Here is a 576,716-nt window from a genome sequence, read left to right as displayed (position 1 = left end):
AACCATCTGTGGGTACGTCACAGGCTGTGTAGAACCACCATATCTCCTTGTGCACCCGGGTAGTGGACATTGAATGCAATGACCAGATAGGAGCTGGCTGGTCTATAGCCACACCACCACCATCCTCCTCTGCCAGGTGGCCATGTTACGACCAGGTAGTGTGTACTGGTGGGAGTCTGGTGACTGGTGCTGATCGACACACAACTCCTTCCCAGTTCATCAATGGCAGTACACTGGAAGACAGAGATTTCTTGGTGAGCCAGGAGATATTTCAAACTGCATACATAGATGTTTGTTCCACATTCATAACACAGGAAATGTATCTCTTTGCCATGCACACAAACTTGTCAGAAACAGAGGTTAGGGACAAATTTATGTATGATGTCTGCATGTAGCGTGATGGGTAGATGTCTAGACACATGACGTTTTCTAAGACAATGTTTTGTGTTTTTATAGTGGTCAAGCAGGAGGTATGGGCTTACACCCAGGAAACAGTGACCTGACATATCCTTTACGAAGATAGGACGTGTAGGAAATTAGGTTACTCGTGTGGGGGTGAAACTCTATTCAAGCAGCAACCTCAATCTCTGTCAGGGTCAAATACGAGCAAACCCTAAATTACCCTGTGCTTAACCCTCTGGTAGCTTGGCACAAAATCAGTCAGGCTTAGGTTAGAGGCAATGTGTAAAGTATTTAGGCAGCACTTCAAACAGGAATAATGTGAAAACACACCACAAGACACATATCACACCAATTTAGACAGTGTTAAATGTAAATGTAAAATTCCAGCATTTGTAAAGCGCACAGCTACCTTTGATTGAGGTGTCCCGGCACTTGGGGCCGTCGGGAAGATTTTTTTTTTTTTAGTAGAGTTTTATATAGCGCGAACTAGACCCGAACCGAATCAGGTATCAGAGCGCTTTACATAGCACAAGTTACGTTTTTTTTTTTACATGAGGACACACACTTTCATTTTTAGGCACGGGGAGATTAAGTGATTTGCCCAGAATAACAGGAGGTTTTGGCGTCATTACCGAGAACCCAGATCCCCAGGTCCGAGGTCGAGCGCCTTAGCCGTTAGGCTAACTCCTCTCCCCTATTTAAGCAAGCTATTGCCCAGAGTCACATGGTGCTTGGCTAACCTGCGCCGGAGCCAGGGATTGAACCGTGAACCCTGTGGTCTGGAGTCAGACACTCTGGACGCTGCGCCACCACTCTTCCACATGTAATAATTTATTTGAGACCAAAACAACAAAAACCTAATCAGTAGAACTGGAGATATGCAATTTCAAAGTTTTAAGTAAAAATAGTGCCTAGAAGCACAAAGCACCAACTATGGATTTCTGGTCATGCAGAACAAGGACAAAGTCACAAGTACAGGCAAACTACAATGGAGTACAGGCTGACTACAGGGACCAAGTTCGGCCAGCTGAAGAAAAGTACCTTAAATCCTGGTTGTGGAGCAATGCAAAGTCCTGTGTCTAGGATGCGTTTCATGGCAGAGGCGATGCAAGGTCTTGGCGTAGAGATGCATCACACAGCAGCGGTTCCAAGGTGCTGCGGTGGCAATGTGAAGTCCTGCATCGGAGATGTATAACACTGCGTCGGTTCTGCTGGGACCACAGATGACTTGGAAGTGCACCTTCAGGGAGAATTCCAAGAGCCCAGGAAGGTGTAGCACCACTTGGAGGGACAGGACTCACAGCTGGCAGAGTCCAGATGCTGGATTCAAGGTTGGTGCAGCCTGTTCTGTCACTGCGACTCTGATCATGAGGCCAGCTAACTGACCCTTGAAGTCACTCTGGCAGTCCGGGCTTCAAGATGCAGGTCCAGTCATTCACTCAGGCAGCTGGGCAGCAGAGCAAAAAATAAGCAGTCCTTCTTGCAGAGCAGCACAGCAGTCCTTCTGAGTCTTCCACAGGTCCAGAGGTGTACTGAGGAGTTGAGTCTGAGGGTTTAATATTTATTAAGTCAAAACCAGGAGGGGTCATTGTTCCTAAAAATGAAGAAGGGAAGATTGGAACGGGCAGATGGGACAGTCAACAAGACTGTTTCTTGTTGCCCTCACACATCCTGGGGGATGCCATGCTTCATCATCGGAAAAGTGCTCCTCGTCTTGCCGGTGCTGCAATACCCTATGGGTCCTCAAAGGGTCACTTTCAAAGAGATCTTTTGATTTTGTTGCTGTCAGATGAGTGCGAGGGAGTCCAACTTGAAGTGCAGAGTGGAGGGTTGTGATAGTAAGTTAAAACTGACTAGAAGATGTCATGCCCTGCTTTATTATAGACGCCACTGTCAGATTAAAAAAACAACAAGTGTGGGTGCCATTAACAGGGTCAGTAATGCACCCAAGTGGCTTAATCAAGTTGTGGACACACGGTCTAGGAAGCACTTTGGGATCTCACTGTCAAAGGTGCCAGACCTTCAGTTGTCCAATCGCAAAATCTGAACACTAAGGGGCATATTCACAAGGAGCTATTGCCGAATTAACAGCACTTTATCACAGCCAAAGTCGTGATAAATTTACCTCACCATTCACAAGCAGGTGTCTGCAACGGGTAGCAATGAGGACCCCCCCCCTGGGAGCGTGAGCAGAGTGGTCTGGCCTGCCGTACACCGAAACAGGGCAGGGCTTGCAAAAATGATTTGTGGGCACTGGGCGTGGTTCAGTCCATGTGCGGACAAGAAAGTGGCTGATGCGTGTGTCCGTGTTGTAGTGTCCACGGGACCCATGACACAATTTGCCATGTAGCACCCTCTGACTGCCATCCCACAGGATGTGCATCATTGACGCAATGGAAACTCTGTCCCTACAGTCATCCACACATACATACATGAATGAGGAAAGACATGACACAGTGCGTCACTGGATGTTTATTGCACATCCAGTGCTTTTCCGCAGCTGGAGTGGTACAGGGCACTGCAGAATACACCACACTATATGGGCCAGTGGAGGGCCAGCCAGAGTTCTTCCATGGAAGACAAATACTGCGGAAGAGGAGGGGTGCAGTCCGCAGTCTGGTCGCCGTGTCATTGGTCATCAAACAGGATGAGGCGGTCCATTTCGCTGTCCAAGGTGAGTGCATCTGAGTGAGTCGGGGGTCAGTGGAAGGTAATGAGGCCAAAGAGGAACAGGCCAGGTGGCGGAAATGAATGCTACTGAGCCCTTCTGATCACAAGCCCATCCATGTCCTCGTCCCCGGATATGTGCCCTGCCCCAACTGGGTTTTTGCTGTACCGGCTGCGGCATTGTGTGGCACTGACACCTCAGATGCCGGAGGTGGTCTGTCTGCCACACTGTGTGGCACTGACACCTCAGGAGCTGGAGGCGGTCTGTTGGCCGCACTGTGTGGCACTGACACCTCAGGTTCCGGAGGTGGTCTGTCTGCCGCACTGGGTGGCACTGACACCTAAGGTGCCTGAGGTGGTCTGTCTAACGCACTGTGTGGCACTGACACCTCAGGTGCTGGAGGTGGTCTGTCGGCCACACTGTGTGGCACTGACACCTCAGATGCCGGAGTCGTTAGGCCTGCCGCACAGGGAAGCATGGCCACACCAGGGGGCGGAGATGTGGATGGTGTAGGGGCAGCAGCATTCAACATCACCTCTCCTTGTGGCAGCAATGCCATGATGAGGATCTGCAGGGCATGGAGGATCCCAGCTACATTCCGCTGATATTCAGCGGTGACTGTCATCCTTTCCGCCTCCATCCGCACCATGTCCTCCATGAGCCTCTGCATCTGTGGCAGCTCACAGCTGGTATTCCTGGAGCCACTCTGGGCGGACAGGTGTTCTTCTCTCTGCGCCATGACTCCAGCGATTTCAGTCAGGGCTCGTTGGAGACCATGTAGCAGGGGCTACACACCCAAGGATGGCATCAAGTTTGGTTGCCATGTTGCCGAAGCCCAACCGCACCTGCTCTGCGGTCTCCCTCTGGCACTGCAGCACACGAAGTTGGAAGGCCATGTGTTGTTCCTGGGTGTCTTGGGGCTGGTACCGGGGCTGTGGGTGCCTCCTGCTGGGTGCTTTGGGTAGTGGGTGGGGTCTCCTCGAGGCAGCGGGACATGCCCTGATCCTGGAAGTCAGTTGCAGATGAGGTCCATGATGTCTTGGATGCCTTGAGTGTCGATGCTGGTGTTGTCCTCCTAGTCATCAGTGAGGAGTGGCTGGGACTGCTCTGCCGGAGGTGTTGACGGTGCCCCTGCGATGTGATGGGGAGATGGTGTATTACGATGTGTCCACATGTATGTAGCCGCATGGTACATGTTGACATTCAGACTACATGGCATTGTACATTGTGAAAGTCTGTGGATCTGGGTAAGGACCCAGAGTCATTGTGGGTGTGCACTGTGCTCTGCTTGATTGCGCATGGGTGCCATTGTGTCCATCTCCACCCATCCCCCCAGTACCTGGTGGTCACTCACGCTGTTGTGGTTGTGTTGTGTCCTGTTAAGCAGTGTCCGATCCCCCAAATCTGGCCACAGTCTCCACACTGATGACTGTCGACACCAGCTCCTCCATGTCATCCAGCTCGAGCTGTGGCGCTGGGCCCCCACCTCCAGTCTGCATTACTGCCTTCTGGTTGGCGGAGAGTTTCTCCTTGGTCCATCGCTTGATGTCATTCCATCGCCTCTTGACCTCGTCCATTGTCCTCCTGTGCTCCCCGACGGCATTCACCTTGTCCACGATGTCCCGCCATATTCCGTTTTTGGTGCCCAAAGACACGTTGGAGGTGACAAACAATTGTTGATGATCACCTCCGTGACTATGATCCTGTTTGCCTGCGGACTGAACTTCGTCTTCCTCTTCTTCTTGTCCTTGCCCTTCCCTGTCCCCAAGGCAATTGCTTTCTTTAAATGTCATCCAAGGCCCTGCCGTGGTTCTGCACGTTTATGGCTCTAGGGAAGGGGTCAGGTGCGTTTTGGAGGTATTAGCAAAACTTTTAAACCTCTTTCTAAAAATAAAGCACTCCCGCAGGTTAACCATTGTTTCTCTTTACTAAGGGTAAATTAACCCTTCAATATAATTCTAGCTTTTACCACAACAGCCCATCATGGCCAGGGCTGGGGCCTAGGAGCAGCAGCAAATGGCACAGATTTCTAAACCCACAGGAGCTTTGGCATTATTCCACATAGGTCAGAACAGAAGTGTATAAACGTTTTATGTCGCTTACCCACTCAGCACACAAGGCTTTTGTTTCATCTGTATGTTAATTTCATTGACTTGTTTTGCCTGTTACTGTCTCTCCCTCCCACCCACCGTGTATAAATCTATGACAAAATATCAAATACAAAAATATCTACATACAAAAATATCGCAACTAAAATATCGATTACAACAATATCGACATCCTATCTCTAACAAGGTAAGTACAAAAATATCGAAAAAAATATATAGATGTCAAAAATATCGTTTAAATTTTTTTTTTGTTTTTTCTCATATTTTTTTTAAATATTAATAAAATAATACGTATAAATGTAATAAACATAGTTAAAAATATATTATAATATTTAAAATTAATAAATTATGTAATAAAAACAACTAATAATAAAGATATAATACATAGTATATTCTTCATTAATAATAAATCTTAAAAAATATTTTAATAACTTATAAATAAATGAAAATATATTAAATTACAACTAAAATAATAATATAAATAACAATTAATAAAAATGTAAAACAAATTTAAAAAGTAAGTAAATGTTGGATAGCGTAGGGGTAAAAATTAATCTTCCCACTCCAAAGACTGCAACAGTAGGGATAGTGTTGGATAGCATAGGGGTATCAATTACTATTCCAACTCCAGAGAGTGCAACAGGAGGGAAAGTGTTGGATAACGTAGGGGTAACAATTACTATTCCCACTCCAAAGAGTGCAACAGTAGGGAAAGTGTTGGATAGCGTAAGGGTAAAAATTACTATTCCCACTCCAAAGACTGCAACAGTAGGGATAGTGTTGGATAGCATAGGGGTAACAATTACTATTCCAACTCCAGAGAGTGCAACAGGAGGGAAAGTGTTGGATAGCGTAGGGGTAACAATTACTATTCCCATTTCAGAGAGTGCAACAGTAGGAAAAGTGTTGGATAGCGTAGGGGTAACAATTACTATTCCCACTCCGGAGAGTGCAACAGTAGCGAAAGTGTTGGATAGCGTAGGGGTAAAAATTACTATTCCAACTCCAGAGAGTGCAACAGTAGGGAAAGTGTTGGATAGCGTAGGGGTAACAATTACTATTCCAACTCCAGAGAGTGCAACAGTAGGGAAAGTGTTGGATAGCGTAGGGATAACAATTACTATTCCAACTCCAGAGAGTGCAACAGTAGGGAAAGTGTTGGATAGCGTAGGGGGAACAATTACTATTCCAACTCCAGAGAGTGCAACAGTAGGGAAAGTGTTGGATAGCGGAGGGGTAACAATTACTATTCCCACTCCGGATAGTGCAACAATAGGGAAAGTGTTGGATAGCGTAGGGGTAACAGTTACTATTCCAACTCCAGAGAGTGCAACAGTAGGGAAAGTGTTGGATAGCGTAGGGGTAACAATTACTATTCCAACTCCAGAGAGTGCAACAGTAGGTAAAGTGTTGGATAGCGTAGGGATAACAATTACTATTCCAACTCCAGAGAGTGCAACAGTAGGGAAAGTGTTGGATAGCGTAGGGGGAACAATTACTATTCCAACTCCAGAGAATGCAACAGTAGGGAAACGTTGGATAGCGTAGGGGTAACAATTACTATTCCCACTCCAGAGAGTGCAACAGTAGGGAAAGTGTTGGATAGCGTAGGGGTAAAAATTACTATTTCAACTCCAGAGAGAGCAACAGTAGGGAAAGTGTTGGATAGCGTAGGGGTAAAAATTACTATTCCCACTCCAGAGAGTGCAACAGTAGGGAAAGTGTTGGATAGCGTAGGGGTAAAAATTACTATTCCCACTCCAGAGAGTGCAACAGTAGGGAAAGTGTTGGATAGCGTAGGGGTAAAAATTACTATTCCCACTCCAAAGAGTGCAACAGTAGGGAAAGTGTTGGATAGTGTAGAGGTAAAAATAACATACTTATAAATTAAAAAATAAATAAATAAATAAATAACAATTAAATAAACATAAACCATTTACAAATACCAATACATAATTATTAAAAACATGATTAGCAATAAATGATTAACTAAAAAAATAATAAAAATTACCATTTAATAATATTTAATTACCAATCAATAATTAATTAACAATTATATAATTAACAAAATAATTAATTAAAAAACATTATTACTTAATTACATTTAAATTTCTTCCCACCCTATTCTCCTATAAACCCACAACCCGCTACAGAACATATTTATCAATTATTAACTCAATAAAAATGAATTACCAATTAATTAAAATTAATGACCAATTAATTAAAATTAATTTATATTTCCTAATAACTAATAATTCATTTAGTATAATTAAAGTACTTCCCACCCTATTCCCCTATAACCCACAACCCGCTACAAAACATAATTAATTACCAATTAATTAAAATCAATGTATAACTCCTACTAATTAATAATTAATTTAGTATAATTAAATTACTTCCCACCCTATTCCCCTATAGACCCCCAACCCGCTACAGTACTAAAATACAAAAATTAATTAAATTACAGGAAAATAAATTAAAAACATAATAAACACATAATAATAAACAATTTTTTTAATAAAAATCGATATTAGTAACATCGAAATTATTAACATCGATATTACTAACATCGATATTTAAAACATCGATATTACTAATATCGATATTAAAATCTATCGATATTACTTACCTTCTATATTATGTCCCTTCGATATTTAAACATCGATATTAGTGTATATCGATATTTAAATTTCGATATTTTGTCAGCATACCCCGTGTATCTGTGTACTGTCTCCTTCACCTCACCCCATGCCCTTTGCCCGTACTTCGGTCTGTCTCATTTCTGGAAGATACTGGATTTCTTATCAGCCCACCACCCGCCTCTTGCCCCAAGGGATGTAAAGCGGCGTTAAAATTATCGCCACTTTAGTGGCAGGAAACTGCAGCTAAAGCGGCGATAATGGGCTTGATAATATGCCCTTATGAATTCCCATAGAAGCCCATGTTCACACCAGAACATGGGCTTATATGGGAATTCACAAGGGCATATTATCAAGCCCAGTATCGCTGCTTGGGCTGCAGTTTCCTGCCGCTAAAGCGGCAATAATTTTAAAGCCATTCTTGATAATATGCCCCATAGTTTTTATTTTACATAGTCCCACTTCTATTTAAAACTATTTTCACCAGTTCCAGTACTTTTTTTACATTTACAATAGTTTTTCGAGTTTCACTTCTAATAGGCTTTCAGGCATCTACATCTGTGTTTCACATTACTTTTATTGACTTGTTTTGGCTGTTACTGATTTCCCCTCCCACCTACCATTTTGCCGTATGCTGTCCCCTTCATCCCACCCCTACCCTGTCTTCGTTCTCCTGTCTTTCTCATTTCTGGAAAATAGCAGATCTCTTATCAGCCCACCATCTGCCACTGGCCCGAGGCGATGTAACGCAAGTAATTGGAACACTTATTTTTAATTTGACATACTTCCACCTCTATTTAAAAATGTCAACACTTCCAGTACTTTTCTTACCTTTACAATAGGTTTTGGAGTTTCACTTCTAGTGGACTTTCAGGCATCTACATCTATGTTGCATATCTTCCCTGCTAATAACCTTTCCACTGCTTCTTTTGCCGCCACAAGCCAAGCCAGCACAACCAGTTGCATGGTCTAAAGACCGAGGCTCGTGTCCAGCACTCACTTTAATGCCCCCAATAAGAAATTACTTCAATGCGCTGCACTCAGAATTAATCACAGCATAAATCTAGTAGCGATGTACAGTGCAGTAATCCCTCGTGTACAACTGTAGTTACTGCACAGATCCGTTGTCTGCCGTACAATTATGCATCACAGAATCTAGTTTAATAACTTTAAAACAGCTCAAACGTAGTACTTTTATAGGTCTGCACAATTACAAACACACAGTTCTGAAGACTAGGGGGCAGATTTATGAAGGCCTTGCGCCGCCGGTGCGTCATTTTTAACATGGGAAAAAGTGACGCACCGGCGGCGCAAGGCCTTCATAAATCTGCCCCTAGTTATTTAGAACAACTGCCAGTAGATTATCCTTCCCAGCTCATTATTCTATTTCATTTTTTAATTCCACATCTAGCTTTGGTTATTAAAGGGCAAACCTAAGTTAGTGCTTTCTTGGACCTCTATAATATAGGGTGACCTTCCTCAAAAGGTGTACTGTTGCCAATAGCAAAACCCATGTCAAGAAACAGTTGACCTCTTTCCAGTGTATGATAATATACCTTGCTTTTCAGGTAACATTACAGTGACGAACAATGCATATCAGTGCACATCTCTGTACCTACTAACGTCAAAGATTCTATGTTAACGAAATAAACTTTTTTGAATTTCTGTTTTTTTGAAACACCCACGTACACAGTTCTGGAGCTTATCTCATACCTATTTTTTTGTCACCAAAAAGGCAAAGCTGTCCACAGTTCTACGCCCCACAATTCAACCCCACACATTTCCAATCCACACCACATAAATCAAAGCCAAACCACATAATTCAACTCGACAACAAAATTGCAAAACACACCACATACATCCAATCCACACCACAGAACTCCACATCATGCCACATAATTCAACATCACACCACATAATTAAGAAAGCCCCACTACATAACACTCCACAACACGAAATACAATCCACATAAATACACTACATAACACACAATCCCACCCCATGTAATTCCACTACCCTCAGTACCACATAGTTACTAGCCACATATTCCCACTGCACACCATGCCACATAATTCCACTACCCAACTCCACTACACAATTCCATGCACACAATTCCACAACTAACAATTCCAATCCAACCTAAATAATTTCACTACACACCACATACATGCATTCCATTGCATATATGTAAAAAACATTTTCATTTACAACATCAATTGCTCTAACTCAAGCAAATGCGAAACCTGGTGTATTTCCAATGCTTGTTAAATAGGGTTGTTCAGTTGTACATATTGTCTTCTTGGTTATACACAAGGTAACAAAAATGTTTAGCGCAAAAAGAACTATTGATGGACAGAATGCAGAACAATGTCATACATTCACCCCAGTACAGAGGTCTGGGCCTAAATCCATTGGTTTTTTGCTCAAGATGCCATTCCAGTTTGGACCCAGCCATATGCAAATCAGTCTTGACTCTGCACCCAATGGGAACAGTCCAGCCCGAACAGCCAGGCCAGGTCCTCCCTTGCCTGAAAACAAGCATCCTAGGACCGGTTTCGGGGTTTCACCCCTCTTCAGCCAGGATAGCTTGATACCAGTGGCATGGAAAGCACGGGACTCACGTATGTTTAGAACACTTTTTTATTATAACTTTTCAACATACTTCTCTACAACATTGCTAAAAGCCATTGGCAAAACCAATAGCTGTGGCTAAACACTTATAAGGTCTCAAAAGTGAGACTAATTAGATATGACAATGTTTGTTTATATTGAATTAGGCTATGTAATGCAAGGATGACCACTTCAATGAGAAGTTCTAGGTTTGATCTACGGTAACCTTGAATGAAATGCAGTGATCCTGAACAGACACAAATTTCCTAGTATTCAGGAGGCACTAGACCTTGCAAACTTTTTTTTTAAAAGACCTTGCTCGCTTTTGAACGTTTGGGCAGTTGTTTCTGAGGACACGAAAAGCCAAACCTGCTGCGGCCTATCAGCAATTTGGAGCCAGTAACAAAAAATATTGAAGTGAAGTGTTAGCAACTGTTAAGGGCACAATACAGACCAGCCATCTTTTGGTGCTGTGACAACTATTTTCAGCAGACACATAAACGACATTCCCTGGAACAAGGCCTCTCTGGATCTGGCCTAGAGATAGGTTAGCTATCTCGCCCCTCTCGTTTTTTTTCTCAAAAAATGGTAATGAAAATACATACATCTAAATATAGATTTGGGGGCTTTTTATCAGCGTTCTTCATCCATTCGTCTATTCAAGTGGCATCCATATGTTGCTTTCACCTACTACAAAATTCAACATGAGACAATTTCAACCGTTGGCTTTCTTCTCTGGGAATAATGAAATTTTGCTTATGCCCATATGCACATCGTCAATTTTATCGTCTGACTGGTGCGCTAATCGCTCCTTCCATTCCATGTTGTCCCTAGCTGCTCTCTACCTATCTCTTATTTGCTTTCCTTCTTTGCGCCTTGATCCTTCTCGCTTTCTGTCTCTCACTACTCTCCTGTTGTAACAAACATATTCTTTCCTTGGACATTTAATGTTTATATTTGCATAGCTATAAGTAGAATATTGCTTCATATATATATTGTATTGTACCACATACCATGAATTTGTTTTTTAGTTTGTGTTGTATTGCGATATTAAATAATGGCGATTACTTTTTCACCTCATTTGCAACATTGGTATGGAATTGAAAATTAGGACAAGTATGCATGGTAATATGCGGCCAAGGGAACTCACTTAAGCTGGTGCTCATGTTAGTTCACAGTCGGCTGACCCAATGCATTTACAATGGTTTATGCACGTAATGAATGTATACGGGTTGATGCGATACGATGGCCCATGAAGCTCTGAATATCAAAGTGACATATTCACAATAATAATTTATGTTCTTCATGACCCCGCTGATAATAAAAGTAAATAAAAAGTTGATGTACATAAAAAGGCTTTTTTGCTTCCTTTATCTTTTCTCTTATGTATTATATGCATATGTATATTAAGAGAATTTATATTTGGCTTCAATGATATTGTTCACAGAATCCTTACAATTTACTGGGTGTCAAAACTCTTGATGACTTCTCTACAATAGAATTGTGGAAAACCGATGTTGCTCACATACAAATCGGAGGTATGCTTAGTTGCATAATACGTTTTGCTCAAATCAGCAACAATTAATGCTCCTAGTAATGCCCACAAGTATCCAATAAGTCTTATTTTCTTAACATGTTACACTTCTTCCCACTGGATCAGGGAAGTTTCTGAGAGAATAGATTGTCTGGAGTCTTTTATTTAAAATAAATAAGATATTGGAAATGTGAAGAAAAATTCTTATCATGCATGTGCTCTCTTTGTAAATAAATCAGAGCTGTTAGACTGATTATTACCATGACTATAATTGTAGAGGTTTGGACTGATGTATATATGTGTAAATATACATTGTTTTAAAATTAAAGTACATATTGTAAATATTTTTTCTATGTTTTCAATGTATTTTGTAGCCCTGAAGAAGTCCTTGTAGAGCGAAACATGTTGGCTACTGTTTGTTGGTGTGGTTTTAAAAGAAGATAATGAATAAAGAAATACTGAACAAAGAAAAATGTTCTGCTATGTACTTTTGTCCAAAGATCAACACATTCTATTTTGATGTAATTATCAAATCCTGAGTGCTGACCCACCAATAATGCATATTGTTTGGGAATTTCATTTCATTTAGGAGTACAGAGGGGCTGTACTCCGGGCTCTTTGCACCACGAACAATATATTGTACTCTGCCCAATATCTCTGTTAACAAGTGCAGGATTTCATTGCCTTGACCCCTCTGTATTTGTATGTGAAATCTAAAAAGAAGTGTATAACTCCCCCCATTAGTGGTTCTCCTGCAGATAATATACTGTTGGTGCAGCTTACTACCTCTGGAGAGATGGCTACTCCCAGTGCTCCACAGGCCTCCTTCATGCAAGCTTCCTCAAGTACAGCTCAGTTACCTGCTTCAGCTACTAAGAAGTTAAAACAAGACCCTCCTCCACCTTAAAAGTCTTCATCTCCAAATTCTTTAGAATTATTCCTGGAGGAGATTCAGGAGTTGTGTCCCTTTGTTGAGGAGACTACTAAATGTTTCAAAATCTGGATGATAACTGGCCATTAATGGAACATTAGGTTTCTTTTAGTGGGTCAGCTGGTGGTAGAACTACATGATTAAATTCCCAAAATTAGTCGATTGGAAATGGACATTGCCCAGCTTAAGAAGTATTCAGAGGATTTGGAAAATAGAATTCGGTAGAATAACCTCCGTATTTATGGTCTTTCCCAGGCACTTGAAGGAAATGATCCTGTTTCCTTTTTTACTTCCTTTCTTCCAAAACTATTGGATATGCCATCTTCTAATTTGCTCAACATACAGAGAGCGCATAAGTTGGGTCCTAGTTTCACTTCTTCTGTATCACCTGTGAAACCACGTGGGGTCATCATTTTCATTTTACAATTTACAAACTTACTCTTGGGTTTTGCTATGGCTAAAGCTAAGAAACAAGTGTCGAGGGTGGGGCATACGTTTTTTTGTTGTTTCTGGATGTTTTTACTGCCACTGCATCCAGATGAAAAAAATTCCTCAATCTTCGACCTTCGTTAAGATCGTTATTCTATTTTATTTCTTTATTCCTCATCCAGCTTCGGTTATAAAAGGGCAGATATGGTTTGTTCCATCCCTGCATTTTTAAGTAACTTATCAAAACAACACTACAGTATTTGAAGATCCAGCGGAACCCAAGAAATACATCCAATACCATGGATACTGGTGGATCTTCTCTATGTTGAACTTTCCTTTGATATTGAATTTGTCTAAATGTTCTCATCTCTTTCTAAGTCTTGTATGTTGGTTATTGTGTTCACAATGGACTCACAATTGAGCTGAATTATACTTCTATTATGGCCCCTACTTATCTTATAGGGCTTACCTTGTTCCTTATCTTTGAGCATATTGCTATTTTTTTGTAATGCCTTTTATTATAATATTCTTTTTTCACATAATCATCTGTTTTGTTCGCATAATGTAACATTGTTCCTGAATGTATATCGTCCTGGCGTGGTGTGGACGTTTTCCTTTTTGGTGTGTTGTCTGTGTTTGTTTTCTTGTAATTATCAAGGGCCCCCTGAACTCTAAGTGGTTCAATTCCTAGGACAGGGAAAAAACATGTGTGATAAACATTTCCTAGGCAACTAAAGATATTATAGACAACAATGTGTGGAGGGCTCTACAGAGACAGTAAAACAGAAGGTCTAAAAAACGATATGTATTTTATTCATTATTCTTTACATTCATATTATTGAAAAATTGTTTTTTGTTCAAAAAGCAACACAACAGTATAATAAGTCCGTAACAATCAATACATGTCATGTGGTCAATTTTATAAAACAATACATTTCAATTTCATTAAAAACACTTTTTACAAAACAATAATAATTATCACAGTAGTAATTATCGACGCGCGTTTCGGCGTATCAAACGCCTTCTTCAGGAAATTACCACGAGAAACTTTGTTAATCACGTGAAAATGCAAAACTTGGATGGTTATGCTATTTTCTTTGACTGATAAAATTTTAAAATCCCCTTTACATGGTGTCAGGAGAGTAATAAAAATGGATACAATATGTAGCGTTTTGCCTACTCTGCGCTGTGTGAAGTAGGCGGAGTAGGCAAAACTCTGCACACTCCACAGCAGCCCCCACCTCCTTCCCACCCTATGAACAATTAAATTACAAGCTTTAAAACCAATTTAAAAGTAAGGAAAATGGCTGTGGTGTCCCGGGCCTCCCTCTTGCTCCTTCACAACAACTTCTTCATCCAAGCTGCGCATGCGCAGTTTTGAATCAAAACTGCACATACATATTAGACACATATTAGATAATCTACATCATGGCTGTAGCCAACATGTCACAACCACCTCATTTCCTGGCTGAGGAAGGGGAACTAGCTTTACAGTGGTACGAGTGAGAAACATTGTTTTAGTTTCATTTAATTGCTATTGGTGGGGAGAAGTTTTTTACATTAAGAAAACAGCTTACTCTGCTCTACAGTTTGGGGGTACAGAGCAGGAGTGTATACGAAAATCTAGAAACTCCTTCATCTGAAAGTGAATAGAAAGATGAGAAAAAGCAGTTCTGAGTGCATCAAGGCCATTATTTTAAGTCTGTAAGTAACAAACTTTTGCACAATATCGATGAGCAGGTGCACTAAATTTGGTGTCGGAGGGTAATGCAGTGTCTTCACTGGAAGTAGTGACTCTGTGGAAGGCACAAAGATCACCACATGCCTGATGAGGATCTTTAAATATATATATGTATGGTCCTCACCCACAGGGACCACCCATCGCATGCTTCATCATTGGACCCTCACCGAAACACTGAACATGAGTGGGTTAGTTTGACGTGTTTGTAAGTAGGGCTCTTTAAATAGGGGAGGTAAGTGAAGGCAAGGTAAATGAGTGAATTAAAATAGCCTCTGAATCCTGTATGGCAGACTTAATATTCTAGGATTTAGGACCAGATTTAAAAAGAAGAACTGTGTGATGCTATTGGTAATTAATGTTTCCAGGTATCTGTTACGTCGACATGTTTCAGCCATTGTGTTGCCTGTAAAGGTTCAGTTGGCTTTCCTCAGGACCTTGGTATCACTCTGCTTTTGGCGATTTTGTTTTAGCTGTTTGCTGTGTAATTGAATGATTAATAAACATGCACATAACCATACAGACCATACCTGTAGAACCTTATCCCAGTATGGTAAAAAATGACTTGTTTTTCAACAGACATCATAGGGGGTGCCAGGGGAGGACAGACACTGTATTCAAACATTCGTGAAGAGAGTGCTTCTGCTCGGCTCATAGAGTCTCCCAGTATCCCTGAATCTAAATGTCTCTACCTAACAGAGGCCTGGGAACATTAATTCCTAATAGCATTAGGCTGAGGCTGCCCTGCTGGGATTAAAACTCTCAACTTCCAAAGTGCTGAGCTGCAGTGGCCAGCATTCCACTTACTGAGCCAACCTTCTGCAAGTACAAATCCTTCACATGCACTTCATTGAAGAGGTGCTGACCCAGATCCCCACTGAGAGCAGTGGCCTGTCAGTCATCATGCATGTGCTGTTCCATCTGCTTAATAAACGTTTCACCTTTTCATCACAAGCACTGAATATTACAGTACTGCTGGGACCCTGGGACTTAACAGGATGCTACAAAGAGCACATTCCTAACAGCAGCATTTTAGCTGCTTGTTTGCAGAGTTCAGAAACCAAATGTTGGCATCCTGGCTCAACACAGTAATGGAGAATATTAATCTTTGCAGTGAGCAGATTACAGTGTCCACTAATATCTAGTCTTGTCAAGGTATTTCTAAGCTACCATAAACAAAATGTACATATATGAACAGTATTGACCAATGTATAGTAAGTTTCGAAAAGACAATGGTGGCAATTTACGGACATATTTTTGGCCATTAACATGGGTTTACATCTCAAACTAACTCCATTTACTCATGGGAGGAATACATTAAATGATTCCCGGCAGGAGTTAATGAGTTTACTACCGCAAACGTCTCCAGCACGTGCACTGAGAAATCTGCAGCAGGAAATATCACTCAGAGTGCAGAAGTAAGTGTTACAAGGTATTGTTTGCCTTGTAAGTATAGAAACACATAAAATCTCCTACATTTGTGGGCATTTCCAAATACCCTTTGCCAACCTGGAAATCATTAGAGATTTACTCTAGCCAAGTCCTATTATAACTCCCCTTTCAGGATAGAAAGGAGACCAAATCACACACAAATTTGTTGGGTTTCTAGAGGAAGAGCTTTCTTCATAAAGAAAAATGTTTTTGCCCAGGAGAAAAACAGGTAATAGTAACTATGCCCTGACATGAAGGTGTTCTTTTAAGGGAACAGATTTATTTCATTTTATGCATCGCCCCATTGTGTCTGCTTTGTACTTAAAGTGAATGAAATGAAAATTAACAAATGCATTGTTAGAAGCAGAGACATTAGTTCCATGCCTAAATATAACCAGCTAAAACTTAATATTCACTAAGGGCCTGAATTAGATCTTGACAGTCTTACCACCATCCTTCCATGGCATTGGTACCAAGTACTTTGTCAAGTTGACAGTCTTTCGCCCGCCGTATTTAGTTGCATGCAGGCTGACTCACCATCCGCATCGACATAGTTTTTCCCACCATGGACGCGTCACATCGCTGCTGAATTGATGGACTCCAAAGCTGGCGAATAGTACTCAATCACTGTCAGGGCTGCGGGTTCCAAATGAGCAGATATAGATTTCACAGTTGTACTGGTGGTCTCCTAACAGCAGTTCCCTGACAGAGGGAGTCTGTTGCAGTACGCACTCAACAATGCCCCATCATTGTGGCCATTGTATTGATGCTAGTCTAACACAGCTGATGTCCATTGGCCAAATGGAAACACCTGCATACCACACTATGAAACACACTCCATTTCCGACAAGGATCCTTTGCCATTTTACTGCACCACAACATTTGCCAGTTAAGTGAGGTTATTTTGTTGCTTTTCACTGTATCTCGTCCCTTTATCTTCTATCATTTATTTCCTTGTGGTTAATTAATTTGACTTCATCAAATTTCTTTGCACAATGCCAGGGTCCAAATAATCCTTTTTTACTGAAGGATAATTATCAGTCATAGTGGGTGAAATCATTAGAGTAGAGTCAGAATTGTTTGGAGTCGAAAATACATCCCATCACAGAAACTGCAAATGTGGGCCAGAATAGTCGACAGAGTGAATGCTGCAGCAAACAACATGTGCACACAGGAGGAAATTAGGAAGAAGTGAAATGTCCTGCAGGGGAGGGTGTGTTTTTTGGTCTTCGAGCATCACCTGGAGGCCCAGAGGACTGGTGGTGGTTCTCCCAGGCCCCCCTTACAACTCATGTCCTGGGAAGAGAAGTTCTTGCAGATCCCACAGCCTGACGGGTTGACAGGAATACCTGGTGAAGTGGAGTCTGGTAAGTTACACTTTGTAAGTCTCAACTCAGCTGTTGTCAATGTGTTCTGCACCTATTTTCCTAACATAGAAACCTCAAAGTATCGGATAACGTTGATTGTTTGTTGAGTTGCATCTAAGATTACAGATGTCAATATCGATTACATGTCACTTGGTGGCATACTGCCTATGACTGTTAGACCATCAAATTACCCATTAACAATATGTGTGTCATATTGCAAGTGTCTGTCCCATTTCAACCACGTAATTTCCACAGTTATGTTCCACTAACCATTTTGCAGGTGTTGGGAAGATGTCTTTGAAATGACTACAACTACCATGATGTCCTGTTTCTGTTTTTCCAAAAGAATATTGCTATGTCATATTGCTCATTCAGTGAGGAAGGTCCTGGCCCCAATATCGGTTAATTACAGAAACGCGCATCGGCACAGGTACGTGGTGTAACAGGAATGTTTGTAATTTTCCAAAGGAATCAAGTATGAGGAAATGTCTTATCAATATAGAAATGAAAATATGAAACTGTGTTATTTCTACCAGAGCTAATTGCCTTAAGACAAAGTACATACAAGGCCAGATGGACTGATGAAAATATTTTTCCTGTATGTAAACATATTATAACTATATGTGTCACTTTTCCTGTTGCCCATATAAATGTATGTCTGCCTTAAGTGGTACAAAGATGTGGAATGAGTGAATATGCTGGTTGAGGTTTGAGTGAGTTAGTTTGTGTGGTGGGGCAAGAGAGAGAACTATTAGGGGGAAAAAGACAAAAAGAAAAAACTTGAAATACTTTTTTTGCACACTTACTGTTTCATTAACTATTTATTATATATCATATTCTTGATATGATATTTGTTTCATCCAATAAATTGTAATAGGACTCATAATATGATGTTTTGTATCTTTTGAATTCTTGATCCAGGCCGTTGTCTATTAAATTTTCTATATTATAGCAAGATAGTTCTGCCCATATATTAGTAAACGCAGGTAGCAATTCAGCCCCCCTTTGGGTGGTCTTTCTAGTTTCCTGCTACAAAGAGAACCATCTGCAGCCACCCCAGGTACTGCAACTGTGGATCTCTCTTTCACCGTACAAAGGGACGTCCACCCAGATTATCAGAAGGTGAGGATGGCAAGACCCCTACCACCACCAGCAAGAAACACCAACCCTAATTGTCTCCATTGTGTTACTACCACTCACTCTGTGGTATTTCTGCATACATTTACCTTTCTGATGACAGTCGTATTTTGCACATTGGACTTCAAAACATTTTGGCTCTTCAACTGCAGTTTATTCACCTTGACAGGCTTTTTGGTTTGCTTTTTCATTTTCACCCTGTTTAATTTCTTCATGTTTAGTGCAATAAATTCACAACCCAAAGACTCATAGACTGGCGTTGTATTTCTAAACTCTATCAATGCATTTGTTGTCTCCGTTCCTAACTTTACAATGACAAAAATCAAATGATTGTGTTAATATAAATAATTAACAAGTAGGTAATGTTTTTCTTAAGTTCCCAGCCATGACATCCAAAAAAGTATACCAATCAATAATTTACTACAATGTTTACTCCATTTGACCAATAATTTCCTGTCAACATTTTCACTAACTTAACATTCCATACATGGCACTAATAGTGCCAGTTTTCACATCTCCAGTTCCAGACCTTGCCAACATAGAAGAAGAATATAAATATATACAAACAACTCCTGTTGCCAGACTCCACCTTTCCACAAGGGGCGGGGAAAAATAGGTACAGACCACAAACAACTTGGTGAGATAGGTGCTTTATTTCAAGATGACTACCTCTGCATGACGCGTTTCGACCGGGTCTCCCAGGTCTTGATCACATGGCGTGCAAACATAAGGCGTGTCTTAAATAGTGCTATACATGCTGCCACTCCTCCCCCTCAGATAGACATAAAAAACATACTGCTCACAATAATATGTGCAGAGATAAAGTATACACGTGTTTAAAACTACACATTGATATGTAGCATTTCAGAATCAACACCCAATGCGCGATATTACTGTTAAATACAGAATATGGCAATACAGTCAGGCCAAGTGGCCAAAAAATAATCGGGCGTGGTGAGCACAAAAGGCATATGTATATCTCCGTAATAACAAGATATATAGTCAGTATGTCATCATGAAGAGAAGCGGCGTAAAGTGCAAGTGCTGGTAAAGTGTGGTGCGTGACACATACAATGTAGTGAATTCTATGGGACAGGATATTTGGCGGTGGATTGTGGTTTTGCCGTTGGTAATGTAAGGTAAATTGAACTATCCCTGAGTATGTCAAGAGATACAGTACTATAGAAGTAAAGTGCAAATCAGCGGGAAGCCTAGGCTCAAGAAGCAACTAATTACATGTACCTACGCCTAGTCATATAATAAATGTCAATATGAACTATAAAGTGAATGCTAATAGAAGGCTTCCTTAGACAGGGTTGTGCAAAGAATGCAAAATGAAGTGCTGAGATATAGTACCATATGTTGAAAGTTATGTGCAAAATATGTTCAATCCAGCAACTAGATCAATCGAAAAAATACTTATATATATATATATATATATATATATATATATATATATATATATATCACGCTCCATGGGGTTGTCCAAGTAGCGGGTAGCACCCGAGCCTGCGTGCGCCTTCCCCAAAGCGTTAGTTGGTATGGGCAGTTGCGTGTTTGAAATAGGCCCGACGCGTTTCGGAAATTTCTTTTCCTCATCAGGGGCCAGCAGTAAAGTGCACGACGTCTACCATCTCCCTATATGAAAACACACATTGTGCTTGTGGGAGATGTAGTCCATATATCCTGGATGGATGCACTTTCAAATTACTGCTCGTTCCAAAGGCTCTACCATGAGCCCCAAACATCACTCCTGTCCTCATCCATCACGCAGCTCCACATACGAGACTCCTTGGATAGCGAGTCTCGTGGCCCCCGTTTCTTCGGGGTGGTGCAACCCAGCGGCAGACCGCCGCTAATGTATCACGCTCCATGGGCACACTGCTGGCCCCTGATGAGGAAAATACATTTCCGAAACGCGTCGGGCCTATTTCAAACACGCAACTGCCCATACCAACTAACGCTTTGGGGAAGGCGCACGCAGGCTCGGGTGCTACCCGCTACTTGGACAACCCCATGGAGCGTAATATATATATATATATATATTCACTGAAAAAACCATAGGTTATAGACCATATATAGTTAGGAATTTGCATTTACAAAACCTTGAAAATTCACTGAAAAAACCATAGGTTAGAGACCATATATAGTTAGCTGGACATTTTATTGACATAAAACCAATGAAATTCCATATATAGTTAGTTGCACTAACTATATATTGCGCACCCGCAATCCACTGCTGATGATGTCACATATTACATCATTCATGACATGGTCAGTGACATCACTGATGACATCACTGATGACATCTCAAATGACATCACTGATGACATCACTGATGACATCACTGATGACATCTCAAATGACATCACTGATGACATCATCTAGTGTCTGTGTGTTTTTGTAAAGTTTAAATATGTTTTACATATTGAAGAATGAGTGGATGTATGGAAGACTGAGTGTGTGTGTGGCTGGCTGGGAGGTGTGTGACTCTGTGCATATCAATGTGTACTTGTATCAGTGATTGTATAAGAGAGTAAGTATGTGTTAGTATATGTGTGAAAAGTATGGTGTTCTGTGTTTAACTGTATAGATGAGGAAATCGAAGTGTGATTGATTCTTCACAGGACTGACTAGGTGTATGAGTGCATATGATAGTGGTGTAATAATGAGTGACTGTATGTATGAGTGATTGTATGGGTGAATGAGTGAATGTGTGTGTAGACGTAGGAATCAGTGAGTGCGTATGTAGTAACTGGTATTGGTGTGTCATGATGTCATCAGTGATGTCATTTGAGATGTCATCAGTGATGTCATTTGAGATGTCATCAGTGATGTCATCAGTGATGTCACTGAAGTATGGTGTTCTGTGTTTAACTGTATAGATGAGGAAATGGAAGTGTGATTGATTCTTTACAGGACTGACTAGGTGTGTGAGTAACTCCATGGATGAGTGGCAGTGTGTGAGTGTCTGCATAGGTGTATGAGTGCATATGATAGTGTTGTAATAATGAGTGACTGTATGTATGAGTGATTGTATGGGTGAATGAGTGAATGTGTGTGTAGACGTAGGAATCAGTGAGTGCGTATGTAGTAACTGGTATTGGTGTGTCATGATGTCATCAGTAATGTCATTTGAGATGTCATCTGTGATGTCATCAGTTATGTCATTTGAGATGTCATCAGTGATGTCATCAGTGATGTCACTGACCATGTCATGAATGATGTAATATGTGACATCATCAGCAGTGGATTGCGGGTGCGCAATATATAGTTAGTGCAACTAACTATATATGGAATTTCATTGGTTTTATGTCAATAAAATGTCCAGCTAACTATATATGGTCTCTAACCTATGGTTTTTTCAGTGAATTTTCAAGGTTTTGTAAATGCAAATTCCTAACTATATATGGTCTATAACCTATGGTTTTTTCAGTGAATTTCATTGGTTTTTTAAAAGCTAATATCTATAGCTGTAAAATATATTCTTTATTACGTGACGTATCACGTAGCCACGTGAGACGCCTCATGACGCGTCGCATAACCGTGACGTATCGGCTCTGCAGCGCAAACAAAACCCGTAACGTAAGCGTGCCGGAGCACGCTTACAGATATATATATTTTTTTTAACCTTAATTAGACAAAATCCACACGTGCACATATCTTGAGGCCTTGCAAAGGCACATCAAACAAACAGTCCCTACAATTTTGCCAAGTTTGCTGGAAATCTATTCCCTTAATTTTTTTTTTACTGTTTCTCTTGGTTTTCCCCTTGTTACGCTTACCGGGATGCTACCCGGTACGCGAACCAGACGCTCCAAAAACACAAGATGGCGGAATCCCGTTACGCTGCCGGTTAGCTGCCCGGTTCGCGTACCGGGAAGCGCCTCTACCGCGAAAAATCGCGGGGGACTTTAATATCCCCCTCATCAATCCTAGGGGGTCAGGAGGGGTTTACCTTGCCCCCTTTCCTTCATTTCCCCCTTCTTTTTTCACCACATCTTGCCTCTCGAACCTACCGAGAGACAAGATGGCGGCCGCTCCGGACTGTTTACAATGTTGACAGCTACACTGCCGGTTAGCTGCCCGGTTAGCTGCCCGGTGAGCTGCCCGGTGAGCTGCCCGGTTCGCGTACCGGGACGCGCCTCTATGGCGTAAAATCACAAAAAAAAAAAAAATTTTTTTTTGCCCCGCGGGGCACTTTAATATCCCCCTCATCAATCCTAGGGGGTCAGGAGTGGTCTACCTTGCCCCCTTTCCTTCATTTCCACCCTTCGTTTTTCACCACATCTTGTCTCTCGATCGTACCGAGAGACAAGATGGCGGCCGCTCCGGACTGTTTAGAATGTTGACAGACACCGGAGAGCCAATCAGCTTCGCTTCGCGAAGTTCCGTTACGCGTCAGGTACGCGAACCGGGGCGCTAACCGGAGCGCTGTCACAGATATATATATTTTTTTAAACGTTAATTTCTCAAAATCCACTGGAGCACATATATTGAGACATAGCAAAGGCACGTCGGGCAAACCATATCTACAATTTTGCCAAGTTTCATGTAAATCTATTCAGCTGTTCGAGCTAAAAGTGAGTCCAGCCGCCCTATGGAAAAATGAATGGGAAAAACGCGTTTTGGGACCCCCCTTTTTTCTCGGCCCCCCCTTGACGAAACCCCCCCATATTTCAGAAACAAAATGTGCCATTTTCCTGAAAATGTCAGCCAATTCCGTCCACAAACGCCAAAGTTATTAGACATAGAATTTTCAGAAATCCCATAGAGAAAAAATCCTAACTATATATACCCACTGGCTATCGCCAGTAGGTCATATACATATATAAACATATATAATCTGCATATCTATATAAATATAAATGCATGCATACATATACATATATGCATACATATGCATGTTATTTACATGAAAGTTTTAAAAACACTAATAAAAGCAAAGCTAAAAAGCCACCTCATTACAAACAGAATGGCTTTAACTTAAACGAGGGCGAGATCTATTGCATTTTCAATGCTTGTTTACTTTGGTTCTATCAAGAAGGCATTCAGATGTGTCACATATTTGCCATAAATTCTGAATGTTAGCACTCTAGTTGCTCATTAGATCACTTTAGTAAAGCTAGTGCTCACCAGGGAAGTCTGCTGCTAATCATGGTTTGCAGCCATTTTCCCGCATTTTTTATCCCGCAGACTTTCAGTCCGCATACCATTATCCCGCAAGGTCATTGACCTCGCATACCATTATCCCGCATTTTTTCAAAACGCATGTGCATTTATCGCGCATGCCTTTACAAAGAATTACGTTTTAAAGGCATGTATGGTAAATGCATTTGCGTTGTGAAAACCACGATGACGAGAGAGGTAAGTGGGTTTGTGTTAATTTTTTCGTGGGTTAGTGATTGTGTAGTGTAGTGTAGTGTTGTGTAGTGTAGTGTTGTGTTAGTGTAGTGTAGAGTTGTGGTGGTTGTTTAGTGTAGGGTCATGCTGGGGGTAGTGTTTTAGGGTTTAGGGTTGTGTTGTAGTGTTTGCGTAGTGTAGGGTCATGCTGGGGGTAGTGTTTTAGGGTTTAGGGTAGTGTTGTAGTGTTTGCGTAGTGTAGGGTCATGCTGGGGGTAGTGTTTTAGGGTTTAGGGTTGTGTTGTAGTGTGTGCGTAGTGTAGGGTCATGCTGGGGCTAGTGTTTTAGGGTTTAGGGTAGTGTTGTAGTGTTTGCGTAGTGTAGGGTCATGCTGGGCGTAGTGTTTTAGGGTTTAGGATAGTGTTGTAGTGTTTGCGTAGTGTAGGGTCATGCTGGGGGTAGTGTTTTAGGGTTTTGGGTAGTGTTGTAGTGTTTGCGTAGTGTAGGGTCATGCTGGGGTGTAGTGTTTTAGGGTTTTGGGTAGTGTTGTAGTGTTTGCGTAGTGTAGGGTCATGCTGGGGTGTAGTGTTTTAGGGTTTAGGATAGTGTTGTAGTGTTTGCGTAGTGTAGGGTCATGCTGGGGGTAGTGTTTTAGGGTTTTGCGTAGTGTTGTAGTGTTTGCGTAGTGTAGGGTCATGCTGGGGTGTAGTGTTAAAGGGTTTTGGGTAGTGTTGTGGTGTTTGCGTAGTGTAGGGTCATGCTGGGGTGTAGTGTTTTAGGGTTTTGGGTAGTGTTGTAGTGTTTGCGTAGTGTAGGGTCATGCTGGGGGTAGTGTTTTAGGGTTTTGGGTAGTGTTGTAGTGTTTGCGTAGTGTAGGGTCATGCTGGGGGTAGTGTTTTAGGGTTTTGAGTAGTGTTGTAGTGTTTGCGTAGTGTAGGGTCATGCTGGGGGGTAGTGTTTTAGGGTTTTGGGTAGTGTTGTAGTGTTTGCGTAGTGTAGGGTCATGCTGGGGTGTAGTATTTTAGGGTTTAGGGTAGTGTTGTAGTGTTTGCGTAGTGTAGGGTCATGCTGGGGGTAGTGTTTTAGGGTTTTGGGTAGTGTTGTAGTGTTTGCGTAGTGTAGGGTCATGCTGGGGGTAGTGTTTTAGGGTTTTGGGTAGTGTTGTATTGTTTGCGTAGTGTAGGGTCATGCTGGGGTGTAGTGTTTTAGGGTTTTGGGTAGTGTTGTAGTGTTTGCGTAGTGTAGGGTCATGCTGGGTGTAGTGTTTTAGGGTTTTGGGTAGTGTTGTAGTGTTTGCGTAGTGTAGGGTCATGCTGGGGGGTAGTGTTTTAGGGTTTTGGGTAGTGTTGTAGTGTTTGCGTAGTGTAGGGTCATGCTGGGGGTAGTGTTTTAGGGTTTTGGGTAGTGTTGTAGTGTTTGCGTAGTGTAGGGTCATGCTGGGGGTAGTGTTTTAGGGTTTTGGGTAGTGTTGTAGTGTTTGCGTAGTGTAGGGTCATGCTGGGGGTAGTGTTTTAGGGTTTAGGGTAGTGTTGTAGTGTTTGCGTAGTGTAGGGTCATGCTGGGGGTAGTGTTTTAGGGTTTAGGGTAGTGTTGTAGTGTTTGCGTAGTGTAGGGTCATGCTGGGGGTAGTGTTTTAGGGTTTAGGGTAGTGTTGTAGTGTTTGCGTAGTGTAGGGTCATGCTGGGGGTAGTGTTTTAGGGTTTAGGGTAGTGTTGTAGTGATTGCGTAGTGTAGGGTCATGCTGGGTTGTAGTGTTTTAGGGTTGTGGGTAGTGTTGTAGTGTTTGCGTAGTGTAGGGTCATGCTGGGGGTAGTGTTTTAGGGTTTAGGGAAGTGTTGTAGTGTTTGCGTAGTGTAGGGTCATGCTGGGGTGTAGTGTTTTAGGGTTTTGGGTAGTGTTGTAGTGTTTGCGTAGTGTAGGGTCATGCTGGGGGTAGTGTTATAGGGTTTAGGGTAGTGTTGTAGTGTTTGCGTAGTGTAGGGTCATGCTGGGGGTAGTGTTTTAGGGTTTAGGGTTGTGTTGTAGTGTTTGCGTAGTGTAGGGTCATGCTGGGGGTAGTGTTTTAGGGTTTAGGGTTGTGTTGTAGTGTTTGTGTAGTGTAGGGTCATGCTGGGGGTAGTGTTTTAGGGTTTAGGGTAGTGTTGTAGTGTTTGCGTAGTGTAGGGTCATGCTGGGGTGTAGTGTTTTAGGGTTTAGGGTTGTGTTGTAGTGTTTGCGTATTGTAGGGTCATGCTGGGGGTAGTGTTTTAGGGTTTAGGGTAGTGTTGTAGTGTTTGTGTAGTGTAGGGTCATGCTGGGGGTAGTGTTTTAGGGTTTAGGGTAGTGTTGTACTGTTTGTGTAGTGTAGGGTCATGCTGGGGGTAGTGTTTTAGGGTTTAGGGTAGTTTAGTTGTTTAGTGTATGCTAAAGGCATATTCGTTCTAAAAGTTTTCGTTATTTTAATTTGCGGCCTAATAGTACATGCGGGATTTTTTTTGCGGACTGATGGTATGCGGGATTTCGTCATGTATTCGCTAATCATACTTTCTATGGCAAAATGAACCCCCTCATTTTGTTCCTTTTTAAATTAAATGTTTTAAGAGTTACCACTTTATTCCAATCAAGATGGCTTCAGGTGTGCCATACCTTTGTAATAAGTAGGACTGTTAGCACTCTAGTTGTTCTTTAGAACACTCTGGGACATTCTGTCATTGGGCTATAGTTGGGCTACATCTGGCTGATATTTGGGCTACATTTGTTTTTTTTGTCTCTGGTGGCCATCTTTGGGCTACATTGGGCTACATTGGGCTACATTGGGCTACATTTGGGCTCCAACATATATATAGCCCAATGTAGCCCAATATATAGTTTTTCAAAGTTAATTTTCGTAAAAACCACTGGAGCCTATATCTTGAGACATAGCAAAGGCACATCGGGCTACCAGTCCCTACAATTTTGCCAAGTTTGGTGTAAATCCATTCAGCCGTTCAGGCTAAAAGTGAGGCCAACCGCCCTATGGAAAATTGCATGGGAAAAACACGTTTTGGGACCCCCCTTTTTTCTCGGCCCCCCCTTGACGAAACCCCCCCAAATTTTCAGGGGCTGCTCAGAAACAAAATGTTCCATTTTCCTGAAAATTGCAGCCAATTCTGTCCTCAAACGCCAAAGTTATTCAACATAGAATTTTCAAAAATCCCATAGGAAAAAAATCCTAACTATATATACCTACTGGCTATCGCCAGTAGGTAATATATATATATATATATATATATATATATATATATATATATATATTATATATATTAACCAAACAACCTCTACTCCCCATCAGGAAAAAGAGCACACACTCGAGGGCTATTCAGGTAAAGGCTTCTTTATTGAATTATGCCTCCTCCACCCCATCAAAGAGAGACGCGTTTCACCTGTTAAAAGCAGGCTTTCTCAATCTAGTGAGCGCAATTTCAATGGTGGCCTTTATACTCAAACATAGTCATAGACATTAAAGAGTTCATTGGTAACTAATGTTATTCAATCAGTTAAAATGTGGTGACTTAACTAAAAATACATTTCATTACAGGTATGTGCAATGTGGTTATTTACATCGTAAAATGATAACGCACATCATGGTGCATCAAAACAGATGTCAGTATGCGCAAAATGCTGCAAACCCCACTATAGCACAACAAGATGTAAATGAGCACCAACATAATAAAAAACGCTTTCATGATGCTGTGAAACAACTGAAATTTGAGGCCGTCATGGTGCATCAAAACGGATGTCAGTATGCGCAAAATGCTACAAACCCCACCAACCCCACTATAGCACAACAAGTTAAATGTAAATGAGCATCAACATGATAAAAAACCCTTTCATGTTGCTGTGAAACAACTGAAAATTGAGGCAGTACATTAAAACATTGCGCTGGTCACATAGTTACATAAAATGCAGAATATGCATCGCGCTGCAAATGGAAAACAGGGGAGACATGCTGACATAAAATCACTCCTTTCTACCACGGGCCTGCCCCAGGTGAAGCTGCTTGTGAAATCACGTTGGGCTCCTTGAACAGCCTCAGGCATAATGCAAATGCAAAGCATGAACGGGTTACACACACACCTTTCCCCCGCATAACATGTAATACAACCACCAAGATAAAAGTCAAATAGCATGTCCGCCAAAGTCGGTAATGTTACATTCAAGCACACCAAAATCCATGCAATGGAGAGGGATTCAAGGCTGGAAATGTAGACAAGGTCTATTCCGCGGTGACATGGTGTATATATATATATATATATATATATCTCAAAGCTCCAAGGTTCTCACTTGTTGGAGACGCACTCTGACATCCACTGCAGCAACCTTCATGAGGTAAAAGCTGGATCGGTGGGCGGATCCAGTTCACAGCATGCCTGTCGATTCACGCCTGATGCGTTTCGTGCTCATTGCACTCTTCAGAGGCGCGACAGTCATTTTGGCATAGAGGCCACACCTCTCACTTAAAAATATGAGCCATCCAATAGGTGACTCGAATGATTCCGCGTTGGTTTGTGGGTCTTATAGTGTGTTCCTCAGTTATGTGCCGCTGTCTGAGACATTTCAAGCCCACCAATGGGCCTCCACTCGCACATCCAGCTTGTCAATCCTCCATAGATGCCTCCACATTGAGACTCCATGATTCAGAGCCCTGTGGCCCCTAATGTCCGGGTGGTGCATCTCCCGCGGCTGGGAGGCAGCGAATTAATCAAAGCTCCAAGGTTCCCACCTGTTGGAGACGCACTCAGACATCCACTGTTGAACTTCTAAAATGGCAGGTGCCTGACCTCGCCGATAGGACATTTGGAATCAGACATGCGTAGCAGAAGTTGACCGCGTAGTGGGTAGTAAACTTCATGATGGACACAACCTTAGACTTAAGTTAGTAAAAGTAACGTACAAAGGCCAACAGCTGTGTCAGTCTCTGCTGACAATCGAGTATGTTGTGTACATGTGCCAAGCGGTTGCCTCCAAGCACTGCTGCCATCAAGACCTCCCCCACTTTTTCAACTGTTATTGACCTCTGGGAGCATCAATGGTAGGTTGAAAAAGTGAGCGGGCCCCTGGCTTCTCACCAGATGACCCAGTGGAGGCCCCTTGGTGGGCTTGAAATGTCTCAGACAGCGGCACATAACTGAGGAACACACTAGAAGACCCACACACCAACACGGAATCATTCGAGTCGTCCGAAAGGCCTGTCAAGAATTTTAACCTGTACAGCGAGACTTCTACAAACTAACACCAGAGTTTGGGAGAAGAAACAAAGAAAATCTATGGTGTGGTTTTAGCCCAGTCGACATCCAGTTGCGACTTCCAAGTTGACCTATAATAGGCTCCTTAATAGGCTCTTTAAAGTTTATTCCTTATCCTTATTTTTAATAAGACGGTGGCTCCAACGAAGGTCCATACTTGTTGAATACCGATCCACTGCGTGTTGGGGTGGCGGTGAAGTATAATTACCAAGACAAGCTACCTTCACCTTATTCTGCCTTTATCTGAGTGGCTATTTTGAAGCTAGGAGGAAGCCCTTGGCTAGTGAGAGAAAACTGTCCTGAAGAAGGTGAACATTCTTTGAATTACCGAAACGCAGCGTCGACCTTGTTTTCTTAAACATGATTGCTAAATGCTCTTGATGTATGAACTGTTTTTATCTTTGTGAATGTATTGTTTTTAAACTTGTAAATGGAATAAATAGACACAAAATGTAATAAAATTAAAAAAATATATATGAAATAAAATATAATAAAATATATAAAATAAAATATAATTTTTATGTACACGTTTTGATTTGTATTACTCTGTGTTCGCTGTTGCACTTTACCTTGTGTTATTTTCTACTTACTACTTTGTCCATATTGTGTGCACACCTGTGCCTCTAAATTGGGACGTTTTCGTTTTGTGACCAGCTCTATGGCTCACCAGAGGACAGGTACTTGTCTGAAATGTATATGAGAATCTGGCTAACTGGATTTTGTCCAGTAACACAATGTCCCTTTGAGTTCCTGAGTGAAGTGTAATTAGTATTGTGAAGTGTTATATATTTGTTTACTTACAGAAGACAGTGAGGTTGGGATTTCTAAGCACTTGACAACAGCAGTAGCATGTGTTGTGTGTATAAAGCATTAGAGTCTAAGTGGCATGTATGTAGAGATATATCTATGCATATATTTGAATTACATGTAATGAGTTGAACCCTCACATCATGGAAATCAGAAAACATATAATGTACTCTTTACAACTGCACATTAAAAACAATCTGTACAAGCCAAGCTGTACAAGCCAAATGAAAATGATGTTATCTATGTGTATTATCCCACAAATCATTCAGCCTAGATCAGGGCTTTGCAAACAGTTGAATGAGACCTACCATTAGCTCCACGACCCCCTTTAGATTAGCACACAGCCCTGAGGTCATTTATTAGATGGGCACAAAGAATTTTTTTATGTAAAAGTTAAGGGAAGGGTGTGTTTATGAGACAGCATGATCAGCAAACAGCAGATAATAAGACCTGACAATAAGCAGTGCTCCGTCAGAATAATTAGCCAGGCTGAAACTGAGTCACAGGGACAAACAACTCAAGCACTGAGGTACACCTGTCATAAACATAGATCCTTGCCAGGTCATATTTTGAGATGTGCTTAAAAATATGTCCCCTGAATGCTTTTAAATGGATGACAGTTGAAAGGGACAGTTGCCTAACTTCTTGATCTAACACTTCATTTCATTTTACTCCTATTTCAAAGTGTGTCATGTCCAAACTGCAGGTCCCTTATGTACAGTGGCCGTTACTCACTGTGCCATAAGTATTTATGTTTAGCCATCAGTAGTTCATAATCTTTTGCACTGATCAGAAGAAGGTCATATCATAGAATATTTAGCAGCCCCATGGGATAGATGATGTTACAGGCCTGGTTTGGTGAGTGTTAGCCATGACATGGGATGAGGGTAGTCAACATGTCACAACCAAACTGTGTATTAAGATATTTGTTTTGGTTGGCATGTGAAAATACACATGTTGTATGCTAACTTATGAGTCGTGCTAGTGACAGATTTAGAAAAATTGTGCTACATTAATACAGACAAACAAAACATCACAAAACCATTGTTTTACTTTAATTTCTTGTATCCATACAGGTTTACACCCATCAGAAGCGGGACATTGAGAAGGCCATACCCAGAAAGGTGCAGACTCCGGGAGTCTTCAAGTGGTAATGCATCCATTGCCACAAGAGGTGGGAGGACTGATGTTGCAGGACCAGAAAGTCAGCCGATTTCCAGCTCAGGCAATGTGGGAAGTGCGTGTGCCGCAATCTGGCCCTCCTAATGGCCCGCATACTTGTGGTGGCCTATCCCCAGTTTAATGGGCAGTTGAGGGCCCAACAGCAGCAACAAGGGGGTAAGTTCTTAGCAAAGTTTCACATGTAACATGACTAATTTTTTGTTACAGCCATAATTTTCCCATTAACCTTAAGGATGACCCGTGATCCACACACAAGAAAAGTTCTTGAAGGACTAAGTTTTTCACAATGTGTATGATGAGGTGCTTTGTCTATTAATTCGTTGAAAAGGATCCACCTGATTCCTGTTCACAACCAAAGGACTGTTCTGAGCAGACGCCTGACTGCCTAAACTCTACATATACATCAGGTTCTTTGATGTTGCATAGAACAGTTGTACCAAACTTGCTAATAGTCTTTATTGAGTCAAATGTGATGCTCCTTCACTGTTGTGGATGATGTAATGGTAGCCCTATTACATGTACAATTACAAACTAGGCATTTATGATACAGTGGATGTACCAAATGTCACCTTGGTAAGTTGGGATACTACACAAACAAGAGTAAGCATGTGACTAGTGACATCACAATTAATGGCCACATTTTGGAATCAAGACATATCCCATTTGTGTTTGGCATCAGAAATACTGTTCCATACATGTTAAAAGTGACAGATTAGGATGATGTCTTACTTTTTCACAAATGTGAATTGGGCAAATAATTATGATAGGCATACAGATGTTGTTGAAACACAGCCAGGAATGTTTACACATCGGTGACAGAGTAACACAGACCCAAAACAATTTCTCAATGCCCTTTGTCATAAACCAATGATGGAGAACAATAGGAAACTTAAAGGGATTTTGGAAGATGGAATGTCCCCTCACATATATATAGGAGTCTCCCATAAGGAAAACTCAGAATCAGGCCAAACTCATGAATCATTATGCAAATGTCGAAATGCATCAAGGTGTAATATGTTGCATATTGTGATTTACATTTGAATATTTGAAGTAATTAATATGTATGGATCAGTGTATATAATGTGTAGAACATCACAGTAATCATTATTAATGATTACTGTGATGTTCTACACATTTTTGACGACATTGAAAGCCAGCATACTTAGTGAAACAATTTCACAATGATACAACAAACTTCAAATAGCTAGAGATATTTAGGAGTCAAATGTCAGTTTGGGCGGTGAACTCTACTCCGCTCGTGGAGTTTACAGAGTTTTGCGCACTCGCTCGCGTTCATTAACGCCAAGTTGGAGAACCCGAGTGAGGGAAATCCACCTCCCGGTGAGATTTTTCCTTGTTCGCGATACTCAACATCGAGTTGGCAATCGCAAGCATGGAAAATCACCCTACCAGCTGTATCTCTCAACGGCGCCGGTCAGATTTCTCATTGTGAGTGGTCGCATATGCTTGCGACCGCTCGCTTTGAGAAATCATCCGTTCACATTGAGTAAGTTGCTGCTCGCGTAAAAATCTACTTGGGATGCAGATAGAAAGCAGCGCCTGCTAGTGCTGTGCATGGGGCTGTTTGTGATGATTGCACAGTGCGGACAAGCACCTGGCACTGACAATCACCACGAACAGCATTTATCTAAAGAAACTTCGCCACTTGAGGAGCTCCGCATAGCGAGACAGAGGTTTTTTTGCACTTCGCGGAGGTCCGCATAGCGGAACTACGTGAACTCAACCAAGGATTAGTCAAATGTGAAAATATTTTTGCTCTGTACTGAAGTTCATCAGAAATATTTCAAGGGCTATGTATTGATTTATGCTGTAGAAGTTATTTGTGAATTCCCCAAATATTTGTTTCTTACTATCTTCAACAGCGTAGGTATCTATCTAGTATCAGATGCATTGCTAAGCCACTTCAGTACAGAATTAATTTATAATTTTTACAATTTACATATACCTTAGGGACTTGGTGTGTTACCATTGTCAAATACCCAAACAAAGGTAACCTGCTTTCCGTTTATTATAATATCAGTACAAAGTTGCAGTATTTGTTGACACACAAGTATGCAGTTTTAGGGCCTTTTGAACACAATGTCAAAGGTATTTTTGTGTGGTATCCTTTTTGGTGACATCAGTCACTATTCTAAAATACAAAGGCCAAACAGTCAGAGGTGTGAAACAGTTCCCCAGAGAGACATAATAATGAATAAGAGGCATGATCATACATTATTATCATGGGGAATGACATAACTGTGACCAAAAGTCTTCTGACAATGTTGCCCACATTTTTTTAAACCATATTTTATTCTCACAATGTTGCCCACAGGCTAATGTAGAACCAAAGTTTAAAAGGCTTCACCCAGGTGAAATCTGAAACCCTGGGAACTGCTTTCTAATTAAAAATCATGATCAGTTCTGTCTACAAAGATTCAATAAAATGTTTGCATATGTCATTTAGCATCATCCGAAGCAGGTGAAAGAGAAGTTGCCCATGTAGGCGGGGAAGCAGCTGGCCACAGTGGTTTGGGTGCGGGCACCACCAAAACCAAGGGACCCAATGGGACAGAGGGTAAGGGGAGTGCAATGGAGACATCCAGCTTCTCAACATCTTCTTCGGAGGCCTCCTCCAGCGAGCACTCCCTTGTAGTGGTGGAACCAACAGGAAGTCGAACCATCTGCATCCTTGTCGACCATCGTGAGTACCATCTCTACTCTCCCTCTTGCTCCCCCCTAGTTACCAAACCCGCACCCCTAAAAGGGGTGGTGTCTCTTTCACTGCAGGCAACTCACCACCTGACCCTGTCTCCACAGCTGCGTGGGGAGGCTATTGATATACTACGGAAAATCTCTGTAGGCCATACTCCACTACTGAATGCTATCCAGGGGCTTGGCTGCCACTTGTAACAAATGGTAGCCTACCTGGAAGGCATTCACAGTGCTATGTCTGGCCTATAGATGTCTTTTGAAGGTCTAACCTCCTCCCTAACCGCAGCCTCCCAGCTATCCCTCCCCATGCCTCTTCCCCATCCAAATTCTCTATTCCCAGACCTGTCCCAAGCACACTCACACCTTTGCATGCACCCACTCAAACAGACACAAGCAGTACACCCACACAGAACTACCACGAAAAAAATGGCAGCATAGCCAAACATTAGCCGCTACCACACCCACATGCACCACCCCACCAGCATCACATAAACAGACACTGCAGCCAGTATCACACAAGACCTAGTTTGGCTTTAGGGCAGGCCACAGTACAGAAACGGCCCTAATCAAAGCCACTAATGAAATCAGGGCAGTTCTAGATGTAGGGGACGCTGCAGCTCTGACCTTACGCAACCTGTCAGCAGCGTTCAACACAGTCGACCATAACCTGCTATGCAATCGATTGAGCACCTTCGGTATCAAGGATAATGCACTATCACTGATCTCCTTCTTATCAGGAAGAGCGCAATCGGTTGCTCTTGGCAGTTATGAATCTTCTCCCTTTGCTCTCCCCTGTAGGGTTCCACAAGGCTCTACTATGGGTCCTACTCTTTTTTAACATTTACGTGTCAAAATTAGCAGCGCTAATGAGATCCTTCGGATTGGCACTAACATCTTATGCAGACGACTCCCAAATTGTCTTGTCCGTTTATAAAAACAGTTAGGCATATGTACATGGAAGTGACGGAGTGAGGCGTTAGCCGTCAGGACTTAACACCTCACTCTGCCACTTCACAAACGCAAGGCTTCACCATATTTACAAGGATATGGTGCAGCCTTGCGTTACCCCAGAGCAGGCGCTACACTTAGCAGTGTAGCACGAGTGGAGCCACCCTTGCACCATAGTGAAGGGTGTCTGCTTGCAGTGGAGGATTTTTTATGTGTAGGAAGGCGTCCCTTCCTGCACATAAACGGTCCTGAAATGCCCTTTTGTCATTTTTCTGTGTGCTACTTAATGCAGCACACATGGAAGTTGCAAAATGTTTTTTTAAGGATTGTTTATGTGCAGGAAGGGTCACCTTCCTACACATAAACAATCCAAGGCGTTTTGCTTTTTCCATGTGTGCTGCATAAGGCAGCACACATGGAAAAAGCGGAAGCGAGGAGAAATAAAGCATTTCTCCTCATTTCCTAACTTAAGCCCAGGTTTGTTCTGGTCTTAATTTTGGCGCTGCCTCCTATTTACGCTGCCCTTGTAAATAGGGGGCAGCGTATTTACAAGCATCCTGGGACCAGTTTATGGCTAATCAGCCATCATCAGCCAGGCTAGCTTGAATCCAGTGGCAAAGTGAACAAGGGACCCACGTCTGGGCTTACCCTGTCAACTTAGGGCGAACAAAGCAATACCAAAGGGGATGATGGACGGAGCATTGGAGCAAATCAAACACTCACCCCCAGTCAACTAATCTGGGTTTAATCCATCAACATTCTTTAGCTCACTCCACCACCGCCAGTTCAGACATGGCCATATGGGTAGCAGCACCTCACGATGTGCTATTTAAAGGTTTTCCTGGAGTGGGGCCATTCAGACAAAGCATCAATGACTTTGGCCACGTGAACATGAAAACAGCTAGACTGCTGAATGCATGTCTTTAACCCTGTGGTTGTTGAAGACCTAATGGTCACCTCCTCGGCTGTGGCGCTTGTGTGCAGAGGACGTAACCGATACGTCCTCTACACGCTAGTGCAAAATCCCTCTGCTGTAAAGAGCGGAGGGATTTTTTTTCTGTTTTTCAGCCTTGGGTGCTAGGGAAAAGCTTCCACAACTGCCTGAAGCTTTTTGTTTCCAGCGCAATGACGATCGGTACGCATGGCGCACCAGCGTCATTGCACTGAAAGTGAAAGAGAAATGAGCAGATCAGCTCATCTCACTTTCACTGACTACGTGCTTGCGTAGGCAAACGGGAGAGGCACCACTGGAAAGTGGAGAATCTTCCCTTTCCAGTGGTACACCACCCTATTGGATCGCAGTTTGGGGATCACTGCAGGAGGGCAATCCCCAGGCAGGGATTCACAAGTAGACACCAAGGAGGGGAAAGCGGCCCGTTGGGCAAGGGCCTTTGCTCCACCATATTCATTTGGGATTAGTTTCTTTTCAAAACATAGGGTTGGGGCTTCCCAAAATGGGCATGCCAATGCCCCCACCGCCCAAAACATAGGGGACTATCTTTCTGCCCCCCGCCCCCCTCGGTGGGCAGATGGGCTTATTCAGCCAAAACTGCCACTCTGGGGGGGGCAGAAAGCCCACTAGAAACCAGGGATTTTTTTTATTATAAAAGAGGAATGGGGGATGCCCATAATGGGCAAGACCTTGCCCCTACACACAATAACAAAGGAAAAGACTTTCTGGGGGGCAGATGGTGGAAATAGCTCCCAGTGGGCAGAAAGCCCACTAGGAAACAGAGCTGTTCTAAATATAAATTTAGCGGTGGGGCTGCCTGGCACAAATATCCTACCACCCAAAAATGTAGCTTTACGGGGGATTCTGGGTTTGATAGTTTTTCCTAGATGGCTGCCCGAGCCCGGGACCAAAAACACAGGTTGTATTGTGATAGATAGGAGGCATCTGTGGTTTTGGTCCCGAGCTCAGCAGCCATGTAGGGAAACCTACTAAATCCAGACATTTCTGAAAACTAGACACCCGGGGGAGTCCAGGGAGGTATGGCTTGCATGGATCTCTCAAAGTTTTCTTACCCAGAATCCTCTGCATTTTGCTAAAAAATCAAGTTTTCCTCATTTTCTGTGTGGGGAAGTTGTGGTATCACCAGGCCAACACAAATTTTCTACCACAAGCATTCCCCCAGGTCTCTTGATAAAAATGATACCTCAATTGTGTGGGTGAGCCTAGTGCCAGCAACAGGGAAGGGCCCAAAACCTATTATGGAGGCATAAAAAATTATCGATCACTAAATAACCTGGTTTTGCAAGGGGATCACCTGTGTTTTCTGTCCCGGGCTCAGCAGCCATGTAGGGAAACTGACCAAACCAAGACATATCTGAAATCTAGACATCTGGAGGATGTGCCCATGTTGAGTTTTGGGCCATTTCCTGACACAGGAACTTGGCCTACCCACACAAATGAGGTTCCATTTTTATCGAGAAACTTGGGGGAATGCTGGGTGCGTGGAAGTTTGTGGCTCCCCGCAGATTCCTGAACTTTCCATCACAGGAATGTGAGGAAAATGTGTTTTTTACATATTTTAAGGTTTTCAACTTATTCTGGGTAAAGGGCAGCTAACAGTGATACTCTGACCACCTTCCATCCCATTTCCTCCGATACCTCACTTCAGAAACTTTTAACATGCAAATCCAGCTCACCTAAGGATCCTTGCCCAGCTCATTTCTTTAGTATATTATCCCCACTCATCAACGCTCCCCTGACCCAGATCTGGAACTTCTCTCTCTGTACCAGTATTTTCCCTTTAGCATGGAAACAGGCCCTTCTTGTTCTGATTCTTAAAAAGGCAGATGCCGACCCTGCGGTCTATAAAAACTATCGACCTCTCTCTCTTTTACCAGCGCCAGCTAAAGTCCGGGAAAAATTAGTACAGGAACAACTCTCTAGTTATCTGGAATCGCAGCATCTTTTTCATGACTCTCAGTCCAGGTTTAGATCCGGCTATAGTACAGAGACCACCCTCCTAGAAGCTTCTGAGACCATTCGGGAATGTGTGGATTCAGGCAAAGCAGCCATGTTGGTGCTTCTTGACACAGTCTCACACTCCATCCTGTTAGAGAGATTAAACAATTTAGAGATCCAAGGCACCCCCTCTCTTGGATTTGTTCCTATCTGAGCAACTGTACACAACTGGTATCTCTCCATCCTTTTGTCTCAGATGAGAATCCCTTGTGCTGTGGGATCCCAGGTCTCGGCTCTGAGCCCTCTTAACGTCAACCTTTCCCCCCTTGTGACTCTGGTTGAATCTTATGGGGTGAGAGTGATCTCCTACGCTGATGATACACAATTGGTGTTTTCCTTGGAAGATCACTCTGAAGCTGGATTTGTCAATTTCAGACACACCCTGTGTAACAACTCCTCATGGATGTCACTGAATACTCTCAAGCTTAACTCGGACAACACCGTGGTTCTTTTCTTCAACCAAAAAAGCCCTCCTCCCTCGATGCTCTGGTGGCCATCCGAGTTGAATCCTCCTCCCAAAGCTGTGGACTGAGCCAGGAACCTCGGCTTCAGGTTTGATAACGAGCTTTCCTGTAAATCTCAAATTAGACAGGTGTCTTCTTCCTGCTTTGGTAAGCTTCATATGCTCCGTAAATTCCTTCATTTTCTCCCCCTGGAATCCCGATGTACCATCATCCATGACTTGATTACCTCACATCTTGACTACGCAAATAGTCTCTACCTCAGGGCGCCAGCCTATCTAATCAGAAGCCTACAGATTGTACAAAATGAGGCGGCTAGATTGATATGTAAAATTCCATTTTGTCATTCTATCACTCCCCATCTGAGGAAGATCCATTGGCTTCCAGTGATCAAACACTTTCGTGTTGGCATTCAGGGCTTTCCAAAGACGGGGTCCAGCCTATCTTTGGACTCAACTCAAGCACAATCAACTTAGCCGTACACTTAGATCTAACTTCCTTCGCCTTCTGGCAACCCCCCCATTTTCGCCGGTCTGGAATGGGTGGCAGAGCCTTTGCTGTGATCAACGCCAAAGCTTGGAACAGCTTGTCACTCTCCCTTTGCACTGCTTTTACCAACTTGAGTCCTCTTTTGATACCTACCTTCTGCCAAATGCCTTCTGCCCCAGCGCCGGGACACCCCATTGGGGATTGCTGTGCACTTTATAAACTTCTAAACTAAAATAAAATCTGGTGAGAGCCTCACATGTCATCCCATCCTGGATTCCCCTTGGTGTCTAGCTTTTAAAAAAGGTACAGGTTTCCCTAGGTGCCAGCTGAGCTAGGGCACATTTTCTGTGGAAAAAGTTGTCCGTGTTACGTTTTGGGCCTTTTACTGTTGCGTGCACTAGGTCTACCCACACAAGTGAGGTACCATTTTTATCCAGAGACTTGAGTGAATGGCGGGTGGGCGGAAGTTTGTGGCTCTCCACAGATTCCAGAACTTTTCATCACAGAACTGTGAGGAAAATGTGTTTTTTTCTGACAAAAATCTGGTTTGCAAGGGATTCTGAATGACATAAGATGGTGAGAGCTACACAAATCACCAAATCCTCGATTCCTCTGGGTGTGTCTAGTTTAAAAAAATGTACAGGTTTGCAAGGTTTCCTTAGGTGCTTGCTAAGATAGGGCCCAAAATCCACAGCTAGGCACTTTGCAAAAAAAGGATCAGTTTTCTGTATAAAAATTTGATGTGTCCACATTGCATTTTAGGACGTTTCCTGTCGCTAGCACTAGGCCTACCCACAAAAATTACGTAAAATATTTATAGGAAGACTTGGGGACATGCTGGATGGATGGAAGTTTGCGGCTCCCCACAGGTTCCAGAACTTTCCATCAGAGAAATGTAAGGATTTTGTTTTACAAAGTTTGAGGTTTGCAAGGGATTCTAGGTAACATAACTTGGTGAAAGCCACACACGTCACCCTATCCTGAATTCTCCTGGGTGTCTAGTCTTAAAAAATGTACAGGTTTGCTACGGTTCCTTCAAGTGCTGGCTGAACAAGGGCTCGAAATCCAGGGCTAGGCACATTGCAAAAATGGGTCAGTTTTCAGTGGAATAATGTGATGTGTCCATGTTGCGTTTTGCGTCGTTTCTTGTTGCGAGCTCGAGACCTACCCACACAAGTGAGGTATCATTTTTGTGGGAGACTTAGGGAAACGCAGAATAGTAGGACAAGTGTTATTACCAGTAGTATTTCTATGCATTTCTGCCCTCCCAATGTAAGACAGTGTGTAAAAAAAGAAGACATTTTCAAAAGTGCCCTCTAATTGACATGCTCCTATGGCAACTTACAAATTCAGACATGTGCAAATAACCATTGCTTCTAAACCCCATATCTTGTTCCTATTTCGGAAATACATAAGTTTCCTTGATACCTATTTTTCACTCTTTATATTTTACCAAATGAATTTCTGTAGACCCAGTACATAGTGAAAACCATTGTAAGGTGCAGCTCAGTATTTGCCTCTGGATACCTTGGGTTCTTGTTGAACCTACAAGCCCTATATATCCCCGTAACCAGAATTGTACCATAGACATAACAGAATATAGCTTTAAAAAATCAAGCATAATTAAAAGAAGAGACTGTAGACACAAATGGCTGTTTTTTTCAACTAGATTTCAATATTTTCTTTCAACTGTTAATTTCTATAGGAAAACCTTGATCTTGTGTAGTTTTGAACCACACTGTGAACAGCTTAGATTCTATTTATGATAATAAATCTTGATCTTGTGTAGTTTTGAACCACACTGCGAACAGCTTAGATTCTATTTATGATAATAAGGTATGCCTGCCTTTTTCTACATTATTGAGTGACTTGGCCTTCATATTTAGAATGGTATACCACACATTCTGAAGTAAATAACATGTAGCCTGGGTTTTTCTCATACGATAGTGTGTTCCCTGCCCTGGGAGCTTCCATTAATAGCAGGGGGTATTGAATTTCAAATTGTATGTATTTTGCATACAACTCTCCTACAGTCTACTACTTTCTCCTATTTGGTTTTGCTTAGAGAGGGAATAGAGATATTAACTCTTTAGTGTCCAACACCTTCCACAAAATGGTTTAGTATGGAGGGGGAATATTAAATATGACCCCTTTAGTGTCCAACACATCCCCAAAATGGTGTAGATTAGAGTGGGTATAATACATGTGACCCCTGTAGTGACTAATACATTCCCAAAATGGTTTAGATTGGTGTGTGAATAGTCAATTTGACTCCTCTGGTGTCCAACCAATTCATGAAAATGGCTTATGTCATCATGGAAATAGTAGATTTTGTCCTTTGAGTGTCCAACATCTTCCCCAAAATATGTTACATCGGACTAGGAATAGATAACGGGACCTTTTTAGTGATTAACACCTTCCCCAAACTGGTTTTGATTGGAGTGGGAATAGTAAATATAACCCTTTTAGTGTTCAATACTTTTGTTTACCCCGTTGACCGCAGCGGGAATTCCGCCATGGTGCGGGTGATTTCTTACTGGGCGTGGTCAGGACGGCCCCCGGCCGTCCTTCGCACACGCCCACCGTGACGTCGGACGGCCGGGGGCCGTCCGGCGCATGCAAAGGGTTAAATGGTTTTGCATGCTGTAGCAGTAGTTAATGTGATTTCATTAGTGTCCCAGATTTTCATAAAAATTATTTGCATAGGAGCTGGTTGTGCATTCATAATATAAAAAAAAATCTATATAGATTTTTTTATTATAATAAAGATACATAACAGTTTGTACATTTTGTTTTTTCTCTTATTTATTTACTGCATACATTTAAAATTTTTAACATACATAAGAGCCAATTAATCAATCAATCAATGTCGTACTTATACAGCATAGCTTGTAATCCACAAGGAAATCCAGGCACTTGCTGCAAATTTCAGTAAGAGATCCAGGTTATGAGTCCCTTCCTGTAGTTCGGAGGTGGAGAGCATTCCAGGCTTTGGTGGAGAGATGAGAGGATTGACCTCTGGCGTGGCAGAGGTGTATATAAGTTGTCTGTGGAAGAGCAAGGTGTGCAGAGCTGAGGTTCTAGGGAGGTCAGTGGTTCATGTCAGTGGGTCCTTGGTCATGGCGGGCTTTGTAGGAGTGGGGCAGGAGCTTGAAAAGGCATCTCTTCTGGACAAGGAGCCAGTGGAGATGTTTCAGGTGCTGGGTGATGTGGGTTCTCTTGGGCAGGTTGATGGGTATTGAGGTGTTGAGGATGGTAATGAGCTGGCAGCTGATCCTGTCTCTTCCGAGGTTAAAACGTAAGTGGGGCAGAGGTCAATGGGTGCTCCTGAGTGGATGGAGTTCATAGAAGTAGTTGTGTTTGGTGTGTTGACATGTTCCCATACGATGAGTGGGTGGTCAATGGTAGTGGTTGATTGGATACTGAGGAGGTTCGTGGGTTGGAGGTCAAAGCCTCTATAGATGGTTGGTATTTAGTTGTGGAAGTGGTCAGCAAGGGCGTCACAGAGTTCCTTAGAGGCGGGCATAGTGTTTTCTTTGTTTGGTTCTGGTCATGGCCTTCATTTTTGTGGCTTTGATTTGGCTAAAGTAGTCGTTGAGGGCTGATTATGAGGTGGTTCAGTCGGTGTGGTTCTTGCCATCTTCTTTCCAGTTGTTTGCACCTGCATTTTGACGTGGTGAGTTCAGTGGTGTACCAGCTGGCTTCTTTGGAGGGTCTGTGCATTTTGGCTGGTTTGGTCGGAGTGACTCGGTCTGTGACGTTGATGATCAAGTCGTTGAAATTCTGTAGTGCCTGATCCAGGTTGGTGGTGAAGTTGGGATGTGTGTTGCTGAGGATGTCGTCAATTCTTGCTGCGGTAACTACACAAAATATAGAATTCAAAATATAGAATTACCAAAATATCAAAGTCAGAATATAGAATGAACAAAATATGGAATGGACAGAATATAGCGGTGAAAAATATCGAATTTAAGGTAAGTAATTTAATATCGATTTTTTTAAATATTGAAAGTCAAAATATCGAAGTATATAATATAGGTTTTAAAATATATAGAATTTTTAATAATATTGATTTTTTTAAGTGTTTTGTATGTTAGTATATGTGTGAAAAGTGTATATTTTTTTGTAATTTATTTTAAGTAATGAATTTTTATGTTATTTAATTTTTGCGTAATTTAATTCTGTAGCGGGTTGTGGGTTTATAGGGGAATAGGATGGGACGTAATTTAATTATATTAAATTAAATATTAATTTTTAGAAATGACTTAATATTTTAGTTTAATTTGCGTTTTAGTTCTGTAGAGGGTTGTGGGTTTATAGGGGTATAGGGTGGGAAGTAATTTAGTTGTGATTATTCAATATTTAAATTTATTCATTTTGAATTAATTGATCATTATATTTTAATTGGTAATTAATTATTTTTTAATTGGTAATTCATTTTTATTAATTGATTAATTGATAATTATGTTAATTTTATTAATTTATTTTCTGTAGCCGGTTGTGGATTTATAGGGGAATAGGGTGGGAAGTAATTTAATAGTAATTAAGTAAATCATTTGTATTTATTTATTGGTATTGATTTTTAATTTATTGTTAATTGGTAATTAATTTGTATTAATAGGTAAGTAATTTTAATAACTAATATTTATTTGTATTTTTAATAGATTAATTATTACATAATATTAAATTGGTAATTACTTTTAATTAATTTTTTATTGGTATTGATATTTAATCTATTTGTATTAATATATTAAATCTTTACTTTCCCTACTGTTAAACTCACTAGAGTGGGAATAGTAATTTTTACCCCTATGCTATGCAACGCTTTCCTTACTGTTGCACTCGCTGAAGTGGGAACAGTAATTTTTACCCCTATGCTATGCAACGTTTCCCCTACTGTTGTACTCTCTGGAGTGGGAATAGTAATTTTACCCCTACGCTATCCAACGCTTTCCCTACTGTTGCACTCTCTGGAGTGGGAATAGTAATCTTTACCCCTACGCTATCCAACGCTTTCCCTACTGTTGCACTCTCTGGAGTGGGAATAGTATTTTTTACCCCTACGCTATCCAACGCTTTTCCTACTGTTGCACTCTCTGGAGTGGGAATAGTAATTTTTACCCCTACGCTATCCAACGCTTTCTCTACTGTTGCACTCTCTGGAGTGGGAATAGTAATTTTTATCCCTACTCTATCCAACGCTTTCCCTACTGTTGCACTCTCTGGAGTAGGAATAGTAATTTTTACCCTCACGCTATCCAACGCTTTCCCTACTGCTGCACTCTCTGGAGTGGGAATAGTAATTTTTACCCTCCCGCTATCCAACGATTTCCCTAATATTGCACTCACTGGACTGGGAATAGTAATTTTTACCCTCCCGCTATCCAACGCTTTCCCTACTGTTGCACTCACTGGAGTGGGAATAGTAATTTTTACCCCTACGCTATCCAACGCTTTCCCTACTGTTGCACTCACTGGAGTGGGAATAGTAATTTGTACCCCTACCCTATCCAACGTTTTCCCTACTGTTGCACTCACTGGAGTGGGAATAGTAATCTTTACCCCTACGCTATCCAACGCTTTCCCTACTGTTGCACTCACTGGAGTGGGAATAGTAATTTTTACCCCTACGCTATCCAATGCTTTCCCTACTGTTGCACTCTCTGGAGTGGGAATAGTAATCTTTACCCCTACGCTATCCAACGCTTTCCCTACTGTTGCACTCTCTGGAGTGGGAATAGTATTTTTTACCCCTACGCTATCCAACGCTTTTCCTACTGTTGCACTCTCTGGAGTGGGAATAGTAATTTTTACCCCTACGCTATCCAACGCTTTCTCTACTGTTGCACTCTCTGGAGTGGGAATAGTAATTTTTATCCCTACTCTATCCAACGCTTTCCCTACTGTTGCACTCTCTGGAGTAGGAATAGTAATTTTTACCCTCACGCTATCCAACGCTGTCCCTACTGCTGCACTCTCTGGAGTGGGAATAGTAATTTTTACCCTCCCGCTATCCAACGCTTTCCCTAATATTGCACTCACTGGACTGGGAATAGTAATTTTTACCCTCCCGCTATCCAACGCTTTCCCTACTGTTGCACTCACTGGAGTGGGAATAGTCATTTTTACCCCTACGCTATCCAACGCTTTCCCTACTGTTGCACTCACTGGAGTGGGAATAGTCATTTTTACCCCTACCCTATCCAACGTTTTCCCTACTGTTGCACTCACTGGAGTGGTAATAGTAAATTTTACCCTCCCGCTATCCTATGGTAAAAATATTGTATATTTTGTATTAATATTATGTTAATATATATATATATGTTTTAAAAAATGAAATTGTATGTTCTTTTTATAACTTAAATTTATTATTTAATAATTTTCAGGTTATTTAAGTATTTTTAAGTATCTTTTAGTTAATTATATTTATTATTTAATTAATTTTAAATTACTTTTAAGACATTTTAAAAATTTGATATTTTGACTAACTATATATTTTAAAACGATATTTTTGATTCGATATTTTTGTACTTACCTGTTTGTAGATAGGAATTCGATATTTTTGTATTCTATATTTTTTCCTTGATATTTTGGTAATTCTATATTATTGTATTCAATATTATGTCAGTGATCCCTTGCTACATCACCTTGGTCCAGCTGCGTAAGTGGGCACAGCAGTGGTTGGGTGCTGTGCTGTATGGGCTGGTGAGGGTGAAGTGTGTGTTGAAATGGTCCAACCAGGTGAGTTCAGAGGTGTGGATGCATCTGATTTTGTTGCTGGACATAAAGAGTGGGTCCAGCGTATGTCCTGCTTTGTGCATGGGTCAGTGACCTGCTCCTTGAGGCCAATGTTGTCCAGTCTTCCTAGGAGGTCAGTGGAATTAGTGTATTTGTAATGGATTCATCCAGGTGGAAGTTGAGGTCGGTTTGTGGTGCTGACGGTCTGTATGCGAGGATGCCTATGATGGTGGAGTGGTCATCAGTGCAGAATTGTAAGTTCATGTGTTTCATGTGTTCCATGATCAGTGTGGTCTCAGTCAATCAATCAATCAATCAGTCAGGGGGGTTAAATCGCTCTACTCACTCATGATGGTCTTAAGGCGCTGGGGGGTGCAGCTCTGGTTCAGTCGCAGAGCCAGGTCTTGAGGCTCATCCTGAAGGTGTGCAGAGTAGGGGAGCGATTGATGTTGACTGGGATCTCGTTCCAGGCTTTCATCACGATTTAGGAGAAGGCTCTTCTACCTGCTCTGGTTATATGGATGCGTGGGATTTCTGCCAGGGCGAGGTCGGGGGAGCGGAGGTTACTTTTAGGTATGTAGAAGGAGACTCTTTTGTTGAGGTATTTGGGTCCGATGTGGAGGGATTTGTAGGGTGAGTATCTTGAAGGTTACTCTCTACTCAACGGAGAGCCAGTGGAGGTTGGCCAGGTGTTGGGTGATGTAGTCATGTCATGGGATGCCGAGGACGAATCTTGGCACAGTGTTTTGGATGGTTTGAAGTTTGTGTAGCAGTGATTTGTTGATTGCAGCATAGAGGGCGTTTCTGTAGTCCAGTTTGCTTGTTATGAGTGCTTGGGTGAGGGTCTTTCTGGCTTCACGGGATCCACTTGAAGGTGTTACGGAGGCTGCAGAGGGTGTTGAAGCAGGTAGAGGCGACGGTATTGATCTGTCAGGTCATGGTGAGGGGGAGTCAAGTATGATGCCAAGGTTCCGGGTGTGGTCCATGGGAGTGAGGGTGGGGCTGAGGATGGAGGTCTACCAGGAGTTGTCCCACGCAAAGGGTTTGAGGAGTAGGACTTCTGTCTTCTCCGAGTTGAGTTTCAGACAGCTGCTCCTCATTCAAGCTGTGATGTTTTTAATTCCTTTTTGGAAACTGAGTCTGTTGAGGTGGAAGTTCAGGTCTCGGATGAGTATGAAGTCCATGGAGGCGACGGTGTGGGAGTCGATGAGGTCAGCAATGGTAGTGGTGAATGAAGCACGGGGTCCGGGGAGTCCGTAGGTGAGGGTGCCGCAAAGAGTGGTTCTAGGGCTGGGCTGGATCTGCAAGTGAAGGTGTTTTGTGGTGGAGGAGGAGTCGCTCGTGGTGGAGGAGGAGAGTCGGAGGGAGCACTTGTGTGTGATGGCGAGTCCTCCTCCTGGGTGGTTGGAGCAGTCCTTCCTCTGGATCCTGTAGCCATCTGGAATTGCAGTGGTGATGTTGGGGCGGAGGAAGCGTTGGTCCAGGTTTCCTTGAAGAAGGCGACATCTGACAAGAGGGTGTTGAGGAGAACCTAGATCTCCATGCCATGTCTGTGCTGGGTTCCAGACAAAAGAGATTTTCTGCGGAGTGTGTGTGGGAATGCGATACGCCAAGTTTCCTAGTGCTGGTCCAGGAGCAGTGCAGTGACCTCCATAAGTAGGGAGGTGTGAGAAGCTGTCGGGGAGGCGGCAAGAGCAGGAGGAACATGGTAGGTAAAATGATGACAGCGGGCACAGGGTAGAGGGCCCAAATACAAAATAAACCCGCAGAACAATCTAAACAGTGCTAAAAGAAAGCAACAGAATACAACACAAAAACAGAGTACAAAAGCAAGGATGCCAGAGGCTTAAATTTAGCGGACAGCGGGAGTAATAATAGTTCAAAATAAACCGTGTAATTGTGTTTTGTAAATTGTTTCATAATGTTTGCATTATTTTACTTTATAAATATATATATAGTTATTTTAAATACTTTTTAAGCATCCTTTTTTAATTTCTAATTTAGCACATATCAAATAAGGGAATTTTTGTATACTATACGTAATTTATACTTTAAATTTTTTACAAACCAGCTAGGCAACGCCACCATTTCATTGATGCAGACCGCTCCACCAGGCGATCACAACGATTGCCTGTGGCATTTCCATGGCGGACAATCTTTGCTTCTTTCGCGGTCCATACGCAATTCCCTCAGCCATTGTAATGTGGCAAGGGGATAATCGCCGTCTGATTGTGGAAGGACCGCCACCGCATGGCTAGCAATGACGGGCCTTACGCAATCGTAATCGGCTCCTAACTGCAGAATGCTGGAGATGTTACCATATGCTTAGATTGAAGTGGTAATAACAGCCTTTTATGGCTGTGTGTGGGTAGAGTTTATAATGGTTTGAATATCAATTATTATTTTATGTAGATAGTGTTTGTTTTGATTTTCATGTGGCTTATAGTTCACAGTAAGTCCTACTTTATGCATTTGGTAGTGTGGCATATATGAATGGTATATTTGTGTTTTAATAGTCACTGTGTATGATGTGTATCTGAATGAATAGTTTAGGGCACATTTTAAGGTTCCATCCATCATCCAGGTTTGTTAATTGCTTAATTTTAATATGTTTTCACTTGTAGAGAATATTAGGATTTGTTTATCATTGTTTATGTTATTATGTAAGAGTAAGGGTTGCTCATTTTGTGTGGTTCTTCAGTGTTCAGGTATTTGGACATCTTGATGTCTTCAGGGGAAGAAAGGGTATCGTTAGTGGGTAGTGGCTTTTTAGTTTGTACTTTTAAGCATTCTAAGGTGGGTATAGCTGGTAGTCGGCCTGTGATTGACAGTTTCCATTGTTGTACTTTCTTGGTTGTAAGTGTAGCCCTAATGATGGCTTTCATTTCTGTGACGTGATATATCTTGCTCTTTGTTCATTATGTCTAAAAATAATATAATAGTATAAATTGTTGCAATTTTAAAATGTGCAATACGTTCGTTATTCACATATAAAATTATGCACCACTTTTAATGTTTTATACTTACATGTATGTTCTTGGTAGATGTTGCACACTTTCTTTGCAGGTTTTCCATTGAGCGTGTTGTAATGTGGAGCAGTTTGTTTCTTTTTTGTTGCTTTAAAAAAGAACATTATTTTAATTTTAAATGTTTGATTGTTGATAGGTAGTAGGGGCTAAGTTAGTTAGGTTTTATTTTTTAGATGTTTTAGGGTGAGGTCCTGTTTAGTAATAATTTTACTTTACCTCCTTTTGGTATGTCTTTTTCCAAGTCTGTGACTAGTTTTGTTTCCCAGCAGATTAGTAGTTTCTTGATGCTGTAGTAGTTTGTTTATAGGAACTAAAAGAAATAGAAGTAGGATTGTGTTTTGTTAATTATTTGCTACTTGACATTTTTAACTTTAATACATTTTATGTTTTAGCTTAAATATACATTTTACTTACTTTGCAAGGTAGGTGTATATATATTTCCACTTCTGTTTCCAGGTACTGGTCCAAAAGTTCAGCCGAGTCTGCTCTTCTTGCAACTTTTGTAGGTGTTTGAGCAGTAAGTTGTTAACATTTGTGTACCTATTATAGATTGTTGGTTTAATTGTTTGTGTGATTTTTCTATTGGTTAAGTTTGTTTATGGTTTCCCCATTACTCCCTTTTATGGCGAACACTAATTAATGTTTTTTATAATGTGTAATATATATTTAGTAATTTCAGTTCCATACATGTATATATATGTATATGTATATATATTTATTTAAATATTGTTTACATGTTTTTAGTTATTACACATACTTTTTTCATTGACTTTGTGATGTATTTAGTATTATTTTTATTTTGGCAGATTTATATATATTTGAGTAATGTGATATGTTTATTAAGGGGTCGATTATGATTGCTGTGATTCCGCATCCTCCGCTCCGGTGGAAGCCACCGCCGGCCCGGAGGATGCGGAATCACCGCTGCAGACCTTCAAAACACCCACCGCCAGATTATGAAGGCGGTGGGATCAGCAGCGGACGGCAGGTCCGTCCGCCGCTGATCCGCGGGTTGTTGGACGCAATTTGGTGGCTGTGTCTGCAAGACATCGCCAGCCAAATTACGATGGGTTAGTAAACATGCTTTTCCGCGGCGGATTTACCGCAGTGAAAAGCATGTGGACAATAGCTTCTGGGGGACCCTTGCGAGCCCCCAGGGTGTCGGGGGTGGGGGGTGCACATGGGGGGTACCTATGGTACCTCCCTGCATTTGCATGCACAATGCAGCAGGCACCGAGCGGTGCCTGCTGCTTTGTGCATGCAAATGCACAGCATGCAATGCAATGTTACATATACGGGATGTGACCGCCAGGGTGGCGGTCATATCCTAATTCCACCGGAGGGACCGCCGCTGCCCCTGCGGACGGTCCCTCCACCTCGGGGGTGGCAGACGGACGCAGGTCCGTCCGCCATCCTAATAGGCGCCTAAGTTAGTCAAATATGTTCATATGATTTTGAAAGTTTATTGTCATTAATTTGTTTATTTAATTTGCTATTTTTATATTTTGTCATTACAATTTAATTATGGTGACAATATTAATCTAGTAGATATGGTGTAAATTGATATTTTTGACTACTTCTTTGCTTTTTTAAATGTAGCAATATATTTGTTTCCAATGTTTTTATTATAGATATTAGTCAAAACCTATATTTATTGAGCAATATTTTTGTTATTGATATTTGTGTTTTTCTTAGCTAACTATAGAAGGACAATATTTTTAGAACTATATTTATTTTCTGTTATTTTTGCGAATTGATATTGTGTGCATCAATATTTTGTCATTGACCCAAATGTTTCAAAGTCCATGATTTGAAGTACACAAAATTACATAAAGTGTTGGTTTATGTTGTCTTAGCACATGTGGCTCTGTATAGAAAATATCTGATTGATTAAAATTGGAGATTTTGCACTGCCTATTAGGATGGCGGGCGAACTTTGCCCGCCCACCATCCCGACGTAAAACGGGACCGCCCACCATATGGGCGGCTGTCCTGTGGGGGCCATTAGGGTGCGCCCGCCACACTGGCTGGCGCATCCCGCATTTTTAACATTGCGGCGGGCAGTGCTTTCAGCACCACCCGACGCAATGCTAAAAATGCACGTGCACACTTCAATGCACAACATGACAGGCACCGTGCGGTGCCTGCCATGTTGTACATTGAAGTGCAGGGGGGTACCATAGGTACCCCCCATGTACGCCCCCCACCTCCCAGAATCCCTGGGGGCCCGCAACAGGCCCCCGCAGGAGATTCGGCATGCCTTTTCGTGGCAGCAATGCCGCCATGGAAAAGCATGTTCCCACCACATCCTAATATGGATGGCGGTGTCTAACAGACACCGCCACCATATAGAACCCTTTTCCACCGGGCGGAAAAGCAGCAGACGGTCTTTCCATCCGCCGCGGTCCCCCCGCCATAGTAATATGGCGGGGGGAAATGGGTGACGGGTTGGGAAGGATGTCAGGTCGGATCACCACCGCCCGCATGGCGGTGGCGATCCGCCCTACATCCTAATGGGGCCCTTAGTGTCTTAAAAACATGCTTTGGCTTCTTGACTTGTTCTTTTCTTTGCCTCCAGAAGGTCTGATTTGTATTCAGGTACTTAAGACATAGCACACAGCAAGTCTCTGTTTTATTAAGTTTGAATAGACTGGTGTGACTACATCCATGTATATGAATGCTGTAAAATTTCACATAGATATTCTGTTAAGGAGTAGGTATCAGCAGTATGAGTAGGTAAAGGTCAGAAATCGTGTGATGGATTATTACAGCTTTTAATGAATGCACATTTGGGGTACTTTATCCTTCATGTAATGTCAGCAACAAGCATATGGAGACAAAATATATAAATTTTAATTTTATTTTTTCAGGAAATCAAATTTTACAGTAAGTAAAAAATGTGTGGGCACATGCATCAAAATCAGAAATAGTGGTTTCTTAATTGCGAAAAATAAGGAATCACAATTAAAAAATTGCTAGCTGGAATGCATGAAGCCCCACGTGAATAAATAGCGATTCGCTAATAACCGCAAAACTACTGCGAGTAAACAAATACGACTCGCAAAACCTGATAATCCCAAATAGCGATCTCGCTATTTGCTATCTCCCTATTTGCGATCTAGCTATTAGCGAAAATCTCAAAAAGCGGCTTGCATTGGAATCAGGCTGATGACATCACAACCAGGAAGTCACACAGACCATGCTTCATTCAGTGCCCTGAGGAGCTCAGAGGAGGAGGAAGAGTACTGAGGCTGACCAGAATCACTGATATTTCTGTATCCAGCTACCTTGTCACACCCAGGATGGCCAAAAATGCTTCAGGGAAGGGTGCCACGCCCAGGAAGAGGAAAATGAAGTTCTCAGAGAGGGATTTGGAATACCTAGTTGAGGAGGTCAGCAGGAGCCACAATACATTATTTGGTAAATAGTCCCTGAAGATTCCTGTGGCTGAAAAACGAAAAATATGGCTGCACATCAAGGCTAAAGGTAATGCTGTGGGAGTCACACACCGCAGCATTGATGGTCTGAAGAAAAGGTGGTACGACCTTAGGATACGTGCCAAAGAGCGCATTGCCAAAAGGCTGAGGGATGCAGGTATCACAGGAGGAGGACCATCGACTGCACCCACAAACACAGCCCTTGGGGACCTTGTTGAGGCGACAATACAGCCTGAGGCGGTGGTGGGAGTCACACAGCTGGACACATCCAGTGCAGCGAGTACAACACAAGGTAAGATGCATGCAAGCATTAATCCCTTGCATAATGTATGATCAGGCACATCCCCCCAAACAAATACAGTATGCAGATCAAACTCCAGGCCACGTTTCCCCCATACACAAAATGCATCTTGGGAGTTGTAGTAATGTCAGCAAATTGTGCATTCAAAAGCAGCAAGGGCAATCAGAAAACACCAACATAGTATGGCAGCCAGTGTATATAGTCAGTGATTTTATCTGAGCAAAGTATACCATACGTTCAACAAATGTACGATTACCAAAAATGAACACTGCACTGTTTCACATCACATATGCAGCTGAGGCAGACTCTGATGACAGTGACCAACTCCACATCTCTGAGACACCTTCGAAGAGCGATGTAGAGACTCCAGTGGTCCAAGCAAGCCCACCACCACCACCAAACCGCAGGGCACATGTCCCCTCACTGCTGCCATTGGAGGCCAGACTAACTCCAGCACCTACTACAGTCTCTATCCAGCCACGTGTTGCCACACCAACTCCAACAGTGGCACAGGTCCAACCAGGGCAAAGGCGCAGCTCCAGGGCACGTTTTGCAGCACGTGATGAGCAGGCATCAAATGTCTATGGTGGCGTGGAGTCACAGATGCTACGCGTCCAGCGCCTGCATGGGAGGCACATGGGCACAATCACTCTTCAGATCTCCAAGCTGGGGAAGACTATAAGCACAGTGTGCGTGACCTAACAACAGTGGTTGCAGAGGGCAATTGTCAAACAAACGCAAGCCAACAGGAGCACACATGGGGGGTGCTTGCAGGACAGGCCACTAAGTGCAGAAGGCATCGCCAGAGCCTGATCCGCATCCCAGCAAATACAAGGGCAATCAACAAGCTCTGCAACACCACAGGGCTATTGGCACGGCGCTCCATTGCAATGCAAGTTGACCTCGGTCATGTCTGTGGGGATGTTGCAAGGGCCTTGGGACAAGTGACCACAGCGGTGGAACACTTACAGTCCGGGATAGTGAGTGCCATCAACTTGGAAGGGGAGGAGGGGAGTGAGGAGGCATTGAGCCTCAGTAGCATGTCGGTGCCAGTGACCCCTGCCAGAAGGCGCAGTTTGCGCAGCACCACATCCACAGACACACATCCTGTTGATATTTCAGAGGCACGTGATAGGAGGCTGGGTGTATGTGGCAGGAGGTGCAAGACATGCATATCCACATTTCTGGCCCGTGGTGGTGTGACCATGGTCCTTTATGGCGTGGTGATTGACATACAGTAACTTTTTTCAATTGACTTTATGCCTCAATTCAATTACCCTCACAATTTGAACTTTTCTAATTTTCACTTAACATGGGCTCATGTCAATAAATACCTTTGCATTCACCATTTAGTTGTTATGGGTCATCATTACGTACCTCAGAAATAATGTTGGGTGATGTGTGCATGTCTCCTCTGTCCTTCTGCAGAGTTCGCCACATGCACCTGTCGGTGTTGTGCGGGTGGTTGGTCATACCCATCAGACTCAGTGTCGGACATGTCGAGGTGTATGCCTCTTCTGGTGGCAATGTTGTGCAACATGGCACATGCAGCCACGATCCTGCAGCAGGCCTCGGGCTGTACAGAAGCACTCCACCAGTCTTGTGAATAATGCAAAAATTGCTTTTCAGTATCCCGAAGGTGCGTGCTATCACATTCCGTGCGCCTATGTGTGCCACATTGTACCTCTGCTCCTGTGGTGTGGCTGGGTTGAGGTATGGTATCAGGATGTAATCACGCACGGCGTATGCGCTGTCACCTACAGGGTGGAAAGCAAAGGGTTAGCCACAGTTATGCAATTACATTTGTTTGATTGATGTAGCAAATAGGTATATGTGTGTGCCAAGTAGATGTCCTTCTCCAAATTCACCCCTGAGCAGATGCCTGTGGATGCCACTGTGATGGAATATATAGCTTCCTGGAAATTGCGCCACGATGTCCGTGATGATATGCTTAGTGTTGCACACAACTTGCACATTAATGGAGTGATAGGATTTCCTATTCCTGAAGCTGTATTTGTTGGCTGCTGGGGACAGATAGGGACATGCGTACAGTCTATGCATCCGATCACATGAGGGAATTGTGCTAACTGGTAGAAGTCAAGTTTTGTCTTATTCGACTCCTGTGGGGTTGTGGGGAAGGTGATGAGGGCCTGGATCCTTGTCATCATGGCATCAAGGACGTTTTTGAAGGAGCGTGAGAGTGAGCTTTGTGAAACCCCTTAGGCTACGGCTACTACCCCCTGGAAACTGCCTGACGCTAGTAGGTGCAGGCAACATAGGACCTGTACATGTGCGGGTATGGACTGGGTCCTACGGGTCTGGTGCTGCAAAATGGGTTCCAGTCCGGCAATTAGGTGCATGATCATTGCACGGTTCAGCCTGTACTTGTCGTATATTTCATCCTCATTTTGGCCCAGCAATGTGATGCGCACGTGAAAAATCCTCTCCTGTATCCTCTTCCTGCGCTGTGCTGCTGCATTGATCCTCATCCTCCTTGCCAGCATGTAGAGGGCTGCCATTGTGAAGGTCTTCAGGGGTCTCCTGAGTCATTTTAAGGGGTTTCAGATGATTAGCCCCTGTGTTTTTTTTTGTATGTTTGTTTTTAACTTTACCACCTGATTGTGATTCTGCACTTGCTAAGTAGCGAATTTCAAGTAAATCGCTGTTTGCGAGTTTACAAGCATTGGATAGTGATTATTTTAATTGCTATTCGTAATTAGCGGTTGCTGTTGTATGTTCGCTTTTTGAAAAATCGCAAACTTGTTTCTCACACATTTAGCGAATGGGGGGGTTTCTTACTGCCTCAGATGGGCGTCGAGGGCTTCCCGCATATCTCCTCTGGCTGAGTGGTTCGCCGCCTGGTGGTTGGCTGTGATGTTGTCTGCCCCCCGTAGGAATGTTACCCAGTTGAACCAGTGTTTGAAAGTGGCTTTGCTGGTGTTTTTCCAGTTGCCCAGGATTGTTTTAATGGCTGCTGTCAGCAGCACATCGACTAGTTCGCGGTTTTCCTTGGAATCAAGCTGGGGGGCCTGGAAGGCCATGGCTATGCCTGCTAGGCCACGTTGTGTTTGGCAACCTGTGATCGTGTCTATGAGGTTGTAGACTTTGTTCCAGAAGGTTTTGACTTTGGTGCAATTGTATAGCATGTGAGCTAGGTCTCCCCTTTCTTTGTGGCTGTTCCAGCAGGTGCCGCTTTCGCTCGCACCCACTGTTTCTAGCTTCGCTGGTGTCCAGTGTAGCCTGTGTAGTATCCAGTATTTTGTTTGTGCTAGTTGTGGGGTTTTCTTGTTCTTGGATGCCGATGTCCATAGTCTGGCCCTCTCCTCTTCGTTTAGTGGTCTCTGTGTTACCCCTTCCCAGAAAGCTATTGTTTTGTTGTTTAGAGTGGTGGTGCGTGGTGTGATGAGTTTGTAACATTCAGAGTACATTTCTAAAAGGAGTGCTTGGTTTCAGTCTAGTGATAGTAAAGAACACATCCATCTTATCTGTTCCTATTAGAAATCCCTTGCATCCTCTAAACAAAGCACACATCTGCACACAACAAAATATTTCATTTAAGCATAAAGAAATATTATAATAAGGCAGCACTTCCACTGGAATATCACCACACTTGTGTTAAACAGCAAACAAACATTAGCACTCCGTGGATGGTATTGGTAAGGCTCACCCAACCCCATAACTCTTCTGGATACTGATTGACAGAGCACACCACCTATCCTCTGCAATGCATTGAGGGTGCTTTGTATGGGGAAAGCTATAATACAAATAATGCACACACAAACAATTGAGTTGACAAGAAATACTGCTATAGGGAAGTGCCAATAGGTGCTTGAGTGGCATGCAATGGTGGGCAGCCTCAAAGTGTGAAAAGTCATATTGGAAGTAGTATACTAAAAGAGGGGTAAGATTTTTTAATTCATACTCCTAGCAGAAAGCCACACTTGTAGTTCACTCATAGGCCTGCTAAATATTAAAGAAAGTGAATTTTAAAGTTGCCCTTAATGTATTGATGAGATATCTCTGTATTAGAGAATCAGGGAACATAGTTTATGTGAACATGAATGGCTTAAAGACAAGTTTTACTGTTTAGATACATTAACGAGTGTCTGTCCAGTAGAGAAACCTAATATAAGGTATAAAGTACCCCCTGCAGTACATTAAAAGAATATTGAAAGTCACTGAGGTTTCCATAACCATGCAGAAGAATTAGGCTGAAGGCCGAGTTCCTTTATAAGGTAATAGAACTCCTTTTAACTGTTTTAAGTCGGGTGTACCATATTGCTCATTTTTCAAAAGTAGGAACTAATGACTCCATCAACGTGACAACAAAAATGTCCTTACCTCTGTACTTCCTGTTCAAATCCGGCATGCGCTCCCCAGTGCTCATGTCTCTGCTTGGTATCCAGAGCACACTGTGCTTGTGATAGTATTTGAAGTGGTCAATGGCATCCTAGCTCTGCACCACATGAACATGCAATGGCTTCATGGCATCTTCCATTACATAGCATCGATCAAGTGAACAGTTTTTATGGTGCCGTACTGGAATAGCGCACAGGGATATTTTTAATATAAAGCAAGTCATTGTGAAATACTCCACATACAATTTAGCTGTCCTCATCTTGATTGTTGCTAATTAAAACCTAATAGTGTACATTTTGCAGGACTGGAATGCCATACAAGTTTACTAGTATTGGTTAGCGCCTAATCGTAGAAAAGAAGGGACTACCATTTTATCCAGGAGGTTACCAGTGCCACATATAGCACTACTGCTAAAAGGTTTGGAAAATGGAAGGGTTTATCAAGACTTCTTGTTATTGTCTCACACAATATAGAGGAAGCAATCACTTACATTTCCATAGATTGCAAAAGAATTCAAACAAGCCAGTTACAGTGCATCCAAATTACAGTTACTGCATGACACAATACATCAGCTGTAGTTATTATGTTACTAATTCCTTCCCATAACACAGTTCTGGTTAGTTTCTCCTTCTGCTCAACGTTAATGGTACTCAATGTTACGTCCATATATTTCAATAAACCTTGTTTGAGTTGTGTATACCGAGAGAATGAATACTGCCTATAATCTCATTTCCAATTGTGGTTAATTAAGTATATATATATTGAGAGACACAACTCTGAGCAATTTCCTACCCCTGGAGATTGTTTGCCAGGTATTCCACTCTCACTGGGATAAAAAACCTTGTATGTAGAACCAGCAATAGCTCTAGTTTGGATCAATATTGTTATGTCAAAGTAGTACAAATATTATTACTGAATATTAAGTCAACCTAAAAGCTGTCACGTGAGCAAAAAAGAAATTAATTGCATAATTTGGCTCTTTACTCAATAAAAAACAATGTTTTCAAAATACAGTTGGTACTGACCGGAGGTCTAGAATAGCAGGACATTAGTATGATCTTAGACATAATTATCTTTCAGCGATACAAATCAGGGACCATGTTAGGGACTGTTACCTAGAAATACTATAAATGTATCCTAGCCTCCTATGGTGGAGGCATCTTTTCAAGTTAGGAAAACCTAACCACTAGAAACACTCTAACTTCATGTGTCTAACACACATAAAAGAAATGCTTCAATAAAAAGACTGGCCTGCAGAACATAAGCCCTTTCATATTATTGCAACAATTCTACAATACAAAAGGATTTGAAATTCTCACAAAATATTTACTTATTCGAACTTTTGTTATTCATACCTGCAATAATAGTATTTGTCAATGGTCTTATTTCTACCTTGAACAAGGTTGCCAAGCAACCACAGATACCTCTAGACTCACAGGTTCGTGAAGTCCTAGAACTTCTGGATGGAAGCTCTAGCGCTAAAAATGTTTGATTTCTAGCAAAGCATTTTCTCATGGTCTTAGTTTCCATGACTCACGAGACTTAGCATGCCAAATAAAAAGTGAGTTTTACTTTCCTGGCAGTACCCTAGAGCCAACAATTGTTTTTGGCGTGCCCCTCCACCTCTCGTTACAAGACGTGATGCATATACTGCTTGAGCCACCAGCAGTCACTCAGTCCATGTTTTTTTGCCCATTATGACACTCAATAAAGAGACCAATCATATGCCAATCAGTTGCAGCCATGCTCCAGTAGGAACAGTCCAGCCCAAACCAAGAAACCTATAGAGATTAATTTTTAGCAAGGAAGCAGTCCGTTCATAACTTTCTTTTTTTCCTCAGTGAGACAGGTATGGCCAAACATGGGTCCCGTGCTGACCGTGCCATAGGACTCAAGCTGCACCATTTCGGCAAGGTTCAAACAGAACAAATTTGGTCTGGGATTGTTTCTGTTCCTGATCAGAGGGGACCTGGCCTGGCAGTTCAAGCTGGACATTTCCTATTGGAGCAGGACAAAAACTGATGTTGATATGGCTGGTTCCTGTTGAGGTTTCATGGAGGGCAAAAAACAATGGACTGGACTATGACAAAGAGTAATTACCAGTCAGAGAAATTAAGCACTGTACTTATCACTTTTTATTTTACTCCTTGTCATGGGATGTCACTAACTGAATATGCACATTTTAGGGCCAATCACAGGCCTTATGGAGCAAGCGCCACTGTCATGGGTAACGAATTTCAGATGACCAATCAATGAACCTGTATTTATTTCAGCTTGGGCTTTACTTTTACTTTTAAAGAACCTACTGACTTAATCCTTCTACCCAAGTGTGGAAGCCACTCAACATTTACTGAGGTGTTGGAGTGCAAGAGCACATGGTCTTGATCAGCTGCACTCCTTACCAGCACACTGTCACATTCCAACCATCTGGAATGTCATCAATTACTAGATGGGGCTCAATTTGGCTTCCGGCCTGCCCATGGAACCGAAACAGCTCTAATCACCGCTATGGACGAGCTTCAAAGGCGCGCAGACAGAAGGCAGGCAGCGTTCCTGATCCTGCTTGATATGTCTGCCGCCTTTGATACGGTGAACCATAAGATTCTGTTGGGGCTGCTGTTTGAGGCGGGAGTAAGAGGTACAGCGTTGCAGTGGTTCCAATCATTCCTGCAGGATAGGCAGCAGGCAGTGTCCATACCACCTTTTCAGTCACGTTTCTCCTTGATATCACATGGGGTTCCTCAGGGCTCCACTATCAGCCCAATCCTTTTCAATCTTTATCTCAGACCTCTGATTTCACTCATTAAAAGCTTTAACATCGGGATTGTCAACTATGCTGACGACAAGCAGATGAACCTCTCCTTGGAAGGTGAGGACTCAACATCTGTGGAGGTCCTCCATGACTGCCTACGTGTCACGTCCCGATGGTTAAAGGACAACTCCCTTCAGTTCAACGAAGGGAAGACGGAGGTGCTCTTTAGTGCCGGAACTAAGATTTCCCGACCATTTCCTAACAACTTTTGGCCCCCGGAAACAGGGACCAAAGTTCGGCCGGTGGAATCAGTCCGCAATCTAGGGGTCATGCTGGATCAAAGGCTCAGTATGGTGACGCATGTTCAAAAGACGGCTGCCTGCTGTTTTGCCATCCTTCGCTCACTAAGAATAGTCCTGCCTCTCCTACCATCCCATGCTCGTGCCCAAGTGGTAAGATGTACCATCCTTAGCAGGCTGGACTATTGCAACGCCCTCCTGCTAGGATCCCCTGGGTTCTTATTGGATAGGCTCCAAAGGGTTCAATCAGCAGCTGCTAAGCTGGCCTTGGGGCTTCCCAGAAGATCTCATGGGCCGTCCGCTTTGGGCAAACTGCACTGGCTGCCGGTGAGACAGAGGATACAATTTAAGGCCCTCTGCATAGTTTTTAGGGCTCTCCATGGATCTGACCCTGCCCCTTTACAATCGAAATTTGCCTGGTATATTCCAACCAGACAGCTTCGATCCTCTGAGGCCAAGCTGGTGGTTGTACCCAGATTTAGGAAAATTAGATCCGGAGGCAGATCCTTTGAGGTGGCAGCTGCCAAACTCTGGAACACTCTCCCTGTTGAGATTAGGCACATCACTGAACTCCTCCTATTCAGAAGAAGGATTAAAACCTGGTTATTCCCCGTGGTTACCGCCTAAAAGCTCACACTTCCCGTGATCACTTCCGTTTCCTCTGATCTTATCAGCGCCAGGATGCCTGCAATGGTGATAGTTGCGCTTTACAAATGCCTAAAATAAATAAATAAATAAGAGGAGCAGCTGACCGCTAAGTGCTGCCCATTCTCCTTCTTCCTCATACTTCACAGATAGAAAAATGCGCAGTGCGTGAGGTGCTGATGGTTTGGGCAGCCCCATGATTCGGAATCCCCAAACCATTAGCACACAATTCTGACAAGCCCCCTGAGCAAGGGCTCCCAGGGACCAAAATGTCCCTGGGACCGTATTTCTTGCTCATGGCAGGATCCATACCCACAAAGGGATCACTGAAATAATATCGAGGGACAGAATATCGAGCAACAAAAATATCGTTGACAAAATATCGAGAGACAAAAAATCGAGTTTCTATCTACAAACAGGTAAGTACAAAAATATCGAGTTAAAAATATCGTTTACAAAAATATCGTTGTAAAAAATATCGACTTTAATAAAAACAATGTTTAATTACATTAATATAAAAAATTAATTACTAAAATATACTTAACAATACTTACAATAACTTTTAATAATTAAATAATTAATGAAAGTAAAAAAATAATATTTTTTTATCATATTTCTTAAAACATATATATATATAGTAACAAAATTTAATTAAATAATAGCCAATATTATTAACGTACAAATACAATAGAGTAAAAATTACTATTCCCACTCCAGTGGGTGCAACAGTAGGGAAAGCGTTGGATAGCGTAGGGGTTAAAATTACTATTCCCACTCCAAGGAGTGCAACAGTGGATATATGACGTTACAACGCAACTTTTACAACTCACTACCATTACACCGGTAAGTATTGGTAAGTATATAATAATTGTTATAATTTAAATTATTTAAAATTAATTTAATATAATTTAATTTAATTTAATTTCATTAAATTAAATTAATGTAAATTGAATTTTACTTTATTTTTACACTGTACCCCTGTACCCCAAAAACCCAAAACTGACCCTGAACCCTAAAAAAAACCCTTTACCCAAAACCCCAAAACTGACCCTGAACCCTAAAAATACCCCTTTACCCAAAAACTAAAAACTGACCCTGAACCCTAAAAATACCCCTTTACCCAAAAACCCAAAACTGACCCTGAACCCTAAAAATACCCCTTTACCCAAAAATTAAAAACTGACCCTGAACCCTAAAAATACCCCTTTACCCAAAAACTAAAAACTGACCCTGAACCGTAAAAATACCCCTTTACCCAAAAACTAAAAACTGACCCTGAACCCTAAAAATACCCCTTTTCCCAAAAACTAAAAACTGACCCTGAACCCAAAAAATACCCCTTTACCCAAAAACTAAAAACTGACCCTGAACCCTAAAAATACCCCTTTACCCAAAAACCAAAAACTGACCCTGAACCCTAAAAATACCCCTTTAATTTAACATAATTAGCAATTAATCAATTAAATTAAATTAATTACCAATTACATTTTAAATAATTAACAAATATTATTTAATTACCAATTAATTAAATATTACTACCAATTAATACATTTACATATTTAATTAATTATAATTAAATTACTTCCCACCCTATTCCCCTACAAACCCACAACCCGCTACAGGAAATAAATTATTTTAATTTACATAATTAGCAATTAATCAATTAAATTAAATTAATTACCAATTAAATTTTAAATAATTAACAAATATTATTTAATTACCAATTAATTAATTATTACTACCAATTAATACATTTACATATTTAATTAATTATAATTAAATTACTTCCCACCCTATTCCCCTATAAACCCACAACCCGCTACAGAATAAAATTACACAATAATTACAAAAAAATCATTAATTAAAAATAATTATAACATAAAATGACACTTTTCACACATATTAAAACATAAAAACACTATAAATAATTAAATATTATTTAAAAAACGATATTTTTTACTATCTAGATTATATACTTGGATATTTTCACTTTCTATATTATTTACAGTCGATATTACTTCACTTACCTTAAAAACGATATTTTGACTGTCGATATTCTGTCCTGTCGATATTTTGTCCAAACGATATTTAAAACTCGATATTCTGTCCAAACGATATTTTGGAGTCGATATTATGTCTGTGCACCCCACAAAGACTTCCCAGGAGTTAAAACTATTTCACAGTTCATATTGCCTTCCACACAGCAGTGCTCCCAATCCCTAGGGTAACTTTGCCATGAGTTTCAGCACCACACTCAAGAGTCAAATTGAATAGGAGTTTCTGTTCCTTTCTCCTGGTAGTGTGCTTCAGCCACCAGAAGTGTAACTTTAATACCTCCGTGACTCAAAATGTTGGGATGTTTGTCTGGAGCATTATTATTTTCCCACTGAGGAATAATTTCGAGGAGCTGCTTCCCTGCTCCCAGCTCCTCCTAGCCCAGGATCGTCTGGCAGTGACACCCTACAGCCATGAATGCAGATTATACTCCCTTTCATCACTCCCCATTCCCCAGTTCTCCGGGCCACTTGCAGGGTGCCTGTGTGTGTACCAGGAGTCATAGGAGCATGCACAATGGGTACCCGCCACAGGACCAGTTCACAAAAGTCCAAGAGAATGCATGGATTTTAAAATGAAGGGTTGGACCAGGTCCTGTCTTCAGCGTCACCCCAGATGTTTGTCTTTCTTTGCTGAACCAGTCTTTGTTGACTTTTAGGACTCTGTGCACTTTCCTCCGGCTAATCAGATGTAAAGTGTTTGTGACCTTCCCTGAAACATGGTAAAATTGCCATACACCTTTATGGAAATTTAAAATTACTTATGCATCCCTAGTAAATGGTTCTACATGTACCCATACCAGGGATTGCCCTCACAAAAAGGCTGCCAATAGGTAAAAATGTAGCACCTCTGAATCTCTCATCAGAACATTCCTGAACCTGTGAAACATTTAGAAGGACTGCCCTGCTGCCTGAAGAAGGAAGATTGGTTCTGCTTTCCTTGAACCGAGGATCCCAAGAGATAATACCAGGGTTCCGTTGGCTGACCTCCTGTTTGTGCTACAGGGACACAACAAGCTTTCAGAGGCCTCCATGCATCTTACCAGCTGACCAGCACCAACTGGACCTGCCTTAGCCCTGCTGCTGGCCTCTGCTGAAGTGAGTCCTGAGCCCCAAGAGATTATTACCAGGTCCTAGACTCTTGCCTGGCATCAAAGTGCACTCTTCCTGCTCATAACTTCAGGAAACAAATCCAGAGGTTTAGGGCCCTCGGGAATGCAAGTTGACTCTTCACATCAAGAAAAGATTACCTGTGATGCCAACTGACATGAAGCTCCAGCGACTAACTGCTCTCCAATGTCAGCTACAACCGCCTGCATCAGCAATGTATTTATTTATTTATTTATTAAGTTTATAGAGCGCGACAGCTACCCAAGAAGGGTTTCCCACCGCATGCCCGGTCAACATGAACCTCTAGCGCCGACCTGCTCTTTGTGCTGAACAGCAACATAATGGGAAGCTCCAGTGGCAACATTCTCATTGCACTGACTTTTGTAGCCCCCCAAACGCGCTCCAGCTGCATGGACTTGGACTGTGAGAAGGTAAACTCTTCACTGGGACAACCCTGGTCCATATATCTGACCTGTGCTCCATCGCGGTCAGCCTGAACTTGTGACTTTGACACGGTCCAGCTGACTAGATGCCTGCGAGTGGCGCTTTGTGCTTTTTGGCGCTATTTTTGCCTAGAACTTAAAAAAATTAATAACACCGGTTATACTTATTGGTTTTTGGTCACTTTAGTGTCATTTTATTTATTAATTTTACTCTATTTTCCTAAATTATTTGGGGTGTTTCTTGTTTTGTGTTTATATGAGATTATGGTTTAAGTGTTGCATAAATGCTTTACACATTGCTTCCACATTAAGCCTTACTGCGTTTGTGTCAAGCTACTAGAGGGTTAAGCACATGTTTATTTAGTGAATCATGTGGTACACCCAAACAAGTATTGTGTTCATTATTTATGTTGGGCTTCCACTCCTCTCAAATAATAAACCAATTTCCTACACGTAGGTTCAGACATCTAGAAAGAGATGGTATCTAGCCAATCTAGAGATGCCATATCATGCCTAATCTCTCACTGAAATTTCTTAAGTGAAGCCTATTGTCAGATTACAACCAATTCCAACTCTCACCTGATGATGCCTGCACCTTTATCCATGGGTGATGCTATTAACCCAACCTCACATGCCAAACCCAATCTCCATTTGGAGTTTCAATTTTCAGCTAGAGGTGCAAGTCAAGATTAGGGAAGAGGGTCAATTTTCATTGTTGCTGTAGATCTGGGATTCTAGTACCATTGAACCTTGGGAAACATAAGTGAAAACACTGCTTCGTTAAGATATTTCAGACTCTTCTATCTTTATCTCATGAATGAATCTTCTCTAAATGAGCCCAGACATCCTACTACCTGTGATGGGCTACTGTTTCTTCCAGGGAAGGATATATCTGGAATCTTCTATTTTCTGCACATTTTTATACTTTGGAATCAACACTGCGCTTTTTCTTCTTCTATGTAGTGGTTACGCTTTTCATAAGCATTTAAAGAATAAAAACGGGTTCTCAACTTACTGAAAGATTATGTTATGCAGAGCTCTCAGATCTTTTAAGCTTGTTGTTTTGTCTGTCTGTTCCTTCACAGAAGGATAATACATTTTTGTCTTCTTCCTATGTTCTGCTCTTCCTCTTTAAACCTATGGTCCTCTGTCCTCCAATCTTTTGAGTACTTGATGCCTTCGAGTTCATAATCTGATTTACCTCTTGATTAAATACTTCTGGTTTTTCAGGTTTCTTTAACCGTTAGTAAGAATATAGATACATCTTACATCTGCTTCTATTTACTGTTTCAGGTTATCCAGGAGTTGTGGTATGTGACTGGCAGAATCTGTGAAGGAGAATAACTGGACCACAGGAAAGTCCTTTCAGGAGAGCAATACACCTAGGGCCTTATTATGATGTCGGTAGGAAAGGCCCCGAACTGCATTCAGATTTTTCTAATCTGTTTCGGAACCTATGTTTCCGACAAACTCGGAAACATTTCCGACCAACCAATTACAGTGGAAAGGTAACCGCTCGGTCTTTCCGACTCGGTTCTGACCGCATTTGAGGACTCCGAGTCAGTCAGGGCCAAATCATGCGGGTCTATGGACCATGTTTCTGCCGACCGATTACGATGTCGGATTCTGACAGCCGTTCTGAATCGGTCTGTCATGACATGAAACAGCTGTTGGAAACTGACTTTGGGGGCCCGTACCAGGCCCCCCTTCACCTCAAGGCCTCTGGTTGAGGGCCATCTTTACAACCATGTGCAGTGTGGCAGGCACAATGGGGTGCCCGCCAAAGGGTGCAAGGTTTTCCGCAATCACCCCTTTTTTCAATGGGAGCCTGTGTTGTCGGTTGGTATACAAGCTCCCATTGAAGTCAATGGGAGTCCGCCCGAACGATGTTCGGAAACATCATAATTGGTCGGTCGTACTCCCCGAACCCGAGTTGGTCAGAACCCATTCCAAAAAGGAGTCAGTAGGAATGTTTTCCGATGAACATCGTAAGGAGGGCCCTAGTGTTCCATAAAGTCCTTAGGTCAAAGCAAGGTCTGCCAGATGAACATGGTTTAAACAGCACACACACCCAAGATGGCCAATAAGATTTGAAGAGCTCAAAATATCTTGCAGGAGGAAGCAATTGCAAGGGCTTACAGGAGCTGCTCCATTCTATGGTCAACAAACAAGAGTGCAATACATTAGGAAACATTTCGAGTTTAAACACATGCGTTCAAACATTGGGGCATCACAGAATAATGCCTTTGCTTGAGCACTACTGCAATGCGCTGTATGCTGGGCTAAACCGGAGCCACCTACAGCGCTTGCAGGTAGTCCAAAACACTATAGCCAGACTTGTTCTGGACATTCCCAGACGCTCCTCAGCCACTGCGGCCAGGAAATCGCTGCATTGGTTACCGGTGGAATTCCGAATCCGGTTCAAAGTGCTATGTATGACCTACAGAGCCATCGCTAAAAATAGCGACACAGGTATCGGGTCTATTATTTCCCATTATACCCCTGGTAGGAGCTTGCGTTCCTCCGGGAAATTGCTTCTTAAAACCCCCCGTGTACGAAGAGCTAAATGGGGTGGCAGGGCTTTTTCCACGCTAGCCCCCAAATGGTGGAATGACCTTCCGCTTGATCTGAGATCCCTTTCATCTCTACAGAATTTCCGCAATGCTTTAAAAACTCACTTCTTTCGAGAAGCCTATATGTAAGGACGTCTGTTTCAATTTGATTGTATTGTTAGGCGCCTTGATACCTGCGGGTTATTGTTTATGCGCATTATAAATTTTTATCATATCATATCATTGAGGGGCTGAGATGTTTACATGCATGCTCAGGGGCTGAGATAAGTGTTTGGGGGCTGAGATTCTTATTGGCATTCAACAGGTACCACAGAAAATAGGCAATAGTGGGACAGTAACTGGGCATTTGGCAGTAAGTGAGTTTATTGACACCTATACAGTGCCCCATGCCCCTACACAGTCTTCCGGGATTTTCAAACATGGTAAAATCAGGCAATGATCTCGAAGACCTCTACCCCTTGCTTGGCCCATCCCATCAAAAATTGTTTTCTTCCCATCAAGACTTCAAGGGTGGTAGTACTGGTGCCATTATCCAGCCTGTCCTCCCTTTGTTTCTTACAGAACAAATATGCCCAGGCTTAACAGAGAGTGGCTGACACTTACCCTATGCATATTCCTCCCCACTTCGTTTTTCGAGAGAGAAGGCTAATCCTTCCAAATGGTCCTATTGTCCATTTGGCCTAAACTGTCAGCTGGCCAGAAGAGTAATTACCTTGGATCAGCAGGTAGTTCAAAGCCCAAATAATATTAAGAAAAGCTTAGGTAAAATTTAACAAATAATATAAAATAAAAAATATATAAAGGAAAGTGATAGGGGAAAATTTATATTTTTTATGCATTTGGAATCAGAGAAATGGATAAAGTCAATAGCTTTTCTATTTTGACTCAATATAAATTTATATTTGACACAGTTTTGACCAAAAGAATAAATATTGTTAAATACTGTAGACTTACACATTAGCCAGATAGAAAAGGATGTTTCTTTTTCGATTCCCAATTAAATCATAATCCCTACACAGGCCATAGACAATTTATTCTGATCCCCATTTGCTGCAGAGTGGCCTGTGCTCATACCCCAGGCTGAGTCAGACAATTATCATCTTCACTCAGCCTGCACATGTATGCAGATGTGTTCACATGTAAACAGTGCAGGGCCGCTTAGCCAAGGTATGGATTCAAGAAGACTGACCAGTGGCACAAATTGTTGTGTGTCGCTTTAACAAGTCAGATTGTGATAGAGGACCTATAAGGACAGCATCAGTCTGACTTTCTCTTCTGAGTCATGTTGCAGTGCTTAATTTGTGCCGGTGCTTTCCGGTGCTTAGCACTGGCGGTGGTACTTAATTATCAGGGCCGGGTCTACACGCAATGCTGCATGTCATTGATTTTGATAGTGTCTCTCTGCACAGTGTTACTGTTACGGTGGATGCTTTTGTCATGGAACTTGAAATAACACTACACACCAGGAAGGCAGCCCTAGCTATGTGTAATGACTCGGGAAAAGTCAATGTGCTTGAGTTAACAACTTGAAACAATGCTGGACACCGCACAGGATCATGTGGCACTGCTGGAGGGGGTGGGGGGTGGGGGGGGAGTACGAGGGGTGATCAGTGCCGCCGGCTTGGGAAATTTAAAAAACTTCCGGGAAGGCGCCAGGTGGGAATCATCACGCCGGTCAGGTACACAAGCAGTTACTGTCTGTCTGGTGTCTGCAGACTGCATGTGACATGCTGTGCTGGTACCTGGTTGTGATGCCGAGAGTTAGGTGTCCGCGGTGACGGTGTTCCAGTCCCAGCAACCAGCGGCAGCGCAAACTGTGTTACGGGTGGCCCGCCGGCAGCTGTGAGCCTGGCCTTCCCTCTGCCTGTGCCCTGCCTGAGCCAAGATGAGAAAATGGAGATTGATGAATCTCAATCTCAATCTTCTCAAAGACGCAATCTACAGTGTCTGTCTCACTGTACTACTGATGATCATATATTGGCGAGAAGGCCGCGGCCCTTAGCAGTGTTCCTGGCCCGGTGGGCGGGTCGGGACACTGAATTGGGCATGATTTTAGTTCTGTGAGGGTTGGGCGGCAGGGGGCAATCTGCGCGGATTTGATTGCGCATTGCCACGCCCCAGCATACCCATGCACGGCAAGGCACCCCACACCAGCGCCATCATGGTTCAACGGGCCACGGAGGACTTTCAACTCGCCTTGATCACTATTCACTATTCACTCTGAGTGCCAGCCAGCCAGCACGACCCCCTCCACCCCCACTGACGACGACATTGGTGTTAAGGGACTGGCAGCAGAGCAGTAGTTAGCAGTAGCGAGTATCACCCGGCAGCCAACAGCACCAAGGTGAGGCAGGCAAACAAGGTGCTGCTTCCCTACGCCTGTGGTACGAGAATCAGCTTCATGCTGGAGGCCATTGAGGGCTGCTACTGATGGTGAGTGCTGATGTTTCAGGGCAGAGAGGGCACGGAGAGGTGACAGAAAGCAGAGCATGTCTGCACTATGAAGAAGGAGCCTGAAACCACCACAGGCCTACACTGTGCATGTGCCTGGTCACAGCTCCGAGCTACAGTTGCGAAACCACATTATCCGTTCTCACCCACGTACAAAATGCTCTTAGGTGCGTGCATCCCTCAAAGACCAGTGAACAGCAGTTTCATGCATTGAACACATGCAGAGTTCTGAACCACGTGCTCTAAGGCTGCCTCCCCCAACACAAATGCTTTGGAAGGAGGTTTGCACGGTTTTAAATCCAGAGGCCTAGCCACAAAGTTTTCATGGATGTCTTTCAAAATGATGACCGAAAGACGCTGTGAAAAGGGAGTGCCTCACAGAAGAGGGGAGGTCAGGGAGCTCAGGGCATCCAAGCACGATGTTACTAAGTGCAATGTCTCTTTTTTAAAGCTATATTATAAACTGATAATAACACTAATAGTCAAAATAAACAGCATATTTTTGTTTTAATTACTCTCATTTGAATTTGGATTTGCACTGCTCTCATTCCTTTTACCAATGTTCTTTGTTCAATCACTTTCCAGTTCCTTCCTCCTCCATCTCTAGGGCATGGACGCACACTTTTTGTTAATAGAACCCTTCTAAAATCAGTTTTCAATCATTTTTTGATTCTTTCATCTCTTCCATTTTTCTTGCTCAAGTAAGACGCAATTGAGATGTACGTGTTGATTTGTTGAACCCTGCTCGTGCTTGCAATTATAGAATGCATGCCGCCCACAAAGCTAAGAATGCAAATACCCCACATGACTTCATTCAGTTAACTGTGACATACAGGACTTTCCATATCATATAGGAAAAATGACCAGCTGACTAGAATGGTCTTAAACTGAGGTGCAAACCCTTGGAGAAATATAGGGCCAGATGTAGGTAGCCAAATACCGGTCGGTCACGGCCGATTTCGGCCGTTACCGACCGGTATTTGGCTTTTGAGATGTAGGTGGGTCGGAATTTACAGAATCTGTATATTTACCGATTCGGTAAATTTACCACTCTGGTATTTTTCCGAACCGGTAAATATACCGATTCTGTAAATCCATATGTAGGTGCCACAGTTTGCAGTGCCACAGGCCCTTAGGATTTCTTATTTTATCACCCAATCCTATTGGGTGGTAAAATACCGATTTCCAGTGTACATGCACATCTGTGCATGTACACCTATGCCATGTGACACACAGACATGCCCTTAGGGCATGTCTGTGTGCCACATGGCACACAAGCCTGCATTTGGGGTGCTACAGGGTGTCAAAGTGACACCCCGTTCCCCTTGCCAGGATTCGGTATTTACCGATTCTGTAAATACCAAATCTGTATTTCCCGTTGATTCCTATGGGCTTCAAGGCCCATAGGAATCAATAACGACTCTTATAGAATCGGTAATTTTTTACCTACATCTGCCTCCTTCCAATTTACCGACTCTTAAATACCGATTCGGTATGAGTCGGTATTTAAGAGTCGGTAAATCGAAATTACCTACATCTGGCCCATAGTGTTTACAATGGAGTTCCACATGAAGTGCTGACATTCTGTGAAGCAAATAGATAGATAGGTCAAGTGGGGATAGCATGTAATCCCGACCTAAAAAAGTAAAAAGGCATCTCCTTATCAACATTGGCTCTCTTACATTCCTTTGGGATAGGGACTGTAGAACACCCATTACTTGCTACTGTCATGCTGCTTCACTTTAGCCACCATTTAGCATGGAGGCACCCATATTGCATCTGCCCAGGGTCCACTAAATGAGCCTTTGCCACCATGTGCTAGTTTTCTGGTACTGGAAATTCAGCAGTGCCAGTTGAGGATGTGGGTGGGGCAACTAGAGTAAGTGGGTGGGGCCATGTGTGGAAGTGGGTGGAGCCGAGGGAAGTGGGTGTGGCCTCCCCAAAAATATTTGAGCACCTGCACTTCATATTTTACAAATATAGAGGGTCATTAGGATCGCGGATTTCCCGCATCCTCCGGGCCGCGGTGGCTTCCGCCGCGGATGCTTGAAAGACCCACCGCCAAATTAGGATGGCTGGTGGGTCTTGGAATCTGTCCGCCGCTTTTCCGCCGCGGTCGCCTTCCGACCGCGGCGGAAAAGCATTAACATGGCTGGCGGTGTCTATCAGACCCCGCCAGCCATATTATGATGGAGTAGAAAGTATGCTTTTCCACGGCGGCTTTTCCGCTGTGGAAAAGCATATGAACCTTCACTTCGGGGGCCTGTTGCGGGCCCCCTGGGTGAAGGGGGGTGGGGGGTGCACATGGGTGGTACCTATGGTACCTCCCTGCATTTGCGTGAACAAAGGGGCATGCACCGCGCGGTGCCTACCGCTTTGTGCACGCAAATGCCGTGCATGCATTTTTAACATTGCGGCAGGTGCAGCTTGAAGCTGCACCCGCCGCAATATTAAAAATAGAGGATGTGACCGCCACCCTGGCGGTCACATCCTAATCTGCATGGAGGGACCGCCGCTTCCCCTGCGGACGGTCCCTCCTACTCGATGGTGGCGGACGGACTCAGGTCCGTCCGCCATCATAATCGGCCCCTAAGCACTGAATTACTGCCCCTTCAGTAGATGAGCACTCAAAATGGACTGCCAGTGCACCTCAACACTTCTCCTGATGGTGATTTGAAATGGATTAGTCCTTTTAGATTGTTGCTGAATAAAGAGATAATTCCTGGCACTTCAGCAAGGCCTGGTCTAATTTGAAATCTAATAATGGTAGACACTTTTTAGTGTAAAACAGTTACCAGTCATTCATTTCACTTCTTTCCAATGTATTTTTATATTTTGTGAAAACAAATTCTATTGATTTAAAAAGGATATGTTTTGTATGCCATTATATTTTAGTTCAATTAGATGTATGGGCTATTGGGTGTTTGTAAGCTCCAGTTGAATTGAGCTGTAACTCAGAAGTTGCATCCTTGTGTGTTTTTCTTCAATCAGAACTGGAGATATGGACTGTCACTGAGTGGTGAAAGGATGCAAGTGAAACAGCTATTTATATTAGCCTTTTATGACAATAACAACATTGCGCCTGATAGACAAAGGTACATTTACATATTTGTGTAAGATTACTCTTTTTTAGTATTCACAAAACTGTAATTTTATAGTAACATTATAACTGTGGAGTCTCCACAGTCAAAACAGAGAATTCCGCTCATAAAAAGATAGAACAGGCCTAGCTTTTTATGGGTGGAGTTCTCCACAGTTCTAAGGTTACTATTAAATTGCAGTTTTGTAAATACCAAAAAACAGTAAACTTACAGAAATTTGTATGTTTACCTTTGAAAATCAATCCCATTGTGTATAGAATTGAATTATTATACTTCTCATAGAATAAATAGCGCTAAATAGATTGAAATTTGATAGTAAACAGCTGTTTGTCAGAAGTAATTCCTCTGTTTTATGTTGTGTACAATAAGAATGGTGTGGGGTTCTGCTTGGAGTTGATCTAAACTTCAAGAAATAGCTGTTTCTGGGAAGAGGTTCATTTAAGGTAGTAATTTAACAGGAGATGCAGTGGTGACTTACATATGGAATATAGTAACACTTAATGAGAAAGGGCAATTTCCAAAATGTCACGTTTGCAAGGGTAAGTGTTATTTCTGGAAAGAGGACCTTTGATGGTGGCTCAACTGGAACGGTTGGAGATTGTATCTATTGGATTCAATCTTGATAACAAACATATGATTCTGGGAAGCAATTTGCATAATTTAAACTGTGGGTATACTATTAAGAATTTTTTAAGGGAAACAGATGTTCTCCATACTTAAACCCTTTCTTAAACGATCATCTAAAAACTGCATTTTAACGAAGCGCACCATTTGTTTGGTTTGGGGTTAAGACTGTTGGAGACTTTTATATTTTTGCTTCTTTGCTCTTTACAGTTTTTTGTTAAGTTAGGGAAGAAAACAATAAACACAACATTAACAGTCCCTCTCCACAAACTCAAAGAAAGCAATGTACTATTCTCTTATCATCCACAGTAAACTAAGGGGGGCATTCACAAAAATTTGATGCAACACAGTGCAGCACCCGAAGTTGCTTCTATTCATTGTTTTAAAGGGAGAGTTAAAAAGAGCACTATATCCACTAAGATATCTGACTATTTTTTTTTCTCTCCCCTGATGTGGTGCAGTTTTGAGTGCCTTGTGCAAACGAACACACTTTTGCACCATATCGCGCCACAGTGCAATACAAATCCTTGACCCTTAGACAATAACATACGCTTGACCCTTGCACCATAGTGCATGGGAGTGAGTGATGTCAAGCATAGGTTTTGTTCTGGAAGGGTCCCCTTCTAGTAAAAACTCTATGTATTGACATAGTTTAATAGTTTTCCTACTTTGTATGTGTGTTGTAGAGTGCAGCAGACATGTAACGTTTGAAATGCTTTGAGGAAAGAAAACCTTTCTCCACGGTACACCTACTTTGAAGAGACGTAGTTTATTGGCACAATGTCCTGCCTACCTTTTTCAGTGCTTCTAAACCCATGGACGGGTACCTGGGATTCCACTCATGGAATTGCATAGCTCTACTTTGCATTACAATAGGCAAATTTCCTACGCAACTCGGGGCTTGTGTTGGATGGTACATCCCAATGCAACACTTTGCAGTGGGTTTGCATCACTCTTGTGAAGCGATCCAAGCACAAAGTGTTAGTGAATTTCCCCCATTATATTTTAAATGTGTCTTAGGGGGGGCACTAAAAGTGCTGCATGTCACTGATAAAGGTTATGAGTTCATCTCACTCACCTAGCTCACCCAGTCTGACCCTCTGGCAGCATACTAGGCAGACTGCACCAGGACCAGAAGGTTCCACTATTCATGCTCTTTGGGGCACTTACACTAAAATTCATGCACTCTGTGAGTTTGCGTGTCTTTAGTGCTGGCCTGTAGTTTGGTGATGAGCGACCATCACTCTATGAGCAGGAAACTGTTTGGATCAGAAGGATGGGGACAGGCCAGTGGTAATGGCTACATAATTGTTTAGGCTCCTACAAAGGGTCAGTCACCTGCTTCTCACTGCTCTTATCTATTGTCCCAGAAATTTGGGGTGGGAAGGGTTGAAAGTAAATAGCTTTTTCTGGTGCGTTTGCTGCAGGTGAAAGACAAGCCCATGGTGCTAGACACCTGGCATGCTTTATAAACCACCTTTTTAACCTCTGTGTCTGAAATGCCCTCAGGCATATTACATTTCCCCCTACCCAATTAGATATTTGCAAAGGAACATTTTACTCTTTTCATCCATAACCATCTGTAGAGACTATTCTGCTGTCAGGCATCTAGTGTAAGCAATTCACATTCTAATTGCTGTTGCAGTATCTCTGCTGGGCTGACCTGTGAACCATGATCCGAGCTGTTACATGCCCGAAGACCTGTGACTTCTTCATCATCTCCAGGATGCTAGCACCCAATAACACAAACTGACCCTCTTGACTGACCCCGGTACTCTCTGCAAATCACCATTTCAATCACTGTGACTGATATCCCTCAGACATCCTATAAGTACTCCATGTCCAATAGAAACATGACCAGAGGGCTCTTCATTTTCCGATCTTTAACATCTCCAGGATTATTTTCCATACTTGTACTTTCATATGCTCAGTGCATACTAAATTAGTGACTGTGTCTGGGTTTTCACCCCCCCAAAAAAACTTTGCAAAATTAATGAAGTCCTCACATCTATCTTATTTCCAGTGCTGCAAACCTTTGACCGGGTTGCCTAGCAAAGTATTATTAGTTGATTTTGTTCAGAGCCTTATCAAGTATCATAAATTAAGTTAGGCTAATTTGCTCACCATCTTCATTGAAACCTATATTGTATTCTATTTTTCTATTTCTTCTTTCAACACTGCACAACATACAGCTTCCTCTAATAGCTGCTTAATGATTGTACTATTGAAAATCTACCCACAGAATATCATGGTATAAGAATATTGAGGACAGAATATCGAGGGACAAAATATTGAAAGATTGGTGCTTTTAGGGTAGTATAGATGTACTATTCCTAACTCGACATCTACATACCTTGGAGATATATGTATCCTGTAGGTGTCAATATTTTGCCCCATCAATCTTCTGGGGTTGACATTCAGGGTGTACACGCTAGTTAATCCCTTTATCGAACTTGGGTAGCAGTCCCCCTTCAGGGCAACACAACCTCAACTCAGAAGCAGTCACTGCCACTTATTTTTTACACATGTTTACCCCTTATGATTAAGCCATTCTCTCAAGTAACATTCCTTCACATGCCCAGCACAATCTTCTTCTCATCACATGTGCTCCGCTTAAAACTATCATCCACCATACCCAGGGAAGTAGCTACAAACCAATGAGTCCATCATACTTCAAATTGAATAGTACTCTTACACTTGCACATAAATTGGCAATAAGACATTTCGAATACTACTCTCACAAATTGCCCTGTAACCCACAATGTAGAGCCCGTGCTTATTGGCCATTATACTTAAGCTGCACCTTGCTGATGAGGCCCACAAGGCTGAACCTGATCGGGCATTGCTTGTGCTCCTGTCTGGTCTGAGCCTGCTCTGACAGTTTGGGCTGGACTATTTTTACTGAAGTAAACCAAGCTTGATTTGCATATGGCTAGTCTCTGTCAGGTGGGGCATAATGGGCAAGAAAATCATCGTCAAAAATGATGCTTGAGTAATTACCAGAGGAATGAATAATGAGTTTAACGAACTTCGGTATAGCAGACAACAGCAAGCCCATGCTCCAAGCTTCAGAAATCAGCTTTCCTAGTCATAACACTTTAATTGCCACGCGACCACCTTGACCTAACTAGAGATGGCAAAAACCTCAGTTATTAGTCATCTTCAATAACTACCTTATCACTCTCTTCTTGGCACCTCTCCTCCAGGCTTCTTACTTTACCCTGCAGCACATGGTACATACCAAGGCTCACATGGCCCCAGCAACTCTGATTATAGTGGGTGGTTCTAACTCTAAACCTTAAGTCACTATTTCTCTTGCGATGGATCTCCATAACAGAGACTGCACTATAAACAAGCACACATTATTACCCTTGAAATCAATGAGATCTAATGCTCTGTTTGGCTTTACTAAGGCAATAACCCTCCTACGCCTTGCCTACCATTCTCTGTGTCTGTTTTCCGGAGAGCTATTCTTGGGAGAATTCGACATTTGGGCAGATATTCCCTAAGTAGTCACTAACACACTTTCTAGCTGACAATAACTTTGGCTTGGGGGTAGTATATTGACAGGCCCAATCCAGGATTGACCTCAGCCTTGTGCATTTAAAGTGTGTGATGCGTATCTCAATGGCAACGCTCAAATCAAATTTGAATTTTTGGGTGAGATCTGTAAGCCCATCCATAACAAAAGGTTCTCAGACTTCTCATCTGCAAAGGAATCTGCACAACATCAGCCCTTCCTATCTCTTAAATTACTTTCCTCTTATTTTCTCACCATCTAACAGGTGCACCTCTTCAATTTTAGGAATTTATGTAAAATAGAATTGTTTTAGCCCTTGACCAGGGTGTACCATCCACGCTCCATAAACCCGCATGTGTTTCAATTCTCACATACATCTGAAACAAGAGGGCAGGAATCTTGAAAGATACTCAGTAAAATGTCAACTCACCTCCAACCAGAATATGTATCCACCATATTGGTTACAAGCATGCTTCAAAGGAATGTTTAGAACAGAAAGCAGCTTTAACACCTCTTCCCAAGAACTACGGATAAACTCATGGTTTTCTTATCCAGTTAATGTAGGACTATCAGCTTCAGAGATCCTAATGAAAATCTTGAAGTCAGAGGTGAAAAATTACCTTCCACTGCAAGCGTGGAAATCTCATACAAAGTTTATAAGTAGCTCCACTTCAAACTTAATAATTGTACATCAAATTTCCACACCTCTTTGGGTCGATGAATCTTTATCACCGTATTAGAATAGAGCACAACCCAAACACATCTCTAAAGTAAACATTAGATGTTCAGACAATAATGAGAGTTTTGGTGAAAATATTAAAAGTTTATTTTCTCTTTAAGAGATTAGTCTTTTGTCTCTTTATTCAGATTAGTCAAATAAATAACAGCATGGTCCATAAGAAATTAGTCCCTATCCTAATCTAAAGGACGTAACCTATCCTAGCAAGAACCCATAAAGAGTTCCTTTTGGAAAAGAGCAAGTACAATTCTTAAAATAAAAGGCTGATATCAATAAAAAGGTTGAACGCATCATAAAGAGTAGTTCTGGAATCTCAGCTGAGTTCCCTAACAGTTGCAGGAGTATCCGTCAGAACAGGTAAAGGAAGTCATCACAGCAGCAGTTATGATCAGCATAAGATAGAGAATCTCCTCACAAATCATAAGGAAAACAAAGAAATCTTTGTTAGCATTAGCTTATGGCAATTCAGGTTAGCACAACAAAGTGCTCAGGGAAATGGCAGGGTAGGGGTGCATAGAAAGCCTTAACTCTATAGCTAGGAGCAAGCACTATATAGAAAGCACAAAACATGTTGCAAAAGCAGGGGGTTATGTCACCTATGGCCAATGAGGAAGGATCTTCTGATGGTCTGTCACCTTCTCCCTCAATTCTCATGGTAAATGTCCATGTGGACATGTTGTTATTTCAATGAGGTTTCAGCGTATTACAAAAAGATACATCTAGGAAGGTTCTCATGAGAATCTTTTCAAGCCTAGTCAGCTAGCTATTCAGTATCCCATTGGGTAACAATGATCTGCTCTTTGAAATGAAACATTTATATCTAGCACATCCAGGTTAGATCGTGGAATTTAAACCTGCACCAACCATTTGTTTCATTAATATGCTTGTTCATTTTTTAGCATATTGCAAAGGAAACAATCTAAAATATAAGGAAGTCATATGGTGTGAGATACATTTTGCAGCAAACAGCACATTTCAGGAAGATGTCAAGTTCTACAGTTGAGTTATATGGTTAAATTTACATTAAAAGTTTCAACTTCCATACTACCTTCAAGCATATTTTGCCACCTACTAACAAAATGGTCTTATAAACAGTAGCTTCTGTCTACGATCCCATTGCTCTTACATTTCCACTCAATGGGCCACTTTCTCTGAGGCCTCAACCTACAGGAGTATGTAAGGTATATGTAATGTAATACTAGAGGAGTGCTACAGGAGTACTGCTTTACCTGCAAGACTACTAGTTTAAGTCCTTCATAAAGTCCTTTGTTAATCAAACCCCAAATTGCCCATCTCAAATATTTGAAAGTGCTTAGGGTGAAAATACTTGTCTATTTGTACTATTTGTATAACAATATTTCCTAAATAGTCTCTTTTTTCCATATCAGATGCTGATGCCAATACTCAAAGTCATGAGGTAGAACTATAGGAGTAATAGAGTTCCCCTACTCATAAATACCTTTATGAATTAACTCCATAGTGTAAAACACTGGGATCACATTCAGTTCAAACTCAATTTCGTCCCTCATGTCATTAGTGTGGAAAAAGATGTCTTTTATCACGTACGTATCCCACCTCTGTCTACCCACTTGCACCACATTGCAGCTGTACTTGATTTCCTGGACTTGATGCCTGTTAGGTAGTCTGTATGATTTTCCCATCCCAAAACACCCGTAAATTCCAAACAACTAAAAGGCAAACTTTCCAGCCTGGTGTGCAGCGCCCATTGGGCTCAAAGGGCGTCAGCCCTCCCTATCTTGTGTCTTAGCCCAGGCTGGTACTGCTGCTTCCATGGCTTTTGCTTATGTGTACAGAGAAGTTCTGGATGTCAACCTTGTACAAAGTACTTCTTAGGTCATCCAGGGATTGAAGAGCATAAAAAATATAGGAATTGCAATCCTGAGCACAGAGGGGCGTTGTAGACGTGGCTGGAAGAGAAGGCAATTTTCTGCATCTATTTTTCTGGCCTTTCACTTTCAGGTAAATACCTATAAAATACAACTAAATGCAAGTTTAATGTAATTGAAAGGAAATATATGTTTTTTTGTTACAACAGCTCAGTTGGTTAATAGGATCACTGCAGATATCTATGTGTGTCACCCAACAGTCACAAAGCTGAATCCTCATTATTGCACTGGTGAATAGTGTTTTAAGTGTTTATAGTACTATATGAGGTCCAAATCTGTGACTGAAAGCAATGTGCAATTCATAAAATTCAAAATGTATTAAACTAAGTGTGTGAGTTACTGCAAGCACATGCCAGTTCAGCTTATGGTCGTCCTGGAGCCTCATGGCCACAACAAGCCAATCTTTATGTGCACTCAAACATCATGTGCCATGAATTAAAGATAAAACATTGGGGCCTATTAGCAAGAACCTCGTTAAAATATTCGCCGTTTTAGCAGCAGGAATATGAATTTGCATAACCTATGGTTAATGGTATATTTTGTAATGTCTAGAATTTTGTGACGTTTGTATTTTACTTTGCTTTTATGGTCTTTTATGATCAAAATAAAGCTTGGAAATGGAAAATGGAATTCTATAACACATATTAGCAAGCCCATTATCACCGTTTTAGCGGCGGTTTCCTGCCGCTAAAACTGCGATAATTTTAACGAGGTTCTTGCTAATATGCTCCTTTAACCTTTGATATACAACATTAGAGAGAAAAAGATACCAATCTATTCGCGGAAATGTACAATGCGAAAACAGAAAACCTAGTACTGGCTTCCCCGTTTGACCAAATTGTGTGACCCTATGCATATATTTTACTTCACCATATCTCCTTTTTCTTCATTATTGCATGAGAGCATTTTGAAATACGTGAGTTCAGGATGTGTGCTGATCAAACAACTCTCTTATGTTTGATTTAATAGTCTATAATATTGCTCATGTATAACAAGAATCTAGGCCACATTTAATGTGCATATGGCAACTGACTTGCCTCTTGGTAAATTAATGGCATTGTCATCAGGCTGGGGAGGCCATAAATGTTTTGAACTTCCTCTTTAACAACTATCACTTTTAATGAATGCATCTCACTGCAGTGATATAATCTAATGTACTAATGTGAATTAATTTCGAATGTTAAAAAATGTATATTTTGTTTACTTTTGAAGGGACTTTATCATATTTTCACATGGTGTTTGTGGCATGATTTCCTTGCAAAATATGCTCCGGGCTTGGCTCATGCACAGGCTCTTAAAGCCTTGGCTTTGCGTTGCTCACCCACCTCTGTATTAAAGAGTTCAAGATAGGCTGCTGGATCCGAAATCCATTTACAGGTAAAGGAAGATTTTTTTATTTTTTCATTGCTTCTTGTACCTCATGGTGTTGCACTATCTATGTCTAATCAACCTTCTTGTGAGGTGGCCATAAAAACATGTCCTGATTGGGAACGTTGTGTAGGAATTCCCATATGGCATTATGTTCCACACAATAATAAGAGGTCCACTTTTTCTGGACACAGATTTATTGGGTGGCGAAAAAAGCGAACCAGATTTTACCATCTGAAAAATATTTTCTAGATTAAACTATGCCAGGGCTTGCTATGTTGGTCTTTCAGAGCCAGCTATTTACAAGCTTCAAGGTGTTCAGAATATGGCAGCATGACTTGTCACGAATTTTAGGAAACATGTCTCAGGCCTGCCATCGCTCTAAACTCTCCTTTTGACTTAACAAAAGAAACCTTTTGCCAGGCCTAAACCATCCTTTTTAATACATATACATCACCCTGAGTGTAGGCCTTAACCAGCCCATAGGCAGGGTGTAGTATAGTTAAAAAGCTGGACATGTATTTTTAGGTTTTGCATGTCCTGGTAATAAAAAAACTCTAACATTTTTTTTTCACTAAAGCAAGGCGTACCCCTCCAATAGGATAACACTGGGTTACCTTATTACATTTAATAAGTGATAACTTCCAATTCGTGGACAAGTAGGAATGCCGAGTTTAAAGCCCTCTTTAATGGTAAAGTAAAAAATTAAGTCACAATTCTGAAAATAGCATTTTAGAAAGTTGGCATATTCCTAACCCAGCCATTTGGTATCTGTAACCTGTATCCTGGGTCACGTGACTAGGTGGAGCTGGCAGTTGGTCTTTGTATAGTGCCACCAGATAGTCAGACAGAGGAAGAATAGGTATTGGTAGGATGGGCCATCTCTGACTTAATAAAGGGATGGAACTGTCACTTACCACCTTTGCACACCACAAAGCCTCTGCCTAAGCACACTCACAAAGGGTCTGACAGTAGTCTTTTGTGCCCCAAGACAAGCTGGGGCCATGTCAGAGTGGCAGGAAATTCCAAACGCCTCTGGGGGTGGAGGGACCTCCAGATCCTTCTCCTACTTCAAAGCTGGTGCCAGGTGTAAATATTGGACTCTCAGTTACAACGCTTCAGTGAGCCTCTGAACCTGTGGAAGACTGCTGTGCTGCCCTGCTATTCTCCTGCCCTGCTGCCTGAGTGAAAAAAACTAGACCTGCATCTTGAAGCCTGGACCACCAGAGTGGCTCCAATTGCTAGTTGGCTGGCCTCCTGATCAGAGCCTCAGGGACAGAAAAGGCTCCAACCACCTTGAACCCAGCACCTGGATTCTGTTGTGTGTCTTGTTCCCCAAGTGGTGCCACCCCAGTCGTGGATGCTTAGAAGTGCACCTGAAGATGCTCTCTCATGCAGGTGTGGTCCAAGCAAAACTATCGCAGCTCGACACAATGCCTAATAGCTTTGCATCAGAACCGCTGCTGTGTGATGTATCCCCAATGCAGGACCCAACAGTTCTTTAGATCCATGCTGTGCGATGACTTCTCAATGCAGGACTTTGTATAGCAGCCCACTACTCTTTGAACTGCCACTGAGTGAGGCAATCTTGATGCAGGACATCGCATGTCAACCCCGCAGCTCCCCGGAATTGCTGCTACACCATGCATCCTCGACACATTAACTCGCATTGCAGTCTGCAGCCTTCAGAACTGTTCCTGTGTAATGCATCTTCAACATGGGAGCTTACGATGTTCCGCAATCCAGATTTAAGGCACGTTGTTCAGTGGTCATGATGTGGTCCCTGTATTCCGCACACCCTCCATCACAGTCAACCTGAACTTGTGACTTTGTCCCCGTACAGCGCGACTAGATAACCACAGTTGGCCCTTTGAGCTTCTAGGCACTATTTTCATTGAAACCTTAAACATTGTATATCTCCGATTATAATGATTGGATATTTGCCACTTTGGTCTCAATAATTTATATATTTGTATTTTATTTTTCTAAATTGGTATGGGATTTTTAAAGTGTTGTGTTTTAACTTTATCACTGTTTGAAATGCTCTATAAATATTTCACACATTGCCACTAATTTAAGCCTTACTGCTTTGTGCCAATCTACTAGAGGGCTGAGCAAAGGTTAATGTCGGGTTTGCTTGTGAAATCATCTTAACTGAAATGTGGTTGTTGTTTGAGTAGGGGTGCACCCACCAACCAGTAATGCAATGTCCTTCAGCAATGAACTTTTATACCTTTTCTTTAGGTCTTGTGGATATAGCTCCATCATCTCCTATGAGAAATGCTCATTTGGGGTTCTGACAACAACTATTTTCTATTGTTTTAGAATAGAGTAGTTTCCATGCAGAGTAATTAACAAGTGTTAATATTGCCATCTGATTGGCACTCACTTATTCAATCATAAGAGGAATGGAAGATGCATTAGCAATCAAACCTGAGACTTGCCAGTGACACATCCCAAAATCAGGCTAACCCACTAAACTCAATATTCTGAGATCTGTGCATTTATGCAGGCTCAACTATACATAAGTTGCATTGTCCTGATGGCCAGACCAGATAAAAGGCGCCTTTGGTCACCAGTCAGAGAGAAGAGTCTTATGGAAGAATGAATAACAAATATTCCATGAGTTCATTGTCATTGCACAGAAGGAATTTACTGAGAATTGGCAAAAAAGGGCTCTTCATCTTGTAATAAAGTGGCAAACATTGGTTCTAAAGTGCTTTGTATTGTCTGTTGAAGCTGCTTTTTAGTTGCCCATTTAACCATATGTTAGACTATAAATATTATCAAACTCACTAAAACATGTCTGTTGTTGTCCTATCAGGACTGATTAATTTGTTTAAAAGGTTCAGGTTATCACTCTGTTCTCTTGGAGAGCTTTGCTATAGTGTTTGAAGTTTTAACCCCTCCTCCAGTGCTTGACCTGTTCGTTCCGCCCCAAAGTTTGAGTCTAGTTGAACCCCAGCGCCCGGCTTACCCTGAAGATGTGCAGAGCTGAGCACATTAGCCCAACAATACGCGTCCTTCCAAATCTAGCGGTAAAACTGTACATACAGTTCAAAGTATTATGATTTATCCATAATACACATAGAGGGGCCGATTCACAGAACTAACTTAAGACAAAATCCTAAACTTACTACTTTTGGTATTCACAGAAGGCATTTAGTAGTAGTAAAGTTAGGATTTTGTCTTAAGTTTGACTTAAGACAAACTTAAGACAGATTTAAGACAGACTTAAGACAGACATGGGGCCCTATGAGAGGGCCCCAAAATGTAACCTATTTCAAAAGTAACAGCTGTCTAGATAACTATCTCCCACAATCTGCTTGCAGTCCAATCTTCCAAAAATAAGGGGCTGTTAAATTCCCTCCTCTACCTAAGATTGTGGACTGCACTAGGCCAAAGTACAATTTCCTGAACTTCGAATGTATTCAGTTGTAGCACTACTTACTGGCAGATGTGTTACCAATTCGGTATCCTGTGCCCTGCCCCCTCTTCCGACTTCCCATGTTTAGCTCTCTTAAAAACGAATAAGAAGAAACATAAAACGTATTAACCTCAATAAATGTATCAGTTACCAGGCTGACAACCATTAAAGTGCCAACAAAGCCATTCCATGGGAGAGAGTGCAGGCCTGCAATGCTCTGTGTTCCATTTTACAAACCAGCAGCTTCTTGTTCCTGTATTTATAGTGAAACGTAAGTGCGTCGAGTTGTTTTTAAACTCCCTTTTAAGCTTAAACCCCGTCTTCCCCCAAAACGTGCCCACATAAGCAACACAATTGACAGAATATGAAATGCATTTTTTAGTTAAAACGTCTTTGGGGCATTAGGTACAGTACTCTCTGAAAACATCTGTTTTTTGTATAACGTGCATTTAAAGTCTTTTGATATCATAACAAGTAGACCCCAGGGACCGTGAATAGGGTTTGTAAGAGCGAAGTTTGGAAATAACATTCAATATGGGGTTCTTTCGCTCACTTTTTCTCTTGTTCTCTTCCTTTTGTTCTCTCCCACTCGCACTCTTTCTCACTTTTTCTTTCATTATCTAGTCTCTCTCGCTGTCTCTCTATGTCTAGGTTGCACAAGTAAAGCCAAGTGCACTAATTGGCATTTGTTTTATGACATACTATTATTAAAGGTAGGAGCTTCTCGTTGCCCAGTACACAGCCATTCAGGAGCCAAATCCATGCCCCTCCTTCCCCAGTCCCAGTCTGTTTTTCCTCCTTTCTAAGTCGGTGGAATGTGTGAAAGCTCTAAAGCCAGGATGCAATTCTGAAAGCAGATGGTTTACCCAGAAAATAGATGAAAGATTTCATCAGCTTTTGTCTTCAATGCATGCTGAAAGGAGCTGCACATGGGATGCGAGCTTGGTAAACAGTGTACCGAGGATCAAAGAAAGAGTAGGCGCTGCAGACTGAACATAAGCGCTGCTAAGCTTTGAAAGATGGGTACAATGAATGTTGCTACTGTGCAGCAGGAAGAATGTACAGACGTGGTAAAAAAAAATACCTTTCAACTGGTCAGGTGCGAACAGAAGATCACATTGCCTGCAAATGCACTGTACATTTTAGGGATTATTTAGAATGCCAACATAAGCTCCCTTTTCATTATACAAAGAGCCTTTTGAATGCAATTTAAAGCCACGGATGAGTCTGAAAAAATAACATCTATTTCGAACTGTGCTATGCTTCGAGGTATTAAACTGATGTGCATTGTGAGGTAGATAAAGTGATTCAGCATATGGAATGAAATTTAGGAAAGTTATTTGAATGTGATATAGCCGGTCAAGGTTATAGAAAAGTATTGCAAGGCCAAGGATACACAATCACAACATAATGAGAACCCAATAAAAAAGTCTTCCTTTTTCTTCTACAAGTGTTTTATCTTGCTTTTTCTATAGCATAGTTTCAGGGGCATATTTATTAAAGAGTTGCATTGCCCTTGTGCCACGCAATGGGGCACAAGATTGGCGCAACTCTTAAATTAGATTTATCAAGCCACGCAAGGATACCTTGTGTGGTCCTGCGTGGCTTGAAAAATCTACAGTAACGCAACACAGTGCAAATCGCTGTATTGTGTTACTGTGCACCCGAGAGGCATTCCAAGGGTGGAGTGCGAGTATTCCCATGCATCCACCCATGGATTTTGTGCGCTTTTCCAGATTTACCATTCCTGGTAGACCTGGGAATGCATTAGAATGCTACGCCTTCCCCTGAGAAGGCGTAACAAGGAGAAATATCTTTATTTCTCCTCATTGCTTCCTCTTTCTATGTGTGTTGCATTGTGCAGCATGGATACAGGAAAATGTCAATCAGGATTGCTTTTGTCTAGGAAGATGTCTGTTTCTGCACAAGAAAATCCTGCTTACAATGCACAGGCCTTTGCACCATGGTGCAATGGTGCCGGCCTTGTTGCTAGGCAGCACATTGTGTGCCAGTGCAGGTAAAAGGCAGGAATGTGCTGTATAATGTTAGATACAGAGCATTCCTGCCCTTTCCTTATCGCGCAGCGCAGGAAGGTGACTTTCTGCCCTGCGTTGCATTAGTATTTAATTAATATGTCCCTCCATATATTGACACCTTCCTGCACCAAATCAATCAATACAGGCAATTTCCTCTTTCTATGTGTGTTGCAGAATGCAGCACAAATAGAAAAAGGAAAGAACGAGGAGAAATTGCGCCTCCCTAACGCCACCCCCTGGAGTGACGTTCGAATCTGACGCATTCCCAGGTTTACGTTTCTTCGTAAATCTGGGAATGCTTCAGATTTCATGGGTGTTCCATGGGAACACCCACAGCAACACCCATGGAACACCCCTTTCAAGCAGTGTTTTGCTTGAAAGGGCTACATATTTACAAGGCCAGAAAAAGCCGTATAAAGTGGCTTTAAGTGGCTTTGCAAATATGCCGGGGCACATTGCGCAAACGGAACATAAAAAAGTGACATTCCGGTGCCGCAAGAGGCCTCCTAAATGAGGCCTGAGAATCAATATACTTTATGACTTTTTCCCAAATCCTAATTGGTTTTCTTTGTGCTTGTTTAGTTTGAAATATATCTGCAGCTTTACCCATGGCTTCTTTTGAATGTAATGGTTCTATTGTGTAGTGTTCATGTATTTTATAAAATTCTTGTTGTTTAGGTTTTTCTGATTGTCCTACTGATAGTAGTTGTATTATATCAATTTGTTTGGTTGAATAATCTGTTTAGATTTTCATCTCAATAGAAAGACTTATTTTGAATTCTGTGCATTAAATAATGGAAAGCTTTTTTTATTTTGTATGTATCTACCAATTGTTGCCTTTTTTGATGGTCTATAGTTCAAAGTCCATTAACATGAAAAATATTTTTCCCAGATTAGTCTTCATTACTAATAAATAAGTGTCATTTCAACAATTGAAAAGGGTGGTATAAAGCTTTGCTGTATAACCCTTAAACTAATTCTGCAGATAAGTATTTAGGTAGTGTTTTCATAACCACAAAAGGTAATTGTGGAGTTATCTTAATGGGAATGGAATGTAGAGCTTGTTGCTAGGGTGGAATGTTACTCTTTGAATGGAAAGAGTAGTTGGGGCTGAGAAACTGAAAGGAAGTGCTGGAAGGAAGAGCTGGAGGTACCTATGATTGTATCCTACTCAATAAAGATAACTGTCTTCACATCTTGCATTGGAGTGGATCTTTACACTGGCGACGAGGATGAGACCAGAACCCACGAGTGCAAAGTACAATAGATAAGCACTCAACTCAGCCTCCACATGATGAACATTTTTGAAGCGAACATCCTCAGTGAGATCCTCCTGCAGGATATCATCATTCAACATGGCATTTGTCCATTCCTCTTTATCAAGGGCCAGTTCCTCACTTCTGCCCCTAATCACCTCAACTTCTTCATCCATGTCCACTTCAACCTCATCCACCGGCATTCTAGATAAATAATCAGCCACTACATATTTTGAACCCCTCACATACTCCACTTCAAAATTATACTCAAGCACTGATAACATCCATCTGGAAATCCTGGGAGTCACACTACCTTCCAAACCCCTACCTCCCTTAAAGAAAAGAACACAGGGATTGTGATCTGTGTGGACCTTGAAAGGCAACCACCAAACAAAATATCTCAAATGTTGTATGCCCCAACAACATGCTAGGGCTTCTTTTTCAATCACAGAATATGATACTTCTGCACCTCGAAGTCTCCTAGATGCAAACCCGATAATCTTCTCTTACCCATCACACACTTGGGTCAGGGCAGCTCCAATCCCCACTGCACTGGCATCAGTAGTAATAAGAGTTTTAGCTTTGACATCGAAATGACCAATAATCAGGGCATGGAGTATATAGGTCTTTACCTTATTGAACGCTTTGTTACAGATGTCATCCCATTCAAAAACAACTCCTTCCATCATTAGTAGCCTCAGTGATTCCACTATTTCCGTGAACCCACTCACAAACTTGGAACAGTATTCTGCTAAACCAAGAAAAGATTTTAATTGTTCTTTGTTAAGGGGAGTAGGAGCATCCTTGACAGCAGAAACAATACTCTTCTTAGGTTTGATCACTGCGTTTGAAATTTCATGTCTCAAATATGTCACATAATATTTCCTCAATTGGCACTTTTCCTTTTTTTCGTGGTTAAACCCATGATTCTCCATTTGCCTCAGAACTTTGTTCATTACCTCATCATGATGTACACCGTCCTTTCCTACAATCAAGACATTGTCTTGAAAACAAAGGATATCTTTCATAGCCACAACAATTTGTTGCATGAATCTTTGAAACACTGCTGAGGCAGATAGTAAGCCAAATGGCTCCTGCAGTAACAAAATGCACCCAGCAGTATATCAAAAGAATTGAGGTGCCTTGATTACTCATTCAAATCAATCTGGTAATATGCTGCAGACATGTCGATCACACTGAATATCACTCCACCACCCATGGCTGTCAGATACTCAGAGATGTTGGGTAGCGGTTGTCTAACCACCCAAATATTTTTGTTCAGTTTACACAAATCAACACATAAGCAAATTTTGCTCCCATCTTTGGGTGCAAGCACGATGGGTGCCAACCATTCCGAGACCTCAATGGGCTCTATAATTCCTTGTGCTAACAACTTCTTGAGTTCTTTTTGGAGAGGATCTCTCATTAAATGTGTCACATTTCTTACTTTTGATATGACAGGCACTGCATATTTCTTTAAGATAATCCTATGAGAAAAGTGTTTAAGTTTTCCCAACTAATCAGTGAAAACCTCAGGATACTTCTCCATTATAGTTGTCTCATAAGCATCAATGTCATGCATAATAGTAGACATGACTGGCTCAGTTGTGTTGGGATTGAGCATTGTGCCAAGATCCTTTTGATGGCTTCCACCTAGTAAATTCAAGCCCTGTCTTGTTAAATATATTCAACATACACTTTTTTGCCATTAAAGCAAATCACCATCCATTTGAAGCCATAAAATTTCAATGGTTTTTCCACCGCAACCAACAGCTTTGATATTAGACTTGCCCCAAGACTCCATACCGCTCTTACCTCCCCACCCCTTGGAATACATTTCTTTAGATAATAACGTATACAAACTTCCTGAATCAACTAACATCATGACATCACACTTATCCAAACTTATGATACAGCGAGGTTTCTCTAGCTTGTTTGTACTTTCTCTGACAATACTGCAATCCAAGACAGTATGTTTGCAGCACGATTCGCGAGGAATATCAGAACCCTCTACACGCCACATTAATTCATGGACATTCTCCCACGTGTCACCCACTTCTTGTACTAGGCCAAATTGAGATTTGGTTCTGCAAACTTTGGCAAGATGCCCTCTCTTACCTCATTCTCTACATATTACATTCCTGGCCATGCATTTGGTACTGGAAGCAATGTGACCAGGAGCACCACATCGATAACACTTAATTACTCTCGTATTGATCCCTGGAGTAGCAGTGGCAACTCGAGGAACGTCATTAGGTTGGTTAGGAGGCGTTGGAGTGGATCTTTACAGTAAACTGACCTAATTCTGCAGATAAGAAATTAAATAAAAATGTTATATCTTAAAACATTTTGAAATGGTCAATCTGTATTAATATAGTTCCATATAAGTATAAGTTTGTAAGCTGTTCAAATTGCTGTGTAGTTCAAAACACTTCTTGTAGGTATTTTACTATCCTAAAAATGTATTTAGCAATATGTGCAAACAGTTTCATAATCTGCTAAATAATGCTATCAATCTATTATGCGGTACAAAAGGGGGTGGTGATGGACGGAGCATCTGAACCAATCAAACACTCACACCCAGTCAAAAGATCTGGGTTTGATCCCTCACCGTTCTTTAGCCCACTCTGCCACCCCAGTTCAGACATGGCTATATGGAAATCAATCTGACCCTGTGCCTCATGGGAACAGTCCAGCCCGAACTGCCAAGCCATGCCTTCCCTGGACCGGAAACAAGCTTCCGAAGACCGGTTTCTGGCATTACAGCCGTATTCAGCCCGGCTTGCTTGAATCCAGTGGCAAAGTGAGCAAGGGACTCACGTCTGAGCATACCCTGCCACACTTATGGCGGCCAAAGCGGTACAAAAGGGGGTGGTGATGGACGGAGCATCTGAACCAATCAAACACTCACATCCAGTCAAAAGATCTGGGTTTGATCCATCACCGTTCTTTAGCCCACTCTGCCACCCCAGTCCAGACATGGCTATATGCAAATCAGTCTGACCCTGTGCCTCATGGGAACAGTCCAGCCCGAACTGCCAAGCCATGCCTTCCCTGGACCGGAAACAAGCTTCCGAGGACCGGTTTCTGGCATTACAGCCGTCTTCAGCCCGGCTTGCTTGAATCCAGTGGCAAAGTGAGCAAGGGACTCACGTCTGAGCATACCCTGCCACACTTATGGCGGCCATAGCGGTACAAAAGGGGGTGGTATTATGCAGCAGCAATAACCATTTCCATAATTTTCTTGAATTAATTCTTCAGTAAGGATGATATTGTGGCATCCTAAAACTTGTTGAACAAGATATGCATAGATCACTGGAAAGGTCTGAAAATATATCAATTAATGTCTTGCTCATTTACATTATTTATATTTTGATTTTTTTATATTGCAGAATTGCAAATCAGTGCTACATTTGTTTTCCAGTTTTCCTTTGAAAATGTTTACTATTTTGTCTTGTTCTGTTCTAGCTCGCTTTTTAGACCTTTTTGTTAATTATGTTGTTATGTTTTGCATGCCTAATTTTAGACTTTGAGCTGTTTATTTTTATATTCATTGTCTTGTTTCTGTGTGGTGTGCACCAAACATGTTTTTGTGATGTAAAATATTTTGATATTTCAGATTTTTATTAGCAGTTAAGCAATGCCCTGTTAAATTTGTTAGATTTTGAATTGTTCATTATTCCATATTTTGAAGCTATTTAATTATTGTTAATTCCTAAATGTTTGGAAATATTTTATATCTGTTTCTAATCAGGCATTTTGCTAATTTTAGAGAATGAATGAAGTTTTCAACATATTGGTGTTCTCCTTTCATGTGTGCTTATTTCAGGTTCCTATCACTGTGTTTTCTTTATTTTGCTTCTTTAATAGTTGCCCTATAATAACCAGATAGTTCATTTCTAAGTTCTGTCGTAACCATGGAGAGTATAAAGTGAATTAAATTGTTCCTTATATAGTTGCTGGTATGTTCCCTTATCTTACAAATATTTATACATAATTATTAATATGTAATGTTCTTTATTTGTTTGATGGAATGGTGTAAATAAATGTAAATATACTTCTTTGATTTATTTATACAGTTATTCCACGTAACTTACGTTCCAAATGTCATGTTTTAGCTATGAATTACTCCGATCATTTGTGGTTTTAAATCTTTTGCTTGAGTAAACAGATTATTTTACATTTCTACTTAAATTTGATGAATTCATTTGGAAAATCTTTTTTTCTTGTATTTTTCTATAGCCCTGTGTTTGATTTGTTGACTTTGCATTTTTAGGATCTGGTGGCATTGGTGAATGCATTTGTTTGGTAAAGTTTTTTTGCATGTGTTATTTTTGTGGTGATTTTGCTTTTGATGTTAAATATGTTTTAGAATGTATTTTATTTGATTTAATATTAGAATTGTCAAACTTAGCATTGTGCTTGAACTTTCAACTTGGACCAGAATTGTTTGTAATCTTTCTGGATGCCTTAATTGCAGTTTCGTTTTCTCGGATGTAGGGTTTCTTGCAGTAGAGTAAAACAATAAAAAATAATTTATAATTAGTAAATTGAAATTCTCTTAATATATTACGCTCTCAATATATTTCATCGGCACCTAAATTATACTTAGTTTAAAGTAACAGAAATTGTTACATTTCAACACTATAGTATGGATGTGCTGTGTTGGTGTGCTTATTACGATATTACCTAGGGTATGCAGTTGGAATGATTTTCTGGTATTTATGTATGTTTATGTATGTTAGAATATACATTATAAGGTCATTTTGTGTTTGGTTGTACAGTGGTGGAGTATGTTGTGTTGTATTAGGTTTACATTGTTGTGCAAATTCTTGTGAAATGAAGACTACAATAGTAGGGGGCAATGCCTGCATGTGTGTGAATATATTTGTGTGTATGTGTACATTTAATGATGTCTAACTGCTTTTTATGATATACTTACAGGGGTACTAGGTAGAAAAATTATATATATATTTTGTGGATAACTAAGGGGAGAAGTGTGAATGTATGCGTACGATGTTGTGAATGTGAGTATGTAACTAGGTATATGAGTAGATAATGTGTCAACGCACTTGTGAGATGTAGTTATGGTTAGGGGTGGCAGACTTTTTTATTCCACCGGCGAAATTAGAAGAATTTAGTGATTCGCCTGTAAGGCGGAATTACTAATAAATTCCGCTGCTCCACCAGCAGAATTAACCAGCACTGGACTAGTTATAGTTGAAACACAATCAGTGGACACTGCACAATGCGCTCTGTGTCAAGCTGGTAACAGCGTAAACAATGGAAAACATTAGCATGGTCACACTATTCACAGCAGAAGCTCCCCACAGCTGACAGGCTTCTACAGGAAGACAACATTTCTTTTTTAACATATGGCCTCAGATCTCATTCTCAACCATAACTCCTTCCCTTTATCACCACTTTGACTTCAATCGACTTCTCACCTCATTCTTATTTACCAAAGGGCATCACGAATCATGATTATACCGAACCATGGCAATGAAGGGAGTTGCTTCAACCTATTTGGCAAGTTCTGTGTATCTTTTATAACACATGCCGAAATTAGAGTATATAGTAAATACAATTAAGCTTTTCTATATTTTTAATACAGAGAACAGGTAGTAGTCCTGTAATGTAACTATAGGAAATGTCCGTCCTAGCCCTCTCCTCCCCGCAGAAACCTGCAATGATATTGCATTGTCTGAGTCACAGTAGCTGGAAGATGGCATCCTCTTGCTTAGCGTTAGCCTTGTAGATCCTATCCGTGTGTCCCAAGGCCATCACACCTACCCCTTGTGACAGCTAGTGGGAGCCGCATTTATGTCTGATTCAGAGGAGGAGAGCCAAGACCACCAACAGAAAATTGTCCATCTTGGGGAGGGGCTTTGGGGAAGGTGAGGGCTCCCTCCAGATGTTGAATACATACCTCATCAGGTGGATATTTTTGTCAAAATGGTTTATGGGAGGTGGGAGTCAGATTTGCAGACAAACACAGCAGTGGACCCAGCAGAAATATGGTGCAACAGAAGGACATAGATTAACTTGGTGTGCAATTGTACCTAATTCACCGCAACGAATAGTGCGCATGTGAAGATGTTGAGTTTGCAAACACCTGCTCTTGAAGTGCTGTAGGAGTGGAAATAGAGTCTCAAATGTTGAGCCATGTGCTATAAATCAACACTGGGTTGTTACTGAGAGACAGCACGAGGCAGGGTACCTGCCCTGCTCCGTCGGATACAGTAACTCTCCATGCCGCATCAGATCTGGATTAAGCCCTGGCCCAAAAGTCTGGGAAACAATGCCACCCACACATCTCCCTGTACCCACTTACTCACACTTTCCAGTAACTGGAGGACAGATCTGCTCCCTAGCCTGCCAGTACTGCTCCCTACACATCTCTAATATGCACAGTTTGCTGAAATGATACCAGTCCAAATTCCAAGCATGTGCTTATGAGCAATACTGTGTTTGGTAATAATAGAGCCCATACCTTGGTTCCTAAATTCTTTTTTTGTTATTATAACTCACCCTGGCAATGGAGAGGCCTCGAAACTAGCACAATATATCATTTTGTGGCGTGTGATATAAATTAACACGAAGCCACTCTCCCAGCCACTTTTTTAGAATACCGAAGGTGGCAGCTCACCTGACTTCCCATATTTGCTGTTACACCCATCTATACAACATTCCTGTCCTTAATCTGGCTAATCATCTTGAGCCACATCAAGTTTAAATCTTGATGGATTATCAACTGGGCCTTCCACCAAGTTTCCCCAGATATCTCAAACAGAAACCTAGGCACTACATACCTTTAAAATGTCGTAGATTCTTCACTCCACCTTCTGTTTCTACCCAAACCAAACTGCTATTGTGCTAGCGGATGGCCTTAATCACTCTTGTGCTAGTGTACAGTCTTTTTTTACCTTGTCACCAAGTCTTGAAATTCCTTACTGCTCATATCCATCTCAATGACGATCACTTGACTTTCTTGACAGTTTTAAAAATGTGTCATACAAAATTTATGTCAATTGCTTTGGCATTATTCTGTGGAATTTCTGAAAAATGGTGCAAAATTATTCATAATTAAAGAAAATGTAAAACCAGCATTTAGTGCTACATTTTAGCGCCTCATACTTCCTCACATTCTTTACGGGCACGAAGATACATTTCGGCATTAAATAGGGCAAACGCCCAAGTACTGCAAACAGCAGCCACTTGCTTTGTGGTTATTTACATTGTTCCCACGCACTTGTGCTAAATATTTGCAGCAAACCACATGTAATTATGCCATATAACATAATTGCGTACAATTGAGAATCTCGTGTAACAAGCGAAAATGCAAAAATATCTGAGGTTACGCCCCATATAACGAAATTTTTACCTGGGCATAGTCATATCCCGCTCTCACCAACTAATCCTCATCAGTGCTGGGATGCATTTCTGGGTGACACAGTGCTTTACACAAAAGAACACTACATTAGATTGTCATCCTTGCTTTTGTGGCTCTTGTTGGCCTGTTATTGAGGCAATGTGGTCCTTACTCTTATTACAGCTGTGGTTGCTTCTGTCATGGTGGTAGCTGCTGTACTTACTGTCGGCCCTAATATTGTTACAGCTGTGATGAAAGTTGTTTTCACTTCTGGATTTGCAACTGGTATTGTTATATCTGTTGTTGCCATTGTAGTGACAGCTGTCTTGACTACTATTGTGGCTTTTGTTGTTCTGTTGCTGCTGTTCTAAAAGCTTTGTATCTGCTGTTGTTGCTGATGTGATGGTTGAACCTTTGCTCCTTCTTCAGGTTGCAACTGTGGTCATTATAGTAGCCCCTTATCTGGAGGCAGTATATGTTGTTACCCTGACTGTTTCTGTTTTTCCTGCTGTGGTTGATATTGACATTATTGTTGTCATCCCTGTCATGTAGGTAACTGTGGCCACTGTCGTGGTCCATACTTGTGGTAGCTATGGTTACTGCAGTGGTCCCTGTTGTTTTTACCACTGTGGTTGCTGCTGTGGATGTTCTCACACCTGTGGCAGGTGTTGTTAAGCATGTGTGGTTGCTGTTGAGGCACTTTCTGTGGCTATGCTAGAGGCATCTGTTGTTACTGCTCTTTTCCCTGCCGTGATGGGTTCAGTGGCAAATACTAGGTTTCTTGCTGTTGTGGCAGTTGGAATTGAGGCTGTTTCCAATATTGTTGTTGGAAATGTGAGCACTCTTGATGTCCTTGTATTGTTGGCATCTGTTTATGATATTGTAGTTCCTGCCATAGTGGCAAATATGATTACTGCTATGGTACTTGCTGTTGTGACAACTGTGGTTGCTGCTGTCACAACAATTGTTGTTACTATTGTTGTCCATTCTGTGGTGGTGTCTGTGTTTGCTTCTACAGCCTTTCCACAGTTAAAAGGTGTGGTTTCTGCTATGGTCCATACTTTGTAGCAGTGTTGTTATTACTAGGATCTCGACTGGGTTGAAAGGAGTTATCGCTGCTGTTTGCATACAGAGAAAGCTGGAGGAACTATAAGATCCATGATTTGCCACAAATTGTTTTAGGGATATGGCTAGCTTATTTTAGAGAGATTTTTGACAGGGGAGAACAACCAATGATTGGGCTGAAGGCATGTTTTGAAAAAGAGACAGAAGAGCTTATCATTATGAGATCAATGACTAATAGATTAATAGTTATTACATAAAGACCCGTAGAAGCATACATAGGGTAGGACAGTTTGTTTGTGTAACAATGTGTGATTAGTGGAGAGGTTGATACAATTGTTATAAGAATGAGCCAAGTGTAAATTGACATATAGCAGAAGCTAGGAAACAACTTCATATCATTTATGTCATTGTACTTTAAATAACTGCTGCAGGGAAGAGACATGAGAATGTGTTTGCACAAATGATTAGATAGAATTGTTTACGCTCTTCTTCTTCAAAACACAGTGGTTCAAATACATTGGACTAGTGGGTGCCATAGATACTTTAAAGTGAAAATCGTGTTGTGAATTGTACTGCTAGTATCCTAAAAAAGTAGAAGGAATATTTTGCTGGCCAGATAAAAAGTGAAGTTAATCTTAACAAAAGAACATGTAACCCTGCATAGGTCAATACTTATTTTTAATTTTCTAGTTCAAAGTTTGCATAGGTCTTTTCCTCAGATGGTTGATGTATAGCTGAAAGAGACAATCCCTTCACAAGGTAGACAAGTTTAACTATATTTTACATTTGTGTATAAGGAAGTACACATTTTTAGGAACTATGTTCAGAGTCAGAGAGTGAGTTACTGCACCTATTTCACATACATTAAATACAAATAGTCTATGACCCTGATGTCATTCATGCACACAAAAAGAAGTCAAGCAATGTTTTTGTTTGTAGACTAATAATCAAATGTTAAAGGATGTGGCTGATCTTTATTGGAAGAGAGTTACAGGTGTGCACCACAACATGTCTCCCTCTTTTACAGATTAATAGGATGACGGGGAGAGTGATGAGATCTTTTTATCACTAGAACTGAGTCAACCACGTGAATATTGTGAAGGTTCATGAAGCATAAGCAAGTACGTTGAAACTCAAGCCTGTTTGAAACAGGTTAGACAGTGAAGATAAGTTCTGGTGTTAGAGATCTGGTCTCATTTTTCAAGACACCATACTTGGAGTTTGTACGTCAATGACTTGGAGTAGGTGGCATGAAGAGCATTCCCGTATTCCAGTTGGAAGTTGACAGCTGCTCATATAAGTAAACTCTTCTATGAAAGATATAGCATGATCTATAATATGTTTACTGGACAGACCCCGGTTCTCTGACCACATCGTGTAAAAAACTATTGCGTGAAAGGTTCTGGGAATCTGCCCTAAATTCCGCAATACACAACCCAAAAACCGGAGCACTTACTCTTAAGTTTTTTTATGTGAAAGTAGAAAGTAAATTCGAATGTTTCATGGACGAAATTTTACCAAACATAGCAAAATCCTTGTATTTAAAATTTCGTTATGGCATTCTCCAAATTGAAGCCAACACATCAAAATGGGTATGCACCAAGGGTTCTACTGAGAATGTCTTGTTAGAAACCTGCGAATTGTGTGATATTGGCACAAGGGAGGATGAGGCTCATGTTCTATTCTTATGCCCGGCATATCATCATATTAGAAAAAAGTGGCTAAGGCCCATTTGCCGCCTTCTAGGCTTCAGACATATCAAGGAAGCAGAAAGAGTGTTTAAAGGTGATACAACACAGACCATCGCATTCAGTTTAAGCTGATTTCTCTTTGCTGTGGCAATAGCACGAAGAAGACGAGGTCTAAAATTGTAATTGTTATAGCCTGTCAAGTAAGGACACGATATTAGTCACTAAAATAATACTGATGAAAAGATGCTATGTGTTGAGTGGCGGGTACAATATTGAAGAATTATTTATATTCTCCAGTCTGTCATACGTAATGGATGTAATACCCGTTAAATTGTACATGATTTTATTGGTTTTATAACGCTAGCGATATTAACTAATAATAGTACCTGGTACTTATTATTATTATTATTTATTACTATTTATTGTATCAAACTTTTTAACATTGCGCTTTCGCTTGCACTGTATAAACCAAGACGGACCGACTGTAATAGTGCGTTTGTAACTCAAAATGTCTGGTACCACTCTCTCTTTTTAGAGAAGATATTGTACTGATGTCGATGGCTTTCTTATGGTTTTACCTGGAAACTGATATTGTTTGACCTTGGTGGTTACTTTTAAGAGACTGTATTGTTTTTATGCTTATGACTCTTTTATGGTTTGTTTTAACCGAAATAAAGATTTAAAGACTTAATATGTTTGCACTTTCGCTGTGAACTCAATAACTCCTTAGTATGGCCCTCACCCATTGACACTATCAATATATATAGCACATAGCTAGAGTAATGTGGTTTATATGCCTGAATATAGAAAATGTCAATTTTAGAAACTGGAGATACTGAGCAGGTGCACTTGGACAAGGAATGAAATGCACTTCTGCTGCATTAAACAGGGGAATAAAGGCATGCCATTCAATAAACCTTTTAGATTGATGGGCATAAGGTATATGACATGCATGTGACAAGGCTTAATGGCAATATTAAATAATATAGAGAAGAACGAATCTGATTTTACAATCATTTTGGTGCCGACTGATTATAGCAGAGGTGGATGATATATTAAGATTCCTCAACTGAACCCAGTTTCTCATCTCATTCAAAATTATTTTCAAAGTGTAAATGTAAAACCTGTTTTCCCACTTACTCAGTTTGTCATATGGTGTTATTTCCTATTCTGCCTAAGATGAGCTCCTTAGTTATAAAGTAAGAGTGACCACAATAAGGCAACATGTATATTATTTGCAGTTTCTTGTAGGTATTTACTCTTCATATCAGCTGAAAAGATTTTTTTTTAAATATATACAGCATTGTCATGAAAAAAGTAGTAAAGCCACACTTGGATGTTTAAATGTACATCACAGTCTCCTAAAGGAATCCAAATGGAAAGCTGTACCTGGCAAATGTTTCTTTGTGGATTACTTGGAAAAACAAGTTATTTTCTTGTTGGTATGCATTTTGTTTTTGTACAAAGGAATGGATTCCTTAATGCAAATTCACTTTTTCTCTTCTTTTTCTCCATGGGAGTCAGACAATATGTTGAGCCAATAAGCGATGGTGAATTAGCTGCAAAGGTATTCTTTATCTTTGTGCCACATACAAAAAATGTACTAATTAGAGATCAGGGTTTTTCTACCAAAATATTGAGATTTTAATATTGACCTGTCAAAATACATACGAAAAATATTGACTACAACAATATTGAAACATATCTTCAAAAGACATAGATGTGAAGTTAAGAAAGGTCAATTGATACTTAACTACATATATTTTAATTTACAATACTCACAATGAAAGAGTAGGTAATATTTTGATCACATTCATTGTGGTACCTGATGTTTTGAAATACAACCAAAGGACTGTCTTGAACTTAGCTATTATGTGTCAATCTATAAATCTCGGTACAAAAGGGGGTGGTGATGGACAGAGCATCTGAACCAATCAAACACTCACACCCAGTCAACAGATCTGGGTTTAATCCATCACCGTTCTTTAGCCCACTCTGCCACCCCAGTTCAGACATGGCCATATGCAAATCAGTCTGACCCTGTGCCTCATGGGAACAGTCCAGCCCAAACTGCCACTGGATTCAAGCAAGCCTGGCTGAAGACAGCTGTAATGCCAGAAACTGGTCCTAGGAAGTTTGAATCCGTCCAGGGAAGGCATGGCTTGGCAGTTCGGGCTGGACTGTTCCAATGAGGCACAGGGTCAGACTGATTTGCATATGGCCATGTCTGAACTGGGGTGACAGAGTGGGCTAAAGAACGGTGATGGATCAAACCCAGATCTGTTGACTGGGTGTGAGTGTTTGATTGGTTCAGATGCTCTGTCCATGACCACCCCCTTTTGTACCGCTTTGTTCGCCATAAGTTTGGCAGGGTATGCTCAGACGTGAGTCCCTTGCTCACTTTGCCACTGGATTCAAGCAAGCCTGGCTGAAGACGGCTGTAATGCCAGAAACCGGTCCTAGAAAGTTTAAATCTGGTCCAGGGAAGGCATGGCTTGGCAGTTCGGGCTGGACTGTTCCCATGAGGCACAGGGTCAGACTGATTTGCATATGGCCATGTCTGAACTGGGGTGACAGAGTGGGTTAAAGAACAGTGATGGATCAAACCCAGATCTGTTGACTGGGTGTGAGTGTTTGATTGGTTCAGATGCTCTGTCCATCACCACCCCCTTTTGTACCAAATCTCGACATAAAGAATAAACCCCGAGCCACAGTAGCAGTCAACATGCAGATAGCAAAATACTAAAATCCAGTGACACATAATTAATATGTAAAAGTAAACATGTATGCTGCATGGTAGGATTTCATGAGCTCAAAGTAAAAGCATAAAATTAAGGATTTTAGATTGGAGTTACCCAAACCACAATTTGGACCGGTATTATGGTGCATGAAATTTGTCATTCTATCATTAGAAATGTTCTTTACTTTAGAGACTTTCTGAATGTCCGAAAATACTATCCGAACAGTTTGCTCTACTAAAGTAAAGCAGTGTTCAATAAAAGAAACAGAATTTCATAGAATAATTGAAATAATTTATTTACCACTAGAGCACCACAAAAACATACATTGTGTTAAATACAGAGTGATCAGTCACTAAAAATACAATGGCCATTTTTACGTTCTGTCTTTCCCCTGTGCTTTCCAGAGCAAAAGATTTGTAGAAGATGTATACTCAAAGTTTTCTTTATCCTCCAAAGTGCCAAGAATAGTTATGTAATGTCATTAGCTACACCAGGAAAACACTCACATTAAAACCAATGGAGTTGGGATGCAGGTCAGCTGTCATACCCTCTTTCGGCAAGTGCAATTTGACAGCCAAAAATACCTGGGCATTCCAATGTGCTAGATTCTGGTAAAGTATGGTGTACTGCAGCTTTACAATAGAAACCCTGTATGTACTCCTAATCTTAATAATTTGGGGTTTCAACACATTCAGACATTTCCCTAAAAGGCAATGCAGCTGTTGAAGCATTTTCAATAGTTATTTTTAAAGAGAAAACAGAAGCCAAAAATATGCTGGGTATTTTTAGTTAGGCTTTTTCATCGTATTGCTTATCATTTGAATATATTCAATGGGGGATCCAATGACAACACAAAAAATACTTTATAATGTACAAAAGTAGCAAAACAATTTCGACTTCATTTGAAAGAGGACTGCTGGTATTCATTCCAGTACACAAGAGCCGATAAAGAAGGAACACTACAGCAAATCACATATTAATTTCATAAGGCCCACATTTATGTGGCACACTCATTAATGGATCAACAATTCCATTAAAACCGGTATTGCTGTTCATCTGAGGATCTTCAGAGAGACACCCATTTAAAAAGAAAAAAGTGTTGATGGTGGGTTCTTGGTACAATCATAAATGTATTGTCTGAGGAAGATTCATTGAATGGTCAACCTAATTACTTAATCTGTGATTTACTATAGGGATTTCTTCACAAAAGATGAAAGGGGAAACACTTTGATGTAAGTGGAAATACTCCTTTCACAATCACTCCTTCTGTACAAATCACTTGTTGATACGGACGATTTTGAACATGAATCCATGATATTGGTCAGCTATCCTGAGCCTTTCTAGTAGCTGTCCACTGTAATCTTACTTCACGGTGTCAAAGTTCCTGCTCAAAGAATTGCAGGAACAGTTACTTGACTTTAAATGAAATAAAGGGTTTTGAAAATATAATCGTAAAAATTGTTTTGCAATTCAATTTTACAAGTGTGGATGCAAAAATAACAACATACTATATCATGAAAAACAGTCAGGTAGCTTATGGCATAATGAAGAACAAAAAAGCACATGTACAGCAATTATAAAACATGTTTGTAGTGCAAGTCAATGTATAGGACTCTACTCATACTGGCCAGCTAGAGGGAAACACATTTTTTTCTGAGAGATCGAAAGAGCCCCTGATATAAATGAAAAGTTATCGTATTTGACAAAATTACAAAATACAAAAATAGGGTGAAAATATACACATTTTACACAACGTACTTATTGTTGATAGTTTGTAAATTGTGAACTACAAGTTGGTTTCCAATTAAGCTGGCTCTGCTACCCACCTGTCGTGACACTAGAGGTACAATTACATATACCTGAACAAAATCCCACAGCGTAGCTATATAGCATCATTGCACTGTCTTTTGATAAGACCAATGCATGTACACACTTCACTTGTTTACACTGCCATTTTCACCATTTATGTGTAATAGTCTGCCACTGGGGTTTTAATGATGCTTCAGAATGTGTACACTATATCATAAAAGATAATCCTGCATAGAAATGGGGCATTCTTAAAGAAGCTTATTAAAAATACACAAAACTACTTACGAGGCAGACATTTAAAAAAATTAAGTGAAGAATTATAGTTCCCCAAACTAAAAAAAAAATCTCTTTGGAGTTCAATAGTTGCATTAGGACTACCAAAGAACTTGTTTCTGGCAGTTTATTTGGTCTTCATGTCGTCCACATTTCATTTCCTCAAAAGTTCATTTTTTATATAGTTATACACAAATAAATAATGCATCTTTGATCTACAACTAAAAGGAATGGGTAGGGTGCCTATTGCGCGAAAACGTACTGAGATCAAGTAAGGCACGAGACAGTTACAGCAAGTCCACTTAATGGGATTTTCCTGTTTTTCCTTTCACATAATAACACTAACAAATTCTTCCAGTGTTTAATTTTTCAAAGGTTTTACTTCTTACCTATCTCCCTATCAAAGTAGGTGAAACGCAGGATAAAGCCTTCAACATTTTCTTCTGATGACAGCTTTTTTAACTTTAATCAAACTTTTTACATACACAGTACCGTTTTTCAGTTTTTGTTTTAAAATTGAACACTGATAAAATTAGGCATTTCATTCTTTCATGTTTTAAGGTCTTCATTGAACACGCATTGCTGCTGTGGTATCTTAGCTGCACTTGCAGGACTTTACAATCATATTGGAAAGATGTTCGATTTTGGGTGCTTTGCCAATGTAATACAAGATGGTGAGGGAGTCTAAATCTTGAGACACGCAGCAGGGTGAGGCCGACGCTTCTGGGTTGATGGTGTTGTACAAACCGAGTACCTAATAAGAGAATATAAGTTTAAAAAAAAAGAGAAAAGGTCAATGTAGCAAACAAGCTTTGACATTGTAGTTAAATTAACTTTTATCTTGTTGGGACAAGAACGTTTTCAATGCAGAAAATACATTGCATCTGCTGACACCACACAGGCAGGTACTCAAGAAACCCATCCTTATGTTTTCGTCAACTTCATGAAAGTATTTCTTTATTTAGTTAGTTGGTTAGTTAGTTAATTATTGTTTTTATTTATGGATGAGGTGTATTAAGTTCTATGTGTTCTCTTATTCTTATGATTACTTTAAAGTGTGTCTCACATTGCATCAGCATCATGCATGTCTGAAGTAGGCGCTCATTTCCAGAAGGCCATGGGCATTTTGACCTAAACTGAATCCAATAGAAGCAAGTAATTTGCTTCCTAAAGCCCTGGGCTGTGGAGAAGAAAGGGTCCCGTTCGAAGAGCAAGGTGGCATTTGACTAAGTCTGGGGGAAGAATAGCTCCGGCGTCCATGCCCGTTGCTAAGTGAACGAAATATTTTCACAGAATAGAAGCCAGGGGTGTTCCCACCCACTTTGGGTCCATGAATAGAAACGCAGGGCAATCACGCATGGAGTACAGTGCTACCCCCTCTGGCCTAAAATTGTTTGCAATGATGCCTGCTAGAGCATCACCAAAGGGGCTGGCCTTTTCATTGTGTGCACAAAGAGACAGGATGAGGCTGCATGGAAGTTATAGGCTGTTTCTGAGCCAAAGGGGCTGTGGCAGGGGAGGGGGGTAGGCTGTACCACTCTGGTGATATAAAACTATTTTTCGAGGTCGCCATTAATGTATTAGTTAAACACGAAATGGCAGTTTCCTAGAGATTTAGAGGAATGTTTTCGGCTGAGACAGAAGATCTGTTCAGCAGAGCAACACTAGCTGCTTCATCAGGCCCCTGCGGGCTCGGGGGATAAACAAGCAAACCGCATATTTGTTACCATGGCCGGTATTCTTCCTCTGGCCTTGAAAACATGCCCTGGTCCAAAGATCTCACAGAGCGCCCGTGTGCCAGCTAGCCCAATGTTTTCTCTTTTCTTTGGGCGGTGACTTGATACCAGTGGAACACTGATCAAGGAACCTCTGTACAGGGCTTCAGCCAAGGGCCTGGTTCATTGATCCCTGTTCACAGAGCTTCTTCCATGACTAGCTGTGTCATACTCCTGACAGAATGAGCTGCCCCTGCAGCTTCCAGGAGTAAGAGGTGCTGACTCAAAAAAACTGTGAGGAAGCATGACTCAGCCCTGGAAATTCAGGAATGTGTCACATCTAAGCCTGGGGTAAAACTGTCTACTCATAGAAAATGCTTGGTGAAAGAAGCCTGGTTATTAAGGTGGAGTAAGACACACCGACACATAGAAAAACTTTGTGAATCAGGCCTGGATTTTTACTGGTCAATCACAATGTGCATGGAGTAAAACATACATACAGAGCAAACGCTGGCAACGCTAAGAGGTCTGACGTTATTGTGGCGCATTCTGCACTCATACAAGTACAACACTGACCCGGCATTCAGACACGCGCACCTCTCACACTGCACTCACAGAGGCAAGCCTCTCACCCTGCACTCACTCAGGCACACATGTAATTCTGCACTCATAATAAACATTGGAAAACAGCATTCGTGCACACTGCTCATCATGCACTCATAAAGTCAGACCCCTCAATCTGCACTCATAGTACACACTAAAAACCTGCGCTCGGGCACACTGCTCACCCTACACTCACACAGGCACACACCTTGTCTGCACTAATGCAGACATTCCCCTTTACTCACACATGCACACAACTCATCTTGCACTTACACATGCACATTATGCACCGTGTACTCAGACAGGCACTACTCATCTTGCACTCACACAGGCATACCAGTCACACAGAGATCTCACTCTGCTCTCACACGGGCACAGCTCACTCTGTTCTCACACAGGCACAATTCACCCTGTGCTCTCACAGACAGCACTCACCTTACTTTCACTCACACAAGCACAATTAACTCACACAGGCATACCCACGGGCAGTATGCTAAGGCCCACTGGGCCTTCACAAATGGATGCACAGCTCAACTGGGGTATAAAGTGTCAGCGTGAGAATAGCGAGAGATTCACCACCATTGGAACCTGTGGAATGAAGAGTGTGCCATTTTAGCTGGATCACATTGTTAAATTGTGTTATGTGAAATTAGAACACAAATCAGAGTGTAACTCTTGGTCTATATTGTCATAAGCACTGGCACACCTGAAAATGTCTCAGCGTTAATGCACTGGGCAAGATTTGCAAAGTGAAGTCAAGTTGGGAGGGGTCACTTGGCACAAAGCAACATATAGCGCCACAAAGCATTATGTTGACTTACTTACCAGACTGTGGGTCCAGGGCAAAACTGTGCAGCCCCTCACAGGCACCACCGCAACTCATAGCACATAGGCCACTTAGGGGCATATTATCAAGCAGGGCGTTAAAATTATCGCAGTTTTAGCGGCAGAAAACTGCTGCTAAAGCGGCGATAATGGGCTTGATAATATGCCCTGGAGAATTCCAATAGAAGCCCAGGTTCACACCAGAACATGGGTTTCTATTGGAATTCTCTAGGACATATTATCAAGCCCATTATCGGCGCTTTAGCTGCAGTTTTCTGCCGCTAAAACAGCGATAATTTTTAACGCCCTGCTTGATAATATGTCCCTTAGTTTGCTTATTTATCACCATTATTTAAACGAGTAATAAAAGGGAAAGATGGCTGCATCTCTGTTTTTTGAACCGGTGTAAACATGACACAGGCTATCACACTGAACGCATCAAGTAATAGGTGAATAAAGCCTGTAAACCAGACCTTCATTTTTCCACTTTACAACGATCCCATTTGCTTTCCAGTAAAATATGTAATTAAAACTTACCCGGCTATGCTGTGTGTCTGAACTCCATAAGTATGGACAGGCTCCGGCACAGAAGTTTGCATGATATCCTTTCGGTTCATGTATCCATCTCCACCCCAGGTCCTTCTTAAAGTCAATATATAATGGTCGAAGACAGCAGTTGTCTTGCACATTTCTGTGAAAGAAAGAGAGGGATTTTGTGTCTTTGCTTACATTTCTTCTAATTTGCTCTGACATACAAATGTTTTAGGCTTTGGGGGATGTGTCATAGTTCTTTAATTGTCTTTATTTGTTCTATTCATTTGATAGATAAATAATATTTCTTTCAATGTAATTAATTTAAATGTTATGCACTACACAGAAAACCTAAAATTCCAAGACCATCCAGCAATAATGAAGGTGATATCTGTGTAACAGAAATCCAGCTGCGGCTCCTTTGCTAAGGCGGGGGAGCGTCGCCCTCCTAACAGAACGTTATCATCATTTTATTTTTAGTATGGAGCTTGGAGCCATGTTATGGTGGGGATGGGCTTGTGTGACGCCAGAGGGAGGAGGAGTGGTTGGTTCACCATAAGTGCGCCTGACGGTTTGTCCGGCCGTCTTGTGCCAGCCAAACTGTTATGAGCACTTAGCATGTTCTCCACCCAGCTGTATTGCACAGCCTGGGTGGAGAACATGCACAGGCTCTCACTCCATTTTTGAGAGCTAAAATAGGCTGCTCAGACCAATCACAATGCTGCTGTCATGCTGGTGACTTTGTATTACAAAAACAGTGAACGGACAGGTTATTCCAAATTACTCATATATGAGCTTAGATAGCAATTTAAAGTTCATGTGATTTATTTCACATCATTTGTAACTTATTTTTTGCACATATGAATTAAAGACATTCATTGATGTCATGGGATAGAAAACACCTTATTTAGTATGCCATACTTATCAACAGAACACATTCAAGATTACAACAAATACACATAAATGTTAGACATGTGAGAAAACATGAATGCCAATACAATTATCAATGGCCTATACATGTCCTGCAAAGAACCAGTCCATATTTGATATTTAGATCACAGGCGAACCCTTAGCGATTCCACCGATGCTGCCTGTGTTTGGGGCACAGGGCTGCACAGTTTGTGCCGGGGGTCGTCTGCTCAATGGGAACGACTTTTCTTTCAACAGATTCCCATCCAATACCCCCCAAAAAATGTGTTCGCCTTTACCCAGATGTCAACGCGTTTCAGCCCCCAAATAGTTCTAGGGTTTTCCTCAGGACTCGGACTTTGGGTCAATGACTGTTGTTAAGGATGCCTCTCTCCCTTAGAGATTGCCCGAGTCACTCAGCTTTCAGGAAATGCCTAAAGACAGCACTATTCTAGGAGGAGTTCTCTCGACCTGTTCACCTCACAGCACCGCGCGGAGATACACCTTCGGGTGTGATGCCGGCGCGTAATAAGCCCATAAATAAAATAAATGCCCAGAAGCTTGTGTGCTGGGGCATCAGTGGTGCATCTAATCGTTGTAAGGCGGAAGCTTCTACATATCTCCGGGATTGCATCCCATGTCCATGTCCTCGTACCACTAGAACACTGTGTTTGCGTGGTAATTTTGATGTTCAGTATTCAGGATTTCTGTAGTTTTTTCAAAAGAGAAGGTTTTCGAGTGCCGGCGTCTTCCTCAGCGCAACATGGGAAGCATAAGCATGGGGAGTGGAGTTCCCAGCATCATCAGCACTTCGGGTTCTGCTAGTAAGCACCCCTAGTGTTGCCTCTGGACGCTTTGATGCTGGCTTTGACCCCTGTGGCGCCTTACTCTCTCCTTGTCCCTCGGTGGGCACTCGTCAAGATGCGCTGCTCTCTTACACATAAGTAGCAGCAGAGATAGCACTCAAGAGCTTGCGAGACTGCACCGAAACTCGTGGACAGGCAGACGCCACTGCGTTTCCTCTGTAGTTGGTAATGGCCGGTGGGAGGCCGAGGCTGTGACACCGCCCCATGCTGGTGACAGCAGCATTATGATTGCCTAGGGTAGTCTGTGTGATTCCATCCTGCCAGGAAAACAGAGAAGTCCGAAGAGAAGCAGCAGCTGGAAACCGGCGAGCAGCAGGTAAGTCTTCTTCTTTTTTCTTCTTTTTTTCTAGCTCCCGCCACCGTTCCCCTACCAGCCACTACTGCAGAAATACAACCTTTTGCAAGACAAATAAACTGAGAGCTGGAAGATGCGCTTTTTTGACTTTCATATATCACTAACAGTTAACAAATTCACATTGATTATTGATCCATCATACACTCCTAAACACTTCTCAGAATGCCCCCACATACCGCACTATACTGGCTTTAGAAGGGCCTTGGTGTAACATCCCTACATTGCTGGTCAATAAAGATAAATCAGACAGAAAACTGGAAAGAACAATATACAATGAGCAAGTGCATACATATGAACAATGATTCCCAAAATCAACAATACCAAACAATGCTTCAGCAGCACTGTTATTCTGCCACAAACTGAAGTTTTGCTCAAGTAAAACTTCATATCCTCCTGGTGAGGACACGCAGACACAGGCAATATCAGTGGCAGCAAGTTGCACTCCATACAGGACTGAGTAGACAAAGCCTGGATAACATTCGGTTGGAACAACATAGGTATTGTCAAACAGTAAACAAGCAACTCCCAACCTCTCTCAGCACTGAAATTCTGGGAATATTGGGAAGCACAGCACAGGAGACTCACAGCTTATCCAGAAGCCATCCTAGTGCCACCAACCTGAGGAGTGTTTGGAGTCTTTTGTAAAGCATAGTTTTTGATCACATTACAATATGCTTAGAGTCAGAAATTGGATTATTATTTGGGGTGGGCGACTACCTGCCTCCAGGGATAACCACAACTCTTGCAAGGATGAACCCTTAAATTCATTAAACTAACCTGATTCAAAACCCCTCGTAGCTATGGCACAGGGCAGACAAGCTCAACTTAAAGCAATGTGCATAGCATTTATGTAGTGCCAAAACAGGAATAAAGTAAAACATCAAGCATTAAAAACCCCAAACCAAATTACAAAAATAGAGTAAAATGTAATGAACGAAATACCACCAACATTTTAAAATACAATAAAGGGATCCAGATATATGACATATTGAAATTTGAGGTAGAAATAGCTTCAAAAAGCACTTTGGGACACTGAGAGTCGATGATCGCAGTAGAGAGGGGCGGTTGTATGACGGAACAATGCAGGGAAATACTCTGTATACCCCGCATTTTTTTGGAACGCATATGCTTTTACGATGTATGCTTTTACAAATAATTGTTTGTATATATATATTTATATATATAAACAATGTATTTGTGGGTGGAGAACCCGTGGTAAAGGTACAATGTGGTTAAAACCACATTGTAAAAGCTATTTCCCGACAGGGACTATGAGCTATTTCACACTGATTGCAATGGAGCACAGGTCACCACCAAATTTTGTTCAGGTTACAGATTTTACTTTCCGATTTAGTCTCTTCAGTCCTAACTTTTCAGGTGGTCTGGAATAGCTCCTCAGGGTCAATCCTAAGACTCTCAGGAACTCACAGCAGCATTTAGGGGCAAGGACACACTTCAGCGGAGGCCATCATTAAGGTCCTGTCAGTTTCCAGTTGCTCCTGGTCAGCGGGCACTCCAGGGAAAAGGTCTCTTGCAGCTTGTTGTTTCTAGTAGCCCTGCAGCAAGTCCATTTCTTTTCCCTGGGTGTTGGGTGGAGCAGGTCCAGACCTTCATGGCTCCTCCTAGGGCACATACATCAGGTCTTCTGTTCTTTCAAAGGTCCAGAAAGGGTTCTGCCCAAGTGTCTTTGCGGTGCCACATTTATACCTGACACCCGCTAGTGGATGGGGGTGACTCAAGGGCACTTCCTAATCAATGGGGTCAAAGTTCCCTGGGACAACCCTACCCTCTTTTTCAGCAGTTCCTGCTGCCTTAATTCAAACAGGCCCAAAATGCCATGTGTTGGATATTTTCAATATGGTAAATGCCACCCAAAATTTGGTCTCAGAGAATTGCTGGAGTGTAGGGGAATGCAATATGGTAATCACTTGGGAACTTTCACATTTAAGACTAAAATCGAGTTTAAAGGAGGCACAGCTCCAACTGCAAACCCAGAGACAGAAGTCTAGTAGGATTGTGCTACTGAATATCAACCGACAGAATTTTGTGGAACAAGAATATCAAGGACAGAATATTAGGGTACAAAATACTGAAAGGTGAGTACTCAGATTCTTCCATACTACTGGTCATCTCTGTTGCAAAATGTTTGGGTGCAATGTGGGTGCTAGGTAAGAAAGCCCTAGGTCGAATACCCGTCTATCGATCCAACTCTTAGTTTGTCTTATATGTGCCCTAGCAGGGTTATCTTTTGTAATACCCTATTTTTTATTATATGTCTTATTTATGTATATATCTGTGCACAATTGTATATAGATATATATTTCATATGATTTTAGGAAAACAGATTTTTTTAATTTTGTCTTACTGTCTATTCTGCTGTGGGATGAACTGTTCTTTTATGGCCCTGGTGGCAGAAATAAAGAGTTTTGAACTGAAGTGACTGTCCTCCAGTAATCATACTTCAAATCGGTAAGAATTGTCCAAGCATCCTGTTCTCTCCCTTTCAAGTGCACCAAAGTGCTACATGTAGCGCAACAGATCTGCCATGCAGGATTTGACACAGTGTGTCAGCAGAATGCCTACAGTTTCCACCTTACATATTCTATTAGCTACATATTCTATCATCTTTGCTCATTCAGGTCAACCTATAGTATGGTTCTGGAAAGAATTTCATGCCTCTTTCACACCTGTTTCTGATCTGAGCACAGGCTGTGAGTTTCAGGGGAAGTAATGCAAATTAACCACAATGAACTTCAAGAAGGGAAAAGATAACTTTTCCTAATTTATTTTCCTTCAAATTCTGATTCACCATTGTCCTGCATTTTTACTAACTATTAAAACCGGTGTTAAATTATTTGTCTAGCTGGTCCCATTCCCTAGATATAATATTAGTATTTTAATAGGAAGTCAGATTTACTACACAGGACAGCTAGGGCCTCCAACAGTGAGAATAGCTTTTTTGTGATACTATTAGTGCCCTCGGGAACCTATTTATAACACACAGTAGGGGTCCCCATGTAAGGGAGCACCAGAGACCTAAGGGCAATCCGGGTTGGTATTCCAAAAAATGTCGGCAGATGAAATCTGCACTCTTGAAAGCAGTTAAACTCAAGGGCCCTGAGTTGATCCGGGTTGCCAGGAAGGATTATAAGCTCTCCATTAGCGAAGCCAGGAAAGATTGGGAGGACCAGTTCTGGTGCGACCTAAAGGAAGCTAGTGCGGGGAGGGATTCTAGAAGTTTCTGGAATTTAGTAAGGGCTAGGAATAGGGCTGACAGCTCCCTCATAACATGTAATATTATTGGCCAAACGTGGTTTGATAATTTTTCTCTTCTTTATACCACCCACCTGGATGACAGACAGGGGCTGATTATACCATCTCTAATGGGCCCCACTGGGGAGAGCGAAGCTCATCCCTTTACAGTTAAGGAAGTGGAAAAATGTGATAAAATCATTAGTGCCGAACAAAGCAGCAGGCCCTGACGGGATACCGGGGGATCTGCTCCGCCTCAATTGCAGAGAATGGGGGAGGCTTATTTCATCCTTGCTCAATGCTATTCAAAATGGTGCAGCAATCCCAGATTCATGGAGGGGGGCAGAGGTTGTCCCGATTTTCAAAAAGGGGTGCCGGGACGACACTGCCAACTACCGCCCTATAAGCTTAATTGATTCTACACAGAAGGTTGTAGGAAAGGTGGTTCTTGGGAGAGTCCTGCAGTGGGCTGATGATAATAAAATCCTTTCGAACTATCAAGCAGGAATTAGGACGGGTACAGGGACCATCGAGCAGGCATTTAGATTACTGCTCATATATTGGAAGGTGGTTGTTCTAGGCAAAGGCAGTCTTTATCTCGCCTTTATCGACCTAAAGACTGCCTTTGACCTGGTGCCGCTGGACTGTCTGTGGGGGGTTTTATCTGAAATGAGGATGCCCACATATATCTTGTCTTTATTGGTTAGGCTCCATACTGGAAATTTTGCTCTGGTGAGGTGGGGTACCCAGGGCCAGAAGACTGCTAGAATTCAAGTGAATAGGGGTGTCCGCCAGGGATGCGTCCTTGCCCCCACTCTGTTTTCACTTTATGTGAATGGAGTGGTGGAGCATCTTCTAAAATATCCTGCTGACGCACCTTCCCTGGCGGGCAAGCAAATACCAATTCTCCTATTCGCTGATGATACCCTCCTCATCTCTAAGTCCCCTATGGGTTTGCAGAGTCTTCTGGATAGTTTTCAGTCGTTCTGCACCTGTAGGGGGCTTATAATTAATACTGACAAAACAAAATATCTGGTGATGAACCCCCCCAAAAGACCTGGACGTCCAACTGTCCTGAATCGTGTGCCCTTGGAAAGGGTGGCGGAATTTGATTATTTAGGCATCCGCTTATCTGACACCATGCAGTGGAACCTTCACCTCCAGAAGATGTTGTTAAGCCACAAAAGGGTAGTGGGGGTTCTACTTAAGGAGCAGCGCTCTTCCTCGTTTAAACCTATTGCCCCTGTGATAGATATATATAAGGCAAGAGGAGTTAGCGCTGCCCTTTATGGGGCAGAACTCTGGGGAAACATTAATATAGATCAGCTGTCTGGATCCGAGAATAAACTCCTGAAGGATTTGATGGCCCTCCCTCAGAGTACCCCAACGCTACCCTTATTAATTGATATGGGGTGCCGTTCAATCAAAGACCAGGCTCAACTCCGTCCGCTACTACTTTGGGCCCGCATATGGAGAGTCCCTGAACTAGTGATGAGTCTATAATTTACTACGGGGAATGAAACGGAGATTCAGATCCCTTATCCCTCCTTTTGATTAACTACTGAGTCCCTGAACTAGCCAACTATGCGGATAGGTTGCGGGAAGTATTGATGATGCCTGGATGGTCCACAATTAGGTGGCTTAGAGACGTTAAATTCTTACTTGGAGAATTGGGGCTCGGGATGCTTGGGTATCCAGATCTGCTCCCCCCAAAGCTGTCCTTAAGAACATTTATTGGAGTTGGGTATCCAGCATAAAAAGTTCAGACCCCAAACAAAGTAGAGCAAGCGCTGAGTTTCTTAGGATTAAGGACGTGCCTCTGCGGGAACCCTATCTTGACATGATTTTAAAACCCACAGACCGGGCTCTGTACTTTAGGTTTGGGGTAGGCATGCTTCCAGTGGGTGAATTGACTGCTCGCTGCAAAATTATGTTTCAAACCTCACCGTTTTGTACATTTTGTACGTTTAGGGTGGAGTCTGTTGCCCACCTTTTATTTGAATGCCCGGCATACAAATCCCTGAGAACTAGATGGTTAAAACCATTATGTAGCGACTTAGGCAGCAGACACCATATCGTGGCATTGCGAATTTTGATGTCTGACCCCCGGCCCTTGTATGTGTGTGGTTTATCAAAATTCTTAAGATGGGCATGGTCGATCAGATCTAAAAGGCTTAATGAAATTGTTTAATTATGGTCATTTCATCTAGACCTTTTTAATGTATTTTTTATCATATACACATTATTTTAAATTGACCTGTTGAAACATTGTATATGTTGTGGTTTTTAAGTTGTTGTACTATGTAATGCTTTTAAAGATATGTTTATCGAAATAAAGCCTCAATGACTGACTGACTGGCTTTTAGCGCCGTGTCGCTGTAGGGACATAATAGTATTCATTTCTACCAGTCCCACTTTTAAATGCCATGATCCCTGACTTGTGGGCTAAAAAGCCTATATGAGGTGACTTAATAATATTTTAAAGGGAGATCTTTACCTGTCAAAAAGCTTTATTTTGAATTGTTTCACTGCTGGGTTTACACTGCAGCAGTCAGGCTACATGGAGTAGGCCTGGAGCCATATTTGCAGTGTACCTGTAGTGGATGGCTGTTAAAAATTTGGTTTGTTTCTGGTTGACAAAGGTATTCACCCCGTTCAAGCAGAAGCCACAATCCTAGCCAGGGTAGGCTACATACACACTAAAAGATATCCTGTGCTCACCGTCTGGTAGCTTGGCACAGGGCAGTCAGGCAAAGAGGCAGTGTAAAAAGTATTTTTGCAACACACTTACACAGTATCACAGTGAATACACCTAAAAAAAGACTCCATACAGGTTAATAAAAGTAGATTATTAAATTATAAATAAAACAAGACCAACATGACAAAAATCCAATGTATAGAAGCTGAGATATTTAATTTTAATTGAATAAATGCAATAAAGCGCTTAGAAGCAAGTAGCTCTAAAAAGGCTATTTTAGGTCGCAATAAAATGGCGAAAAGTAAAAATTTGGGCTGACTGCGATGGAGCGCCGGCCGACTACAGGACCGACGCATGCGTCGGTGAACAAAGTACCTTTTCTAGTTGCCAGCAACAAGATGCGTCAATCTTCTCCATGCAGTGAAGGCGATGCATCAGTTCCAAAGACGGGTGTCGGAGTCAAAAGGTGTTGAGCAATGCACCAGATTCTCCCAAGCAGTTGAGGGGATGCATTAATCTCACCAAGCTGCAGTGGCGGTGATATGCTGTCCGATGCATCGATCACTAGAGGCAAACCGATGGTTCTGATGCACTGTAACAATTTTATTCCCGCAACCAGGTCAATGCACTGGTTCTGAACCACACAGACAGGAGATGCATCAAATTCCGTGTTGCAAGTATATGGGCTACTTCCAGCGAGCCAGGCACAGGAGAAGCAGTAGGGACTTTGATTTCCCTGACTCTTAAGCAACGGGACGCTAGCCAGCAAGCCCTTGGAGATCACTTGGAATGAAGGCAGAGTCCAGCTCTCCTTCAACAGAGTTAGACAGCTGCGGGACAACACAATAGAGAAGCAGGTCTTTTCAAGTCTGCATTCCAAAGATGAGTCCTTTAAGCAGCACATCAGTCCTTCTGACAGAGGTTCATTACAAGATCGAGAAGTGTCTGATTTTAGTGGGTCAGAGACCCAGTACTTCTACCCAAGATTACTCTGTCATGTGGGGGTTGACGTCAAAGCAGCTCTCTGAAGTGCACAGGTACTGCTTTCAGCCCAATCCTGTCTGCCTGGCTATCTATGGTGGGGTAATTCAGACCTTGTGTGGGTACAGAACCCTACCTGTTCAAGTGAAGTGTTAACCCCTCCCTTCCATCCTGCCCAGGCAAGGCCATCAGACTACAGATATATGTAGATGGGTACTCAGACACACCTATCCTTTCAGTGTTGTGGCTGTCTAGAGGGAAGTCACAGAGTGTAGCTGTCACCCATCCCAGACATGTGTTGAAGACAGAATGTCAGGCACACAGAGCAGTAAGTGCCAAGAAATGTAAACTTTCTAAAAGTGGCATTTCTAAAAAAAAAATGTTAATCCACCCTCACTAGTAAGTAGGAATTATCAATACCATTCTAAACACATGAAAGATAAAAAAGCTACTTCTCTCTGATCAGGAATTACAGCTTAATAGTGTATTAAGGAATTCCCAATGCTAACCTATGAAAGGAGTAGGCCTCACAGTAGTGAAAAACGAAATAGGCTGTTTGTAATTACCAGGACATGCAAAACATAAAACTACATGGCCTACCTTTTACATAGATAGTAGCCTTAGGCCTACCCAAGGGCTTATCTTAGGCCTTATGTGTAATAAAAGGGCAGTTTGAGGCTTGGCAAGCAGTTTTGAATGCCACGTTGAAGTGGCATTAAACTGTACATACAGGCACTGCAGTGGTAATCCTGAGACAAGTTTGAAAGGCTACTTCTGTGGGTGTCACAATCAGTGCTGCAACCCCACTACTAGCATTTAACTTACAGGCCCTGGGTATATGGTTACCACTTTACAAGGGACTTACAAGTAAATTGAGTATGACAATCAGGTATAAACCGATTACACAGATGTTTAGGGAAGAAGCACATGCACTTTAGCACTGACTAGAAGCTAACAGGCCAGTTAAATTTGGCAATCAGGATTAATACAATGTAACCATGTTTAAATGGAGAGCATAGACACTTTTTGTTCTCCGGAAATATGTCAATTCATGTTTGATTTTAGAAAGTTGTGCGCAGCTTCAAAAAAGTAGAAATAAGACATCTCAAAATTTGCATTCTACAATAAAATGCCAGTGTAGAATAACTGAATCAAAACAATTGTTGCCCAAGGGTTATCCACTGTCTGTGTTGAGTGCAAGACATTGACCATGTTATGGTCAAAAGTTATGCCCAGTAGACAGTGGATGGCATGAGGAAGAATGGAGTGCACCCTGAGATAAAAAGGCCCTTCCTCCCCAAGGTTCAATTTGTACTAAACTATGAAAGAGCAGGCCTTACCTTCATCCATTTCAAGTTAATGAAGTTGCTTGAACCTCCCCAATACACTTAGATACACATAGATGCATACTTTACACCCAGGCCACCCTGACAAAAGACCTAAGACACTGTCTCTGCTTTGGAAGCAGTTTCACACCTACTACTACTAGTTAGCCTACTGGAGCTTCAGACAGGAAAATATAGCTTTCTTACAGTCACCTTTCCTTATGTCTATCAAAACTTCAGCTTCAACACTGAAGTGAATTTTTAATAAGTATTGGCTGGTCAACAGTGGTTGACTGTACTATATAGCTTTTTATAAACCAAATTTACAGAAATAGCATTTTGATTGCAGTGTAGCTTTCCTCGTAGCACCTATAAAGTGAGAAGAACGTTTGTGGTTTTGTCGTTGTAGGAACAAGCTAACTGTAAATTCTTACATTTTCTACTTTTAAAATGAAGGCACCTCACCTTGTGGGCTTCAAGGCCTACATAGGGTGACATACTATTTATTTAAAAGTAGGTTTCCTTCCTATCCTGCAACATGTTTGCCTGCAGATTTAAAAGATGCAGCAGTCAGGCTACACATATAGTCTTGAAGCCATGTTTTACTGGCGCCTGGTGGATAGAATAATACATGCAACAGTTCACAATTAACATTTAGCTTCATTGCCATTGATAAAGTTCATGTACCATATTCTTTGGCCTTACTGGGATTTTAAATTAGCAGTTGACTAATTTGGTCATGCTGTAGGGGTCAGAACACATACACTGCTAGCAGTACAGCAGTGCCCCAGTGAGCAGAACCAAAAAAACTGCAGCACCAGTTCACAACAAATGGAGATTTAACCCACAAAAAGAGGCACTTTCTTATAGTATTGCTCTCAAACTATAATCAAATGTAAATTATATGACAGGACTAAAGTTGTTAACCCATCAACAAAGGTCAAAAGAGCCTCTCCAACCACTTGCTGTATAACAAAGCAGCAACCAAAGATGGTTTTGCTGGTTGTCTGGGTTGCAAAATTAGGTATATTGAAATGCATACTTATAAAGCACTGCTAAGTTTTACACAAAACAAGCATCTATAGCAGTACCCTTGATTTAGAGATAAAAATCCTGTTGGCACAGTCAGTGATGAAGTCAGTAGGCAATTTGAATGGCTTTGATCTCTTGTTGAGTGTCTCACTGACAACTGCAAATCCTCTGATTTTGGGATGTTGGTATAAAGTAGGGGAAGGCAGTTAGCTCCCCTCAGTGGAGTATTGCAACTCCGCTCTCTGCTTGGAGAATGGAGTTTGGCAAAAAGTCTGCATGCTGCAGCGTGCCAGAGTTTACTGCCCACAAAGATCCAATACACAACTATTGTTGTTTCAATATGGCTTCTTTCTAAGGAAGCCTGCCCAGCAGGCCTCTAGTTCTTGTTCATTTTCGCTGTTTATTGATCAGCAAACGTCACGTGTTGATTGCAACTGTAGTAGTGAGACTGCGCTTGGTGGTATGCAGCTGTGGTGTGACTGTGGCTCCTTGGAGCAAGAGAGAAAAAAAGGTCGGAAGCAGAGTGAGTGTATAAGTGGGGAACTGCTTCTTACTAATAATTGATAGGAGCAGAGTAGAGGGACTATCCTAATGTGGCATTCTGCAGAGTACGGGTGAACTGTACAGCCATGGGACGAGAGAGGATGCAGCACTGTGCTTACATCTCCGGGACAGGTTTTAAAACATGATACCTTAACGAACACTAGGAAAACTGCCCTTTGTTCCCTGTTTAGAATGCCATCCACACTAAACCTTTGCCCCGCTCCCTTCATTTGTGTACCGTTCTGAACACATCATCTGTTGTATCACCCTCCTGGCTCCACAGTGCACTAAGACAATCCTTTAGGCTCTCCTTTAACACCAGGCCTACAGTGCCAGAAGATATGCCTAGTGTTCCCTCCTCACCCCAACATGTACAGCAACATGTAGTGCCAGAACACAGTGCCTCTCTTTTCTTCATCTCAAACCATACAGACCGCAAAAGAAAACAGTTCTCACGCCTACACAGCGCCCATAGTGTCAAAACACTCCCCCCTTACACCATGACCGAGGATCTTTGTTTCCCCTTCATGGAACTGCCTGATGATGATAACACATCCAATTCTTCCTGTACCCTACAGCACACCTGGAATTACACATTTTCCCTGTGTTGGAACACGCCCCTTCTCTAGCATACTTCCCAAGTCCATTCGATGTACGTTGTACGTTCTAGGCTGGTGAAAGATGGACTTTAAATGCTGTAGTAGGGTGATGCTCACGTTCCCAAATCTTCCACTAAGTAAGTCCTGAAATTATATATTGATCAATCACCTTCAGTTTCACAGAGTAATTACATGTGAGAACAAGGTTGTCAGAATGTAATGACTCAAAAGGCGTGAAAAACGGAAAACTACACTATTTGGAAACAGTTGTTTTAGATTTGCTATTTCTTTGCACATAGTAAGTACACCTTATAACAACTTACCACATGTGAACTTCAATGCGCAACACGTTACATTTAAGTGTTTTACAGATGTAATACTCAGCTGATAGCATTGGGGCTGTGGTCCTCTGGTAGGGTACTGAGTTATCATCATCATCACCACGTGGCTGTTCTGTTATCGCACTCAGAAATGTTCCAACCTCGGCGTGGTCATTAATGGAAACCAATTCCTCATCTTGTCTGTTTGTAGTGTACCCCAGGGCTCTATCCCTCAGCACTTTGGGAAGTTTTTTTTTTTTTTATCTGAGTATCTGGCACACTAATTGCATCTCCTTTGTGTTGCTCTCTGCATGAAGGCAGCAGTCCAGGGTCCTATAACGAGCAGCATCTGGGGACAGAGATAAGGGGGATTTTGATGAATCCTCCTTACTCTGCACCCTCACAGAAATCTGCAGAGGTTTTACGGGGGGTTTCCATAACCCCACAATATTCCGTAGCGTGAAACTCCGCAAGCTCCGCCCAGGCTTAGAAGTCACTGCATGTTGGAGTTGCCAAGGAATTCAGACTGGGGATCGAAGGGGAGGCCATCAATCTTACTAATCATGTCTTTTCTGTCCTTGACAGAAACATGAGTACCTTTCACAAGAAAAAATTCAATATAGTAATCAAGAGGTTACAAAATAGAACCACAACCATTCATGATAGGATGAGTGGCGGTTTCACCTTGTTCATATGAACCTTGGGAAGTCTGTAAATAGTGGGAGTGCAAAGGTGAATGCGGCTAGGAAACTCATTCTTTTTGGCTAAGCCACCCCTCTGCAAATGCTAGGTTGTCTGCTGCACTACATGCACACATAAGGTGGCCATCTTGGTGAAAAAGCAAGCATTGGCAAAGTCAATAGGTTTCATAGGTAAAATCAATTAACTTAACAATTGCCTGTTTGAGATTGCCGAATTTCCGGTCCCATCACTGCATATGTGCGTACAGCAACTTATCTTGCTGTTGAAAAACAGCCATATGTTTGTGATAAACTTGTATGATTGCTCAAAATGCTGTGAGATCTAAATACACGTCACTTTGTTTTGGTACCCTTAGTTCACTAATTTCCGCAGCCCACCGATTAATCATCAATTTGTGTAAGAAATACATTAATTGAAAAATATTTGAGGGTATTTAGAAGGGTATTTAGAAGACTATCAAATTTTGGAGCTTCATTTAAAAATTGTCTTTCCTGCTTTAGCTTCTTCTTACTGTTTGTCGTTTACTGTGTCAGGCAGAGAAGCCCATTTTGGTACACATGTAGTGGAATGGTTGACTGATCAAAGAACCCCCAAGTCATGCACTGTGGATCATCATTTTCTGCACCTGGTGCCAGAATAAAGACCTTTCAACAGCCTGCTGCAAGTACCGCTTTGGCAGGAATGTCTTAAGCTACCTATGAGGTGTGGATTTCCAGTAATTACTGGCGGGTGCAAAGGCATGGCAGCAACAGCAGCAAATCCACTAAACAAAATAACATGAACTGATGAAAGAGGGCAAGGCGAAAAAGGTAAGCCACCCAGCTCTTCATTGTACAGAAGCCGAGAGAAACAGCTGCTTCACAAGTCAGTGTTTCAGAATGAGACCTTTTCTGATAGCAGTAATTTCTAGTCTTAAGACATCAGGATCAAAGGAGGTACAGACCCAATATCTTTAATATTAAAGTAATTTAATACACTGGTTGCAAATATGAAGGTTGTGTCTATTTATCAACCTCTGCTCAAACAAATCACTGTATTCAGCCGCACTAACTAAGGTGGTTCAGGATTGAACCCAAAAAACAGCACCATGACAGCATCTCACAGTAATTATCAGAGAAGTCTTAAAAATATGCATAACTACTGATGGGTAAAATTCCCAATGTGTAATATGTGGTACTGTTTTGGGGTTTCACAAAGTGTAACTTTGATTAGCATGTATAATGGAAAGGACACGACTGCAAAATGTAACTATTCAAGTGCTGAGTTTTCCGGTTTGAAACCCAGAAATCACCCAGAAGAAAAGCAAAAACAGAAGTAGTCCACTCATGTTAAGTATTGTGTTACTAATAAAAGGATTTCGCTACTAATAAAAAATTATACATAAACTAATGCAAACAACATAAACCCACCAGTGACAATTTGCAAAAGTTTTCACTTTCAAGATGCTCTGACGCTTACCTTCAAATTACTTTTATTATGTAATCCAATCGCTATGGTTTATTTTCAGCCCCGATTACAGTCAAAACGAATGTTTAAAAAAATGGTTTATTTTCAGTCCATTTATGGTTAAAACTATTTGTTTTTAAGTGCTGAAATTCACCAATTATTGTTTACTGCGCTAATTATAACTTTCACCCTCACACAGTGCTTAGGATCTCACATATTACATCAATCATGACAGGTTAAATGACATCTCAAATGACATGTCGAATGACAAAAGGGCTTTACTCATTCTGTGTCTATAGGGATGTGCATTGATACATAAGTGAAACAGACTCTTATGTATCAACGAATTTCCCCACCGACACATTATAGGTAAAACTCTTTATTGCATTACTGTTAGTTTTGTAATTCTGGACTATCTACGGATACAGGGGATATGTGTAGTGTCATGCATTCTTTTTACTTAATTTACCAGTTGCATTCAAAGCAGTTGATTATCTACTCTTCCTCGAGTGCCTGGCTTAAATTAGTATTCAAGTACTGTTTTGGTTGAAAACGGCCTGATTCACAGAATCGGGTCATTTGCAACTGGAAAAATGCTTTTTCTGATGTACAAAAATGTAAATAGGTAACTTGTTACCGAATCACGATTTGCATTTGGCATTTGGAAGGGCTGTGTTTTGGGAATCCCTTCCAAACCTCAGATCGATATGGTATGCATTACTGTTTTGCAACAGAATTTGGGTCGCAAGAAAGTAATTCTTTACCACCATTTAATATGTTGTGGTAACGAATTGGCAAATGGGTAGGGGTCACTTTGGGACTCCTTCCCCTTTGAGAATGGTGAAAAATATATTTTAGGAGCAGGCAGTGTTCCCATGGACCACTGCCCACTCTTAAAAAATAAAACTTAAACTTTTTATTTTTTTGCTTTTTTAAACGTATCCCATTTTCCTCTGAGATGAACAGGCTGCTTTTAGAAAAGAACTATCACATGGCGGTCTGCTGACCTCAGCAGGCCACCATCCCTGTGATGGCTGTGATTCTTAAGGGGTTGCAAACTACCTCATTAATATTTACGAGATAGGTGGATTTGCAACCCACTAGGTATCCATAAATGAAACTCAATGAGTTTCATACATTAGGAGTATAGATTTCCTAACTGTGATTCAGATAGAAACGCAATTAGGAAATCTGTATTTCTAATGTATGTACATCTAGCCCTAAATCCTTTTCGCGTGCAAGGATTTAGATCAATGCACCATCACTGAGTAAGGAAGTAGGGGTGGGCGGAAGTCGCGGAAGGAACTATCGCTGAGAGGCACGGAGATTGAACCAATCTCCGTGCCTCTCCGCGATATTTCTGTTACGCGAGCCCGTACTGCTCATGCGCAGGCTCCCGCAACTTGTGCAGTTTCCAAAATGAAGCCGGAATGGGGACGTTTGTTGCGCAATAAGGTACGTTTTATTTAAGATGTATCTTAGCCTTTAAATATACTTTAATAAGGTGGACGGGAGATTGGCGGAAAGCGGAAGGCGCGCGGGAGGCAGGCGGGCGGTCAACTTCCGTTCCGACCGCAAATGTGGGGAAATTTGCCCTGTTTTTCCGCCTACTTTGTGGAAGGTGCACATTTCTGCACATTCCGTGGGAGGAACAGAAATGTCCGCCCACCCCTATAAGGAAGTCCAGGTTACTTTAGCCCCACGCACCCCACTGAGCATTCCTGCTGATGTGTACTTGTGCTTTCTGGGTTGGTAACAGTCCTGGAAAGGGTTCACAAGTGCAGTGGTAATTTAAACCTGACTTTGCTCTTAGAATAGCACACTCAAGCATAGCACTGAGAAAAGACACTCTGGGCCTGGTTTAAAAGTTGGAGGAGAGAGAACGTCATCTCAAAAGCGATAGAGTTTGCTCCCTGCCAACTTTATGGTCTGGCTGTCCATAGATTTGACAACGACGGAGACTACTTTGTCTCTGCCATGGGCAAACCTCTCGAATCACATGACAAAGTAAGAGCTGTTGGAAGTTTGGCTGTCTGTCTGCTCACCTAATTTAGATGGGGGAACATACAGTTAATTTTCAATGCACGTCAATGCCAGGAGAATCCTTGCGGTAAGGGGAATTGAAAAATGCTAAATGCCTCTCTCACCATTGGAGGAAAGATGATATGGAAGGAATCTCCCATGGTGAGCGGGGCTTGTTTTTTCTATTTTCAAAAAGATATACCACAATGGGATTTTCTTTTTGAAAATAAAAATAAAATTGTAAGTTTGCTGTACCACTCCAACATATTGATGGGGCCGTCCACCAAACTTATAGTACATTGACAAGAACTGCCACAACGGTGATTCATATCAATGTTAGAAATGTCTGCTGGACCAGCGGACATATTTATAAATGATGCAGGCGGCAACTCTGGCAGGGCAATGGAGTAGGTTACCCCATCACACTGGCAGAGAAATCAGCCACTCGCCAAGAATTGAATCGGACCCTGTATATTTAAAAGTGTTTATTTCAATAGTTTCTTTCTGCTGCTTAGTACATGAATGATAACAGCTCAGAACATAATTAACACAGCACTTGTGAATTTTGCTAGCAGTGAGGACAAAATGAATAGTTCTAACATGTTTAGAAAGTTCCTAGCAGACTAACAGCCTAACTCTAATTTAATGCGCTACACTATGAGAGCATGGAATAGATAATTTGCCTGTAGAGTTTCTTGGGGCCCAGCACATTGTATACCTGCTCCCAGCAGATCAGCTGTGTTTATCAGACTTCAGCAGGGAGCCAGTGTTCCTGCAGAAAGAAAACACATGATCAGCTGGGCTGAGCTCCTTTGATCACTGGATCAACTCTTGACTTATGAGTGGATGCTCCTGCAGTCTGGCAGGACCTCTTGTGATAACCTGGTGTAAAGGCCTCTCCAATTCACTGGTCAATTCAAGGGGTTTATATAGGATACTGAACACTGACTTTAAGCCTACATTGCAAAATCCAGTGCGAATTTTCCAAAATTAAATATGAAACCGGTCTGAACTAGTGAGATGAAAATATGAACTCGGACTGCATGTTTACCTTTCATGTCTACTCTTAAACCTTGAAATGCAGATATTGAGTAGTTAGTGACAGACGTGTGTCACCTGATGTTATAACAAATCAGTGTTTAGGTGAAATGACACTTTCACAAGTTCTGCGAAGACAATGACATACTGAATGTGGACCAAAGCCAGACAGGTTAACTTAATGTTTTCAAAATGGAGTCTGACATGGGAGTTCATGACATTACTGTGAGAGGCTGGCCTGGTATATGATGTCCACTTATGTAAGTGGGCACCCAGCACCAGTCCAGACAACCCTTATGGTGAGTTAAGAGGTCTTAGACAACCTTAGATAGCTCTCTAAGTGGTAGCTGTGGAAAGCAGCCTTCAGGCTTAGACCAGAAAGAGTGTAAAGCAGCTTGTTTTAGCAGAATTCAATCTTATAGGTATAGATTAAGTGAAAAAGAACCACAAAATGCATTTATAAAAATATGTATTTGCAAGATGGCCATAAATGATTGTATGACAAACAACCGCCTATTACTTAATGCAAGCAAACTGAAATCATGCTCTTCGGTGATGCACAGAAACAGTGGACAGATGACTGGTGGCCGCCTACCTTGGGACCCTGCCCCCCACCTAAGTGAGTAGCACGAAATCTGGGTATAATAATAGACCATAAACTCTCCCTGGCGGACCACATTAATAATGTAGTATGTACCAGCTATGGAATAATGCATAATCTCAGGAAAATCTTCAAATGGATCCCTCTATCCTCATGCATGCCCCTACTACAGGGGATGATCATTAGCCGTCTTGACTACGGAAATGCACTACTTCCCCCCATAAATAAAGAGTATCTGACAAAACTTCAGGTCTTGCAGAACACTGCGGCCAGGCTAGTCCTAAACCTCCCTCCCCGCACTCCCTCCGCACCCAGTTTGAAGACCCTACACTGGCTCTCCATCAAAAAGAGGATCAAATTCAAACTATGCTGTCTAGTCCATAAGACCCTTAACAGTAAAGGGCCAAAATATCTAGCTAATAAACTGATAAAATATCAACCAGCCAGAACCCGCCACTCTACCAGAAAGCAACTCCTGACAGTACCTAAAGTTTGTACAGTAAGAAATGGGCATAGATCTTTCTCCAAAATTGCCCCTGAAACATGGAATACCTTTCCTCTATATCTCCGATTGGAACATGATCATAAGAGGTTCTGTAAAACTCATAAAACCTGGCTTTTCTAGCATTGCTGATTCACCTCTCCTGGTTTCTCTGAGTATCTGCTGGTGCTATGGGACCTACGGGTGATATACGCGCCTAACAAATACCAAATACAAATATAACACTCATTAATACGTACAAATATACAATGCACAATACTTTGTATAGACATAGCACAGAATACACAGTGGACCCCACTAAGAAAGTGGTTTAAAAACCACAACTTGTGTCAAGGCAATGTTCAGAGGATGTAGAAGAAGTGCCGGGGATCTAAGGAACCACCTAAGGTGAGTGACTAGGAGCCCCACGGAGATCGTGTGTAGTGTGGGAACATGACCGCGTTCCCTGTACAAATCAACGTGTATGTTGCGGTTGCAATTTTAACGATTAAGGACCATTCCCAGTGGATCCCGAGGAAACTCGGTGGAAGACAGAAGGTTGGAGAGCCACCCCACCGTTGGATACCCTAGTACCCTCATTACCTACACCAGGGAAGCCGGGTGCATAGGTGTGAAGTGGTGTCGGAAACTGCAGTCAAACCCAATAGAGGACTTCAAGAAAGTGCCACTGCTGGAGAAGGAGAAAGTGTTCAGTGGAATCCGAAGGTGGATTCAGGATGAGAAGTACCTGAATCAGAGGGGACAGAGTCTATGTCACTCAGGAGTGACTCAGAGACCTGAAAGACGAATGTCCACCAAGGTCAGGAGTTGTAGGAGAGTTGACGGTGACCTTGACTCTACAGCTGTGAGGACCAGGCGATGCTGAGGAAGACCAAGAGCTATGCAGGAGCTGTTCCACGTCGGATGTCAAGAGTTGAGGGGTAGTTGTTCGTCGGGAACACCAACAATTCTTGGCAACTGCAAACAACATAAGAAGTCGAAGAAGGTGCAATGTCAGGACCAGCAAGGTCCAGGGGACTCACCACAAGCAGCATAGTCAGTGCAGGCCCGAGCAATCTGGGGTGCCCAAAAGAAACAAGGTGACCATCAACAGGACCCACAGGCCGGAAGCACTGGAGTTGAAAGAGGACCTCGATCAGCTCACCAATAGATGCAGGCCACGGTGCAAACATTGCGATTTGGATGAAGACTTTGGTCACTGGAGATGCTTGAGGTTGGATTTACTTGGAATCCCAAGATCTTGGTGGAAGGAAGCCAATAAGCCTTTGCAATGGCAAGTCGATGCACAGGGGTTCAGTTCCTGCGGCTCCCACAAGAGATACTGGCCTCAAACTTGGTGAGAGGGCAGGGCAGGCCTCGAGAGCTGTGGAGATTCACCACCTATGTTGTTAAACCTTTCAGAGTCCGTTGGAGCTCAGGACCAGCAGACCAGTTAGCTTAGTTGCAGTGCCTGCAGTTTCAGGGAAGTCACTCCTTCACTTCAACGGAGATTCCTTCAGGTATCTTGGATGCCCACAGGCTTTGGAAGGTTCCTGTATGGTGCGCAGGCACAGATGATGCAGCAGACTGAAAGGAGGACAAAATTGAGCCCAAACAAAAGTCCAACAAAGTCCAGAGTGCCAAGAAAGGTAGAAGTTGGCGTGGTTTCTGAATTGAATCGTGTCCCATGACAAATCTACGGACCTACACAGAGGTAAGCCCTTAAGTACCCTAAAGAAAGGGCTGGGATGATTATGGGGACCCTCTCAGGGAAGGGTTTGGACAGGGGGGAGGTTACTCCCATGTTCTTTGTCCAGTTTCGCACTGGAGCAGGAGCCATTAGCTCCCAGAGCTGCTTTGAAATGGACTATGCAAGGAGGCGCAAAATGTGCCCCTCATGCACACTGAGTGGTGCTGGCAATTGCACCCGCCCAGCCCCAATACACTAAATCCTGTCTGGGAGGTGGTCACACCTCCTTGTGACAGGATACCTATTGTTCTGCCTTACCCTGCTCAAGCTTGGCTCAGCAGCAGGAGGGCAGGATCGGGTGTCTGGTCAGCATCAGCCATGTTGTGCTGCCAGGTCTAGAACACTGGCACCGGGAGCACCGAGAGCTTAATGGATGGCTCTTCCAGTGCTTGGGATCATACTCCCACACCGTTTACAGTGTGGGGGTATGATTCCAACATGTTTGATACTAAACGTGATAGGATTAGTTGCAGCCAATTTCGAGATGATCATCGCGTAATTGGCTGCTTCACTTACAACCCGGGAGAATGGACTCCGTAGGCTGTAGGGGTATCCTGCTCATGCAGGGGCACCCTCACACTTAAACCAAGAACCCTGCCTTCAGGATTGATAATGCACACAAAACACAAATGCCAAAACTGATATTCTTTCAAAAACATACTCAATAACAGAGGTTGCCAACAAGTATATGTCACCCACAGTTTATTTATTTTGAAAAAAACTTTTTGTCATACACACAGAAACACAGACTCATTATGGACAGTATTTGTTTCTCCCACCCACAATAATACATACATGACAATAAATAATCACACATTAATAATTCAGGATTGATAAAGCCTGCTATAGGGGTGACTTATAGGTTTTAGTTGCAGTGACCCTAACCTATATCTTTTGCAAGTGGTGCTAGCACCAGCTTGTACAGGCTGCAATGGCAGGCCTGTAGATGCATTTTGAATGGTCTCCCATGGGTGGCATAATGCCTGCTTCAGCCTATGGGGGACCTCTGGGGTACCTAAGCCCTGAGTACCTTAGTACCATATACTAGGGACTGATAAGGGAACCCTAGTATCCAATCTAGGATGTACCTAAGTACTAACCACAACAATTTAAGGGAGAAATCAGAGAGACGGGGTCCTGATTAGCGGGATCCCAGTCAAACTCGACAATATTAGCTTAGCACTAGGCAAAAAGTGGGGGTAACCATAAAACAGATCCTACTTTCCTACAATTACTCTGTATGAATATGTACCAATTATCAGTGTTGTTTTGTATCACTAGGTGCATGGACGAATATTGTTTTTTACAAATCAATAGATTTTGATACATCTATAGGAAAGATGGTGGGTGTCAGCTAATTTCTGAAGCTGAATCTGTACAAGTTAGAAGTTTTACTGACAACATATTTGGCAACATGCATACCAGATATCTAGCTGTAAACAACAGGCCTCTGACCATGGTTGTATTAAGCAGTAAGACATCGATGCATATTGTTGGAGGAAGGCCATTTTAATATGGAATTTTCAACGTGGCAATGACATCAAAAATGAGCTTTTGGCAACCAGACAGCACATATAAACAGGAATTGTATTTGTCTATATAGTCTGAACACTTGAAACAATAAGGATCATTTCGAGCCTAGCGGGTGGCCCACCAGCTCTTCAGGTAAGACTATGGGGTCTGGTTCTCCTGTTGATGATCATCTGTCCTATTGTGAGATTGCCATTTGCCTGCTCGGAATCTCACTTTCTTCAGAGCAGTAGCAGATGTGACAGTTGTACTAAAGGTAGAGATGTCTGCAGAGCAAGAGCCATGTTGTTCCGAAGCATGAGTATGCTTTTATAAAATCAAAAGGCAATGTACACGAATCCCAGTGTGTTTTCTTATTACACGTCAGGGAGATTGTTTGAGTTCCCTGCCCCGGAACCCATTGCCACATATGGCGGTTCCCAAGCAGAGAAACTTCCTGGCAGATGTCCTACCCTAAGTCCCCATTGTCTATGTGGCTTAATTTGCAAGGGTCAATGTAAGGACTATAATTAATCCAGCAATGCAATGGTGAATTTACTGCTAGGAACATAATATCAACCCCTCTATGTCTTTACTGGCTGACAGTGCAAAAAACAATTCTATTTATGTTAATGGTTGCACACATGATCCTCTATTTAATGACACCAGCTTAGATGCATAGACTCCTTGGGGCAAATCCCAAGGAGAAATATGTGATTCATTAATACAGACATGCATCCTTTTAATATGTAATAGAAATATGTAATGGCAGAGTCCTATATACATCAGACTGGCTCTTGAATTATCATATCAGAATATGCAGTAACACAATTTCATCTTCTTTATCTATGAGTCAATTACAAGATCCAAATACTCCCTTGCAAGATTGCCAATCAACTGTTACTTACATTAAAACATTTATGATCTACAAGTTTTAAAAATGGGTTTACCTAAAGCAATAGGCAGCATCTAGTGCGCGCTTCTTCCGCCGGCTGTGCTGTTGTGAATCATGTCTGTAAGAGGGTAACAACATCAGAAGAAGGTGTGGGGTCTTTCCACTGTGCTTTTTCTTATTCGACCTTAATGTTTTTAGATCCCCACTAGTAAATATTATGTTGTCATCAATACCTTGAGAATAAAACAAGATAAACATTGAGTTGCCTTATGTAGATACATCAAGCTTGAGATCGCTTGCATACACAACCATGCCAATGCTAGTAAGTCCAAAACAAACCATAAAATTCCCAAACTATGATTAGATCTGCAATGTATAACTTGTACACCATAACTGCCAAATACAACCCTCATGAGCTCACCCATAGTGTGACAGATCACAAGTGACATATATCATCTCACAGGTGTTGTCATTTGATGTTACCCTTAACATTATCAGTGATGCAATTGTGGCTAAAGTATGATTTCTTTACTTGCATATGATTTGTTATTTAATGAAGTTGTGCTCTGATGTTTTTTCTTATTGGCATACATGTGAGGATTTAAGCATTGCACTTTGTGTGCAAGTTATAGTTTGCATGGTTGGTGTGCGAGTTAAACATAACTAAAAAGATTTAAGAGTATTTTGGGTTTTAGTTCATAACAGTAACAGTACTTTAACTGTCATGTTTTGCCTGAATTTCAAAGGTTGTTTTAAACACACATCAATATCTCAAGAGTAAAAGAAACCATAACTATATTTTAACTGAGCTTTCCAGTGATTTTTTTAAAAGTTACATATGCATGCCTCTTGTTCTGCCCAATCCCTGCTGTGTACTTTGACCGGGACCCAACTCCTGCACATGTCCAACTTCAGCAGAACTCAACCTATAGCCCTGAGCAGAATGGAAATGGGTGCAAACTCATGACAAAACCCTGCATGGACCTCACCCCAACATGTGCCCAGCAGCCACTGTGCCTGGCTTTTGGCCATTAACAGTTATGGTTGGTTGGAAAATGTAATCATTACTTTTGCCTTGAGAATGACTTCCACAGGAGTTGGAAGGCATGAGCTGCCAAATAAAAACCAAACCTCTGGAGTACCTACAGAAACATTAAGGTGGGTTTGCTTGCTAGTATGTGGGCACCTTTGACAATTGGTGGGTGTGGGTGGAAAAGCACAGCAGCTGCAGAAGATATATAGACTCCAAAACAGTAATTATAAAAGTTTCTAGATATTAGAAACTATATATAAGCAATCAAAAAATGTAATCTAGATCTTGCACATACAGTGGTGTTTGTTTCATTCACTGAACAAAACCAGGATCCCACTAAATGATGACATTAAACACCAGAATTAATCAGTTTTACCTGCAAATCTTGTTTCCAATTCCTCACTCTTGTTAGGGATGATATAATTATTGGAAGGCACAAATGTACAGCAAGGACAATGTAAACTTATTTTGAATCCAAGGTTTCTGTCTGCAAGGCAAGAAAATGGGAATGATAAGTCCATGTGAACAAATGTGTTTTGTCATGAAGGAATAATAATTACCACAAAAAACATGCAACATTCATTAAGAAAGAAACACAAATGACAAACAATCTGTACATCACTGGTATTTGCTTAACACTTTATGACTTCAAATTCCAACAGTTTGTAAATATTACTTCTCAAAAACATAATAGGGGAGGGAGGAGGAAACAAGGGCATGTATCTGACCTAGAAAGAGGGCGCTGTTGTGGGGATACTGACCCTGTAATTAAAAAACAGAATGGAAAAGTAACAAATGAGCCAAAGTAGACAGGACCTAGGGTGAGAAATAGGGAGGGGAAGATAAACATGGGGCTACATACTGAAAAAAATAAAAAGCATCAAGAAAGAGAGAATAAAATAATCTCAAAGCAGTGAGGTACATGCCATTATCTCCTCCGTGTTGTGATTTGCCACTTATTTTCTTACCATGTAAGGTTGGCAGCATAGTAACCCTACCAAAGCTAATCTGACATCGATTTAAAGGTTGCTTCTGTATTTATATGTATTTATAAAAGAATACGAAGTAACAAATAAATATTGTAACATACCATTGTTGAGCCATCCATTAAAAACCATGAAATTGCAGTGGGTCCCAACAATTGTTTTGTTTATGCTCTAGACAGTGCTTGCACAGTCTCGAAATATAAACTTTTGTATATACTTTGCGGGCTTCAGCCTGCCCCTAGGCCTTCCATTTGGTGGATCCATCATGGCTCTCTTAATCTTTCTCCCCATTTGTCCATGGCATGTATGTATCATGCCTCTTCCTGTGTTTAGCCCTCCCAGAGAGCAGAGACCAATTACAACTATCCATCCACTCCTCCCATTTGATGACCATTTTAGGAACTTATTTTTTCTTTGTTTAAGAACCCACCTCAGGAACGGTCATGTTTTCACTTGCTCTGAGTGCCGCACCATTTTTTATAAATAGGCCTAGAAATCATGTTCTTATCTGGTTTCTTGTCCTTTCCTCCAATCCCCCTCCTCCCGCTGTCACTTTCTCTATTCTGCGTCCCGTGTCTGCTTGCCCTGTTCTTTCTGACCATCGTGAAACTGCTCGTCCCCACTCTGCATTTTTTCTTATTCCGTCCCCCAATCACCCTACACCCGCTGTTGCTTGCTCCCTCCCACGTCCTATGGCTGATGGCCCTGTGCTTTTCCAACCGTAAAGTAACAGGCCTGTAAATCATGTTCTTATCTTGTTGTTCAAGCAACGGCATGCTTTTCAATTACCAGGAGAGCATTCACAAGGAGAGAGCCAGAAAGTCAGCAATCACCTCCATGGTTCTCAATTGCCTTGCAAGTTCACGTGACCACTTTGTTTCAGCTGCAATTCACTCGCTCATTCTCACCCCCTCTACATCCTTTGAGATAGTTACAAAAAACAGGAACACAACATAACAAGCTTTCTGGTTACTAATAAAACAGACTGGGAAGGGCTTGTTTCGGTTCACTGGATGGTCACTGTAAGCGTTTTGTGGTTTAGAATACAGCACACAGTACATAAGCAAGAACATGGTTTGTTATGTAGCAGAATTACAGATTAAAAGCAAATGATCAGTAAAAGGCTTGTTGCAAGATAAAATAAATAAAGGCATTTTCAACAGATAGCGCCCCACCTTTGAGATGTAGATTTGGTAAATGTTGATGCCAGCACCCAAGTACAGTCACATTACTCAGATTTTGAAAACTGCAAAATACCAGGGTCACCAAGGAGACACTTTGCTCATGTACAGTATCTAAGCCTTGTGAGAACCACGATAACAACAGTGGTAAAAAATAATAAAATACTATTATATAACACATTAAGGCTAATATATCTAAGTACAGCAAGAATTTATTACCATTACACAAAGTAACAGTACTCATTATATCAACCTCAGAACATCCAAAGGCTGAGTTAGCCCAGCCAGGAACCAGCCACGTTATCCAGTGATAACAATATAGTGACCTAATGAGATGGCTTACAACTATCTTGAAATGGCCTCTAGGTTGTCATTGTAAATACAGTCCACTGACAGGAAGGGAGGTATGGTCAGACTATACCATGTTTATGTTAAGTCAGATAGGCACAACAGTGACCCACAAAACATCATGCAGTAGGAAGAGGGAATAGATGTAATAAAGGATTCCTGAATTTGAATTTTTTGCATGCAATGATCTCTGCATTTTGATTTGTTGCCCATGCTACTTCTAGTCAGTTGGATAGCTCAGTGGGCAGAGTGCTTGCAGTAGGCATTCCTGTGTAACATGGAAGTCATAAGTATGAATTGCACTGAACCAGATGGTACCTTCTGTTCTTGAAAGGTAAACAAAATAAGTAGCATGATGACACTAGGTAATTTAGGCAGCACTTGTTAAAATGAATTGATACATTTCATACTGTGTTTTGCTCTCTATCAAATGGTAAATTTAAACTGGGATGTCTTGTTCATGTATGCTCGTGATTACAAAAAAGAGTAATGGCGCATTAGGTGCGGGCACTTGGGTGCTGCAGCTGCCTGGGGAACACCTACCATTGTTGTATTCCGCTTTGGTGTCCGTATATAGGTTTTCCTAAAACATGCCCTTACATAGGCACAATTCGCATTCCCCTTATACAGGCATAAGATCCCAGTCCTTATTTAGGCATTAGCCATGCTATCCAAATACAGGCATGGTCACCTACATCCGTCCAACCAATGTCACAACGAGTTTTTAGAAACTAGACCCTGAAGCTCTTGGGAGTTTCCCTAGCACAGGATTATTGATTTCTCCGAGAACTCATTTATTATGCATGAACCACTATTCCCTAAGGGTTCAATCCTGACGTCTTCCTCTGCCCGACTTTACGTCAATATTAACATTCCAAGGCACCTACCAGGTATACATATACCTTCCCTTTCCCAAGCAGGTTAGAGGAGACCTCGACTTTAGAGGAGCCCGTATCCCGGCCTGACGCACTGACGAGAGACGCTGTCATCCCTGCTCGCAGAGAATCCAGCTTTGTGTTCTGACTCCCTTCGCGGGGTTTTAGAGTTCGAGACCCGGAAAGAGATTCCCACCTCTCTCATTCTAAAGGTATGGAGCTGACTAGAACCTAGAGGGACTCTTGGCATACCACTCTATATTGTACTATGCAATCTATCGACTAGACCGTCTATAGAATACAGCACCTACTGCTTACCTTGTACTACACTTAGGTTAGGTACACTGAGGTAGACCTAGTTAGAGATGTATGTATATGAATATGTTTCATAACTAGAAGAAAATGCTTGAGCAATACTATTTCTATTTTTGTGCTTACGCTGTACATAATCTATCTCGCATACTGTCTTTCGATTGTAACAGCACATATCTCTTACACGAGAAACAAGACTGTTCAATAAATCCTTTTATTGAAACACCCATCTGCTCTTTCTGTGTAACTCTGAAGAAACTAAACATGCACGATTAGCTGAGTGAAACTGATATACGTTGTTTCCAAGATTATGAGAGTGTTCCGATTCTAAAAGGAAACAAAGTTGTCATGCTTATGCGGGTGCCAGAAACTACTCCTGTCTTGTTTACAAAGAGTTTCTAGTGGCCTCTGAGCTAGCTGGCACAAAGTAATTAAGTTTAATATACTCGATAGGGGCATACCGACCTCAGTCCTATACCAAGCCTATAGTGTATATTATTCCAATGCGCAGAGCCTATTAGGGAAATAGGAACTACACTACACCTTCTAGCCATGCAATGCTGAAATACATTGACAAAATCAGTAGCTCTCGCATATCCAAAACCGATTGGCTTTGCCAATGCTTGTTTTATGCTTCAGTGACTGAATGAAAGCAACAGCAGGAGCCTCTTACACTGCTTTTTATGCTCCCACTGCTCCTCAAATTTAACAATAGAGGCTTAAATACAGAGATTGTAGACAAAGATTTGAGATATTTATACCCATGTGTGCCTTCAGTTGGAGGGAGGGATAGTTTTCCACTCCCTCATGAGGCCTCTGCTGTTGCAGACCCACAGTCTGAGCTGGAGCTGTATACTTGCTCACACTATCAATCTGTGAAAAAGCATGAGCACTGGGGTTTCACATATGCCTGCAACAAAAGTACCGGCTGCTACACAGAGTTTGTGACAACTTGTTGACAATTCGGTTACTGGCTGAGGAGGGTGACACCCTACTCAAGCACCAACCACGATCTCTGTCAGGGTGAAACACAAGGAAATTCCAAATTAACCTGTGCTCAACTCTCTGGTAGTTTGGCACAAACAAACAGTCAGGTTTAACTTAGAGGGAATGTATAAAGTATTTATGCTGCACTTCAAACAATAATAATGTGAAAATACAATGGAAGAGAAATCCCACAACAATTTAGATAAAATAGATTAAAAATGTAATACATTAGTTGAGAGCAAAAATACAACAATACAATCAGTAGAACTGGTGAAATGCAATTTCAAGGTTTTGGGTAAAAATAGCACCTAGAAGCATTAAGCTCCAACTGTGCTTTTCTGGTCACACCGGATCAGGACAAAGTCACAATTTCAGGCCAACTACAATGGAGCATGTGCCAGATACAGGGGTCAAGTTAGGCTATCTGAAGAAAATTTCCCCTTAAATCCTGGTTTGAGGAACATTGCAAAATCCCAATTCAAGAATGTGTTGTGCAGTGGTGGTTCAGAGTAGCTGTGAGACAATGATGCGGAGTCCTATGTTGTCATCCAGGATGCCGTTGATGAGGGGCTTGCGATGCAAAGTTCTGCGTCAAAGATGCATCTCCCACCAGTTTTTCCAAAGAAGCAGCAGAGCTGCGATGCAGAGTCCTGCATCATCATCGAGGATGGCATTGACAAAGGGCTTGTAATGCGAAGCACTGCATCCATAACGCATCATGCAGTAGCATTTCTAAGGAGGCTGCAGGATGAAATGCAGAGTTCAGAAATGGGTAGTGCTGCAGCTGCTACTCAGTGGGGCTGAGAGTATTTGCATCAGGATGTTTCGTTACCAACCACAGAACCACAGCTGGGCTAGCAGAGCACCTTCAGGCCCACTTCCAAGGGTCCAGACCTAGGGAGGCAACATTTGGGGGTAGAACTCACAGTAGATCTAGATGTTGGGTTCAAGGAAATTGGAGCCTTTTCTGTCACCTGAGTCTCTGATCAGGAGCCCAGCCAACTACCCCTTGAAGTCCATCTAGAGATCCTGGGTTCAAGATGCATGTCCAGTCCTCTCAGACAGCAGGGCAGCAGAGTAGCACAGCAGTACGTCTGAGTCTTACACAGGTCCAAATATGCATTGAAGAGTAGTATCTGAGGGTCCAATATGTATACCTGGTGCCCACTTTGAAGTAGGGTAAGTTTTTTAGAGAATTAGCTTTGAAGTCCTTGAAGTTTACTGCGTCCCCAGTCCTTGCCCCAATCTGGCTACATGAACAATGTAGTGGTGACAAGTCCTTTGTGTGACGCTAGGGCACAGCCTATTAATTTGCAAGTGGAGCTGTACTCAGCTCTGCCCCCAATCCTGACTGTTGATGGCCCAATCCAAGTACCCCTATTCCCTCTGTTGTGTGGCTATCTGGAAGGAATAAACAAAGTCAAACTGTCAGCTACACCCAGTCATGTGACCCAGGAACAGGCTGTAGGTGCCAAATGTTTGGGACAAGAAATACCAACTTTCTAAAAGTGTAATTTTCAGAATTGTGACTTTGAATCTGACTTTACTAATAAAGAGGGCTTTAATTTATAATTCGTTAGACACCAAACTCGACATTCCCACCTGCTCTCAAGTAAAAGTTATCACTTAATAAATATAATAATGTAGCACAATGTTAGCCTAAGGGGAGAGGTAGGCCTTGCAGTAGTGAAAAACGAATTTAAGAGCTTTTAACTACCAGGGCATGTAAAAGTTAAAAGTACATGTCCAACTTTTTAAATACATTGAACTCTGCCCTATGGGCTGTTTAGGGCCTACCCTAGGCATGATGTATATGTATTAAAAAGGAAGGTTTAGGCCTGGCTGAAGGTTTATTTTACTAGGTCAAAATGGCAGCTTTAAACTGCACAAACAGGCTGTAATGGCTGGCCTGCGACATGTTTCAAAGGCTACTTAAGTGGGTGGCAAAATTAGTGCTGCAGGCCACTAATCCCCTCAGTTCTTGTTTTCCAGCATCAATGCTTATAGGTCTTAGGAAAATAGCACCAACTTTAAGTGGGAAAACTACCATAGAATCTTATGCTGAAAAATAACAAATGTAAGTGGCTAGATGCACAACTATATGTCAAAGAAGAGGCACCTTGACAAACAAATATGTGGCCATTGATTTTATTTTTGTATTTTATAAATTGGTACTTTTGTGAAGCCACATGTTCCATATAGGCAGCTATGTTGCACTGCACCCTCTATTGCTCTCTTAGCAATGAACATGCCACAGTAGAAGCTTCTGAAAGGCAGTCTTCCCATCTAGGCTCTAACTATGCTGAACTCTCTTATCCCCCTGTTAAAGTGGCACTGTTTAGACTGCAGATCGGCTGTATAGAAGGCCCTTAATGGCACACAGTATATTAAAGTCCAGCCACATTGTGTAGTGCTGGCAAATGTCACAATGTTGCAAAAGTAAAATCATTTTTTATTTTACTATTTATCTAGCAATGTGTTAAAATATGTATAACATGGGGGACATGTTACAGAAAAGAGGTTAAATCATTACCTAAACAAGAGTTATACTGTGCAATGTCAGCCTAAGGAGCATGAAAGTGTGGTTCAGATAAAATTGTTACTTCTTTCTCATTTTATCTATTTTAAGTTAGGCTCAACATACATTTTTTTGACTTCATCTCACTTCCTGTTAATTAACTAAGTTGATTTTGAACTTCAAATCAATGCTGCATGCAGTACACCAGATGTCTTGATTAATGGTTCATCATATTAAAACATCAGCTTAACATAATAATGTAGAATGACAGCCACTGTTCTCCCGGTGGTTCAATGCTGGAGCTAAATTCCAAACCATGAGACTATCAAGCACTGTGATCTGTGTGCCAGCACTTCAATTTGAGGAGAATCTACAGATAAGATGCATATAAGCCTGTGGGAGGAAATAGTCCTGTGTACCTCTGTGATGGAGCCACTCCTTGATGGCTTCTGTGACATCGAAAGAGAGCCATTCACCCTCAGCTCGCGTTTTCACCACTTTGCTATCAATGTAGCGTTGTGTAGGTGACGCTAAACCTTTGGACGTTAAAACCTGTGAGGTATAAGCACAAACATATTTGTTATATTTTGGTCCCAAAAATACCTCAATAATTACATCTTGGCTCTAGAAACAAATTAACATAGAAAACATCTTTTCATGAAAATATTTTCGTCCGTCTGCTGAAAACCAACATACAGATATTTAAAGGTCAACACAATTATAGAGCAATACTTTAAGACGTATATATGAAGCCATATATTTATCTAGCTCCTCTAAATTGGTCCTGTATAGCATTTGGAAATTAAAATGTAATGCATCAATAAAAATAGAGATATACACAAATGTGAACCACATAAAGCTATGGATATGTGGTATGAGCATGTCAAGCTTAATGTAAGGTCACTGACTGACATAACGGAAGTGGTACTCTTCAGGAAGAACACCTCACTATGGAACTCCAACTGGTGGCCAGCATATCTCAGGCCAACATCCTGCCCAGCAATCCAAGCCAAGAACCTAGGAATAGTGGTGGAGAGCTAACTCTCGAGGGCCAACCAAGTCAACACAATCACCTGTGTCCACACCCTTAATATCCTCAAACAAATCTTCAAGTGGCTCCTGATCAGTACACGCTGAACCATCATCTAGGCCCTCATTATTATTTATTGCATTTGTATGGCGCAACAGCTACCCTGAGGGTTTCCCGGCACCATGGATCTGTATTACTGACAAGAAAGCAGGGGACAATTATTGATCAAACTGCCATGATTTCACTCCCTTGCGAAAGCGTAGATAACAGGGTTCTAGCCGTAGTTGAAGGGGGAGTGAATTCCACAGTACAGGTGCCATATAGGCAAAGGAACGGCCGCCCAGTCGAGCTCTTTTTACCCTGGGAACAATGAATTTCGCCTGGTTCATTGAGCGTAAGTTCCACGAGGGTAGATATTTCTGTACCATTTTACAAAGATACTCCGGGGCTGCCCCTGAGCTGATTTTATACATATAGCACAGTGCTTTGAACTTTACTCTGCTAGCCACTCTCAGCCAGTGCAGTTTTTTTAGATGTTCTGTCATACTCGTGCGTCCTGGGAGATTGAGAAGTATTCTGGCCGCGGAGTTCTGAACTACTTGAAGTCGGTTCAGCGTGCTATTCGTAACTCCTTCCTCATCAGCAGAAAACCGGACTACCGCATTGTTCTCTATGTCGACATCCCTGCCCAACTAACCAGAAGACTTCAGAGCATGCAAAAAGAATCAGCCAGACTCACACTCAGACTGCCACTCTGCACACACATCACCTAGCAGCTCAGAGATTTCCTTTGGTCCCCTAACTAAAAATGTGCACTCTTCAAACTCCTCACATACACATACGAAGCCCCATACAATCTAGGTCACTCCTCCCTCAACAGCTGCCTCCCTCCCTCCTGACCAGACACCTCTCTGCTCGACTGGCCTCCTGCTTGCACACATTCTTGGCTTTTGCAAAGCCAGTGGTTGTACTTTCCTTGCCCCAAAGCCTGGAGCAATCGCACCATGGACATCACAGCCGCCTCCTCAATCTTTGGATTCCTCAAGAGACTAAAGCATGGCTCTTTAGATAGAGCACAGGCTCAGGCAGCTAGTTCCCTCATTTTGCTCTAGCACTTGGTTACCTTACAGAGAGACATGCACGCTCCTCAAATAATCATAAGATAACAGAATTGATGCTAACCAATCTTACAATTCATTCTCTTAAACGTTTTTGGTTTGGTAAGTTTATTTGTTTTTTAACTGCAGGCAGGACTGTTTCAAGGTGCTATAGACAGTAATAAAGCGGAGAGGAGTTCACAATCCAAAGAGTGTGACTAGGCATGTCGGTTCATAAAACTAGATGCATGACTTAAAAGTACACTTTCAGGTGTAACATGGATGTATGCCTGAAAAATGTTGCATACTATGCAAGTCACACTTATGCATGATTCAGAAATGTGTAAAAGTCAGTGACGTGTACATAGGTGTAACTTACTCATCCATAGATTACACACATAAACAAACACACACACACACACACACATAAACACCTTCACATTCTTGGGCTTCCCAATGGTTGTGGCAGAGGAGGGGATGTGAGGCAAATTCCATTAAAATGAGGGAAACACCCATTCAGCCTTAACTTAGTGACTATTTACAAACATTAGTAAATATTTGTCCCCTGATCTCCAGAAGCAAATTCTGCTGGAAGTGTGAGAAAGGAAATATTGTTTTATGTGGGTAAAAGGGGGGCAGATAGCTAGAAAATACATGTTGCGAAAATAATTTTAAAGGGAAAAGGAAAAGCAATTTCAAAGGTTGTTATTATTTATATATATATTTTTAGCTCAAAACCTTTGGGTGTAAAATATGCATAGATATGTTCAGTTAAACAGTGTTTTGTAAATAGTGACCTAATGATGTTTTTCTGACATTCATTCCACATATCCGAAGGGATGACAGACGTTGCCAAGTGGATTATGAACAGTCGCCTGAAACTGAACTCGGACAAGACGGAAGTCCTCATCCTGGGATCCGCACCCTGCGCCTGGGATGACTCCTGGTGGCCCACCGCCCTGGGCAGCGCACGCAAACCCACAGACCACGCACGTAACCTGGGCTTCATCCTGGACTCATCCCTCTCCATGACCAGACAAGTCAATGCCGTCCCCTCGTCGTGCTTCAACATCCTGCACATGCTACGCAAGATCTTCCGATGGATCCCCACCGAGACTAGGAAGACGGTCACCCAGGCCCTCGTCACCAGCCGTCTGGACTACGGCAACTCCCTCTACGCCGGAACCACCGCCAAACTCCAGAAGAGACTCCAGCGGATCCAGAACACCTCAGCACGACTCATCCTGGACATCCCCCGCCGCAGCCACATCTCCGGACACCTGAGAGACCTGCACTGGCTCCCGGTCAACAAGAGAATCACCTTCCGTCTCCTCACCCACGCACACAAAGCCCTACACAACCAAGGCCCAGGATACCTCAACAGCCGTCTCAACTTCTACGCTCCCACGCGCCAGCTCCGATAGACCAGCCACGCCCTCGCCGCCGTCCCCCGCATCCGAAGAACCACCACAGGAGGAAGGTCCTTCTCCTACCTGGCCGCCAAGACTTGGAACTCGCTTCCGACCCACCTCCGCCTGACCCAAGACCACCTCGCCTTCAGGAAGCAGCTCAAGACCTGGCTGTTCGAACAGTAGCGGACCCCCTCCCCCCAGCGCCTTGAGACCCTCCGGGTGAGTAGTGCGCTATATAAATGATATGATTGATTGAGTGATTGATATACAAGTAGATTTTTGTGAGCTTAAATGAGTGTGATTTACACTTATTAGAGTGTAACCTATGCACAACATCAGCTCGTCTTGATTTCGTAAATTCGCCTCAATTTGTTCAAACCATCTGCAGTAGTAAAACTTCTGACAGTATGGAAAATGGCATCGAATTTCTTAGCGGACAACCTGACAGAGAAAGCTATTTTGGTCTCCATGGAATTAAAAGCATAGAGCCTTAAAGGGGAATGGGGAGAGTACTTCACGGTGGACAAACATTTTCAAATCAAATTGATGAACCCAGTGGGTCTGGCATCTATGGGGAGACTGGGGGGTGGGGGAGCACAGGCAAAATATTATAAAAAATAAATAAAACTTACCTAACGCATTGTCCTCACTCCGGACCTCTTCTTTGCAGGAACTCGAACTGGATGTTGGAACTCTCTTGCCCAATCCTGGTGCTGCTCACATGCAACATGTGGTACAAAAAGGGGGTGGTGATGGACGGAGCATCTGAACCAATCAAACACTCTGAACTGGGGTGGCAGAGTGGGCTAAAGAACGGTGATGGATTAAACCCAGATCTGTTGACTGGGTGTGAGTGTTTGATTGGTTCAGATGCTCCGTCCATCACCACCCCCTTTTGTACCACATGCAGCATGTGAGCAGCACCCTGAATGGAGGGAGTGGCCTCACTTGACGCTCCATATTGCACTAGAGACCTGCCTTAATCTAAGCCCAGCTGTCTTGAGACAGCTGGGTTAAGAGGTTTAAAGTGTGCATTTGTGGCTGGCTGTCGCAAGAAAGCTAGCCAAAAAGGTGTAGGCAGCAATGTTTTCAGACCTCTGGCTAGGCAAAGTTTAATTTACCCTGCCTGCCAACAGCAATGAATTCCTGCCACAGGATAGGCCGGCAGATGATGGGTGGTCTGACAACTGGAAGACTTGGCTTGAAACCTTAGCATAAAATAATTGTGCTGCCCATTGCCAGGGGAGTGGGCGTAAGGTATCGGTAGGGAATGGTGGGAGTGCTATCAAAAATATTTGCAACGGAAAAGGTCTCACATTTAAATGCAACACCTTTTGCATTGCATGGCACGCTGAATGTAAGCAGAGCACGTCATGCCGGCAGTGAGAGAAGCTCATTAAAGCAAACAGTGCTTATACAACTAAATAACACGTACCATGGAACAACCGAAGTAAAGGGGCTAGTAGTCATGGGAGATTATGAAGGAGGACAAGGCGGTACTAAGGAGGGACTTACATGCCTATTAAGGAATCAGAAGCCAGCATTTAGCAAGGACACTGACACAAGCCAATGACAAATATGGGTGGAGAGTGGGCGGGGTTTCTCTTCCATACTCCACTACAGCAGTCTCGCTCAGCAGCGCATGCGCGCTGACTCAGGCTTGACCTAAAAACTGTCTAAAAGCAAAAATATGTTTTGTTCTCAAAATACACACATTGCCATAGTAGTCCCTAGCACTAGGAAACTACCTTATGTGTGAATGTCATCCTTGTGAATGACCAGAATGCTGTCATTTACAGGGAACTTAGCCAATGGCTGGAGTAGGCTGACCCACTGCCCCATGCTGTTTGCTGAAGTGGGAGAAAGAAAAATACGAATGACGCAGCCAACAAATGAAAAGACCTGGCTGAAAGCCCCAATAAATGAGTGCATTTTATATACATAATTTTAGTAAATTCAAAAGATCTTTTCCATTGCCAAACCTAAAAAGAAATATGAACTAATAAGAAGAACATGGGTGAAACAAATTGCATCAAGTGCCCGCAATACCCGGATTTCCTTTTGTTTCAGGCTTTCAGTCAGCCTAGTCATTAGGATGGCTTCTTCTGTCAGTTGAATGGCAAACTTCAAATGAGGTCACTAGTGTGGGATCGTTTCTTTCCCTAATTTGTTTTAAGTTTATGACATCATCCAGATTTGGATCTAAACATCAGAATGCTTTTCAGGGAATAGTGTTATTGCAACAGGGTTTTCTTGTTAGGATCAGTTTCCAAATTTACATTACATTAACATAGATTACATGAAATATATTTACATTTAAGGCATAGTGAGATGAAGTGATTTGCTCAAAATTACATTTTTTTCAGTCCAATGTCATTAGATCCCAGGTCTATAGGCATGTTTAAAGCATAATGACAGATAATTCCTTATCTTAACTTCAGAATACTTAAAATGAGGGTGATGTATTATCTACAAAAAACTCAAAATTTGATAAAGTTCTGGATTACTCCAATCATAAAGTTATATCCAGCAAAGCTGAATACAGCGGCAAAATGTGATCATAGAATTGCTAGGGCCAAGTTCCACAATGTACTGAAACTGCATAGAGAAAGCACAATCATTTTGAACAAGCGAGGCAAAAGTTGTGGATTATACAGTAATTACCAGCCACACTGGGACCATAATTCCCAGAAAAATAACACATCTTTCAGATTTGACTGCCAAGAGGAAATTGAAGGCTACAATTGAGCAACCAATAATACCTAGAAAAATACCAAACACCTGCTTGGCACAGCCCCAGCTGAATAATCTAAACCTGTAGAAATCACGCGTTTACAATCTACCCAACAAAAAACAAACACTTGCCATGAGGAGAAGTGTGGCTCAATGGTTAGAGCGGCAGACCCTGATGCAGAGGTCTAGCCCGGTACCAGGGTTCAATTCCCCGCTTTGGCGGGTCTTGGGCTCAAAATTCCACGGACCTGATAATTCTCGCCTCGGTGCCTATTCCAATCATGGAGTCCCACGCTGCAACTCTGGGCAATAGCTTGCTTAATCTCCACAACGGCCCCCACAACGCTAAGGATGCCTGGCCTCCACCTTGGGGGTGCCCAGGAGTGGACACCTCACAGGGAAAGCCAGGATGGGTTCCACAGCGGTATTCGTACAAGCGCCTTGAGACCCTTGCGGGTGAATAGTGCGCTATACAAGTATCAATTTACATTTACATTTACAGATTACTCAAAATAAAAGGGTGGAGCAGACACATATTGGAGAAAAACAAGGATGTGTTACGAACAAAGAACACAAAAATGCAGTAGACGTGACAAATGACGATTGCAGCCAATAGTGCAATCAAATCAATGGAGTATGATGCAATTAGATTAATCTACAGACAATATCACAGCTATGAACTGTTAAGCCACAGATTTATACACATGCATTGGACGGATGTATGCCACAATACTGTGTATTTAATATTAATTTGCAAAGATATTGCATTTATGATATTTACCACCAACATAGTGCAAGTTAAACTTATACAGGGGACTCTAGATTTTCTGAATTTCACATCTAGTTACCTTAATAATATGTTGGTAGTCGATATGATATCTTTGCAAGCTAATATTAAAACCATGTTATAGTAATATAACATCACTTGCAATCACCATTAAAGCACCTACTGCTCCAATGAAGAGAGAACTCCATGCTCTAGTTTACTCTAAAGACTTCCAAGAATAGCCCAAGTACCTAAGAACATGAAGTCAATCAGTGCACATATTTTCCCGAGTGACCAATCAGCACTGACATTGAATATTTAGTTATCAATGACAAACATCTACTCATTCCTCACATCAGCCCCCGAAAATCACTATGCGATGTCAAATACATGACTTTTACGTATACTTATTTTGACAAAAGTGGTTCTCCACTGTCCAACCTGAAGCATCTGTGCTGTTGGCATGACTTTTTTTGTCAACCATATACTTTTGATACCATGTTGCATGCATGAGTGTGTGGCTTGGTTTGGTACATTATTTTCTGTTCCCCATGTGATCTATAATTTTTTTATGTTATTGATCTATTGCTCCTGACATTGTTTGACACCGCCCCTTATCAGGAGTGATGCCTATCCTTTATTGTTTTTTACTTTTGTTACTATTGATTTTTATTTATCTTTGATCTATTGTAAAGTGCTCTGATACCCGCAAGGGTCATGTTCACACTATAAAAAACTTTCTAAATAAATAAAGGGAGTGTGGGCTCCTGTTAGCTGGCAATGCTTACTTAGTCAACGGTATACTTTTGAATTTCTGGTTGTGAGTGTGATGGTGCAGTTGAGGGATGAGTAATGAGACTATTAATGAGTTGTTGAGGAAGTATTCCTGTTCCATCTTTATTGCCTTGGAACCTTGTTGCATACATGAGAGTAAATGACAGCTCTCTCATGTTCTGTTCAAGCTTCATTTATGCAAATCCTTAATTAAAAAGTCAGCATGGGGTGGAACATGGCCACCCAGGTTATGTTCTTCTAGGAATCATTTTTTTCCATACCAGTCTCAGAAATAGGAAGCAAAATAGTAATATTCAAAAACGTACCTAATGTCCTACCATTGTAAACATATGTTGTTAGAAATTGGGTTCTTGGTTGGCTAGGGTGTGCCCCTAAGACAGGCAAAATCCACTACTCTAGTCATGGCAAGGGTGTAACACACCCAGGATAACCCCTGCTCACACTCTTGGTAGCTTGGCAGAGCATTCAGGCTTATCCCAGAGGCAATGTGTAAAGCATTTGCGCACCATATACTCACACCAGTGACACACTAGGCACACCACAAAAAAACATATTGGACCACAATCCCATAAATTACTGGGCCTCTAGGGCGTTTTTCTAGTTTTCACATAGGTTCATAAATCATTTGGCCAATTGGGCCACTGTCATAACATTGCAATTGAGTGCAAGCAAGTAAACACTTGTAAGTTGCTCAAGGCCACTCTGGCCCATTGTCGGACCAACACCCTCACGGGAGACCTTCCCCGATCTCCAACCTCCACTGACCTGTCGTCTCAGCTGATGCAGCACGGGCTTCCTCTTGAGGAGACTGCCTCGACTCTAGCACCCCGAGCTCTGTGGAGGGCAAAACCTCCATTGGACCAGAGCCTTCTGCCCTGGCTCTTTGAGCCGTGGCTGCCCACAACCATGCGGTGCAACCCCTCCATTTCTTAAAGGATGTGGTGGCCGGCAGAACATGGAGCGCAGACTCCATCGGCTCCGCTCTCGTCGGCCAGCCCTCTACCATGGCTGGGACCTGCCCCTCTGTGACGTGGGCATTGCTGGGCAACACAGAGGACTTCCCAGACTGGGATTCCTCACTGTCTCTGCACTGTTTGGCAGCCCGGGCCACGTAGCAAAGCCCCAGCTGCAACAAGCCAACAACGATGCAAGAACACAAGAGGGAGAGAGCTTCTGTTGCTGTAGCTCTCCCCTCCCCTTGCTCAACCTGAGCGGGGGAAAATGCAGCCCTACACACGCTGCAAGATAACAAAGAGCACCCTTTCCCAAAGCGCTAACTACACACTGCTAGCAAAGAGGGAGGGTTACCCTACCCAGTCCATGGACGACAACTGGGGTGGTACCAAGCAGAATTAGGCAGCAGGCCAGCACATCAGGGTAGTTGCAGAAAAGAGTGGCAGTCCTTCTTGTAGACCCATAGGTTACTGGTCAGCACAAAAGCAAGACAGTCCTATGGCGGTTCCGCCTGGATGCCTAACAGTTCCTTCTGGTCAGGTGTAGTCTGGAGGGCCAGCAGCGGCTGGTTCCATGTCCCACACAGTGTCTGTTTTCATGGGGTTACAGCCCCTGTACTTATAGTCTGAATTACTTTGTTCTGGGGGCACTTCAAACACTGTATGGAAGTGCACAACACCCCCATTCACATTTCAAGCCCTGGCCCCAGACACACCACAGGGGGAAGAGACATAATGGAGAAAGTAGGCACAGCCAAGGTCTCTCTCTCTCTCTCTCTCTCTCTCTCTCTCTCTCTTCTCTCTCTCTCTTCTCTCTCTCTATTCTCTCTCTCTCTCTCTCTCTCTCTCTCTCCATCTCTCTATCTCTCTCTCTCACTCTCTGTCTCTCCTCATCCAGGCAGGGCACAAAGACACATATGCACACAGAAATGCCCACTTCTATAAAGTGGCATTTCTAAAATAGTCATGACAAATTTTCTTTCACCAGTAAGCAGGATTTATCACTACAATTCCAAACATACCAAACATGGTCACGCTACCACTCTCATATCAGCCATTACCACTGAAGCACATATCAAGGAATCCCCAATGCAAACCTATGGGCAGCCTCACAGCAGTGTTACTACCAGGACATGCCACACAGTTAAGGCACATGTCCTACCTTTTAACTACACACCACCCTGCCCATAGGACTAGCTAGGGCCTACCTTACGGGTGACTTATATGTAGTAAAAGGGGAGTTTCAGACACTTAAACCACTTTGCATGCCACGTCACTGCGGCAGTAAACTGCATCCGCAGGCCCTGAAGGGGCAGAGGCCTGAGATAGGTTAGAAAGGCTACTTTGTTGGTTGGCGCAAGCAGCTCTGCAAACCCACTAGTAGCATTAAAATGTACAGGCCCTGGGTATATGGGATACCACTGTACAAGGGACTTACAGATAAATTAAATATTTCAAACAGATGTGGACCAATCTTACCAAGTTTACAAGAGAGAGCACATTCACTTCAGCACTGATCAGCAGTGGTAAGGTGCCCAGAGTCATAAAAGCAACAACTGGTCAGAAAAAATACGGGAGGAAGGCAAAACATTCTGGGATGACCCTGCAAAAAGGGCCAAGACCAACGTATGTTATGTTAGTAAAGACAGTGTATAGGTGTTTCGAAAGAGATCGAAGGTTCTCATATGTCAGGTGTGAGCAGTTCACACCGAGGGAATTTTTGCTCTTTACTTCTAATGCATACTTTTTATCCTTATCCCAATTTACTTTTGCTCTACAAGTGCCAAAAGTCAAAAAAAATCAGGGCTCAAAAGGCAGTCCTTTACTTGAGTGAACCTTAACTACAGCAAACTGGGTTTCATCATAAAACGAAGCCATCAAAAATGTGTATGCCACATATATTCATTAGCTTGCATGTTCTTCCAGCATAGCATTGAGTTTTAGCACACATTCAGTACATCACTTAGTATATTAGTAATACTTGTACAGCTGTCAACTGGCCTCTTTTCGTGTGTGACATGATCTGCCAGTAATGTTTTTAGACACCTGCATTCTGCTTGTTGGCTACTGTTTGATCACAAGTCTTGGGGCCAGATGTAGGTAGCCAAATACCGGTCGGTAACGGCCGATTTCGGCCGTTACCGACCGGTATTTGGCTTTTGACATGTAGGTGGCTCCGAATTTACAGAATCGGTATATTTACCGATTCGGTAAATTTACCACTTCGGTATTTTTCCGAATCGGTAAATATACCGATTCTGTTAATCCATATGTAGGTGCACAGTTTGCAGTGCCACAGGCCCTTAGTATTTCTTATTTTACCACCCAATCCTATTGGGTGGTAAAATACTGAATTTCAGTGTACATGCACATCTGTGCATGTACGCCCATGCCATGTGACACACAGACATGCCCTTAGGGCATGTATGCCCATGCCATGTGACACACAGACATGCCCTTAGGGCATGTATGTGTGCCACATGGCACACAAGCGTGCAATTGGGGTGCTACAGGGTGTCAAAGTGACACCCCGTTCCCCCTGCCAGGATTCGGTATTTACCGATTCTGTAAATACCGAATCGGTATTTACAGAATCGGTAAATACCAAATCGTACAGATTCGGTAATTGAAAAATAAAAATTACCTACATCTGCCTACTTCCAATTGACCTACTCTTAAATACCGAATCAGTAGGTACATCGGAATTACCTACATCTGGCCCAAAGTGCTGTTGATTAAAACTGCAGAAGTGACTGAAAACAACCATCGTCTTATGGCATGGTCAGCAGGTACGTAGCTGTACCACTGCCCGCTTCCATGTTAAAATGTGTATTGTGGAACATATACCTCTTTATATTGTAGTAATTTCTGCTATTGGGAGCATGCTGTTTGCATTTCAATTACAAGCATCCACACTCTGAATATCCTACTCAGGAACTGTCAAACTCTGTAGTAATTAGCATGGCTACTAGTTGAATCCAAGTTGTGTATGACACATTGAGCCATTTATGGCTTTAAAGCTAGTAATAGTATGAATTCTAGGTCCTGTAGTTTCACTTTTCCAATTCACAATATGGATTTAAGTATTAAGGGCCTTATTATGACTTTGGCAGTGTGGCAGCAGGCCACCATGCCAGCACCCCTCTGCCACACTGCCAAAGCCATAATGCGACCGCCCGCTGGATTCCGACTGGAATCCACGCTGGGCTATCCTGCGGCAGCTGGCCCAGGGCAGTGAAGTGCAAAGGCTCACATGTGAGCCTTATCATTGCACCACAATGGGAACACCATTGCACGTTCTTGCAGGGCATGCCCTGCAGGAACTGGGAGTGCATGCAGAAAGGGGGCACACCCTGTGCCCCCAGCATGCATCCCCTGGTGCAGAGGCACCAGGGGGCCCTATAGGGCCCCCTTTGTGTCCTCACTGCCACACTTCATGGTGGGCTCACCGCCATGTAAACTGTGGCAGTAAGGAAACTTCTAATATGATTAGTGGTGCTGAAGCAGCACTGGCAGCATATAGGGGCCTTAGACCACTTAAAGACTGCCAGGGATTGCGGATCCCTGGAAGTAACAGCGGTCCCATGGTGGTCCGACCGCCCAACTTCTTATAGGACGGTTGGACCACTGGTACAGCGGTAGCCGCACAGCCACCATGGGCTGGTGGTCCATCAGACTGCCAAACTCCAAATAAGGCCCTCAGGTATGTATCTTTGTGGATGGCTTTTTCTCTTGGTGGTAGAGCGGGGCACTGGAGGAGGAAGTCAATGCACGCCAAGTGGACTCTTGACATGTGTGGCACCTCAACCAGTCCTGACTTCTTAGTAAAAAATACTTTTGCATGTTTCAGCTTGTAGCTTTGATTTCACCATTAGTTCAATGAGCTTATAAATCAATGCATACAAAGTGTTGCTAGATATGAACTCTGGGCTGGTTAAAGGTGACATACATTAGCTGATGCTAGGATTGTTGGCACAGTAGGCAAAGTGACATTTTGCAGCCTTACCTACTGGCAGTGGGGCCAGACATGATGCTCTTATGGGCAATCCAGTGACCTGTACGGTATCATACACAAGGCACATGCCTACAAATGCCTTGTGGTTGCAATGAACCAAGACGCCCGCCAGGAGGTAATTTGAGAACTCTGAATCTATACTTCAATATACCACCCACAGAAGCATATTTCTTTTGCATTATTTTCCTGTTATACAGAGGAGATTTGTAATAGAGAGAGAAAGAGCTAGATTGTTGGCACGGTTTCACTGGGAATTCCTGTGGCTTACCTTCAGGTTCTCTTCCACTGGAGTGTAATGTAATACACGATCATGAAAGCTGCAAAAGAAGCAGCCGAAGGGGCTCAGATAAGTCGACTGCTCTGAGCTTTAAATCAATAATTCCAGCAGCTCTTGTTTGGAAAAACAAAATTGCAGCTCACCAAGTTCTGCACTAATGCAATCAAGCGGGAGCGCGGGTCGCTGCCGCACATCAATCAAAGGTGCATTGACTGGGTAAACATCAAAGAACCAGTGTGAACAGTCAGCGCCTAGCATCACAGAAAGTTTTTTCACGGTCACTAGGATGATTATATACCCTCACTTAAGGACTTAAAAAACACAGGGGAACCTGGTAAACATAACTTCAGTCTCAGAGGAGAGCCTTTACCACCCCCAGGCAATGAAAGAGGCTTGTCTACTGTTGGAATTCAAGGTAAGTGTCTTCAGCTCCACCCACTTTCATAAGTTTATTCCTCTGACCCCTGAAAACTGCAGCTGAAGTCACACACATCAAACGCTGACATTCCCATCACTCAGACACTCTCAAAATGTATTGTTTTCTCTCTCTGATCCCAGGAAAGTGTTGTCTGCAAGACAAGCTGTTATCTAATGCTTAAACACACCCTCTCTGCAGGCTGCTCCCCTTCACGAGGAAAGTGGCGCTCTAGTCGTTATGCTAGCAGCAATAGAACAGGTCATCAGTTCAAATCCTGTTCTCCAACTCGCCCACTACGAGACCGCATGAAAGTGCATTGTCACCCTGTACTGAGACTAATCACAGCAATCAGCGGTCTAGGTGCACGGCAGGGTCCTGATAGTTTGTTTAATCACAGTATTTGAAACAGTAAACTGAGTGAGCTGCCTCTACCTTCAGTGGCGACTCCTCAGCTAAGGCAGAGGAGCGTTGCCCCACTGCTCAAAAGGAAAAATAAAATGATAATAAGGTATTGTTATTATCATTGTAGTTTTGGCTGTCGGGGTGGGGCGGGGCTGGCCAGATCAGGGGATGAAGTGGTTTACACTCCTTAAGTGCCCATTACTGCTTGGCCGGCCCTCTTGGGCCAGCCAAACAGTCCTGCACACTTGCATCTTCCCCATCAGGCTTTACACAGCCTGGCGAGGAGCATGCAAAGCCTCCCAGTCCCCATCTGCGCGCCGTGGTTCGGATCTCAGACCAATTACAACGCTGCATTGCAGCGTTGTGATTAGCTATGGGGAGCCTGGGAGCCTCGGTGCTTCCTGCTGCCATTGGAGACAGGACTAAGAGGACAGAGGCAAGGCGGCGGCCGGACAGCTAGGTTAAGTGTATTTTGTTTCATTTCCCTCCGGCCCCCGCAGTTTCCTAAGCCTAAGGTGCCAGTGCGTTCCACATAATGTTTGTCGTTGAGGGAAAATCTCAATCACCTCACCTTGTCCACTGAATTGTGTGAGGTCTTACAAGGCATATGTTGCAGCAACTAAGAATACTGCCAAGAGCATGTAGAAGTAACATGTTCTGCTTAGTCAGATGGACTCTGAGATGTACAAAGACTTGTTTACTATTATTAGGGCTAAAATGTAATCATTTTCTCTACCCGTCCAGTACATCATTTTAAGACTTCGAGTGATGTGACTATACTTAAGCGGTACAAAAGGGGGTGGTGATGGACGGAGCATCTGAATCAATCAAACACTCACACCCAGTCAAAAGATCTGGGTTTAATCCATCACCGTTCTTTAGCCCACTCTGCCACCCCAGTTCAGACTAGCCTATATGCAAATCAGTCTGACCCTGTGCCTCATGGGAACAGTCCAGCCCGAACTGCCAAGCCATGTCTTTCCTGGACCGGAAACAAGCTTCCGAGGACCGGTTTCTGGCATTCCAGCCATCTTCAGCCCGGGTTGCTTGAATCCAGTGGCAAAGTGAGCAAGGGACTCACGTCTGAGCATACCCTGCCACACTTATGGCGGCCAAAAGCGGTACAGAAAGGGCATGGGCAATTTAGGTGATAGTTACAGAAAGGTCATGGCATTGGTTGGAGAGTAATCAAGTAAAACCATTCGCTGTCGTGAGAGACATTAACTTCTGGTTCATGATAAAGATGTTGATTTTACCCAGATCCAATTCCTGATTTCTGGTTTGATGGAACACCACTTGGGTTATATCAGCATAGCTATGAAATGTGATATTTACCGACAAAGAAAATCAAGAAGGGGTTGAATAGAGATGTTTAGATGGCCTTTGGACAAGCATGAGTCCTGGGGTGCCCTGCAACTAACTGCAGATGGAATGGTTACACATCTTCTATACATATTCTGACACATCTGTCTTTCAAAATTGATCTAAATTGTAGTCCTGTTCTTTCTGCCATCTGGCCACATCTGCCAAACTAAGAGAGCAGAGTGGTTAAGAGTCTTGACAGATACTACAATATCTACCATAAATGGGACAGGGTGTGCTTTCACCATGAGGATCAGCAGGGATGTGTGGTAGACTGCTTCTCTTCTCCTGTTGGGATAAAAGTGAAACTACTGTTTACTCGTTTTTGCTTCATACCTAGATGGTTGTGGAGCTCCACTGTTACCAGTTTCTCTACGACCCATATAAGGATGGAGGCTTTATAAGTTGGCCTTCTGCATGATGTTAAAATTTAGCTATGTCTTTGTTATAAGGTCTTTCCTCCTCTTCCTTCTTTCCACCCTGTCTTCATTTCTTGTTCAGCCTCGGAACACTTAGAATGTTCATTTATGTCATAGAATGTGCTGTGACTGCTGTGTGACAGTTGACTCCAGGCTGAGCTGAGGGAAACAGCTCCTGGTGGAGCCTTCATACCATCTACATCTTGGCCTACCTTCTACCCTGTACTACCTACCTACCACCTATGTACCTCAATCTGGATAAATTTACTTCATGGAATAATTACCTGGACTCCTGAGAGGTATTTACTTTGTAACAGTCTTCTCAGGGCACAATGCTGTGCTACAGTGAAATCAGCAGTGCTTAGCTTTGCCATGCCCAACTTTAATTGGTCTTCCACTCCTGGATTCTTCCGCCCATTTGGTATGTGGGTTTTATAAGCAATAGAAATGTGCCACAAGTTCCAATGTGCAAAGAAAACTCTACACCAAATAGGATGATCTTTTTGTAAACAATGTTTAGGATATTATATTTTTGTCAGGCAATATTTGTGTAAACAATATTCTGACATACAACTGCTAAAAACTCAAAGAGGGATGAACTTGTAAATAGTAGCTGAGGTCGCTTCCTCACTGGGGCACCGTCCCCATCTTTTACAGTTATCGCCCTTCACCTTGGTCATTTTATTCAGAGCTCTAAATCCTTCAACCTTGTAGGGCTACATCAGGTTAGATACTGCAACAAATTGGGGCAGGAGGAATCAGAATAGCTTGCCCATCGAGGGCGAGCCATTGCTGTGTACTCTTGGCACCTTGTCAAGGTCCTCCAGGAGTCAAGTATGTGTTAAATGTTACCTATAAACCGATGTACTTTACTTTCATTTTCTTTCAAATTTGTTGATGTACTTTGATGCCTCTTCCTGCATTCTAATTCCTTTTTTTTATTTCGCACTTCTCTCCAAGATTTAAATAAAACATAAACAGATGTTATTATTATTCTTTTCCTCTATCCTGCGGCTCACCCTGCTCTGGATTATTTCAGTAGGTATGTCTGAAGATGATCATTTCTAGATATAAAAGAGCCATAACAACAGAAAAGTCTAAACTATTTCAGATATCCATGTCAATCAGTCTGGAGTTCACAGGAATTTTTATAAAATGCAGCTTTACCTAATAATTTATTACAATGTATTTAGCTGAAATTCTTTCGAGAAAGAGCAGCATTCTTCTAGCTTATGAATTAATTCCCTAATTAGGTAGTTATTGTATTAACAATATCTAAATTCTGGCTTCTTCTTTGAAGCATTCGTGAAAGATTGGAATTAACCTTGATGTTATCATACACATGTTGAGTAACTTAGGGCCAGATGTAGGTAAATACCATTTACCGATTCTAAAATACCGAATTTTACCGATTTGGTATTTTAGAATGGGTAATAGTATGTAGGTATTCATTCGGTAATTTTTACCGAATTGGTACAATTCAGTAAATACTGATTCGGTATTCCCCATTAATTCCTAGGGGCCTGGAGGCCCATAGGAATGAATGGGAATTACCTAATCGGTAAATACTGAATCGGTTAGAGGGGGAAGACCTACAAGGGTGGCAGGGTGTCACATTGACACCCTGTTGCACCCCTGAATAGTGCATGGGTGCACATGTGACACACATACATGCCCTAAGGGCATGTATGTCTGCCACATGGCACTGTTAAAAAAGCACAAAATTGCTTTTTTAACAGTTTTCGTTATTTACCACAAACTTGTAGTTGGTGGTAAATAACGAATCCTTACAAGTGAAAAACACTCACACATTAAGGATTCAGTAATTTACCGAATCGGTATTTAAGAATTTGGTAATTTACCGATTCCTTAAGTTACTGATTCGGTAAATTACCGAATCCTTAAATTAGGCCCCTACATCTCAAATGCCTAATACCGGTCGGTAACGGCCGAAATTCGGTAATTTCTGCCGTTACCGACCGGTATTAGGCTTCCTACATCTGGCCCTATGTGAGTAGTGATTGGTTGCAATATAGGTTTGCACACTCTATCACTTCCTCATTAAGTATACTTAATAACTGAATGCACCTTCTCCACAAAGCCTATTGTAGAGAAAAAACTAATTGTGCAAAACAGCTGATTCCAATAACCAAACTCAGGTGGTTGTTAGATTTTTAATGAGATGGGTAGGCGTTGGTGAAAAACATACCCGCCTTCATATTGGCAACGCCAGGGATGGGGATTATCTGTCCCCTATCCCATGTCGTTCATTATGAGGGCCATAGTGTTTTACAAAGTAAGCACTGCCATGGATCATCAAACATGTGCAGAAAACGTTGTTGCATTTCTGGGCACTTTATTAATAGGGACCCTATTGTCACATTAATGGACTGTGAAGAATCCATATTAATTTAGAGCCATGTGAACAAAAAAAATCACATTTTAAATGAAGCAGTATTTTGATTAAAAAATGTAAAAAACAAACTCTCACACCCCAGCTTGGTACCAAAAACCTCCCAAACAATTAATTAGTCACCTTTTCTAATGTATTTGGTTCGCAAGATGTCTTGAATTAGGGTTCTTGTGGTCATTATTGATTGTTTTTAAAAACTGTTTGATAAAAAGTCTTAAAAATTAAAAGGTGCGTTTCAGTCAAGAGCATTTAAACAAGCATTGGCAAAGCCAATGGGCCCCACCTGCGTTAGATATCGGCTAGTCAATGTTAGGTTACGCGGACGTTAGTGTCTGTGGCCAGCTTTTTTGCAATAAAGTGCTTTTCGGCTGCATAACATGGCAGCTGGAAAGAAGAACCCAGGGGACTTTGAAAAGGCAATTGGGGAAGTGAAGCACTATTTCTGTGATTTCCCAACAGCTTCATGAGTATAAAATATCAATGCCTTTAAAGTTGTTGAATTTGGTTTACATATGTACCACTGTGGAAAATGACTAAAATTAGGTATATATAAGCGGCGTTCATTCATGTTCACCACAGCCACTGTTGAAAGTAAAATGAGAATCGTGAAACAGTGGCCACGCCATCTTGTCCCTTTTAGGTCCCATCACGCACGTAAGTGGCAGCCATTTTGTGTGTCGTGGCCTCTCTGCCCACTGCCAATAGCCTGCGCGTCTCTCCCCCTCACTCCCCGGCCTCGCAAGCATTCCCCCGCGCCCCGACAGCCCCCGGTCTCTCCTGCTTGGGCCATAAGCGCACCTCTAACGCAACCCTGTCTCCGAGCCACATCCCGTGCTGAACCCCCTCACTCTTTCATCTCATTCAAAGAACAGGCCCTTTTGATAACCTCTTCCTCCCTGCCCGATTATCCGGCCTGATCCCAGGCCATCACCTAGCCCAACAGATGCAGTTTATTGCCCCCTACAGTAGGACCTCGCCTCACATCAAAGGAGCGGGGATTAATCAATGCTTTCGCACCCCGAAGATCCGACTGATCACACACATCCCCGTTCCCAGCAGAATGTCCAGCTGCGCGATAACCACCACATGCTGAGATCGGGGTGGGAACTCTACTGTAGATGTCTGTGGGAACGGGCCTGGCCCGGGGATTCCGAGGATGTCTTTTCTGTCCTTCAAAGAAACATTACGGATGCAGTGTATGTAATAAAGCCATAAACCTGTGTATAAGAGGCCAGGCCTCGGAGATGCGGTTAGAGCACCTCGAGAAGATACCCTGTTGTTTGATTTGACGTGTTCTGCTCCGTCGGAATAAACTCCTGTTTCCTGCCTTCCGTCTCCAGCGCCTGCCTTTTTGTTTGGTAATCTCGAATGGTATGAGAGGCGGCTAACGCCGGGCAAACACTGAAGGGTTCTTGGTCGAATTCGGCCCTACCTTTTCACAATTGGCGTCCCAAACGTGGGGCCCATCAGCGACACGTGGATCCAGTGGGAGAGGTCCCAACGACAGAGTGAACGACTGCAACAATCGGGAAGTGCACCTGCCCGATAGACCCTCGTCTGGCAGCCGATCATCCGAACTTCACTGGTTCCGAGCAGACCTCTCTCGAGTGATCTATGGTCCTGACTGGGAACCATCAGGAGTGCCACAGCAATTACGGAGAATAAAGGACGATCAGGTGCTGGAAGCGGAAGACGAGAAACTGTCCATGCGGTCCGGGTAAGGTCGTATAACACGACAAATTGCGAATTGATTGTTTGATTGTTTGAAAATACTAGTATTACTCATTTGATTGTTTCTGAGAGATTCTCTATTTGCAAACAAGCACAGAGTCGCAATACTCTGTTTAGTCTTTGCAGATAGTGAAGGGTAGGTAACGCAGGCCTTTGCCCCCATTGTAATCCGTCGTGCCTGCTTCCCTCTCCATTTGATTGATTGTTATCCAAGCATTTACTGTTTTGGAATTGGTTCTCTTTGGATCATTCTCTATTTGCAAACAAGCACAGAGTCGCAATACTCTGTTTAGTCTTTGCAGATAGTGAAGGATAGGTAACGCAGGTTTTTGCCCCCGTTGTAATCCGTCGTGCCTATTTTTATCCCTCATTTGATTGATTGTTTATCCGAACACATTGATTGTTCGGAATTGGTTCTCTTTGGGTTATTCTCTATTCACAAATAAGCACAGAGTCGCAATACTCTGTTTAGTCTTTGCGGATAGTGAAGGATAGGTAGTGCAGACTTTTGCCCCCTTTGTAACCCGTCATGCCTATCTTCGCCCCGTTTGTTGGTAGTTGGTTCAGCCCGGACCGCTTATTAGAGGTAGATCATCCGGCTCCACCGGAGGACACCCCTAATAAAAAGGACATATATATAAAAATACGGATTAGCCGTTGTATCGTGCTAGCAAACTATAACATAAAAATCGTTAGGGAAAACAAAAGGAATCGGACAAAATCAGTAGGCCACTGATGGGATCTTTTTAACCCCGCTAAAATAGAAACATTAGGAACAACCCCTCATGAGAAATATGAAACTAGTGAGAAGAACCGAGCTCGACGCCATGATGGCTGCAAGACAGCTCGGCTCCACCGCCCACCCCGCCCAAATAACGACAAACCCAATGCAAATATTATAAATATATACAACACTCCAGCAAAGTAACATGTTAAACCTTTTTATTAAACAACTATTTAAAACTTTTTATTATATAACTATTTACATGGCAGCCGGCTGCAACAACAAACCCAAATGCATTTGCCGTCTGCTTGACGCTGTTCCTGTTGGGCTACTTTGAGCTACTTTTTAGTTGGCTTTGGGCTATAAAAAGTCTACAATAGCCATCAGCCGGCGAGGTAGCGTCGGTGGCGGACCGTTGTGCGAATAGGCCGGAGGCAACCCAACGCGCCAAGGCCCGTCCCCGGATCATCCAGAGGTGATGTCCAGCAAGTTGTGTGCGGGGGATGCCTTGCTGATGGCTCCCCCCTTTGTTGCCTGGTCCAGCCATTTTTTATACCTGCGCCAGGAGATGGCGCGGGGCGCCCGGAGATGGCGTGGGGCGCCCGCGGAGAGGCGGCGCGGACGGCCCCCTCTCCCCCGCGCCCCCCCGCAGGTGAAGGTTCCTCTCCCGCACTAAGACTGCCATTAGCGTTCCACTCAATGAGCCCCCGCCGTTGACTGGCCGGGGGACCCGCTCCGGTGGCTGTGGTGAAGAGCAGCTGCTGGGGGAGGGCTCTCAAGATGGCGGCCGACACCCCGGATTTGGGCCTGGTCCATTTGGAAGGCTCTGGGCTACCTTGGAACTCGGATGCTTGCCTGCTCGGGCATGAGCCCACTCTTGAAGACGTCCTCTCAGTTTTAAGGATTCTACGAGAGTCGTTGGCCCTCGACTCCCGCGGGCTTGGGGGCAACTGCCACTGTTGCTCGACTATCCCCCATGGATATGCCGCTGCCCCGGGCGACCGCCGCCTTATCCACATCTGGTGCCGAAGGAAAGACTGATTCAACGCATCTGTGGAGGGATACGCCTGCTGTCCCGCTCTCCGGAGTGGCCACAACGTTGTCACAAGATGGTGGCGCTCTCATGCTGACACCAGCCTTTGTCCGAATTATTAAGAGACACTGTAGACTGCCAACTCGATCAGTTCCGGTGGGACCTCAGCGTGACCCGGTAGGGAAGATTTTGCCTTCCTCGCCTTTAAGTCGCGGTTCATGCCGCCTGTCCCTTCTGCTGGCGTTAACGGAATTTTTTGAACTGCCGAAAGGGATTCTGGTCCGGCCGCTAGCTATTGGAGGCATTCGAACTATACTCTGGACCCGCCTAACCTCGACCAAAATGGCGCCAGTATGGGCGGGACTTGCAACTCCTTATGACGATTCTAGTTACTTAGCCTTGATGTTATGGGGGATGTATGCGGTCTTTGTGCACATGGCGGGTGGGGAAGTGTACTGACTGAGCATGCTGACAACCCTATTGATGTCGGGTTTATTTACTATTGATTATTGTATTATTTAAGCTCCGAAGTAAATGTTACTCATGATACTCACCCATGGTATGCGTATGAACGATTTTATTGTAACTGATCCTGTTTTACTTTCAATTATAAAATCAACCTTCACTGATCCTGCAAACGTTTGTCACGTTTAGTTTTTTCCAATTAAATGGCTCGCTCGTTACGTACTCCTATACTACAGTGTAATCTCTCCTTACCTCATGCGTTTCCCGTCTGCCCCGTGGCCGGCCTGTATGGTTGGAGGCCCGTATTTGAATGCTGACATTTTTACAATCAAGGTTTTAAAAGAAAAATATATGGAACTAGCATCGTAAAAGTCATTTAGATTGATAGGGTTGTTTTTTTAAATACCATTCTCTGCGGACAGGAACGACCCTATACCACCGTAAACCTTTTCTTTTCCTCGAATGAAAACATGAATCCGTCACCCCCCCCACCTTATACTGAATACCCCTGGCCTTTGACCCTCTCCTACACGCGGTCTGTACTACTGCCCTCGGGCGATCTATGTAATAAACGGACTACCATTAGTTATCTTTGCCGCACTACCCGTTCCTCTGGGCTTCAATGCCGAGACATAAGGGACTGCATCACAGAGAGATAAGTCAAGTACGTGGTAGGTAAAAACATTTTCGTGTTTATGCGCGCTGATGTGCTTTGAACGCTGCCCCCCGCCCCCCTCTTTTTCTTTTTGCAGGTTACATCGAAATTTCAGCTGAAGTATGGAGAAGACCTAAAACTGCACCGTGTTCCACGCAAGGAAAATAGGCTAGCTCTGTGAGACGGTACATTATATGTAGGATCTATCTCTGGGAGCATGAAAAATTGTATGGTATGAATGTGCGCATGGGCCCTGATTTGTACGGTATGAATGCGTATGTGTGGCGCACGTCTGGGTCAATAAAAGAATGCTTTGTGTATGATTGAGGCGTGGATCGAAACGGTTAATGGGATAGGAAAATTAAGCCCGAACATGGTACCTGCATGTAAAAGACGAATAAAAATATAGCACTTTCCTTACTTAGGAACGACTCTCTCTGGAGCTAGCGAATGGGAGAGTGGCCTACACCAGAAACTTGAAGGCTTATTTCAGTACAACGAACCCAACCCCAACCGATATCCCAAATGTACACCCAAAATAATGCGCACCAGTGAGTCAATTTATGTGCTGACTAAATAAGAGAAGTTAAGAGTACCCCGGGTTGGGGTTCATCCAGAATCCCCCTCAGCCCAGATATTAGGGATATTGTTCTTTTTTTTAGATTTACCCCTCCTTCTTTCACCCTCATAGAAAAGTCAGAATTGTACCATCGCACGTCCGACTGACACCCCTCCTTTACCTCAGCTTGGATCATCATTTGCTAGATGTTGGAAGACACCACCGTGAGTATAAGCACGACTGGACTAGTGTCCGACCAATTAAAAAGGAGTAAGTATTTTTGAAGCGAGGTTACCAACAAAAATTGTCTACTATTAGGAAGGAAGGAGAACAAAGAGCTCGACCCCCAAAATGAATTAAAAAGAATACTGAGAACACACAACATGCATGACAAAGTCCTTTTGCCTAAAATAGCTCTGTGTTCTGTCTTAAGGTTCCGTACTTGATGTATGTACTGTCGCACCCTGTCTGGTATTTGTGTGTACGTAAACTATGAATTTATGTTTTCCCTCAGCTTGTGTTTTATACGTGAAACCAATCCGTACTGTTCTATATGTGTGCGCACTGAATAACCTATTACTATACACGTCTCTCTCTCTCTCTCTTTATGTTGGACGTGTACTAATAGCCTATTTGGTGCACACGACGCTCTCTCCCTCTGAGGGCTCCCTTGCTCCCCTTTTGAATAAATGACGACCCTGTACCTCACCGGCACAGGTATAATTGGCTTTAGACACGACAGTGTTTGAACAAATTGACAGAAACAAAACGATCGTATTTTGCCATATTACTACCTCTCCTTTCTGTAAAATGATGGAACTTAATTGGCTGAGAAAGAAAGGACAGGTAAGACGACTAATGTCCCCTAATCTGACCTTTAAAAGGGAACTATAGGTCAGTGGCTTTTGTTTTAGTGCTTTAGTAACACCACCCTCATCATTCGGATTACCACCGCCCATTGCACAAAAGTAGAATGTCCGAAACGTCCCCGTTTTTCCAGAATGGTCCCAGTTCTGTAAACCAGCCGTCCCAGAAAATCTTAAAGACTGTAGCTGATGACCTTGTTTTTAAAGATAAATTGTCCAAAAACTGATAAAAGTTAGCCGTTGCTGTCAGAAAAGAAAAAAATGCTTAACGTATGTCCTTCCCTGGAAAAGGTAGCTGTAAGCCCATGATAATAAGCACTTCACACTTTTATGAATTAGCAGACCTTGAAGAAAGATATAGCTCAACAGGATTTGTTTTAGAAAAACACAAGTCTCTACTGGAGGAGCCGGTTTGAATTCGATGAACCATGTAATTGTTGGATATCAGACTTCTTGCCACGCTTGCGAATATAACAGGAATAAACACCAGACAGGCATGATGTTTGAAAATAGAAAGATACTTGCAGACCTGCACCACAGCCATGATACATGAGTTAACAGCATACACCGATGTAAGGATTACTAAGCATCCACCCTATCGTGACCAATAAACGTTTCCCCAACTACTTGGGGTTGGGAGAGAAATTAAAGTGTGTAAACATCTTCCCATGTCAGTTCTTTTGACTTGTTTTTTTTTTTGTACTCATTTAAAGATAACGTACGGTCGTCGGAGGAGAGAGGCCGGATGTGACGCACAGCCTGGCTGCAGATCGGGGAATATCAATGACCTCGACCAAGGTGGAGCCACAGAGCAAAGAGTTGCGGGACAAGGCACCATTCTCAACGTGGAAAGTGAAGGAAAGAAGGGCTGTCCAGAAGCCCCTGCATGTTGATGAGCTCGTGCCGAAAGTCCCAGCCCATTGTGCCCGGTTGATGGGCCCACTTGCTTGAAATTTCTGCCCTCCTTGGTCCGTTTCAGACCCGATCCCACTCCACCCTCTTTTCCCTCGGCCTCCCAAAGCACGCCCCCAGTACCCCTTTTTCCATATGGAGTTTTTGAACTTGACTTAAAGAAGAAACACAGCACAAAAGATAGAATAGGGTTTGTCCCGAAAGAAGAACGGAATACGGGTACCCCGACTAAAGTACCTATGGTAGATTAGTTAGGTAACAGGACAAACAGGACTGTGGCCCGAGAGCAAAGAGTGGCCACACCCTGCAACGCGAAATCTGAATCCGAGCAGGACGCATAGCTCCACCGCCGGTGCTCAACAGTGCCAACGAAAGAAGAAAAGCAATGAGAGCCTACCAGTGATGGCTCGCTGTAATAAGACACTGGAAAGACGAACCTTTTTTTCGAACATTGCCACCCCTTGACTGTCCCTTGTATTAAGTTGAATTCCTCTCCCTACCGCTTGGAATTTGATTACCACCCAATTGAGCTTTCGAAACCTTACATCGGTCACTTCCAACTGTACATGAATAACTAAGAAGGCGTTAACTCTGTATCTTGATGATTGTAGAAGGAATATGCTACTTACCAGTATGCATCTGTTCTTGGCATAGAGGGCTGCAGAGTGGTACATTTATGAATAGATCGCCATCTGGTGTTGGGCTCGGATGATTGCACTTTGTTTTTCTTCTGGAGAAGTCTTTGTCGTCATAGGTGACTCCTCCTCTCGGTGTTAGTGCGCATGGGCATCGGCTCCATCCTTAGATTGTTTTGCCATAGTAGGGTTAGATGGAGTAGTGTAGTGTAGTACATAAAGATATGCCCATGTAAATGTATCTAAATAAGATAATGTTGGTACAGACACAGGTTTCCGGGGAGGCAGGGAGGGCATGTACCACTCTGCAGCCCTCTATGCCAAGAACAGATGCATACTGGTAAGTAGCATATTCCGTTCGAGGCATATGGGCTGCAGATGGTACATTTATGAATAGATTGTACAGCAGTTACCTCCCTAGCGGTGGTCACCAGTGTCTGTCGCAACTGTCTGAAATAGAGTTTTTAATACAGCTTGGCCCACTCTGGCGTGTTGTGCAGCCTGTACATCAACACAGTAGTGCTTTGTGAATGTATGTGGTGTAGACCAAGTTGCTGCTCTACATATGTCATCTAGGGGAATGTTCCCTAAGAATGCCATAGATGCTCCTAGTTTTCTTGTGGAATGAGCTCTAGGAGGAACAGTTAATGTTCTCTTTGCTTTAATGTAACATATTTGTATGCATCTTACAATCCATCTTGCGATGCCTGCTTTAGAGATAGGATTGCCCTTATGTGTTGGGGAAAAAGCTACAAATAGTTGTTTAGTTTTCCTGAAACCTTGTGTTCTTTCTATGTAGTATGAAATGGCTCTTTTAACATCTAGTGTATGTAGAGCCCTTTCTGCCACCGTCTGTGGCTTTGGAAAGAAGACTGGTAATTCCACTGGCTGATTGATGTGGAATGCTGAAATTACTTTAGGCAAGAACTTTGGGTTTGTTCTAAGAACCACTTTATTCTGGTGTATCTGTAGGAATGGTTCTTGTATTGTTAATGCCTGTAACTCGCTTACTCTTCTGAGTGAGGTAATGGCTATAAGGAATGCCACCTTCCATGTAAGGAATTGTATTTCGCACCTATGCATAGGTTCGAAGGGTGGCCCCATTAGTCTGGTGAGTACTACGTTGAGGTTCCAGACTGGGGTAGGTGGTAATCTTGGTGGAATGACTCTTTTAAGACCTTCCATGAATGCTTTTATCGCTGGTACTCTGAACAGTGATATGCGCTGCCTGTTTTGTAGGTATGCTGCTATAGCTGCTAGATGTACTCTGATAGATGTGTACGCTAGATTACATTGCTGTAAGTGTAACAAGTAGCAAATAATCTCCCTTGTTGATACGTCTAGAGGGTTGATATTGTTATTAGTGCAGTGTATAGCAAACCTCTTCCACTTAGCTGCATAGCATGCTCTGGTGGTTGGACGTCTCGCTTGTTTAATTATTTCCATGCAATTTGGGGGGAGATCTAAGTACCCAAATTCTAGGATTTCAGGAGCCAGATCGCTAAGTTCAATTGAGTTGGATCTGGGTGCATTATCTCTCCATGGTTCTGTGTAAGGTGCATGGGTAGAATTCGTAGCTTTTGATGTGGCACTTGTGAGAGTTGCAGGAGCGTGGTGAACCACGGCTGTCTTGCCCACGTGGGTGCTACTAGTATCATGGTCATTGAATGTTGTTGCAGTTTCCTGACCACTAATGGGATTAGTGGGAGAGGGGGAAAAGCGTATGCAAATTTGTTGGACCAATTTATCCATAACGCATTGCCCTGCGACAGGTGATGTGGGTACCTGGACGCGAAGCTTTGGCATTTTGCGTTCTGATGAGTGGCAAATAGGTCTATCTCTGGTTGTCCCCATCTTTGGAAGAATGGCTGCAGTATTTGTTGGTGCAGTTCCCATTCGTGTATTTGTTCCGACTGTCTGCTTAAGATGTCTGCTATCTGGTTTTGAACTCCTGGTAGGTGTTCGGCTAACAGATAGATGTTTTGAGGAATGGCCCATCTCCAAATCTCCTGTGCCAGTCTGGATAATTGGAGAGAGTGCGTCCCCCCCTGTTTTTGAATATAATACATTGCTGTCATGTTGTCTGTTCTGATCAGGACTGCTTTGTGGATAACATGTATCTGAAAGGCTTTCAATGCTAGAAACACTGCCAGTAGTTCTAGATAGTTGATGTGCAGTGTTTTTTCCTGCACACTCCACCTTCCTTGTACTGTGTATTTGTCCATATGTGCTCCCCATCCGGTGAGCGATGCGTCTGCTGTTATTGTCACCTGTGGAATTGGCTCTAGGAACGACCGCCCCTTGGTAATGTTTGTTCTGTTCCACCACTTCAGAGAGCGGTGTGTGCGGTCGTCTACCAACACCAGATCCGTAATCTGTCCTTGAGCCTGATTCCACTGTGTCGCTAAGCATTCTTGTAGCGGACGCATTTGTAGTTTTGCATATGGTATTAGCAGTATGCAGGATGACATCATGCCTAGTAGCTGCATGAACACTCTTGCTGTTAGTGAGTGTTGTGGCTGAAATCTCTGAATGATTGTAAGCATTGCTTGGACTCTTATTGCGTTGGGGTACACTTTGGCTTTTTCTGTGTCTATGGTAGCCCCCAGATATTGTTGAACTTTGTTTGGTTGTAGGTGTGACTTTGTGTAGTTCACCGTGAACCCTAGCTGGTGTAGTAGCTGAATTGTCTTTTGTGTGTGTTGCAGACACTCCTCTTGCGACCTGGCTTTTATTAGCCAGTCGTCCAAGTATGGGAAGACATGAATTTGTTGTCTTCTTAGGTGAGCTGCTACCACTGCCAGGCATTTTGTGAACACTCTTGGTGCCGTCGTGACACCAAATGGGAGGACTTTGAACTGATAATGTTGTCCTTCTACCACAAACCTGAGGTATTTCCTGTGGGCTTTGTGAATAGGGATATGAAAGTAAGCGTCTTTTAGATCCAGTGTAGAAAGAAAGTCCCCTTTCGTCAGTAAAGGAAGTACTTGTTGGAGCGTGACCATGTGGAAATGTTCCGAATTTATGTATGCGTTGAGAGGTCTTAGGTCCAGTATTGGCCTTAGAGACCCATCCTTTTTGGGGATTAGGAAGTATAGTGAGTATACTCCTGTTCCCTGTTGGTGCTGTGGAACCTTCTCTATGGCATGCTTTTCTAGCAGTGATATTACTTCCTGTTTTAACAGTGTCAGGTGATCTTGTTTCATTGGACGCTGTTTGGGGGGGATGTTTGGTGGGGTAGCTGTGAGTTCTAGGCAATAACCATGTTGGATAATTTGTCTTACCCACTTGTCTGATGTGATGTTTTCCCAGACAGGTAGGAACTGTGATAGGCGTCCCCCTACCGGTGTTATATGGTCTGGGGGAAGCTCTATGAAGTCACTGTTTTGGGGTTGGAGAGTTGCGGTTGTTGTTGTTTCCGCGACCTCTACCCTTGTTGTTGTTACCCCTGTATCCACCTCTAGAATTACCTCTGGGTGATGTAGGTGTAAAAGAGGTTTGCTGTTGGTTTGTACCTGTACTTTTGGATCCTCCTCTATAGGTGGATCTACGAAAGGAACCTCTTTGTGTCGGCTGCTGCAATGCTCCCATTGATTTAGCCGTTTCTGTATCTTTTTTCATTTTTTCTAGGGCCTCATCTGTCCCTGTGCCAAAAAGTGTTTTCCCATCAAAAGGTTGATTAAGTAACGAGGTTTGTACCTCTTGTTTGAATCCTGACACTCTGAGCCATGCATGTCTCCTTAGCATGATGCTTGTATTTGTCGACCTTGCCGCAGTTTCTGCCGCGTCTAGGGCGCACTTTATTGAAGTGTTAGTAATTAACTTCCCTTCTTGTATAAGTTGATCAGCTCTCTTTTGATGTTCTTTAGGGAGATGTTTGATGAGTGTTTCTAACTCATCATAATGCGCTCTGTCATACCTTGCAAGTAGTGCTTGCGTATTAGCTATGCGCCAACTGTTTGCCGCTTGAGATGCTACTCTCTTGCCAGAGGCATCTATTAGTTTAGACTCCTTGTCAGGAGGTGGCGCTTCTCCCGTAGATAAAGAGTTTGCTCTCTTGCGAGCGTTTGTGACCACTAGTGAGTCTAGAGGAATTTGTCCCTTAATGTATATTGGGTCTTTTGGAGCTGCCCTATATTTTTTATCAATTCTTGGGTTCAATACCCTAGCCCTCACTGGGTCTTTGAATATCTCTGATGTATGACTGAGAAGGCCTTTTAGCATTGGTAGTGTTCCTGATGTTCTTTGTGCAGTAGGTAGTGTCTCTAATAAGAAGTCCTGTACTAGAGGTTCTGTATGTAGGTCTACCTTATGAAATGTTGCTGCTCTAGTAATGAGTTGTGCAAACCCAGTATTGTCATCAGGAGGTGAAGGTTTTGAGGGATATGACTCGAGGTCGGTATCATTACCTGATCCCACATTATACTCCTCCCATGGGTCTGCCTCCTCTGGGATTGTGTCCTCATCATCCCCAGGGTGTCCCCCCTCCCCTGTGTCACTTTCTCCATCTGTTGTAGGTGTAGATGGACGTGTGGGAGGAATATCTGGCCTATTGTGAGGAATAGGCGGAGATGGTGTGTGAGGTTTGGGAGAAGGGGGAGGAGTTGTATTCGTCCCCATTGTTCTCTTCTTTGGATGAGCCTTGTCGTCCAAATGTTCATGTTTCCTCTTTTTAGGTAGCTCTGTGACTACCTTGCCAGTCTTTGGGTCAATAAACAAAGTCTTTTGTTTAGGATCCGTTCCGTGTTCCTGTGTCGGTACCGCAGTTTTCGGTTCCGAAAGGTGTCTTTTCTTTGAAATGTCCATTTGTATTTTCGGTGCCGAAGTTTTGTTCGGATCCGACTTCTTCGGTATCGAAGATGTCCCCGGTGTCGAGGGTGTTTTCGGCGCCGAAGCGTGCTTCGGTGTCGACATGGACTGCTTCGACTTCGAGCTTTCCTTTACTTGGTGCTTCGGTGTCGATGTGGTTGGTTTATCGGAACCGGAACCACTATGATGGGGGACCGAGTGTTTCGGTTTCTGTTTCGTTGCCGGGCTCGAAGGCGGGGCGTTGGAAACTTTTTTCGGTTGTCTGACCGGGCTCGAGGGCGGGGTCGACACCGTGCGGGGTCTGTTTTTCGGTAAAGGGACGTCGTCACTCACGGTTTGTTGGACGTCGAATTCCTCGACGTCGGACTCGTCCGCTTCTGACCCCGCCTCGTCGGCCTCTTCTTCCTCCTCTTCTGGTTGCTGGTCCTCGAACAGCTCCGGGATTGCTTGTGACTGCATTCTCGATACCTCGTGTCTTCGGGCTCGACGGTTTCTAATCGTCGACTTTGACGAGAACGCTGCACAGGCCTCACAGTCCCTGGATTCGTGTTCAGGGGACAAGCAGAGGTTGCACACTTCGTGTAGGTCCTTGTGTGGGAACTTAGCACCACACGTTGGACATTTTTTGAATGGAGTCCTTTCCATGGACCCCGGGCTGGACTACGTCGAGTTTCTCGTAGTCGTCGTCCTTCGAATCGCGTCGGTATGGGGTGCAGTCGCGTTCGATAACGATACCGTCGATTTGGAAAGGAATACGCGCCGGTTATAACCTTCTTTGTTGAAGTCGGTCCGGAGCGCTTCGATCCTCATCCGAACCCGATGGCGGAAAAAAACAATCTAAGGATGGAGCCGATGCCCATGCGCACTAACACCGAGAGGAGGAGTCACCTATGACGACAAAGACTTCTCCAGAAGAAAAACAAAGTGCAATCATCCGAGCCCAACACCAGATGGCGATCTATTCATAAATGTACCATCTGCAGCCCATATGCCTCGAACCACCAGTTATGCACATGAACATGCTGTCTAGTTTTTGACCCCCATGGAGTCCAGACCTCAAGTGATAATAGCCCTTATCCTGCCAGAACATTTTTGTATGACATCATGTTTGTATTCGGACGAATCTCCTGCATCGTCTAAAGTAATGTCCCCGCCCCCAAGGTCTAACGTATGATGCAGCTAATGTAATTTTGTTTGCACTGTCTCCCCGCCCACCACATTGACTACATATGGTTATGTACGATTCTGTCTGCATTGATAGCAGAATTATTTCCATCTGCCTGTAATGCATATGGGCTACCAAAGCGAATTGTATAACTAATGTCAGCTTGTACATCCTCACCTATGACATGAACAGGAATGAACTAACTTATGATAAAAACTGGGGACTGTGGAAAATGACTAAAATTAGATATATATAAGCGGCGTTCATTCATGTTCACCACAGCCACTGTTGAAAGTAAAGTGAGAATCGTGACACAGTGGCCACGCCATCTTGTCCCTTTTAGGCCCCATCACGCACGTAAGTGGCAGCCATTTTGTGTGTCGTGGCCTCTCTGCCCACTGCCAATAGCCTGCGCGTCTCTCCCCCTCACTCCCCAGCCTCGCAAGCATTCCCCCGTGCCCCGACAGCCCCTGGTCTCTCCTGCTTGGGCCATAAGCGCACCTCTAACGCAACCCTGTCTCCGAGCCACATCCCGTGCTGAACCCCCTCACTCTTTCATCTCATTCAAAGAACAGGCTCTTTTGATAACCTCTTCCTCCCTGCCCGATTGTCCGGCCTGATCCCAGGCCATCACCTAGCCCAACAGATGCAGTTTATTGCCCCCTATAGTAGGACCTCGCCTCACATCAAAGGAGCGGGGATTAATCAATGCTTTCGCACTCCGAAGATCCGACTGATCACACACATCCCCGTTCCCAGTGGAATGTCCAGCTGCGCGATAACCACCACATGCTGAGATCGGGTGGGAACTCTACTGTAGATGTGTGTGGGAACGGGCCTGGCCCGGGGATTCCGAGGATGTCTTTTCTGTCCTTCAAAGAAACATTACGAATGCAGTGTATGTAATAAAGCCATAAACCTGTGTATAAGAGGCCAGGCCTCAGAGATGCAGTTAGAGCACCTCGAGAAGATACCCTGTTGTCTGATTTGACGTGTTCTGCTCCGTCGGAATAAACTCCCGTTTCCTGACTTCCGTCTCCAGCGCCTGCCTTTTTGTTTGGTAATCTCGAATGGTATGAGAGGCGGCTAACGCCGGGCAAACACTGAAGGGTTCTTGGTCGAATTCGGCCCTACCTTTTCACACCACAAAACAGAGCTCTTCATATTTACTCGAATGCTACTGTTTTAAATAATAAAATAACAATCATATTTTCCTAAACTTACCCCGAGGGTTTTTTTTTGCATTATAGACAGATAACAAATGTTCATTATTATGCAACTGAATATTAAACAGTTATGGACTTTAGAAGGATCAAAGGCAGAGTGAAAAATGTGGTAAAACACGGATCCTTGCACTTGATGCAATAACCAGCTGGGCCTCCAGACCCAGCTATGTCAGCTAAACCACTCACGATATGCTACAAGTACTTTTTACACCCTACTGCACATGCAGTATGGAAACTTAGGTGACCATAATCATTATCAGAACTCAATAAAAATATAAATTTGCTCAAGCTTAAAATGAGGTGTTATCATGTATATTGGCCCAAGATAGCTGTCACGACTTTCTGGTTGAAGTCTCAGTCTCACCATAAGATCTTTGCTTAGGCTCTGCCCTGATAACCCTATTTGCTTTCCCTTAAATTTCTCAGCAACTACTGAATGGAAATGGAGTGCATTGGAAGCATTGTGCCGTATATAGCACTACCCATTAGGCTTTGTGAAATGTTATTTTTGTGTATTATGATGCGCTAGCAGGAGCAGTGTGCAGTTATCCAATCAACAATAAAGTCTGTAACCTGAAGGCTTTCTGAAGTCTGCTCCCTTTAAAAAATTAATATCGTAAAATCTGAAGTTCCAATAAAAATATAGACATTTTTCTCAGCTAGATAAACCATGAACGCAATAGGAATTTGGAAAAGAAAATTATTTCTTCTGACCGTAAGTTTCGTTTTAGAAATCTGGAGAATAAACTCGCATAACTCTCCAACTCATTGTGGAGTTAATGCATTGTCTTTCAGTGTGAAACCATAACAGGGAGGCATACTTAAGTGCCTGCAATTACAGCACCAAGGAAATCTCTGGCTGATTGTGCAACATATTACATGGCAGGAAGCAATGCACTTCTAATTAATGCTAACTAGACTTAAACTAAAGGCTCCCTCAAGCAAAGGGATCACAGAGAGGCTCAGAGTTCACATTTTGACTTACCTGTTGCAGGATATGACGGAAATTGAGAAGGAAAGGTGGAGGGTGCGTTCGAGTTCAGCATTGTCTTGTACTGGAAAGTGTGGCATTTAAGGCCACCAAATTGTATTTTCATGCTTTCTTATTCATTATCTTATCTCACCAGTTGCAGTGTGGCTGTAGCCCTGCCTAGGTGTGCATGTAAAGGGCCTGATAGACATGAGGACTGGTACCAAAGTGCATTGCAGTTAATTTACAAGCGTGTACAAGGCACATATAAACTGTTATGTTAGTTCTTAGATAGCAGACTGTGATCTAGCTATCGAGTTCTGAATCACCTAGTTAAAAGCACTACCTCTTGAACATTTGTGCTCAGGATGGTCTACGTGGGTTGGCTGAGCACGCCAAGTATTAAACAAGCATTTACAATGCAATAGGTCTCTCATTATTAAAGTTTGAGCTATTGGCATTGTAAATGACAATGCCTTCTATTCATTTTTTTTTAAAACCTGCAATTGGTGCATAAACACGCGCTTTGAACGTAAAGTCCTTGCTTACGATGAGCAAGGCTGGCAGTAAACGACAGCCAGCCTTGCTTCTCATAAGCATGGACTATAAGTGCAAAGTGCTTGTTTACGCACCGATGCAAATGAATACAAGATGTGGGCTGTGAGTGACCACGGTGTAGCCATGTTCTGATATGATACCCACGTGTGTACGGCCACCCTCAGTAACCCAATGTATGTGTAACTGTATCCACGGTATGTGTGGTTGTGTCATTTTTGTAACCAGGGACGCCACACCCAGGCGAGACCTAAAAATGTTTAAACATGAACTTAGATACTGCAGCTATTTAGAAAGCAGCTTAAGACCTGGCTGTTTCCACTTTAAGTAGCATGATTACCTAGGTTAGAGTTCTCTCTAAACCTGTGGTACCTTTCTCTCGGTCTGGATCTGCTTAGCGCTAAGACACCCTCGGGTAATGCGCGCTTTATAAAACTACCTCATTCATTCATTCATTACCCACTGGTCTTTAAAATCAAGAGGTACCGCAAGCAGCTTTGAGGGTGCACACATGAAAATCAAGTTAGGGTCCTACTGTGGCATCACAAATGTTTTGGGAGGAAAAATGTTTGTCATTTTAATAAATAGCATTACATCAAGAGATTTAAAAATGATGGTTGGTCCAGTAAACAATAGAAACTGAAAGGGCCAACTAATAATCTTTAGTCATGCCCACTGTAAGTGCTTGCTGGGTCAAAGATGAAATGAACAAAAAGAATACCTGACAACTTGCGGATACCACACCAGGCAAATAAATTTGTCCCAGCACCTGGCATATATGTACTTCATGAAAGGGTGCCTAGCGGCAGGGATGACAATCCACCACTTCAGCTGGCAGATCAAACACAGTCAACTGCCTCTGCTCAATCACCTGGATGGAGCGCTGAAACTCGGGCTGGTCTGTTCCCATGAGGCACAGGGTCAAGACTGATTTGCATATAGCATTGTCTGAAATAGGGTGGCGAAGTGAGCTAAAGAATGATGATGGATTCAACCCAGATCTGTGACTGGGGTTGAGTGTCCAAAAAGTTTCAGCACTCCGCCCATCATCTACTTGTGTTCGCTTTGTTCGCCCTAAGTTGGCAGGATATGCCCAGACGTGGGTCCCTTGCTCACTTTGCCACTGGATTCAAGCTAGCCTGGCTGATGAGGGGGTGTTACCCCAAAACCAGTCCCAAGATGCTTGTTTGTGGTCCACAGAAGACATGGCTTGGCAGTTTGGACTGGACTGTTCCCATGAGGGACAGGGTCAAGACTGATTTGTATATAACGATGTCTGAACTGGGGTAGCGAAGTGAGCTAAAGAATGAGGATGGATTCAACCCAGATCTGTGACTGGGGGTGAGTGTCTGAAAAGTGTGAGCACTTCGTCCATCATCTCCTTGTGTTTGTTTTGTTCGCCCTAAGTTGGCAGGGTATGCCCAGATGTGGGTCCCTTGCTCACTTTGCCACTGGATTCAAGCTAGCCTGGCGGATGAGGGGTGTTAGCCTGAGACATGTCCCAGGATGCTTGTTTCCAGTCCAAGGAAGACAGGGCTTGGCAGTTCGGGCTGGACTGTTCTCATGAGGCACAAGATCAAGACTGATTTGCATATAGCTGGGTTTGAACTGGGGTGGCCAAGTGAGCTAAAGAATGATGATGGCTTTAATCCAGATCTGTGACTGGAGGTCAGATTCGGAAAAGTTTCAGCACTCCGTCCATCATCTCCTTGTGTTTGCTTTATCCTCAGCAAAGGAAGCATTTTCCCTTGGTAAAATTTGGGTGACCACCTTCCTCCAGGTCATTGCAGAAAACGTTTCAAATTCTGTGCTTTTGTGGGATAGCCCAATGTTTCTTGGGGGGATGTTATAGTCTTTTTGTTGCCATAGAAAGAATCAGACTAACAGAACTGAAATCAACAGTTTGCATGTGAAAAGGTCAGGACTGAAGTCAGTGTCTGTAATGATTGGGGTTGGGGTGGCCAACCTAGACACAATTGGAAACATGCCAACTTCAGAGATGAGGTTCAGAATCTAATGCACAGTATATAAAAGTCTCAGCACTAAATATGCATCAGATCATTAGTTAAACAGAATGGGCATTGCACACCCTGTTCTAAGACGAAAATGTGTACCTGTGGAAATTCGAATGCAAAAATGCCTGCATGCCATGAGGCACCCAGCACGCCATGAGGCACCCAGCACAGGCTTTGTTACAAGCCCAGGAGTCACGAGGAATTGGGAGCAGCTGTGGTAATATAGCTCCTGTCTAACTGCGTTGTTTTGTGGTTCTTTGATATCAAAAGGCCAAAGGCAATAAAACACATTGATCGCATTTTTTCTATTAACACAGGGACACTGAGGTATGGTTGTGATTAGAAAACTGAGATACCCAAAAGAGACGGGGATTGAAAGGGAGAGGTGTTCCTTTATGGAGCACAGAAAATCCCTCAAAGAAACTGAGAGTGTGGCGATCACAGGGGGCTTTGTTGGTGCAGTTACGGTGTCCTGTGGCTGGGGCTCCTTTCAATGAACTGCTTCAATTGAAGAATGGAATTCAGCCTGTGAGTAAATCATGTTTGATTTCGTGAGTTGGCCTCCTTCTGAACTTTTGTACTGCCTGTCACAGTGGCCTGTTTGTTGCAGTCATTGCTGGCCGCCAGCTTCAGGCTGGAGGTTTGAGAAAGCTAGGATAACCATTTTTTTGTTACTTCAAAGCACCTAAGATTGTTTATTCAATCTAAACTTTCTAAACCCTGCTTTGCGTTTGAAAGATATTTATAAAATGGAAACTCCCACAGGTATTGGGCTTTTACTAAATTACACACAGCCTACCCATGCATTTCTTCCCCAGACTCCTACGAATTTCTCTCATCTTTTTTCCCTTCCACATTTTTGGGTATAAGACAAGTTCTGTCCCTCTCTGCACACCATGAATGTTTCTGTCTCTATCAATACATGAGCTACCATTTTCCAAGATGTAACAAGAAGCAAATATTTTTTAATATTCAATGATGCCACACCTTTCCCATCATAACATCTCAGGGGAAGGCCCAATGTGCAACCTTTTTTGTGTTGCTTAAACAACGAAATGTGTGCATATTGTGCAGGTGGAAAATGTAAGCATTTTCTACAAGCAACTAATAGTGAGCTATAATTTTGTAACCTTGAGGTAGGTATGTTAACATGGGTAAGCACAAAATGCAAAAGAAAATGATAAATAGAAATCTTGATGTTGGATATGCAAAATGGATCGCCCCTTGGGAGTGGCCAATGACACGCATTTAAAAATAAATTGAGGTGCCAAGGGTTCAGAAAGTGTATTTATTGACAAGAAAAGGATAAATATGTTACTTTTTTATTAGAAGTGGTATACGGGCCATAGGTGGAAACTATTACTCGGTATGAAAATAGTGTGCCTTGAGCCATGTTCAGTTCTGTCAATTTCCAGTTTGATGCAGGACTGACTCTTCACCTGGTGGTATCTTAACGACATGTAGGACATATTACTGGCACTGTCCATATCTTTCAGAGGTGTGTCAATCACAGCATAATTATTTAAATGTGGGTAATTTTGTATCTGGGTTGGACAATATGACAGACACGATCCTGATATATGACTGTGGGCCACCCCAGCAGTCTTTTAGAAACCTAGCCCAATGCCTGTCCGAAATATTTATTTATTTATAAAGTTTTATATAGCGCTAACTTGATCCCGAAGGATATCAGAGCGCTTTGCAATTTGAGACAAAGGTAACAAATCACAACATTACTTACTTCTCCAGTACAGATGCTTACACTTCCACCAAACACTCTGTCACTGCCCTTGGACTGTTGTAGTGATCCATTCAGCAGTATGTACTAATCCATTCACTGCGTTAAAACTCAAGCACTTAAAAATTCAGTCAGGCACTCTCCTTGCAGTACTCTAATCATTCAGTCAGTACCCAAGTACTGATGCAGTGAAGTAGGCCTTAGGCCATGGACTGCTTCAAAGCCCTATGCACTATGCATGCAGTCTTCCATCCCACTCACACTTGTCTTTCACATCTTCAATTCCCCAGTGGGTATCCTTACACTTCCACCAAACACTCTGTCACAGCTGTTGCACTGTTGTAGTGACCCAATCAGCAGTATGTACTAATCCATTCACTGCGCCAGAACTTAAGCACTTATAAATTCAATCAAGCACTCTCCTTGCAGAACAGTAATCATTCTGTCAGTACCCAAGTACTGATGCTGCGAAGTAAGCCTTAGGACATGGACTGCTTCAAACCTGTATGCACTATGAATGCGGTCTTCTATCCACCTGCACACTTGTCTTTCACATCTTCAATTCCCCAGTCTGTATCCTTACACTTCCACCAAACACTCTGTCACTGCTCTTCCACTGTTGCAGTTTTTCATTCAGCAGTAGGTACTAATCCATTCACTGCGTTAAAACTCAAGCACTTATAAATTCAGTCAGGCACTCTCCTTGAAGAACTGTAATCATTCAGTCAGTACCCAAGTACTGATGCAGTGAAGTAGGACTTAGGACATGGACTGCTTCAAAGCCCTATGCACTATGCATGCAGTATTCCATCCACCTGCACACTTGTCTTTCACATCTTCAATTCCAAAGTCTGTATCCTCACACTTCCACCAAACACTCTGTCACTGCTGTTGCACTGTTGTAGTGACAAGATGGATGTTACTTAACCGCATCGGTGAGGCGCATTTTCCCGCTGTGCGCTTAAGTTTTAAAAAACCCGCGGTTCATGACGAGCTCAGCTCGTCATGAGCGTCGATGGGGTTAAACTAATCTCTGAAAAGAAGACTGGATTTCTCCTATAATCACACAACAGCTGTTAGATCCTAGCTCTTGAATGGATCACGAAACCACATCTCCTAAAGATCGTCAAAAAGATTGGGGAATCAGACATATCTGCATACATCACAATGGATAACTCCATTATTCATTACCTGCATATCAAAGATATGACTAAAAGTGCTAGATTTAAACTAAGCTTTTACTTGAAGAGACCCTTCATTCCCATGACTTCGAAGCAGCGGTACAACCATGTGATATCTTGCATAGATAGCAGGCGCACTCTAATACCCGGACAACCTAAGTCTGGTCTACCCTCTCTCAAAGCTGTCCTCTAATGTGCAGCCAGGCTGATCACCCACACAAAGGTTAGATGGAAATTTTGCAGTTGTAAAGTACCTGTTGAGGCTAACAGGTGCATCTTGCTCCACTTATGCTACAGCTTGTCTTACATACAAAAACTACAGCCACCTCCCCCCATCTCTCACAAAAACAGGAACTGCCTTGTAAAAAGTGGATACTAAGAAGTAGATCAAATTATCCAGATTCACAAAATGGCCACTGTGAAACACATGTGCACAGGGAATGCACCTACCATCAACAATGCCTTTCCAAACAATATGACTTGCTCCCTCATTGCAAATCTTCAAAGTTAATCTAGAGGATCATCCACTAACCTTGCCTCAACATTGCTATTTATTTCATGCCAATAAAGTGGCCCTGCTGATAATGTTGACTTTCTACGTTTTTGCTATGTGTTACAGCTGCTGAAGGCCAATGATTGCAACTTGTCAGTTGCACTTCTGCTAGGCACACTGAGAGCTATCTAGAGTTTCCTCTGTCCTAATTAGAATGTTTTGCCAATTGAACACTCTAAATAGCATGGATGGGGCATCCTCCTATTCATAAGGGTGTCTTGCATTTGTCAAACTCTAACTAACCCCCAGATTGTTCAATTATTTTCACAACACAGAGGTTCATGTGAACTTTATGTCCCCTTTATCTACTAACCACCTCTTCACCCCATCTTCTTTCCTACAATTTCTGCCTATTACAAGTGCATATTTATATTTTGCACCTTACTATTGTACTGCTGTTGTCAACATCTTTTAAGTCAGTGCTAAATTCTAAATGTTTTTTCTTATAAATGTCCTGTGGTTATATTGAGGCCAAGTTAAATGTGCTCACTTGCCTCACTACAGTACTTAAGAGTCCTTCGCTCTGGGTTATTGCATCTAGCGACCACAACTAAAATCAACAAAGCCCGGTGGGGCGGCCGTTCTTTCTCCCACACCGCTGCGAGGCTTTGGAACTCTCTTCCCTTGGCTCTTAGAGAGAATTCCAACCGGATGACATTCAGAAAAGCCTTGAAAACTCATTTGTTTGCAAAAGCGTGTTAATCCTCCCGGTCGCTCGCCACAGTAATCAATCCAAAGCGCTGCGAGGCCTCCGGGTAGTTTACGCGCTATACAAATATAATTTTTCATTTCATTTCATGTATGTTAGCTTTGGCCAATCCACTGTGATAAAAAGCAGGCATTCATGTGACCACATGCATTCGTCTTCTTTTGGGATAAAGGATGCAAACACCAAATGATCAGTGGGGTATAGCACTGATGCATAGACTGATGTGAGTGTGCCTTTTTCTGTTTCTGTTTTCAGATCTTTGTAAATTTGTCTAAGTGCACGTGCTGCACCACACTTTTCCCTAAGAACACTTCTTCCATTCTATACATCCGAGCTTAGCTGTTGATTTGGGTTTACTGCACATCCTCAATGGAATTGCCACACAGTCTAGTACATGAGCAATAGCAGTTTCCCCCATTTTTTATTCTACGTTTTCATTTATTTGATATATCCACTAATGTGAAACATCTGTTACTGCACATTATTTCACTGAAAAATCTATTGGAAGTAGCAGTTGTGAGGGAAAACACTTATGAAAGTCGCTGTACCCTCTTCTAGGAAATCCAGAAAACAGGGTAACATTGCAGCATTTCTCCAAAGACCATTAAAAGGCAAAGGAAGAAAGCCAGTCTCCAGATGCAGATTGAAGGTCCAGGGGTCAGAGATGATGAGGTTGGATACTGAAGGCATAGAGGGGGCTGAAAACAATGTGCACCTAAATCTCTTGTCAAAAATACAAGCAAAGGTGAGAGTAGAGGCAACAACACCAAAAAGCAATTTAGGTCTCAAGAAGGCAAGGCTTGATTTAACAATAACATTCAGAATCAAGCACAAGCAACATAGCAAGAACAGAACATCAAGAGAATAATCATATTACCATCTCCTGAGCAACAGAGAGGAACAAATACCCATCACCGTGGAAGCAGAGACCATTCAACACAGTGTTTGATATGAAACTGAAAATGGATGCCACAGTTTATCCATGAGTGAAAGTAATTAAATACATGTGCATGATTCCAAACATATATGTGGATATCTTTGTCTCCACTAATGTGGAGTTTAGTACAGCTATACTTAACTATGCATCCACGTGTTGAAGTTATTTTGGTACTCAAAATTCTGGCTACGATATTTTGCTAGCTCAGCATTTAAAAGTTGATATTCATGTAGAAAACCAGATCAATACCACTTGTGCTTATTATCCCATATCCTATGTGTGCCAATATAAAATGTCACACATGCCCAATATGGATAAGAGGCTACAAGAGGGACATCAGTACTCATGCACATTATCTCCTCATAAGTGGAAGCCAGGAGACAGCTAGACAGGGTCCAGATATAAAATCAAGCCCTGAAGAGATCCACGCTCCTGATTCCTCAGTAACACAACCAGTAGCAGAACAGTAAGCAGAGACTCCACCAGAACACAGGTGAGTGCCAGAACCAGTATCTATTATTAACCACACACTTGAGCCACATAATTAGTAAGGAGTCCAGCAGTGTTAGTAAAGCCATTAATGACTGTGCTACCAGAGGTAGGGTAGCAACTCCACACACTTCACAAACTCAAGACTGCTGTGGCTGAAGAGGGAGATCAGGTTATATGAATACAAGGGTCCATAAGTCATATAAATACAAAGGTCCACAAAGGATGAGGACTAAGCAGGACACACATCTACAGCTCCTCATGTGACAGCCATCCCAACCCAAAAACCATACCTAGTACATCAAAAATCACACTCACCAACCACAAGTAGCATGGTGAATGTCCAAGTGCAGCACATTAGCTCACTGATTACAGAGCAGACTGCTCTGATGAACAGTACAAAGCGTAATTTTAATGTAACTATGCAATAAGCAATTCGGTGGATGTGGCCTAATCCTTTTAGAACCGTCAATGTCCTGGCCACGCACTCATGGTTCCCGGCAACATCACAAAATAGGATTGCAGAAGTATACTGTACCTTTTACTGGCACACAATGTCATATCACACCCATTCAAGGTTCCCGGCAATGTCACAAAATACGGTTGCAGAAGTATGCTGTACCTTTTCCTGGCACAATATGTCATATCACACCCACTCAAGGTTCCAGGCAACATCACAAAATGGGGTTGCAGGTGTATGCTGTACCTTTTACAGGCACAATATTTCATATCACTAAAGGGTAGTTTGATGACAACACTTGTGAAATGGCACTATACATTGTTCAGAAAACGTGACTGTAGAATCCCTACCCATCCATGTTTGTGAGCCATTTTCAGCACTAATCCTCCAGAGGGGATTTGCTCTTGAACTGCAGCTCGGCCAAATGACAGAACCCCCTTTTCTGACTCTATGAAATGCTTTTCATGGCCGTTTGTTTAATTGGCTCATAACTTGGCAAACTGGCAGGGTTAGTTGAATGCTCACCATTGAAATATGCAGTGATCTCAGCAAAGCTAAGTCCTCCTTACAACATGGGCATATTGGTTAATAATAGCATTGTTATTTTACAGTGTGGCATAATTGTGATGTGAAGCCCTATATTGAATGAACTTATGATTATTATTTTGATTATGATTATTATGATGCTGATTGATAATAATATTATTATTATTACTACTACTACTACTAGCAGTAGTATTACCGTTTTACATTTGTTGTCAACTAAATGTACTAATGTACACCATATTCTGTAACTTGCAAAGCACCATAATCTTCTTCTTCATTTTGGGAGAGAGAGATAGTCAAGGACAGATAGAGAAGGACAGCAACAGGTACCCACTTGCCAGGCCCTAACCTTCCCTTTTCTTACATGTAAGATACTTCTAACGTAGGCCCAAGGTAGCCCCATGGGCACGGTGCAGTGTATGTGAAAGGTAGGACACAGACTGAGGTGTGTTACATGTTTTGATACTGAAATACAGTGTATTTCGTTTTTCACTATTGAAAGGCTATGTGTCCCATAGGATAGAATGGGGGTTTATTTATAACATCTTATAAATATAACTTCCCATTGGGACAAGATCAAAAGATGGAGTTTTGTATGCCTGAACTCAGAATATAAAATGCATCTTTTATAAAAGATGATTTTTATATTGTGTGTTTGAAAATACCACTTTTAGAAAGTGGGTATTTTCTTGCTTAGCCATCCTGTGTGCCTCTCCTCATTTGTGGATTGACTGTCTGGCTTTGGAGTGACGGGCTGGGGATGCGCATTCTCTCTGACTACCACTGGGGGAGGTTGAGGTGTGTCCTCCTGCCTTTCCTGAATGAGTCAGGGCTGTGCTGAATGGACGTGGACTGCATTTAGAGTAGTGGGAGGAGATTTCTTTCACACCTGAATGGGCCTGGTCTGCTTTGGAAAATGCTGTCTCCGCCTCCTGCCGGGCAGCTGTACCAGAGAGGACAGAACTGGTTTTGGCTTGGCAAAGAGTTTCTCAGCCACCAGAGAACAAAGGAATTTGTTCTATAAAAATGGGGCCCAGACTACTGAACTTCAGATTACTACTGAACTAAGGAATCTGCCAAGAAGAAGAACCGGGAAAACTGGAGGAGGAGTACTGCCCCTGTGCTGTGTGCTGTTAGGGTTGAACTGCAGTGGTTGCTTCTGTCTTGGCCAGGGAAAGGACTGGACTGCACTTACAGCATCCTGCTGTTAGAGTTTTCTCCAAGGGCTTGAAGTAGAGCTTGCCTCCTGTTGGAAGTCTCAGGGATAGAGAATACTTCAAAGGTTACTTCTGGAATTCGAGAGGAACCTTTACCAAGGAGAAGAACTGCAGAAACTGAGGAGAGGTACTGCCCCTTAGCTGTGTGCTGTCTGGTGTTGGCCTGCAGTGGCTGTTTCCACCAAGGAAAGGTCAAGGACTTTTCTGTGTGCAGTGTTCCCTACTTGAGGAAGATCCCCAAGGGCTTGAAATAGAGCTTGCCTCCTGTTCTGAAGTCTCAGGGACACAAAGACTTTACCCCCATCTCCCCCGAACTCTCTTACTGGGAGTACTGACCTGCCAAGAGGTGACTGTTGCTGTTCTGGGCCTCTGGAGGTTGGTCCTGCTGCTGGGAGCTGGAAAGTAACGCAACGAGGAGAAGCGCAACACATCCGTACCTGTTTCGTACACAACTCCGAAGAAACTAACGCAGTGCCTGCTCGCAGCTCGAGAAATCACTGCAAGCCGCATCGAGTGCACTGATCTACGAAGGCCCAGATCATTGCACCGATTCTGACGCAGGCCCTGCTGTGCTGCTGCAAGAACCAAACGCAAGTGCCATTGCCGCCGCCGCATCGAGAACCGCCGCATCCCCGATCTTCACGCATCGCACAAGGGTGCCAAGTCTACAAGGACACTGGAGCCGCAGTAAGAAACCGACGCATCACCTCCCCTTCAGTAAGGAACTGACGCATCATCTTCCCTGCGTGGCAGTAAGGAACTGACACATCATCTCCCTTGGAGTAAGGAACCGACGCATCACCTTCCCTGTAGATGTTCTTGCTTTGGAATTTGATGCATCCAAAGTACTTTCAGCTAGATTCATCAAAGACCCGTTTTGCGAGTCTTTAATAGCGATTCATAAGGAATCACTATTAAGGACTTGCAAAACGGTATTCATGTAGGAATTGCAAAAAATATTGCGTTTCCTACATCTTCCTTATTTGCGATTAGCAAATTGCTAATCGCAAATAAGGAATAACTCCCCATTCATTCCTATGGGCCTACAGGGCCATAGGAATGAATGGGGAGTTATTCCTTATTTGCGATGAGCAATTTGCTAATCGCAAATAAGGATGCGATATCAAGGGTGCCAGGGGTGTCCAAAGGACACCCTGTAGCACCCCTGAAATGCTACATTACACAGGTGTTGCGCACGCACATGTCCAAAGGACATGTGTGTGTGTAACATGCAACAGAGAATAATGCACTAAAGTGCTTTTTTCTATTTTTTTCGCTATTTACCACGAAGTCTGACTTCGTGGTAAATAGCGGCCAAATATTGCGAAATCGCAATTTAAAATTGGTTAATGAATTGCATTTAAGGAATCTCAAATAGAGATTCCTTAAATGCAATTCCTCGCTAAAATGCGAATTCTGTAATAGGGATTTTTGCATTTGGGATGATGAATCCCAAATGCAAAAATTGCGCTCGCAAAGGGCCAGATTCTGAGAATCTGGCCCTTTGCGAGACGATTTTACTTTCATGAATCTGGCCGTTTGTGCTGAAAGTGTCACATCAGCAATTTTCTTTGAACAGAACTGTTTTTACCTTTTGAAAGTCATATTTTTATTTCTGGATCGTGGATTTTTGTCGGTTTGATCTGGTTTGGTTTAGATAAAGATTACTTATTTTTCCAGATTGGTGTGGTGTTCATTTGTAGTGTTTTCACTGTATTATTATATGTGTTCGCAAATGTTTTTCACACTGCCTCTGAGATAAGCTTGTCTGCTACCAAGGGGGTGAGCAGGGGTTATTTTAGAAGTGTATCCCCCTTACTCTGACTATGAAGAAGGGTCCCCACTTGGACAACGGTGTAAGCATTTGCCAACAAGAGACCCCCATTTCTAACATTCCTGCCCTACGCAGGATTAGCTTTTGTGTGTTTCCCGGGGACGCCAACTACCTTTTTGAAAAGTCACATATGTACGAGTTCCTGGTTGTTCATTACAGAATCCAGAGTACTACCATCACCTTGGCAACCTGCATGCCTACATCTCCTCCTGCAGTTATGAATGCAGAAAATCCACCAAAATGGTTGATTACTTAGGTCGAGACTGGGCAGCGCATGCAATGCTCTGCGAGGCATGGTGTATGATGTACGGCATAGAAGCTCCGCCCATTTCCTGCCCATCTTTTCAATTGGCTCCTGTTACTGTCCTTTCGAAATTGTTGCTTTTCATTTATGAATAGGCTTAGTAGTCCCTCCTTGGTACCACCTTGTCTGCATTTGTAACCTCGCATAACAACTGGACTTTTTATTTTTGTTGTTGCACTGTCTGCTTTATCCAGTCGGTGAGCACTATTTTCTTCAATGATCTTCCCTATTCCACCCACGGCATGGCAGCATGCTGCCACCTTTTATATTGTTATTAATCATGTATTTTTTCATTTCCAGCGCGGTCTGCTTTAACTAAAGCGGCCACACTTAATTAATTATTGTAATTAATCATTTAATTTTAAAATGCATTCCGCTTTCACTTCAGAGGCAGCGCTTATTGATTTATTTATTTTACAGTGCAGGCCGCTTTTACTTTAGCAGCCATGCTTATTTATTTATTTAACTTACAGCGGGACCACTTTTACTTTCCAAGCTTTCTTTCTTTATTTGTACACTTTGTATAAAAGCGGCCCATATGCGCTTTCACTTTAACCCGTTGACCGCGGCACAAATTCTGCCGCGGTGAGGGAGAAATATTGAGTGGGCGGAGTTCGGACGGCCCACGGCCCACGGCCGTCCTCCGCACACGCCCACTGTGATGTCGGACGGCCGGGGTCCATCCAACGCATTGAACAGGTTCATTTTGGCTGCACCCCTTTCTTTAGAGGCTGCTCACTGTAACCTGAATACGGCGAGCAGCGTCTAAAGAAAGCGGCGCAGCCACCATTAACGTGGTCTCACATTTGCGAGAGTTTGAGCTATTAGCATTAGAAATTACACTGGCTTTTATATATGTGTTGCTTTGAAAAACACATACATAAAAGGCATTATTATTTACCATGCCAATGGCTTAAAATCTCGCAATTAAGAGACCTACTGTATTCAAAATGCTTGTTTGTATCGAAAATATGGTTTTGAGGGCAAAAGATATACAAATACTGCTTCAGTGAAGCAGAGGGTGGAATATACTCACTCAAATTGCAGTGATAAAAATGCTTATGAATTGGGGTATTATAGCTACAAAACATAGAGCACTGTCTGCATCTTTTGGATGTGCCTTTAAAAATACCACAATTCTTCAAGCAATGTCTTGCCATTGTTTTTATAGAGCTATTGACTACATTATAGCACTAGCGAGATATTTAGGATAAAGTACTCTGAGCTGTCCATTATAAGGATATTCCAAGTCACAGAGGAGTTCCATGACCACATAGAGAAAAGAGGCCAAAGCCAATATCCTTTTAACGTATGACAGAGGATAGAAATTCCTTATAATACATGGACATATAGCATTACCTTTCTCCATAACGTTTTAAAGCATTGGTTTCTTGATTCTCCACATCAATGAGCATTGTTGAAAATATGTAGACTAAATGTAGATTCATTAGTGCAAAATGAAATTCACTAAAATACAGCTAGCCATTCCTCATAAAAACATGAAGAGTTCAATGTAAGTCTCTTTCACAAATACATATTGTTTGTGTGCGGTAACTGCCGAGTGCTTCCTGCTTTTGTGTAAAGAAATATAACCCTGCAAAAAATAAGCATGCTGTCATAAATGGCTTATTTCTGCCAATGAATAGTTCAATTCAGGAAAGAGTTCAGAAGAGCTAAAAAGCTACTTCTCGTTTCCATTGGTTAAACAGAATAGGTCACTCTCCATCTTGACCTGCCTTTCACACTGTCTGCTGGCTTTTGCAGCAGTTATTGTGAGGTCACAACTCAACTCTAATAAATTATTCCTGTTGAATAGTGTAGCATTCTGTTTTGAAGGTGCCTCTGGTGAAGATTATGTAATTTCAAGTTTCGAGTTGGGTGGCCTTCTAGGGTATGATGTAATAAATCTCTTATCTTGAATATGTGTACCATTGCGGCTTCTCCAGCTGTTACATAATTTTCTTATTACAGGTGGCTAGTAAAGTCACAAGTAGGCTATCATATGAAAATCTGAGGCAACTTTAAATACAAAGATTGAAGGCTCTCATGTATGATAATGCTGAACTGTCCCAACGCCAATGTCTACTCTCGCTGACAATGAATTTAGTGTTTGTCTACATCATTTGACAAAGGCCACAGTGCCTGTACCATCTGTAATGCCTGTGAAGTGTGTTAGTGTGACTGGGGCTTCGGTCTAGGCTTACAAGTCCAGAATCCCTCAAGCTCATGGTCTACCGCAGGCGTGGATGGCTCTAATTAGCATTAGAGCTGCCATCAATCTCCTGCTGAGACTATATCAACTGTGAATTGTTGTTTTATTTAATCTCTCTCATGTGCGGATTACATTAATTTTCTGTCTGAAATTTCTTGACATGTGAACATGCTCAAATAAACTACATGCCTCCACAGAAGCTTGCGTTGACATATGCACAATGCTTATTGTGGAGCTAAGCAAACAGAAAGATTGGGCTTGCTAAAAGGAGAAAAGCTGTCAGTTTCCAGCTTTATAATACATTACAGGTGGAAGCAAAACCACCAAAGCTAAAACAAATATGCGTCCACGAATCACAGCCTCGCATAGTGCCAAGATATTACAGCACATAAGCATTTGTCGAACCCACCCCCTATGGCCTCATTACAAACTCCTCTAAGGGGATTACTTTCGGAATTACGAGATGCTTGGGAATTCTATGAATCCATTTAGTTACACCCAGATATTTTTGCTGCTGAAATTCCGGGTGGAGAGGGAGAAGGGGTTTGATTTGATTTAATCTATTATTTAGAAAGCGCAAACAAATGCCGGGGGCGTCCTGAGTTGAATACTGGGGGAATTTGCCCTAGAGTTACTGAGGAAACAAGTAACAAATGATAATTCCAAATTTCTATATTTGACACTCAAAATCCCAAATGTAACCTCTGGTAATTAATTGCATCTCCCTGCTCCACTCCAAGTGGGGGGTGTAAAATACGGGAAACCGACTATTACAGGTAAGTAACGTGAAAAATAAATAAAATTAATTTCGTTGTGTGCACTGCAACGCCAAATGCGATGCAGCGCACGCAACAAAATGTGTTTAATTTAGTTTTTTACGTTACTTACCTGTAATCGTCCAATTCCCGTATTTTACACCCCCCCCACCCTTCTCCTCCCCCGCCCCACGTCACCAACTGGTGGAACGCCCTACTTGGGCCGTCGCTGCTATTTATTTCTTAGAGTGAAAACCCCGAACTCCTAGGTTGGAATGAAGGAAGCATTGTATTTGCATACAACAAATACAAAAGACATCTACTACAAAAATCCAAACGGACAAGATTAATTGAGCATTACAATACAAACATATTTTGTGATGATAAATATATGTTTGTATTGGAATGTGCCGATTTTACTTCTGCAACTGGGTCAATACATCGTATGTGCTACACGCATGCAGTAGATGTGTCGAATATCTGGGCCACTTTCAGAGAGCCAGGCACAGGAGCAGGGGTAGAGACTTTGATATCCCTGAGTCTCAAGAAACAGGAGGCAAGGCAACAAGCCTTTGAAGATCGCTTGGAGGGAAGGTAGAATCCAGCTCTCCTTCAAGTCTCTAGTCCAAAGATAAGTTCTTTAAGCAGCACAGCAGTCCATAGACAGAGGTTCAGATCAAGGTCACAAAGTGTCTGATTTGTGTGGGTCAGGTACTCAGTACTCAAATGCCCAAATATGCCTTTAAAGTAGATTTCAAAGAATGGCTTTGAAATGCACCAGTATCCCTTTCAACCCAGTCCTGTCTGCCAGGCTATCTATGCGGGGTAATCAGTTGTTTGTGTGGGGACATGACAGTGCCTACTCAAGTGAAGTGAAGTGTTTGCCCCTCCCTTCCATCCTACCCAGGCAAGGCCATCAGAATGCAGATGCATGTAGATGGGTACGCAGACACATTCTTCCTGTTTTGTGACTGTGTAGAGGGAAGTGTAGCTGTTACCCAGCCCAGACATGTATTGGAGACAGGCTGAAAAGCACCCAGAGCTAAGCACATAGAAAAGTCCCCTTTCTAAAAGTGGCATTTCTAAAACAGTAATGTTAAATCCAACTTCGCCAGTAGGGAGGATTTGTCATAACCATTGCAAACATATGAAACATTAAAAAGCTACTCTTCTCTGATCAGGAATTATAGCTTTAAAGTGTATAAAAAATTCCCAATGCTAACCCATGAGAGGAGGAGGCCTCATAGTATTGAAAAACGAAATTGCTTTTTGTCACTATTGGGACATGCAAAACATACCAGTACATGTCCTATCTCATGTTGAGAAATATGGCTTTCGTGTTGAGGAAGTTGCAGCTCGAGTAGAATGTCTACTAAGGGTGGGCAGTAAATTCTGTTCTGCTCAAGGAATTTGTGAAATTTCGGCAATTCCGCTTTCCGCACGGAACATGGAATTGCCAAAAGTTCCACGATCCGTGGCGTAGCGGAATTCGTGGGCATGGTGGAGTATTTATTGCACAAAATGGTGGCATATTCTTGGCTAAATGCTGGGCAGGATTCATTCTGGCACGATGCTCCTGTCACAAAAATTAAACCTCATCAGGAAGCACGTACAGATATAAAGCAGGTGCCCGAGTTAAAGCTAAAATTCGGTAACGCATTAATCAGCCCAAATAAAAAGGTGCGCTCGGTTGAGGCTGGGCAGATGTGCTTTCTCCCCATATCTACCATCAAATTTAGCTGTGATGCTTGATAGCGGTCTTTGCATCCATGACTTTCTCGAGCGTAATCCCTGTGTAGTTCCTGTGACCAGGAGGTTCTCTCTCCTCATCTGCTGCTCTGATCGGTCTCTGACCTTTTATAAACAAGAGGCATGTGAACTCGCATAGAAGCCCCGCCCCACACACACTAGGGGTATGCAACATCTTCCCGCCCTTTACCCACTATGATGGACAGCTCACTGAAGTTACAGACACACATGGTCACTGGAGACAACTCTTTTGGCCCTGCACGAAACGGTGGCATCTTCTTAGATAAATGCTGACCAGGATTCATTCTGGCACGATAGTCCTGTCACAAAAATTAAACCTCAACAAGAAGAACTTACAGATATAAAGCAGGTGCCCAGGTTAAAGCTCAAATTCGGTAACGCATTAATCAGCCCAAATAAAAAGGTGCGCTCGGTCGAGGCTGGGCAGGTGTGCTTTCTCCCCATATCTACAGTCACAACATAGCTGTGATGCTTGATAGTCGTCTTTGCATCCCTGACTTTCTCGAGCACAAACCCTGTGTAGTTCCTGTGACCAGGAGGTTTTCTCTCCTCATCTGCTGCTCTGATCAGTCTGTGTCCTTTTATAAACAAGAGGCATGTGAACTCGCATAGGACCCCTGCCCCACACACTGCTGGTATGCAACGTCTTCCCGCCCTTTACCCACCCTGATGGACAGCTCACTCAAGGGACCCCGGTGCTTTTCGGCGCGGTGGCAAAGTTACAGACACACATGGTCACTGGAGACAACAATTCTTCTGGCGGCACAAGCAATTCCGCGAGCTCGCGGAATTCTGCGTGTTCGCAGAGATTTTTTGCCATTTCGTGGAACTTTGCGTAGGGCGCCTACGCAAATTCCGCCCACCCCTAACTCAAGCAGCAAACATCAGCAGTGCCCTATGGGGCCACACACAGTGCCGTTTGCGCTGATTTTGCAGCATGGGAAAAAAGTGTGGCGCTAAAAATCAGTGCGAGCAATGCGACTCAACAGGCTCCGCCACTGGTGGAACTCTGCAGAGCATGGCAGAGTTTTTCTGGCATGACGCAAAGTTCCGCGGAGTAAAAGTCTACAAATTCTGCCCAGGCTAGTCATATCACAAATGGGGCCATGGTTGGGTCATGGCTGCCTACTCTGCTCTGAAAGGGGCCCTCTCGCTTTGAGCACACCTGGAACATGCCAGAGTGCAACATTGATCAGTCAGGCGCTAGTTGTAAGATCTACACCAAGATGCTCACAACTTATTTGACTATGATTTCTGGACAGTGATTCTGCTTGTCAAATTCGTTTTCTTAAAGGACAGGGTGCCTAGGGATACCAGTTTGATTTTTAGTCATGTCGCTTACTGTGTGATCCGGCTTTCAGATTCATTTTCAGTGGTTGATTTGGTTATAGATAGGTATATCAGTAAGATTCCATACACATATCAGCACTGCATGTGTTCACCTTGGAACTTCTTGTATGATCTGTTTGTAAATGCTGCAGGACTCTGCATTTTTACCTCTCCCTCACTACTTTCCAAGGATGTCCCTTATTGTCTTGGTTATTTCAGTCATTAATAAAAACAATTGCTTGAGTTATAAGACAATCGCAGGACATCCCAAGCTTCAAGAAGGGATAAATAAATTGTAGAATTGGCTGGATATTCAAATGCTATTATTTTAATTCTGACCTACGTGCGTGTAATCAAGGATCACTTAGAGGTCTCTGGATACCCTCCAAAATGGTTGAAATTCAATATTTTGTCTTTGAGACCCTTCTATCCATGAGACATGTGTAAAGCTTTTGTTCTGAAATGGAAGAAGGGGAGTATAGCATATTTGTCTATTCTCAGTAATGTGAGCTGCAATGTGTGATTTCACCAGTTTTTCCACATTTTAGACCACTACAATTTTTACAATTCTACTTTGATCTGAAGCATGCTGACCATGCCTCTGTCACATGTATAAAAATGTAACTTACTTTGATCCCAGTGAAGTTCACGCAACCTATCAATGCCCTGACATCGTACCTAGACACCAAGATGATACTGAGATGAGTCAAATAATAACAAATCCATTACAAGCTAAGTGGTGCAGACCACAGACAACCTACTCCAGTTACATATGTGTTAAATTAGCTAGTTGCAAAGCAAGATATTTCCCACACAGACAAATTTATATTATGTGGTTTTCATGGACCACACTGAATCCTGGCAGCCTTTACTGCAACGATCTTATATCAAATAAAAGTACTATGTGGCCTTGAAATAACATTTCCGGCCTGGTGGTGGATATAAGCTTTAAAGTGCACATGTTTTGATAATCTCTTTTCATTTTTGAGTTATGTGAAAATGGAGATTGTTTGCTTTGTTCAGAAAAGGTGAATTGATTACTGATTGTTAGGGATGAGAAGAATTATAATACAGCCTTTAAGATTTGTAAACTTGATAAACATTCCAACTTCCTGAAGCTGATAAGCGTGCCACCTACAGAATATTACCTGTGAACAAAGTTTTCCTGAAAAATATATTTTCGAGTAAACAACTTAAAGGAATGCTAAGTTGTGCTGTTTTCTACTTGCAAAATGTTACTTTTAATTTGCTGTTTTAGGCTTTGTGACGCTTGAATAGTTGGTGAAGTTGGTAAACATTGAAAAACAATTCCCAAAGATAACAGGACATTTCGAACAGCCCAGGGAATAACCTCTGTGATTGAGAGTACATATAAATGTCATATGCAGATTGCTCTGCAGGGAACTGTTCTTGCACCTAGGTTTCAAAATCACAAAGACAAAGGCATGTGACGATGGTACAGCATCATGGACTTGTCATTGGACCTTAGAAGGGAGGCATAAATGACTCCTATCTACTTCCTCCATCCTGATTTGTGGTCTTAAAAGTCTTTGTCTTCCCTCCATGTGGGAGGACCCTGCCCCTTGTGTTGCTGCAAGGAATTAGAATGCATTTGTTGTGGTAGGAGTATGCTTAGTTACAAAGTAGTCGATCTAGGGATCTGTGTGACCACATGCGGTCAAGTGAGCCTTCAATTATTTTGTTTTCTAAGAAGCTCCCTGAAAAACTTCATGTGCTTAAAGGCAATCCTCTCTGAACCCCAAATGCTATGGAAATAGGCGTGGGACATTTGAAGGAGAGCTGGGCATGGGTTTAAAGTAACATACCAATGACAAATTAACATGAACACTTTAGAAACTCCCCCCCCTCCCGTATAAAGCCCATGCTTCACAGAACAAGACTGGAAAAGAGAAAATTGAGACAGATCTCCTGAATGCAAAGCAAATGTCCTGCTCTGCATGATGGAGGACAACTGGGACAGATTTCCCAGCCTCCTTAAACCTCTGCAATGAAAGACTTATTCCAGAGGGTTTAAAAACAGTAACCTGAACATATCCTCAAGAGCGCTGTGCTCTTGTTCAATCTTTAACAGCCAGCAAGCTACTGTTAGAAAGGTCCTCCTCTAGCCTGAGGTGGCTGGAGATCAATGGCAGTCGGACGATAGGAAGGCTAAGCCTTAGTTTGAGACATCCTTGTTAAATGTTACTCGTGACAGTGGGGATGGATAGCCTGTCCACCGAGATCTAAATCCCATTATATCCTAGGGGATTTAGATTTCTGGAAGATGGGATATCCTATCACTATTGTGACTGAGTAACCCATTCGCCGTTATCTAAATCAACCCCTTAAACATTTGCAAACTCTAAACAGGCCTATAAGGTCATGGTCTACTCAGGGTTTGGTATGTGTATTGCTATGAAATCATGACTCAAGAGAAGGTTTCCAAAGAACCACCCAGGTCAATCAGCAGTCAATTTGGCATATACTCACACAAGATCTAACATCCAAGGGAGATCAATGTTTTTCCCACTGTAATCATGTTGTGCTAGTAGTCGATGTAAATGGGGGGAATATAGTGTACTGGTGACTGAGTTATAAAATGTATCTTTCTCTCCATAGCATATGAGGAATAATATCAATAGCGCATAGCAGTGTCTTCCAAAAATCATATATTTGAGTTTTGTGAAGAAGTTGTACATATAGTTTCTCTATAAATGTGCAGGAGCCTCTCGAAGGCAAAGAAAAACATAACAATTACTATACTTTTACAACAATGGCATGTAATTGTATCTGTGTTGTCGTATCATCCTTATAGTTGTGCGAACGAAAATTTAATTTAGTGTAAAACTGCACATTATTCTCTAAAAAGGTTTTAGTCCCTATATATGCACTGCTATCAAAATAAATCACACTCTTAAATCAATTTTTTCAAACCATATCTCTCGACTTTGACTACACTTTTAAATAAGACATCTGTACGCATTAAGATTTGGCCTGAGCAAACCACCCCCCCCACCTCAAATTTGCCTATAAAATTCCAAGGTTCCCAAAGTTATCAACAAACATTTGTGGATCAATTTGGCCTCCAGATCCTGACAATAAACATATGCAAAATTTCAGATCCTTCTGAATATTGTGAGTCGTCTGTGGAAGATCCAGCCTCCTACAGGGATGTGCAGGGTTTTTCAAATAATTATGTGTTTTTTCTCAAACACATGCTCCACAAGTGCAGAATTGTATTATTATAACTGTATATAGTATGGGAATCTCATTAAGTGCCTGTAAGTACTCTAAACTACTGTCACCTGAATAATATGAACATGAATACTCACTACTAGAGATGCCATACTACTGTGACACATCCTGAGGATTTTGGTTCAGTGGCAAACATAATTAGAACGTGGTTTGGTGCGGTAGAAACATAATGGGGCAAAATAGTACTTTTAATTGTCCGAATCCTTATTCTGCCGAGTCACCTAACGAAACTGAGCTCTCTTCTTTAAAAATCAGAATATGGGTATTTATGCTAAGTAAAATGAAAAGTGGATTCAAACTCGTGACGAAGATATGATTTTCTAATTCTAGACATTTATGGATATTCTTTAATCATTTTAGTAAGAAATTCCAGTCTGGTTGACATGTTTCTAGCATCTATTTCAAAATTGTAAGGCATGAGATAAACACCAGAAAATTAACTCACATTTAATTTCAGAAACCTTTCGCTAACTTGTTCGACTGCTGAAATCTATGAGGATTACCATGAACAGTTTGAGGTTGCATGAAATAAAAACTGTATCTACAAACTTGCGAGAATTTATTGATAAAGCAGCTCTGGGACAAAACATGACAATCCCTTTGCAATGCTTCTTTCTACCACCACCGTTAATAATTTATTTTAAAAAAACAATTAAAATAAATATTGCGCCTGTCATGTTGCTTGATACTACTTCATGTGTATAATTTCCTAGCAAATTTCAAACTGCTTTATTTCACAAAACATTTTGATGTGATGTCCCCTCCTGGGATATTCTGTGATAGAATGCCACTTTATCCACAGAACATGCAACAGAATTACAGCTTAGTGTAGCCTTTTATTTTGAAAGCTGTCCTGGATCATATAGTTCTACAAATAGATTCATAAGACATATTTTCAAATTTGCACATCAAACATTTAGTGAGGAACTAATATGTGATCACATCAGGTTTAATAAATCGTTTAAAAAAATAACTTTTAGAGTAATTGCTTGTATGATTGTGATAACCATTTGTGGCCTTTTTTTCCCTTTTCCCTGTAGACCTGTAAATAGTGGTTTCTATTTCATAAATGTGGCACATAATGCACCCGTCAGTTGCCCATTGAAGAGTGGTTTTTACCCAAAAACTTTTCCATTGTTGGGTGATAAACAGTGTATCAATTACGATAGTAATAAAGATGATCACCAAATTTTGCTGAGGGACATTGAGATCCGTACCTAACATAATATTATTGATGTTACGCTCAGTATCACAGTTTAGCCTATAAGCTAGATATTCAGTTTTTTTTAATCATGTAACTTGGAACAGTTGGCAAACATATGCACAACGTCCGTACCCTCTCTCTGACAACAGGGTGAGGTCGAAAACTATATATTCTTCCACTCCGATATTTTCTCTAGGGTATAATATAACGCATAACATATGCATTTGCAGTTACCACCGTTTTAGAGAACTGTTGGGCCTGACTTCTTTGGCATAGTCTTCCTCCAACTCTTTGCCCTCCATCCTCCTGTTTTTTCTGACTTCGTTTTTGCTGGCGTTTACTCTGGGCACCTTACAACTACTGACCAGTGCTAAAGTACTTGTGGTCTCTCCCCAAAACATGGTGACATTAGCTTCCACTCAATAGGCATATTTAATTTACTTGTAAGTCCCTAGTAAAGTGATACTACCTGTACCCAGGGCCTGTAAAGTAAATGCTACTAGTGAGCCCGCAGCACTTATTGTGCCACCCACTTAGGTAACCTTGTAGTCTCAGGCCTGCCATTGCAGCCTGTGAATCCAGTTTTCAAGCAGAACTTTCGGACTGGCAAAATAAACCTTTTGCTAGGTCTAAACCTTCCTTTTTAATAGGTACACCCCTATGGTGGGCCCTAAAAAGCACACAGGGCAGGGTGCAGTGTATTTACAATGTTGGACATGTATTTTTAAGTTTTACATGTCATTGTAGTGAAAAACTTTTCAAGGCCTACCTCTCCCACAGGATAACATTGGGTTACCTTGTAACATTTAATAAGTGATAACTTACAATTGGGAGCAAGTAAGAATGTCAGGTTCGGAGTTTAAAGTATTTTGATTTAAAGCCCTCTTTAATGGCAAAGTTGGATTTGTATGTCACAAGTCTGAAGGCATTTTCTTGTCCTAAAATTTGGGGCCTGCAGCCTGTATCCCGGGTCACACGTGTAGGTGTAGCTGGCAGTTGGCCTTTGTGTATTACTCCCAGACAGTGAGACACAGGGGGAATAGGTGATGGAAGTATTGGCCATCTGTGACTTGATAGGGGCTGCCACCTACCACACTTGCATATGACAAGCTAGGGCCAGGGCAGGGAGACAGGACAGTCCAGACATCTCTGGGAGGAGGGGGGTACAAATAATGGACCTTCAAACCCAACTCATTACACCTCTGGGCCTCAGGAAGACTCAAAAGTACTGCTCTGCTGCAAGAAGGACTGCTACTCTGCTGCCCTGCTGGCTGGGTAAAAATGACTGGACCTGCATCTTTAACTCAAGACCACCAGAGTGACTTCAAGGGCTAGTTGGCAGACCTCCTGATCAGAGCTTCATGACAGAAAAGGTTCCAGTCACCTTAGACCCAGTACCTGAACTATGTCTACTGTGAGTCTTGCCCCTCACCCACCCAAGTGGTGCCGCCCCAGTCCCAGACCTTTGAAAGTGGGACTGAAGGTGCTCTGCCAGTCCAGCTGTGGTCCATGCAGAACCGACGAAGTGTGAAGCATCGCCTCGCATCGGAACCACAGTGGAGAAGTGTGGCTCAATGGTTAGAGCGGCAGACCCTGATGCAGAGGTCTAGCCCAGGACCAGGGTTCAATTCCCCACCTCAGCGGGTCTTGGGCTCAAAAATTCCACGGACCTGATAATTCTCGCCTCGGTGCCTATTCCAATCATGGAGTCCCACTCTGCAACTCTGGGCAATAGCTTGCTTAATCTCCACAAAGGCCCCCACAACACTAAGGATGCCTGGCCTCCACCTTGGGGGTGCCCAGGAGTGGACACCTCACAGGGAAAGCCAGGATGGGTTCCTCAGCGGTATTCGTACAAGCGCCTTGAGACCCTTGCGGGTGAGTAGTGCACTATACAAGTATCAATTTACATTACATTACATCCACAACGCAGGACCTCTCAGCTTCTTGCTGCTGCGTGACACATCCCTGATGCAGGAACTCACATTGCAGTACCGCAGCTCCTTAGAACAGCTGCTGTGCAATGCATCTTTGGCACAGGACCTCCCATCGCAGCCTCACAAACACTGCTGTTGCACAACACATCCCCAACACAGGACCACGCACCCGCCGTTAAACGGCGCATCCTCGATGCAGCATCTTGCAATGCTCCACAACCAGGACTTAAGAAACCTTGTTCAGCAGGCCTAACTTGGTAGATGTATCTGGACCATGCTTCATCACGGTTGTCCTGAACTTGTGAATTTTCCCAGTCTGGCGACCGGATCACCACAATTGGTGCTTTGTGCTTTTAAGCACTATTTCTAACTCTTTAAAATCGCATATCTCCGGTTCTACTGATTGGATTTTTGTCGTTTCGGTCTCAAATAATTTATTAAATTGTACTCTAAGTTAAACCTGACTGCTCTTGTGACAAGCTATCAGAATGTTAAGCAAAAGTTAATCTGGGGTTTACTTGTGACTTCACCCTGACTGTAATTGTGGTTGTTCCTTGAGTAGGGTTCCACCCCCCTCAATCAGTAACCCATTTTCCCACAAGGACAATCTAGCCGCTAGACCATCTAAATTGCCCTCTCTGAAACAGGATAATGCACCATAGAGATCAGAAATAGTGATTTTACTCTTTGCAGAATAAACAAGTTGTAATAAATCATATCTTTCAAGACGTATATTAACATTCTTGCTGTTTGAAAATAATCCTGAATCTAAATATGTTTGAAAAAGCTATATTGCAGCAGGGCAAACTATTTTTGAAGTTCTGAGAATATTCAGCACACGTTTGTAAAAAAAACTGTTGCAGCCCATATATGACATGTAGCATCATGAAAGATCTATGGGAATGAACAATGCTTCCAAAATATTGAATATGAATCGATAGCAATGATTTTAAACAGTTTATGCCAATGTGTCCACAACTTTCAATCATCCAGGATTACCTAAAATGTAACTCCTTTGAAATAATTAGCTGCTGAGTGTCGAGAGTGGTGCCTCCAGCATCAAACCTTAATGCCAACTGGTAAATGAATAGTACTTTGGTGTCACTTTTATCAGGTAGCAGAGAGTGCATACTCTATTCTGTCGCCACCCAGTAATGCAATTTAAAATTGCGTAATCCCCAACCACCCTTTTGTTAAGGAAGCTCTATTAATTGGATGGCTCTTGTAGCCTGGCCTTGTTGTGTAGGATTTTTCAAGATACCTCAGCCTTCATTGCTTCAGGAATGCTTCAGTCATATGTATTGCCTACTGGACTGACACTGGGAAAAGCTGATGGAGTGTAGAATTGCATTGCTCTTCACATTTCTTGAGAAGGTAGACTGAGGTATATTGGGACAGTTCTTCTCAAATTCCAGAATGAAGTGCAGAATGAAAATTGACCGACCACACCTTCCCACAAATATCAATCTGGTCCTCAGCTGAATACCAAAAACAGCCATAGTCCTCTACAGATATGAACAGTCTGTCATGTTCAGTGGGCAGGAGGAGAGAAAATACAATCCAAGTTTACAAAGGAAGGTGCAACTGGTAATAATAGAGACTTCACAGCAGAGGTTGTAGCTATCTCGCACAAAACATGTCAGCAATTCTCAAAATAATTGCCACCAGTATTAGGATAGGCTATGCTCAGTGTGACATAGTCAAGACAAAAGCTGCCCCATTCATAACAAAACTAATGTCATCCTCCCTAACCTCTAAAAAGGTAAGAATCCCCGAAAAGTGAGTACTTCTATTCTTTTTGTTTTATATAATTTGAACAGTGCATGTAAAGTGTGTTGGATCATTTTACAGAACGAATGAACTACACCATATAATTTAAGCATGTACGTTATAAAGTAGATTATAATGTAGAACTGGCATCTTAAAACAATAAGAAAAATTCAGGAATACAATTAAATAAAGCTGGAGGGTGAGAACGACAATTTCAGAGATTGAAAGTTGCACGTCAAGAGTAGTCCTTACAAATAATGGAAAGGAAATCTAAGTTAAAACAACAGCTCCATAGAAGGTATGGTATTAGTTCACACCCTTAATATCAAGAAATTTAGAATTTTTAATATATATAGCTGACTATTTCTGTCCTTTACACTATGCCTGCTTAACCCCAGATCTTTGTCTAATAAATACAGTTGCTCTATCCCAGAAAAGTCTAACCATGAGTGGATTCTAGGCCTGAACAAAATTAAGATCATCCAAAAATCAAATCTGAGATCAGATCACAGTTAAACCCATGTAGTTCTTTGAACAGTTTAAATAAACTAGATTTAAAACTGGAGATAGAACACAAATCATATTAGCAATATTAGGTGTGCTCCAAAGAACCTAAAGATACATTTCACAGACTTGTCAATAGTAGATTGGATCCAAAATGTCAAGCATTGCTGCAAACATGTACAAGCCACGGTAGTGGCATGCCAGAATTCAGAATGACAGGTAGTTTCCAATCGTCAAAATCAAATTTAAAGCATCCAGTGGAAAAATTGAAGGATGAATCAAAGTTTGAAATAATAGGCTAGTATTTAGGAGATGCAGGCAAGAGTTAAATGGCACAACAGAAAGCAAATATATTATGTTCCATTCTTATTGTGTGCTCCCACCCTGGTAGCTTTCGCACAAGCAGAAGGCAATCCCCAGAATTCTGCATGCTAAGTGAACTGATACATTAAAATTCCCAAATCAAATATAGAAAAAGATTACTGAGCAAAAGGACACAAAGATCATCAAAAGAGTTTACAGGGAATGGAGGTAAGAATATTTAAAGTTTTAAGGAAAAAAGCACCTAGGAAAAAGTGGCCAGCACTACGGAAAAAACAGTTTGCTGCAGACCAGTGATGGAGCAAGGTTTTGCACGTAAAGAGACTTGCTTGTACTCAACCCTCTCGAAATAACCTAAAATGTACTAATTAACATGTTGTGTCTTATTAATAATGCACCACATGACATTTCTAGTATCTAGGGGAAGCTTTTCAATGTGCTTTCTACTAATCGTAACTCGAGTGTCCTAAAATGGCCGTCGCAATGTGGGAACCTTTCTGCGCATGCGTCTGTCATACTCACGTGACATGACGTATTCTCTGCTTTGGTGGGAAATCTTTGCTTCTGCGCACTAGTACGAAAGATGGCTGCTCTATGTTTTCACATGCTAAAGCTTGCATTGCTGATGTTACTAAATTGTTCGTTCTGCTTAATTCCTAATGCTGTAGTTAAAATAAAGTAATGGGGATAGAGTAGAGATAAGTGGTATACAGTAACCCTGGGCGTAGTGTGCGTAATGGGGCTACGCGAAGCTACGCAAAGTGGGCGAGAAACTACGCCCACCTGCGCACTTCGCGTAGCCCCACTACACGCCGCATGCCCCCCTGCCCTACATAGCATGTAAATGGGCAAATAAAAAAAATAAAATAAAATAAAATACACTTACCTTGTCCGCGACACCGCGGACAAGGTAAGTGTATTTTATTTATTTTTATTTGCCCATTTAATTAAATTAGCTATGTTCGGGAGGGCGGGAGGGAGGCGGGTGGCAGGCAACTTCGCTACGCCCACAGGGCAGTGTTGCCTGCTTCGCCTACTTTGCAAAGGGCGAAGTAGGCAACACTATGCCCACTTTGTGGGCGTAGCGAAGTTGCCCGCCCAGGGTTAGTATACAGTGCTTTTATTTATTCTTTATTCTAAAACAGTTTTTCTTTGACTTTGCTATTAGCTCGTGTGTGAGCCAATCAAGAATAATGTTGCTCCATCTTGGGTTCTGAGACGGCGCATGTGCTGAATTCTCCCGAGTCCACAATCCATGGCATTGAATCTGTTCCAGTGACAGTCTTGTCTGCGATGCGCCTGGGAACCCGACCTTAGAGGAAAACAACTTGTGAAATTGTTTAACATTGTATTTACTATTAGAACATTCATTGTTGGGTGGAATAAAAATGCATGGGAAAAATAAAGTTATGGGCGGGAAAGATAATTTGCATTATTGAATCAAGTGACCTCATAACTCGTATGGTGTGATGACCTTTCAACGTAATTGAGAGAATACACAACTCGCAACATTGGGGGGTGGTACACTGCCCTGGAAAATGGTATATCTAAGGTAAGCTTAGCTAGTTATATTGTCCGACTTGTCCGAATAGCTGACCTATCACTGACCCAACGCACTCAATAGGCAATCTAGAGCAGAGGTGCTGGCGGAGCACTCTGTCAGAAGATTCGATAACCCAATCGGGGTTCTGAGGGAAGGAGTTCGATAACCCAATCGGGGTCCGACTGTTAGCTGCAGAGAGGGGTGTGACGCTGGCGTTGCACTTTAGCTGTGGGTGCCAGTCCTGACCTGCGGAGGTCCTGTCCTGATCCAATTTGGTCCGTACCTGTCCTGATTCTGGTCTAAACCTGTCCTGACCTGTTGGCACCTGAACTTTCGGGGGTCCTGTCCTTTATCCCAGCCCGTGGCCAGGGTTTGTCTTCACACCATTCTAGGTAATTATAATTTAGCGAGGGTATGTCATTGTGCTGTTTTCCTTTTCTACCCTTCCTATGTTTCAATGCTTAAAGAAAGTTTCGTAATATTTTCACCTCATTTTACCTTGATCATATTCTTTCTAATTGAACCAGCTTTAACTGAATTGGTATGAACTCTGACACTTAAGAATTTCCATAGATAAAGGGGGTCATTAGGATGTCGGGCGGATTGCCTCCTCCAGGGTGGCGGTGGCCACCGCCACCATGGCGGAGGCAATCCGCCCGACAACTACTCTCGTTTTCCCCTCCGCCACATTAGGATGGGGAGGGGACAGCGGCGGACGGAAAGATCGTCCGCCGCTTTACCGCCGCGGTCGCCTTGCGACTGCGGCGGTAATCAAATAATATGGTGGCGGTGTCCAATGGACACCGCCAACCATATTACCATGCCCAAATCCAGGGGCCTTTCCGCGGCGACAATGCCGCCACAGAAAGGCAGGTGGAGATTGCTGCGGGGGCCCCCTGCAGGGCCCCCAGGTTGCCGCCACTGTCAGGGGGTACATGGGGGTACCTATGGTACCCCCCCACATTTGCATATGCAAAGCGGCAGGCACCGCGCGGTGCCTGCCGCTTTGCATATGCAAATGCGTGCTGAAATGTTTATCATTGTGGCGGGCGGTGCTGAGTGCACCGCCCGACACAATGATAAACATGTAGGATGTGCCTGCCACTGTGGCGGGCACATCCTAATTCCCCCTACGGGACCCCCGCCCTTATGTCGGGCGGTCCCATTCTCCATTAGGGTGGCGGGCTGGCAAAGTCCGCCCGCCATCCTAATGTGCCCCAAAGTGTTTAAACCTTTCCAGAGTTTGTGGTTATTTTATGAATGTGAATGTTATTTACTACTTATTATGCTAACACTCTTGATCCCTTAGGACTCCAGGTACCGGTGACTAGGATTGGTAAGTCAAATGGTATAGGTCCTAAACAGGTTAATTAAAATCCTAATTTAGCGTAGGTTTACCTGTTCAAAGAGTGTATGTTGTTTATATGGGCCCAGGTGAGTATGATAAAATGAGCAGGTGAATCCGCGCTCTATCACCAAGACCAAGTTGAAATTTCAGGCTGACCATGATGGAGCTGATGTAAGATACACCAGACAAGTTATCCCGGTCAAAGGTTTTAACTTCAGATTTAGGGCCTATTTATCAAGGGGTTGCATCGCTTTAGCACCACGCAATGTGGTGCATGCATGACACAACCCCAAAATGTGTTTTATCAAACTTCGCAAAGCCACTTTGCATGGCCGTCAGTGGCTTGATAAATCAGGCATAGGGTAAAGCATGGCAAATCACTGCATTGGATTACTCTGCTCCACGGAGCTGTTCCATGGGCATTGTGTGGGTTTCTACGCTATTTCCATGGATTTTGATGCATTCTCAGAATTACCATTACTGGTGGACCTAGGAATGCACTAAAATGCTACACCTTCCTGAGGGAGGCGTAACAAGGAAGACTATCTTTATTTCTCCTCATTACTTCCTCTTTCTATGTGTGCTGCATTCTGAAGCACACATAGAAAGGAATATGCCTCAGGGGGTTGTTTTTTTGCAGGAAGGTGCCCCTTCCTGCACAAAAACAATCCTGATGCAAAGCAGGCACCCTTGCACCATGGTGCTAGGGTGCCTGCGTTGGCGCTAGGCTGCCCATTGTGCGTCAATTCTCGGGAAAGGCAGGAATGCGCTGTATTGTCTTAAATATGGTTCCCTTTAACGCAGCTCAGCAAGGTGACATGCTACACTGCGCTGTGTTACATCTAGATAAATATGGACTTTACTCTCCAACTGCTGACAGAGCTCCTTCTGTTCATTTGTGCAGCCCCAAGCTTCTCGAAGCAGGCTTCTAAGCTTAAGGTCTGTGTTGTAATTAGCCTATCTGTAGTCATCATAGAATGTAGAATGTATTACCTCATAGATTGTTGTGGGGCATTCCAGCAGAGGAAGAGCTGTTGTTGAGATTGTGCTACCTGTAGGTGGTTGCATTGGAATAACCTCTCTTAAGGATTTCTCAGATTGTGACTTTTTATCACTGGCGACGAGGATGGTCTCCTGCAGGGTCAAGTCCTCTCTAGTAAGCTGGGTCCTCTTGGAGTGAGGAGGATTTCTTATTTTTGGGTCACTGAAGATGGTAAACAGAAGGCGATCCACCTGACTTGGAGCACAGTTCCAGTCCCTGGGTGCCAGCAAGATTCAATTGTTCTGAAGCACTTGAGTCCTTGTGTGAGCCCTCTTATTCCAGCAGGCGTCAGAAGTCAGGATTCGTCTTCCAGCAAGATCGTCTTACTCAGATGTAGTCATCCCAGGTTCAAGTATGTTCTGAGGAGGTGGTGGGGCCAGATTTACCCTTTGCACTAGCCAGTGATTGGAGAAACTCCACCACTTAATCCTAACGATTTTCTTGCAACCTCTCACCTCCTTTTGTACTTGTGATATATACAAATGTTGGTCCGCTTTACAGCATGGACTCGCATTTTTGATACATTACAAATATATATGTGAGATGCATTATCTACAAGGCTTCTATACATTCTTTATAATTATTTATAACGGTAGGTGAAATTTGGCAAAATGTCTATCACCACATATGTACTAGGAAGTCTATGAAGACCTGTACTAATACACCTATGTTTTTTACTGGCTTTTGCAATATTGTTCAGCATGTACATACTTCTAGGACTTGATATTGTGGTGACACACCTCACATCATTTCAAAGCCTCCTCAGAATGGAGATTTGTAAGCAAAGAGGTACACCGGGAAGTTGTGTTTCTTTACAAGCATAAGTTCCACGTGACAATTAGCACAATAGGCTCTCAAAGTATGACTCAAATTTAGCCAAAATCATTAATTTGTACAAATGTAAACGACATGAAGGATATGATTCAGAAAGGGACACAAATCTCAATTCAGGATTAATCTCGATTTGTGACCAAATCAGAATTCTAATTTGGCAATAACAGAGTAAATAAAGGACTTTTTGCAACCAGAATACAATTCCAATATTCCCCCTTTCTAGTTCTGAATATCAAAATGATGTGCAAATTGCACACTGTTAGACCTGGCATCCTTGGAGTAGATTTCCCCTGTATTTTTGCGTATGCCTCTTGTGATTTTACTGTGTGTTGGACTTTGTTTTTGCTGGCTTAGATGCTTTGGGCACGTTGCCACTGCTGTTCAGTGCCAAAGTACCAGTGCTCCCTAGGTAAATTGTTGTCATGGATTAGTGTTTCCATGATTGGCTTATTTGGTTTACTGTTAACCCTAGTACAGTGCACGGTGTGTGCCCAGTGCCTGTAAACCAAATGTTGCTAGTGGGCTTGCAGCACTGAATGTGCCACCCACACAATCAACCTTACAAAAGGGTCTCAGGCCTGCCATTGCAGTGTGTGTGTGTGCAGTCTAGTACTGCAATGTCGACCTGGCAAACTTGCCAGGCCCTAACCTTCCCTTTTCTTACGTACGAGTCACCCCTAAAGTAGGCCCAAGGTACCCCTGTGGGCTGGTGCCGTGTGTGTGAAAGGTGGGACATGTCCTGATGTGTGTGGCATGTCCTGATAGTGAAATACTGCCAATTTCATTTTTCACTATTGAAAGGCTATCTGTCCCATAGGATAGAATGAGAGTTTATTTATAACATCTTATAAATATAACTTAGCATTGAGACAAGAAGGGAGGGTGACGTTTAGTATGCCTGAACTCAGAATATAAAGATGCATCTTTTAGTAAGAATATTTTTTACATTCTGTGTTTGAAAATACCACTTTTAGAAAGTAGGTATTTACGTGTTTATCCATCCTGTTTGGGTCTGCTAGGTTTGTGTATTGACTGTCGGGCTTTGGAGTGACAGTGGCTGGGGTAGTGCATTTTGTTCAGACAGCAACTTGGGGGGTGAGGTGTGTACTGCCTCTCCAGGGTGAGTCAGGGCTGGGCTGAATAGACTGTATCCTACTTGACCAAGTATCTCCAAGGGCTTGAGGTAGAGCTTGCCCCCTGTTTAAGAAGTCTCAGGAACAGCAAAGACTTCACCATCCTTCTGAGCACCGTCTCTGGAACAGCTGGTTTCAGTCTCCGCAGAAGAGAAGAGCAGCCGACTCTGTCACCGAGTCTGTCGCTGGTTCTGTGTCCTGAAGGCACAGCAGAAGGCACAAAGGCACAGCCGCACTTTACACCGCATTATTGGTCTCACCGATGCCACTGGGTGACTGTCACCAAGCCGTTGTTTGCACAGCGCCCTGTGGGCACCGCACTCTGCAATGCCTCGCTTCACTCTGCCCGGACGTCACCAGCACCGTCGCTGCCCAACCTAAACATCGACTGGCTCCGTCGCCTGCATCGTGACCTGCTAGCACCGTATTGAGCACTGCCTCACTCCACATCATAAGCCTTGGTCTCACCGATGCCATTGGACGACCGTCACAAGCTGCTGCCTGCACCACACCTTGAGGGCACCGCACGCTGCATTGTTTCCACTTCACACCATTACTTGACTTACTTGTACCAACTGGATCGGCCACATGAGGAAGGTACTGCCTACGAGTCTGTCAACGCTTTAGTTAGCCCGTACAGACACGGTCAGCTGGAACTGTTGGACTCTGTCGTTTTCAGCATCACGGTAGCCCCGGACAGAGCTACCAACTTGGAAGAACTGTGTTTTTCAGCTATTCTTGCATATCGAAGGTTATCTTGCAAAATAACTATTTTTACAGTATTGTATGTTGATTTTTTGTTGTATTTGGTCTTGTTGGTTCAGATAAAAAGTTGCTTATTTTATTACTCATGTGCGGTCCATTTGTAATGTCACCACTGTGTTGCTGTATGCATGCAAAAATGCTTTACATACTGCCTCTGAGATAAGCCTGTCTGCTCATGCCAAGCTACCAAGGGGATGAGTAGGGGCTATTTTAGAAGTGTGTCCTCCTTACCCTGACTAGGAAGAAGGGTCCCTACTTGGCAAAGGTGCAAACCATTGCCAACTAGAGATCCCGCATTTCTTACACACACACCCAAAAAATACCATACCCAGTGGTAACGTTATTTACCTGGTACGTTTTAAGCACCCTGAATGGCGGTCAACTGGGAATCCATCCCACAGTTTAAACAGCTTGCTAAATTTTATTGAATTCAAGTATGAGAAAAAATGTCAGGATTTATCTGTAGTAAATGATATCTGTCATATAGAAAAAGGTTGGTTGGTTAATCCGCAAACAGATAGGTTAAACAGCGACTCAATATTCATAAGGGTGATCAATCTAGTTAATTTTAGAGAGGAAAGGTATACAGCATTTACTGTACCATGCAGATTTTGGTGCTGTAAACCAAAATGAAATGCATTTCATTCCCCAACAACTTATGATAGGTGTTATTTATCCCTTCCAATAAATAAGGAACCCTATCTTCTTTTTATTTATGAGGTTCGATAAATACCACCTTGATTCCGACTAACTCTGTCATTTATGGAATTCAGTCTATAAATATGGCTGCTTGCCAAATTGTTTTGCTCTCCTTATGTAATAAATAGTGAATACCACAACAGTGGAATAGAAGGGACCAATCAATATACTTCTGAGAAAAATATGTAGTTTTTGCTTACAACTGATATCAGAGAAGCTGCGTTTAAAGCAGTATTACTCCAAATTCCTGGCAAATTACTCTAAATGGCTAAGAAATGCATAAGTCTACAACAGGGCAGTTGCTTCCTGCAAGAGCAAATCTTTCTGGCATCGTGCCACACGTCAGACTGTCAATGAAAGTTAATATAACTCTCAAGTAAAAGTAATGATGTAAACTGTGGAAAAAAAGATCTTTTCTCAGCAGAATGCAGCAGGCGATAAGGACGGTGGCGCCCATCTCGTCCAACTATGTACCTTGAGGATAGAAAATTCAAGAAAATGGAATTTCATGAACTGGCCTGTTCAGCAGCAATAGTAGCTTTATAGAATTGATAACACGTTAAGATTCATATGTGGAATGTTATTTCAGCTGTACATAACAGGCTATGGGGGGAGAGCCCTATGGCCACCTTATTAGCATATAATGTTTCAAGCAGGGTAAAAATCATATCTGTGGAACAATACGAACGAACAGAACGCGAGCTACTGTTGTTCTTGGTACTTGTGTTTTTGCACTATTTTTCTGGCGCGAAATGCAGCCTTGCATCCATGCATTTCACAGGAAAATATAGGCAGAATGCCAGATTTGCTTTTCGCATAATTTCTGGTGCTTTTTCTAAGATTTTGATAATTATGCAAAAATAATTACACGAATTTCACACACCCTTAGCTTCAATAGTGGGAATCAGACACATATCTTGGTAAATGCACAGGGTTTTGCATGCACACAATTTTGGTATTGAAGAGGAGCCGCATTGCTCATTCTGAGTGTTGGGATCTCCTGGTTCTCTGCTCAGGCGCGGGAAGTAGCCAAGGCATTTTTCTGCAAATTAAGGTGGTGTCTACATGCACTGACACAGTAAATAGGTTGGTGCATGGCTGTACACAGCACAGCTCATAACAATGGAATGACTATCACCGCTCTGTGATTGCCCGCTGTGTTGACTGCAGGATTGGAGGCAGCCTGATTTTGGTGGTAATTGGTAATCAGACAATTTATGGACTTTTTGGGGGCTAAATCACAAGCTTTTTGAGTCCCTAAACAATACTTACATTTACAAAAAAATGGAGGGGCATATTTATGAAACTAAAGCGCATCAAGCCATCTTGCAGTGCTGCACCATAGAGAAAGGGCATGAATGCACTGTATTTAAGGAAATACGGCACATTCCAGTCCTTCCCCATGCTCTGGCGCCTTTTTGGCAGCCTAGTGCCCCTTCCTGCACAAAAACAATACTAGGAGGCATATTCCTCTATCTATCTATGCTGCAGAATGAAGCACACATAGAAAGACGAAGTAATGAGGAGAAATAAAGGAATTTCTCCTCCTTATGCCTCCCCTGGGATGGTGTAACATTTTGGCGCAGTCCCAGGTTTACAAGTTCTTGCAAATCTAGAAATGCATCAAAATCCATGGGAGTTGTGTGGGAACACCTACCGCAATGCCCATGGAACGTCAACCCAGGGCAAACTAGCACAACGTGGTGATTTGCGCTGCGTTGCGCAAACTCCAGATTTATGAAACCACTCACAGCCACGCAAAGTGGCTTTGCGCAGCTTCATAAATCTGTCTTAGAGGTTTGAGTTACACACATAACACGTTGAGTGGTGAAAACGTGATGCAACCCTCTCATAAATATGCCCCTGAATTTGTGGTTGCTATTCACAAAAGTGGAAATCTCAGAATCAGGAAGTGTTGATTTTTCCAAGCACAATGTGTTACTAATGCCTGGGAATTAGGCACAAATCAGAGGCATTTTGAGCAGTGGTTAGTATTGGATACAGGAATTTGGGTGTTCCCAAGAGACACAAGGGGGCACTGGGAGTGTTGTGAAAATAAAGAAAGTTGTAACTTTAGGCCACTGTGAATGGCTGCAAATTCAGATCGGAACTCTGATAATTCACCTACAGCCTTTTCCGAGGACTTTTCCAGTCTTTGGTAGGTGGATATAAGACTGGGCTCATGGGATATTGTTCATAAATATTTATGAAACTGACATACAGTTGCCAGCTGCAAAGTTATTGATGGAAGCAACCAGAGTGCATTCTTAAAAGGAGTCCCCTCGGTTGGACAGTGGAGGGGGAGGTCGGACATACTTCTGTGAATGATTTGGATTGAAGGTTAGCTGGAGCAGCTCTACAAAACCTCTTTGAAGGTTAGATGGTTCTGCTGGGCCCTCAACGGTGGGCCAAGTGCATTCCTGATTTAAGGACCATGTGTTCTGATGGACTCGCTACCACCTGATTTAGAAGCTGCTGATTTCTGAGGTTTCTAGTGAGGCCTATTTGGCTGTAGGTCAGATTAAACACCAAAAAATGTATCACAAAATGCTCCTTGGATGGTGTATACAATGACAAATTCTTCTTTTATTCTACCTTAAATCAGTGTAGTGAATCCATATCTGGTACGACATGGATTGTTTCATCCAGCACCAATCCTAGAGGCCTGGCTCTATCTTCTAAGCATGTATTCAATATTTTTCTTTCGAGGGCCCTTGAACAACATTATGCTACAGTCTAGATCTCAAACTGCTGGTGCTCCGACAATTTCGCTGGAATGAAATAATGTTTTGAATCAAATATGAATCCAAGTTTTCTTGCTTTTCTTGTTTCACAATACACAAGAATATACTTTTGAGAATGTATTTACAATGGAAAAGTGAAGTCCGTACACCCAAAAAGATGACGGTTGTTGATTAGTTAACAACAACTTTATAATATATAGGATAAAATACCCTCTGCCATTCATCATACGGATATTGCAAGTCACAGAGGAGTTCTGTGACAATATAGAGCAATGAGGCTGAGTCCCTTTATACGGACATGGAACTCTGAGGTGACTTTCAATAACTTTTTAACATACAGCAGAGGATATTTCCTTCCTTATACTGTTTGATCACACCCTCACCACAGACTACTTAAATCATTGGTGCCTCGTTCTTTCAAATGAAAGACACAGGGGGTGATTACGAGTCTGGTGGTCCACAGATCACCAGACTCGTGGGGGCGCGACGGTGGCAGTCTGCCGACAGCCCTATTGCGCTGATACCGGACTGACACTGCCTGAATCCTGTGCTGGTATCGTATTGACACTGCCTGCACCGTGTGGTAGCTCGCCTGCATCGTGACCCTGCTTTAATTTAAGTATTTGTGCCAGACTGTAGCGCCTGCATCGTGACCCTGCTTTAATTTAAGTATTTGTGCCAGACTGTAGCGCCTGCATCGTGACCCTGGTTTAATTAAGTAACTGTGCCAGTCTGTATCGCCTGCATCGTGACCCTGCTTTAATTAAGTAACTGTGCCCCCGATCTCGCCTTGTTTTTGTTTGGTGCCATTTTGTTGTCCCAGCCCGTCTCTCCACCCCGCTCCCCGCTCCCTGCCGCTGCTCCCCCGCGGCCCCACCCCCGTTCCCTACAGCATCGCCGACCGATCCCCTCCCCACTCGCCACCCCGCTCCCACCTCCCAGCTGCTCCTCCCTCCCACTGGAACATAAGGATTGACCCGAGGGGTGTAGAGCTGTGACCGTCCTGACCTGGTCAGAACCGGTCGCTCCACCCGCTCCAGACCGTCCTGGTATTGACCCTGCCTGCATCCTGCGCTGATACCGGACTGACACTGCCTGAATCCTGTGCTGGTATCGTATTGACACTGCCTGCACCGTGTGGTAGCTCGCCTGCATCGTGACCCTGCTTTAATTTAAGTATTTGTGCCAGACTGTAGCGCCTGCATCGTGACCCTGCTTTAATTTAAGTATTTGTGCCAGACTGTAGCGCCTGCATCGTGACCCTGGTTTAATTAAGTAACTGTGCCAGACTGTATCACCTGCATCGTGACCCTGCTTTAATTAAGTAACTGTGCCCCCGATCTCGCCTTGTTGTTGTTTGGTGCCGTTTTGTTGTCCCAGCCCATCTCTCCACCCCGCTCCCCGCTCCCCGCTCCCTGCGGCTGCTCCCCCGCGGCCCCACCCCCGTTCCCTACAGCATCGCCGACCGATCCCCTCCCCACTCGCCACCCCGCTCCCGCCTCCCAGCTGCTCCTCCCTCGCTCCGCCCCCTCCACTATCCACTTATGACAGAGACTCTCACGTGCAGCGTCCACGCGCAGCGAAAGCGCCCTAAGCGCGCCGAAGGCGCGCCAAAGGTAAGCCTGTCTACGCCCGTCCGCGCCTGGACTGTGCCCAGCGCCAGACCCCCTGGTTCCCGCAAAGGCCATCCCTCTCGCCGAACTTACGACTTTGCAACCCTCACTGCTCTCAACACCGGCCGCCACCACGAATGCTACCGAGCCGCTCCAGGACGTACCCATGGACCCTTCACCTGCCAATCCTGCAAGTTCTGCTGCATCAAGACCCACTTTACAACCACAAACGCCAAACTGAGCTCCAATAACAACCACCTGGAGTGCTTCCTGCTCAACACCCGCTGGGTCCACAGACACGCCATTGAACTTTGGAACCTACTCGACACCACTTCACCGGACGTCGCCTTTCTCACGGAAACCTGGATGAACGCCTCATCAGCGCCCGGCATCGCTATAACCATCCCGGACGGATACAAGATCATCCGAAGGGACCGTATCAACCAGATTGGAGGAGGCATCGCCATCGTCCACAAGAACTCCATCCGCATCACGACCAGCTCCGACGACACCCTCAAATCCGCCGAACACCTTCACTTCCAGATACACACGAACCCCAAGACCACACTCAGAGGCACCCTCATTTACAGACCCCCAGGACCCCGCGTACAATTCAGCGATGACATCGCTGACTTTGTCAGCCCACACGCCCTCCCCTCCGATGACTATATTCTCCTAGGGGACCTCAACTTCCATCTGGAGAATAACAACGACAACAACACCACCACCCTGCTGGATAACCTCGCTAATCTCGGACCCAAACAGCTGGTGAACACCCACTACGCCGGACACACGCTCGACCCAATCTTCTCCTCCAGCAAGCACATCTCCCTCAATCACGTCACGGGACTCCACTGGACAGACCACAGCTGTGTCCACTTCAGCTTCAGAAAGACCACGAACCACCACCAACCGCAACAAGTTCCCCGCAGAAGCTGGAACAAAATTACCACCGATCAGCTCACCACATCTCTGAACCAAAACCCTCCCACCACATCAAAGGACCCAAACCAAGCAGCCATCAATCTTGCACAGTGGATCACCCACTGCGCTAACGAACTAGCACCCTTGAAAAACCAGCCCAACAAGCCTGGAAGCAAGAAAGCCTCCTGGTTCAACGACGACCTCAAGAACTCCAAAAAGAACTCCCGCACCCTCGAGAAAGCCTGGCGAAGAAACCCAACCATAGACAACATGACCGCCCTCAAGAACGCCACCCGCAAACACCACCAGCTGATCCGCACCACCAAGAAATCAACATTCAAGGATCGACTAGACAACAACGCCCACAACAGCAAGGAACTCTTCAGCATCATCAAAGAACTCACCAATCCTAGCGCCGGCAACATCGACATCACTCCCTCTCAAGACCCCTGCGACTCTCTAGCCTCGTTCTTCCACAGCAAGATCGCAGACATACACAACAGCTTCGGCGACCATCCCACTCCCCTCTCCACGGAACCGAACCCCCCCACCACCACCCTTCGAGCCTGGACCCCGATCAGCACCGATGACACCATCCGCTTGATGAACTCCATCCATTCCGGATCGCCAACCGACCCATGCCCCCATCACATCTTCAACAAGGTCAACTCCGTCTTAGCACCCCAACTCCGGGACATCATCAACTGCTCCTTCAACACCGCTATCTTCCCGGAAAGCTGGAAACATGCCGAACTCAGCGCCCTCCTGAAGAAACCCACAGCTGACCCGACCGAACTTAAGAACTACCGCCCCATCTCGCTCCTCCCGTTCCCCGCCAAAGTCATAGAGAAGACCGTCAACAGTCAGCTCACCGCCTTCCTCGAGTGCAACGGTTCCCTCGACCCCTCACAATCCGGCGTCCGAGCCAATCACAGCACCGAGACCGCCCTCATCGCAGCCACAGACGACATCCGCACACTGCTCGACAACGGGGAAACAGTGGCCCTCATCCTCCTGGACCTGTCCGCAGCGTTCGACACGGTCTGCCACCGCACACTTGTACAACGCCTCAGGAATGTCGGGATACAAGACAAAGCACTAGATTGGATCATCTCATTCCTCGCCGGAAGAACCCAGAGAGTCCGTCTCCCCCCTTTCAGATCAGAGGCCACCGAAGTCTTATGCGGCGTCCCACAAGGATCATCGCTCAGCCCCACCCTCTTCAACGTCTACATGAGTCCCCTCGCATCCATAGCACGCCAACACAACCTCAACATCATCTCCTACGCAGATGACACCCAGCTGATCCTCTCCCTCACCAAAGACGCAACCACCGCCAAAACCAACCTACACGAAGGGATGAATGACGTAGCCGAGTGGATGAAGAACAGCCGCCTGAAACTGAACTCTGACAAGACGGAAGTCCTCATCCTAGGATCATCCCCTTCTGACTGGGACGACTCATGATGGCCCCCGGCCCTAGGCAATGCACCCAAACCAACAGACCATGCTCGCAACTTGGGATTCATCCTTGACTCCTCCCTCTCAATGACCAGACAAATCAACGCCGTCTCATCATCATGCTTTAACATCCTACGCATGCTCCGAAAGATCTTCCGCTGGATCCCCACCGAAACAAGGAAGACGGTCACCCAAGCACTCGTCACCAGCCGTCTGGACTACGGAAACACCCTCTATGCCGGAACAACAACCAAACTGCAGAAAAGACTTCAACGCATTCAAAACGCCTCCGCTCGACTCATCCTAGACTTACCTCGCCACAACCACATATCTGGTCACCTAAGAGATCTGCACTGGCTCCCCGTCAACAAGAGAATCACGTTCCGCCTCCTCACCCACGCACACAAAGCCTTCCACGACCTAGGACCTAAATACCTCAACACCCGCCTGACCTTTTACACTCCCTCCTGCCAATTGCGATTGTCCGACCAAGCCCTCGCCGCGATTCCACGCATCCGAAGAGCCACCATGGGAGGAAGATCCTTCTCCTACTTGGCGGCCAAGACCTGGAACTCCCTCCCCACCCACCTCCGTCTTACACAGAACCACCTCTCCTTCAGAAAACAACTCAAAACCTGGCTGTTCGATCAGTAATGAACCCATCTCCCTTAAGCGCCTTGAGACCCTCTGGGTGAGTAGCGCGCTATATAAATTCCTAACTTGACTTGACTATTGCAATAAGGACGGTCAGACCACCATTCCCTCACTGCAGCCGCCAGGAAACTGCATTTCCCTGGCAATGCTTGGCGGGACAGCCTCGGTCCGCCAAGCATATTACAAGTTTCCTTTCCACCTTTCATGGTGCTTCCACCGCCATGAAAACTGTGGTGAAGAGGAAACAAAGGGGGCCCTATTGCGACCCCTCGTTTCTCACACCCTGAGGATGCAAACAGAGGGCCACAAAATGTGCCCCTTTGTGTGTATGCACACCAGTTCCTGCATGGCATGGACTTTACAGTCCATGCCGTGCAGGAACTGTTTTTGGCGTTCCCATTGCAGGGCCCATTTTCAGGGCATAACCATGGGAATGTAAAAAAAAAAGACTGCCTGGCAGGAGGAAATTCCTAATCTGGCAGGCGGTCTGACAGACAGCTAAGGCAGTGGACCCGGCGTCACACAGCCAAAGTCGTAATCAGGCCCATAGTGTGTTTGCAGACATGAAGATTAAAACTAGCATCTATAGTGTAAAATGAAACACACCAAAAAGCAGTTAGTAATATGTTGCAAAAAATATTAGAATGATTTTAATAAGTTAAGAAAAGACTGTGGCTTAGAGTGTAATGATACATGCAGAGATTCTACCTTTCCGGCAGTGAAGTATTGAAACTTTGTCATAAATATCTCTTTTCTGTTGATCGCTGTTTATTTTAGAAAGTATGAGTATAAGGAAAGGGTTGTACGACATTACAACGCATGGTTTTACCACGCATGCCTTTACATCGCAGTTTTTACAACGCATGCTGTTACAACGCATAGCGTTAAGGGGTGCTGGATAGTGAATAGTTTAATTTACTATTCCAACTCCAGTCCCCGTGGATAGTAGGGAAGGTGTTGGATAGTATATTAAATCTATTCCCTATCCTAGAGCGCCCCCCAGCGCTATGCGTTGTAATGACATGCGTTGTAACAGTTGCGTCGTAAAGGCACTGCGTGGTAAAAGTTGCGTTGTAAAGGATGTTTACCTAAGGAAAGGCAAGTTCTTGTTTATGGTTTTGATTGTGTAAACTGCATCTGCAATGGCTTGCCTTTCACCCTGGCTGCTGGCTTTGGCAGGAAACATCATTATCTCACTACTCAATTGTAATACCTCATTACATTTGAGCTGCTACATCAATTCATCATGACATGTGACTAGGCATATCACAACTCCTCTGTAATGAGGAATTTAGAGACATGCTTTCATACAGTCATTCAAGGCTCCCATGTATTATAATAGAGAAGTTACAAATGTAAGTTTAGACTTAGAGTCACACTTTAACAGATTGGAAGTCCATCTGACCCCAGAGAGATCTCAAGTTTTAAAAGAAAGGTCAGTGTTCTAACTCTTTTCTATAATGGCTTACTGCAACATCGAAATGCTTCTCCGCCATGCCAGGAAGTAATCCCATAGCTGACAGCTTGAACGCTTCAGATCAATGGCATCAAACATCAGTCTTTGAGGGCCTCAGTCAAACTACAGGGAGCTGTAGCCAAGGAAGTCCTGGAAGAGAAGCCAGCCGAGGTCTGGTAGACATTCACCATAGAATAATCAAAGACATGTGCCCTCTACCTTGCACAGCAGCTAGCACATTGTTGGAGCATAAAGAACAAGAGATGCAATATTATTATTTCTCCATATAAAAATGTATGTGTAAAAGATTGAAGTGTTTTAAAAGCATGGATAACAAGGTGCGTACTTGCATCACATGTGACAATGGAAGCACACACGTTACTAGCACATTGGGTAGTAATGGGTTACCTATCTTGGCTGAACTATGGAATTTACCAGAGCATTATCGCAAATTGTGAGTTATTGAAGGGGTCAAAATGGTTTCAAATTTGGAAGTAATGAGTTTAGATATGGCGGGGTTCATTTAAGTATTATCTAACTCACATTTCAAACCAATTATTGAGAAGTCTATACTCAAGATTTCGACTGGTGGCGCTTCCTATGAGGTGGTACTTCTGTGAGGTCACTGATAGGCGCACAGGTTGAAAATGGTCCAGAAAATGAATTCCACAAGAGCTGTTGTGATAGGACCATCCAGGAGACAGTGACTCATTTTGTCTTATTTTGGCACAAGTATGAAAGGTTGCAGAAGGCCTGACTTTTTCCTGATCTGAAGAGTCGTGTTGAAGAAGAGCAATGATGGGAGTTGAGTGAAACCAACAACGTCAGAGTGCTGCGCTGTGGAGCATTTTATATGAAAGGTTCAGAAGCCTATTAGTTCAAATCGGAGTTTGATTCTATGTGGTTTATATTTTTTTTACTTTTTCTGTAGAGTTTTATCCAGTGCTTAAATTGAGCTGGTGGTTTCTGGTGCTCGGCACCAGCACTTAATTGTCAACAGCAGACCTATGACAGTCTGCCACATGGTGGCGCTGCTCATCTAATTTAGAGATGAGCAGAACAACGGTTGTTTATTAATACAATGTATATAAAAAATTACTAATACCTACCTCCCCAGCTATTCGTTTACTTATGAGGACCTCGAATAATCTGAACTGTCACACTTGCAGGCGAGAGAGTTGTTTTGGTACCCTCATTGGCAGTGATGACAGGTGAAATGGGTGGTGCAAGTTGCAGAGGCCTCCTGGGCAGGCCCCAGGCACTTATTATTTTACAAATTAAGCACTGGTTTTATGCTGTGAGTTTCTTTAAAAAATGTAATAATGATACAGTTAGTGGGTTTATCTTTCCAACTTTTGAAATGTATATTTAATTACACATTAATACATTTCGCTTGAATGATTGAGATAATACATGCCTTGCCCCTTGATAACTGACGCCCTGACAAAATTCACGGGGGCAGATTTACAATAACTGGCGCATCCCTGCATATTAGCAGGGATGCGGCAGTTATTGTGCGTCACGGCTCCGCCACTATGGATGCGCCGCATTTACAATGTGGCGCACCAGGGGGAAAAAACAGACAGATGCGTGACGCATCTGTGCCGTAAAGGCGACGCATTGCTGGAGTTGTGTCGCAAGCGCGACGCAGCTCCAGCAAGGCTCTGGGGTGCCCTATCTTCAAAATGCTGTGTCAATCCTTACACCTGCTTCAAGCAGGCGCAGGGTTTTGACGCAGCATGGGCTTAAAAGCGACTGAGTGAAATCTTGTAGATTTCACTCAGCCATTTTTAGGAGGCGTTCCTGCCCTGGAACGCCACCCCCTCCTCCCCCTACACCAGAACGCCTACTTCTGGTGCAGTGCTTTACAACGTGACGCATCTCACAGATGCGTCACGTTGTAAATACCCCGCAGCATGGCGCTGGCTTTACGCTGCCACTGCGTCTCAAAAGTGACGCAACAGTGGCGTAAAAGAGGCGCAAGGGGCTTGTAAATCTGCCCCACGATGTTTAATGAGTGAGTGGCATGTGTAGAGGCCATGCTGACAACAACTGCAGTAAGAAGGAAGGTCTGTCTTACCTGGTAGAGCTCTATTCGTTGCTCTGACACTCTGGCCTTTGGGTTCTGTAACCGAAACACTCTAAACTCCGCCTTCACCAGGTTGGAAACATTTTTCTCCATCGCAGAGACGTCAAATTTAACGATCCTGAAGTAAGGACTGTAATAGATGGGCGGGATGACATCTGTAAAAAAATATATAACACAATCTTTATTTAGTTATAAAATATGGTTTGCGCAACTCTGGCAATGCGTCGCGAAGCATTCTGGGAAAATTCAGTGTAAACGCCGGCCGCGTGCCACAAGATTTCAAGGTATCATTTAGCATCATTACTTCACCAGCAGAGTAAACACGTGTGTTTTTGATTAGAGGGACTGCCGATTAATATAGATCGCCGAACGAGTTCCAAGTATGTTTCAGGGCGCGCTGATCCTGGCACGGGGAGTGAGGGGTGGGAGCAAGTCCTGCATGCTTTTAAGCCTCGACAAATTAAAGTTGATGGCCGGCAAATAAAGTCACGCATAAAATTACAACCAAGTGTCAAAATAAAATTAAAAAAACATTTTGAGGTTGGCTGTGTAGTGAAATAAAAATGTAGCGGGGAGTGGGACACCACGTTGGGCAAGTTCTATATTTTATTCCCAAGAATATTCTGATATGGTTTCAAAGTCTCCAACTGGATAAGACCGCTTCCAGCTTGTGCGAGGGATTCATTTACAAGGGGGTTCCCTGCTCTGTGGGCCAGGACAGGACTCTCTCTCAAATGCTTGTACAGTTTTACCGATGACTGCCGCTTAATTCGACCACGCGCCATCGATGCTGTCAATGACCCCCGCCAAAGCCCCCGAACACGAAGGCAAGTGGTGACTGAAGGAAAAGTTACCCCAATTTATTTTAGACTCGCTGCCTTAAGGCATTCAGTGGTGAAACGCTCAACACACGTGACAACACCAACCATTCCAAGACACAACCAACTAAGCATACACATGAAAGCGAGTCACGTCTGATGATCCAATTTAAAAAAGTCTGTGACACAACCATGAAAGAACAAGGTGTGAAGGTACTCGAACTCAGACAGAGCCACAAAGTCATATTAATGGCAATACAACACTAGACACATCTCTGTGACATAACGTAGCATAAAATAAGTACTTTTCGTTTACAACCAAGAAAAAAATTATCATTTCCTTAACACTTGTTTGCGCCAGGTGTTACTGTTGTAAATGCCATTTTGGCTCCGGAGAAGGTCGTACAAAAAAGGAGGAAAGCGATTGTCCTGCAGCGCAGGATACTAACAAAGTTAGAGCAAACCTGCCCCAGAGCTCAGACATTTCAGGATCACATGCTGCCACAACAAGATGCATTAGAGAATGGATGTATTCATAAATGAATGAGTTAATGAGTCATTACATTTATAAGGCACTATCCACCTTAATGCTATATTATGAAAGATTGCCTTGCCGATTCTATGATGTGAAGTAGGTAACCACAGCTGCCGCTATGTGGCGCCATTTGCTGGAGCCACCTGGATGTATGACATTACAACGCATGCTTTTACATCGCATGCCTTTACAACACGGTATTTACAACGAATACCTTTACAACGCATAGTGCTTTTGGGCGCTGGATAGTGAATAGTTTAATTTACTATTCCAACTCCGGTCCCCGTGGATAGTAGGGAAGGTGTTGGATAGTACATTAAACCTATTCCCTATCCTAGAGCGCCCCCCAGCGCAATGTGTTGTAATGGTTTGCGTTGTAAAAGTTGCGTCGTAAAGGCACTGCGTGGTAAAAGTTGCGTTGTAAAGGATGTTTACCGAGCCACCTATATATGTTTCCACCAGTCATGACTTGTATTTTGAACTAACTACTCATGCAGACAGGACACCAGCAAGGGGCCAGGCACTAGGTTTGTGACCCATGACCCACATAACATTGTTACATGCATGCAACAACCACTTCAAAGAACATCTGGCCGACGCCACTTACATGGGTGAAGTGAAATTGACATTTTATGGGTGTGAAAACGCTGTTCGTGTAATGGAGCACCCGGCTTCAAATGACAGCTGCCGGGCCCTCTAATAAAATTAAAGTTTTAAAAAAACGTTAATCACCAACAGAGGTGGAGGTGCGTTAAAAAAAACAGTGGGGAGTGAATGGGCATCAGTTGGGGGGAAGCAAAGTGGGATCGGTGTGGACGAGGGAGCAGCAGAAATGAACAAAAATAGGAGATGCCAGGCTCAGGTCAGGGGCAGATATTTAAAGCGGGGTCACATGACACAGAGTAAGAAAGCGTGAACTCTCATTCATAGCTTAACAAAAAAGAAAAAAAATGTAGTTACCTAAATGTGAGCAGTGGAAGGACACTAGTCAGCCAGTCAAAAGGATGGTGAAGAGGCTATACTGCTGGGTAGAGAAAGACACAAGTGGAAAGCAAGCCATTGAATGTGGAGCACGCAAATGAGCGTGACAATAATGACAGCCAATGGTAAGCCGAGGACATGCTTGAACGCCACTGTATGTTTTTGGGTACAGTCAAAAAGTATTTTGCCTACAGCTGAACGCTGCCTGGAACCTGAGACCTAAAAATGATTACTTTTTGGGGGAAATTCACTTCTGAGATACAGAATCTAGTACCTAATGATTTGGGGTGTTTTTGAGATGTAAAATAGTCGCTGAGGTGTTTCAATGCAAGCACTCCATAGGAGATGAAGGATTCAACAAACAGCCAATGGTACTTGGTGGTGTAGAGATAATCTCCTCTGGGTGAAGCCAAATCCCACTCTGTGTACATTTGAAGGTATTCGCAGTAAGAGATTTTGAAATTTGAAGGCAGCTTTGCGGGCAGGGCAGACATAAAAAGCATGAAAAGTCCGAATAGAGAGGTCAAAAAGTGTAAAACATTCTGGCCAGATTAAGGAAAAGCCCCAAAAATAACGTGCGTGCTGAATACAAAAAATGATTTTTGCACTGATAAGATAATGTCAAAATATTTGAAATGCTACGTTTGTGCTGCTGCTGGAACCACTTGCACGATCAAGGCAAATAGTGTTTGATCAATTACGAAACACAGTGACAATAACTCCAAATATGAATACAACCGATGAATAAAGCAAACATGGTGCAGATTGCTCCACAACACTCACTTCCACGGCTGCGATACACACACACATGCTAAGGTATATGAATTCAGTCGATACGAACATGGCGGTATGTAGTATGAGTAACCATATTTTCATACGGTTTGCATCAAAATTTCTTTTAAGTCAAGGCAATTGGCTTTTTGTTCCATATTTGTTGTTCATAACTTGATGTCTTTCCTCAAAACAGATTATTCTATTTGCAATTTTTGCACCTTTCTTTCAGCACTTGAAATTTGCCCTTCGTCCATGTCTCCTCCCTAATATGAACATTAGCACTCCTTACGGTCAATGCGCTAAAACTGGCCTCTGCACTGTAAAACACACCCATTCCAGGAAAAGTATGTTACTACTTGTTATTATAAAACCACCTCTTTATAACAGCGCCATCTGATCAACTCACACAGAAATGAACCCCCTATAAAAATGCAAGAGTACTAAAATGCAATAGCATGCAAGACAGAAAAGGAAACACAAGTGACAAATGTAATTGCAGATATGCCTGCAGTGAAAAAAAATATTGGGACAACAGTCTTAAAAAGAGGGCCACAAATGCTAACAAAAATGGAATCTGTCACTATATGTAGCCGTTTTTAGGCGTCGTCTAAGCGCATGCTTTGCTTGCTATCTTGCAAGAAAAAGATATTGTACACAGAAAAAGGCTTGCAGCCTGCACATTGCTTAGCATTCATTGGCCTAATTGTCACTCCTATTTGCTGCCTTCTGGTTGGCCAGTGCATGGTGGCTTCACTTCTTTTTCTTTCGTCTGGAGCATGAACCAAGTACTGATTGTTTGAGCTTGATTGCGGTCCTTCCGCTGATCGAGCTGTCATTGAGGTACTACTTTTATTTTTTCTTCCTCCCTGTATCCTTGTTGAACCTCCTACCATTTTTAGCTATGTTGTACTATGCCACACACTCTTCAAAGAAGTGCTTTTCTCCTTTGAAATGGATGTTAATTGTGACAACTTTTGGTATCTGATTTTATTGTGACAACAGATGTTATCTCTTTCCAAATGTATTTTGACTAAGACATGGACATTGCTTTGTTTATGTGATAGGATTTGTTGCCAAATTTAATACTTATCTTCTTTTTTACGCATTGGGATATTAACTGATTAATCAGAATCACTGGGGTGTTGTGCAGAGACCTGCAAAGCATTGGCAAAGCCAACAGGTTTCGCCTTTGAGGCTCCTGGCTTTGTACATGCTGTACAGCATGGGCATTACAGACTTTCATAATGATTTGTAGCTATGCTGTATAGCAGTTTGGCTGCTGTGCAGCATGGTAACAAATAATAATAATAACAAACAAGCAATGGCATAGCCAATATGTCTCAGCTTTTGGAACCTACAAGTGTTTAGCCATGCAACACATAATCCTGGGTGCTGTGCCACCAGTAATTGAAAAGCTACATAATTACTACACACTGGGTCATGTAGTGGGATTTAGGAATACATGCTCGCATCAGGAAACATTTATGGACACATTCCAAGGCTTTTTAATGCACAGACAGCAAGACAAGTACGTCGATGCATGTCAACAGCACTATAACATTCTGTGTGCGACTGCATCTCTAGAGAATTGAATTGCATATGAAAAAAAGCTGTGAAATACATTCCAATGATGGAGATATCACATCCCTCCTCCCCCAGGCCTCTATTCACCAGGCGCCCTTCTTCAGAGTTTTCCATTCAAAATACTGCTTGCACAATGAATTTACCAGCAAGCCCCTGGCCCCGCGCTCTGTCCCAGTCCCCTGCGTACAGGAGCACTGGATATTCCAAAAACAACAAAATGCTCCCATTTGTCAGGTAGAGGGTAAATAATGAAGAAACAGGTATCACTTAATCTCCGCGCCCCTAAAAACAATTAACGGACCTGGTATAATGTAACTGGCGCTTTTGGAAAGCACTCCGATGCCTTTAGGTCAGTCAAGTTCGCACGCTATACAAATGCTCCCCAAATTAATATGACCTTGGGTAATGTAACTAGCACTCGTGTAAAGCACTCCAACGCCTTCAGGTCGATCAAGTTCACATTATATAAAAAAATGTCTCATAGTCCCTGGGGAGCTGCCATGAACATGCTTTCAAGTTAGAGCTCTGAGAGGAGGATGACGACAGGAAGATGCAGTGGGGTGGGCATCCAGTAACATGGGAGCAGGCGGGAGAGACGAATGCTGCTCCCATTTGTCAGGTCGAGGGGAAATAATGAATAAACAGGGGCAGCATTATGCATCACTTAATCTCCGTGCACCTAAAAACAAAAACGTGAACCTGACCCTGTGTAATGTAACTGGCGCTTTTGTAAAACGCTTTAATACCTTTGGGTCAGTCAAGTTTGCGCTCTATAAAAATGCCCCCAAATATAAATCTGACATTGTGTAATGTAACTAGCGCTTGTGTAAAGCGCTCCAACACCTATGGGTCACTCAAGTTCACAACACCTTCGGGTCACTCAAGTTCACATTATATAATAAAAAATGTTTTGCATTCCCTGGGGAACTACTGTGAATGTGCTTTGAAATAAGAGCTCTGAGAAAAGGAGGACGACCAGTCGAGGCAGCAGGGCGGGCTTGCAGCGGCAGGGGAGGAGCTGAGAGTGATGAATGCTGCTCCCATTTGTCAGTTAGAGGTGAAATAATGAATAAACAGGGGCGACCGTTGGCATCACTTAATCTACGCGCACTTAAAACAAAAAAAAGACCTGACATTGTGTAATGTAACCGGTGCTTTTATAAAGCGCTTCAATACCTTTGGGTCAGTTGAGTTTGCGCTTTATAAAAATGCAGCCAAAAATTAATCTGACACAATGTAACTGTCACTCATGGAAAGCGCTACAACACCTTCGGGCCACTCGAGTTCACATTATATAAACAAGCGTCAGAGAGAATGTGACGGGAGTTGCCCAAGCCTTGCCATTAACTGTGCTACAAGGTTGGTTCTGCTGAAGCTACGGTGACCGAGGCTCACTAAAACAACAAGCAGCAAAGCAGGAAGGGTTTGGGGAAATCTTCACACTTTGAAGTCAGAGAAAACTAAAGAGGGAATTTTGGAAACAGTGTCTGTCATTTGATCTCAGTATTTGAATGGGACAGGGAGATTAATTGGCAGGTGCAGCAGTGGAACCACCAAAAATGGGCAAACAGCATGAATCAAAGAAAAATATAGTCCCCAAATGAACATGTAAACGCAGAAGCGTAATGTTCCCAGTAACTGGGTGGTGCTCTGTGGGAGAAAAACCAAACACAAAAAGGAGGGACAATCTGAAAGGGTTAACCACTAAAAAGCAAGCATTTTTTAACAATACTCAAAGGGACAAATAAAAAGGCACAATCCCTGGCAGTGTGATAGTGCTTTTTAGATAGATTTGTTTTAGCCACACTGCAAAGCATCCATGCTGCTGTACAGCATGTCTAAAAAAATGCCAAAGCCAGAAGGTCTCACAGGCGAGACCTATTAGCTTTGACAATACTTGTTAGCACTTGCATCCATTAAGAGAGGAAAGAAAATAGCATGCACGCCTGCATTTGCATGAGCACTTATCACTATTTTTTACCCATGCAAAACTGTGTGGTTGTGTTAATGTGTGCACAATGGGTGCTAAAAACATTTCTGCAAGTTGCTTCACATTACTTAGCACACAAGTATTAATTATGTTCAAGGACACTCCTGATATTCAACAATTTATTTATTTATTTATTTAGCGATTTCTAGAGCGCCTGGTGACCCGGAGGCATCCCCGCGCTGAAACACTTGTAGAGACCAGAGGGGGAGAGGGACACTATTTTGGGAAAAGCAGAGTTTTCAATTTTTTACGGAAAGTGAGATAGCTGGGTTCGAGCCGAAGGGGGCGAGGAAGCACGTTCCATCCTGAGGACGCTTTTACAGAAAAGCGTCGGCCGCCGGTGCGTGCCTTCCTAAATCTGGGGACATTGGCCAGACGCTCATTGTCCGAGCGCAAGGACCTAGGGGCCTTGTATGGGGTGACCAAGTCTCTCAGGATAGCAGGGCCAAGACCGTTGAGGAGTTTGTGGGCGGTGCACAGGGCCTTAAATTCTACCCTTTGGTGTATTGGAAGCCAGTGGAGGGCCTTGAGCGCTGGTCTGGCTGAGATTCTGGAAGGGAGATTCATAAGGAGCCGGGCAGCTGCGTTTTGAGTACGCTGGAGTTTTGCCATGGTGGCTTCAGGGGCTCCAAGATAGACCATGTTGCTGTAGTCTAGCCGAGCAAGGATCAGACCTTGGACCAGGAGTTTCCTAGATAGGGGCGGAAGTAGAGGAAGGATCCTGCGGAAGGAGCGCATGAGTCCAAAGCAGGTGCCTGCTGTTTTGGCTGCTTGGGTTTTCAAAGACAGCTCGGGTTCCAGCCAGACTCCCAAGGTCTTAATTTCTTGTTTCGGGGTGGGCACTTCCCCGAAGACATCTGGCCAAACCGATGGGGGATGGTGATCCATTTCATGCCCATAAGCATGACTTCTGTCTTTGATCCGTTTAACTTGAGTGATGACTCGCACATCCAGTGGTGAATTTCCTGGAGGCAGTTCAGCAGATTGTCTGGGTGGTGGTCAAGATGTGAGCGAGAGACGACCAATTGCGTGTCGTCCGCATAACTCACTATCTTGATCCCGAAGGGGGCAACGACATCCTCAAGGGGGGCCATGTATGCATTAAACAAGGTGGGGCTTAATGAGGACCCCTGGGGGACTCCGCTCGAGAGGGGGAGGGAGGCTGAGTGGGAATTGCCGTCCCACACCTGGAATGATCGCCCTGAAAGGAAGGATTCTATCCATGTGAGCGCGGAACCCGCGAGTCCTGCCACGGGCAACCGATGGAGTAGGACACGGTGGTTTACCGTGTCAAAGGCTGCACTGAGGTCCAGGAGGATCACTGCCACTGACCCTCCTGAATCCAAAATGCACCTTGCCTCCTCGATGACAGCAAGAAGGGCGGTATCTGTGCCGTGGCCCGGACGGAACCCAGTTTGGGACTGACGCAGAAGGTTGTGAGATTCAAGAAACTGGGACAGTTGACCATTGACCAGTTTCTCGGCCATTTTGCTGATGAAGGGGAGGAGTGAAATTGGCCGGTAGTTCGCCATGTCAGATGGGTCCAGTTGGGGTTTCTTTAGAAGTGCTTTGACCACTGCACTCTTCCAGCTTGGGGGGACAGAGCCTTGGGAGAGCGAGATGTTTATCAGCTCCGTAATAGTGGGCAAGATGACAGGGGCCACTGTTTTAAGGAATCTAATAGGGGCGGGATCCAGAGGGGAGCCGCTTTTCATTTTGGCCATGGTTGTGCCTACTTCGTCCAACGATACTGCCCTGAATGAGGTCAACTGAGGGTGCATGTTGTTTCCTGAAAGGATGGTGGATGCATCGTTGTCCATGTGGCTCGGCAGGCAGGGAGGGGGGAGGGAGACTAGGATACGGGCGATTTTGGAGTTGAAGTAGGTTGCCAGTTCATCACTTCTGTCCGCAGGGGATATGTTGGAGGAGGGGAGCTCTGGTATTTTCAAGAGCTCTTTGGCGATGAGAAAGGATTCTCTCGCCGAGTTGGTGGAGTTTTTTATTCTGGTGTCATAATGTGAGGCTTTAGTGAGCTTCAGAGTGGAGTTGTAGGTTCTCACCAACCTACGATAGGCTTCCTTGCTGGCGTGCAGCCAGTCTTTCCTCCATAGTCGCTCTGCTTTTTTGCAGTCTTTGCGGAGAGTTCGGAGTTCCGGGGTGTACCATGGGGCTGATCCTAATTTCCCGTTTTTATCCTCACGGGTTTTTATAGGGAGGATGGAATCAAGGGACAAGGTGATCCACTCCCTGAATTTCCTATCTGCGGTGACCGGATCTTCCGAAGAGGTACGGGTCGTAGAGTTCAGGGTTCTGGCCCAGTCCTCTGTGGAGAGTCTGGACCATGCCCTGTCTCTGGTATAGGAAGTGGGTTTGTGGAGTTTCTTGAAAGCTCCTGGTAGACGGAGAGGGACCAAAAAGTGGTCCGTCCACGGGAGGGGGAGGGACTCTTTGACTTGAAGGGTGGGGATGTTGGTAAATACCGGGTCCAGCAGATGCCCCTTAATGTGTGTGGCTCTGGAGTTGGTAAGGTGTAAGCCGTAGGCCGCCAGGTCTGAGATCAAGTCGACTGCCCCTGTGTCACGGGGGTCATCGAAATGGATGTTGAGGTCTCCTAGTATAGAGAAGTTGGATGTAGAGTGGGCCTGAGACGCTATGAATTCTAGGAGAGCGCTAGCAAATGGGCCATAATGGCCAGGGGGACGATATACTAGGAGGCCTGACAATGAGCTAGTCGGCGCTAACTGGATAGTAAAATAAAGGCTTTCAGAGTCCAAGATATGAGCGTCGTTGGTTCTACAGGAGAGGTAATCCCGGTAGATGATGGCCAATCCTCCTCCTCTGCCAGAAGGACGAGGTTGGGACTGAATAAGGAAGCCCGGGGGAAGGGCTGTAACAACGTCTGGGTCCGAGTGGTCCATAAGCCACGTTTCAGAGAGAAACAGCATGTCAAGCTCATGATCTTCTATTAGGTGGTTAATGAGCAGCGCATGCATAGGGAGTGACCGACAGTTCAGAGTGGCAAGTTTAAGGGCCGGGTGAATGACGGGTGGACTGGGGAGTTGTAGCTGAGCTGGGCGGCAGAGTGTACAGCTGGTAAATGGTCCCTCTAAACCGTAAACATAGTTACATGAGCTGTCATTAGTGGGTCTGAGTTATATGCAGCTGACTGTTTTTCCATGACCTTTTATGTTAAAAACATGTGTGATATGATACGAAGAATAGTGTATATTTAAAGACTCCAATAACATATTATGTCCTTAAAATATATAATGAGGTCATTAGAAACAGGATCTTCGTACATAAAATGTGTAGCCTTAGAAAAGTAGCCCAATTAATCAAGCACCCGTCTAATATTACCTAAAAGTCAGAAACACTGAAAATTATGGTGATCCAAAGGCATTACATTTCTAAATCTTAATAAATGTTCCCACTCTGATCAGTGATTTTCCATTGCGCAAGGCTGGTTTGCATGATAGCAAATTAAGAAACCTGTCCAGTAATGATAGTATAGAGTGGAAGTTCAGGAACACTTTGGAAAAGAATATCATTGAACTTTGTTAGACCTGTCAGCCTCAGGGTGCACTTCCCCCAAACCATTTGCTTCTCTTCCTCCATTATGTTGAAATTCATTTTGTGGACCTTAGGACTCTGTGCATTTTACCATTGTGCTAAAGTGCTAGTGCTCACTTCCTAAAATATTGCTAAATGGATTATACCCAATTGGCATATTTAATTTACTTTTAAGTCTCTTGTAGAGTTGTATACCTTACGCCCAGGGTCTGTAAATTGAACGCTACTAGTGGGCCTGCAGCACTTATTGTGCCACTCTCTTAAGTAGCACCTTGAAATATGTCACAGGCCTGCCAGTGCAGCCTGAACAAAGTTTTAAACTGCTATGTCGACTTGGAAAGAAAATGTCCTTGCCAAGACTTTCCTTTAATTACATATAACTCTCCCTAAGGTGTGCCCTAGGTTGCCCAGATGTGCTCATACTTTCATATGTCTTGGTAGTAAAAAACTCATAAATTTGTTGTCCACTGACAGCCTGGCAACCTCGCAGAGTTAAACATAATAAGTAGATTTAGACCAAAAATGATTGTGGCCAAATAATGACAGGTCAAGAACTAACACGAAGTGAGCTAATATTGGTTCATTATGCCAAACATATGCCATTACCTACAGTGTGGGGACACATAGAAGTAGATAAGGGGCAGAGATACCAAACAAACTATTCAGCATATAAAGAACATTCCAAAAGTGGTCTCTGTTATTTTTATATGTATATAAATAGTTTTCCCCTCATAATCTTCCTCTTCCATCTAACAATACTGATTCACAACCTACTAGGCAGGCAATTCAATGTTGTGACTAAACTGCTGTAGTCTCATATGGTTTTAGTATTTAGGAACTACTCAGTCATCTGTATGATCACTGTGAGAAAAGCCCCTTTTTGCATTGCCACCCCCCAATTTTTGCAGAATTTTAATGCTGGTTTTTAGACACTGAAACAAGGGTCTAACTGAAACAAGTAAAAACAATTGCAAATCCCTAATTCATATATGTATGTCTCCTGTAAGGCTATATTACATGGTGTAGAAACTACATCCGTAGCATGGAAAGTTAATGTCACCTGTGGAATGTAGCACTTTTTGTGCTATCCACTAGTGTGACAGGGAAAACATGGCTTCAGCCCTACTAGTAACCTAACTACAACAGATTGAACCTGAAGCTCGACCCATCAAAATAACCCTTTTTGTCAGGGAAAACCTCCCTTTTAAATATTAATGTCACCCATATGTAGGGCTTGTAGCCCACAAGGTAAAATACATAATATTTAAAAGTAGGACATGTAGAAATGTAATGTTTTGATGTACTTACAGTGACAAGGCCTCAAAAACTATTTCCACTATGAACGTTCTGTTTGAGGAAAAGTATCTCAGGTTTGGGGACAGCTAGAAAAAAGTTCAACCACTATTTTCAATATTTATTACAATCCCAATTTAATGGTGACATGGGATTTTTAATTAATATTTTAATTAATATTTTAGGAAAGTTAATTTTTAGAAAGTTAACTTTTGCCTGCCTGAAGATCATGGAATTAATTTGCTTTAGCTTTCCAGTAGCTGCCAGACAGTCTTTGATATTAATAAGGTGTGAAAAGTGCTCTCAAAGTAGAAACAATGGCCCAGGTGTGAGGATCTATTTTTCTTCCCCTTGAAGGTAGGCCAGTTAGGGTGGACCCAGGAACTTCATTAACTTGTAAAGCAGCCTGCCCTTTCACCAGTAAATGTAAGGTGAGACCTGGGGAAGTAAAACCTTTGTTCCCCATGCCCGGTTGGCTTCAAACACATTTGGAGAGGAGCTAACCCCAGAATCAGTTTTGAGTAACCACAGATCATTTCCTGGGCCACACAATTCTAGGTGGGCACACAGGCTCTGTACAAGGGAGAAAGGGTTGGCCCATTTAGGGGTTTGGAAGGATGGTGCACTCAAAGATTGTTAGCAGTAGGGAAAACAGAAACTGCTGAAACAGTGAGTAGAGTTGCCCCAGGAAACCTTTACTGCATAGGTTCGTGAGTGTTCAGGAGTCATCTCATACTCCAACTAGTGCCCACTGTAAACGTGCCACCCCAAGGCAACCTCTACGGAACACTTTCCTGACATGTGAAAACCCAAAAGAAGGACTGCACCTGCTGTTTGAGACCTGTGAGGAGACCTGGAGGGTTGGACTTGCTCCCACTTGCACCCAGGGCAAAGAAATGGACTCCAAGGGCCACTTGGCTGGCTTCTTGTGTACTACAGGGACAAAACAACCTGCAAGAGGTCTTTTCTCTTAAGTGTCCCCGTGACCAGTTAAACTTTACCAGGACTGGACCCTGCTGGTGGCCTCTTCTGGAGTGAGAGTCTTGACCCCGAAGTACATTCCTGGGACGCTTGTCTGTGTCTAACTGGACTTCTCCTACAGTCTCTGAAAAGTTGGGACTTAGAAAACATTTTAGACTTCCAGGTGTCAGAGGACTGAGACCAACCACTGAGCTGATCCAGTATAGGTGAAACTGTGGGCTGATCTCACTCTTGGTGTTTCTCTGCAGTAGTACATCCATTTCAGTGGGACATCAGCGAGAAGCTATCTGACCTCATGAAACGCATCATTGGATACAGCCAGCAGCCTTGGCCCAAAAGAGGATTCTGAGCTTGCCGAAGTTGCCGAAAGTATTCAGCCGACAAATTAAGTTCCTTGGGCGCAAAATTAGAATTTTTCCAGCTCTGAGCTTGGTGAGCCAAAACTACCAGCTTCAGTGGGACCTGGTTGAATGGCTACCAATCTTCTAGAGGACCTACTCAGACACAGACTATAACCTTGCCCTGCTGGAGCATTTCAACTTCCAGTTCTGCGGCTTTGGCCAATGATAAAATCTTTGACTGGCACATCAGATGCATGCTCCATTGTGATCTCCCTGAAAACCTCGCCTGGGTTCTGGTCATCCTTGAACAGTGACCATTGATTAGTGTGTTACTTTTTCTTGGTACTTTTTGTCTTAACTTTTAAAAATTCATATCTTTAGTTCCCCATATTGGATGTTTGTCAATTTGATGTGATTATGTTTATTAAAATTACAATTTTTCAGTAAATTGGGGGAGGATTTTTACTGTATGCCGTTTTCAAAAGTTTAACTGTTTTGGTATTTATAAATGCCTGACATATTTTCTCTAAGTTAAGCCTCTCTGCTGGGTGCAGTAGGTCAGGTTTACATTACTGAAACTTTTGCCAGGACCTTACAAGTTTGTGACTTTATTATTTGTGGTGGACTGCCATCCACCTCAACTAATAAATGCACGTTCTCACTATCATGTCATAACTATTGTGAAGGCCCTTAACAGATCAGAATTGGGTCAATTCATAGAGGGTTCCTTCACATTTACGCCACTAAGGATAAATTGAGAATTTGAACGTCTCACGTATGGACATTAGTTTTACCTATTCATTATTTTAACTGTGAATAACCCTTGAATTTTTGGGATCCTTATTCTATAAAGGTAAATGCACTACTGTGTTTGAAGTTATAGAGTGCAGCCCTAGATTTGCTGCTGAAGATGTAGGGCTATATGGATATTATTGCTCACCTGGATACTGGAGATAATAGCTTTTATGCAACATGTGGTATACAGAGCAGTGTTTTTATTGCTAGCCACGTTTTAGTCTACAGTAGAAAGGGTAAAAAAGTGAGACATTGTGTTACTAATTGATCATCACCTGCCTATTGGGCAAGTCCATTTACACATTCAGCCTTACCGACCATAAGCGCTGGATTATAATGTACTTGGAAATAGTTTAATTTGCCAGCTAACCAAAGTAAACTTAATTTGAGATTTGTTAGTACATCAATCCAACGATAATTCACTCTCAAAGAAGTTATTTTGAGCGATAATAGTAGTAATAAAATGTATTCCTAGTTCACTGTATAAGCACTGTTATATCATCTCATTTGCATACCGATCCATTCTCCAATGAGCACGTATTACATTAAAAAGTGAAACAAAGTTTCTAACACAATTTTCTAAGCATTTTTAAAATCTTCTGAAAAATAATCACAGTCCGTCTACCTAAAGACAAACTGCAGGTTAATGGAATATTGTACCAGGATATAAAATTAACTACATGAAATTTTTGGATAGACACCAAAACATGGATCTTGATGAAGCAGTTTAAGGGAATTAAGATTTTCAAAGTGATACATTTTTACTTTTAAATGCCAAGATGTGTTCTGTTTATATCAGATTTGATCAACTCTGTAACTTTACAATTTACTGCATTGTCTTACTGTTTCAGTACATACACCTTAACTGCATGGCTTACTCTCAGGTCTTAACATTTACTTTAAAAGATTGTCATGTTTAGAAAACGAAAGAAGAAAATGGGAGAAATGTTTAACTCATCTTTGCAAACAGGGGCAGTACTTACCAAACATTTGATTGGTGCCAGGCTTCCCCATTAATGTATAAAATAAATAAAAAAAATAAAAAATAAAAAAAGCAGTCTCTTTAAAATACTAGAATGCATAGCATGAGGATATCGTACCATTTATTTGTAGTAGCTGCTTACATATCATACTACATTTGGAGTTTTTTGTAAATCTGTTTTAAAATGGCAAATTGTTGACTGAGTTAATCATATCCGGTATATGTGGCATTCATTTGTGGGGAGTTAACAGAAACATTTTGCTGATACTAACAGTTTCCCCATGCATCAACGTGGTATTGCTGTATTAGTAATGTTTTAATGTCCCATGACCTTAAATTTTAAAATCTGTACAGTAAAAACAAAAAGTTAAATGATCAGTAATATGTTTACCGCATATTTAAAATAGGGTGTGCTTACGAATGAACATCTATAAATGAAGGCATCATAGGCAAAGTATGTTGACTGTGACTCAGTTTACTTATTTTTATCAGCAAATTGTCTCATTTTTTCATTTGGGTAGCACCTTCGGGAGTAGTGGACTCTATTCCAAAGGTTCACTTCCTTTATCAGAACTGAAATGCTAGGAAGGTAGTGTTCATATTTAAGTTTGGTCTGGTTTCAGTCAATGTACAGAAGGTTTCACTATTCAGTTCGATGGAGAAAGAGCAGTTGTAATCTTGCAGGGATTATTAGCAAGAAAGATAGCTTTTCATGTGGCAGGGTTAAAGAGAGAGGTGTACTGAAATAATTGTTCACTGGATTTTTCAAAGTTTACCATAATCTCTAGAGCCACCTGAGGTCGTATTACACAAGCACCCTGGGGCCGCAGCGTGCGTTTGCACACGCTTCATGTGCCCCGGGGCACTTTTGTCTTACAGAACAAGCCGCAGATGCTTGTGCAGCACCTATTGTAACGCAGATAGCGCTAGTGCACATACAATGCCAGCACTACCATTAGAGGGCGTTACCTCACTGCCTAGGGGCATGGCACCATGCAAATGAGGGAACAACTTTGCCTCTGCGCCCTTTGCTGTATAACTTGTGTGGGCGCAGGGGCAAACATGCCTTTAGAAGGTGAACTGAAAGTGTGCCACAAAAAGGTGGCACACTTTCCGTGCACATTCTAAAAAGTAGCCTTCTAAAGGGATGAAAGGGGGTCCCATAGACCCCACCCCCAGGCATCCCCTTGCAGGCGGTTGCAGTCTCTCCCTTCACCTGCCTGCAAGGGGGTCTCTAATCTCTTGAAAAAGTGCAGGCAGGCTGCTGCCTGCACATGGAAACAGCTGTTCCTTATTTCTCCTGATTGTGCTTCCATGGGAGGAGACTACATGATAGCACAGATGCTAAACCATCAGAATTAGAACAGACCACAAACAGATTTGCATAATGTAAAATAGGAAAACATAAATGGAAAATAAATATCATGGTCTCGAATGTGCAAATATTCCAAGACTTAACATGCACATTTTCTGATTCTTAATATGCACATGGCCTAGGTCTTACCTGGTCCTTCGGGGCTTGAGAAAGAGCATTTGGCAATGCAGCTTGCACAATGAAATTTGTTTTATTCATTTATTTACCTCCGTTGGGTCGTATTCTGTAGTTTACTACCCCCTACCCTGCTACTCCCACACCCCGCCCCACCGCCCGCAGCACTCCCACCATGAGCAGCTACTGTACCATGTGTGTTTTGTTAGAATTTCACCTGTCAATTAGTGAAACAATTCACCAATTTTTGGGTAGTGTACATAATTATTATTTTCAATCCCAGCCAAAACTTTAGCTTATAGATAAGATGTGAACCTGAAGGCATATATGTGTCTGCTTAAAATTAAATCCAATTAACACTACTCATGGTTTACAGAAGACCAAATAAGGTCTCCATAATTGCCTCCAGGCTGGCTATACACACTGGAAGTTAGGGAGTATGCAACTTGGACATTCCAGTCTCTTCGAGTCATGATTTTGGAACTTTTTCATTTACATGTTCTGTCTTATTTTGTGCAAATGCATGCAATAAAAAGAAAACATGGTCATTTTTATTTTTTATTTTTATTTCATGGCCCATGCTTTGCAATTGAAAATAAAATTATAATAATGTTACCAGCTTGCTCAAAGGCAGACTGGTAAGCTTTTCCAATGCTTGTTTCGTTTGTCCAGAAGTTTAACTTCCTTCCATTTTTCATTCGAAAATAGTCTTTGCTCTAATGCCTGTTGCTTAAAATCTGAAGGGCATTCTTTTGCCATGGAATATGGTCCCTTCCACTAATGTTGCATCTGCCTCAGTAACACTTCTAAAAGTACATATGCTGAACCATGGGCTTAGAAACACAGACTGGATGAGATGAATTATTTCTACAGTTCTAAAGCTTTCAACTATAGTGAGTGGCTGTGCACCGCTTATCTAACAGATGCCTTTTTAATTTTTCAAGTCGTTCCAAACTTAGTTAATAGAAGCAATGTCATTCCAAGACTGCTTATCTTTCATGCTACACCATCCATAATTCTGTTTCATGATACATCAGTGCCTGGATACTCTCCCAGGTGATAGGTAGCACTCTACAAATCTACTGATAGACTGATCGATAATTCTGGTGACATTCTCAGTTGTGGTACAGGCAGACTAATACTATTACGTTCTTCAAATTCCATTGATTCAGGAGGGGCATTGAATCTTACCTTTATCTTTTCATATTTTCTCATCAATAAATGCCTCGACAGCTGCTCCATCTAAATATGATTGTATCAAAGCCTTGACATGGAGCGATTTTTTAGGCTATTTGACTAGGCCTCATGTTTTTCAGGGCTTCGTGCTCCTGCAAAGCTATTTACTTGCATACTTTTATTAAAAGTAAACTGTTGTCTTTATAAATAATCAGTCAGCTTATATAGCAAATACTATTAGATTATGCCAGAAGCCATAACTGCTGTGTTTTCTCTTTTCCTGGAGGATGTGTGTTTTTAATACTAAGAATCCGGTATTTATGGAGTATTTATGAATAAAACATAGTCGAGCTGCTGGACTCTAGCCAATATTAAGATAAACATTGAAAATGAGCACAAATATTTTTGGGTCTCAAAAAGCACACATTGCCATAGAAGTGCTTGGAGCTGAAGGAAACAACTTTGTGTGCGATGTGATCTTTGTGCAGAATGCTGTCACTCACAATGCAGTTAGCCAATGGCTGGAGTGGGCTGATCCATAGCCTCCTGTTACATGATTTATTGGGAAAAAGAAAAATGTGAATGACAATACAATTGTCCAATGGATACAGGGGGCTAGCTGAAAAGTCCTATAAGGAAGCATATCATTTAATTACAATCAAAAGGCATTGGCTAACACCAGACCCAAATACAAACAAATATCTGTGCTATATTTTGAACAAAGTAAAAATATATTATTTAAGTGAGTGAGTTAACTCGTTCGTGAAAGAAGTCTATCCAATCCATTTCACTGCTGCACTTGTCTTGTATGATAATTAGGGATTGACATTCCTAAGCGATCATTTTGCCATCTGGAGCACTAGTTCAAGTGGAGAAAAGAGCAACCAACATCAAGGAGATTTACCAAAAGGTCAATAAACCGCTAATCACAGCAATAAATCACATATTGCACACAAGAACTCCCTTATTAAACAGTGGAGGCTTTAAACCTTCTTTGAAAGACATGTGAAACCGCCAGGAATAATTAACTATGTTTTCTGTTGTTATGCAAAGCAAATATCTTGTTCTGTGTTGAGTTGGTAGATTAAACGATGCAGGCACTGACATTTCCAGTGCATGCTTGTCCTTACGTCAGCGATTCTAAGTGAACACTTTTGAGATTTATTTTTGAATTATTTTGTGTTTATTAAAAGTGTTGGCCTGTTTTTGGCCTCTTGCCCATAGTTAATGGCCTCTTCCCTCAATTGATTTTATGGGATTTCTTTATTGCCAGATCTCAGTAAGGACCAGTCATTAGGTTCTCGGCTTTAAAGCAGTACATGCAAATATTTATAAGAGCAGCAGGGTTGTTAGTCAATGCCGTTGTTATGTTTTCGAGTATCTGGCATCTCTCCTCATCCCTCTGGCTATTTCAGCCATTAGGGAAGTTTAGATGGGAGCTTCAGGATAACACCGAGCCCGTGTTTTTGCAAGAAGGGCTAACTTTAGCACAGAGTGAGATGTTTTCATTCATCTTCCACAATAATGGGTCATGAGTGTAAAAGAAACAGCCATTAGCGGTGATAAGGCAGAGGCCATTTTTAGTCTACGCAGATGTTTACCACGAGGAATGCGGGACTCCATTTTGGCCTGTTTGTTTCAGTATAGAAAGCACTCCTCAAACTCCTGCAAAATCTGGAAGGCAATTGCTCTCAGGGCCGTCTCTTGCGCTGGTGGTGCCCGGTGTGACAATGTTTGTTGGCGCCCCTCCAATGACCTCCTTCTCCACGGATTCCCTCACCACCACCCTTAAAGAGTGCCCCTTAAGTCTCCATAACCACTCCCTCTCATGCATTTCTTTTGTTTTCTAGCACCACTCATACCAATCTAGAATGTCAGAGCACCTTACAGCACACACACATTACACAGAGACAATGAATCCTAAGTGTGTGAATCAGTGCATAGGAAATATTACATCAGACAGAGGGGTACAAGGTGTAGGAGCCACAAGTCATCCCTACTGGTAGACAGTATAGTGTAGGAGTGCTTGGTCTCGAGAGCCACAAACTGAAAATTTAAAATGTGACACCGTGGTTGGAGGTTGACTTTACTAATAAGAATTGATTTCTACACAAGTAACCCCTTTTTGCAACATTAGAATAATGAAAGACCGGGGGAAAATCACAACGCTCCAATCTAAATCTTGCAGTTTGCATGCATCTCGTTGATGATGGTTAATAGCTCACTGATCTATATTAGGATTGAAATGTATAAACTGCAAGTAACAAAAGAGTCTCTGACAGAAATAGTAACTCACTGACCTACTAACATTGTACGCAGCTTGTAATCTGCATGGTACAGGTGCTTTGCAGCAGGCGTTTTAACCTCCTGCACTACTTTAAGATAAGTAAAAACTTCCACTAGACAAAACTCCATCTCTCTGCAGCAGTTCCATTAATCACCAGACTGATCTTGACATTTTTAGGGTTGCCTGAAAATTACTGGAGGTAAGAAACCTGGAATCAGGTGCTTTAAAAACTATATTGGACTTGAAAACAAGGCGCCCTCCCAAATACAGCGCCCGGACCGGTGGCACCAGTCACACTGCCCGAAAGCCAGCCCTCATTGGTGTCTTTCTACGCAAGCTAACAGATTCTAATTCAGTCTTTTCTGTTCTGTATCTCAGTTTATAAAGGGTAAGCAATTTTACAGCGTGTTTCTTGCATTACAACTACACTGTTACCAATGTGTGCTTACGGCCTAATAGAAATTGTAACATTGCTGCCTTCTAGAGATATTGTGATGACAAAAAAGACCACCTGCAGACTACAATGCCTATTGTGCCATTTACTACAGTGGCAGTGAAAACATGGCTTCAAACCCACCCTGTGTAGTCTTAGAGCAGCAACTTGAAACCTGCTGCACAAACCTGTCAAAATCACCCTTTTGATGGGTAGGAAAACCTTATTTAAAATGTTAAATAAGTCACTCCTAAGCAGGGCCGGATTGGGAACCACAACCGGCTCTGGCAAAGTGCTCGACCGACCCTCCACTCCCCACTCGGGAGGGTTGAAGGTGCAGCCGAGCTCTTTGCCGAGGCCGGTTTTCGGCCAATTTTGGTACAGAGCCGAACGGCCCTGTAACAAAAACGGCCCCCAGGGGCCCAAAACCGGCCCCCACCCGTGCGTCGCACCGGGGGATTGCCCGGTGCCCACTATGGCCAGTTCGGCCCTGCTCCTAAGTACACCTTGCAGCCCACAATGTAGGGTGCATAATATTTAAGAGTGGAATATGTGTTTAATTAAAAGTGAAATGTTTCACAATCAGAGCAGGCATACTGGACACTGAAATGTGCACATTCAAAGCATAACCTCGTTCAACAGCACAGGACCACCTGTATACTGTAAATGAGTATAACGTCTTCCCTATACCTTGTTTATATACTGTCACAATGCATCTATATCTACTCCAAAAGTAACTCACGTATTTGCTGCTATGCCAAATGTGTGAAGCACTCTGTTACCTTTTGGTCAAATTCGCGTTATACAAAACTCAATAAAATAAATAACTGAAAATATGATCAATTCCAAATGTATTGCTGCATGGTGTTGGCATCTGCACTGCCAGGTGGAGAACTCACATCACAAAGGAATGGTCTTCGAGTTGAGATCATTTGAGATCATATTCATTGAGTGAGTTTTCACATAAGTGCATTACATAATTATAATACATTATGCATATTCAAAATCCTAGGCACAAGAACATTGTGGTTTCATGATTTTTGGTGCAGTGCTAAAGCAGCGATCAGTACACACATCTCATCCTCAGTAAATAATGAACTTTACTACAGCAGCCTTGAAACTTTTTAGGTTTCACTGAAATCAGCTTGTGATAATGTTAAGTTGTGTTATGTTATGCTATACTATCTCAAGTTTTCTTATATTTTAAAAAATGCCGTAGGTAGTCATGGTTTTTCAATCATTATACAAAATTTTCAGTCATAATTTGGCATTTACTTTTATTAAAAACACGTTAATAGTGTGATTTTATTTAATTAGGGTCATTCCAATGTTTCAAACAGTAGCTGTAACTCTTAACTGCTAACTACATTTTCATAAACTCAATACTTGAATATATAAACTATATGTGAAACATATTTATGTACATTCGCCTTGCTAATGGAAAAGGGCCAAATGTAATATATGGTTTTAATGATTGTTCAACTGAGGAAATCATAGCAGTAAACCCAAAAAATCCCACTGCTCAACTGAGAATACTGTAGCACTGTACACAGAAAATCCCACGGTCCATCAGAGGAAATCTTAGCAGTAAACTCAAATCCCTTCTCCTGATGTACAGTTCTGGCTGAACCTGCCAGGTCTGATCTGCAGGGCTCATTGAAGAGCAGTGTGGGTGAGCACATTTACTTTCAAGAATTGAGTTGCAGCTTTCTGCAGCTTCTCCTGCGCGCAAGACATGGCATAGAATAACTTGCTTTGGAAAGCAGACCTCTATATAATGCCTTCGCGGTGTTGGGTACTTCAGACATTGTCCTCTCGTAGGACAAGAGCCTCAAAAGATTAGGTCTGTTATCTGATTCTGTAGTGTTGTACGTGGTTTGGGAAAAACTGCAATGATCATGGTCAGCTAGATTTAGAGGTGGTCCATGCTAAGCATCAACAGCCATTGCCAGGTGCTCTCCAAAGTTCCTGGTTACTATCATACACGCGTTATCAGGTACTCTGGTATACTCTTAACTCCCCCAATGGTAGCTTGGCACACAGCAAAGGCTTGCGCCGCGAGGCACTAGTAGGTATGAATCTCATATACCATATGACACTCACACAGTATTCACACACAATAAACTTGATGGCCACTTAGAGTTGCTACTCATATAAGTAGAAAAGACAGAAGGCACTTGTGTTGTTAAAATAAGGTACAACAAACGAGATCTGAAGGTCATATGACACCAGGGGTTAAGACATGACCCAAAAAGGCAGTCTATCAGTGATGGTTTTGAGTTCCCTTTTCTGTCCTCTGGTAACAATGGGGGCTATTACTAGCCATATTATGTACACCACAGTCAAGGAATGCAACAAAGTATACAATAGACTATGTTATGGCTCTTTTACCCTACTGTCTTCTACAGCCCTGGGTTCTAACAAGAAAGGTTTGTGCTCCTGAGACTGCTGCACAGATCATTCTAAAACCCAGACTCCCACCACCCACATGTAAACTACATGTGCACCTGCTGGAAAATGAGTGTACAGGTTAGCAAAGGGAACTACACAATGGTTCCAGTTCTGAGTTGTCAGGAATATCCGCATTCAAGCTCTGATTATGTGGAACTTTCAAAATCAATCAATCAATCAATGCATATGGTCACACCATTACTACAAAACAGTACATTGCGGTGAAAGCCTAACACCATGAACAGAGATCCCTTGGAACAGGAAGTAGACAATACAATGGTTGTCACCCTTTGGAGACAAGTGGGCATTCTGATTTATTAGTAGGTGAAGCCAAACTTTCCAGGAGAAATATTACAGAAAGCACAAGTCTTAGCAAGATGGTACTTACAATTCTGTAATCAGGTTGACCAGCCAAGTCAGTGATGCATGCAAAAAGAAGGAACACTAGGCTCTGCCTAGGCCCAGGAATAGGTGACAAAGTCTTGCACAAACTCAAAATGGGGGTCAGTGGTCACACTCCTTTCTACACGTGCATTTTGGGCCTGGATGCTCACTGCTGTCAACAGCTGCAACAAGGGCCCTGATGTTCCCTACTAGCTTGTAGGGTGTGTCCTATGGGTAGGACAAGGTGAAGTCCTGTAATTTCTCCAGAATGTCCTTGACCATTTGATTGCGTGATAGAGATCATGTAATCAATTTTGTTCAGGACAGTTTGGTTGCAAGTCATCATGGCTTCTAGGCGAGCCGTTCATGGGCGATCTTTCACACAAGTCATAGTCAGCTGTGCAGAGGGCAGACAGCGTTCCCGGTGAGTTTTTGTGTTCAATGTGGATTATGGCCCAGGCACCAGACAAGCATGAAACTACTTAAGGGTCTCCGCGGTCCAAGTCTTTAAGTCTGATTTAAAAACAGCAGAGCTGAGATTGCACATACCTGTTGCAGAAAACTATTTGTCCAACACAAATTGACATTGTGCACTACATGTATGCACAATCTCACAGTGAATAGGTCTTATTGAGAGGATTGGCAGACTCATCACCTAGAGCAGGGTTCTCCAATGTCAGTCCTGGAGGGACGGATCCATGCCAGATTTTTAGCATACCCACATTTAGATAAATGTAGTTATCCTAAAAATCAGGCATGGATTCGGCCCTCCAGGACCGACATTGGAGAACTCTAACCTAGAGGTACAGGTGGTGAAAGCTGAAAAGGCTTGTGTCTCCGTCAATCAGCTTTCATCAACTGTCAGTTCTTCATAACCTACAAACGGTGCAGTAGTTACCCCATGCAATGGGTGGGGCTACACTTCTGGTATACCCCCTCTAAATTTGAGCCCTTGGCTGTGCTGACACAAAAATGGACGAAGAACCTGCAGTGGACCCGAATATGCCACATACACTGGGGGTAATAATCCAAGTCCAGCCAGGATAATCATACAGGAGAAGGATAGTACAATGTTCTGCACAATGCATGACACTATATGTGCGCAAATTATATGGAATTTGCACGAAAAACTGGGACTGGTGTTTCCCCTTAACACATGGCAGCACTCAAAGTGAGCCTTTGCTCCTATGCAGGCACTTTGTGGATTTCACTTCTGTCTCCAGTCAACCCAGGCACACAAAGGGAGCAAACCATCAGAGGTCAGTGCTGACACCTTTCATTCTGCAGCACAGATCAATGCTCACAGAGGGCGCAAGAGTTGTTGTACCAATGCCTGTTGCACTCCTTATTAGTTGTGTGAATGCAGTGCGTGATATATGTGTGGTTAGAAACATTCACCTGATAAGACACATTGACTGAAGCCACATGAGATCAATAGACAGGGATCTGCGGACATATTGTGTACAGAGAGTCTATTCATTTATAGTGCCTAATGTGTTAATATAAATAAATAAATAAATACATAAGTGCACAGACCCCAGGGTCTGAATTTCGTGGTTACTGCATACCATGACAGTCTAGTTCTCACTTTACCGCGTGCCTCTTTCTTCCACCACACTACAACTCCTATATCCTTGTGTTCCTCTTGTAGGTACCTTTTTATCCCTACTTTCTCACTTTATCTGTTTTCCTTTCTGTGCCATGAGCCTTATGGTCCCTTTTTGCATTTATCTCTCTTGCATTAAAAAAAATAATCTGCTGGCAAAAAATATACCCCAGTCCCTAAAAAAGATTACAGGTACCAACCACTGGCAACCACCGGCACAAATTAGGCACTCTGGGAGCTCTTGTTATAATTATATGAGCATTGCCCGCAGGTTACACAGCAACTGAGCTATGTGCATATGACTTCTACATCACACAAGTCATATTTGTGAATGTGGGGCAAATGTTGTGTGGCAGGAGTCATCCGGATAAGTAGTGCACTGTTAGTTCCTTTGGCAAAACAGCATGATAAATCAGGCACACGAATTCAGGGCTATCTCTTCCATATGGGAAACAGCGGTTTCAACACAGGTAATACCAAGCGGGTAGGTTACAATGCAGACATTACATCGTCCGCGTTGTTACCACGTATGGCATTACAACGCAAGTCGTTTCAACGACTTGCGCTAGATGGCGCGCAACATCAGGGAATGTGTTGGATTTTACACATTCCCTGCTGTTGCGCTGACTGGAGTAGGAAAAGTAATTTATACTATATCTAAGTCCAGCGCGCCATCTAGTGCAAGTCGTAGAAACGACTTGCGATGTAAAGCCATGCGTGGTAACAATACGGACGATGTAACATCCACGTTGTAACCTACCGCGTGGTATTTCCTCGCTGTGTAAAGAGACATATTCCTTCCATATAGTCAGGGCAGGCAACCTACCTAAGGTCTGCCTTGCTGAAGTGAAAAATTACTAGAAAAAGCCCGAAAATGGCATTTGATAGTACACGGAAAGCGCTCAATTAGGCAAATTCGAATATGTCTGTAGCACTGAAAATACTGTTCGAGCACAAAATATATAGAAGCCACATTAAGTTTTTGTTGACTCAAATGCAGTTTTGTGAGTTCACTGTTTCTACAAGAGGAACAATATCACCTTTCTACAATCTCTGTTTATTTGCATTTACACATTGGAAATATAAGGTAAAGCTAGGCTGGACAATGAGGCAAACACAACTGTTAGCCAATACTGCCAGTCAAAAAGCCAGCTTTCATCTGGCTGCGTGCAAAAATACAGGTCTAAAAATACCCCTGGGTGAAAAAGTGCAAATCTGAAGTAAACACAGCAGCATTTCTATAGGCCAGCTAGCAAGTATAGAGGAAGCACTGTTGCTTGAAGAAAATATGAACTGCTCTAAGAGTATCTGCATATTTAGTTCCAATATGCCAAGTGTTTGAAGTGGTGCATACCTGTGACACAGGCAAGAATGGGGCAGGCGAAGCGGCTCGGGTGGTTAACGTGCCACCGTACAAGTTTTATTCCAGGCAGCCCAAAAACATCTTTAACTGACCTAAGCCAATAGTAATCCCCAGTGGCGTAGCTAGAAATTGAGCCCCCCGTGGCGGTCCCTACGTTTGCCGACCAGCGGCCGCATGTAAGAGAGGGGGTGCTGGCGATTCCTGCGATTGCGGCCCTGCATCAGTCAAAGTTAAGAGCAGGGGGGCCGCCGCCCCCAAAAATCCTGCCGCCCGGGGAGCTCCGCCCTCCTGCCCCAACCCACTGGTAATGGCAGAGGGCCACATTGCCGTTCATTGTTTCCAAGTTCATCAGTTCTATTACAAACAGGAACCAATCATTTCAATTCATGAATTGACCTCACCCCAAAAGGGCCGGTCCATCCTGACCGCTAGGCCATGCCTTCTCTGAAGAGGGACGGAAAAATCCACAGACCTGTTTCAACTTTGTTGGGCCTCACCAGTGACCTTGAACTCTGGGACCAGGTTTGGTCAGTCTATCAACCAACAGGCTTGACTTTCAACAAAAAATTGAATTAGGTGTCTCTAATTATGATGCAAGCATTAAGAAGGCTTTGATGTTGTTTTCTTCATTATCACAAATTCATTTTTGCAATGTATTCGTCTCCAAGATTAGCGGCATTCACGCTAAAAACGTGATTCCTTGCAGGTGTGTTCAATGCAGATGCAAAAGAAAAGGATAGATCTTAGTTGAAGATTTTGATGGATTTTGTGACAGAGAACAGGTGATTTGGGATTCTGGTCTGTGCTGGTTCCAAAATGTTGATATGGCCACCGCTAATTAGTGGTTCGGTATATGGCTCACTAATCTGAGAAATGTTATAAATAAAATTCAGCAGTTGTTATACCTTTAGGCCCAGAATTACTAAGGGCTTCCATAGCCCTTGTGTGACACAAGTCGTCACAAGGCAACACAAGTCCTTTAATGGGAATTACCAAGTTAACCTTTCGTGGCCCTGCATGGTTTAGTAAATCCAAAGTACTTTATCCTACGACAGGGAGGCGTTCCATGGGTGGGTTTGCAGGCATCCTCTGATGTTTTTTGACAAAATCCCAGATTTACAAAGGTCTGTGAACCTGAGATGGGCCAAAATGGGGTGCATTCCCGACCTGGGAGTAACAAGGAGAATATCTTACTGCATTGTGCAGCAAACATAGAAAGAGTCCTATGCCTTTGAATATTGTTTTGTGAAGAAATGCATCCCTAACTGCACAAAAACTATCCTTCTTAAAACGTAGGCACCATTGCAACATGGCGCAATGGTGCCTGCATTGGCACTAGGCAGCTTACAGTGTGCCAGCGCAAGGAGAGAGCAGAAATATGTCTTTTCAATGTAAGTATGACTCAGTTCTGCTCTCTCTGTTTGACGCAACGCAGCTCAGCGTGCTACATTGCCATGACTTTCAGTAAATCTGTGCCATAGAGGCAGATTTAAAAAATAAATCACACAATGCAGGGTAGCAAGCAAATGTCCAAGCAATTGCCACTAGCTAAGATTATTACAAGCATTCCTCCAATCAGCTTGTTTTCGGTGCAGTAGACACTCTTAGGGGTCCATTATGATGTCGGGCGGTTTGCCTCCGCCAGGCTGGCGGTGGCCACCACCGGCCTGGCGGAGGCAAACCGCCTGACATCGCAAGCCTAAATCCCCCCGCCATATTAGGATGGTGGAGGGGAAGGCAGCGGTTAAAAACACCGCCCGCCTGTTTTCCGCCCCGGTCGCCTGGCGGCCGGGGCGGAAAACGAGTAACATGGAGGCGGTGTCTGTTAGACACCGCCCGCCATATTACTATGGGCTTCTTTCAATGCCTTTCCGTGGCGGCATTGCCGCCACGGAAAGGCATGCAGTGTTCACTATGGGGGCCCCCTGTGGGCCCCCAGAGTGAAGGCCAAAGGGGGGTGGCACACGGGGGGGGGGGTACCTGTTGTACCCCCCTGCCTTTGCATAATCGAAGCACCGCCCGCCACAATGTTAAATTGAGGAATGCGCCCGCCACTGTGGCGGGCGCATCCTAATGGCAATGTCGGGACCCCCGCCCTTTCGCCGGGCGGTCCCAATTTCCGCTAGGGTGGCGGGCGGGCTTAATGTGTCCCTTAGTGTGACAGGCGCGCCATGCATGGGTCCCATTCTCACTGCACCACAGGACACAAGTTGGACATCACTGACTAGGTAGACTGAAACCAGCCTGCGGTCCCTTGTGTTCTTATGAAGGAGGCGTTGCCTGGACGTTTGGGTTGGACTGTTCCTATTGGAGCAGGACCACAACTGACCTGCATATGGCTGGTCTCTGTCTAGCAGCCCATAGTGGGAGAAAGATTATGGACTGGGGAGAGTGTTTGCGAAAGGCTAAATTGAATTCCATTCCTTCTATAATAATAATAATCCACATTTGTAAAGCGCACAATCACCCATAAGGGTCTCTATGCGCTGGGGGCCGTCGGGAAGATTAAGCAAGCTATTGCCCAGAGTCACATGGTGCTGGGCTAATCTGCCGCCGGTGCCGGGGATCGAACCGTGATCCCCAGATTCCGGAGTCAGTCGCCCTGGCCGCGGCGCCACACCTCACCCTGTTTTTTGTTTTTACTGCAGAGCTCTGCACTGGCAAAAGCTGAAGGAGCTCTGTAGAAGGGCTGTACTGCCCCCTGCTGCTGATAAGGACTGCTTTCCTGCTGCCAATGAGGCTAGTAGTCCATTCATCTGCTGGTGAGGCCAGCACTGCCAGCAGCTAGTGAGGAGATGTGTTACATCCTCTTTCCAAAGCGGGGCCTGTACTGACTCCTGCTGCGGGTGTGGCCTACACCCCCTCCATCTGATGGTGAGGAGGCCTGCACTTGCAGCAGCCAATGTAGAGACATGTGCTTGCACTTCCTCAGGGTGTGTCCTGCACTGCCTGGTCGATGCCTGTAGTGCCTCCTGCTGGTGAGGGGTGGATTAGCTCCTCCTGCAGTGGTTGCTGCTGATGGTTGTGTATTCCGCGTTAATATTGAATGTGTTTTCCTAACTACCCAAAGACAGCCTTATTGGCTGAACGAATGGCTAACAGTAGTCAGCATTGTGGGTTGGCATGCGCCCTGATGAAGGAAGGAGCCCTTGGCGCGCATTGTGGCGCGTGCACCTGTCTTTTGCAGCCTTGTTGGCAGTACAAACAGATAAGGAAGTCATAGACTGGAAGAGTGACGTAGGCATTATTGCACCACGACAGTGAGTGCAGCTGCTGCGGGGCAGGGGCTCCCCCCGAGCTGCACAGAAGCGGCCTGAGCTGGAGATCCAAGCGCTCCAACGGCGGGGCCTGGCATTCCAGCTGGGAGTCGCTTTATTTACACGCGCCCTGGACCTGTAAACTGACACTGAACTATCAGCACTCACCCGCAACAGATAGCGGCAGCCAGCCTGCCCGACCCACCATTGTTGATTCAGCACTGAGAGGCCACTCTGGAAGCCTGAAGTGCAAAGCAAATAGCGTGCTTGACTGAGCCTGCGCCCTGCGTAAACCATGAACCGCTCTGAGTATAAATACCAGCAGGGGAGGCATAGGGGGTGTTGGTGCTAAATAGGGCTTATTGTACGTGCCGCCCCCGGGAACCGAGAACACAGGAACTCCCTCTTCACTCAGTGTTTACTCTTTTAGTTTACTTATTCTTTGTTTTTATAATTCCTTCATTTACTCTAGGGCAATAAATAGGCCCGCATAACATAGTAGATAATTAATTAATGTACAATAAAACACTCAGCCTTACAGATTCCATCATTGCTTAATGAACCTTGCATTACCCCAGGCCAGAAGCCGTAAAGGATTTTAAAGCTACATCCCCATTTGAGCAAAATAATTGAATCACCCCTCACCCAAAATGACATAATTTGTCTCAGAATTATTCCATAAAGTGCAAAATACTTCAAACAAGATAAATGCATGTATGAGGCTTCACAACACAATCTCTAATAAACAGACAAAATGATGAACAGTAATGCTTTTCAATTTCTAATACTAGATATACACATGGTAAAGCAAAGCAAGTGAGCCAAGTATTACAAGAGGGAATGCGAGGATTAGGGACATAGTAAAATAATATTCCAAAAGCAATGATCGACCCATCTTTCTTCATACAACACATCCCAAAAGGCCTAGACAATCATTCAATTTATATCATAGTTAATTAAACTAAATGAGTGTATGCATATGGCCACAGTTTCTGTCTTGGCATCTGGGATGATGCAGACTTTTTATGTCAATAAAATCACTTTAATTGAGGTACTGAGCAGAAACTGTTTACTTTAAGTATAAGGCCATGCACGAGTGGTGTCAGTGATACACATTAACCTTATTGTTATGCACATTAAACTGCAAACATTGTTGTCACAGTGGCGTATTTCAGAACTTTCCAACGATGCAAGCAATGTTTAAAATATAATTAGCAAGCACTAGCAAAGAAGCTAATAGGTCTCAGCTCTAAAAGGCTTTTCAATTGCCAAGATGTATATGGTCAAGACGCATGCACATGCATAGCTGGAACTCTTTCTATTAAAGAAAACCTGTTCCAGACGACTGCCAATGAGAAGCACCCATAGTGATGCATACACACACAAGAGCGTCATGAAGCATACACTGAGAAGTGTGCATGTGTATATGTCGTGAAGAGTGTGGCCATTTTAAATTACCATTCCAACATGGTGGATTACCTTTCTGGAACAGTAAATTAAAATGTTTAGAAAAATCAAAAAGAGCACACATCACACGATTAAGGGATGGAGTAACCTGGTAGCACTTTGTATCCATGTGACTTTCATAAAAATATTTATATAAATACATTTAATAAAACAAGGTATACAAAGGGGAGTGGATGGAAAGTTAAAAGAAGCCCATGCAAATAATGATGAAGGTAATGAGTGGCCTAGCAGGACTTTGCAACTGTCTGACCCTCTTAAAAATGTGTTAAAAAAATAACATGGGAAGAGGGATTGAGAAATGGGGTGACGAGCATTGGGGATATAGTGTAAAAAGAGAGCATGTGATGTAGAGGAAAAAATGGAACTGAGCAGGAAAATACATGCACGCCTGTGGAGTGCTCAATAGTAAATAAAAAGAGCCCCCTCAAGTAATTTGTAGGAGGATTAAGTCATCCAAAAATCTCCTAGCTCGAACAAACACTAGAATAGGGAGAAAAATCATCGAATCAGGAGCAAACAACTGAGATTGACAAAAAAGCCTTCCAATGAGTATTTGTTATGCAGGGAAACAATAAATCTGCCTACAGACAGGTACAGCTCCCTGTAGAGGAGACCTAAAGAGGAGTCTTTTAGAATTATTGAAGGATCTAGCTTGTTAAATTATGAATTAATATGCTATATTATTTGAATGCCAAAAGAAAGAGGGTAGAGGCTAATAGAAACCGCACCCAATAAATGAATAGTGTCTGAGGTTATTAGGTAGTGCAAAGAACCAATGAGCATTCCCCTCTATACTCCTTAATTAGGACAAAATCCTATAAGAACATCAAATACAAAGAGGTTCAGCACTATACAACAAAATATAAATGTATCACATCAAAATTCAGGACAGTTGATACACAAAAAAACATCCAAATCCAAGATGTACGTTTCTTGAGGTGATTTCTCTTTATTTTTCTTAAAAATAATTTTCTCTATTTTTCCAAAGGCAGAGACATAACCACAGCCAACGCGTTTGATCTCCCAAAAGAGACTTCTTCAGGGCTTCACAATGTATTATTGTCTCTTTGCCTTTGGAAAAATAAAGAAAGCACCTCCACCGCACCTCCAGAAAGCAATGAGTGAGGTCCCTGAATGCACCCAACCTTGTGGGCCCACCCCTCAAAATGCAGGTAAAGATTTCACTTGCGCCGAGCCTGCTGTATGTGAAAGAACTGGCTCTGCACCAGGTAACCTTTGACCAAACTTAAGCCTCTTCCCTGACACACTTTGAGAAAAGGCTAGCCCATCGTCTCAACTGGTTGCAATGAAAACCTGCCCCATGAGGGAGAGCCCTAAGAGTGTTCTTAGTGCCCAGTTTTCCTACTCACAATGTGGTAAGCAGAATTGTTTAAAAGCGAGCACCTTCTGGGTGGTCCATAACGTTCATCTTCTTTGAGCTTCAGATTAGTCTTTCCTCTTCCCTGTGGTCTTAAGGCAACTTTGCAGGACAAGTGGAAAAAACGAATGCCTGTGTGGAGGCCAAAACTGATGTCAAGTGGCACCAGTGACGTATGCTGTCCTGAAATATATCTTAGCTGTACCAAATAGTACCTCTAATTATAACTGCCACGCAGAATTAGGACTTCCATTCATATTTTATTTATTTTTTATTTATTTATTGAAGTTTTGTATAGTGCTGGCTGGACCCGGGGGTATCAGAGCGCTTCACAGCAAATAGAGATAAGCAGCAAGGAAAATAAACAGAGAAACAGGAATCAGGAAACAGCAGGTAGGAAATAGAGTCTGTAAAACCGAAACTTGAGCGCAATATGGGTAAGATAACTTTGGTGGTTAATGAACTTTCAGCAAAGATCTGTGTTTTGTCTAGCACAGTTGTGACTCGTAAACTAGCATAGAGAGTTAATGTGTCTCCTGCAAAGAACACTGTGTAACATGCAAATCAGATTTTTATTTTACGTGGACGTATCTGACCTGGTCAAGCTTGAGCCTGTGCTTTTATGGCACAGGCTGGTGACTAAAGAAGCAACCAAGCTGAATCGGGATATTGTGTCAGATATTTTGAAATTGGAAGGAGTAATGAGGATACCATGGCTGAACTATGTGTTTAAGTTTTTCACTGATATGGGAAAACCGGAATACTTTTTAAATCCTCTCACTATTTCAGCCGTTTCAAGAAAAGATTTGAGGAAGGAGGGCTTGTCTTTGTTCTAAACACACTGTTCTGCAACATCAATAGTTATTAACTATTTTTAATATTCAACCCTACTTGGTTTGTGTTCCTGGCAATTATGACAGATTTTTACTATCCCGCTTTAGATTTGGAATCTTTCATAGATTGGTTAGTTTCCCGACCACAAATGACTTGTCGAGTGACCTACAGCCTTGTCCCTGTGACGATGTGTCGCCACAAAGTACCATGCACGTCCTTTTATTTAGTAAATTTTATAGATTCATAAGGCGCTGTATCTTACTGCCTTTATTGAGACAGATGGGTCTGCGCCAATGTCGTCTGGCCCTGTTAAGTATTCAATATTCGGATAACGAACGAAGTGTTGCAAAAATCACAGTCTTTTTGAGAAAAGTGACATATTGCAGAAAAACTATGATTATGTAGTGCACTTTAATTATAGTAAGGCTGCCCTGAAGGGAAATTTCCCACTAATGAATTGCCGTGTACATATTTTTATATGTTCTTTTTTATAATATGGTGATTTTTTAAAATGAATTATAATGTGATTAACTTTTATTATGTATGCTTTTATGATTGCTTCTAACAATCGAATAAAGCTATATTTGACTTGACTTGACGTATGCTGTCTCTTACATAAGAATTGGTCCGATTTGCTTTTGTATTTTTGCATTTATATACTGCTTCATACCCCTTGTAACTAAACTATGTTAATAACAAAATTGGTGAGTCACTATAATATAGAATACCATGTAAGGAAAATGCAATAATTCCATATTTTAGTAAATGTATTTGCTTCTGCAGGAAAATACTTCCAGCAATAAAAAAAATCCATAGAAAATAAGAGCTTGTGTACATTCATCTGTAAGGGAACAGTGAAGTATGGGGTATGTGAAGCTTTTACCTAAGCCTATGGGGTCAGGCTTATTCAGGGAAACTTTGGATCACTTCAGTTGACCAGAGCGTCCAGACTGAAGCCGACCACCTGTGCATAAGATCATCTCCCCAGCTCATTTGTTTATCAGATTTCCTGTAACAGAAATTCCACTAAGGGTGACATTGTAAATGTATGTAAATGTATAGGCATTTATATAGCGCGCTACTTACCCGTAGGGTCCCAAGGCGCTTCGACCGCTGCGAAACCCTTCCTGGCTTCCCTGAGAGATGGTCCATTAATGGGTATCTCCAGGGTGAGACCAGGCATCCCCGGCGGTCTGGTGGGGCCGTTAGTGAAGATGAGGCAAGCTAATGCCCAGAGTTGCCGAGTGTGAACGCTGATCAGAGTGGGCACCGAGGCGAGAGAATTATCGAGTCCGCTGACCCTGGTCCAGAAACCTGCCGCGCCGGGAATCGAACCCTGGTCCCGGGCCGTCCTCTGCTCTCGGGTCTGCCGCCTCTAACCAGAAGACTCCATGGCAGCCTGCTGCACCCCTTATCCATACAGATAAGAGATTCGGGGGCAGATGTACTAAGATTGGATTTGCAAAAAGCAGTCGTAATTTGTGCACTGACATTAGGCAAACCTAGTCTGATTTATTGAATTTACCTATTTACTAATAGATCACTTTGCAAAATAGAGACTCTAAGAGGGTGGCTACAGTCACAAGGATTGTGGCCTGCAAGGGATAGCAGGCCACCATCCCTGTTATTCCATTTAAAATTGAAAACGTTTTTTTAAAGCACCCCCATTTCCCTAAATGGAAAGGGCTGCATTAAAAAAGTTTTCCACTTTGAAAAATTTCAGAGTGTTGTTAGTGGTCTTCTGAACCACTGACAACTCCACTTGAAATCCCCCCCCCCCCCCCCACCCCCACAATTTCCTGTTTGGACCCTTTTCCCTTTCAGAATATTTACAAATAAATCACTTATCACTCCAACTCAGAAGTTTGTGACTCAAGTGCAGCCACAAACCATTGATCAATACCTTATCAACTTGCAATTTGGAAGCAAAGTCCTAAAACGCCCTTTTCAAATTGCAATTTGGTATGGGTCAGAAAGCCAAAGATAAGATTAAAAAAAGATTTTGTGAATTTCAAAATGGGGTTAATACTATGGGATTTTACCATCACAAACCCTGTGATTCTGTAAACAACAGGGTTTGCTATAGCTATATTACTTAGTACATTTGGCTCTTGGGAAGGAAGAAGTGGACATTGACCAGGCCACCAGAAACAGGCAGACCTTGGGTGATGGCAGGAAAATGGTGTTGTAGCAGGGACGAATGCTGGGGACCAGGAATGATACACCGCTTACAGGTGGGGACCAGCAACAAGAAACATGGGCTGCGATCGAGCAGAAGCAGTCCATCAGCTACTCAGCTCTACCTTTCGCAGAAGCACAATAGTTTATGCTGCAAAAGGACACTGAAACTATCCATCCTTTGTTTAAAAAAAAAAACCATTGTAAATGTGCCACTGTGCAAAGCTTGGAGCTTTAAAAAACCTGAGAAGGTTGCAAGTCTGATGTCTTCATAACTCCCATATTTAAGTAACAGAAAGCAGTAAAAACAACCACTCACTTAATCTGTAACAGATAATATTCCTGTTTAAAAATATTTTATTATTATTGCAATTATCTGTGTTCAACTACGTCTTTAAAGGCCCACATACAAGTGCGTACACTTAGGGCCCAATTTCAAGTTTAGCGGTGCGGCAGCAGGACAACCTCACCGCCAAACCCACTTGAGAACCACAAGCCGTATTATGACATTTTTAGTCACTGATGGGTCGTTTCTTTGGCGTTCCCAGGGCAGTGCCTATAAAATAGGCACCGCAATGGGAACGTCAAAGGAAGTTCCAGCACAGTCTGGACCGTGAAGTCTATGCCTTGCTGGGGTCCATGCACACAAGGTGGCACATATTGTGCCATCCTGTGTGTATCCACATGGAGTGAGGCACAATGGGGCTCAGTAGGACCCTCTTTCTTTCCTTATCACCACTCTTTTCACCGCGCGGTACTGCCCATCATTTTACTGCCTCAAAACTGCCAGGCCACAGCTAGGGAATGGAGGTTCCCTGGCAGAGTCGGCGGTACCAGGGTAGCACGACTGCCAAGGTTGTAATGTGGTGGTCAGAAGACTGCCACTGCCGCCTCACCATGAGTCTGGCAGTCCGAGGACTGCCAGACTCATATTTAGGCCCTTTGTATTCCATTCTTCTGAATTAGAGGATATAAACATCATTGGCCTAGTTAACAGTAAGCAGAACCACTGGAATTATTCATTTCTGCAGCTGTGTTTTCTTCTGCATTATTAGGGATTCGCTGCATTTGCCACATAATCCATCATGTGCTGCTTCATCTGCAGATTTTAACAAAAAATACTTCTTTTAACCAAGAGATACCTATGTGAGTTTTGGACCTGCTGTCAATATTTGCATGTAACCCTCTGTTAGAAATGGGATTTCTGGTTGGTTAAGGTTTGCACCAAAGCCAGTCAGAAACCCCCACTCTAGTCAGGATAAGGGAGTAACATCTAAAATAACCCCTGCTCGCTCCCTTGGTAGCTTGGCACGAGCAGTCAGGCTTATCTTAGAGGCAGTGTGTAAAGCATTTGCGCATATCCAGCAGTAATGCAGTGTAAGCACTACAAAAAGACACCACACCAGTTAAAAAAATATCCAATATTTTTATATACTTAAACAAGTCCAAATACAATAACAATCCACAGTACAGTACTTTAAAAAATAGTTGTGTTGCAAAATGTCTCTAAATTGCCAAGTTACGTTTGAAAACACAGTTCGTACGAGTCTGTAGCTCGGTCCTAACCTACAGTGATGCTGAAAACAACAGATTCCAACTGACCGCGTTGGTACGGGCCAACAACTGTGGGACAGGTTTGTTCACAGTACCTTTCTTAGTGCGGCTCACACAGAGGTGCGAGTCGGTCTTGGCATCCGTTGTGGTTGCGATGCAAAGTGGAAACGGTGCACGGTGCGGTGCCTCTCGATGCGGTGCGAGCAGCGGCTCGGTGACGATCGTCCAGACGGCGTTGGTGAGACCAAGGCTTACCATGCAGGGCAAGACGATGCTCGATGCGGTGCTGACAGGTCGCGGTGCAGGTGACAGAGCCGGTAGTGGTGACCGTCGCGGGTACAGTGTAAAGTGGAAGTGGTGCACGGTGCAGTGTCCCTCGATGCGGTGCAGGCAGCGGCTCGGTGACGATCGTCCAGATGGCGTCGGTGAGACCAAGGCGTGCGGTGCAGGGTGAGGCGGTGCTCGATGCGGTGCCTTCAGGACACAAGGCCGGCGACGGAGTTGGATGACGGAGTCAGTCGCGGTTCCCTCTTCTCTGTGGCAACTGAAACAACGGTTCCAGGAGCAGTACCCAGAGGTTGGTGAAGTCTTTGCAGTCCCTGAGACTTCTTAACAGGAGGCCAGCTCGGTTCCAGGCCCTTGGAGATACTCAGCACAAGTAGAGAAAGTTCAGTCCAGTCCTTTTACTGCCCAAGGTAGAAACAACAGCTGCAGGCCAACCCAACAAAGCAACAACACAGCAAAGGGGCAGTACTACTCCTGGCAGCTCTTCCAGCTCTTCTTCTTGGCAAGTCCTTGATTCCAGCGAGATCTAAAATCTTGGGGTCAGGGCCCCAATATTTATACCAGCAATTCCTTCGTCCTCTGAAGGTAGAGGGACCTGGACCTAGTTCAAACCAGTTTGGGGTGCAATCTGCCAGGGTGCGCCTTCTCTCTTTGTCAGTGTGGGTCAGGGTCCTCAGACGCACCACAGGAGGTGGAGCTAGCATTGTGGAAGGTGAGCCCAGCCCTATTCAGACCCAGGTGCTACTTCTCCCACCCATCTATGTGTAGATGTGCTTATTCAGCCCTGCTGACTCACCCTGTCTCCCCCAGCCCTGTCACTCACAAACCAGACAGCTAATACACAAGCTAGCAGAGGCAGGCTGGATGGTTAGGTCAGAAAATACCTACTTTCTAAAAGTGGTATTTTCAAACACAGAATGTTAATATCCAACATCACTAAAATATGTATTTTATCATTCTGAGTTCAGGCATACTAAACTCAACTTTCTACCATGTTCCCTGAGTCAGTTAGGAACATAGGATGTAATGATCAAACTGCCCATTCTGGCCTATGGAGAACAGCTAGCCTTGCAAAAGTTAAAAACGATGTAGGCTGTAATTCACTATCAGGACATGCCACACACACCAGGGAATGTCCTACCTTTGACTTACAATGCACCCTGCCCATGGGGGTACATTGGGCCTACCTTAGGGGCCACGCACATGTAGAAACGGGAAGGTTCAGGGACTTGCAAGTGTGTGCACTTGCCAAGTCGACATGGCAGCCCCAGGCTTCGCACAGGCTCTGTAATGGCAGGCCAGAGTTACCCTTTACGGGCTGTTTGCGTGGGTGGCACACTCCAGTACTGCAGTCCACCAACAGCATTTGATATATAGACCCTGGCACTCACAGTGCACTTTACTAGGGATTGACACATAAATCAAATCAGCCAATCATGGAAATACCAATCCACAACACATTTTATACAGGATCACTTGCACTTTACCACTGGACAGCACTGAGGAAAGTGCGCACAATCATTACACCAGCAAAAACAGAGTCAAAACTGGGAGGTCAGAAAGCAAAAAGTCAGGGGAAACACGCCAAAAGATGCCTAGTCTAACACCCTCCAAAATGCAGTTACAAATCCTGGACAGAGAGCATCTGCAAACTTTGCTATTGATAAAAAGGCATACAACAAAGTTGTGTCATATATTTGTTCTCCCTTTAGAGCATGAAAACTGCACGTCAAACAGAGCAAGGACTCTATAAATGATAAATGTTATTCTGGCTATCAGCCACTTTGCATAGCACTACTGACGTGCTTTTACAATGACAGCACATACAGCATAAACATCTCTGATAACTATAAGCAAGACTGATTGGCATTGCCAATGATTGTTCATGTCAGCTCACTGAGAGAGTGACTACCTTACTCACCTCTTTCTGAATGAGAAAGAGTCAACTGCGACTGGCACAGCGATCATGTGGGCACAATTACAATGAAATGACGCAGCACAGCGCAGCAAGCAGTTTTGCTGTGCCGAGGTGAGTCATTTTAAAAGCGCTGGGGTGCGCCATATTTACAAGAATACACTGCATTCCTGTGCTCTCCCCTGCACCAGTACACAAACAACAGTCATGCACCAATGCAGGCACCCTTGCACTCTGGTGCAAGGGTGCCTGCATTGCGGGGATGATTGTGTTTGTGCAGGAAGAAATCCCTTCCTACACAAAAACAATCATTAACCCCTTTACTGTGGGGAAGAGGCCGCACCGCAGGGGAATTACCCCCGCGGCAAAGGGGGGAATTACCCCCGCACCAGCTCGTCATGAGGCACAGTGGAGCTGTGCTCATGACGAGCTGGACTCGTCATGACTCCGCCCACTCCCGTAGAATGCCCGCACAGGCGTGGAATTCACCACGCGGGGGAGTGCCGCGGCCGTTCTGACGAGCCCAGCTCGTCATGAGCACAGCTCCACTGTGTCTCATGACGAGCTGGGCTCATCTTAAGCATCCAAGGGGTTAATAGTGTTTTGCTCCTTCTATGTGTGCTTCAGAATGCAGTACACATAGAAAGATCAAAGAATGAGGAGAAATAAAAGTGTTTCTCTTTGTTACGCCACTTTAATCCCTCCCTCCCCCCCCCCGGAAAGGTGTTAATTTTAGGCGCTGCCTCAGATTTACAAATCCTTGTAAATTGGGGCACTGTCAAAAAGCCATGGGTGTTGACTGGGAACACCCACAGCAACACCCATAACATGCCCCTTTGATGTAGAGTACTGTGGGAAAGAGGGTCATATTTACAAGGCCATGTAAAGCCACAGAAAGTGGCTTTGAGAGGCCTTGTAAATATGGGCCATCACACAGCGCCGACAGAGGGACTGCCTTAAATTTCTGTTTCTGATTGAAAAACAGGGTACTGTGGCTGGGACAGCGATCCCTGTGTTTTACATACCTTCCAGAGCCAATGCGCCACTCCACAGACGAATGACGAATCTACAGATGGTGAAACCAAAACGCTCCTGTGGGTGGGTCAAACACAGAAAACCTACCAATAAGAGCATGGCAACTATGAGTGACAGGGAAGCCACAGAATCACGAAGAAGGGTTGACTCAGTGGAATATTGTATACAAAGCCGACTGCGACAGACATCTGGCACAGTCAGCAGAGAGAGCAAAGTAAAAAAAATAATTAAGAAAAACAGAAGCAGATAGCATGGACCACATAAACTAATCAACAAAAACACCACCAACAAAACCCATTTCACTTTAACAAACTTTTTTTTCTTAGATTACAGTGCGTTCGTTTGAGAAAGTCAGGTTTAAAAGATTTGTCTCCTTTAGTTTGCTATTTGCCACTGGCATGGGTGGAAGAGAACCTCAGGCCACAGCAAACTGTTTAAGTTGAAAAAGTTGCATTAATCTGCTGATCTGCACAGCGACGATTCTTCCTTCCAAGCTGTTCTAAATCTGGTAAATATTGCACTTACGAGGCAACCGGTTTGGAATGCGAGGCATCCGATGGCACTGTGTACTTACTCTCTCTAGAGTCGCAGGGAAAAAGACTCCGTGCCCAGGGCTCAGATGTGTTCAGCAGAAGAGTTTCATAATTAGAACTGTAACCCGAGGAACGTTTTAGGTGAGAAATTCGTATTTCTTTCTGGTTGGAGACATTTGCGGTCGTGTCTTTCCTGAAATCTTTCAAGCGAAAAAAGGTCAGCAAATGTTTAAATTGTTTGCAAATATAAAATGCTAGATCATATGTCACCTTCTCTCGTCACTTGAGTATTACAACAGCTGTGCCTGGAAAAGCCAGTGTTTTCCATTGTCTAGAGAGGGATTTCAGGAGCAGACTGTTGCAAGTCCAAGGAGAAATGACGTTTTACGATCTTAGTCTGAATGCAACACTAATCTCTCTCGTGTTGCCATTCTTAAAGAGATTAAAACGCCTTTGAGGCACAGGTTGCATAATACATGGGGGTTTTGCACAACAGCAACCAAGCAGCAGATTTTTAAGAGTGGACTGGAATGAAATCCATGAGTGTTGTTTCACATGCAAACAATGTAATGAGAGCTTCATTTGTGAAGACAATCTCTGGGACACCCTTGTCACTCTGACTGGCCATTTTTAAAGCTTCACTAGGCCAAGGCCTCTTCCAAAATATTACCAAAACTAGTCCATTCCTGTCCCTTTCAAAGAACTGTTACCCTATCCCTCACCTCCCATTGCTGAGCAAGATGACAGAAAAAACTGTTATCAACCTCATGTATGAGAAGATAAAAAAGCAAAGCCTTTCTCCAAACTATCAGACCACAATGCAGTACAGAGACAACCACTGGCCAAGTGTTTGGTTATGCTCTTTTGATCTCTAAAAATAATCATTGATAGTTATTGTCCTGCTTAACCTCTCTGCAGCCTATGATACCATCAAGCACTGAACCTTGCTCAATACTCAAATTGGCTCTGATGAATTTATCCTGATGTGGCTCTCCTCTTAATCTGTAGAAAAGTCCCCAGCTTGGTCTAGATAGAATTCTTCTGATACAATACCAACTTGTCACAAGTGGCCCCTCGGAAGCCATCCTCCATTTATCTTTAGCCTCTTCACGGAGTCCTTAGGAGTCAAGCTAGACTATAAGAACATCGGTATTCATCAGTACGGTCCTGATATCCCACCTCTAATTGAAAATATTACCTGGATATAACATTGATTGACTTATTCACTGCCTAACAGCCATTCATACATAGAAGCATCAGTAGTTCATAGTGATAACTATCTAACAAAACGGTCCTCCTTTAGTATATATAAAGTAAACCAATAGAACATAGACCATTTGCATAAAAAAATAAAACAAGTAAGCCATGAAGAATAAACAGAATTTTCAAAATGTCTTTAATGTGGTACAGAGTACCCTAAATAAAGAAAGTGGTTATTGCGCTTGTGATCTCACAAAGTAAAATAGATGGGGGTGCAAGGGCATATGTGTATGGGTGTATAGGCTTGGGTGTATCTCAAAGAACACCTCAATACCACGCCCATCGGGCATGCTGTTAACCCTCAATTTCATGAACAATGTGTCCCAAGATAAAGTACAAATAAGCCTATAAAAAATACAGTCAAATAAGAAAGGCCAGACTCAATAAGTGAGTTCTAGGGCGGAATTAGAAATATTATAAAGATTCATTACAAATGTTTAAAAGGCACAAAACAGAAATGATACTTCAGATGCATACATTCATTACCATGTAGGCTCTCAGTAAAAGGACAATACAGAATAATAGGCTAAATCATAAATAGTCTAAGGGCCTGATTGAAATCTTGGTGAACAGGGTTACTCCATCACACACGTGATGGATATCCCATCCGCCAAATTACAGTTTAATTATATCATATGGAACTTATGTTAGAAATGGGGTTTCTAATTGGTAGTGGTTTGCACCTTGTCCAAGTAGGGACCCTCACTCTACTCATGGTAAGAGAGTCACATAGCTAAGATAACCCCTGCTCACCCCCTTGGTAGCTTGGAATGAGCAGTCAGGCTTATCTCAGAGGCAATGTATATTTTTACATACACACAGTAACACAGTGACAACACTACAAAAGGAGTCCACATGGGTATAGAAAAATAGCAAATATTTATCTGAATAAAACAAAAATCCAACATACAGAAGTCACGATATCTCTTTTAAAAGATTAAGCAAGTTTAGTCCATATAAATCAATGGATGCATTTCTTTTAGCGCAAAGTACCTTGGATGCCTCAAAAATGAAAGCCGAAGCACGCTCAGGGGAGGTGAGGCGCCAAAAAAGGAAAGCAATATATCGGTTCCTTACTCCACAGGTGAGGTGATACGTCAGCTCCTTACGGATAGGCAGGGGAGGTGATGCATCGGTTCCTTACTATCAAGGGGGGTGATGCGTCAGTTCCTTACTGGAAGGGAAGGTGATGCAGAAATTTCCGGACAAGCTGCTTCCGTTACTTCAGTGCAACATCGATGAAAAGTCGGAATCGAGGGATGATGCGCTGAAAATCCAGACGTGCTGCGTCAAAGTGACTGTGGCAATTTCACAGCTGCAAAGCAGGCGCTGCGTCTATTCTTCAGCAGCAAATCAGGTGCTGCGTTGGAGTTGGAGCAAGTGCCCTCAGACGTCGGTGACACAGTGTTCGCGATTCATGCTGAAGTGATTTTCCAGTCACAAAGCAGGTGCTGCATCATGAAAACAAGTGTTGATAGTCAATGCATGAATTTTATCATCAGTTTGCATGTCCAAGGGCTAAGGAACTAGAATTGGCACCACTTGGTAAGTCAGGGCTCTCAACAGAAGAGCTCAGGCACTGGTAGATAAAGTCTTTGATGGTCCTGAAAATTCTTAACAGGAGGCAAGCACAAAAAAGCCCTTGGAGAACCTTGGAAGTAGGATGTAGAAAGCAAAGTACAGTCCTTTCACTCCCAGGACAGAAGCATCAAGCAGCAGGCCAGCACAACAAAGCAACAGGCAGAGTGGCAGTCCCTCCTACAGCATCCAGCTCTTCTTCCTGGCAGTATGTTCTCAGTCCAGAAGTGTACTGCTTTTGGGGTGTCAGAGGTCCAATATGCACATCATGTTTTGCCTTTGAAGTAGGCAAACTTCAAAGGAAATTCTCTGCAGTGCACAAGACCCTGACATGACCTGGCTCCAGACACATTACAGAGGGGTGGAGACAGCTTTGTGTGAGGACAGTCACAGGCCTGTTCAGATGCAAGCTCCCACCACTTTGGCTCAGGATGGCCCATCAGCCTGGTGATGGCCCATCAGGATATGCAAGGCACACATCAGCTCCCTTTGTGTGATTGTTTAGAGTCCAACTGTCAGCCAATCCAGAAATGTATTCTACAGACATGTAAAGGTATAGATGGGTTAAGCAAGAAAATGCGCCCTTTTAAGTTCAAACACTTTGAAACACGCAATTTAAAAACCAATTTCAACAAAAGATATATTTTTAATTTGTGAGTTCAGAGTCCTCAAACTCCAAATCTCCATCTGTTCCAAATGGAAAATTACACTAAAAAGATATTTCAAGGCAATCCCCATGTTACCTTATGAGAGAAATTGTCCTTGCATTAGTGAACAATGAAATTAAAAGTATAACAATATTAGGAAATGTAAAACACACTAGTACATGTCCTACCTTTTAAATACACTGCACCATGCCAATGGGGCTGCTAGAGCCTACCTTAGGGGTGACTTACATGTAGTAAAATGGAAGGTTTGGGCCTGGCAAGTGGGTGCACTTGCACGGTCCAAATGGCAGTTTAAAACTGCACACAGACACTGCAGTGGCAGGTCTGGGACATGTTTGGAGGGTTACTCATCTAGGTGGCACAATCAGTGCTAGCACACTAGTAGCATTTGATTTACAGCCTCTGGGCACACATGGTGCACTTCACTAGGGACTTACTAGTAAATCAAATATGCCAATCATGGATAAACCAATCACCAATACAAATTAGACAGGGAGCACCCGCCCTTTAGCACTGGTCAGCAGTGGTAAAGTGCTCAGAGTCCTAAAACCAGCAACAATAAACTGCAGCACACAGTCAAAAAACAGGAGGTCAGAAACAAAAAAGACAGAGGAAATCATGCCAAAAGATGGCAGGTTTAGCAACTTGTATTACGGCGGACAGAATATATGTCACGTTTGTAACAGAGTAACCCATCCACCAACACCATAATCAGTCCCTAAGTCTCAATTGAGCAGCAAAATCAGTAAGAAATTGCACAGCATACCTTGTAGCATTGGAAAATCACCATCAGAGTTCTGGATCACCCCCAAAATCAACGGTTTATATTGGAAATGTTCTCAAAGAATAAAATGGAAAGTGCAGATTCATTATGGTGTGAGCAAAAGAATTACAATTTCCACAAATCAGAACACTGAATTATATAACACCATACAACATTGCCACCTAAACACTATCCGACTACATGAATATTGATTCAGTCCCTTTTATGCTAATGTCATCCAGAGATGCCAGAACTAGTTAGAAAACAACAGTGAGCCATTGCCAATGAATGCAATACCTCATGCAGGCGAAAGAACCTTGAAGGAAAGTTACATTTAGGAGCCCATTCTAGAGAGTCTGCTTCCAGAACAGCGTAATTCGGAAATAAACTAACGTGACTTGCCTAAATATGTGCAGCCGAAATAATAAACATAGCAGAATCAATATGAGACATCCATTTTGAATACTTTGGCGTCAAGGCCTAGCTAAAGCCTTTTTAGCATAAGCCACTTTTCCCAGCTACAACAGGTCACAGCAGAATTGTTTCAGCAGCAATAACATTATATAAGTGTAGGCATGTGAACTCCAAGGTAAGTTATTATTCTGCAGGTTGTTCATAATGCATAGTTCAATTAATGCGCAAAAGCTTCTACATGTACAAAGTGGCACAATACCAGTTCAAAACCATAGTAATGTCCGAGACACATAAAATATGCCCATCCAACAATACTAATACTGTAGGGGTCTAATTGCCCTTGGTATCAATGGTGTTTCGATCCCATAAACTTCAGAATACCAAGTATTTACTGCACCTAGTAAATACCCACGCTGGTATGTCTGTATAAATCTGGTGCAATTCATACCAATCCCTTTTACAACATATTCCGAATTGATATCTTCAATGGGCCAGTACTGATTGTGAAATACTATTGTTCAGCCTTACTCCTTATTTTCTTTAAAGCATACAATAGTGAAATCATCTTAAGTTTTCTTATGAAAGACTAATACATAATAATCCATGGAGGCATTTATCGTGTTCAGACAAAGTTAAAAACCTCTTCAAAACGGTTGTGCCTGTTGACAGTCTGCTCTACACAAATATCACATACACAGCATACATATGTTTTAGCCAGTTTTTTGCAGCTTTAGTATTGCACTACACTGTGGTTTGACCTATGTCCGGTTGCATTATAATGCATAGCTGTCTTAGCTGACAACCATTTTATTCTTTTAAGGAGCATCATTGCATAATTGCGCTGCTGCTGTATAGCGCTGCCGCATTTTTTACTTTCGCCGCTTTTGCTGGCAAAATCACTCCTAGCTCTTACCCGCACTTTAAAAGGTTTTTCACCCCGCATTTGCGGGATTTAGGCCGATCTAGGGCTTACTTGAACCGCGTCGCGGCGATTTGGCCGCCATCTTAGGTGTGGGAACCAGGAAGGTGCCGGTTTTCAGGCACCATCTTGGTCGCGGGTCCAGAGGTTGACTCGTAGGACTCTCGCGCTTGTAGAAGGATTCAAAAGCAGGAACTCATCCATGCACAGGTAGACTTTGCTTACCTGACCTGCAGCGCGCTCGCTCACTCTGAAACCCCTGTTCTTAGCTGACAACCATTTTATTCTTTTATGGAGCATCATTGCATAATCGCGCTGCTGCTGTGTAGCGCTGCCGCATTTTTTACTTTCGCTGCTTTTGCTGCGCAAAATCACTCCTAGCTCTTACCCACACTTTAAAAGGTTTTTCACCCCGCATTTGCGGGATTTAGGCCGATCTAGGGCTTACTTGAACCGCGCCGTGGCGATTTGGCCGCCATCTTAGGTGTGGGAACCAGGAAGGTGCCGGTTTTCAGGCGCCATCTTGGTCGCGGGTCCAGAGGTTGACTCGTAGGACTCTCGCGCTTTACGGTGTTTATAATGCAGAACATCCAAGCGTGCAGCGCGCAGCGGGCGCGCCGGAGGTGCGCCAGAGGCAAGCCCGTCTGCGCCCGTCCGCGCACAGGCCGTGACCAGCGCCAGCCATGCTGCCAATCCTGCTCTGGCTCGATACGTCTATTCCAGGGAAGAACTTATTCAGGTAGGCCAGCGATCTTGCTTGGTCGGCCAGTCTTTAGCAACCACCAATAGTCCTGCTCAATGTTAGGTCCTTGTGTAAACATCATTTGGAAATATCACTCCTAATCGATTTTCAAGGTTTGGTTGTGCTGTTTCTCACGGAGACCTGGACAAGAGCTGACAGTGGGGTGGAGCTTGGGCTGGCCTGCCCCCCTGGTTATAAGATCAGGCATAATCCCCGAGCGGGTGGCGGAGGAGGTGTGGGCTTTATTTTCAGGGAGGCACTTGATCTGACAGAGTTTGAGATCAAAAAAGTTCAAGGTATTGAACTGATGGGCTTCTCGCTTAAAGGTCATAAGGGAGTTCTGTACTCTGGCCTGCTCTGTTACAGACCACCTGGCAGTGCCACGACAGTTTCACATGATCTGGTGGATCTCATCTATGACCTTTCAAATACTCATGCCAGGCTCATGGTTTTAGGTGACTTTAATCTCTGGCTGAATGGCCCCTTGGATACAGCATACAAAGATCTATGCCAGGCCTGCAACAACATCCACCTTCAGCAGCTGGTGCTCTCCCAAACTCATTTGAGGGGTCATATCCTGGATCTGGTCTTTGCTGAAGACACCTGGGTCAAGATCGGGGATATAACCGTTCAATGTTGGACTGACCATGCCCTTATTCAATTTTCATTACAACTTCCTAATGACTTTTTTTATAGATAACTGCGTGGTAACACCAAACTCAGCAGACAGTGGTCTAGATTTTTGAAATGCTCTTCTTTGCCTGCTTTGCTACCTTGTGATTTTACCATGGAGAAAGGAGTAGAGGAGAGTTATCAGAGCCTTTGCCAACGGATTACAGAATCTTTAGATAAAATGGTCCCATTGAGGAAAGTGAAGGATAGATTCAAACACACTGCCCCTTGGTACTCCAATGAACTCCTTCAGCTGAAACTACGCTGTAGACAAGCTGAAAGAACTTGGAGGAAGCACTACCTTGAGGCAGACAAAATTATTTTTAAACAATCACTTCTGGGCTATAAAGCACAGATAAAATGCACCAAAGCCAGGTACCTCGAGAACACGTTGGCACATGCAGCTAACAAGTCGCAAACTCTTTTTAAAATTGTTAATAATCTCTCTAACGCTGCCTGTGCCACTAATAGCATTCCTACTTCACAGGAATTGTGCGATTCCCTGGCCTCTACTTTTGAAGACAAGATTACCAATATTTTGAGTGGTCTCTCTGTTTCTAGTACTCTTAATAACCAGTCCACCTTTGAGCCACCGTCCATTTTGACTCCAGCTGACACCAGGGAAGTTATTGCACACCCAACGCTGTCCAGCTTCACTCTTCCTTCCTATGAGGATTTCTGTATTTTGGCCAACTGTGTCTCTTCGGGTTCTCCTTTGGACCCGTTGCCACACAAGTTTTGGAAACTATTTCATGAGGAGATTTTTCCTCCTCTATATTCTATTTGCTGCCAGTCCCTCAGCACTGCCATGGTTCCTGACAGCTGGAAACTGGCAGTGGTATCTCCATTACTAAAGAAAGCCACACTGGACCCCCTCTGTCCTGTGAATTACAGGCCCATCTCTTTATTGCCCTTTCCACTTAAAATCTTGGAGAAATATGTCACCAAATCTCTGTCTAGCTTTATAGAGACCAATGCCTGTTTAGATGTAGCCCAGTTCGGCTTCTGGCCAGCTCATGGTACGGAATCTGCACTGGTGGTGGTTCTTGACAATCTTCGTTCGCGTGTCGACAGTGGTCAAGCGGCATTTTTGGTGCTGCTTGACATGTCGGCCGCGTTCGACACGGTAAACCACTCTACTCTAATCAATAGATTGGAAGAAAACGGGGTGGTTGGCTTGGCCCGGGACTGGCTTGTCTCTTACCTTCACAATAGGCATCATGTGGTGGCCTTACCTCCATTTAGGTCCGGCTCCAGAAAGGTGGGGCAAGGAGTGCCCCAGGGGTCAGCAATCAGCCCCATTTTGTTTAACCTTTATCTCTGCCCCCTGATTAGGCTGATTAAATCCTTCGGCATCACTGTAATAAACTATGCCGATGACACGCAGCTCATCTTCTCCTTTGAGGGTAAGGATGCCGTCTCTACAGAGACCTTTCATCGGTGCATGCTAGCCACTGCGGACTGGTTGAGACATAATTCCCTCCAGTTTAATGGATCAAAGACAGAGGTGCTGCATTGCTCACTGGATAAAATTTCTCGCCCTCTGCCTGTGGACTTTTGGTCACCAACTACCTTGGTTACTGTCGAAGCAGCGAACGCTGCTCGCAACCTTGGCGTCATCTTTGGCCCACAACTACAGTTGGATGCCTTTGTAAACAAGACTATTGGCACCTGCATGTTGTTGCTACGAATACTGCGTAAGATCCTCCCCATGTAACCTGTATCGGCCAGACCTGAAGTAGTACGTAGTATCGTACTCAGTAGACTTGATTACTGCAATGCATTGCTTCTAGGCGGCCCTAGTTCCCTGATTAGGCAACTGCAGCGGATCCAGAATATGGCAGCCAAGTTGGGCCTCTCTCGGATGCGCTCAACCTCATCATCTTTGGCACTTAGAGACCTCCATTGGCTGCCTATTCATCAGCGGATCTGCTTCAAGGCTTCCTGCATAGTCTTCAGGGCACTTCATGGACAGGGGCCTATTGTACTTCAGGAACTTTTTTCATGGTATTCGACAGCCAGACTTTTACTTTCCTCTTCTGCTTATTTAGTGGCAGTTCCTCGAATCCAGAGGACACGGATGGGTGGCCGCTCTTTTAGCTTTACTGCTGCTAAGCTCTGGAATTCTCTCCCACTTTCCTTGAGGAGTTTGAATGAATTATCTCTTTTCAAAAAGGGTCTGAGGTCCCATCTCTTCCCTAGAGCTTTGTGATCCTGTCTGTGTGTGATGTCGGTAGAGTCAAAGCGCCAGGATACCCTTTGGGTAACAGTTCGCGCTATAAAAGTATGTCTTACATTACATATGTTTTAGCCAATTTTTTGCAGCTTTAGTATTGCACTACACTGTGGTTTGACCTATGTCCTGTTGCATTATAATGCATAGCGCATTATTACGAAATGTTATAAAAGTCTGCTAAACAGACAGACCTATTGTTGCACTGCAGAGCATCCATTGCACCAGTGCAAGAAATTAGAAGGATCCAGCCGGATCCCGGAACAGCAGCTAAATTGAGCCAGATCCAGGATCCGAAACCAGCTTGTCACAAATGACCCCAAGAAACCATCCTCCATTTATCTTTAGCCTCTTCCGGCTGGTCCCAGTGAAACAAGCTGAATATTTCTCAGTGTAATTTGCCAAAACCGGCACAGATTCAGCAGTGCCCACACATTGTCTGCTTTCTGTTCAAAGCAGCAATCTGAAGTCAGTTAGGAGCCTTTCTTATTTCCACCTACAGCTGGGCCTGATTTAAAGGGCCACCAGCCATCCTTTTGTTCGAGTGTCATCCTGACTGGGAGATATCTGGAGCCTAACACCTATATACCAATGTAATGGAGGAAAACGAAGACAAACAACTTGTTATTCACGCATGTACTACATTTCTTTCACAGGATTAGCAAAACTCCTGTGAATGGAGTCTGTCACTACAAGTCCTATTATGGGGCTTGTGTGTAGTATGGGGTCTCTCTTAAAATCCTTTTCCTTTTAAAGGAATGGAATGCGTCTCTTGTGGGAGGTCAGTCACATAGATGTATGTGTTATGAGATTGTGCACTGGTGTGATGTGTTTCCTTGATCTCAATAGAACCGTCTCCATCCAAATCAGGGAGCAACCCCTATTTGAAAAGGTTTGCTCCTAAATAGCAGTAGTATTGCATAAGGAGCTCTAGAGCCCTTTACGTAAATTCCGTAAATTCAAAGTTAATGGCTGGTAATTCTATAAGTACTCTGTGTATCTACACGTGTGTACCATATGTACAAGTGTGCTTTCTTACAGCTTTTTATATGGTGTTTTATTGACTTAATCCTGTATTGCTCTTTTCTGCCTTCTTACCTGCACCTGTCTGGCATCTGCACCCCAATCCTTCAATCACAATCCCGAACCCCTTTAATCCAAAATGTGACAGAGCCCCATATCCCTCTATTATGTTTTGGCTAATCTCGGATCTTTGACTTACCTGAGAAATAGAAAATTCATTAGAAGATGACATGGTCATGGTATTAGTATTATTGTCTAGCATTGCAAAGATGCTTAGACTTTATTATAAGTGTGAGCTATGCAGGCACATCATAGCCCCCTGATTGGAAAGAAAATATTAAGAAAAATAATCTGATTTTGGTCTGGCACTTGAAAAGTCATGCATTGGGAAGCTCAAAGACTACATGAAACATAAGTTCTGTTGTACACTCTCAATTTCTGACTCTTTATCTCTCTAATGAAGGAGACATTAAGGTAAAAAGGTGTTTTTTAAATCCATTTACAGAAGTGAAGATGACTGTCTCTCTACTCTAGCAGCCAAGGGGCAATTCCCCAAGCACAGTACAGACAGCTTATATTTCACAGGGAGGCTGGTCAGGGTGTTTTCTGATGATCAATGCATTGAATGAGAGAAACATTATGGGGTTCCAAAGTCAGAAAACGGCATTGGAACTTTCTGCTTCATAGTCTTTGTGAAGAAGTGTTTCAGTGTGAAAACAATAAGAGAGCTGGATAATTTTTTAAGAGGAAATCCTATTATTTTTGGCAAAAGTTAGCATATTATTTCCAAAATGAATAAAAGGAAGTAATTAACGTGAGAAAATAGATTTTATAACATCAATAATAAGAGAGCTGTATAGAAACCGAGACTTCCGCATCCACACATTTCTTGAAGCTATTCCTTGAGGGTGAAATCAACAGTCCAGTCATCAACAGGTTTGCATCTTCAATCAATCAGTGTCCCAAAAACTTGGGTTTTCAATGATTTTAGGTTCAGACAATAAATGAAGCTCACATGTGTTTGACACTAGGGCACGATAATAATATTTCAAGCAATTTGCCAAATAAGCTGAGACTGTCTTAACCCACAAACTACAGTCATCATAGTGAGAATTTGTGAAACAGAGAAATATGCTAATAAAACTTTTTAAGGCATTGGGAATCCACTGCGAGGCGAAGACCAGGAAATGATGCTGCATTGGATACTGTGCTTTAATACACAATCATACAATTACTTTTTAATGCATTTAAATTTAGATGGGTAGTTTAACATAATTCTGAAAACAAAAAACATCAATAGATACAATCTTCAATTGTGATTAATTCTGTCAAATTCCAATCTTCAAGACTCCCCCAAGAAGCACACAGTTTACTACAAAAGTACCGCCAGCATAGTCAAAATGTAATTTTTCTCAGATTCCTTACTCTTCATGATCAGCCTAAGTTTTTTTCTGTCAAGTAAATGTATCTATTGGTAAATCTTTGTATTATAAGTATCTGTCTTCAGCTTTCTATCCTTCATCACTATGGTGTCCACAGCCTGCAATTCAATTTCACTTCACTACTTTTTGCTTGTTGTTAACCACCCAAATCAGAGTGTTGTCCGTCTATACATTCTCATGTACCACATGCACTGCATTTCTTTTCAAAATGTGATGGCTGGAAAAAAAATACAGATGGTTGTATGGAGGGAGATCTCAGTGGGTGCAAGGTCTGAAACTCTGGAACTCTCAGGAATACTATGAGCCTGATTACGGCTGAGTTGGTTTATTCAGACCCATGTGTAAACCCCTGTTTGTGCGCTGGTCGAAATTACTAGCTGGGAGGCATTTAAAGTAACTAGATTAATTAAATACCTCAACCCTTCTTAAGTGTTGGCTGGTCAAATCTGCCGAAATGTAACAAGGTAAATGTGTACAGTATTTACCATAACACTTGGATTTTGGGGTATTAATCAACATGTTAATGCCCCAAAACTTATAATAGGCTCTATTACCGCACCCAGTAAATTACTTAACCGAGAGTATAATTATTTATGAGGTGTGATAACTAGCACCTTCACTCGTAATCAGACCCTATAGCGCTACAATTCCTTTCTGTACCTAACTACCTTCAATTCATAATCCTCTGAACAAAGATCTTTTAAGAAAGCAAGCACCCGTTATTCATTGAATCGTACAAGGGGATTAACCAAAAAATGCCAGGTGAATGACCAGTTCTATCTGGACTCTAACCCTGCCTCTCTGTCCTCCTGCCATTTATTTGTTTGTTCCCTAGCACTTTGAAGAGGTCAAAGTAACACGTAGCGCTATATAGAACTCATAGATAAAGAAAATCAAAATCAAAATTTTCATAGACATTACAGCATAATTTGTTTGAAACGTTTTTTTTGCTAAGGTGACAAAGTTTGAACAGTAAACTTAAAACGTCAATAGAAGGCTACTGTCTTTTAAGATTATACGCACTTACTGAAGTGAGTGGTGTACTCAACAGTTACATGAGCCATGTGAAGCCTGTCTTGGTCTCTGAATAACCCTACCATAACATGTGTAATTTAATGAAATTTGCCACCTTCAAAATGCCTGCTTAGCTTGTAAGAAAACGCCTAGGAATAAGTATGTACATTTTCTCTTGGAATAATAATTTAGTTAATTGCTGTGAAATCTTTAATTTTGATGAATGTATTGAATACATTCATATTGACTTTACAATGGTGTAGGCCGGCGTGAAAAGATTGCCTTGTGGGATGTTTCGAATTTCAAAATTGGTCTGTGAAGGGACTGGTGGGTGGTGTGAAAAATGGAAGGCATTTTACAAACACCAACTGCCTTACAGCAAAAAAAGATTTTAACCTTATGTCATTCTCATATGAAACATTTTCTGACTCCTGAAAGAGCTTCCACATCGACTTTAATCTTCAGATCCATATACATTTCTACTTCAAGTATAAATAAAGTCTAGAAACACTTCTTATAATGGTAATATAATGATGAACAAGTATACATGCTGAAAGATATGTATGTATGAGTATCCAAAGCTATTTTATATTTTCAGGCAAAAAACTAAAGGAAGAAATCCAATATTTTGTTTGTAGGCACTAGGATTTTCAAGTGACAAGTATGTTTCGTAAGCCAGAAACTCAGCAGGTGTCAGACAGGCGATATGCAGATTCCACAAAGTGGCTAACAAAATGGGTATAAATGTCAGCCACTTTTACAGACACTCAGCAATCTCTGGGACTTGACCACTTATTCTTGACACTTGATCCTCTCTGCTTCAATGCACTCAACACTAATGAGACTATGATTAGTTCTTGCCACTGACCATATGTTATTTTAAAAATGAATTTGTATTTATTAATTCCTGCAAAAATTACAACCCTTGTTAATGCTTGGGCTTAGATTTTCTTTAAATTAACCGTTTTGTAATCAATATCAATTAGTAAATATGTTTATATCAAAGACATTTTTAAGAATTCCAGATGTTTAGTGGAAAGAAGCAACGTTCATGTCATTTCGATTGGTAGATCCATTTATTGCATATTTATTTATTTGGTTGATTTACCTGTCTCTTGTGAATGAACATGTTGGCTGTCATGACTTTACTTGGAAACATCTGTTGGCAACTATAGGGATTATAACAGAAAAGGCTAGTTTTCATGTTTATACATGCGATCTTAAATACTATACATTAGGATAAAACCTATTACATTAATGTCTACTCATACACAGAGACCGGTGTTACAATGTATGTTTGCTTTTAAACTGCCTAGATGTACATTTACTCCCAAAGACATAGCTATGAATATTTTGCAACATGCCCTTTTTTCATTAATCTGCACTGCAAAAGATGAATAAGTTATGAATGATAAAAAAGGACAACCACTTTAAGCCTGGAATGAAGCAATGCATACACACAACACAACTACACCAAAGGATGCATGCCCAAAAAGGCTGCTAACAAAGATGTGTAGAATTGTACACAGGCAAGTATCAAGAGTGGAGTGATTTCCACTGAAGGGCTCCCATTTGCTAAATGGACAACAAGAAGCACAACAAGAATTGGTATGTAGACAAGACAACAAGTTCTCGATGTCTTGTAGAACGCTGAAGATGCGATATAACGCCTTCTTGAAAATTATGATGTATACTTTTATGTTTATTGACCCTCCTCATACTTACATCCCTTACTCACCTCACTAAACTATCCTTATAGTTAAGCTAAATAAGGAAAGAGGAGAGGTGTAATAGGACATAAATAGGAAATAGTATCCGGTGTCTACTAGCACATTCCAGCAACTTCAAAAGAAATACCTTCCCCCCCACTTTCTTCTGTCATGTCCTATTTTGAATATAAACCAAAAACTGCATGGCTCCTTATCACCCTTTCCACCCCACCCTGTTGTAAAAAGATTTCCCTTTATTAAACTTACATTGAAATACAGGGATTCATCGCAGGTTGTGCGAGAATGAAATGACATTGTATGTGGATGCCAGATTAACAGAATGGCAGAGAATAGTGAAATATACTTGTAAACAGCCATGGCCTCTGCAGGTAAGAACAGTGGGGCTGGCTGGGGAGATTTAGAGATACGACCATGAGGGAAAATTAATTATTTAGTTAATTTTCTCTCTTGGTCGTTTCTCAAAGTACCCCCCCCCCACCCAAAAAAAAGCCGCCCCATGCTCTTACCTGCAGCGGCCATGGCTGCTTGTAAATGTGTAGGTTTACACTCCAAAAAAGTTATCCCTGTCAGTTCTTTTTATACATTCAGTAGTTACTCTACCAAAAACACAAGAGTCACCTGTTTAGTATTACAGCGGACTCGCTCAACATTTGGGCAAAAGACAGACAGGCAGACTTAAACACTAGATTTTGGGTGACTCTACATATTACAAACACTTCCAAATGTATATTAAAAAACTATTTATTCATAAAAAATGAATCTTGTACCTGGGACCTCCCTAATGGTTACAATCTAATTCACAGTTAAAAATCACTTTGGATACATTTAATACATAAATCCTTTCAACAATTAAAAAACAATCACAGTTTAAAAAAACAGTTGACGCGGCATTTCGTAATGCATTTATTTCCACCTTCATCAGGACTTAAAAGTTTCTTGTTACAATCTAGAAGTGAAAAACAATTCTTTTAGCTTACATACAATGATCACAGACCCTATTTTATTACTACCTGCCTATACACTTTTTTTAATAAAATCTTTTTTGTTGTTTAGCCCACTGGTGTTATATTCATTTTACTCATAGATATGAGTCCCTCTTTATGTTATTTACATTTCTACAGTTTCTCCCTACTATGGCCTTAACGATGGGTAGTTGTATTTCATACCTCATACAATCTAGTAGGCTATGTCTTGTTATGTTCATAGTCCTAGATGTCCTTCAACAACTCACTTCCCGATGCTGTGAAGGTCTATACCTTTGAATTAAGGGCAGAAGAGAACAGAAGTATAATTTTAAGAACAATATTCATTCTAATTTTAATTTCATCAACTCAGGTCACCAGCTATTAATTTAATTTAATACCTTATTTAATTGGACTTCTCTCCTGGGTATATGTTGGAGCCACAGTGCTATCATTCGTTGATAATTCTGTTATATCAACTGCAAACATTACAAAGAATATAAAATGATATTCTGTCCCATATTCCTTCTCATCTACTCTTAATTACTGACGAGTGTCAGTATATACAGAATGCTTACCGCGGTTTTGTATCCGGTTAGTATATTCTATATTTAATCAATTCCAATTATGAGATGGTCTATTCATCAATTTAGACTTCGATTTCTGAAAATATAAAGTAATGGAAGATTTTTAAATCTACATAGCCTACTAGATTGTATGTAGATTGTATTGTATAATATAACACCAGTGGGCTAAACAACAAAAATAGGGTCTGTGATCATTGTATGTAAGCTAAAAGAATTGTTTTTCACTTCTAGATTGTAACAAGAAACGTTTAAGTCCTGATGAAGGTGGAAACAAATGCACACCGAAACGCCGCGTCAACTGTTTTTTTAAACTGTGATTGTTTTTTAATTGTTGAAAGGATTTATGTATTAAATGTATCCAAAGTGATTTTTAACTGTGAATTAGATTGTAACCATTAGGGAGGTCCCAGGTACAAGATTCATTTTTTATGAATAAAAAGTTTTTAAATATACATTTGGAAGTGTTTGTAATATGTAGAGTGACCAAAAATCTAGTGTTTAAGTCTGCCTGTCTGTCTTTTGCCCAAATGTTGAGCGAGTCCGCTGTAATACTAAACAGGTGACTCTTGTGTTTTTGGTAGAGTAACTACTGAATGTATAAAAAGAACTGACAGGGATAACTTTTTTGAAGTTTACACTTACCCCCTCCCTGTAAACATATAGAGGTAGCTTCCTCGTGTTTTTGGTCAAATAGGTTTACACTCTACAGTAACCAATTATAAGTGCAAGAGAGTCTTTGAATCGAGTTTGTGACCCAGCAAAAGAGTTTGCATTTATTGACCCCAGAGACTTTTATATTCCGCACTGTTCCACAGAATGATCAAATCTCTGTGCATTGTTCACTGACAAAAGACTGGATATATTATGTCTCTTCAGATATAATGGAACAGTTTGCTATATGCTGCAGATGTCCTTGAATGTGCCACTTCTTTGCATGGAGCCAGATATTCTTAACTACCTAAAAAAGAGAATAATTGACCTTTTGCAACAAGTGTGTTGTTGCCCTAGGTTATTTTCTGCTTATCTATTCAGCACTGCTTAGTCGAAATATAACAGTAATTTAAAGACATAAAGGGCCTATTCACAAAGGTAAAGGTTTATGTGAGTAAATAAATATATATATATATATATATATATATATATATATATATATATATATATATATATATATATATATATATATATATATATATATATATATATACATAATTGCAATATTGGTACATTTAAAAGTATAATTGAAGTTAAAATAAATCTTTTTTAATAGTTTTGCATTATATATGTGTATATAAACATACACACTGATATATATATGTATTTGTTTAAAATAGTAAATATATATACATTTAAATATTATTTAAACATATTTTATTTACATTATATTAATTGAAAATATTAAAATATTTAAGTTGTACTACATACGTAGTAAAAAACTATATTTTTCTGTATTAGGGAAAAGTGATATTTCATTTCCGATATTTTTGTACTTACCAGTATTTGTATTTTGTTATCGAAATTTTTGACACAATATTTTGGTGTCACGATATTTTTGGTTTCGATATTGTGTCAGTGAACCACAGGGTGGGACCACGTAGCTCTAAAAATGCACGTCACTATTCCCTACTGTAGCAAGTAGGATTCATTTTTGTGACTGTTCCGTTAAACACACAGACATCTGCATTGATTGTATTAACCAATTGAGCTTTCATAATGTAATAGAATGCATTTCCCAAAGATCACATTAACTTGAATTTATTTTCCATTTTGAGGTGTGTATGTTTTATGTTGTATGCATAAACCTGAAGGTGAAAGGCCAGCAAAAACGTTTCTGATTATTTCGTTAAAGAAATCTCTAGTTATACCCCATTCTCATTAACCCTGCTCTCACTGCACTCAGGATTGTAGGTTCCATACTTTTGTTTTTTACACACTTCAACGGCTCTGTTACTTACACCCACCAACCTGGGTCCAGATTTTTTAAGGGCTTGCATTTGGATTCACACAAGGTAATGCAAGGGAATGTACGCACTTAGGTCAGATTTACTATGCCATGCAAAGCCACATTGTGTGGCACTGAATGGCATAATGAATCTGAAGAACTGCACAGCAGCGCAAGATGCTGCCTTGTGTTACTCTGCTTGGGCAGCGCATATAATGGTTTTTGGTGGTAAACAACCTTTATAACGCAACTTTTACCACGCAGTGCCTTTACAACGCAACTTTTACAACGCAAACCATTACAACGCATTGCGCTGGGGGGGCGCTCTAGGATAGGGAATAGGTTTAATATACTATCCAACACCTTCCCTACTATCCACGGGGACTGGAGTTGGAATAGTAAATTAAACAATTCACTATCCAGCGCCTAAAAGCACTATGCGTTGTAAAGGTATGCGTTGTAAAACTTGCGATGTAAAGGTAGGCGTTGTAAAAGTATGCGTTGTAACGTCATACATCCATTTTTGGTGCATTCCTAGATTTATTAAAACTAGAAAACCTGGGAATATGTCAACATTTTACACCTTCCTAAGTGAAGAATAATGAGAATTTTTTATTTCTACTCTATCCGTCTGCATTGCGCAGCACACATAGAAATAGGAAAATGACTAAAGGTATTGTTTCTGTGTAGAAAGGTGTCTCTCCCTGCACAAAAAAATCCTTGGCTATAAGTAAGGCAACCTGTGCCATGGCACAATGGTAACTGCATAGGTGTTTGGCAGCCACAAGTGCACCAGTGTGGAGCGAGCAGGAATGCACCATATTTTAGTAGTTCTGGTGCAGTTCTGCTCTCTGCGTTTGACGCAGAGAAGCAAGTTGTCTTGATGAGGTGTGTTACCGGAAATGATGATATATCTGGCCCTTAGCTTTCAGAGTAATAGGAAAGTAAATCACATTTTATTTAATACCCAGAGATTGATTAATAACCTAAGGATTCTCCAAGTAAACCCTGAGCTACAGGTGTCACTCTTTTCTATAACAAAAGTTGGCGTTCATTTAAAAATGTTCTCTCTTCAGTCTGAAGTCTAGTTTACTAAAGAATATTTATTTATTCAACACAATGGGGACTTTCTTTGTAGATTGTATTGGAGTGTTGAATATGCATTTCTTTCTTCGTTGTGTCAGAGTGAACCTCATGTCTTAGAAAAATGAATTATTTTAAACCAAGTAACATAACAAAATGCCAGGCAGGAAATTACGTGGAAAGAAATAATACTCCTTAAAAAATAAATGGAAATCTATTTAATCCCAGAGTTTGAAGAAGCATAGCAACTTTCAAGAATCAGAGAGAGGACACCCCGTAAAATATCTTTGCAAAATGTCCACACACATCTCAGAGATCAACAAATGTAGAGTGTAAAAACATCAGACCAGGTGGAACCTTTTAAACTCAATTTGCAATTAGGCATGACTTGCGCAATTTTAAAAACCACAGTTGCCCAAGAGGTATGTTGCAATGGAATCCCATTACCTAGAAGCTCAGCGAGGAATGTGCGTCCCCCGGAACTCCAATCAATGCTACATTCTGCTGGCAGGACTAGGCACATCAGGGAAAAGTGAAAGCGCAGTGTGTGGAAGGGTGGATCCCTCGCACGTGAGTTACTCTCTCCGGATCATTTCCGAAGCACAATTTAATGTTTTACAAGATGGAAATATTAAATCTGAAATCTGGGCATGTCTAGGAATTTCAGCTTCATCAAAAATCATCATTTAGAAGTAAATAAACCGGAATTTCACGATTAAAATTCTGTAAGCGAGAAAATACAAAAGTTACAAATACTTGTTTTAAAAAATCTAACTGTTTCCATTGTGATAACTATCACATGACATTGGATACTGAAAAATGAACAATGTTTAATATACAATAAACTATTTTCACAATAATAGGAGGGTCGCTACTACCATTCTAAGCTATGATGTTGGGGCATTTATTGAAAAGTGAATAGTACCTAATTTCGGCTTTAGGGAACTTAGCAAAATCGTTTTTAAAATAGTAAAAGTCTATTATCTCATTTAGAAAGTTTGAGTGCCTTCCAGTGTAGTCAAGGTTTGTTGTTGCTAAATAATTCCATGTTTTAAAATCAGTGAATTTGTGACAACCAATCCCATAAAAGGCCAGTGCTTAGTTCGAGTCGGTGCTTGAAGATGGGCCCACCGGCATTCTTTTTTGGCCACCAGAGCTTATTTTTCACCAACAGCCTTTGACCTAAACCTAGAGAGAGACAGGCAACAAAGGGGGTAATGAGGCGGAAAAGAAACAGAAATACATTGACAAACAGCCCGATTACGAGTCTGGTGGTCCACCGACTGCTAAACTCGCGGGGGCGTGGCAGTGGCAGTCTTGAGACTACCCTATTACAATGAGTGCAGTTCCCGCCGCAGCCACCAGGGATCCGCCGTTCCATGGCATTGTTGACGTGGTCTTGAGGCAGCATTATGCTTGGTGGGACTGCCGAGGTCCCGCCAAGCATATTACGAGTTTCCTCTCCGCCAAGGTTTTCATGGAAGTTCCTACTCCATGAAAATTGTGGTGGAGAGGGAACAAAGGGGGCCCTACACTGCTCCCTTGCATCTCAAGGCCATGGAGTACATGCAGGGGGGCACAACATGTGCTGCCCTGTGTGCATGCATCCCAGTTCCTGCGCTGCATGGACTTTACAGTCCCTGCTGTGTAGGAACCTTTTTTGGCGTTCTCATTGTGGTGCCCATTTTCTGACACACCATCGTGGGAACGTTAAAAAAAAAAGCCTGTCAGATATGAGAAACGCTTGTAATCTGACGGGTGGCCTGACCACAGGTTTGGCGGTGCGCCGAGGGGCGGACCCAGTACGGCACCTCCAATCTTGTAATCAGGCCCTAAGGGAGAAGGAAGAGATGAGAAAGAACGCATACCACAGGGATAAATGGACAGGGAGAGAATGTTGGTAGATGAAAGAGGCATGAGGTGGAACTAAGAGTAGACAGCTTTGGTATTCTGCAACCTTGGCATTCGTCCTTGGCACTGGCCAGTTTCTGGAAAAACATTGTGACCAAGCACTTATTCTGTTACAAATTATGCACTGTCAAAGGCGATTGCATTGATGTAATTTCATCCACCCACTAACATCATCCTTCATTATGAGCATGTTGACTTAGACCTTTCTGCATTTAATAAGCGAACACTATGGACCTAATTACGATGTCGTTCAGAAAGACTTCAAATGGCATTCGGTTTGACTGAACCCGTGTCAGAAGCCAAGTTTCCGACCGACAGTCAGAGCCAAATCATAGATCTCTCCGGGTCACGTTTCCAACTGACCTCATTACGATGTCGGATTCTGACAGCCGTTCTGACTCGGTCAGTCTGACACGGATCAGCTCATGGGTCCGTAGCAGGCCCCCTTCATCCGGAGGTTTCCGGTTGGGGCACGTGGGGGTACCCATGGATCCCCTCGTTCCAACCACACACAGTGTGGCAGGTACCATGGTGTGCCTACCACAGGGTGCAAGGTTTTTGGGAACCACCGCTTTTTTTCAATGGGAGCCTGTGTTGTCGGTCGGAACCCAGGCTCCCATTGAAGTCAATGGGAGTTCGACCGAACAATGTTCATAAACAACGTAATCAGTCGGTCGAACTCCCTGAACCCGAGTCGGTCGGAAACCATTCCGATAAGGAGTTGGTAGGAATGCTTTCCAACCGACATCGCAATGAGGCCCTATGCATACTTATTTTTGGGGGAAGGGGTGGAGATATATTTACGTATGGTAAAAGCCAGCTTGCCAGGAGCTTTTTTCATCTTCCTACCAAACCCTGAGGTGGCAGTCCCGTCCTAAAATGAATGATCCCACCAAGCAAGTCATGTATGTAATTATCATTTCAGATGGCCTAGAGTTCTGTTTGTGAACATTTTACATCTGACTGTTCTCTCAGTGCCCTTTGACGCACTTCCCATTCACTCTCATTTCCTTCTTGACCCAAACTGTATCAAATCAATTCCATATATTAGTCCTCTCTCTTCTGGTTTCACTTTGTCACTTCAGTCTAGTAATACTTTATAGGGTGCTTCTTAAAGAAAGTGTTGAATTATGGATAATGTGATTGTAGCTGTAGATGAGCGAGGTGAGTTGCTTGTGTTTGCCATGGTCTTTCATACTCTTTTGCCAGACAGGCCACAGCCAAACAGACCATTCTAAAGGAGCGCTCATGGTTACACAGAAATGGTGCCCTGGTAACCATATCTCAACACGTTCCAGCAAAATGCCCTGACTGTATATCAATGCACACAAAATCATATATAAAAATATCTAAACTCAAATTCAGCATGTCACCTGCACCCATTGTGACAGAATTCATTGCTGCATTGAATGTAAGGTCATGTGTCCAGTAGCCTCTTTTTTACATACCAATCCAGATGTAATTTTTACATTGTTTGCACTGCTACCAGAACCACTTTATTAGGTGGAGTCTAATCTCACTCTGATATCATGCAAAATCATGTTCAATGTCAAGAGAATGGAGGTGCTTTGACAGATGTATAAAAAGTAAATCCAGAAGTGTGTGTCAGAGAAGCACCAGATTCAGGTAACTTTGAATACAATGGGGGATAATGCTGATTCTATGGTGTGCTACAGATTAGAAGATAAAGCTTTGACCAGAAAGCCAGCAGAGACTGCATAGGTCTTGTATGGGAAGAATAAAATAAGCCACTTCACGACTGTACAATAGCAAGATGTTATGAGAGAGAACGTCAAATTCATTCAAACTTTTTAAAAAGCAATGCTTTGCTCACAAGCCTCTCTGACTCCACCCTCACCATCCTGAAGGCCATCATTCAACTAGTCCTCTACCTCATCAACAGCCAACACAAGTCAAACCATACCAGCAAAATGTGCTACCTGGCTTAAAATGCTCTAACTGGCGGAAACCACTTCTTTATGAGTGGACAAAATCAGCACATTCGGAAAGGAAGAGGTAGGTTATTAAGAGAGGTAAGAGAGTGAATCAGCATGCAATGTTTAAAAGAAGAGATATGTAGGCAGAGGGAGATAAATCAAGAGGGTGGTAGGAGATTGGAGCAGGCATCAGGCACCCATCAGATATGTAAATCCTGGTAGTATGTATGTGGTATTTTGTATAGTGCAAATCAAGCCAAATGGCAGATTTTCAACTGGAGCAGCAACTCCCATTGGAATTCTGCCACCTGTAACTCCAACCCAATAATTTCAGGCCCCAGTACACCAGATCTCTCTTTCATGCTGCAGGTGAACATTGCATCTGCCACTCGTCCTCCGCAGCCGCCTGGAGGAGGAGACACCCCTCCCCCTGGTTCGGGATAAGCCTACCCTGATCCGAAGCCTTCCCACCTACCCTTAGCCCCCACCGGCTCTCCTCCTGACACTTTCCCAACACTTTCCTCTGGACACTTTCAGAGTTGGTGGAAAATGTCTATGAATGAGGGAAACCTGCACTGAAAAGGACCGGGTATCTCTGGGTAGATGTGGTTATTCTCTATTCTAGGGGGGGGGGGAAACTCGCAATCAATGGTTTTAGTGCAGGGATATCGTCCGGAACAAGGGATTGTAGTTCTCTCTTAACCAGGTCACTAGTGATCAATTCCTTAGTGTTGTAGTTGAGTGTGATAGGACTTTGTGCATATTGCATATGGGCCCCCTTGATATCAATCACCCTCCAGAGCTGATCCATGGAATCAACTTGGGGGTGCCTTATAAGGAACTATACAGAACAAAACATTATAGATAGCTTTTGAGTAACTTCACAGACATCTTGAACCTCACTCTAGCTGTCTGTGACTGTGATGTGACTCCAAATTCCTCAGTGGAACACATTCCCATGATAATATCTAAACACCTGTAATTGTACATACCATTCCACTGCTGCCTTCTAGTACAAGTCCTAAGGTTTTACCTATACAACAACCCTTTCATCTTCCCTTGATCCACAATGTCATTCTTATTATTTACTTCCCATCCTAATGTATACCTCGTCTTTCCAACTTCCTTTATTGTTTTCTTTTATTTTTGCATTCTTCATTCTGTCTTTATTATATTTTTTCTTTTCCACCCATCCTTCCTTGCTGTACCTATTTCCTTTTTTAACCTCCTTTCTTTATCTTCTTTTTTCCTTTTCTTTTTCTTACATTCTCCCTAACTTCCTTCTTTCCATTGAACTAGTGTTTCTTGATATGCAATTCAGTTTTTTTTTTACTCATTCACAATGTTCCCTTCCTTCCTTTTTTCATCATCATCAAAGTTTATTATTATGTTTTCGGCTCTCAAAAGAGGGCCACATATATCAATCACAAAACTATACACCAAAATATACAATAAAATTCTACAATAATACACAAAGAAAGAACCAATTGAGGGATCACAACATGAACACTGACCGAAGAATCAACAAATAATATCTACAGGATTCATTAATAAATGTTTAAAAAACTCTTGAAAAAATTAAAAATTTTGAAACAAAACATTTCATTGGGTGGACAATAAAGGGCATAAAAAAAAGAATTTACATTTAAAATTCCCAATTGAAGACAAATAGATCTCAACCATTTAGAACGTAATGGACGTAATGTAGGACAAGTAAACAGAACATGATTTCGGTCTTGCACTGCCTTATTACAAAAATTACATATGGGAGATGTTCCATACCACTTTGCTAAAAGAGAATTTAAAGGAAGCAGATCGTGTCGTAAAAGGTACCATAGCCTTCGCACTCGATGAGGAATATTCCATGAGACATACTGCTGGGCCTGCTTTATAGAATACGAGCTTAGGAGTAAATCACCACCCTTCTTTTCATGTAAAGCAATCATATCCAATTTAAAGCAGAGTTCCCAAGATGCATGTTTCAGCTGGGACTTTAGTTGAGAGGGAGAAAGTAAGAACAAAGTATTTTCATCCAACTCTAATAATGCTACAGCTTTTCTAATTTTTTTTACTATTAATGAGAACTTATTTAGATTGCCCAGCAGTTCCTTTTTAATATATGCCCGTAAGGAACCCAATTCACCTCTAGCCAAACATGCCGCCCATCTTACCAGGGCAATCAACCCCTGTACCCAGCAGCTTCGAAGGCCAAATTCCAGCCTGCATGCGGACACTGAGCAAGCTGTATTAAAGGAGGAAATTCTTCTTAGAACCTTTCCCTCCATTAACTGCAAAAAAAACCAATGTCTTAACTCCACCAGTTCTATTCCATAAAGCAGAGTTGCAGGGATTTTTGCTCTGTACACTTCCAAAAATCGGGCAAAGTGTCTTTTCCCTGTCGCAGAGTACAGCGAACATAACCCCATACCATGAGCCAATGCCTTACGCAAATTATGTTCAATATAAGGTTTTTCGCTTAGGTTTGCCGAGATTATTTTACCTAAAAAGGTGTAAGTTTTAACTACCTCTAATCTCTGGCCTCCTATAGCCCATCCAAAGTTTACAGATCTACATTTTTTTCTTCCAGTGATGCACATGATTTTGCTTTTAGAGATATTAATCTTCATAAAATGTGCTTCTGCAAATAAATGTAAAGCTTGCAGGCGATTAGACAAGCCCTTAGGAGTTAAGTCTAAAATAAAGATATCATCCGCATACATTAAAACAGAGATGGAAGAACCTCCAACTACCGGAGCTAAACCAACGCCTGCAGCAATAAAAGCAGGTAGGTCCGCAGTATATAGAAAAAATAACATGGGGGCCAATAAACACCCCTGTTTTAACCCGTTTAAGGATGGGATGCTCTGAGAAAGGCCCCTTTCTCCGCCTTGCAACACCTTACACCAGGTATTCGAGTGGAGAGATCTTACAAGTTCCAGTAGAAGGGGCGGCATACCCATTTTAGCAAGCTTTCTCCACAACGTTGGACGATCCACCTTGTCAAACGCTGTGGAGAAATCTATGAATGCCGCGTATACTCCACCTCCCCGGACTCGTACACATTTGTCCGTAATCACTTGAAGAGCAGTCAAGTTATCAAGTGTACCACGCTTTTTACGGAACCCAGTCTGTTCCAAAGGTAAAATATTATTTGCGTCCACCCAATCCGAGATTAATATTAAAAGACATTTAGCAAAAACTTTTCCGACAGCATCCAGTAGAGCTATCAAACGATAGTTCATGGGTTTGTCCCGCTCTCCCTTCTTGAATAAGGGTATTAATATACTTCCCTTCCAGGATGTAGGAACTGATCTAAGTAAAAAACATGCTTTAAACAAAGGGAAAAGAATCCTGCTCCAAGTAGAAACATCCTGCTTCAGTACTGAAATGGGCAACTCATCTGGTCCCATTGCTCCGGAAGAGCGCATACTCTTAATCGCCGAAGCAATGGATTTCTCAGAAGGAGGATTCATAGCAAACCTACAGTCCCATACAGAATCACTATCCTCACTCTCTACGCCATTTGATGCATACAGATTCGATATAAATAAGCACCAAACATCTTCAGGAATAGAAATGGGAATAGGGGAAGTTCTTGTACCACATCCCTTACCAATTATGGACCAGAATGCTCTAGATTTACCATAAACAGAAGCCTCCCTTAAGCTAATCCAGAGAGAGTCTTCTTTTTCTTTTTTTAATTTTGCTCTCACTCTGGTCCTCCTTCTCTTTAGTAAGGCTAACTTATTAGTAGTTTCCGTGGATCTAAACAGAAATTGTTGCCTCACTAATTTATTTATTTCTTTATTTAATGGCACTAGTAAACTAGGAACAAAAATCACTTTCTCAGAATGTCTAGGCTTCTTTGCAGTCGCAGTAAGCTTTTTCATAAGGTTTTCAAAGTGAGAAAATTCCATACCCTGCCATTCTTTTAATTCAAGTAAGGTTTGAGCAAGAATAGTTTGCAAACCCTTCATAATCGTCGGATTCCAAAAACATCTACCGGACTTACAAAGCAAAGAAACTCCTCCAGTACTTAAAGACCAGGAATTCGTGACCTGGGGTTGTAATAAAAGAGTTATACTGGTCACGTTATGATCGCTCATAGGAGTTTGAGAGACCATTATATCCTGAATAAGGGAAAAAGAGTCATAGTCCGTAATTACATAGTCAAGGATGGATTCACCCTTAGGGGACTTGTGGGTAAATTTAGCAGGGGTATCAGATGGCATCCTACCATTTACAATTAACCCCTCTAGATAACTAAGTTCTTGTAACATTGTCTTTCCTCTTTTGTTAGTTTTTATTTTAATTGGAAAGATAGATTGGGGTATATTAAATGCCTCTTCTTTAAACTTATTTCTAAACAAATCTACACTTGAGTTAGACACTTTGCTATTCAGATCGCCCACAAGTAGAATGTAAGGAGGTTGGTCAAGTTCTAATAGATGTTTAACATACGAAAACATTTGCTTTAATACAGTATTAAAACCATCTTCAGGCGGAATGTATGCATTAATGATTACTAGAGAATGCTGGCTGCCTAGACTGGATAGATTATTAATAGTTATAGCTTGAAAAAGGTTACTTGTGTCAACATAGTGGGGAAATTGCCATTGTAATGCATTAGACAGGAGGCAGGCAATTCCCCCCTTTGCGTGACCTTTTTTAGCTGGCGTGGCAGCTGCCTCAAGCACAAAGTAATCTTTTCCACCATACAAAATATTTTTACACCAGGATTCTTGAATGCATATCACATCCGCATGTAAAGAAAATAAAAAATCAAGTTTCTCCGGTCTATTATACAACCCTGCTGCATTCCAGGATATAACTTTTAATTGGCTGCTAAAGATGTTGAAACAGTCTTGGATTATCCGAAATATTATTAGACAAGACTCCTGGAAGCCAGTTCCACTGATGATTATCCTCCGTTATAGGAGCAATCATGTTCAAGGGAGTAGGTAAAATCTGGGAAACCATACGTTTACCTCTTGAGACCCTGATTTGTAAATCTTTATTGGATTTGGACATGTTCTCCTGCCTAACACCCAACTTTGTGGCCCCTTCTCTAGGGAGAGTATCCTTTCCCGTATGCGAAAAGGGTAACACATCAATCCCTCTACATTGAAATGATTCTGCCTGTTGTAGTACAAGATTAGCTATTATTTTAGAGTAGAATTTCGCCCGTATGCATAGCCCATTTTCATACCTTACTAGGGAAACCAAGTCAATGTCATTCGACTGAATAAGTTTTAAGCTTTCAATATCCCTAAAACAATTAAGCAACCATGACCTGTTTAGGTATAAATCAAAGTCAAATAAGGGCAAAAAGTCCAAAGTCAGGGTATCAACATAAGAATTAGAAACTTTAAACTGTAAAGAGGAAGGATTTGTAGCAACATCAACCGGCAATTGAAAGATAGGCGCTGAGGGGTTAAGGACCCCTGGTACAGTAGGCATAATTCTTGTCACTTCTTCAATTGGAACACTGGGCAATACTGAGTAGTCCTCTTGATGAGGGACTTCCCCAGCATTGACACAGATATTAGATGAACAATTGGCTACAGAACCATTAGTACAATCAGCCGCCTTATTAGAAAAAATGTCCAATAAAGATTTATCTTCAATATCTGCAACATCATGGTCTTCATTGTTTGTATGTTTTAGAAAAATGATTTGCCTCTGTTTTTTCTTCTTGTACTTACGAACAGGTTTCCTATTTTTCCCTTTCTTCTTTCTACTTTTATTATCTTTTCCATTTGCATCAGAATTCACTTCAGTCTCCTTTTTTACAAGGGTGAAAATTGGGAATAACTCATTTCCCGCATTTAGGTCCACATCCAACAGACTTTCTTCCTGTAGGGTAGGGTCTGATACCTTCATGTAATTTGATACAGATGGAATAGGCATCCCTAAGGGCTCATGTTTGTTAACTACTACTGGCATACCCGCAGGAGCATCTTTTTCCGATAAGTTATTGCTATCCAAAGTATTCTGTAAGACCATCTCTGGAGCAGGAATAGAACCATTTTCTGTACTTTTTGCCAGTAATACTTTCAATATCCGTGTAACTGAGTCCAAGGTGCAGTCAGAATTCCCAACAAATTTGCTCAGTAAAGACAATATGGAAGCCAATAAATGTTCTAATACTATCAAACAGTCAGAGATAGGACTATCATCCTTCGGCAACCCAGAAGCAGCAATGGGGCAGATACCGGATAGATTAAGTAGAGAACTCCTAGAGTCATTCTGCAATGAAGGAATGTCATTAGATGTTATAGAGGGAGTACTACTATATAGCAATAATCCTGACGGCGTAGCTCCCATTGTCGTCTTACTGGGATTCAAATGATTCAGATTTCCATCCTCCATATAGCGGCCACATAATTCAAGGTCAATACTGGACAAGAACGACTCTCCTTTTATAGCCACGTCAGGACATTCAGCATCAGTAGGAATGTTAAATATGGGTGCATTCGTATCAGTTGTCTTATTATCCGGCTGCTCTCCCCCTGAAGTGCATACTGGAAGGTTAGCCACAATAGATTTTGGCTGGGGGAACAAAAGATGTGTAGAGGCTGACTCAGAGATGGAAGCTTTTTCCACAACAGGCGGTGCACCCACCAAAGGCACCATCTCAGAACCAGCGACTTCCGGGATTGCCAATGACTTATAAACGGATTTTTCCCATAATTTCAATATCTGCATCTGTCCTTTCATTAACACACCGTTGTCATATTTATTCCTGAGGGGGTTAGATCTAGTTTTTATACATGACCTCCCCCCTAAAACTCTTCCGGAGCGTAATTTCTTTGCAGTCATCATAAACGGAGAAGTAACCAGGCAGCAAAATATAGTTCAGATGATATATATATAACAATAACTGTTTCTTATGACGAATCCTTGGAGATGCAAATGATGATTGCTCGTCAGTATTCAAAGATATTTCCTTTAAAGCATCACACGTTGGCACTTTAAATTAACTAACGTAAAATAACGGGGCCCAGCCCAGCCTACCTCAGCCACTGAGGGCCATAGAGGGCCCGCTCTTTGTCCGCTCTTCGTTCGCGCTTCTGTCCGCGCGCGTCCCGCGTTCACGTCAGATGACGAAACTAAGTAGTAGGAGGAGGGGGCGGGAAGAGGCACCAGGTGCGCGCGATGATCAAGCGCTAGCACCTCTGGGCCTCGCAGTCCCGCTCCCGCTGGATTAGTTGAACACCTCTCTCCCTCAGCAACCACGGAACTTCAAAAGTAGAGCACACGGGCTCCAAAGTCCACACAAGCGCCTAGAAACAGAGCAGTCCTCGCCGTCTGCACGAACAGCACAATTCCTCAGCGAAGGTTCAACAAGGGAAGGCAAGCACTGCGAGCGGCACCCCTTCCTTCCTTGTTTTTAGATGCATTGTTAGCTTACAGTGCGCTTAAAGCCCAGCCAATGCTTATCATTGGTTGGCTTCATTGTACTCTCCTTTTTTTGCATCTTATTCGTTAGCGTGTGTAGGCTGCCACTCATGTTCTTTTGTGTGTCTATCCCCTGGAGCAAGGATGTCTTACTGTGTCCTAACACTGCTCACTTTTGTAAGCACTAATATTATCTTTTTCTTTAAACACTTAAAAAGAGTTCATGTGTTTCCATCTGTCTCCCTGGGGTGTTTCTCTTTCCCTCTCTGTGCTGCTCTCTCACCTGTGTGCTTCTCCCCCGTCTCCCCTCTGTGATGCGCTCGCCCTTGTGTGCTCACCCACCTGTGTTGTTTCTTGCAAGTGTGCTTTCCCCTTCTAACCCAGCTCCACGTTGCTTGCCCTCTCATTCACCCATTTGCTTTTCTCCCACTCTCCATGTTCCACATTGCTCTCCCTCTTGCTCATTCCTTAAATCTCCATCCTCCGTCCAGTGTGTTGCTTCTCCTTTAACCGCACCCTTGTGTCGCTTCCGGATTTCGTGTTGCTTCTGCTCCCACCAGTCCTCCATGTTGCTTAGGTGCAACCACGCCTGTGTTGCTTCTCTCAACCCACTTTTCCCCTTGTTGCTTCCACACCCCCCTCTGTGTTGTTTCCTTCACCCTCTTTCGCAAAAAAAATGCTTTTGTGGGTGTTTACTTTTGATTTGCTGGAAAAATAATGATAGGCTTTTTTCATATTTAGCTTGGGATGTTACACAGCATAGCCAAAAGGTATGTTCGAAGTCAGTATGTCCCAAAGGCAAGACCTATAGGCTTTGCCAATGCTTGTCCTTTCTTTCTGTCTTTAATTCTTTCTTTCTCACTTCTTGCTATCTTCCGCCTGTCTTTTTCCTGTTGTATCTTCTCTCTTAGTTCATTATTTATATAATCACTTCCATCTCTAGTGCTTTCTGGCAAGGCCTTCTCAGCGTCCAAAAGCACTGCCTGAGGTACTTTTTACAGCATACTCTAATGTAAACCTCTTAATGCAGAAAGTTATTTGCCACCAGGTGGCAGAATACCTGGGAAACACTGCATACACTCTGCCACAAATCTTAAGTCAGAAATAGGTGAAGGACTACTAGACAACAGACAAACAACAAGCAGTCACACTTTCCCTATGGGAAAAAGTGACCAGTGCACATACAGTGATGGCATTGATCACCCCCGTCAGGGTCCCACCCCCAGAAAGCCCAAGGCATGGGAAATCCTTGGTAATAAATTACACACAATCTACAGCAGGGCTTATTCTCTTTACCCCTGGAGGAATGCGCTCTCACATTTAAAACACAAATAAACAGCGCTGTATAAACTAACGATGGCGAAAGGTTGCAAAACAAAATTATACGGATTAACCAGAGACTAATTATTCACATATGCTGCTTTCCCAGGCTTTAGAATGTGCTACTGTACTGGCAGGCTGCAACAAAAAAATATGTGAGCGATTCATAACATGAGTAGTGATTAGAAACAGAGGGCAGAAATGGGAATATTGATACCGCAGCAAGAAGCCAAGGGGGTGAGCGGAACATTGGAGTCCCTGTACTCAAGAGAGAAGAGAGTGAGTCTGTGAGTACACAAGAGCCATGGCCTGTGCTCCATTGGACTAACTTAAGATTGAATGTGAATGGAAGCAGGCTCAGGCTACAAGCGCGGGCCTTCCGGGCAGGGCGCGGGAGCGGCACGCTGAAGAAACAGGCACCAAAATATGTGTTGGGCTGCAGAATGAGAGCTTCACCCTCCTTGGTCAGGTTGAAAAAGATACATTGAGGGGATTGTGGGGTTGGGCAGAGCAGCAGTTCTGGCCACGTGGCCTGAAGGCATGACCCATGACCCAATGAGCTGCACGCTTTTCTGATACAAATCTTGGCCTGCAGTTGCTTGGTACTGGAATCAGCTGCAACTGAGTCTGTGCTGTAAGCTAAGAGTGGTGGAAAGAGGTGTGTGGAAGATGACAGCTGAGGCCCGAAGAAAGGAGAGGAGAAAATGAGATGACCAGGATATAGGGTCTGATGATGTTGACCAGTGCTTAATTTGAGCCGGTGCTTTCCGGAGCTAGGCACCGGCACTTAATTATCAGCACTGGCACCTAATTGTCAACACTGACACTTATAGCAGCTGCCACAAGGTGGCGCTGTTTGTATAATTTAGAGATGAGCAGACCAGCAATTGTTTATTAATTCAGTATGCATTACAAACAACAAATACCTGCCTCCCAAGCTATTTTTATAGCTTTTGGGGTTTGGAATAGTCTGAATTGTCACACTTGTAGCGGTGTGCCGGTTAGTAGTTTTCTAGGTGCTTTCATTGGCAATGCCGGCAGTGGAAATGGATGTGCAAGCTGCAGAGGCCTCCTGACTTGAGTACTGGCAATTATTTTATTTTTACTAACTAAGCACTGTGTCTACAATAATTGCCCTAAATGAAAACCGAAAGTCGTTTGAAATTAGACTGGAAGTGGCCTAGAGAGCAACTAAACCATTGTTATGAGAGAATCAAAAAGGCCTCTGTCAAGTATGATCTTCGTACCATTATTCCAAAAAATCGACTTTTAGCAAATACCTAAACGCCATTACTTAAAGTTTAGGAAGTAGAAGCTGGTGATCTCAAATAATTCGATAAAAATCTATATTATTAACATCCAGCAAAAAACACAGCTTGGTTTACAAAATGACCAATAAATATGCAAAGAACGTACACTGAAACGCATGATATGTATACAGTGTGTATATTTCTTTTACCGTTTTCCATCCTGTGAAGAAAATCATGGCTTACACCTGACATAGACATTTATCACACCAGCAGCTTGCTGCTCCAGTGAGCTAGATGTATCAGGGTAAGCAGAAGTAACACATTCCTCTTATCCTTTAACCCCTTCCATGCGGGGCTGTTTCCCCCGCTGTGCTGAGGGGTGGGGGGCGCACACAGCGCCCCCATGCTCATAACGAGGTCAGCTCGTCATGAGCTACGGCGCTCTGGTGCTCATGACGAGCTGAGCTCGTCATGGCCACACCCGTTCCAATGGAACGCTCAGCACTGCAGGGGAATCAGCCCAGCATGCGAGCGTTCCACGGAACGGGCGCGGTCATGACAAGCTCAGTTCGTCATGAGCACCGGAGCGCCCTAGCTCATGATGAGCTGAACTCGTCATGAGCGCTGAAGGGGTTAATTTCTTTCACGGCTCTTTTCATCTCCAATATCTATTGAACCTCCTTGCAATTGATCTCTTACAGAGCTCACTGTCAGCTCGTTGGATTTTTAGAAAAAGACAGCTCCATCTATTTGTCCATTAACCGCATCGATGCTCGCAGATTTACAACCATGCGCTGGGATTTTCAAAAACCCATTATTCATGACGAGCTGGGCTCGTCATGAGCGTGTGAGCAGGCTACTGCATGACGAGCCCAGCTCGTCATGAGCGTGGAAGGGGTTAAACATCCTACATATGGTTCAATACAAGCGCAACATATGCTGCATTAGCTTGCATAAGGTAACTCATGATTTTTCTGTTCTCAAATAGCATAGCTTTGTATTTCTGAGTATACAAATACACTTGACAATTTAAACTTTGTTTTTCTGCTTAGGACATTATTCTATGAAGTAAAGGAAGTTCTAATCTTATGACATATTTATCTTCACTATAAGTTATTTTATTAGGTATAAGTATTCTCCCCTGTCAATTACACCAGCTTGTTTGGGAATCACACACTCACTGTATATATACTTATGCACTTTTACTGTCACAACTTTTGGTGTGACCTTCACAGTCTCGACCTACCTGGTTTCAGTATATGGTCTTCTATTATTTCAGCTCCCGTGGTCTCTATAGTGTTATTAATTAGCCCTTACTCATCCTTTGCAATATCCAGCTTATTAGAGTACATTTTTTTGAAGTTTTCTTTAATGGCAAAGAAACCAATTCCTTTCCTTTGTTGTTGCATTTTATCATTACAGATTTTAACTGAGACGGACCCCTGAAGAAGGCATTTATGAAACGCGCGTAGTGTATACATAACTGACCGCCAGTTTATGTTAATGTTTCTGTATTTCATCTACTTTTGACTAAACTCCACTGTTACCTACGCTTAGATTAACTCAGTGTCAAATATTGTACTACAAGAGAAAGAAAGCACAACAATGAAGTTTGCATTACCTGGTTAGCATTGCTATATAAACTAATTATGATCATGAATTCATGCCAAAGAAAGCATTTTAAATATATATAGAAAAATGTCTATATAAAATATTTATGATTAGTTTTTTATAAATTAAACCATTGAACATCATATCTTTGTATGTCATTGGTTACTGTATATGTATAGCAATGTGTTTGTCCATGGTTTCTTTGTCCATAGCAGCTCAAGTTATCTATCGCCTTGCCTCAGGCAATTTTTCCTTTATTGTATTTCCTTGGAATATGCAGAACACCTGCTTGGATTATATCATTTGGGCGGGGGGTCCACCACCAGATAATACATCACTCTGTTCTCTAGACTAACAGCCTAGCTCATGTTCAAGAGGACAACTACAGACCTGTGAATAATTCTGCCACAGACCATATGTCCACGCTTCTCGTGGCACAAGAGCCTGATCTAGAAATGGACCTGAACCACCCTCTAGAGAATGATGAGTGACAGCTCCACTTTAAGGTACATTTTCATATGCTAAACTTGCCTTTTTACACTAGTGAGGGGTATGGAACAGTCTGTACTGTCACACCTTTAGGAGTGAGATGGTTAGTTGTTGTGCTGGTACAGTCATCAGCAGTGCTGCCAGGACATGAGCTGAGCCGTACAATGCCTGAGTCGGGGTGCCTGGACACGAGTTGAGCTGTACAGTGCCTGAGTCAGGGTGCCTAGACATGAGCTGAGCTGTAAAATGCCTGAGTCGGGGTGCCTAGACATGAGCTGAGCTGTACAATGCCTGAGTCTGGGTGCCTAGACATGAGCTGTACAGCGCCTGAGTCAGGGTGCCTAGACATGAGCTGTACAGCGCCTGAGTCAGGGTGCCTAGACATGAGCTGTACAGCGCCTGAGTCAGGGTGCCTGGACATGAGCTGAGCTGTACAGCGCCCCAGTAAGGGTGCCTGGACATGAGCTGAGCTGTACAGTGGCTGAGTCAGGGTGCCTGGACATGAGCTGAGCTGTACAGTGCCTGAGTCGGGGTGCGTGGACATGAGCTGAGCGAACCAGTGGCTGAGTCGGGGTGCCTGGACATGAGCTGAGCTGTGCAGTGGCTGAGTAAGAGTGCCTGTACATGAGCTGAGCCGTACAATGCCTGAGTCAGGGTGCCTGGACACGAGCTGAGCTGTACAGTGCCTGAGTCAGGGTATCTGGACAGGGCCTGAGTCAGAGTGCCTGTACATGAGCTGAGCCGTACAATGCCTGAGTCAGGGTGCCTGGACATGAGCTGAGCTGTACAGTGCCTGAGTCGGGGTGCCTGGACATGAGCTGAGCTCACCAGTACCTGAGTCGGGGCGCCTGGACATGAGCTGAGCTGTGCAGTGGCTGAGTAAGAGTGCCTGTACATGAGCTGAGCCGTACAATGCCTGAGTCAGGGTGCCTGTACATGACCTGAGCTGTATAGCGCCTGAGGGTGCCTGGACATAAGCTGAGCTGTACAGCACCTGAGTAAGGGTGCCTGGACATGAGCTGAGCTGTACAGGGCCTGAGTCAGGGTGCAGTGACCACTAATGCCAAAAAAGAATATGGCCCCATCCCCTGGCTTGGTAGCATATTCCAGCTATGGTTGAGGTGCAGTGGGACCCTTGGTCTCTGGTCCCAGGTGCCACAGTACCTGCTGCACTATTGACAGCTATGTCCTGGAGCTGTGGACGCGAGCGTTCGGTGTCTATTGAAAGAACACCTACATAACAGGAACCCCTGCCTCCTTTAAAGGATCCTGAAATGTAGCCTTGGGCAACACGCTGCTCAGTAACTCCCCAACTAGATTTGTGCTCTACATTAAGTATGTATGTATACACAACCCCACGGAGGTAAATACCCGTGCAAATACAATAGAGCTTCCTTCATCTGAATGACGCATGACCAAAGCTCTGGGACCGCAAAAATGTCAGATTTACACAAAAACACTTCACACGGTTATAGTATCTTAGTTACAAAAATTAAAAAAAAGAACAGGCTTTGTGCCTGTTTGTTATATGGCGACCCCCCGCGACAGCTTTCCAATGATTTCTGGACCATTCCAAGAAACACTTTTACGAGCCTTCGAGAGAGGGCGGCATTCCCCGTAATTATCCCTTGAACCCTGAAACGACTGGCCGTGCCCTCCCTCCCGTTAGGCCTGCTCGCTGCTGCGCGCCTGGAAGGCTGCCTCGGAGGGCACAGGATGGATTCATCCGCGGTCTTGCCTTGATTGTGCCAGTTTAACCCCCCGAGGCCCGCCCCGTGGCGCGCGGCGCGGGCGGACAGCTGTTGTGTCGAACAAGGAATGCTTTTGTTTTGTTGAGCGACTAATGCTTCCAGTATTGATTTACACTTGGGTTTTGCTGGACGGGCTCTGACTGGGCGACCCGAGCCAGTTGGAAGCAAGCGATGCGTACAGTAACGGTTCCCACCAAAGGCCGCTCCGGAGAGGCCGCTTATTTTCTTTCCATCAAGCAGAAAATAGCTCGTTCAGGATCGGGCGGGAGGATTGTTTTCAAAGGCGCAAGTAACCCCCGTCTACCTCGTATGGCTGCTATTTTATTGTTTGTGCTGTGGAGACAGTGTGCCCCCAGTTCTACATCAAAACACACAATGTGTCCGTCTCAGCCCATCCTATAGGCCCAAAGGAGAGGTTCCACAAATTACCATTTGCATTGTGGCTCCCACGTAAATGTTTCAGCTTCCCATGCTGGGCAAGTGGTTGGGAGGCTTTTAGGGAGAAATACGAGCGTGCTTTACAAGCCACAGACACTAGCCTCACGTGTGGTCAGGTCTAACATACTCTGACAAAGCAGCACGTCGTTCAGATGTATCCTCTCAGTGAGCTAAGCGAATAAGAATGCACTTCTAATATTTAATGTAGCGCCTCCAACTGGTGTTCATCCTCTTACTAAGCACTACGAAGTTTGGTTCAATAGGAGCTGCAGTAAACGGCGATAACGAAAATTGGCAGCAGGATTAAACAACTTGATCAAGAAGGGAAGCCAGAACAGTATCTCAGGATCCCTCGGTTGATAACTAAGTGAATGATACAACATCTGTCCGCCTCAATGCGCCTTAGAAACATAAATGTTAAACATTGATAGCCCTCACAGACATCTTAAGAGTGCTACTTCCCTGTGCATGGCAGGGCTTCTGGCATGAAAACTCCTATATTTAGATATCTAAGCGCTACCTTCTTTAATTGTGTTGTAGTCTCACCTTCGCTGCTGCTGTGTATAGCAGGAGTGTATTTAGACTCCTGCAGCCCCCGTGATGCAGGGGCCTCCAACCATTCAGGAGACCCAATTCAGGCCAAGGCCAATGAATATGTAGGAGCTATGGGAAACTCAGGAGCTCCTCATCACATCCTGCAAGAGGGCTCCATCATTTTGCATTCTGTCACTGCCTGTGTGCAGTGGACACCCAGCCATCGTCTATTCGTCCCTTACCCCGATAAAACACTTCAAGAGGTTTGATGCAATTGTTATTCAATTGCATTATCTGCTACAAACCAATGACCTGGAACCCTAAGCCCACCCTCGGTCAGTTCCAGGAGATACTAAAATACACCCCTTCAAGCTAGATTTTATTACACTGTAGTAACCACACACATGAAAAACACACACACACACACACACACACACACACGCACGCACGCACGCACACACACATGCACGCACGCACGCACGCACACACACACACACACACACACACACACATGAATCCCCTCCACCTTTGGACATCAGCCTTGCTGCTTGAAATCAGGAAAGGACTTAAGACCTGGCTGTTCAACTGATCCTGCCTCCCAGCAAGGATATCAGTACTTGGATACCCTCACGAGTGACACATTCACGCTGTATAAATATGATTTGATTGATTGATTGACTAACTTACAGAATTCTTACATAAAGAGGAAGATCCCACTTTGTTAGACAGCTGATCATCAATAAGACATGGAAGGCATGATGCGCTATGAAAGATGACATCTCATTCTACAACAAATATCCTTTTGCAGTGTATGCGGAGCGCAGAAGTGGGTAAAATGCACTTTTTGCCTGGTACACTAAAAAATCCTTATTTCCTTCTTGTTCCACACTTGGAGGCCAAGCATGCTAACATAGGATAAAAAAGTAGATTAAAGCATGCAAAAACAACCTTATTGTCACACTGTCTATCCCAGAGACCAGCTCATGTGAACCACTTCAAGGTCACGACCTCTTTGACACACGCCCCTCCGCACCCTTGCCTCGGATCACCTAAATGTGAAGAGGTGAATCCTGCTACTGGAAAGGAACTGTTACACACTCAGCTGTGAACTGGTGCAGTGGGACGTGTAACACTGACTCTGGAGTGGTGGGAACAAAAATATCCTTTGTGTGTTATCAACTGTTCTTCTGCAGTAACTGCAGGGGGCAGAAATAGAATGAGGCTTTAGAGAGTCAAATATCCTTATAAGAGAATGCCCAGCTTAACTTTGGAGAATCAAAGTAAAGCTGCTTAACCAGTGGATAATGGGAGAGGCTCAGAAACCCAAACAATCAATAGGAGGGAGGTCATGTTTTTGATTTGTGTATAAATTGTGTAGCAAATAAATTGTTTAGGTTCAGTAATAATAGAAAGCGGACACGAACGAGATGTGAATGGACAGGCTCGTGTACAGGAAAGTTGGGAGCTGAAGTTTTGGAAAGAGGCGGGGCGTAGCCTGGAACCGGCTATTTAAAGAATCCTAGTTGAGATGCATACTCTGCTGGGTATGTGAACTTCTCACCACAGTGCCAGGTCATGGGAGGTGTATGCACAGAGGGTGTGGTCAATGGGTCTTTGAATAAAGAAGGCCCCTTATAGAAGCCTGCTGCTTCCTTTGGGAGGTATGTTTGATATATAGAGAATTACCTGTTCTTTAGATTATCAAGTAGAGGGGTTCTATCTTAGAACTTATAGGCATAAAACCTAAGGATAATATGAAATGGTGGCCAGCAGTGATCTGGAGCCAGTGGCACGTGGACTACCTAACATTTTTCCTCGTCATGCTGTCTGTGCCAGATAACTTCAGATGTATTGTAACATACACGTGTTCCTAATTTGTGCACAGATATAACTCTGTCTTTCATTTTCACATTTTAAAATGCTATCATCAACTTTACAAATTAATCTCAAATATATTTGTTTGTGTATATGTGTGTGCATGTTTGAATGTTTGTATTACCGTGCAGTTCTTATTATTTCAGATTATCTCAACGCTTCACTAAACCAGCTACCAAGGTGTGCTGATGAGAGCTCTGATGATGATTCAACTAGACTAACGAAACAGTGCCTACCACAGTCTCTCTAAAACACTCTACAACAGATTGCAAAGCATCCCAAACCAGGTCTCCAGAATATGCTTCAACCTGAGAATACCAACCCATGTAATACCAGTCATGAAAGCCCTCCATTGCCTCTTGGAAGCTAGAATTAAGTTCAAAGTTCTCAGCACTGTTCGTGGTGATCACTGAGGCAAAGGGTCTGGATGTCTGAGGCACTGAATATCACAAACCATGCACGAAAGAGCAGATGATCATTGACTGTTTGTGTCTTCACCCTACAAGATTTTAAAGGGAGGATTCATGGGGCAGGATCTTGGAAGTCCAGAGCCCACAGTTTTAAGATTCTCCGAACAGAAATACATGCATTTCAAAAGGTCTCAATTACAAATTATTTCAACTCCCCTAGATCTGATGTGCAGGCAAACAAGATTGCAATTAAAGAATACTGGAGCATGGAATCCCTCTCCCGACTGGACTCTGAAGTCCTCCTCCTCTCAAAGCGGCAACATTGATCGCAGCACTCTGAAGGGACAGGACCAAAAGGAGGCGTGTAAAGTTCAACCATACCTCTGAATGAAAGAATAGATAAATCATCAATACGTTTTGTTATTTCTGTGTTGCGAAGTTACTTAGACGATATATTTCCATGCTTTGATTACTTGTACAGAGGGCTCCAGGAGAAGATTAATTGGGGACGTCCGTCTGTTTGTGACTGTAGTACAGCTGGCCTTCTTTGCGTGTTGCTCGTGGTGAGCAAGGGAAGCTCGGCAGCAGGTTCTCTGTGTAGGAGGAGTTGCACCCAACACTGCAGACAAATACTGCTGAGAATGTAATAGGACATTAAAAGCAAGTACAACATCTGGATAAGGTATTACAGTCATTTCACAGTTGACTGGGGCAAGAGCAGTGAACAACTGAGGTGATGGCTCCTAGAAAAAGATGCTATAATCAGAGTGCATTAGTTTCTCGGAATCTACATGATTATTGAGTGTGCGAGGAATTGTCTGCTCCAGGTGTTGCAATTAGATAGAACTAGTGGGTTCCTGTTGCCATTCTAGTATCAGGCAAAGACAAAGTTTGAGTTCAAGATGGCATGGACACTTTTGCAAGATACTTCTATTAAAAGCAAAGTAAAAATAGATGACAAAGCTCTTTACACAGTGAGGAGAGGTAAGGAATTAGTTCTCCTCTTCGTCTAGAACATATTTAGACTAGTAAGGCTCGGTGTCATACCAACAGAGGAAGTGTATGTTCTATTAAACACGATGTTCTTCTAATGTCACAAAAGCGTCTATTAAGTACGGACCATGCAGCCTGTATTATTCCAGGGACAGCATCGCTCCAGCAAACATCAGATCACAAAAGGGATGATTGTGGTTTTTCAAGAAAGCTGCAGCTGTAATAACACACGTAGTTACCAGTGAGACCCTAACAAGCCCTTTTAACTGATTGACATATTATTGATCAGTACTGCGCCATATGTCATAGGAAACTAGTCCATTGCCAGTCTAGAAACCTGACAATTCTAGAAAGAGGCGGCTTTGGGAAAAGAAACCTTCTTAATCAAAGCCCCCTGATTTTTAACAAGTCCTCCCCAAATGAAACTTCCCCCCCGCATTCTTGCATTCCAGAAAGCATGTGAAAAAGCTATCCTCCATACATTTCTTCTCCACTATAAATAAGAATCAATGCCACAGCAAATAAAAAAACCTCACATTACCTTCCACAAACTGTACCCTTATTTATCCCAGACATTGCCGCCCCAACTGGTGTTAGCCTCGACCAATACTACTCCTGTCCCTCTCCAAGAGCTTTTTACGTGGTATCCATTTGGTATAACAAGAAACAAAGGTGAATAAAGGGTCTACAGGGGAACAAGAGTTTAAAGACCTATATACACCCTAACCCCTAATCAAACTAGCAGAAAACACAAAGGGGTGCTGTCGGTCTGTGAAGGCTAGAAAGTGTCTGTTTTCTAAAGGATGAGTGTGTGTAAAGACTGATAAGGGTGACAAAAGAGAAGAGAAGAAAACCCATCAGCCCACCCATTGGCAGAACATCATCATCTGGGATTTTTGAATGCAAACTGGTATCCACTAGGTACCTCACCATGAAGTATTGTAAGGAGACTCTAGTATTGGATCCACCAGTGATGGAAAGCCGGGCAGCAGTGTATTATGAGCTGTGGGTGATAATAAGTTGCAGTGCTAAACTTTAGAAAACAGACACTCTCTAGCCTTCACAGACCGACAGCATCCATTTGGTATAGACATTCTATGGCTTACCAAAAAATTCTCTACTTTCCACAGGAAACACTACTGCTTCGCAAAGTTAAGACTGCACTTTATAAATACCTATAATAATTTAAAGTAATAAATAAAGACGAGAACAAGACAGACGTAATTATAGTTCATACTTGATGAAGGCTTCCTCTACTAAATACTGGAAACTACAATCTAACATAATCAGTCTTAGTGAAACACACCGCAAAGTAATAACAATATGAAAATATACCATGTCTAATAGTTACATTAGAAAAGTACACCAAAACATGTTAAGGTGTGCGCACTCCCCACAGTTTATGTTGTTCCTTTACTTTTTTAGATTATGCAGTTTTCAGTTTTCCATATAGTGTGTGTGGAATTATTTATAAAGGAATCCACCAACTCAAGAGTTATAGTCTAACACAAGTATATTCCTAGAAAGAGGACTCCATCCATCTGACATCACTGAAGTTTTCCCACAAAAGATTTATATAACTCCACAGAGGTTCAGCTATAAACATTCCACAAAGTTCAGAATGTAAATAACATGATGATCAAAGATGTAAAAGGGAAACTCAAAATGGAACATATGCCCCCCCCCATCAAAAATGGAGAAGCCAAATTAGAGAGGTACAAAAGGAAAACAAGAAAACAGGAACTACAATAATACATCTACAACAAGGGAATAACTGATGTAATAATTGAGTAGACATTGCCAGGAGTTGACAATCATAGAAAAAAAACTATAGATAATATGCAACATTCAGGAACAGAATTTTAACTACGATTTCTGACTACTAAAAGACAATTGACGTTCCAAACGCATCCATCTTTGAGTTTAGCTGCTTCATTGATCAACATTCAACTTTGAGAGGACACACTATACTTCAACACTTTTTTTCTTTCTCAACTCTTCATCAACAACATTTACTCATTTAATCTTAAGAGTTTTTCTCATGCCATAGTTTACATTATGACCTTTCCCAACATTGTTGTAAATCTAGAATATCATCACTACCATTCTCCGTATCCACGGAGGGCAAACCTCCGAGCATGGCCTCTTTATTTTGAACTAGCAGCCCGTCCCGACGTTGTCCAGGTATGAAATAGAATGTGTGCAAAGTGTGTAATAGGCAAGGGATAATTATTTTAAAATGTCGCAGTAGAAAAAAAATTTTTGTTTCATTTGAATCTGGATGGAGAATAAATTGGTTATCGACAGCCCTGGTTGATGTTGGGCGCCGTGTGTAAATTTGTTTATGCAGAGGGTTGAGTGACAGCGCGCAGGAGACGCTGCAGTTATTGTCCCCGCAGGCACGCTCAGTCGCGTGTGCCCCCGCTTGAGGCCCGGCTCCAGCGGCGACCGTATTACAATGTGAATTATGTGACCCTTGAAAGTTATTTCCCGGTATTATTATTTTTTTAGGACCCACATGTCATGAAGGCAGGAACGTAACGGCAATTTAGTAAAGCACCGACGGCATTCGGCCCCAGTCTGTTTGACACGCACCCAGCACAAGGCACACACTACATTCGGCCCCAGTATGTGTGACACGCCCCCAGCACAACGTGCAGGCCCACAAGTGAGTAGAGCGAACGGTTACTTACCACGCCTCCAGCTGAACGCAGACGCCCATTGAACGCATACGCCCAGGTGAGCGATTGGCATCATAATTTAGGAATGTGGCGTGATTGGTGGCGGCCGGTTGCCACGCCCATTGGCCACGGCCCTTGCTCCCGTGCAATTCCGCAATTTCCGTGCACATTGTCGTTTGTCACGCCCCTTGCTCCCGCGCAATTGCGCAATTGGCGTGCCTCCAGCTGAACTCAGGCGCCCATTAAACGCTCTTGCTCCCGTGCATTTTCGCGGCCATTGGCCACGCCCATTGCTCCCGTGCAATTGCGCAATTGCCGCACCCATTGTCGTTTGTCACGCCCCCAGCCTTTGTCACGCCCCCAGCACACGCCCCCAACACAACGCACACATTTAAGGAAGGTTTTTTTTTTGTCGTCATGCCGCGCCCCACCCACGCACACGCCCACATGGGACTACTTTGCTGGCAAGGTTCTTTTATCTTTCAAATGTATATGGTGGCCATCTGTATAGCCTATGTCCTTCTGCTGCAACTGCCCATTCCAATGCTGTATTGGGTGTTATGATTGGTGCTGTGGTTACTGAGATTACCCGCCTCAAAGGTTAGGGCTCTCTCTCTATAATATTAGCATGGATATGGATAACTCAAAGGGTGTGGCTTTTGTATTGGAGTGAGGAGTATTCCTAAAAGCCTCAATATGTAATTTAATATCTTCTCCGCAGTCCCTTCCTACAATTTTGCACAATCAAATACTTTCTTTAAAAGTTTGTTTTAAAGCATTCTATCATCCCAATTGTGGTACCACTTATAAATGAATCCATCAACTCAATTGGTATAGCCTTTCACAGGTTTCTTCCAAGATAAATGACTCCATTCATTTCACATCCCTGCAGTCTTCTGATAAGAGATCACACATCCTGCAGGGTAAAGACAACTATATGTGCTTACCACCACATAAGTAAATCAGTACACTAGTAACTCTACCAGCTAACTGCTTGTGATGTTGTCAAGTCACAGAAGGCAGCAGACGCCCCTTTTGAAAGACTCCAGGTGTGATTCTGAAAGAAGTTGCTTGCAGCAGAATGTTTCAAGTTATGCTCCAAATAACCTCACTCTGAACATAGAGAAAGCTTCACAAATCCTTTGCTATGCAAAGGGACTGTAAGCAGCGAGGCGCAAAATGCGCAGTAAATTATTTTTGTTCTTAAATGGAGCAGGAATTGACTGTGTACGTCATTATGCATTTGGCTGGTGCTGGGATGGTGGTCTTTATGGGACAGCAGACCTCAGTCTCAACAAGTGAATTCAAAATGTGTTGGTTTTGATTCCAAGGCCGCTTGAAAGGGTCACAATGCCATAATAAAGGTCACATTGTGATTGTGACGTCTGGGATACCGTGCAGCAGCCCATATGACCCTACATGAGCCTCCTGATAACTGAATCTTGCACACATGTTATGTATTCACAATTAGCTGTAGGAATGCACTGCAAGAATGACTGATCAAGAAGCACACCTAATGACATGTCAATAATAGGAGTGGTGGGGTAGGGCACCCAAGAGTTGAGGTGCCGTACGTACAGCCAGAATAGGTAGATTTTCAGTATCTTCCTAAACGTAGTGAAATCCAGTTGGGTCCTAAGAGGCAGGTCGTTGCAAAGGTGAACAACACTTTTAGGGCCAATTAAGTGCTTAGGGTCGGTGTTTGCAGGAGGAGTGAGTTCTCACCCTTGCCATTTATACCAGTTCATTCATGTTTCTTGGTTTTCCACTACCTACTTTCTAAGTGCTTGTGTAGGACCTTGCAAAGCGGAAGGGCGGAGGAACCCCCTGGGCACTTGTTCTTAGGCTGAGTTTGCACTGTGCCCCTTGTGAATCACAGTGGCAGTAATGAATCGCAGCGCGCTTTTGTGCATTTTTAACATATACCTGTCATCTGCAAATTCAGCTAAACTGGTTTTCGAATGCAAAATAACTTTGGTGATTAAAGACCTAACTCATGGAATACGATCCTCGACAAAACAAAAAGAAACAGCTGCCCTGTAACGTAGTGCAAGTGTAGCAGACAACTCACAGACGGTAAACATAACTGCTGTCATATTTGTTAATATCAAAAAGGTTTTGGAAAGCAACTGCTGCTCCTGATAATAGGCGGCGGCCTCCCATCTAACTCACTACTTGATGAATTGTTGGCCTCAAGTTGTACCGTGGTGGAAGCGTTCCAACGGCACGAGCCGTAGCAGTTACTGTCGCTAGCTACTGGGCAATGCAGGTGTTCAACCAATCAGGTCGCCTGACGAGGTGTGACCCGCATGAATCTGTCGGCCCAATGCTTTTTGGGCTGTTCTCGGACTCGTAGCGGGCTTATCTGGTAGGGAGGCTCCCCGGCAAAGTGGGCAGCTTTACGCACGCACTTAGATGCCTAAATAGGTAAGAAGACCAGGCAGGCCTGTTTTTTTCACCATGGACCCTGCAGCATGTCAGTAAACTTTGCGCATGCTCCGGGTTTCAGAGAAAGTCCACTGAACACCAAGGAAGGCAATTTATGCATTTTTTATGCATTCCAGTGTAGAATTAGCAGTCCTAACATAAACCAATTTACTTAATCAAGGTCACACTCTGTGCAGAAGTCTATGTTGGTGACCCTCTCAGTGCCAACTTAGTTATTCTGTGCCCCTCACCGGATGCAACATTGTAGTCCTTCCTCTATGTTTGTGGAAAGTCCTGGTTTCTGACTTTCAAATCTGGCCATCCTAGTAATAGGCCCCTGCATAACGGTCTGGAAGTCTGATGTGCACATACATCTCCACCTAAAACTGAGTCAACTGGGTAGTTTATGAATTTCTTTCCATCCTGAGTCCCCCTTATTCAGAGCCTCAGAGGAATATTGTACACAATTGTTTTTTTAAAATACAGTCCATGGTACTCACACAGGGCCCATGCGCATGCCAGATCATACACTCAAAGTGCCTCTAGACATCTCCCAAATAAAGATAACGGCATTATCTTGGTGCTCATGACTACTCAGTCCGGCAATCGGTTGAATGAAGGCCAAGAGATAAATAGAGAATTGGACAGACTCGAGCTGGCATAATACTTTCCATAACTACGTTTTACACTCAGCCCACATTGCATGCACATGTAATTCCATCTATTTATTAGGATGTGAATCGAATTACATTTCCTCAAACTATAGAGGGTAGTTTATGTCTTAGAGGGATCGTCCATTTATGATGGCAAAATAATTACTGTGCTGTTGGCTACTTTCCATCCCCTTATACTGGTTCCCTCTAATAGCATTATACCAATCTGTTTACATTGCTTAATGTACTTCTGTGGTGCACGAGTATTCTCAGGTCCTTCTCCAGACGCCTGATATTTCTCATTTACATGGCATGGTTGCCTCACCCCGTACATGTGTTAATTCCCACCCACACATAAAAGGTCCATCAGTTTTTTTATGACAGTAGTGTTAGGGCCTGCTGCCAGTGTCTGGTGGCCCTGGATTTAACGGCTGTGGAGGGCCGAAATCTGGCTTTTAGGTTTCATTAAGGTAGGTTTTTGTCTTTTTTCCAGTATCTGGGGCATGTAGGTTTAATAGCAGAAGGGACAAGTTGCTAGTTTCTGTAGCCCATCTTTTCTCTAAGACTGGGGTCTTGGTGTGCTGGCAATACCAAGGGCCCTTGGTTTTAATGGCAGCAGTGCTTAATTTAAGCCTTTGGTTGCAGGTGGGTTCCACAGGCGCAGTACTTTTCCTCAACAGACTTTGATCAAGAGCTAGAGAGAGAAAAACATAAAATAGTGAAAGAAGGAGGAAAAAATGGAAAAACAATAACAAAGGGAGAGTGTGGGGATGAAAAAGAACCTGCAAGAATGAGATAAAGAGGCAGGGAGTGTTGCCCCCCACACTTCTTTTACATATTAAGCACTGGATGCCAATGTGGTTCTGGTGGCTGTAGATGTGTGGTCCGAATGACAACGTATTCCCATAGGGGTAAAAGAACCGCTAAGCATAATGTTGTTGGATGAATCACATATCCTTGCTTTGCCAAAATAGTGTTTGCTGCTTGTTGCTCACTGCCATAAGAAAAGGTGGATTTATCCTGCTCCAAGCAAATTCAAATATCCTACAGAGGCTGAAACCACAAGAGCCCTATGAATGGCCGCTGTCATTCCCTTGCATGAGGGATTAGTATGTACAAGATGGAAAGGGTACCAAACATGTTATTCTTCCTCTTTTTTAGCATTAGTGTGAGTAACTTTGGAAGTTCCCCATTTGATACTAAAAAAACTTGTTGTTGGAGCTGGCACTTTCTGGTTGGCTGAGGCAATGCCCCAGTCAGGCAGAACCTACCACTCCTGTCAGAGGTGGGTGATTACACTCACTGTATAACCTGCGCTCACCCATGGGTATCTTGGCACTGAGCAGTCAGGCGTATCACAGAGGCAATGTGTAAAGCATTGACACAGCACTCTCACACAATAAAAACACGTCACAAAAGAGAGGTATGTAAATAAAGTGGTGTATTGTAAATAAAGTTTGTATTCCACACACTCATTAATTAACACAACATGAACATCATGTATTTTTGGCATAAATCACATGTGGAAATATCACTAACAGTACCAGGCCCAACCATGTTAAGGTGACATCAGTAATATGCACACTTGGAAGAGATGCTACTTTACCCCCAAGCACTCTTATGTGGTGCAAAACATTGTCAAAACTGGACCCACCTTGACAAATATTACAATTCAATACCAGACAGTTACAGGGTGCAACCCAGATCACAACATTATCAAAAATGTGTACGCACAGATCATTAAGACACTTTTAAACTGCACTGTGGGCCAAGGATGCACAGGTACAAACCAATGTCAAATGTAGTATTCTTTTGGCAAGGAATCAATGTGTCAAGCAACACCATGGGGCGGTGTAATTAATAACAGGCGGTCCTTATGGAGTCACTCCCACACAATCACTCAGCACTGATATGCGGTGCCACGGATATCAGGCTGGTCTGTATGGAGCACACTCATACACACACGCACACATCACCATAATGTGGTGCAACTGATATCCAGCAGGTCAGTTAATAATACACATGTGGACCACGTGGGACAAGTCCTCCTCCACCTTTCTGCTAACCCGACTACCCTACGCCAACAGGCTGGAGATACGAATCCCTCCCCCCTGATATTAGGATGATTGTGGCCGGAATAACTCTTATTCCGGGTCCCAGGGGAGAAGGTGGGGGTAGGTAACAGGGCTAATTAGGTGAAAACACACCTCGGTATTCTTCACTACCTGGGCAGGGAACACATGTGTACCTGCCCTGGGAACACATGTGTACCTGCCCTGCCTTTCACCTACCACTTGCTTCACCCCTTAAGACTCACCCCAGGGGTGCTCTAGTGATAGTGAAAGTTCCTTTGGGATTTTCCAGTGGTTTAGAAAGGCCAACCTGAGCATAAGTGCAACTGTGCACACACAGGCCTGCAATGGCAAAATTGACACATTGCAAATGCAAACACACAGGCCTGCAATGGCAGGCTTGAGACATGTTTTAAAAACATCATACATGCAATTGTGAACACACTGGCCTGCAATAGCAGGCTTGAAATATGTTTAAAAGCATCAGGTAAGCACCACTTCTAACATGTGTAGGTAGGCACACACTTTCACTTAGCATTTACAGTGGAAAAGTGCCCAGAACCCTATGGCCACTAAAAGAGAATCTATCTGCAAAACCCAGGAAAAAGAAGCAAAACGTTTAGGGAAACAATACCTCAAGAGTATCAGGTCTAACAGTTGTCATTTTTGCTTATTTGTGTCTCATCATTACAGAGAGTATGGGCAGGGTTTGTGGTGCCCACAACCAATCTTGTGGTGGGAAACATGTTCAGTTAATGGTGGGAAAACGAGGCGATATTTCGATTGGTTCAGACAAGTCACAATTAGATTGGTGAGGCGCTGAGAATAGATAAAGCCACTTTTTACTCAGTGAATGCCTGGCTGTCAGGTGGCCATCTGAGTTGTTAATAGGCCAGAGGCAGAGAAAGATTCCGATGTCCCCTATGAATGGAGTGGTGCTTGTGAGGACGCCATTCAATAAAACATACACAACCTGAATGGACTCCACCTTCTACCGATTCTATGGTGCCACGTGCCTCCAAGGACCAGTCTTCTTTTCCATCAAAAACCTGGCTGCGATGCTTATTCTTGTCCTCACTGCAAGCATGTCTAAGAGGCATGACCCTGAGCCGAATGGGGAGAGACAGTCCTCAGGAGCAGCAAGAGGTGGCTGGGTGCCAAGTCATCAGGGTGAGAAGAGGGTGGAAGCCCCCTGTATGCACTATGAGTGAAGTGAGTGGAATATGCGACGTCCCTGTCAATCCCCACAGCCCCTCTCACCCCCCACACCTGTGACTCTGACTGCAGCTTGCTATGCAGCTGATTGTTCTGTACTTTTCTTCGGTACCCAATGGGAGCTTGCACTTTCCAATCCCATATGGCACCTGTTTTGTGTATGTGCCTAAAACTTGCACCGCCTGTTGCCGGGGCTGTCCCACAAACACCCCGGAGTCGATCTAGCGTGTTCATGATTTGTGCAAGGGTTATTCTATGACTGCAGAAGAAAAGTAAAACACCTCAGGACATTGCTACAGTGAATATTCGTAGCTGCAGCTTCAAGTACTCAGAGAGGGGAGCAGCATGGTCAGCAGTCTACTTTCCTTCAGTAGTGGCTGGTGGGTGTGAGACATCACTGTGATGAGATGCTGGTTGAAGCAAACCTTCAGCGATTCCAACTCCAGGAAAGAAAGACCATGTAGGAATGTGGTCAGAAAGTGAGAGACTCGTTTACTTGTGATGTGTCAAATATTTATCGAATAAGAGAAACCTAGATGGGCTGCTTTTGTCACTCGAGTGCAACTGGATAAACAGAACATTGAAGGAGACGTATTCTGAGAGCATAATGCAATTAGATAAATAACGTTTGCCACATCAAAGAAAATATTACAGCGCTGACAAAATAATGTGCTAAATATAAAAACAAGCAAAAGACATGCAAATGAGGGCCGGAATGTGGAAAAAATCAAACATTCACCCTCAGACACAGATCTGGATCAAATCGTTCTTTTGCTCACTATGCCACCCCAGTTCAGACCCAGTCATATGCAAATCATTCTTGACCCTGCTCCTCATTGGAACAGTCCAGCCGAACTGCGAAGCCAGGTCCTCCCTCGACTAGAATCAAGCATCCTGGGACCAGTTTAGGGGTTCACCCCTCATCAACCAGGATAGCTTGACTCCAGTGACACAGTGAGCCCGGGACCCACGTCTGGGCATACCAAACGCACTTAGACCGAAATATAAAAACAAGTCACTCATACATTTAGATGAAAATTAATAATGTATAAATCCTACCACTATTTGTATAGCATTCTATTTTAATGAATGTGAATTCAAATTGTGTACATTGAATAATGAAAACAGCAAGGAGGAATGGTTCAGAACAAAATATTTGCAGTTTGGCAGAATGCTTAAACAATGGCTACCAGCCTCTGACATCTTGCTATACTAATCACGTAGTTTTCATACAGCGCTTTAATGTTGCACTTCTGTTTACGTGTTCTAAAAAACAGGTGATAATATTACTTACTATATCTATATAAGTCAATATATCGACTTTGAAAGGATGGAAAGCTGAGTTAGGTTACCATTATTCCAACTCATGACTTGTGGAGTCAAATGTAAGCTTTTAACTCACTGAGTCAACTTGCCAGCAATGCCTCTGCAAAAATGAGATCAGGTGTTTGCCCAAATCTGGGGCTGAAACATAGATTTTTCAGGATTCCTCCAGAACAAGTCGAAGTAGTAGAATTGAATTATTCAACATTTAGAAAGGCACCTAAAGCAGCTGGTTCCAGTAGAGAGTCATCTATTGGCGTAGCAAGTAAAAAGAAGCGCATGCTACAATCTTATTTAAAGACATCTTTGCCCACCTAATTATCTCCAGAATAAGTCGAAGAGCATATAAAATGATTTAAATATATTATACTGCGTGTATCTCAACATTTGTTCGTTCATTATTTACATTTCGGTTTAGGTACAAATGTCATTAAGGTACTGCCAACCAGTCTCTACAATGTGTTGGAAAAGGGAACCTTCAAGCGTTGACGCTGGGGTAATTTCTCACTTCTTGTTTTTCATACACCTAAAACTACACTCTTCATACATACACCCTTGAACAGACTTCCAATTAAATTTTCTTGGGCAGACTTGTGTCTTCTGGTAGACACAGAGAGCAACGGGAAAGGTCTCAATATTACTTGTTTGGACACTTCATTGAAGCAGACTTCAATCCCACTTACATGAACCATTAACATACTGAGGATGAGAGGGGGTTGTTAGCATCAAAACTCTAATAATGCACATTAGAGAGGACCCTCGTCAAGCGGTACTTATTGTGGTCACTAGAGAGTCAAGCAGGGAGTAGAATAATTATTGCAACAAATACAACTTCAGGCTTGTCCTAATGGCTTCAGACTGAGGTACCAGATCTTGTCTCCCAACATCCGGAGTACCATTTGACGGTATCATCAGGATGAAGCAGATCCTTGCACGGTCTTATGAATGAAGTGGGCAATCCTAAACTTGCCTCTACCACTGGCTTGCAGCCGATCAAGATTTCTTCCTGATCACCAGAGGCTGAATAGTTGGATGCTGGGATGGCTGCTGCACATCCATTAGTCCCCTAATAAGGCCGCCATAAAAGCTGTTGCAATAAGTCTAGATTCCATGAGGTCCAACACCACCAAAGCTATATCTGAAGCTTGAATGTGGTGGGTAAACTTTTTTTCAGTTTCTGAATGTAAAAAAACACTCCTTAAATCACTAAATCACCTGGGATGTAAGGCCCCTGAAAAATAACCAGATGTAAAACCTAGAGGATTTCATGGAGGGAGAAATAACTGATCGGAGTGAAATTACCAACCAATTCGGAATATAAAGATTGGATGCAAAAACAAGTTAAATCCAATATAAGATTCCCAAAACACCTTTGATTAAATTGTATGGTTAAATAAATATAGTCCAGATTCTTAGTCAACTATATCACACCCCAAAAGAAGAGCTGTCATTTTGCTTTAAAACTGAAAAAGTGCTTAGTGTCACTTTTGATGTGCCCCCTGAAAAGCAGAACAATAATATTGATTGGACACAATGTTGAAAACAGAATATTGAAATCGAATATCACCAGTTCAGTAATCTAGATTTTCTATACTTAACTCCACATATATCTATTTACAAGGTGCATACATCCTCACGATACATAGATGCAGTTAGTAATAATAAATATATACATGCCTATATGTACTTGCCTTTCGATACTGTGGTGCATTGATATTCTGTCTTCAATATTCTAGTCCCACAATATTGTTGATGTTGATAGTCAGTAGGACACTCATTGTTTTCCATTGGCTCCCAGTCTATGCATGAGTTGTCATTAATTTGATCCAATTTTAGAGCAATTTATCTTTAATGTTTGGGGTGTCTGATCAGCCGTAGGTGCGCTGACGGCTACATTAAAGTACTAACATGGAAAAGACACCCTCTCTATTTTTGTACTAATCAGATTTTAAGGCACACAAGTTATGTGAGCATGTTAGAGTATCAAGGTCATTGGATTGTTTTTTTTACACTTGATATTTCGCCTCCAAAAACAGCAATAGAATGAACAAATTCGAGCCTGGACGTTCAGTGCCTCTATTGTGTGGCGATATTCTATGAAATTACAGTTCTCTGTTTGTATATTATCACAGAGATAGAGCCAAGCAGTCCAGAAAGGTTAAATACCCCCTCTGCCCGTAGGGAAATACGTTTTCAAGAGCCCTCCCACATCTCTACTGCTGGCGACCCATACATAGGTTCAGAAGGGCTGGCTCCATGCTAGATTCCCAGAATGTTAACAAGATATTAATTTACTTACAGTGAACACGAATGCACTTCATGTGCATAATCAGCAGTTATCTTGAAAATATGGCATGGACCAGCCTCGCCCCCAGTCCACGGTGTACACCCCTCTTCTATTACTTCATTCCATATACAATACAGCGCCCTCTTTCTGATCCCTGAAGAAGTGTGACATGGAGGCGGGACAAGCTCCTAATGAGATAAGTTTCATAGCATGAATTTGCCTTTGTCAATTACATTAATGCATGTTAAATGAGGAAGGCATTGCTATCCAAAGAAAGAGAACTGTGGAATTCACTGCGTTCTCATACTAAATAAATAACAAGCACTGACAAAGGCAAATGTTTGGGCTATGATGGAGTGAAAAAAATATTTTTTGTGTAACTCTGAGGCAGAGTTCTCTTTGTTAGTTCTGAAGACCCAGAGTGTCATTATCTCTGTACTGTGCATGACATACTATCAGTTTACAGAGGGGAACAACAATTTGTTAAAAAACTTAAACAGTCTGCCATGCATGCACTAAAGTGCAGCAAAATGGGCTCTCTGAATGTGGAAGAAAAAGTTTTAAAAACGATGTCAATCTGTAACATGCTCCTTTTCTCTAATACCAATGCAAAGCTTCCCCCTAGTAACATTAAAGTCCGATTACGTTAAAAATACGAATACAAATTCAGGCAGTTGACTTTATGAATAGTACTATCAGTGGGGAAACAACCTTTACAACGCAACTTTTACAATGCACTACCATTACAACAAAACTTTTACAACGCAACATCCATTACATCGCATTTCATTACAACGCAACTATTACAACGCATGACACTACAACGCATACCATTACAACGCATGTCATTACAACGCAGTCATTACAACGCATACCATTACAATGCATACCATTACCATTCAACACTTACCCTACTGTTGCACCCCCTGGAGTTAGAATAGTAATTTGTACCCCTACACTATCCAATACTTACCATACATGCAATGTAATGTTATGCGTTGTAATAGTATGCGTTGTAAAGGTAGTATGCGTTGTAATGGAATGCGTTGTAAAGGTAGTTTTTAGAAATTCGTTGTAATGGCATGTGTTGTAATGGAATGCATTGTAATGGATGTTGCGTTGTAAAAAATGCGTTGTAAAGGTATGCCTTGTAAAAGTATACGTTGTAACGTCATATAATCCTATCAGTGTGTCTATTGTCACAGTATTTCACTATTTTAGCAGCTATACAAGCTGTATGCGTTTTTAATGGAATATGGTAATTCGCATTTAGTTTGCTGCTGATAATTGCCCTGTGTAAACTGAGGTGACAACCGATGCCATTAAAACAGAATTAAGAGGGTTATACTGAACATTTATCTCCTGGGCCATTCCTTACTGCTTAGTTTGTTAGTACTGTAGAAAACAAACTCCCTCTGTGTGCTGCACTTTTTCTATGGAATATGGCGAAGCCTTCTTAGCGCCTTGCCATGAGTTTCTATACATCCCTTGTGCCCAGAGCTTGGTCATAAATAAGCAGAGATGTTTAATGATACCAATAAAACGTATTAAAATGAGAAGTACACACAGAGGCAAGAAACGACAGCACTGTGCAGGGGTGGGGGTGGCGGTAAAAACACTAAGTAACAAGATGGCTCAACGAGTTAAATGCTCGCGTCTGACACCTGCAGAGTTCGACTCCCAGTATCCTGCAAGAATTACAAAGGAGGAATTGTTTAAAAAAATTGTTTTATCCTTTTAAACTTCATAGCTGAACCTTCAAATTTCTAGTTATGAAATGCCCGGATTAATCAAGAGTAATAACTGGCAAATCAATAGTTGGCAGGGCGATTTACAAATTAGACTTCAATTAACAGATTTAATTGCCTGTGTTATAATACTTAAGTTAACTCTGATTAGCCACGGGGGGGGGGGGCTTTTGAGACAAGTGATTTTGTTTTTAAAATATTATATTTTTATCAATTTTAATGTAAGATAATAATTGTATGTCATTTTTTATCAATATGTACTTTTATGGTTTTCAATATAAAACCGAAAAAATATATTTTGATTGATTGATTGACTCCCAGTATGTATATAAATTAAAAGAAGTCCACTTCTGACTGTCCTATCGATGGGATAGTACGTTTTATCAGAGAAAATGTTTTGTGTTCTTAAAATAACCCTCACCCAACAAAATGTCCTATGATGGCTTGCTTCATCATCGGGGTCTTCCCACCCCGCTGCGGGACGGGGGGGGGGGGTGCTACGACCGATGAAGGCGCGGGAGCACTTGGGTGTTGACCATGAGGGGATGGGAGTGGAATGGTCAGAAAAAATAAGTGTTGTTAAAAAGTACCTGGCTAGTTGAAAGATAATATTTATTAAGTCTTTTAGCTGGTACTACTAAAACCGGGGTAGTGGAGATTTACACTACGATGGGTGTTAACACGTATGACAGGAGTCCACCTTGTACCTTACCTCTCCTCCCCCGTTTGGTTTACATTGACTCCCAGTATGGTCAATTCAGACTTCCAACAATTTAATGGCCATTTAATTGAGTCCCATTTCATTGAATAATAGTAACAAGTGTTACACACAGTGCTTAGAGAAAGCAAAAGTGCTATACGAAACACTACATCAAAACAAGAAATTCTTATGAAGTAAAAGATTCCACTCTGTATCAATTGCAATCCTGGCCTTATTAATGCCGCTCCAGGCCGGAGGTAGGTCTAGGGTGATGTCACTTTAACCCCTTGCATGCTGATGACGGCCCCCAGCCGTCATGCACTACGGCGCTCGTGTGCTGATGACGGCTGGGGGCTGCCATTAACCCGCCCACTTGCGATTTTGCCGCACAGGCGCAGAATCGCGGCCGCATGCAAGGGGTTAATTTCCCTACAGACTTTGACTCGACCGGCGAACAGAGTTTGGTCCTCCGGTTTAAGTTCAAAACATTTAGTCACATTCCGTCCTGCACTTCAAACTGCTTGCGCTGAGCGTACATTCCCAAGGTGCGGCTATAAAAGGCCATTTTGTGTGCCAAACAGACGTACCGAACTCTGTGACCAAGAATAGAAAGCCATCTCTGCTCAAGATGTACTGAGCTCGAAGGTTCCACGTGCAAAGCCGAGGGGACCCGGCTGAGACCAACATCACATTACACCGTATTTACACACCATTGCCCTTGAAAGGGCACCATGGCCATGTGGGGACGATATCAATTCTGCTCTGTTGCTCTTTCGATTACGTCCCCTTATTATCAGGTTTTAAAACAACACAGGTCTCCCACAATGCCCCTGCATGGCATAGTATGGTATGGTCTGGAGTCCCCCTATCATATGGGAACACATTGTTCCACCCAGCAGGATACGCTTTCTTAGCTTCCCTTATCATTGTCTGTCAGATAATGCAGACTAACCCTAACATTTACCCACACTTTTCCTCTCGAAGCTGCACGCTTCATTCGATGATGGTGGCCCTTATGCTCCATCCATTGACGTTTGAGTCTGTAGTTCAGCCACTGTATGTGGTTTTCTAGGCGCTGTCCTGAAAATTGCAGACAGGCGTCATGGCATATGCTTGCCGAGATGTGTATGTGTCTGTATGGCCATAAGCAATATCTCTCTGGTAATATAGGTTCAAAAGTCACTAGCCCTAATCTTGTAAATTACACTGGTGTCTGGCACTTTTGCATTAGTTCACCATTGCTGGATTTTTTTGCAGTAACATTTGAGACACTGACCAGTGCTAGAAGGCCATTTACAGTGATTGACCAGTAAGAATGTGTCAATTCTTCATAGAATCAAGACTGGTACAAAATTGCCCACTGTTAATGCAGAATTACACAGCACAAGGCCAGAATGCTTCACTATGGGCTTGGAAATGCTTATGCTATGATACCAACATTAACATGGCTCACTTTTACCTCTGTTCACCTCAGGAACTGACGTTTGAAAAACACTCTGGTAGGTCCATGAAAGCGTGGGACGTTTACAAAGCATTCCATGAAATTCAAGATTGAAAAGCAAACAAATATATTGCAAAGAATAAGATTCTTGTTAGAGCCACCTACAAACTGCCCCCCTTCTCCAGACAACCCATAGACATTTTACAAAGAAGGAACTGTATGTTGCATTATAACAGCCTTTTTGTACTCTGCCCCGCATGAGCTATTTGATAGCGCCAGCCCTGACATGAAAAACAAAACTACCCCACATTGGACTGCCTTAAACGATTCATAACATGAGCCACAAAAATGCCATGTGCATTAAGCGTCGAAGGTTTAAAACCAGCCATCCTGCTGAAGTAAATTATGGGTGAAAGGAAAGATACAAACACAAATTTGTTTTATCAGAATGTGCCCTAAGGGCAGAGAATAATTCAAAGTTTTCTTTCACTTTATTCTGCTCTTAAATAACCCACGAGGTGGCAGGAATAGTTGTAAACACGTTGTAAAATTCACAAGGGATAATATTTACATTTCGACAAAGTATTCAGTTAGGACGTGTTAGTTACTCTTGATTTATCGGACCCATATAACGTTCAGAAATTGTGCACTGCACTGTGCAGAACTCTTTTGAGGGGGCAGTTTATTTATTTAGAAAGTTTTATATAGCGCGAACAAGATCTTTGCAGATATCAGAGCGCTTTACAAGGACACGGGGGTGATAGAGTAATACAAAGTAATATTTGAGGTAGTTAGGTACAAGGTGCTTAGTTACATAGATAGGTCAAAAACATGAGGTAGGTCACAGGTGAGGTAGTGTCGGTACACGGTGCATAGTCAAACAGTTGCGTCAATAATATAAAGTACAAAAATAAGGAGCATGTACTTGCTTAAGCGTGTTTACAATTTTTGGAGATAGCATAAAGGTGGGCATAGTTGAGGTGGGTGAGTGCAGGATGTATAGTCCCACAGGTGCGTCAGTAGTAGAAAAGTAGGGATCGTTGAGGTGGTGTGGGTAAAGTGTGCAAAGTCAAACAGGTGCGTCAACAATATAACAATATACAAAGTCAAACAGGTGCGTCAACAATATAACAATATACAAAGAGTGAACGTATACAATCAAGTAAGTCGATAATACAAGTGATACAATAGACCAGGGGGGTCAGGCAGGTCTTACAGAGCAGATTCATGAGAAATACGGAATAGTAGATCATGTGTATTTAGCCATGAGGATCTCTTTTACTTCTTTCTTAAAAAGTTTGTTGGAGGAGATGAGCCTTGTTTCAGGTGGGAGTGAGTTCCAGATCCTGGGTGCCATTCCTGAAAAGGAGCGTTTATATGTTTTTTCCTTCCGAAAGCTTCGAGGCTTTAGCAGAAGATTGTTTGTGCTTCTAGTAGTTCTAGAGCCACCCGAAATTGTCAGCTTTTGAGTGAGGTAGGCGGGTGAGTTCATGTGTACAGCCTTGTGTGTCATGCAGGCGATTTTCAGATGCATTCTGGCTTCAAAAGGTAGCCAGTTCAGGGATTTAAAGTCAGGGGAAATATGCGAGTGTTTTTTTGAGCCAGTGATGAGTCTCGCTGCGGCGTTAAGGGACGCTCTTAGGGGTGCCGTTGTAGTTAGGGGGAGCCCGCAGAGGGCGGTGCTACCGTATTCTATGTGCGGGATGACTATAGATTGAACTGGCACATACACTTACACACACTATCTTGGTTTTACTGACACAGAACGATACGCTGTGCTGAGGTATTGGAAACTCCGGCCCGCACTCGGGAGGCTGCATCTTCCTTGGTCATCTAGACGCCCAGAAACTATAACTATTAATGATAATGATGCACATTGTAGTTAGTGATATACCTCATGAAAAATAAAGAAGTATATTACAGCCCTGAAGAAGTCGTAGGGTGACTAAACCTGAAGACAAAACATGTGTTGGCTGGTGCAAGGCTGGTGTGAAATCAGCTATTAAGAGAAGATTTGATGGACTTGAAGACTACTGGAGTACTCTCATTTGGACTAAAGATATTTATAAATCTCACACTTTGTCAAGTACCATCTCTAATTGCACGCTTTCGATACATATGAACGAAGGGGTTCACCCGCTGCTGAATTTGTGTAAAAAAAAAGGTAAAATATAAAAGATTTAACAAAAAAAAACAAGTGAAGGAGCTGGGAGGTTCTCTTAGCAGTCCTTCTTCAAGTCAAGCAAATGCCACAGGTTTGATCACTAACAAGCTTCCTCGCCCTGATTCCAACCCAGGCTTCTTTCTTCCACCAGCCTACACTTCCTGTCCCTTTATCTCACGATGGCAGGTTCTTTTCCAATCTGCTCCCTCCCTTTGTCTCTGCTTTCCTATCTTTCTCGTCCTCTTTCTATATCCCTTTTTTGCTTTTTTGCTTTCTTGCTTTGAGTCAAAGTATTAGGATAAAAAAAGTCCCAGTCCCTAAAACTGAGTGCTGCTTCCCTCCACCTACAAATGTCATGTTATGTTATGTTATGTTATGTTATGGGAGTTTATAGCGCGCACAGCTACTCGTGAGAGTGTCCCGGTGCGAGCCCAAAAGCCAGAAACACAAAGGAAAGAAGATAGTAGAGACAGACCCTGCTCAATTGAAAATGAGATTTTTAAGTTTCTTCCTAAATTGGATAGGTTTCTGTAGGCTGTGCAGGTCAAAAGAGAGAGGGTTCCAAGTTCTAGCGGCTAGGTATGCCAGAGAGCTGCCACCCTTTCTTTTCAGGCTGAATCTGGGAATGGTAGCCATTAGCATGTTAGAGGAACACAGGTGTCTACTGGGGATGTAGAACTGAAAGTTCTTCCTGATATAGGTAGGGCCATACTCATAGAGTGCAGCATGGGCCTCCACCTATTTTATCCTTGTGGGTGGGCATGGCTAAAACTAGTCTGGGTAATTAGCAGTCTTTTTATACTATAAATTAACACAATTTGTCCATTTTTAAAACTATTGCATCATAATATGGCATTAAAACCACATTTTTGCAAAAAATGCCTAGCCCTTCCATCTCCACCTTCTTTTCTCTCACAAAGTCGCTCTGTCCATCAAACGTTTTTGCTCATTTTCCTGCCCTCATTTACTAAGTAACACCGGACTTTTTCCCAACCCCAATAGTTTTGGGGAGCCAGCACCCCTTGTCAAAATTTTGTTCCAGCACCACGCAACACATCACAACTCAAAATTCCTTGAGAGCTGCGTTCACCACCAATAAGTACTGTCAAAGGGCAACACAGAAATGACACCACTGCACACTTGCATAGCTGCCAAGTTTCCCAGGTCTATGTGTGATGTGCTGTTCCACTTCAGGTTTTTTTCTTTATTCTGGGACTTGTAGTCCTGATTTATAATGGAATTAACAGAACTACAAGTCCCAGTATTTAACCCGTTAAGTGCTGCCGTCGGCCATTGAACGTTCGGAGCACTATCTGGCTGGTGCTGCGCACGTTCAACGGCCGACGCAGCCCCGCCCGTTTTTTAAAACGGCTGCACTGCCGCGAAATAGCGGTAGCGGCCAACAGGTTAAATAAAGTACCTGGACTGGAGCAGCACATCATGGTTGTATGATGGAACAACGCATGCAATTACTTTTCATGCCTTAACAATCCGGTCATAACCACAATCGCATCTTTGCCACACATGTCTTTACCACACTTGCCTTTACAGTAAATTACTTTGTAAAGGCATGATTGGTAAAGGTAAATGAGTGGTAAAAGTTACATCCAGCCCCCTCCCTGAGCCCTAAAATCTGGCCCCAGTCCTTAAAACTACCCCGACCCCAGCCCTTAAAACACCCCAGGCCCACTACCCTGAGCCCTAAAACTGGACCCCTGCCATAAAAATAGACATGACCGCAGCTCTAAACACACCCCGCCACCCATCCTGAACCCTAACAATGACCCAGCCCAAAACACTACAACAACCCCCCGCCCTGAGCCCTAAGACAGCAGCCCCAGCCGTAAAAACTATCCAGACCCACCACCCTGAATCTTAAAGCCCAATCCCCAGTGCTGTAAAATGCCCTGACCCCAGTCCAACCTAAAAATCTTGATAACTACTCACCAAGCCACCGTTCCTTCCATTGTCGTCCCCAGGAAGTCTCCAACACCGCCCACCCCCGCCCACTCGCCCCAAATGCTAGACCGCAGACTTTCTTTACCATGCATATACCTTTACTGCCTTTACAACGGAAATTATTGCAAAGGAATATGCACAATAAAGGCATATGCGTGGTAAAGGTAAGCATGGTAACGCTTGCGTTCAAACTGCACGCACGGTTTACACCGCATTGTTAATGCGGTTTATCACACATCCCACATGGACCTGGGAAACTTGACAGGGATGCACTCACTTCATGCAAGTGCCTGTAGCGTCATTTGACCATAACATGATGTCAATCATAATAATAATAATAATAATAATAATCCACATTTGTAAAGCACACAATCACCCGTAAGGGTCTCTAGGCGCTGGGGGCCGTCAGGAAGATTAAGCAAGCTATTGCGCAGAGTCACATAGTGCTGTGCTAATCTGCCCCCGGTGCCGGGGATCGAACCATGATCCCAAGATTCCGGAGTCAGTCGCCCTAGCTGCGACGCCACACCTCTTCCCTCATCATACATCCCTGCACATGATAGCTTCCATGTCAATTCATATATCCTTTTTAGATTTAAATACAAATGGCTTTACATTTATCTGTGTGATTATATTGTTTCCAATAGCTTCAGCTTCAGGCAGTGGTACTAGTATTTAGAGATTTATACCCTCCCCACCCCACCATCCAAGAGGTTGCAAAATGTGAAGAGAAAGAATGGGTTTAAAGCCAGCATTTCACTTCCAGTTAAACACAAACAACTTTGACCTTCCTCTGCACACCTAAGTGTTTCCTTCTGCCTTAAAACTTGCATCCTGCTGCTTTCCTGTGATCAAAGGGCTGTAAAGCAAAGGAGAGCTGGCTCTTCTCTCTCCTGCAGCAAAGAAATCTCAATTAAGTCATCAGTGCGGCGGAAGGAAGGAGAGGTGGGGGCAGAGAGGAGAGCTTTCACAGGAGGGCAGAGGAGTGGTTGTGTCCCACCTCAGAGATCCAGGGGCATAGGAGAGACCTTGATTTACCATTTCGGTCACTTGATTCAGTCATGTCAAAGGGATTGAGACATTCCCAGCAAGAACCCTCTGTCTGCTTACCCAGCGTGAGAAGCGTGGCTCAATGGTTAGAGCAGCAGACCCTGATGCAGAGGTCTGGCCCGGGACCAGGGTTCAATTCTCGCCTCGGCGGCTCTTGGACTCAATTTCCCCGGACCTGATAATTCTCGCCTCGGTGCCTAGTCTAATCATGGGTCCCACTCTGTGACTCTGGGCAATAGCTTGCTTAATCTCCAAAATGGCCCCAGCAGCGCTTGGATGTCTGGCTTCAACTTGGGGGTGCCCAGGAGTGGACATTTCACAGGAAAGCCAGGATGGGTTCCACAGCGGTATTAATACAGCGCTACGAGACCTCTGGGTAGAAGTGCGCTATATAAATACAAACACATTTACATTTACCCAGGAGTGTGATTCCAATCAATCAATCAATCGATCAATCAATCATGGTTCTTATAGAGCACAGCTAATCATCCGTTAGGGCCTTAAGGCTCATGATCGATAATCATCTAAGTGTCTTCTCGTCCTTGCCATATCACTGGAGTGAAAGGCAGGGCAAGGCTGCTGAAATGAGGGCGTGCACGCCACTCTGCAGATGGACTGCCCGTTATTGCTTGTCCTGGTCTACATGCCTTGCTCCGCTAACTGGTCCTAGACTTCCAAACTTCATTAAATTCAATGAAGTTGTCATGAATACTTAACATTGCTTCTGTACTGCACTGCCTCCATAGCCACAGCAAACACCTCACCATTCATGGGGACTGGCAGTTCACTCTTGCATTCAGGTATCTTAACTCCTGCTACTTTGTGTCAAGGGGCATTCCCTGGCTGGTTCATCGGCCATCCTATGCAACCACCCATGGGTGTTGACACAAATCCCTATCTATAGACGTTCGTGAAAAGGAGATTTGTGCTAAAATCTTATGCCTCTTTGAGGCAGGAGTAATGAGGAGAAATGATTTCACTACTTATCATTTTTCCTACTTTGCATGCATACTGCGATGTCCAGCACACATACAAAGCAGGAACAGTAATAAAAGGGCAGTTTTTGTACTGGAAGGCTGCCCTTCCAGTACAATTACGATACCTTACAGAACACACACGCTCTTGCACTATGGTGAAAGGGTCAATGTGTTGGCACACGGCAGCCTGAAGTGCTTTGCAAATGTATTCTAGCCTGTTTACACCCTATTCTTTCTCCCTTTCTTGCCTTTCTCCCCCTTGTTCTGGGTCAAAGTTTGGTAATCAAAAATAAGTCTTGGTCCATAAAAATGTGCCAGAGCCCATCACATGGGGTTACCAGCACAAGTTAATCACTGTCTTTAATTCTGTGTCTTCTAGTACATGTCTTTGATCTCCCACATCCTTTATTAGCTGCATGATTTGTATTTTCCTGTTTGTCAGAGATAGACACTCTGTTGCAATTGCAGTGGCTCTTGCCGGCTCTGATGACTTGATGTCTCGCTCCTGCAAGCTGGTTTCCTGATTTTCTTTCCTTGTGTTAATCTTTGGTCTCTGAATTCAGAAGACTATGGCAATGGACCCTTAGTGTTAGCAAGGGACACTATTGCCTACTATTTTGTCCACAATCCATAACAAGATAGAATAGACAGAAGTTGTGGTGTCCAGCAGTGTCTCTGTGTGATGTTCTTAACAAGGTATTGCACACAGTCGCTTTCGGCCAAGACCTGACAGAACTCAGCAATGGGCAGCATCGTGGGAAGATTGGTCACTGTTCTCGGATGCACAGGCCCAGGTTTACTAATGTTTTGTGCTGGGTTTGGGTCACAAAAGTGATGAAAACCCAGTGCAAAGAGCAGTGGTGAGATTTTCTATCCAGCACAAACCAGGATTGGCATTGGAAAGTTCTCCAAGGTAACGTAGAGTTGTGCTGTGCGCTACTTTACAACACCTTGTGTCAGGGCATTCCATGGACAGTACATGGGCATTTCCGTGCAACCATCCACGGGTTTAGGCACAAATCCCAATCTACTGACATTTGTAGACAGGAATTTGCACCAAATCTTACGACTCCTCAAGACAGGCTTAGATGTTTTAATTTCTCCTAAATGTTCCACTTCAGCATGTGTACAGCATGGCAGAGTGGGCTAAAGAACGGTGATGGATCAAACCCAAATCTTTTGACTGGGTGTGAGTGTATGATTGGTTCAGATGCTCCGTCCATCACCACCCCCTTTTGTACCGCTTTGGCCGCCATACGTGTGGCAGGGTATGCTCAGACGTGAGTCCCTTGCTCACTTTGCCACTGGATTCAAGCAAGCCGGGCTGAAGACGGCTGGAATGCCAGAAACCGGTCCTCGGAAGCTTGTTTCCGGTCCAGGGAAGGCATGGCTTGGCAGTTCGGGCTGGACTGTTCCCGTGAGGCACACGGTCAGACTGATTTGCAAATAGCCATGTCTGAACTGGGGTGGCAGAGTGGGCTAAAGAACGGTGATGGATCAAACCCAGATCTTTTGACTGGGTGTGAGTGTTTGATTGGTTCAGATGCTCCGTCCATCACCACCCCCTTTTGTACCATTTATTGGGCTAAGCACAGAAGAATACGTGCCCGGGGGCTGTTAAACTAATATTGGCATTCACACCTCCTGTCTCTCCGTAGGGTGCCTTGGATGGGGAAGGAGAGCCACGATCCTCATTCAGGAAATTAATTATTGCATATTGCAGGCTCTTCTCGAGTAGTGCTAGACAACACCACACACACGGAACACTTTTCCAATAGGATCTCGTCTGCGGTTAATAAATCAAAGGAGGTGTTCAAAGTCATGAACGAACTTACCACAGATGACAGAACCCTCCCAGCCCAGACTCCTACTCAAGAGACATGCGACACTCTCAACCTCTACTTTGTGGAAAAGATCATAAAAATCAAAAACTCTATCCCTTCCCCACCCGAGCCACATCCATCGGACACCTCCTCTAATAACCCCCTGACTCTTACTACCTTCCCTGCTCTGAACCCCACCTCTCTAGCGGAACTCGCTACCCATGTCAAATCTGGCTCTCCTAATGATTGCTGTCCGCCATCTGTCTTACGGAATATCTGCCTCAATCTACCTGACTGTATTCTACCCCTGCTGAATGGTTCACTCAGCAGTGGCATCGTTCCTAGTTCTCTTAAGGAGGCCATCCTAGTGCCCCTCCTCAAAAAACCTGGCACCGACCCCGTGGAACCATCCAATTACCGTCCCATCTCCCTCCTTCCCTACTTTTCCAAACTAAGGGAGGCCCACGTCACCCGATGCCTGTCAAATTTTATTGAATCCTCTTGCCATCTTGAGCCCAACCAAGCTGGCTTCAGACCTGCCCACTCTACTGAGGCCGTCATTCTGGCAGTCCTGGACACGCTTAGGCCCGCCTCATTCATAAAACCCCTAGATGGCAATCGGCAAAGCCTCTACTTCACAGACTGCACTGGCTACCAATAGGCCAAAGGGCGGCTTTCAAAGTGGCCTGCCTCACATTCAAAGCCCTTCACTGCACCGGTCCCGCGTTTCTCAAATCTCTAATTATTCCTTATCGACCTACGCGTAACCTTCGTTCAGCCTACCTCCACCGGCTAGTCACCCCCAAAGCTAAAACCAAGAAATTCGGTGGTCGTTGCTTCTCCCACCTAGCCCCCGGATTTTGGAATCTCCTCCCTCTTTCCATCAAATCCAGCCCTTCCCTTCTGAACTTCAGAAAATCGCTTAAAACTCACCTCTTCCCACCCCTTGGTTAAAACTCCATCACTCACGCTTCACCCTCACTCACTCTGTCTTAAAGCTCCATGAAGCCTATGGTGTTAGTGCGCTATATAAGTTGCACTTAACATAACATAACATAACACAGTGCAAAGGTGTGTGTGTGCTCTACTAGGCAGTCTGTTGTGCACCAGCAGAGAGGGAGAGAGAAGTAGCATTACATATTTATTAACTATGGTTCGACGCTACTCTCTCGATGTAGCGCAAAGCAGCATAGAAACTTTGGTTGTTGCGCTGCGTTGTGGTATTTTCTGATAAATCTTCCCTGTGTCTCTTCCACTATACTTCACAGCCACTCATCATAGAGAGAGTTGACTTGAAGGTTTGTTGATCAATGGCTGTTCCTGTGCTTGAATTTGTTCCAGTACCTGTGGCAGCTCCAATCCTTATTCAGTTCCTGAAACAGCCATCCTTTGCAGTGCCAGGAGTTTGCTAGTCCCTTTATGACTAAATTTCATCGACTTCATTATTTCTTTCATAATCCTGGGGTCACTTGATTTCTAAATTTTGAATAATCCACGAGCAGAAACTGGCATCAATTACATAAACTGGGCCTGGCTTACCTTTGGAAACACTGCTATTCTCTAACTTCTTCACAAGCAATCTAAGAGGAAGGGTGAGCTTCCAACAGATAACGCCAATTTGCAGGTCGCAGTGTACCAGACAGCTGCACTGCCTGGTTGTGCTAAATACATTTTGGGGACTTTCAGACAGTTGACTTAGGTATGCCTTCTGCCTACTGTTTACCATTGGCTTTGTGGTTTGTAACTCACATTTTCTAGATTTCTATTTGCTGGCTTTATTTACTTTAGGCTCTCCTGGTTCAGTGTGTGTCTCCCATTGCCTGAATCCTATTTTCTGGAATCTTCCACAAACTCCCTGTCTGTAAACAGGTCTTTACATCTTGTTCTTAACTTCTCACATTTGCTGTGCATTCAAAGACCAAGGTCAATTGTCAGGTTCTATCTTCTGAGTGTGCTAGTTTGCTTTTCTTTCTCTGTATTCAAGGTGAGAGGATTTATGTGACAATCTTGCTGGATACTGGGGGTAGGAACGAGTTATTTTCTAGCACACAACATTTAAATGAACTGTGTAAGTATTTCAGAATATATCAAAATTGGGAACAGAAATGGAGCACATTTTTGTTATTTCTGAAGAGTGTTGGAAACAAATATTTAATATGGTCAAAACAATTCATTATACTAGGCGATGCAATCTCCATACATTTTTGTTTGTGCACTGTATAGTTTTATTAGTGAAACTGAATGTCTGTGCAAATGCAATGGTAATTCCAATTGAAAATGTGTTGTCTGTAATGGCAGAGCGATACCATACCAGTCAGTCAGTCAAAGCTTTTATTTTCGGTTAAGAACCATAAAAAGACAATTTACAATTTCATAGTCTAGTAAAAAAGAAGCGTTAAAACTGTTTAAAAAAATCACAATAAAAACTATCATAAAATGTACAAAATGGATAATAAAAACAATACAGAACAGTACATCACTCTTCTCTGCTCTGCTCTACTCTGCGCCACTCTACTCCGCGCCACTTCACTCTGCGCTACCTGCCTCTGCACCACTGCACTGCACCACTGCTCTCTACTACAAATTGTATGTTGCTGAATTCAATGCCACAGCCCTCATGCCACTGCACTATACACCACTATTCTTTGCAACGCTCAAAGCCAATGCATTCTACACCAGTCCACTGTACTCTATGCCACTCCATTATATGTCTATCTACGTGGCTCCACACTATGCCAGTCCAATACACAATACTCTCAACCACTCTAACTTTAAAACACAGTGGCGTTGTGATGCCCCTGCTTTCACAGCTTAAGCTTGGGGGGGTGGGGGGTGTTGACAATTATTGTTATTTATGACCCTGTCCTGGCTGCAGCTCTGCAGAAAAAACCTATTAAACCATCAAAAGTTAAGGAAAATGATAAACAACATAGTGATCAGCAAAGTAATTAGGAGAAAGAGAGAGGGAATGGAAGAGAGATTGGGAAAGAGGTTTAGAAGGAAGGGAAAAAGGAAGGGCATATAAAAATAAGGATGGAACTGTGGGTGAACAGGTGAATGTAACAGTAAAAGGACTGATGGGTGGAAGGGGAAAACAAGATTTATATGGGTTGGTGAAAGTGTCTGTAATGATGAAAGCTGGATGAATTCGGTGGTTGGATAAATAGATGGCAGGATGGAAAGGTGAAAGAATGAATTGGTGGATAGATAAAAGGAGGGTGAATTGGTGGATGGATGAATGGGTAAAAGTATGGAGGAATGGTTGAAAGTGTGAGCAGAAGGCTGAATGCAGTACTGTAATGATGAGAGGGTAGATGGATGGAATGGAGAATGGATAGATGAATGGGTGGAAACATGAAAAGATGGATGATAGATGGATGGATACATGACAGGCTTAGAGTTTACTCACTTTGCTCAAGTGACGGTGTTCGAGGGATGGATCAACGTGGGGGGTATTTTAATTTTCCGGCTACTCCCTTGCTACAACACTGTGCTCAAACTGTTTGCCATCCCACTCTATGCCACTCCACCTGACTCTCATCTACGCCACTAACTTTTAGTCATGCTGAACAGCAGTCACTCTGGTGTACAGCATGTCTAAACAAGCATTAGAAATGCAATCGGGCTCGGATTTATTTGAGTTTGAGCTAATGGCATTGTAAATGGCAATGTATTGTTGCTATGTGTTATGGAGTGTGTTCATGTGGTGTGTAGTGCCAGTGATTTCATTGTGAGTGTGAGAATATTGCACCGTTACTGCCTGTGTTGTCCTTCTTGTGAGTGTGAGAAGCTTGCACCTCTGCTGCCTGTGGTCTCCTTGTGAGTGTAAGAAGCTTGAACTGCTGCTGCTTGTGATGTCCTTCTTGTGAGTGTAAGAAGCTTGCACTGCTGCTGCCTGTGATGTCGTTGTTGTGAGTGGGAGAAGCTGGCACCTCTACTGCCTGTGGTCTCCTTGTGAGTGTAAGAAGCTTGCACTGCTGCTGCCTGTGGTCTCCTTGTGAGTGTAACAAGCTTGCACTGCTGCTGCCTGTGATGTCGTTCTTGTGAGTGTGAGAAGCTTGTTGCATTGTGCATCTCTGTGCTGTGCCTGTTCTTTATAAGGGACTCTTGCTCTGTTGCTGCTACTGCCTTGGCACAGTACCTGCGGTGAGTGTGTGAGGGAATTTTGCACCGCTGCTGCTTGTGATGTCCTTCTTGTGAGTGGGAGAAGCTTGCACCTCAGCTGCCTGTGGTATCCTTGTGAGTGTAACAAGCTTGCACAGCACTCAACAGCACTCTGCCCTCAACAGCAATCTGCCCTCAACAGCACACAGCACTCTGCCCTCAACAGCACTCTGCCCTCAACAGCACTCTGCCCTCAACAGCACTCTGCCCTCAACAGCACTCTGCCCTCAACAGCACTCTGCCCTCAACAGCACTCTGCCCTCAACAGCACTCTGCACTCAACAGCATTCTGCACTCAACAGCATTTTGCACTCTGCCCTCAACAGCAGTCTGCCCTCAACAGCATTCTGCACTCTGCACTCAACAGCACTCTGCACTCAACAGCATTCTGCACTCAACAGCATTCTGCACTCAACAGCATTCTGCACTCTGCACTCAACAGCACTCTGCACTCAACAGCACTCTGCACTCAACAGCATTCTGCACTCTGCACTCAACAGCACTCTGCCCTCAACAGCATTCTGCCCTCAACAGCATTCTGCACTCTGCACTCAACAGCACTCTGCCCTCAACAGCATTCTGCACTCAACAGCACTCTGCACTCAACAGCACTCTGCACTCAACAGCATTCTGCACTCAACAGCATTCTGCACTCAACAGCATTCTGCACTCTGCACTCAACAGCACTCTGCACTCAACAGCACTCTGCACTCAACAGCACTCTGCCCTCAACAGCATTCTGCCCTCAACAGCATTCTGCACTCTGCACTCAACAGCACTCTGCCCTCAACAGCACTCTGCACTCAACAGCACTCTGCACTCAACAGCACTCTGCCCTCAACAGCATTCTGCACTCAACAGCACTCTGCACTCAACAGCACTCTGCACTCAACAGCATTCTGCACTCAACAGCATTCTGCACTCAACAGCATTCTGCACTCAACAGCATTCTGCACTCTGCACTCAACAGCACTCTGCACTCAACAGCACTCTGCACTCAACAGCACTCTGCCCTCAACAGCATTCTGCACTCTGCACTCAACAGCACTCTGCCCTCAACAGCATTCTGCACTCAACAGCACTCTGCACTCAACAGCACTCTGCACTCAACAGCACTCTGCACACAACAGCACTCTGCACTCAACCGCATTCTGCACTCAACAGCATTCTGCACTCAACAGCATTCTGCACTCTGCACACAACAGCATTCTACACTCTGCACTCAACAGCACTCTGCACTCAACAGCACTCTGCACTCTGCACACAACAGCATTCTACACTCTGCACTCAACAGCACTCTGCACTCAACAGCATTCTGCACTCAACAGCATTCTGCACTCAACAGCATTCTGCACTCAACAGCATTCTGCACTCAACAGCATTCTGCACTCAACAGCACTCTGAACTCAACAGCACTCTGCACTCAACAGCACTCTGCCCTCAACAGCATTCTGCACTCAACAGCACTCTGCCCTCAACAGCACTCTGCACTCAACAGCACTCTGCACTCAACAGCACTCTGCACTCAACAGCACTCTGCACTCAACAGCACTCTGCACTCAACAGACTTGCTTCTGGTGGTTGTTTCTGCCATGGCTGGGTTAAGTCAGTAGAGAGTTGACCTGAGCAATAGCCCCCAATGACTAAACTGTTTTTCGGTTTGAAGTCAAACCACTCCAAATGCTCATCGCTATGTATTAACGATGGTTTAAAATGTATTTAAATATATTCAAATGTATTTAAAAGGTTTGTTTTGTTCCCATATTAAATGTTCAGACCCAGGTTTTTAAAATAACCTTGTCAATATTTTGTCCTTAGATTGTTCCCCTCGCTTGTGAATTCATAGCCAAGGCCACTGGAATTATGAGGTAGTGAGGTACCTAATTATGCAGCAAGGCTGATGCAGGAAATGTCACATTATGCGGCTTAATGTGACTAATTTCGTCTTACCGCATAATTTTGGCATTTATACACGTTAATACTATTTAATCACAGGTTTCACCTCATCGGTACGGCTTTGACACTCTAATGCAGAAATAAGCAACAAAATGGTGATCAGTCAACCTTTGCACGCCCTGTGCGAAGGTTCCACTGCGCGCAACATGTGGCAACAAGTTTTTTGTTGGTTTTGATTCGTTTGTGATACATTTTTTTGGGTGAACTCTGCAGTTTATTCCGGAGAGCATGGATTGTGCTGCAAATGCGGCAAATTCATAATTATACGGAAAACGCAGAATTTTAGTGGTCCTGGTCATAGCGCCAAAATTCACGGCTAAGGCTATCATTGCCAGCGAAACGATTTGAAAACCAGTTTGGAGTAAATAAAACCTGGCTAATTCAGCCGTCTTGCTAGGTTGGTTCCTGACTTTTTCTTTTTATGTTTACTTTGGTTACTGGCCTGAGCAACACAGAACAGAAAATGAAGAGCAATTTGACAAATCCAAGCAAGAGACAGATTTTTGAGTTAGGTAAGGACCATTAGGGCACGGGGCATTCACAGACTCGAGGAACGACTGAGCAATTGCATGTAGAGTAAAGCATGTGGACTGCTCCAGTCATGCCAACTTTGATGTCGGCTCACCATCTTGTGATTCGGTGCTAGTCTCTTAATGTCCCCATATTTAAAAAACAAAAAAACCCGTTGTTGTGTAATGTAACAGTTGCTCCCTAAAAGCGTTCCAATACCCACAGACCGGATTACCGCTCTATCAAAGTGGATAAACAAAAACAAAGCACTGCCCTAATGCAGCGCAGCGACGTGGCACGCAGTGATGGAATGAAATCACAGAGCTCGAGAAATGAGAGCCTTCAGGTATTATAGTGCCACAGCGTTCGGCGACCCGAGGAAATCAAAAGGGCTGTTGCCCAATTAAGCGGAGCCTTCAGTGAGCACTGCGCGGGAGCTAAAGTACCGCACATATAAGACTGTTCGATATATGTATTATGTTCTCATAGCTCTAAGAAGGCGTTATGTACAGAATTCAATTTTTAATTAGCATCGGAAGTTTTTCCATTTCCCCTCCTGTCTCGGTCACTGAACGGGTCACTCGGAGTGGGGACCTCTGATGACAGGAGGCCTGGTCCCTACGTGCGTGCCCCGCATTCTATTCCAGCGTTGTCGGCGTTGTATCCCCTGCCCACCCATCCTCGGAGCGTACATGCACGTCCTGTACACCCTGAGAAGGGACAGGTGCAAAAATATATATTAAACTCATATTGGAAAGAGCTTTCACCAATTTATTGATTTATGATTACATGTTGCCAGCCAGGCCCCGGCCTGCCTCTTCATTACAGCCGCTATCGGCTACATCTCAGCTTGACGCGCCTTTCATCTGGGAACGTTTTAAGAGCTCGTGTGTTTTTCTCTTTTCTCCCTTGTGTAAAAGGATGCACCTCAGGCAAATTTATATAGTGGGCAAGGCATCCGCAGGCGGCGGCTGTGATTTAGCAGAGACCGCACACGAGAGGAGATAATCAGTTATCACCGCGCCCCCATCCTATTTTTATAGCTCTTTCATGCACCGCAAACCCCGCAGGACTCCGTCAGAGCGCCGTTATTCCTCTTACGGCTCCCCCAATGCGCCCCAATATTAACAAAGTGAGCACTGTGCACGCGCCCCGGACCCCACGAACTCCAGACAGCTTCGTCAATGACCCACCTCCTTACACAGCCCCCACCCATGACTAAACTATACCAACGCACCACAACCGTCACACCTCGGCCCACACAGAGATCCGTGTATGAGTCATCTTCTGTGAGCCTCGCCTGCTGCCTCTCGTCATTTAACATTGAACGCGCTCACCGCTGTGAACGCGTTCGCATCATCTGGCTTCCATTACACGGGCACTCTGACAGCTCGTAATTAAGATTAATCACTCTGCCATGCTCGCTCTCGCAGACAAAATGCCACATCGGGCACGCGTACATTACTTACAGCCTATCACTTCAAGGCTACTACATACACAGCACAGGGAAGACGAATCACTGACCAGATGCCAGAAAACGCAAAGGAATGTGTGGAATTCCTCTCACCAAGGCCCTTCTTCTTCTTCTTCTTTTTTTTCTTATAACATTAGGATCTCTTAACTCCTCCCCCAGGGGGAGGAGTCCGAGCCCTAAAAACGGATGTACGACATTACAACGCATGCTTTTACATCGCATGCTTTTACAACGCGAGTTTTACAACGCATACCATTACAACGCATAGTGCTTTGGGGCGCTGGATAGTGATTTATTTAATTTACTATTCCAACTCCAGTCCCCGTGGATAGTAGGGAAGGTGTTGGATAGTAAATTAAATATATTCCCTATCCTAGAGCGCCCCCCCAGCGCAATGCGTTGTAATGGTTTGCGTTGTAAAAGCTGCGATGTAAAAGCACTGCGTGGTAAAAGTTGCGTTGTAAGTGATGTTCCCCCTAAAAAACTTTGACAAAGACAAAAGCTCTTGCATAAGTGCGACCTATTTGGCCTCACCAGTGCTTGTTTGAAAGGCAATCCTGACACCTCCTCTCCTCCAAGAGACTCGGTCTTCTGCTGCAAGACACAAGGCCAGGCAGACATCTTTAAGGACTGGTTTGGGCCATTTTACTAAAATGATATATAGATTATACTTACAGGGACTCTCAGCCAACCCTCTTTATCCATTGGTCTGTTGTTATGTCCTTAACATGTTTTCCGCCCACTAAAACATACGGCATTCTCATTGGTTCAGCTCATTTCGGTAATTGACTAACTTCATTGTCATTGACAACTTTCTGTTCTTTTACACAGAGTACATCTGCACACAAAGTAGTTTATTTCAGTGCCAGACTAGTATGAGAAGGTGTGCTTTTTGAAATAAAAAATATGTCTGTTTTTAGCCATCTATTTATATTGGCAAAGGCTCAGCATTTCACCAAACAATAACTTTTTACAAAAACCATGTCAAAACAAAACAAACTTTGACAAAGCCAAAAAATGCTGACAGCCAATGCCAGACCTGTTGCCTTTGCCAACGCTGGTTTATTATTGTGTAGAGGCTGAGGCCGAGGACAAGCAAAGCATGCTCAGCCTGAAGTCATTTTTTGGTTTAATGAGCTTTCAATGAATGCAGGTATTGAAAAAACAGGCAGGCAATAAAAACAGGACGCTCAGATTACAACATTGTTGCAGAAGAAGAGCGATATTGAAAGCACGAATTTCAGCGCGACACCATATACAGAGCAGCTGCAGAATACACACGGACTGGTGTGACATGACATGAAGCGCTCTACATGGTAAATAATACAGGATAATTAAATAGGGCATAATGTGAGAGGTTTGTCTTTTTTATGTTTTGTAATAGACGGATATTATTAATATGCAGTTTAATGTACTCAAGTTACAGCCATTGAAAGGATGAAGTGTTGGAATGCCCTTCCAGTGATTCACACGTGTGACCTGCGGATCACACACACACATCATCTGAAAGCACTTAACTCACTGAGCTATCTTCCCGACTGATGCATACCATTTGCCATTCTAGTGATCTGCAACCACCAGCACTCTGCCCTCAACAGCACTCTGCCCTCAACAGCACTCTGCACTCAACAGCACTCTGCACTCAACAGCACTCTGCCCTCAACAGCATTCTGCACTCTGCACTCAACAGCACTCTGCCCTCAACAGCATTCTGCACTCAACAGCACTCTGCACTCAACAGCACTCTGCACTCAACAGCACTCTGCACTCAACAGCACTCTGCACTCAACAGCACTCTGCACTCAACAGCACTCTGCACTCAACAGACTTGCTTCTGGTGGTTGTTTCTGCCATGGCTGGGTTAAGTCAGTAGAGAGTTGACCTGAGCAATAGCCCCCAATGACTAAACTGTTTTTCGGTTTGAAGTCAAACCACTCCAAATGCTCATCGCTATGTATTAACGATGGTTTAAAATGTATTTAAATATATTCAAATGTATTTAAAAGGTTTGTTTTGTTCCCATATTAAATGTTCAGACCCAGGTTTTTAAAATAACCTTGTCAATATTTTGTCCTTAGATTGTTCCCCTCGCTTGTGAATTCATAGCCAAGGCCACTGGAATTATGAGGTAGTGAGGTACCTAATTATGCAGCAAGGCTGATGCAGGAAATGTCACATTATGCGGCTTAATGTGACTAATTTCGTCTTACCGCATAATTTTGGCATTTATACACGTTAATACTATTTAATCACAGGTTTCACCTCATCGGTACGGCTTTGACACTCTAATGCAGAAATAAGCAACAAAATGGTGATCAGTCAACCTTTGCACGCCCTGTGCGAAGGTTCCACTGCGCGCAACATGTGGCAACAAGTTTTTTGTTGGTTTTGATTCGTTTGTGATACATTTTTTTGGGTGAACTCTGCAGTTTATTCCGGAGAGCATGGATTGTGCTGCAAATGCGGCAAATTCATAATTATACGGAAAACGCAGAATTTTAGTGGTCCTGGTCATAGCGCCAAAATTCACGGCTAAGGCTATCATTGCCAGCGAAACGATTTGAAAACCAGTTTGGAGTAAATAAAACCTGGCTAATTCAGCCGTCTTGCTAGGTTGGTTCCTGACTTTTTCTTTTTATGTTTACTTTGGTTACTGGCCTGAGCAACACAGAACAGAAAATGAAGAGCAATTTGACAAATCCAAGCAAGAGACAGATTTTTGAGTTAGGTAAGGACCATTAGGGCACGGGGCATTCACAGACTCGAGGAACGACTGAGCAATTGCATGTAGAGTAAAGCATGTGGACTGCTCCAGTCATGCCAACTTTGATGTCGGCTCACCATCTTGTGATTCGGTGCTAGTCTCTTAATGTCCCCATATTTAAAAAACAAAAAAACCCGTTGTTGTGTAATGTAACAGTTGCTCCCTAAAAGCGTTCCAATACCCACAGACCGGATTACCGCTCTATCAAAGTGGATAAACAAAAACAAAGCACTGCCCTAATGCAGCGCAGCGACGTGGCACGCAGTGATGGAATGAAATCACAGAGCTCGAGAAATGAGAGCCTTCAGGTATTATAGTGCCACAGCGTTCGGCGACCCGAGGAAATCAAAAGGGCTGTTGCCCAATTAAGCGGAGCCTTCAGTGAGCACTGCGCGGGAGCTAAAGTACCGCACATATAAGACTGTTCGATATATGTATTATGTTCTCATAGCTCTAAGAAGGCGTTATGTACAGAATTCAATTTTTAATTAGCATCGGAAGTTTTTCCATTTCCCCTCCTGTCTCGGTCACTGAACGGGTCACTCGGAGTGGGGACCTCTGATGACAGGAGGCCTGGTCCCTACGTGCGTGCCCCGCATTCTATTCCAGCGTTGTCGGCGTTGTATCCCCTGCCCACCCATCCTCGGAGCGTACATGCACGTCCTGTACACCCTGAGAAGGGACAGGTGCAAAAATATATATTAAACTCATATTGGAAAGAGCTTTCACCAATTTATTGATTTATGATTACATGCTGCCAGCCAGGCCCCGGCCTGCCTCTTCATTACAGCCGCTATCGGCTACATCTCAGCTTGACGCGCCTTTCATCTGGGAACGTTTTAAGAGCTCGTGTGTTTTTCTCTTTTCTCCCTTGTGTAAAAGGATGCACCTCAGGCAGATTTATATAGTGGGCAAGGCATCCGCAGGCGGCGGCTGTGATTTAGCAGAGACCGCACACGAGAGGAGATAATCAGTTATCACCGCGCCCCCATCCTTTTTTTATAGCTCTTTCATGCACCGCAAACCCCGCAGGACTCCGTCAGAGCGCCGTTATTCCTCTTACGGCTCCCCCAATGCGCCCCAATATTAACAAAGTGAGCACTGTGCACGCGCCCCGGACCCCACGAACTCCAGACAGCTTCGTCAATGACCCACCTCCTTACACAGCCCCCACCCATGACTAAACTATACCAACGCACCACAACCGTCACACCTCGGCCCACACAGAGATCCGTGTATGAGTCATCTTCTGTGAGCCTCGCCTGCTGCCTCTCGTCATTTAACATTGAACGCGCTCACCGCTGTGAACGCGTTCGCATCATCTGGCTTCCATTACACGGGCACTCTGACAGCTCGTAATTAAGATTAATCACTCTGCCATGCTCGCTCTCGCAGACAAAATGCCACATCGGGCACGCGTACATTACTTACAGCCTATCACTTCAAGGCTACTACATACACAGCACAGGGAAGACGAATCACTGACCAGATGCCAGAAAACGCAAAGGAATGTGTGGAATTCCTCTCACCAAGGCCCTTCTTCTTCTTCTTCTTTTTTTTCTTATAACATTAGGATCTCTTAACTCCTTCCCCAGGGGGAGGAGTCCGAGCCCTAAAAACGGATGTACGACATTACAACGCATGCTTTTACATCGCATGCTTTTACAACGCGAGTTTTACAACGCATACCATTACAACGCATAGTGCTTTGGGGCGCTGGATAGTGATTTATTTAATTTACTATTCCAACTCCAGTCCCCGTGGATAGTAGGGAAGGTGTTGGATAGTAAATTAAATATATTCCCTATCCTAGAGCGCCCCCCAGCGCAATGCGTTGTAATGGTTTGCGTTGTAAAAGCTGCGATGTAAAAGCACTGCGTGGTAAAAGTTGCGTTGTAAGTGATGTTCCCCCTAAAAAACTTTGACAAAGACAAAAGCTCTTGCATAAGTGCGACCTATTTGGCCTCACCAGTGCTTGTTTGAAAGGCAATCCTGACACCTCCTCTCCTCCAAGAGACTCGGTCTTCTGCTGCAAGACACAAGGCCAGGCAGACATCTTTAAGGACTGGTTTGGGCCATTTTACTAAAATGATATATAGATTATACTTACAGGGACTCTCAGCCAACCCTCTTTATCCATTGGTCTGTTGTTATGTCCTTAACATGTTTTCCGCCCACTAAAACATACGGCATTCTCATTGGTTCAGCTCATTTCGGTAATTGACTAACTTCATTGTCATTGACAACTTTCTGTTCTTTTACACAGAGTACATCTGCACACAAAGTAGTTTATTTCAGTGCCAGACTAGTATGAGAAGGTGTGCTTTTTGAAATAAAAAATATGTCTGTTTTTAGCCATCTATTTATATTGGCAAAGGCTCAGCATTTCACCAAACAATAACTTTTTACAAAAACCATGTCAAAACAAAACAAGCTTTGACAAAGCCAAAAAAGGCTGACAGCCAATGCCAGACCTGTTGCCTTTGCCAACGCTGGTTTATTATTGTGTAGAGGCTGAGGCCGAGGACAAGCAAAGCATGCTCAGCCTGAAGTCATTTTTTGGTTTAATGAGCTTTCAATGAATGCAGGTATTGAAAAAACAGGCAGGCAATAAAAACAGGACGCTCAGATTACAACATTGTTGCAGAAGAAGAGCGATATTGAAAGCACGAATTTCAGCGCGATACCATATACAGAGCAGCTGCAGAATACACACGGACTGGTGTGACATGACATGAAGCGCTCTACATGGTAAATAATACAGGATAATTAAATAGGGCATAATGTGAGAGGTTTGTCTTTTTTATGTTTTGTAATAGACGGATATTATTAATATGCAGTTTAATGTACTCAAGTTACAGCCATTGAAAGGATGAAGTGTTGGAATGCCCTTCCAGTGATTCACACGTGTGACCTGCGGATCACACACACACATCATCTGAAAGCACTTAACTCACTGAGCTATCTTCCCGACTGATGCATACCATTTGCCATTCTAGTGATCTGCAACCACCAATCACTTGAAGCTGCACTGACTCGGTTTTTGGGTGCTCAAAATGTAGACTGCGGTGTATTTTGGCTCAAAGCTCTTGGGAGACAGTGAGGGTCTTAGCTGCCCTCTTCACGGGCCCTGGATACGGGGAAACCCGACCCTGGGGTAAGCTGAGCCAATAATGTCGGGTCACAGCTGAGTAAGCTGCGACTCGCCTAGAGATCCTGCGTGGAAACGGAGCCAGGAGCATCCCGGGCTATTTGCAGTTCTCTGGGCCGGCGGGGATTGTTCGGTCTGTTTGCTTAGCAACTATTCAGGGCAGTGTATTTTAAGGCCAAGGCCTTGAACGTGATCTTGTACTAAAAGGCTTCACGTCACCAATGTAACGCGGCACAGTGGTGGGTATTTTTGCCCTAACAGTGCGCATGAAGTGACATTTGTATTGGCCCTGTCTTCTTGAGACTAACACAGTCATTAACACTTGTGTACAAATCGGGCAAAAGAAAAAATGTTCATTAGTATCATCATCAAGCATCATAATCATCATAATCATCATCATCAATCATCATCATCATCATCATAAATCATCATCATCATCATCATCAATCATCACCATCAATCATCATCCTCAACATCATCAATCATCATCATCAATCATCACCATCAATCATCACCATCATCATCATCATCATCATCAATCATCATCATCAACATCATCATCATCAATCATCACCATCAATCATCATCCTCAACATCATCATTATTGTTATTGTCATTTGCAATGCACTGGGATTACCTAGAAAAGCGCCCGCTGCTGCAATGGCAGAATGCACGCAGAGCTACTTTTACTGACTAATGGTGTGCAGCCAGGTCTTGAGATGCTTCTTGAAATGAGTCAAATCAAGGGCAGAATGAAGGGAGAGCGGCAGACGGTTCCACAGATAGGGAGCTTGCATAGAAATGGCTGAGTCCCTAGTCCATGATAGTTTGAATTTAGGCTGTATGAGAAGATTGACTTCTGAGGAACGAAGGTGGCGAGCCAGGTGATAACGACGACATTTGTTCTGCGGATCAACGGGTCAAACTGGATGGATAGCTCTGTGCACTAAGCAAAGAGACTTTAAAAAGTATAATTTTAGGTAGGGGAAGCCGATGGAGTTTATCCAGAGAGGCAGTAACTGACAAGTGACAAGGAAGAGATAGGGCCAGTCAGGCTGCCCCAGTCTGAATAATATACAGACACATGATAAGATAGTCGATTGGCTGCAAGAATTGGGAGTTCCTGTGATATAACTGACTCAAGATTGTAGATCTAATCACCAAAAGACAATGCTGTAATGGGAGAAGAAGTAAGACCTTAAGCAACATTATCAGTAACGAAAAACAAGTAGAAGTCACCTTGCTGACCCGAGAACTGAATGAGCGATCACAATCAAATTAAAAGCCTTGATTCCTAACAGCAGTTGGAAGAGGGGGAGGGGAATTCCACCGGGCAAGACCAGAAGTCAAGGGGAAGTGAACATGGTATTCTATTTCTCGAACAACCGAGCACCTCTGTCTTGTCTCCATTGAACTTGAGGGCATTAAAAGTCAGCCAGTTGGTAATTTTGCGTATGCAATGATGGAAATGTTTAAATGAAGCAGACGCTGGTTTGTCCATCAAGATAATATGCTGGGTATCATCAGCCTGGTCAGGAATCAGCTGAGCTAAATGTCTGAGGTAATTGTTAATAAGAATAGAGCTTAATCATGAGCTTTGGGGTCCCCATGTCGAAACGACCTGAACTGAGGTTGGAATGGTGGCTGTTTAATTGTTTGAGCTCAGTTGGTAGGATATGATGTCTCATGGTGGTACTATCAATACCGATTTTTTCCAATTTTAAGATCATGATCTCACATGAGATAATGTCAAATGCAGTCAGTATATCTAATAACACCAAGCAACAAAGTTGTCCTTATCTGCTACCATTGGAAGATCATCTAAAACAGAGACGAGCGCATATTCATTTCCTTGTGGAGGCCGAAAGGCTGACTCAGCGATATCCAGCAATGTATTAATCCCATGGGGGAGCAGAAAGAATCCTGTTCGCATATTTTCTATACTTTTTATTGGAAATGGGAAGAGTGAGACCAATGGAAAATTGGTGAAGATTGCAGGGTGGTGGTGGGTTTGTTTAATAGAGGCACCACCAAGATTTTCTTCCACTCGGAGGAAACAATGCCGGTGGACAGAGAGGCATTGCTGTTAGAAATTGAATTGTAGATTGACTGGGGTATGAGTCCTAGTCAAGCAGCAACTACAATCCTAGTCAGGGTAAGAAGCAGGCAAACCCAAAATGAACCTGTACTCACCCTCTGGTAGCTTGGCACAGAGCAGTTAGGCTTGACTTAGAAGCAATGTGTAAAGTAGTTGTGCAACACTTCAAACAGTAAAACAGTGAAGACACCACACAAGATTCCACACCATGTTAGAAATATAGAGCTTAACTTTATCAATAAAAAAGACCAAAATGCCAAAAATCCATTGAGTAGAACTTGAGATATTGATTTTTAAAGGTTTTAAGTAAAAATAGTGCTAAGAAGCATAAAGCACTAAAATGGGATATCGGATCGTGCCAGACTGGGACAAACACAAAACTTCAGGCTGACCGCAATGGAGTGTGAGCCAGATACAGGAACCCAGTGAGGTCCGCTGAACAAAAGTACCTTAATCCGAGGTTGTGGGGAGTTGCATGGGTTTTAGTGGAGGATGCTTTGAAAAAGGTCTATAGCCAAGTGAAAACGAGCTGAACATGCACAACAATGCAGATGATGAAGGCAATGCGGTAGGGTAACTTGTAGTTACCCTACCGCATTGCCTTCATCATCTGCATTGTCTTATGCGTATTGTATGTTGCTGCTGTGATTTTAATATTATTGTATATGAATTGCAAATCATCTATATAACAAATAAGAAAAAAAGAAAAGAGTGCCAAAAAAAGATAAAACATATATATAATTTATAAATAATAAAGTTAAACACCGATTCATCACTTGGGTGAGTAGTTTTTGTAATGTTGAGCGACATTATTACTTTTTAAACTTTATCAATGTCTTTCATATATATTGTTGTGCATGTTCAGCTCGTTTCCACTTGGCTATAGACCTTTTTCAAAGTATAATTGTTTCCCTATGTATAGCAAGGGATGTATGACGTTACAACGCATACTTTTACCACGCCTACCATTACCACGCAATTTTTACAACGCAGAATCCATTACAACGAAGTACCATTACCACGCATGTATTTACAACGCATATACCTTTACAACGCATACAATTACAACGTAAGTATTGGTAAGTATATAATATTTTTTAAATTTTAATTTAATTAAAATTAATATAATGTAATTTAATTTAATTTAATTTAATTAATTAATTTAATTTAATTTAATTTAATTAATTTAATTTAATTTAATCAATTTAATTTAATTTAATTTAAATTTAATTATATTTAATTTTTACCCTGTACCCTTTTACCCAAAAACCCAAAACTGACCCGGAACCCTAAAAATACCCCTTTACCCAAAAACCCAAAACTGACCCTGAACCCTAAAAATACCCCTTTACCCAAAAACTCAAAACTGACCCTAAACCCTAAAAATACCCCTTTACCCAAAAACCCAAAACTAATCCTGAACCCTAAAAATACCACTTTACCCAAAAACCCAAAACTGACCCTGAACCCTAAAAATACCCCTTTACCCAAAAACCCAAAACTGACCCTAAACCCTAAAAATACCCCTTTACCCAAAAACCCAAAACTAATCCTGAACCCTAAAAATACCCCTTTACCCAAAAACCCAAAACTGACCCTGAACCCTAAAAATACCCCTTTACCCAAAAACTGAAAACTGACCCTGAACCTTAAAAATACCCCTTTACCCAAAAATTGAAAACTGACCCTGAACCCTAAAAATACCCCTTTACTCAAAAACTGAAAACTGACCCTGAACCCTAAAAATACCCCTTTACCCAAAAACTGAAAACTGACCCTAAACCCTAAAAATACCCCTTTACCCAAAAACTGAAAACTGACCCTGAACCCTAAAAATACCCCTTTACCCAAAAACTGAAAACTGACCCTAAACCCTAAAAATACCCCTTTACCCAAAAACTGAAAACTGACCCTGAACCCTAAAAATACCCCTTTACCCAAAAACTGAAAACTGACCCTAAACCCTAAAAATACCCCTTTACCCAAAAACTGAAAACTGACCCTAAACCCTAAAAATACCCCTTTACCCAAAAACTGAAAACTGACCCTGAACCCTAAAAATACCCCTTTACCCAAAAACCCAAAACTGAGCCTGAACCCTAAAAATACCCCTTTACCAAAAAACCCAAAACTGACCCTGAACCCTAAAAATACCCCTTTACCCAAAAACCCAAATAATATTTTTAATAAAATAATATACTTACCAATACTTACGTTGTAATGGTATGCGTTGTAAAAGTACCTGCGTTGTAAATACATGCGTGGTAATGGTATGCGTTGTAATGGATCCTGCGTTGTAAAAAATGCGTGGTAATGGTAGGTTGTTGTAAAAGTTGCGTTGTAAAGGTTGTATACCATAGCGGATGTATGACGTTACAACGCATACTTTTACCACGCCTACCATTACCTCGCAATTTTTACAATATAGTGCATTACTAGTATATAGGGGTCCCCTTTTTCCAAACTGTTTAGTGGAGGATGCACCACACACCACACACAGCAGTGGCAATGCCTTGGTGCCAATCCATGCAGCAGCGGTGATGTGCCAGTTCCAATCCATGCAGCAACGGTAATGCATCAATGCCGATCAACATTGGCAGTACGCCGATTTCAATCCATGCAGCAGCGGTATTTTACCAGTCCTTATCCACGCACAAGTGGCGATCTACCGTTTTTAATCCAATTGCAGCAGCTGCGATACGTCGTTTCATCAGAGGATGAGTCAGTTCCAGTGGAGCAAAACACATTAGGACCACTTTCCAGGGTCTAGTCCTGGGGTGGCACCACTTGGTAGGACAGACTCACAGATGGCAGAGTCCAGGTGCAACATCAGGGTGGTTAGAAGCCTTGTATGTCCCTGAGACGTCAGATAAGGAGGCCAGCCAGCTAGCCCTTGGAGTCACTATGGGTTTAAGTGATGCATGTCCAATCCACTCACCCAGGCAAGGGGGCAGCAGACAGCAAGTAAGCACAGCCAGGCAAGATTTCAGTAAAACAGAAGTCCAGCAGAGTGAAAGTCCTTTCAGCAGCATATCAGTCCTTCTTCCTGGCAGAGTCTCCTGAGGTCCAGAGGTGTACTCAGGCGGTGGTGTCAGAGGTTCAGCACTTATACACAGTTGTACCTTTAAAGTGGGGGAGACTTTAAAGACATGCATTTCAAGTGCACAGAGGTCCTTTCTTCCTGCCCTCGCTCCTGACTCACTACAGGGGGGGATGCAGCCAATTGTCACACTTTAGCTCCCATTGCGTGTGACTGTCAAGATGGAATACACAAAGCCCACAAAGCCCAACTGCCACCCACCCCAGACATGTGATCAGAGACAGGCACCATGCAACAAATTGTTAAAGTAAGAAAAATGCCAACTTTCTAAAAGTGGGACCAAACGAGGCTTGGGTCTATTTGCTACCTGGCCTAGACCACTCAAATTTAAACAACAACAATATGGCCAGATAGATGGATATATTGAAATGTTTTGCAAAGATATGAATTAAGTAAAAATTACTAAACAAAAAGTTTACCTGCTTAGGATTATTGACTAGGTGGGGTGATAAGATATTGAATCAATCTATCTGGCCATATTGTTGTTGTTTAATTTTCTAAAAGTGGCATTTTCAGAACTGCAGTTTAAAACCCGACTTTACCATAAGTTTAGACTTTCAATTGGGATTCCAGAGACACCAAACTTGAAAAGTCTATCTCTTTACAATTGGAAATGACACTTATAAAATGTAATAACGCAACCCCAATGTTATACTGTGGGAGAAATAGGCCTTGCAGTAGTGAAAAATGAATGTAAGTATTGTTCACTACCAAGACATGCAAAACCTAAAAGGACATGTCCTGCCTTTTAAATACATTGCACCCTGCCCTGCAGGTTGTTGAGGGTCTACCTTTGGGTTGACATATTCGTATAAAAAGGGAAGGTTTTGGGCATGGCAAAAGGTTCATTTTGCGAAGTCGAAATAGCAGTGTAAACTACACACACAAACTCTGCAATGGCAGGCCTGAGCCATGGTTAGAGGGCTACTAAAGTGGGTGGCACAATACGTGCTTAGACCCACTAGTGTGTATACATAACAAGGGGATCCCTGTCAATAGAACCTGGGGTTTCTGATAGTTTTCAAAAGAACAATGGTTAGTACAAGGCTAAGGCTATTTGGTCCAGGTAAGGATAAATGTTTTCAATGAGGGGATGAATTAATCATTACTCCTTTGACGTGACTCAGTTTTGGAGAGACCATATGTAGGGAGGGATGCAAGTGAACATTGTAAAACAGTTAATTTATTAACAATATTCACTGTAACAATATATGCGGATTATAGATCCTGTGCTCACAGTTTAGTCAAAAGACGTGATGTGGTGAGAGAAGAAAGACTTTAAAAACAAACATTGCATTGACAACAAAAACCAAAAGAAAGGAAAACTCCTTATAAATTAATTCAAGAACTTTAGGGAGTTTGGTTGTAGAAGGGTCAACGGCGTTTCAATCTCAACAATTGGAGATCTTGATCAGGACAGATATGTGAACATGCGATATTAATGAGAGCCGCAGTATGTGAATATGGTTCTTATGAAAGAAGCTCGACGTAGTGGACTGATGATTCAAGTTACGGAAGTCATGTGAGAGCTACATTAGCGAATAACGTGGCTGGAAGGGAGCACCATCATGGACTGGTAATTTCCAGTGTAGATTTTTGAGAATAAGGGTTCCGGTCGAAATAATCGAGCTCCTGAGCCCAGGAGGTTAAATGTTGAGGGGACAGGGAACCAGGGTGCCAAGGAAGCCTGGAGCGAGACAATCACTGCTCCATCGGTTGGCCTTGAAGTTAATTAGGTCTAACCGTGCCAGTCGGCAGACCCACTAGTATCATTTAATTTACAGGCCCAGGGCACATTTAGTGCACTTTACTTGGAACTTATAAGTAAATGTAATATGTCAATTGAATGTGAACCAATATTGCCATGTTTAGGGGAGAGGGCACATGTACTTTAGCACTGGTTAGCGCTGCTAAAGTTCTCTGATTCTTAAGGCCAGCAAATTAGAATTCAGCAAAAAGCAGAGGAGGAAGGCAAATTTCCAACAGCTGCAAATTGTCTGAAGTGGCTCTGATAAAGATGTTGCAGTAAGTTGCCAGATTTTCAGAGGGAGCATGTCAGTAGGAAATTCAGAAGAGATGGAGTCTGCAAGCTATTGGAATCTGTTGTCTGTGACCTGACCGAAGTCTCTAAGCGATGCTAAAGTGATGCTAATTTCATGTGAACAGAATGATCTCGGGTTGCCAGCTAAGGAGGAATCCAGTGGGGCAGATTGCATAAGAGAGATTGGGAGTGTATCAAAGTCTGTGTTACACAGAAAGAATCGGCCAGAGAGAGTGCAATAGAAAAGGTCTTTTCTCCAGGATCAGATACTAAGAGTATTTAATTAGTATAAAAATCAGCTTAGAACATCAAGATAAGTTTGAAGAGCTTCTTGAGGTTGACTTTTAGCTTAACCTGCATAACGTTTACACCACTGTCTTTCGAGCTGTTCTCAGCATATCGTTTCTGTAAACTCAAGAATTTATTTGGAGAACCACATCAAAAGTAGATTAAGTCCACTAATTGCAGACTGTCACTAGCTCACCAACGTGCTTATCTGGTCTCCATAAATCTTGCCGTGCAGGAACTGTTTTTGGCATTCCCACTGCGGTGCCCATTTTCTGAGGCACTACTGCAGGAATGCCAAAAACCAGCCCACCAGACAGGTGGTCTGACCACAGCTTTGGTGGTGCGGCAGCAGGAAGCACCCAGCACTGCATAGCCAAAGTCATAATTGGGCCCCATGAATTATAACTGTGTCCTTTATAAGTGAGCATGCATTTATTTAAGCACTGTGTAGTTTACTTCTATTGTTTGCACAAGTGACTTGCAGATGGTTTTGTGGCTCTAGTTGCACTACTGTGTCTGCTGTTGATAATAGTTTTTTTGCAGTAGCAATTACAGGGTCAAAGGTAGGGAGACATCTCATGTCCAACACAAACTCAGTATACCCATCAAGAGCTACCTTGATAAAATAAGACCTAATCACTGTATGAGATAGGAAGGCCTCCCCCAAACTTAATAAGAAAACCTAGAGTACCTTATATGTAGTGTTGAGGTCTGTTGTATACCGATGCTGGCTAATACACCCGGCCGAAGAGTTGGCGCTATATGCCGAAGGGTGCAGACAGGGTTGCCTTCAGGGCCGCACTGGGAACCCAAAGTAGCCCTGTCAATTTTGTTGGACCAGCTGGTCATGCAAGTTTGAAGCACTGCAGGGCCGGACTGGCCATAGCGGGCACCGGGCGTTTCCCCGGTAGGCCGCTAGGGTGGGGGCCGGTTTTGGGCCCCTGGGGGGCCGTTTTTGTTACCGGGGGTCGGCAATATCGGCCCCCCGGTAACAAAATCGGCCGAAACCGGCCGTCACAAACTGCTCAACTGCACTCACCCTGACCCCAGGGGGGGCCAGCTGAGCAGTTTGCCTGGGCCGGTTTCTGTTCTCAGTCCGGCCCTGAAGCACTGCTCCTTTTGTTACTGTGGGCCGATATTTCAGCACCCCTGGAGAACCGTCTCCCAATAGCAAAACTGCCCCCACTGCTGCAAGACTGGCCCCCACCCTTCCAGCCTCACGGGGAAATGCTCGATGCCCACTACGGCCGGTCCAACATTGGTTGCCTTTGCCGCATCCTTGTTATTCCATCATCATGGCTGCACAGCAGCCTGCATTTAAAAAGTAATAACTTGCCTGCACATGAAAGCTGGCACGGCGACCAAACAGTGCCCAGAAAATAGCCTGCTCTGGCGAGGGTAAAACATGGCATCGGGCTAACGTTACACCAGCATCAGTCCGAGCATTCAAAGTGCAAGTGCAGAAAGGAAAGAAGGACCTGAAGTGTGGAATACGAGACAGGAATACGCATAATACCAACACATATTTTAAATCGAACATTAAAATCAATCTTTAAATGGTGATTGTTCACAATGTAAATACAGTTTCTAAACAGAGATTAATCACAAGTTAAAATCGCCTTAAGCACAACAAAATGTTAAAAATAAAAAACGTAAGCAAGCAACATAAGCATATATCACTTTTTTTACGAATAGTTTTTTAGTACATCAGACCCTAAGTTCCATGTCAGTGAAACAGTAGACATCACCCCACTGACTCAGAATAAACCATTATCAAGATTTAAACAGAGCCGGAGGTGCGGAGGAGCAGGGAGCCGGGAGCCGTCCTAAACGCGGTGAGAGAGCTGCGGTTGTGGCTGCGGACTGCCGAGTTTGGCGCCAAGTTTGGCGAGTACTGCAGGGGGGGTGGGGACTGATTCCGACTGCACTGTACTGTTCCACTTAAAAAGAGTGTTGGAAAGCCCTCCGTAGCGGTACCCTCACGAGCGCGGCGAGAGCCTCTGAACCCCAGAGTTCTGGCAGGCGACTGACGCTGCATGGTGTCTGAAGCAGCAGCAGCAGCAGCCAAAACAAGAAAGTCTATTTTTCCAGAGCTGCGAGGTCACTGAGCTCCTGACCTGCAGTACAGCATTCTAGTACATGAAGGCACTTTGAACTTTGATTTTTGAGACTCTCTTCTCAGCACCAATAAGCCACCAGCTTAAACAGCTAAAGTGCCTACTGCTCAAACTAAATGTGGCACAGCATAAGTCAAATAAGTTAAGGGGCCATTAATTTGCACGGACTTCCCCACAAGGAGGCTTGCACTGAGGTCATATTGCCACGCTGGTTGGTCCCGGTGCGTGGTGCTATTGGCGGCCGCGGATCGAGTGTATTAGCAGTGTATTAGCAGTGAGTAGACAGGCTGGGGAGGTAGTTGGTCTACAGCTTGGATCTACAGCTTGGATTGATAAGATAAGGTGAGACACGAAGCCGGAAAGACTTATCTGCCCTGTGCTTAGCCCTGTGCTTAGCCTGTGCTTACCCTGTGCTTAGACAGGTCGGCAAATAAGGCAATTCAAAGTACCTACTCCCATACTTTCTGTTGATCATGTGCTGGAAGAAGCTACATCTATTGTAATCTAATCCTGAAAAGACTGTCACTGTTTATTGCAGAAAGTATTATACAAGGTATATATGATATTACAGACGGGCTGTATTACACACAGTTTTTCTACAAGGGAGTTTTGATCGGTCCTAAACCATACTACATACTACATTGATATCACTGTACCATATTAGTAACAATGCGTTCCGGGAGGGAACGGCTATCTGCCCCCCCGGCACGTAGATCACGTAAATCTAAAGCTCCAAATACCATAAAGAACTCCAAGGCACAATCTAAGGAGCTGAGACAAACCCTCATCTCACCAATTGCGAGAATGTTTGAAAAATCCTCTAAAATTCCAAAAAAATTTGACTTTCTAAAGGATCCAACAGGAGTTCTATTGTCTATCCAAGGCGACCAAGCAATAGGTAATTTACAAACCCCAATTATACCTATTAATGTTATACCACATAATAACCAAGAAAGCAAATATAAACAACCTGGAATAAATGAGGCAAATATGGTGATCACACAATCTAACAGCTCAGTGAACTCTGTAAATCAAATATCAATGGAAGCCTCGGATCAGGATGATATGCATATAACGAGCTCACAAGAATCTGTTACTATAGGGAATATTAAAGATGGGATAGAAACCGGAGACTCCTTTGTTAATGACCTCAATGGGGTCTCAGGAATAGTATCCATGCCATCTAGGCTACCTTTGGATGTCAATGTTGTAATAAAGAAAAATATAGCACAAATAGGGATACTAACAACTAATAATCAAACCATCTTAACCACGTCGGATAGTTGCATGCTCAAGAGTCAACTAAGTAAAGAAAAAATGGCTTCATTGGATATTGAAAATGTCAGGCTAACCTAAAACAAGGAAAGTAGAGAACAAGGTACTCAAATAAAAGATTCATTAAACCCCAAACCTGCTGAACCATCAAAACAAGCAACCAATGCCAACTCAGACATGGAGGTAATACAACTTGCGGGAGTTAAAAGAAGGCGAATCTCTGAACCGGAACAATTATTAGACTGCAGAGACAATACTAGTAACAACGAAAATGTCTTTATTAGGAATGATCTTAAACTGCAGGGGAGTGAAAAAAACAAAACTATTGATAACCAGGACTCGGCCTCGGTTTGGGATATTTTCTATCAAACTTCAACACTTACTATTGAAGCATTATCACTTCAGTCTAATAAAATGGATATCCAAATTGATATTCTAAGCGCAATGGCTAAAGCCGTAGCAGGAATAGATCTCAAATTAGCTAACCTCAACTCCCTGATAACCAGAGTACAGGCAGACAAATCAACATCATATGTAGAATGTTTACACACACCAATAATCAACAAACTAGCAACTATACCAGAGGTTATTAGTACGATGCTAGAAGATGTTAAAACAACACTTAATAGGGGCCTTAACTTGACTACAGGTGGGAATAGTGGTATGATTTGCCCAACTGGAAATAAAGAAATTAAAAAAGAGAACAAGGCATGCCAAATTGAACTTCAAATGATTAATCGATTGACAGATCAATTAACTCCAAATACTCGAGACATTGCTAAAAATACTGAAACTGAGAAAGAAATTGTACAAGAAATGGAAATAAGTAAAGGATATACTGAAATGGAGGAAAAAAATGACACAGACCGGAACCCTTTTATTATGTCAAAAAGGAACAAGAAAAAGTTACGTAAAGCCCGAAATAAAGCAAAACTAGTGGAACAAGTAGGACTATTCCCTTTAGGGGAACCACTACAAAGTAGACCACTTAAGGGAAATATAGAAAATCAACCGATTAGGGAAATAACCAGGGAAATAAGTAACAAGTCACCAATACAGACAAATGAGAAAAATAAGTATTATGATATATTTGCGCAAAAAAGCAATAATACTAATATGGTCAAGAATATGGAGAATACCACCTGCGGAAATAAGAAACCTAAACAACATACATCAAACCACATAAGTGCCAATAGTAACTCTCCTAGTGGTAAAGTTGAAAAAATTGAGACTCAAATAGTATTTAATTGTTGCAATACAAATGGGCCAATAGCACGAGAAATATCTAACACTGTACAGGAAGAAAACAACGCAGGTACAATGTACGACGTGCCAAGGGTCCAATATCCAGCGTTTTATGCTCAAAATGAAGAAGCAAATAGGAATGAACTTTTGTCAACTAAACTGGTAAAAGAAAATCTAAAAACACCAAATAAAACCATCACAGACAAAAGACAACTCCCTTGGGTTGTACCAGCAAAGCCATTGGAACCTATGGCACTGACAGAAATTGTGATTGAAACAACAAAAAAGGAGCAATTACAAATTGTAAAAAGAGCCAACAATGAAAGAGTTATAAATATCGTCAAAGGGGAGTTAAATTTCCAAAACACAGGGGATACAAACGACCATAAAAGGGAACAACTAACATTTAAACCTATATATGAGTCTAGAGGTCGACAGGATACGCTCAATAGAGGCAACTTATTGCGCCTTTTTTCATCAGTCCCGTCTTTGGAAAAAGTGACAACTAAAGATATTGATACTGTTGGATTCTTAGAAAACCCAGATGGCCAATTACCAACAACAATAATAACACTTGCCTCCCCTGTCATAGCTGAGCACATTATAAGACAAGAAGACACCTTCCGTAAATGGGGAATATTGGTTAATAGAATCATGCCTAAAGAATATCCCACACCGCTTCTGAAAGCATTAAATCTGAATGGTCCAGAAAAAGGCAAAAAGGGCCTCCAAACCTATTCGGTTCTTAGAAATCCAAATCAACGGATAGATAAAGGAGTGCTAGACCAAACAAAAGACACTATTGATAAAACTGAAATTGGTATAAATGATTTATGGATTAAGAGTGCCCTACATGGAAATAATACCTATTGACAAACAAAACATGAAAAAACAGCCAAAATTACAAATAAACCCTTTACGGAAATAACGATTTGTTCATGGAACGTAAATGGTATAACTAATAAATTAGATAAAATAACCGAGCTACTTAAGCGTTATCAAATAATATTGCTACAAGAGACCTGGGCAATAACCCCGTTTATAATACATGGCTATAAAGGATACTACATACCTGCTATCAAGGAAAGCTCTTATGGACGCCCTTCAGGTGGGCTAGCAATTTTCATTTCAATTGATCTCAACGTGGAGCATGCTGAAATATTTACAAACAGTATGAAGTTTCAGTCTATATTGGTGAGGTATTGGATGTATGGACAAAAAAGATCATTGAAGCTGGTTAACATATATATCCCTCCTACACTCATCTCCAGGAAAACCATGTGTGCAGCACTGTCCACGTACCTGCTTGAGCAAAGGATTGAGGATCCCTTTATGGATTTTATTATTTCAGGAGATTTCAATCTCAATCTTTTAATACCATTTACAAGGGACGAAGTAACGCAATCGCAAGACCAGCAATGGTCAATCCCGGTTCAGGTAACAGACCCTTTGAATAAACAAGGCCTTCAACAATTAGGTATAAATTTTATAAAGGATATGGAAGCCTTGGGGCTACGAACACTCAATGGAAGATTTTCAACAGACTCACCACCGGCATGGTCCTATTACACCCACAGTACTAAATCCCGCATAGATTATACTATGGTATCACTAAATATCTTTGGCAACTGTACATCATACCATCTAAAGCAAGTCTTGGAGAGTGATCATTGTCAGCAAATCATTACCACAACATTCAAAAATAAAAATCACCAAATCTATTTAACAACTGAAGGTCAAATTGGAACCACTAATTATAAAAAGTTAACTTGGGAAACAGAATCTCGAAACAACCAACTGACAAGTGATCTGGCATTAAAACGGCTACAGGAATGCAGTGAAGAGGCACCATTTGCATCAGTAATCGAACAATGGGCCAGTTTCACTGCCAGACTGTCTACTAGTAAAGGTAATTCCAATATCATTAGAGATGGCCAAATGACTCAGGTGATAAAGAGGGTAACCAATATCAACCTCACATGCGCAGTGCAGAAAATGAAACGAACCAGAAATAGATTAAGGAAAGAGCTGACTAAATTTCCAGATAAAGAAGAAACTAGAACTGCCCTGAAAGTGGCAAACAAAAATCTAAAGAAGATAATATGGAATGAAAAAACTGAAGCCAATAACGCTCTTTGGACTCGTATATTTTATGCTAGTAACCTAGGAAATTCGAGGGAGTTCTGGAAGATGGTTAATACCCTAAATAGGCCGGATAAAGCAATAGTCTCATCAGTATTGACTGAAACAGAATGGGTAAATTTTTTAAGCCATCATCTAAATCCCCATCCAGCAGTACAGGCAATTGAAGACCATAGCACATGGAATGAAACTGCAATAACAAATCAAGAACCAGTCATGGAGATAACACAGGAGCAGATTGTTAAACTAATAAAGAAGCAGAAAAATGGAGCACCAGGACCGAACGGGATACCCTTTTCTATATACAAAGACGATCCGGAAATATGGGCCGAAGTACTTGTAAAGGTCTTTAAAGAAATAGTTACTAAAGGGGAGATACCTGAAAGCTGGAGAGGCTCCTTAATATCCCCAATTTTTAAAAAAGGAGACTGGGCGCTTCCTGAAAACTACCGTTTAATAACGCTACAGGACACTGATGCAAAACTTTTTGCAGCCTATCTGCTAACAATCTTATCTGACTTGGTGAAAAAGTATAACATCCTCCCGCCAAACCAAACCGGCTTCATTAAAGGACTTGGTACTACCTCTAATATCCTGGCACTATCTATTTTAATGGAAAAGGCAATCTTAAAGGGCGAATCACTGTTTCTATGTTTTGTTGATTTTAAATCAGCTTTTGACTGTGTCAACCGAGATCTTTTATGGAAAAAGTTGCAAGCACAAGGGATTCCTCAGCCTTTAATATACCTGATCAGTCTCCTGTATACAAAAACTTGGGCCAAAGTTCGTATTGGGAACGGCAGATCATTAACTAAGGAAATACCAACTCTTGGCGGCGTGAAGCAAGGCTGCGTATTGGCACCTTTATTATTTAATCTGTTTTTAACTGATCTAACTGAAACACTGAATAAGATAAATGCCCATCCACTGAAACTTGCAGATAAGCACATATCAAATTTGCTATATGCAGATGATGTTATTCTTTTAAGTAGAACAAAGGTAGGCTTGCAAAGGTTAATTACACGTATACAGGAGTACGCAATAAAAAATAAAATGGTAATAAATGAATCCAAATCTAAAGTTATGGTTGTCTCAAAAAATCTAAGAAGGAAATACAATATGAAATGGTTCTTAGGTAAGGAAAAATTGGAGCAAACAAAAACCTATAGATACCTAGGACTGGTTTTTGATGACAATGGTAGCTTTAAACCCCAGATATTGGACATTACCCGGAAGGCGAACTCCCTAACAGGTGCATTTGGTATGATAAAAAAATCCACCAGTAACTTAACCTACCAGCCGCTACTCAAGGTCATATCTGCAAAATTGCTACCCTCCCTAACCTACGGCAGCGAAGCATTGAACGGAAAGGACGCAATAATAATAAACAAAGAAATCTCGAAAACTTTTCGATCTCTTTTCTGTTTACCAAAAAATGCCTCACAGTCCCAAATTAGACTAGAATTTGGCTTGAATAACCAACTATATGCTCGGATGGGTAACACAATTAAAGTATGGTATAGGGTAAAAAATGACAAGGACAATTTAATCTCGGAGCTTTTATGGAAAGAAGTAGAGGGCAATAATAAACTATCTGTTTGGAAGTATCTCGAGAAGGCTTTGGATGAATTTGGGCTGAAGGAGATTTGGATGACCACTATTCCTCAGGAATCTTTCAAAAAAATTGTAAATAAGACAACTGATATCCTATCTATAATAAGTGACAAAGAGTCCCTGGTTAAAAGGAAACATGCTTGGTCTATAATAAATAGTTATAAAAAAAAGAGTCCGCAACAATATTTAAATACAGCTTGGACTTGGAAATATAAAAATATATTCATGAATGCCCGGTTCGGAATCCTGCCTGGAGAATCTCATGCGCTGCCATGGAAAAAGCTTGAAAACAACATATCATGTCGGCTGTGTAATACAGGAGAAGAAAATATCATACATCTATTATGCCTCTGCCCAGAACTAAAAAATGAAAGATTAATACTTTTAAAAAGGCACTTTAACAAAAGATCAATAAGGACATGTAGACAAGCACTAATCCAGTGTCTTTGCTTGGAAGATATATATATTAACTCTGCCCTCTCAAAATTCTTAATAAGTGCATGGAGAAAACTGGAATTTTTAAAGCATTAACTATTATACTGTTTATATTTCTGAAATTTTAACATTATGAAATGATTGCTTATTTTTAAAATTATCGCCCTTTTACTGTATTCTAATTGAAATGTTATATTGTGTATTCGTTTTTGGTAAAGATTTTAAATAATCAATCAATAAAACATTTTATCATTTAAGATTTAAACATGGATCTTAATAAAATTAGCAGTGATAAAATACACATGCCTTTAAGTGCTTTAGGGTGAGATAATATTTCTGCATCAGAACAAAATGTTTCAAGATTTTAGTACAAATGATTATAAGTAGCTAGAGTAAATTGTGATGTTGCTTTTATATTACCCTGGCATGGATCCCTGTCAAGTGCTCAGTAATTAAGTGCAGCATTAAAAAAATCTCTCTTGACCACAGACCAATGCAAGAACAGTTGCTGGAATGATTTCACATGATCTAACTATTTCACATAGTGTAATTTCAGAAAGCTTTGTAAGTGGGAGGGTGAACTCCAGTGTAATACCCTAGCACTGAAGATCTCTGGGTTGGGGCAATAGGAGCTATATGACTTAAAAAGAACAATAATTAACAACAGATCAAATGTGTGGAAATGCAGCATACCTAATCCTCTATCAGATTGTGCAAGGAGTTACTGTTAGAACCTCAATATACAGATAGGCCTATTGACACCTGAGCAGCTACACTGTCCTGTGAATGTAGCAGTATGTATTAGCATTGCATTATTAGACGACGTCAGCTGTATGGCATCATTTATTGTATCTGAAGAATACAAATGTAGTAAATAAATATTAGGGCCATGCGAGATATACTTATACTTCTGTGTGAAGAAATCTCAACATATCTAAACATACAGAATATATGCAGACGTGAGCCTAGCTGCTTAGAGTACTGCACAAAATTATGCAAAACAAAAAAAATTGAAGTGTGGGTATTTCCTTGTAATGAGGTGGAGAACAGCTCCTCTAAATGGAGTGGATCTACAACACCAAAATATATGCCCAACTCCCCAATGGCAGCCATCACCCACAGCCAACGGTGTCCAGCCAAGCTCTGCAGCCAACCTTCCATGGGTGACCAAACTCATCTAGGCACAGATTTCAGCCATGCACAGCATGGGGCTGTCCACAGGACCTGAACTCTAGATAGCTCATGTACCCTACCCACCAAAGCCTGATAACATACACTGTTCACATTCTTCAGCATGGCATTACTCCTAATGGGTGGATAACACCTGCAGCACACAGACTTCAGCCATGTACAGTGGGGGTTTCCCACAGGTGGCCATTACCTCCTGCCACAGACTTTGACCATCTGCAGTAGGGTTGACCTCAAGGATTTGCCTGTGGCCAGCCTGGTACCCAACCCTTCATGGGCAGCCAACCTTTGCCGTGCACAGTCTTTAACCTCTGATCAGTCCCTGCACCCAACTTTTTATGAGTGCCGAAATCCCTGCAATGCACAGCCTTCGACTGTGCTGATAGGGCTGGCTACAGGGCCTGGACTGCAGCCAGGCCCTGTTCTTAACCGGATACATGCAGCTATCTCCCAAATGTGACCATTATCCCAAAACAGCATTAGTGCTTTAAATGTGTTTTTTTAATTTTTATGCTAGATTTGGGAATCCTGACGGTCTTAGATCTGCAAATTTGTTTTGCAAATCTTGTGCTTAAAATCATATTTATGATTTTCATTTTATAACCAGGGTGGCGGCTTTGGCCCCCGCCACATCAGCTTTGGGGCCAGGGTAAGCTCATCCTACCCTTTACACCTTTTTCTTTTCCTTTTTGCCAACACAATGCTCAGTACACTTCTGTTGCACCCAAAAGAAATGTTTCTGTGATTGCCAGGCAATTAGATCATGGCAGGGTCACAAATGTGAATTGTGTTTGCGAATTTGCAACCTATAAAGAGAGAAAAAGCTCCCTAAACCAAATGGGTGGCTTTTATTTTTTTCAATTGGAAAATAAATCTTAAGTGGATTCATAAATCCGTGGATTATCTGCAATTTAAGGTCCAAATATCTGTAAAATGTAACCTTTTTGTACCCAACCTGAGCACCTTTTTAAACAGTAATTTCTTGACACCTAGCAAATGGAGTTATACCACACCAACAAAAGTGCAATCCATGCATACATTTCTACTTTAACACCAAATTATGTGCAACTCTGGTCCGCAATTTTTTCCTGTATTAAAGAGCAAAGAAACCTATGGGAATTATAATGCGAAATGGCCGCTTTTGGGATCCTCCCTTTTACTTTGCCCCAGCTTCATGGATCTGCATGAGATTGTCATGGGGAAATCCAAATGGATGTTCTTTGAATTTGTGATATGTTAAAAACTCAATAATAATAACTGTGAACTTACACTTAAGTATGAGTTTAATTGATAAGGCAATTTTTGACAATTTTTAACTAATCTGCTCAAACTTGTCAATGCAGTATCGATAGCGGCTACGGTTCATCATTAAATTTTGCGGGCTTTATCAAGTTAAGCTCAGTGCAGGGATTTGAGGTTTTAACAAGATCCAAAAAAGAGGGTCTAAGTTAAATTGCGGGTGGGGGTTTAAAAAAACTTTAATTTGCTAATGATTTTGGTACTTTTTTATAGATTTGCATGAAAATGTGCAGACAATTGTCATGGCACTATAACATGCACTGTACTTAGTAGAACTGAATAAATTAATGCAGATTCAGACATTTATTACCAAAGTGCTAAAGTACAGTACAATTAATCTCAGAAAACATTGTTCACCATCTCACAGACGCCATGCCTCAATGACTTGGAACACAGAACTAGCAAGAGTTACTGAAAAGGGAGAGCAGCATAGCACCATATCTACAAATGTATGCTGCTGCTGCTCTTCTCTCAAGTGCTGACGCATAATCAGGCTGCATAGAGCCACGCACACACCTCGGCACCATAGTGCAAAAGTGTGTGCATGAGTCGAGCATAGGTTTTGTACTGGAAAACATTTTCAAGACAAAACTCAATGAGTAAATTGCTTTCAGACTTTACCCACTTGTTCAGTGCAGCACACATGCAAAGTTTGAAAAGTTTAGAGAAATAAATACATTCCTTCTACGTTGTGCCTGCCTCAAGGAAGCATACATTTGTGGTGAAAATAGCCTGAGAGGTAACTTGGGAACGCCCATGTACTACACATGGGATGCTCTCTTGACACAAAGTAACTCAAAGCAGCACAAAGTAGTACATGTTGTTGCTTTTAGGCAACTTTCAAGTGCAAAACTTGGCCAAAATGGCTGAACAAATGACCACCAATTTCCTTTTGGTTTGGCGAAAATCTGATCAGACATTCCTGAGATATAAGCAAAAATGTGGGTGTACATTTCATGTCTTAGTATGTATCTTTTTGCATTTTATTCCCTTCCCCGCCCTGCCTAAGGACCTGACAGGGAGGATGCCGAAGTGCAGGGATGTCCCTCCACACACCACCCCTCATCTTCTTCAAGGCCCAGAGATGAGACAGTCCCCTCACCCATCATTGCACAAATGAGGGGGTTTCCAAAACAACCCCTTCTCACCATTACAAGTGGCAGGGTTAGGGAAGCTGACACACTGTCAAGTGTGAGAGAAGCATCTAAACAGCCCCATTGCCTTGCCCAAGGTTTTTGGGAAGTGGCTCCTCCCCCGCATTGTCCAAGTGGGCCTTCCAAAAAAAAAACACTTTATGCAAGTGCGAGGAGGGGTTAAATACCCGGCTCTTCCACAATGCCCAAGTGTGGGGGGGGAGGTCAACTCAGCCCTTTTCTTTGTGCTTGGGTAAGAGGGGACAACAGGAGAATGCTGAAATGCTATTCAGGTACCGACTTCACATTTTAGAGGACGACAGCAGAGCAGCAGTTTTCTGGTCGGGTCCCCCATGTCCACCTAATGCTGCAGAACACAAGGGCCAGGACAGCACAGGGTTTCTCCAGTATAACTTTTACATTGCAGAAGATTGGACTGGTGCACATGTTTGCTTGGCCCGGTCCCCCATATTCTGAGGAATTATGCAGGCTATGGCGAACTTGTACAGCACATGTGTGCTCCATTGCAATGGGAAGAGGACATGACATTCAGCAATGCCCTAACCACAATTCCCGTACCCAAATTACCAGGGGAGCATAAACTGTGGCCATGTCATGCCAGTATTGGGTACCCTACAAGCAATAATGCTCTGAACCCTAATTGAAAACTGGCCATAGTTGAATCTGTAATAGATGGCTATTATCATATATTATGTTTTCAAGTTTATTTCACGTTTATTTGGACCGTTGGTCCACAAACAATACATATCGATAAAAAATTCATCCAAGAGTTAAATAAAACATTTCATTAACACATATAAACACCCTAAAACATATTTTAAAAATACTAATTATTAAAACTCGTTTAAAAGATATAAAACTGCCTTCACTTTTTGCATATATTTCCCATTGCCACAGCAATATCTAAGTGGGACATTTCTGTCATCAGTGTCACAGCCTGGGTCCTTGTTTTAAACTCATATTTCATAAGAATCGGTTTTAAAAATTTGATACGCCAGTCCAAAAACTTCAGACAATCCAATAAGATATGCAGCATATCACATTTGGACCCTAAAGAGCAAGTACAGCTTCCCTCCTCATTGATCATGGCCCGCTTTACTGAGTTGTTCATATAACAAGGGTTAACCCCAATTCTAACCCTCAGAACCTCATTTCGTAATTGGCGGTCCGGTAACTTATCTATGTAGGGGAAGCAATAAACATTATTCCATGCATCAATCATAAAACTGGTCGAAGCTTTACTTGCAAGATAGATTTTGTCCTGTGCATGCGATATTTCCTTCCCCGTCGACCTGAGTAACTTTTTATCAATATTAGCCACGGAGACAGTAGGGCACACATTAACTCTCATTTTCAAGCATAGCTTTGTTACTTTCCCCCTGGTCTCTCTTGCCCATTTTAGTTCGCTGTCCTGTATTTCATTTTTGCCCCATTGAGATATTTTGTTAATTGCGCCTATTTCAAAGCATTGGCAAAAGCGCAAAAGGGCCATACCAACTTGTATACCCCATGAAGTCAGGCCTAGTTCCAGTCTTACTGCCTAAACCATTGCTGACCGGGGGAGCGTAAATAACTTTTTTAGGTTTTTACCTTCTTCCACATCCCAGTTTTCCTTACCACTTAGGAACAACAGTTCAGCGCCATACAAGTATTGCGGGGGTACAATAGCAGCATAGGCTTTTAGCACTGGTTTGTCGGTCATAGCACCACAGGCTTTATTAAACAATATCAGACCGCTAATCGATGCAGAGGTTCTTACTTTAGATGCCTCTAAGTGGGTATTCCATTTCAAATTCTGCTGGAACCATAACCCCAAGTATCTATACTCTGTTACTGATTCCACTTTTTCTGACCCAATCCACCATGAGAACTCAGATTTCTTCCTGCCAAAGCTCAATGTTTTGGTCTTATCCATATTTATCACTAGTTTTTTTCTTAAGCAGTAGTCATTGAAAGCATTTAGTTTTCTTTGCAAGCCAACCTCGGTCTGGTCCATAATCACCAGATCGTCGGCATAGAGTAGGCATGCTATCTGCTTGCCTTTTAGTTTCGGGCTTGCCCCAGTTGTGTTCCCCAACATTGATGGTAGGTCTGCTAGGAACAAGGAGAACAACAGGGGAGCTAATACACATCCCTGACGCAGACCATTTCCAATTTCTATTTTCCCTGATAGACTACCATCTATGTCTAAAATTATCTGTGCCCAGTTTTTAGTGTGGAGCATTTGTAGCAGCCACAGTATATCATTAGGAATTCCCTGACTAATTAGGGCCTCCCACAGCAGCTCCTGGTCCACTAGATCAAAGGCTGCACGGAAGTCAACGAAACAACAGAATAACCTACCCCGCGATTCTATTGACTTCCGTGCTATGGCCCAAAGAGCAAAATAATGATTGATAGTAGAGTGGCCGGCTTTAAACCCACCCTGTTCCGGGGGGGTGGTTTGGTTTTCCTCTGCCCAATCTTTTAATAAGTTTAAAATTACTTTTGCAAAAACTTTTTCCCCTATATCGAGGAGGTTTATAAGCCTATAATTTTTCGGTATTGTGTGGCTACCCTTTTTATGAATAGGCCTAATAATTGCGCCATTCCAACTTTCTGGGATGATTCCCGTATCCAGGATTACCAGGAACATCTTTGCAAAAAACTCTGCCCACCATTCAGGCCTCGGTTTAATTATCACTGCTGGGAGGTTATCTGGTCCTGCGGCACGGGTAAGGTTCAAACTAGCTATAATCTCCGTTATATAACTTGGGGTAAAGTAGTCCTTTATATCATCCCTCATCCTTGGCCAACCTAAGGTTCCCGGTATTGGTTGTGTCGGCCATCTTCCATAGATTTCTTCCAGATAGCCTACCCAATCATCTTCCGGGACCATACAGGCCAAGGAACCGGATTTACCGCCCAAACTCTCTTGGACTAATTTCCAGAACCCTCGCACATCCTTGGTTTCAATCACCTCCAACATATTTGCCCAACATTTCTCTTCATACCTTCTTTTTTTATTCCGAATTAATGTTTTATACTTTAACCTTAGTTACTGAAGTGTCTGATATAGGTCCACTTTGAACATGGCCCTTACTCTTCTCTCCTTCTGTCTTATCAGGGCCTTAGCTACCCTGCATTCTTCGTCAAACCAGGGTTTCCTATTTTTATTAACTACATAGTTGCCCAGTCCTGACTTTTTTACCTTGAATTCCTTCTTGAGGGAATCTGCCAGCTTACCTATGGTTAATTCAAACCACGGGATTCCTGCATTAGAATTAATTTCTTCAGTTGGGATTGACTGCTGAATTAGCCTAAGCTTTTCTATCTGTTCGTCTGATATACAGGTTGTTAATCGTTTGGGGTAATCAACATGGACCTGTAGAACTCTCTCTCTACTTTTACATTTTGGAATGCGTATTTCTAACTTCAAAGGAAAATGGTCACTACCTGTCATTTTCACCACCTCAAAATTTCTTATTTGATGGAAGCACCAGGCCTGACAGAACATATAGTCTATTGGGCAAGGTTGCTGGCCCCTCACAAAAGTCTTTCCTGCGGGCTGGTCTTGCTGAAATCTTCCATTTGCACATACCATGCCCAAGGACCCCATTAGCTGACTAAGTGACTCATCCTGCTGTGAGAGCTCCCCCTTTGGAAAGAGTGCAGCTTCAATATTATGTGCTTCTAGCAGTTCTTTGTGCCAACTGTCCACCTTTTTGGGGTCCAATCTATGGTTAAAATCACCTACTACTAGTACTAAATCCTTCAGATGCTTGGCACTAGTTAACTCCAGATCTTCTTCCAGTTTACCCAAATTCTCCTTATATTCATGGGCCTTTCCCTTCTTTATATACACATTTATAATGCATATTCCCTCATATCTGAGATCTGCCTTCTGCAATAAGATTCTGCAACCTAGTGCCCACTCACTAAGTAAATTAAACCTTTCAACCCTCCTGACTATCTGTGTGGAGATTAGCGTTAGGTGACCCCCTGATGGCCTCCCCAGATTATTTTTCTTTGCTGTTTTAGCGTATTGGGCAAATCCTTCTATAACTAAGGAATTTAGGGTATCGTCACACAGCCATGTCTCCTGAAGGCACACGTTGTCGTTACTCTTTATAATTTTATCGAACTCGATCTGTGCCGATATTTTCTTGTAGCCATTTATATTCCATGATAGAACTGAAAGGCTGTGTGACGACCCATTCTCCTAATCGATTTTGCTTAGAAATCCCTCCTCATCGTACTCCCTAGATTCTAGGGGTGCTAGGACTTCATATCTATTTCTAGCAAATACACCTTCCCCATACCCTGCAGCTTCACAGTCAGTTACAGTGATTGCAATATTCTCCTTATTATTCCAGTTCGAATTAATTAACCTTATCTGCCGTAACCCTAGACCAGCATGGTTCGTCAGGAAATACTGTCCCTGTATTTCCTCCTTCCTTACCAGTCTGATCCCATCCTTTTGTAACTCATTTTTTGCTTTTTCCACCGCTTCTTTCACCCAAGCAGAATGAAAGAGTACCTTAGTCGCCTCTTCTCCTGTACTGCTTGCAACAAATCCTACTTCTTTGAGGTCCATTGTACCAATACTCCTAAGACTTGCACATTTACCCATTATGTATAAAAGCTGAGATTGATTTAATGGGTATAGTTTCCTAGCTTTTTTTCCCCCTTTACCACCATTTTCGGGTTTTAGGAAAATCCATAGATCGTTAGAGCCTGTTTGCCTGGCCCCGTGGTAACCCCCTTTGAGGTAGCTTACCTTTTCATAGACATTTGGTCCCTCTTGTTGTCGTCAATCGCGACCCTGCTGCACCTTGGTGTTTCTCGAGATCCTGAAGGTTCCTTTTCATACTTTCCTCCTCTATAACCTCTAACTCCCTTGTTATAGGAGCCAACCCACTTTTATTAGGCTTTGGTTTTACTGATCTGTTCCATTGTTCTTTCTGTTCCATTTGTGGCTTTACATTATTATTCACCTTTGATCTCTGAATGTTTCCCCCCTTGTTACCTCCTACTTCCTTTGTTTCTCCTTTCCCTCTACTCAAATTCCTGGTAGGGTTTTTTTCTAGGCAACTTTTTATACGAGTAGCCTCTCTTCTCGGGAATCTACCCGTATGATATCTCATTTCCCCCCATTTTTTCACAATCATTGGCTGCCTGGATATATATACTAATGGTTCCTCTTTCGTTAAGTTTGGGGCCCCTAACACATCCTCCTCCACCTTATTACTGCCGTCCCCCACCTGTCTTCCATATATTGGTCTAACCAGAGCTGGCATTAAACCTCTAATTTGGGTCAGCTCACCCATATATTATGTGTATTATATTTATTTGAGTTCAATGCTAAAGTGTGTTTCCGAACTGTATTGCTTATTGGCTATCATGTAATTATTGTGTGTACAAACGTATTGCTCCTCTGCAAAGTATTTACATGAGAATAATTGTATCACGAAAAGTATACTTTTATAACTATTGGTTCTAAGAATAAAACAACTATATCTGAGGATATAATAACAATTGGCCTGGAGTTCAGTTCTTCAGTGTGTGAAACCTTTTGCTAACTGAGTGTGTACAACAAATGCTTTACACTGTCCTCTGGTACTGCCTTACTGCTCGACCAAGCTACCACTTTGGAGAGTAAGGTCAGTTCTGACTTTAACCTCTGTTATACCTTTGGGGTTTGTGGACTCTATACACACTGTACTGTCTTATTGTCCAGTATATATAGAGCCACTTTCTCATAGACAGGCTCTTGCATCATTGATTTGCTTACTTTTCTCTATAACATGATGCCTCTCTATCTCTCTCTCTCTCTCCTCAAATATTTAAATTCTAGACATAAATCTAAAAGAGCCAAAAATGATCGCATTGCTTCATCTAGCAACCTGATTTTGGATAACATATTATATGAAGTGAGGGTCGTCAAACCCTTCATGAATGCTACCAATAAGAAACTTAAGCAGATAGAAGACAGACGCATTTTTGTTGAAAACTAGATGATTGAAATGGAGCAATGCATCTGTTGTTCAAAATGTATCTATGTGGATCCATTTACTTGAGCAAGAGTTTACACATTAAAACTCCACACAGATTTGGAAAATAGAAGTTGTAGCAACAAACTGAGCTTATATGGTTTACTAGAGATTGTTGAAGATCCTAATCTTCTTGACTTCCAAACTAAATCTCTTCCAGACCTACTAAATCTTCCTGGCGCTCAACCTCATCACTTAGGCTTCAACCTCATTCAATGAAACTGCAAGGCATCATATGCTTTTTCTTGAATTTACAGACCTCCTACATGCTCTGAAGTAGCTAAAGTAAAAAAAGTCATCTTTGGGCAGGATATAACCTGTTCAAGACATTTCGAATGTGACCAATGCCAGAGGCAAAGAATTTCTGGTTTTGAGTCTCCAGGTGAGACACTTAAACATATGCTATTCTTCATCCTTCCTCTACAAAACAAATACATGAGGGCACTGCTGAATCTTTTGATGTTTCCATCAAACTAAAGGTTTCCCTGCAGAATATTGTTGCACAGGACATGGGAGCTTATTTTTTTTTTTTTTTTTTTTATTTATTTATTTTAGTTTAGAAAGTAAGTTTATTAAGAAAACAAGTGATGCAGAACAATACCATACATGGGGGGTTGGGGAACAGAAAAAGGGAATCATGGGGCGTGGTTTGGACGCCGAGGGAGATGGCGGCGCTCTGAGTCCCTCTGCTCGTGCCGAAGGAAACGTCTAAGAACTGGAGCGTACAAAAACTCTCCAGCGCCGGAAAAATAAAAGAATTGGACGGCGGAATGTGAGCGGGTCATAAAGAGCGCTCAGTCGACGAGCTGCGTGAAGGAGAAGTCCGGTTTTGCATGATTGCAGCTCCGCTCCGGGCGCTGCCGGGCGCTGGTGAAGGACGGCGGGAGGAAGGCTACGTGTCCGCCCAGCAAACCACCGTAGACGCCGGCAGACAGAGATCGAGGGTCCCGCTCGAGATGAGAGCAGGCTCTGAAGGATTCGGCGGTGAACCGGACTGTGAGTTGCACGGAAAGGGTAGCGGGAGGAGAAACAGTGAGTAATTGAAACGCTTGAAACGCTTGGCGGGCACAACAAAAGAGCACAGAAGCAGCCACCGCTAGCAACACACAAAATGGCGGCGTAACGCATTTGGTAGACCTGCACACCTACAGATTGATTCTGCCTACAGATTGATTCTGCCCACATGAGATGAGCGTTTTCACCGGGGTAAAGGAGTTAAAAAACGTTTGTGCCTGGAAACGTTTGGTCATTGAACTCATTAAAAACATTCAAATCGGTAACTTGATGGCAAGCAGAAATGTGCTTTTTGGGATGATTTTGGCCCCTGAGGATTGATAATGATCTCATATGTGTAGTCTGACCATGTTTCCAAATTAACCCGAATACTTTGATACTGCTGAGACACCAGGGCTGCCACAATCTCATACGCTATGGTGGCTGGGTGCTGGCTCAACATGAAGGAATGAGTAGTTGTTGTTTTATAATGGGCAGAGGCTGGTAAAGGCTGGTAAAGTCTAGTAAAGACTGCAAAAAAGTGAAGATTCTGAATGTATGATTGGAGATTGCGCCTACCACACGCTGTGTCACTGCAATGCGATTGAGTGAGAGTTCCACTCCACACATATTGCCTACTTTAAGCTATGGTATACTCCAAAATGGCGACGCAAACTTCCACCCTGAGTTAAGAATGGCGCCTTCAGCACAGTGATCGACCTGTTCAAACTAATAGACAGCTTCATTGATTGCCGGCTCCTGGCTATCACGGCTTTCTCAGTGGTCATCTGGGGAACAAATAGGAACAAATAGGGCATTTTCCGGAGCCTGGAAAAGAAAGTGCGCCACTGCGGTCAGGCACGAATTAGGTGTATCACTGCCCACGATCAGTCAGTCTACATCAGTCAGTCTACATCACGAGCGAACATGTCAGACAAAGAGCTAGCAAAAAGCCTAAAGAGAGTTAAGTCTGATCTGCCCTCACCAGGCAAAGGGAGGAAGGATAACCCGGATCCTATAGATTTAATACTTAACAGACTTGATGAAGTCAGGGATCTGGCGAAAGCGACAAAAGAAGAGGTGGCAGCAATCAGGCAAGATAACCGCGACACCAATGCAAAACTTTTAGAAGCGGAAACGAGGATTAGCAAACTCGAGGATATGGAAGTGAAGACCTGCAACGCAGTTAAACGCTTGTGCATAGCAGCGGATCAAACAACTCGGAAACTTGCTGAATTGGAGGATCGTAATCGAAGGGGGAACCTACGCATTTTTGGAATTCCGGAAGGTTCAGAGGATCAACTGGGGAGCTGCGTGGCGTTTCTTGAATCCTGGTTTACCCAAGCTACAAACATGACGTTTACACACCCACTGGAATTTGATAGAGCCCATAGAGTCCCGGCCAGGATCTCAAAGGATCAAAAGGGTCCCAGAGCTATTGTTTGCAAACCGCTCCGGTACCAGCATGTAGAACAGATTCTTACCTTCATGCGTAAAAACAATCACATTTTGTGGAAATCTGCTAAGGTCTATATATCTCAAGACTACAGTAAAGAGACAGTGGACGTCAGGAAGGCATTCTTGGCGCTTCGACCGCAACTGAAGAAAAGGGGCTTCCAATATGGTTTCATCGGTCCGGCAAGGTATCGAGTGATTATCCAGGGCTCTCCACACATTTTTTCAGATCCACTGAAATTGAAACGTATGCTGGATGGCCCTGAGGACTTGGACATGGAGACGAATAATCCTGAAAGCTCCGCTGGCCAGGCTTCAGCCTCAGGTTATAAATGAAGGGCGTCCTGCAACACGTATTTTCCAATGGGTTTCAATTCTTGGTTGTTAAGCAGAACAAATGAATATGTTCAGCTATTGTGTCGTACGAATATGGTGCTTTGAAGCAAAGATTATGGCCAAAAGTTTAAGGCTTTTTGATTCATAGTTCATATTTCCATATATGTATCCGTATTATACACATTTCACACATTTATACACATTTTTCAGGATACTTTGAGGGCCCATGGTTAGGGCCGGGTTTAAGGTTCTGACTTGGTATCCATGTCTATACATTTGTATTCTTCTACCTTGAGCTACTTCGTTTAATACGTTTAATGCGTTTTTGCATGCCTCACTACTTAGTTTTATAACTCTACCAGCTGGTATTGATTGGGTACTGATACTCATTCTAACGAAGGTAATGCCTTGTTTCGTTTATATCTTAACTTGCAGTCCTTGAATTTCTTCATACGTGCAAGGCTACTTGGTACATGATTTATTATGGTTGTGATAGCTAGAAACAACCCACAAGTTTTCAGTTAATGTTAATAGTCTTGTATGCTCCAAAAGAATATGGATATGTCTAGGCACGGGGAGGCTGCACCGTACTCTCTCTCCAATCACCATGCCTACAAAATACAGGTGGGGTGGGGAGGGTGGAGGGTCGAGGGGATTGGGGGTTAGGGTATGTGTTACGTGTCTTTTATGTTTGATTCTTCTTCTTTTTCTTCTTTTTCTTCTTCTTGCTTGCATTTTCACTATTGCACGGACACCTGATGGTGGTGTGGGTTATAGCCTCTATGTTCACTCATATGTCCTCTCGAGGTCTCGGGGAGATGGAAGTCCAACATTATGTAATTGGTCAAGTGTGATGCATGTCTTTCTCCAGATGAAGCATTCTTTAACTGTTCACACATAACGCTGTGAATACTCCGATGGGAGTATGTAATATGGACAGGATGAAGATATTGTCACTCAATGTTAAAGGTTTGAACCAACCGATCAAAAGACAAAAGATATTAGATTATGTGCGTAGGTTGAAAGGCGATATTGTATTGCTACAAGAGACGAAGCTGGAAGCTAAACTGTTTTATCACTTGAGGAACAAGTTTTACAACAAGGTTGTGGGTGCAGAATCTGTGCACAAAAAGAATGGGGTGTTGATTCTTGTCGCGAAGAAATCAAAGGTGGAGGTTTTATCTCATGAGGCTAGCTCAGACGGGAGGTGGGTTACGGCCAAACTAAGCAAAGATAATACGGAATTTTATGTTACAAACATATATGCCCCTAACACTAGTGACCTCAAGTTTTGGGAGGACTTAAATAAACATATGGAAAATATCCCAGATAGCGCTGTTCACGTAGTGGGTGGTGACTTTAATCTTCCAAAAGACGCAACGCTAGATAGGGACTCCCACTGCCCTTTCAAACCAAACAAATCTCATAGAGCCTTCAATAATCTGTGTGAACGCTTTCATTTAGTGGATGCGTGGAGGCTCCAGAATCCTACAGGGAGGGATTATACCTTTTATTCTACACCGCATGATTCATACTCCAGGATTGACTACATCCTCATAACACAGAACGGGGTACCCAGAATAGAGTCTACCAACATAGAGCCTCGTGTGATGTCGGATCATTCTTGTATTTCCCTGTCCATTGCAAATGCCAAATCATCTCCCCGTCAGACGTCTTGGCGCCTGAATGATGAGATATTAAACGATGCTCAACACAGATCTACAATACAAGCTGCCATTGTCTCTTACCTGCAAATTAATAAAGAAGGGGACACATCTGATCTTATTAGATGGGATGCTATGAAAAGTACAATACGGGGAGTATGTATCAAGATTAGGTCTGCCATGAATAAAAATTATAACGCGAAGTTAGAATCCCTTGAAAGTGAAATTGGAGATCTTGAAAGTAAGCATCTAAGGTTAAGAGATGATATGACTCTTTATGCTCTGGCAAATAAGAAATATGAACACAATAAGTTAATAAGTGAAAGGGCGGGAGTTTGGCTAGACAAAGGAAAGAGGTTTAAGATTTGTGAATCCAATAAAGCGGGGAAGAGTCTCGCTTCATATTTGAAATTTAAAGTGCAAAAAAACTGTATTAACATCCTTAAGGATGCCTCAGGGAACTCACATTCTGATCCAGACAAGATAGCTGAGGTATTTAGGGTGTTCTATGAGGACCTGTATGCAAAAAATACAAAGGTGGAGGAAGATAAAATTAAGAGTTATTTGGATGAGTGTGACCTTCCAAGGTTGACCGCTGAAGACCAGATTAGTCTAAATGGCCCAATCAGTACTGTAGAAGTGGAAAGCGCGATTAAAAAATTGAAAACAGGGAAGGCACCAGGCCCAGATGGCTTTACAGCAAAATTCTATAAAACATTCCCAACTATGTTAACTGGGCCCTTGCTAAACCTATTCCAAGAAATAAATAGCTCTGGTGAAGTAAAAGGCACCCTAGCGGAGGCAACAATTGCAGTACTCCCGAAGGATGGGAAAGACCCATCGCTCCCAAAAAACTACAGGCCAATTTCGCTAATTAATATTGACTGTAAGATTCTAGCAATGATACTTTCCGCACGTCTTCAAAAGGTGCTCCCACAACTAGTCCATCCATCTCAAGCGGGCTTCCTAAAGCATAGGCTGTCCAGTGATAACACACGGATTTTGGCGCATGTGTTGGAGAAATCTAAACTTCTGGAAACCCCTACAGTAGCAATAACGTTAGACGCCGAAAAGGCCTTCGATAAGGTTGACTGGGTCTTTCTCAAAGCAGTCCTCAATAAATTGAATTTGGGGGAAACATTTACACGGCTAGTGATGTCACTTTATTGCTGCCCCTCAGCGCGAGTTAGAGCGGGTGGATCGTTCTCATCCTCCTTTTGCTTAAAGCAAGGTACGCGGCAGGGGTGCCCTTTATCACCCTCGCTATTTTTGTTGGCAATCGAACCATTCTTATATCATATAAGGGAAGATCCTAAAATTGCAGGTGTACCCTTTGGAGACTGCACGGTTAAATTGACAGCATATGCAGATGATGTGCTTGTCCTATCTGAAAGGGCGGATGAGGCAGTGTCTGCACTCATGTCGGACATTGAAGACTTTTCGAGGGTTTCGGGCTACAAGCTCAATAAAGACAAGACGGAGGTCAAGTTGCTAAACAATATAGGGGATAAGGGGATCTTGGGGGATTCTGGTCTTACAAGCCAGCCCAAATGCTTTAAGTACCTGGGGTTGGACTTCGATAAGGATTTGGTCTCCACTTTAAAAATAAATGAAGAATCGACTTTGAAAAAAATATCTACTCTTCTAGAAAGTTGGTCCCCAAAATTTCTCTCTTGGTGGGGCAGGGCAGAAACTCTCAAAATGATGTCAACACCATTAGTTAACTACATGGCCAGTATGCTCCCTATGACGTTCTCTAATAATTTTGTCCTAAAAATAGACCAGCTGTTTGGTAACTTCCTGTGGCGGGTCAAGAAAGCCAGGATATCTCTAAAGAAACTACAAATGGCAAAAGATAAAGGTGGCCTGGGGCTGCCATCGTTCAGGAACTATCAGACAGCCTTTCTGTGTAAGCAAGGTGCTCAATGGTTAATAAAATCACCAACTTACACTCCTGTGTGGATTGACATTGAGAGATCAATAGTGGGCAAGGCTCCTCTTGAGTCTTTAATCACCATGGATCTGTCACACCTGCCTCACTCCAAATACATATTGTTAAATACCAGAAGGGCCCTACTTAGACTTGACCAAACGCATAAAACCAAATTGACATTCTCTAAATCATCATGCATGTCATTATGGAGAAACCCCTACCTTAAACACGCGGGTGTGGAACTCTTCTGGGAGTCATGGTCCGGAAAAGGTATTAACCTGGCCGGAGACTTGTATGACAACAGCGAACCAATCCCGTTCTCAAGCCTACAGACGAAGTTTGACCTAGCCCCGATAGACTTCTATAATTTTCTAAAAGTCAAGGCGACATTAACCAGCCGTAACTTCACACCCTACACTCCGTGGCTGATAATACATCTCCCACGCATTATGCACTCAGGTCACTTCGTTTCCAAGGTGTATAAACTGTTGCTACCATTGCCCAGCAAATCTCACAAAGCAGTTGAAGCAAAATGGGAAGCGGAACCTAACTCCACAGGAATAGAGTGGGATTGGGAATTGATTCATAAGTCAGCACTTGCCCACAAAGTATCACCCATCCTATTCCAGACGAAGTATATGCTCATAAATAGGTCGTTCTGGACTCCGGAAAAGCTATTTAAATGTAAATTACGTGACTCTCCGGAGTGCTGGAATTGCCAATCAGGGACTGGTGATCTTCCTCACATGCTATTCAACTGTCCCTTGCTGAGAGAATATTGGGAGAAAATATTTGTATGCATTCATCATGTGTTTAAGATAAAGCCAATGAAGGAATTTGTATATGTCATTCTAGGGGGGTTGGAACCGCAATTAACAAATGAACATGATCGCCAGCTTTTGGATTTAATGTTGACACTGGCATGTAAGGTTGTTTTATGCAAGTGGAAATGTGCTAAGGAAGTAAATTTCAAAATTTGGCAGGAATGGCTATCTTTCCTGAGAGGTGCCACGAATCAGGCGTTACAGTCCTCTACGTGGTGTCCATCCAATAAGAAATTATGGAAGTCACTAGACAGTTCATCCCTCCATTTTGAACCGCCTTGAAGCAATACGGCCTTGTAGTAGTATCTTAGATATGTGGGTGTGATCCTAGTTGCTATGTCAGAGCTACTCCCATTCATCCACACATCGAGTGTTTAACAACTTGATCAATAACCACGTGACAAGCAAGAGTGATTCTTCTCTTTATTTTTATCATTTGTAGTTTCTGTATTGGTTTGACAACATCTGTATTAATTCACTTTTGATGGAAGATTTAATGTAATGTCTTTTGCTTTGTTTTCTTACTTCAATAAAAACGATTTGAAATAAAAAAGAAAAAAAAAGAAAAAGGGAATCATAAAACTTAATTGTATCATATGAACCTATTCAGTTTGGAATGAGAAAGCATTAAATATCCATATAAATATAAGTAACATTAAGTTGCATATAACAATCATGTAGCAATATACTTAAACTGTTGTATAATAGCATATTATTTATTTATGTATTTATTTATTTATTTATGCTGCCTTTTGAAGCTAGAATACAGCTAAAAATTGCAGTTATGACACACGCGGCCGTGCACCACAATGCACCCAACTACCTCACTCAAAAGCTGTCTATATCAGGAGGTTCGAGATCCAATAGAAGTGCAAAAAATCTACTCCTGAAACCTCGTAGATTCCGGAAAGAGAAAACATACAAGCGCTCCTTCTCAGGAATGGCACCCAGGATCTGGAATGCGCTCCCTCCTGAAACCAGGCTTATCTCCTCCACTGCACTCTTCAAGAAAGAGGTGAAAGCCATCCTTCTGGCCAAGATCTCCTGAACCTTTTAGGGGCCGGATCAGAGACTCTGCATTGCTTTGTATCACTGCTCACCCTGTCCTTTGGCACTATACTTCTACCTGGTGGGAACACTACCGACCAATATATGATACACTTTGGCTTACTCAGTCACTCTCCCGATGCCCTCACTCAGTGTTCTCTCTATACTAGGACATTAGTATCAGCCATCCACACACCCAAGGTGTACCTGAACACCTCTGTAGTGGGATCAATGACTTGTGCCGTCTTATATTACTTGTTTACCTGATTGTATATTGATATGTCTTATGTATGTTATTATTATCCTACCATGCTAGTGACTATTATACTGCTCCCACTATCTCTGTTCACTCCTACTGCCCCTGCCCTGTCTTTGTGAAGCGCTCTGATATCTGTAAGGATCTTGTTCGCGCTATATAAAACTTTGAATAAATAAATAAATAAATAAATGTATGTACCTGCAGCGTTGTGGTCACTTAGCTGATACTATCCTGTGTGTATGTGCGTGTGTGTGTGTGCGCGCGCGCGCGTTGATGTGTGTGTGTGCATGTGGGTGTAAATCAATTTCAGTGTTTTTGCTTAAATCAAACCCTCCTTCAATAAAACATATCCACTTTACAATGCATTGCTGAAAACATTCACATTGTGAACTTTAAAAAATCAGATAAAACCAGATGAAATATGCTTAATTAAGGCCTGAAAACTGAAGGCGGCAATAAATCCTGACTTCAGAATGTAAACAGGGCAGCGAGGCCAGAAAAAAGGTGAAGGAAGCGGCCTATTACATGATTCACCAGGAAAACCGAGCTCGGGTCCAATGGAAAAGGAAAGTTTGACGTTTGTGTAACATCGTCAGGCCTGGTGCAAGACAGATCGCCTTTGGTGGACAGATGGGAGGCCTGAAACTGCAATGGAAAGGACTCGAGCGCCAGCCAACACCTGAACAATCCGGGCTCACACTGTGGGTCAGTCCCAGGAGATCGTACTTATCAGATCGGACCGCGTGGCAGGCCGGGCTACTAATGCAGATGGAGCTTGAACCTTGTAAAGCGATGCCTGGCTGCTAAGCTCTCTCCAAAACGACTGCCAGATAAAGTGCTTGGTTGCAGCATCTGCAAGTCCTCTGATAGAGGCACTAGATGCTGGCCCTCCGGTTGTGCTATTCAGTTCTGTACTAAAAAGAACCAGTAGCGTAGCAGGGGTGGGGGGCTCTGGTGCAAGCTAAGAAAATGGACCTCTACATACAGTTTGATGTTTGAGGTCCTTGCACCGCTCATCCCAGTGCCACTGCACCTGCTGCACTATTGATAGCTATGGCCCTGGAGGGGGCTGAACTTCTATTTTACTTTTTATTCAACCAATTCCGACTAAGATATTAATAGAAGAATTATTTAGTAACACAAGGCCCGGATTTTAGAGAATATAACTTGCATCTCTTACACAGTGATTAATACCAGTTTCTAAGCTGTATTTATACCACCTTCTGTTATTATGCATTTCAAAGTTACTCCACTTATCGACCTCGAAGTGATGGAAGGCCTGAATTTACCTGGATGGGATTCAAATGTGTGACCAGTAGATCATGCAAATCTCAGTTGCAAGCACATAGGGCCAGATGTACAAAGCCATTGAGCATTGGTTAACGGGCCATTAAGTCATGCTAATTGGCCTTTTACCATTTACAAAGGCGTAATCACGGTTGCAATTTGCAATTTCTACCCAGTAGAAATCACAAATAGCGATTCCTACTTTTTGGAAATCACAAATTGTGACCGCAATTTATTGAATCGCAAATAGGGATTACCTGTGTGCGATTCCTAAAGTACATGTACAAAGCAATTCCTAAATGCAAATTGGGCATTTAGGAAATGCTATTACCACCAGCTCAAAGTTGATGGTACCCATGTGCAAAATTAAGAAATGCACTTAAAATGCATTTTGTAATTGTGACATGAAATACACATATGTCCCTAGGGCATATGTGCACTTACATGTGCGCCGCAGATTTTGGGGTGCCACCAGAGGGGCTTTAAACCCAGAGGCACCCTTCGGGTTGGATTTCCTAATTTGTACATATCATTTTGCATTTTCTAAATAGCGCTATTTAGGAAATGCAAAAGACAAATTTCGCACGTCTGGCCCATAATTCTCTGAGCCATGTTGTCACCTTACTGAACCTTGCTTCTTTGTAACCTTGGGGCAATCACCTTTTTCCTACATTCCTCTGTTAATCTTAAAAAGAAAAGTGGTCATTTTTTAGATACAGCTTGTGGTGCCATATATATCTGCATTTGTATTAACATGAGCTCATTGCCACCTTAAGTCTCATACCTATTTCTTCCTGCGCCTTTCTACCTACAGTTTCTGAACTCCTCATATGGCCAGACCTGAGGTGGGCAAAAAGACATGCTACTGCTGAAAGTGAGAATAGTTGAAATGTGACAGTCCTTGTTTCTTTATGTAATGGTTACTATGCCTCTTTTCAGCTTCTTCAAAGCTGGTTGATGGAATACAAAGGAAAAGGTGTGAAAAAAGGACCGTTAGTATGGCAAGAGACAAGCTGTAGCATTTACTAAGTTAACATCTCCTCTCTATGGGCTCGGCAAGAAATCCATTATCTCAAAAATTAAGTATCAAAAAAGTAAACATGAAACTGGAGATTAGAAGTTTTAAAGATTAAATATTGAAGCGAAAAAGCACCAAGAAAAAGCAAAGAGCCAATGACAGTCTATGGTTGCAGTTGACCTGACCAAGGCGCAATTTCAGGCTAAAGGCGAAGGACACATCTTGTATATTCATCCTAGCCAGAGATTTTACCTTGGAACTTAGGCCCAGATTCTGAAACCTGACACAGAACACAGAGCAACCCCAAAGAGGTTGAGCTGTGTTACGTGACAGGGAGAGAGCAGGAGAGCTCCATATTCAGAAAGATATGGCACTCTCCTCCCCTCTTCCTAGCGGCCGTGCCGATTTCAGCTGCAGTGCGCCACGCGCACACCTTTGCGTTATAATGCTACGGTGCGTGCGTGAGCCTAGCATAGGTTTTGTACAGGAAGTATATCAGTCAGAAAATAAAAGAGAATGCAACATTTCTCCTTTTAACGCCTGCTTTTCAGCAATGTTATTTTTTGGCACTAAACCCTGTCTACTAATGTTAGTAGAGAGGGTTGAGCTTCAAAAAGCATGGGGGGGAGTTGCATGGGAGTGCCCATGTACCACCCACGCTTTGCGCTGCTTTGCATTACTTTTCCATAAAAACCAACGCTAATACCAATTAGCATTAGTTTGTTAATACCCAAATAGGTTTAGCATCAGGCCAGTATTACAAAAGTAACGCTAACCCAATGTTAAACCTTTGTGAATCTGGGCCTGAGTCTCTGAAATGGAAGTCAAAGGCCTCCAGCAGGGCAAGGCTGGAGGCTGTATCTGAGTACAGTTCCACAAGTCCGAATAGTGGTTGGATGTGGTCCAGCTGAAGCTTTTGGTTTGGGCAGGAAACGCTCAATGCGGGTGGACTTAGTCTCTTTTTCGGATGTCAGCATCCTCCAGTGGAACAATGTTACAGGCTGTTTCTGATGATAAGTCCCACTAGGCTGGATATCTTCTCGCAATGGCCTGCTGCAATGGATTTCCCGCTGTAGAGAAGGTCCAAGCAGGAGAGACTTGTTTCTTTAGCCCAGTGAAGTTGCTCCTTGGTCAGATTGGCTTGGATGGTTGGTCCCAGTCCTCTGGAAGCGAGCAAGTCTAAAAATGTCCTGCATCCCAGCGTTTCAGTGATGTCAGGAGAAGTTCAGTTAGACACAGCCCAGGGTGCCAGATCCTGAGGAACAGCAGTTGAGTGTCAAGACTGACTCCAGCAGAGGCCACCAGCAGGGTCTGATCCAAGTCCAGGTGTCACTGGTCAGAAGGATATTTCAGGGAAAAGTCCTTTTGCAGCTACTTATGTATCTGCAGCTACACAGAAGGTCAGTCAACTGACCCTTGGGGGCAGATTTACAAGCATTTTGCACTGTTTGCATTACAAAAGTGTTACAAATCTATGTAAAATGTTTTGTTTATTTAATTTCCAGCATAACCTGTATTTTGTGGTGAAAAGATGCCTGAAAGTACCACAAAGCAGAGCAAAGTTGTAAAAAAAAACTTAGACATGATATTGCTTCAAAAAATAACGTCACTTTAAAGGAGAAATGCCTTTATTTCTCTTAACATTTCCCACTTTGCATGTGTTCTGCACTGTACAGCACCATCCAACATGGAAAGGTTTTTATCAGATTAGCTACGAATTCATTCGCTGAATTATATTTTTCTAGGGCTCTTGAAGGTCATTGCAGACCAATGCTGGTAGAATCTAAGAAAAGTAAACCATAACCACATTATAATAGAGGAATTCGATAAGTCTATAACTTTGGTGAAAAGGTTTAGCTTACTCTGCAAATGTCTTTGTGGGTGAGCTGCAGATAGACTAAATACCAGGTGTGCTGGAAGGCACCCCTCCTTTAGTGCTCGAGTTGTGTGCATTTTTTCTTTCACTGATTGACTGCTTCTTAACTTTACTGTGACGCAAGTGTTGGTGTGAGGACTCCTGAGTGCCTTCAAAAGGGCCCGGCCCATTCCCCAGGTGGCCTCGGTTCACCGCATGTGGTGTTCTGCTTCCCTTATTCTGTGGCACTGCACGGTGCAGAGCCGCGCAGCAGTGGTAACGCTCATTCGTTTTTGTTGCCTTTTGCAGAAAACTCGTTTTGCAGAAATATTATTAGGAACCCGAGGGATACACCACAATAATGTGAAAGAGGTCACTGCACCATGGAAGTGATGCATCCTGGGTTTTCTGTCAGAAGGATGGTATGTCTTACTGTCACGTGGAGCACGAATCCTCATCGGTGCAGCGACATACATTACAGGAGGGTTCAAAGCACAAGTGTGGGTCTGAGCCATTATTCAGAAGTGCAGTGCACCCCCTGCAGTGCTGCTGATCTTGAAAATGCAGACGGTGCACAAAATAATCACAGATTTTAGCCGCTCTGAGATTTACTTTGGCTCTTCCACATTAAAAACTACAGAGTACTATACCTAGACGCAGCGCATCTATAGAAGCATTCACACTCAGAGGTGTACACTCCAAGAGTGCTGCGGGTGCAGTGGCACCGGGTACAGAGTTGTGAGAGGCCCAATGCACCCCAAGCATGGTTGCATTTTACACGAAACCAGGGGCGGGGGAGCCCATTTCGTGGCTTGCACTGGGGCTCAGGGCACACTTGCTGCACCATAGTGAACATAGCACAGTTAGTGAGAGAGAAAAGCGCGTCAGCGCGTGCTGCTGTTGGAGATTTCTGAATGAGCTGTCAGTCTGTGCGGTTCCGGTCTGTGGTGGAGGCGCGCGGCAGACTCTGCCTGCCTCACACCTTTCCCCCACTCCACCCCCGTGCCAGGCACGAGAGCCTCAGCAGGAAAAATGTTACCTCTCAGCAGATCTTCAAGACTCCTGAGTGCATTCTTGCTGTCAAGCATGAGCCTTTAAATAGCAAGAGCGCAGCAGCGCGGTGTGGGCTGTGCTGGGACCCAGAGGGCTATCAGCGTAGATACAGAGCGTAGATGTAAAGTGAACACGGAGCAGACATCCTGGCTAAGGACCGGTCCTCACCCGGAAACCTATCAATGTACGATAGAGAGCGTAGATGCAAAGTGAACACAGAGCAGACATCCTGGCTAAGGACCGGTCCTCACCCAGAGGGCTATCAGAGTAAGATACAGAGCATACATGTAAACTGCACGTGGAGCAGACATCCTGGCTAAGGACCGGTCCTCACCCGGAAACCTATCAATGTACGATACAGAGCGTAGATGTAAAGTGAACACAGAGCAGACATCCTGGCTAAGGACCGGTCCTCAACCAGAGGGCTATCAGCGTAAAATACAGAGCGTAGATGTAAACTGCACGCGGAGCAGACATCCTGGCTGAGGACCGATTCTCACCCGGAAACCTATCAGCGTAAGATACAGAGCGTAGATGTAAAGTGAACACGGAGCAGACATCCTGGCTAAGGACCGGTCCTCACCCGGAAACCTATTGGCAGAAGATACAGAGCGTAGATGTAAAGTGAACACAGAGCAGACATCCTGGCTAAGGACCGGTCCTCACCCGGAAACCTATCAGCGTAAGATACAGAGCGTAGATGTAAACTGCACGCGGAGCAGACATCCTGGCTAAGGACCGGTCCTCACCCAGAAACCTATCAGCGTAAAATACAGAGCGTAGATGTAAAGTGAACACGGAGCAGACATCCTGGCTAAGGACCGGTCCTCACCCGGAAACCTATCAATGTACGATACAGAGCGTAGATGTAAAGTGAACACAGAGCAAACATCCTGGCTAAGGACCGGTCCTCACCCAGAGGGCAATCAGCGTAAGATACAGAGCGTAGATGTAAACTGCACGCGGAGCACACATTCTGGCTAAGGACCGGTTCTCACCCGGAAACCTATCAGCGTAAGATACAGAGCGTAGATGTAAAGTGAACACGGAGCAGACATCCTGGCTAAGGACCGGTCCTCACCCGGAAACCTATTGGCATAAGATACAGAGCGTAGATGTAAAGTGAACACAGAGCAGACATCCTGGCTAAGGACCGGTCCTCACCCGGAAACCTATCAGCGTAAGATACAGAGCGTAGATGTAAACTGCACGCGGAGCAGACATCCTGGCTAAGGACCGGTCCTCACCCAGAAACTTAGCAGCGTAAGATACAGAGCGTAGATGTAAAGTGAACACGGAGCAGACATCCTGGCTAAGGACCGGTCCTCAACCAGAAACCTATTGGCATAAGATACAGAGCGTAGATGTAAAGTGAACACAGAGCAGACATCCTGGCTAAGGACCGGTCCTCACCCGGAAACCTATTGGCATAAGATACAGAGCGTAGATGTAAAGTGAACACAGAGCAGACATCCTGGCTAAGGACCGGTCCTCACCCGAAAACCTATCAGCGTAGGATACAGAGCGTAGATGTAAAGTGAACACAGAGCAGACATCCTGGCTAAGGACCGGTCCTCAGCCGGAAACCTATCAGCGTAAGATACAGAGTGTAGATGTAAACTGCACGCGGAGCAGACATCCTGGCTAAGGACCGGTCCTCACCCAGAAACCTATCAGTGTAAGATACAGAGCGTAGATGTAAAGTGAACACAGAGCAGACATCCTGACTAAGGACCGGTCCTCACCCGGAAACCTATCAGCATAAGATACAGAGCGTAGATGTAAAGTGAACACGGAGCAGACATCCTGGCTAAGGACCAGTTCTCACCCGGAAACCTACCAGCGTAAGATACAGAGCGTAGATGTAAAGTGAACACGGAGCAGGCATCCTGGCTAAGGACCGGTCCTCACCCGGAAACCTATCAGAGTAAGATATAGAGAGTAGATGTGACATGCAGTGCTACTCGCCAAAAAAGTGCTTCAACACCCCATCAGGGGTAACAAGCGCTACATAAATGCAAACATTTTTCCCTCTTCTATCCCTCCACTATCCTTCTCAATCCAAATAACTGACTAACATATCCACCACTCAAAGTACTTTCATATTTTCACTATACTAATTCAACACTAATCGTTTATGGGCTCCGGAGTAGCGTGCTGCTGAAAAAGCGCTTCCACGCTTCGTCAGGGGTAGTAAGACCTATATAAATATACATACAATACAATACAATAGATAGAGCAGACATCCTGGCTAAGGACCGGTCCTCAGCCGGAAACCTATCAGCGTAAGATACAGAGTGTAGATGTAAACTGCACGCGGAGCAGACATCCTGGCTAAGGACCGGTCCTCACCCAGAAACCTATCAGCGTAAGATACAGAGCGTAGATGTAAAGTGAACACAGAGCAGACATCCTGGCTAAGGACCGGTCCTCACCCGGAAACCTATCAGCGTAAGATACAGAGCGTAGATGTAAAGTGAACACGGAGCAGACATCCTGGCTAAGGACCGGTCCTCACCCGGAAACCTATCAGCGTAAGATACAGAGCGTAGATGTAAAGTGAACACGGAGCAGACATCCTGGCTAAGGACCGGTCCTCACCCGGAAACCTATCAGCGTAAGATACAGAGCGTAGATGTAAAGTGAACACGGAGCAGGCATCCTGGCTAAGGACCGGTCCTCACCCGGAAACCTATCAGAGTAAGATACAGAGAGTAGATGTGACATGCAGTGCTACTCGCCAAAAAAGTGCTTCAACACCCCATCAGGGGTAACAAGCGCTACATAAATGCAAACATTTTTCCCTCTTCTATCCCTCCACTATCCTTCTCAATCCAAATAACTGACTAACATATCCACCACTCAAAGTACTTTCATATTTTCACTATACTAATTCAACACTAATCGTTTATGGGCTCTGGAGTAGCGTGCTGCTGAAAAAGCGCTTCCACGCCTCGTCAGGGGTAGTAAGACCTATATAAATATAAATACAATACAATACAATAGATAGAGCAGACATCCTGGCTAAGGACCGGTCCTCACCCGTAAACCTATCAGCGTAAGATACAGAGCGTAGATGTAAACTGCACAGGGAGCAGACATCCTGGCTAAGGACCGGTCCTCACCCGTAAACCTATCAGCGTAAGATACAGAGCGTAGATGTAAACTGCACAGGGAGCAGACATCCTGGCTAAGGACCGGTCCTCACCCGTAAACCTATCAGCGTAAGATACAGAGCGTAGATGTAAACTGCACAGGGAGCAGACATCCTGGCTAAGGACCAGTCCTTGGTTAAGACATTAGTAGGCGGCTGTGGAGGGCCACAAGCAAAGGGGGACGAGTTGCACCTGTAAACAGCAGAGAAAGCCCTCACGCCAGGCAAGAGGAAGGGGAAACAAAAATGCGATGGGTAGATTGCTTGGATTAATCTCTGCCATTTGTAATTACACAAGGCCACAATCCAGTCCTTTGTTTTTTTGCCCACCCAACCCACCTCAGACTTGAACCAGCCATCTGAAAATCATCATTGGCCCAAGTCCAACAGGAAAATTCCAACCTGAACTGCCAGGCCAGGTCCCATCTGAATAGGAGCAAGGCAACCCCAGACCGGCTTAAGTTTACACCTTGAACCCTATTGCACAGTGAGTAACGTTCCCACGTCTAAGCACACCTGCTAAACCTAGAGTGTAGCACTCAGGAAAACAGGAAAATAATTGGTGGATTGCTTAAATTAATCTCAGACGCTACTAATTATGCTGGGACGCAATCCAGTCCATCGATACTTACCCACCATGTCACCTCAGACAGGAATCAGTTATATGCAAATCAGTCTTTGTCCTGCTCCAATAGTAATAGTGTGTCTCGAAATGCCAGGCCAGGTCCCCTCTAAACAGGAAAGCATCACTTTCTTGTTTTCCTCAGCAGGGACAAAAAGGGACAGCAAAATGATACATTTCTTAGAATGGCAGATATCATCTTGCCATGTAAGGGAGTTAGGAAGGACCTGGCAGATATCCTCATGCCAGTCTAGGTAGTTAGAAAGGACCTGGCAGATATCCTCGTGCCAGTCAAGTGAGTTAGAAAGGACCTGGCAGATATCCTCACGCCAACCAAGGGAGTTAGAAAGGACCTGGCAGATATCCTCTTGCCAGTCAAGGGAGTCAGAAAGGACCTGGCAGATATCCTCGTGCCAGTCAAGGGAGTTAGAAAGGACCTGGCAGATATCCTCTTGCCAGTCAAGGGAGTCAGAAAGGACCTGGCAGATATCTTCGTGCCAGTCAAGGGAGTTAGAAAGGACCTGGTAGATATCCTCACGCCAACCAAGGGAGTTAGAAAGGACCTGGCAGATATACTCGTGCCAGTCAAGGGAGTTAGAAAGGACCTGGTAGATATCCTCACGCCAACCAAGGGAGTTAGAAAGGACCTGGCAGATATCCTCACGCCGACCAAGGGAGTTAGAAAGGACCTGGTAGATATCCTTGCACCAGCCAAGTGAGCTAGAAAGGACCTGACAGATATCCTCGTGAACGTCAAGGGAGTTAGAAAGGACCTGGAAGATACCCATGTGCCAGCCAAAGGAGTCAGAAAGGACCTGGTAGATATCATCATGCCAGCCAAGAGAGCTAGAAAGGTCCTGGTTGATATCCTCACGCCAGCAGCGGGAGTTAGAGAGGACCTGGCAGATATTCTCACCCCACCAAGAGAGTTAGAAAGGACCATTGAGTAATTCATTGATTTCTCAAGGAGGGGTGTGATGGTGGCACATTTCAAGGGCTCTGGGACAATTCCAAGTGGAATGATCCAAACATGAAAGTCCTCCTCCATCAATGAAAGTAATTGTTTTACATACACAGCAGGGAAATGCTGTCCTAGTCGGTTGGATGCCTTGATACTTTGGGCCAGTCTGCACATATCCTCCTTGGTCGCTAGGAGGAAGGTGATTAAAGACGACTGACTCAAAGATGAATATACAGGTGAAAGGTGCAGGAGCTTTTAGTCTCAAATAGACGTTACAATATATTACAAGAACAACAATAGCTCACACACGGTGGATATGAGTGGGCGGATTAAGGAATTAGTAATTTATTTAAGGAAGAAGTGGTATATTGATTGACAATGGCAGCTCATACATGGCGGCAATCCGAGGACTTCATATCGCGCATTGAGGTCTTTCTGGCTGGTATGCCGGGATAAGTATCATGGGGGATCAAAGGAAACGGATCTGCAAAGTCCATGCCGTGCATGAACTGCACTGCATGCACACATGGGGGCGCATGACGTGCCCTCCTGCATGCATCCTAATACGCAACAGGGGGCCCTGTTGGGCCCCTATTGTTTCAGTATCGCCAGCCTTTTCATGGAAGCAAGATCTCCATGACACCGCTGGTGGTCCTTAAACACCTAATATGCATGGCAGTGCAGCAGCAGCATCACCAGCATATTACTGAGGCCCTCACTGCCGCACCACCGCCAGGGAACGGTGGATCCCTGGCATCTGCGGTGGTGCAATAGTGGTCCGACTGTCCAACTCATAATGGGGCAGTGGGACTGCCAATGCGGTGGTGGCTGGACCACCACCACCCCGCCCTTGTGAGTCTGGCGGTCCTGGGGCAGCCAGACTCGTAATTAGGCCCTAAGTGTTTAGGTCTGGCTTGACAGTGCTGCTGTTGCCAAATCATATGTGATCAAACTGAAAAAAAAGAGCTTTCAGGAGTACTACAGAGAGGGGCTTTGGATCTGTCTACATCTTGGTGGACAGGAGTGCATGTTTTGAGTGGACAGAATTGGGGTGCTTCCACACAAAAAGTGGTTGCCCTTCAAGAGCTGTAATCATTTGTTTATAAGGTTGTGTGAACCAGGTCTCTTTACCAAGTCTAGATTTTATGTTACAACAGAGCTTCACCTTTAGGGTAGAAACATGCCACTGCAATGCTATTTGTCTCATAGATAATCATGATGTTTGTTCTCTGGCAGCAGCAGAGATGGGAGGAGGGCAGTAAGGAAGAATGTTTTGCAGGATTAAAGTCCCAGCCACTTTTACTCTTCACTTTCCATCAGTAACTTCATGGAAATCTTAACACAGCACTCCTTGAGAAAATGTCTCTACCACTTCCTCCGCCCTACAAACAAACTGCTACCTCTTAACACTACCCTTCCCTGAACCCTGTAAAAACCCTTTACGACAGCATTATGCTCCCATTCCAGAACCCTAAAAACCCTTACGATCCCTTAAGGCTCCCATTCCCTAAATCCTAAACACCCCTTGCTAACATTTAACACTGCTCTTTCCTAAACCCTAAAAACCTTACTATCTCTTAACACTACCCATCCCTAACTACGAAAAACTCTCACTAACCTTTACAGCTACTCTTTTCTGTACCATAAAATCCCTACACTACCACATACAATCCTATACTTGAACCCAAAAACCCTTCACTAATCCTTTCACTGCCATTCTTACTACCCCTAAGCGCTACCCTACCTTACTTCTACAAACATTTAATACCCCTTAGCGCTACCCAGCCAGGAACCCTAAGGACCACTGCTAGCCATTAATGCTACCCATCCCTGAACCTGTACAATCCTTACTATCATTTAATGCTACCCTTCCCAGAAACCTAAACACCCTTAAAACTGTTTAAAGTTATCCATCGCTGAACCCTAAAACATCCGTTAATACCCCTTAACACTACATTTCCCTGACCCCTAAAAACTCTTTATTACCTATTAATGATACCCTTACCTGAAACCCTTAAAAAAAACTTACACTGCCCTAATGCACCGCATCCCTGAACCTAACTATCCCTTAATGCTACTCTTCACTAACCCCTAAAACCCATTACTACCCCTTAACAGTAGCCTTCCCTGAACACAAAAAGCATTTACTACCGATTAACGCTACCTTTCCTTGAACCCTAAAAAGCTCATTCTACCTATTAATGCTCACTTTCCTTGAATCGTAAAAGCCACTTACTACCCCTAATGTTACACTTTGCTGAACAATAAAAACTCTTTACTGCCTCTTAATGCTCATTCAAGGATTCTGCCCGCTGAAAACCTAATTCGTCATTTCTAAGGCGATGGTCAGGGTCCCCCTCGTGTTGTCTTTTATGTCTATTGCCAGCTCCCTCTGCACAGTTCTCAATGCCCCCGGTATTAATAACTCTGTGGAGGAGTTACACGGTGACATCATGCACCTTGGTATAAGGCCCGAAGCGGGTCGGGAAACACAGAAAAGCTTACTATTTTAAAGAATTAGAAGAATGTTTAGAAAGGATCAATGGAAGCACCTTCAGGACTGCATTCTGCTGTTTATGTACAGTGGAGCGGTGCTGCATTGCTATGGGGTCGAAATGACCACAGCCCTAACAAGGGAGTCATTTACAGAATGCTAGATGCTTTTCTGTTACTCCACAATTCAGTAATACCTTTAGCACAACCAGTTATCAAGGCATTTCCACACATTTATAGATAATCTGCAAGCATTATGTCTGTCTTTTACTGCAATTATTGGTGTAAAATTAGTGCTAGGTTTTGCTTGTGCTCTGGCACTGATAGGTACGGAATGCAGTACTTTTCTCGTAATGCAAAAACAGCTTTAAAGGCACTGAGATACTTACACCTTCCGCACATTTTTTCTACATGTTCTTAATGGACCACAAAAGTAGCATGACCGTGATGGACAAAATACAGAAAATATTAGTGCATGAACATTGAAAATGTTTCGCACTAATGTCCTATCTAGGTACAGTAAAAGTTCCTTGTTAGGTCTGGCTTGACAGCCCAGCTATGTAGATGACATATTTTTAGCAATTCTTTAAAATATGCAAAAAGCTGGCTTTGGCTTTGCTCCACTCCGAGCAGTATTACTCTCTCACCTCATGCTATCAGCTGCTGATGTATCATTTCGATTTCCAGGAAGTGCTTCCATTAGAATGCACATTGCATTATTCCAAGTCATAAAATTAAGCTTAACTATGCTGTTTATCACATTCTGTTCTCTTTCTCCTAAATGCCATGTACAAAGAAAACATTATTTTTGCTACTTTTTCCCAGCACTGGGAAAGCCACTTGGACAGGCTTTAATCTCACAACATGTGTGGATATAATGAATTTAACTGTATATGTGAAAGCTTCTGTTTACATTTGGTAGCCCATTACTGCCAGACCGATTAGCTTGGCCAAGGCTTGTTTAAAACTAAAATAAATATTTTTTAATGTTCCAAAACCTGTCTCTTGTGTGCTGAAACCAACTTTATATATACATATATTATAGTAATAAAATCATGAAAACAAAGCTGTGAAATTAATGCATCTGTGTAGTTATGGTAAGATGGAAAGACAACAATTTTCTGTACATACCTCCTCAAATTTTCTGTAGCATCCTGTTTGTTTTTGGGAGAACAGTAAGGTTTATCCAAGGTCCCACAAAGCATGAGAATGAGTGTTACTGCCAGCTGACAAATCCACTTTCAGTCAACAAGTGTGCAAACTCACACTGGGTAAGTAGAAAATCAGTTTCCATCGGAATTTTTGCCTCCTGGCACCGAAGACTAACACATTTCACAGTGCTACTGTTTCTCAGTGTAATTTAATTTTAAGACTCGCATTCTGGCTCTTGTGGAAAACACAGCACCAGTGCCACAGCCCTGCATTATTTGATTTCCGTGCTCACACTGCATCTCATAGATTTACAGAGGATGACACACCATCTCCAGAAATCGAGCCCACAAAGCGACAGAGTGAAGGACCATGTGCAAAGAAGAACACGTTGCAGTTAGAGGGATGTTTTGCCACTTCTTGAGTTGTCATCACATTGAAAACTATTTTTCAGTCCAGAGGTATATATTGGAATTGATATATCACAAACCTAACACGGAAGCCATGGAGTGGTGTGCATTACTTGGGGAACTGGCAGGTGATCTACAAGATTGTGGATATTTAGGGGGATTACACAAATGCGGCTCATACATTAAATTTTGAGGCACAGGAAGATTAAGTGATTTGACCAGGATCACAGAATGTTGAGTCAGGCACCGCGGCCGGGATTCAAACATGGATCTTCACATTCCAAAGTCTGAAGCTTTAGCCGCGCACATCTCCTCCCTAAAGTGCGCAAATGTCTTATAGCAATACTCTCACCATGATGTAGGCTACTTGTCCCCTTTTTGAACATATATTATTTCTATTGAAGGGCTATGCAAGTTGACAGTGTGGTGCATTACCTGATTAACCAGGGAATGATCAATAGGAAGTTCTACTTAGCAAGTGTCATTTCACACTTGCTGCTACTTGTAGGTTGATCAACACTGGAAATCAAATGAGAGACATAATCCATGCTTTTACGTGGCTCAAATATCGTACTCACAGAGAGGGATCAGAAAACCTAACATGCAACACTATCTTTATGACAGAAGTGATCATTTAACAGAGAATCAGCAAAGTTAGACAAAGACTTAAGCATGGCTTAAACATCTGACTAAAGGAAAGAACTATTGATTGGTCATTCACATGGCTTAGGAAATCAGTATGCACTGTCCTTTCTGGGCGTGAGATCTAGTCTGATTTGTTTTATGTTATTCAATATCTGTAATGGGACAGATGTGTTAAAAATTTAGCAACGGAGTGGTGACCAGAGTAAACACTGATAATTTACAATGATTCAAGCATTCTGATTCATTACTTTTTGCTTCCTCAAAAGTTACTCTAAATTAGAGGCACATCCCAAGATGTGTGGCATAACCACTGCATCATGCGGAATGAAGCTGCACTTCAACAATGACGTCCAGTAAGGTTGAAATGCATGGTTCAGATGAAATGCTGCTCAACAGTTCAGAAGGAACTAGCCTTTCGGGGCATAGCGAAGACTGTTCCCTGCCGCAATAACTCATTGGTCTCTGACAAATAGCTTATTATTTTCCAACAACATAAAAACAGAACAAGGCAAGGGTGTATTTTGCCTCCAGGCCTTTTTAACCTGCTTATGTGTGACTTGGTACCTATGCTTCAGTAGTCAGCTATACACCAAAATTGGCAGACTGCCCCATCACTCCTTGCTCTACGCCAATGATGTTGTCCTTTTAAGTCAAACAGCAAAGGCGCTTCAGAGGCTGATTGACTTCTTACATCAGCACAGGAGCGCAAATGGAATGGCGCTGAACTTCGAGAAGATGAACACTGTGATATTTAAGCGAAAAGGGGAAAACAACCTGGCACATGGCATTTAAGAAACAGCCGCCTGATTACAGCGTCTAAATAGAAATACCTGGGAAGCTGGTTGGACGACAAAGGAGGACACTTATCTCCTCTAAATTCATTAAAACCTAAATCTGCCTCACTAAAATTTGACTTTCAAACCATCTTCAAAAGAACAAAACAGCCCAATCTGGAGCCACTGTTGAAGTTGGTAAAAGCTAAACTCATACACACCCTGGGTTATGGCTCGGAAACTTTCCCAGGTGAACTGGGCACTTTTTTTAACAAGATCCAGAATTCCATTTTGGGATCACTGTTTAAGCTCCCTCATCCCACCTCTGCAGCCCAGATAAGGCTGGAATTCAATGTTGTGTAATCAATCTTTAGCACAGAAAGCCAGCCTCCTCAAATGTTTGCACTTAGCGAGTGCTGCAAAAGAAGGAACACTGAAGAACTTAACCTGGCTTGAAGTATTATCCGTGAATAGCTTAGCATCTCAAAACCCCTGGAAGCTTGCTCTCTCAGAAGCCTTGGAGCTTAAAGCGCATCAGCTTGCTGGAACCAAAGCCTCCCCCACCAGTGTTTCAAACTTGTGTTAAATAACGTGCTCCCCAAAGAATCTTTTGGACAGGACCACAGAACGTTTTATGGGTAGAAAACAAGCTGACCTTGTACTGAGGAGCTACGACAAAAGAGGAGTGCAAAAATAGATCATTGAGCCCATTCCCTGCACCACTAAATAAGGTTCTGCTCTATCTGAATGGGCAACTCCTCCTCATAGACCTTCTCTCTCCAAGGACTGTTCGCCCTCTCAGTAGCAAGTGCCGCCTTTGTGGATTGTTCCAGGAGTCCCTACCCTACCACACCTGCTCTGCATCTGCCTCGTGTTAACCAACGACCACAGAAGGTTCCTTCATCACTTCTGGTTAAACAAAGGCCTCGGACAATACAGGCAGCTGTTGACTTCTTCCTGAACGACTCACCCTCAACTAATCTCCAGTGTGATAAAATTCCTGGACAAAGTAGATAAAATGTTAAGAAACATAGCCATACTCCCAACCTCCTCAGGGTTGTAGGACGATGATTTTGGAATGGGTCTGTGGCATGAATTTGCTTTCTGAGTTTGGGCGTGTAAGTACTTGTCTTTCTTGCTAGTGATAAGACACCATGGGGAGGCTGTTAGGTAAGTTCGGCCTGCACGTCGTGGTCACAGGCTGCATTCGTCAATCACTCCATGCTGACCTATGGTTGAACTTAACCTATCCTACCCCATTGTCATGTCATCACTGCCTGAGAACTGCACAAGTCTGTCCGTCCGTCATTCAACAAGAGGAGGCGGACTCGTGCGGTTCTCTTTTTCTAACGCGTAGCTTTTGCACACGTTTGTGTGTTTTGAATCCTTCAGCCATCATCGCTCCAAAACACGAAACACGCTTAACCTACACACACTGTCGTGTTCAATCTTGCCTAATTACCAATCCCCACACGGATTGTTGTGTGTCTATAAAACGGGCGCAGTTTATTGAACATAGCACATACTAGAACTGTTCTTCCCCTCACTGGGTTCCCGGCTGGGTCCACGTGAGTACCCTTCCAATACTTTCACTTCCTTGTGGTGCACTACTGTCACTTGGACAGCATATTCCTTTTTTAGATGTCCCTGCATTGCTAGGTCCTGAAGAGACCCCCACTGGTAACAGGGTCAAAACACTGTCGACAATACCTAAAGCGAACCATTCACCAGTCTCTATTATCATCACTAATGTGATGGCCGACTTTGTAATTATGGAAACCATTTCTTTATGTCACAAAATGGCACCCAGTATTTTGTATGTTCCATGTCCACTTGGGAACACCATGCACTTGTTTTGAATATAACTGTGATGATTTATGTATATAAACGTTCTCAATTTACAAGCATCCCGTTGTATATGGTCTTACATCTCTTTTAGACATTCTCCTTACCCCTGTTTATTGCCAATGTGCGTATCAGTATTGCCTATTCCTTACATTTGTCCACAGGAACCACTTTTTCTGGTTATAGATTATGTACCCTGGTTCCATGTGAGTAGGGTGTCCCTTGTTTACTTTAAAAAACTACAGCATCATAGCATGTAGCAAAGTTCAGCCCACTTCAGCCATTGGCTAATTTCACTTTGAATGATGGCATTGTGAGCACCTCCTCACACAATATAGTTTCCTTATGTGCCAGGGACTACAAGGTAATGTGTGGGTTTTTTTAAGAAAAAAAAATTGTTTGGGTTTTAGCAATTTGTTTAATTTATTTTTGAATGATGAGGGTATGGCAGCTTCCCCAACAATAATGTTTTGCAAAAACCATGACAAAATAAAATAGGCACTGATAATGCCAAAGGGCTAGTAGCCAATGTCAGACCTATTATATTTGACAATACTTAATAAGTCGTTCGTATTGGTCTTATTTCCAAATGCATCAAAATATATACACCGTGAATCCTGCCTGCCTGTAACATATAAGGGATTGTAATAGGTCATAAGAACGTCTATGCAATATCCTGACTAACCATCATACTGAAATTATGTTGGCATGGCCTACTAGGGTGTTGGAGAAACAAAGCTAGATCCATCAATTCAACACTGGCGAACAGATTTCCCGCCAAGGGCCGGGCTGTCTAATGTCTGAAGACGAAGAGCACTTTCTGGGCCAGGAGCTGTGACTCAGAAATGGATACCTTGCATTTCCGATGACTTCCAAAGAAAACGACGCTAAGCTAACCCAAAAAAGTTCAGTTCAGCAATAACACATTTTTGTTTCAATATTTAGGTTGGCTGTTTCTGCGCACAATTTTCTCAAGACGTCTAGAATTTATAAATCCCATTCTTGGGAAAGCTCTTCAGCGTATGCTGTTCCAGTGTCAAATACATGAAATTCAGTTGCTTTGCAAGGCTTTTAAAGGCAAATTCAGAAAACCGTCTAAAAGACTGCCCTCGCCTACTATGTTGTAGTGTAAGCAGGCTCCATTCCATCATTTCCATACAGCACAAGAAAGTGCAAAAGATTTTGCCTTGCACTAAACTGATGAAAAGACTACCAGCACATTTAGTTCCATCTGCCAAACTCTAAGCTTAATGTCACATCCATAATCATGCTGTCCATACATTGTCGGAAATGGCAAAGTTACTAAATAGGCTCTGACCATCCTTGCTTATTTCAATGAATGTTCAAAGACCACACTGAGTTCCAGAGAATACAGGGCATGGAGCCAGTTGGGTTTTTTCAATGTATTTGATTCAGTGTCTAATACCAGGATTAAGCACATCTTATTTGCTTAGACTCACAGCTTCAGCTGCACACCCTAGGCCCTCTGAGTAGTCAAGTAAGGTCATAAGACCACTGCTCTGTATTTCCAGAAAAGGAGCAAGCCCTGCAACTAAGCCTTCATTCACAGGATGACCAAGTCCTTTCTGGCAACACCAAACACCCATTTTTGTGAACAGGGTCAAGATTTTTCAGAAGAAACTACAGGTACTTGATTGCGGAGGACACTTGACTGCCTTACTCACTCTACCTCACTGGTGCATGCCCCAGTGAGTAAAGCCTGCCTTTCTCAACAAAGGGTCAAAGTAGCTAGAGTAACCCTTGTGGAAACTACTCTGTTGCCTCCTAGTTGAGCCTGGAAACGATGTGAGTCACAATGTATGAGTCCAAAGCAAGCTGCCATGTGCCTTGCAAAGTCTACCAAGTTTCCCATTCCCCCGCTGAACCAACCGTACAAAACCAAACACTCTCATCCCCATGTACCTTGGAAATATACACTATCCATCCTCATCCAAGCCAACATCCTAGGCACATTCAACCACTTAGCAACCTTTGCACTCTTTATCATTCCTATAATCTTTGTATCCTTTCAAATTTCTCTTCCCAATCACCCACTTGCAAGGCAGATCAAACTCAATCCCTTTAGAGATCATGTAAACCCTATCCATATACAACAAGCCTTGTCCGAAGTACCCAAAAAGCTGACAACAACAATCTTAACTCCGCCCCTCATGCCTTCATTGACACCATTACACCTGTTTGCTTTAAGAAGATCAAATAAATCCCTGTGGTGTCTTCCTCACAGAGATTAAAAACTAGTAAAAATGCCTTATGAATCATACATTCTCCCGAAAACCTCTTAGCTTTAAAAACTGTATGCTCCACCTGCAATATCTACATCCACAAAGCTATATCAAACTATTATATTAAGACCATTTCTGGCACTGTTCAATGCAGAAAAACATAGTATGAACCCACTCAAACTAACCATCATTCATACTGGAATGAAAAATCCTCCATCGTCAATCATTTATTTCTCAACAAGAACAACATCATGCACCACAACACTGTCCTCTCAACCCATTCAGAGACGTTATTTGCATCCCCATACTCCAATCTAAAATGGCACAGTATCCAACTTCTTCCCATGGATGACATATTCAGAATCCTGATGTTCTTTGAAGTAACCTCACATGATATTATCAGATGCTCCTCTCTTACCAAATCCCTTCAAATTTCTCTGCAAAATGACCAAATCCTTCCTCTAGTAAAAACCCTCACCTAGGCCCTGACAACTTCACCAGCTGTTACCCAACCATTCACCTCTTGCCATTGGCAAGGTCGTGAAATTAGTTTATGCTCTTCATCTCCAAGATGATATGGACCACCAAAATGTGCTTCAGGATACCCTTTTAGATTTCAATCCCATTGTAGCAGAAAAGCATTCATAATCCATGGCGTTAATTGTTGCCTGAAGGTCATGGACTAAGGTGATGCCCGTCTTTGTGTCCACTAAATGACATTGAACATGGTCCATTGAGAAATCATTCAGCGATTTCAACCAGAATGGATAACACTATTGCAGTACTCCACTAGGAAACCTGTCTACAAGGCAGACCGCAATACTGGCTGACAGACCATTCCAAACCATTACCACTCCCTAAAAAATATGAAGTTCTCCAAGATTTTATCCTTTCCCAAGTGACATGGACAAAGCTGCTCATTTCACTAGACAGAATATCACATGTATAACTATACTGATGATAAATAGCTGAACCTTGACATCCAGGCACACCATCAAATGGCTCCTGAGACCTTTTCCAGACCTGGATGTCATTGGTTTATTTTCCTCTTAATCTGACCAAAACTGAGTTAAGCCTCAGAAACAGTTGAAGGTTCAACCCAAAAAAACAAGGACTGGCCTTTCTTCATGCATTTTTTATTATGGGCTAATCTCTAACCAACTGTGAACGGGTACCACTGTAAAGTTATCAATGATAGTAGGTGTTGTTGAGGTTCCATGTTTTCACAATATTAGGAGGGCAACTTAATTTCTTTGTTCACATTGAACTTTCCAATTCGAATTGCATGCACTGATGAAGTCCCTATAAGGGATGAAATGTGTTGGCTGGGTCTGTTTTAAGTGTGATGGAATTGGATACTTAATAAAAAGAACTTTATGGAAAAAGACATCAATGTTTGGAAATTAATTTAAAAACGAAATATGGAAAGTAATTGCCAACAAAAGTGTGATTACAGATACATGCAATTTGAATTGGAAAGTTCAATGCCAACAAGGAAATTAGGTTGCCCTCCTAATATTATGAAAATATTGACCAAGGATTGAGTTTTGTGGGCAGTCAGAACTCCAGGAGTGGGCAAAAGAGAACTATCAGATTGGGATATTTGACCGGTGGTGTCCAGAAACACCTCTGCTGGCTGTCTTTGGAAACTGTTGAGGTTTCAGTTACTAGAAAAAAAACACTGATGACTTGCAGGTAACCCTGCACAATGCCTTGTCTGGTAGACTAGTGCATGCTTGTGCACTCTACACAGACTTACAACTGAGTGCAAGTGCATGTGTCAGTGGCCTCTGGGCTGAAATACTTTGAAAGTATTGAAACTTTGTCAACACCCCAGTATGCTTACTCTCTGAAAAACACATGAAAGTAAAATCTTTGCTTGCTTTCTCATTATTCAAGCAATGTCCTGTGCTAGTTTTCCCGCAAAAATAAACTTAACTCTTACTAGCAAGGCACATATAGAAAGGGTATATACAGCAGTAATATGCATTCCCCCGCAAATCCACAATCTCACACATCCTCTGCTTCATTTGATTTGGTGGTTGCAGGTGGTTTCAAACTTTGACCGAGAGCAAGAGAGTGAAAAGCACACAAGGAGGAAAGAAGGAGGAAGAAAAAGACAGAAAAAGCTTGACAAAGGGAGAAAGCAGGAATCTGCAAGAGTGAGAGAAAGGGCAGGCAAAGCCTGGTGGTGGATTAAGGAGGTATGAGGTGAAATCAAGGACACTGAGCCTTGGTATTGGGCAGGCTGACATTCAATAGGTGCCAGCCACAGACGTCTAAGCAAAACTTTGGGCGCCAGTATTTATCCTTTTACAAATTAAGCACTACACATACCCAATATTGTATCTGTCTGTCCTGTATATTTGTTACAAAAACAGAATCCAAGAGATGCGAGACCTTTCCAGGGATGGGATTTATACGCTGTTAGTTTTGTTAATGATGCTTGCATGTGCTGCAGGACGGAACGCAAATGTTATCACTCGGACACCCCTCTAATTCTGGCACTCATCACCTCTGTAGATGATTGGCAGAGCCCTCTAGTAGCTGTCCTTGGAGATGGCAAAGATAGCCCTGTGCAGACAGCTGGTCCTTTCAAGATACCTCTTCTGTAGCTTGACCACCTCAAGGTCCAATCAGCGACCATTCACATCTAGTCGCTAGCGGGCAGGAGCCCTGCTGGCTCATCTTTGGATTTCATTCTAATCCGCTGCTTGAGATGGCGCCAGCCAGCTGTTCACACATTCCTCCTTGTCAAGTGTAGGAGATCTTCTCTTGCCAAGAAGAAGAGGGCTCTAACTTTCCCTGATGGCCCATGCACTGTACCACGATGGTGAGGTGACTGGTCCAGTTATTCAGCTAATGGTTCAATTGTGGGGAAAATCAGCCCACGTGTAGCCATTTATTTTTGGGTTTCCACAACTGTAGTAAAGGAAGAGTGTTCTTGCATATGATGGGCCATCAACTTATTTTTGCTTTGTAGGACTCATCCAATTTCTATATCAGATTCAACACATTTCAACAGAAATCAAACCCCTTAGAGGTGGAATCATCTTGAATTTAGTGCTAGATTGTGTGTTGCTAAGCTATTATTACATATACAGGTAATTGAATGTGCCTTCACACCAGAGCAACAGCAACACAATCTTTGTGTTTACATGGAAATAGATGCAGGCAGATTTAGCAGTAGAACGACTTCAAACTTCAACTAACAAAATGTTTTAGGATTTTACAATTCTCAAATTTTCCTAAAATTGTGGTGGTTCAAGTTTGTTCAGATTTTTGTCCTCTCTCAATAATCTTGAATGAAGAGGGAACAACATTATGGCTAGACCTGCATGAGCGAAAACGGAAAATCACTAGCGCGGAAAATCACTGGCGCTATAAAGGAATAAATATTACATTGCAAACCACATTTACTAATTTTTCATGCAATACAGAAACCAAGGCCGCCTGTTTGTGCACAAAGGGGAAATGACAGTGAAGAGCCATATCAACTAAGATTGTCCTGCTCCTGCTGTCCTTTCCGCTGGCACTCAAGCGGGCGGGCGGGTTTGCGTGATACACCGCGTTGCCTAATGGTTCGCAGGTGCACTGTTTAGCATAGTAACTCTAATGGAAGTATACCTTGAGGCACTGTGCATTTTGTTTGAAAATAAAGCGGTTTTCCAATGTCAACACCTGCTTAATGGAGGGGTTATTTTTTACGCCAAGTCCAGTCTGACTGTCTTAGTAGACTGGGCTTTGTATCAAAACCTATGGCTATTTCCACTGACGCACCCCGCTAATGCCCCAGTAATGCTTCCATGGCACAAATTAACACACAGCAGCGCCAAGAGATTTTTGATCTGAGAAAAGGGTTGCTTTCAAACGCAAAACACCTTCTGCATTGGAGAGTAAATAATCTTGGAAGACTTTGCATCACTTTGCGCCAATTGGTGTCACTTTGGGCTGGTGCAAAAATTTAGCAAGTCGATGGCTGTGTCTGCTATTTACTGTCATGTTATAATTTAATAACCTGCATAGCACTTACAAATTATTGTCACTGGTTAGTACTTTAAGGTGCGGTAGTCTAGATCGAGCTACAAGGGGTGGATGACAGAATATGTGTTTTTTAGACTAAAAAGGAGCATGCACTTGGCTGAGGTGGCATAGTGACAGACAGCTAACAAGCTTGCACTACAACCACAACAAGTGTATTTATAAAGCGCACACTCACCCGTAGGCATCATGGCGCTGAATAATAGATGTTTATTGTTACACAACGGTACTCATTTAATCGACCTCAGATGGATGAAAGGCTGAGTGGACCCGCTGGGATTTGAACCTCTGACCATGAGGTCAAACACAGGTACCTGTAGTTCACACATTCGTCCACTGCGCCACCAGACCTGGCAACCATAAAACAAGGTAAGACCCAATGGCTAAGGCAACATTATTTCCAGTGTAGGGGTGGTGTTGGGGCTGTGGCTCTTTCAATCATTATTTTGATAACAAATAGCCCTAAGCAGGATTTTTAGAACTTGATATTGGTTTACCCCAAGTATAAGAAAAACACAACATTAGAGATGGTGATAAAAAAAATGAAATTGCAGTTCAATATAGTCCCGCCGAGTATACTGTCTTTGCAAATGACCACGAAGCGTTTTCTTAAGGGACTTTACCAATCTTACCAATCACAAACCACCTTAAAAACACCTGAATGAGTCAGGTGACCTCATTAAAGTTTGTAGACCCAAACTGACATGATCCATTGATGCAGTCATCACTCACCACACCATAAGTAACATCACCAGTGACATCACTTATGGTATAGACCTTGTCGTGCAGATCACGCAATGTAACTATAAAAAATTGTAAAATGATGTTACATCAACGCACTAAAAGACAGCGATGCTGTTTGGGCGCACTTCCACAACCTGAGGGCAAGCTATGGGTTGTATGATGGAATCCTGCATACATTTACCCTGCATGCCTTTACAACCCAGTCACTACCCCGACTGCAACGTTACCACGCGTTACTTTACCAAGCAAGTTGTTAAGTTGTTACAATAACTTGCTTTAGGGGGCGCTGGACTTTGGAATAGTATAAATTACTATTCCAACTCCAGACTACACAGCAGTAGGGAAGGTGTTGGACTTAAAAATCCAACACCAGTCCAACGCGCCCCTACAGCAAGTCATTATAACGACTTGTGGGTTAAAGTAACATATGGTAATGTCGCAGTCAGGGTAGTAATTGCGTTGTAAAGGCTAGTCGTTGTTGAGACTGTCGGGCAAAGGATGTTTCCCCAAACTATATGGCATGTTGGTGCTTACTTTAATAAAGTGTGGAGTGTGTGAATTGCACCTAGTCTGCCATGTCTAATCATACAACTGTAAACACAAATAGTGGCGTGTCTGTGGTCGGCGCAGCTTCTTGTAGTAACACGCCCGGCAGCAAATGCTTTGTGTGGCTGCTGGCAAACGACTATACATTTACGACGCTACAGTTGGTATAACCTAAGATGCCATTGTAGTTGCTGTAAACTGTGACGATGATTTGGACCCCATTATATTGCAATGGGGCCTATCCTATTGTGCAGAGGGGGAAGGGAAGCCCTAGCCACCCACCTACACCCAAACAACATCTATCAGGCAGAGGTGACCGGTGCCAACGCTTTTTATCTGGTGCTGCTACACTTTCCTAAGGAGAAAAGTCAGAAGAAAGTTGCAGTCTCCACAGGTGGTATGACTGTGTAATAATATTATCGAGCGAGAGCCTTCTTCAATAATGTTGGACATGGGCCAAGGGAGAGCCCCGCACGTCTTCTCCAACGTCTCTATGTCTCAAAGACCATTTCCAGAGGTTGTGTTATATTGCATCATGTTGAGTTACTCTGTATTGCACACACCTGCACCTGCTGTGGCTTCTTCACTCAAGACTCCACCAGGAGCAGCCAGAACTCTAAACCCTTCGTGCAATGGCAATAGAATAGAAATATGCTGCATTTAAGTGTGTTTCTCATGGCATCACTTTAGCCTCGAGTGCTAGATAAGGCCGCTTGGTGCACAGTGGTTGGGCTAGACTGCTGTTTGCCGGATGTATATATGTGTCATTATAAAGTGACAACCTAGGAGTAAAGTAAAGGCGTGGTGTACATGAAGAGGGGCCTGGAGGATTGCTGTAACATGCAAGTGTGTGTCTGTGTGCGACATAAGCGCCAAGAAGCTGTGGCGCATGCTAGCAGTGTCGGACTGGCCTATAGGGCAATCAGGCAGTCCCTGGTGGGCTGGGCTGTCAGGACAGTGATGTGAGACGTTTATTTGGCCGTCTGCGGACCCGTTAAGTGGTCTGGTCGACTTGTTTTACCATTCAATTCCCAAATATTGCCACAAGCATTACCTGCAGCAACCAGAAATGCATGCAGTCTTCGCTTCCATACAAAAACACCCACACAGCGAGTCCTTAAAAGTTCAAAACCGTCCTCATTTGCAAAGGTGGCCCACTTGTTTAGCTCTTTGCTCCACTAATGGAGGCCACTTTCTTTTTGGTGCCGGGGCCTATTCTCGCGCTTTATAAATTCCACACCACAGACCATAGATCTGCCGGACATTCAGCATCCACCTATGCAGATCCGACAGCAGCCTTCCCACCAGGCCTGCTCTTAAAGCACCCCTCTGATTATTAAACGGGATTCCCTGCCAGGATATTAACATTGTCCCATGAATGTGCCCCAGTGTTAGCGAGCGCGCGCGCTGCCACCAGGCCGCAGCACAGACCCGCACTGTGCGCCCCTCCCCGGCCTGTCCCTCTCCGCAGCAGCTTCAAGCGGGATGTGTGTGGCTCTGTGCAGGCCCTAATCTGAGGAATCTTGCTCCAACAGTTGTGAGGACTGAGCGCCCCTGTTCTGGAGCTGAAAAAAAGGCATGCTAGAAAGAGCCCGTCCCCGGGGAGATCACGGAATATGTTTATTACACACGCGGCAGGGCACTACAAAGAGGCTTACAAAACGCAAATAACTGGGCCTAGTGTCAAAGGCTGGCAGGGCACACGCTTCCAGAGGTAACTGGCCGCACCGTGGCCTGCTGGATAACACAATGTCTTGCACTGCAGGGAAAGGGGACGTCTTGATCTCTCCCTGCTGGTATCAGCACCGCTAATAATAGGTGCATTCATTATATGTAGAGGTTACATAATGGGGAACTGTGTAATATGGTCCAATATTGCCATCGAGTGGTTTTGGTGACATCATTGTGAATGCCACCAGATGTCCGAGATGGCAATAGTAATCCATGATGCATGTTACCCATTAGCGTATTTTGTTTTATTATTCGTTTGTTTTCAGAGACCTAGCATGAAAAATGTTTTTCTTCAAACTGCGGCTAGCAATGGCCACTGACTGGAATTAGAATGTTTCGGTTTTGTTTATCTTTCATTAATAGATTGGTAATAAAAACAAAGGACAAGGGTGAGGGCAAGTAGATTTATGTTATTCTCTGGCTGCAGCATTTACCACTAAATTATGGAGCCACAGCATTTGCCACATAATGTGCATGCTTTCACAAACAAATGTGTCTAGCTCAAATGGATAAAAATAATACTTCAAGAAAAGAAAATGTGCCACATAACTTGAATTTTTAGGTGCATAATTTAAAAACACACACTTTACTAAATGAGGGATGAGAGGAGAGATAAAGGTCTGTGGATACAGGCTCCCCACTCTATCATATACCACTAAAGTATCCCAAACCTATGCACGATAGGAATGGTGTGAGATATTCAAGATTAGAACTATCAGTTACCTATCAATTGAGTGAAAGGACAACAACAGGTGAGTATCTGATAATTATAGGCCTTGCAGATACGACACCATTCCTCCGCTGCGTAGGATTGGGATACACTAGTGTTATATAGTGTTGTAAAGCATAATTTAAATAACCTTGCTGCATAATCCTAGTAACCCTGCCAATGGTAAAGCTCTGGAAGGTGGTTCGTGGGCTGTCATTATGATGAAGAAACCTGTATTTCACATGGAACCATGAAATGTTTTTCATATTTCTTGGTTCCCTGTGAAAGATGGGTTTTTAATACCGTGCAATAAAAGCATCAAACAAGATAGACAGATAGTTAGATAGATTTAAAGACATGGAGATTAGATAGATGATAGATAGATAGATAGATAGATAGATAGATAGATAGATAGATAGATAGATAGATAGATAGATAGATAGATAGATAGATAGATAGATAGATAGATAGATAGATAGATAGATAGATAGATAGATAGATGGATAGATGGATGGATGGATGGATGGATGGATGGATGGATGGATGGATGGATGGATGGATTGATCGATCCAGGTGCTGGATATTGTTAAAAGCTATGACCAGATCCCAGAGCTTTCTAGCACCACCAGAGACCACGATGTGCAGGTTATGGAGATGGATGGATATGCAGAGGCCATGTCTATAGGCAAAGCCTTGTTTCCTGAGTCCAATGGGTATGGCCAGAGATCATGCACTATGGGGCAGGGGAATGCACCAGGTGTGGACCAACCTTTACCCAGAGCCCTCTCGACACTGAGACCAGGATCAGGGTTTGGCCAAGGGACACACCTTGCACCCAGAGCTCACTGGTCACAGTTGATGGTAAAGCATTGTTTGACTATGACCAGGTACATGGCATAGTTAAAGGTCATACCCTGTATCACGACGCCACTGTATGCAGCAGAACGACTTGCATTATGGATTTTGGGGGCAGAGGGTCAAGGTTCAGGCCATGGGCAAAGGTCACACCCTGTGGTCAAAGCTCCCTGCGCATTACCAAACTCTGAGCTGTGCTGGATTTGGGAGTAAAGGGACAGAGAACAGGGCATTGGTTGAGACCTCACCCACATTCAGGCACACTGGATGGCAAAGCAGGACATGTCCTGCTGGCCTGGGGAACAGGTTGAGTTTGTGGAACGGATATAAGCCACATGCCATACCAGATTGGCACTGTGTATAAAAGCATGCCATGTACCCTGGATACTCTAAGCAGGAACCAAAGTATGTCATGACAAATATGAAAAACAAAAATAACTCCCCCCATGTCCAAAATGTACTTCTCGCGACCTCTGCCTTGATGGCACAGATGACATCAGATGACATAATCAATGACACCACTCATAAGACTACAGACCACCGCTTAGATCATCAATTACGTCACTGGAGACCAATTGATTGGTAGAAGTGCAGCCCTGTTTCTATATGTTCCAACTGCAGCGATATCTAAATGTTAAAAGGTGTACTGCAGTTTCCACTACTAATGTCTATGAGGATACAGATTGTTATTGTTTTACTGAATTCCCTTTGACAATGCAATTTGCGACCAAGTACGCTGCTTGGAAGATTCATTTAGTTTTTTTATTGAAGGATCCATTCCCCGGTTTCTAGATTTTTGAATGGAAGTAACCTGAATCGATAAATGCTCCCTGCCCCAATGTGCAAAAAGATGGACGCCATGTTGATGATATAGCTGCAGAAAGTAAGAATAAGCTATGACATTGACATTGACAAATTATGTGACACCTGTGGCTTGGTTATGTTTTGGGTTGTAACTAGGTTCTTATACTCATTATCATGTTGTTCTTGTACACTTTATCTTTAACATCCTACAATACGCAGTTTTACCCAAAGCTGGCATTTATACATTTTGCACTTTTTATTAACATTTATCAAAATATCACGCAACCACTTAAACTAAATTGATACTTTAATTTACACCACAGCCCTTTATTGCCATTTTGACACAGTTTATTTTATTGTAGGTTTTAAATGTTTTAGTGAATTTACGTAGTTACTGAATCTGATCATGATTACAGAATCCTAAAATATGCAATAAATCATTTCACTGGAAGTACCAGTACAGCATTCAAACTTCCTCTAATATTAGTGGGGGATTCATTGCTAGTTCATGTGTTTCCATCAGACTATCGGACTCAATTTTAAAGAAGTATGATTAACATCCGGAAAGACCCCAAAGATGACATCATGCATGGCGTTTCATCTATCTATCTATCTATCTATCTATCTATCTATCTATCTATCTATCTATCTATCTATCTATCTATCTATCTATCTATCTATCTATCTATCTACCTATCTATCCATCTGTCTATCAATATAGAAAGATATATATATTTAGATAGATAGAGATATGTATAGCTATACAGAGCTATAAAGATAAATAAAATATACATAATCTATAACGACATACATTATATATGTACATATTAATTTAAACAGCAAAATTAGATACTATATTCCTATATTGAACAAAGAATTGTATAAAATAAATATAATGTTTAAGTGTATATCAGTTATTTCAACTCACCCCACTCTTTCCAGATATATGTGTGTGTGCGTATAGATATATATCTATAGACCGTTATACATGGTCAGATGCAGTTTATTCAAACAGTGCCTCCGGGTGTGTTACAAGTTGGCGATTCATGGCTGGATGAAGGGTTCTGACAAATTCATTGTATTTTTTTAAATGATTGAAGGGGCAACACATGAATGACATTTATAGAATTTTGAAGATGACTACAACAAAAACCCACACTCACTATGAGGATATAAAAGTACACTATTTAAGGGCTGAAAGAAAGACACTAAATGAATAACAACTTCCAAGGAGGAACAGTGGTATGCTGGGACATGTAGTCTACGTTGTGCGTCCTCCATTCAGAGCGAGGTAGCACGCATAAAGAAGACGTGTATAGTCAAAGGCATTTGAGAAAGGCACACTAGCTGAAACGCGTTATGCCGTTAAAAAAATAAATGAAATCTTGGAAACCCGCTGTGTGCCCTATCTGCGTCTTGGATGGAGGAGGGATAGGAGGGATTCTGTGCTTGATATACATCTATATATATATATATATATATATATATATATATATATATATATATATATATATATATATATATACACACATACATATATATATATGTGTGTGTGTGTGTATATATATATATATATATAAATATATATATATATATATATATATATATATATATATATATATATTCTATTTTATAACAGAAATAGTATTAATTAGCACCTTTGGCAACTTACATATTGAAATAAGGATAGTTTTCACTGTGGGTTGTATTCACATAGCATATTAATTATGTTACTGGCTGTAATATTTTTCAATGTGAATCCACAGTGTTTGAAGCAGAAGAGACACTTCAGATTGTCTTTTGTTCTGGATTCCTCAGCTGTTCCAGGACACGTTGTTCTCCCATCTAGAAGGGGGGTGCAGTAATTGCTTCCAATCATCGTGGAGGAGAGGAAGCATGCTATGTGCTTTTCCATTTTAGTCTTGACACCCGCTGTGACTCTCAGGATGTCAAACCCTTGCAGCTGCTGAGTGAAAATGAGTCTCAATTCAAGCTTCTTCGTCTCTGTTTTCCTCATGTACAAGCCTACTGGGGTACACTTAGTCGGATTGTGGGAAAATTATTCGACACAACTACAGGTGAAAACGACAAATCACCATCTATCATGGGAAATATCAATGAAGAATCCTATTTTGATATGTCACTTTCTAGTCACCACTCATAGAGTTTGAAAGTAGGGAAAACTACTTGCAGAGCTCTCTAACTCTACCTAAATATACTTTTCCAACTTTTTGGAATTCACAAACATTTCCTAGACCGCGCCTGGAAAACTGTGACAGACAGAGGTTTCCAGGCATAATCCTGGGAAGATAATGGAGCATATGTAGGTAAATCACATTTTGCGATTCTCAAATAGCTATTTTTAAGGAATCGCTATTTGAGAATTGCAAAATGGAATGTAGGTAATCTCTAAAATTCCTTAATTGCGATTAGCAAATTGCGAATCGCAATTAAGGAATGAGTGTTCCATTCATTCCTATGGGCCAAGAGGCCCATAGGAATGAATGGGGATACATTCTCAAATTGCAATTTTCTATGAGAAAATCACAATTTGAGAATCGCAATTCCAAGGGGCCCAGGGTGTCCAAAGGACACCTGTTGCACCCCTGGAATGTGCCTGTAAGTACATGTGGCGCACATACATGCCCTAAGGGCGTGTCTGTACGCCACATGGCACTTTGAATTAAAAGAAAATCATTTTGAAAGGAAATCGCAAAATACCATCTACTTGTAGTAGGTGGTATTTTGCGATTCCTTAAGACATATTCGCAATGTCAAAGGCACTCCTACATAGCATTTAAGGAATCGCAAAATTGCGATTCCTTAAATGCTTGAGCAAAATAAGGAATCGCAATTTTTGCGATTCCTTCTTTTGATATGTGGCACCTACATACCAAAAGGCCGTTTGCGATTCGCAAACGCCGGAATTCTGCAAATTCCGGTGTTTGCGAATCGCAAATGCCTACCTACATATGCCCCAAAGTGACTTTCACAGTGGGACCCTATTCTCACTGTGTGGAGTTCTCGATAGCAGTGAAGTTTGCACTGGAGGAATGGGAGCCCCTGTGCCGCTACGCTTCTTTTTCTCGACAGGAAATATATTTTCTCAGCGGGGAAATCTCTTCCCTTACACCGGGTCGAATCTCTGTGTGATCCATTCTCATTCTAACCTTGGAAGGGGATTTACACCACTGCTGAGATGGACTTAATTTTGGACCCTTTCCAGGGTGTAAAGGGGATGAATTGGAGCTTGGGGAACCTAAGGTTTGAGGCCTTCTGCTACCAAAAAGTGACTATGTATGCCAACCTTCTCAGTAAGTCTGCAGGTCAGTGGGGTCTGAGACAGCAAAATCTTGGGATCTGGAGGCATTTGAGATTATCTCTTGAAATATATGTTTGATCAAAAATATACTATTGGAATAAGATTTTTTTGTTGGAATGAGATTTAATGTACAGTTTTCTCGAGGGTCTTCAATTTGCAGTAGATTTTTCCTGTCTTCCAGAAGATGCAAGGATGAGATGCCAAGTTGGAGAAACAGATTGTGTGCACTTTAGAATCATGTTTGCAGATCATACAAACTCAGCATAATTTATAAAAATCATGTCCCTCACAGGTCTGATCACAAACAAATACTGCTATATGAGGGGAAAGAAATCAACTTCATGAACAACGTCACTATGAATGTTTCTTCATGGTACCGCCTGCAATGGAATTCCCTTTTTGCATGGTCCTAACCCCACTTTTTGCTGGAGTATGGATTTTGAACACTGGTGTGTTTCCGTCCAGTGCCCAGAGTATGTGCTGTGAACCCTAAAAACATGTAGAATGGGCTAATCCCCAATTGTCATATTTAATTCACCTATAAGTCCCAGGTTTATAGACTGCAGTCTCTATCGTGCCAATTAAAGTGACAGTACAAAGCATGTCTTCAGGCATGCCTCTGCAGCCTGAGTGTGCAGTTTTAAAACTGCTAATTCAACCTAGGCAAAGTAACTTTGCCACGTCAAAACCTGCCTTTTAGGATGGGGGCATGGCATTTAAAACATAAACCATGTGTACTTATGTTTCACATGCCCTGGCAGTGAAAAATCTTTGAAATAATTTTCAATGTGGCAAGGCTAGCTCTCCTTGGTTACATTATAACACCTTATAATGCACTACTTCAGTCTGAGAATAGCTAGAACCATGATTCAAGGACTCAAATTATTAGGAATATAAAATCCAATCTGCTGGCCAGTGGTAAATTACTATTTTGAAAATGCAACCTTTAGAAATTTGGCATTTACCTGCTTAAGCCTCTCAAAGCCATTTCCAAGTTCATCCTTATTGTCACCTGGCAGCCTGCTGGGATGTGTGAATTTTACTCAGGAAAGGGAGCAAACAGTTCTTGGCTAGGAGGAGGTGCTGACAGAATGGCCAGAAGGATGTGCCTACCAAGTGTACAAGCTTCAAAGGGGCATCCGGTCACAGGCAAATGTAACTCACACCTAGGCCTGCCCCTGCTATTGTCAAATTAGCCAGAGTGGTGACAATGGCAGTGAGAACCTGTTCCAGAACTGGTTTGTAAGAGGAGATTCCAATTTCCCTAGACCCCTCGAGTGAGCCCAGAACTCTGACCAGGGAAAGAAAGAAATTCTGCCAAGTTGGAGTTTGGCAGAGTGGGTAATGTGAGAATGTTTAGGGCAAAAGTCCCAGGAAATTATGTCAAAATGGGTAAGGTTTTCCCCTTGGAATTAGTCCAGATTGGCTAGGGGGTGTACCCCACCCTCAAGCTTGTGCCAGGCATAAAGGTGACACCCCTGGGTACTTTCTAAATTCCTGGACCTGTGGAAGACAGAAGAAGTACAACTTCTGCTGAACCCCGACCTCATAAAGAGGACTGCACCTACTGTAACATGTGGAGAGAGACCCCAAGGACTCATCCTGTTCTTACTTGAACCAATAACAGAAGGGTGGACTCCTAAGGCTTGATGGCAAGCCTGCGGTTAAGGTACAGAGACACAAAAAGCTGCCCACCTTCCTGAAGGCCCCAGCTGGCCAGTTCCAACTGAACTTGTCCAGAACCCTGCTAGTGGCTTCCCCTGGAGTGGTGACCCTAAGATCCTAGGGCCATTGGATAAGTGCCAGAAAGTACTCCTCTTGTCACACCCTGAAAGCTGGGACTTAGAAACTTTTTAAAGGATTTTTATTTGGAGAGCCTGGATCGGGATCAACCTTCCAAGGCAATCTGACGAAGGTGTGTTGTAGCTGGGCCAGAGATTCCAGTTTCACCCACTTAGAGCTTTTCTGCAGCAGCAAGTTATTTCCAGCTGGATGCTGTGGAGAGGCTATCTGGTCTCTTGGAGATCTGTTTGGCTACAACTTGTAGCCTCTGAGTTAAAAAAGTGACTAATTGTGAAGGTAGCAATCCTCCCTGACAAAGGCACCAAAAGTATCGATCTAGCGAGAGACCTTTCCTAGGTGCGAATTTAGCATTTCTCACTAGGAGCTTTCCCACCAAAAGTCAACAGCTTCACTGGGACTTTGTCCAACAGCTATCCGGCCTTGCGGAATCAATCTCAGTAGCAGCTTGCTGCTTTGCCCCCTAGGATTTTTGACTTCCGTTTCAAAAACCAAGGCCCTAATTATGATGTCGGTCAGAGTTGCCTCCGACCGACATCATCACGGATTCGGGACCTACCGACCTCCCGTCGGCGGTCCCAACTGCAGTATTACAATGCGACCGCATATGGGTGGGTCGCATATTCCCATTTCTCTATGGGAGTTTGTTCTGCAGCTGTAAACTGGCCATAGCACAAGCTCCTATAGAGAAATGGGAGATTCGGTTCATCCCTGAACCACGTGGCAGGCAACAGGGAGAAGGGGGCCCCGCTAGGGGAAGTCGCTCTCCGACAGGCTTTACATGTCGGGAAGCCCAATGTGGAAACCCTGTCGAAAACCGAGCATTGTAATCCTGACCGCAGAAACGCCGCTGTGTAAAGATTAGGTGTCAGTTCTAACTGGCTGACAGGCTCCTTGAGGCTGTCGGAAGCCAGCCGAATGACAGGCTGGTTTCAATTCTGTTCACCTACATTGAAATTAGGCAGGCGGAATTAAAATCGTAGGCTTTCCGACCAACATCATAATCAGGCCCTAAGTCAGAAGGTAAAATTCCTCACTGCGACAAACTTGGTTTCTGTGTCCATACTCCATCGAGGTCAACCTTAACTCGCGCCCAGGTTCCAGACAACTGCAACCAGATGGCAAAAATTGGCACTTAAATCTTTTTGGTGCTATTTAAAATAAAAAATTCTAAAAATCATATCTTTGGTTCCCTACATCTGAATGTTGTTGTTTTGATATCTATTTGTTTATTAAAATGTTATCTATTTCTATCAATTTGAGTGGGATTTTATTGTGTTGTGTTATATACATCCTAACTGTTTTGAATACTGATAAATTACACTTTTACCCATTTCTCCTAAGTAAAGCCCATCTGCTCTGTGCCACAGCTTGTAAGGGTGGAGCTCAAATTTACATTATTGAGACATAACTGGACCTATTAAGAAAGAGTGCCATTATTACTTGAGGAGTACTATCATCAAATTCCACTAATAATCCACTTTCTTACACCTCCAATAATAGTCTTTTGAATATGATTTTTGATTGCAATTATGCTCATTTATATATGCAGGACTTTAATATAGTGCCAACATGTCTTGCAGTGCTTACTTAACAGAGATCGATTGTTCTCTGGTTTCGGTTTATTTTGGTATAACTAAAATGACTAGTACCCTCAAAGAAGTATTTGTTAATAGTGTTTCTTGGGTAGCAGCAGAGGTCATCTTGAAATTTGGCACTACCTTCTATGTGTAGAAGAGGGGCCTTGTTCCTTCAGTTGTAATTATGATGTCATGATGAGAGGTACACCCACACTAGTCTATAGTGTTACTCATTTTCATAAATGTTATGACTTTTTACATCCACTGCATAATATTCAGATTACTTTCAGTATCTCTGAATGTATACTCAGTTCCACCCAAAAAAGAGACTAATTATGAGTCAAGCAGAGTAGTATCCCTCGAGGGAATATCACGACGGCCTATAAATATTGACTGATGTTCACACACCTATGAATACTGGGTCCAGGAATATCAGGCCAAGTTTATATAGGTGAAAAAGGCAACTACTTGTGACTACTCACAGAAATTAGAGAGGCTATGCCCAGCCCCCAACTGGCCCGTTTGTTCTCACAGGGAGCATCCAATGCTCCCTCGAGTCACACTGAAGATAGAGACTGCTTTGCCTCTAACACCCTCCCCAGTGTCCGCCACTTGCGTCACAAGAGGGTGACCAGATCGTGCGACCCAAAAACCGGGACATTTCGCAAACATAGAGGAAGGACTACACATTTACATTAATAAAGTGGCAAAGAAGGACAGCCCTTATCCTCATATAAACACAGAAGAGGCACTAAGAAAATAAATAAAATGTAATTTTTAAAACCAACATCATACCTGTTAATTAAATTGCTTACTCATTACAGCTGCTTACTAGCCCTGCTTTGGAACACCTAAAAAAGTGCCTCTCACTGTTTTCAGTTTGCCCACTCAAAAAATAGAGATATGAGCCACTTTTACCGAAATCTGCCAGGACAACTGTTGAAAAACCAGGACCATCTGGTCAAATACGAGACGCCTGGTCACTCTAGTCACAACCCTCTTTGGGCCATCCTGTTCAAAATTACCACTTAATCAGAGCAGGTGATATATCTAAGCATAGAAGTCCCCAGAAGGTGAAAAAGGCTGGTTATTCACCAGTCCATGCACAGGAAGGCCTGTAGTTTAAGCGTGATACCGCAGTCAAACGCAGCCGCGGTCCGTGGAGGTAACAGTGGTGGGGCGGTCGGTGCGCATTGGAGAGGATTTTGAGGGACGATTAAGAGGGAAAATTAAATAAATAATTACTTTTCCCTCTGCATCGTCCTTCGAAATCACCCCCAATGCAGCCTCACTGCCCCACCGCTGTTACCTACACGGACCACGGCTGGTCAGACGTTGCAGTCCCAATATTCCCCCCCTGTAAACTCCGGGTAACTGGTAACTCTGGGTGACTGGTAATGAAACCCAAAGTACTTAAAAATATACGATGAACCGCAGCTTCAAGTGGTGGCCTCTCCAATGAGGTTGATTGGTGACATTCCAGCGCAACATAAAACAGACAACTAAATACATAATTAAAGTACATGCAGGTCTGAAGAAACAGGGTTTTAAAAGATAATTTGTTGACATTGTAGGCTAATCTTTAGTTCCCAAAAGCTTCTTTTTAAAAGTAAATATAAAATTGTGATTGGGTATTTTTCATTGAGAAACTGCCTGGCTTATCTCAACAGTTGATCATAATATGTACTTCAGTTGGAATGCAGCGGGCATGTGAAGTAAAGGGAAAATATCTAATCTGACTGGTGAGTCAGGAGAGAATAATGTTTTACTAAATTCCGACATCACAACAAAGTCGTGCTAAAAATAGCGTGAGAGGAAGGTATAGTTCCTATAATAAGTCAGTGGGTGTTTACAAAAAACTGTCCGATTCAGACCCCCTACGATATAGCGGTCTGGATCGTCACGTTTTGCGATCTCTAAACTGAAAATTTCTGGTCCGAAATAACTCATTTTGAATATTTTTCTGACCAGCATAAATGTTACCTCTTAGAAAGACATCACAGCCAAAATTCATAGCCAAAAAAGTGTACCAGAGCAAGGGGCCGGCTTTAGTAGTGCTGGAGCGTGGTGCGGACAGGGCCGGACTGGGAACCAAAACTGCCCTGGCAAAGAGCTCGTCCGGCCCCCCTGGGAGTGGCCGAGCTGTTTGCCACGGCCGGTTTCTGACGATTTTGTTACAGGGACCGATTTTGCAGCTATAACAACAAGCATTTGCAATTCAATAGGTCTCGCAGCATTAAAGTTTGAGTTACTGGCATTGTAAATGACAATGCTTTGCATTAATTATTTTTCTTTAATTTGCAATTGGTATATAAACATTGTTTGTGAATGGTTAGCTGTTGCTTATGCTAAGCAAAGTTGGCAGTAATATAGAGTGCTAGTCTTGCTTATTATAAGCATGCTGATTTAAAGCACTCTGATACCTGCGGGTAAAGTTTGCGCCATATAAAAGTGAAAACTAATAAATACATTTAAAAAAAGCCTACCTGTACCACGTCCACCAGACCATAAATAACGTGCAGAAAGAAAAGACCATTCACCATCTCCTTCTAGGAATGAGGCTGTCAGGCCATATACAATAAAATCCATTAACACCCAGGCACAAACGCAATTAACTGTAATTGTTTTATTCGTGGTGTCCCAGAGTGATGTGGTGGTGTCCCCGAGTGATGTGGAGGTGTCCCCGAGTGATGTGGAGGTGTCCCTGAGTGATGTGGAGGTGTCCCCAAGTGATGCGGTGGTGTCCCCGAGTGATGCGGTGGTGTCCCCGAGTGATGCGCTGGTGCCCCCGAGTGATGTGGTGGTGTCTCCGAGTGGTGCCCCCGAGTGATGTGGTGGTGTCCCCGAGTGGTGCCCCTGAGTGATGTGGTGGTGGCCCTGAGTGATGTGGTGGTGTCCCCGAGTGATGTGGTGGTGTCCCCGAGTGATGTGGTGGTGTCCCCGAGTGATGTGGTGGTGTCCCCGAGTGATGTGGTGGTGCCCCCGAGTGATGTGGTGGTGCCCCCGAGTGATGTGGTGGTGTCCCCGAGTGATGAGTTATGGTGTTCCCGAGTGATGAATGGTGGTGTCCCCGAGTGATGAGTGGTGGTGTCCCCGAGTGATGAGTGGTGGTGTCCCCGAGTGATGAGTGGTGGTGTACCCGAGTGATGAGTGGTGGTGTACCCGAGTAATGAGTGGTGGTGCCCCCGAGTGATGAGGGGTGGTGTCCCCGAGTGATGAGTGGTGGTGTCCCCGAGTGATGAGTTGTGGTGTCCCCGAGTGAAGTGGTGGTGTCCCCGAGTGATGTGGTGGTGTCCCCGAGTGATGTGGTGGTGTTCCGAGTGATGTGGTGGTGTCCCAGAGTGATGTGGTGGTGTCCCCGAGTGATGTGGTGGTGTCCCCGAGTGATGTGGTGGTGCCCCGGAGTGATGTGGTGGTGCCCCGGAGTGGTGCCCCTGACTGATGTGGTGGTGTCCCTGAGTGATGTGGTGGTGCCCCTGAGTGATGTGGTGGTGCTCCTGAGTGATGTGTTGGTGTCCCCGAGTGATGTGGTGGTGTCCCCGAGTGATGTGGTGGTGTCCCCGAGTAATGTGGTGGTGTCCCCGAGTGATGAGTGGTGGTGTCCCCGAGTGATGAGTGGTGGTGTCCCCGAGTGATGTGGTGGTGCCCCTGAGGGATGTGGTGGTGTCCCAGAGTGATGTGGTGGTGTCCCCGAGTGATGTGGTGGTGACCCCGAGTGATGTGTAAAGAAAAATAATTTATGAATGTACAAGATGCATGGTTGTAAACGGGTGTAGATGGTGACGGGCAGCACGAGTTTGGCTGCTTAATTTGCTAACATGTGGCAGGCCTCATGCATGTTTATCACTTAAATAAATAAGGAAATATAAAATGTTACAACTCCATTCCTTCTCCAAACACTAAATATGTATAAAATGTTACGACTCCATTCCTTCTCAAAACACTAAATAAATATTGAAAACTAGCAATAAGATGGACAGAGAATATAGACGGATAATTGCCGACGGAAATGCCTAAAAAAAATACCATAAACCTGTGAGCCCTAATTACAAACTCGCTAGTCCCTCCTTTGTTTTCATATACTTACTTATCCCTGTATTTTTTCCGTAAGACTAGGTTATGTCGTATAATCGCCACGAGACCTAAACAATAAACTAGTAGTTGGGATGCCAACGGAGGAGCATGGACGGGGAAGCAGGAAGAGAAGGGGAGAGAGAGTGAGGAGCTACGGATGAGGGGATAAGGGTGAGGGGACAAATAAAATTGAAACTGGCAGGTGGAGAAGCTGAAAAGCATCAGACTAGCCGCATGTGGGGGCAGCGGAATTTGGCTGGTAAGAAGCACAAAAGACAAGGGATAGAGCAGCTCAGGGGAAAGACAATAAGTAAACAATTTAGAGATCAATATGGAGCGTGGGTTCAGGTATTTGGTGAGGGATAAGCACATCAGGGAGAGAGTTGGAAAACACTCACGAAGTGCTTAACTATGAAGAAAAAGCATTGGCAAAGCCAATAGGTTTCGCCTTTGAGACTATAAGCTCTGCCAGCGACTTTTTGCTCATGCTGTACACTACAGTATGGGCATTGCCGAGTTTGGAAATTATTTGTAGCCATGCTGTAAAGATGTGGCTGCGGTGCAGCATGGCCAATATTAAAAATAAAAAGGGACTAGCATGGATCACGCTCTAATGCATGTTATTTTATTAAGTGCATTAGCCCTGGCTGCTTTATAGTGCTTCCTATAATCCAGAATTCGTTTTAGCACACTGCAAAGCATTGCCAATAGCTCTTGCGGGCATGATTTAGTGGCTTTGCCACTGCTTTTTTTTGGCATCTGCTGGTCATTAAAACTTTTTTTTTTTTTAAATACAGGACATCTGCTCGCCAAATTCAAAGGCTTTGCTAAGCAGTCCAAACTCAACAAATGTTTAACAAATGAGAGAACTGTCCTACTGGCACTCGTGCAGCTTATTAACAAAAGTGGCTTAATTTTTTTCTGCTAAAATATCAGCAATGAACTGGGTAGGCATGTTGAGGAAACAATGCATGCGATTCATTTCTCTGAACACTGGTAAAGGATGAGCCCCTCAGCTTCTGTACATTTATACTTTTTTGCCGTTTTATACAGCACTATCCTTTTTCATATTTCCCAATACTAATTCTTCACTAATCCTTTTTGGCTTCCGATGTAGCGTATGGCTTGCTGAAAAGCACTTTGACGCCTCATCACTGGTAGTAAGCGCTATATAAATTCAATTACAATAGCACAAACTCGACCTGCAGGTATTGCAGCACTTAACATGAGCACAAATTACTTTACATAAGGATATATTCATATTTTTTTAGGCACTGGAAGATTAAGTGATTTGCCCAGAATCACAAGATGTGTGGACTGGGTGCCGAGACTCGAATCGAGTTTCCCACTTTCATAGTCGGCAGCTCTGGCCATATACTCTCCCCATTCACTGACTGTTAAGCAGGACACTGTGTGCTCTCGGTGTCCATAAGCAGAACCTTTGTTTGGGCTTCATGGCCCCTTTAAACCCACCTCCCAACACTTGAGGTTCTTACAAAACGAGCAGCAAGAGAGATTAAGGCCCGGTTCTGCTCTTCCTGGTAGGTAACCAGGCATTCTGCCCCTACTGCCATCACAAGAATCAGAGATCAGATAACACTGGAATTAAACAAAGCAGAGGGAAGGCGAGTAAGGCATTCCGGTGACACGGGAATAGACAATGATGGGGGAGAGAAGGAATGTGACGTTTGTATAACATGTTATACAGTACATGTCATCACATCAGACACTCACGTATTAAGTCTACATTGCACACAAACACTAATCGTACCATAACTGGTTTATACCCAAACAATACCTGTTCCTAACGAATATATGACGTTACAACGAATTCCGTTGCAACGCATGCCTTTACCACGCATGCGTTACAACGGAATTCGTTTTCTACGCATAACCTTTACTACTAATATTCCTTTACCACGCATAGATTAACAACGTTTTTCGTTGTTAATTTATGCATGGTGAGGGCATATTCTTGTTAAAGGTTACACCTGTCCTCTTTCACGTCCCCAGCCTCAACTCCTTTTCATTACCCCTGCCATTAACCCTTATTTTAAAAAAATAAATAATAATTTTCCCTTACCTTTTCAAATCGTCTCCTGTCCATCTTCTTTGTTACGCCGGTTACGTCGGCCGTACGTCCTAAAGAGGAAGCGGAAGTTTAATTCTGTTTCCTCTTTTACGACGCTGATCGCATGTCGTCACTTCAGGTAATTATTTATTTTTGGGGGGCAAGCCCCCCAAACCCCCCTTTTTTTATCCCTCGATTTTTTCCGTTTTAGGGGGGAGACCCCCCAAACCCCCCCTTTTTTTTCATTTACCACACATACCTTTACTACGTATTTCGTAGTAAAGATATGCGTGGTAAATCCTCTCGTTGTTACCACGCATGCGTTGTAATGCATGCGTGGTAAAGGTTTTCGTGGAAACGGCTTTGTTGTAGAGGCCGTTTCCCGTTCCTAACGTGTGAAGATACCGATAGAGATTGAAACTAGACTTATTTCTGACAGAATATAGGCAGAGTTTTCTCGACTTGTCTGAACAGGAATGATTTAGGGCATGCATGAAGGAGCGTGAAGTGAGACTGACTCCGGGTGCTGATCAGATGACGCTTGCTTCCCTCTCCGCGAGTACTGGACAATGAGCGAAACCGAAACCTGTCGTGGGGCAGGACTTCCGTCTTGTGAAGCCCGCGCCCACGGAGTGCCTGGCCAGAGGAGCAGTGGAGACGCGGGACTCCCATGCCCGAGGGAGAGCCCCGCGGTGGTGGCTGAAGTCCGGAGTGGCGGTAAGTGGGCCTTAGTTGTAGGAGGTAGGAGGGGAAGGGGTCTTGGTGAACTTGTGTGTGTGTGTGTGTGTGTGCGCGCGTGTGTGTATGTGTGTGACGGCGGGGGGCTCGGTGCACTCATGTGTGTGTGTGTATGTGTGCGACGGCGGGGGGGCTCGGTGCACTCGTGTGTGTGTGCGCGCGCGTGTCTGTATGTGTGCGACGGGGGGGGTGTCTCTGTATGTATGTGTGCATGCATGCATGGGCGCTCGTGTGTGTGTCTCTGTGTGTGCGCATGCGTGTGTGTTGGAGCTTCCCAGGAGACAGGAGATGGCCACAGCGAGCGCGTTCGCGCGCGCGTGGCCCGCACCGATTGCCATGCGCGTGGCCAGGTCCTGTCTCCTGGAAAGCTGAGTCGCTAACAATAGGTCTCTGGTGAGAACGTGCTTTCGCGCGGTTAACGCCATTAGACCTAAAAACGGCCCCCAGGGGCCCAAAATCGGCCCCCACCCTAGCGGCCCACTGGGGAAACGCCTGGTGACCGCTACGGCCAGTGCAATGACTCCTCCTCTGCGGGTTCCCCCACTATCTCCACAAACAGTGGCCTCTCATCTCTTCAATGCCCCGTCTCATATATAGCAATGAACATCCCAGTGTTGGGGTATTGGAGCGTTTTAACACACACACACATATAGAGGCAAACCGTGTATAGTAAATGAGGGCTACAATGTGTGGCAAGCTATAAACGTTGAATGTGCTACACGTGGAGAAACACAGAGAGGTATATTTACTAGGAATGGTGCAGCGCTGTGAGCAGTTTAGCAGTGCCATGCTGTGTTATTTAAAAAACGCACAGATGCGCTGTATTTACAAGAATAAGGCGCATCCCTGTGTTTTCCCTTGCCCTGGTGCTATAAAAAGCTGCCAAGCGCCAACAGAGACACTCTTGCATCATAGTGAAAGGGTGCCTGCATTGCAGGGATGATTGTTTATCTGCAGGAAGGGACACCTTCCTGCACATAAACAACCATTAAAGGCGAGAACGAGCAAAAACGAGGAGAAAAAAAAGTATTTCTCCTCACTTTGCCAATCTAACGCCTGCTATTCAGTGCCTCAGATTTACACATCCTTGTAAATCTGGGGCAGCGTAAAAAAGCAATGGGTGTTGCAGTGGAACTCCCACGACAACACCCATTACTCACAACTTTCACGCAGATACTTGCACCGCAGATACCTGCACGAAAGGGGACGATGTTTACAAAGCAGCGTTAAGCCACACAGACTGGCTTATCCTCGCTTTGTAAATATGGAAAAGGGCATTGCGCCACCGGGACATTGGAAAAAGGGACATTCTGGTGGGGCAGTACCCTTGTAAATAAGCCCTATGGTCAGAATTTAAAATGTAATGCAGGGGTTGGGGATGTCTGGACTAATTAAAAAAAATTACTACCCAAAGGAACATTTTCAACCACCTTACAATAACAAAACTTTGATGGAAAAAATAATAAGGTTTTAAATCAATGCCTTGCAGTTTGCATCCAACCATTTGATGCTGGTTCATAACTCCCTGTGCTTTATTAGAGGAAATATATATTATGCAAGTAACAAAAGGATCTCTTTAACAAAAGCATGTCACGTTACATGTTGTGCTTTGCAGCAGGCACATTTTCGCTCTGTGCTTATGGGGAGTTAAATGTTCCACGGGACAAAACTCAGATCTCTCCAGCTAGTTCATTAATCACCGGCTTGGTTCCCGGTGCAGTGGCCCAGGCCGCACCCACTAAAGCAGGCACTGACCATAGCTGACTGCAGCAGGGAGTTGTTAAGAGAGCTGTCTGGTAGCAGAGAGAATGCAGATTTTAATTTTAAACCTCTCTCTGGAAGAGGACAGCGAGGCATAATCAGGGTAGAGGAGGGCAAGAAAATAGGTGCCAAGCAGGTGCAGGGCACTAGGACAAGTTCCATGGGCAGGGGCAGTAAAGCAGGTGCCACAGGGAAAGAGAGGGGCAGGAAAATGGGTGCAAAAAGGCGGGGCAGGGAATTGAGTGCCAAAGGGGAGAGGTGGCAAGAGGGTCAGGGACATGAGTGCGGGGGATGCAGAAGAATGAGTGCCATGGAGGAGGGACAGCAGTACAATGGGTGTCTGTGAGGGGGAGGGATACAGGTGCCATAAAGTGAGGGGGCAGAATAGGTGGGGGAGAGTAGGAGGATGAGTATCATCAGAGGCAGAAGTGGCTAGCAGAATCACTGTTAAAGGAGGCCAGGAAGTGTACACCAGGCTGAGCTGCAGTCCCTAGCAGTCTTCTGCACATGGCTGTGTTGGTGACATGCATGGGATTTCCAGGAGCTCAGCTCAGACTCTACAGGATACTGGCAGTGACATCACACGCTGTGCAGCACATGAGAGAGAGGAATACAATGTCTCTCTCGCTTGTCCTTCCTCCCTTTTTTGGCCCAGCACAGGGCGGCACAGCAGCACAGGGTCTATAAAATGATGATCTCAACAAGATTTTGCAGCAATTGTAAACGTTATACAAAAGTTCCAATTTTCAGACTTTAATGCAAATCGCACTATTGCAAAATGCTGGATAGTCTGTCTGAAGAATAAAGAAGCAAGCACTACTTGCCACAGTTTCATGTAATACATTCATGAGAAGACCTCCTCCAAGTGCAGAGTTTCATATTAACCAGTAAGAGACCAATCAACTGTGTACACAACCTGTGACGAAAGTATGAAACAGAGAAATAATGCTAAAAGTAGTTCTTAATTTGAGCTGGTGGTTTCCGGTACTCAGCACTGGCACTTAATTGTCAGCACTGGCTCTAGCAGGGTCGGACTGGCTACCGGGCAGTTTGGAATGCTGCTGAGCTTGGGGCTGAGTTCGTTGATGGGGACCTGCGTGCAGTAAACGATATTCGTTTTGCTTTCATTATTTCAAAGCACACGCAGGTCTCCATGAACGAAATCAGCCCCCACTGCAGGGAAATCAGCCCCCACCTCGGCTGCATTCCAAACTGCCCGGTAGTCAGTCCGGCCCTGGGCTCTAGTGACAGTCCACCACATGGTGGATCTGTCTTTTGAAGTTTGAGATGAGCACACAAGTGTGTTTAATAAGTCAAAAGACATAAACATTGTCTGAATTGTGTTATTTGTAGGAGAAAGATGGTATGTAGTTCTGTTGGTACTGTCGTTGGCAGCCCTGGGAGGGGCAATGGGAGGTGCAAGCTGCCATGGACTTCCAAGAAGGGTCCTGGCACTTACTTTTTTACAAATTCAGTAATGACTAAAAGTATGCCAAATCCTGGATTTGCAGTACTTAGTAAAAAAAACATTGGAGCTGATTTAGTGCTTGGTGGGTGGGTTAATCTGTCCCAAACATGATGGATATCCCATCAGCCTTATTACGAGTGCTTTATATCCTACAGCACTAGTTATAGGGCGGGCGGGATATCTGTCACATTTATGATTGAGTAACCTGACTGCCAACTCTAAATCAAGCTTTTAAAGTCATTTTCTTACATAAAGCTGGCACTGTGCTATATTAAAGCCTGTTAGTTTCATGTATCATGAGAAGCTTCGAGATGCTCTAAATTGCATAGCAGTTGCCATGGCTGGTGCATATAAGGGATACCCTGACAGGGCCCAGGCTGACTGTATGGTGGTTTTAACCTGAGGAAATTGGCACCAGGTAAAGTCCTGTTTTAGGGAAGGGGTTAAACTATGCAAGTCTAAAGCAGTGTGTGCAACAGTAAATTTAAACCAAATATTGTATGAGCTCCTTTTGGAAAGAGACCCTACATTGATTGTCTTATTCCCTTATATTCAGTGGCGGCTCCTCCGCTAAGGCGGAGGAGAGTCGCCCACTGCCAGAAAGCAGCAAAAGAAAGGAAAAAATAAAATGTTAATAGCGGAAGGTTATTATCATTTTATTTTGTCCTCCTGCTGCAGCACTGCGTTAGGGGGGTGGGGTGGAGCTGCAGGGGAGGAGTGGTTTAACACTCCTGTGCACAATGACAGGTTGGTCGGCCCTCTCTGGCCGCCCAAATCAGTCATGCGCACTTTCCCCTTCTCCATGCAGGATGCATTCAAGCCTGCATGGAGAACATGCCCACCCCTACAGCCTGCATTGCAATGTTGTGATTGGCTTAGGGGTGGGAGCCTGGCTGCCTGCTTTCTGTTCAAACCTGGACACAAGCGAGCAGATGAGAAGACGCGGGACCCAGTGGCGGCAGCAAGTTCAGTGTTCTTATTTTTTATTTTTTTCAATGCGGCGCTCGCCCTCCACTTCCTCCCCCTATGTCTGCACCCCCCTCCCCCACCACCTGCGAGCCGTGCCGGCTGCCCCTCTCATGTTCCCTTCATATATGATTTAGGTTAGCGATTCTACTTCTTATGGCCAAAAGTGGGAATGCACCTCTTGTAAGAGACGTTTTAGCATTTTAGGTATGGCCAAAGGGGGGTAATTACCCAGGGGCTCCACCTTACAAAACAGAACTTTCTCTCTAGCTCACTTCTGTGTATGTTTGTATTTTAATCTTTACAATCTGATTGAAAACTGTTAGCCAAAAGAGTGTTTGAGTTAGTAAAAAATGGGTAATAAAATTCAAAGTTGTTCCAAAAAGAGGCTCTCAAAATATTTCTTGCACAGTGCCTCCAAAATCCTTAAGATTTCGCAGCCTCCTATTGCATGTGCCCTTGCAAATAAGGATAGAAAAATACATTTTTTATTCAATGGACTATTTTTTTCTTGAGTTAGGTTGTAGATGGTTGAAGCTAATTTTGAAGTAAACTGTGGTCAGGTCCCAGCTTACAGTACACTACTGTGTTAAGAATTATTTATGGGCGTCTTGGACAAAGTGGTTGGTGTAATTTGGTTCTTTTAACTTCAGAATGATGTCTCATCATGGGTAAGATAAGAACACAAACTGAAAGCGGTCCTGTTATTTATTCCTTCATTAATTTCAAACGTAAGGTTGATTTGCCCCAAAACCTATTTGTGTAGAAGTATTTAAATAGTTTCTGTGTTTTTATCTTTTTCCTTTTCTAATGGATTTCATCTGCTCTGTATTTGTATAAAGATTTATAAAGACTTATGAAATGCATCTTGAGAATGAATGAATGAAAGCAAGTACTGCTTTTTTGATCAAATCTAAAACATCTGCTCATGTTGGTTCCAATTCACAAAGCTATTAGCACGTATACCTTTAGAATACATTTGCAAGTAACTTCTTTTTAGTAGAGCAAAACCACATTAAGGGGGTCATTAGGATCGCGGACGGACTTGCGTCCGTCCGCGACCCCAGAGCAGGAGGGAACCTCCGCATGGCATGCGGAGTTCCCTCCTGTGCAATTAGGATGTGACCGCAAGGGTTGCGGTCACATCCTCTATTTTTAACATTGCGGCGGGTGGAGCTTCAAGCTGCACCCGCCACAATGTTAAAAATGCACGCATTGCATTTGCATGCAGTAAGAGGCAGGCACCGCGCGGTGCCTGCCGCTTTCTGCATGCAAATGCAGGGGGGTACCATAGGTACCCCCCATGTGCACCCCCCACCCCCCCTTCACCTAGGGGGCCCGCAACGGGCCCCCGCAGTGAAGTTCCGTATGTTTTTCCACGGCGGAAAACCCGCCGCGGAAAGGCATACTTTACAGGCCATCCTAATATGGTGGACGGTGTCTGACAGACACCATCACCATATTAGAGCTTTTCCGCCGCGGTTGTAAGCCAGCCGCGGTGGAAAAGCTGCGGACGGAAACCAGGACCCACCAGCCATCCTAATGTGGCGGTGGGTCTTTGGTCAGTCCGCTGCGGTTTTTCCGCATCCTCTGGGCCGGCGGTGCCTTCCGCCGGCCCCGAGGATGCGGAAAAACCGCGATCCTAATCGACCCCTAAGTTGTGTAATTCACTGTAGTTGGTTTATTTACTCGCACCACGATTTTCATGTGAGTAAATCTATGCGCAGTGATGAGGTGGGCATGAGTTAATGTTACTGGGGAGGAATACCCAGAAAGTTTGTAAACACCACATAGGAATGTATTTATCACAAACTGGTGTTTGACTCATTCCTACCATGGCAAAGTTCTATCACTTACTGATTTCAAGGGCAGGAGGAAATCCTATTCCAGGTTGGGAACAGGAAGGGCACATCCTCAAGATTGTTGTGTATGTAGGGAAGGGGGCTTCTAGACAGTGAAAAGTTTCCCCCCCCCGCATTTAAGAAATCAATTACACTTGACCTGGAGGTTTTCTTATGCGAAAATGTGTGTGCATAATTTCACCTTAGAAGATGGATTTACAAATGCTTTCCAAGACTGTGCCTCCAAATCTGCTTACTTCTTATTGCTTTGTGGATGACAACAAGTCACAAAACTACACCCACGGAGAAGCTAGACCCTCGGATGCAGATGTATGACTTTCTCCCTGGAGTAGGCACAGTAACTTGTCCTAGGACATTCAGAGCAAAGCAGCATGCAGGCTCTTCGAGGTTGGTGTTGCAGACTGAAAGGGCGAGATTTTGATCGATACCTTATCTCTATTGATCCAAACCTCGATCTGGTCGACTGAACCTTTATTGCCTGTCTTGGAAGGAAACAGTACACCTATCTGCAAATTAGTTCACCCAAGAAAGGACTCTACTCTCAAAGATCACGGACAACTTCTAGGTTTCAAAAGTTTATTGTAAAGATATAATGAGCTGCAAATACAAGCATCTCAGAATGAGATTCACGAGATACACAGGTCCAATTACATACATGTGCTCTCGAAAAGCCCTCAGACGAGCAACAGAAATCACTAACACAAGTTCTAAAAATAGCAAAGCTATCAGCATAGACGCATATCTCTCCTTCATTTAGGTTGGAGGAAAACAAACACAGGTTAGGCGTCCCTACCCTGTTCTAGATGGTATCCCTACTTAACCAAATCCCAACCTAACAAAGGTGTCAGCAATGAATGACCCCCAAGGGAAGTCACCCACTCTAAGTCTCTTGGTGAAAACCTAAAGTTCTCCAGTCATGACCCCTCACTGCCTACCCATCCGCTCTCTAAAGGGTCCTCAGGTCTCTGCTCTAACTCCACCCAGGGGTGCTGTCCCTAATACAAAACAGTCAACAACATTTGAGACGCCCCTTGCGAAACGCCTCTCACGTGGTGCAACTTCAGGCTTTTTCCATGATGCTTTGTATTGGGCCTCAGACGTTAGAGTTGACCTTGCTTCTCAGTCTCTTCTCCGGCCCGCTGATACCCCTTAAACATTCCAGAACCCTCCTCCATGTCTGGGCCGTCTACTGAACAGACCTCTATTCATTCACTTATAATTGGATCCCCCCTTTCCTGTTGCAGACAGATATCTGCCGCCAAGAACCCAACTCTCATAGACTTCTAAAAAGGCTTGCAACATTTCTCAGCCCAGACATGTACGTGTAAATCAATGCTAAAACATTTCAGGCCTACAATATTTCACATTATGATTATAGCATTCAATTTCTTCATTTAATTAAAGCATGTTAAAACTCTTATTCTATTATTTAGAAAACATTACTCTAAATCATGGCCCATTAATGCAATGACCAAAAACGTTAAACAATCTGTGTCGTGAAAAGAAACACCTTCCCTTTTAGCTCCAACTCTGGCCCTGAGGCCTACCACGTTCTGCGTTTTACCACAGACCATCTTATATGTTAACAGCTACACGACATAGATTCAAAATAATCACGTCTAATAAAATCATATAATGTCACACATTTCTGTATTAGTTCCACTTCTACTTAAATCTCTATATTAGCTATACATTTAGAATATAATTTCAGATACTATTAGCACTCATGGCATTTCTCATCATGACTTGTGCTTACTATAGGTAAGTGTGATGTACTCATACATTTATATCAGTTTGCGCTCTCTCAGTTCCCCCCTTTGATGACCTCTCGGGGTCATCACTAACATTTAAACTGCAGTTATTGCTGGCATTCTCTGCGCTTCCAGAGCTCTCAGGCTCCTGTACTGATTATCTTGTATGGCAGCCAATCTCTGCAACTGTTCTCTTTGGGCCCTTTCTGACCTTCTTGCTCTGTACCATTTGAATACCCTCACCAATCCCCACAATATTATCCCACAGATCAATATTATGATGATAGGCTTTAGGATATACCAAATAAAGCTTTTGCCTAAGGTGGAAAACCACCCTCCAACTGTACTCATTCCGTGGCCCACCTTTTCCCAGACATTTTCTCTACTCAAGTCTTCGATCTCTTTGTGTATATTAGTTATGTTCTTAATAACTTTCTCAAGGGGTTTTGAAAGGTCTGGAATGTAAGTGCAACATTCCTGAACCTTCAAAGCCTTACAGACTCCGCCCTCTTTTGCTAATAAGACATCTAATGCAAGCCGATTTTGAAGAACCATAGCCCTTATCGATTGCATCTCTCCTTCTACCAGCATTAAGGACTGAGCAGTGCTGGCAGACAACCTGTCGACAACTGTTGCCAGTCGTCTAATTTTAACATCATTAAGGATTATTCCCAAAAGAGGGAACATAGCTCCAAAGACATCTCCAACCATTTCTGCATCGCCTAAATCTCTCCTTCCCCTCGATGATGTCTGGCCCTCAATGATCAATAAGTCTTGTGCATGATATATTTTGGGGAAGACAATTGCCAAGTAACATGATCCATACCAGTTGTCAGGTAGTCTCACGTAAGCATTTCTTCCACATACAAAATACACATTTGGAATTACTTGCATTCCCTTCAGGAAATCCTTAGTGTAGTACTCTAAATTAAAAGCATGTTCACAGTCAACTTCACCCACGTATACATTTTCATAATACGTTTTGGCTCGGTGAAGACATAACTTTCCTTTCTGCGCTTTATCTAAAGCTATTGGACCACTACTACCCTTTCTCTTGTGTGACTTCTCTTCCTCGGTCCAATCTAATTTCCCTTGTCCTGATTTTTTCAAAATCTTTTGTCTCCTGTAACGATCATCCACCTGCCCTATGAACTTCTTCTCGACTTCTGACACCTTGCATGTCAGATTATTTCTACGGGCATGTGAAGTATCTAAGGTAATCCAAGGAATGAAGAACTTGGCCAATCTGTCTTCACTCTTCCAGTAATCCCATTTATTCATCTGCTTATAATTTGGGACTTCTGGCAACACAGAATCATAATTGGAGAAATAGTATTCAAAACTATCTCTCTCATAAAATATACTAAGCAATAAGCTACATGTAATGCCATATGTCAGAGGGAGGTGATGATATCGAATTCCTTCATCTACAGACGCAGGCAACTGCATGCAGACGTAGCAATCCTTAACCCCCATGGCATCCACGTATTCATACAAAAGTTTAGCATAAGCATTTGACCTAAAGTCTCCTTGGGACTCGTCTACATGTAACCTGCGGGCTTCTGCAGCCAATAACGCTTTCTCTTGAGTGTTTTCCCTTTTCTCACCTGCAACAGTGGGTGTAAGTGTTACTACAGAATTCGCATCAGTTACCTTTACCTCTTCCTCATGTCCCTTTACATAAGAAATTGTTACCACTAAAGCTATTAATATTATCACTCCTACTATTAGTGTACCTATTATACATTTAGCTCTGCGGTTCGGGGTGCCGGCCTCCATTTCGTCAGACAATCTAGCTTTCCCTTTCTCTTTGCAAAAAAAGTTCTTTTCCTCTCGTTCCTTTACAGTCTCTTTCAATCCTTTTTTTGTCTTTAGAATCCACACAGCTGGAGGCTGACAGCCTTTTTCGCAAAAAGTCCTTTCACAGTTCAAAAAGACAACCCTAGCCCTTCTCCATCCACTCAAGGGGTTCCCTAAAATTCTCTGCTTCCTGGGCGCTAGGTAATCTTCTTTTCTTCTGCTTGCTTTATTTACAAAGTCCTTTAACAATCGACTATTAGATTTGTGGTTGCAGCTTCAATAGCATAGTTCAATATTTCCATGCGAAGAGTATGCTCTTCATGTGCTGTTATCGTGGTACCAAAGTCGGGGAATTTCAATTCTGTAAGAAACATGTGCTTTAACTTGCTGAGGCGGGGAGGTCTGGGGAGCACGAATGTTAGTGACCCTTCTTGTTCGACACCGGGTACCAACAGTTGTATTTCCACGGTGATAATGGGCTCAGAACTGGACACCACCACCGCTCGGATCCTCCCTGTCTCCGGTTTCACAGACATTTGTCGCCAGATATGTCCACTCAGGTGTGGAGTATCTTCTGTTAGGCACACGCACTCTTCTTGACCTTCTTCGGTCCGGTGCTTCAGCGCCCTGAGTACCTTCTTCTGGGTCTGAGTCTTCTGATATCGGAGGAAGGGTTGCTTCTGGAGTTGACCTCAGGCTAGAACTTCTTCTTTGTGGCCAATTTGCTTCTCCACGTGCCCTTCTACTCCTTCTCCTTCTGGTCTGTTCTCGCTCTCTTTCAGACCTGTCAGGGTCAGACTCGTACTCCCAGCTGTCTTCTCCTTCTGTAGCGTCGTCTGTTTCGCTGTTGTACTGACCGTCCTCAGCTTGGTCAGACTCGTTCCCTGCTTCCGCTGGCACCTCTACAGCTTGGCTAGCCCCCTCTATGGCTTCTTGGTCCTCAGCTGGACGTCCATCCGAGAGAGGAGCTGTTTCCAGAGGTGCTGGAACCCTTTTCGTATGCGACGCGTGTATCCAGTTGGGCAGGCCTCCCACCTTTACAGCTGTACTTGTGATCAGGATGACCTGGTAGGGCCCACGCCAACGAATATCCAAGCAGCTTCTTCTCACATGTTTCTTCACCAGGACCCAGTCCCCAGGATACAGGTCATGGCAAGGGCCCTGGCACGCTGGAACCTCTGCAGCCTGCACCTGAAGGGACACAGAACGCATGGCGTCAGACAGCCCCTTACAATAGTCCAGGATCATATCATCTGTGATATTTAACAGTGCAGTAGCTGGAATAGATGGCAGTCTCATTGCTCTCCCCATTAACACCTCATGTGGTGACAACCCTGTTCTTCTGTCTGGGGTACTACGGAGGCTCATGAGTACTAATGGCAGGGCGTCAGGCCAATTCAGGGTCGTTGAGGAGCAAACTTTCGCTATTCTGGACTTGATCGTGCCATTAATTTGTTCCACAATTCCTGAGGCTTCTGGTCGGTAACTGCAATGGAGTTTTTGGTCTATATTCAGTGCAACACAAATCATCTTCACAAGCTCGCTGTTAAAATGTGTTCCCCTATCTGATTCCAAAAAGGCCGGCACCCCGAACCGAGGGATAAGTTCTCTAAGCAGTAACTTAGCCACTGTGAGGGTGTCGCACCTACGTGTAGGGTATGCCTCAACCCACCTGGAGAACACACAAACAACCACCAGGACATAGCGGAGGCGGTTGCATCTTGGCATTTCAATGAAATCTATCTGCATTCTGTTGAATGGACCTCCAGACCTTCCTATGTGACTTAGCGCAACTGGTGTTCTTTTCCCTACATTCAGCTGCTGGCAGGTCACACAACGCTGGCACACTGCTTCTGCTGCTATTCTAAACTTAGGATTGTACCAAGTCTGTCTAAACACTCTCAGCATAGCATCTCTCCCTAAGTGTACGGGACCATGTATGAGTCTAGCCATTGGACTCACCATCTCATTGGGCAACACTGCTCTGCCGTCTGCTGAGACCCAAAAATGAGTCTCACCCATTACACATCCTGCCTTTTCCCATGTTTCCTTTTCTGAATCAGGAGCATTTTCTTGCATGGTTGACAGTTCATCCCAAGTATCAACAGTTTCCAGTATCATGGCTAATTCAGTTCTCACATTTATTCCACCCACATCCACCTCTGTGAAAGAGTAACCTTGTTCTGCGCAATACCGCGCAACTTCATCAGCATATCTATTGCCTTTCGAAACAAAGTCCTCATTTTTGGTATGTGCGATGCACTTTACAACTGCGATACTTGCTGGACATTGCAATGCTTCTAACAACAAGCGCACAAACTCTCCATTGCGAATGGGAGAGCCTGAAGAAGTCATGAACCCTCTTTGAGACCATAACTGCCCGTAATCATGAACTACCCCAAACCCGTATTGGCTGTCGGTGTAGATGGTGACTCGAATTTGATTGCCTGCTAAGCAAGCACGTGTTAGGGCAATAATCTCGGCTACCTGAGCGGAGTGTACTCCTTCCAGGCACCCAGCTTCCACAACTCCTTCAATTGTACAAACAGCATAAGCTGCTCTCAACTGCCCAACTTCGTCTCTTACACATGAGCCATCGACAAAGAAAACTTCATCTGGGTCCGTCAGTGGCTCATCCACAATGTCGGGTCTGGGTTTGGTGCATAGTTCAGTCACATCGAGACAGTCATGGTCTGTATATTCATCATCATCATCAATATCATTTGGAAGTGGCATTAAGGTAGCAGGGTTCAAAACAGAGCATCTCTTGAGGGTCACGTTCTCTGCAGCAAGAATAACTTGCTCATAGCGCGTGAGCCTGCTATTGGTCAGATGCTGTGTTTTGGTCCTGGTCATCAACAGTTCAACAGAATGTGGCACGCACACCTCTAACGGGTGCCCCATAACGATATTTTCACATCTCTCAATGCTGACACCCGTTGCAGCAACGGATTTGAGACATCCGGGCAACGCTGCGGCTACTGGGTCTAAAGTAGCTGAAAAATAAGCAACTGGTCTACGGGCATTCCCATGGATTTGGACCAACACAGACAACGCACAACCTTCTCTCTCACAACAGTAAAGAAAGAATTGTTTATTGTAATCAGGCATTCCCAATGCCGGAGCACGACACAGGTCCTCTCTCAGCTGTAAGAATGCCATCAAACAGTCTTTGTCCCATGGTACCGGATCACTCACCTCTTTGTGCGTCAGTTTTTGCAAGGGCTTTGCTTTCAGTGAAAAGTTCACGATCCACTGTCGGCAATAACCCACCATCCCTAGGAACATCCTGACCTCTCTCTGTGTCTGAGGCGCGTTCATTTTCATGATCGCCTCTATCCTGTCTGGTGACACCTTTCGTTTGCCTTTCTCAATTCTGTGTCCCAAGTACTGCACTTCTGTCAGGCAGTACTGCAATTTTCCCGGGGACACCTTGTGCCCATTGGCAGCTAGGTGATTTAACAAAGCAATGGAATCTTCCCTGCAAGCTTCTTCTGTTTCTGACGCCACAAGGAGGTCGTCTATGTACTGGACCAGAACTGACTTCTGGGGCAGCACTAGACTTTCAAGATTTTTCTTCAGAAGCTGGTTAAAGATCGATGGACTCTCTGTATACCCCTGAGGGATACGACACCATGTTAGGACGCGATTTTCCAGCTTAAATGCGAAAAGAAAATGGCTATCTTCGTCCAAAGGGATCGAAAAGAAAGCCTGACAAAGATCTATCACAGTGAACCACTCAGCTTGGAATGGAATCTGAAACAGTATCACTGATGGATTCGGTACCACTGGACAACATGAAACGACTATGTTATTAATCTTTCGAAGGTCCTGCACTATCCGAAATTTCCCATTTGGTTTCTGCAGACCCATAATCGGGGAGTTACATGGACTACCCACGATTTCTTTCAGTATTCCCTGTTTAATCATGGACTCGATCACGGGTTTTATGCCTGCAATCGTTTCTGGAGTCAATTTATACTGGGGTGTTCTTGGGAACTCAGCATGCGGTTTCACTACAATTTTCACTGGGTCCACCCCTTTGACCAATCCAATCTCTTCCCCAGTGAAATCCCATACCTCTGATGCCACTGTCTCTCTCAAATCCCAGGGAAGCTCGTCTACTGTCAAAGTAGGGTACAGCTCCACACATATTCTTGAGTTTGCAACTTTGAAATCTGCATCATCATCATTAGTCAATACCTCCACTCCCTGGGGTGTACAATATATAGTACAATTCAATTTGCACAACAGGTCTCTTCCTAGCAGACACACAGGGCTTGAATCGCAAACCACAAATTGGTGCTCATCGCTGTACTTCCCTATTTTCACCTGTACCGGTTCTGTCAATTGGCTGGTTATTCTCCTGTTTGCGACCCCTACCACCTGTATGGTCTCTCCAGACATGGGCAGGTCTGGAACTGCAGCTGATCTGATCGTGGATCTAGTGGCTCCTGTGTCCACCAGAAATGTCGTAGGGCACCCTGCTACTTCTGCTTCAACATAGGGTCCCCTCTGATCTACCTCTAAGGCTGCCCCAAGGGTGCAGTCTTCTCTTTCCACTCTCTGTCCGGTTAATGGGTCCACATAATAGCACTCTTCACCTTCCACAAACAGGGGCATTTGTCTATAGGTCTTACCCATACTCCCTACTCGAGGAGGTTGCGGGAACTGGGCTCGGGGAGGAGCCCCCCCCCCTTTGAGCACCTTTCCTTGGTATGGCGTCGCCCCTCTCATAGGTGCGCTCTGGACCTCTTCCTCCTCTATCTCTTGCTCTCCTATCTCTACATTGTAAGGGCACTCGCGTTTCCAATGCCCCAACTCGTTGCACTGGTGACACCTAGTCGTTTTCTTCAAGGTAGCTATGTCTACTCTGGGTCTGAAGGTAGTACTCTCCTCATTACCCTTGTTCTGACTGTACTGCTTCTTACCTCCTGTACCTGTCCCTTGCTGCTGTTGTTGCGGTCCCCCCTTTCCTGCTGCCTGCAATTGTACCACCATCAGCTTCTCTTTTAGTTTCTTAGCCTTGGAGTCTACCTCATCGCAGCAGTACCTGGCATATCTCAGTATTTCATCTAGGGGTCTACTTTGCCAACAAATCGAGTGTTGCTGAATCATTAAACTAATATCCGGTCTCAGTCCCAGGACGAACTTGGACACGAATTGCCCTATGTCCTTTGGATCCATTACATCCAAGCCGCTATACTGTTTAAACGCCTTCAGCAATCTCTCGTAATATTCATGGACTGTCTCTTTGGGTTCCTGTCTCGTTCTGTCTATTCTGACCCAATCTATGTCTTGCATTGGCACTTTTTCTTTCAGCCAAGTCATCACTCTCTCGAATTTTGCCATCACGATCTCGGACGGCCCATTAGTCCTAGCATCTCTCTCTGGCTCCGTTGTGGGCCACTCAGCGCTAACCTTGCATGCTGTCCACAGATCTCCTGGTACTACAATGTCAAACAGCGTGTTCAGATCTATCCATAGGACTTTTGAGATCTTTACAAACCTCTCGACCTGCTTGTACCACTCCACGGGGCTCTCTCGTAACTTGGGGAAAGATGTGGTAAAAGCAGCTAAATCTCCCCTACTCCAAGGGACATGTACATAGCTCCCATTGGCAACTTCACGCAAAGGGTAAGCTTCTATTCCCTGCTGTCCTGGTGTTATACCAATCATGCTTCTTCTGCCGGTCCCTTTCTTGGACCACCTCTCTTCCCATTTATCTAGTGCCCTCCATGTCCTTATTCCAGTAATCAGTTCCCTTATGTGTGTTTTCAGCCCAATCGTTCTCCTCTCATCTAGATCTCGATCTGAGTAATGTAGCCTGTGGTTACCCTGTAATGCTTTGGTTCTTGACAAGTCCACCATATATTTGCCTGCTAGTTCGACTAACTTCTCATGGACTGCTCTCGCCTTTCGTGTGATGTCCTTTGCCATATACAGTATTTCATCCTGTTCATACATTTCCATTCTTTCTAAAGGCAGGGTACCATCTACCATGTCATCCAGATCTGACCTTAAGCTGGAGACATCAAGTCTCTTGGCTTTTATCTCAGCTCGCAATATGTCTTTTGAAGGGGGCTCCCTGGTCTCCCTACCATCCCAACTTCGAGCTCTGCGTTTGGGCTCAGGAGAATTAATGGGTGGCCTCCCTTGCTCCCATCTCTCCAGGTCCCATGCTCGGCCATCCAATCTTGGAAGGTGATGGAACACGGGCCTTTTATCCCTACTCTCTCTCTGCCCACTCTCGTCTTCTTCTCTCCTCTCACCGCACATCTCTCTGTTATTTTCCCTCTGGTCGCTACACTCCCTTTGCCTCGTATCGCTCAGTATCCGATACGATCCTTCCTGGTTCCCCATATTCCCTGGGCTGCGCTCATTTCTGTCATCACAGGGACTATGGTGCGACCTCTCACAACTCCCATTCTGTTCTCTGGTGCCAGGCACACAGTGTGGACACTTAAAGCTGTTCCTGTACTCTTGCGCTCTCCTCTCCCCTTCACTGAGTATTGGGCACGCCACCCCTTCACTCCCGGGGCCCCCGTTTTCCAGGTCTGTTCTACCTCCATTTCGGGCCCAATGGGTGACTCCCCTACTCCCTCTACAGTCCCACTCCGGGCTACTCTCCCCAGCCCCGCAGTGAGTTCGTGCTCTGCTGTCCTGACTTTCCCTTTCTGCTTCTGCAGCATTGATGCACTTTTGAGCCTTCACTGCCTCATCCCACTGCTTCATGTACTCATTTAGCTCTTGAAAGGATTTTCGTCCAGATCCCCTCAGATCCATTGGCCATCTAGGGCCCCCAGGATCTCCTCCTGGGTCCCCTGCTGTGTGCATCGGGGTACTCCACTCTCTGGGTATTGGCATCTGACTTGGGGAATTAGTGGTATCGTTCCTCCTTGCCTGCTCTGCTCTTTCTCTGTCTTTCCGTTTCCGTTCTTCCCCTTTTGCTCTCTCTTGGTCATATATCGATATTATAGGACCTATGGTAACAGGTACCTGTAGTGCATCTGGCAATGGGTAGGATGTGGCACTTTCCGTTTCCGGCGCTCTTTGTACCACAAACCTACCGACCACCTGCTGCACCTGACTAGGCTGGAACAGCTCTTTCTTTGGCTCAGGATCCCACTCTGAACTGGGAAGCGGTCTATGCTCTCCTGCATTGCCCCCCTTTTCTCCTTCAGTATTCTCGACCTCTCCCCCTGCTCTATTATACGGGGGTGGCCTGTCTGTCAGTAATCTGTTTATCAGGCTGTCCTCTGTTTCGCTCTCGTCATCTTCTTCTATGGGGCTTTTATTTACTGGCGCCTCTAACACTGGGTACAGTTTATTTATTTCCAAATTATGCACTCTCCATCTTTTAGCATCCGCATCCCACCTGGCATCCTGTACTGCCCTTACCGAGCGTTTCACCCTTTCTTGTCGTCTGTTCATATTCCTTTCATGCGCTGCCCTAAGCCATGCCTCAAGGGCTTCAAACTGGGTTGGTCTAGGCAAGGGTCTCTTTGAGGTCATGACTGATTTCAATCGATGTAACACCTCTAATCTGAACGTCCCGTACTTCGGGAACGTCAGTTCCTCGTTTCCTTCAGTAATCTTACTCCACTCTGATATCCAAAGGATCGTATGCAACCCAACATTTACTGCCATATAACGAGCTGGCGTACCCTCCGGCGGGGCTTCTTCCCCTTCATACGATCCTCTCCTCTCTTTCTTAAACAGCGCTTTCAACCATTTAAAACACTTCATAATTATGCGCACAAAATCCAGCCTCGCTACTCTGTTTACTTCCTGATGACAATCCACCAATCCTGTCGCGGCTTTGCTAGCTTGGCCTATCACAGCGCGGTCTTTCTCCTGTTGGCCAATCACGTCGCGACCCTGTATGACGTGTTCGCTAGCTGGCCTATCACAGCGCGGTCTTTCTCCTGTCAGCCAATCGCTGCGCGACACCACCTGACGTCTCTTTTCTCCGCTTCGCAGCAGCACCCCTCCTTTCTCAACTCGTCTCCCGGTTATGCATGCGTCCCATTCATACACCGAAAAATGACTACTTCCGACCAAGCGGTCACTTCTCTCGACTGTACGTCCACAGTCTATCTGTAATTGTCAACACAACTGACGAGATGTCTTATCGTCTCTCTGATAGGTTGCTTACACACACAGTAACTTCCGACCAGCGTCCGTTACTCACGCACTCACTCTTACGTTCCCCCTATCTCGGTCTCTTGGGTGATCAATGGTACCTCATGACCCCCTTCACACTAGTTGACAATTACTCTGGGTGTCCGATACACCCGAACCACTTAAGCTCTCCTTGAACTTAAGATTTCCACCGGTTGCGCGCGCTCACAACCTGTTCCACAGTCACTCTACAGACATTCAACTCCGCCAGACATTACAACATAGATACAATACAAAACACCGCAATCTAACACGCATAACCCTTTATACTCACTCTCTCTGATACTGCTGCTTTTTCTGTCTCACGTCATCCGGATCTTCATCTGCGGGCTGTTCTTCCGATCATCGATTTCTAGGGGCCTTGGGGTAAGCTAACCTGGCCTAGGTCACCGTCCTCAAGAAGGCAACCATCCTCTGCTACCAACTGAAAGGGCGAGATTTTGATCGATACCTTATCTCTATTGATCCAAACCTCGATCTGGTCGACTGAACCTTTATTGCCTGTCTTGGAAGGAAACAGTACACCTATCTGCAAATTAGTTCACCCAAGAAAGGACTCTACTCTCAAAGATCACGGACAACTTCTAGGTTTCAAAAGTTTATTGTAAAGATATAATGAGCTGCAAATACAAGCATCTCAGAATGAGATTCACGAGATACACAGGTCCAATTACATACATGTGCTCTCGAAAAGCCCTCAGACGAGCAACAGAAATCACTAACACAAGTTCTAAAAATAGCAAAGCTATCAGCATAGACGCATATCTCTCCTTCATTTAGGTTGGAGGAAAACAAACACAGGTTAGGCGTCCCTACCCTGTTCTAGATGGTATCCCTACTTAACCAAATCCCAACCTAACAAAGGTGTCAGCAATGAATGACCCCCAAGGGAAGTCACCCACTCTAAGTCTCTTGGTGAAAACCTAAAGTTCTCCAGTCATGACCCCTCACTGCCTACCCATCCGCTCTCTAAAGGGTCCTCAGGTCTCTGCTCTAACTCCACCCAGGGGTGCTGTCCCTAATACAAAACAGTCAACAACATTTGAGACGCCCCTTGCGAAACGCCTCTCACGTGGTGCAACTTCAGGCTTTTTCCATGATGCTTTGTATTGGGCCTCAGACGTTAGAGTTGACCTTGCTTCTCAGTCTCTTCTCCGGCCCGCTGATACCCCTTAAACATTCCAGAACCCTCCTCCATGTCTGGGCCGTCTACTGAACAGACCTCTATTCATTCACTTATAATTGGATCCCCCCTTTCCTGTTGCAGACAGATATCTGCCGCCAAGAACCCAACTCTCATAGACTTCTAAAAAGGCTTGCAACATTTCTCAGCCCAGACATGTACGTGTAAATCAATGCTAAAACATTTCAGGCCTACAATATTTCACATTATGATTATAGCATTCAATTTCTTCATTTAATTAAAGCATGTTAAAACTCTTATTCTATTATTTAGAAAACATTACTCTAAATCATGGCCCATTAATGCAATGACCAAAAACGTTAAACAATCTGTGTCGTGAAAAGAAACACCTTCCCTTTTAGCTCCAACTCTGGCCCTGAGGCCTACCACGTTCTGCGTTTTACCACAGACCATCTTATATGTTAACAGCTACACGACATAGATTCAAAATAATCACGTCTAATAAAATCATATAATGTCACACATTTCTGTATTAGTTCCACTTCTACTTAAATCTCTATATTAGCTATACATTTAGAATATAATTTCAGATACTATTAGCACTCATGGCATTTCTCATCATGACTTGTGCTTACTATAGGTAAGTGTGATGTACTCATACATTTATATCAGTTTGCGCTCTCTCAAGACCATCATAAAATATGTGATGAAGCAGAATGTGCACGGCTGTGTCACCACGTGCTGCATGAGACATAAAGGTCTTAGCCTGTAAGCTTGCATTTGTGCAAGAAAAGTACCACATCCTACCAGAAACATAGTCAAGACAAAAAGGAACAGACTGGATGAGCGATGGCATACACACTGAACCGCACATGCATCATGTTCACCAGCAATATTAAGAAGAAGAAGAAGAGGCGTCTGTGTGCACAAGAGAGAAGTGAGTTAAAGCACCGAAGACATATTTAAAGAGGTCTTGTAGGGTTAGACACTACAATATGAAAGGTAGTAATTAGAAGTAGTGTTGGACTATACGATTTGACGATAACAATTAATAAGGTTAATGTCCAGTCAGTCTTTCTAGACGCAGTGCATCATTGTGAGGTTTCCAGTAATCCTGGTTCTGACAGTTAAAGGAGTTACTGCCTAAATCGGATTACAAGATCCACCGTACCTAATTAGATCAGCATTATGTCACCAGAGACCTGTGGAGTCTCCTGGTGGAATATTGGAGAGAAATGGGGAATAACCAGGAACATTGGGACCAGATTTACCAATTCCCATAATAATTACTCATTTTTCAGGGGTCTTTCGGGATCCAACATATAATACTCGCTATCTCACACCAAACTCAGTGCCCAGAGTTACTGGTGCCCCTGTATTGGTAACTCCCGGGACGCTGCTACCAGGCATCACTCAGGCCCTCTGAATGGGGATCATGTGTCCAACTATCAAAAAACTGTTACTCTGCACTGTCTTACATGGGTCTATAATTGCACAATTTTTATAATACACAAATTCATAATTGCACAATATTTAATACACAAATTATTCCAAACGTACACCTCAAAAATCTTTTATATACCTTTTATGTGCATGCAAAGGCGATTCTACATGTGACTGTAATTAGTGTACAATCGCCTATGCAAAGAGGCCAGGGCATAAGTACAATTGCACTTTTCGTTTGTTTACTTTTATTTTCTCCTCAGGGAAATATTTTTAATATCGGTAAATGCCTCCCCTACACCCCTATCATTTCTGAAGAACCCCCTTCCCATTGTGGGGCTGTTCTCAAAGTTAAAGGGCATCTTCATCTGGAAAGCCCTCTCCTGGCTACAAAGAAACTTAATCTGGGTTCACCTTACACCATATTGTGTCATATTATGCATAGTAAATCAGTGCAAATTCACTGTTTGTGAACTGAAGAAAGTACATTTGCACTCAAGTCATATCCATGTGTTAGGTGTAAGGGAAAAGTGCATTCTCTTCATTTGTTTCACCCCAAAGGGCTTTAGTTCATTTCACTTATGCAAATGGCGTTGTGAATTGGGCTCACTCTGCTTTCCTCACAAAGTGTTAGTTTGACATAAACTGTGACAGTATGGGCTTAACCAGAATCCCTTGCGCCTTCTTACATAGGCTGCAGTGTAATAAGTCTGCGTTGGTGAAATCATGGGCAAAGACTCGGTATACCAAAATTAAGCAAATGCCAAGGTATGTGGATATTCTCAGATGCAGAACAGTATGTGCATACCAGCCCCTAAATCTCTCTTGACCCTGAGCTGGGACAATAAAGGTTTTCTTAGAGATGTAGAGATCCAGGCTTCCCTTCGAGTGTGCAATTCCCCTTTGCCCTCCCCTTCTCAAACAGGCCTTCTGTAGCCCAAGGCACTTTAGAGTGTCTCTGGTTGTGGAAATTGGCATCGAGGGCATTGTATCAATCATACAGCAGGTGCAGTGGCACCACATACCAGGGGTGTACGCAGCCAACTATATTTAATTTATGACTATCTTTTAGTACCCAACATGGACATCAATTCAGCAAAGTGCATGGGTTAGCGGGTGTGACATCACACGCCATTTGAACTGGCACATACACTTACACACACTGTCTTGGTTTTACTGACACAGAACGATATGCTGTGCTGAGGTATTGGAAACACCGGCCTACACTCGGGTGGCAGCATCTTCCTTGGACATCTAGACGCCCAGAAACTATAACTATTAATGATAATGATACACATTGTAGTCTGTGACATACCTCATAAAGAATAAAGAAGTTTATTACAGCCCTGAAGAAGTCGTAGGATGACTAAACCCGTAGACGAAACACGTGTTGGCTGGTGCACGGCTGGTGTGAAATTAGCTATTAAAGAGAATATTTGATGGACTTGAAGACTACTGGAGTACTCTCATTTGGACTAAAGAGTGCATGTGCGCAGAGTTGTTGTTCTGCACTTACACACACTTACACAAACACGAGCAATCACACATGCACACACTCAGAGCCGTCTTTAGTGCTAGTGCCGCCCGTGTGACAATTATATTTAGCACCCCCCAAAGACTTCCTTCTTCACGGATTCCCTCACTAATATCTGACACCAGTGCACACATCTACCTATAGACCATCTCCCACATACATTTAATTTGTTTTAAAGTGATGGTTGGGGGTTGGCTTTACTAAGAAGAATGTAATTCTACTCAAACAAACCCTTTAAGCAACATCTAGGAATAGATACTAAAAGACTGGGTAAAAACATAACATTCTAACCTATACCATGCAGTTTGCATGGAACTCCTTAATGACAGTTCACAAGTCACTGTGCTATATTAGGATTGTAATTTAAAACTGCAAGTAATAAATGAACTCTGTGACCAAAGCAGTAACCCACTGAGCTAACCACATAAAATACAGTTCTGTGAACTACATAGTACACATTCTGTCTCTGCCACTTTATGATGAGTCAAACTGCCACTAGACAAAACACAATCTCTCATCAGCAGGAACATTAATCACCAGAGTTATCTTGACACATTTATTGTTGCCTGACCACTGGGCACACAAGAAACTCCATAGGAGGTGCTTGTAAACCCATGTTATTTCTAAACACAGCGCCCCCCCCCAAGGTCAGCGCCAGGTGCGGCGGCACTGGTCACACCACCCTAAAGCGGACAGTGCACACTGTCTCTCACATAAACACCCTCTCACCCACAAACAAGCACAGACCATATATTAAAAAACATTTTTTACTTACCTCAGCTGATAGGGAGACTCATATTCCAGGTCACTGTACCCCATTTATATTACACTACTATTGATTATGATATCATTCACTATTCATGTAATAAAAAAATGACAGAAAACAAAGAAAGTGGAACCCCAATCGACGTCCATAAGGACAAGCTACCCCTGTGTTCCTGGCACTGATTTTGGTACCTCTCAGGCAAGGGATCGCAAGGGGCAAGCCAGGGGGTTGCAACCCCTGGTGACCCCTGAGTGACCTCCATGGTACCCAACAGGTGACAGGGGACCACCTTCTTTCATTGCATTTGGGTCTATTGCACCCTGGCTACTCCACTGTTTTGAATATTAGCAAAGTTGCAGTTCTGCCTTGGGAACCAGTTATGAGTTTGTAAACTTCACACCACAAATTGAAAATAAGCCTAAGAAGAACCATTTTTTTAATGTACAAATTTTATAATATACACATTGTACGGATGATTTCATAGGGCAGGCTCCATTCTGCTTTCGAATACTTCAAAGCTGTGCAAAGTAAGGAAGAGGAAGCATAAAGAACAACGTGTTCTATGCATGATCTGCTTGTTCAAACCCCTCATGGAAACAGGAGTGTGTTTGTGTAGCTTTGGCAGCGTGTTTCTCTTAATGTATGGATGCACATCTGATACAACATGAGACATAAGGACTGTACATTGAACACCAAGTGTCGTGGAATGTCTTTGGTGAAATGCTGCTCTTTAAGTTATGTCTACAGAAGGAAAAGTGAAACTCAAAAGCAGACGCGGAATAGGGAGATAAAATTAAATTTATGAGGATAAAAAGGAGGGATTATTTAAAGATTTTATTCAATCTCAATAGTGCTTTAGCATTTTTTCTATTGTTCTATACTTCAAAAAAGTGTGTGCAATTAATTAACAATAATATTTAGCATACACATATTATTACTTGTTCTTGTTAAATAAACTTTTTACTTTTCCCTAGACTAAAAGAAGAAAGGAAAAAGAAGAAATGAAGGCACCCTTGCTTTGATGAATGACATGAAAAATAAATTTATAAAACGCAAACCAGTTACCTGAGGGTGTCAAGGAGCTATACCAAATTTTAAGTTGGTAACGTATAGGTTGTTAGCCACCTGCAACTAAAAGGTTTGAGGCACAGGTACATATATTACCCGTCCAGTAATATATGTACCGTTGACCTTTCTGTCACATTTGGCACTGGATCGTTAGACTACAAGGAGTTGCAGCCATGGGTCTCATTTCGGGGTCACCAGGGGTCACAGCGGAGATGCATGGCTTGCACTTTGCGACCCCTGGAGCTGCATGTGCGACCCCTGGCTGCAGAGGTAGAAAAATCAGTGCCAAAAACGCAGAGGCAGCTTATCCTTATGGACATTGGTTGGAGCACTATTCTCGTATTTTTGAGTTTTTTTTAACAATAATAACATATTAGTCACTATTAGTGTAATAAAAAATAGAATACGACCCTCCCTGGCAGCAGAAGTAAGTAAAAAATGCTTTTAAATGTATGTTGTGTGCATTCATAAAGGTAAGAAGGTTTTTACGTGGAAGAGAGTGTGTGTATGTGTGATTCTGTGTGTATGTGTAAGCATGTGTGTGTGAGTGAACATAAAGGTCAAATGGTCAAATGGTGTGCAATGTCACTTTTGCTACCCCTGGCCTTTTGATGAATTGAGGCTCATGAGTACAGCTATATAAACTCTCCATCATTAAAAATGCATTTTACAGAACACAAAATACGAGAAAAGAGTTTGGGTACCTTATAATAATGTGGCACTAAGACCCCAGAATGAATCAACATTCTAAATTGTTGATAAGAAATAATTAAAAGTTTATAAAATTATCTTGGAAAAGCAACTGCTTTGTGTCACCATCAGGGAGTCATTTCTTAGCGCACACCGGCCCGAGGAGGGGTCATAGCGCTTCACCGCCTGCTTGCCCTTGAAACCTACCTGCACGGGGGAAGATCTCGCAGCGACGCTGGGTCCCTGACGCTGTGACCGGACTACAGCTCCCAGCGCGCCCTGTGCCCACACCGCTTCCTCTTCCTGTCAGGAGCGCCAGGAGGCGCACAAAAGGGAACAGCTCCCACTGAGGAGCTGGGAGTCATTTCTTAGCGCACACCGGCCCGAGGAGGGGTCATAGCGCTTCACCGCCTGCTTGCCCTTGAAACCTACCTGCACGGGGGAAGATCTCGCAGCGACGCTGGGTCCCTGACGCTGTGACCGGACTACAGCTCCCAGCGCGCCCTGCGCCCACACCGCTTCCTCTTCCTGTCAGGAGCGCCAGGAGGCGCACAAAAGGGAACAGCTCCCACTGAGGAGCTGGGAGTCATTTCTTAGCGCACACCGGCCCGAGGAGGGGTCATAGCGCTTCACCGCCTGCTTGCCCTTGAAACCTACCTGCACCGGGGAAGATCTCGCAGCGACGCTGGGTCCCTGACGCTGTGACCGGACTACAGCTCCCAGCGCGCCCTGCGCCCACACCGCTTCCTCTTCCTGTCAGGAGCGCCAGGAGGCGCACAAAAGGGAACAGCTCCCACTGAGGAGCTGGGAGTCATTTCTTAGCGCACACCGGCCCGAGGAGGGGTCATAGCGCTTCACCGCCTGCTTGCCCTTGAAACCTACCTGCACGGGGGAAGATCTCGCAGCGACGCTGGGTCCCTGACGCTGTGACCGGACTACAGCTCCCAGCGCGCCCTGCGCCCACACCGCTTCCTCTTCCTGTCAGGAGCGCCAGGAGGCGCACAAAAGGGAACAGCTCCCACTGAGGAGCTGGGAGTCATTTCTTAGCGCACACCGGCCCGAGGAGGGGTCATAGCGCTTCACCGCCTGCTTGCCCTTGAAACCTACCTGCACGGGGGAAGATCTCGCAGCGACGCTGGGTCCCTGACGCTGTGACCGGACTACAGCTCCCAGCGCGCCCTGCGCCCACACCGCTTCCTCTTCCTGTCAGGAGCGCCAGGAGGCGCACAAAAGGGAACAGCTCCCTCCGCGTCGCGGACGCGCGCGGGCGGCGCCGGGCGGAGCCCGGGCAGAGGGCGGGCCGTCTGTGGCCGTCAGTGGACGACTGTGGTCGGGCGGGCCACCTCTCTAACATTGCATTCTAAGGTGAGCCCTTTATTCGTATATGAAACCGGGCGACTGTGCGGCTATCGGCATGAATACCGATGTTACAAACCAGGGGGTTGATACCCCCGACTCCCTCATCACATCCTTTGAGACATTGATTGACTCAGCATTTAATGAGATAGTGGAGACCGAGAGGAGGTTCTCCATGGGCCCATTCACCATCAACACTCATTTGAGTGGCACAAGCAGTACAAATGGGAATACACATGTAACTCCTGCAGTCACTGTGGTCAAGCCATCCCATCCTTCTGCTAATGTGCCTATCGTCTCAGATGACGAAAATACAGTTACTTATATAGCATCAGACTTTGCCTCTTTAACACAAGTTGTTGCTACCCCTAACACGGTATTGACATCGACACCTCCTGCAATTTTATCGTCGGATATCATCCCTACCACCACCATTGCTTCCCAGGCAGATGTTATCACCCTGGAGAGCCCGGAGCCTAGCAATAAACAGGGAGGGGGGAAACGCAAAAGAGGTATTGTAAAGCAAGGTGCTAATAAAAGGAAAAAATGGAGAAACAAAAAGGAAGGGGTCTGTCATCCTGGATCAAATTAGAGCCGACCGTCTCTTAAAAGAATTGGAATCTGTAAATAATACATTGTCACTAAAAAAGCAGGAAACTACCATCATCTTGGGTGGGGCTACGAGTAATCCAGGAACTTCATTGCCGCCTATTGTTCCATCTATTACTCAACCCCAACCAACCAATGGAGGGTCACATTTGATCAAGTCCAATTTACCTATCGTACCAACTAAACTTACCCCCATACCTGCTTCACGAAAAAATATCACTTCCACTACCGGTAACAATAATGATGGTCCCATTCAATCTACAACAGCATCTAGACCAGCGGTTGCAAATAACAATGAGGGTAAAGGCCGCCAAGGAGCAAACAAACCTTTCAGACACCAAGGGCCTGCCTTACATCTGCCTCCGGATGCTTGCCCTTTTGTTTTGGTCCTTGCAGGTATACCGCCATTGAGGGAAGATCAGGGGGAATCATGGGTGCAACTGCGTAACAAATGCATAGATTGGCTGACCAAGCATAAGGGTGTTGGATATGAGATTTCCAGAGAGATTCTATCGGTTCGCAGGGTGTCGTGGGTCGGGCCCCTGACCAAAGACAAGGAAGGCGACTGCATAGTCCTCAATTTTCAAAATCCAGGGACTGTGAGAAACCTCCTTAACAGGCATAGTAATTGTTCTGCCATTTCCACTGTTGTTACTATGCTACCTTTGAGTTATTTCTATAGACAAATGGCAACACAACCCCGGCTTCCCTTTATGCGACCTCAACTTTACCCAAGTCAGTCTCAAGCACCGTCTATGTATTGTCAGCAACCACCCATGCAATTCCAACCAGCTCCATTTCAATTTAGGATGTTTAACAGATTTGCACCCTTGTCAGACCTGGACATGCAAGATTGACCTTCCCTGCCTAATCCTGTTGCATCACCTTTGTCACCTCACTTAGAACCCCAGGTTGCTGCTCTAGCCTTGACGCAAGCTATGCCACTAATCGTTCTGAGTCAAAACCCCCAGACCCTTGGACAATCGTCCTTGGTCCCAGAATTATCTCTTGTCAGCTGGAACATAGCTGGTTTAAAATCAAAGCTGAAAATTGGGGAATGGTTAAATTGGGTTGATTGCAACTGTGATATACTGATGTTACAAGAAACTTGGTGCTTAACGGACCCGACAATGGAGGGATTTTGCTGTTATAACTTAAAGGCTTCCCCCTCTCATATGGGTCGGCCTAGTGGGGGCCTATCCATTTGGTCCAAAATAAAATCCGGGGTGCAAACTAAATTGATCCCTACACCGGGTAATTGTTTTATGGCTATGACGTACATTAACAGAATGAAATTGTGTATTATTAATTTTTATAATAATGATTTTGTAACTCATCCTAATGCTAACTTTATTTCATTGTTTGCTTTTATTGATGATATTATGGTAGGTCATAAGTATGGGCCCTTTGATGGTATTTGCATCGGAGGGGACTTCAATGCCCATATGTATCGCAGGAGCCCACCATGCAAAAACGGCGAGGAGCTGAAAAACTTCCTAGCATCCCGCGACCTAGTAAACGCAATGGAAATAGCAGGTCCTATTGAAAATAGTATAACCACACCTACTTTCATAGGTCATGGTTGTGCTTCTACGATAGACTATATTTTTACATGCCCAACATTAAGTGATATAACTCTAAAAGCAGAAGTTATATGCTCCGCTTATAGCGACCATTACCCGCTTAGAATATATCTTCATATCCCTCAAACCTTGAAAGTTGTAGCGAAGCTAGAGACTGGTCCACATAATCTGGTATTGTCCACCGACAGATTAAGATTAGTTTGGAAAGGGGTGGACAATAAAGTTATTCTAGCAAGAGTAATTAAAAAATATTCTGAGAATGTAGAGACTTGTCTGTCACATATGAGTCCTGGTAGAGATGTGGTTGATGCCTTTGGCAACCTATGTGGGGCCATCAAAAGAGAATCCTCTAAACCATTTAAGCAGAGCACAGCTCTTGGTCCCCGCTGGTTTGATTTGTCATGCTCTAAGGCCAATAGGGACCTGAGGGCTGCCTTGAAAACTATCCCTAGGGATGTTCTAAAAGTGAGAGAGCTAAGATCAAAATACAAAATTGCCCTACATATTAGATCTGAGGCTTTAGTGTCTAATTATTGGGAATCTCTCACGCGTACTGCCATATTAAAGGACACTACAGGTTTTTGGAGAGAGGTTAAGTCCTTAAGATCTTTTGGCTCCAACATTAACCCAATTAATTGTAACATAACGGGTGAGGCTTGGGTAGAACATTTTTCTCAAATTTACGCTATATCTGATACTTCTTTAGATATTGTCTCTCTACCCAATAGCGCCGAACCTCTGACCTTCACACTAATGGAGGTCGAGGATGCTATTACGGATAGCGCTAGCAATAAAGCCCCTGGCCCTGTCGGTCTTTCTATTGACCAGATCAAATCAGAAATTAATTTTTGGGCCCCCCTGCTATGTAACTTATTTAATAATTTGTGTGATAGATCAATTCCCGAATCCTGGTCGAACAGTGTCATCGTTCCGATATTTAAGAAAGGCGACAGATCGGATCCCGCCTGTTACCGCCCGATCTCACTGCTCGATAATACGCTAAAGGTTCTTGGAAGGGTGATTTTTAAGCGGATAAGGGATTGGGCAGAGGAAAATAATGTTCTCCATTATAGTCAATTGGGCTTTAGAAGCAAAGTAGGCACCGTCGAACAATGCTTAAACTTAAATTTAATCATGGCCAAATATATCATTGTTAAAAAATCCCCTCTTTATTTAGGTTTTATGGATTTGAGTTCCGCGTTTGATTTTGTTAATCGTTCTAGGTTATGGTCACTTTTGCTCGATTATGGTTTGGATGATTCACTGGTGTATTTTCTTTCTGACTTGCATCGGGACTTAAAAGCGAGAGTACGAATTAATAATGATGGCGATTTGTCCAATGATGTTTTTATTAGCAGAGGAGTTAGACAGGGCTGCGTACTCGCCCCACTGCTTTTTATTTTATACATTAATGGGCTGAGTAGCACTTTGTGTAGGATATGCAAGGATGTTCCAATTATAAATGGCTCCCCCATTACTACCTTACTTTATGCGGACGACGCAGTATTAATGGGGCGTACCCCGAATGCCTTACGCATTTTAATCTCCGGGTTTGTAGCCTTTATGTCAGATCTTGGTTTAAATACCAATTTTAAAAAATCTTTCATCATGAACTGCGGACCAAAAAAGTACAATAATACTTCTATTAAATCTGGCGATAATATTTTAAAATGTACCAACACTTTCCCCTATTTAGGGCTGTTGTTTTCCAATACAGGCTCATGGCAGCCACATGCTGTGCATGCTAGGAATAAAATTAGTAAGTCAATTAATTCAATTTTGTCTCTTCGACAACCTAAATTGGCCAATGTCGTTACACCCCTGCTTAACATTTATCGTACTCAATGCCAGCCAACTGGGACATATGGAGCAGAAGTGTGGGGTTACTGTAACAGCAAGGCTCTCCAGTTGGAGGAAAACAGATTCTGTAGAAGGGTGTTGGGGGGAGTCCTCAGTGCCCCTACATTTATTTGTCACAATGAACTGAGGCTGCCATATATTGCTGATTTTATTAGGTCTAGGCCTGCTCTCTTTTGGATCAAAATATGGTCAAATCCGGCAGCATCCTTAACGCGCAGTATAATATCTGACTGCTTGTTAAGTGATAAATCTCACTACATTCCCTGGTTAAACGCAGTCAAGAATAGCCTGCAGAGTGTGGGGCATGGTTCTTTATTTAGCTCCCCTAATTCTATCGTACCTGCCCACAAGAATAACATTAAACGGGCACTGCTTGACCTATATAAAGAGGAACGCATGAGCTCAGAATTTATTAAACCTGCTGTTATTAGATATCTGCGTATTATTGATCCAGGTAGTGACAGCCTGGATAACTTTTACAGATACCTATCATTACCACTGGGAAAGTGGAACCGGAGCCTTTTGTTTAGGTTTCGGGATGGAAGTATAGTTAATTTGCTTAGCTTCCCCCTTGGCCATAACAATGGACTTGAAGAGCGGGACTGCCCCTGTCCCCTTGGTGGAAAACAAAGTCTGCTGCATTATCTCTTTTTCTGTGGCCACTACAAACTGTATACTTGTAAATACTTAGTCCCGATTCTTCGCAAATATAACATCAGAGATCATAATCTCGCATTAAAATTTTTTCAAATGTTGCATATTGATGATGTTATATATACTCTAAGCTGTTTTATAAAAGCTTGTGTGAGATCGAGGGCTAGTATGGAATATGGATAATGGACAAGAGTTTTATGTAATCTGACGTATTCATTGTACTTTATTCTATGTACTTTATTAATTTGCTGATAACCGATCACAGATTCAACTGTACATGTGCTTTGATATAAATGATCGTTTTGGGTAAATCATGATAGAACTTTGTGATTAAGTACCCCAGTGATTAATGTTCCTATATTTACTATGTATTTTGCACTTTATATTGGTACATCGCACTTTATGACACATTGCTGCTTAGGTCCTACTTCTTAATCGTTCTTATATTTTTTAAACATGTTTTTAACTTGTTTTTAATTGTATTCATTCTGTATGTACTTTTATGGATGTACTAAAAATCCGAATAAAGATCATTTGAATTGAATTGAATACAGAAATTGCATAGGGCCTATATATTATGGTATTTGGCACTATTATTTACTGGAAGACTGCACAATGCATGCAACAATTCAGAAATGCGGAAAAACATAAAAAATATCAAGTTCAGATTGTGTGACACAGGATCAGCACAGTATATGATGGGTAGAAATCATGCTCCTGGTTACTGTAATAGACTCTGAATATGGGGAACAGTCACAAGTTTATCATTAGAACAATTTGTAAAATTCAAAGGCTTTTTAGGCAAAACAATTCAGAAAATCGAGCTGTAAATTAAATAACTTTGTCACATTTTTTATAAGAAATAGTTTCCCGGAGCAATGCCCCCACCAAACACCCCAGGTAAGAATCAGGCTGGCTCACTAACAGGTAGATTCATCAAGCATTTTTGCGAGCGCAAACGGTGCGAATCGCAAAATTCGGCCGTTTGCGCCCGCAAAAATGGCATTTGAGATTGATCAATGGGTCATGTACTCGCAATTTGAAAAATTGCAAATAATTGCCATTTTTCAAATTGCGATCGCATTTAAGGAATCTCAATTAGAGATTCCTTAAATGCTATTCATGATCCATTTCTGAATTGCGAATTTGCTATTTCTTGCCGCTATTTACCGCGAAGTCTGACTTCGTGGTAAATAGCGAAAATTTAGAAAAATGCACTTTAGTGCATTTTTCTAAGTTGGATGTTACACACAAACATGTCCTTTGGACATGTGTGTGCGCAACATCAGTCTACATTTCCATTTCAGGGGTGCTACAGGGTGTCCTTTGGACACCCCTGGCACCCTTGAAATCGCATCCTTATTTGCGATTAGCAAATTGCTAATCGCAAATAAGGAACATGTAGAAAGCGCAATTATTTTTGCGATTTCTACATGAATCCCGTTTTGCGAGTCTTTAATAGCGATTCCTTAATAATCGCTATTAAGGACTCGCAAAACGGGACATTGATGAATCTAGGTGTAAGAGCTTTATGTATTAAGAATACATTCGGTAAAAGGGGTTGCAATTTTTGCACCGACTTTAACTGAATGCACTGGTATTTTCTGAACTGACCTATGTACTAATAGGTCAGTTTCCAAATTACTGAATCGTAGTGGGTCGCAATTTGACCAACTCATAAATATTAATGAGGTAGGTCACGAATTGCGAGCCACTAAGTTTTGCTGCCATAACGTTGACGGTAGCAGACCACCATGTCTGTGATTGCTTTCAAATTAAGCAATCTTCTTTTTTTTTTTTTTATGCAGCTAGTTTCCTTAAAGGAAAATGGGATGCGTTTAAAAAAAATGAAAAGTTTTACAAACTTTTTTCGGAAGAAGCAGTGGTCCCATGGGCCCCTGTCTATTCCTAAAAAAATGTTTTTGACAACATTCACCAAGGGAAAAGAGTCCGTTGGAGGTCCGTTCCTGTTCGTGAACAGGTTACCATCTCCTTTGAGGTGTTGGTAACCTGTGGCAAACCATTGATGCATACCTTAAGGAATCGTAAATGAGAAGGAACACCCAAAACAAGCCCCTTGCAATTTGAGATTGGATATGTACTCTGAAACCTCTTGCGATTCAGGAACAAGTTACTGGGTAGTGGGTGGCAGGACACAGGTTTTGCTAATTGCAGTCTTTATGACTGCAAAATAGCTGTCTGCATAAGGCCCTCTGTGTTCCTAATGTTAGCCCACAGAGTGATTCATGGATGGCTTAGTGGGTTGGACGCATGCTGCTGAAACATGCAGTGATGCGGGTGTCATGGATCTGAAGGCCAGCAAAGCCAACTCAGACTTCTATGTTACCAGTCAGCAAATTGAGTACAAATAATTCAATAGTACTATGTTGTGCTTCTCACTGAGAGTCAGTAGTATGAATACCAGACTCCAAATCAGATTATTCACTCCCACCAGGTCATAGCACTGGAAATAAAGGTTTGTTTTCAGCCCACAGTGATGTTCCTTACCTTGCCTGGGTCTCCAGAGACCTGAGCGAGGCAGTTGAATGGTGGCAACAGTGTCACTTGCCTTCTCCTGCCTCTCCTGGGTTTCCACAGGCTCCAGGGAGGGAGAAGAACATGCGCTGTACTCTGCCCCCCTCAGCTGCAGGACTCTGCAGAACCGCGCTGCAGGGATTGCACCCCTGCACCAGCACAGGTCCCACAGACCCTGTCAGCTCAATCCCATGGAGAACAGAGAGCACTACATTGGCAGGCAGGGAAGGTACAGAGTGTATCAGGAGTGGTTGCTGGAGGCCAAACATACTTTACTTACACTTGGGTATAAGATGTGAAGTAGAAGAATTTGCAAAGAGGATGGAGTGGGTAGATGGCAGGGCACCTGTTAATTTTCATTGGGTGGGTAATGGAGGGTACAGAGGGTAGTGGGCGGCAGGACGCGAGGGGCATTTTCTTTTAACATTTGGGAAGGTAAGGGGAGTGTTCTGCTAAGGGCGATTTTAAGGGGTAGACAGGGTTGCCAAGGATGATAATTAAGATGTTTGAAATGTGAACTGGAAAAGAGGAGATGGACAGAGAGTGGTGAGAGGGGCAGCAGGACAACAGGTGTAATACGGGTCAGAAGTGGGTGGGGTTTGTTGTGTGTGCCCCATCAGGTCTTCTCCACCCTGCACTTCTCAGGAGAGCAGAGTAACCGAAAACAATGCAAGACAGTAACCTCCAGCCTCATTTCACTGCTACTCAAGATGGCCAAACAAAGGCAACCCCTAACAAGAAATGGAAAAGGATTTCTGAGATATTTTGCTTACCTTTTCAAATGCACGAAGTAGAATTTAATGAGCTATGGCCAGCAAAAACATAAGGTAGAAACATGGCCAAAAAAGAAGAAATAAAAACCACAGTGAAATAATGAGCAAAAAAATGAAATGGAAAGAATGACTGATTTTCTGCTGCAGTTAGTGGAAATACACCAATCACTGATAGACTTCCCAAGGAAGTGTCACTGAAATAAATCCAATGTTCAAAAATTAAATTATCTTTCCCAAAACATTCCAATTTTTGCTTTTGGCCGGAGGAGATGTTTTAATGTTCTGAAATATAAAAGAAAGTGGGGTGTCATCTTTCAAAGAGCCTCCATCTTGGTCTCCCCGGGTTGGCACAGACCAAACGCTTTATGGGGGCTGTTTCAAAGCTTGGGGCCGCGAAGCTGACAATGGCGGTGCAAAGGAGCCGCGGATCCGGGCATTGGCAGCGGCGGAAGGTTATGAATGGAGGCTTATTTGAGAAGCAGCTTGTCAGGACAGATGCAGTATTTGTCAGTATGGTGCGGGTAAGCAGCGTCAACAGGGAGCCAAGCAAGCAGTCCAAGGTCAAGGAGAAAGAATTCCTTTTTCTGCTGCAGAATGATCTTACAGTAGTCGCTAATTGGGTTAATGCAGGAGTCAACACCTCACACCGACTGCTTTTGCATCTTTGTTCGGGGAGACTATGAAACAACTTTTTTTCCACTAGCGCATATTGCTCCAGGGAAGCCTTGAGCAATAAAAAAAAATGAAGGACATTTACAGTATTTATATTACCGTGCAACTGGCCTCAAAAGAATGCTACGCCTGTTGAATGTGCCTGTATGTCTTCTTTAGCGCCATATGGCATTAGAATCATGGCCTTTTCATTTCTTCTCATGGGAATTTTCTTCAGCAGCCTGATTGTCATGCAGCTTATACAGTGCTTAATTTGTGAAAGAATACATGCCTGGCCCTAAATGTTGCTCAGAAGCCCATTGCTGGTGCTATAACAAATGAGGGTGCCATATGTGAAGGCTGCACATTCTTGATTCCATCTCATTCCTCTTTAATCTGCCACCAGACATTCCCTGCCCCTGTTTCTAACTCTGGTTCTTTTTCGTCTCTGCTTTCTACATCTCTGCCTTGTACATTTGCCACTGTTTTTCCATCTTTCTCTTTATCCTTCTTTTCCCCCTTTTGTGTTTTCCTCTCCCTTGCTCTGGATCAAAGACTTTTGAGTCAAAATAAGTACTAGTCACCAAATATGAGTACCTGCAGACCCTACCTGCAACTATGGCTCAAATTAAGCACTGCAGTGTACAGTGGTGGGATTTCATCATGATAATAGGGCTAGCAAAACGGACATTGCAAGAACTTTCACCAGGGCTGGACTGGCCGTAGCGGGCATCTGGCGTTTTCCCGAGAGGCTGGAAGGGTGGGTGCCGGTTGTGCAGCAGTGGGGCTGGTTTTTGTTACTGGGAGCTAGTTTTGCAGCTGTGTGTTAAATAAGCAGTACACTGGATTTGTTCAGAAGAAGTTTATTAGGAGACACCACCAACAGAGCTTCCTGCTCTTCCAATCTCCAGTCTCAATCTGCCTGAGAGCGAGACATCACCATGGAGACTGGAATGCAGGCTAATGGAACAATAGAACTTAAAGTTACTAAACATCTACAAGCATTACAACACAGTGCTGCAATATCGGTCCCCAGTAACAAAAGCAGCAGTACTTCACACTTGCACCACATCACTCTCCCCCCCCCCCCCCTCCCCCAAGGCTGGTACTACAAAAGTGCAAGGGCAGCTCAGGGTTCCCAGTCCGACCCTCAAAAGGAACTGACCTCACACGATCGATCATCTCAATGGATTTTCTGTCGAAAACATGAGCAGCAGGGGCCTAATGCAGGCCCCTGTGGGGCAGGGGGAGCAAACCTCGAAAAGGTCCCCCACCCCTCAAGGCAGCCCCATTCAGCCCAAGATCAATGAATATCTATGAGACATGGGAAACCAGGGACCCACCATCACATTCTGCAGGCGGGCCACATCATTTTGCGTTACGCCACTGTGCAGCAAGCTAACGAATTGCACTTAATAAAACAAACAGCTACTACACCGATCAAAAGCTAAAGGAAGCCGCTAAAATGAAGATAAGCTAAAGGCAGCCACATTAAGTGAATCACAGGTTTTTCAAAGAAGCGCAGCGACGTTTCAAACATCAGCACAAGAGGATCAATTGCTCCTGGCTCTGCACTGGCGTTAAGACATTTCAAGTCACCTAGCCTCCAGGTTGTTTTCGATGCAATTGCGGCATTTTGGCACCGACTTGTGGATATTTTTGGTGGTGCAGTAAGGCAGCTGACTGTAGCGGCCTTAATAAAGCACCCACTTTGCAACCGTTTTTTCCTAATTTACATCTTAGCAAGAGCATTGATTGATTTATTGACTGCTTAGGCTTCATGAGGCTAGGACCAAGTTTAGAAAGAGGAAAATGACATGTAAAAGCAGCAACATTTAAAATATATATTATATATATATATATATATATATATATATATATATTACCTACTGGCGATAGCCAGTAGGTATATATAGTTAGGATTTTTTTCCTATGGGATTTTTGAAAATTCTATGTCGAATAACTTTGGCGTTTGAGGACAGAATTGGCTGACATTTTCAGGAAAATGGAACATTTTGTTTCTGAGCAGCCCCTGAAAATGTGGGGGGGTTTCGTCAAGGGGGGGCCGAGAAAAAAGGGGGGTCCCAAAACGTGTTTTTCCCATGCAATTTTCCATAGGGCGGTTGGCCTCACTTTTAGCCTGAACGGCTGAATGGATTTACACCAAACTTGGCAAAATTGTAGGGACTGGTAGCCCGATGTGCCTTTGCTATGTCTCAAGATATAGGCTCCAGTGGTTATTACGAAAATTAACTTTGAAAAATATATATTGGGCTACATTGGGCTATATATATGTTGGAGCCCAAATGTAGCCCAATGTAGCCCAATGTAGCCCAATGTAGCCCAAAGATGGCCACCAGAGACAAAAAAACAAATGTAGCCCAAATATCAGCCAGATGTAGCCCAACTATAGCCCAATGACAGAATGTCCCAGAGTGTTCTAAAGAACAACTAGATTGCTAACAGTCCTACTTATTACAAAGGTATGGCACACCTGAAGCCATCTTGATTGGAATAAAGTGGTAACTCTTAAAACATTTAATTTAAAAAGGAACAAAATGAGGGGGTTCATTTTGCCATAGAAAGTATGATTAGCGAATATATGACGAAATCCCGCATGTACTATTAGGCCGCAAATTAAAATAACGAAAACTTTTAGAACGAATATGCCTTTAGCATACACTAAACAACTAAACTACCCTAAACCCTAAAACACTACCCCCAGCATGACCCTACACTACACAAACAGTACAACACTACCCTAAACCCTAAAACACTACCCCCAGCATGACCCTACACTACACAAACACTACAATACTACCCTAAACCCTAAAACACTACCCCCAGCATGACCCTACACTACGCAAACACTACAACACTACCCAAAACCCTAAAACACTACACCCCAGCATGACCCTACACTACGCAAACACTACAACACTACCCTAAACCCTAAAACACTACCCCCAGCATGACCCTACACTACACAAACACTACAACACAACCCTAAACCCTAAAACACTACCCCCAGCAGGACCCTACACTACGCAAACACTACAACACAACCCTAAACCCTAAAACACTACCCCCAGCATGACCCTACACTACGCAAACACTACAACACTACCGTAAACCCTAAAACACTACCCCCAGCATGACCCTACACTACGCAAACACTACAACACTACCCAAAACCCTAAAACACTACACCCCAGCATGACCCTACACTACGCAAACACTACAACACTACCCTAAACCCTAAAACACTACACCCCAGCATGACCCTACACTACGCAAACACTACAACACTACCCAAAACCCTAAAACACTACACCCCAGCATGACCCTACACTACGCAAACACTACAACACTACCCTAAACCCTAAAACACTACCCCCAGCATGACCCTACACTACGCAAACACCACAACACTACCCTAAACCCTATAACACTACCCCCAGCATGACCCTACACTACGCAAACACTACAACACTACCCTAAACCCTAAAACACTACCCCCAGCATGACCCTACACTACGCAAACACTACAACACAACCCTAAACCCTAAAACACTACCCCCAGCATGACCCTACACTACGCAAACACTACAACACTACCCAAAACCCTAAAACACTACCCCCAGCATGACCCTACACTACGCAAACACTACAACACTACCCAAAACCCTAAAACACTACCCCCCAGCATGACCCTACACTACGCAAACACTACAACACTACCCAAAACCCTAAAACACTACCCCCAGCATGACCCTACACTACGCAAACACTACAACACTACCCAAAACCCTAAAACACTACCCCCAGCATGACCCTACACTACGCAAACACTACAACACTACCCAAAACCCTAAAACACTACACCCCAGCATGACCCTACACTACGCAAACACTACAACACTACCCAAAACCCTAAAACACTACACCCCAGCATGACCCTACACTACGCAAACACTACAACACTACCCAAAACCCTAAAACACTACCCCCAGCATGACCCTACACTACGCAAACACTACAACACTACCCAAAACCCTAAAACACTACCCCCAGCATGACCCTACACTACGCAAACACTACAACACTACCCTAAACCCTAAAATACTACACCCCAGCATGACCCTACACTACGCAAACACTACAACACTACCCAAAACCCTAAAACACTACCCCCAGCATGACCCTACACTACGCAAACACTACAACACTATCCTAAACCCTAAAACACTATGCCCAGCATGACCCTACACTACGCAAACACTACAACACTACCCTAAACCCTAAAACACTAGCCCCAGCATGACCCTACACTACGCAAACACTACAACACAACCCTAAACCCTAAAACACTACCCCCAGCATGACCCTACACTACGCAAACACTACAACACTACCCTAAACCCTAAACCACTACCCCCAGCATGACCCTACACTACGCAAACACTACAACACAACCCTAAACCCTAAAACACTACCCCCAGCATGACCCTACACTAAACAACCACCACAACTCTACACTACACTAACACAACACTACACTACACAACACTACACTACACTACACAATCACTAACCCACGAAAAAATTAACACAAACCCACTTACCTCTCTCGTCATCGTGGTTTTCACAACGCAAATGCATTTACCATACATGCCTTTAAAACGTAATTCTTTGTAAAGGCATGCGCGATAAATGCACATGCGTTTTGAAACAATGCGGGATAATGGTATGCGAGGTCAATGACCTTGCGGGATAATGGTATGCGGACTGAAAGTCTGCGGGATAAAAAATGCGGGAAAATGGCTGCAAACCATGATTAGCAGCAGACTTCCCTGGTGAGCACTAGCTTTACTACAGTGATCTAATGAGCAACTAGAGTGCTAACATTCAGAATTTATGGCAAATGTGTGACACATCTGAATGCCTTCTTGGTAGAACCAAAGTAAACAAGCATTGAAAATGCAATAGATCTCGCCCTCGTTTAAGTTAAAGCCATTCTGTTTGTAATGAGGTGGCTTTTTAGCTTTGCTTTTATTAGTGTTTTTAAAACTTTCATGTAAATAACATGCATATGTATGCATATATGTATATGTATGCATGCATTTATATTTATATAGATATGCAGATTATATATGTTTATATATGTATATTACCTACTGGCGATAGCCAGTGGGTATATATAGTTAGGATTTTTTCTCTATGGGATTTCTGAAAATTCTATGTCTAATAACTTTGGCGTTTGTGGACGGAATTGGCTGAAATTTTCAGGAAAATGGCACATTTTGTTTCTGAGCAGCCCCTGAAAATTTGGGGGGGGTTTCGTCAAGGGGGGCCGAGAAAAAAGGGGGGTCCCAAAACGCATTTTTCCCATTCATTTTTCCATAGGGCGGTTGGACTCACTTTTAGCTCGAACGGCTGAATAGATTTACATGAAACTTGGCAAAATTGTAGATATGGTTTGCCCGACGTGCCTTTGCTATGTCTCAATATATGTGCTCCAGTGGATTTTGAGAAATTAACGTTTAAAAAAATATATATATCTGTGACAGCGCTCCGGTTAGCGCCCCGGTTCGCGTACCTGACGCGTAACGGAACTTCGCGAAGCGAAGCTGATTGGCTCTCCGGTGTCTGTCAACATTCTAAACAGTCCGGAGAGGCCGCCATCTTGTCTCTCGGTACGATCGAGAGACAAGATGTGGTGAAAAACAAAGGGGGAAATGAAGGAAAGGGGGCAAGGTAGACCACTCCTGACCCCCTAGGATTGATGAGGGGGATATTAAAGTGCCCCGCGGGGCAAAAAATAAAAAAAAATTTTTTTTTGCGATTTTACGCCGTAGAGGCGCGTCCCGGTACGCGAACCGGGCAGCTCACTGGGCAGCTCACCGGGCAGCTCACCGGGCAGCTAACCGGGCAGCTAACCGGCAGCGTAGCTGTCAACATTGTAAACAGTCCGGAGCGGCCGCCATCTTGTCTCTCGGTAGGTTCGAGAGACAAGATGTGGTGAAAAAAGAAGGGGGAAATGAAGGAAAGGGGGCAAGGTAAACCCCTCCTGACCCCCTAGGATTGATGAGGGGGATATTAAAGTCCCCCGCGATTTTTCGCGGTAGAGGCGCTTCCCGGTACGCGAACCGGGCATCTAACCGGCAGCGTAACGGGAGTCCGCCATCTTGTGTTTTTGGAGCGTCCGGTTCGCGTACCGGTTAGCGTCCCGGTAAGCGTAACAAGGGGAAAACCAAGAGAAACAGTAAAAAAAACAATTAAGGGAATAGATTTCCAGCAAACTTGGCAAAATTGTAGGGACTGTTTGTTTGATGTGCCTTTGCAAGGCCTCAAGATATGTGCACGTGTGGATTTTGTCTAATTAAGGTTAAAAAATATATATATATCTGTAAGCGTGCTCCGGCACGCTTACGTTACGGGTTTTGTTTGCGCTGCAGAGCCGATACGTCACGGTTATGCGACGCGTCATGAGGCGTCTCACGTGGCTACGTGATACGTCACGTAATAAAGAATATATTTTACAGCTATAGATATTAGCTTTTAAAAAACCAATGAAATTCACTGAAAAAACCATAGGTTATAGACCATATATAGTTAGGAATTTGCATTTACAAAACCTTGAAAATTCACTGAAAAAACCATAGGTTAGAGACCATATATAGTTAGCTGGACATTTTATTGACATAAAACCAATGAAATTCCATATATAGTTAGTTGCACTAACTATATATCGCGCACCCGCAATCCACTGCTGATGATGTCACATATTACATCATTCATGACATGGTCAGTGACATCACTGATGACATCACTGATGACATCTCAAATGACATCACTGATGACATCACTGATGACATCTCAAATGACATCACTGATGACATCATGACACACCAATACCAGTTACTACATACGCACTCACTGATTCCTACGTCTACACACACATTCACTCATTCACCCATACAATCACTCATACATACAGTCACTCATTATTACAACACTATCATATGCACTCATACACCTAGTCAGTCCTGTGAAGAATCAATCACACTTCGATTTCCTCATCTATACAGTTAAACACAGAACACCATACTTTTCACACATATACTAGCACATACTTACTCTCTTAGACAATCACTGATACAAGTACACATTGATATGCACAGAGTCACACACCTCCCAGCCAGCCACACACACACAGTCTTCCATACATCCACTCATTCTTCAATATGTAAAACATATTTAAACTTTACAAAAACACACAGACACTAGATGATGTCATCAGTGATGTCATTTGAGATGTCATCAGTGATGTCATCAGTGATGTCATTTGAGATGTCATCAGTGATGTCATCAGTGATGTCACTGACCATGTCATGAATGATGTAATATGTGACATCATCAGCAGTGGATTGCGGGTGCGCGATATATAGTTAGTGCAACTAACTATATATGGAATTTCATTGGTTTTATGTCAATAAAATGTCCAGCTAACTATATATGGTCTCTAACCTATGGTTTTTTCAGTGAATTTTCAAGGTTTTGTAAATGCAAATTCCTAACTATATATGGTCTATAACCTATGGTTTTTTCAGTGAATATATATATATATATGCGGAAAAAAGCCCCTCCGTGCAAGAAGGACTCAAAGGCCAAAGGGGTTTCCAGGAGAGGCAGCACGCTTTATTTCATCCGTTACAGTGGCGGCGAATGCATTTCGGCATTCCAGCCTTCATCAGCGCCCAACACTGTCAAATGTCCTTCACCTGTAAGTTCCCACCTTTGTAAAGTACTTTCCAAAACTCGATGCTCCTCCCCCTAATGAAGTCGTCACACCCGTAGTAGTTCAGTGTCCATCATGGGTGAACTACAACTCCCAGAAGGCTCTGTGTCGGCCAGTCCGGGGGGTGGTGTGGAGGAGTGAAGCCAAACGATGGGTTAGTGCTGGTCTGCAGGCGGGTTGTGAAGTGTTCAACCCAGAGGAAACATCACCGTTGTCTCCCCTGGTCCCCTCGTACCGCAACAGCCAGCCTCACAGAGCAACAGACAGGGCAGGGGCAGTCAATGTGGACTCAGCTCCAAATGCAGGTAAATTACCTCAATTAACCCATATTGTTCCGTGATTGCTGGCGGTCACCGGAAATGTCGATACCTCGACCCCTTGAAGCTGTAAACAGCTAGTTGCCATATATATATATATAGATATATATATATATATATCCCTGCAGGATCAGGGGCCCCCGGTAAATGGAGGTGCTTTTTGGAATGTTAAATGAGGGGCCATGATCCGCTCTCAGAAGCGCCAGCACAGAGGATTTCCGCTGCAATTCGGCACACTTCTGATTGAGAAAGGGAGAAGGGAGGGGTGTTTCCTCTCTCTGAAGGAACCGCATGACATGCAATTATCAAGGTAAATGCGGAGGAACCGACACTATGCTAAATGAAAATTAAGAATTCTAGCATTGGGACATTGTTAAAAATGCTACATAGCAACAATTATTATGAATGTGCCATGCCGCAATGAACTTCTCAAGAACATTGCATTCTGGGACTTGTGGTCAAATCAGCAAGCCACATGACCACTTGGACTACAATTGCAAACACACTCACCTGTGAACAAGGCTATTGCTGAATCGCGTAATGTACAAAAGTGTGTTCATTTCTCCTCCGCATTTTGACGTATAAAGTCAGCCTCCGCATTTTGATGTATAAAGTCAGCCTGTCAAGAAGTCGGTGTTGGGCTCTTTGTGTTTGGTGGCAGTATCGAAGTTACCAGGATCTCCATTGCTGGCGTCATAGCCCGCCCTGCAGGATCAGGGGCCCCCGGTACATGGAGGTGATTTTTGGAATATATATATATATATATAAATTCTGCAATAAGGAAAAAAAGCCCAAAGAAAATTGAGCTTGCGGTTGTGGTCCATTTCCTGATTTGTGCCTAGAGGTGCTGTGCTGTTGGGGATTGTGTTTGCATATATATGGGTGCTTGTGTTCCTGTCCGTGACCAAGGCAATGAAGCTGAAACGTTGGGCAAAAAGGAAACAGGCGCTTTGGAATGACTCTTGAAATAAAGCATTTTTCAAGGTATTGGGCCTCACATTGTTTGTCCTGCCAGTGTGGTGTTTGTGGGCTGCTCCGTGCCCATGTAGTGAGGCCACCCTGAAGAGTCTGGGGCTCCGGAAACGGGGAGACGCTATTGCTTCTTCATGATATATATATATATATATATATATATATATATATATATATATATATATATATATATGTGTGTGTGTGTGTGTTTTCAATTTTCTAAAGTGGTGCTATACTGCTAGAGTCTTATTATGCTTTCCAAATAACCAGAAATCACAACATACAAATGATGCAAAATGCTCATGTTGAGAGGTAAACAGTATTCAATTAAAAAAAGGAGGGGAAAGATGCAGCAGAGGCCAGAGGAAAATGTATCAGAATCAGTTAAGATAAAGGCAGGATAGGTTATTGTCAGCATTTTCCTGAAGGCAAAAACAGCTGCTTGCAGCCCCTGTATAGATCTGCTTTAGTACCCGTGATGAGCTGAATTAGGGGTTTGGAAGGGCAGAAAGTATTTTCTATTCACCCCCCTCTGCCCTCCGAAGGTTGCTACCAATTACGCCAAATGAGGAGGGGTAACCATTGGCACGGCCTTGTGAATCAAGCAGGTTTTAAACTCTTTTTTAACCCGCAGAGGTAGCCAAGAAAGTTTCTTCAACTCCAGAGATATGTGATCAACTTCGATTTTAAAAGAAGAAGTTAAGCAAGCCAAGGCATGAAAAAACAGCTGGATTGTGGAAAGTGATGAATGTGGCACCCCCCGCAGGTGTGGCATTGCCATAGACCAGTCGATTTATGATCGGCACGTGCTGCAGTTCTCAACTCTTTGAGAGCCACGAGATGAATCATTTTCTTCAGATCATCCACAAAGAAGTTCACAGATTGGAAAACCGCATTGATGTTCGGTACTGGAGACAGAATCTTATCAATGGTGAAACCCAGGGATTTCACAGACGGTGAGAGAGTTGGAAATTCATCAAATAAGAGGTTTTTTTCTGGAGAGTGTGATATTAAGTTAGTTTTTGTACTCTGTGGTGATGACTATAAAGTCTTCTTAAAAAATCAAATCAACAGGAGAGGTAGGAAATATTTATGCAACCACTCTTGGTCCCCTAGTAACAAATACACAATCAACAGAAGAGTGAACAGAACTCTTCTGTTGATTGTTTATAAAGTCTTCTTTTCAGTAGTTTATCAGGAAAACTTTGCAAGACATCTGCTGCGGTATTTTATTCAGACAAACCTTGAGTGTGGTGGTTTTGTTCATGCTTGGGTTTTTAGGTACAGCTGCATCTCAAAGTTCCGAGGCCCCAGAGCAAAAATATGTTCAAGTCAGGCCCCGCTTTCAAGCTTTAAGGTAGACAGGGGGGATGTGCTGAAGTACAGAGCTTGCCCAATAACCCTAGGACTCAGGGCAATATATCATAAGCGCAACATTAGTTCCCTGTGGGACTAACGTTATATATATATATATATATATATATATATATATATATATATATATATATATATATATATATATATATATATATATATATATATATATATATATATATATATATATATATATATATATATATATATATATATATATATATATATATATATATATATATATATATATATATATATATATATATATAATGCGTCCTGGCAGCATTGTGATTGGTGTAGACACCGCCCAGCCTGGGGCTTACGGGGAGGCCATTTTCTCCATGTAGGCTGCATGGAGAAAGGGCAGAGTGAGCATGGCTGGTTTGAGCGGCCTCACTGGGTAGACCAAACAGTCATTGCGCCCTCAGGAGTGGTCACAGCACTCCTCCCCTGCCCAACCCTGCTCGCAGAGCAGCCCTGCCCACCCACCCGTCCGCCCGCAACCAAACCCTTCTGCTTTCTCGCAGTGCGAGATACAGAAACATAAAATTATAGTTATTACTGTTTCTGCCTCTCGCACTGCGAGAAAGCAGTGGGGCAATGCTCCTCCGGCCTAGTGGAGGAGACGTCCCTGCTAAAATCTATAATGAATGTTTGCATGGGCAATACATGCATCAGTGACATATCTTCGGCATCACAGTTCCCGCAAAATAATTCTCTAGGACCCAGCCCCCAGCCACAGAAAGGTACACAGTCAGGATAACGAATGAAAATATGAAATTTCGCCAGCTAAGTAGTCAAACGTATCTTTGATACATGCTTTCACATGTTTTATTGGTAATAAGAGACATTGAACGAACCTTTATCACTAGTCAGTTTAGTTACAATCAAATAGTTTTTCAGATAATTTCTTTTGTGCAATTTCTTTTATTTATTTTGATTATTGTCCTATGTGTAGTTCACAGGATTATCCACTGTTATATGAATTGACTTGATAATCTTTCCTTAGATAAAAATTACTGTTCCTGAGACATGCTTTCATCAATGTTTTGTATCCACATTACCAACATCATGTGTTATTTGGAGCATTTACAAAAATATTCTCATTAGATTGACATTGCTGAGAATAATTTTGAGATACTTCCCGCTTCAAGCAGCACCTCATCAGTCACTGATAAGAACTATTGCTGTTCTACCAGACTTAAAGATCCACAAGAAATAATCTCACCCTCTCTTGACTTTTTCTTCATAACTTATAATATCACAAAGTGTTTCTTCCCTCCTCCGCCTAGATTTGTTGCCTATCTTGTTGCTATGTACAGTGCTTTGCTCCTCCCTGGCTATCTTACTGCTCTGTAAAGGATGGATGATGGAACCACGCATGCCTTTACCATGCAGTGCGTTTATCATGCTTTGCCTTTACCATGCATAACTTTATAAAAAAAAAATTAATATATATCAGGTAAGTGAAAACATATATTCACTCAAAAAACCATAGGTTTCAGGCACATTATAGTTAGAAATTAGCATTTAAAAAAACTTTGAAATTCACTGAAAAAAACGTAGGTTTCAGGCACGTTATAGTTAGAAATTAGCATTTAAAAAACCTTAGAAATTCACTGAAAAAACCATAGGTTTCAGGGGCGTTATAGTTAGTTGGACATTTCACTCGTACAAAACCATAGAGATTCCCCCATTATAGTTAGTTCAGCTAACTATAACATGCGCGCTCGCAATGCACTGCTGATGACATCACATATTACATCACTTATGACATGGTCAGTGACATCACTCATGACATCACGGATGACATGCTAGTCGGCCCCCAGGGACCTTCAGAATTGAAGGGGAATTAGTTCCCCATCTGCAAACGTGCCAGAGTGCTGAAGGGAGGGGGCAGGGCCCCAGGCGCGATGTTGGTCTTTTTTTTTTATTTCTTTTTCTAAGAAGGGGGCTGTGTGGCCCTCCTTCTTTTCCTATTTTATTGGCCCCGGGGACCCCATCACCCAGGGCCTGACCCCTATTTTTTTTTTTTAAATTGGAAGGGGGCCTGCGTAGCCCCCCTCCCGAGGCCATAATCGTCCCTGGGGACCCCATCCCCTGGGGCATGGCCAGTTTTGATTTATTTATTTATTTGGAGCGGGGCTGTGTTGTCCCCCTCCTCAGGACCCCATCCCCCGGGACCGGCCTTTGTTTTTGAGGAGGGTAGCTCGGGCCACTTATAGCCCGATCCCCCGGGGCTGGCCCTCTCCATTGGGGACCGTGGAGGGGTCCCCAATCCCCCCACTGTCTCAGCCGACTCCCCGCGTCCTGCGGGAGCCGGCACTGCTCTTCCACATGGGGAGCTGCTAAGATGTAGCTCCCCGTGTGGAAAAGCAATCGTCTTTGGTTTTTGGAACAGAGAGCAGGTTTCCTGCTCTCTCTTCCAAAAACAAAAGCAGTTTGCTATGGTAGGGCAGGGGGAGCAGCGAGGCCCCCGCCCTGCCATAGCAAACAGCAGTGTCCCGGGGGTGGGCAATCCAGGACACTGCAGGAACCGGCCCTGGGGGGTGATGGTCCCCAGGGCCATCACAGGCTCCAGAAGGGGGACCGCGTGGCCCCCCTCCCATCAGTGACAAAGCCCCGGGGGTGGTGGTACCCGGAGCTCAGGGGTCCATAACAGATCCCCAAATTAGATTATTAGTGCCCCGGGGAGGTGGCGGTCCCCGGGGCGTGGGTGGGGGGCTCAAGCCCACCCACAAAGGAATACCTATTTTTTTAAAAAGCCCAGGGTTGGGCGTCCCCGGGGCAGCAGGGGCTGTCTGCCCCGCTAGCTAATTAATAAATGAAAGCCCCGGGGGTGGTGGTCCCTGGGGCTTGGGGGGGCTTGGATGCCCCCCATGTTAAAAATCAAAGCCCCGGGTGGTGGCAGTTCCCAGGGCTGCGGGGGGCCCGGGAGCCCCCGCAAATGTTTGAGCAAAGCCCCGGGTGTGGTGGTCCCCGGGGCAGTGTGGGGGGATTGGCCCCCACACTTTTTTTCTGCCCCAGGACCTGGCCCACCCGGGGGCTTTATTAAAACGAAGCACAGGAACCCGAGCTTGTTTTTTTTAATTTTCATGGCCGGATCCGCGGTTCCAGTGTGCATCCCGCGATGTAAATAAAAATGCTTTTTTTGGCTCTGGGGGTCCTTGTGGGACCCCCTCGGCAGGCCTAGGGGGACAGGGTGTTTCTACCCTGCCCCCTTTTCGTGTTTTGCACCTTTGTTTTTCTCTTTTCTTGTGCCTCGGTTCTACTGAGGCACAAAATGGCTGCCAACACTTCCTGGTTTGGAATGTTTACAGCCAAATAGCATGAAGCTTGTGATCGGGAGGGTGCGCGGATCCTGCACGCCTCTAGATATCGATAGTTTTTCTTAGCGACTACTGAACGGATTTATACCATTTAACAAAAAGGGCTCTTTCTGAACCAAGGGCTACCTTTTTGCCAAATTTGGTGTAATTCCATTCAGCAGTTCGGGCTGTAGCTGTGTCTAAAGTTTCCTATGGAAAATTGCATTGAGAAAACACGTTTTGGGACCCCCATTTTTTCTCGGCCCCTGCTTGCCGAATCAGCCAGAAACTTTCAAGATAGGAGCAGACCGGAGCGGGCCATAGGTTTTGAAAATGTCGCGAAGATTCGTCAATCGTTGCCAAAGTTATTGGGAATAGAATGTTGCATTTTTTCTATGGATAATAGGTCCTAACTATAACTACCTACTGGTGACTGCCAGTAGGTATATATATATATATATATATATATATATATATATATATATATATATATATATATATATATACCTATATATATTGATTCCAACTCCTGCCTGTCGGTCCTGGATGCCGACGTCGATACAGGCACAGACCACAAAGAACGCGCTTAAATTAAATGCAAAAGGTGGTTTATTGACCCCTCGTCTCCAGCATGACGCGTTTCAGCTATGTCACTGTAGTCTTGTTCACATGACGTTAGGAACCAATAGCAGTGTTTAAATACTGTGTACAATCAGTGGCTGGGCTTCACAGCGCATAGACATAGACAACACATTTAAAGAGAGTGCGTTCATATCCGATGTGATAGTTGAATAACACCATATTTCAATTCATTTGATAAATAACATATTTCATAAATACCAAGTTAAAAAATATTCCTATTTAGTGGGATGCCATACATCAGAATAAAACCACATTTAAAAGGGAATATGTTAAAATATCAAATCACACCGGATTATTTAAAGAATGTGCAGCAAGCTAAAATTGCATATATCTTAAAACTCAGTCTATATTCAATGCTGTAGCGCTGGAGGTAAAATAGCCCAATCACAGACTGAAAGTGCTAGGGCAGAAAATATATGTACAGGTGCAAATTAGTGCATAGTGCAAAATAGTGCTGAACTTGGAGACAGATTTGAAATCACCATATCACATCACCAAGTTTGAAAGAGTATCAATAGTTAGCAGGGAAACATTAGAAGAAAACATGTTCAGAATCATTATCCATGTATATATTTATATATGTATATATCTGTGTACATTGCATGCTGGGACCAGTAGTTCCTCACCACAATGGAGAACCCGAGCAGGTGACATTGATTACGGCTAGGGGGAGGAGCTAACCTGAGCATTTACCTGAACGTGGTGGGGCAGAACTGTTGAGCGGCGCATTTATCTCCTGTATTACATGCTGGGCGCTGAGGAGGCCACACGGCCGAAATGCATACGCCCGCCCGCGCCATTGTGCTTTGCAGCAATAAAGATTCTCCGATGTGTTCCCCCTAAGTGGCCTCAGACTTTCTTTTGGGAAGGTTACTGGACATATATATGTATGTATGTATATATATATATTATCTTATCAACCCAACCCCTGTTATGTTATGTTAAAACTATTTATAGCGTACGTACACCAATTGGTTTCTTGGCACTGACTATAGGAGTGACCGGAGTCCTGAACGGATAGTCAGATGTCTGAATGAGTAGCCATGTTTGAGGTTAATCATATGCCTGAGTGAAAAGCCATGATTTGAGGAGCTTCCTGAATCTCAGGAGATCTGTGCAGACCCCTAAACTCAACCACCCATAACCTTAAAAATACCATTACCACCCAGTACACCAATCCACCCTAAACCTTAAAAATGTTCTTAGCATCCAATACCCTTATCACCCAATACCTTTTACTTACCCCTAAACCCTAAAAACATACTTACCACCCAATACCCATACCCACCCATAAACCCAAAAAATACCCTTACCACTCAATAACCTTACCCACCACTAAACCCTAAAAACACCTTTGTCACCCAATACCCCCACATCCTAAACCCTAAAAATACCTTTACCACCCGATAACCCTACCCACGCTAAACCCTAAAAATACCCCTACCACCCAATAACCTTACCCACCCCTAAACCCCTAAAACATCCTTACCACCTAAGTACTCTTAGCCACCTCTAAACCCCCCAAATACCCTCACCACCCAATACCCTAGCCCACCCCTAAAACAATTAATTTAAATTTTTGCAGAACAAATAAAATACGCAAATTTGGGCTCATAAGGGGTTTTATGTGTCCTATTTTTTTAACCTTTAATATTTCTAAAACTACTGAACAGATTTACCCCAAATAACAAAAAGCTCTCTTTCTGTAACAAGATCAGGCTCTCTGCCAAATTTGGTGTCATTCCGTCCAGTGGTTCGGCCCGTAGTTGTGTTCAAAAATGAAAAATCTCCATGGACATAGCATGGTGAAAAAGCATTTTGTCACCCTCCTTTTTCTCGGCCCCTGCTTGATGGATCATTCTAAAACTTTCACAGAATAGCTGAACCGAATAAAGTATAATTTTTATAAAATTCGTAAAGATTCGTCAAGTAGCGCCAAAGTTATTGATAAAACAAAAAATGCTCTATCAATGGAAACTTTGGTCCTAAATATAACTACCTACTGGCTAGTGTCAGTAGTTAATATATATAGATATAGATATGTAGATACTACCCACTGGTGGTCACCAGTAGATAGTTATAGTTAGGACCTAGTTTCCATTGACAAACTGTTTCTTGACTTGCCTATATCTTTGGGGCCGTTTGCGAATATTCAAGAATTGTTCCCAAAAAAGTGCACCATTATTTTAGTTGTGCATGGAAATGTTTTGCGGTGATTCGTTAGGCGGATGCTGGGAAAAAGGGGGAGGTAAAAAAAAGAGCAATTCCCATGTTAATTACTATATGAATTGTGAACGTGACTAGAGCCTACATCACTGGATGGAATTACATCAGATTTGGCAGAAAGCTAGCTCTTGGTCCAGAAAGAGTGCTTTTTATTATTTGGTGTAAAATAGTTCAGAAGTACTTGAGATTTTAAAGGAAAAAACAATTTGTATATCTAGGAACTAAGATCATCCGTGGACCCTCCTTGGATTCGTGAATCCATGCGCCAACAGCAATGCAGTGATTGTCTGGCCGCAACCTGACAGGAAGTTTGCGGTTGACATTTTAGTTTATCAGCCCCCGGGGATACACACAAATGGCAGAGAGTGGTATAAGGGTTCAGGTTGGATGTACCCTGACCCCATGGGTGGGATATAGGGGTGTTTCTGGGATATAGTATTGGCAGAAACATTGAAGAAAACATTTTTCTGTACCACATTTAATATTCACGAATTTGCCACAAACTCAGCATGACCCCCATATAACTGTGTGATAAATTTATGAATATGGGTGGAAAACATAAAATATACATTCACACACCCACCCTTAGTCTCACTAGGACACTCACACACCCACTCAGACACTCATGCACCCACTCATGCACCCACTTAGACATTCACGCACCCACTTGCAGACCCACTGATACACTCATGCACCCACTTACACACCCACACAATCACTCACATGCCCACTCACAGACCCTCAAAACCACTGATAGAGCCACACAGCTTTCACACACCTACTCATACACCCACTTACATACCCACACAACCATACAGGCACTCACACACCCACTTACAGACCTTCAAAACCACTCACACACCCACTCACAGACCCACAAAGCATTCACACACCCACTCACATACCCTCTTACACATACATTTGCCACAAACTCAGCATGACCCCCATATAACTGTGTGATAAATGTATGAATATTGGTGGAAAACATAAAGTATACATTCACACACCCACCCTTAGTCTCACTAGGACACTCACACACCCACTCAGACACCCACTTAGACATTCACGCACCCACTTGCAGACCCACTGATACACTTATGCACCCACTTACACACCCACACAATCACTGACACACCCACTCACAGACCCTCAAAACCACTGATAGAGCCACACAGCTTTCACACAACTACTCATACACCCACTTACACACCCACACAACCATTTGCACACCCACTCACACAACCATACAGTCACTCACAAACCCACTCACAGACCCACAAAGCATTCACACACCCACTCACATACCCTCTTACACATCCACACAACTATTCACACAGCCACTCATATACCCATACAGCCACTCAATCACCAACTCACAGACCCACAAAACCACTCACACACCCACATAGCTACTAAGAACTCTACTCACACACCCACACAGCCACTCCCACACCCACACAGCCAGTCACAGATGCACTCACATACCCACTGCATACTCACACAGCCACTTACACACCCACACAACCAATTACACACCCATTCACACACCCTCTCACACACGCAGGTTGCATGGATGTTAAAGTTAGGAAATAGTCTTAAAAAGCCATAGAAATTCACTGAACAAATCAAAGGATACAGGGATGTTAAACTTAGGTTCTGCTTTTACACATACAAAACCAAAGAAAATCAGCAGTTAGTTCTAGTTATACTTATCTCAAGTATCTATAACTTGTGCCCTAAGGTAACTTACGTCCTTGCCATGCACTGCTAATTACCCCACATATTACATCACTCATGACATTTTCTATGACATCATTGATAATATCACACCAACATTTGCACTGAAATTGTTGTTGAGAAAATTGTGCATGGTGGTGATGTGAGTTAAAGTTACCTTGGGGTACGAGTTATAGTTACCTGAGATAACTTTAACTGTTGAATTCCTATGATTTTGTTTGTGAAAATCTGAAACCTAATGATAATGCCTTGTAACCTTTGTTTTTTCAGTGAATATATATATATATAGATATGTTTAGAGAGATAGATAGATAGATAGATAGATAGATAGATAGATAGATAGATAGATAGATAGATAGATAGATAGATAGATAGATAGATAGATAGATAGACAGACAGACAGACAGACAGACAGACAGACAGACAGATAGATAGATAGATAGATAGATAGATAGATAGATAGATAGATAGATAGATAGATAGATAGATAGATAGATAGATAGATAAAATGGGTTTCACTTGATATATACTTATATTTTCGTTGTAAAGGCATGCATGGTAAAGGCATATGCTTGGTAAAGACTTGCGTGGTAAAGGCAATGTGTGGTAAAGGCATTGTGTGGTAATGTGTGGTAATAACTGCTTGGTAAAGGTTGCTTCCCCTCTATAAGCCTTACCCACAAACATATTTGAAGAGAAGTTGAGGAAGAATATCCAGAAAGTTACCTGCTCGAAAAAATGCCAAGCACAGGAAAAGCAAGACTGTGTGGTGCAGAGTATGCAATATTGATCTGTGTAAAAGCTTTGGGTATTAGTTGAAGGGGGTGAGAACCCACCTCAAATAATAAACACAATCCTTATCAGGGTAAACTTTTAAAGTCACTAAATAAATCTGTGATTAGCCCTCTGCTAGCTTGACACAAAGAAGCCATGCTTAACTTAGAAACAAAATGTAAAGTATTTATGAAGAACTCAAACAGTAATAAAGGGAAAACTCAAACCAACTTAGAAGAATAGAGTAAATGTTAATAAATTAATAAATTAAATAACACCACAATTATAAAAATCCAATCTGTAAGAACGGAAATTATGAATTTTTAGATTTAAGGTTCAAAATATTACTAAAAAGTGTTAAGCACCATCTGCGTCCATCTAGTTGTACTTGGCTGGAACAAAGTCAAAGGTTAAGGCCGACCACAATGGAGCGTACGTCAGATACAGGGACAAGATTTGTCCCGGTGAAAAGTTTTACCTTCGTACTTAGTTTCTGGAATGAAAGTAAAAAATCCTTAGTTGGGCAAAGCAACAGTCTGTGGCCAAAGAGGGCTCTCCATCATCGAATAGCCGCTGAACAAGATCTTGGGAAAGCAGTTGACAATTTTTGGTGGGAAAGGTCTGAGCAGGGGAAATTTAAATGTTGCGCACAGAGAAAGGCCCTCACCAGCCAGATACTTTTCTTACGGTGGACGTTACTATCTTTGAACGTAGTCACTTTTTTGGAGTTCTGTTTTTCCAAAGATCCAGAAATGATCTTAGGAGATTACTGGGGATACCACATTTAACACAGTGTCAGCCTGTGAGTGGGGGAAAACTGCTGGTCACTGCCTAGCCAATGGGCTAAAAGTTCTCAGGGGTGATCCTACCCACTTTTGCAGCACAGCCTGTGTGTTTTACCCTAACATTTCCCACAGTGCTTCTCTCTCTATTTAAATCCAACATTGCAGGCCCCTGGTCAGAGCTATCAGTGCCCACTTAGAGGATTGGCTATGATAATGGTTTAACCCTCCCTTGAAGTCAATCCAAACCAGTTCTGGGGAAGCTCCCCCATCCCACTGGGTTTGGAGCCAAGCTGACTATGAAGACAAGGGGTGAGCTACATCTGCCAGTGACAGGGTAGGCACTCTTTTAGGCTCAGAAAGGGTTGGGCACAATCTTCCTGGCCATCCTGCTTAAGGATCAAAAACACCTCTCCAGACCCAGGTCTTTTGCCCACTGTGTCAGGAGACACTGCATACTGGTGGAAAGGCACATTTGACTTAGGCCGAGAAATTACAACTTTCTAAAAGTGTCATTTCTAAAATAGTAATATAAAATATGCCTTGTCCATTAAGTTAGATTGTAAATTACTATTAAAATGAGTACTTCAATCATGGTTCTAGTTGGTCCTAAATGGAAGTTAAGCATTATAAAATGTTATAATATAGCCCAGTGTTTTGCAGTGAAACACAACATTGGAGGTTTTTCCCAGCCAGGATATGTAAAACATTAAATGTACATATCCTACTTTTTAAATATCATGTCCTATGGTCATTTAATGCATACTTTTGGGGTGACTAATAGGTATTAAAAAGGACAGTTTAGGCCTGGCAAAAGGTTTATTTTGCCAGGTTGAAATGGCAGGCCTAGAGATATGCTTTACTGTGCTTCTGTAGTGGGTGGCCCAATGAGTGCGGCAGCCCACTTGTAGCACTTAAGTTACAGGTCCTTGGTACATGTAGTACCATGTGCTAAGCACTTATAAGTAAATTAAAAGTGGCAATTAGGTGCATGCCAATGTACCTATGCTTAGAATGTAGGCACAAAAAACATTATCTCTGATTGGCAGCGATAAAGTGTACAGAGTCCTGCGGCGAATAACAATAGGTTCGGCAAAAGGAGGCAAAAATCTGGGGGAATCTGGGGTAATACCACGCAAAAGTTGGTCATCTCCAGCATGGGTCCCACACAGCAGGTGGCAGGAAACAACTACCCACCCCAGTGGAAGTTCTCATTACAAAGGTGGAAAAACCTAAGGTGCATGCCAACTTTCGTATGTTCAGAAGAAAGAGCATAAGCACTTTGTCACTGGTTAGCAGGGCTAGAGTGCACAGAGGCCTATGGCCAGCAAAAATGGATTCAGCAAAATGAGGGGAATATCTGGGGGAATACCACACAAAAAGATGGTCAACTCCAACAATCTGCAATGCCAGCGAGGCAGGGTCTCCTATGAATGGTTTCACTACATTTCTGTATGGAAGCGTACATTGGATTCAATCGCAAATGAATACAGCAGTTATGGGCTTATTTTCAGTGAACCACCCATTCACCAAGCTCATAGGTAGTTCCTTCCATGTGACCAACATCCTGCGCATGCGCATATAAATGTTCCGAGGACTGAGTCAAAATGCCAAAGACTGTCAGTGCACCAAGTATGACTAGACATTTTTGCACACAATCACAAAGCTGTATCAGAGAAAGGAATTCACTTATTCGATGTTTCCTTCCATTAGTTCTTGGACTTATTTGCAGTGAAGTACTTTTTTTTCCATCTCGTTGTCAAAACATTTGCCAAAATATGTAACACTTCAGGTAGTTAAGATGCTTTATGCTTTTCTAAATATTTCACTTTCTTCGGGTTGCTCAGCAGCTGAAAACTCATATAGATCAATATAGCTCTTAATCGATTCAAACACACCAATGTTCCCCCAATTGGCTGTGGAACAAGCAGGAAATAAGCAGCACAATGCAGCCCCACCTTTCTCTTGCAATGGCAACTGAGACTTCCTTAACATCTTCCTCTCTGACAACATCACTATGTTGCAAATACAAAGGACTCTCATGAAGCCATACCTCACAGGCATCTGAGAGCTTATATTGTTAGAATTTGAAGCCCACTATACTTTCCTCATGATTTTTGACCATGGTGGCAGGTATCAGGTAGCCAGTGTTAAGGGTGCATAGAAAGGGGAGGGGTAAGGAGATAGTTTGAACAAGAAGTGGGGAAAGTGGGTAGCCATTTCATAGCTGTTTAGATAGGTGAGCAGATGGAGTGGGTCACTAAGTAAACAGTGGTAAATCAATCATTCAGGCAAACAACCCAGAGTGGGTTCAAGTGTGAAAGTGCACCATCCAATGACAATCCTCTCCATATGCAAGGAACTCCAGATTCTGAACAGATCATATAATTACTAGCCACTGTAGCTGGCACCCAGCACTGGATAGAACTCTCCCAAAGTACTCCCAGCTCTCTGAAGCAGGCCAGCCTCCAAGATCATTTCTTATAGTCCTCAAAGTTGTGTCAGATGTTCCCATAAAGCAGAGGTGTATAGATAAAGGAATTAACCAGATAACCTACTTTAACAATTTCTAGGAGGTTTGAGAGAATGAGTACAATCAGGTGGGTTTCAAAATAACTGTTGTATGACCAGAACAAAAAAACAGCAAGAACCTTGGAATCTTTAGGTACAGCCTTTATCCTACTGCATCCCTTATAATCATCACAAATCTGGACATAACCAGGACTGGTTTTATAGCTAGATGGTTTCTCAATGCATATATTACAGTTATGGCAAGCTGGGATTGTTTAAGTCACAAACCTGAAGAAGGTAAAGTTCTTGTGGTGCTACATTGTTTTCAAATTGTGATCTTGGTAAGGGATATTCTCATGGTTGAATATCTAAAAGAAAAGTAAAATACTTCAGAAACATACACCCAAGCTTAGAAGGCAGAAGTTGGGACACACAGCCTTCCATAGCCCCGAGTGCTGTAGTAAATCAACTGTATACATTGATGCATCCTATTCGGGGCATCAGTGATCAGGTTCCAAGTCAAAAGTTCAAAACCACCATCTTCAATAGATACATTTGATGAAAACACAATCTGCTAGATTTACCAAGAAATTGGCCCATTTCGGAAATGTTTCAGTCTTTGAACTACTGTCAAGAAACTGTAATTTTTCATCCAAGTGCCAATACTTTAGAGAATCTAAACTAGAGATACTACTATTTCATTAAATGTTCTCAATGAGATACAATACAATCCCGATAAATTTAATCTGGCCTCTTTTGATATTGTATCTCTTCATCCAAAAATACCTGAGTAATCCACAATTTAGGCTGTGTAACTTGTGGTCCATAATAACAAATACACGTCCCTGTCCCAACCGCTATTACCATATGCTGTGCAGAGACAGCCCAATGTGTAATGATGTTACATAAATCCACCAGTTTTCTTGATAGATACAGGGTATAGATAGAGGTACTCTGTCCTTATTCTGGCTAATCTGAATGATGCAGGTTTGAATAGAGTCACTTTGCAAATAACAATCTAAAAACAATATTATACAAAATATGTATTGCTGATATCTTCCTGATTTGGAAATGGTCTGTAGAAAAAATACATCACTTGAAATCTTGGCTGAATATTCAAGACCATCAACCCCAATTTATAAACACTAGAAAACATAAATGTTTTGGTGAGCAGTTTGAGAATGTCTGTGGTGTCGTAGAGCACTCCAAATGATGGAGCAGCTCCCCACCTAACTATACCGATTTAATTTCTACGGTTTTGTATGAGTTTTGTATGAGTGGAATCTGGGCCTAACTATAATGTTCCTATAACCTTTGGGTTTTTCAGCAGTGAATTTCTATGGCTTTTGTAATTATATTTCCTAACTATAACATACCTGTAACCTTTGGGTTTTTTTCAGTGAATTTTCTAAGTTTTTTTTTATTCTAGTTTCTAACTATAATGTCCCTGCAACCTTTGTTTTTTTCAGTGAGTTTCTATGTATTTTTTTTGTTATTACCTAACTACAAAGTCCCTGTAACCTGTTTTTTTCAGTGAATTTCTAAGTTTTTTTTAAATTCTATTTCCTAACTATAATGTCCCTGTGACCTTTGCTATTCAGTGAATTTCTATGTTTTTTAATTTTTATTTCCTAACCGTATTCTGTAAACTTTGAGAGTGGGTGTTTGAGCGGGTGTATGAGTGGCTGCCTGGGTTTGTGAGTGGGTGTGTGAGTGGCTGTATGAGTCTGTGAGTGGATGTGTGAGTGACTGTATGGGTCTGTGAGTGGGTGTGTGAATGCATTTGTGGGTTTGTGACTGGGTCTGTGAGTAGCACTAGGGGTCTGTGAGTGAGTGGGTCTGTGAGTGGTTGTGTGGGTCTGTGAGTGGGTGTGTGAGTGTCTGTGTGGGTCTGTGACTGGGTCTGTGAGTGGCACTAGGGGTCTGTGAGTGGGTGGGTGAGTGGCTGTGTGGGCCTGTGAGTGGGTGTGTGAGTGCCTGTTTGTCTGTGAGTGGGTGTGTGAGTGGTGCTATGGGTCTGTTTGTCAGTGTGTGAGTGGCTGTGTGAGTCTGTGAGTGGGTGTGTGAGTGCCTGTGTAGGTCTGTGACTGGGTTTCTGAGTGGTGCTATCGCTCTGTGAGTGTCTATGAGTGAGTGTGTAAGTGGCACTATGGATTTTGGGCACTGGCATACTTAAGGTATTTAAAAGGGAAACCATGGACTCTGCTCTCACCAGGAGATTACAAGAAAAAAACATTCATCACAGTCAGTACAGAACAGATTGCGCTTCAATGATGCATACACCCCATTAAGTATTTCAGATTGTTTTTCACTGTGTATTATGAGCGGAAACACATTTGATTTGCCTTCATCAAGCCCAAGAAGTTATGAATGTGTGTGCTTTACTGAAGTGGAGCTTCAACTTGGCTACCTGCTATGCTTATATTTGTTGAGGTTAAATGTCTATGAAATGCTCACCAGGGCCAGAATAGAACCTCATTTTTTCCAAGAAGAATCCCCAGTTTTGCCTAAAGCGTCTTTCCAATTGGAGTACTTTCATCTGGTTAATTAATAAGTGCTACCTCGCTGGGTAAATGTCTTGTGGATATTCTACACTACGACTGCGTAAAGGACCATGAGTTAATATTTCCAATGACCTTGTGTGCATGTAATATCTGCAATCTGACTGTCCCGCGAGCATCTTCATCCATAAATCTTTGAATCCTCGTCGTGGGAAGATGACACAAATACAAAGAGGTGAATCTCCATCAAACAGAGGTACTTCCACTTTACTAAATGAAGTAAATACTTCTTTGTTTGGTGGAGATGTTCTCGTATTCCTCTGCATCAATGATGCATCACCATAATCAGCTGCAAATGCACTCAGGGCCTTTTGTTAAGCTGTCCATCAACGTGAGAAAAGGCAGGTAAACCTCTGCATCCTATAAAGGAATATGGGGAGGAGGGCAATCACAGCCTCCCTCACCACACCGATTTCGGCCCTGCGGACTTCATCCCCCAAGGCCCGAACACAATTAAATGGGGGAGGGGGGCTGCGAGGCCCCTCTCCGTGGGCCAACTTTGGCCCCAGGGACCCTTCCCCCAGGGCCCTGCCACAATTGAATGGGGGAGGGGAGACATGGCCTCCACACCTCGCCAATTTTGACCAGAGGGACCCAATCCCCCGGGCCCCGGCCACGTCTCCATGGATGCCCTGGAGCCTACCCAGGGCAGCCAGTGTGTTATGATGGGGACCGTGGGAAGAGCCTGAATGCCCCTGCGGTCCGTGCCAGCTCCCATTTCTTCAGCGTGAGCCAGCACTGCGCCCACACCCAGGGAGCTGCTAAACATACAGCTTCCTTAGTGCGTGAACAATCCTTTTGTCTGTTTCCCTGCCCGCATGACAGTGGGTAGGAAAACAGTCTAAAACTCCCCTCCCTGCAAGCAGAAGTGCTTTGATATCTCCTGCTGGCTGGGAGCGGAGTTAGTGTTGCTCTTAGCGGGAGCTGTCAAAGCTCCCACCAAGTCAGAACAATCAACTATGCCTCTGGGGTGGGCACCCTGGGACATAGAGAGCTAGCCATGTGGGTGGTGGTCACGAGGGCCAGAAATGGCTCCAGGAGGAGGGCCTCCCTCCTTCTGTGTTCATGTGCTAGCCCCAAGGAGGTGGTGGTCCCCGGAACCATATATGGCCTGAGAGCAGTAACGCGTGCCCCCCTCCCAATTTTATATTTTTCATAGCCCAGGGGAGGTGGTGGTCACAATAACATAAATATCCATTAATAATCTTTAAACTTTCAGGTACATACCTTCTTTAAGGGGAGGATTGTTGTAGCATACTGATATCACACTTTCAGTGTTCCTGTGGGTACCATGAAATTAAATGATAGAGCCTAAATAACCACTATATATTTCTAATTTGTAGTTGTGGAAGTGATAATATGGGGCATATAGGCAAGAGATGATAACAAATGTATCATTAGACCTATGATTGGGAAGGTGAACATCACACTTACGATAACTGTGATCACAAAGTATAGACGGCGGCACAATACAAATAGACGTATCTTCTCTGTGCTTAATGAAAAAGGTTTTTAGCACTGTGTGTCATCAGGGGTTATTAGATGTACTCTGATGGCGACTGGCTAAGGGAATTAAAACTAATGAATACAAGATGCGAATGTTTGGGTAATGTGTTACAGTAACGTATAACTGATACTTGAACATCAATAGGATATGAAGAGCAGAAACATGGCAAAACCAAGAGACAATGAGAGACAATGGATCTCATTTCAATATTCTGGGAGACACATCTGATGTGAAAATAAAGGGAGTTGAACCTGAAACCATTTTGATTTGTGTCTTGATATAAAAAGTACAAACTAGAGTCGAATGCCAATTAAACCATACTTTTTTAATTGGAATAGGACATATATTGGTTAGCTGTTTAAGGCAGAAAGGGATAAAAGTTCATAGTCTTTAAATACAGTGAATGACAAAAGATTTTACATTATAAATGTATTGAGCATCATAAAAAGGTCACTTTGAAACTAGAAAGGATAAAACGAAAAAGTAGAGCTAATATTTCATGTGATCATATTAATAGTGGATAACTGATAACCTGTGAACACTGTATAACAGTGATGTACTAGTGTACAACATCCATCACTCCGTGATAAAGGCAAAGGTTGGCTCAAAAAAGTCTTTACAATGAGAGGAGCGGAGTGCGATTCGAACAGGTTTCCTATTATACACATCATTATATAGAAGTGTGCCCTGAGATCGCTGAAGGCATTTTTAATAAAGAGCTGAATAGTGCCTCAAGGTGAAGCGAGATTCCCCCCACCTACTAAAAAGACTGGAGAAAATCAGATAAAAATATGAAGAAGAGAAGGTGTCTAGGACGAGATTAATAAGCCTGCTCACTACCAGTATATCCTATCAGCTGACCTAGACCTTACAGCGTGCCATTGCTATAAGAAGTGTTTTAGGATTAGGAGTCGTAAATTGACATGGATATCTGTTCTGTCTACTCCCCTGCATTTTTTCAAAGAAATTCCCTCCAGATTACTATAACTTTGGTTAAGACTGTTAGCAACTTCTGTAGAAGCCAAGGTGCTAAGGAAAGTGATGTTTGCATAGCCTTGTCATAGGATTGCGTATTGGGGTGAGCGGAGGTGGGTGGGTAGTAGTTTGAGAAGCTCATACTCCTTTGGAAGACTTCACTGTCCAGTGATCTCAATATGGCACCTGCCACATAAAATAGTGCACTCCATAAATCCCCCGTCATGTCTACCAGTAATTCATTTCACTTCTGTGTACTTTACAAAAAATGCACTTAGTCACTGCATACTGCTCCTGGGTCACTCCGAGTAGCTCCGCTTTATCTGTTACCGTGAAATATTCCAGCATTTGAGCACGATATAAGCTGGTAAAACAGAAATGCAAAAGAGTGAAACAGCCTCCGCAGTCTGGATTTGAAGATCAGAGACTAAAGGAATCACCCTAGTCCAATAAACTGTTTAAGACCTTTCACTACTAAAAAGACTTAAAATAAATTTGCTGTAGGTATTAGCAGTTTTAGTTCCAGCAGAGTCAACCTTTCATCCTTCAGAGATTGATAAAGTGGCTGCAACTAAGATGGACCTTAGGAACAGCTGCTACATGCACATCTTTAATACTAGTAAGAGAATAGTAAAACGTTTATATGCTTCAACTAGTCAAAGACACTTTTCTTCTCTGCTTCAGGTATACAGAGCCAAGATTCCACCAGTGCTGTCATATGCTCTCGAATACATCCCAATAAGCCAGTGGAACTATCTGGACCTAAAAGAAGGGAAGATCTTACGGAAGCTAACAAAGCTGTCTCAAGCTGTACCGGTACAATCTCTCCGCCTCGAGTTCTCATTAACCAGCTCCTATGCCAGAGGAATTACTAATATCATTAGATTGCAATATAATCTCCTCCATGCGGAAGAAGGAACGCTTCGATCTCTTCTTAAAACAGAAACATTTGAAAGAGAATCTTCGAATTTTGTATTCTCAAGGAATATTTTAACTGGTTTTAAGTTATCTAATGTCAATATTAATTTGTTACAATGGTGGACACCTGCTCAGCTGAAGCTCTTTTTAAAACATTTTACCCCGATACTCAGCTTTGATCTAGATTCTCAATACTGCATTAAATTGTCTATATATAAGAAATTCACAGAAACTATAGTTTTTAAGAAAACACAACAGTATATTAACTTTAATTTAAAGCACGGGGTCAGGAGATCAATTGTGCTGCTTCGATTTGGGATACTTCCTTTAAAATCTTATATGTATAGGTGGCTACCAAAAGAAAAATCAAGTACTATCTGTAATTTGTGTAATGGTGAGGAGCAGGACTTGGAACATTTGTTGTCCATTTGCCCAAATGCGAAAGTGGTAAAGGCAGGGAAAAGATTTTTACAACCAATCTATACAAAATGTAGAATTAACTCGGTAAAGGAATTGATCATACTATGTAAGGCTCCTCCAAATGAGTTTGTCTGCTACAATCTATACAAATTTTTAAAACCTATTTTAACTTTGTATTAGAATGAAAACCCTTCCTTTTTAACAAAATTGTTTAAAAATGTTATGTTATGTACTGAATATTTGTGGTTCTCAGTGGAGAACTAAATCAAATAAAATTAACTTGACTTGTGTTAGTAAAATATGTTATTACTATCATCATTGCTATTGTCTTGAATATATTAATATTATTATTTGCATTGTTAATATCAATATTACTCTACGGCTAACATTTTGATTCGTATTCTTTGTTTATTGATCCGGATAGTAACAAGTTCATACAGATCTACTCAAAAGTGCCATTTATCACTATACACAGACATATATCATCACAATGCTATAACAAAGCTTTAAGGAGGGCCTAGTTTCACAAAATGTAGTCCTTATTGTGCATTGCACCCCTCATCACCACTGCAGCTTGAACATATGCCTGCACCTCTAGGTTACTGGTCAGAAAATAGAGAGCTCTCCAGGCTAAGAGCTCAGAGTATATGCCCTTTAATAATGAAAACGGTCGCAGAAGTGTCGTATACCAAGCGCATCAACCCAGCAGTAGGTTAAATCAGTGCAGTAAGATGTGTGCCAAGAAAATGTTACTGCCCAAAATCTCACCTCATCACCATGCCTATGGAGGGCCAGTCTAGTCCCAGGATGGAATACACATTTTTCACCCCAAAGAAAATGTCTTGTGGTGACACAGAAAATCACAGCAGATGCAGATCACTCGGCTTCATGGTACTACATGCGAGCCAGTGCAAGGATTTCTAGCAACCTCTGTGAAGTGGCATTACGCTGCATCCTCCTCTGGCAATGGGTACATTTAAATGTTTTAATTACAGTCTGATGCCCGCTCGCTTGATGTACCCTTGGAGGATGTCTGGCATTTCCCAGTATAAATAGTATGATTGTAGGCAGATGGAAAAGCGGCAACCCAACACAATAAATATATGACAGAAAAATGTAAAAGAGTTATGGGGTAGCAACAAACATCTTAAACCCAAACATATTGTCAAATTAATTTGAAATATGTTGGTCCCCATTTGGTTCGATATTCTAGCTGTAGAAGATACTTCCTCACTCCCTCACAGGTTACAACAGAAAGAGCCTGTTACCACTAGTGTTCTAGGGTTTAACCTTACAATTGAGCTCTAAACTGAACACCAAGTACCCGCCTTTAGGACATGAGCCTTAGCATACTGAAGCTGGGCATCCAAGGCTTACTCAGGAAGGTGGTATGGTATTACAGACCTAGGGCTTCATTACGATGTCGGCCGGAAAGGCATCGAACAGCATTCGGATTTTTCTAACCCATGTTTCTGACCAAATCGGAAACATTTTAAACCAACCGAACGATAACATAGAAGGTAACTGTTCAGTCTTTCCAACTTGGTTCTGATCGGCATTCGCAGACTCCAAGTAAGTCGGCGCCGAATCATACAGGTCTATTGACCGTGTTTCCGACCAACGTATTATGATGTTGGATTCTGAAAGCCTTTCCGAATCAGTCTGTCCGACATGAAACGGCAGTCGTAAACTGACTTTGGGGGCCCATAGTAGACCTCCGTTCACTCGGGGGCCTCCAGTTGGAGTACGTGGGGGTACCCATGTGATCCCTCTTTCCAACCATTGGGTGCCTGTCACAGGGTGGAAGGTTTTTTGCAACCACCCCATTTTTCAATGGGAGCCTGTGTTGTCAGTTGGTACACAGATTCCATTGAATTCAATGGGAGTCCGACCGAACGTTGTTTGGAAACATTGTAACTGGTCGGTCGGACTCGCCGAACCTGAGTCGGTTGGAACCAATTTCGAAATGGAGTCGGTCGGAATGCTTTCCGACCTACATCGTAATGAGGCCCTTAGTACTTTAATTTATGAAAAAGAAAGTTTTTTAATAAAACTTTGCACACAATGTAAAATACTACACATTCTCGAGAGGGCAGTTATCCTTGGTACTAATGGGAACAAGACCCACTCTGATTATGGGACAGCTTTAGTGTGTAATGTGACAGGATTCGTAGAGAGCCTGTAGTGGGAAGGCAACTTCCAGAACCATGCTGTTCACAGGTTAAGGTTTGAATTCTCCCTCCATAAACCTGTATGCATTCTTCCCTTCCTGTTTGGGATACAATGCCACAGTACACAATGGTCTGTGCAGAGTTTGTGAAATCTTACAGACAGGCAGCACCTGACCACATTCCTGATTCGCAGAGAAGCAAAGCTCCATGTGGTGTGAGTCCTGCATGACCCACAAAGCAGGATGTGAGAGCATTGCCCCAGCCCAGCTTACAAGATCATGCTTCCGTTAAGTCATAGCAGCATCAGCACCAGACCAGAGGAGTTTGCAGCAAAATTTGTGGAGTTCTTGTAGTCATGGAGGTCTTGTTGTTGAGTTCCTCCTCGGGTTCAAACTCAAAACACCAAAATAAGCTAGATTCCTTCCCCCTCCGGGTCACAGCAGTGAAAACTCCGCTGTGTTCAAAGATTTTCCTTTGGTACTTGCAAATGTTTATTTTCCTTTGCATTAGATGGCGATTGGACCTAATTAGCATGTTGGATGCTCCAGGTGCAGTATGATGCAGCAGATTTCTTATATCTTTGGATTCCAGTAGGCAACACACTGATGTGGGGCCTATGGTTTCTGGTCAGGAAATACTGGCACACTCCCTCGAAGTTCTGTGACAGGTACCCTGTATGTCTATACTTTTGCTATCTCCGCCAAGACTGGTCCAGGCAAGATCTTTGTATGACCAGAAAAGTTGGGTGGAGCTGGGAAGCTCCAATCATGAGCAATCCAAATCAAGGGCACAAAAGTTATTCAGGCTTTCCAACTCAACGATCTGTTAAATGGTGGGGGCAGCCTTTCTAGATGACAATTGGCCAGGAATGGTAAGGGGACATTCACAGGCTTTCAAGAGACACACTCCCTACTCTCCTTAACACTCTTCAGTCTCACCTGTCACAAAGATTCCTGAAATGCCTTAGAAGAGTCCTACAATTAATATGTGCTCTCTGGTCTCTCCCCAACCTCAACTTTAGGTCCCACCTGTGTTTTGCAACATCCAAAATGGAAACCAGTAAGGTCATAATGACATTTAACCCTCACACTCCACACGCCCAAACAAACTTCTATCCATGTCCCGCAGAGAGGAGTGAGAGACCTTGTTGTGGGGGGCATGCATATTGAAAATGGAGGAGATGCCAGTAGACCCTCTCTCTAACAGGCAATAGGACAGAATGGCCTAACTTGCACGTGGACCTGTAATCGATGTCAGTCCTCTTCAGCCCGGTGAGGTGACAGTCATTACACAAAGGCAAAGGAGGTGATATAGTGTGCCTCTCAGACCAGAGAGTCCTGCCCTGGGTCTCACTTTATCTCACAAAAAGGTCTCGGCGCACACGCAAGATTGTCGTGTTTGATGAAGAAGGGTTGAAAGATTCTATCACTTGCTATGGTGAACTTGAGGAAGAGGTGTATGTATGCTAACCTGAGCCCAACATTTAAAAACCCTACAGTTACTTCAAAAAAAATTCAAAAAGTGCCTAAGTAAAACAAATACCTCAATTAAAGCAGCCCTGCTCCAAGTTCACTCATAAGTCATTGATTAATATTTTTTGTTTAAGTGCATCCATGCTAGCATTCAACCTTTACAACGGGATGTTTATTTCTACAAATTGATAGTACTCCATGCTTCCATACAGATTTCAGATGCCATCTTTGGGCCTGTAATGACGTGTTTTAGAGTCTAATTTCTGTCAGAAAAATGCTTTCCAGCCAAAGCTCTGACCGAAAAAAATAAGTAATATGTACCAATGGTCAATGGCTAAATAAGGCGTTTTGTTGTAAAGCAACAGCTGTTTAGGTTGGTTTATGTTATGGTAACACGTGTGCGGCTAACACGCCAGGAGGTGATCAACTTACAACAATGCTTTTTGACACTTTTATGATCTGCACCTTTAAAAATAAAGAATTCAGCTTGTAAATCTGACCATCCGTCATACTGGTGGGTCAGGCAATCTACGACTTTCACCAGAAGCACACCGGCAAGCCACACAGTCTGTGTTCCCTCTTTTCTAGTTACCAGCAGTAAACCTTAGCATAACTTTGCTTTGAGCTCTAACAGCGTGAGAGTCGATTAAAATGAATACACTCTAAAATAATAAGAGGCCTTTTTTAAATGTTGGCACAGTATTACTTTTATACCATAAATACCTACTTGACTAAAATTCATCCCAAGAGATTGGCCTTAGGCCAATACTAGTCATATTTACTATATTTGTACAGCGTCATTGGCCAAGGATAATATTTAAGGCAAAATATGCACGGGGCGGGAACAGTAACCCGGCTCTGCAGCTGAATGTCCGCATTGCTAAAAATATTCGCTCCGAATGCTGCAAAAAAATGTGCGACAAAGAGCTATCAGCGATCTTGTGCGATAGGCTGAGAGTATAATTAGAACATATTTGTGATTCTTGAGTGGGTTACCAAAGGCTCGTAACTTCTGTGGTAAAAGGCTGGAGCGCGCGAGCGGTTCCCATGACTTCCGCCGGCGACCTCTGACCCCCGCCAGGCAATGGCCGCGTCCCAGTCCGTCCGGGGCACCCAGGCTGGAACGTGGCGAGCCGTGCACTTGGCAACGACACCTAAGCCGCACTTCTCTTTCGGGAGGTATGAAAGAGTATGCTAAAAGCACAACGCTGCGACAACGTTTTATTCTTGGACCCTTTTGCGTCCCAATATAAACGCTGCCTGCTGAGCGCGAGCTGTGGAAAAAAGTTCCCGTCTCTTTACAGAGCACGAGGAAGGCTGGCTGCCATGGGGGCCTCCTTTCAGGCTCCTCTGGAGCTCTCTGTGGGGGAGCACGCGCTGTGTATATGACACATGCTCTGTAAGCAAGGGAACAATAAAGGACAGATGTATCAGCCCTTTGTGCCTGCGTGGTCCCCAAAGGTGGTGCACACCTGCACACATTGTTGCTTTGGGTTTTACTTTCCAGTTACCTATAGAGTTGGCACCTGTATAAAAATAAGCAAAAATCACCAAACGCTGGTATTTTTAGTCTATATCTGTATAGACTTCAAACAGGAACTGTAAATAGAAAACACATTTAAATATGATCTGCAGCTGCATTAATGTTAATGATCCATGACTAATAAATAAGGTAAACAAATACAGAAAAGTGATGTTATTCACGAATACATTAAAAAAAATTGTTTTAAGTCCTGTTTTGTGTCTCGTCCAACAAATGGCCGGTATTTTTCATTTGGAAAAGTGGAAATCATAGTTGGCTCAGCCCACAAACAAAAGTGGGAAAAGTTTTAAAGATAGTCTAATCATAGTGGTTTGTATGGGAATCATACCCTTGCAGCACAAACCCTGTGCTAGACTCACACACACATTTGCACTATGGTGCAAAGGTGTGTGCATAGCACAAGGCAGAAAGAAAATAGCACTGTCCTGCTCTTTTCTTCGCTTGTAAACAAGCACTTCATTGTGTGATACAAATAATACGTTTGTCACTCAAAGCCTGCTTTGAGTAAGCCAAACCAACCATCTGTTCTATGCACTCGTCATTTGATTCATTCTCCTCTGGACTTTTGCAATAATTTGTACCTTTCTTTCTCGCTATCTAACTCATTCTTTTATCTCTCTACCTTCCTCTGTTTTCTCTTTCTGGTATCTATCTATCTATCTATCTATCCATCTTTGTAATTCTCAAATCGTGTTTCATTTAAGTTATGCTATTCAGAGAGTTATTGATGATGATTAAGTTATTAGGAGAGGCATTAAGCGTACTATACCTCACATTAATAACTACACAGTAATCATACTGGCATTTCAGAAAATTGGAATCAAAAGTTAGATAGTTGAAATGTTGTGTGTAATTTATAGTATGCTTGTTGCTTTGGTATTTTTCCATGACCATGTTTTAGATAACATTTTACATGAAGAATAACTGCCAGTATTTTTTTTGTGGAAATGTCAGTCACAATTTAATCATTCTGCATTCAAGTTGACAGTAAAAATTAAATAATGGTGCAACATGAACTTTCAATTGAAATACTTTAGAGTTGGAAGCTTTTTCTAGGGTCTCTGTAATTGTTTTGTCATGTTAAGGCTGAAAATTACCAAGAAATTAGCGTCAGGCGCCTTCAAATATATGTAAATAGAGACAGAAATGAGAAAACTTGGTACTAGGGGCAGTCACCAATTACACACGGGTCGCCACTCTCGTCCTCCCTGCCCTCTAGCCCCTCAGCATCTATGGAGGAGTGAAAGGTAGGAGCAGTTATCCTAACCCCAGTTCAGAAAAGGAGTGCCAGGAAAGAGAAGAGGCTCACCTAAATAGCAGTCTGCCATGATCTAGAGTTTGAGTCCACCTGGGGCGGTATTATACAATGTGGTGCATTTTCTTTGTTAGCACCAGCGCTATCTGTATTACAGAATGGGCTGCACAAGCGTCTACTGCCCCTTCTGTAATACCAATGTGCCCCGTGCACATGCAATTCGGACACAAACGCCATTTGCGCCCCTGGGGCACTTTGTATAATATGGCCCCTGATGTCCACCCAGGAGCCCTTTGCTGCTTCAAATTACTTATCAGGCACAGTAGAACAGCAGAGCATGGGAACGCTAGGGTCATGGCAGCAGTGCAAGGGCCAGCACCCTCACAAGCCTGCAGACATCATAAGCTTGTCGGTTGTTTCCACAGAATTAAGTGTTCACCTACAGGTATTATACAACTACAGCATAGTGATAGGTAACCGCCTATACAGATAAAAAGAGGGATGGAGGAAAGATGCAGACCAAGAAAGTCTTCATTAAAAGCAGTGCTCGGTCAGTGACAATAAAGCTGATGCCTTCCAAAGAAACGCAGAAGAGCAGCATGGCAAAAGAATAAAATATGGCATGGGAACAAAAAAGAGCCATACTAAAATATCTCCTTGGGGCAAACACTGGCACAGAGACTACATCGGCATATGTCCCATGTAGAGATGTCTGCAAATAAAAGTGATATGTGGGTTAGGACAGTAATGGGCACTGTCTTAGCTTCCAGCTATGAATCTTCCTCCTAGTCTGGATATGGATTGTATGAGAGCCAATCAAAAATACTACATTTTGGTATTACACCAATCTGTGCCTTGCCAGGAGCCAATCAAAGTGCAGCATCTGGGTATTGCACTGATTCCTGATTTGCAATTCATGTGTAAATCCTCCCCTTCTCTCTTTGATATTGGCCAAGATTTTGTTTCTTCATTAGAAAAAGGCACTCTTCCGAAGCACGTAGTCTTCAAAAGATTTGGAGCCGCGGCCAGCATATCCAATAGCAGATGGTAGCACGGGGAGGCATACTTACCAGACACGTCCAGCCAGATGAGGCCTAAGAGATATGTTTCGTGGAATTATCCATGAAAGTCAATGGTGGTGAGTCATTTTAGGGAAGTGATGAATGCTTGTGAAGGGAGGGTGGGAGGGTCTATAGAGACCCATAGTTTTCTTAAAGTGTACAACTGGTGCCCAGGAAGCAACGCCCTTGCAATGATGGCACAGCTGAGAGTCATGGAAGCAAGCCAATTCAAGAATGCCTGTTCCTCATTAATTTTATTTTCAGTCATTGCTTAAACTGAGGGAGTGGTTCCAGCACTTGGGCACTGGCACTCATCTATGGAGACTAGCAGCCTGATTCATCAAGCCGAAACTGGCTCGCCAAGGGCCAGATTCTGAGAATCTGGCCCTTTGCGAGCGCTATTTTTGCATTTGGGATTCATCATCCCAAATGCAAAAATCGGTAATAGCGATTTCGCTATTTTGCGAGAAATTACATTTAAGGAATCTCTATTTGAGATTCCTTAAATGCAATTCATCATCCATTTAAAAATTGCGAATTCGCAATTTCGGCCCGCTATTTACCGCGAGGTCAAACCTCGTGGTAAATAGCGAAAACTTAGAAAAATGCTTTTAAAAGCATTTTTCTAAGTTGCATGTTACACACACACATGTCCTTTGGACATGTGTGTGCGCAACACCTGTTTCAATTTGCATTTAAGGGGTGCTACCGGGTGTCCTTTGGACACCCCTGGCACCCTTTAAATCGCTATCTTATTTGCGATTAGCTAATTGCTAATCGCAAATAAGGAATACTCCCCATTCATTCCTATGGGCCTTTTGGCCCATAGGAATGAATGGGGAGTTATTCTTTATTTGCGATTAGCAATTTGCTAATCGCAAATAAGGAATGTGTAGGAATCGCATTTCTTTATGCAATTCCTACATGAATCCCGTTTTGCAAGTCCTTAATAGCGATTCGTTATGAATCGCTATTAGGGGTTCGCAAAACGGGAGATTGATGAATCAGGCTGTAGGACTTCTCGTTCATCTTTACATACCCATCAGAGCAAGAAAGAGGAAGGCAGAAAAGGGAGCAAGGAGGAGGAAGACAAAGATAAAAAGAGAGAAAAAAGGGGGGAAGCAGGGGTGAAAAACCATGAAAGACTGATATAAAGAGACAGTAAGTGTACAGTGGTGGAAGTGGTACTCAGCACCCCTGATATTTGACAGTGCCAGTGGGAGACTTCTAAGAAAAACTCTGGACCTCTTCACCTACTTTCTTTTTAAAAATTACGAACTGAGCATGATTGTGCACAAAGGGCACACACGGTAAGGACAATCGCAAACAGCACAATTCAAGGCTCAGGAGCAAAACAAATACAAGCATTGGCAAAAACCAATAGGTCTGGCGTTGACTGCCTATCTTTTGCCTTTACCGCTGCTTTAATTGTTTTTGCGAATGGTTGGATAGGAAGACACACAAGTGGCCCAGTAGCAGTGTTGGGGGACCCACTGATCCCTCACCTTAGTAAAACAAGCATTGTCTGTGTATTGCGAGTTAAAAGCACACATTGCACTGCTAGCCCCTAGCACGAAAGAGGACTACTTATTTTGCAGATTTGCGCATTGAGCAAGAGCAGAAAGCTGACACTCATCCAAGGGATGAAGTAGGCTGACCCTGTGTGCCCCATGCTCTATGCTATGGTGGATGGAAGACACTACAACAGACTAATAGACGAAGAGGGCGGACTGAAAAGGTGTAGTCTTACGCCAGGCCTAAAAAGAAAGTTTCCCACCCTGGCCAGGCTTGTGTTCTAGCTGCAGCTCTCTGCTGGCTGCTGCTCCGCCCCTGTGCGTGTCACACAGCTGGCCGGCGCTCGTATTTGTTTATTGCGCTTGCATTTCTAAACAGCACGGGGGTGAGCAGGGGTGATGTCATGTTTGCCTGTGCTCATTAGCAGAAGGCTTCATTACCACACCCTAGAGGGGGAGCCGAGCCAAGGGCGGCTGCAGCTGCGGATGAGGCGATCAAAGAGGTTCGTGCTGGACCGCCAATTCGAAGAACGAAAAGCCAGCTGCAGAGTCAGCCTGCAACTCGGATCTCTCTCCAAGAAATAGGCTTTCCTTTTCGTTCTCACAATTTTATAGCACGTTTTCGTTTGCCTTCTTCTTTTCTTCTTCCTCTGCTTTTCTTTGTGTCCGTGCTGAGGCTTTCCATGCAGTGCAGTTGTCAAGAATATTGGCTGCCTGGTTGATGCCTCAAGCAGCGTCGGTGTAAACGAGCGGCAGTACTGATAGCTGATCCCACATAGCGCCTCAAAACCAGTTGATGAATCTAGTTGCATTAAAAAGCTGTCTGACCGCACTTTCATTCACCCCACATACTTGATACGCTCGTGGACTGACTTCAGTTACAGTACCAAGGGGCAGATTTTTCAAGACTTTACCGGCCACATGCATCAATGTTCCCGTTTGCGAATTCTTAATTGCGAAAATTAAGGAATTGCAATTAAGAATTCGCAAACGGCTATGCATCAAGAAATTGCAATTTTTTTGTGATTTCTTCATTTTCCTTAATTGCGATTCACAATTTGCGAATCGCAATTAAGGAATCCCTTTCCATTGATTCCTATGGGCCTAGAGGCCCATAGGAATGAATGTGAAGGCATTCTCATTTTGCGATTCGCAATTAAGGAATCGCAAAATGAGAATGCAATTTTCGCAAATTACCATGAAGGTTAACTTCATGGTAATTTACCACTACCTATTTGCGATTTCGCAATTTAAAAAAAATCATGCATTGCATTTAAGAAATCACTAAATTGCGATTTCTTTAATGCAATCACAATTCAAGAAATCTCAAATAAATTGCGATTTCTTAAATTGCGAAAAAAGCAAAAAGCTTAATGCATCCCAAAAAAGGGATTTGCATTCGCAAACGGCCGAATTTTGCGATTCGCACCGTTTGCGAATGCAAAAACCCTTGATGCATGTACCCCTATGTCTCCCCAAAGTCATGCAAAGTGAAGCAAAGCTGGGTAAAGTCTTGAAATTGTATTTACTTTCCAGCAGGAAACCTTTTTTCGGCTAGGAGAGTGACTTTTTTGCACAAGTAGCGTTTTGTGCTACTTTGCGGCAATTTGCGGTCAGGGGGCGCTACTTGGGTCTTACTTCTGGATTTTTAAGCACAAGGGCCCATGCTTTTTGACACAAAGCCCTATGTATTAAAAAAGAACACCTTTTACAGGCAGGCACAAAGTAGAAGAAATGTATTTATTTCTCCAAAACAATTCACACAATACATGTACGATGCATTGTACACCACACATCCAGTGTGTAAAACGCTTTAAAAGTTTTCTTGTTATAGGATTTTGGACTGGAAGGGTAGAGTTCTAGGACAAAACCTATTCTAGACATCGCTGGTCGTGGTGCAAAATGTGTGTGTGTGTGTGTGTGGCGCTAGGTAGCGTACTTGCACAGCAGCACAGGGAACTAGAGCAATAGCTAGTCATATTTAATGAATATGTCTCAGCGCTGCTTTCTCCCCCTTGCACAACGTAGGGCAGCAACTTTGGTTTCTGCGATATGTTTAATTAAAAGGTAGGAAATCAGCCCCCAAACGTTTGTATGAAATGTCATGCAACCCCACTTGTCTCCAGGCGCAGACAGCAGATGCCAAGGCCAATCAGGGCAGCAGCACTTTATTTAGCAGTCCTTGAACTGATAAAAGGTTAAGACAACTTGCAGGGGTTTGAACCTGTGACCCTCAGATTAAACAGTGATCTCTGAAGCAGGTGCAACAGCCCAGTTATCCATGTCAGTGGTTTAGAAGGATAAAGCAGCTGTTTTGAAGCCTGACATGAACAGATCCACACAGATTTGCTGAGCGTGCCTCAACTCCACATGCGAGAGATATCTCCAGCGCCATTTCTAGACCTCCTGGAGTACATATTTATTTATGTTTATAAGTGTGCAGGACCATGCAGGGGAATGGGCACGTCAGAATGCTGAACAGTAGATGCATAATTATATATTAAACATAAATGACTTAGCTTACTAAAAATCAATTCTGGCTTATACAGTGAAAGGAAAGGTTGTACTAATTAACAAAGGGTTGATCATAACTTATGATAGATACTCTTATAGCAGTTTTAAAACTGATTACTCTCACTTAAAAAACTTTAAAGACTGTCTTAAGCCATTAAAACACCCTTAGAAAATCAATATGAGGTTTCTTGCCTTAAAGCTATCCTTTGTCTTATGCCAAGAAAAAACATTAGTGAATTAGACCAAAAGTATTGTCAGTACAGTCATCATTTTTTGAAGTATGGGATCACATGCAGGTCCGCGATGCTGGACTTCAGGCGAGGAGACGCATCTGTATAATACACACAATACCATAGTTAAATTCTAGAGAGTATGATATCAAGGGAATATTGGCAGTTTAGGGCTCAACAAAGAGGGTCTGTAGATTTGGTGTGGTGGGTCCATCAAGCTTATGCAAGACCCTTATCTACCAGCCAATGGGATGAATGAGACATAGCAGTTATGAATAAATGAGTGGAGAGAGTGGGTGTTAGTAGAGAAGATAATGGAAGGAAAACCACAAAGTGAATGAAAGGGAAGAAAACTGGAGAAAGGCCAACAGTGTAGGTAGGGGTGCACACGAAAATGGATAAATGGCGCCTATTGTGGATGACGGACCTGCATCCTTTTTAAGATATTAAGTAAATAGAGTCCAAACAGAGGAATCTCAAGTCTCTTAAAGGAGCTACTCACTGACAAATATGGTGGGGGTACAGTGGCTCTTTTAAAATCCTTCCAGCTCCCAACTTTTTCTTGAGTCACTTGATTTTAACCCTTTGAAGGAAGCATCCAGAAGAGACGGGGAGCAAGGTCTTTGGAAATAACCATCTTTTGTGTGGTAATTCCCCAGATTTTTGCCTTTCCCGGCCTTTGCTAAGCCAATATTTGTTACTATTAGGATTAGGTTGCACACGTTACTTCTGCCAACTATGGGTAAAGTACTTGTGCTCTACCCTCCCAACATAGTAAAACTGATATACACCTGAATGGTACATTCAATTGGCTTGTAAATCCCTAGCCTATGGTACTGCATGATCCCAGGGCCTGTAACTTAAATGCTACGAGTGGGCTGCAGCACTCATTGAACCGCCTACTAAAGCAGCTCTGAAAACCATGCCTCAGGCCTGTCATTGCAGCTTGTGTGTGCAGTTTTAAAACTGATGTTCGACCTGGAAAAAAGAATCTTTTTGGCAGACCTAAACATTCTTTTAAATACTTATAGGTCACACCTAAGGTAGGCCCTAAAGGCTCACAGAGCAGGGTGCACGATATTTAAAAAGTAGAACATGTGTTCTTATGTTTTACATGTCCTGGCACATAAAAAAGTCATTTTCACTGTGGCAAGGTTAGCATTCAATGAAGAAACATTGATTTACCTTATTACCTACCTATTATAAGTGATAATTTCAGTATGGGAGCAGCTAGAAAAAAAATTCCACCACTCATTTTAATTGTAATTGAAAATCCTTTTTCATTGTAAAGTCTGATTTTAGATTACTATTTTGAAAATGCCAGTTTCAGAAAGTTGGCATTTTCCTGCCTAAACTAAATGTGCCTTTCTGCCACAGTCCAGGGTCACATGACTGTTAGTGGCTCTTCTATTGTGTTCTGTGTACTCCTCCAAGACGGTTGACAAAGGATCTGGTTGTGGGGAGGTGAGAGTCTTTCTAACGGGACAGCTGGAGTGAGGGGGATTGTGCCCCTGTCCGGATTGCTTCCTGACCTCAGGCGATGCATACCCTGTCACTGGCAAATAGAGATCACATGTGGGCCTTCCTGCACTTTATTTCACTAGACAGACTGGAGCCAAAACCAAGGGAAAGTGAAGAACTGACCAGACCAATTTTGGGGTTACACAAGTGTGTGTCCCCCACACACAGGCTGACACTGGGTATAAAAATGGCACCCTCAGAACCTGAATTCGGAAAACTGGACCTGACAAGAATCAGAAGGACTGCCATGCTGTCTGAAGAAGGAAGACTGAACCGGCTTACCTTGAACCCATGACCCCAGAAGTGACTCTAAGGGTCAGTTGGCAGACCTGTTGAAGCTACAGGGACACTGCGAGCTTTCAGAGGCCTCGCCTGCTTTCCAGGTTAACTAGACCCAACTGGACATGACCTGGACCACATTGCTGGCCTCTGTGGGAGTGAGTACGTATCCCCAAGCACTGTCCTCAAGGTCCCAGACTCCTGGCTGGGGTCAGAGTGTACTTCTTCCTGCTCAACTCAAGGCTTCACAGGATCCGATGCAGAGCAGCACAGAACGACGCGGAATCTCACATCGCAGCACCATGCAGCGCCTGATCGGTGCCTTCACTGGAGCCGACGCAAAGCAGTGCAGAATGACACAATTGCTTGCATCACAGCACCACATAGCTCCTGATGGGCAGCTTCACCTTATTGGATACAAAGTAACGCTGAACAATGCAGGACCTCGTATCGTAGCACCGAACAGCTCCTGATTGGTGGCTTCACTTGATACAATGCAAAACGACTCAGGACCTTGCATTGTATCACTGTGGAGCTCCTGATCAGTGGTTTCAATGGATCCGACTCAGAGCGACACAGACTCATATCACAGCGCCACACAGACCCCGCACCAAGGACAGAAGGGATCACTCGCAGAGGCTGAACCTGGTCGTACCTGACCCGCCCTCCATTGCAGTCAGCCTGAACATTTGATTTGGCACTGGTCCAGCGTGTCCATATACTCTCAGTTTTTATCTCGTGCCTTTTGGTACTATTATCACCTTAAACTTTAAAAACTCATAGCTCTGCTTCTACTGATTGGATTTTTGATGTTTTTGTGTCATTTTATTTATTGAAATAGTGTATTTTTTTCATTCAGTTGGTATTATTCTTATAGTGTAGTTTTATTATTGTTTGAGTGCTGCATAAATACGCAATGCCTCTAAGTTAAGCCTGGCTGCTTTTGTGCCAAGCTACCAGAAGGTTAAGCTCAGGTTTTTTCATTGACATTTGTGGTTCACCCTGACAAGGATTGTGATTATTATTGGTTGAAGTGGGTTGTCACCCTCTTCAACAAATAATCCAATTTCTTATGGTGATGAATCAGTACTGCTCCACTGAACATACCACGGACCGGCTGAGCACTACTGAGGTTGATTTGTGAAAAAGCTGGTAGAAGTGTTGAACAATGCTAGTTCTCGTTCATGAAAGGCCCTGAGGGCTCATTGTGAAAACCCAAAAAAGGTTGAATCAAATGTTTTTCAATAATAGTGGGAAATGTCAAACATCCCCACTGAAAAGTACTGGAGTCTTGTTAAAAAAAATCATAATCTAGCTCTAAATACTAAACATACTGAAAAAGCTGGACGGGCCATTCTGGCATTTAACTAATGGGTTACAAGCTTGATGTCTACATTCAGAGCAGGCTGGACTGCTATGATTCAACCATGGACCCATTTTATTTGCAATCTTTTTCAGTATAGGGTTGATTTGAACATTTTTGCCTGAGCTGATTCTGTTTTCTAGCCAGCCCCCGGCATCGCAGCCTGTGTGATAAGTGCTAGCTAGCAATGTCCCATTAAAAGGGGTCTTCCACCAGTAAGTGCTGGTACTGCCCCATGAAATGCCCCATGAAATGCAGCGCAGTCCTGTTGGAAAGTGCCAGGACCCTTCTTGGATGTATGTCAGTACAATGCGATCTTTTAGATCACAGTACTTAACAACGCGGTTATTACAACGCAAGTCGTTACAACGACTTGCGTTGGCGGGCGCGGATTTAGGAATATTATAATTTTATATTCCAACACCAGTCCACCTAACAGTAGGGAAGGTGTTGGAATATAAAATTACAATATTCCTTAACCAACAGCGCCATCCAGCGCAAGTCGTAGTAACGACTTGCGTTGTAATGGCAGCGTGGTAAAGGTCGTGTGGTGTAAACACCGCGTTGTAAACGACGTTTACCCCCTTCTCTAGTAAAACAAGAAGTAATGTTATTCGAATTTGTGGAAACAAAACGTGCGGCGTCTGCAACATACAATTAGCCTGCCAGTACCTGCCATTTACAGAGGTGTACTCATGCACTAATGTTGCAGTGTCATTTACGTGTTCGCTGTGCAATTGTTTTCACACCAGTACCTTAGAGAGAATTTGGAAAGTCCAGTGCGCTTTATTGGTTTGTAGTCTGGCTGTGGCGGAATTGCTGCAAAACATCCTTCCTGGCGCTACTGAAGAATGGCCAAACCACAGACCACGCAGAAGACTATTTCACAATCATAACCACCAAAACACACCCTTTTGTTTATTTTGCTTGGTTTTTACTTTTCACCTCTGTTGTGGGAAGTGCTTCTCACTCAAAGAGAGCGAGATATTTACTAAAAGCATTCAACAAAAATAAATGAATGCTGGCATTCCTTCATGGAAAAATTTCGGAAAATGTAGTGGAAAAACAAAAACGAGGTATTTTGCCAACATAGAAGTAGGAGGACTACAACTTTGCATGGAGAGAGGGGCACAGAATGTGCTGTTGGACAGCGCTCATTAGTATACTACACGGACAGTAGGGCTTTAATGGGAATTAACAATAACTTTTACAACAGTGGCATATATATTAAATACATTTCTTTGTTCTGGGGGTGCAAGCTAATTCTGCATTAGAACATGTGACCGCGTGCCTCCCTATGAGTTCAGTCTTGCCTTTGAAAACCAGAACAAGTATAACAGCGAGTGTCCACTGCGCATGCGCAATGCGGCCTTCAGCGCGAGACCCCAGTCAAGGGATGGATGCACGCGCGCTTCCTGCAAGGCGCCCCTTGCGGCTGCCACCAGGGAGGAAGACACAGACTCCTGGCACCAGGTCTGGCAAGACGCAGCAAGCAGCAGCGACGTGTCAAAACCCGACGCAGCGGCAACAGAAATAACAACAAAAGACACAATTAGAAACTGTCGAGCTCAAATGGGCAGGTTGTCTTCAAGAGCTTACAGAGAAGGCGTGTGCACCAGGGGCAGATTTACTGAAACAGAGTAGCTGACAAGTGTCTGAGAGACAGTAATAGTTTTTGTTATGACTTCCATGCACAGAACAATACCGAAAACGATTATAGCGCTGCAGTGTGCTAAGATTGAAAACCTGTCTGACCAGGGCTATATCAAAGGCATAATAGGCCCTAAAGCAAGCCAGAATAATACCCCTACCAACCACCTAGATACAGACATACCTACAGTTAATAATAATAATCTTTATTGATTGGTTTAAAAAACAATTTACAATTTAAAACATGACAAAAATTGAATAATAGAAATGACTGTGATAAGAGTTTTAAAAGAGTTAATTTAAAATGACTTAAAATTCGGGGGGCCATTAAGATCTGATAATGTTCTGATACAGTATATCACTCTGGATTTCTTGTAGTCTCTGATTTGGATGTTGTGTCTATTAACTCGGCCGCTCTACTATAGTTGTCCCAAAGTTGTCCCTTTAAGGCCTGGGCCTCAGTACCACTCCACCCAGGGCCCTGCTGGGTATGGGCGAGCTGGGCCCAGGCACGGGGCACCAATATTCCGAGGGGCACAGCGGCGAGCTGCCTGACTTAATGTCATGCAGTCCTTTCCACTTGGTGTCAATCGTCCCGTTAAAGACTTTGTGATCCGCCCTTAAAGTACCTTCACGTAATTGTTAGCACCCCACCAGCCCCCTGCCCTCCTCCCATCTTCCTCACACCTCCTGCCATCACACCGCAACGACCCCCGCCCCCACAACAAATACCAAATTTTCTTTCAACCCTGGGCGCTGTACCGGTCAATACGATTCCGGGCCGACTCTGACTCCACCTGCTATTAATATCTAGGCCCAGTGCTTCAAAGGGCAGACAGTGGCGGCTCCTCCGCTAGGGTAGAGGAGTGTCCCCCGACTGCTTTCAAGCAGTGCGAGATGAGAAGTAGAAACATAAAATGAGAATAACTTTCAGGTATTATCATTTTATGTTTGTGCTGCTTTGCGTATGGGCGGGGCTGCTCTGTTCACAGAGCAGGGTAGGGGAGGAGAGGTTTGCTCCGTCCTAAAATCGCAAATACTGTTTTGTCGACCCTCTGGGGCCGCCCCAAACCAGTCATGCACTCTTTACCTGTTCTCCATACAGCCTGCATGGAGAACATGCCCAGGCCCCCATTCCCTGGTTGAGCGTCGAACCAGGACCACTGCAGCGTTGTGCTTGGTCAGCGAAGCCTGGGTGCCTACCAATCACAGCGCTGTATTGCAGCCTTGTGATTGGTCAATGGGGCCTGGCTGTGCTTCTTGTTCTTTGAGGAGAGCAGGAGCAGAAACGTGGGACCCGGTGGAAAGGGAAGTTATTCTTATTTTTTATTATGCGCACCTTCATGTGCCCCCTGACCTACCCACACCGCCACCCGCAACCCATTCCGGCCGCCACTGTGGGCTGATACTCTCAAGTACTGAACACTTGTTCTTCTTTCATTTGAAAGGGAGTGTGCAGGCACTTCTCAGATGGATTGCAATACATTTATTTGATCAGTACTAGCACTTCTCAGTGGAAAACAAGTTGAGAGTGAGTATCTGAACCTCTGTATTTCTATTTCAAGCACTGGCTACGCCACATGTCTCTGAACAACTCCAGCACTTTCCTTCTGAAGTTCCTAAGGGTGGGCAAATTCCTGAAGGCTGGAGCCAACCTAGTCAGATGTCTGGCTCTGGCTCAGCTCGAGCTTCTCCTAGGCCCACGAGCCCTAAACAAGCCGAGCTTTCAAGTGGCTTCTGCCTGCCACTCCCGCTGTAATGTCATGCGCTAAGCATGCAAAACAAAGTATTAATCTTTTAAGTAATACAGGAGGACGAGATAGCCATCTAGTGGCTGAAACGCATAATCTGACACTAGAAAACCTGGGATCAATCCCGGCTTCCTGGCTTGACCAAATTGTGTGATCATAGACGAATATTTTTAGTCAGCAAGCTTTTTTTTAATTCTTTATCACACAAGAGAGCACTTTCAAATATGTGAGCTCAGGATTTGCACAATACAAAAACCTTTTGTGGTTGATTTGATAGACTATAATGTTGCACCATTTATAATACGAATCCAGGCCAAATATAGAGTACACTTGACAAACTTGGTTTTGTTTTTGAAGAATGGCATTGTCATCAGCGGATGGTGGTGATATTAATGTTTCTAAAGTCATGTTTGAAAACTACCATTAATATACGGCTCTCTATGCAGTTGTATAATCTGATGAACTAAGGTGGAACGTTCCTGCATTTTATAGAAACAGTTTTTGAATACTGAAAGTAACGTTATCCCAGTTGTACAAGATGTCTGTTATGAATGAAATGAAATGAATTTGTACTTGTAAAGCGCACTGCTGCCCCAGCAACGGGGCGTCCTGGCGCTGTACTCATACCGCTGTGGAACCCTTCCTGGCTTTTTACCTGTGAAATGTCCACTCCTGAGCACCTCCAAGGTGAAGCCAGGCATCCCAGCGCTGTTGGGGCCGTTGTGGAGATTAAGCAAGCTATTGCCCAGAGTTGCAGAGTGGGACTCATGATTAGAATAGGCACCGAGGCGAGAATTATCAGGTCCGGGGAAATTGAGCCCAAAACCCGCCAAGGCGGGAATTGAACCCTGGTCCCGAGCCAGACCGCTGCATCAGGGTCTGCGCTCTAACCATTGAGCCACACTTCTCCACCTTGTTACCCGATTTATATGGCAAACATTTCCAAGACTCGGCTCGTGGACGGGCGCTCTGAGAGCCAAGCCACCCCTTTGGCTATGCCCCAACTTTTCTTGTTAATGTTTTGGCTTAGCCCACCTCTAGGAACACCTCCCTCCCCCCGCCCGCAACATTAAATCCACCTGTCGATCATTGTGAGCAGCCACACAAAGTGTGTGTTACAACATTCCCAGTGAAACTAGACACTACCCTTCAATCGTTTGTTTCAAAAGCTGACCAAGAACCATCTGCTTCTGAAACACCTAAACGTGTAATAATTTCAACAAACGTGAGCACGTCTATCAGGGCACTGACCTTTCTGCTGTCCTTGTATGACATCTTCTTGTTCCTGCATCCGTCTAAGGTGCTCTGCATGCATGCTATAGGTAAACTCAAAACTGAACAATAAATAAGGGTGCTCGGGTCCAAAGAGAACAAGCAACATGTATTGGAGAGGGGGATGTGCGTCTTTAGCTAGGCTCACAAGCAGGGCACGTCAGGGGGACACGCAGGCGGACGGCGTCTACCCAATATTTTTACAGGGTAGACGCCGTACCCTCTGGTACGAAGTAAGCTGAACTTTTACCCAAGACACATTCATCAGGGCCTGCACTGTTGCCTGCTATCCCACTGAGCAACAACGTGTAGGCGGTGGGAGCAGGACCCAGGACAAAGGGTAGACTTAAAGGCCATCAGCTCTGCTTTTGTGGGAGTGCAATCTTGCCTGGTAGCTACCGACAGCCTCCCATTTAGGTGCCAGAGCAGAGGAGGGAAAAACAAAGGCACACAGCTTGTTGTCACTTAACAAGCATTTAAGAGAAACTACGATTTGGAAGCAAGTCTTTCCCTTTGTTCACTCATATAATAGAGCACGCGCTGTAAGAATGTCAGCTGGATGAGTATTTATAAGAATTGCTATTTAAATGCCCTTTTTTCTAAATGTTTATTCTTTTAATAGGTGTCACTTCCCGTGATGTCACTTCCTATGATGTCACGCGCAGGGATGTCACTTGCATGCTGTCCAACCTAGTTAGTTAGACCGCCCACTTCTGTTTTTCAGGACTTGTGACCTGCCCACAACGGTATTTATTCTATACGGGGCCCGTCCTTTCTGAACACTAGCTGGAGGGTGCTGTATAAAGTAGGGATGGGTGGGGTATGTCGGGACATCTGAAATGGTAAAACAACAAAATGCTGGTCATCTTTCGAATGCAAATTGCAACATTTTCTGGATAACAGAATGGAAAAATAACTGATTAGTTCCTATCTTTTATGTGAAACAAGCAGGGACTGTTTGTTTTAGCGCTGTAAACCGAGCTTCAGACACACTGATATTAAGTGTCACTCCCTTGGAGAGGGCCGGCTGCTGCTGGCCTGGGTGCAAGACATGGCCCTACTCTGGCAAGGGATATCAACCGAGGCTCTTTCCGTCCAACCCTTTCTCTCGCCCCAACCCACTCCTGATTGAGTGCATCTGGAAAGGGTGCACGGGAAGGACTTCCCTGCGTCCCTCAAGCTCGACCCCTCTCCAGGCCAGTGGGTAGCAGAAGAGGACAACCCGGGTGCACTTCCCCTCCCTCCAGCACCCACTCTCTTCTCACCCGCCTCCAGGCAGGGGGCAACAGCGGTACAGCGGGAGGGGGAAGTTCCTTTCTCCCGAACCACGCGTGGGAGGAGCCCCCGGAGGTCCGTCCACTTTCCGGTTCTCCTCCCCCCCTGACAGGGGTGACCAGCAGAGCAGTCTGAGTGGTGATTTCCCTCCCGCCCTCTGTCACGTGTCTGCACGTGAGGCAAGAGCAGAGGAACCCCTCCACCGAGGCACTGAACCACTTCGCCCCCCTATTCCCACTCCACTTCGCCCCTCTCTGTACCGAAGGGCAGCAGCAGAGAAGCCTCCCTTTCCACCCTCACTCTCGCCCCATCCCCTTCTGGTAGGGGCATCAGAAAAGAACCGCTTTCACTCCAGCCCCCACAGCTCCCACTACCGCCTCCGCGCAGGGCAGCAGAGGAGCAGCCCGGCCCCTGACTGCCCCAGCAGCGGCGCGCTCCCGTCAGCCCTGACCCCGCCCCCGCGCTCTGCGCCGCCGTCACCGCGCGGCTGTGGAAACTCTCTGCGCAAGCCATGTGAAAACAAACACTTTGGGTGAGCTCGAGCCGGCTCTAAAGCCCCTCCCTTCCACTAACAAAATATAAACAATAATCATTATATAGGAATGCATTCTGCGTAGCAACGGAGTGGACTTCCACCGCTGGGGTACTGAAATGGGGGGGGGGGGGGTGAAATGCTGAGGAGTATCGAGTGGGTACGGGGCTGATCATAAGTCACTGTGCGCGAGAGTGTGGTGAGTTATTAATTAAACTCCTGCGAGACCCTCGTGAGAAGGGGAATCCCTGGCGGAGATCACAGATGGTCTATTACAAGTGGTGCCTGTGTATCCGGTTGATGCCATATGTCCTATTTAGAAGGAAACAAATCTACCATGCAGAAAAACTCCAGTCGGTTCCAGTTGGAGATTGGAATTGGTCGCTGAAGTTCATTGGTATTTTTAACACATGCATTGCCGCCACATGGGGGCATGCTGTCTGTGAAGTGCAGGCGACATTTTTTTGCCTTGAAAGTAGCGCTGCGCTACAGCCTACAATAAGAGGCGCTTTAGTTGCAGCGTCAGAATTCTGGAACTGCCTAAAACAGCACAGTCGATTTTAATAATAGGAGCGTCGGCATCGGAAACGAAAACATCGATCCTCAATAAATGAGGGCGGAGGGGCATGAGCAGGACTACCTGGATGGGGTACTGTGGGTGAGGTCCGGGGCAAGTGCGTAACCCCTGACCGTAGAAAGTGGAAGTGACCGAGTTCAGAGAAGAGGGACCGGGCCCGTTGCACTTGGGTAGGACTGCGGTCGGTGGGGAATGGGCATTCAGACGTGAGCGGTGGGCGCAGAAAACGGAGGTAGAGGAGGAAGCTTCTAGTTATGGGGTGGAGGGGCTCCTTGAAACCGTGGACCCGCTGTGTGTGGCCTGCACCCGTGGGGTCGAGGGTCACCGGCTCGGAGGTGCACAGGGCACTTCAAGGCCAGTTGCCCCAGGGCTGGGTGGAATGCAGCTTCGTGGTTTGGGCTGCAGAGGGCACTTTGAAACTAGCGCACCCGCGTTGTGTGCCATGAATCCCTGGTGCATGGGCATCTCTGGGCAGTGTGGTGTCGGGCAGGGAGCGCACGAGGCCCCTGGAGCCTAGGGGGGATCTTCCTCGTGGGTTTGGCATTCAGGAGCCACATTGAAATCAGCGCATCCGGGTTGTGTGGCATGAATCCGAGGGGTATGCTTTCTCTGGGCAGGGGGCTCTTTCGGCATGGTGGTATGGTGCCCCTGGAGTGTAGAGGGTATGCTGTTCCTAGGTGTAGGATGCAGAGGACAGTTCGAACCAACGGGGGCGTTTCCAGTATGGTGGTATGATGCCCCTGGAGTCTAGGCGGAATCTTTGCTCGTAGTTTTGGGCTGCAGAGTGCAGGTTGAAGCCAGCGCACCCCGGTTGTGTGATATGAATCCCAGGGGTACGCCTATCTCTGCGCGTGGGGGCGGGGTGCTAAGGGGGGCACGGGGCTCTTTCGGCATGGTGGTGTGGTGCCCTGGGAGTGTAGGGGGCATGCTGTTCCTAGGTATGTAATGCAGAGGGTACATTGAAACCAGCGCCACCCGGGTTTCGTGACATGACTTCCAGGGGAATGCCTATATCTGCGCATATAGGAGGGGAGGGGCACTGAGCAAATCCAGTACGGTGGAATGGTGCCATTGAAACCAGCGCACCCGGGCTGTTGTGTGGGATGGATCTCAGGGGCATGCCAATCTCTGCTAATGGGGGTTGGGGCACGGGGCGCTTTCAGTATGTGGTGTGGTGCCCCGGGGGTGTAGAGGGCATGCTGTTCCTAGGTGTGGGATGCAGAGGGCACTTAGAAGCAGCACTCCCGGATTGTGTGACATGAAGCACTGGGGTGCGTATGCGAATCTCTGCACAGGGAGCGCATGGGGAACTTCCTGTCTGGTGCGCAGGGCGCGTAAGGGAATGTTGCACCTATGTGTGGAGTGCTGAGGGGTCTTTGAACCACCGCTTCCGGACTATGTGGCATGATACCCCAGGGTGCGTAGGCGCATCTTTGGGCAGGGAGCGCACGATGCGCATTTCTGGGCAGGGAGCGCCCGGGGCACGTCCTGTCTGGTGCGCCGGGCATGTAGGGGAATGCTACTACTAGGTTAGGGATGCTGAGGGCACTTTGAACCGGCGCTCCCAGAGTGTGTGGCATGAATCCTACCTAAGAGGAGCCCGGGGCGCTCCCAATATGGTGCCCATGGGGTGCAGGGTCAAGGTGCGCCAAGGGTTGGGATGCACATGCCACTTTCAAACCAGTGCACCCGTGGCCGAGGCAAGAACCGCCAGGAGAAGGGATGCTGCCGCCAACTCTATGGGTAGATGGACGGGTGGGGTGGGGGGGCTGACACTGTGTGTGGGTCTCAGGGGGCACTTGACAAGGAGCCGAGAGGAGGAACGCGCGATGATGCGGAGTGGAACGCGTGTCAGTGCTGACAACCGAACATATCACCGGCCGTAGAGGAGGTGGCGCGTTCCTGCTACTTATGGAAAGCAGGTGGCACTTTAAAAGGGCACAAGAGGCGCGCAGCTCAGCGGGTCGTAGTGCAGAGGACACGAAAGGCCGGCGAGGAAGCCTGTTGGAGGTGTTGTGCTGTCCCGAGGCGTGCAAAGCGAGGGGCGTTTTCAGAGCGGCGTCCCGGAGGGTGGGGGCGGGGCATGCTGCTTCTTGGAATGAAGCGCAAGTGGCACTTGAGATGCGCGCGCCTGGCCTAGGGCCCGCCACCGGGTCCGGGCTGCCGGAAGCACAACGGGGCATCTGCAACCCACTGTGCAGGGAGCATGCTGCACTGCTGGCCTGTGTGAGGGGCGCTTTGGGACGTGGGCAGGAGAGGTGCATAAGGGGTGTGGGATGCAGACGTGTGCAGGTGAGGTGCATACCGTGTCTGGGTGTGGGATGCAGGTGTGTGCAGGTGAGGTGCATACGGGGTCTGGGATGCAGGCGTGTGCAGGAGAGGTGCATACGGGGTCTGGGTGTGGGATGCAGACGTGTGCAGGTGAGGTGCATACCGTGTCTGGGTGTGGGATGCAGGTGTGTGCAGGTGAGGTGCATACGGGGTCTGGGATGCAGGCGTGTGCAGGTGAGGTGCATACGGTGTCTGGGTGTGGGATGCAGGCGGGTGCAGGTGAGATGCATACGGTGTCTGGGTGTGGGATGCAGGCGTGTGTAGGTGAGGTGCATACGGTGTCTGGGTGTGGGATGCAGGCGTGTGTGGGTGAAGTGCATACTGGGTCTGGGTGTGGGATGCAGACATGCGCAGGTGAGTTGCATACGGGGTTTGGGTGTGGGATGCAGACGGGTGCAGGTGAGGTGCATACGGGGTCTGGGCGTGGGATGCAGACGTGTGCAGGTGAGGTGCATACGATGTCTGGGTGTGGGATGCAGACGTGTGCAGGTGAGGTGCATACGGTGTCTGGGTGGGGGATGCAGACGTGTGCAGGTGAGCCTGGTGAGGTGCACACGGTGTCTGGGTGTGGGATGCGGACATGTGCAGGTGAGGTGCACACGGTGTCTGGGTGTGGGATGCAGACGTGTGCAGGTGAGGTGCATACGATGTCTGGGTGTGGGATGCAGACGGGTGCAGGTGAGGTGCATACGGTGTCTGGGTGGGGGATGCAGACGTGTGCAGGTGAGGTGCATAGGGTGTTTGGGTGTGGGATGCAGACGTGTGCAGGTGAGGTGCATACGATGTCTGGGTGTGGGATGCAGACGGGTGCAGGTGAGGTGCATACGGTGTCTGGGTGGGGGATGCAGACGTGTGCAGGTGAGGTGCATACGGGGTCTGGGATGCAGACGTGTGCGGGTGAGGTGCACACGGTGTCTGGGTGTGGGATGCAGACGGGTGCAGGTGAGGTGCATAGGGTGTTTGGGTGTGGGATGCAGACGGGTGCAGGTGAGGTGCATACGGGGTCTGGGATGCAGACGTGTGCGGGTGAGGTGCATACGGTGTCTGGGTGTGGGATGCAGTAGTGTGCGGGTGAGGTGCATACGGGGTCTGGGCGTGGGATGCAGACGTGTGCAGGTGAGGTGCATACGATGTCTGGGTGTGGGATGCAGACATGTGCAGGTGAGGTGCATACGGTGTCTGGGTGTGGGATGCGGACATGTGCAGGTGAGGTGCACACGGTGTCTGGGTGTGGGATGCAGACGGGTGCAGGTGAGCCTGGTGAGGTGCACACGGTGTCTGGGTGTGGGATGCAGGCTCACTCTAAAGATAGCTGTCCTGTCCTTTTGGACCGAGAAGGGATGTATGGCACGCGTCGCTCGGAGACAGGTGTGCCCTGTGGTGGCGGATGCGGGCATGTGCACCATTATTGGTGAAGAGGGGAGAATGCTGCCCCTTGGTATGAGATGCGAGTGGTACTTTGAAATAGTTGAACCCTGTGGTGGGGAAATGAACAGAATATGCTCACTTTGGGATATGTGACCTGTGACATACCATAATCTACCCACGGGACACTTTGACTCTTTTTGTGAGACTCAGGGAGCCACCCTCCCCCCACGCACATACACATACACACCCCACGTGGCACCGTAAAATAAGTGCAGACTGGCACACACTCAGTGGCGTAGCCAGTGTGCCATGGGTCGTAGTGTACGAAAATACTCCCCCCCCCCTTCCCTCCCCCAGCCATTGTTTGAACTATGAAATACAGCAATAATGAGGGCTCGGTGGGCCCCTCAGACCTCTGTGTCTCGGTGCCACTGCACCTGCTGCACCAAAGGAAGCTGCGCGTCTGGGCACTGTGACTGTTCGAACCCTGGGTACGGGGTCCAGAGGGGACTTAAGAGACAGGTCTCCCCTGGACTAGCGAGGCATGCTGTCACTGGGCATGTTTTGAGACAGGTGCCCGCCGGGACGCACGGGCTGCCACTTACTTTCAGGCGAGTAGGGCGGCATCATGTCAATCTTGTACACCTCCTTGGCGTAGTAGTCGTCTTCGGTGCGCTCCCTCTCGCAGGCCGCCCTCTGCTGGGCCTTCTCCTGCAGCAGGTCCCGGGTGCTGTTGTAGATGGCAATCACATCCTGGGGCACCTCCTCGGGCTGCGTGTACTCCTCGGGGGGGCTGCTCAGCCGCAGCTTGCTCAGGATCTGCCCGCGGATGGCTTCGATGCGCTTCTTCAGGAACTGGTCCATGTCCAGCGTGCTGCAGGTAGACAGGCTCAGCGCCACTGTGGCCACGTCCAGGGAGAGGCACACCAGCAGCAGGCAGCCCTGCATGCTTCTCGACGCGCACGAAAAGCAGGCACACTCAGGAAAAGAACAATAAATCCCACACAGGTACGAGCGCGCACGTGATGACACAACAATTAAGAGAGAAATGAAAAACTGGCGAGGCAGCGTGACGACTCCATTGAACAATATCCAAACTCAGTAAAAAACAAAATATATCAAAAATGTGATTTATTATATCGGAGGAGGAAAAGAGTTCAGCTTGCACCACGAATAAAATCTCGAATATGCCTTAAGAAAAGAGTCCTTTTGCCAAAAATCAAAGTTGTGTTCGTTGGACCTAGGTGTGGAATTCCTTGGTGCACAGTGGAACAAAACCAGAAGCCGGGGTGGGGAGTTGGTGGTGGCCAGCGCTCGCCTGAAGATGCGCCTCCAAGACGTGCCGGAGCTCTCAGCAAGATGAGCCCTCCCGAGCAGAAGGGCAGTCCGCAGGCACTGGAGCAGAGGCGGCTACACGTGTGTGCACGGGAAGGGGGGCGATGCTGGTGCTGGACGGCCGGGCGGGCAGGCGGGGCGGGCGGGGGTGGAGGAGGCGGTCTGCCCACAGCGTGGGATCAGCTGCAGCCACCCCCTGTGTCCAGCAGGCGGCAGCCGCGCTCCCTCCTCCCTGTCCACATGCACCGCAGCCCGGCCGGCGGCGGCAGCCCTCTCTCTCCCTGCGCCTCTCCGCTCCCCCCCCCCGGGCAGCCTCTCTCCGGCTCACGGCCGCCCCGGAGCTCCCCCGCAGCCTGCTCTCTTGCCGAGCTCCCCTGGACTCCCTCCCTGCCCCAAAGTTTGAGCCGCCCGAGGCTGGAGCCGTTCAGCGTAAAGTACCCTCAGCTGTTTGCTCGGCTCCTGGTTCACGTGGGTTTGAGTGTTTTGTGAAACTCTGAACATTCCTCCGGAGCGCAGCCTCGCCTCTCACCTCACACTCTTCAATCCTTCTCTCTCTCTTTCGATTCCACACTGCCTCTCTTCCACTCATTCTTTTCCTTCTGTTTTACACCTCTTTTTCTCTAGTTCTCTTTCTCAATACTTTTTTTTTCTTTTCCTCTCCCTACGTTCTCACCCCTCAACATCTTCCCCTGTTCTCACTCGCTCCCTTCCCCCTCCCAGGGATATCTCTAACTATAATCCTCCTACTTTCGACTTCCTCACTCTGTCCCTTACTCATGCCCTTTATCTTCTCCCTCCTACTGTCCATATTTTCTCTCAGGTGATTATTTTCAATTTCTTTTTCTTCCCATGTTTACACCCCCCTTCTTTTACTCCATCTCTTGCTCCCAACCTTTTCCTCTCCTTTTTTTTCTTCTGCCCTCTCTGTGTTTGTCTATCTGTATATTCAGCCCCATGACACATGTGATATCATTCTGGCTCTGTGGACACTTTCAGGGCAGAGGGAGATTTATCCCTCAAAATATACCTCACCAATGAAATGACCTAATTATACTGGAAGTCATACCTCAGCCGCACTGAAGTCAAGCGGCATCGCACCACTATGCCAAATGCACAGAAGATAGACCATGCATAACCAGTGGAAATTAAGGTAAAATAAAAGTCGAAATAAACAAAGGAGCTTAAGAAAAGATGGGATTCGAGAATCATCACCCATTTACTGCCGAAAAGAAGAATATCCACCCAGAAAGAGGCTTGAGGGAGTTGCGGTACTAGAGGAACAGCTGCGTTGCTTTGCTAAGCACTGAGCAGGATGCTCCATGTCTTAGGCCCAGTCGAGGCGATGCTAAGATAAGACCATGCAAGTGGTGCCAGCACTGGGCCCTTCAGAGGCTGGGCGCAGGGCCGGCGTATAGAGAGATAGATCTCCGGGCCATGGATGCCGTCTGAGGTACGTGAGCGCTATGGAGATCTCAGACTCGTGCAGGGCCGGCTTTTGGCATGGACGAGCTGGGCCCAGGCCCAGGGCGCCAGTCTTCAGAGGGGCGAAAAGAACTGTCTGAGGTCCTGCAAACAGTAAGGCTCCTCTACCTTGGCTGCAGTGGTTTTGTTTAAAGCGTTTCCAATTGTTTTTAACATGCTGCAGGAACAGTTTTTAGCACCCTTTCAGCCCCCTACCTTGCCCTTCCATCTACCTCTCACACCCTGCCATCACACACACCACCCCTCCCCTCCAAACAACTTGGAAGCAGGCTGACATAGCTGAGTTGATTCAAGTGAGCTTGGGGATGTGTGTAGATGTGTGTTCAAAGGCAAGTCGCTGCTGTGATGCAGTCAGCCAGGTGGTGACCTGTGAAAAGCAACTGCTGCTTTATTTTATTCTTCAGCTGTAGAAGGCTGGCACATTTATTTCCACCATGTGCGCTACTGGAGCAAAGGCTGTGTTGTGACTTCAGAGTTAAACCTGCATCTTCATCAAACCACATACTTGGAGAGCTGGTCATGCTCTTTCTGAGTGGCTCCGGAAACCATATGTCATCACTATCGTTAAATGTATTCACTACAGGCTTTAGGATACATTTAATGACGCCTTGGAACAGCAGAGGATACAACAAAAGTCAATCACTTATAGTGAAACAGACCAATATGCGTAGAAAAGTTTGTAATGTACCTGGATATTTTTTAAAGTTCCAATTGGTGATATCCTTTATTTAAGTTAATTCCAGTTGAGAGAAGAACTTCGCATCATTCAATTGAGTCATCATATCAGCAATGTGTGGACCTGGATGTCTCTGTCACTCAATTACCTTGTTGGTCTGACACATGTCAACGCATATGCGTATAGCTCCTTCACTGTTTCTTTTAGGCACTACTACAATGCCAGGAACTCTTTGTTGATGATTTCGATGAGGATTGACTTCGTTTGGTGTTGATTTGCCTCAGTTGGTGTGACCGGTTAGCTGTGAAAGCATGTCGAACGTCGCTGAGATAGCCTTCGGTTGGCCATTTTGTCTTCACGCTGTGACGCACCAACTTTTCACTTTGCCTTGCTATTCGTCACAAAATGGTTTAGTGTACCACAGCTGATGCACACCTGTCCAATGGTGGGGCATTTACCTACATGTTAAAATGACAGTCCACATAGGTAACAATTTCTTTTTTGAGACACCACTTTGTGTACCCCGGCCTTGTACTTTGGCTTACTTTTCATGCTCATGACTGACGCACTTATGGTGCCTCCGGCATCCATGTCAGTCTTTTGATGATCAGCACGCTCTTCAGCATGAGCAATCTTGAGGACTTGTTCTAAGCTCAGAGTTTCCTTCGGTATTCGTCGTCAAAAGGAATCTGACAGCCATCCAATAGATAACTCTGAGGCCGGTATCTTCCTCATCATGAAATTTATTGAATGTACAGTGCTTCACCACAACATCCGGTCTCTCAACAAATTCATTAATGGTTTCACCTGGTCTGTGATATTCTTGACTGAATGTGTACCTTTCGTAATCTACATTTGGCACTGGATTAAACTTGACCTTCGAGGCTGTTACATCACATCACCTTCTGGTATCTTTTTAAGACTTCTTTCACTCGTTCACCAGCCATGTTCCTCAGATACTTTATAATTATTTCATCAACTTTTTCATCTGTTGCATCTATCAAATCTTCAAAACTTACTCTGTCCATGCAGTTCATCCATTGCTAATATTGTGTTTTTTGTCAGTATCAAATGTTGATGGCGGTTTTAAGAATACTTTTGCAGAAAATAAGGAGTTAGGTCCCGGGACACAGGGTCAGCTGGACCATAGAATAAGTGGCAATAGCAGAAAGGAATTGGCAATAGCAGAAATAATTCAAGTTTATTTATCAGACAATTGTATGTACGTAGTGTTTTTCTCATGCAATCAATGCTTTAACTTAAGGAGATTTATATGAAAAAGTAAATGGTTTAAATAAATTCGACCATACAAATCATAACAAGGATTTGGTTTGTTGCTCAAAATGGTTTTAAGAATACAGCAGACGTATGTGCATTGGTGGACAATAATGGTCTTTCAGGTGCTTCTTGTGGAGTTTGTTCATGCAAAGCTTCTCTGGCGCCTTGTGTGACATGCTGGCTTCAGGGTCTGACTTAATACGTTTTGGAGCTTGGACTTCGCCTTGGCTCTCCACTGGAGTTCTTTATTTGATGGCAGTCTAGGGAATTGTTCTGATTCTCTGCGCGGCAGTTTGATGATGGGCTGCTTCATTTGGGGACAGCTCTGCAAGCACAACCCCCTGACCCACCTTCTGGGGCCGCTTCACAGCACATTGCGGCACAATGATTAATTAATGGTTTCAGTAAGTAGATAAACCTTGCATATTACTAGTCCATGAAAGCAGATAAAATTTAGATTTTTCACAGCCTGCTGGGCAGAAAATCCGGATTTTATTAAGGACACAGAGGCTAAGATTATGAAAATCTCCTTTATTGCGTAGCTCACAGCAGCAACAATGAAAGATCTAGAACTTGAAAAAACATTCCAATATAGAGGATATAGTCCATGAACACACAGTAGACTTCCTTCTTTGTAAGCGAACAAGATAACTTCAGGAATAACTTAAAAGACTCTGAATCCAACGTAAAACCATAGAGAATTCATCCGAGACTTCTTTTGAAGAAATTAATCTGAAAAAGAAGAAGAGCAAAAAGGTAATAAACATTCCCAGGGTAGGAACAAAAGAGGTGGGATAATCTTAGCCTCCGTGTCCTTAATAAAATCCAGATTTTCTGCCCAGCAGGCTGTGAAAAATCGAAATTTTATGGCACGACACGGAGGCCAGTATTATGCAAGTTCAAAGTGTGTTCAAAACATTATCAATGACATTTGAAACAGGTTTAAAATAACATCTTTTGAAGATACATTCATTCAACCAATCTGCAACCCTAAGGATATCCTGAAGGCCGCCAACCAAAATAAAAGCTTTTGAAGCTGAAGCACCTTTAAGGGAGTGAGCTCCGAAAATCGAAATATCAATTCCAGCTTCCTTCATGACATCTTTAACCCATCTAGCCAAAGTGGGAGAGGAAACAGCTCTATGAGGGAACCTGTGGGAAATGATTAATTGATCTACAGAACCCCTTAGACCTAAGGTCCTTCTCTCGTATTCCAAAAGGCATCGTACCACACACAAGATCTCATTTTGAGGGAAAAAGGGATAGAAAACAGAGGTTGACATAGTTTTTGTCCGTCTTTTAATAAAAAAGCAAACTCCCTCAGGTTGAAAAGCTCTATTAGAGACGTCTAAGGCCTTAATGTCTGAAGTACGTCTGAAGGAAACAAGGCACAGTAAAACAGTTAGTTTAAAAGATAACTTCTTTAAGGAGAGAGAAGAGTTCTCACCCCAAGAGGAAAGTAGTCTGAGGACATCTCTTACGTCCCAGAGAGCAGAGTATTTTGGTAGAGGAGGATTTAAAACGCGCATACTCCTCATAAGTTTTTTGGTCAGAAGATTCTGGCCTACTGAGGAACCATCTAGCAGACAGTGACCTGCAGCAATAGCCGATCTATAGCCGTCAACGGTCCGATAAGCCAGACCCGAAGCAAAGATTTCTGTTAGAAAATTCAGAACTTGAACTATATCAGCTGAAACGAGATCGTAACCCCGTCGAAGGCACCAGCAAACCCATTTACGCCAAGCCAATCTATATGCTTTCCTGGTACCAGGGGCCCATGATTCTGACATGAGCCTGAAAGCGCCTTCTGAAAGTCCAGGGATCTGCCACTGTCTCCTGAAATCTTCCAGGCCATCAGACACAGGATGCCCTGAAGAAGAAGTGGATGGCACTCTCCGTGAGGTCCTATCAGTAGCTCTTCGAAAGCGGGGATGAGGATTGGAAAATCCACACTAATTTCCAGCAGGATGGGGAACCACGCTTGGGAACTCCAGAGAGGAGTTATTACTACTATGGATTCTTGGTTCCTCCGGACTTGAACGAGTAGGCGAGGAAGCATGGCAAAAGGTGGGAATGCATAGGGTCTCAGACCAAGCCAGTTCTGAAAAAAGGCGTCTATTCCCAAGGCCAGAGAGTCTGGTCTCCAGCTGAAAAATTTGGGCAATTGAGTATTGAGACGGTCCGCAAAAAGGTCTATTCCGAAGGGACCCCAGCGAGATTGGATCGCAAGAAAAATGTTCCTGTCTAGTCTCCAGTTGCTCGAATCTACATAGTTCCTGGAGAACCAGTCTGCTATCCCATTGTTCAACCCCGGAATATGTTCGGCAACGACCGAAATGCCCTTGTTGAGGCAGTAGGCCCAAAAGTTCTTGGCTAGGTCCGAGAGGCCCTTGGAGTGAGGGCCGCCCATTTTGTTTACGTATCTCACAGCGGATACGTTGTCCATGCGAAGCATAACCGAGCATTTCATCAGATCCTTGGTAAAACTCTGGATAGCAAAGGATCCTGCCAGAAGTTCCAGGCAGTTGATATGAAGATCCTTCTCCTGTGGGGACCAGAGTCGCCCGGTCGAGGAATCGTCGCAGGTCGCGCCCCAACCCTCCAGCCTCGCATCCGAGTGAATGACTAGGTCTGGTTCTTCTCCGAAGATTGCTCTGCCGTTCCAGGCTTCTGCATTCTTCAACCACCATATGATCTCTTTCTTGGAGTCTGTGTCCAGGGAGACCATTTGAGAATAAGATGGATTTAATCTGAGGACTTTGGCCTTGAGCCTCTGAAGCGCCCGATAATGTAGGGGACCTGGATAAATTGCCTGGATAGTTGAGGACAGTAGACCCAGTATCCTCGCTAGGGTCCTTAGAGGAAAGGAGCGGATCTTTAGCACTTTCCTCAGCTCTTTCCTGAGTTTCCTGACTTTGTCGCCAGGAAGTTTCAGTTCCGCTTGGAGAGTATTTACTGAAAAGCCCAAGAATTGAGTGACTTGGGTTGGAGACGTAGAGGATTTCTTCTTGTTTATCACAAACCCTAAATGTTCCAGAAGATTTATGGCAAGGGCAGTGTGCTGAGAAGCGACCTTTTTGGATTCGGCCATTATCAAGATGTCGTCGAGATAAAGGATCAGCCTGACCCCTTTGTTCCTTAGCCAAGCTGCTATGGGACGAAGAACCTTGGTGAAACACCAAGGGGCCAAAGAAAGACCGAAGGGAAGGCTGCAAAACTGCCAAAGTTTGCCCTCCCAGAAGAATTGAAGAAATTTTTGGTGAGGGGGCCAGATCGGGATAGTCAGATATGCGTCTTTGAGATCCAGGCGAGTAAGCCAGTCGCCTTTCCTCAAAACATCTCTGAGAAGATGGATTCCCTCCATTTTGAAATGTCGGAAGACCACCCACTGGTTCAAATCTTTGAGATTTATGACAGGTCTCATTTTTTTGTCTTTCTTCTCTACCAGGAAGACGTTGCTGATAAAGCCAATCTCTTCTCCCTCTCGGATTGCACCCTTGGAAAAAAGGTATTTTATTTCCTGGGATACTAAGGCAGAGTCTTTTTGCGAGAAACGTATTTCTTGGGGGAGTCTCTCCTGGACGGGAAAGTCGACGAACTCTATTTTGTATCCTGTGACGGTGTCTAGCACCCAGGGATCCTGACTCACTAAGGTCCAATTCCCAGAGAAAAGGGCTAGTCTCCCGCCCACCTTTATAGGGGTATCTGAAGGGTCTTTGGGAGATCTTACCGGTAGAGAAGGGTCTCGTCTTCCTTTCACCTCTGAATCCTCTTCCTCTGGATCGTTGTCTTTGGGGAAAGAAGGATGACTGGAAGCCATAACCGGACTGAAAGGACCTTCCTCCTCGTCCTCCAAAGGGTCTTGTTGAGCCATTTCCACGGCCGGGGAATCGACCCCGCATCCTCCCGGCCCGGGAAAAAACTTCTCTGTTGTTGAAAACCCTCTTTATATCCTTCTGAGATTTTTGGATGGAGTTAAAAACTCCCACATATTTGGCCATATCCCTAATGAATTCTTCTCTGAAGAGGAGACCTTGGGAGGAAGCACCGCCTTCTTTGTTAGATAGCTCAGCTAGTTTGGGGTCAATCTTGAGAAGCACGCTCTTACGCCTTTCGTTAGAAAGAGCAGTGTTCGCGTTGCCCAGGAGGCATATAGCCCTTTGCGCCCACTGTCGCAGTTCCTTCGGGTCGATGGGAGAATCAGAAACATAAGCTCCTTCGGCCATTTCAAACATTTTGGTCAACGGGCCTGTAATATCCAGCAGTCTGTCTTGGCAGGACTTGAGTCCTTTGTCAAGCCCCCTCTCGGGTCTTTCCCCGTCTTGGCAATAAATGCCACTACTTTACTGTCTAGTTCAGGGGTCATGGCTATTTTGTCGGGGAGGGAGGGGCGGGGCATTCGGACCTGAGGCGGGCCCTGACCTCCTTTGGCATTTCTTTGCGGAGCCAAAAGGACAGATATTCGCCAATATGTTGGGATGGGGTCCACTCTGGGGAGAGCGGATGTTTAATGAGGAGCGGGTCGAACATATGTTCCCCAAAGGGGTCAAGTATTCCCATCTTTGACCCTGAGGCCCCTGATGCCTCACCAGATAAGTTTCTAATTTCGCCTTCCTCTTCATCGGAGTTAAACTCTGAGGAGCAAGACAGGTCAATTTCGTCTTCGACTCCATCGTCGCTATCAATGGGGATAGGAAGGCTAGGGCCTCTGAGTTGCCCATCCAGCGTGCCCGAGGCACCAGCATTGTCACCGCCAGAGCGTGAATCTGAAAACATGGGCTTAGAGCTTCTGGGTTTTTTTTAAATTTTCAGGCGGATTTGAGGTGGACTGTCTTTTTCTCTGGCTCGTTGAAGCCTCGGTAGGATCCCCTCGGGTCCTCATAGGTGGCCAGCCTGATTTTGCCAGGGTTTCCAATTTTTTGTTAATGGTGTCATCAAGGGATCCCATTACCTTATCTATCGTTTTGTTGATAAGGCCTTCCAATTTATCCTCCATAGAGGAGGGAGAAGGGTCAGAAGACATAGTGATAAGATGAGATCAAAAAAAGGTAGTTAGCAATGGGGAACAAACTGACAATGCAGGAATGTTGAGAACAAAATGGATACTATGTAGTCATGACAACAGGAGTAATGGTAAGGGTCTTTCCTCTAACCATTAGAGTAAAGCTTGTAAGTCCTTTGTCAATTTTGTGTAAATCATCCCCTTTAGTCCTTCTTCAATGTTTGTAATCTCTGTTCTCTCTTTTTTTTTGTTTGTTTAAATTAATAGGTTGTCGGGTGTCGGAGGATGTGAGGTCGGATAGCGTCGGAGAGGTCGGAGAAAGACGGGTAAGACTGAAGAAAAGGCAAGAGTCGGACAGGAAAGGCCTCGCGCGTACAGCGTGGCTCATTTCCCCGTCCTTGAGTTAATCCCGGTCTCCATGGCAACGCAGCGCGGCCCTGAGTCGAAGAGAGACCACCACAGCGCCGCCATGGAGACGCGTGTGATTCAGGAGCAGGAGGCCGGTGTTCAAAGGACGCCGGTCCCGTGTAGTGGGAAACGATTACGATCTGTTTCGAAAGGCGCAGGCCCCGCAAACAGAGCACCGGTCGGGAATAGGGGGGAGTTTGAGGGCGAGGGTCCGAAGACGCAGGCCCGTAAGGAAAGAAAGAACCGCTCGGCCTTAAAGAGCCGAGGAGGTGGAAGAAAGAGAGGGAGCGGGCGGGGGGAAAAAGCACCGTCCGCTGCCTTTTCAGAGCAGAAGATCGGAAGCGAAGGCAAAGCCTCAAGAGACCACGGCAAGAATATAGAAAAAACACACGTAGAGGGGTACAGGGTTGCCCAAAGTCAAATAATCAATAGAAAAAAGGCTTAAGGCACAAGTAGACAGAATAGGCTGCTGATTAAAGGGAGGAGAGGAGGAGGGTGGGAAAAAACACACTCAATACAGCCTCTCTCAACGCAATCCAATACACATAGAAGAGCACAGACAAGTACAGTGCGAGAGCAAATGTAAGGTACTTATCTTGTGAGCAGCAGCAACAAAGAAGGAAGTCTACTGTGTGTTCATGGACTATATCCTCTATATTGGAATGTTTATTCAAGTTCTAGATCTTTCATTGTTGCTGCTGTGAGCTACGCAATAAAGGAGATTTGCATAATATTGGCCTCCGTGTCGTGCCATAAAATTATGATATTTGTTCAGCTTTGTGCTTAAATGTTTCTTCACAAACACCTGGTTAATCTCTATTTCATAGCACATCAATTTCAGTTGAATCTGTACTGAACTATTCCTGTGAGCTGCTTTTGTAACCTGGTTGCATTTGCCCTTAGTGTTCTTACTCCATATAGCGTAGCGCATTAATTTGCGGGATGGCGCAGTACTTTTTATTGGTGGTCATTTCATTCAGTTCCTGACCACTTACATGTAGACTTTCACATTCACTTTCTTTATCTTAAAGCCTTTTACACTGGCTGGCATTGCACCGAAACTTCACCAGTGCCAGCATTGATTCTGCACTTTGACTCGTGGCATGCAAGTAGCAGTTTGTTGGTTGGACCTCAGCAAACTCTCTGGAAGAGTTCTTTCAGTGTACAGGCTTTGCATCCTCTATCTCATTGACAGTTGTAGTATCCTACCAGCCCAGGTACTCACCAATAACTATGCCACACACAGAGGGTAATTTTAAACGTCTTTATTCGACTGCATGTAAATCAAAACTCAGAAATGTAAGCCTGCCTTTGGCTTATCACTCCAATGTTTACGTCACAGGCCTATGGTGTACAATGGGAACCAAAAGAGTTACAGTGTTCTTTCATACAAGACACTATAATAACCAATCCAATAGTCAGTTGTTCTGCACTGGGAGAGTGGAAGGGAGTATGAGTTAAAGAGAGGGAATAGGACTCAGAGTAATGTCATTAGCGGTATGTAATAGAAGTACTACCCTTACGTCCTTCCTGTGCTTGAATTCATTACAGATTAGAATTATCATGCAAATCACATGGACAACTGATAATGGAAAAGAACCAGAATTCCTGACTTTATTGAACAGAATATGAACAATCCCCTATTCTGTCTTAGAGGAGAGCATTCTGTAACCAAAGACATAATTTATGCAGACTTCTGAAAACCCATACTCTTTCGTAAAGGCAGAAGAGTCACACTATCTGGCTGCCCTAAAAATCCCAGCTTTTGAAGATCTTCGCAGCTCTGCTAAAGTGGAAGACCTGTGTTGACCTGTCTTGTACCCCTTCTGGTGGGACCTGACCTTCAACCTCATATGCCCTTGCAATCAAGGACCTGATCCACATGCTTAAAGTAGAAAAGGGTAGGTTTCTTCCTTTTTTTTTGCAGGACTTAAATTCACAAAGATTTAGTCTTTTGAAAATTTGTAAATATACGAGTAGATCCCTCCTATCATCTAAAGAATGCAACCTCCTTTTCTCATCAGAGGAAGGTGAAGGAAAAACCCAAGGAGAATACATTCTTGCTGGTTGTGAAAGGAGAAATTGATCTTCGGAATAAAAGAAGGAACCAGAACCAAAACCACCCTATCCTGAAAAATTATACAGAAGTGGAATTTGTTCAACAAGGCACCTAACTTTCCCAATGGTCTTGCTGACATGATCGCTACAAGTAAAAAAGTCATACAGGTCAGGGATTGAACATCAGCAGCATGTAAACTTTTTTTTTTGGGGTAGATACAAATATTTAATATGATCAAAACAAATCAATTCACTTGGTGATGACATTTCTACACATTATCGTTTGTGCTCTGTATACTTTTTTTTTCATTTCAAAATGCTTCATTGATTTTCCAAGAACAATCAAAGAGTCAGTGACAGGGTTACATTAGGTATGTAAGGCAAGTTAATACAGTTCCGCTTGTACATTGGCTCTATGGTGCCTAGTCAGGTAATGAGTCACAACCCCGTATACTGTAGGGAAAGAGGCCCCTAGAAAAAAGAGAAAAGGAAAGAAGAACAGAGCAGGGGAGAAAAAGGAACTTTAGTTGATGCCCCCAACACTAGATTCAAATCCCAAGAAGGAAGGACCTCAACAAATAAGTGCACATATTCACCAAGGCCTTTAATAAACTAGGAACTAGGCCTCCATCATCTGCCAGATTTACCCAGGATTTCTGAAAGGCTGGATAGCTACCCACAAAACCCTAAGGGTAGCGACTGTCAATCCTAACCTCAACCTCTCCTGCAAAAATTCCATAATTAGCATCAAACTAACAGAGGTAGAGTCCACATCCCTTCTCTCACACCATCATGAAAACAACTTCCAATGTGTACTACATGATTGCCAAGTGTACAGCATTTGAGAAGCTAGTTGGGTACCCACTAGGCTCTCCAGAACTCCCTGATGCCTCAGCCCTCCTCTCAACCTCCAAGATATTAGGCATAGCTTTATTAAGGTTCCTTGACTGAGGAATCAAAACTCTAGAGGAGAAGGAACAATCAGCAGGATCCATTCTTGTGACACCCTCATGGCAATCAATAAAGGAAAACAATTGGCCCTGGGCCTGCAAGAAGTAATCAACACCACCTGAGCCTGCTCCCTCCTCACCCTCAATAGAAATGATCTGAGAAGGGGAACTTGAGGGAAGGTATACAACAGGCCTTGTGATCACTGACATGAAATGGCAGCTATTGCCACAGCTGGAGTGTCTCTGTGCCATGAACAAAATAGCTGCACGTTGCTTAATCAAACAAAACCAACACTGGGACCCTCCCAATGTTGAATAACCAGATCAAACACCTGCAGGTGAATAGTAAAGTTCAGAGATAACAGAATTTGCCTGCTGAAAACATCTGCTGTCATATTGGAAGCCCCCTGAATATGAATAGCTATTAAAGAAATGAGGCAGTCCTGCACTCAAGAGAACATTATTTGAGCAATCCTGTTGAGTGCCTTTGATTTGTTAGCCCCCTGTTTGTTTATATAAGCTTTTGCTATGATATTGTCTGTCTGAATGGACACTGCCTTCCCTTTGATCTGTGACTTGAAAAACCAGAGAGCTAAAAAAACTGCCTTGAGCTCCCTCCAAATCGATGATCTCTTGGCCTCCGCTAGAGACCAGAAGCCCACCACCTGATGAGGGTTCATCCATGCACCCCATCTGGATAGGTTGCCATCTATTGTGATTATTCTTTGGACATGGGGTTCCAGAGAAACCCCAATCTCCATATTGCGAGAGCTCATCCACCACAATAGCTTGTCTTCATTTGCTAAGATTAAGAAATCCTGAGTGAGAGATCCTGAGAACATGTAATCCCAATTCTCCAGAATCCAAGACGCCAACTTGTGTAGGTGGAACGGTGCCCAGGGAACAAACAAAATTGTTGAAGCCCGATCCCCTCAACCTTCAGCCACAAGGCGGTCACCTCTCAATGTTTCAATATTTAATAAATACGGTTGCTTCTCAGTTGGCAACTGCTATCAATAAATCTATCCGCCCTGGTGTATACTCTGAATTGTGGAAAGGAGCAGTTGTTAAGCCTCTCCTGAAAAATCTAACCTGGATCCTACTAATCTGAAGAACTACAGGCCCATCTCTCTTCTGCCTACGCCATCTAAAATCTTGGAGAAGCACCTCATTTCTCAACTGGTGGCTTATCTGGAGGAGTATAAACTGCTTGATTCCTCTCAATTTGGTTTTAGAACCAATCATGGGACAGAAACTGCTCTGATCTCGGCTTTCGATAGTATCCGTGTGTTGGTTGATGCAGGGCAGGCTGCCGCATTGATCCTATTGGATCTCTCCACAGCCTTTGATACGATTTCTCATGCTTTTTTTTCTGGAGTTTTAGTGCTTTGTTGGCAGATCTGCTGCAGAACCTAGGGTACTCCATGTCAGCACTAGATCAGTTAGCCTCTTTTTAGAAGGATAGGTCCTAGATGGTTGTCATAAACCAATTTAGTTCTGACCCCATCCTTATGCCATGATGAGCACCTCCGGGCTTTTCCCTGATTAATCTATACTTATCCCTGCCGGCTAAATCTATACGGTCTTCTGGATTAGACGCGCTATCCTAAAGAGAGGACACGCAAATTATCGTGTCCATCACTAAGGAGCTCGAAGCCACAGCACCAACTTTAAGAATTGAATGCAAGCAGTAGCGACTTGTATGGGTACCAATTACCTCAAACTGAGTGGGGACAAGACTGAGGTCTTCATTTTTGGTCCTCCATCTGGAAAAATTCCTAGTGGCCAGAATGATTGGGGATTTTACCTATGCCCGCAGACTCCGGCAAAAATCTTGGTGTACTAGTGGATGCCAAGTTATCATTCGACCTCCCGGTTAACTGTATGGTAGCCACTTGTTTCTGAATTATCAGGACCTTGAGGAAGGTGTTCCCTTTTCTCTCTGGAAGCCTACAAGCAGGTAGTTCTGGACTTCATTTCTTCTAGGCTAGACTACTGCAATGCACTTTATTTGGGGATCAACACATTAGTAACTGCTAATATTCAGTTAGTTCAAAATGCAGCAGCGAGACTGATACTTGAAATTCCCAAAAGTCTCAGCGGGGATCTCCAACTTGCACTGGCTACCTGTTAACAAGGCCTTATGCATTGTTCACAGAGCGGTGCTAAATATCGGTCCCAAAGGACTGACTAAGATGTTCCAGCGATACACTTCTACCAGACATCTTTGCTTGGCTAGCTACAATATGGTAGTTTTGCGTAAATTTAGGAAGACCAGGTAGGGTGGTAGGGCTTTTTCCATTGTCGCAGCAAAACTCTGGAATTTACTCCCACATCAGTGATCTGGAGGAACATGACAGTTTTTGAAAAGTATTGAAGACTTGACTCTTCCCTCTTTAATTCCTGGGTGGTACTCTTCATAGGGAGCTGTCTCTTCTGGTCTTTCTTTGTCTCTTGAACTCATCCAGCTTTACCGCCTTGACACCTATTTTGGTATGTGTGTGCTTTATTAATTTATGTAATTTAATTTCATTATGATCATCTGTTTAAACTCTATCATTCGTCGATTTCATTTATTTGTTCAGCATTTCAGCATGCATATTTTGTTTTATATTGCAATGATTTTAATTATTTGACAATAAAGAATAATTCTTCTGCATATTAGCGTGAAACACTCCCATCCAAAAGGCCATCAAGAAGAGCCTATGTGATTCTTTTCCATAAGGGACATCATTAGATGTCTCAGAAATACAGTCAATCTGTGGAAAGCAACATCATAAATATGAGGAGAAACAAGAAGAGAATGCAGTGATCTTGAACTATATGAAACAAACACGAAAAAAGTTTTTCAAACAGGAAGATAGGTGCAGTTTTTAACAAAAGAGAACCAGAATCATATCCAACAAGAGTACACAAAAATTGCACTGGTACAAAACAAAAAGTAAATGAATGAATGAATAAACAAATAAATAAATAACACAGGAGCCATCAGTGGTGCTGAAACCAGATAAGATTGCATTGGTGTATTGTTTTCTATGAGCTGTGTACTAACAAAACAGTATTTGAACCTGCCTTCGAATTATCGCCTAAAAAGAACGCCTATTTTGACTACCATTATAGAATGGGTAGTGCTTGATAGTCAGAATACCACCAACCTCTGTATTATTTTACTTCTCTATGGTTTTGAGGCGTTACTAAAGAAATATTTATTTTTAAATAATTATCCTGCCTGGGCAATCACTTCCTTTATGATTGCAGTACTCTAGTGATGCTGTATTCATCTGGTACCCTACACCACCTCCCATAAGCTAAGTTTTGACTATTGAACAATGCTACCCAAGGGAGTCATAGTTCTGTAAAGGTAAAAATCAGACAGTGATCCAGTACCCAGCAACTGGATGTGCAGGGCAGACGTGCAGTCTCCCCTTTGATAATGGAGGTGATCTAACAACTTCAAGAAACAATAAAAGGCCATACATGTCCTTTTGGAGTAGAAAGGTATCTTTAAGTTGCAGCCTCAATATGTCCACTACTACTTTCTCAGCGTGGATATTCTGCAGCCCAATGATTCACTTCAGTACCTCATAAAGTAGAAAAAGCATACAGTTATTCTAATGTTAATAATACATTGGTTTTCTGTGTTAGGGAGTGAAGTGATTAAAATGTTTGATCTGAATGGATATGTAGATCGCTTGTGTGATTTAGGATTTTAAAACCACCACTAAACTTATTGTATACCTGAATGATTATTCAATCAATCAAGCACACACAAGGTGATGCGAGGATAAATACATCTCTATTCGTTCATAGATACAGCAAATAAACACACAGTTTAAAATAGCAGCAAATAAAAATCCATACTAAGTTATCTAAATCCAAACATTACCAAATTAAGTAGTCCAAAAAATGATTAATCATTGATATAAATACCTTCCATGAAAAGCACTTGTCATTCCGCAGATAATAATACACAACTAGGTATATATATCAATTAACACTAATAAATGCCTTAATTAGCAGCAGAATAATTATTTCCTAGCTTATCGGAATAAAATATACACCAAGCAATAAACATACAAATAAGAACAATATCAAAATTAATAATCTAAGTATAGAAGATCAATTGATTGAAATGAGACACCATTAGATTATTGAACATGAACAATAACTACAGAAAACTTAAATATTTCAAGAATTTTTAAAATGAAGAGCATCATTAAGAAAAGTAGTAACTGCTAAGCAAGTGTGAACCTCTGGTAACCTTTGCAAGTAAATTGGAACTTGTTTTACTTGATGAACATTCATGTTTTTTAGTGAAGGAATTGAATACCTTTAGTGCAAATGCCTACATGACTTACAGAACATAATAAAGTGCTTAATAGTTGGACTTAGAGTAAATCACAAAGGCGTGGAGGCATCTCGTTGTGGTAAATTAAATTTACTTATTACCTCATTTCTGAATTTCTATGCTTAATAAATTATAATTTCTTGTCAATGCAAAGCGAGGAGTCCGTGGTGCTCAAATGAAGGAAGAGAAGACCAATAACTCGAGTTAAGGGGAGCGCTTCCAGCACCAAGCGGGCACAGGAGCAATCTCTCAAGTCCCTCTCTTGAAGTGGGGGGGGGGGTTTATTTTCAACAGCAGAATATTTATACAGTCTTGGTCACGAGGCAAAATAGAGGAACAAAACAGGTCTTGGCAGATAGAGGAACAAAGATCAGCAAAAGGAGCAGAGTGTGAAGAAATGGGGGCGTGTCTTAGGCTTCGTGAGGGGACTTGCGATGTGAAATAGTCTGACAGTTGGAAGGGGGTTTGTGCTCGTGCTTCATGTCAGAAACATGAACCATCTCTGCGGGGGAGCAGGAACTCAAATACTGGTTTCCCGGACTTGGCAGAAACCACAGAGACAGATGGTGAAAATGAGGAAGGCCAGGTGCAGGGGTGTCGTGCTCGTGCTCGGGGTCTTGGGACACCAAAGGGTGAATTAAAAACAAAATAGTGCCGGCTTTTAATGTGGGCAATTATTAATCGCGCAAAGGGGATCGCGCAAAGAGGCATATTTAGATCGCGCAGAGGGCAGCGAAGGGGCATATTTATAGATTTTATTTCCACATTCCCTCCTACATTATATCTCAATTTGCATGAGATCATTTATACATTCTTGTAACATGATTCTTTCCCTTTCTCTCTGCTGGACAAGTGGTTTAGGAATGCATTTTGCAGCGCATAGACCGCACAGGGCAGGACCACATTGGATGCAAAGGCAGCATCCAGTTATTATCAGGAATATTATACCTGCTGCTGACAGCAGTTGCCATCCCCAGGACGATATTATCTTCCAGAACCAGTCAGACCACGTCCAAGTGCCAGGTTCTTGATGTAAACTTACGGCTATCTTGTGTAATTTTGTTATGGCCGTGTATACAGATGGGGAATTATCAGGAATAAATATACAGCAGCTAGAGCCTATAATTTTACAGGCTCCGCCTCTGTCAGCCAAGATGATGTCAAGGACAAGGCGATTTTGGAGAGTAACCAATCGTATGGCAGACTGCTCCAGGGTTAAGCTCCCCAGGGCAGACGCCGTCTGGTTTACAACAACCTCTAAGGTCCTTGTCAACCTGCATATAAGCTTGCTGTTCTGTACAGGGCCAACAAAGAAGAAGAACCCTTTGTTAAAATCTGTATACTGTTCCCATGAGGTTTCCGTTTGGTCAACCAAGGAGGTATCGATCGTTCTTTTATGTCTGACATGGGGCACTAGGAGGTCTCGGTGGTAAGTGGATGGGGCCACAAAGACAGGGGGTAACAGGAATGCTATATAGCAAGTTCCACCCCAGTTCAAGGGCAGCTGCACATAGGCCGTTTGGCCACAGATTAAATAAGTATGGCGAGATGCTAGAAATGAGGACTTTCCTCTGTCTTCAAAACTTATAGTGGTATGACAGTCACTGTGTCCTAATGGAACAGAGCCATTTTTCTGGATGCACAGGTGTCCTTTTACTGGTGAGACCGAGATGGAAGGGGGACCAGCATTCTTTTTAGGTTTGGTATTTAACATCTTGTAGGACATGGTCATGTTCCCTTGCTTGTATTCTTCACTTTCTAGGACTGTACCGGTCGCCTGAGGATCTCCCTCCTTATTAGGGTAACAGGCAGTATTGAGTACCTTGTTTAAATCCCCCCAAGGCTACCCATTCTTGCATGAATTATTTCCGTCAGGGCAGGAGGTGGGGGTAGTATCGTCTACTGTTATTAGGGCGAACCAGGCTTCACAAGTTCCATTATAAGAAAATGGGAAAGGAAAAAGAGGCATCCCTCCCTTTTTCTGATGAGGTGGGATGCGGCCACATATCCAACAATTGGTGCTATTACTGGCCTGCTGAGTGTGGTGTAGCATCTGTATGAAGGTATTGTTTCGCAAGGCTAGTCTATGGGCTTGTTCATGAGGGGGTAGGTCGTGATAGGTGTGTTCCTGAGTGCTGTTGGGTGTATGAGAGGTGTGTTGTGTTGGAGGAAAAACAGTGTGGAGAATCCAACCAAGACACGTCATAACTGCCATGAGTAAAAATAATACTGTCAAACATATAATAGAACCATTATGTCTTTTTCTAGAGTTCATTTTGATTTCTCCCACTTAGTCAAGGTGTTAAAATCCATTCCCATGCTCCAACCGCTTCACCACTGGACCGACGCCCAATGGACTTAATTAGCCAGAGTCCGAATGGCAGACCTTAACTTTGATTTGTAATCCTGTTGTGGGGTTAGTTCCAAAGGCAATAAAGATTGTTCAGTCACAATGTCAGTGGGATTGGCAGAGCCATCAGCACCAGTGTCTTTTTGTCCAAAATGTTTCCGGCAGTGGCTTGCGTGGAGCCAGCCCTTCCTGCCCTCGACCTTCACTGCTGTCCGTGTTGTTAGTAGTACGAGTCTTGGCTTCTTCCACCTGGGCTGGAGGGGACTGGTCCGGTCGAAGTTCCTCACGAGGACCCAGTCCCCGGGTCGGATGGCGTGTTCTTCCGGGTTGGTTTTGTCAGGGAAGGTGGCAGCAACCTGAGAACGACAAGATTGGAGTGCAGACATCAAGGAAGCCAGGGAGTCAGTCAGCATAGTACTGTCAACATCAGTTATTCTTTTAGGCCTTGGCGTACCCCACATATATGGTGGACTGCCAAAGACCACTTCATATGGAGATAAGCCAGTTCTGGAATGGGCTACCATACGCATGTAGAAGAGGGCAACCGGTAAGGCTACCATCCAGTCCACGCCTTTGTTAGTGCATATCTTGGCCAATTTTGTCTTCAAAGTTTGGTTGTGCCTTTCTACTAGACCTGCTGCCTGAGGATGTCTTACACAGTGAAACTTCCAAGTGTACCCTAACAGAAGAGACACTTGCTTCATGAGTTCAGAGGAGAAGGGCTGGCCGTTGTCTGAGTAGATGATGCGGGGCAACCCATATCTCGGGAAATATTCTCTTACTAGTTGCTTAGCAGTTGTCGTTGCAGTGTAATCTGGGACGGGATAGGCTTCTGTCCATCTGGTCAGAGCACACACTACAACTAGCACATACATGTGACCTCTACATCTCTCCATCTGGATATAGTCCATCTGGAGAACTTCAAATGGATCATCAGGGGGTTGGAATCCTCCCTGTTCCACCTTTGTGCCTTTTCCTGGGTTGAACTGATTACAAATCATGCACGTTTTAAGTTTTTGTTTGGCTGCAGCTCTCAAATGTTTGTTGTGCCATATATTCTGTATGCTGTCTAACATTGCTTTTTCTCCCAGATGCGCTGGTCCATGTATGGTGTTTACTATAACCTGTACCATGGCATCCGGTAGAAACCATACTGCTCTTTCAGGTGTCATCCAGCCTTGATCTGTAAGGACCCCTCCTTTTTCCTTCCATTCTAGCAGTTTCTGTGGTGTGGTGTGACTTTGGACATCCTGGATGTCAGAAAAGGGGTCTCGTATTGTATATTGGCGGTGTGGTATACTTAATTCTGTGTTTGCTGCTAACTTGGCTGCACTGTCTGCAGAATCATTCCCTTTTGATATTTCATCTGTTCCTTTTGTGTGCGCTTTACATTTTAGCACTGCGATTTTCTCTGGTAACTGACTGGCCTCTAAGAGGGCAGTGATGAGTGTAGCATGCTGTATTCTGGACCCATGTGATGTGAGAAATCCTCTCTCTTTCCACAATGTACCGAAGTTGTGTACAACTCCAAAGGCATATTGTGAATCAGTGTAGATGTTAACTGACTTTCCTTTTGCTAAGTGACATGCTCGTGTTAGGGCTATGAGTTCTTCTGCCTGTGCCGACAGTATCTCTATCTTGTGTGCTTCTAAAGTGTCTGTACCATTTGTGATGGCATAGGCTGCTGCTAATTCTCCTATGGGGAGTCTCATACATGAACCTTCAACAAAGAGTGTCATTTCTGCCTTAGCAAGGGGAGTATCTTGTAAATCTGGTCTTGGTTTGGTCACTAAATCAATTATGTCAATACAATCGTGAATTTCTTCAGTAGGAGAGGTCAGTGGCAACAGTGTTGCTGGGTTTAAAATGTTGCAGCGTCTAATCTCAATGTGTGGCTGAAAAAGTGTCATCTCATATCCGGTGAGTCTGGCTATTGTCAGATGCTGTGTTTGTGTTCTGTTTAACATAAGTTCTACAGCGTGTGGGACCTGAACTATCAGATGATGTCCCAATACAATAGAATCGCTTTGTCTAATAGCTTGTGCAGTAGCTGCTACTGATTTCAGACATGCAGGCAATGCTTGTGCTACTGGATCTAATGTGCTTGAAAAATAACCACATGGTTTATGTTTGTCTGCTTGAAGTTGGGTCAGAACTGATAGTGCTGTACCTGAGTTTTCTGTTACAAATAATGTAAAATCTTTGGTGTATTTAGGTGTTGCCAGCACTGGGGCTTGACACATAGTTTTTTTAAGAGTCTGAAAGGCTTGCGTGTGTTCATCTGTCCAGGGTAATTGTGGAGTAGCGCCAGCTTCGAGTGTTGTCAGCTGCACTAACGGTTTGGAAATGAGTGCGAATTGTGGGATTCACTGTCTACAATATGAGGTGAGACCAACAAAAGCTCGAACTTGTTTCTGTGTTGTTGGTTGTGGTATTTGTTGTATGAGTTGGATGCATTCCTGTGTAAGCTGGGTGAATAGGTATGCTAAAGAATGCGTTTTTCAAGTCAATGACTGAAAAATGCGTTGCTTCCGCATCTATGGCTGTGAGTAGGGTGGAGATGTCTGGAACCACAGGGTGTTGTGGAACGACACATTTATTGAGCTCTCTCAAATCCACCACTAGTCTGTAGACAGGTGGTGTTCCTGGTTCCACTTTTTTATGAACTGGTAAAACAGGGGAATTGCAAATGTTAAAAGTTGTTTCCTTAATCACACCTGACTGTATTAGGTCCTGAATAATTAACATTAATGCTTGTTCAGCCTGAGGTGGAATTTTGTATTGCCTTATGCGTGGTAGTTGGGCTCCCTCTTTCAGTGTAACCTTGTGAGGTGTTATTTCCATACATCCTACTGTGGTGGAATCAGTGGCCCACAGGGTGTGTGGCAAATCTTTCAAACGCTCATCTAATTCTCTACTTGTGTACTGGCCCTTGAAATCTCGCAGAAATAGTCTGACATCTGTAGGTGAGCAAACAATGGCAGCTCCTAATTCTTTCAATGTTTTTATACCAAGCAAGTTTCCTGGACATGATTTTGTCAATATAAGATCTGTAGTTGTCATGAGGGGACCAACCTGCAAGGGCAGTGGCTTTGACGTGACGTTTGTCACAGGTTGTCCCGAGAAACCAAGAGAAATACTTTTTGAACCCGAGAGAGGAGCCTCTGGGACCTCTTGATCGCTTATTGTTGTTTTACTGGCCCCAGTTTCTAGTAGAAACTTCCTATCCTCCCCGAGAAGTCGGACCTCTATAAATGGACCTGTCTGATCTACTGGAATGGGGATTAGGGGCAGTTTGTCATCTTCTCTCTCTGGGCAACATCATGAGAAATCTGGGTAATATTCAGTGTAGGCGCTGTCTATAATATTCATTTGGGCCATTTGTGTTGTCAGTGGAACTGAAGGTGTTGAACTGTCTAGGGAACCATTCTGTTTTGGCTGATACGGGCGTGGCTGGGTCTTACCAGTAGCCAAATTGTGCTTTAAGACAGGGCAATCTTTAACGAAGTGTCCCATCTTTTTGCAATAATTACAAGTGCTTTTTATATTTGTCTGGCTACTTGGTGTCTGTTGACGCTGGGGTGCAGTTTGGGCTACTAATGCTTTCATCTTTGTATCTTTCATGCGTTTCTTATCATTTTCTTCTTCATCCCTAATGCGATTCTGGTGATATTGTAGCATTTGTAACACCTGTGGAGGTGTATGTGCTTGCCAGGTACTCTTTACTTTTAGTACTCTATCCTTAATGGCTGGCAAGGCGTTATCTACTAATTTGGAAACAAACAGATGCGGGTAAGCTTCACTTGTCGGCGTAAGGCCGCTATTTACCGCAAAACACTTTTCAAGTCTAGTGTAATAATCTCCTATGTCTTCACCATGTTTCTGTTTGCAGGAGGAAATGGCATCCCAGTCCTCCTTTTTCACTGTTAGTAACTGTGGTAGCACCTTTAAAATAGTGCCAGGAAGTGCTTTTAGTCTGTCTCCTATACCTTGACCTGCTACTCTAGTATTTCCGTCATTCTGAAGTTCAGTCCATCTAATGTGTTCACCTGCTACTTCCCAATCTTTTTCTCTTAGTTTGTCATATATACCTGATGGCAACAATAATTTCAGAATTGCTGTGATATCAGAAAGAGTATATGTTCCCATCATTAATACATCTCCTAATTCCTTAAAGAATCCAGCAGGATCCTTTGAGTGGGAGGGAACCATCTCTTTCATCCTTAGTAACTCAAGTTTTGTCAAGGGTACATAAATGAAGACGCGTTGTAGCGCTCCATTTGTGTCAGCTCTGGGGTGGACCTCTCTCATGGGGAACTGGCGTGTTTGAGGAAGTCTATTAGTTGATCCACACGTATTATGGGGAGATCTATATCCAGTCACTTTCTGGTATTTCTGTCTAAAATCTATAAATGTGTTGAGAAAAACTGAACTATTGTGGAGGAACATGTTATCAGCGCAGTCAGACAGAAAATCTTCGAGTCTTGGATCATGTTTGAAATGAGTGTCATTGAGTGTGATGAAATGTTGTACCATGTAGAGACTTGCTAATCTTTGATGTGAGCGTGGTAATGCTAGAAAAAGCTGGGCTATGAGATCATTGTCATATATCTTATATTGAGAGACCCATAGGGTCACAGTTCTGGCTATTTCCTCCTCCTCCGGTGTAAGCGGAGGTTCCTGGTCTAACCAGTAGTCTAATGCATTGGATGTATTTTCAAATAACTCATCTGGAGATGACCGTTCAGAGTGACCTTGGAGGAATGTAGGCGGGGGTGTTCGTGAATTAGGGGCGGAAGAACGAACGGGTAGGACTTTTTCAGTAGGTTCAGTAATTTCCTCCTCAAGTTTCTTATTCTCTTCATTTGTTTGCAAGTTTTGCAGAATACGGGTCACATTACGGGTGAACCTGTCTAGTGCATCATTTATAAGTTCTAGACTAGTGTGGTCGGATGCGGAATCTAATAAATCAAAAAGTGAAACTGGTACATTTCTTTCCTCTGCTTGTATGTGTTTTATGAAACAGCAAAGGAGGAACCTATACATGTGCATTTTTACAGGGTGTGATCTTCTTGTAATCATAGCGTTAATGGCTCATGAGTTCTCTCCAGTACGAAGAAACTCAGAGGCCGCTTGAAGAAACGTGTCAATTGCTGGTAGATGTCTTATTTCTTCCCAGGAGTCATGAAGTATTTTACTTATTCGGCCCGCCTCCCCTGTGTTGCTCGGAGTCGGGTCATAGGGGCAGTCGGGAATTGTTTTACCTGGGTCTGGACCTACGGCACCCCCTTCTGGAGTAAGAGGTGGTGCGTTATGTTGTGAAAGGGATGGCGGAGGCAGAGGGTGTTGAATGACTGGAACTTCATAGGGTGGTGGAGTATCTAAGAGAAAATTAGTAAAAGTATCCTCTGGTAGTGGGGCTGTAGGCTGTGCTGATGCAATGTTAAGGTTTTCAGGTGCAGATGGCAATACAGGATAAAAACCAGTAGAAATGGCTGATTGTTCCCTTTTATTCATTTCACTAACTACTTCTTTCCCTATTTCTTGTAACTGTTATTTCTTGGCCTGCTCTGACATTCTCTTACCCTTTTCAACTTTATGCAATTCCTTCTGTTGCCTCCTATGGGCTTCTTTTCTCCATAATTCTACTGAGTCACTCTGTGACTGGCGGACTCTCTTTTTCTTCCATAACTGTTCCTCTAATTTCATAATACACTCCGTATGAAAACTACCATTTTCAGGCCATCTATATCTGAGTTCTAGGTCTTTAGTATATTCTACCCATAGATCACAATAAATAAGTGCACCGACACCATGTTTTGCATACATGAAGTGTCCTGGAGTATCCCGAGGAGGAAGGGGAATTTCCTTCTCAAGAATACTCCTTTTGGTTGCCATCTTACGTATTTTCGAGAAAATAGGCATGATGGCAAGACTTTCAAAGATTTTAGAAGTGAGAAAAACACAAACAGAACAAATATCTTTACCATACCCACGAAAGAGGTGAGTCCGTCTTTTATACTAGTTTAGTAGTCCTCACAAAATAAGTGAGAAAACCACAAAAAACATGTATCTTTACCGTGCCCACAAGGTAGTGAGTCCGTCTTTTATACTAGTTTTAGTAGTCCTCACCAAAGATAGGTGAGAAACCAACAAAACGCGTATCTTTACCGCCCCCACAAAAGCTGTGGGTTCGTTTTTATACTTTTCAGCAGTACTCACCGAAAAATAACTGGAAGGCCTCTTGAAGATTTTGGGAAAACGCGGCGCGCAGTTTCAAGGTGGGATTTGTAGAACCTCGGACTCGTCTGCTTCGCAGTTTGGGCTTTGGTTCAGGACGTTCCGCTATTTCCTCACCGCCTCGTCTGGATGCTGGGCAGTCGGTCCCCCTCTTCGCCTCGAGGGAGTTAGCGGGAATTCCCCGCATTGTGCACTTTTGAAGTCCGTCAACGGTCAGGAGGGGACAGTACCGGGTCCAATATCTCCGGTGCGTGGGGGAAAGGGAATGTCCCTGTTCCGGGCGCCAAATAATGTGGTAAATTAAATTTACTTATCACCTCATTTCTGAATTTCTATGCTTAATAAATCATAATTTCTTGTCAATGCAAAGCGAGGAGTCCGTGGTGCTCAAATGAAGGAGGAGAAGACCAATAACTCGAGTTAAGGGGAGCGCTTCCAGCACCAAGCGGGCACAGGAGCAATCTCTCAAGTCCCTCTCTTGAAGTGGGGGGGGTTTTATTTTCAACAGCAGAATATTTATACAGTCTTGGTCACGAGGCAAAATAGAGGAACAAAACAGGTCGTGGCAGATAGAGGAACAAAGATCAGCAAGAGGAGCAGAGTGTGAAGAAATGGGGGCATGTCTTAGGCTTCGTGAGGGGACTTGCGATGTGAAATAGTCTGACAGTTGGAAGGGGGAGGCTTCCTCATTTGGGGGTTTGTGCTTGTGCTTCATGTCAGAAACATGAACCATCTCTGCGGGGGAGCAGGAACTCATGTACTGGTTTCCCGGACTTGGCAGAAACCACAGAGACAGATGGTGAAAATGAGGAAGGCCAGGTGCAGGTGTGTCGTGCTCGTGCTCGGGGTCTTGGGACACCAAAGGGTGAATTAAAAACAAAATGGTGCCGGCTTTTAATGTGGGCAATTATTAATCGCGCAAATGGGATCGCGCAAAGGGGCATAATTAGATCGCGCAGAGGGCAGCGAAGGGGCATAATTATAGATTTTATTTCCACATCGTTATGAAACACACAACTTTTGGGAACTCTCAAAAGGCTGTCTTGGCCCTCGGACTCTTGGAAACATGTAGAGTGAAGGTGATTTGAAGTGCTGGTAGTTTCTTGGTTAAGGCAACGTTTAATTGGAAAGGAGAGAGAGGATGGTTTAATTTATTTCAACATTTCAGACCTGAGGATGTTCAGCCGGTGTCTTGTACCAGCAACCCGCCAGTGTTGGATCGGTCTTCCATCTCACCCACCATGGCAGCAGGTGTGCCAACATACTAGCACTGTCTCCGACTTCAGGGCTCGCCAGGGACGTGCCACATGGTCGGGAAACCTGCAAGGACTGTCTCCAGCCTTCACCATAAAAGCCAAGCCCCGCAGTTCATGGGACCTTGCCTCCCAGTCACCGTCGGATTGGTAACACGGGCATTCGGGCAATGCCCGAGGGGCCGGTGTCCGAGTTCTGCTGTGGGCTGCTTTTTTGAGCAGTCTGGGGGGCTAGTTGTACTCTGTCTCTATTGTTCGAATACTGCCAGCAGCCCAGTGGGAGTCTGAGTGGCCTTTCTAGAGGCGGATGGGCGCTCATTACCTCCGTTTAGCAACAGGCAGAGGTGTCACTTCCTTTGTCTCGCTCGGCCCATTAATGTGTGCACATACTGAGCGGGGGTAGGGGGACTAAGTAGAAGTGGCCTCACTTGTGTCACCAGTGTAAACTAACGCGTGCATTTTTTTTACCTCCCCCCCTCCTAAAGTTTTTTTTAGAAGATTACACCAACGCAGAGATATGAGGAATGTTTATGCAAATGAGGGCCGTTTTTTTTTTTGTGTGCCTGGGCCGATTTTCATTCCCAATCCAACCCTGCTCCCAGTGCACCGCCAGACTAGGACCGTGGTGGCGGCATCCTGTTTACGGGCCCCCCTGTGCCTGCGAGCAGCAGCGGGGGCGTGCTGGGCTGGTACGAGAGCGTGGCCGACACGCCCCTGTCCACCTGGCTGAAAGCCTGTTGCTCTCTCTGCAGCAAGCCACAGGCTTGCCATGGTGGGCAAACATCATCTGTGCCACCATGGTGCTTCGGACAGTGGTCACCCTCCCTCTTGCGGTCTATCAGATGTGCATTATTGCCAAGGTGGGTTGCAGAGTTACATTTTAGCTTTTGCAAGGGCTTACTCAAAACTATTGCATCAGGGCCCAGTGCAAGAGGCACCTGATGCTGAAAGAATTTCACAAATCAAATCAGACACAAAAATATATTTGTTGCATAGTTAGTATATTGTAATCGTGTGGATGTTGCATTAGTTTGACCAGTCTTATATGGGAACAGGCACCTGTGGAATGCAGGGTGGCATTTCAGCTGTCTTCTTGTGAGAGGTTGGCAATTCTGTGCTGCCACATTAACCCGTTGCATGCTTCTGTCGGCCAAAGGCCTTCACGCGCACTACCTCCGTCCGTTGGCCAATGCGACCCCGCCCACTCATCAAAGCTGCCGCACTGCGGCGGAATTGTCGCCGCGGTAAAAAGGTAAAAGAGCTTTAATCGACCTACAGACTTGGAGTCCTGCTTTGTAACAATACATGTCTGCATTATAGCAGGTAGTGCAACATAAGATGAAATACAGGGCTGTCTTTCTTTCCGTAGCTCCTTTTAGGTTCTGCTGTGTTGGGGGGATCGAATTGAAAATGAAAATAAAAGTGGCCCCCATTAGTTAATTAGATAGCAATTAATTAATTAGACACTGTTTTCTTCCTCATCTTGGTTTTCTATGTTTATTGAATGCACTAGCAACGGATCGAACTGTAATGTAACTAAGTATGGGCGAAATTTGCGAATTCGCATTCCGCGAATTCGCGCAAAATCGAATTCGCAATCCGCAAAATGTACGAATTCGTGCGAATTTGCGGATTTTTGTTTTTTCACGTGTTCGCTGGGTTTTTGGCGTGTTCGCGGGGTTTTTTGCGTGTTCGCGGGGCTTTTTGCGTGTTTGCGGGCCGCTTGCATGGCAAAGTTAACCATGCGGTCGTGTATGGGCACAGCACCCTCTGGTTCACCACTGCCACCCTCTGGTTCATCACTGCCACCCTCTGGTTCACCACTGCCACCCTCTGGTTCACCCCTGCCACCCTCTGGTTCACCCCTGCCACCCTCTGGTTCACCACTGCTACCCTCTGGTTCAGCACTGCCACTCTCTGGTTCACCCCTGCCACCCTCTGGTTCAGCACTGTCACCCTCTGGTTCACCACTGCCACCCTCTGGTTCACGACTGCCACCCTCTGGTTCATTACAGCACCTCAGGTTCACCACTGCCACCCTCTGGTTCATCGCTGCCACCCTCTGGTTCACCACTGCCACCCTCTGGTTCACCCCTGCCACCCTCTGGTTCACCCCTGCCACCCTCTGGTTCATCACTGCTACCCTCTGGTTCAGCACTGCCACTCTCTGGTTCACCCCTGCCACCCTCTGGTTCAGCACTGTCACCCTCTGGTTCACCACTGCCACCCTCTGGTTCACGACTGCCACCCTCTGGTTCATTACAGCACCTCTGGTTCACCACTGCCACCCTCTGGTTAACCACTGTCACCCTCTGGTTCAGCACTGCCACCCTCTGGTTCACCACTGCCACCCTCTGGTTCACCCCTGCCACCTCTGGTTCAGCACTGCCATCCTCTGGTTCATCAGAGCATCCTCTGGTTCACCCCTGCCACCCCCTGGTTCATCACTGCCACCCTCTGGTTCACCACTGCCACCCTCTACCGAGACCTTTTGTGGCGCAGCGGCAGCACAAAAGATGCGCCATGGTGCTGGGTATTAACAACGTGACGCATCTGAGAGATGCGTCACGTTGTAAAGCCCTGCGCCATAAGGAGGCGTTCTGGCAAGGGGAGGGCATTCCTGCGCAGGCATGCCTCTTAAAAGTGGCTGAGTGAAATCTACAAGATTTCACTCAGTCACTTTTAGGCCAATGCTGCGTCAAAACCCTGCGCCTGCTTGAAGCAGGCGCAAGGCTTGATGCAGCATTGGGGGGATAGGGCCCACCAGAGCATTGCTGGAGCTGCGTCGCAAGCGCGACGCAGCTCCAGCAATGCGCTGCTTTTACGGCACAGATGCGTGACGCATCTGTGCCGTTTTTGCCACATGGTGCGCCGCATTGTAAATGCGGCGCACCATGGGTGGCGGAGCTGCGGCGCACAATAACTGAAGCACCCCTGGGGATGCGCCAGTTATTGTAAATCTGCCCCTATACATTTAGCCAACGAGGGAGCACTTACTGATTAGACAGTAGAAAGTACTCCAGTTGAGTAGAGGTATTGCACAAAAAGGTGGCATCTTCGTGGACAAACACGCAGGGCGGGATTCATTCTGCCCCCTGTTAGACTCGTTTTTTGTGCCCTTCTGCCCTCTGTTAGACTTGTTTTTCCCTTGTTTTTCTGCCCTTCTGCCCTCTGTTAGACTCGTTTTTCCCTTGTTTTTCTGCCCTTCTGCCCCCTGTTAGACTCGTTTTTTGTGCCCTTCTGCCCTCTGTTAGACTCATTTTTCCCTTGTTTTTCTGCCCTTCTGCCCTCTGTTAGACTCATTTTTTGTGCCCTTATGCCCTCTGTTATTCCCTTGTTTTTGTGCCCTTCTGCCCTCTGTTAGACTCGTTTTTTGTGCCCTTCTGCCCTCTGTTAGACTTGTTTTTCCCTTGTTTTTCTGCCCTTCTGCCCTCTGTTAGACTCGTTTTTCCCTTGTTTTTCTGCCCTTCTGCCCCCTGTTAGACTCGTTTTTTGTGCCCTTCTGCCCTCTGTTAGACTCATTTTTTGTGCCCTTATGCCCTCTGTTATTCCCTTGTTTTTGTGCCCTTCTGCCCTCTGTTAGACTCGTTTTTTGTGCCCTTCTGCCCTCTGTTAGACTAGTTTTCGTGCTTTTCTGCCACGTTAGACTCGTTTTTTGTGCCCTTCTGCCCTCTGTTAGACTCGTTTTCCCTTGTTTTTCTGCCCTTCTGTCCTCTGTTAGAGTGTTTTTTTGTGCCCTTCTGCCCTCTGTTAGACTCGTTTTTCCCTTGTTTTTCTGCCCTTCTGCCCTTTGTTAGACTGCTTTTTGTGCCTTTCTGCCCTCTGCATCACCACATCATCACTCAGCGCTACCCCAGCATCACTCAGCACTACCACATTATCACTCAGCACCACCACATTATCACTCAGCACCACCACAGCACCAGTCAGCACCACCACAGCATCACTCAGCACCACCACAGCATCACTCAGCACCACCACAGCACCACTCAGCACCACCACAGCATCACTCATCACCACCACAGCACCACTCAGCACCACCCCAGCATCACTCAGCACCATCCCAGTATCACTCAGCACCACCACAGCACCACTCAGAACCACCACAGCACCACCACAGCATCACTCATCACCACCACAGCACCACTCAGCACCACCCCAGCATCACTCAGCACCATCCCAGTATCACTCAGCACCACCACAGCACCAATCAGTACCACCACAGCACCACTCAGCGCCACCATAGCATCACTCAGCACCATCACAGCATTACTCAGCACCACAACATTATCACTCAGCACCACCACAGCACCACTCAGCACCACCACAGCATCACTCATCACCACCACAGCACCACTCAGCACCACCCCAGCATCACTCAGCACCATCCCAGTATCACTCAGCACCACCACAGCACCACTCAGAATCACCACAGCACCACTCAGCACCACCACAGCACCACTCAGCGCCACCCCAGCATCAATCTGCGCAACCATTCAACAACAACTGGTTCAAATATGTTTTCTCAATGTTTCAAACTTTATTACAAATGTCACAAAAAAATGTTAATATTTCACTTCTGTTCTTGGATTTTCGTCACAATAAAATACCCTGAACATAATCTTCACAAAAGTTATTTACAAAAGTTTAAGCTATTGCCATTATAAATTAAAATCACTTTTATTTAAGTATTAATTATTTAAAAAAACAAAAGCCATTGTAATTTGTAATATCAATACAGCTAAGTCATGTAAATACAAAACATGTTGCATTACAAATGCTATAGGTGTCACAATTGCGAAAGTTATAACTATTGGCATTGTAAATGACAAAGCTATTAATTTAGCTATTTTCAAAACCAACACATAAATAAAAAAAATTGTCATTTACAAGACCAATAGCTCAAACGTTCCTAATGCGAGACCTATTGCATTGCAAATGCTTGTTTTTATATCTGTCAGTGCTTCCTGTTGAGGTTTAATTTTCGTGGCAGGCGCCTCATTGCCTACTTGTAACTATTCTCTGACCCTGCTACAAGGGTCAGAGCAGGGTCAGAGAATAGTTGCAGGTAGGCAACGAGGCGCCAGGAAGCACTTACAGGCTTACAGCAGCAGGTGCCCAAGTTGAAGTTAATTTCTTTGTAACTCTTTTGTAAAAGGTTACAAAAAATTAGCTTCAACTAATGCTTCAACACCTGCTGCTGTAACCCTGTAAGTCAGAGGTCTTCAAACTTTTGGATGCCGAGACCTCCCTGTCAACATTTTGAAACGTAAGGACCCCCTCCTGACAAAAATTTCTAAATCTCTAGGTTATGAGGAAGGTGAGGACCAAATTATGCGACAGGCTTGACTAAATTGTGTGAGTAGAAAATGTAAATAATGTTCTGTGATGCTGCGTATTTTGGGGTAGCATTGCTTTATTATTTAGAATTTTTTTAAACACAGTAATACTGAGGAAAGATTTCACCCCATCAGTACCAGTTTATAACCAAAATATAGCAATTAACATCAGAAAGATGTCTAGTCTACCTCTGTGAAGGGCCTCCCAATCCGCAGGAAAACGCGCTGCCACATTAGAAGCTCACCTGGCCATGGCCGGGAGCAGCAAGGGTGCATTCAAACCGTGGCGGTCGTGTGCAGAGTTAAGCAGTTTACCCATGCCCCTTTCCTCTCACCCCCTTCCTTCCATCCCTCTCTTCTCTCCTCTCCCAACCCCGGATCCCTCTCTCACATTGCAGGCAGATGGTTATTAGCCCCAGGACACCTTTTGGTAACAGTAGCGCACTACAAATGTAAATAATAGGCAGAAGCAGGGGATCCACTAGACCCGAACTTCGGGGGGGGGGGGTTAACACTCCCTGCCAGGGCTTGTCCAAGCACTGGTCGCACACGGTGCAACAGTCTTTCCACCTTCTCCATGAATTCCCTCACTACCACTCACCAACAATACACCTCATCTCTCTATAGCACCTGTCTGACAAACATTTCATTTTTTTATAGCGCTACTCATAGTTTACTCACACTCAGTTCTGTGATGTGCATGGTACATCTTCTTTGTACCAGGCACTTAAACCTTCTGCACTGTGTGGGTGACAAGAGTGCCCATGTGACTGCACGGTGAGCAATGCAACAGTGTGAGAGTAGGGTAAAAGGAGTAACTGCAGGGTGAGTGATGTGACCATATGAATTTGATTTCGGCTGTAAGTGCAGAGTGGGACGAATTAGTGCATGGTTAGTGATGGCCTTGTTTGAGTGAGCTACAGATTGAGCAGTAAGGGAGGGACAGGTGAGTGGAGTGTCACATGAGTGCAGGGTGAGAAGTGTGCTCGTGTGACTGCAGGGTGAGGTACAGAGTGAAAAATGCAAGAACATTTTTAATGCAGAGTGATCACTGTGAGAGCAGGGTGAGCGGGTGAATGTTGTGAGTGCATGGTGATCAGTGTGAGTGCATTGTGATCACTGTGAGTACATTATGATCACTGTGAGTGCAGGGTGAGTGGGTGAATGCTATGAGTGGGTGAATGCTATGAGTGCATGGTGATCAGTGTGAGTGCATTGTGATCAGTGTGAGTGCATGGTGATCAATGTGAGTGCACTGTGATCAGCGTGAGTGCATTGTGATCACTGGGAGTGCAGGGTGAGCGGGTGAATGGTGTGAGTGCATTGTGATCAGTGTGAGTGCATTGTGATCACTGTGAATGCAGGGTGAGTGGGTGCATGTTGTGAGTGCACTGTGATCAGTGTGATTGCACTGCACTGTTATCAGTGTGAGTGCATTGTGATCACTGTGAGTGCAGGGTGAGCGGGTGAATGGTGTGAGTGCATGGTGATTGGTGTGAGTGTATGGTGATCAGTGTGAGTGCATGGTGATCAGTGTGAGTGCATGGTGATCAGTGTGAGTGCAGGGTGAGTAGGTGAATGATGTGAGTGCACTGTGATCAGTGTGAGTGCACTGTGATCAGTGTGATTGCACTGTGATCAGTGTGAGTGCATTGTGATCACTGTGAGTGCAGGGTGAGCAGGTGAATGGTGTGAGTGCATGGTGATTGGTGTGAGTGCATGGTGATCAGTGTGAGTGCATGGTGATCAGTGTGAGTGCAGGGTGAGCGGGTGAATAGTGTGAGTGCATGGTGATCAGTGTGAGTGCATTGTGATTGCTGTGAGTGCATGGTGATCCGTGTGAGTGCATTGTGATCAGTGTGAGTGCATTGTGATCAGTGTGAGTGCATTGTGATCGCTATGAGTGCATGGTGATCGCTATGAGTGCATGGTGATCAGTGTGAGTGCATTGTGATCGCTGGGAGTGCAGGGTGAACGTGAAAGTGAAGGCGAGAATGAGAAGTGAGTAGTCTGAAAGCAGGGTGCATTCCCACAAACTTGAAGCGTAGGGTTTCAGATATAAGTTAAACTATTGCTATAATGGCATTAATCAGGGTTCGAGGGTGGAGGAAATAAATAATGTGCTGATCCTGCAACAAACTTCCAGTCTAATGATTAGGGTTACCAGCTCATTATTTTGATGGCCCAGAAATAAGCAGTCACCTACAGCTGAATTTTTTGCACTTATCTGTGAATACTTAGAACAGCAAATATAAATAGAAAGCACTTTTAATTGTGTTCTAGGGATGCCTCAATGATCCATGACTAATAATTAAAGAGAATAAAGACTGAAAAGTCACATAACTAATTAATACATACTTTTTTATTTATAACTCAATTTAGTGTCAAGAGCAGGTCTCTGCAGGATCTTTAAACAACACATAGCAGGCATGTTTCTTTTGGCAACCCAACTTTATATTTCTTTTCATTAAATGCATTCTCACACTACAGCAGTAAGTGCAAAAATACAAATGTAAGGAATAGGTAGAGTGGGGGCCCAGGGGGTACTGGAACCATAAAAAAACTAAGCTTTGGTAATCAGTTAACAAAGGCATGTAAATATGCTAATGCTCGTTAAGGAACTGTGAAAAACTCAGGAGATAAGACACCAAACACTGCTCAGCCGAGGCCCCAGGAGCGCGAGCTGCACTGCAGCAGCCCGGGCTGAGACACAGGATGGGGGAGGAGGGGGGCTGAAGCCCTGGAGGCCAGGACAGAAGTGACACTGTGAAGGCGCGACCCCCTTTGCATCGCTCCACGGCCCCCCTGGGGGTCGCGCCCCACAGTTTGAAGACCTCTGCTGTAAGTGCTTGGCTGAAAATTCGTCCCCGCTGATTCGCGGATTTTACCGCGATTTCGCGAGATTCGCGGATCGCGAAATCGCAGAAAATCCGCAAATTCCGCGAGCGGAACAAATTTTTAGCCCATGCTTAAATGTAACTGTAATTGATGTAAAGCTGTAACACGCCTTAATCCTCATGTAAAGCGCTCTGATACTTCGGGGTCTAGCCTGGACTTCCTCGTCTCCTCGCGGTGTCTCCTACCCCCTACCCCACCTCTTCACTCCTTCATTCTTTGCTTGCCTCCCCTATTTCTTCCCTCTCTCCCCTGAATCTCTTTCCCCGTAACTGCTTTGTTTATCCTCATGCCTATGCTCCACTCAATCTCCCTCCCTGTCACCCTTTTACATTATCCCCTTACCCTTCTAAACGCCTTGAACCAATGGATGTAACTCTTAATTGACGTACCTTCTGTAATAATGTGAAATTTGTAACCTATGCAACCCTACCAGCCCGACTCCTTATGGCCCCATCTAGTATGCCCTTGTCCAAAGCACTTCTACTCCCCTTGTTGGGGATGGATCCAGCATTTTCGCCCTGGACTCTCAGAGACGCTTCTGAGAGAGTCCACAGTGACAAGAGACTCTCACATAGTGGAGGACTCGGATTGATCCCCTTACCACTGGAAACCGTCTCCTACCCTGCCGGAAATTAGACACTGTGTTCACACTGGGTTTTCTACCCCCTCCCTCTCCTTCCTTCATTCTTCTAATTGTGCCCATGACCAAAGCACTCCTCTCCCCTTGTTGGGGAGGGTTCCAGCATCTATGCCCTGGAGTCTCAGCAACCGGGCTGAGAGAGTCCACCGTGACAAGGGAATCACACAAAACGGAAGACTGGGAATGATCCCTTTACCGTGGGGAGCCGTCTCCCACCCAGCCGGACATCAGACACAGTTACTTCCTCGTCTCCTCCCCCACCCCTTCCTTCCATCATTCTTTGCTTGCCTCCCCCATTCCTTTCCTCTCTCCCCGGAATCTCTCTCCCCCTGCTTGCTCTGTTTTTCCTTGTGCCAATTCTCCACTTAATTTCCCTCCCCATCGCCCTTTTACATTACCCCTTACCTTGTACATTGCTTGAACCAACGGATGTAACTTGTAATTTACGTACCTTCTGTAACAATGTGTAACTTGTAACCTATGTAACTCTCCTCATGTAAAGCACTCTGATACCTCTGGGTCTATAAAATTCTAGTAAATAAATAAAGTAGACTATTTGAAATCTGAATCGAATCAGTAAAATTCTATGTTTGAGGAATTATTCACTATGGTAGGAACGGTCCTGTTTTATCTGACTGCAATTCCTGTAATTTTGTTCTCTTTTCTGACTGCGCCGCAATTATAAAGGCAGATTTTACTCACTGCGTATTTTTTTTTCCTTTTTTACTATTGAATGAGGATTTAAAAACGAATCTTGATAACCCAGGTACGAAAATAGCTTAATAAAATTCACCCACTGCTTCACTGCTGAGAATATTGAAGTATTGCAGGGAATGATTAGTTACCCATCAGTGAGGCAAAGTCATAGACATAACCTATAGCCCTGCACAATAATTGCATTTTATCAGTCTGCAAGTGCTGTCATTTGTTTAAAGGGCCAAATGCCATGCCCAAATAGGAGGGTATACATAGTTTTGTCCTTGATCATAAATAATTTGGAAGTAGAGAACTCTGAGACTACTAGTTCTCAAGATGAACCCAAGAATGGGTTACGGACTAAAAAGGACACAGGTGCAAAGCAGGCTTCGTTTATTATTGTAGCTGGCCAGGACACTTTGTCAGAAATTGCCTTTAGTTACCTGCATGACTAACCACCCTGTGAGCTATTATACCTCCAGTGCCAGGATGCAATGATTGGCAGACATGAACTAAAAACAAGTACGTGGTATGCAAAACACATGCCTGCCATGGTGAATACATACTTGGACACCTTAGTCATTACACGAAATATTACACTTGTGTATAATTATTATTAAATTCAACTTTTCTTCTTTCATTAAATGGTGTGTTTCACTAGTCAAGTAAAATCATGTTTGCACCAAGATTGTCTGCAAGGGAGAAAGGATGCCATCAGGCAAGTTCTCTGGAGCCTATATGAGATAAGGGCAGTTAGGCTGTCAGATACTGTTTGAGGGGCCACAGGGAGACAGGGGCTTCAAGGCCAAGACTGTGGTGGATGAGGTCATTTGCCACTGGCGTCTTGGGGGTCTGTCCTCCAATAACTGTGTGAACTCGGCCAAGTACTCGATTTACGCAATTGACTCTGACAGTAGCGAAGCAAGAAGTCTAAGGCTTCTTGGGGAGGTAGTGAAGGGGTAAGAGGGGGTCAGAACTCAACAGTCAACCAATAGACACAATGCAATACTACACAACACAATTAATGATTCAGATGCAGGCTTGTAATCCTGCTTACAGTCTTTAGTGAAGTTCTACTCACTTTGGTACCCCTTCCCCATGCTAACGAAGTTCCTCAGTGTCTACAACCCATGGCAAGGCTCTGATTACAAAACAGGTGTAGTTGCCCTCAAGCATAGAAGCGCACAATAGTTCACTCTGCTTTCTCCTCTTCAAGTTCATTTGGTAAAAGTCTCACATTTGTATAGCAGAGCTCTGTGTCTGCTCCTCGAGGTCTCATTTCACTCATGTCTGCACTGGTTGTTGCAGTTCTGTGAGATGGGACGAGCACGTGCAGTAGTCCGCCTTCTGTGGCAGTGGGACTACCGCAGTAGGTTTTTGACAACAGGGGCCACAGCTGTGGCCTCAATTGGACCTGATGGTTGGGAGAGATCAACCTGAGACTCAAAGGCAGAATTAGTCTTCAATAGTAGCAGCCTTCCTAGGCTGGGTGCAGAAGGGGAGCCTAGATGAAAGGTGTGGCCTCCATGCTGATTGTGAGCAGGTGGTGATCTTCAGCAGTTGTGTCCTCTGCACTGATCTGGGCCACAACTTGGTGGTGAGGAAGTATTCAACCTGCAACATCTCAATGGTATCACCAGTCTCTCTCTCACTCTGCAGGCTATCAATTAGACACAATGCTTGGCAGTTTCCAAAGTCTTGGTGCAGTTAGTGGCTGGTACCACTCAGTGACCAGGGGACTCTTCTGCAGGGAATTCTCTAGTTTCAATCCCTTATAGGTGCTCTATTACTCAGTTACCCACATTGGGAATGAGCTGGGTGTCTCTTCCCAGACAGTCCCTCTTCCTGCAGGAAAATGCACACTCCTTCCCTCTCTCAGCAGGCAGGCAGGCTTCTAAGCTCAGCTCCTCCAGCAGAAATTGCAGACTTCAGGTGATATGCCCTCGCTTGTAGGAGCCTGGCTGTTATGGTTTGAACAAAGCTTTATTTCGATATAAAATATCTTAAAAAGCGCATCACATATAAAAATACATGTCCTTTCAACAATAAGAAGAGCTTAGAGCTAACAATCAATTATACAGTGCAATAATTAAAAGGGATATTAAACCATGAATCAGCTTTGAAGAGTTTTTCTGAAAAACCGATATCATTAAAATACATTGGTTAAAAAGATTTTAAAAAATGTCTAAAACCAGTAACATCTTTGCCGTGGAATATCAAAACAGAATCATCATATGGCTTTCGATCTTATCAGCCAGGCCCAGCTTAGGTATTTAGCCACCCCACAAACTAACGTAGTGTTTGGCTCCGTTTGAAGGATTCTAAGGGCAGTTGAATGGTTCCTTGTACCTAGCAATCGGCAGACAGGTCTCAACCATTTTTCTCTCGGTCTGGAATAGGCTTTACATACAAAGAACAAGTGTGGTATCGTTTCAACTATCCCAGTGCAAAATGGGCAAGTGGCAGGGGTTTGGTTAGGAGGTTTCAACTTATGAGTACGCTCGTGGACCGGAAGAGTTCCCATTCTAAACTGAATGAAGAGGGCCCTGTCCCTGGGTTTCTGGATAAAATCCAGGTAAGGCTCAAGGCGGGGGACTGTCTTAAGCTGACAAAACTCAACAGTCAACCTGCTCTGATTGGGATCTCTATGAGCTTGGTTGTCAACCCATGCCCAATATAGTCTCTTGATTGTCAGCTTGGACACCGGGGCCCCTAGCTCTCATACAGGAGCTAGGCCGATGGCCAAAAGAAGTTTTTTGATGTTAACTAACCAGGTGATCTTATAAGAGCCCTGGAGATTCATTACTTCCTTTAGGCCATCGGCGTAGCTAGATAGCTCTGGGGTACGCCAAAGGCGACCCCAGTATAAAAGGGGGCGTAAGCCGACCAAATCCTTGATTGAGCGTCGGCCCAAATCGCTCAAGAGAGGTTTACTAGGTGATCCCCTAGGGAGAGAGACAAGCTCTCGAAAGAACTTGTTCTCTGATGTCACGAGGGGATCTACATTATTGAAGCCCCAGAGCTCCGCTCCATATAAAGCACTGCCTATTGCCTTTGCAGCATAGATCTCCAGGGCAGGAGCAATGGGTCTAGAGGTCGAAGCTCGATGTTCTCTCCCAATAACACCCGTAACCCGTTTATGGTTTAAGGCCATTCTTTCAATGTGCGGCTGCCATTTAAGATTATCCGCAATTCTGATCCCCAGATAATTGAAAACTTTTACACGTTCCAAGGGCTCGCCTTCGAGCGTAAGAGTAGATTTGGCGGCCCTGCTGGGGTTAAAATAGAGGAGCTTCGTTTTGATGGTATTAATAACTAGGCCCCTCAATTTGCAGAACAAGCAGAACCGGTCAAGCAGCTTCTGTAAGCCTGCTGGAGTTTTTGAAACCAACAGCGTATCGTCCGCAAAGAGTAGTGTTGGTACCTTAACACCAGCCAGGACGGGAGCATCAGCATTAATTTCAGATAAGAAGGAAACTACCCCGTTTACAAACAACATAAAGAGGGTAGGGGCCAGGACGCATCCCTGACGGACACCTCTATTTACAGGGATCTTTTCTGTTTTTTGAGCCTGAGAACCCCACCTGATTCGTGCATAGTTCCCTTCATGCATGCGAGCTAAGAGGTTCAGAATGGGGAGAGGGAGCCCCATGTCCCGCAGGACCGACCAGAGGCGCTCACGGGGAACCAGGTCGAAGGCGGTCTTCAGGTCTATAAAAGCAAGGTAGAGACCGCCCTTACCAATGCTTACAACCTTCCAGTGCAGTAGCATCAGCCTAAAAGCCTGGTCGATTGTGCTCGTACATGGCCTGAATCCCGCCTGATACTGTGATATGATGTTATTCTCCTCCGCCCACAAGATGATTCTCTCCCGTAGAACCCTACCAACCACCTTCTGACCAGCGTCAATAAGGCTTATAGGGCGGTAGTTGGCAGGGCTCTCCCTGGCCCCTTTCTTATAAATGGGGATCACGTCCTCCCCTTTCCAGGAACTTGGTACCGGTGAGCCCTCAAGGAGTGCATTGATCAGAAGTGTAAAATAAGTAGACCATTGCTCAGGTTTAGCCCGAAACAAATCACCTGGGATGCCATCCTGACCTGGGGCCTTAGCGAGCACTATTTTATTTATGGCCACCACCACCTCGTTCTTCTCTATAGGGTCAAAAGAGTCAAATGGTCCAATCATAGGGTCCAATAGATAGCCACAGTGCCCATTACCCTCAGCAACCTCATCCCCTGCATACAGTGTGCTGAAATGGTCAAACCATTCTCTGTCAGTAATATGATTGGGAAGTTGGTCTGAACCACAACCATTTGATTGTCTTACTAAAGCCCAGAAGAGTTCACTATTTTTGGACTGACTGGCTAATTTCAGGTTGGCCCAATGATTTTCCTCCCATTCCCTCTTTGCTATAGATATGGCTCGCCTATACTGATGCCTTGCAAGGCGTACCTCTAACGGGTTGCAAGTTTTAATGGCAAGCATCAGGATAGACTTTTTCCTCTTACAGTTTTTATTGTACCAGTGATCGGCTGGTTTCCTGCCCATGAGGTACTTTTTAGGGGCCATGCTCTCCGTAAAGAGAGAAGCTATCAGATCAGTGGTTTCAGTATGGATTGTCTCAGCCTCGGGGGCACCCACCTTGTTCGTACAAGCTATTAAGAGTTTGGGGGTCTGTTTACTGGTGCTGCTCCGATGGTCCAAATGGTGCAACAGTCCCCGCATGCAAAGAGACAAGGGATTGTGATCGCTATGGATAGAAGGAATGACTGCCATATCGATCAAGTATTTCCATAGCCTTTTGTCCACCAAAATGTAATCAATTCTGCTAGGGCAGGAGACCCTGTTATATGTATTGGCTCCTAAAAGGTCCGAAGGGGTACGCCCATTGACAGCTTTTAAGTCATGCCCAAGCGTTAGTGCATTTAGTTGTAAAACAATCGGTGACCATTTTTTCACAGGCGGGATCTGCAGGAGTGGTATACCCCATCTAACATCATCTTCCTCTATTCCTGCATCACCATTTACTGCCAAAGGTTCAAAAGTGCAGTTGAAATCGCCAGCAATCAAGAATAAAGAGTCAGAGGGGCAAGATGTAAGAATTTCCGAAAGAGTGGAAACGGTTGGTGATTTTGCCCCCCCTTGCAAGCCTCTGACGTAAATATTAAAGAGTTCCAATGTAACATTGTTCTTTGGGCCCTTAATAGTTAGTCTCATAAGGTCCGGTGAAATGTTTGAATGATGGACAGTCTTGCAGTTAAGTGCAGCTTTGATCCAGATTATCAGCCCGCCAGACGGACGGCCGCGCCCAGAAGGAATGGCTGGAACGTGGAAACAACTAAAACCTGGCTTATACAAAGGCTCTAGACTCCATGTTTCTTGGAATATGCACAGGTAATAGGCATCAATAAAGGTGTTCCAGTCTGGTAGGGATAGTTTTTTCTGCAAACCCGCTATATTCCACGACACAATTTTAAGGTTCCTAGGTGAGTCATCGGATGAGTGCAGTACATTGCCAGTGGGAAAGGGGATTAAATTGTTGTCATACAAGGCCCCCTGTCTAATTGGGGCTATAGTAGGTAATACCATGGCTGGGGATTGACAAGGCCTGGGGGGACTGATGCAACTGGAACTCAATGGAACAATTGGAGTGAAGGATACCATTGATTTGGCTTGGAGTCAATCCACAGACTCCAAACCGCTAAACCGGTTATAACAGGAAGTCTGGTTACAGGATGGTGAAGGTTCACATCGGCCCACATTGGACAAACTCCTCCCCTTCCGCTGAATTAGTGACCAACCGTCACACATGGGTCGGGTGTACGGGGGATAAAAATAGACCAAGGGTAGGGATACTATGGAAGAACCAGAGTTGGATTGTCTCCAGTTGCATATGTGCCCTACTGTCCTAGGATCTTTAAAATTAACTAGGATACAGTCCCCCTTGATGTACTTGACCGAGTGGCCCACCCAAGAGACCCTACGCACCATAAGTATTTTACTGGAGATGGATGGTGGTAAAGGTCTGTGTTTATTTAGCCAGACTATCACCTTGTTCCTTAGGGACGAGAAGGATTCATGCTCGTCCTTTTTTAGAACCGGGACCCCAGCCAAAACTACCAGATATTGACTTGTTTCTGGTGGCAGGTCGATGTTAATTCCCCCTGCATCTTCAGACCCCTTGGGAGCCCCAGCCCCAGCCCCAGCCCCATCTGTCAAATGTACTAGAGTACTACGGCTAGGTGATGCAATTGGGCCTAATGCAAGAGCATTCACTGGGGGAGCTATTGCAACCTGCTTCACTCGACTCTGGTCTGAAGAAGTTGTTGTGACATCTGCATTCCCCCCCGATAGCATAGCCTTCGGGGGAGAAGCAGCTTTGGGAGTGGCCACCTTGACCATACCATCAACAATTCTCAACGACAAGGACTCGATTTTACTAAGTTTTTGTTCTATCTTAGATAACCTGTCAACTACAGGGCGAAGAAGGAGATTAAATAAATCGCCTATTTTGGGCAGTAGGGAGTCCTCCATTGCCAGCCCACTCTCTGAGCCGCTAACTCCACCCGCGATCTGTGATACCACCCCCAGAGGAGCCTCATTGGATGAGTGAACAATTGCCTGAGTGGACTCGGGCGTCTGCCCCTTTTCATCCATTAGGGTTCTCTTACGTTTAGGTTGTTTCTCTTTTTTTCCCCTTTGATGTATAAGCCAGCCCCTGCTTATTTATAGGGATAGCCCCTTGCCGTCTTTCCCGGAGTTGCCTGGTGCATAATTCCATAGGTGGGCTAGATTCGCCTATGACCTTGGGGGAAGGTAACAGGAGCAGATCGGATGCCGTGGACTGATTCCCTAAAGAGGAGTTGTCCAAGTCACACTCTGCCAGACCATTCGACAAGGATTCTGGAATAACAGATACGCCAATGCTAGATAATAGGGCATGGTGGACAGGTGAGCGTGCATTAGCAATGTGACCCATAGATGATCTCCTAGCGAGTTCCAAATCCTGAGAGACCCGCCTCTCCATCAGGGAGATACTCTGGTCTAATGCAGTGTTAACCTTAATTAAAAATTTGTCCATAGATCCAATTAAGGTTGTATTTGGCGCTTTAGGATTATCACCCTTCTGGGCCATAGCAATAATTAGTAGAAGAAGAAAGAAAGATAGTGACTTACAGTTGGGCCCACGGGGATTGCGATGAAAGGGGGTTAGCCCAGCCTCCTCTGGCCACAGAGGGCCCGCCCTTTGCCCGGGCTTCGCCCGGCACGCGTCCCGCTACGCGGGGCTCTGCGCCGATTATATGCTCCTCCTGGCGCTGGCGCCTCGTCAGTGGTGCGCGCTGCCGCTGAGCCTGCCGGGGGTTGTGGTCCCGGGGCGGTGGCGCGAAGTGTGGCGTTACTGACTCTGGCCGGTGGCGGCGTCGAAAATGGCGTGGCTGACTCTTGCCGGTGGCGGCGTCCTCCTTCTCCTCCTCCTCCTGGCAGCGATAACAGTTTCAGGTAGGTTTTTGCGTGGCTGTTATGCAGACACCAGCTTTGGTCACACAGCAGTCCTTCAATTATTCTACAGTGTACACCCTTCCTTGGTCACAAAGAGCTTTGAACTGCAGCAAAGTAGGGTGGTATGGAATCTACCTTTTTATGCATATTGTCAATAAAGTAGATGTGAATCTACTGTCTCAGAACTGGTTTGAGTTTGTTGTCTTTTCAAGTGCCTTTCTCATGTTGCTCTCCACACAGAGCTTTTGCGTGGAGTGATGATTCTCACAGCAGGTAGCTCCTAGCAGGAGCACCCATCACATGGGGTCAATGAAGTGCACGGTTTCTGTATCTGACTCTCATTAGCCTTTCTAAAGCAGTTACCAAGTACAGATAAAAGGGTAGGCCTAACCTAGAAACATCCTCACCTTGAATAACATAAATTGCAGTCCCACCCTTCATCTCTACCATCTACCAAGTGGCAGAACTCAGGAATAACTCATCAGCAGCCCTTGCTAACAAAGTCTTGATGGAAATTGGAAAGGGAGTTGTATCTCAATTCTCCTCGCTTCAGTGTCTGGATCTTCACCTTCGAGCCATACGAATGCAGGCAATATACTTCCATTGCGTCATCCTCCATCTTGTGCCATGCTTAACCGGGGACACCCAAAATGAATCCCACGGGCTTTAGTACTCAGACTCACATTATCAGACTTGAGCTTACTAACCTGTGTCTACAGGGTATCAGGAGCTGATGATGAACTGCTAATGAATCCTGGGGGGAAATGAAGTGGAAAAGAGACAACAATTGGTACCAATTGCTAAGGACTCTCCCCGTATTTAAACCACAAAATACAGACACATTAGTACATTGATGATGTGTGACTGGGGAACTGCACATGTGTCCAGGCCAAAGTATACTTTTCTCATGACTTGGTTGATTGCAGGTAACTGTCTCTTGTAGTAATGAAATGCTATAAGAAGAAGGGGTTGGTTAATAGGAATCAAGAACATTTCCAGTATGAATATTATTTGTAGACATAGGCACCTGCTTTGTGTTTGAATGCTGAATTTAAAAAAGAATCTTTTATTCAACTATGATTTCATAACTTGAATCAGTTCTAACAATGATTATCTGAAAATAGTTCAAAATCAACTTTTCCATAGATAAAGACTTACCGAATTAGATAACTCTATGCTTTGAGATGAGGGAAACCTAAAGCTGCTGAACTTATCATTGCATTTTGCCTGTAGATGACTCTACAAGGCTTCTAGACTGCATTGAGAGGAATCAGGCGACTCACTGATCCTCATTTGGACAAAAAGACTGACCGCATTGAGCATGGAGAAGCCCAATTGACTCACTGCAGATCATCTGACATTGAGCTGGTAAAATGGCTGCCAGCAGTCAGAGGCTGCAGAGAAAAGAACGAGAAGGGGTGGGAAGTGGATGGTTTCCATTTTCACTTCCTGTTCAACGGTAACTAGATCACTGACAAGAACGCCTGCTGGTGTTCCCTTCCAATATGGCAGCAAAGAGAAAATGATGAAAGACTGAAGTGTCTTCTTTGGTTATTATTCTATTAGTCTTCTCAAAGAATTTCCAGAGAGGCTTTCAATCTGGCACAATTTTTAAGGCCATAATAACCATTGTCCATTGTACCATTGTTAACCCTTTGTATTTCGCAATTAATCTTCCATTCTTCCTGCTGACGCCTGACACACACAATCAGAGTCCTACTATCACATGCAATACATACATAATCTACACACATAAAAAACTTGACATACACATAGCATATCAGCGCACAATTCTGGATTAAATCAAACAGCAGAACTTTGTACAAGAAGGGTTAGTGGGCCACACTCTCACAGACACAGATCAAAGGGAGGTCTGGTCACACTATAAATCATGCAATACAGCATGCTGCCCCTACACCTTCACATGCTACACTGAGGACAGAGACATGCCTGTTCACCATGCGGAGGACATTCTCTTCCCAACTGGGCTAAAACGTACAGTGAGTACAATCTCCTAACATCTTTCCAGGTTTCATCATATTTTGTAAAGTCAAGCCATTATTCATTGCTTCCCCCAACCAACAGTGAGATGTCTGGTACACCCTTCTTTTCTAAGTGGCTAGGATGTTATCCCAGCCTTTCCATAACTGTGTTTGTTGACCATATCCTGGTTTTCTCTTGGAGTGCTGATTTATCAGAGAATTAAATTTTGGAAGCTGTCCATTAATGCCAGCAGTCAGTGTCATTTCTGGGAGACAAAACATTTAGGCGGGTCAATTAGGGTTGGCCAGGAATAGAGCATCCTTCAAGATGAGTGTGGTGTGTTGCCAGCCCATGTACTAGTACACACACATCAATGAGCAGTACGTGAACGGCTGAGTTTCTGATCTAAACAGGCTTGCTGATTGGAAACTCTTTGCCAGTGGTCCATCTGCCACAGGACTGCTAGTATGACACCACCGGAAAGTCCACCTCTTTCCAACACTGTTTCCCTCTTCGCAAACACCATGAAAGTCATGGTTCAGAAAGAGAGAACCAACAATGAACACCACGTGCTGGGAGAAACTCCATTATATTTTCAATGAAGGCACTCCCAATGTGTCGGTCCGCAAGGCCAATGGAATCTCATGTTCATGAGATCATGATTTCAGTTATATTTTCAGAAAGGCTTTCAACTAATGACCCATGTCTTTAGGTAGTGAAAACAAACCACTCATGCACTCAACCCAAAGAGCTGGGGCCGCAACAGAAATGGAAGAGACATCACTTTAAAGCTAGCAGGTGGATTTAAGTACACAGACTTAAGCACTACAACATGGACTAGATGAAGGCTCATAGTCACGCATACCCTGAAATATGTGCGAAATATGTGCGATTGTTTCCCATGGAGCCCTTTAAGAAGGAGATTGGGCTGATAAGAGAATCATAAGGAGCAGGGCTGGGGGCCCTGAGGTAACCTTTTGATGCACATATCACTATGGCTGTTCGCAGGGGTGAAGAAACAGCAGTGGCCATCCTTATGGGTGGTAACAATCAAAGGCTCCACCCCCTTTAGAAGAGGGACTGTCCTCCTCAAAGCAGGATGTCCCCTTATAAATGAGAGCGGCATTACAGCAGGAGTACCCTGCACTACAGTTCCCGAAGAAGACCATGAAGTCGCTCTACATGGGTTGGTGCCATGCTTAACTGCAGCTACTCTCATCAGGTAATTTTGGACCCCCCACAACGGACGAGGGTTCCTATGGTGAACCCCCCACTACATGACTTCACAGCGTTTGTGATCTGCAGCACATTATCAGATCACCAAGCCTGTACATGCATTGTGGTCAGTGCATTTTTTCAGTGGTGCCCTCAGTCCCCCTCTGGATCAGAGCCACCCATTGAGGGTGTAAACCAGTGATATTGAGGTCTGTGCCAATCACCACATCCTGGCACCAGATAGATCAAAATGCTCCATTCAACTGACCCTAGAGACACGCCTCTGCTGTCCTATCACATTCACAGTTTTAATAAAGAATCTTGGCCCGTGGCCCTTGTATGGTGAAAAGTGAGTTCTCAGGTGTTAAGAAAATGATTTAAGTGCTCTGTGCCACAGACAGCACATTTGATGCATTCATTCGGTTTATAACTTAGGGCCTCATTACGATGTTGGACGGAAAGCCTCCTCCCCACAGTAGGAATCTCCGTGACCGTGTAGGAGATCTTCTGACCCACTTGGTCGGTTTACAATCCGCCTGCCTGATTATGATGTTTGCAGTTGGATTTTAACCCGCACGGTCTTTCTGAATCAATTCCGACCGGCTCTCAGAGAATTTGCGTCGGACGGAACCGCATCGTACAGCTCTATGGACAGCTTTGAGACCGAGTGATTATGATGCCGATTTCCAACAGCCTTTCTGAGTTGGCCTGTCAGACACGAAAAGACTGTCGGAAACTGACTTTGGGGAGCCCTGGCAGGCCCCCCTTTATCCTGCGGCCTCTGGTATGGGCCCAAGGGGGTACCTAATGGACCCCCCTGTAAAACCATGCACTATGTGGCAGGCACAATGGGGTGCCTGCGACAGGGTGCAGGGTTTTCCACACACACCCCATTTCCCCATAAGAGCCTGTGTTGGGCGGAACACGAGCTCCCATAGAAGTCAATGAGACTCCGCCGAACAGTGTTTGGTTGCATCGTAATCGGTCAGGCAGAACTGCTGACCGCGAGTTGGTTGGTTCCCAAATCCGAGGAGGTGTCAGGCAGAAAATTTCTGCCCGACATCGTAATGAGGCCCTTTGTTCTATTCTCTAGCAGTGCATCGGTTTATCAGGAGATGGATTACATATATTCACCAACTGACAACTTTCAAGGATGTTTCTGGATTACATGGATTGCACTCAAGCAATTTAGTACCAGCATTTCCACTGCTAGACAAGGGCAAACACAGCATTTTCATCAAACGCCCAGTGCAAATTCGGAATTTTTCACTGTTGGTCGCTCCACATGTTGGTGTAAAATTCCGCTAGCACTAATGTAATTTACTTCACCCAGATATACTGGTACAAAATTGCACAATTGCATAGCAGACCTTTTGCTACACGTTCACCTACAAGATGTTGTTCTCTCAATAGAACTTCTTCAGTGCTCCTCTTAATTTTTTTGTTTGAATATATTTTATTTGTTTTCCAGCATTTACATTACACACTTAGGTATTGAGCAAGAGGAAATGATATACATAATCTGCACAACACCATAACGACTATACAACACAATGGCAATACATGGTGAGTTGTTTAACACGCATCACATTGCTTTGGCAGAATTGATGGAAAATATGAAAAGAAATGGTGACTTTTTGTTTCTGCAAACGTGACGCCGCATGGTATTTTGCGCATTGTAGTCTGAGGTACGGGTTTGAGATGTGATGTGAGGCGGCATGTTCTCTCGGTCGTGCGCCTTCCCCTGCCCATTCTTTGTCCGTCCACGCCCTCCCTCTATCTACCGCCCACTTGTCTCGTAGTTGTTGGGTAGGGTGTTGTGTGTGTGTGTCAGGAGGGCCTGTGTCAGCCAGTGGACTATGTGGGTGCCATTGCCCATGACATGGAGATATTGTAGAAAGTGATGCGTCTGCAGCTCTTCAGTCATGTCTCCCCAAGGGCGCGCAAGTGTGTGTGTTATGGATGCATGAAGGAGAAATTGCCCGGCTGGGAGGCCTGTGTCCCTGGCCAGCACCTCAAAGGGAAGTAGGGCGCCGTCCCCGTACAAATCGCCCAGTGTCTCCACCCCAGCCTGCACCCACCTGTCCAACATTGCCTCCGTCACCACTCCACCGTCTCTGGGGGTGCCTAATAGCGGGTGCGCTGGGGCATAAGGCTTCACCTCGCGTGTTAATTTCAAGCTACACAGAAAGCACCTGCCAGCTACAGCCACATGTAGCTGCGTCGGGCAAGGAGCTCTGGTCAGGGGGTGAAACAACGTGCATACCTGCGTATGGGTCCAGATTGTAACATCCGTGGCGGTGTCGTCTAGGTTCCTGCCACTCAGCCATCCTGTCACCCACTGCATCTGGGCTGCCAGGTAATACAGTTCCAGGTTGGGAACCGCGAGGCCCCCAGCCTCCGTGGGTACATAGAGCTTTGTCAATGCTACACGGGGTCTTCCGGTGTTCCAAATAAGGTTCTGGAGTGATGTCTCTAGCTCCCGAAATATCCGAGTTGGAACATAGACTGGGATATTGGCATAATAGTATAATAGTCTTGGCAAGACTATCACTTTTGTTAGCGCAACACGGCTGGGCACGTTCAGGGGGAGGGTCTTCCAAAACGTCATCTGTGCTTGCAGGGAGGAGATAGCTCTGACCACGTTCCCCTCCAGCATGTCCAGCGGGTCTCTGTAAATGTGTATTCCGAGGTACCTAAACGTTGTAGGGCACCAGGTGAGTCTCCCGCCATTGATGTGGATATCGCACTCCCGTGTTTCTGGGCTGAAAGAGTACGCTCCAGATTTGGCCCAGTTGACTTTGAGTCCCGACATGGCCTCAAAGGTCGGAAAAATATCAGACAGGGATTGTGGTATGAGGGTCAGGTCTCTGATGTACAGGAGTAAATCATCCGCGTACAGCGAGACCGTGTGTAGGCCATCCGCCAGCGGGATCCCCCACTCCTCTCCTCGCGCCCTCAACAACACCGCCAGGGTTCCATGGCCATCGAGAAGAGCAAAGGGGACAGGGGGCAACCCTGCCTAGTCCCTCTCCGCACCCGGATTGTGTCCGACAACAGCCTGCCCGTGCGCACATGCAGTCGGCTTTTGATAAAGTAGTCTCACCATGTCGATGTAGTCGTCCCCGAGGTCGTATTTCTCCATCGTTGCCCTGATGTAGGGCCACTCGACAGAGTCAAAGGCCTTCTCGAGGTCCAGGACGAGGCATCCCGATCGGGGCCATTGGTGGGTGGCATAGGTTTGCACTCTAAACAGTCTACGTATGTTGTGGGATGTACTACGCGTGGGTACAGGGTTGAGACTAGGGGGGCCAGGCGCTGAGCTAAGGTAGAGGCAAGTATTTTGTAATCGGTATTCAACAGAGCCAGCGGCCAGTAAGAACCCATGCACGTGCTATCCCTGCCAGGTTTTAAGAGGGAGATGAGTGTGGCCTCATTTAGCGTGGGGGGAAGGGTGGAGTCCTCAGCGGCAGCTGCATACATTGTTAGCAGCTCAGGAATCAGAATATCTGAGTAGGCTTTGTAGTATTCGGCCGGTAACCCGTCGGGACCTGGGGACTTACCATTCGACAGGGCAAAGATGGCGGTGCGCAGCTCTTCGGGCGCAAGTGGCGCCCCTAGTTCATCCTGCTGCGCAGCGGTCAGTCTCGGTAGCTGTATGCCCGAGAGATAGTCCGCGATATCCGTGGCGGAGACCCGGAGTTGGGAGCGATATAAAGCCTGGTAGTGACATGTGAAGGCCATGTGTATTTTAGCTTGTGTATACACCACCTCACCCCTGTCAGTGCATATCGCAGATACAGGCGCTGAGCGATCTTCCTGCTTGATGAGCCATGCCAACAATTTTCCGGGTTTATCGCTGAGGTGGTGCATGCGCGCCAAGTGGGCCGCGTAATTGACATGGCATAGCCGTTCCAGTAATCGTGCATGTTCAGTGCGTGCTGTGAGTAGTGGTCTGCCTGCGCCTCCTATCGCCTCCTGTTCCCGCTGGAGTAGGTCAGCCTCTATGCGTGCCAGGTCCCTCTCTAGCTGCTTCTGTATATGCCCCTGCGTGCCCAGTGAGTGTCCCCTGATTACAGCCTTAAAGGCGTCCCACTCAATCTAGGAGGAGGATGCCGTGCCGGTGTTTTCTTTGAAGTATTGCACCGTTTGTGCGGAAAGGGAGTCGCGGAAAGGGGCGTCTAGGAGTAGAGCCGGCTGCAGTCTCCAGGTGGGGACGGGCGGGTGCGGGCGTTCCCATGCTATTTTCAGTATGTGCGGGTTGTGATCGGAGTGGGTGCGGCCCATGTAGTACGTGTCTGTGACAAGGGGAAGAAGGTCCGTGGATATCATGTACCTGTCTAACCGTACGTGTAATGTGTGTGCTCCCGAGAAGTAGGAGTATACCCTGGAGGCAGGGTTGCGATTGCGCCAGATATCGTGCAATCCCCATTGTGCTGCCCAGTTAGTGAGAGCCTTCATGGCTCCATGCGCCGGCGTGGGGTGGGGAGGAACGGCCCAGTGCGGCATCAAGTATGCAATTATAATCGCCTCCCAGTATCCATGGGACGCCATGCCAGGGCGCCAGCTTTGTGGACAGCTGTGCAAAGAAATCTCCCTGGTCAGTGTTGGGGGAATATAGGGAGGCCAGAACCACCGGTTGCCCATCCAATTTGCCCCGAATTCTCACAAATCTACCCTCAGGGTCTATGTGTGATTGTAGGTGAAGGGGGTCCCGGGTCTCACCCATAGCAGCGCTCCGCAGGCATAGGAAGAGTATTCCGTGGCATGTAATTGCCCGCGCCATCTGCGACGCAGCGTTTGCACTTCCGCCTTATTTAAATGTGTCTCCTATAGGAGTGCGATGTGTACCTGATGACGCTTGAGGTAGGAGTAAATTTGATACCTGCGCGAAGGCGTGTGCATACCCCTGACATTCCAGGTACATGTATGTATCTCAGTCATTTTACCACATTAGGTGATCCCCACATCCGCCCTCCACCGCCCCCTCCCCAGGAGCCCGTCCCCAGAGCCTCCACGCATCTCTACTGTCCATCCACAAAGACATCTTCATTGACACTAGAATTATTTCCTCAAAAAGACAAAGGGGTCGGGGGTTAAAGGACATAACAGATCTTAGAGGGCTAAACCAGTAAAAATTACCAAAAGGTCGGTTGCTGAACATGCCGCCGTCCAAACTCTCAAATGAGATAAGTAACTTTCAATTCAGGGGGTCGCTATATGGTAGGCACAGCTGTGGCGTTAGAACAGGATGGTCAGCGGAGAGGGCATCCCCCCTCCCCAGGCCTCAGGAAGCAGGTAATGTCCGGCAAGGAATCTGCTAGTTTATCGTGGCATGGGCCACCTTGCATACATCCACTCGGATCAGATCATAGCTGGGCTGGTGGGATGGGTCTGTGTGCCACGCCTGTGGCCGGGTCGCCAAGAGTCAAGGCCCGGCAGGCGGGGCAGCAGGGGGCCAGCATCAGTGGGGCACCGCACCACCGGGGAAGCATCAAAAAGTAATACTCACTGCGTTCCGTGTCCGTGGTCATATGTTGTGGCGAGGGCCCAGCCCTGGGCTTGCGCCAGTTCGCAGTCCAGCATGGATATCTACTGGGCTCAAAATCTAAATTGCACTGGTCGGATGCGCCCTGTCAGAGACCTATGCCATCTGTCATTTGATCAAATCCGCCGTCTGCGGTGTAACATCCGGTTGCTCCGTGAATTGCTGAGAGTAAGGTAGCCCGTAGATAGCTTCGTCATCACTCGGGAAAGCCCTGGGGCTGGTCTCCAGGGCGGGATTCGTTGCTAGGGAGCTGCTAATTTCTGTTACTTTCGGAGAGCTACCTGTTGCTCAAGGAGAACAAGTGCTGCAGATGGGGAGTGGTCCGTTGACCCCTGTGAGCGGTGGGTTGGTGGTGTCTTGTGCCTGCGGCGTCGCCGCGGTCTGCGAGTGCGTGCCGCTGTGGCGGACCCTAGTGCCCGTCTGGGTGCCGTATCCACGCCGTTGTCCAGCCTAGCCTCAGTTTCCTCCGGGCTGGTGAAGAAGTGTGTTTTGTACTGTGCTACCACCCTTAGTTTGGCTGGGAAGAGGAGGGAGTATTTGAGGCCGGCATGGCGCAGCTGTTGCTTCACAGCGAGGAAGGAGTGGCGCTGTACCTGGACTGTGTAGTCAGGAAAGAACATTACTTTAGTGTTGTCTATCTGGACGTCCCCAAGCTTCCTGGTTTCGCGCAGGATTGAGTCCCGGTCGCGGTAGTTCAAAATCCGGAGGAGCTGTGGTCTAGGGTTGGATTCCGTGGGGAGAGGCCTCGTCGGCACTCAGTGCACGCGTTCCACCACGAAGTGCGGAGACAGGGTGCCTTCTGGCAGCAGCGCCCTCAGCCAGTCCTCCACGTGCTGCGTAGGGTCCTTCCCCTCCCATCGTTCCGGCACACCTACCACTCGGACGTTGTTTCTCCGCGCCCGTCCTTCTGCATCCTCGGCGCGGTCTTCTAAGAATTACACCTTGTTCAGGAGATCCCGTACGTGCTCGTCCGTCTGGCTGACTCGGGGCTCCAGATCTGTCATTGCGCCTTCCAGAGACGTAGTGCGTTCCGCCAATTTCTTGTGGTCAGCTCGGAGATGGGTGAGGTCGATTGCCACCCTGTCTATTTTGGTCTCTAGTGAGGTGCGAGTAAGCTGGAGCGATTCTTCCAGTCGTTCCATGGCGGCCAGCACAGTGCCCAGTTTCGCTGCCACCTGGTCCGCGTCCACCTGTTTCGACAGCTTGTCCATTTTCCCCTTTATTTGCGCACCTCCAGTGCCAGTTCTTGTCTTTACTCCCCCAGACATGGGCAGGATGGTGGGTAAGGCAGCCTGTGGTGTTAGCCAGAGCCCCCATGGTGGGGGCCGCTGCAGTTGGGGTCCGAGCAGCGCAAGTTCAGGGGTGTGGCAGTTCTGGGGTGTCTCCTGTCGCTGCCACCTCACCCCGCTTCCAATCCCAGATGGGCACCGCCGCTGTGGATCCAGGCGTTAGGCGTCGTCAGTGGTATTGTGATCGCATCCGTGGGTCAGAGGCAGCCACTTAGCGAGGGCACACAGCGTGCAAGTGGTCACCGTGCCGTGTGTGGCGCTCATCTGCGCCTCCACGCGTGGCGTCTTCCGTCCGCTGGCCTCCCCCATCCTGGCGTCTAGGTACCTGTCAGGGTGGTCCGTGGCACAGGGCCGCCAGCTTGGTGTGCTGTGAGGGTCCCCTGGTGGCTTAGGGGGGGAGGGGGGAAGGCGATAGGGCAGCCTGCTCCAGTGTCCAGGGCCGAAAGTGGGCCGCAACGCCTCAGTCGTGTTGCCCCGCAGCTGTCACAGTGTGGGCTGGCGCTGTGGTCTGCCCCCGCCAATGTGTGTTCCCGCTTCTTTAGGCAACGCAGGGTCCTGCTCGCTGGTGGATCGTGCCTCCCTCAGTCATGGGACTCCACGTGCATCCGGTGCAATCCTGCACCCCGGGTCTCTCCCGGGCGTCGAGCGGTCGGCGGCGTGGGGCGTTAAAGCTCCGATGCCCGTCAGTGGGTGCCAGGGTCCCCAAGGCTCAAGCGTGCTCAACCAGTGTTATTTGTAGGTCTGTAGGGGGGCCTCCTGTGGTCGCGCCCGCCAGCGAGGCGGCGCGCAATGCGGTGGTGTCGCCTCCAAGGGGCTTGGGGTCTTTAGGAGCAAGGGGTTGCGTCCGGCCACTTCTCCTGCAACTCACCAGTGGTTGCGTGTCTGTGGGTGCGTCGGTTGGTGCATGCCAAGGGGGTCGCTGCCGTTGTGTGCCCCTGTCTACTCGGGGCCCCAACCCAATCGGCAGTGTGGAGCCACGCTCACCGGTGGGCCGCGTCTCCCCCAGCCACAGCTTACTTCAGCCGCCACGGATGGCGTCGTGGTTCGGGCTCCTCTCTGTGTTTTGGCCGGCAGGATGCACGGGGCGCCGGGGCCAGCAGTGAGCAGCGCTCCGAGGGCGCGGGCCCGTCCACCCAGGGCCGAGTCCGCGGCCGCAGGGGGTCCCCGGCGTCTCCGTGCAGGCCCCGCCTCCAGGCCCAGCACCGCGGCGCGATCCCCGGCCTCGCGCAGCCGCGTCCGCCGATCACACGGTGCGCGGCACGGCTAGGAGAGCCCAGGGGAGTCCGGAGCGGCCATGAGTGTTCGATCCTCCCCAAAGTTGGTGAACGGGTAAGGAGCTGTGTCAGGGCGCTCCGCCTGCAGTTTATGCCGGCTACCAGGAACTGTGGCGGATGTTTGGCCTGTGGAAGGGGAGCTCAAGCCGGAGCTCTACCCTTTTGCTTCCTTCGCCATTGCGTGCCAAGCGACACCCCTTCAGTGCTCCTCTTAATAGCGAAGACAAAGAAGAGAACCGACAGCAAGATAAATCAATGCTATACATGCATACATTTGACAATGCAGTGTTCCAAATGTCATGAGGTAGAATCCCGGCTAGGAAAATGTAGCCTCCCAAAGGTCAATAAATTGAGTATCATAAAATGGGTAAATATAACATATGTTATAAATATTATAATTTAGACTTAGAAATTGCAGAAGATCTGTACTTGGGGTGAATGAGAAAAACATAGTTTAAAAAATATCAGGGTGCAAAATCTTTGGGACCCATTAGGATGGCGGGCGAATAGCCCCTGCCAGGCTGGCGGTAGCCACCGCTGGCCTGGCGGGGGCAATCTGCCCGCCATCCGCACTAAAATGACCCCCCGCCACATTAGGATGGCTGGGGGGTCTGCAGCGGACGGAAAGACCCTCCGCCGCTTTTCCACCCCGGGCGACTTGCGGCTGGGGCAGAAAAGGTTTAATATGGAGGAGCTTACTGTCTCACAGGAGAAAGTGCCATTGATGCCCAGCTGCTGCCTTTGCTGAACCGTGAGTGCTACTCACCAACAGCAGCCACTGCCCCTTGCCACTGAGAGTCCAATCACACGATACTCCAGGAGTGGGTAAGACTGGTCACAGGACCAAAAGACCCTGGGAGAATTTCTTCTGCTCCATAGCGCTTCGGGCACTTGAGCACTTTTGAATATTATCAGAGTCAGAGTAGGACTCCTGAGACTCGGACTACTAGTGGGGGCCTTGCTTCAATGTCACCTATGGTGAATGGGGAATAACAACTACACTAGTGAGAAGGAAGTGGGACTCAGGGACCTGCCTATTGAACACTAGAGATCTGACCTCAGGGGGCTGTGTAGATTGTTTTTTTATGCCCCATTTCACTTTGTGTTCACATAAATATACTACTTTCGTCATTAAAAAGTATTTGACTGGACAATCAATTATTGCTGCTAGCCAACGTTTTTTGAGTCGTGTGCCTGTGTTCACCCCCTGTATTTACTCTCCCCCAGAAACCTTGGACTGCTTGACGCACGCTTCCATTGACAGTTTAACGCTGAAGGGGTATTTGGCCCAGTTGCTCAGGACCCACATTAAGGGGCCGATTAGGATGGCGGACGGACTTGCGTCCGTCCGCCACCCCTGAGTTGGAGGGACCGTCCGCATGGGCAGCGGCGGTCCCTCCATAGCAATTAGGATGTGACCGCCACCCTGGCGGTCACATCCTGTATGTTTTACATTGCGGCGGATGCTGCTTGAAGCAGCATCTGCCGCAATGCAAAAAACGAAAGGTGTGCATTTGCATGCACAAAGCGGCAGGCACCGCGCGGTGCCTGCCGCTTCGTGCACGCAAGGGCAGGGGGGTACCATAGGTACCCCCCATGTGCACCCCCCACGCAACCTTCACCCAGGGGGCCCGCAACGGGCCCCCAAAGTGACTGTCCGTATGCTTTTCCACGGCGGAAAAGCCGCCGTGGAAAAGCATGACTCACCCTGCATCCTAATATGGCTGGCGGTGTCTGATAGACACCGCCAGCCATGTTATTGCTTTTCCGCCGTGGTCGCCTTCCGACCGCGGCGGAAAAGCGGCGGACGGATTGTGAGACCCACCAGCCATCCTGATTTGGCGGTGGGTCTTTCAGGCCTCCTCGGCGGATTTCCCGCATACTCCGGGCCGGCGGTGGCTTCCGCCGGCCCGGAGTATGCGGGAAATCCGCCATCCTAATGACCCCCTTAAGTCTGACAAATTGCAGCAAACAGTGGGCCACCTAAAGTTAGGAGCCTTATGAGCAAGTATGGCATTGGCCACTTCCAATTTACACCTGTAGTTTAATAAGTCCAGTTTGTATGCACAAAGTCAGCACACAGACAATGGAGGACACAGGGTTGGAAATAGACATCGGCATCATGTCCATAGATCAGATGAAGGATTTATGCAGAGACAGAGAGGGGAGGGTTCCCAGGAGTAGGGATAGAGAGGTGCTTGCTAATTTCATTAGAGACCAGTTTAAGACACTGGGTAAAAGGGATGAGACTGTAGTTGTCTCTGGGGAGGGAACCATGTTAGGAACCCAGGAAGAAAGTGTTGTGGATTCAGGTTCTAGGATCCTCCTGGGACAGATCTATCCCAGACACATGCAGAGTGTGTCCCCAAATGCATTTCCAGTTTTTCCTCAAGACACATACCACCTTCAGTTTCAGGAATGCCTGAAGTATGAACACCACCTCAAATTTCTAGGGCACGACTGTCACTGTCGGAAATAGCCATTTTTGCAGGCCTTTCTCCGCCTATTTTTCTGATCTTTTTTCTGCTTTAGGACTCTGGGCACTTTACCACTACTAATTAGTGCTTAAGTGCATATGCCTCTCTCCTCTAAAACATGGCATGATTGGTTTTTCCATGATTGGCATTTTTGATTTACTAATAAGTCCCTAGTACAGTGCACTACATGTGCCCAGGGCCTTTAAATCAAATGCTACTAGTGGGCCTGCAGCACTTATTGTGTAGTCCTTCAAACATGTTTCAAGCCTGCCACTGCACAGCCCGTGTGTGCAGTTTTAAACTGCTGTGTTGAGCTGGCAAGTTCACCTACTTGCCAGGCCCACACCATCTCTCTTATTAGATGTAAGGCATCCCTAAGGTATGCCCTAGGTAGCCCCATGGCCAGGGTGCAGTGTATTTCAAAAGGTAGGTAGGACATGCACTTTTGAGTTATACATATCAAGGTAGTGAAAAACTGCTCAATGTGTTTTTCGCGACAGCAAGGCCTATCTCTCTTATAGGTTAGCATTGGAACTGCCTTGTAACACATTACAAGTGTATCTTCCAATTGCCGCAGAAAGAAAATTGAAGTTTGGTGTCTCTGGACTAACGATTTAAAAATACATCTTTTAGTGAAGTTGGTTTTTAAATTGCAGGTCTGAAAATAACACTTTTATTAGCTGCAATTTTCTTACTTAAACCATCTCTGAATGTCCCTAGAATACAGGTCTGGGTCAGGATGACAGCTGGGCTTTGTGAATTCACGCTAGATAGTCACACACAAAGGGAGTGTAGGTGTGGCCTGCATATCCTGATAGTCCATCACCAGGCTGATGGGTCTTCCTGAGCTAGAGTGGTGGGAGGAGTTTACATTTGCACCTGAATAGGATTGTGTATATCCCCACACAAAAAGCGGCATACCCCCTGTAGTGTGTCTGGACCCAGGGCCAGGAAGGGCAGGGTCTTTTACACTACAAAGACCTTTCTTTGAAGTCTCCCTACTTCAAAAGCTAAAATGGGTATAAGTACTCGACCTCTGACAACACTTTTGGGCTGAAGGCATTCTGCCTGGAAGAAGAAAGGTTGTGCTGCAAGGAGGGACTGCCACTTTATTGCTTTCTTTCCTGTGTTGGCCTACTGCTTCTTGCCTGGGAGTGAGAGGATCAGAATGTACTCTCTTCATCCTGCTTTTTAAGGTTCTCCAAGTGCTTGACCGAGTTTGCCTCCTGTTAGTGAAGTCTCAGGGACATCAAAAACTTCACCTGCATCTTGCAGCCAGCACCTCTGGGCTCCTCTGCTGTGAGTCCTGACCTGCCAATTGATGCCAAAACCAGTTTGGGTCCTTGAAGGTGAATTTTGGTGGTGTAAACAAGAAATTTGCTCCTCGACGCCAAAGTGTCAGTTGGAACTGGCGCCTTCTGTGCAATCGCCACATCGCCACTGCTTGCACCTAAGCTGTGGACGCCACTCACTGGGTGTGCAATGCCACGACCGTGACTTCACCGCAGCCCTACCTGTGTTTATGGTAAATGAGCCCTTACCAGTAGTTACTGGTTGACTCCACGTAATTGAACCTGCTTGGTAGGAGGAGAAACTGTCCGGATTACCTCCTGTTGTTGTTGCCTGCCCGAGGATTCTACGCCCAAGGATATTTCTGCAACTGCTAGCCGGACCCGCTACGCGGGTCCCGCGTCGCGCTCCCTGGACACTGCCTGCCTGCATTGTGGACTGGTGTCGAGGTGCTGTGCTGAGGAGAGGCGAGGGGGAGACAGGCAGCAGGGCTGTGAGCGATATTACAGGGACTCCGTTTCCCAGGAGTCCCTGCATGACCAATTGCCTACACCTGGTCCGTTCTCCCTGCCTGCCCCGCCCCCGGCCACGAAGGAACAAAAAGCACTGCCTCCCGTGCATTGGTGGGAGACTCCACGTAATTGAACCTGCTTGGTAGGAGGAGAAACTGTCCCGGATTACCTCCTGTTGTTGTTGCCTGCCCGAGGAATCCTCGCCCAAGGATATTTCTGCAACTGCTAGCCGGACCCGCTATGCGGGTCCCGCGTCGCGCTCCCTGGACACTGCCTGCCTGCCTGCATTGTGGACTGGGTCGAGGCACTGTGGTGAGGAGAGGCGAGGGGGAGACAGGCAGCAGGGCTGCGAGCGATATTACAGGGACTCCGTTTCCCAGGAGTCCCTGTATGACCAATTGCCTACACCTGGTCCGCTCTCCCTGCCTACCCCGCCCCCGTCCATTCTTCATAGCACCGAGAGTTCACCGCTGCGCGGGAGCGTCCCGAGAGAAGCCCGGGACAAGGGCGGGCCGTCTGTGGCCGTCAGGGGCTGCAGGAGGCTGGGCTGGGCCCACTCTCTGTCATTTTACATTACCAAACGGACAACACTGTAAAAAGCGAGGCTAACTGACATTTTGATTTGCTTAATAGACGGGCAGTAGTTTTAGTTCGCCCCTGTGCCGTGAGAGGACCCGCTCTGGTTTACATTGCTTTAGCCCGCCCTTCAAACGGCATTGACTACCAAGCATGTTTTCCCCTCCGGCCAGTTCTGTACTGAGTCCCCCCCCCGCCAACGGTAGGGACAACAATCTTGGGCCCCCTAGACAAGTATTTTAGTAGGGCAACTCGTGATATTGATAAAGAGATTGCCCTAGCTGAGAGACGCGCCGAGCGTAGGCAATCCATTGAACTCCTTAAACTTCTTCCAGAAAAGCGGCCACTTTTGGGTTCCCTGGCACCGGTTCCCCTTTTACCACCTGTAACCATGCCAGTGTTAGTAGAAATGTCCCAAGTCTCTCCACAGTCGCCCAGTTTGGCTGGGGTCGAAGGCAAGTTAGGCTCGGACCTCCAGACCGGAAATACCCTTTCGGTCGCTGCCCCGACCATCTTGCCTCCCCCTTTGTCTACCACACTAAATGTTCCTTCTACTGACGACGAACACACTGCCCAATCGGGTGTATTATCCCATGTGGCCTCGAATAACCCTCGCACTAAAAGGAAAAGACACAATACCCCGAGGAAGAGTTGTTTCCCTAAACACCCTAAGAAAATTAGGAAACTTGGCATAGGTCTGGGAGCTCCGTGCAAGCCTAAAGGGGTCGGTTTAGGTGGGGTACAAGCTGCCAAGGATGGAGCCACCCCGGCTAACTCTGTATCTAACCCTAGTGATCCTACGGTGACAGGGCTTGCTGAGATTTCATCTCTGGATTCACCCTTGCTTATGCAGCTAGAGAAGTTGATGAAGTCATTATTGACCCCCATTGTAGAACGAGTCAAAAGGTTAGCTGATCGATTAGATTGCCTTGAACAGGCTACCCTTGACAACTTCTTTTCAACTAAATCCTTAATTAAGACCCATCTTAGGACGGGAACAGTAATAATCTCATAAATATAAGTGGGTTGGCAAGTGGAGTACCTGTTTCTGGGCCCCTTCCTCCTGCTGTTACTACTACCAAAACGGGGCCCCGTCTCTCAGGGCAAATCCCCACGATCACTCCCCACCCTCCAGACTATTCACGGGTTAATACAACTCAACCCAAGAAGCGTTTAGCTACTGTGGTCACGGGAATCAATGATAGATCCAAAACTGGGAATCTTGGACCTAAAAATCTCATTACCTCTTCCCAAATTCCATCGACCTGCCCTGTTCCTCTCCCCTCGAGTCTGCCCGACACAATCCCTACTAAAGTGCCCCGTAGGACACCACCCATGAATCTGCCCCCAGACTGCTATCCTTTTGTTGCCATCCTTACCAACGTACCACCGATGTTGGTTGGGCAGCAAGAATCCTTCCAGATGCTGAAAAATAAAACAATGCACTGGCTAAGGATTAATAGACCACTGCCCAGGGAAGTGGATGGGCTGATTATTGGTGTTAGAAGGATAGGTTGGGTAGGTAGTACCCCCAAGCGCTTTGAGGGGGATTATGTAATAGTTAACTTCAAGGATTCCAGGGTAGCTCATTTAATTTCGAGGCAGAACTTGGGCACAAGTAGCGCTGGTATTGGTGTAGTCGACCTGACCTTCTTCTACCAGAGACCACCTGGTATTTATTTTGGCATCACTCCAGAGGTGGGTCGTTGTCACAACCTTCCCACTCCCGGACTTGACCCCTTTACTGTACCTTACCAGCAGGGAAACCTCTACAATGTACCAACTTCCAATCGTTTTGAAGCTATGTCAGATCCGGGGTGGGTTGATTGACGTAATGGTAACGATCCACTGGGATTGGGCCGAGAAAACCTTAATCCAGACTATATCATGATTAATCGGGAAAGTATGAATTTAGAGGCAAGGTCTGGGGAGTCTGCACCAATTTCCGGGGTATTAGGAAATGAGGACTTAAACGAAACTAGCATTCTTGGCAATCACAATATTACGAATAACAAGGAGGACAAAAATCTAGTAGAGGAGGGGTACGTAGGAATCCCAATTAGTCATCTTGGGGCTCCTCCTGTAGTAATGGCTCCCGTAGACGGTTCCAGTCTAGGTAAGATGGTCTCATGGAATATCGCGGGATTAAGTAGTAAGCTGGAATCCCAAAATTGGATAGACTTCATCAATGGTTTTGATGTATGTCTATTCCAAGAAACATGGGCCTGTGATCCTATATTTCTCCCGGGTTATCTAAATTTTTCCATTGCGGCTAGCAAAGGTGCCAAGGGACGATCCATGGGGGGTCTAACTATCTGGATACGTCAAAGTCTACCCGTTACAATTAAGTTGGTGGAAACGGGTAGCAACGACATCCAATTGATAAGAATGGTCCTAGACCCCAGGGGAGGATTAGACATTTATAATGTCTACGTTAGGGGCAATATAAGAGGGAAGTCACCTATCCTAGAGGCCTTGTCCTCTCTTATGGAAAAACAGTCCTTGGGCAACAATGTTATTGTTGCTGGTGATCTAAACCGGACTTTTGAACCCCTAGATATCTCTGATGATTCTTTGGGGCGGGAGGAGGACACGCAATGGGGCGTACCAATTTTAGATCTGGCCCCAGTTAGGCGGTGGACCATTGATATAATACGACTGAATGCCATCTGCCTGGAACAGGGACTAAGAGCCCTAAATGGGAGAACGAAGAGCGACAGGGGAGGCGCCTGCACATTTGATAATGGTCGCAGCCAAAGTCGGATAGATTATGTCCTTTGTAGCCTGAACCTGTGGCAGCTATTATGTGACATGGAAGTAAAGGGTAGATTGGAGAGTGACCACAACCCCCTTTGTGTGGCCCACAACTGGTGGTCGGTCACAATAGGGAATTCCCAACCGACCAATGCTCCGCCGCCTGACATGACCAATGACATGCGTAGATTGAAATGGCCATGTGTACTGGCTAATGTGGAATCCATGGCATTTATAACCTCCGAGGTGGACATTGCAATCACCGCCATGGAGGATGCAGCCTTAGTAATTCCAGGGTCAAGGGAAATATCTGATATTCATGATAAACTCTTTTCTCTCCTAAAACCGCACTTCCTGAGGCCCTGCAAGATAAATAGCAAACAACCACCTAGACTAGCTAAATGGTATAATCGCCAGTGTAGGGAAGCGAGGCTAAGCTTGGGCAGAGCAATCCGGAGTAGGCACGGGGTAGCGATCAGCGGCGCCAGAAAGCATTATAAGGCCAGCATATCCCTAGCTAAAAAACTATGGGACGAACAGCATTGGGCCGAACTAAAGGAGGCCTCGGGGGCAAAGGTTTCTAGGTTATTTTGGAACATTGTTAAGTGGGGAAGAGGTGGAATTCCAGATAAACCCGGCAACAATGTCCCAGAGGGTGCCTGGGTAGATCACTTTAAATCCCAATATGCGGAGACTGCACAGTACAAGGGCATGGAGAAATTCTAGCTGTATATTCCACTGGGGATTTATTCACTTTTAAGGAAATCGAATATGCTCTAAGCACTGTTCCCGGGGAAAGGGCCCCGGGCTTAGATGGCGTACCAGCTGATGTTTTTAATAATGATAAGGCGCGGTTGGCTAGATATATATTTCTTTTGGGAAACGGGAGCGGCCGTCCCGGAATTATGGAAGGGAGCGATCATTATACCCATATACAAAAAAGGGGATCGGTCTCTTCCAGTCAACTACAGGCCGATAAGCCTGATGGCCACCGTTCAAAAAGTGGTAGGTAGGATGGTGGTTAATAAATTGATGGACTGGGTTGATGAGAACAATGCCCTGTCCCCTTACCAGGCTGGTTTTCGGCGGGCCGCTAGTACAGTTGACCAGGTGTTTCGTTTCACTCTGCTTCAGTGGGGGACAGTGGTGTTAGGCGAGGGCAGTCTGTATGTCGCTTTTGTCGACCTGCGGGCTGCCTTCGACCTGGTCCCAAGGAGAAAGCTCTGGGCAGTTCTGAGTGAAATGGGTCTCCCGTCTGAGTTACTTACCCTGGTTATGAGGTTGCATAAATGCAACTTCGCTAAAATCCAATGGGGCATGCAAGGTGAATCCTCTGATGACTTCCCGGTTGAACGTGGAGTGCGCCAGGGGTGCGCAATGGCTCCCCTGCTATTCTCATTATTCATAAATGGGATTGTGGCTCAAATGTTGGACGCCAGTATAGATGCGCCATCGTTGGCGGGCACCAGGGTTCCGATCCTGATGTTCGCCGACGATACGCTAATTCTATCCAAAACACCAGGCGGTCTGCAGCGAGCTTTGAACATCTTTGATTCTTTTTGCGGGGAACATGGCCTGGAAGTCAATGTGGGTAAGACTAAGCTGATGGCCTTCGCACCAAAACGTAGACCCAGGCCGAAAATATTCTTGAATAATAGTTTGTTAGAGGTGGTTACCGTATTCACCTATCTTGGGAAACAGATAACAAACGATTCAAGATGGTCCCAGCACATAGAAATGGCGGTCTTGAGGCACCAACAAATCTCGGGGGCACTTCGGGTGGAGCATAAAAAATCCAGGTCCAAACCAATAAAACCCGTCTTGGCAGTGTATGAGGCCAAGGCTCTTGGGTCTGCTCTATATGGGGCAGAGCTGTGGGGCTTTGGGAAACTTCTCCCCTTGCAGTCCCCTGAGAACAGGTTTCTTAGGGGAATCACAGGACTCCCGCAGAGCACCCCACTGATTCCCCTTGGTCTTGACCTGGGGAGGAGAGCAGTTAGTGATCTAGTGAGGTTGCGCCCGATTCTTTATTGGAGACGGCTCTGGACTACCCCGGAGATCCAGCATTACGCAGAGGGGTTTTTAGCCATAATAAATGCTGATATCTTTCATAGGATAGAATGGCTGAAAAATCTTAGGTCTTCCCTATGTGATCTTGGTCTCTCAAATTTATGGGATAATCCAAACGGGGAGCTCTTTCCGAGCAAAAAAGTGATTAAAGATCTATACTGGGATCATGTAGCTGCAAGGGTCTGGAGTAAAACTAAATCTGACTCCATGACGGGGCGCTTTGTGGAAGCTAAACTGTATCCAGTTTTGGAACCCTACTGGGATAGCATAACCAACCCTGGGGACAGAAAGCTTTCCTTTCAGTTAAGATCAGGTGCCCTTCCAGTGAGATCTTTGACAGGTAGGTGGAGGAGCTCCTCCACTCTATATTGCCCAGCCTGTGGAGCACCAAATGAAAGTATAGGCCACTTCTTATTCTCCTGTAAAGCCTATGACATCCCGAGGAAAGTTTGGCTAGTCCCTGTTTGTAAAAATCTAGGAACATCTAGGGGTGTAGAGGCTTTACGATATATTTGTACCTCCACCCACATGCCTATAGTTTTAGCAACAGCTATGTATTTGGGTTGGGCATGGTCCATTAGAAGGAGGGCTGTTCCCAAGAGTACACCGAATGGAGTATCTCTACTGGCTCCTGTGTAAATATGTACCAAGTTTTATACCTATTTGTTTTTAACCAATTGTGTATGTCTGCTTAATCTTTTTTTAACTATTATATTTAACGAGGAAACAATTGTTTAATGATGTATTTTAAATGTATGTTTGTGCTTTTATGAGATAAATCCTCGAATAAAGCTTTTGAATCGAATCGGTTGTCCTCACTAATTGTGAGTTCTGATGGTTATGACAGTGGCCCAATAGGCCCTGTAGTGTATATAATCCCTGTAAAGTCATGCTAAGGGCCAGGTGTGCAATGCCACGACCATGACTTCACCGCAGCCCTACCTGTGTTTATGGTAAGTGCGCCCTTACCAGTAGTTACTGGTTGTCCTCAATAATTGTGAGTTCTGATGGTTATGACAGTGGCCCAATAGGCCCTGTAGTGTATATAATCCGTGTAAAGTCATGCTAAGGGCCAGGTGGCACAGTGAATATATGTGATTATGTTTGAATCTGTTTTATGGATAATACAAAGGCTATTTTTACATAACCTTGTGTGGAGTTTCTTTTGTGATGTTCCTAGTGTGTCTCTGCTAGGTGTGGGTGTTGCGCAAATGCTTTACACATTGCCTATAGGATAAGCCTGACTGCTCGTGCCAAGCTACCAAGGGGGTGAGCAGGGGTTATCTTCAGAGTGTAACTCTCTTGCCCTGATGGGAGTGGTGGTTTCTGCATGGCTTAGGCGCATGCCCTAGCCAACCATAAATCCCATTTCTAACAGATGGTTTGGGCTAAATTCATCTCAGTACCTTCAGAGGTTACAGGACTTCGAGAGAGCAGAAAGTGTTCCACTTGAGACTTGGATTCATAGATTATTGCATGATTGGAATGAGTGGGTGAGAGGGATGGAGTCCATGGACTTACAATCTTTTAATCAATTGAGGGCGACAGAGTGATTCAAGGAGGAATGTCTGCCCCTCTTAGGCAATACCTTTATAATCTGACAGAGAGGGATCCAGGGAAGCTTGAAGTGGTGGCTGACAAGTGGTTATCTATCAGGGTTCACAATAAGGTAAAACAGCACAGTTCTAAGCAAAAAGGGGCAAGGAACTCTCCACATACCGGTTCCCAGCTGGAGGATAATGGCCAGGGTATGTCCCATGGGATTCGAGGAGGGCCCAGACTAAATGGGAATGGGAGTGGTGTATCTGGGAAGGAATATCATGAGAAGGGAGGACATGGAAGATCCTCTAATTCCAAAGTGGTGATTTGCAACAAGTGCCAATAGATGGGACACTTCCAGAGGGTTTGTCAGGTGAAACATCTTGACCCAGCAGCACCTGTGATAGCAAGCATGTTACATGTGAGTGAAGAAACCCAAGAGGGCCCGTCTGCGCTCAACCTAGTAACTATGAAGATCCGGAAGAGAGACCCAGATGCTCTGAAGCACATTCATCCAAACATGATGAAGTTTGTTCAGGAAGTTAGTATAAATGAGAGGAAAGCACCTGCCATTGGAGATACTGGAGCCTTCTGTGCTATGGTTCAGAGGAAGTACCTTAAGCCTGAGGAGATGCTCCCTGGTACCAAGTATACAGGTTTGGTAGCCAATGGAGAGGGCATGTAGTATCCGCTATCCAGGGTGACAAGGCGGCCATGGTTGATGTTGGGGTAAGGGAAAAGCAAGGTGCTACATATCACTAGGGCAATGACTTGAAAGGTCTCCTGGAGATCTTTACTAGGGTTGGATTTCAGAGAACTGTAATTTCAGACTGGCAAACCAATTTAAACTCCTATTACATGAGAGAGATGTGGGAGCAGGCTGGTTTGACATAACACTTCTCCAGGGCATACCACCATAAAAAGAATTGTTTGTTAGAGTGGTTTCACAAGACACTGAAGAGCATGATGAAAACTCTGCCAGAGATCGCCAGAAGCAAGTGGGATCATCGCCTGTCATGTCTCTTATTGGCCTACTAAGCGAATACGTAGGCAGTGGTAGGGTACAGTCACTTGAGATTCTGTATGGACATCCAGTGGTGAGTCCACTCACCTTAGTTAGAGAAGGGTGGGAAGGAACCTCAGAGTCTCCACAGAAGGATATGGTGGACTATGTGATTGGCCTCAGGACGTTGATGGCGCAATACACAAGTCAGTCAAAGGAAAAGCTTCATGCTAGCCAAGCGCTGATCAAGAAGTGGTATGACCAGAACGTTACGCTGACTGGGTATCTGGACGGTTAGGAGGTGATGGTGCCATAGCCTATTTGTTCCAGGGCTTTGGAGGACATATGGTATGGGCCACACAAGGTAGGTAAGAAGGTGTCTGAGGTTAACAACCTGGTGGACACAGGTGCCACAGGTTCCACAAGGGAATCCAAGAGGGAGTTTCATGCAAACAGGCTGAAGGCTCGCCTTTGGAGAGATTACACAGTGAATATCATGGCTATGTCAGAGGAAGTTGAGGAAGACAGTTAGCCTCTTCCTGACTTGCTGCATAGTGGCATAACAGTTGGCACTGTGGAAGAAGTTCAGCTAGCCCCTGAGTTAATGCCTGAGCAGAAGAGAGAGTGTAGAAAGGTGTGATGGTTTGACAACCTCTTTTTGCAGGCTCCAGGGTTGACACCTGTCTGTGTGCATGACTTAGACAAAGGAAACAGTCTGCCAGTGAAGGGCAGGATGTACAGAAGGTCTGACCATGTTCACAGATGCATTAAGGTGAACGTTGCAAAAATGTTGAACCTGGGGGTCATTGAGAGCTCTCGTAGTCAGTGGTCTAGTCATCTGGTGCTAATACCAAAGTAAGTGTATACTGAATTGCTGTTCTCTGAGGACTACCGAGTTCTCAGCGATGTAACGAAGACTGATGCCTGTCCAATCTCAAGAGCAGATGAGCTTGTGGATCGGTTAAGTGCTGCAATGTACTTCAGCAGGTTGGATCTGACCAGTGTGTACTGGCAGATTGCTTTAGCACCAGATGCCAGAGGAACTATATGAGTTTAAGGTGATACCCTTTGGGCTGAAAAATGCTCTTGCCACTTTTCAGCACCTGAGGTCTATGTGGCCTACATGGGTGGCATTGCGGTGTTCAGCAACTCATTGCAGGACCTGCAGAGGCACCTAGATCGGGTGTTGTCTGGGATACAGGAAGCAAAACGGATCATCAAATGCCCAAGTGCAAGGTGAGGCAGTCCTATGCAGTCTGCTTTGGGTATGAGGTCGGGGAGATTCCCCCATTAGATGCCAAGATTTAATCTGTGATGAGGTGGGAGGTGCCTACTACCCAGACTGAAGTGAGGGACCGACAGGACTTGCTGGGTATTACAGGACCTTTGTAGCAAACTATGAGAGTATAGTTGCCCCAATGACTGCTATGACCTCCAAGAAGTAGCCCACAACAGTGATTTGGACGTAAGAGTGTCAGAAAGCATTTGAGAGACTAAAGAAGGCAGTGCAGCAATACTGAAAGCACCTGACTACAGTCATCATTTCATTATACAGATGGATGCCTCTTACATGGGTGTTGGAGCAGTGTGTTACATTTCATAAAAGGGTCAGACGAGGTGAATTAAGTTATGTATTTATTAGATACAAATACATTGAACCATTAGGTTAAAGAGCCTGAGTCAACTGACTCAAAATGGAATATGAGTCATGTAGAACCCTGGCCAATGGTTCTACATGTCACCATTGGCCAGGATGCCACACATCCCCTTTCGTCAACACAAATATTGCAAGTTACATAGTTATCAAAAGAATAGTATAACACGTTATGTAATTGAACTATATACAACATCAGTGGCAAAATTAAATATCAGAAAAGGTAAAAGATACAAAACATATTCAGTTGATATCTTTGCGAAACATATACACCCCTAACAAAAATATCAAATTAAGATAAACCGAAATTATGCCATGACAAAATCCTTACACCAGGCTGGTTTGAATTTTAACCTTGAGGTGGCTTGATTCTTAGTATCATTATGGTTTTGTTGATGTAGTGAAGTGTTATTTGCACCAGAAGATTTATCAAGGTTAGACCATAAACATGCAGGCACTTTAACAACTTTGCTCAAACTCCACACATTCCCATCAGTTAGCTCTACAACCTGATGACCAACTCTGACTACTTTCATTGGCATAGAAAACCTTGAACACTTTGGACACCATGGTTTGAACACCAATGGTTTGAACACTTTGGATTTGAATTTAGATTGGTCAACTTAGTTTCTGATCTCCAAAATCCATGACTGATTCAAATCACAAACAGCCTTTCTTCCCCTCATTTTCTCAAATGGAGACAGATCACCAACCACTCTAGGAGTAACCCTATAACTCCACACCAAATCTTTGAGGATCTGAGAACAATTTTTGCCAGAAGATAATGCCAATTGTACACCCTCTTTCAGAACTCTTATCCACCTTTCAAAAATTCCATTACTCTGTGGATAATATACTGATGTTCTCATATGAGAAATGCCATGCTTAACCAGATAATCTTCCATTTGGGTGGATGTTAGCTGAGTACCATTGTCGGTAACCAAACACTTGGGAAACCCTTCCTTATTAAACACTTCATTTAAAAATTGAATGATTGTGTGAGAATCAATATGATGCACTAACTTAATCTCTGGCCACTGAGATAATTCATCAATAAGAACAATTATATACATCGGACTCTTGGGCAAACAAATCGGACCAGCGGGCTTTAGTACTCAGACTCACATTATCAGACTTGAGCTTACTAACCTGTCTCTACAGGGTATCAGGAGCTGATGATGTACTGCTAATGAATACTTAGGAAGTGAATCATGGGGGGAAATGAAATGGAAAAGAGACAACAATTGGTACCAATTGCCAAGGACTCTCAGGATTTAAACCACAAAATACAGACATATCAGTACATTGATGATGTGTGACTGGGGAACTGTAAATGTGTCCAGGCCAAAGTATACTTTTCTCATGACTTGGTTGGTCGCCGGTAACTGTCTCTTGTAGTGGTGAAATGCTATAAGAAGACGGGGTTGGTTAATAGGAATCAATAAAATTTCCAGTATGAATATTATTTGTAGACATAGGCACCTGCTTTGTGTTTGAATGCTGCATTTAAAAAATAATCTTTTATTCAACTATTATTTCATGCCGTCATCATGGCCAGGACAGAGAGAGGCCTCCAGACAGCCTTAGACCCCTATATCAATTTTATGGACTCTAGGGGTCTGAAACTGAATGTGAAAAAAACTTTCGTGATGACGTGCGCCAGGGGCAAAACAAAAACCTGTAAGTTGTTTGCACGTAGGGAAAAAGTGCAGGCAACGAAATCCTTTTCATACTTAGGAGTAGTTCTTGAAGGTGGGGGGCACTGGGGTCCGGCCATTAGGAGTAGGACCTTGTCCTTCAAAAAGGCGATTGCAGCACTCATGGCTTTTTCACGAAAGATGGGCAAATGAACCCCTGAAATTTTACTTAAAATATATATGGCCAAATGTGTTAGTACGGCCATATATGGTGCTGGTGTTTGGGGTATCCAAGAGAAACTCTTTCCCAAACACCTTCAGGCCTTGATACAGGAGTCTTTTCATACTTAACAACTCTTTGTACCTTATTACTCATAGCGCAATCTATACACGATCTGACCTTTGACTCGATAAATCTGTCAATGGCTGGCCACCAAAATTCAGATCTTAATCTGTTTTTCATGCTCGACATCCCAGGATGTGCCAAACACAATACTTGTTCCCGCAAATCCTTAGGCACTACTAATTGTACACCTCGAAATAACATGTCATCAATAACTGACAATTCATTGGCCACATACAAATAAGGCAATAAATAATTCTTTATCTAAATTTTTTTAACGGCCATTGGGTTGAAATATATTTGATGACTTCTTGAATTTCCTCATCGGTTGCACAAGCATTTTTCCATTCATCTTGTTTGATACACCCATTAGATACCATACAAACAGATATAACTTTTTCAGTATTCTCATCAGGAATAAATGATTCACAATCTTGGTGGATGGGTAAACGGGATAAACAGTCTACTAAAACATTCTTTACCCCTGGAATGTACTCTACGTTAAAATGGAAATCTTGCAGTTTGTACTGCCATCTGGCAATCCTTGGTGTAGCTTCTCCACAACCCTTTGTGGTAAACAACTCCACCAATTGACTATGATCTGTCCTAACCTTGAATACTGTGCCATATACATACTTTCGGAAATACTCTATACCCCACCAGCATGCCAGAGTTTCCTTTTCAAGTGTTGAATATTTGACTTCAGCATCTCGTAGAGGTCTAGATGCAAAAGCAATAGTAACTAATTTCCCCTTCTGATTTTGCATCAATACTGCCCCAATACCAATATTACTGGCATCAGTAATCATGACAGAACTACAACGTGTATCAAATGTCGCTAATGCAGAAGTTGAAGATAATTCTTTTTTAAGGTTTGAAAATTCTGTAGCACAATTTTCACACCAACTACATTTTTTTTTCATTAAATACCTCATATGACTAGTTTTATCCGAAAATAGAGGAATTAATTTGGCGTAATATTCAGCCAGACCCAAAAAGGATCTGAGCTGATCTTTAGTATGAGGCTCAGGAGCTTCTTCAATTGCTTTAATTAAATTCTGCTTGGGTGATATACCTTTGCCACTAATGTTATGACCTAAATAGTCAACAGAGCTCCTTTCAAATTTACATTTTTCTTTAGTAAGAGTCATTCCACAGTTCCGCAATATGCTCAGTACTGTACATCATGTTTCAGAATGGTCTTGCTTATTGCTTTCAAAAACCAAAATATCATCTTGAAAATACAATGTATTTTTGACATCTTTAAACAATTCGTGCCTCACTCTTTGAAACACTGCTGAGGCTGAAATCAGGCCAAACGGCATCCTTTTGTACCTAAAAGCACCCTCAGAAGTAATAAAAGATGTGTATGGTTTACTATCTTCATGCAAAGCAATATAGTGATAGGCATTAGATAGGTTCAGGGTCGAAAATTCAGTAGCCCCTTTCAAAACTGAAAACATCCCATCCTCGTCGCCAGTGTTACATTTCATAAAAGGGTCAGACGAGGTGAATTAAGTTATGTATTTATTAGATACAAATACATTGAACCATTAAGTTAAAGAGCCTGGGCCAACTGACTCAAAATGGAATATGAGTCATGTAGAACCCTGGCCAATGGTTTTACATGTCACCATTGGCCAGGATGCCACACAGTATTACTTCAACTGGATGACAAGGGTTGAGAGCGTCCAGTAGCCTTTATTAGCAGGAGGTTACTACCCAGAGAATAGAGCTGGGCAGCTATAGAGAAAGAGTGCTTTACCATAGAGTGTGCCGTTTTTAATATTCAACCCTTATCTATTTGGCTCTAAAATTGTATTGCAAATGGATCATGAGCCACAACAAAGGTTGATGGCTATAAAGGGAGAGAATCCCAAGTTGTTGAGATGGGCTATTTCTCTGCAAGTGTTAGACACTTGAGCTCACAGTTGGATAGCTGGATTGAGTATCAGGGTTAATCACTTGGACATACCATGAGTCCGTGTGAAGCTTCAGTGAGATGTGGTAAATAAATAAATAATACCTCTATTTTTGACTGGA

General features: G+C 43.7%; 1 protein-coding gene across 1 annotated transcript; it reads right to left on the bottom strand.

The window, feature by feature from the left end:
• Window positions 1–100,489: 100,489 nt before the first annotated feature.
• Window positions 100,490–504,552, bottom strand: TGFB2 (transforming growth factor beta 2). The gene is made up of 7 exons (XM_078649791.1): window positions 503,661–504,552; window positions 217,266–217,429; window positions 137,952–138,084; window positions 130,702–130,812; window positions 129,348–129,525; window positions 105,975–106,128; window positions 100,490–103,048 (listed from the first exon to the last, which is right to left on the bottom strand). The coding sequence occupies exons 1-7, from the start codon at window positions 504,001–504,003 to the stop codon at window positions 102,890–102,892; spliced, it is 1,242 nt and encodes a 413-aa protein (XP_078505917.1). The 5' UTR covers window positions 504,004–504,552; the 3' UTR covers window positions 100,490–102,889.
• Between the last annotated feature and the right edge of the window lie 72,164 nt (window positions 504,553–576,716).

Source organism: Lissotriton helveticus, chromosome 6, assembly GCF_964261635.1.
Source record: "Lissotriton helveticus chromosome 6, aLisHel1.1, whole genome shotgun sequence".
NCBI lineage: Eukaryota > Metazoa > Chordata > Amphibia > Caudata > Salamandridae > Lissotriton > Lissotriton helveticus.
This window is presented reverse-complemented; position numbering and strand designations above follow the sequence as displayed.

Coding starts and splice junctions, on each gene's coding strand:
- TGFB2 (XM_078649791.1), bottom strand. CDS start 504,003: ATGCAGGGCTGCCTGCTGCTGGTGTGCCTCTCCCTGGACGTGGCCACA. Junction 129,526..130,701: donor ATTGGAAACAAGATTTGCAG/GTAAAACTGATT, acceptor TTTATTCTCAAG/GTATTGATGACAACATAATA. Junction 103,049..105,974: donor CAGACACACAGCATAGCCGG/GTAAGTTTTAAT, acceptor TTCTCTTATTAG/GTACTCGGTTTGTACAACAC.